The 563,933-nt window shown below is 40.0% G+C and overlaps 27 protein-coding genes, 3 non-coding genes and 9 pseudogenes across 39 annotated transcripts; 24 read left to right on the forward strand and 15 right to left on the reverse strand.

Moving 5' to 3' along the window:
* The first annotated feature begins 9,122 nt into the window (after positions 1–9,122).
* Positions 9,123–10,064, forward strand: OR51G2 (olfactory receptor family 51 subfamily G member 2). The gene has a single exon (NM_001389807.1). The coding sequence runs from the start codon at positions 9,123–9,125 to the stop codon at positions 10,062–10,064; it is 942 nt and encodes a 313-aa protein (NP_001376736.1).
* Positions 14,162–15,099, reverse strand: OR51A7CP (olfactory receptor family 51 subfamily A member 7C, pseudogene; annotated as a pseudogene).
* On the forward strand, positions 24,828–24,934 carry LOC112441702 (U6 spliceosomal RNA). The gene has a single exon (XR_003029563.1). It is a non-coding gene; the product is annotated as a U6 spliceosomal RNA (small nuclear RNA).
* On the forward strand, positions 29,538–30,473 carry OR51A6P (olfactory receptor family 51 subfamily A member 6, pseudogene; annotated as a pseudogene).
* Positions 39,882–41,131, reverse strand: OR51T1 (olfactory receptor family 51 subfamily T member 1). Its single transcript, XM_002693312.5, has one exon. It carries the CDS (start codon positions 40,917–40,919, stop codon positions 39,882–39,884), a length of 1,038 nt encoding a protein of 345 aa, XP_002693358.3. The 5' UTR covers positions 40,920–41,131.
* On the reverse strand, positions 48,167–49,122 carry OR51H10P (olfactory receptor family 51 subfamily H member 10, pseudogene; annotated as a pseudogene).
* OR51H9B (olfactory receptor family 51 subfamily H member 9B) lies at positions 71,804–73,170 on the forward strand. Its single transcript, XM_015474731.3, is given in 2 exon segments — positions 71,804–72,974; positions 72,976–73,170. Coding segments are annotated over 2 exon segments (951 nt in total). The 5' UTR covers positions 71,804–72,218.
* An 8,310-nt stretch (positions 73,171–81,480) lies between these two features.
* On the reverse strand, positions 81,481–82,437 carry OR51H5 (olfactory receptor family 51 subfamily H member 5). The gene has a single exon (NM_001390600.1). It carries the CDS (start codon positions 82,435–82,437, stop codon positions 81,481–81,483), a length of 957 nt encoding a protein of 318 aa, NP_001377529.1.
* A 26,344-nt stretch (positions 82,438–108,781) lies between these two features.
* Positions 108,782–109,750, forward strand: OR51S1B (olfactory receptor family 51 subfamily S member 1B). The gene has a single exon (NM_001390601.1). The coding sequence runs from the start codon at positions 108,782–108,784 to the stop codon at positions 109,748–109,750; it is 969 nt and encodes a 322-aa protein (NP_001377530.1).
* A 6,249-nt stretch (positions 109,751–115,999) lies between these two features.
* OR51A8 (olfactory receptor family 51 subfamily A member 8) lies at positions 116,000–116,953 on the reverse strand. The gene has a single exon (NM_001390603.1). The coding sequence runs from the start codon at positions 116,951–116,953 to the stop codon at positions 116,000–116,002; it is 954 nt and encodes a 317-aa protein (NP_001377532.1).
* Positions 127,495–128,494, reverse strand: OR51F2CP (olfactory receptor family 51 subfamily F member 2C, pseudogene; annotated as a pseudogene).
* Positions 154,081–154,386, reverse strand: LOC100295549 (cytochrome c-like; annotated as a pseudogene).
* A 2,242-nt stretch (positions 154,387–156,628) lies between these two features.
* Positions 156,629–157,791, forward strand: OR52R1E (olfactory receptor family 52 subfamily R member 1E). The gene has a single exon (XM_003586980.5). The coding sequence runs from the start codon at positions 156,775–156,777 to the stop codon at positions 157,789–157,791; it is 1,017 nt and encodes a 338-aa protein (XP_003587028.3). The 5' UTR covers positions 156,629–156,774.
* Positions 157,792–178,350: 20,559 nt separating this feature from the next.
* On the forward strand, positions 178,351–178,423 carry TRNAG-CCC (transfer RNA glycine (anticodon CCC)). Its single transcript has one exon. It is a non-coding gene; the product is annotated as a tRNA-Gly (tRNA).
* On the forward strand, positions 181,352–182,285 carry OR51F24P (olfactory receptor family 51 subfamily F member 24, pseudogene; annotated as a pseudogene).
* OR51F1B (olfactory receptor family 51 subfamily F member 1B) lies at positions 191,901–192,860 on the forward strand. The gene has a single exon (NM_001390776.1). The coding sequence runs from the start codon at positions 191,901–191,903 to the stop codon at positions 192,858–192,860; it is 960 nt and encodes a 319-aa protein (NP_001377705.1).
* On the forward strand, positions 201,591–202,526 carry OR51F4BP (olfactory receptor family 51 subfamily F member 4B, pseudogene; annotated as a pseudogene).
* Positions 210,127–349,624, forward strand: OR51F5C (olfactory receptor family 51 subfamily F member 5C). 5 transcript variants are annotated; one of them, XR_009490582.1, is made up of 3 exons: positions 210,127–210,285; positions 223,470–223,615; positions 349,539–349,624. XR_009490582.1 is itself a non-coding variant. In XM_015474754.3 (2 exons), the coding sequence occupies exons 1-2, from the start codon at positions 210,231–210,233 to the stop codon at positions 230,182–230,184; spliced, it is 1,044 nt and encodes a 347-aa protein (XP_015330240.2). In that variant the 5' UTR covers positions 210,127–210,230; the 3' UTR covers positions 230,185–231,898. The 5 variants fall into 5 exon arrangements, 2 of the variants coding, with proteins under 2 accessions (XP_015330240.2, NP_001376935.1); XR_009490583.1 differs by lacking the exon at positions 349,539–349,624 and adding an exon at positions 266,586–266,658; XR_009490581.1 differs by lacking the exons at positions 223,470–223,615; positions 349,539–349,624 and adding exons at positions 229,196–231,744; positions 231,909–238,976.
* Positions 220,716–221,604, forward strand: OR51F18P (olfactory receptor family 51 subfamily F member 18, pseudogene; annotated as a pseudogene).
* OR51F23 (olfactory receptor family 51 subfamily F member 23) lies at positions 237,912–238,862 on the reverse strand. Its single transcript, NM_001389991.1, has one exon. The coding sequence runs from the start codon at positions 238,860–238,862 to the stop codon at positions 237,912–237,914; it is 951 nt and encodes a 316-aa protein (NP_001376920.1).
* Positions 252,185–253,129, reverse strand: OR51F5B (olfactory receptor family 51 subfamily F member 5B). Its single transcript, NM_001390251.1, has one exon. The coding sequence runs from the start codon at positions 253,127–253,129 to the stop codon at positions 252,185–252,187; it is 945 nt and encodes a 314-aa protein (NP_001377180.1).
* LOC510115 (olfactory receptor, family 51, subfamily E, member 2) lies at positions 269,239–270,563 on the forward strand. Its single transcript, XR_001501946.3, has 2 exons — positions 269,239–269,344; positions 270,417–270,563. It is a non-coding gene; the product is annotated as an olfactory receptor, family 51, subfamily E, member 2 (transcript).
* Positions 277,702–278,646, forward strand: OR51F23D (olfactory receptor family 51 subfamily F member 23D). The gene has a single exon (NM_001390410.1). It carries the CDS (start codon positions 277,702–277,704, stop codon positions 278,644–278,646), a length of 945 nt encoding a protein of 314 aa, NP_001377339.1.
* Positions 285,730–286,692, forward strand: OR51E2 (olfactory receptor family 51 subfamily E member 2). Its single transcript, NM_001390765.1, has one exon. The coding sequence runs from the start codon at positions 285,730–285,732 to the stop codon at positions 286,690–286,692; it is 963 nt and encodes a 320-aa protein (NP_001377694.1).
* OR51A25 (olfactory receptor family 51 subfamily A member 25) lies at positions 308,803–312,666 on the forward strand. Its single transcript, XM_002693402.6, has one exon. The coding sequence runs from the start codon at positions 308,876–308,878 to the stop codon at positions 309,947–309,949; it is 1,074 nt and encodes a 357-aa protein (XP_002693448.3). The 5' UTR covers positions 308,803–308,875; the 3' UTR covers positions 309,950–312,666.
* On the forward strand, positions 321,763–322,629 carry OR51A57 (olfactory receptor family 51 subfamily A member 57). The gene has a single exon (NM_001390414.1). The coding sequence runs from the start codon at positions 321,763–321,765 to the stop codon at positions 322,627–322,629; it is 867 nt and encodes a 288-aa protein (NP_001377343.1).
* Positions 336,774–337,736, forward strand: OR51A49 (olfactory receptor family 51 subfamily A member 49). The gene has a single exon (NM_001390084.1). It carries the CDS (start codon positions 336,774–336,776, stop codon positions 337,734–337,736), a length of 963 nt encoding a protein of 320 aa, NP_001377013.1.
* On the forward strand, positions 342,879–348,579 carry LOC104974262 (olfactory receptor 51I2). Its single transcript, XM_059875124.1, is given in 3 exon segments — positions 342,879–347,703; positions 347,706–347,735; positions 347,738–348,579. Coding segments are annotated over 3 exon segments (957 nt in total). The 5' UTR covers positions 342,879–346,841; the 3' UTR covers positions 347,803–348,579.
* OR51E1 (olfactory receptor family 51 subfamily E member 1) lies at positions 348,298–373,363 on the reverse strand. 4 transcript variants are annotated; one of them, XM_059874539.1, is made up of 4 exons: positions 373,208–373,363; positions 372,844–372,895; positions 369,307–369,398; positions 348,298–353,377 (listed from the first exon to the last, which is right to left on the reverse strand). In XM_059874539.1, the coding sequence occupies exon 4, from the start codon at positions 353,333–353,335 to the stop codon at positions 352,382–352,384; it is 954 nt and encodes a 317-aa protein (XP_059730522.1). In that variant the 5' UTR covers positions 353,336–353,377; positions 369,307–369,398; positions 372,844–372,895; positions 373,208–373,363; the 3' UTR covers positions 348,298–352,381. The 4 variants fall into 4 exon arrangements, with proteins under 4 accessions (XP_059730522.1, XP_005216213.1, XP_002693431.1 ...); XM_005216156.5 differs by lacking the exon at positions 369,307–369,398; XM_002693385.6 differs by lacking the exons at positions 369,307–369,398; positions 372,844–372,895; positions 373,208–373,363 and adding an exon at positions 363,470–363,505.
* Positions 363,599–373,363, reverse strand: OR51D1 (olfactory receptor family 51 subfamily D member 1). 2 transcript variants are annotated; one of them, XM_024975847.2, is made up of 3 exons: positions 373,208–373,363; positions 372,844–372,895; positions 363,599–369,398 (listed from the first exon to the last, which is right to left on the reverse strand). In XM_024975847.2, exon 3 carries the CDS (start codon positions 369,352–369,354, stop codon positions 368,410–368,412), a length of 945 nt encoding a protein of 314 aa, XP_024831615.1. In that variant the 5' UTR covers positions 369,355–369,398; positions 372,844–372,895; positions 373,208–373,363; the 3' UTR covers positions 363,599–368,409. The 2 variants fall into 2 exon arrangements, with proteins under 2 accessions (XP_024831615.1, NP_001377014.1); NM_001390085.1 differs by lacking the exons at positions 372,844–372,895; positions 373,208–373,363 and having other exon boundaries at positions 368,410–369,354.
* A 7,007-nt stretch (positions 373,364–380,370) lies between these two features.
* On the forward strand, positions 380,371–394,470 carry TRIM68 (tripartite motif containing 68). 2 transcript variants are annotated; one of them, NM_001205571.1, is made up of 7 exons: positions 380,371–380,435; positions 383,425–383,906; positions 386,105–386,200; positions 390,545–390,805; positions 391,254–391,276; positions 391,857–391,957; positions 392,159–394,470. In NM_001205571.1, the coding sequence occupies exons 2-7, from the start codon at positions 383,481–383,483 to the stop codon at positions 392,707–392,709; spliced, it is 1,458 nt and encodes a 485-aa protein (NP_001192500.1). In that variant the 5' UTR covers positions 380,371–380,435; positions 383,425–383,480; the 3' UTR covers positions 392,710–394,470. The 2 variants fall into 2 exon arrangements, with proteins under 2 accessions (NP_001192500.1, XP_010810941.2); XM_010812639.3 differs by lacking the exon at positions 383,425–383,906.
* Positions 394,471–398,981: 4,511 nt separating this feature from the next.
* On the reverse strand, positions 398,982–399,953 carry OR52I1B (olfactory receptor family 52 subfamily I member 1B). The gene has a single exon (NM_001389996.1). It carries the CDS (start codon positions 399,951–399,953, stop codon positions 398,982–398,984), a length of 972 nt encoding a protein of 323 aa, NP_001376925.1.
* An 11,219-nt stretch (positions 399,954–411,172) lies between these two features.
* On the reverse strand, positions 411,173–412,147 carry OR52I1 (olfactory receptor family 52 subfamily I member 1). The gene has a single exon (NM_001390253.1). The coding sequence runs from the start codon at positions 412,145–412,147 to the stop codon at positions 411,173–411,175; it is 975 nt and encodes a 324-aa protein (NP_001377182.1).
* Positions 412,148–416,240: 4,093 nt separating this feature from the next.
* Positions 416,241–418,164, reverse strand: OR52I11 (olfactory receptor family 52 subfamily I member 11). The gene has a single exon (XM_015474753.3). The coding sequence runs from the start codon at positions 417,688–417,690 to the stop codon at positions 416,668–416,670; it is 1,023 nt and encodes a 340-aa protein (XP_015330239.2). The 5' UTR covers positions 417,691–418,164; the 3' UTR covers positions 416,241–416,667.
* Positions 418,165–449,387: 31,223 nt separating this feature from the next.
* Positions 449,388–450,332, forward strand: OR52K2 (olfactory receptor family 52 subfamily K member 2). Its single transcript, NM_001389823.1, has one exon. It carries the CDS (start codon positions 449,388–449,390, stop codon positions 450,330–450,332), a length of 945 nt encoding a protein of 314 aa, NP_001376752.1.
* Positions 450,333–480,445: 30,113 nt separating this feature from the next.
* On the forward strand, positions 480,446–481,399 carry OR52M2 (olfactory receptor family 52 subfamily M member 2). Its single transcript, NM_001390242.1, has one exon. The coding sequence runs from the start codon at positions 480,446–480,448 to the stop codon at positions 481,397–481,399; it is 954 nt and encodes a 317-aa protein (NP_001377171.1).
* A 27,918-nt stretch (positions 481,400–509,317) lies between these two features.
* OR52K1 (olfactory receptor family 52 subfamily K member 1) lies at positions 509,318–510,262 on the forward strand. Its single transcript, NM_001389929.1, has one exon. The coding sequence runs from the start codon at positions 509,318–509,320 to the stop codon at positions 510,260–510,262; it is 945 nt and encodes a 314-aa protein (NP_001376858.1).
* Positions 510,263–525,799: 15,537 nt separating this feature from the next.
* On the forward strand, positions 525,800–526,753 carry OR52M1 (olfactory receptor family 52 subfamily M member 1). Its single transcript, NM_001389928.1, has one exon. It carries the CDS (start codon positions 525,800–525,802, stop codon positions 526,751–526,753), a length of 954 nt encoding a protein of 317 aa, NP_001376857.1.
* On the reverse strand, positions 550,102–551,046 carry OR52K1CP (olfactory receptor family 52 subfamily K member 1C, pseudogene; annotated as a pseudogene).

Here is a 563,933-nt window from a genome sequence, read left to right on the forward strand (position 1 = left end):
TGACTTAGTAACTGAATAACACCAGCAACTTGTCATCCCCATCTTTTCTTCTCCCTAAGCAACTCAATGATGTTATACATTTTTAAGTATGCCTATCACTTTTGTGAACCCATGTATAAATTATTGACTCTGTTGGCATTCCTGGAATTTGGTTTGGCCTTTTCTACCCTTCTTAGTGCCCTGGCTATTATGGTTTGATCTCTGTTATGTTGTTATAGATGCCCACTTCACTCAGCAATTGTTCATGTATTGTTTCTCTTTCTGGGAGTCTTCGGTTCTTACCATAACCTTATCTACTGGATATCATTTCTCTTTCACTGAGATGTACCTCTTTGTTTATTATTTCCAGAGTCCAATAGGTAGACTCTGGGGCCAGGAACCTGATTCTCATCCTCTCCCTGCCCTTCTTCCTAAGATGCTGTATGCACCAGGATAACATAAACCTGACCTGTTCAGGTATAACTGTCACCTACATTTATGGCCTAAAGGCACTGGATTCAGGTTTAAGCATGGATACTGTCCACTTCTCACCTCCTACACCCTCATCTTGTGTATGGTGGTCAGCATGACAGTACCTCAGTGATCACTCTTGTTGTTGAACATTCTGTGCTTTAGATAAATGTATAATGACATGTATCCATTATTATTGTATCATACAAAGTATTTTCACTGTTTGAAAATTCCCCTGTACTCTGCCTATTCATCCCTCTCCCCAAACCCATTCTCTGGAAACCACTGAGCTTTTTACTGTCTCCATAGCTTTGCCTTATCCAGAATATTATATATTTGGAATCATATAGCATGTAGCCTTTCCAGATTGACTTCTTTCACATAATAATGTGCATTTAAATATTCTACATATTTTCATGATTTGACAGCTCTTTTCCTGTTTGTTTGTTTGTTTGTTTTGGAGTTGTACTTTATTTTTTTAATTGGAGTATAGGTACTTTACAATACTGTTAGTTTCTGCTGTATAATAAAGTGAATCAGCTGTATGTATACATTTTATCCCCTCCTTCTTGGACCTCCCTTCTCCCCCACCCCCTCCATCTTGGTCACCACAGAGCCCAGAGCTGAGTCCCCTGTGTTATGCTCAGGTTCCTGCTAGCTGTCTATTTTACACACAGCAGTGTATATATGCCAGTCTCCCAATTCACCTCACTCCCCTGCCCCACCCCCGCTGTATTCGCATGTCTATTCTCTGTATCTGCATAACTTCCTACATTTTCTGCAGGTACCACAGTTTATCCATTTACCTCCTCAGCAACATTCTGATTGCTTTCAAGTTTGGGATCTTATGCTAAGAGTAGGTTTAGTCAAACTATATTCTGAAGTCGTTGTACCATTTTTGCATTCCCACCATTGATATATGAAAGTTCTTGTTGCTCTGCATCCTTACCAGCATTTAGTGTTGTCACTGTTTCTGATTTGGCTGTGGAAATAGGTACCCAGTGGTGTATCACTGTTTTAATTTGAATTTCCCTGAGAACATATGATATGGAGAAACTTATCATATGCTAATTTGCTTTCTAAATGTTTTCTTTGGTGAAGTGCGTGTTAAGATCTTTGACCCATTTTTTAACCTTATTGTTTATTTTCTCACTGTTCAATAACAACAACTAAAAAAATTATTAAAAAAAAAAAAACACTCATTTAGCATGAGTTTGTCTCAGTCCAATAATATTCCCTTTAGGTACCCTGCAATCTTTCTAAGTTCTGTCTCTCGTCAAGGTAGCATCTTTGGATACAAAATGCTCACCAGACTCTTCTCTTTTCTCTCTACCTCCCCCAAATCCACACTCTTTTCTGGGCTAGAAAATATGAGCTTTTGTTTTGTCTCTCAACACATCATGTCCTGTGTCTCCTTTGCATAAGCTGAATAACTGAGATTTTACAGCAGACAGTATTGTCTTCCCTATACTACAATCAAACTCTATGTTCCTTCTAATCAAAGCTATTGAAAGATTAATCTAGTCCTTCAGTCTCCCTATCTCTCTCCTGTTATCTGCCTTTCTTTCTCTCCATAACACCTGAGATGGAGACCTATTTTCTGCCAATATGCATCCATTAATAATACTATCTCTCTCTTCTCAGTGCTTGGACTCAGAGGTTATAAACAAATATTACTTGTGTATAGGGGGGCATTATTTCTGTTCTAAAATATTTATTAACTAGATGAAAAAAATGAGTGGTAGGATATATGCCCAAACAAGTACTATGGAATGAATTGTATCCTCTGTCCCTAACTTCTCCCAATCCCCAGTACCTCAAATGTAATTGTATTCAAGGGCAAGGTCTTTAAAGAAGTAATTAAGTTAGAATGAGACCTTCAGGGTGGTCCTTAACCCAATATGCCTGGTGCCCTTAAAGAAAAGGAAGAGACACAAAGGATTTTCATATCCCCAGGAGAAGTCAAGTGAGGACACAGAGAGAAAGTGGTCACTTGCAAATGGAGAGAAGAAGAAGAATCCAGACCTGCTGCCACTTTGATCTCGGATTTTTAACCTTCAGATTGTGACAATGTGAATTTTTTATTTTAAAACCACTCACTCTGGTCTTTTCATAGGGCAGTTTAGGAAACTAAAACAAGAGGTATAACTCTGTTTTGGAATAAATTCCATGTTAAAAGTGAAGATGGATTTTGAATTACAGAAAGAATAGAAAAATTTGGAATCAGTGTTGAAAACAAATCGTAAAGACAAGGATATATGAAATCCCTAAACTTCTTTGGTTGTCATAAATGTCCATTTCTAACTCTGTACAATAGAGGGGAGGCCCAGAAATCTGCATTTTAGCAAACATCACAAACAATTCAGATCCTGATTATCTGGAGACTATAATTTGGAAAACACTGCTTCATGACACTCAAAATGTGTCAACAATGTAGTTGATGAAAAATCAATGGAATGTGGCTGCAAGAAAAATCATATTCCAAAAGGACCTGACAGGCCAGTGAATTGGTTTGGGGATTCTGGGGCAGTCCTTAATGTTTATACCTTTGTACTCCCCAAAGAGATCCAATGTGGTGGATGCTAATTAGGTGGGTAATAAAAACACTGAAAGGACCCTCCATTCTTCTCTCTAAATGTCCTCTCTATCAGCCTTTAAGAGTCCCAAAATAGATGATTAACTTTTCACAACCCTATGCTAACACATAAAATTCCTCTTCAAGTTTAACCACCCTTTGCAGGAACTCATCCTCCCACAAAGGTACCAGAATAGACTAGTTTCTCCAATTAGCTCCTTGATATATAGGAACAGGAACTTAGAATAGCTCAGAGGCAGGAAGAGGAGATAGAGTCCCTGAGCATGCACAGGAGTCAGGAGCATATGGGGTTACGCGGGACCCCAAGAATGAGCATTAACACAATTGCAATATTTCCAAGAACTTGCCCAGACTTCTTTCTTCCCATTTGGTGATAGGAAAAGCATTCAATTGAAAGAAATATGCACCCAAATATTCATTGTGGCACTATTTACAATAGCACATGGAAGCAACCTAAATGTCCATCAACAGTAGATAAAAAGATGTGATACATATATACAATGGAATATTAGTGAACAATAAAAGGAATGAAATAGTGTCATTTCATAGACATGGATGACCTAGAGACTGACACAGAGTAAAGTAAGTCAGAAAGAGAAAAACAGATATTGTATATTATCACTTATATGTGGAATCTAGAAAAGTGATACAGGTGAACTTACTTGGAAAGAAGAAATAGAGACACAGACATATAAAACAAACATGGATACCAATGAGGGAAAGGAAAAGGTGGGATGAAATGGGAAATTGGGATTGATAGCTACATACTGCAATGTATGAAATAGATAACTAGTGAGAAACTACTGTATAGCACAGGGAACTCTACTCAATTCTCTGTGGTGACTTAAATAGGAACAAAATTTTAAAAATAGTAGGATATATATGTATGTATCTGTGTGTGTGTGTGTGTGTGTGTGGCTGATTGACTATGCTGTACAGCAGAAACTAACACATTGTAAAGCAACTATACTCTAATAAAAATTAACCCAAAAATAGAATAAATGAAAAAAACCATTTAATGTTACATATGGTTTTATATATACCAACATGCACACCCATATACAAAAAAGATCTTCATGACCCATATAAACACGATGGTTTGAACACTCACCTAGAGCCAGACATCCTGTGGGCCTTAGGAAACATAACTGTGAACTAAGCTAGTGGAGGTGATGTAATTCCATTTGAGCTATTTCAAATCCTAAAAGATGATGCTGTGAAAGTGCTGCATTAAATATGCCAGAAAATTTGGAAAACTCAGCAGTGGCCACAGGACTGGAAAAGGTCAGTTTTCATTCCAATCTCAAAGAAAGGCAATGCCAAAGAATGCTAAAACTACTGCACAATTGCACTCCTCTCACATGCTAGCAAAGTAATGCTCAAAATCCTCCAAGCCAGGCTTCAACAGTATGTGAACCATAAACTTCCAGATGTTGAAACTGGTTTTAGAAAAGGCAGAGGAACCAGAGATCAAATTGCCAACATTTGTTGGGTCATTGAAAAAGCAAGAGAGTTCCAGAAAACCATCTACTTCTGCTTTGTTGACTATGCCAAAGCCTTTGATTACATGGATCACAACAAACTGTGGAAAATTCTTCAAGCGATGGGAATACCAGACCACCTTACCTGCCTCTTGAGAAATCTGTATGCAGGTCAAGTAGCAACAGTTAGAGAACTGGACATGGAACAACAGACTGGTTCCAAATAGGGAAAGGAGTACATCAAGGCTGTATATTGTCACCTGCTTATTTAATTTCTATGCAGAGTACATCATGAGAAATGCTGGGCTGGATGAAGCACAAGCTGGAATAAAGATTGCCAGGGGAAATATCAATAACCTCAGATATGCAGATGACACCACCCTTATGGCAGAAAGCAAAGAACTAAAGAGCCTCTTGATGAAAGTGAAAGAGAAGAGTGAAAAAATTGGCTTAAAACTCAACATTCAGAAAACTAAGTTCATGGCATCTGATCCCATAACTTCATGGCTATAGCTGGGGAAATGGAGGAAACAGTGGCTGATTTTATTTTGGGGGGGCTCCAAAATCACTGCAGATGGTGAATACAGCCATGAAACTAAAAGACTCTTGTTCCTTGCAAGAAAAGCTATGACCAACCTAGACAGCATATTAACATGCAGAGACATTACTTTGCCAACAAAGGTCTGTCTATTCAAAGCTATGGTTTTTCCAGTAGTTATGTATGGATGTGAAAGTTGGACTATAAAGAAAGCTGAGTGCTGAAGAATTGATGCTTTTGAACTGTGGTGTTGGAGAAGACTGTTGAGAGTCCCTTGGACAGCAAGGAGATCTAACTAGTCCATCCTAAAGGAAATCAGTCCTGGATATTCATTGGAAGGACTGATGCTGAAGCTGAAACTCCAACACTTTGGCCACCTGATACAAAGAACTGACTCATTTGAAAAGACCTAGATCTGGGAAGATTGAAGGCAGGAGGAGAAGGGGATGACAGAGGATGAGATGGTTGGATGGCATCACCGACTTGATGGATATGAGTTTGAGTAAGCTCTGAGAATTGGTAATGGACAGGGAGGTCTGGTGTGCTGCAGCCCATGGGGTCACAAAGAGTCGGACATGACTGAGTGACTGGAATAAACTAAAGGTGTACACTAAAGATGCACATGTGATGTGCATAAACTATAGAGTTAGGATATGTTATTAACAAGACACTGTCATCTACACCCACTGTGCTTCTGTGAAGTTGTGAAGGTTGTTCAAAATTTTCACCAGATCTTTAAAATTAGTTGCAGTGCATAATATCCTCTAGGCTTCCCATCTAGATAGCTCACAGGGACACTCTCTCCTCTCTTTCTCTATCCCCAGGGTATGTGATAATGAGGGCTGGGGAGCCAATCCTAGCAGGAAATAGATTAAATATCCTTAAAAGTTTTGCAATGGGAGCCCCAAGCGGTTTCATAAAAATCAGAGAGTTAAACATCCACCCTCCAGTTTCACCATGTCCCCAGAGCCTTGTGCCAGGGGCACATGTTATAAGGCCTGGAACTTCTGGATCCAGCCTTGGTATGTAAGGAATCAATATAATGAGCAGGTGTTTGGTGCTGAACTTTAGAACCAAGAAGAGGCCCCCAAAGTCTCAGCCTGAGCTTTGGAGACAGAGAGGAGAGAAGGGGCTGCAAGTGACAGGAAAGGCTGTCGAGGGTGCCTGCCCAAGGAGGTGACTGCTGCCGTCAGATCTTGCTGACTTTGTAGGCAACCTCAGGTCTGGGTTTAGCCCTACAATACCTCTCTCATATCTGCTTAGTTCCTTAGTTTCCTGCTCAGAGAGTTGGGTCACATGTGGTAACAGTAGGAATATTGCTGAGATCTGGGGAGACAGGCCAGTTAAGTAGGCAAAACTGAGGTGTAGGAATAAGATGAGTTAAGTTACTATAGGTTCCGTATCTACCTCTTAGCCTCAACACAAGGTTACAAGAGTCAGAGATTATTTCCAAGAAGCAAAGAGTGGTAGGAAGTAATGTGATCCTCTGGAGAAAAGCTAGGCTGTGGTACAAAAGGACATTTCCTGGAATGACCACAGTGTATGACTAATGGAATTAGAAGCGATCACTGCAATTGTTTAAGTCCCTCTAGGAATGATCTCCAAGCAGAGCAACTGGGGCAGAAAGGCCATCTGTTAAATCTGCCACCCATCTCTACCCTGGACAACTGATTTTTGTCCAGTCAAGAATAAAATTCTCGGCAATCCTGAGGATGAATACTCTAAAGATACTTTAATTAAGAAGAGCTTAGCATAGTCATCTTATTGAAGTCTCTTCAACCAATCTTTTCCAAGCAGAGATCTCCTAGATTCACTATTCTGAATTTTCTTTTATGTTCAAGTTCCCTACTTCCTTTTTTCCTCAAAAATCCTCTTTCTGATTCCTTTTCTGCTCTGCTCCCTTAAATTCTGAAGTACAAGCATTGATTCCAAAGAGTCCGTCTTGACTAAATGGAGGTAGGCACCCAGACCTTTGATACTTCTCTTTATCATTTTTCATTTAATCTCTACCCATTTCAGGCTGTCTCAGGCTGGATTTGTTAACCTAAACACTTCTGAATTTCCAGACTGTGCCTTGGAGTTCCAGAGATTTAAGCTTGAATCCCATTTCTGCTGCTGATTGGCTGTAAGACTTGAGGCACATTACAAATTCTCTAAGCTTCTCTTGCCTTTTTTGCCAAGTGAGGCAATAATATTAACTTGCAAAGCTTTTCTAAGGTCTAAATTCTATTTCACTTGCCATGTTCTTTGTGCAGTGGCTGGCATATAGCTGATGTCCAAAATATGTGTTCTTTCTTCTTCACCATCCTACCTCATTTTCATGTCAAAATATTTTCTGCCTTAGCTTTTATGAATTTCATTGTTAACCACCAGGTAACTTGCCTGTCACCACATAGCTTACTTGACGTGTAAGTTTACCGCAGCTCTTCTGAATTCTTTGATAAATAATGTGCTGAGCACTGATCACGACCAAAGAAGAAACTGAGGAACACTGAGAGTCAACCTGACCTTCAAGCGAACAGTGAGTTCATGACCCTTACTGTTCATTTCACTGGTATTTGTAGCAAGAAAGAAAATGTCTGTGTATACAATTGTGTGTATTTCTCCAGGAAGTTTATTAATTCAACTAAAGAGTCAGTACCTTCTTTTTGAAGGTCCATTAAGCCTTGATTTCATGCTAGTTGCTGATAGTTGACAGTGTTGTATGTAGCCATCATTTAGAGCTTGAAATCTAGAGAAAAATTAGATCTTGATGCAAATCCCATTTTGGCCATTTTACTTTGAGTTTGATCATAGAAATGTAAAATTTTTCTAAGCCTCTGTTTCTTCACCCATAACATGGTACTGTTAACAGAACTTTATTCACAGATTTTTTAAGGAGATAAAACACACATGAAGTTAGTAACAGCTAGCTAAATAAAATTGAACTCTCTTTCGTAAAAAAAAAAAAAATTGCTGGGCACTTTCTGTGTCCTAAGGCACCTTCTAAGCACTGTCTTGACAGAAGTCAACAAAGCAAAACCCTCACCCATTTTGAGTTCACATTGTAGTGGGATTAGTAGTGGAAAGATCAATGCCCTGGAAGTCAGGAAGCTAAAATTAACACATGGTTTCCACCCTGTAACTATCCTCTTCTAAGTCTTCATCTTCTCATCAACAGAATCAGCCCTAGCATTGTTGCCTTTTGTTCTCTGGATGCACTTGGACTCTGCCTTGTGATTGGGGTCATGGCCATGGTTGATGCTGCATCAGGGTCTCCTCCCACCTAGGTTCACAGTAGTTGAATTCATAGACTTATCAGGAATGGCAGTTTCTGACTATTTTGAGCATCAGAGCTTTGATTTCTTATCCCAGCAGCCAAGAGTAACTTTACAGACAGCCATTCCTATACCCTCCAGTTCTCTCTGGAGTTCTGTGAGCTGAGTATCATTTATGTGTTTTCTGGATCAAGCTAAGCTTCCAAAGTAGGAAGTTCAAGGGAGAAAGTGAGAAGGTATTTAAGTTTACCAATTATACACAACTGGAAATTAAACAGAAAGAAGGAAGGAAAAAAGAGGGAAGGAAGGGAAAAGAAAAGGAAGGAAGGAGGAAGGAAGGGAAGGAAGGAAGAAAAAGAGATAATGCAATAGGAAAGGAACTAAGAAGGCAAAGAAGAGAAGCTGGAAGAAAGGTTGAAACATTAGTGAGAGCCCCAGCAGAAAAGAGGCATATGAGGAAGTGTTTCTTTAAATACCTATGCATAAGAGGTAAATGAAATTAAGTATAACCAACTCAGATATCTGCTACAGTGAACTATACGTGCTGTCATGATGTTTCACAACTCTTAACCTGAAGAAGCAAGGCAAAAAAATTTCAAAGAAAAGATTTTCTCTTTAAAAAAAAAACGTTGAGAGGAAACCAGGGACCAGAAGGAAATAACCTCTGGAGGAGTTAAATCTATTTGATTCTAACCTTTGTCTTTAAAAAAAAATATCTTCCTAGGTGCAGTCACTAGCTTTTCCTCAATTCATTTCAGGAATTTGAAGGAACCCCAACTTTCCCCTTCCCTCCACACACGATGCCACTGAGGTCCCTGGAGAACAGCAGCAGTATGTCCTCCACCTTCCTGCTGAGTGGCATTCCTGGCCTGGAGCACATGCACACCTGGATCTCCATCCCACTGTGCTTTATATACATAGTCTCCATCCTGGGCAACTGCACTATCATCCTTATCATTAAAACAGAGCCCTCACTCCATGAGCCAATGTACCTCTTCCTGTCCATGCTGGCTCTGACTGACCTGGGTCTGTCTCTTTGCACCCTCCCTACAGTGCTAGGCATCTTTTGGGTTGGGGCACGAGACATTGGCCATGATGCCTGTTTTGCCCAGCTCTTTTTCATTCACTGCTTGTCCTTCCTGGAGTCCTCTGTACTACTGTCTATGGCCTTTGACCGCTTTGTGGCCATTTGTCGCCCCTTGCACTATGCTTCCATTCTCACCAACACAGTCATTGGCAGGATCGGCCTGGCTTCTCTGGGTCGCAGTGTAGCACTCATTATTCCTTTACCTTTTATGCTCAAAAGATTCCCATATTGTGGCTCCCCAGTCCTCTCACATTCCTACTGCCTCCACCAGGAAGTGATGAAGTTGGCCTGTGCAGACATCAGAGCTAACAGCATTTACGGCATGTTTGTCATCGTTTCTACAGTGGGTATAGACTCACTGCTCATTCTCTTCTCCTATGCCCTGATCCTGCGCACCGTACTGTCCATCGCATCCAGGGCCGAAAGGCTCAAAGCTCTTAACACCTGTGTTTCCCACATCTGTGCTGTGCTCCTTTTCTATACTCCCATGATTGGTCTGTCTGTCATCCACCGCTTTGGGAAGCAGACACCTCATCTGTTCCAGGTGATTCTGGGCTTTGTGTATCTTCTCTTCCCTCCTCTGATGAATCCCATCATCTACAGTGTGAAGACCAAGCAGATCCGCGATCGTGTGACCCACGCCTTTTGTTCCTAGCTGGGTTTAATCTTGGAGGCACTGTTTTTTTAAATGTACCCTTACTCTTCTATTCTTTATAATATCTAATATGCATGAAGTGGAAGAGATTGTTATTTATTTACTGAACAAATAAGAAGTCACAGCTGTCATGGAACCCTCACTGTGGTATCAAGGAAATACATGGCAATAGGACGTGGTGGCTTGTATTTTCCAAAGAAGGCCACAGGGTTACGTCTCATCCCCAGTTCTCTTCCAGAAATGCCCAAGTCCTCCAAAAGGGATTGGAATATGTTGCTTCTCCCCCTGTAACTGGGTCAGACTCAGCAGCTTAATGGATTGGCTGTTGAGGTAGCAATGCTATAAGACTTCTGAGGCTGGGTCATAAGAGGTGATATGTTACTCATTGATATTCACTCTCTTTCTCTCTCCCTCCTTTTCTGTCTCTCTTTCGATATGTATCTATAGCTCTCACTCAGTGCTTGCTTTTGAAACCTGGCCATCATACCGAGCAGAAGCTCAAACCCCATGGAGAGGTCACATTTAGGTGTTTTAGCCAATAGACTCAGCTGAGGCCTCAGACTTGGTTGGATCATTATCAGCTACTAGTATCAATAAATCTTCAAATTATTCTAACACCCAACCTTCCTGTCTTTCCCACTTGCGCCTGGTGAAACAACCAATGTACTCTGAGTCCAGCCCAAATTGCAGATTTGTAAGTTAAATGAATATCTGTGTTTTTTTTGTTTGTTTGTTTTTTGTTTGTTTGTATGTATGTATGTTTTTAAGACACTACCTTTTGGGATTCTTTGTTAACCATATGTTAACTGTGTTCCATATGTTAACTGTGTTAAAGTGAAAAATGTTTATATAGAAGCTAAAAGAAAGATTTCTTCCTCCAGCTAGGGAAAGAAATGGAATGAAAGATTTCCTTGAGTTGGCATAGAAGGCAGCCTTCAGGGATGTATTGAAGTTAGACAGGCAAACTGGAAAGTGATGGTCCAGCCTGAGAGAACAGCATTTGCTAACCTGACACAGAGGTGAGAGAGAGGACCCTGTCTTCAGGAAAATATCTGAAGTTGTTCTTATTGCCATTGTTCTTCCCTAGCAAGTCAGAGAAGAGTAGATAATGTGGGGGTGGGTGGTGGTAAGTGGACTGAGATGGAGGCACTGACCCTATTGTTATAAGCCAATGAACTAAAAAGAGAGAATTCCTTACACCCTCCTATTTGTGCACTGCAGCTCTACTACATTGCTCCAGATTTTTTTAAATGGATTTTTTGAATAATACTTGTCAGAACAGTATTTGTAATTTTGACTTGGAGATATTTGCAAGGAAAGCAGGCCTGGATAAGATACTACCAAGGGTAGTTTTGAACATCTAGAGGGAAGCATGAGGATGTTGTGTTCCTTCATAGTTTTAGTTCAGGGTCTAGAAAGAAAGTGACAGAGGGCTAAAGATAGAATTCTCTACTAGGACCTTTATGTGGAAACTGTTCTCTCTCACTGGAAGTTAGTCTCATTCAAGGCTACCTATCACATTTGGCATTTAACATTTCATGTGTCATGCCCCACTGCCAACCAGTGCTTCATCCAGTCTGGCATAAGAAAACTGTTTCCAATGACAGCTATGTGGGAACCTTTGATGATACCACTTGAAAGATCCAAGATTACTTATAGACAGCAAAAAGAATATGTCCTTGAGTATCATGAGTGGTTTATGGATTGAACCCACTGCTCATGTGTTTCCCTCATTGTCAGGCAGGTTCTTTAGCACTAGTTTCACTTGGGAAGCCCCCACAAAACTTCAAAACAATCACAAAGCCACTAAAAATACTGAAGCATACATTACAACTCCACATCTGGAAACAATACGTATGCCATCTACAGGCAATTTCAATCCTTCAGTGGGAGTCATGTTCTCTTATATCTTATAATGAATTAAAGAGTTATTGTGACATACCAGTAAGTAGAGTAAACTTGGAGTCAGTTTTGAGAAAGTTCTGCATTCTAACTGTGAACTTAGGAACTTTTTCTATTAAAATGGATCAATAATGTCTATCCCACAAGGCTTTTTACGTAGTCCAAGTATTTTATACATATGTGTATATATATATACACACATATATATATGAATGTTTCAAAACAATTCTTAGCATGTTTTTTAGCTTCAAATAATTTTTAGTTACTTTCATTCCTAAAACAAAGCCTAATGACACAGAATAAAACATACCATGGAGACTGTGTAATCAGTCAGAGAAGAGCCTCTGAAACAGCCCTGAGATGAAGGAGAACCACTTCCTTCGGAAAAAAAAAAATGGAAAATTTTCCAAGGGGAATGTCCTAGCTGATTCTTAAAGAACAAGCAGAATTTAAATAGACAAAACTCTGTGTTGTTCTATGCTATGCTTAGTCATTCAGTGGTGTCCAACTCTTCACGACCGCATGGTCTGTACCCCACCTGGCTCCTCTGTCCATGGGATTTCCCAGGCAAGAATACTGGAGTGGGTTTCCATTTCCTTCTCCAGTGGATCTTCCTGACCGGGGAATTGAACTGGGGTCTCCTGCATTGCAGGCGGATTCTTTACCAGCTGAGCTACCAGGGAAGCCCAAACTGTGTGAGTGAAGGAATGTTCCCTCAGGCCACAAGTATTTGTTGAGTGTGTGTGTGTGTATGTGTGTGTGTGTTTCCCTAGGCAGAGTCTGCATCCTAGAAACACAGTGGGCAAAATATTAAAGAAAGACTTTTTTTCTTGGTTTATATTTTTGTTTTTTTTTGTTTGTTTGTTTTATTTTTAATTGGAGGATAGTTGCTTTACAGCATTGTGTTGGTTTCTGCCAAATATCATCATGAATCAGCCACAGGTATACCTATGTCCCCTCCCTCTTGACTATCCCTCCGCCTCCTTCCCCATCCCTCCCCTCTAGGTTGTTACAGAGCTGAGAGACACAGACAATAGAAAAATCAGTGAGTAACCATTTCAGATAGCACCAAGTGCTCTGAAGGAAACCAAATGGGGGGGTTCAATAAAATTCTAAATTATGTAAGATATGAAATATTGAAAGGAAAAGCATTCCAAAAATGCAGAATAAATGTCAATGGTCTGAGGTGGGGGAAAAAAAACAAAGACAAAGAAAAAAAACCCAAAACTGAAAGGTTGTAGGAAAAACAAAAAGACCAGTGCCAGTATGGCTAGAGCTAAGTGAGTAAACATTAACCAGTGGAAAATTAGAAAGCAATAATTTGATATTAGATACAGGGGACAGGAATGCTAGGCAAAGCTGATGTTTTAAGGTCACTGTCAGAAAAGATTCCTTGATTTAGGCGACTGTGAGAGTTTAAAATGCTCTGAGGGACCTAGGATGAAGTCCTTTGTATCTAATATTGTAATTGTTAAACTTTGCAACGTATGCAACCCAGAAATGATGGGAAAAGGGAAGAAATGAACTGCACCTTCCTGTGAGAATTCTGAGGCTCAGACTCCTCTGAAGACATTTAAAAGTACCAAAATCTGGTTCACTCATACTACTTATAAATATTCCATCACTATTTGTCAAATTAAATGCTCTATCCATAATGTATTCTTGACTTTATAATAAATTCCATACTGCACAGCTTTTCACTCTCCCCCCAGTCTTCCATTAAATGGTAAATGCTGTGGCACTGAATACACTGTGTGTGCTTAGCTGCTCATCCATGTCCAACTCTTTGTGACACCATAGACACTACCCTGCCAGGCTCCTCTGTCTGTGGGATTTTTCAGGCAAGAATACTGGAGTGGATTGCCATTTCCTTCTACAGGGGATCTTCCTGACCCAGGGATTGAACTTGCATCTCCCGTGTCTCCTGCATTGCAGGTGAATTCTTTTACCTGTTGAGCCATCGGGGAAAGTCCTGAATATATTGTAGATGCCAATACATACTGGTCAACAGTTTATTGCCTAAATATTCAGTGCTTGTCTCTTGTTGTTGTCAGTCAGTCGCTAAATTGTGTCCGACTCTTTGCAACCACGCAGACTGCAGTGCGCCAGGCCTCCCTGTCCCTCACTATCTTCCGGAGTTTGCCTAAGTTCATGTCCATTGAATTGGTGATGCCATCCAATATCTCATCCTCATCTTATCTCCTACATACGTTAGATAGCTTCTCCAAGACTTTCTCCCGGATTTGTTAAGTCTTTACACAATACACAATGGGGTTCATTAGGGGTGGCAACAACAAGAATATGTGTGCAATAAGGATTATAGCAAGGGGGCTTTTGTACTTGGCAAAGCGGTGCATGGCAGCCAGTGTAATGATGGGCACATAGAAAATGAGTACAGCACAGAAATGGGAGACACAGGTATTCAGGGTCTTAAGTCTCTCTGCCAAAGATGCAATGCTGAGTACAGTCTTCAGGATCAGTGTATAAGAAAGAACAATGAAAGCCAAGTCCAGCATAGTACAGAGAGCAACAAAGAACCATAGATAACATTGATCTTGTTGTCAGAGCAGGCCAGCTTCATGGTATCCTGATGAAGACAGTATGAGTGAGAAAGAACATTCTTCTGACAATATTTCAATCTCCTTAGCATGAAAGGAAATGGAAGCACTAAGAGAAGGCTCCTGGTGGCTAAAATCGGTCCCATTTTAGCAACTCTGTTGCTAGTGAGGAGAGAATTATATCTCAGGGGATTGTGAATGGCAAGAAAGCGATCCAAAGACATAACCAGCAGTACTGAGGACTCCATGACTGTGAACCCATGGATGAAAAATTCTTGAGCAAAGCAGGCATTGGGTGAAATTTCCATGGCATTGAACAAGAAGATTCTCAGCATGGTGGGGAGAGAGGAGAAGGACAGGCCCAGGTCAGAGATAGCCAACATGGCAAGAAAATAATACATGGGTTCATGAAGTGAGGGCTCTGTCTTTATGATAAAGAGAATGGTACTGTTGCCCATGATGGCAACCAGATATAGGAGGCAAATGGGAATGGAGATCCACTCGTGGGCATGTTCCAATCCTGGAATTCCAATCAGAAGGAAAAGTTGGACCTCAGAGTTATTGAGAACAGCCATGAGAAGTGGGAATATGAACTCTTTAGCCAGATCTGAAATCACATAAACAAAAAGCGGTAACACTTTTGGATAAAGCTCAGTGTGGGACAGGAGTGGGGAGGAGCAGAGGGAGATGAGCAGTTTTTATTACACTATATGCAGAAGCATATATTTGACAAAATATTAATAAAAAGAAACTGCCAACATTTGTCAAAAAGCCTTAAACATGTTCATGTCCTCTAACATAGGAATTTTACTTACAGTAATTTATCCTAAGGAGGTGGTTTTCCAACATTTCTAGCCAAATATGAAACTCATGTCAAAGCAGAGCTGCTTTGATTGAGTTACTGACAGATACTCAGAATCTTTTCTACAGCTTTTCCACATGATATTCAGTAGTTCTCCTGTACAGAGATCCCTGTAGATATCTACACTATGGTGAATAGCAAATGCTAGAAAGCAAATTTATAAGGTAATTTAATTCTTAAATTTATGATCTTGGTATTTATTACTCTATTTTATACATGAGCATAAACACCACTCTAGGCTCAAAAAATCATGAACAAGTATCTGTAATATATTAATATTGATGATATAGTGGTTTTCAAATGAAAAGCTAGGAGAAATGGAACATGGATACACCCTTGGGAGTTATGTATCTGTAATGCCTTCATTTTCCTACACAAAATATGATAGTTTCCAGCTCAAACACCTTTGGCCCACACTTCAAGTTATTATTTATTATTTCAAGAGAAAATGTTGAAGCCATACATTAGTATCATATTCATCTTGTTTCTCTTGATCAATTATCTTATATTTTTATCTCTATGACTGAATTAGTCAAAGAAATTCAAAATGAAAAATATCCCAATCATTCCATTTACCTTTGTAAGGTAAAAATATTAACTCCACCTATGCATTAAACTAAATTTTGGTTTTATTGTTAAAGTCTCTTACATGAATCTGAACAAACTGAGAGACAGTGAATGACAGGGGAGCCTGAGTGCAAAGAATTGGACACAACTTATCAACTGATTAATGTCATTAAAGAGTTCAAAGATTATGTTTTCAAAGGTAAAATATACAGTCTTGCAGCTTATGAAATTTTTGAGCTTTAAGATATCCCAGTGTTAGATAATTGATATAAATTACCAGAGAAATACACATATTTAAGCTAACCATTATAAATCCCATTTGTATTTGGTAAGCATAATGAATACATGCATATGTAAATACAACTTATTAAAGTAATAATTTCAATTGTACAAAAATAATGGCAAAACACAAAAATAAAGGGAGAAACAAAGGAAGTCAAGAGTTCACGTGAGGCATTAACCTCATTAGAGAATTTATTTTAAAGTTCAAATTGCAACAGATGAAAAATCATCAGTGTCCAAGGGAAAATTTAGGGGACATTGGAAATCATTTGGCTAAACTGAAGTTTGATTGTGAATTGATATTTTATTTTGTAATTCTTTAGAAGATAACCAAGAAAATGTAATAAATAGTCAGCAGCCCTTTGTTCATATTATATATGAACATTTTGGGGTATTTTCTATGCAGTTCTGTTTTGTCAGCTTGTAAAAGAGCCTCACCCACCGACTTGGAGCTGCTAAGCTGTTGGACAGATCTTATTTATCTCCCACGATGGCAGCAAGCCTCCTGTCAAGTCCCAAGAAAGTGCATTTTGGAGATGGTAGTAGATTTTCAAATGCTGTAAATCTCATTCTGTATGTAATCTGTCAAACTTTGCCTATTTAGCAAATTTTATGCTGACCCTTCCACCCTAGGAGGAAATCCTCATTTCCCAAAAGCATATAACCCTTTTTTGCTTTTTTTGACTAGGGGTATTGCTTTTGGTCTTCTGGGGAATATTTCAGCTGTGCAGTTTTTACTATAGTCTCTTCTATACTTTTATAATGTACTATTTTCATGTATACCTACCCAACCAAACCCCCATTATATACACGGACTGCTAAATACTGTAAAACATAGATGGGATTTTATTTGTCTTCACATATCTGCCATCAACATAGTTTCTATAATATGAAAGTTTCTTGGGAGGCATGCAAAGAGTGAATGCGAGTGGAACAAATATAAGACATAGAATCATTTCTTTGTGCCATCTCCCTTTCTTTTGTAGTGGTAAACAAGGGATATTTATGCTCAGTCCATTCACGTGCATTTTCAGTGGTAAACTTGTTCTTACACACTATGCTTTTGAATACAGAGTCTGAACTTCAGGAAAAACAGCTCAAGAGAAATATTGGTCATCAAATCAGAAATATTGAACTGGTAGTTGATATCTATGGTCATTGGAATAGATGAGATCTGTTAGGAAACTGTGCAAAATACAAAATTGAAATCTCAGATTGAACCCTGAAGAATAGCAAGATTGTTGAGAGCATCTTGCTCAAGAACATCCGACATCAGGAAGAAAAATTAAGAGAGTGGGATAGAGTATACTCTCATGGAATATTTCAAGGACATGGTCATCAGTTCAAACATTGCCTAGATTTCTTAGAATTTCCATTCTTTAAGGAAAAAAAATAAACCCTCAAGTATGATACAGAAACATTTGGGTATATGTCTCATCTTTGCAGATTACCAGCTGTGTGAACTTGGGTAAGCTTCTGGTGTTTACTCTTCTGTTAAATATTGTAAACAATAATATCTATCTAACATAGTTATCTTAGAAAGTCTGATATAGTTTTTGCATACTGAATATATTACTAAGTATCAGCTACTATTAAATATTTCAACAAAAATTTCCTAACCATTTCTTCTTCACATCAAGTCCTAGACTGGCCAAAGAAGGTTTTTTATTTTTTCAGTTGACATTAAGGCTTGTTATTACTTTTCATATTATCCAATAAATGGGATCCTGCTAATATCAGATTAAATAAAATTATTTTTAACCTTCAGACCACACAACCCCATCCATACTCCCTTTATACACACACACACACACACACACACAAAGTCTCTCCCTCTCTCTCAAGCTACTTCTTCCTCCCCATAGTCATTTCTTCAGATATGAAGTGTTTCACAAAGCCTTAGCTTTGGGTTTTCAAGAGGAGTTTTAACTACTTGCACATACCAATACTGGATGCTCAGTATATTCCTGAATGACAAGAGCAAGAAATTTAAACTTTAACATTTAATTTATCTAGATGAACCTACTTCTATTTCCCTCTGGGATGCAGCCCCTTGGGTTGAATAAAAAAGTAGCCAGCTCTCTGTAATCTCCCAGGAAACTTAAGTAGAAAGGGTTTGACGTAGTACATTAACTCTTTGGTACCCAAGAACCCCAATAGGAGCTAGAGACCAATTGAGGCAAAATGCAATTAGAAAACTACTCAAGTTAAAAGTATGCTGGAAATCATATTGATGAAGGATGCTCGATATGTGTCAGTCAGAGACTAAGCAATATAGGCAAAAGAATAGGCTATTTGTTATCAAAATATTTGAGTTCTAATTTGAGATTATACCACCTACCTTTTACTTCAGTTTAATCATCGACAAAATGGAAAAATAATACACAAAATATCAAATGTTTATGAAGGCACTTTATAAACTATAAGATAGTTTATCAGTGATTTCACTAATTTGACCCATTTTTGGCAAATGTGATTAGATGAGCCTTGAAATAGACATGTTCTGCCACTTCCTGTTAGATTTCTAACCAAGTATTCCAAAATTATATGCACTCCAGGCTGATGTAAAATAGTACAAGATGGAAACTTAGATTAAACAGAAAAGAATGACATTTATTAAAAGGGGTGAATATGTGAGTAAACATAAAATATTTTTATCCTTTCTCATTTGCTAGGAAAGAGGATTTACTTTTTAAGGTTAAAAAAAATACAGTACATTGAGAGATTTGTAACAAAGGTAGAAATATGTACTCAGCAATAATTGCATACAGGTCAAAATGAGATAAACAAATGTATACTGTTAAAAGATTCTTACATTATCTATGGGGTAGTATAATATTTTATTTTGTTTTTTCAAATTTATGTTTTGATTGGTGAAAAATTGCTTTCCAATTTTGTGTTGGTTTCTGCTGTGCAACAATGCGAATCAGCCATAATCATACATATACCCCGTCTCTATTGAGCCTTCCTCCCCTCCCCTCCCCCACCATTTTAGGTCATCACAGAGCTCCAGGCTGCAGGCCGCCTTGTGTTACACAGCGACTTCTCACTGGAGATCTGTTTTACATACGTAGTGTATATATGTCAGTGCTTCCCTCCATTTGTCCCACTCTCTTCTTCCCCTACTGTATCCACAAGCCCATTTTCTACATGTGTGTCTCCATTTCTTCCCTGTAAATAGGTTCATCAGTATCATTTTTCTAGATTCCATATATATGCATTAATATATGACATTTGCTTTTCTCTTCCTGACTTGCTTTACTCTATGTAACAAATTCTAGGTCACCCACCTCACTAGAACTAACTCAAATGTGTTCTTTTTCTAAATAAGTAATATTCCATGGTATATATGTACCATAGCTTCTTTATACATTCATCCATAGACGCACATCTAGGTTGCTTCCACAACATGGCTATTGTAAATAATGCTGCAATGAACATTGTGATACATTGTGTCTTTTAGAATCGTGGCTTTCTCAGGGTATATGCCCAGTAGTAGGATTTTTGGGTGGGGTAGAATATATTAATTCATGGGTGTACTCTGATAAGTTAAGACTGCATTCCATAACCCAAGGAGCAACTACAAAAAACAGAAACAAAAAAGAATAGCCAAACAGTCAACTGAATAAATAAAATGGAATACCAAAACTTACTTGAACTGATTTGATTTAAAGACTCAAAAAAAGTGAGTAAGTAAGTAAAGTTGTGACAGAGAAAACAGATGACATAATGAGGAAACATAAAATAATGACAAACATAAAATTAAAGTATTAATCATTGTATTAACTATATTGGGCTAAAGATTGCAAAGAACTTGTGTCACACAAGATTAAAAAACATTCTGACTACATACATTGCATGGGAAATAAAAAGACACGGATAAGTTTAGTGTAAAAGGATGGGGAAAATGTCATGCATTCCAATACAAATGGTGAATGTGACCATAAATTCCAGGGCACATGGGATTTAAAGTAAGAAAAGGCAGAGGAACAAGAGATCAAATTGCCAACATCCATTGGATCATTTAAAAAGAAAGAGTTCCAAAAAAATATCTACTTCTACTTTATTGACTATGCCAAAGCCTTTGATTGTGTGGACCACAACAAACTTGGGAAACTTCTTAAAGAAATGGGAATACCAGACCACCTTACCTGCCTCTTGAGAAATCCGTATGCAGGTCAGGAAGCAATAGTTAGAACTGGACATGGAACAACAGACTGGTTCCAAATTGGGAAAGGAGCACATCAAGGCTAGATATTGTTACCCTGCTTATTTAACTTATATGCAGAGTACATCATGAGAAATGCTGGATTGGATAAAGCTGGAATCAAGATTACCAGGAGAAATACCAATAACCTCAGATATGCAGATGACACCACCCTTATGGCAGAAAGTGAAGAGGAACTAAAAAGCCTCTTGATGAAAGTGAAAGAGGAGAGTGAAAAAGTTGGTTTAAGACTCAACATTCAGAAAACTAAAATCATCACATCTGATCCCATCACTTCATGGGAAATAGATGGGCAAACAGTAGAAACAGTGACAGACTTTATTTTACGGGGCTCCAAAATCTCTGCAGATGGTGAATGCAGCTATGAAATTAAAAGACACTTGTTCCTTGGAAGAAAAATTATGACCATGCTAGACAGCATATTAAAAAGCAGAGACATTACTTTGCCAACAAAGGTCCGTCTAGTCAAGGCTATAGTTTTTCCAGTAGTTATGTATGGATGTGAGAGCTAAGTGCTGGAGAATTGATGCTTCTGAACTGTGGTGTTGGAGAAGACTCTTCAGAGTCCCTTGGACTGCAAGGAGATCCAACAAGTCTGTCCTAAAGGAAATCAGTCTTGAATATTCTTTGGAAGGACTGATGCTGAAGCTGAAACTCCAATACTTTGGCCACCTGATGTGAAGAACTGACTCATTTGAGAAGACCCTGATGCTGGTAAAGATTGAAGGTGGGAAGAGAAGGGGCCAACAGAGGATGAGATGGTTCCATGGCATCACCAATTCAATGGTCATGAGTTGGAGTAAACTTCGAGAGTTGGTGATGGACAGAGAGGCCTGGCGTGCTGCAGTCCAGTTCAGTTCAGTTCAATTCAGTCACTCAGTCATGTCCGACTCTTTACAACCCCATGAACTGCAGCACACCATGCCTGCCTGTCTATCACCATCTCCTGGAGTTCACTCAAACTCACGTCCATCGAGTCGGTGATGCCATCCAGCCATCTCATCCTCTGTGGTCCCCTTTTCCTCCTGCCCCCAATCCCTCCCAGCATCAGGGTCTTTTCCAATGAGTCAACTCTTCGCATGAGGTGGCCAAAGTACTGGAATTTCGGCTTCAGCATCATTCCTTCCAAAGAACACCCAGGACTGATCTCCTTTAGAATGGACTGGTTGGATCTCCTTGCCGTCCAAGGGACTCACAAGAGTCTTCTCCAACACCACAGTTCAAAAGCATCAATTCTTCGGCACTCAGCTGTCTTCATAGTCCAACTCTCACATCCATACATGACCATTGGAAAAACGAAAGCCTTGACTAGATGGACCTTTGTTGGCAAAGTAATGTCTCTGCTTTTGAATATGCTATCTAGGTTGGTCATAACTTTCCTTTCAAGGAGTAAGCGTCTTTTAATTTCATGACTGCAATCACCATCTACAGTGATTTTGGAGCCCAAAAAAATAAGGTTTGACACTGTTTCCACTGTTTCCCCATCTATTTCCCATGAAGTGATGGGACCAGATGCCATGATTCATGCGGTCGCGAAGAATTGTACAAGACTGAGCGACTGAACTGAACTGAAGTGAACTGCATCACCAAGTTAAAAGGAAACATTTTGCAATGATAAAAGCATCAGTTCATTAAGATGTCATAGCAATCTTAATATTATACATATGTGCTCAGTCATGTCCAACTCTTTGGGACCCATTGGACTAGCCTGTCAGGCTCCTCTTCCTTAGGCTTTCCCAGACAAGTATACTGGAGTGGGTTGTCATTTCCTTCTCCAGTGGATCTCCTGACCCAGGGATCAAACCCACATCACTTGTGTCTCCTGCTTTGGCAGGTGGATTCTTTACCACTAGGGCCACCTGGGAAGCCCTTTTTTAAAATTATTTTTTATGGCTATACAGTTGATTTGCAATGTTGTTCTGGTTTCTGCTATACAGCAAAATGAATCAGTTATACATACACATTCATCCACTCTTTCCTACATTCTTTCCCATGTAGGTTATTACAGAGTACTGAGTAGAGTTCCCTGTAGATACAGTAGGTCCTTAGTAGTTATGTATTTTTTGTATAGTAGCGTGTATAGGACACATGCTTTCTCATTCAGTGGGTTCATTACCATCATTTATTTTGATGCTCACATTTCCTGAGGTTTGATCTGCAGGAGTCCCATCCAGACAGCTCCTATATCCTTTTGACCTGCCTCCCATAATTTTATTGAGCAGTTCCTTCTTTTCTGGTACAACAAGATGTTCTAAATTCATCTTTTACCTTCTTTTCTCCAGACTGGAAACCAGCCATGTCTTCAAGGAACTCTTTTATTTGTTTGTTTTCAGTGAGAACTGGTATTTCAAAATCAAGATCTGAGTGCTGGTTGCATGCATTCATTGCTACCAGTGTGTCACTGTTCATAGATCCTTTCAGGTGTCATATAAGAGGTTCAAAAACATGTATTTTAGAAATTATAAATTCATAATTATGCCTCCAGTTCTAATCCCGCCTCACAGTATTCTTCCTTGGCTTCCCAACTGAAATATTTACTTTCAAAATTATTGAAATATTTACTCATTTCCTTAGTTCTGTAATATATACAAAATAGTTTCAGAATTGCTATATATTTGTACTCTGAAAAATAAACCTATTAAGAGTTCAAGATTTGTAGGGACTTCCCTGGTGGTCCAGTGGTTAAGACTCTGCACGAATTCAATCCTTGGTTGGAGAACTAAGATCCCACATGCCATGTGGTGTGGCCAAAAGATTAAAAAGATTTCAAGGTTTGTATGTCCTTTTTGTCTTTAAATGCATATATACAATCAAAGTATTCTCTTCAGGAGTTATGTGGAATAGGTTCTCACTTGCTCCTCCTCCCTTCACCCCATAATTTTTATTCATTTGAAATGCTTCTCTTTGAATTGAGTTTTTCCTCTCATGTTGATTTAATTTTCTGAATACATAAAATGATTTCACAAGTCAAAACTATAATAAAAGTTGTATTCATAGATGTCATTCCTTCCCTGACTCCCATTACTTATTTCCCCCACTCCTTAAAGTAATCAATTTCATTAATTTCTGGCTCACTTTTCCAGTGTGATTTGCCAAGATAAGCAGAAAAAGTGGAATGTTCCAAAATTTAAATTAAAAAAAAAGAATGTATGTGAAGGTAATATGAAACAATTAAAATATCTGTTGCTTACAATGAAAAAAAAAGTTACTTTAATTCAAAGCCAATTAGATTTTCATGTCCTAATTGCATGGTGAAGCCCTTATCTTTATTTTGAATCTAAAAATATTTTCTTCACTTAAACTAGGAATCAGCAAACAATGGTTCTCAGGTCGAGTATGGTCTACAACTTGCTTTTATACAACCGATGAGTTACAAATGGCTTTACCTTTTTTAGTGGTCAGGAAAAAAAAATAGTATCTATAACATGTGAAAATTATACAAAATTTGATTTATAGTGTCCATAAATGAGGTTTTACTGGAAGACATCTATGTTTGTTGTTTAAGTATTGTATATAATTTTTTGTGCTACAATGTCAAGTTGAGTAGTTGCAACAAAGACTGTAAGACCCTAAATTTTAAAGAAGCCTAAAATATTCACTATCTGACCCTTTATAGAAAATGTACCCCAACTCTAGTATTAAACTATTTTAGGAATTTGCAAAGTTAGTTGTAAATATACTCTGATTTTTCTGATTAAGTTATTTATACACTTTTTCCTGGGAAATATTAACACTTGGGTACAAAAGTTATAAATATGTAAGTCTGCTGTCTCTCCACCTGAAGAGGCTCATCTATGAGAACCATGCAGTACTGTTTTTTTCAATTTGTTTTTAATTGGAGGACAATTGCTTTACAATGTTGTGTCGATTTCTGCCATACAACAACATGAATCAGCCATCAGTATACATATATCCCTCCCTCTTAGACCTCCCTCCCACCCCTCTCATCCAACACCTCTAGTGTGAGCACCATACAGTACTATCAAATACATCTCTCTGCCATCAGTCTCATCTCCTAATTATGTGACAATTTGCTGTTATTAAGATATTAGCTATCAATTATAGGTACTCTCAAACACTGCAGGTGTGTCATTAGTTTATACCCAAATAATCGTATAAAGTAGGTGCTAATATTCCTATCTGAAAGAAGGCATACAATGATTTGTCTAAGGTGTCACCCAGCATGTAAATAAATGGTGGAAACAAGAGTGAAAACAGACTTGATTCTAAAGCCCATGGTCCTGTGGGCCACACTGCACTGCCTTCTTAATCAGGGACTCCTGCCTCCTTACCCTTGTCTGAATCCCCTTGCATCCTCTTACATCAACCTACTCTGACTTCCAACCACTGCTAAAAGCATGTAAGTACTCATTTCAGCAGCACATACACTAAAATTGGAACCATACAGAGAAGATTAGAACAGCCCCTGAACAAGAATGACATGCAAGCTCTTGGAACAAGCCCTTTGTTTATACATGTAATAGGAAAGGTTCAAAATACACAAAGAAAAAGTAACAGTACTAAAAAGAAAAAGACAGGTTTTTTTAATTTTTAGTTTTGTATTGGGGTATAGCCTATTAACAATATTGTGATAGTCGCAGATGAACAGTGAAGGGACTCAGCCATTATATACATGTATCCATTCACCTGAAATACCCTTCCCATCCAGGCTGCCACATAACATTGAGCACAGTTCCCTGTGCTGTACAGTATGTCCTTGTTGGTTATCCATTTCAAATGTAGTAATCTGTATATGTGCATCCCAAACTAACTATCCCTTCCCCCCATCCTTCCCCCTGGCAACCATAAATTCTTTCTCTTAGTCTGTGAGTCTCCTTCTTTGTAAGTTATGTTATTTGTTTTTAGAATCCACATATAAGGGATGTCATACGATATTTCTCCTTCTCTGGAAAAAGACAAATTCTTAATCAGATTTGGAGATTTTAGCACTTTCCTGTTTCTGTGCTACTTTGTTGCATGTGTAGATAAAAATGAAATTGAGCTATACACTCCAGATGTATCCATCTTACTCTATGTAATTTACATTTTAAAAATTAAAAAGGGAAAACATCTTCATTGACTGTAAGAAAATAAAAAGAAACTAAGAAGTGATGAGCCTAAAATCATGTATCAGTTAATTTGGAATTAAATAATGTATTGGTAGCTTCAACTGCTTTCTCTAATCTCTCAGGCAGGCTCTCCTTGATATGTTCAAGTCTCTAAAACCTGTGGAATATTGCAGTCTGACCTTTTCATGTTCTTATGGGAACCAGTGAGTTAAAACTACAATCCTGTATTAGGCTCTCTTCTGGGAATTTCTAGGAAGTTTCTTGGGGAAATCATTTGTTTACAGAGGATAGCAGAGCTATAGGAATTGGTGTTCCATAAGTACAAAACTCAAAAGACAGCTCAAAGAGTGATCTGTAGATGAAGGTTGGTCAACAGATGTGGTACACTGAGGCTGAGAAGCCTCTAGCCTAAACTCATTTCTGTTTCACTGTGTGGTTACGTGGTAAGTGCAGTAGGGCCCTAACATAACAGTGTCTTATAATATGGCTTTGTATCATGAGTGTGTCTGAAACATGGAAACTGAACTGGGCTTAGAGAGGATGATGAATAAGTGTCAGTAATGCCTAACGCGGCTCAATAAGGATGACTTTTTGACATAGGAAGGGCTCAAAGGTAAAAAAACAAAAACAAAAAGATTGCAATGGGGGAAGGGGGTAGGGGAGCTTCTCTTGATGATATGTTTACCGGATAAGAAGATACTTTTAACTTAAATTTGGAGAAGAAGCTATGAAGATGTAAAAACGAACTAAAATGCTTTTAGCCATCCATTGCCACTGTTCAATTCACCTTTCTATGGTTCATCTGAGAAAGCATCCAGTTGTTCATGCACAGTTAGAGAAAATGCTGGATAGAGTTAGAACTCTATGTGAGATAGGAACTGGGAAATATGCAGACTCATCAGCCGAAAGAGTAAAGTGTATTCATCTAAGCAAGACTAGGAAGGTAGACATGGGTACAGAAGTCAGGCCATGGATGACAGGATCTTAGTCACTAGACTCAAATCAGAGGAGAGGACTTTATTTAGTCTTGAAAGAAAGGGCAGGTGAGAGGATATTAAGGCCTCATGTTAATTGGAAGAGGGGCCTGGAAACAATCTAGCTACTCCAGGTAAGTTGTATGTGACTGCAAGGAAAGTACTGTAAGGTGCAGTCTAAGACAGTCCTTAGTATTCTGTCAGAGAATAAGACACACCTGGGTTTGAATTCTAGTTCCATCCATGACTGGGGCTTCCCAGATGGTGCAGTGGTAAAGAATCCACCTGCCAACACAGGAAACACAAGAGATGCAAGTTCGATCCCTGGGTCAGGAAGACCTCCTGGAGCAGGGAATGGCAACCCACTCCAGTATTCTTGCCTGTAAAATTCCATGGACAAAGGAGCCTGTTGGGTAATAGTACATGGGGTCACAAAGAGTTAGAGACAACTGAGTATGCAGCACATATATGCATATCTATCCATGATTAGCTATTTATTACTTTTTTAAATTTATAAAACAGAGATAATAGCAGTACCTGCTTCACAAGGTTTCTCTGAGAATTAAATGAAGTGTATATAAAGAGTCTGAGATATCATTCATCTTAGAGATAGTATCCCTGAATTTTAATTTTTTTTAGTAATAACATGTAAGACTGTCTCCTCTCAAGGCAATAAATTTACTTGAAATTCTTGAGTAATTTCTCCACATGAGTCACTGCACTTGAGAAACAAATGCACTGGGCCCTTTATACACTAATAGGGTAATGCTCATGATCCAAGCCAGGCTTCACCAATACGTGAACCGTGAACTTCCAAATGTTCAAGCTGGTTTTAGAAAAGGCAGAGGGACCAGAGATCAAATTTCCAACATCAACTAGATCATCAAAAAAGCAAGAGAGTTCCAGAAAAACATCTATTTCTGCTTTATTGACTATGCCAAAGCCTTTGACTGTGTGGATCACAATAAACTGTGGAAAATTCTGAAAGAGATGGGAATACCAGACCACCTGACCTGCCTCTTGAGAAAGCTATATGCAGGTCAGGAAGCAACAGTTAGAACTGGATATGGAACAACAGACTGGTTCCAAATAGGAAAAGGAGTACGCCAAGGCTGTATATTGTCAGCCGGCTTAGTTAACTTATATGCAGTGTACATCATGAGAAATGCTGGGCTGGAAGAAGCACAAGCTGAAATCAAGATTGCCAGAAGAAATATCAATAACCTCAGATATGTAGATGACACCACCCTTATGGCAGAAACTGAAGAGGAACTAAAAAGCCTATTGATGAAAGTGAAAGAGGAGAGTGAAAAAGTTGGCTTAAAGCTTAACATTCAGAAAAGTAAGATCATGGCATCTGGTCCCATCACTTCATGGGAAATAGATGGGGAAACAGTGGAAACAGTGTCAGACTTTATTTTTCTGGGCTCCAAAATCACTGCAGATGGTGATGGAAGCCATGAAATTAAAAGACACTTACTCCTTGGAAGGAAAGTTATGACCAACCTAGATAGCATATTCAAAAGCAGAGACATTACTTTGCCAACAAAGGTTCGTCTAGTCAAGGCTATTGTTTTTCCAGTGGTCATGTATGGATGTGAGAGTTGGACTGTGAAGAAGGCTGAGTGCCAAAGAATTGATGCTTTTGAACTGTGGTGTTGGAGAAGACTCTTGCGAGTCTCTTGGACTGCAAGGAGATACAACTAGTCCATCCTAAAGGAGACCAGTCCTAGGTGTTCATTGGAAGGACTAATGCTGAGGCTGAAACTCCAATAATTTGCCACCTCATGCGAAGAGTTGACTCATTGGAAAAGACCCCGATGCTGGGAGGGATTGGGGGCAGGAGGAGAAGGGGATGACAAAGGATGAGATGACTGGATGGCATCACCAACTCGATGGACATGAGTTTGGGTAAACTCCGGGAGTTGGTGATGGACAGGGAGGCCTGGCATGCCGTGATTCATGGGGTCGCAAAGAGTCGGACATGACTGAGAGACTGAAATGAACTGAACTGATTGTTAGTCGGAGATTTATTATGTTTCAGACTGATCAGGACTTTGCCCACTATCTCTTATCCTCAAAGTAATTCTGCTATTTTACTATCTCCTGTTCATCAGTAAGTGTATGAAATTTCACAGATAAACATTTATTTTTAAGTTCACGTAAAAATGGAACAAATATTTTGAAAGTGAAACTATGTGTAAAAATTGTCTAAAGAATGTCTAGGACAGAGTAATAGTTTCTGATGTTTTCTCTTTTTAATCTCTCTAACATATTTATTCCTTTTTTTCCCTCTTTCAGCTTGTTAAGAGCCATCTCTCATTTTCATCTCTTGATCTGACTGAGCAAGTGTTGAGTTTATACCTTTACAATGTCACAGCTGTTTCTACTTGGTGGATGGTGTTACCAACAATGGTAGCAAGCTCTACAGAGAGTTTGCAAGTGAAATCAGCTTTAGAAGCCTGGCCTGAAAAGTGTTTGGAGCAAACATCTCTAGAAATTGGAGAAACCACTTCCTAACTGCTTTACTAAAATCTATTTCTTGCAGTTTTTTTTCTTTTCTTCTTAATTCTACCTTCATTTTGGATCAAGCAGAAAGAGGTACCCTATAGTTCAGCCTGACTGTATAAATTGTTTAATTAGATTATAGGTGGAGAGGGGCAAAACCTAATAGTAAAAGGGGAATTTATTTGCAGGACATATCTTTATGTGGGTACTTTTTTTCTCCGGACCTGATGGGGAAGTGTGACATCCATGGTTCTCCTTGTCAGTTAACATTATCTGACTATATTATCAATAGTCTATTTGTAAGAAATACCTCATTCTTTTATTCTATTATGAGAAGTCTTTCAAAACTTCTTTATTCCTTGTTCTTTTATTCCTTTATTCTTTTATGAGAAGTCTTTCAAAACTGTGTTTTCTCTGTTTATGTCTCAGACAAAAGTGCTAAAAGAAGGGAGAAGTACATAACAGACCTACGCTGAAAGTGCCATTTCAGATCTGGGAATAAATACTTCCCAATCAATTTATCATGCGCACTCTCAATTCCTCTAAGGTAGAGATCACCACCTTCTTCCTGATTGGAATCCCAGGACTGGAGCATGTTCACCTATGGATCTCTGTCCCCATCTGCCTCATGTACCTGGTGGCCATTCTTGGCAATTGCACCACCCTCTTCATGATCAGGACACAGCCCTCACGCCATGCACCCATGTACTATTTCCTTTCCAAGTTGGCTGTCTGTGACCTGAGACTGTCCCTCTCATCTCTCCGTACTATGCTGCTGATCTTTGCTCTCAATGCTACAGGAATTTCCCCCAGTGCCTGCTTTGCTCAAGAATTCTTTATCCATGGATTCACAAATCTGGGGTCCTCAGTGCTCCTGGTCATGTCTTTTGTTCACTTTTTGGCCAGCCACAACCCCCTGAGATACAGCTCCATCCTCCCCAATGCCAGAGTGGCCAAAATGGGTCTGGTGTTCCTTATTAAAAGCATACTCTTAGTGCTCCCATTTCCTTTCACTCTTAAAAGTTTGACCTATTGTAGGAAGAGCCTACTTTCTCACTCTCACTGTCTCCATCAAGATGTCATGAAGCTTGCCTGCTCTGACAACACAGTCAACTTTTTCTATGGCTTCTTTGTTGCTCTCTTTATGATGACAAACAGTATGTTCATTGCTGTGTTCTATGTATTCATCCTGAAGACTGTGATGGGAATTTGATCCCACAAGGAGCAGCTCAAGGCCCTCAACACCTGTGTCTCCCACATCTGTGCTGTGCTCATCTTCTACATGCCCATCATTGCTTTGGCTTCCATGCACTGCTTTGGCAAGCTCAAGTGCCAAGTGGCCATGATCCTCATTGCTGACATTTTCTTGCTAGTGCCACCTTTGATGAATCCCATTGTCTACTGTGTGAAGACACAGCAAATTCCTGAGAAGGTTCTGGGGAAATTTGGTCTAAAATAAAGGTATGCAGAAAAGTGAGGCAGGGTCAGCCAGGTTCAGGGAATAAAACAATACCTTTCTAAGCAAAGTATTATGGATGGGTCATTCTTATCTTTCCTAATTGTGATTGTAATCAGTACAACAACATGTGGTCTGGGCATTGAGGTCTGTGAGCTTAGGACTTACACGGGCATTTATAGGTATGTATGGGATAATTTTGTAATATAATTAAAATCATGAACCAATACATGGATGTGGAATTTTAGTTACAGTGTTTACAACACAAGGATGTAAAAATGGAAGTAGAGATTGTTTTCCCTTATAAAGAATGAATATCAGAGGAGCTGGAGTCTAAAGACATTACTCCAAACCAGTTACTGATTTTCTTTCGTGCAGCCTTCAGACATGTATTTACTGTGGGGACTCAATTTAAATTCTTGATTTCCCATTTAAATTTAAAAAGTCTGTTTTCAAATATGAGTTGCTTGTATATTTGCTCCCTTTGCTCTTGTTTTTTTTTTTTTTTTAATTTCACCTTGGGTTATAGTTGATTTGGGCTTCCCTTGTGGCTCAGCTGGTAAAGAATCTGCCTGCAAAGTGGGAGACCTGGGTTTGACCTCTGGGTTGGGAAGATCCCCTGGAGAAGGGAAAGGCTACCCACTCCAGTATTCTGGCCTGGAGAATTCCATGGACTATGGTCCATGGGGTCGCAAAATGTCGGATACGACTGGGTAGCTTTCACTTTTCATAGTTGATTCACAATGTGGTGTTAGTTTCAGGTATACAGCCAAGTGATTCAGTTACATATTCTTTTTCAGATACTTTTCCCGTTTATGTTAATACAGAATATTGAGTAGTGTTTTTCATGTTATATAGTAGGTCTTTATTAATTATCTCTCTTATATACAGTAGTGTGTATTTTAATCTCAAATTTCTAATTTATTTATCCTCACCACCTTTCCCCTTTGATAACCTAACCCTGTCTTCTAAGTCTGTGAGTCTGTTTTTGTTTTGTAAATAAGTTCATTTGTATCTTTTTATAGATTACACATGTAAGTGGTATCACATGATACTTGCCTTTCTCTATCTGGCTTACTTCACTTAGTATGATAATCTCCAGGTCCATCCATGTTGCTGCAAACTGCATTATTTCACTCTTTCTAATGGCTGAGTAATATCTCACTGTATAAATATACCATATCTTCTTTATGCATTCATCTGTCTGTGGACATTTAGGTTGCTCCCATGTCTTGGCTATTGTAAATAGTACTGTTATGAACATTGGGGTGCATGAATCTCTTTGAGTTGGTGTTTTCTCTGGATATATGCCAAGGAGTGGGATTGCTGGAACATATGGTAACTATCAATTCCTGGGTTGGGAAGATCCCCCAGAGGAGGGCATGGCAATCCACTCCAGTATTCTTGCCTGGAGAATCCCATGGACATAGGAGCCTGCTGGGCTACATTACATAGGGTCTCACAGAGTCAGACACGACTGAAGCAACATAGCAGGCATGCAAGCATGGTAACTATATTTTAGTTTTTTAAGAAACTTCCATACTGTCTTCATAGTGACTGCACCAATTTACATTCCCACTAACAGTATAAGAGGATTCCATTTTCTCTATACCCTTTTGTTATCTGTAGATTTTTTGATGATGGCTATTCTGACCAGTGTGAGGTGATACCTCATTGTAGTTTAGTTTTGATATACATTTCTCTAATAATCAGTGATGTTGTCTTTGCTCTATTCTTAACCATCAAATAGAGACAAAGTGGCTCAGCGGTAAAGAATCTGCCTGCCAATGCAGGTGATGCAGGAGACATGGGTTTGATTTCTGGATCAGGAAGATCCCCTAGAGGAGGAACTGTCAACTCATCCCAGTATTCTTGCCTGGAAAATCCCACTGACAGAGGAACCTGGTGTACTATACTCTATGGGGTCACAGAGAGTCAGACACAGTTGAGCATGCATGCAGCCTTGAACTGACAATAAACTCATAATATTCTTTAAGATAGAGTAGGTTTACTTTTCTTTTCCTCTAACTTACAACAGGATTCCAAAAAGCCATATTTACTAAAAGAACAGAGGGGCAGTTCTGCTATTAGTAAGAAATAGGAAAGCTATTAATAGTAGCATGGTAATTTTTAAAGCACTGATAATTCTTAGATGCCTTAAAATATATGTTCTAAAATAATGATTTCAATGCTTTTAGATACTTGGTATTTTGGTATTTGGTATTTGGCATGTTCAATTACACTAAGAATGCTAGAAATAATTTTGAGCTAATAGAGAAAATGACATATTAGACATATATTAAGGAACATAAAATAATATTCATGCATATATAATTGCACTTTTAAAAAGGTAAATTATTTCCTATAAATTATGTCATTTGGTTTTTGTTCATGTTTTACTCACGAGTATTTAGTTGAGGACAAAAATAGAAAGCATAAAATTTAGAATAAGCTAGCCAACAATTCAGAGAAGGCACTGGCACCCCACTCCAGTACTCTTGCCTGGAAAATCCCATGGACAGAGGAGCCTGGTAGGCTGCAGTCTATAGCGTCGCATAGAGTCGGACACGACTGAGAGACTTCACTTTCACTTTTCATTTTTCATGCATTGGAGAAGGAAATGGCAACCCACTCCAGTGTTCTTACCTGGAGAATCCCAGGGAGGGCGGAGCCTGTTGGGCTGCAGTCTATGGGGTCTCACAGATTCAGACATGACTGAAGCACCCTAGCAGCAACCAACAATTTGTACTGTGCAGTGAGAGAAAATTACTGTTAATAAATTTCAATGTTTTACTTTGTGAGTCAAAATCATAAATAATTAATAGTATTGATGTTCCCAAAAAGCATTTGAAGAAGTTGTTCTCAGATGGCTAAATATTACTATAGATTTGATGTCCGCAGGTGAATTTCACTGAGTTCTTGTTCAAAAACTGATGTCTCAATGTCTATAGCTTCTTTAGGAAAATGAAGGACAACCTTTTGTACATCCTCCCAGTTTGTACTATTAATTCTCTGACGACCCTAACAGTTTCCAATTATGTTATGTTTATTAGTTCACATGTCTGCCTCTCTTTCCTGTAATTCATTTCTTTAAAACAACTGCACACATCACACTGATTGGCATATCTCCAGCACTTGTATGGAAATGACATCTGAATAGTAGTCTGACACATTTCTCAACTCTCAACACATTTTATTGCTGAACAACAGCAGTAAAAACTCTTAACAATTCAGAATATGATGATAAATTTCAGGCATACAGAATATCTAGAATGATAGAAAACCTATTGCCAAAATCATTAAGGAGTAACTATACATTTTAGGTTAAAGAAGCTTCCTAAAAAACAGTTAATGTTCTGTTTAACCACAAGAAAGAGCAAATACATTGTCGTGAAAAACATGAGAAAGGATACTTATTCTCTTTTTAGTGTTTACCCTCAACTCAGAAATTCAAATCCTTACAATAACTCAAGTCATAAGATGTCAGTAAACATTTCTTGATCAGAAGAGTAAATACGTTTCAGTTTGTCACTTTTCCTCAATTACCATACAGGTTTAACGCATTTTCAATCAAGCTCCCAGTAGCATATTTAGAAATTCACCCAATAACTCCAAAAATAGATGTATAAGATTAAACTGAAGAGTATGATAATAATAAATAAAAATTGTAACAAGGCTCTTTATAATAAGAACAACTATTACTCAGCTATAAATTCTGTGTAGTTTGGTCAATGAATTAATGGGAAAAACAAGGAAATATAAAAAACACACTTCAGTATACCATACATGATATGAAAACTTAATATATAATTAAGGAATATCAAAACAATATTGAAATAGGTTGACTATTCAAACAATTATGGTAGAAAAAATCAGCACCTATTTAAACTACACATGTGTTTGTGATCTTTAATCACACACAAAAATAAGATAAACGAATAAGTATGTTCAAAGCTAACTTTTAAATCTACTTTAAGTAAATAAATTAACCTCTGGATGGGAACAATTTTCTAAAGAAATAAGAAAAATGTAAAAGCTGAAAGGAAAAGTGAAAAGCAATTAGATATTTGAATGGCTTTTAAATCATTACAATTTAGAAGATAATAATATGATATATGCAACATTCACCATTTACTAGGTACCAGACTTTGGGCTAAATATTTACCTGCATTAACTCCATTAATTTTTGCAAGAGCATGGTAGATTTTATGAGTTCCCCCCTGTTATGGGGATTAAGAATTTAAAGCTTTGAGCAGTTAGCTTATCCAGGGACATAGAACTATGGTGTTAGAAACTTGAATCTACCCCAGGCGTGTGTTTCCAGAGCCTACAAACTAATCCATTCAATTTAACAATTCAAATCCTATGTGTGGTCAAATATGTATTTATAAGAATATATTTTGAGAATTATTTTCTATAATAAAAATGCTATAAAATATTTAAATGTTAAATAATAGGAAGTATAATATAAACCATGATATACAACTAATATTAAATATTATTCACCCATACAACTCAGCAGTCAGAACTAAGTGGTATTTGCTAAACACTAAATTAGATGTTTAGGATTAAATGAAAATAAAACATAGGCCTACTCTCAAGCTTATAGTCTGGTGGTAGGAAGAAAAAACAAATAGTTAAATTCACTGAGTAAAGTACGGTAAGTTTAAGCATGAATGTAAGAAAGCACAAATAAAAGAATGGCAGTTTGTCTTTTTTAGTGAAGAATCAGAGGAAAGCTTCCTAAAGGAAGTTAATCTAATATAAAATATGATTTAATGGAGAATAGTGAGTAACATCATGCAAATCTAAACAAGTAGAAATATATGTTGAACTATACCCTACTACCCTGGTTCATAAATATATGTTTTACATATACTACATTGGCTTATTAAAGAGAGTTTAGGTCATAGATCATATAATATTTCTCAGTGGTAGAATTGTGAATGATTTTGTTATCTTTTAAATACTTTTCTGTATTTCCCAATATATTCACAAAAGTTTAATTATATATAAATATACATATATATGACATTTATAATTTTTTAAGAAAAACCCAAATATATTAAATGCATTGCTTGAAATAACACCAAAATGCAAAGTCATCTACTAATAGCAACTACTATAGAGTACACTGATGAAAGTGTTTCAACACTGAGCAGGCAATTTTGGTATTGCACAATTGAATTTTGAGTTGAATATGAAAAGTACATTCGGAGGAATGAAAGATTAACACATAGAGCAGGCTGCTTTATATACTGACCATCATAAAACTGGAAGAACGATTACACATTTCTAAAATTGCTCACCCAAAATGTTCAGAACTCAGAATTTTTTATACTTTAGAAAGGCCCTGTAACATTTGGGGCATTATCCTGTATTCTAACACAGTTATATTACTGAAGTGAAATGTGTTAATATTCACACAATTGAAACAAATAATGTCCATAAGTATATTCACAACAGTTCATGTTAGCTTTGTTGTTTGCTTCTAATGCATTTGGGTATCAGACTTATGAAAATTTTAAATATATATATATATATGTATTTTTCCAGATGTTTTTAAATATATGAATTGTGAAGTGTTGTGGATCTACAAAAAAAAGAAAAGGAAAACAAATTTTAGAAATCTCTTTCAAAGAAGCAATTAAAAAGCCATTGTTATTGGTAAGAACTGGTGAAGGAATGTTTGGATGGTTAGCTTAGGGTGTGGTGTGGGCTGTCTGCTCTGCCACAGGACGGTTTCAGAGTGATAGTCTCTGCTGTAGTGTGATGCTCTTTAAAGAAAAATATTTTTCTTTCTTGTTTCATAGTTCTTCATTTCCACCAGCCTTTCATAGCTGCTATACAAGCCCTCTTTCCTCTCTAGGCAGAATAATGTCTGGACTCAAAAATATAAATATTGAAAAACATTGGTTGGCATTTTATGTCATTCCCTGGAGTCCTCAAAGGGTACTGTGTAACCTCATCTAGAACATGCCCAGTTCTGTGACAGTTTTTCTGCCTCACCTCATTCCTACAATTCTTACCTAAACTCACAAAATTCTCTTACTTAAGTCCCCTTCCTTAATTTTTTTTTTTTTTTTTATTCTGGGCTTACTAATAGGCTGCCTGACTAATAAAAATCTCTTCCATTATTAATCCTTTTTTTCTATGATGAGGTATAGATATTTTATGTCTATACCTTGGGACTATTGAACTTTTACATAATAGTTATATTCTATCCCATTGAAGGGTTTATAACCAAAGAGACATTTGGCAGCAACATGAAGATGCAACATTGAAATCTGAAATACTGAATTGTGGTATGATGAAATATAAAGGTTTCCCACAAAATGCCCAAGGCCAAAACAGCTTCTTTGCTGTGATGCTGGTCTTGGAGTCTAAAAAAACAAATGTTATTTCCATTTGCACTACTTTCTGCATGTTCATACATTGATTTTTCTCCACGTAAAATACTGGCTTCAGGCATACACGTTTGTGTGACATTTAAGTGATTCCAGTGAGATATCAAAAAAAAATCTGAATATTCTGTATAAAAAGGAAATCATACAGATAATATTCACTATAAACAATACGTGGATATCATTGCTTATGGTTAGAGAAAAGCGGGTTGGGGTTTGGGCAAAGCAGAGTTACAGGCTTGTTAGTGCTTGAGCTGAACAGAAAGCTGAGGCAAACATACCAGAATTTGGGAGTGGGGTTCCCTGTCTGGTTTTCCAGGCAAGAATACCAGAGTGGGTTGCTATTTCCTTCTCCAGTGGACCACGGGTTGTCAGAACTCTTCACTGGGACCTGTCCATCTTGGATGGCTCTGCGCAGCCTGGCTCATAACTTCATTGAGTTATGCAAGCCCCATCACCAGGACAATGCTGTGATCCATGAAGTTACAATACTTTGGCTGCCTGATGCGAAGAACTGACTCATTGAAAAAGACCCTGATTATGGGGGGAAATGAAGGTAAAAGGAGAAGGGGATGGCAGAGGGTGAGATGATTAGATAACATTACTGAATCAATGGACATGAATTTGAGCAAACTCTGAGAGATAGGGGACTTCAGAGGAGCCAGGCATGCTGCAGTCCATGGAGTCACAAAGAGTCAGACACAACTTAGAGATTAAACAACAACAACTCCCTGTCTACTAGAAATAGGAAGCTGGCTTAGAGGGAGGAGATAAGTGGCTTAGATCAGAGTGTCCGTTTGGTCCATTGAGCTTACACATGAATTTCTGAGTGGAATTAAGATTTCATAACCCTTTGTGTGAAACAAAAGTTAGGAGAATTCTCTCAATATCCTGTCAACTCTATATTGAGGTTCAGTTCAGTTCAGTCGCACAGTCGTGTCCGACTCTTTGCAACCCCATGAACTGCAGCATGCCAGGCCTCCCTGTCCAACACCAACTCCCGGAGTTGACTCAGATTCATGTCCATCAGGTCGGTGATGCCATCCAGCCATCTCATCCTCTGTCGTCCCCTTTTCCTCCTGTCTTCATTCCCTCCCAGCATCAGAGTCTTTTCCAATGAGTCAACTCTTCGCATGAGGTGGCCAAAGTATTGGAGTTTCAGCTTCAGCATCATTCCTTCCAAAGAACACCCAGGACTGATCTCCTTTACAATGGACTGGTTGGATCTTCTTGCAGTCCAAGGGACTCTTAAGAGTCTTCTCCAACACCACAGTTCAAAAGCACCAATTCTTCGGCGCTCAGCTTTTTTCACAGTCCAACTCTCACATCCATACATGACTACTGGAAAACCATAGCCCTGACTAGACGGACCTTTGTTGGCAAAGTAATGTCTCTGCTTTTGAATATGCTATCTAGGTTGGTCATAACTTTCCTTCCAAGGAGTAAGCGTCTTTTAATTTCATGGCTGCAGTCACCATCTGCAGTGATTTTGGAGCCCCCCAAAATAAAGTCTGACACTGTTTCCACTGTTTCCCCATCTATTTCCCATGAAGTGATGGGACCAGATGCCATGATCTTAGTTTTCTGAATGTTGAGCTTTAAGCCAACTTTTTCACTCTCCTCTTTCATTTTCATCAAGAGGCTCTTTAGTTCTTCTTACCTCTCTGCCATAAGGGTGGTGCAATCTGTATATCTGAGGTTATTGATATTTCTTCTGGCAATCTTGATTCCAGCTTGTGCTTCTTCCAGCCCAGAGTTTCTCATGATGTACTCTGCATAGAAGTTAACTAAGCAGGGTGACAATATACAGCCTAGACGTACTCCTTTACTTTTTCACAAAATAAATATTGTTAATAGAGGTAACCCACATGTGTCATATTAAAAACTATCAGAACCACTGTGTACTTCTATGGTAATAAGTACACAAAAAGGTCAAGGAGCCTAACAGTTAGGGAGAAAATTAACAACTCAAGAAACCAAAGTGAATAGAGAGAAGTTTCAGTCCTGAGGTACAGTAGATACTGAAGAGGGGCATAGAATCAGAATCAGAACTATATTAAACTGTCAAGGCAGTGGGAAAATAATAAAACGCAATGTGTGATTTTATAAATTGCACTCATTGGAGTTGTAACAAATCAGAACTTGGAAAGTTTCATTTTTGTTAAGGAGGAAAAAGATTAAAGGGAAAAAACAAAAAGACAAATTCAGGGCATGTATCCAGAAGGAGGCAGTGGTCTCTGGAAGTGATTTAGGAAATGAAGCCAGTGTACAATAATTACCTAGTTAATTACAAATTTCTATGTGTGAACCTTTGCATACACATGTAACTCTTTTGTTTACCAGCTCAACCAAAAATCTTCAATTACCACTGGGAAATTTGACCACAGAAACAAATGGTTTTGTTCAGTGAATGAAAAATAAAATTATTGTCATTTATTTTGGTCCTTAGAATTATCATTTTTAAGCAGATAATTAAATTGTTTGACTGAATGGATGAAGATGACTTCACTCTGTGTGTATTTAGTCTTTCTGTGCTTTTAATATGCACAAAAGTCCACATAGTGGTTTTAAATGTTTGAAGGCTGTGCTGTGCTGTGCTTAGTCGCTCAGTCATGTCTGACTCTTTGCCACCCCATGGACTCTAGCCCGCCAGGCTCCTCTGTCCGTGGGGATTCTCCAGGAAAGAATACTGGAGTGGGTTGCCATGCCCTCCTCCAAGGGATCTTTCTAACCCAGGGATCAAACCTAGGTCTCCCACACTGCAGGCAGATTCTTTCCCAACTGAGCTACCAGGGAAGCCCCAAATGTTTGAGGGACTAATACACAACTATTTTGGTTTTGAATATTGTTTATTTGTTTGAACTCTTTGATAAATTTAGGGGATTCTCATCTTCCTACTCCTATAATTTTACTGAAATTGTGTTAGTAACTACAGTGCCTGAGGATGACATGGATATAAATCCCTCTCCTACTTAAATATACTTTATGTACTGACAATTTCTCCCCTTCAGTCCCATGATCCTCTAAGACCCCTCACATTACGGCTCCATGAACCTTTAGTTTGAAGTAGCTGGAGCATAGCCTGGCGGATCGTCCTGGTCTTCAAGCTGTAAATGATAGGGTTCACTACAGGTGGTAAGAGCAAATACACATTGGCCAAAATACTACAGATCACCCTCGGAGTAGAGCTAAGGAGGCGATGTGTAAAGGACAGGCTGATCATTGGCACATAGAAAATAGTGACAGCACAGATGTGACACACACAAGTGTTGAGAGCTTTTTTTTGCTTCTTGGGGGCCACGATGCTCAGGACAGCACGGATTATCAGGACATAGGAGACAAGAATGAACATTAAGTCAGTACCAGTCATGTAGAGCTGAAGAAACAAGCCCAAAAAGCTGTTGATCCAGGGGTTGGAATATGTATCTCTGATTATATCTGGGTGGTAACAAAATGGATGGGAAAGCTCCTTTCTTTCCTGGAAAGATACAGTCTTCAAGGCTAGAAGCATGGGAAAGATGAAAATTAGTTGTCGTACGCAAATGAATAGTCCGATCACCATGATCATCATGTCTTTGAGGACAGTGGCATATTTCAGTGGGTTACAGATAGCCATGAAGCGGTCAAAAGCCATAATTGCCAGCACTGAGGACTCCAGGAAGGAGAAAGCATGTACAAAGAACATTTGAATGAGGCAAGCTTTAAAGCTGATTTCCCGGGCATGAAACCAGAGAACCCCAAGCACAGTGGGGAGGGTCGTGATGGTCAGACACAAATCAGCAGCTGACAGCATAGAGAGGAAATAGTACATGGGCTTGTGGAGCTGCTGCTTAACAAAGATGACAAACAGGATCATAGTATTTCCCAAGAGAGCAATGATGTAGAGACAGCAGACAGGGATGGAGATCCAGACATGAGCGAGTTCCAGCCCAGGGAATGCAGTGAGGAGGAAGGTTGAAGGGGAGGATGTGGTGTTATTGAAAATCATCATGGTGGGTTGAGGACATGCCCTGAAAAAAGAGATAACAATAATAGTATTTGTCATATCGGTCCTTTTTCAAGCACTAACTCTTCTATAAACTCTTCCCAAATTACACATGTCTCTGTATTCAAAACCTCCAATTTAATCATGATACCTATCACATAATTCTCCAGTATCTTAAATTTTTCTTATCAGACTTGGCCCTGTTTTTCTTTTTCTACCATCTCCCAATTAAAACCATCAGTCTCTCTAGGTTCATCCCACCCTATTGCCCAGACCAGCCCTGACTTGAAGTAGGAAATACTTATAGACATGTCACACACATGCACACACACCAACAAAACAGCAACTGTGATTACAACTGTTGGGTCTTAGTATTAAATCTCCAAGCTGGGACTTCTCTGGTGGTCCAGCTGGTAAGACTATGAGCTTCTGCTGCAGGAACAATGGGTTCCATTCCTGGTTGGGGAGCTAAGATCCCACATGCTGTGTGGTGCACTCAAGAAAAAAAGTCTCCAAGCTATATGAGTTGTTATAGAAGTAATGGAGAAGTGCTTAAGGGCACTTCTTAAGGGCACCTGTGAAAGCATACTTCATAATGTTCTTGCTGGAAGATGGGCTAGGATTTTATATCCAGAAATACCCTTGTACCTGAGTTATTAGCCATTCTCTCCTAGTGGACTCTATTAGAAATGTCCTTTAGGTATCAGAGCTTCTTTATTTCTTTTCCTTTAATGGAGTAGCTTCCTTAATTCCTCTCTCCTCTACTCCACATCATCTTGTGCTCTAATTCTGTTTCTCTGAATCCTGTTCCTGGTCTACTGAAAAAGCAAGACGTTGTATCCCTTTTCTCCAAACTTACACTTTAGCACTTCTTTCTACTCCTTCCCATAGGTCTCTACCATGTAACTTGTAACCAACTCACTGTGAGTAGATTTCCCTAAAGAATCCTTTGAAAAATTTCAAATCATATTCTAGAATACATGATTTGAAGCATCCTAATCTAAGGATTGGAGAAGGCAATGGCACACCACTCCAGTACTCTTGCCTGGAAAATCCCATGGACAGAGGAGCCTGGAAGGCTTCAGTCCATGGGGTCGCTGAGGGTTGGACACGACTGAGCGACTTCACTTTCACTTTTCACTTTCATGCATTGGAGAAGGAAATGGCAACCCACTCCAGTGTTCTTGCCTGGAGAATCCCAGGGACGGCGGAGCCTGGTGGGCTGCTGCCTAGGGGGTCGCACAGAGTTGGACATGACTGAAGCGACTTAGCAGCAGCAGCAGCAGCAATCTAGGGATAGTGGGTAAGGCTAGACAAAATATTTGTATAAAAAAATGTGAGAAGCCCTCAGCAAAATGAAATGAATGACTGTAAAAAGCATTAATGGAATGGAAGTAGGGACTAAGAGCTTAAAGAGAGACAGAGACAGACAGGATGAGGTGCTATCATAAACTGGAATATCAGGTAGTTTGCTGAGTGAGAAAGCCCATAGAATAATAGCTGCAAACACACACACACACACAGAGATGATGTCATAAGGGAGGCAAAATCTGTAACTGATATTTAAGACAAGCATTGCTATTCTATTTAGGACTCTTTCAATAAGCTCTAATGTCATTGCTCATTTTAATTTTTTACTTGGGACATTTAGTTATCAAGAAAAAAAAAGGAATGATATACCTAGCCTAACCATTGTGTAGATACAGCCAATCATAATATTCTTACTCTTATTTTTCACTAGTCTAGGCTTTCTGCCCCAGTGACAGAATAGATTAAAGGAATTTGTGAGTAGCAGATCCTTCCAGTTGTTTTATAAAGATAAATGAGGGATTGCTGGTTATTTTCTTCCCATCCTTCAATCTACTCTAGATGGTTACAGATAAAATTACTTGTTACACCAAAGGAAAAAAAAAACATTAATTGCTTTTTCTGCTATAATATTTAGTATTGTTATATTATAGTTGATTGAGAATAAAACACAAAGAATCAGGAAGACTAGTGACAACTTCTTTTCAATTTGATAAGCAAAGATATTAAAAGTGAATTCCTTTTCTGTGATAACCATCCTGGAATCTCCCTGCAATAAAGTGGCTTAATCTACTGACTGTCTTTCAACAGTGTTTTACATATGCTTTTTATTACATTAGTATTCTATTGGTTGACCACATTTCTTTCTTCCTCTAAAATTCTGGCTCTTTGGACATAAAACATATGTGTTCATCTTTATATTTTCTCCAGAGACAAAGCATGGTGATAAAACTTCAGATAAACTAGTTTTCATTAGGTGTATTAACAGGTATATAGATAGATAATAGAGACATAGATAAAGACTGCTAAGTCACTTCAGTCGTGTGCGACTCTGTGGGACCCCATAGATAGCAGCCCACCAGGCTCCCCCGTCCTTGGGATTCTCCAGGCAAGAACACTGGAGTGGGTTGCCATTTCCTTCTCCAATGCATGAAAGTGAAAAGTGAAAGTGAAGTTGCTCAGTCGTGTCCGACCCTCAGCGACCCCATGGACTGCAGCCTTGCAGGCTCCTCCATCCATGGGATTTTCCAGGCAAGAGTACTGGAGTGGGGTCCCATTGCCTTCTCCAGATAAAGACTAGATTAGAGAAATACAAATTGAGACTGGAAGTTTTGAGGGCAAATTGTTTCCGTAGATATGGGGAGCATAAGGAGAGTAATTAATCCTCTTATTGATTGGGAGAAGAAGGAGGGTAAGTTAAGAGAAAAGGAAAAGAATTAAAGTCTCTTATATGTGTCACCATTTGTTAGCCAATTTATATGTAATTTTATATAATACCAGGAAAAATTGATACAAATGTTTATTCTTCTATTTTAGAGAAAGGAAATGAAACTGACAAGGTAAAATTGTACATACACATTCAAAATTCAAAGCCAAATTTACTAACTGAAAAATCCATTAAACTATTTTTTATTAAACCATAGACCATGTGAGAAATCAGGCTTATGAGAGAAGTTAAACAGTTGAACACTGTGATATTCTTCCTTGAAAATGAAAGAACAGTTTCTATTATATACTAGTATGTGACTTAGAGGAAGTATAGAGATGAGAAATAAGTAAAACACAGAACAATGTCCTTATGGCTTATTTAAAGAATATTTGTGGAGTCAATCAGTATAAAAATATGCATGGATGTCCACATATATTTGTATTGTGTATACCTCCATGTGCTGGTGGATGTAGAGAGGAGTTTTAGAATGGGAATGTCATCAAAATATGACCAAAAATCAGACATCAATTATCTTCTTTTATTTGAAATGTATCTCATAAAGGACAAAAAGATAATATGAAATGATATGAGGGGTTAGGAGGAAAGGAGATGCATTTCAGTTCATTATGCTACTGGAAAAATCATTTCCAATGGGATAGGGATATGTAGGCAGGAGAAGGAGAAGGCTTTCTCTCCAGCTCACGTAAGCCCATGCACTCTGGAACAAGTTATAGGACAAAGCTAGGTGCCTAGTTTTGTCAAGATTTTCTCCCTACTGCCTACTAACGAGAAGAGTAGGTAGTGCTTTATAGCACCAGTTGTCGACCTGACAGGTCAGGCAGAAGGTAACATCTATCAGTTCACATACAGAAAGCTAGATTGAATGACTTGGATAAGATCCACCCAACTAAAATATGTAGTGATCCAAAGGACAGCATCACTGCTTACTGGCATGAGTAAAGTATAGACCAATCCCCACCTTTATCCATTCATTTCTCAACACTGAAATCTATTCTTTCCACAATCTGGAACCCTGTCACGACAGACCCAGGCCATATTAACCTGAAACTTCGCCTCCATTTCTCTGTACCACTTTATGGTTGGATCTTACATTTGACTCAATAATGAGGTATGGTTGATATTGATCGGTAAGTTACATATGCAAGCACCATCTCCTTTTTCTGCCTTGAGCGTGAGTTTCTTAAAGGTTTGGAAATGCCTGATTTTCTTCTCTTAGTGCTAGCTACATAAAAGAGAATATGGAATAACACAAATCTTTAATTATTGTTGACTGATTTCTAAATGATCTTAACCACAGGCAGAGAGTTATGAGTTCTATCCCTTTTTCTCTTCCTTCCTCCCATTCCCTCATGTCATTTTCCTGTCTCAATTTCTTCAAGGCTTCATCACACCCCTCTGTTTCTTCATCCTACCTTATTTTATAGTTTCCATCACTTCATTGATCTTCTCTTTCCCTCTTTCTCCTAGCACTTCTCACTTTTTAATCTCTTCCTTTCTATTCCAACCCACTAATGTATTCTTCTTACCTGCTCAAGTCATCAGGAAATAGCACCAACTTCTCTTCAGTCCCACAACAGAGCAGGCACTAAGCCAGCTCCCAAGAGTTGGGGCTTTATAGGAAGATTAGTAGAGTCACCAGGCAACAGAGGGCTGGTGAACGAACTGGTTGGATCAAGAGTTATGGCGCCCATAAGACTATGTTCCTCTCCAACAGCTCAGACACATCTCCCTGACACGCTTCCAACCCTGCTCCCAGGCCCAGGCAAATTCCATATATCAGGGGCTGTAAGCAAAGCCCTGGCCCTGGGGGATGACAGTAATGGGTGTCTTCAAAATCTGCCTGCCTGGATCAGAAAACTGCAACCATTCCTCTTCACCCTGCCTTAGGCTACAGATTCTTAACCTGGGATGCTCCCTGATGTCAGAGCAGGCTCAGGAGAGTGCAAAGAGACAGTCATCCCTATGTTCTCAGCTCCAATATGTACTCTTTCTAACAAATCTTGTCCTCCTTGTCATTCCTGTGTTCCTCCTCTTACTCAGGATCCCTTTCTAAGAAGCCATCTTATTATCTGAACCACATCTGTAGCCCACCTACCGTTCTAAGCATAATTAAACTAGCATTTGATGAGCTCATAACACTTGCCAAAAATAACGCTAACACTTGAAACACATTGTTGTATTTATTTATTATCTTGCTTATGGGTTAGGTATTATTCTCCATTATTCCACAGTTGACGAAATTGAAACTCAAAGAGGTTTTGAATAACTGTAAAAGTTAGCTAGTTACAGAACTGGTATTCACCCATGTCTATCTTACTCTAAAGCTGTTAATCTTAAACAATATGCTATACTGTCTTCTCTGGTCAACCGCTTCCACTGATACTTCAGAAAATGTGATTGTAATACATGGTTCCCAATCTATCCATTCTATAGATTGCTTGATTCTCAACTATGTGCTTATAGCTAATTTTAGCCTCATTTGGACAAGAATCTGTCTCTCCATAGTAGGCAGTAAGTTAATAAATCTTACCATATCTAACGGGCTTCCCAGGTGGTGCTAGTGGTAAAGAACCCACGTGACAATGTAGGATACTTAAGAGATATGGGTTCGATCCTTGGGTCAGGAAGCTGCCCTGTAGGAGGGCTTGGCAACCCACTTGTTGCCTGGACAATCCATGGACAGTGGAGCCTTGTGGGCTACAGTCCATAGGGCCCCTAAGAGTGAGACACAACTGAAGCGACTTAGCATGTGTGCACCATATCTAATCATTCTTGACTTTTTATCCTTCTTGAAACATTTTTCCAACCATGTCTCATTATATCATAGCCAGACGCACTGGGCAAAGATGGAGATACCTATCCCAATGTATATCTAAAGAGATTAAGTTATAGCATAAACTGTTTATACAGCAAGTAATGTTTAGATTTATATGTAAATACCATCCTTTCCCACTGTCTATTCTCAGCAAAAATGAGTGACTCTGGAAATTTCAAATGAGACTTACTAAAATTAAATGAGACAGAGAAGTTAGGCAGCATGAACTCAATCTTGGTAAAATAGAGTTTTCACTCATTCATTAATCACAAAAGACGTATCTTATGAACTACATTAAGTACATACTTGAGATAGACAGATGTAGTATAAAAGGGTCTCTCATGGTATGGTTGTTATGAAGTATGTAGAATAGCAGGGACACAATGCCATTAGGTAATTAGAGGACATATACTGTGAGAAACTCTAACATAATAAAGGGCATGTCAGAAAAGTCTTCTGGACAGAAATAAAGTTGAAATTTATATCAAAAATTTATACAGAGTTCCCTATTATTCTAGCTCACTGAATTCATCATACTTTTTACTTGCTATTTTATTTTTAATATATTTCTCTCCTGCTTCCAATGCATTATATATGCCTACACTATTTTTATGAAATATATTTACAGAACATATAAATAAACACTAAAGACAAAATAAGACATATCCTATATTCAACAATATATGTCAGCATGTTTACAATGGAGCAAAAACAATCTGAGAATTTTTCTTAAATAAGTTGTTAAAGATTGGCATGAAATGGAATACTATGCTATGCTATGCTATGCTAAGTCACCTCAGTCGTGTCTGACTTGGTGTGACCCCATAGACGGCAGCCCAACAGAATCCCCCGTCCCTGGGATTCTCCAAGCAAGAACACTGGAGTGGGTTGCCATTTCCTTCTCCACTGCATGAAAGTGAAAAGAGAAAGTGAAGTCACTCAGTCATGTCCGACTCTTAGTGACCCCATGGACTGCAGCCTACCAGGCTCCTACATAAAAGGGATTTTCCAGGCAAGAGTACTGGAGTGGGGTGCCATTGCCTTCTCCAATGGAATATGAGTCAGCAATAAAGAGAAATAAACTACAAAGACCCACAAAAACATGAGTGAAACTCAAATGCATTACATTATGAAGCAATGCATGGAAGATTATGTGCTGAAGGGCCCATGGCATTCTGGAAAAACAAGAATTATATGCATGGAAACAAATTAGAGCTTGTCAGGGTTGGGCATAGAGAGAGGGGTTGACTAAAGGGGCAGCATGAGTAATTTGAGAGAGTGATATAATTTTTCTGTACCTAGGTATTAGTGGTGGTTGCATGACTATGTATCTGTGAAAACTTAATAGAACTATATACCAAAACCAGTAAATTTTATAGTATATAAATATTGAAAAGTTGCTATGCAGCATTTTGAGAAAGAAACATTCATATTTGTATCAAGTTAAATTTTTGCTTTCATCAAAACTGCTATGCAATGGCATATAAAAACCTATTAGGTGCTTCTCACCACACATGACTATTTAAAGCTTCATTTCAATTTATTAGAATTGAATATAATTTAAAAATTCAGTTCCTTGGTTGTACTAGCTAAGTATCAGGTGCTCAATAGCCATGTGTGGCTAGTGGTTACTATATTAACAACAGAGATTTAGAACATTTAACATCACTGCAGGAATTCCTATTGGACAGTGCTGTACTTGATCCTCTTCTCTGGCTCAATTGTGTTTGCACAAAAGTCGTAAAAGCCCACCCTACCCCCACGGAACACTTAGACAATCCACTGATGGATCTGCTTGGTCCTAACACTGTATACAATTAGACTGAGCACAGGAGGCAGTGGCAGGTAGGTACTGGCCATGACTGTGTGTACTATGGGTGACAAATGCTTCCCAAAGCCGTGAATCACAGTCATGCCAATGAGAGGTACATAGAAGAGCAGCATGGCACAGATATGAGAGAGGCAGGTATTGAGAGTCTTGAGTCTCTCTTCCCAGGAAGCAATGCCCAATACTGCCTGGAAGATTAGAAAGGAAGAGGCCAAGAGGATCAAGGCATCTAGCACAATGATGAAGATCACCGCCAGGAGGCCGTAGATGCTGTTGACATGGGTGTCAGCACAGGCAAGCCTCATGGCATCCTGATGGAGGCAGTATGAGTGCGAGAGGGTGTTGGAGTGGCAGAAAGGTAACCTCTTGATGAGGAAAGGCACAGGGAGCACAGTCCCACACTCCGCAGCAGGACTGCTGCTCCAATCCTGCCAATGACTCCATGAATGCGAATGGTAGCATAGTGCAAAGGAAAGCGAATAGCCATAAAGTGATCGAAGGCCATGGCCACCAAGACACCTGATTTCCCTCCCCCAAAGGTGTGGATGAAGAACATTTCAGTGACGCAGACATCAAGGGTTACTGAGCACCAGCTGAGCCAGTGAACACTGATCGTGGTGGGCATGGAAGACAATGAAAGGCTGACGTCAGTGGCAACTAGCATTGCCAGAAAATAATACATGGGCTCATGGAGATGCTGTTCTACTTTGATGACAGCTAGGATGGTGACATTACCCAGGAATGTGAAACTGTAAAGAAGACAGAGGGACAGGGCCAACCAGAAGTCCTTCTCTGGCATTCCTGGAATCCCAGTAAGGGTGAAGGTCTGGTGGTTATTAATAGTTTAGTTGAATGACAGCATTGTGCATCAAAGGTTTGACTAGGCAAAAAGAAAAGAACTCATTAAGCCAATCAGCTTCAATTAGAATCACTGACAATAAGTTTTGAGATGGTAACCATGAGAGGCAGTGACAAATATTTTATGTTCGCCGTCTGATACAGAAACTGATATCCCCACCCCTGTGAAGCAATTCTATTACTGACCACCATAGGCTAAAATATCTAGAACAACAAAAAACTTTAATCAACACCTAAGCTAATTGGAATACAATTCACCTAGAAACATGGAGTAGTTGCTTGCCTTCTTCCTAAGGAAAAAATGATGCTGTACATTTATCTGGGTCATAAAAACTGATGCAAATAACCAGAAAAGAAATATTATCAGGCACAAACAAGACATAAGGAGTGTTCATGAACACATATATGAAGACCTGTATGTATCTTAATTATGATCTTAAATTGTTGTGATTTAGACAAAATCCTCATTGAGACTCAAGTTTTCCACTTGCATGACGTGGGACAGAATAAGAAAGAGAGTCTTTAAGGACTAAACTTCTGACTATCTGCATTCCTAGTAGTGTACGGGTACTAAAAGAACCTGAGATTACAGCAGGTGATGAAGGAATAAATTACTTGGCTTTCCACGGAATTTTATAAGGACCCACTATGATAGACAGAATAACAGTCCCTAAGGATGTTCACCTCCTAATTCTTGAAACCTGTGAATATAGTGGCTTGCATGGCAAAAGAAACTTTGAAGATGTCATTAAAGTTAAGGACTTCAGATGAAAGTTTATCCTGGATTACCCAGATAGGTCATATCTGATCATATGAGTCCTCAAAAGTGAAGAAAATTCCCCAGCTGCAGAAAACCAGAGAGACAACAACTTGAGAAAGACTCAGCAGGACTTGTGAAGATGAAGGAGGGAGACCAAGAGCCAAGAAATGTGAGTAACCCCTAGATGCTGGAAAAGGCAAGGGAGTAGAATTTTCCCTGGAGTCCTCTGAAAGGAATGCAGACTTGGTGAGACCTTGATTTTAGCCCAGTGAGAACCATGTTGTTCTTCTGACATGCGGAACTGTAAGATAATAAATATATGTATGCTGAGTCACTACATTCATGGTAATTTGTCGTGGGAGAAGAAGAAAACTAATATCCAGAGGAGCCAGAGGAGAGTTGCTTTAACCCCTTTTCAGAAATATTCCCAATCTTCCCATTCAGTCTCATTTATTCAGACTCTGTCCTTTTTCTTCATGGAAATTAGACTTCTCTGTCCTAAGGTATACCCGGAAGAGAATTCTGAGATCCATTTCTGTGTTACACCTGAAAGAAGAGAATGCCAGATAGAACTTGAGATGAGTTTTACAACTAACAACTGACCCAGTCAGGTGAAATCCATCTCTGGAGAATCTCCCAAAATGAAGTCATTGGCCTTGGTGTTGAGAACACAATTGGACTTAGTTTTTCTGTTCCTTCATAGAGATCTCTCATTCTATGCATTCCCACTACTGTGCAGCTACTTTAGTAATCTCCTTGAGTTTCCAGCAGCTCTATTTCCTATTGTAATTCTGAGTAAGACCTAGATGAACTTATAAATCATTCTAGATGTTGGTGCCTAACAGTTGCGGTAACAAAGATCAGTATTAAAATCTTGGTGTCATACAATTAAATATCTTCTATTTCAATGACTTGTTATCTTTAGGAAGATGTATCCAAATGCACAGCTGAGATATCACTTTTGGGGGGTCAGTCTAGCCACAAATGATAAGAATTCAGGATTGAAGGAAAAAACAGTGCTATAATGGCTCTTAACCGTGTGTTATGATCCTTACTGAGCATCTCATAATGAGTTTCTAAAATAAAAGTGTTCATATATACACATACATGAACACGAGCAAAATTCTGCATAGAAATTAAGTGAATTCACATATTATTGAAGCCTATCTCAGGATCCATATTAAAGAAAATGGAACAGAAGCCTGAGTCACAGAAAGAGCAAAGTCACTAGACAAAATCCAGGGTTGGACACAAAAGGCAGAAAACTCTGGATGCTTGGGAATATATACAGACAGGAAAGAGTTGCTCCAAGTTTCTTGAGAGTCGATAGCTTAGTGCTGCACTGTCCACTCTGGTAGCCACTAGATATCTGTGCCCATTTATCTTTATATTAATTAAGCTAATTACATCATCAGTACCTTAGTTGCCCTCGATGTGTTTCAAGCATTCAGCAGCTACATGTTGACAGTGACTGCTGTATTTGAAAAGTACAGATGTAGAATGTTTACATCATTCCAAAAAAATCTATTAAGAATTGAAAAATTAGTGATGCAGACTTCAAATTTAGAGAATACCAACATTCTAGCCGACCTGTTGCCAAATCTTAGCTCCAAGTGGATTTAAGACTCTTTCATACTGCAAAACTTCTGCCTCTCTTTACCTATCTCTGTCTTTGTCTCTTTTTTTGGGAAATTAAATAGGAAAGCACCACTGAAACTGAAGATTCTGGAGAGAAACCACCTGGGTTTGAATCATAGTTCTATTTCCTTAGACAAGTTACTTAAGAATCTCTGTGATTTATTCCTCATCTTTTAAAAATGAGTGGGATAGTTAAGAGTATTCACTGAGGATATTGGACATTTTGTTAAGCACCAGACAAATTAACACTCAAAATTTAGCTATAGTTAATGAGCATCTTTTTTTCTCTGAACTTTGTCATATTCGGCTAACTGTGAAAATTAATCTCAAAAATATCAATAGGCTGTGGAATTTATTTACACACTGATAGATATATCTACCTACCCATATATTACTGATGTATTTTAATCAAATTCTATACTATCTAAATCTTTGTATCCATCAGTGAATTTATTCCATCACTCAATGTCAGTGGCTTGCATGCAGTGACTGTTGCAGTGCTCAAGATCATGAACTCTACTGATCTGTGCTCAGTGACTCTTCATTAATCATGGATGTTTATTGTGAAGAATTTATTGGAAGCAGATCCTAGATAAAATAGAGATGAAGGGATAATACACTAGTAGAAATCACAGGTAGTGAAAGTCAGTAAGAGGAAGAGAGGAATAAAGAACATTGATTCTGAGGGACTAGGAGTACAGAACAAACACTGCACTGACCGTCTGAGGAGATTCATCCCAGAGATTAATTAACACAGGCCATCCAAAATTCAAGATGAGGTTTGCACGTAAGCCTGTTGATTCCTTAAGATCTGATGAACCCAGGAAAGCTTTCATGTTTAACTAATTTACTGATAAATGACTTTGTTGAATGCCTACTAAGTTCTAGACAAGTCACAAAAATCAGAGGCTCAAAATGAGACTTTTTTTTTTTTTGCCTTCCAAGACCCTTAGCAAAGAACACATGAAAAACAAGATCAGAAAGAGGAGTAGAATGTGTGCCTAGGTTGAATAAAAACAAGCTTTACAGATGGGTCAGTACGTTCACCTTGTTCACCTATGTGTCCTCGGCTGGACTCAGATTAACTCTGTCTCCATCAGTACTAGTGACAGACAATGGAGAAGATCAAACGTAAACTTCCCTCACAGCAAAAGGACAGAAACTTTATGGCTTAAGAAGAGTACGTGGGGAGGTGGAGGAGAAGTAGGAAATGAGATTTTTCCCTTTTCTACTCACAACATTGAAGAACACTGAAGTAGCATTCCATCTTCTTTACCAGCCAGGCAGGCAGGGAGAAGAACTATTCCCAGAAAGACTGACTGAGAAATCTATACCCTTAAAGTGTCTGAGCTGCAGGCTGAAACAGAGCTCTGGTCCCTTGGATTTGTCTTCTAAGGAACCATAGACCAATCTTTCACTTTGAGAAGAAATGTATTTGCTATTGGCCTTGAGCTGGAACTTAGGAGGGAAGGGCAAAATTTTGGGGGATCTTGTTACTTCTCTAATTGGCCTTCGGTAAAATGACACACTTTCCACCTAATTCTCTCATTTATAGTTAGAAGTGTTATTTCTCTACTGCTGCTGCTGCTGCTAAGTCACTTCAGTCGTGTCCAACTCTGTGCGACCCCAGAGACGGCAGCCCACCAGGCTCCCGCATCCCTGGGATTCTCCAGGCAAGAACACTGGAATGGGTTGCCATTTCCTTCTCCAATGTGTGAAAGTGAAAAGTGAAAGTGAAGTCGCTCAGTCGGGTCTGACTCTTGGCGACCCCGTGGACTGCAGCCTACCAGGCTCCTCCATCCATGGGATTTTCCAGGCAAGAGTACTGGAGCGGAGTGCCACTGTCTTCTCCGATTTCTCTACTAATAAAATATATATATCAGTTCAGTTCAGTCGCTCAGTCATGTCCGACTCTTTGCGACCCCATGAATCGCAGCACGCCAGGCCTCCCTGTCCATCACCAACTCCCAGAGTTCCTCAAACTTACGTACATCGAGTCGGTGATGCCATCCAGCCATCTCATCCTCTGTCGTCGCCTTCTCCTCTTGCCCCCAATCCCTCCCAGAATCAGGGTCTTTTCCAATGAGTCAACTCTTCGCATGAGGCGGCCAAAGTACTGCAGTTTGAGCTTTAGCACCATTTCTTCCAAAGAAATCCCAGGGCTGATCTTTATAATGGACTAGGTGGATCTCTTGCAGTCCAAGGGACTCTCAAGAGGCTTCTCCAACACCACAGTTCAAAAGCATCAATTCTTCAGCACTCAGCCTTCTTCACAGTCCAACTCTCACATCCATACATGACCACTGGAAAATACCATAGCCTTGACTAGACAGACCTTTGTTGGCAAAGTAATGTCTCTGCTTTTGAATATGCTGTTTAGGTTAGTCATAACTTTCCTTCTAAAGAGTAAGCATCTTTTAATTTCATGGCTGCAGTCTCCGTCTGCAGTGATTTTGGAGCCCTCCAAAAAATAAAGTCTGACACTGTTTCCCCATCTATTTCCCATGAAGTTATGAGACGGGATGTAATGATCTTAGTTTTCTGAATGTTGAGCTTCAAGCCAACTTTTTCACTCTCCTCTTTCACTTTCATCAAGAGGCTCTTTTGTTCCTCTTCACTCTCTGCCATAAGGGTGGTATCATCTGCATATCTGAGGTTATTGATATTTCTCCTGGCAATCTTGACTCCAGCTTGTGCTTCTTCCAGCCCAGTGTTTCTCACGATGTACTCTGCACAGAAGTTAAAAAGGAGGGTGACAATATACAGCCTTGACGTACTCCTTTTCCTATTTGGAACCAGTCTGTTGTTCCATGTCCAGTTCTAACGCTTCCTGACCTGCATACAAATTTCTCAAGAGGCAGATCAGGTGGTCCGGTATTCCCATCTCTTTCAGAATCTTCCACAGTTTATTATGATCCACACAGTCAAAGGCTTTGGCATAGACAATAAAGCAGAAATAAATGTTTTTCTGGAACTTTCTTGCTTTATCGATGATCCAGCAGATGTTGGCAATTTGATCTCTGGTTCCTCTTGCCTTTTCTAAAACCAGCTTGACCATCTGGGAGTTCACTGACCATTTTTTTTTTCCCCTAAAAACTGTATATACTACAGTCCCTGCATTCTGTGACAGCATCCTACAAAAAGTAGCACCCAAGTCTTGGTCTCCAACTTACCGAAAATCCAGTCTAGGAAATGAGAATCACTTCTGCTGCTGACTGACAGCCACAGCAGTAAAACTGGGATTATAAACTAGCAGCATCTAGTCTAGAATCCCCTCTGGGCTGATCCTCTGGAGACAAGAGTATCAGTCTTGCTGAAGATGTCACCAGGGGCGTAGACCATATAGACCCAGGCTTCTGGGCATATTGGACCTAATTTTCCCTAGTGCAAACCTGTGATGACAAACATTCAAATACAGAATCAATATGAATCTCATATGAATGGTACTTCACCAACTGTATCAAATTACAGGTATACTCTACTGCCTAATCTTTACAATTCAGTCTTAAAAAAAAAAAAAAAAAAGAGGGGAGGGAGGGTGGGATGCAGGGAGAGAGAGGAAGGAAGGAAAGAAGAGAGAAAGGGAAAGAAACTAAAAGAAAATGTGGAGCTCAGTCTTGTATCCACATACTATCTTGTTTCTTTTTTCTGCTTCATGATTGTAAAGCCTTTCACTGCTGTGATCTGTGGTCCCTCTTCCCACTTGCTTCCCATTTTCTCTTCAGTCAGCTTCAGTGAGAGTTCTTTCCCACTCCTCTGACACTATCTTTGTGTACGTCACCAATGGTCTGCTTATTGCCAAACATTCCTCATCTTACTTTCCTTTTCAGCAAAATTCAGTACAGTGGAAAATTGCCTTGACGTTGAATTGTTTTCTTTTCTGTTTTTCTCATTGTTTTCTTTTTTATGCATGTGACACCATGTTTTTCTTCAGCTTTAATGTCCACTCTTCAGTATCCTTTGATGGCTTATCTTCTTCCTACATCACTAAACGTTAATGTATCTCTTATTAGGTCCATTCTTCTACTGAAGGATATTATCAAGTCCCATTGCTTCACATACCATCTATACACTGATTTAGTTCTGCCTTAATCTCCAGGATCAGCTTTCTACGTGATAATTCCACTTGGATATGAAATAGGAAGCTAAAAATTAGCATGATGAATACTGTAAACTTTTTTGGTTAATTTCAAGAAATCAGACTAACCATACAATTCACTCAGCTGCTTAAATCAAAACTACAGATTTTTTCCCCTTCTTCCTTCTATCATTGCCAATTCCTATTAAGTCCAAACCAAAATATTTTCCACATACTTCAAATTCTCTTCCTCTTCACCTCTATCATTTTAGTAAAGTCACCATGACCCCTCATCTGTAGTATAGCAATAACCTCTTAATTATTGATTTTTTAAATTTGCTTACTTGTTTGTTTTGTTGTGGTATAACTTAGGGACCATAGAATTTATCCATTTTAGATGTACAATTTGAACAGTTTCAGTAAATCTATACAACTGTGAAACTATCATACCAAACTGATTTTAAGATTTTAATCACATAAAAATATTCCCTGATGGTGGTTTGTCAGTCCTGGGCCTGTCTCTAGCTCCAGGAAACCACTGATACACGTTCTATCTATATAATTTGCCTTTACTAGAAATTTCATGTAAATGGAGACATATTAATACAATATATTATCACGTAATATTATCAATATCTTTCATGTAATGCAATGTTACTAGTTTTACTCCTATTGCTGAATATATTCATAATTCATTCCTTTTCTTTAATGAACAGTATTTCACTGTACAAATAAAGCATGTTTATTTATCCAGTCACTAGTTGATATATATTTGGATTGTTTACAGCATTTGACTGTAAACATTTATAATAATGCCACTACAAACATTAATGGACAGTCTTTGTGTTGGCATGTTTGGGTACATATCAGGGAAAGGAATTACTGGATAGTGTGATAGGTGTTTGTCTAATTTTAAATATGTCAAACTGTTTACCAGTCTGCTGAATAATTTTACATTCATATCAACCAGTTTTCAAATCTCACTTTACTTTCACTTTCCAGCAGAATCCTTGGCTGCCAACTTACATTTTTCCTTGACGAAACAGAAAGAACATCTGGACATCTGAGAAGCTCCAAAACTCAGTAAGTCTCCCGGTGTGGACCCAGGCAAACTTCTCTTTTGAGCACGAAGTGTTTTTAGGGCATTTTGCCAGTTGGTTCTGACATGTATCTGACACCGAAGACAGTGTGTGAGCACAGAGTGTCATTTGGGCATTTTGTCAATTGGTTCTGATGTGTATCTGACGTCAAGGACCATCTGTGAGCATGGAGTACTATTTGGACATTTTTGCCAATTGATCTGACATGTGTCTACCATTGAGGGTCAGTTTGTGTATGCTGAGTGTTATTTGGGCATTTTGCCAATTGATCTGACGTGTGTCATGTCAGAAACTGTTTGTGTTGGGCAAGTGTTTATTTGGTCATCTTCCTGGGGGACTTGTGACAGTCTGTCTTCTGGTGTGTGAGTATATATTCCATTTGTGTGACTGGTGTCATTGTCGTCTTTTGTAAAATGGGAACTACAGGGTGAATTCATTAGAAAAAAATTAACCATGAAATCATGAATAAATTAAACATTGTATGGCAACAGTATCCTTTAGACTCCAAAGAAACTTGGTTAAGGTGAAGCTCTTTTGAAATTTAAAAACTTATACTTTTTGCATACACAGTTAGAGAAAGCTAGCTTGACAAAATACCGTTTTCAGAATCTGACCCTGTGAGAACAAAAATATGCCTAAGAGAAAGCTTGAAGTAAACTCTTACCATGTCCTTGAAATACACGACAACCTGGTTTGCTTGAAGCCTCAGCATTGGGTTAATTAGTAGAAATTTAAAATATATTTGGGTTCATTAAACACACATCTTGTACTACATCAAAGGGAAATTGTGGTATGAGAAAAGTGTATGTTTTTAGAGACTATGGAATATGTTCTTAAGTTTACCAATGAGAAAATACTGATATAACAGTTGTTACTTGTTTCTTGGTTTTGTTAAGGTTCTTTAAAAGTTTAAAATTAGAATATGTAATTAAACCTACTTAAATGATAGGGGAAACAATTTCAGTATGTTTTTTTGTTGAGGAAAAAAAAGGAAAATCATTTTGTCCTAGAGCTGGTTGCTTATGTATATGAGGATAATAAGGGACAAATTAATTTGGATCCAGAAAGTGAGAAAAAGTCTGTGAAAAAGGAAATTTGAGAGAAGAACTTTGTACATTGTCAGGATTAAAATTAGATTGAATTTAATTAGATGAATGAAAGTTTTGCTAATAGTAAGCTGATACAAGACTTTATTGGTTTCAGAGTTGTAAGCAGCTGGGCCTCACTTTTGGGTAACACTGCTGCCAGGTTTGCTGATAGCTGACAAAGCCTCGGATTTTTTTCCCTCCATCTCAAGTTGACTCTGTACTCTCTAAGACCATAGCAGTTGGCTTTGAGCCAGCTCCAACCTGGTAAAACTACTTTTTAAAAATTTACTCATTAAATCAGTTGTGAAGGAATGTGTCCTTACATGAAGCTGTAAAAGGTTTTCAAATATGTTTCTCAATCTGTTGTTTGACTTTGGTCAACTTCTAGAGCCTTAGAATCTTTTGTTGTTATATTTAAAAAAATAATTTATCCAGGTTTATTCATTTCTTTTTTTTTCTCTGAAGAGAGTATTCACCAACCTCTTCCTTTTAAAGTAGGCAGAAATCCATCTTTTCTTAATTTTTTTCTCTAGAGATTTACGTTAAAGGGAAGCAAAGAAATGAGACAATACCAGTGGAACACTTTCTTTCTGATGAAAAATATCACATCACATAGGATATTGATAAAAATAACCAACCAGAGAGTAAAAACTTTATGATAAAAAGGTGATAAAAAGAAGTGTCTAAATGATGTTGCTGAGTAAATGATAAGGACAGGATCTAGTATAAAAATGAAAGGATTGGTTTTAGAAAGGAGGATGAATAGTTCATCTAATTTATACAAGGTAACAAAGAAATCAGCATATATTTGACCCTGTTAATAGACAAGTAAATGTAGTCAGGGCACTGGATGCTGTTTTCTGATAATTCAACTTTCTTGATGATGTAGGAAATAAAGTCATCAACAAAGAATAAGAATTTGGAAAGATGTAATGGAGTAGAAGAAGAGACATAAAAAATGATAATTTGAAAGCTCTGAGGGAGTACATGAGGTCTTTGGTGATACATTTAAAGTAAGAATACAGTACTCAAAATGGTTGTATGATCTCCTCTAAGTGTAATGGGCTCATCAATGCAGATGGAGAGGAGAGGGAACAGCTGGACTTAAACAGTAGATGTTGTTTAGTAATAGATAACAAGGAAATCTTGACTGAATAAGAAAATTAATGACTTTCTCTAAGATCAAACTTCCAGAAAATTAAAATGGTGATTTCAAGCAAGGTGCATCTGATTTCACAGACTCTACTCTTTCTGCTGAATTTTAACATTTTGGGTCTGGAAAGGCATACCCTTCATAAAGTAGAACTCCAGATATTAGGAAATTCTGTTAGAATAATATGGGGGCATTCCTGAATGAAGCTATTCTAAAGGGGACATCAGTTTCTGTAGATATGGATGAGGCAAGTCCTGATGTTTGCAGAGGAGCTCAAGTCATCCATGAAACACTCAGATCAAGCATTTTGTATATGTCTATTTTTGTCTCTAACAACACTTCAAGAGAGATTGGGAAGCATTAAATATTCTCACAGATTAGAAACTCCTTGAGGACAAGGATTTCATCCTTTAACTCCTTACACATAATGGCAAGGGATGCTTAAAGAAATGTAAATTTATATGTATATATATATATAAAATACATATATTATAGGCATATAGACATACATACATGTATATAGCCCACATAAAGGATTATGTAAAATATAAATATACAGAAAATTATAGATTTCTATATGTAGTCACATACTCATATTAAAAAATATACAGAAATATCTATTATAAAACACCAACCCTTCACATTTATGATAAAGTTAGTCTCCTGAAGATTATAATACACATATTTCTTAATAGGTTTAAATTAAAAATTTAAACCCAATTTAAAATGAAAAACCCAAATTAAAAATAAGTTTATCTACTATATAGAATGTATCTACTATACATTCTATATCATACCTGAAAATAAGTTTCTTCATAAGAATTGTTTATATCTGGCTTTTGTTTTCTGCTGTTAAAAATGTAAATATGGCAGAAGCACATTAGTCTGCTTTATTTTGGAAAATGCTATGAAAACCATTTTAACCTTTAAAGCATAACAAATAGTTTAGCATATACTTTTGACTGAAGAGGAATAGGAAATTTTATTTGTTCTAGAGAATATTCAGCTTGTTCTAGAGTAGAGACTCCTCAGAATTTTTTTCCCATATTTTGTGATTTTTTTGAATTTTATTTTATTTATTTTTTAATATAAATTTATTTATTTTAATTGGAGGCTACTTTACGATATTGCACTGGTTTTGCCATACATCAACATGAATCCGCCACAGGTATACACGTGTTCCGCTTCCTGAACCCCCCTCCCACCTCCCTCCCCGTACCATCCCTCTGGGTCATCCCAGTGCACCAGCCCCAAGCATCCTGTATCCTGCATTGAACCTGGACTGGTGATTCATTTCATATATGATATTATACATGTTTCAATGCCATTCTCCAGAAGCATCCCACCCTCTCTCTCTCTCACAGAGTCCAAAAGACTGTTCTATACATCTGTGTCTCTTTTGCTGTCTCGCATACAGGGTTATCATTACCATCTTTCTAAATTCCATATATATGCATTAGTATACTGTATTGGTGTTTTTCTTTCTGGCTTACTTCACTCTGTATAATAGGCTCCAATTTCATCCACCTCATTAGAACTGATTCAAATGTATTATTTTTAATGGCTGAGTAATACTCTATTGTGTAACACTCTGGGCTTCCAGAAAAATATTCAAAACAAAGCACAAAAGATCTATACCTGTGAAACTACCATATGATCCAGCAATCCCACTCCAGGACATATATCCAGAGAAAACTACCATATAATCCAAAATATACACGCATCCCAATGTTCAGTAGACCACCATTTACAACAGCCAAGACATGGAAGCAATTAAACGTCCATTGACAGAGAAATGGATAAAGAAGATGTAGTACATAAATACCATGGGATATTACTCAGCCACAAAAAAAAAAAGAAAAGAAAATGAAATAATGCTATTTGTAACAACATGAACAGACCCAGAGATTAGCATACTTATTAAGTCAGACAGAGAAAGACAAGTATTGTATGATAGAGAGCTTTTATGTAGAATCTTAAAAAAGCTATAAATGAACATATTTACAAAAGAGAAATAAAACCACAGATGTAGAAAACAAACTTATGGTTATCAGGAGGAAGTGGAGGTGAGGGATGAACTGAGAAATTAGGATTGACATATCAGATCAGATCAGTCGCTCAGTCGTGTCCGACTCTTTGTGACCCCGTGAATCGAAGCATGCCAGGCCTCCCTGTCCATCACCAACTCCCGGAGTTCACTCAGACTCACATCCATTGAGTCAGTGATGCCATCCAGCCATCTCATCCTCTGTCGTCGCCTTCTCCTCCTGCCCCCAATCCCTCCCAGCATCAGAGTCTTTTTCAATGAGTCAACTCTTTGCATGAGATAGCCAAGTACTGGAGTTTCAGCTTCAGCATCATTCCCTCCAAAGAAATCCCAGGGCTGATCTCCTTCAGAATGGACTGGTTGGATCTCCTTGCAGTCCAAGGGACTCTCAAGAGTCTTCTCCAACACCACAGTTCAAAAGCATCAACTTTTCAGCGCTCAGTCTTCTTCACAGTCCAACTCTCACATCCATACATGACCACAGGAAAAACCATAGCCTTGACTAGATGAACATTTGTTGGCAAAGTAATGTCTCTGCTTTTGAATATGCTGTCTAGGTTGGTCATAACTTATAAAAGAAATAACTAATAAGGACCTACTGTACACCACTGGAAACTCTACTCAATACTCTATAATGATCTATATGGTTATAGAGTGGATATATGTGTTATATAACTTATTGACTTTGCTGTATAGCAGAAATTAACACAACTTTGTAAATCAACTACTCTCCAATAAAATTTAAAAAAAAAGGTAAATATGCCTATGAAGGTAAAGAAATGGTATGAAAAGAGACATTAAGAAGGGTGGAAAGGGTTTGTGGACATTTTAATGACTGACCACACAAAGGCACTAAGCACAGCAGCGGCGGCTGCAACCGGCACACTAAGCCCGGCGGCTGCTACCGGGGCACTAAGCGTGGCTGAGAGGAGCTACCCCACGTCCGAGGTCAGGGGCAGAAGCCCAGAGTTCCAGGCTGTGACGGCGCAGGAATGGCGGAGAGGAGCTACCCAAGTCCGAGGTCAGGGGTGGCGGCCGGGAGGAGCTATCCCACATCCGAGGTCAGGGGCGGCGGCCGAGAGGAGATACCCGGCGAACGAGGTCAAGGGCGATAGCCCGGAGGAGCTACCCCACGCCCCCATACCCGAGGCCAGCGGCGGCGGCCAGGAGGACCAACCCCACGTCCAAGAAGCAGTGGCTGCATGGGCTCAGGAGGGCCTAGAGGAGCTATCCCATGTTGAAGGTCAGGAGGGGCAGTGGTGAGGAGATACCCCTCGTCCAAGGTAAGGAGCAGCGGCTGCACTTTGCTGGAGCAGCCGTGAAGGGATACCCCACACCCAAGGTAAGAGAAACCCAAGTAAGATGGTAGGTGTTGCAAGAAGTCATCAGAGGGCAGACACACTGAAACCATACTCACAGAAAACTAGTCAATCTAATCGCACTAGGACCACAACCTTGTCTAACTCAATGAAACTAAGCCATGGGCATGGGGCAACCCAAGACGGGCAGGTCATAGTGGAGAGATCTGGCAGAATGTGGTCCACTGGAGAAGAGAATGGCAAAGCACTTCAGTAGTCTTGCCTTGAGAACCCCATAAACAGTATGAAAAGGCAAAATCATAGGATACTGAAAGAGGAACTCCCCAGGTCAGTAGGGGCCCAATATGCTACTGGAGATCAGTAGAGAAATAACTCCAGAAAGAATGAAGGGATGGAGCCAAAGTAAAAACAATACCCAACTGTGGATGTGACATAATAGACACAAGGTCCGATACTGTAAAGAGCAATTTTGCATAGGAACCTGGAATGTCAGGTCCATGAATCAAGGCAAATTGGAAGTGGTCAAACAAGAGATGGCAAAAGTGAATGTAGACATTCTAGGAATCAGCAAACTAAAATGGACTGGAATGGGTGAATTTAATTCAGATGACCATTATATCTACTACTGTGGGCAGGAATCCCTCAGAAGAAATGGAGTGGGCATCATGGTCAACAAAAGAGTCCGAAATGCAGTACTTGGATGCAATCTCAAAAACGACAGAATGATCTCTGTTCGTTTCCAAGGCAAACCATTCAATATCACAGTAATCCAAGTCTATGCCCCAACCAGTAATGCTAAAGAAGCTGAAGTTGAACGGTTCTATGAAGACCTACAAGACCTTTTAGAACTAACACCCAAAAAAGATGTCCTTTTCGTTATAGGGGACTGGAATGCAAAAGTAGGAAGTCAAGAAAAACCTGGAATAACAGGCAAATTTGGCCTTGGAATACGGAATGAAGCAGGGCAAAGGCTAATAGAGTTTTGCCAAGAAAATGCACTGGTCATTGCAAACACCCCTTTCAACAACACAAGAGAAGACTGTACACATGGACATCACCAGATGGTCAACACCGAAATCAGATTGATTATATTCTTTGCAGCCAAAGATGGAGAAGCTCTATACAGTCAGCAAAAACAAGACCAGGAGTTGACTGTGGCTCAGATCATGAACTCCTTATTACCAAATTCAGACTGAAATTGAAGAAAGTAGGGAAAACCACTAGACCATTCAGGTATGACCTAAATCAAATCCCTTATAATGATACAGTAGAAGTGAGAAATAGATTTAAGGGCCTAATCTGATAGATAGAGTGCCTGATGAACTATGGAATGAGGTTCACGACATTGTACAGGAGACAGGGATCAAGAGCATCCCCATGGAAAAGAAATGCAAAAAAGCAAAATGGCTGTCTGGGGAGGCCTTACAAATAGCTGTGAAAAGAAGAGAAGCAAAAAGCAAAGGAGAAAAGGAAAGATACAAGCATCTGAATGCAGAGTTCCAAAGAATAGCAAGAAGAGATAAGAAAGCCTTCCTCAGTGATGAGTGCAAAGAAATAGAGGAAAACAACAGAATGGGAAAGACTAGAGATCTCTTCAAGAAAATTAGAGATACCAAGGGAATATTTCATGCAAAGATGGGCTCGTTAAAGGACAGAAATGGTATGGACCTCACAGAAGCAGAAGATATTAAAAAGAGGTGGCAAGAATACACAGAAGAACTATACAAAAAAGATCTTCATGACCCACATAATCACGATGATGTGATCACTGACCTAGAGCCAGACATCCTGGAATGTGAAGTCAAGTGGGCCTTAGAAAGCATCACTATGAACAAAGCTAGTGGAGGTGACAGAATTCCAGTTGAGCTATTCCAAATCCTGAAAGATGATGCTGTGAAAGTGCTACACTCAATATGCCAGCAAATTTGGAGAACTCAGCAGTGGCCACAGGACTGGAAAAGGTCAGTTTTCATTCCAATCCCAAAGAAAGGCAATGCCAAAGAATGCTCAAACTACCGCACAATTGTACTCATCTCACATGCTAGTAAAGTAATGCTCAAAATTCTCCAGGCCAGGCTTCAGCAATATGTGAACCATGAACTTCCTGATGTTAAAGGCAGAAGAACCAGAGATCAAATTGCCAACATCCACTGGATCATGGAAAAAGCAAGAGAGTTCCAGAAAAGCATCTATTTCTGCTTTATTGACTATGCCAAAGCCTTTGACAGTGTGGATCACCATAAACTGTGGAAAATTTGGAAAGAGATGGGAATACCAGACCACCTGACCTGCCCCTTGAGAAATCTATATGCATATCAGGAAGCAACAGTTAGAACTGGACATGGAACAACAGACTGGTTCCAAATAGGAAAAGGAGTACGTCAAGTCTGTATATTATCACCCTGCTTATTTAACTTATATGCAGAGCACATCATGAGAAATTCTGGACTGGAAGAAACACAAGCTGGAATCAAGATTGTCAGGAGAAATATCAGTAACCTCAGATATGCAGATGACACCACCCTTGTGGCAGAAAGTGAAGAGGAACTCAAAAGCCTCTTGATGAAAATGAACTCGGAGAGTGAAAAAGTTGGCTTAAAGCTAAACATTTAGAAGACGAAGATCATGGCATCCGGTCCCATTACTTCATGGGAAATAGATGGGAAAACAGTGGAAACAATGTCAGACTTTGTATTTTTGGGCTCCAAAATCACTGCAGATGGTGACTGCACCCATGAAATTAAAAGACGCTTACTCCTTGGAAGGAAAGTTATGACCAACCTAGTCAGCATATTCAAAAGCAGAGACATTACTTTGCCAACAAAGGTCTGTCTAGTCAAGGCTATGGTTTTTCCTGTGGTCATGTATGGATGTGAGAGTTGGACTGTGAAGAAGGCTGAGCGCTGAAGAATTGATGCTTTTGAACTGTGGTGTTGGAGAAGACTCTTGAGAGTCCCTTGGACTGCAAGGAGATCCAACCAGTCCATTCTGAAGGAGATCAGCCCTGGGATTTCTTTGGAGGGAATGATGCTGAAGCTGAAACTCCAGTACTCTGGCCACCTCATGCGAAGAGTTGACTCATTGGAAAAGACTCTGATGCTGGGAGGGACTGGGGGCAGGAGAAGAAGGGGACGACAGAGGATGAGATGGCTGGATGGTATCACTGACTCTATGGACGTGAGTCTCGGTGAACTCCGGGAGTTGGTGAGGGACAGGGAGGCTTGGCGTGCTGCAATTCATGGGGTCATGAAGAGTCGGACACGACTGAGCGACTGAACTGAACTGACACAAAGGCACACACTGATGATTAACACAATCCTAAGAATTACCTCATTGATTAAAAAATATTATTATAGAAAATGCATTAAAACAAATGAACGACATTATATTTAAGATTTTGGAGTAATAATGCAGAAAACCAAAGAAGTCCAACAAATTTAAAGAACTCTGTCTTCTTTGTTCCTTTGCTTCCTTTGGAAATTCCAACAGTTCTTCTCTCTATCCAAAACAACAATAGACGTCAGTGCTATTTCAAGGTAAATCTCAGCACTATATTAGCAATGAGACTGAAACTGGTTTTGAAATCAGAAGCTCTAGGGAAAAATTAGGCTGGAATTCTAGGACTTCTTAGTAATATTATATATATACCTACACATACACTTAGCCATACACACATATATGTATAAAGTATGTGTGTGTGTGTGTGTGTGTGTGTTTGGGAGAAGTAGATCCTTTTTCCTTCCTCAGTCTTGGCTGAGAGGACACAAATAAAATCAAAATGAAGGAAATTTTGAAACAGGTGTTCGTAGAAGAATGGGCAATTTTACAGATGAAGGAGCAGCTTGGAGTTCTTTGGGAATTCACGATGGAATAGGTCAGGCAGCACTACATAACAGGCCTCAAAGGATTTCTCAAGAGGAATTAAAAATCATACAGAACCGTGATGGCTGAGACACCACCAGAAGTTTGAGGAGGCTTCATAAGTGCTCTGTTTACTGGTCTCAGGGAAGGAAAGAAGCCAAATTAATTCTGAACAAGAGCACAGAGATTGATACAGGTAATAAATTTATCTTAAAATCTTTTGGCATGACCTCTGTATACCAAGCTCTGTGTAGGATTATTTATGCACATTATTTCACTAAATCTTCATAAAAATTCTGGTCAGGAAAATGACAAAGGCAGATGAGAAGCACCTAGAGAGTGTCCAGTATCATGGGGTTGCTGGAAGACAAAGAAAAGATGAGAAAAAAGTAAAATGTAGGTAATGTTATTAGGAGTAAAATAAGAGATATACTGTGAGGGAGGATCCATCACATAGAAAAAAATGAAACAAAAGTGGATGGAAGAGTAAATGAGAAGTGAATTGGAAGCTAGAGAAAATAAGAGTCTGAAAAATCAGGGAGAATGGAGAAGAGATGAAGAATAGAGATAGAAATGAGATTGTTTAAAAAGGAGAAGATGGGGTAAAACACATTCAGGTAAAGAAAAACAGAGTCAAAGGCACATTAAAGAAAGGGGGAAATAAAATCTGCAATTTCCATAGAACAGCAGTGCTTCAGCAGACCCTGGGGACTTAATCAGAGACTATCAAATATTTTATAAGTTTTTCCAAGAAAAATATCTAATAGGGATGAGCCAACCGATTCTTCTCAAGTAAAAGTCATCACCAATTTCTTGGGAAGAGGGACCAGCCAACTGAAGGGCTCTCACTTAAGCTATAAAGTATAAAAATGTCCCTTCCTCAAAGTGCTCCAGAGGGTTAGCTGGGCAGCACAGAGTGCTTTGTTTGGATCTGAGCATTGTGACTTATTTGGAGAGACATCTGGATTCTGTTTTCAACACACAGCACAACTTTTGTAAGAAGACTACAGAATCTTTCAAAGACCCCCTGTGTCAGATCAGAATCTGCAAAATAACTTCTCTGTAGTATTGTCCCAAAACCACAAACTCTCCTCTCACAGCAGGCAAACAGGTGGAAGAATGAGCCTGGAAGCCCACCTGGTCTTGTGTACCTGTCAACACCACCACCTCTCCCCAACTCTCCCAGAAACATTGATTTTTTCTTTCTCCTTTCTCACAATCAGTACCTGGATGATAACAAAGAAACTTTAATTCCTCTCAAAGACCCTTCATTTAAGCCTTTGTGCCCTGTTAGAAAAAGAGATTTTTCTCTAGACCAATGATTTTCAACCCACATGCAGAAAATCAGGGAGAAGTTTGAGAGTTTGTAAAATATCTGAAAAGAATGATATTTAATCATCCATGTTCATTTATTCTTGATTTCATTCCTTCATTCAGCACATACGGAAAGCTAACATATGCTTGGAATATGCTCTTTTAAAGATTGATTTATTTATGTATTTTTGCTTGCACTGGGTCTTCATTGTTGCTTGCAGGTTTTCTCTAGTTGCAGTGAGCAGAGGCTACTCTCTAGTTACGGTGTCTAGGCTTCCCATTGCAGTGGCTTCTCTTACTGTGGATCACTGGCTCTAGGCACATGGGTCCTGCTTTATGCAACCCCGTGGACTGTATACAGCACAGGCTCAATAGTTGTGGTGCACAGGTGGAGTTGCTCTATGGCATATGGGATCTTTTGGGATCAGGGATCAAACCCATTTCTCCTGCATTGGCAGGTGGATTCTTTACCACTGAGCCACCAGGGAAGCCCAGCATATGATCTTTTAGGTGATAAACAGAGTCCTTTTCTTCAGGAAGTTTAATTCTAGTAGGAGAGATAGACACTAAACAAATATATATTTAATTAACTATTAACTATTTAATATCTATTAATCTATTTAAATATCTATTTAATTAACTGTACTTATTTATAAGAAGAATATGAAAACTATGTACTGAGGAGTCTTAAACTCTTATGAGAATTGGAAAAGGCTTAATTAAGACGGATTATTATTTGGGCTTCCCTGGTGGCTCAGAGGGTAAAGTGTCTCCCTGCAATGCGAGTGACCTGGGTTGGATCCCTGGGTTGGAAAGATCCCCTGGAAAAGGAAATGGCACCCCACTCCAGTATTCTTGCCTGGAGAATCCCATAGACGGAGGAGCCAAGCAGGTTACAGTCCACCGGGTTGCAAAGATTTGGACATGACTGAGCGACTTCACTTTCTTTCACTTTTTCTTTCTATTTGAGGATAAATAGGCTTTGATTAGGCAAAGAGGAGCTTTATAGAAGGTGGAGGAAGGCACAAGAAACAGGAAGGGACACATGTGAAATCCCATATCCAGAAGTTTGTTAGTGAGGTCCAGGAACTTAAAGAATGCAAATTTGGCTGGATTGAAGAGGCCAAAGTGTGGTGGTTGGGGGTCGGGGGGGGGGGGGGCGGTGAGGAATAGTGTGAATTGGCACTAGAGAGGTAGACATGGGCTGAATTTTGCTGTGACTGAAGTAAATGATAAAGATTTAGGACTGTGTTCTAAGTACAATAGAAGATCTTGAGGGACCTTTTGCTTTGGGTGAATAAATAATTTTTTAAATATTCAAAGTGCATTCTGACTGCAGAAAGAAATTTTTGAAAGGGGGCACTCATGGGTGGAGGATGATAAGTTAGGGTGCCTGGAGGAAATGAACTATGCTATTTTTGACTACACTAATGGCAGAAAGTAAATAATGATTTTGTATGTTTTGAAGGCAAATTTGAAATTCATTAAGTGTTGGTTTAATGAAAGAAGAGGTTTCAAGAATGGACTCAGGTTTTTGGAGTGTTAGAAGACTCTCCAAATAAAGATTTTGTGAATGGCTACTCTCATATCATATATGTGGTTGCTTCTGGGTCAATAGCCTTTATTCTTTATCCCTTGATATTTTAAAATAAGATTATGGAAAGTTATAAGTTAAAACTTGTGCAGATTAATTTGAACAGTTATGTTCACTAATGTGTCTATTTACAAGTGTATGTATGTGCTCAGCAGTTCAGTCCTGTCTGACTCTTTGTGACCCCAGGAATGAACTCACCAGGCTCCTCTGCCCATAGAATTTTTTAGGCAAGAATACTGGAGTGGTTTGCCATTTCCTACTCTGGGGCATCTTCCTGACCAAGGGATTGAACCCGAATTGGCAGGAAGATTCTTTACCGCTTCAGATCAGATCAGTTGCTCAGTCGTGTCCGACTCTTTGTGACCCCATGAATTGCAGCACGCCAGGCCTCCCTGTCCATCACCAACTCCCGGAGTTCACTCAGACTCATGTCCATCCAGTCAGTGATGCCATCCAGCCATCTCATCCTCTGTCGTCCACTTCTCCTCTTGCCCCCAATCCCTCCCAGCATCAGAGTCTTTTCCAATGAGTCAACTCTTCACATGAGGTGGCCAAAGTACTGGAGTTTCAGATTTAGCATCGCTCCTTCCAAAGAAATCCCAGGGCTGATCTCCTTCAGAATGGACTGGTTAGATCTCCTTGCAGTCCAAGGGACTCTCAAGAGTCTTCTCCAACACCACAGTTCAAAAGCATCAATTCTTCAGCACTCAGCCTTCTTCACAGTCCAACTCTCACATCCATACATGACCACAGGAAAAACCATGGCCTTGACTAGATGGACCTTTGTTGGCAAAGTAATGTCTCTGCTTTTGAATATGCTATCTAGGTTGGTCATAACTTTCCTTCCCAGGAGTAACCATCTTTTGATTTCATGGCTGCAGTTACCATTTGTAGTGATTTTGGAGCCCATAAAAATAAAGTCTGACACTGTTTCCACTGTTTTCCCATCTATTTCCCATGAAGTGATGGGACCGGATCCCATGATCTTTGTTTTCTGAATGCTGAGCTTTAAGCCAACTTTTTCACTCTCCTCTTTCACTTTCATCAAGAGGCTTTTGAGTTCCTCTTCACTTTCTGCCATAAGGGTGGTGTCATCTGCATATCTGAGGTTATTGATATTTCTCCCGGCAATCTTGATTCCGGCTTGTGTTTCTTCCAGTCCAGCGTTTCTCATGATGTACTCTGCATATAAGTTAAATAAACAGGGTGACAATATACAGACTTGACGAACTCCTTTTCCTATTTGGAACTAGTCTGTTGTTCCATGTCCAGTTCTAACTGTTGCTTCCTGACCTGCATACAAATTTCTCAAGAGGCAGGTCAGGTGGTCTGGTTTTCCCATCTCTTTCAGAATTTTCCACAGTTTATTGTAATCCACACTGTCAAAGGCTTTGGCATAGTCAATAAAGCAGAAATAGATGCTTTTCTGAAACTCTCTTGCTTTTTTTATGATCCAGTGGATGTTGGCAATTTGATCTCTGGTTCCTCTGCCTTTTCGAAAACCAGCTTGAACATCAGGAAGTTCATGGTTCACATATTGCTGAAGCCTGGCCTGGAGAATTTTGAGCATTACTTTACTAGCATGTGAGATGAGTGCAATTATGTGGTAGTTTGAGCATTCTTTGGCATTGCCTTTCTTTGGGATTGGAATGAAAACTGACCTTTTCCAGTCCTGTGGCCACTGCTGAGTTCTCCAAATTTGCTGGCATATTGAGTGTAGCACTTTCACAGCATCATCTTTCAGGATTTGGAATAGCTCAACTGGAATTCTATCACCTCCACTAGCTTTGTTCATAGTGATGCTTTCTAAGGCCCACTTGACTTCACATTCCAGGATGTCTGGCTGTAGGTCAGTGATCACACCATCGTGATTATGTGGGTCATGAAGATCTTTTTTGTATAGTTCTTCTGTGTATTCTTGCCATCTCTTCTTAATATCTTCTGCTTCTGTGAGGTCCATACCATTTCTGTCCTTTAACGAGCCCATCTTTGCATGAAATGTTCCCTTGGTATCTCTGATTTTCTTGAAGAGATCCCTAGTCTTTCCCATTCTGTTGTTTTTCTCTATATCTTTGCATTGATCACTGAAGAAGGCTTTCTTATCTCTTTTTGCTATTCTTTGGAACTCTGCATTCAGATGTTTATATCTTTCCTTTTCTCCTTTGCTTTTCGCTTCTCTTCTTTTCACAGCTATTTGTAAGGCCTCCCCAGAGAGCCATTTTGCTTTTTTGCATTTTTTTTCCATGGGGATGCTCTTGATCCCTGTCTCCTGTACAATGTCACGAACCTCATTCCATAGTTCATCAGGCACTCTATCTATCAGATTAGGCCCTTAAATCTATTTCTCACTTCCACTGTATAATCATAAGGGATTTGATTTAGGTCATACCTGAATGGTCTAGTGGTTTTCCCTACTTTCTTCAATTTAAGTCTGAATTTGGCAATAAGGAGTTCATGTTCTGAACCACAGTCAGCTCCTGGTCTTGTTTTTGCTGACTGTATAGAGCTTCTCCATCTTTGGCTGCAAAGAATATAATCAATCTGATTTCGGTGTTGACTATCTGGTGATGTCGCCACCAGTACAAAAACAGTGAAATGGATGCTTAGGCATGTGCAAGAATATATACACACATATATATGTGTGTGTAAGAGAATATATGCATAATTATATACATATATACATGCATACAAATGGATTTACATAGATGAGGGATGTATGTTGGGTTGGTGATGAAATTTTGTGTAGGTGTGTTTGTGGTGATGATACTGTGAGTTCTGTTCTTTGATTATTTCACAAAATTCTCAATGCTATTAGGTCCTTGGATGTTGCTGCTTCTTTTCTGCCAAATATTCAGTGCTGTGAAAGGAAGATATCAAAATTTTCTTCTGTCTAAACACTAGTTGTTTCATCTTATCTCCCTTTTTAAGATAAGCAAATTAAATTCAAGTGAGTGGAGGTCATCGCATGTGATTGTCTAAGAAGTAAAAAGATGCAAAAACCTCTCAGACACTGATTTAAACATAGTTTTCCCCTCTGTTGTTCCACTTCTACATCCATAAAGCCATTTACCTATCTAAAAACCTTTTTTCAATTTAGGAGCTGGAATCCAGGTGGGAGAGTCCAGCCTCAAACAGTGGTAAGAACATCATGATGAACACTAGCTCATCACATGTCAACCACCATAGCTTCATTTTGACAGGTATCCCAGGAATGCCAGATAAAAACCCATGGATGGCTTTTCCCCTTGGATTTCTCTACACCATGACTCTCCTGGGAAATGGCACCATCCTAGCCATCATCAAGGTAGATCAGAGTCTCCATGAGCCTATGTACTACTTCCTCTCTATCTTGGCTCTGACTGATGTTGGTCTCTCCATGTCCACCCTGCCCTCCATGCTCAGCATCTTCTGGTTTAATGCCCCTGAGGTTCCCTTTGATGCATGCATCACACAGATGTTCTTCATCCACAGTTTTGGAGGGGTAGAATCAGGAGTATTAGTGTCTATGGCCTTCGACAGATTTGTGACCATCCGAGACCCACTGCACTATGCTTCCATCCTCACCCATGGCATCACTGGCAAGATTGGAATAGCTGTCATCATCCGGGCAGTCTGCATGGTCTTCCCTGTGCCCTTTCTTATAAAGCGGCTACCCTTCTGCCATTCCAATGTCTTGTCTCATTCGTACTGTCTCCACCAAGATGCAATGCGGTTAGCCTGTGCCAGCACGTGTGTCAACGGCCTCTATGGCCTCATAGTAGTCATCTTCACTTTGGGGTTTGATGCCCTCAACATTCTCTTTTCTTATGTGCTCATCCTGAAGACAGTACTGGATATCGCTTCCAGAGCTGAAAGGCTCAAAGCGCTCAACACCTGCCTCTCCCACATCTGTGCTGTGCTCATTTTTTTATGTTCCTCTCATTGGTGTCACCATGATCCACAGGTTTGGGAAACATCTGTCACCAGTAGTACACACATTCATGGCCAATACCTATCTGTTACTGCCTCCTTTACTAAACCCTGTTGTCTATAGTGTGAAAACCAAGCAGATACAGAGGAGGATCATCCAGGTGTTCCAGAGGAGAAAGAACAGGGTCTAGGGTAGTGGAATCAAATGTAATATGGAGAATAAGAAGCATTTTGAGCAACTATAATGCAGTCAAATTATACACATCTGGGAAAATCAAAAGTGGGCAAGGCTTGTAGGTGAAAGTCTTTCTTGTTCTGTATATGCTCCATTTTGGAATGCATATTTTTTGGTATCTGGTGTCACTTGAAAAATCTAATGTAATTAATGTAATTGTTCTTCTCTGAAACTAGAGATGAGCATCAGTGAAGACATAAATCATCACCTGTTTATCCAGGTAACACTTCTGAGTGTTTATTCATATAATGTTAAGTAATATTGTTCTATAGTTATCAATTAAATAATTAGATAACGAACGATTCAAAGTGCTATACAGCACTGCTGAAAGGCCTGAGATATTTTTTCTTAATATGGGGAAAGAAAATTGTTCCATAATCAAACAGCATTTATTTTGTTGTTTCAACGTTTATTGGGTAAAGAGTGCCTATGTTAAAATTAAAACAAACACATGTGTGGTTACTTAATATGTGTCTTTTCATTTAAGGGTTATTACTTCTTTACAGTTCTAGTTTTCAGTCACATATTTAGTAGAATAACAGGTGCTCTGTCTTTACTCTTTAAACCCAGCAGAAGTGAACTCTATTTTGCTGTGTACAAAGGACCCAGCAAAATTTTATCAAGTAAAAGTACTGCCATGCTTTGTATAAGGACAAGTGAACACTTGCAGCACTGGGAAGTTTAAGAAAGCAGGGTACCCATGTGTGGGAATGAGTATGTCAAAGGTGATGTGTCTGCACTGAAGCTCATACCTGCTGTATGTATTTTGTTAATCATTACACCGTCAAGTTGCTAGAGGGATGACTTATTAAACAGATGTACATTTAACACTAATGAAATGCCAGTCGTGAAGCTGGACCCTGCATGTGGGTTCAATCACTCAGTTGTATCCAACTCTTTGGATGTGACCCCATGAACTGTAGTCCACCAGGCTCCTTGGTCCATGGAATTTTCCAGGCAAGAATACTGGAGTGGATTGCCATTCCCTGCTCCAGGGGAATTTTCCTAATCCAGGGATCAAACCCAAGTCTCCTGAATCTCCTGCACTGGCAGGCAGATTCTTTACCACTGTTCCACCTGGGAAGCCTTCTGGTCCCTGAAGACACAGAGAAAAAGGCACCAACTTTCTGCACAGTTTCTGGCATATTTCTCTGCAAGGAAATATGTATACAAGTCAAGTAGGTATTACATTACAACATCACATTTAATTTGCTATACTAGTAGTTTTAATTGCCTTTATATATTCTCTCAGTGAATTCTCCCAACAGTCTTTGAGAATAATGTTATCACATTTTATACATGAGGAAATGAGGTTTAAAGAAGTTAAGTAACTTACTCAAAATCATACAGCTTCTAAGTGGAAGAACTTGATTCATGTTTAGATCCATTGATTCTAAAACCTGTAAATTGAGACTTGACACATGTCTCAGGGTTTTCTAGACTTACAAGAAAACTTGAGGTAGAGGGAAAGAACCAGTGATCCTAAGATGTGATGTGTAAGAGATGTTACTAATCAATATTATTGAAAAGTTATTTCAGGTCAGTTCAGTTCACTGGCTCAGTTGTGTCCGACTCTTTGTGACCCCATGGACTGTGGCACGCCAGGCCTCCCTGTCCATCAACAACTCCCAGAGTTTGCTCAAACTCATGTCCATCGAATCAGAGATGCCATCCAGCCATCTCATCCTCTGTCGTCCCCTTCTCCTCTTGCCCCCAATCCCTCTCAGCATCAGATTCTTTTCCAATGAGTCAACTCTTCACATGAGATGGCCAAAGTACTGGACTTTCAGCTTTAGCATCATTCCTTCCAAAGAAATCCCGGGGCTGATCTCCTTCTGAATGGACTGGTTGGATCTCCTTGCAGTCCAAGGGACTCTCAAGAGTCTTCTCCAACACCACAGTTCAAAAGCATCAATTCTTCGGTGCTCAGCCTTCTTCACAGTCCAACTCTCACATCCATACATGACCACAGGAAAAACCATAGCCTTGACTAGACGGACTTTTGTTGGCAAAGTAATGTCTCTGCTTTTGAATATGCTATCTAGGTTGGTCATAACTTTCCTTCCAAGGAGTAAGTGTCTTTTAATTTCATGGCTGCAGTCACCATCTGCAGTGATTTTGGAGCCCCCAAAATAAAGTCTGACACTGTTTCCACTGTTTCCCCATCTATTTCCCATGAAGTGATGGGACCGGATGCCATGATCTTCGTTTTCTGAATGTTGAGCTTTAAGCCAACTTTTTCACTCTCCATTTTTACTTTCATCAAGAGGCTTTTGAGTTCCTCTTCACTTTCTGCCATAAGGGTGGTGTTATCTGTATATCTGAGGTTACTGACATTTCTCCCGGCAATCTTGATTCCGGCTTGTGTTTCTTCCAGTCCAGAGTTTCTCATGATGTACTCTGCATATAAGTTAAATAAGCAGGGTGACAATATACAGCCTTGACATACTCCTTTTCCTATTTGGAACCAGTCTGTTGTTCCATGTCCAGTTCTAACTGTTGCTTCCTGACCTGCATACAAATTTCTCAAGAGGCAGGTCAGGTGGTCTGGTATTCCCATCTTTTCAAGAATTTCCCACAGTTTATTATGATCCACACAGTCAAATACTTTGGCATAGTCAATAAAGCAGAAATAGATGTTCTTCTGGAACTCTCTTGCTTTTTCCATGATCCAGCAGATGTTGGCAATTTGATCTCTGGTTCCTCTGCCTTTTCAAAAACCAGCTTGAACATCAGGAAGTTCACGGTTCACATATTGCTGAAGCCTGGCTTGGAGAATTTTGAGCATTACTTTACTAGCATGTGAGATGAGTGCAATTGTGTGGTAGTTTGATCATTCTTTTGCATTGCTTTTCTTTGGGATTGGAATGAAAACTGACCTTTTCCAGTCCTGTGGCCACTGCTGAGTTTTCCAAATTTGCTGGCATATTGAGTGTAGCACTTTCACAGCATCATCTTTCAGGATTTGGAATAGCTCAACTGGAATTCCATCACGTCCACTAGCTTTGTTTGAGGTGATGCTTTCTAAGGCCCACTTGAGTTCACATTCCATGATGTCTGGCTCGAGGTCAGTGATCACACCATTGTGATTATCTGGGTCATGAAGATCTTTTTTGTACAGTTCTTCTGTGTATTCTTGCCATCTCTTCTTAATATCATCTGCTTCAGTTAGGTCCATACCATTTCTGTCCTTTATTGAGCCCATCTTTGCATGAAATGTTCCTTTGGTATCTCTGATTTTCTTGAAGAGATCTCTAGTCTTTCCCATTCTGTTGTTTTCCTCTCTTTCTTTGCATTGATCGCTGAAGAAGGCTTTCTTATCTCTTCTTGCTATTCTTTGGAACTCTGCATTCAGATGTTTATATCTTTCCTTTTCTCCTTTGCTTTTCACTTCTCTTCTTTTCACAGCTATTTGTAAGGCCTTCCCAGACAGCCATTTTGCTTTTTTTGCATTTCTTTTCCATGGGGATGGTCTTGATCCCTGTCTCCTGTACAATGTCACGAACCTCATTCCATAGTTCATCAGGCACTCTATCTATCAGATCTAGGCCCTTAAATCTATTTCTCACTTCCACTGTATAATCATAAGGGATTTGATTTAGGTCATACTTGAAAGGTCCAGTGGTTTTCCCTACTTTCTTCAATTTATGTCTGAATTTGGCAATAAGGAGTTCATGTTCTGAACCACAGTCAGCTCCTGGTCTTGTTTTTGCTGACTGTATAGAGCTTCTCCATCTTTGGCTGCAAAGAATATAATCAATCTGATTTTGGTGTTGACCATCTGGTGATGTCCATATATAAAGTCTTCTCTTGTGTTGTTGGAAGAGGGTGTTTGTTATGACCAGTGCATTTTCTTGGCAAAACTCTATTAGTCTTTGCCCTGCTTCATTCCGTATAGATAGATGCTTTCTAAATGGAAAACATGAATCAGCTCAGAATTTGGAGGTGATATGGAATGAGGGAAACTTTTCTCAGGGGGAAGAAAACAACCAGAACAGGAGACAATATGTGGCTCAGATGGTAAAGTGTCTGTTTGCAATGCGGGAGATCTGGGTTTGATCCCTGGGTAGGGAAGATCCTCTGGAGAAGGAAATGGCAACCCACTCCAGTACTCTTGCCTGGAAAATCCCATGGGAGGACACTGGTAGGCTATAGTCCATGGGTTGCAAAGAGGATATGACTGAGTGACTTCACTTCACTTCACATCATAAAGAAGATATCTTATAAAAACATATCTTGAATATATGACCAAGTTTATTACCTGTACCTGTTTTAGATAAGCTTCTTAGCCAGGAGACTTGGTCTCATGCTATTATTGCATGAAACCTTTTTGCAGTCTTAAGAAAAGGTGACCCTGAGACCTTGAGAAGTGGGAGCTGAGGTAGAAGCCAGTATGAAAGACTTCAGATAAAATTGGAGCTACTCTGATGCTGCAGTTGCTGTGGCAATCATCATCTTCATCTTTAAAGGAGAAATGTGATGGAGACACAAACTAGATAGAGGGAAACTCAAAAACTCCTTCACCAATACATTTGTTTCTGGGGTCAGCTTTCAAGTATGTACAGCACCAAAGACGACAGTTATGGAGAACATTTCCACCTGTCTCTGAAATGTAGAGTGTGATCTAGAAATTTGGTGCATCAATTAAATGTCAAGCACTGCATTGAGTGAAAACAACCAAGAGCTGAAAGTCCTCAAAGAGATTTGCTCATCCCAAGGATATTGGTCACTGCACTGCTACTAGGACCTTTGCTCTCATATTGGAACAAGCAAATAGAGACATATCTTCTTAACAGTGGTATTGGTGGTGGTTTAGTCACTAAGTCAAATCTAATTGCAACCCCATGGACTGTAGCCCTCCAGGCGCCTCTGTCTGTGGGATTTCCAAAGCAAGAATAGTGGAGTGGGTTGCCATTTCCTTTTCCAAGGGATCTTCCCAACCCAGGGATTGAACCCAGATCTCCTGCATCGAGGGAGATTCTTTACCAAGTCACCAGGGAAACCTCTTCTTAACAATAACCCCTAGCAACTCCTGTTCCAGGCTCAGGACTGTGATAGTATTGGTGAACTCTTAGCAAGCCCTTCCAGAGGTAGTAGGACTCAAGTCTCCCCACAAATCCCAGAAGGTTTAAATGATATTTTATACTCATTTTATTAAATGTCAGCAATATGCCTTTGTTTTTTATAAAATTAAAAATTTTTATTGCGAACCTATCTAAAATTAATTCAGAAAGACTGGTGAACCTGAAAGCAGTACTAAAATGGGAATAAGCTTTCTTCACTTTCACAGCATCATCTTTCAGGATTTGAAATAGCTCAACTGGAATTCCATCACCTCCACTAGCTTTGTTCGTAGTGATGCTTTCTAAGGCCCACTTGACTTCATATTCCAGGATGTCTGGCTCTAGGTGAGTGATCACACCATCATGATTACCTGGGTCATGAAGATCTTTTTTGTACAGTTCTTCTGTGTATTCTTGCCACCTCTTCTTAATATCTTCTGCTTCTATTAGGTCCATACCATTTTTGTCCTTTATCAAGCCCATCTTTGCATGAAATGTTCCCTTGGTATCTCTAATTTTCTTGAAGAGATCCCTAGTCTTTCCCATTCTGTTGTTTTCCTCTATTTCTTTGCACTCATCACTGAGGAAGGCTTTCTTATCTCTTCTTGCGAGTCTTTGAAACTCTGCAACCATGAACTTCCAAATGTTCAAGCTGGTTTTAGAAAAGGCAGAGGAACCAGAGATCAAATTGCCAACATCCACTGGATCATTGAAAAAGCAAGAGAGTTTCAGAAAAACATCTATTTCTGCTTTGTTGACTGTGCCAAAGACTTTGACTGTGTGAGTCACAATAAACTGTGGAAAATTCTGAAAGAGATTGGAATACCAGACCACCTGACCTGCCTCTTGAGAAACCTATATACAGGTCAGGAAGCAACAGTTAGAACTGGACATGGAACAACAGACTGGTTCCAAATAGGAAAAGGAGTATGTCAAGGCTGTATATTGTCACCCTGCTTATTTAACTTATATGCAGAGTACATTATGAGAAACGCTGGGCTGGAAGAAGCACAAGCTGGAATCAGGATTGCTGGGAGAAATATCAGTAACCTCAGATATGCAGATGACACCACCCTTATGGCAGAAAGTGAAGAGGAACTCAAAAGCCTCTTGATGAAAGTGAAAGAGGAGAGTGAAAATTTTGGCTTAAAGCTCAACATTCAGAAAACGAAGATAATGGCATCTGGTCCCATCACTTCATGGGAAAGAGATCGGGAAACAGTGTCAGACTTTATCTTTTTGGGCTCCAAAATCACTGCAGATGGTGACTGCAGCCATGAAATTAAAAGACACTTACTCCTTGGAAGAAAAGTTATGACCAACCTAGATAGCATATTCAAAAGCAGAGACATTACTTTGCCAACAAAGGTCCGTCTAATCAAGGCTATGGTTTTTCTAGTGGTCATGTATGGATGTGAGAGTTGGACTGTGAAGAAAGCTGAGTGCAGAAGAATTGATGCTTTTGAACTGTGGTGTTGGAGAAGACTCTTGAGAGTCCCTTGGACTGCAAGGAGATCCAACCAGTCCATTCAGAAGGAGATCAGCCCCGGGATTTCTTTGGAAGGAATGATGCTAAAGCTGAAACTCCAATACTTTGGCCACCTCATGTGACGAATTGACTCATTGGAAAAGACTCTGATGCTAGGAGGAATTGGGGGCAGGAGGAGAAGGGGATGACAGAGGATGAGATGGTTGGATGGCATCACTGACTCGATGGATGTGAGTCTGAGTGAACTCTGGGAGTTGTTGATGGACAGGGAGGCCTGGCGTGCTGTGATTCATGGGGTTGCAAAGAGTCAGACACAACTGAGTGACTGAACTGAACTGAAGCTTTCTTGTACACAGTATTATTAAATTTGTCTTAGCTAGGCTAGTGTCTGTTCTGACAGACTTCTAAAGTAGCTACTGATTTGAGTAATAGGTAACTACATACCATGAAAGACCCAAAGAATCTTTTGTGTTAGATTTTAAAGATCAAATAAAAACTTGAGCAAAAGTCATGTGGCTCATGTAAAAGAATGTAAGTCGCTCATTAATATACATTGTATATGCGTGCTTTTGTTCTTCTTCTTCATATATTGAGTTGGCCAAAATGTTTATTTGGGTTTTTCCATAACATCTTAAGGATAAACCCAAAGGAACATTTTGACCAATCTGATACTTTGTCTTCAAATTAAATCTGTAGTAATTCTTTAACCTTCTACCCTGAGTGTCATCCCACCCTGCCCAACCCATTTTATCTGTCTCATACAATATAGCTAGTTCAACAGTCCCCAGAAAATCTGCCTGACTGAGCCTTGGCCAACACATGAACTGCTTTGGGAACAGCGTACAACACTGTCCCCCATAGGGATGCTGCAGTTATCCAATATGACAGCATGTAAAAGGCTCTGGTGTTGTCTTTTGCTTCGTGGACAGTCTATAAGTACTTCTATTGTCTTACATTCAATATTCTTGAACACTTCCTATAGTTGCACAACCCTTCATAGTTTACAAATACTTGTCCTTATATCATTAAATTTAATTTCATTACCACACTGGTTGTTAAGTGATAATATTTCCAGCTTCAAAATGAAGAAATTGCCATTAGAGGTAGGGAAGGGAACATCCAGTGTCACACATGGAAGAGTTAAAGCTCACCCTTCATCTATTGATCTTAAGTTATACAATATGGCTGGCCCCTGCTCAATTGTATACATTTATATTCTTAATCCTAAAATTTAGCCATCTTTCTAATCCATGTTTTATTTAACAATGTATTATCCCCAGGTGTTCTCTTATTATTTAATGAGTATAGTTCATTTCTCCCCTATTAAGCTAATAGAGGCCATTCCTAACTCTTGATCTAGAATGTTAAATCAACTCAATGATCTTTAATTTAAAAGACATTAAGCTTGTGGCTTATTTCTGCTCAGAAGAGTTATTACAGAATGGAATTAGTAATATTCCCCTTTCATTTGTTACGGGCCAACTCTAACGCAAGGCCACAGGAAAGTACATGGAATGGTTCTTATAAATGCCGCTCTTTATATACTGCACAAAGGATGATTTGGTGCAGGAAGAGGAAAGTATGTTCTGAGAGCAGGGAACTATCTCTGCCCAATTCAAATCACACTGAAAATGTGAAAAAATAAAAACTATTTTTTCCTAGTCATAATTGAGCCTTTACAGAAGAGATTTTTCCTCTCTTAAACTGGCAGACACTAACCCTCTGCAGTGACCTTGGCTGCAACAAACATCTGGATGAGTTTCCTCCGTATCTCTTTGGTCTTCATAGTATAGACGATGGGGTTTAGCACAGGGGGTATAAGAAGATAGGCATTAGCCATGAGGGCATGGGTCAGTGGTGAAACGTGCTTTCCAAAACGGTGAATGACAGACACCCCAATGAGCGGCACGTAGAAAATGAGAACAGCACAGATGTGGGAAACACAGGTGTTGAGTGCCTTCAGCCGGCCCTCCCCTGAGGCAATGGCCATCACTGTTCGAAGTAGGAATGCATAGGAGAGGAGGATGGAGAGGGAGTCAGAACCCTTGGTGAAGATAACCGCAATGAGGCCATAGAGACTGTTGACCTGGGTGCTGGCACAGGCAAGGCTCATGACATCTTGGTGGAGGCAGAAGGAGTGGGAGAGGACATTGGAGCGGTAGAAGGGGAGCCGCTTGATGAGGAAAGGCACTGGGAAGACCACACAGATGGCCCTTGTCCAGATGACTGCCCCTGTTCTGCAGACCACGCTATTGGTGAGGATGGTGCCGTACCTGAGGGGTTTCCAGATTGCCACAACCCGATCAAAGGCCATGGCCACCAGCACGCCAGATTCAATGGCTGAGAAGGTATGGATGAAGTACATCTGAACAAGGCAGGCATCAAAGGCGATGGACTTGTAGTTAAACCAAAATATGCCTAGCATGGAGGGCATAGTACAAAGGGCAAGTCCCGTGTCTGCCAGTGCCAGCATACACAGAAAGTAATACATGGGGATGTGCAGGGACAGTTCGGACTTGATGGTAGAGATGATGACACCATTGCCAAAGAGGGCAATGACATATATAGCACCCAGTGGGAATGCCATCCAGTAATACTTTAGTTCAAGCCCTGGAATTCCAGTTAAGACAAAGTAGAGGTGTTGGAAGTGAGAGTGGTTATTATCTGCCATGAAGTCAATGTAACACAGGAGGGAAATTTTGAGATCCTGATGTGTGTCTTCCTAAGAATGCAGTGACAAGTATTAACAATATATTAGAATCTGATCTTCCTCAGAGCAGAACCATTTTATTTTTACACGGGTGAGAGAGAGTTTAAGGGAGGGCTGAGTCCCTGAAATTACTTTTCCAAGATATACCCTGTGGAGGAAACTTCTACTGTCCCAATGATAAAGTTTCACCAAGTCAAATAAGTCACATTCAGTTTAAAACACACTGCATTAGATAACATATTTTGCCTTCTCCAGTCCATTTCTCCCTCTTTCTCATCCATATCTTACAAGCTGTTGAGTCAGAGGCTGAGGACACAATAACTAAGACAGAATCGGTATAAAACAAAAATTAGTTGACTGCTCACAAAGGATGTCATTTCCACCCATCACTCTCCTTATTCCCAGTACTGGAACTCTCATGAAGGCAAAGGGTCTTGTATGTAAGGCAGGGATGGACATGCCCACGGCACATGCCTGTGCTTGCATCTGAGCATGACCACCTTCATTTCCCCTGAGCCTGGATGTGGACTCCATCATTCTCAACCCAGGAACCTCAGACAGCAACTTCTGATCATAGAAAATGAAATGTATTTGTCATCTCTAATCTAATGAAATCTAGAAAGGGGAGTAAGTTATATTTAGGAAAGCAACAGCAGCAATTCTTTTTTAAGACTAACTCATTTTGTCCAAAAGGAAGTGAGGCTCCTCTGAAGCCTTTTTTAGAATCAGGATCATCTGGAAATTGTATTACTAAAGGCACAGTGATCATTCACATAATGCCATTTACACTCTCAGAGAACCAGTATAGAGGTCCTAGTAGAGATCTGGAAGAAACATGCTGATATTTCCGGAATCAGTAACTATGTTTTTTCTAAAATGCCTCCTGATGGGGTCATTCAACTTTAGACATGAATGCCAGATACAGGTACTGCATACTTTCTTTGAGAAGCTCTCTCAACCTTAAGATGCACATCAGATGCCTTCATCAATTGAAGAGAACCAAGGTGACTAAAGGCAAGGTGATGTAAACTCCAGATCCACACATCTAATCAGATTCTGTTTTCCCTTGCTCCTCATATATGGCCTTATATACGTAGCACACAGACAATAATGCCTATGCTAACGGGCAGTGTCAGGCTTACAAAAGATCTTTCCATTCATAAAAAAGCAAAATATGTGCTTTTAATTATGAGAACTTGGAATAAAAAAGTTATCTTCACATGTTCTCAATATCAGTGTTGATATTGAGTTTTTTTTTTTATTTTATTTTATTTTTAAACTTTACATAATTGTATTAGTTTTGCCAAATATCAAAATGAATCCACCACAGGTATACATGTGTTCCCCATCCTGAACCTTCCTCCCTCCTCCCTCCCCATACCATCCCTCTGGGTCGTCCCAGGTTTTTTTTTTTTTTCGCTTGTTTTTTGTTTTGTCTCTCTGATTTGGATTTTTCAGCCAGAGATCTTTGCAGCTGATGGAAGTGAAATTGACAGATACTCTTCTATCAGCAAGAATCACATTTAATTTTGTGTCTTTTATAGTCTTTGAATAATTTACCCTCTAACTCTGCAAACATGTGTCTGAACCCCAGGCTATGCATACATCTCTGACTGATGCATACTCCTGATGAATCAAAAACATACTGTAGAGTTTTAAAATCTCTCTCCTCAAAGATCTTCTTTGAAAGATTTCTGACACAGATTCCCCCAGCCTTATTTAGGGAATATCCTCTGTTTCTGTAAAATATTCATGTCTTTTATTTTTTTCATTCATTTTTCCATTGCTCCTATGAAAGAAAGCTAGCATTTTGTTCAAAAGACTCTGGCTTTTTAGATAGCATATATTTTCTACTCTTTCAACAACCTTATTTTAGTTTTTTGTTTTTGGACTTTTGAGAAAGAAAATATTTATTAAGTTTTTCAAATAATTGTAATAGAATGGAAATTAAAGGAATTTTTAAGAGGTAAACGAAAGGAATAGAATATAAGATGAGAGAAAGAAGGTGAGAAAAGGAATGAAAAAAGAAAAGCATAAATCCAAAGAACAGCAGGCGCTTCCCAGGTGGCGCTAGTGGCAAAGAGCCCGCCTGCCAAAGCAGGAGACATAGGAGATGTGGGTTTGATCCCTGGGTTGAAAAGATCACCTGGAAGAGAGTATGGCAACCCACTCCAGTATTCTTACCTTGAGAAACCCATGGACTGAGGAACCTGGTGGGCCTAAGTCCATAGGGCCACACAGATTTGGACACAACTGAAGTGATTTACACACACAAAGAAGAGCAGAAGTAAATGTTGAACTATTTCACATTTTACTATTAAAGAAATTGAAGCATAGATAAAGAAAATAACTTGCCCTGAGTTGAACACATAGTCAGTGGGAAAAAAAAAAAAAGAAACAGATGAGAAAAGGAGGGAAAGAAAGTTATAACTAAATATACTGGAAGCTTGAGGGTTTAGCTAGCAAAGACAAAGTTAAAAAGGCATCTCTTGGCTAGGTTGCTTATTCCTTAAAATGTGTCCTTGATTTTGTCCATAATTATATTTCCCAGGATGTACTAAACAGGTGAAGATCAGTTTCTTAGATCCCAAGTTCTTCTGAAAGTTTCACCTAACCTGACCCTCTGTTGCTGCTGCTGCTGCTAAGTCGCTTCAGTCGTGTCCGACTCTGTGCGACCCCATAGACAGCAGCCCACCAAGCTCCCCTATCCCTGGGATTCTCCAGGCAGGAACACTGGAGTGGGTTGCCATTTCCTTCTCCAATGTGCAAAAGTGAAAAGTGAAAGTGAAGTCGCTCATTCGTTTCCGACTCTTAGCGACCTCATGGCCTGCAGCCTACCAGGATCCTCCGTCCATGGGATTTTCCAGGCAAGAGCACTGGAGTGGGGTGCCATTACTGACCATGGAAGCTGCCTCATTTATGGAAAAAGATTGTGTAAGTGTTTTATATCTGCCCCTTAGGCTGCCACAAGTTATATGATCTCATTAGAGATCTTTGACTAGTGGACAATAAAATTGCAAAATTTCTCTATTGTGTGAGTAACAGCAGAAAAACAAAAACACTTCCATTTCACTAAGTACTAGAAAGTGGTTGGGGGACAATTGGAAACTTTAGTAACATTATCATAAGATATTCTGTTGATAGCACAACTTTAGCCTCTGATTTTGCTCTAAAACTTACCTTGTTGCTTAGGGTACCCCTAGCTGGAAGAGGATTCTCCAGCTGCCTGAGGCTCACTTGGCAAAACCATTTCTACTCACAAGAAGATTTTTATTTCCTGAGCTGCTCCCAAACTCCTCCCCATACCAGACCATGGAGAGTTTCACAGATCAGTAAACAGGGTTGTTCCCTGGGGCTCCCAAGATTGAGGTGGTCTCTCCAGGATTGTGAAATCAAGCCCTAGATTCTCATGTCTGAAAAATGAGACGGTATTGAGGATATTTTCAAAAAGTGCATGTGTGTGTGTATATTTGGGGTGGAGGATTCAGAGGCTGGTCAGTATTCAATCACATTCTCTTAGAGCCATCTTGGGTACCTCACTCTTCCATGCCCTGAAATGAATAATACTTGCCTTTATTTTTCTCAAAACACAGCAAAACTAATAAAACTCTCCCAAAGAAATATGGTTCTAAAGTTGAAATGATTCTCTAATGAATAAATTTTTCTTCATAATTCATCTGCATTTTTCAGTTTTCAATATCAAACTTATCATGCTCTGTGCAAAAGGAAAGCAAGAAGCCCTTCAGGGAGTCATTAATAAATGCAGGAGGCAATGAATATTCCAAAGTATGCAATTATCATCTTTAGAAAATGTTACTGTCTTTACCTGCCTCTGAATAACAATAATAGTATCATAAGTGGCATTAATAATAGTGATAATAGCATCTAATATTAATTCTGAGGATTATCAGTTGTATAATTTTATCACATTTTATCAGGTTTGCTTTACACTTCACCATTATAATCCTCATGACCTTAATACTCCTTTGAAAGGAGGCTCACACTGGGAATTGGCCCAGTAAGAATTTAACTAGAAATTACTCAGGTTAGAAATAACAGGGCAGGGACTCCTCACTGCCCCAGGTGATTCTGGACTTCCTGGATCCTGGAGGACAGCAGGACTAGGTAAGGGAGAAATGCTCATAGAGAACAAGATCAGGTACTAAGCTCTCAGTCACTGAACATATATCTACATGATAATCCTGGACTAAGTTAATATCAGTGCAGATTACTCTTCTAATACTATAGACTCTAAAAGTACTGAGTTCCTTGCTAAGTCGCTTCAGTCATGTCCGACTCTGTGTGACCCCCTAGACGGCATTCCATCAGGCTCCCCCATCCCTGGGATTCTCCAGGCAAGAACACTGGAGTGAGTTGCCATTTCCTTCTCCAATGCATGAAAGTGAAAAGTCAAAGTAAAGTCTCTCAGTCGTGTCGAACTCTTAGCGACCCCATGGACTGCAGCCCACCAGGCTCCTCCATCCATGGGGATTTTCCAGACAAAAGTGGGGGTGCCATTGAGTTCCTTAACTCAGGTGAAATTCACCTCTAATTCATAATCATTCTTTTAATACTTTTGAAGTAGTTAAAATGTGAAATTGCTCTACTTTCAATAGCTTAACCTCCTCTTTAACCTTACTCCAGTGCTCACTATAAATGTTTCATCTTGCAGCTCAGTTTTTCTCCTATTTGTAATTTTCTTTCATATTGACAAATAGGGTTTTTGAGTAATTGAATCACTATAATTTCATTCCAGCTCCTCAGGTAACAGATTTTTGTTGTTGTTTTTGTTACTTATGCAGGTTGAATATTTACATTCCACATAGATTCTGATTTTCTGTCATAAACTGCCAGTGTGAGTATAAAACTAAACAAATGATACTATCTTTTTTTTTTAACATAAAAATAAAAGTATCTGACTCTTGTGGACTGTAGCCTGCCAGGCTCCTCTGTCCCTGGGATTATCCAGGCAAGAATACTGGAGTGGGTTGCCACTTCCTTCTCCAGGGAATCTTCCAGACCCAGGAATCAAACTCAAGTCTCCTGCATTGCAGGCATGTTCTTTACCAACTGAGCTCTGAGGGAAGCCCTATTTTTTAACATCAGATCAGATCAGTCGCTCAGTCGTGTCCAACTCTTTGCGACCCCATGAATCGCAGCACACCAGGCCTCCCTGTCCATCACCAACTCCCGGAGTTCACTGAGACTCACGTCCATCGAGTCAGTGATGCCATCCAGCCATCTCATCCTCTGTCGTCCACTTCTCCTCCTGCCCCCAATCCCTCCCAGCATCAGAGTCTTTTCCAATGAGTCAACTCTTCAATGAGGTGGCCAAAGTACTGGAGTTTCAGCTTTAGCATCATTCCTTCCAAAGAAATCCCAGGGCTGATCTCCTTCAGAATGGACTGGTTGGATCTCCTTGCAGTCCAAGGGACTCTCAAGAGTCTTCTCCAACACCACAGTTCAAAAGCATCAATTCTTCAGCGCTCAGCATTCTTCACAGTCCAACTCTCACATCCATACATGACCACAGGAAAAACCATAGCCTTGACTAGACGAATCTTTGTTGGCAAAGTAATGTCTCTGCTTTTGAATATGCTATCTAGGTTGGTCATAATTTTCCTTCCAAGGAGTAAACGTCTTTTAATTTCATGGCTGCAGTCACCATCTGCAGTGATTTTGGAGCCCAGAAAAATAAAGTCTGACACTGTTTCCACTATTTCCCCATCTATTTCCCATGAAGTGATGGGACCAGATGCCATGATCTTCATTTTCTGAATGTTGAGCTTTAAGCCAACTTTTTCACTCCCCACTTTCACTTTCATCAAGAGGCTTTTGAGTTCCTCTTCACTTTCTGCCATAAGGGTGGTGTCATCTGCATATCTGAGGTTACTGATATTTCTCCCGGCAATCTTGATTCCAGCTTGTGTTTCTTCCAGTCCAGCATTTCTCATGATGTACTCTGCATAGAAGTTAAACAAACAGGGTGACAATATACAGCCTTGACGTACTCCTTTTCCTATTTGGAACCAGTCTGTTGTTCCATGTCCAGTTCTAACTGTTGCTTCCTGACCTGCATACAGATTTATCAAGAGGCAGGTCAGGTGGTCTGGTATTCCCATCTCTTTCAGAATTTTGCACAGTTTATTGTGATCCACACAGTCAAAGGCTTTGGCATAGTCAATAAAGCAGAAATAGATGTTTTTCTGGAACTCTGTTGCTTTTTCCATGATCCAGCAGATGTTGGCAATTTGATCTCTGGTTCCTCTGCCTTTTCGAAAACCAGCTTGAACATCAGGAAGTTCACGGTTCACATATTGCTGAAGCCTGGCTTGGAGAAGTTTGAGCATTACTTTACTAGCGTGTGAGAAGAGTGCAATTGTGCGGTAGTTTGAGCATTCTTTGGCATTGCCTTTCTTTGGGATTGGAATGAAAACTGACCTTTTCCAGTCCTGTGGCCACTGCTGAGTTTTCCAAATTTGCTGGCATATTGAGTGCAGCACTTTCACAGCATCATCTTTCAGGATTTGGAATAGAACTGGAATTCTATCACCTCCACTAGCTTTGTTTGTAGTGATGCTTTCTAAGGCGCACTTGACTTCACATTCCAGGATGTCTGGCTCTAGGTCAGTGATCACGCCATAGTGATTATCTGGGTCGTGAAGATCAATGCTAAAAATGCAGAGGAGATTGATTATACAATAGATCAGACTCTATTGTCCTATATATTTAGAGAATCTATTTTTAATTAGTTTATTTTCCCTTGATTGGATACTAACCCCATTTTTATCAAAAGTCCTCCTCTCTTAGTGACTTCTTTTAAATTAATTAGTTAATTTAATGGAAAAAATGGCAACCCACTCCAGTGTTCTTGCCTGGAGAATCCCAAGGAAGGGGGAGCCTGGTGGGCTGCTGTCTATGGGGTCACACAGAGTCGGACACGACTGAAGCAACTTAGCAGCAGCAGCATAGTTGATTTACAATAGTGTATTATTTTCAGGTGTACATCATAATAATTCAGTATTTTTGCAGATTGCACTCTAAGTTACTAAAAGATAATGATTATAGTTCCCTGTGCTATACAATATATCCTTGTTGTTTATCTCTTAGCTACTTCTTGAAGTACATCCACACCCATCCTTTCCTTCTTAACATTTCAGTAAATTACCCCTTCCCAGGTTCAATAGTACCCCCACTCACCATTACCAGTGAAGTGACTCTCTTTCTCTCTTTCTCTCTCTCTAGTCATCGTTCAGTTGGTTAGTCATGCCTTCTTCTTTGCGACCCCATGGACTGAAGCATGCCAGGCTTCCCTGTCCTTCACCATCTCCGGGAGTTTGCTCAAACTTATGTCCATTGAGTCGGTAAGGCCATCCAACCATCTCATCCTCTGTCCTCCCCTTCTCCTCCTGCCTTCAGTCTTTCTGAGCATCGGGCTCTTTTCTAGATGCTGGGTCTCTCTCTCTCTCCTTTCAGATCTACATCTCTGATACTCAGCCTTATGATGAGTTCCAGATAATAATATGTTATCTGCATGGTGGCCATTGGAGGAGTGGAAAACTTTTCCCTTCTTCCCTTCTAGATTATTTCACTGGCCTAATAATTAAATTGACATAAAACAAATTAAGAAGAGAAAAACATTTAATCTGCATGTATAGGAGTTCATAAAATAATATGAGACTCAAAGAATTGACCAAAGCAGACAACCTTTGTACCTTTTAGACAAGGATACCATGCATTTGTGAAGAATTGACAATACAGAGGGGATTTGGGCTTGGGTTAGCAAATTAGTAAAGTAACAAGGTTTAGGAAAATATAATCATCCAATAAGTCATAAGTCCCAATGATTTGACCTCTTAAATATTTCTATTATTGCTCTTTTCTTTCCATATGTAACAATATTATACAATTCCAGAGTCTCTATTTTTGCTATGTGGACTTCCTCAGTAACATTTTAAGTTTCTTATTCACATAAAAATAAATCACTTTGCTTCTTCTTTTTTCCCCCTGTTCCTTCTTTGTTTTACTTGGAATGAGAAATCACTTTCTCTTATGTCTTGCCAGCTTCTTTAGAAAATATTAGTCTAATAATATTTAGCACTAACCAAATTTGAATTACACAGATCTCTTATTACCTCTAGTTAAATGATTTAATTGCCACATAAATTTGATATTTATGAAAGTCATATGAAAAATCATAATCATAAACAGCCAAAAGTACATTTGAAATAATTTGTAAGCCTATATAATACATCTTGTCTATCCTTAAGCAGTTTTAATACTGTCAAGATAATTTTCAGCATTCATGAGTGTGTTTTTCCCAAAACATATTCTTTCTTATTGACTCACTCTTAATATGTTTCTGAGGCCTTTCAAAAACTGGATTATTACAATGTGTCAAATACAGATCCTTCAGATCATAACCCAGGGCTAATATATATTGTATGGTCAGGGTTGATCAAGAAATATTTGTTGTATAGAAAAATGGCAGGATGGAAGGATAGAAGAAAGAAGAAAGGAAAGAAGCAGAAAACTCAAGAAAGAAGATATTATAATGAAAAAATGGGAGAAAAGACAGGGAAGATATAAGAAAAGAAGAGTGAGCCTCACATAGGTACATTTTAAAGAAGTGAAACTGCCAAATGTTCATATAAGAGTTTATAGTTTTCATTTTTTTTAATTTTATTTTATTTTTAAACTTTACAAATTGTATTAGTTTTGCCAAATATCAAAATGAATCTGCCACAGGTATACATGTGTTCTCCATCCTGAACCCTCCTCCCTCCTCCCTCCCCATACCATCCCTCTGGGTCGTCCCAGTGCACTAGCCCCAAGCACCCAGTATCGTGCATCGAACCTGGACTGGCATCTCATTGCATACATGATATTATACATGTTTCAATGCCATTCTCCCAAATCTTCCCACTGTCTCCCTCTGCAACAGAGTTTTCAGATGCGTTTTAAATTTATGGGATTTTCCTGGTGGCTCAGATGGTAAAGAATCTGCCTGCAATACAGGAGACCTGGGTTTGATCCCTGGGTTGAGAAGATCCCCTGGAAAAGGGAATGGCAACCCACTCCAGTATTCTCGCCTGGAGAATTTGATGGACAGAGGATCCTGACAAGATACGGTCCATAGAGTCACAAAGAGTCAAGCATGACTGTGCAACTAACACTTTAAAATTATACTGAAAGTCACTTTCTTTTGTACAATTCTATGACTTTTGACAAACACAAAACCCATAGTCATGTAACCACTACCCTAATCCAGATACAAAGAAGTTCTATCAACCCAAAGCCCATTCTCATGCTACCACCCCTGTAGTCAACCTCTTCACTCATCAAAAGACCTAAGGCAACTACTAATCTGTTGTCTAACTCAATAATTATGGCTCATTATACAGTAACTAATCTTTCAAACTGAATTCTTTACTTAACATAATGTATTTGATATTTATCCTGTTATTGTTGTACAGTATTCCTTTGTATGGACATCCACTCTGTGGATATAGATGATGTTCTGTTTACCCATTCAGTAATTGAAAGAACTTTAGTGTAGGTAAAGTTGCTGTAAGCTTTCAAGTATAGGATTTTATATGTTCATGTTTCATTTATTAGTTAAATACCTAGAAGTGAATTGCCCAGTCATATGTTAAGTATATGTTTAACTTCCTAAGAAAATACCAAATTGTTTTTCAATGTATTTGTGCTATGTAGCATTTCCACTGTATGAACATTCTAGCTGTTTTGTATTCTGACCTCAAATTATCTTCTTATCATTCTAATAGGTATATAGTGGCATCTCATCATGGTACTTTTAATTTGTATCTCTGCAATGACTAACATGTAATGTTGAGCTTCTTATTTGCCATGCATACCTCTTCTTTGGTGAAGTTTTTGTCCATATTTCTTATTGGATTACTATTCTTTTCTTATTGTTAAATTTATAATGTTTTTATTTTAATACACATTCTGGATAAAAAACCTTTGTTAGTAATATTTTCTCTTAGTCTGTGTCTTGTCTTTTCATTCTATTAACAATGTCTTTCATCAAACATTAAAAAATATCTTTTGATGAAATCTAATTTATCTTTCTTATCCTTTTGTATGTTATGTTTTTGGTGTCTAAGAATTATTTGTATAACAAAAATTTTCAAAGACATTCTCATATGTTCTCATCTAAAAGTTTTATAGTATCATGATTTACTTTTACGTTTATGTGTTTTTTGGTTCAAAAATCATCTGGACATACTTATGTAGGTTTATTTCTAGATACAGATTTATGCATCTATCCCCTTGCAAAAACCATATCCTCTTGATTAGTGTAGCTTTCTAAGAAATCTAAAAGTCATTTATTGTGGGCCTTTGAAATTTACTCATCTATTTCAAAATTGTTTTGTCTGTATTAGTTCCTTTGGCTTTTCATATACATTTTAGAATTGGCTAGTCTATATCTACAAAAAAGAACTGCAGGAATTTTGATTGAAATGGCATTAAATCTTTAGAACCACTTGGGTAGAACTGACATCTTAAGAATGAGTCATAATTCATTCTCTCCATTTTTAGATCATCTTTGATTTCTTTTAGAAATGCTTTATAGTTTTGACATAATAATCTGCACAAACTGTGTTAGATATATACCTGAATGACTCATTTTGATGCTCTTTTTTAAATGGTACTTTAAAAAATTTCCAGTTTCCAATTATCCATTGCTAAGGTATAGAAATATCACAGATTTTTGTATATTGACTTTGTTTCCTATGATCTTGCCAAGATCACCTTTAAATTCTAAGAGCATTTTGTAGATTTCTTGGAACTTTCTGCATAGACTCTCATGCTAATTGTGAACAGACAGTTCAATTTCTTTCATTTCAATCTATATCAATATGTCTCCATCTTCTTTTTTTTTTTCTACTTTCACTGACTAAGACTTTTGGTACAATGTTGTATAAGAGTGTTGAAAGACAGGCTCTTGCCTTTTTTTCCTAATCTCAAAGAGAAAGCATAAGTCTTTCATCATTAAGAAAGATGTTACAGGAAGCTTTCTGCAGATGTCCTTTATGAAATTAGGAAAATTCCTGTTGTATTCCTAATGTCCTGGGAACTTTTGCCATGAATGCCAACGTGTCATTGCTGGATTTGAAGATGAAGGAGACTACCTGCAGGGGTCTAGGATACGATAGTGATCCCCAACCACTAGCTAACAATAAATTGGGGAGCATGCAGACTGAGTCTGGTTTGCCCTTTCCATCATGAAGCTCTCTTAGCTTAAAAGAAGCTCTTTTATGAGCAGAAATATTGAATTCCATTGCCATACATATTTCAGGGGATATTAGCTAGTAGGGAACTAGAAAAATTACCAATAGTGTATACCAACATATTTTCTCACTCTTGTATTGGTGTATTCTAAATCTAAGGATGTGCAATGAAACCTGGAGTGAATCATTCCTCTCAGTGCTATGTTTCTAAAACAACATTGGCAGCGGGCAAAAATGACATTTACTGAATCTTTCTATTTTGGGGGGTGGGGGGGAACAATTTTCTAGTCAAATCTTCAAGTTGCTTCACAAATTGGAAATTTCCTTCTTGAGTTTCAGCCTAGGGAGTTTAGAGTAAATATTGTTTCAAAAGAAGAGAGAATGGTATCCAGATTGCTTAGGCAGCATTGTCTGTCATGGTCATACCCACTTTAACTCCATCGTTTTTCTTCTTCTGGGGTTATTCTTTCTTTCTCATTGTTATTCTGGGGAATTTCACACAGAATATCCCTGAATGGAAGAAAGACTCCAAATTCTCAAGAAAGGTAATTGTAACTTCTCTTTTCTTTTTCTTTTCCTTTCATTTTGAATTTGACTTTTGTCCCTTTTCTTGGGGGTCTTTCACTCCTAGTATGCACAAGATGCAAATTTTGTTTGTTACCTAGCTGTTAATTCTCCTTTAAAATAATTTTCAACCATTTTGTTTGCATATCAGCATTTAAAGGCAAAGTGACAGGCACTCTGACTTCTGTTGTGAGTCACACTTTCCCTATCTGACGATCTGATATAACCAACCTGCCAACAAAAGCAGCAATTGCTTTCCCACCATCTTCCTCCCAGAGAGCAAAAAGCCATGTTGAAGGAAAAGGTGAAGTCAATGTTCTAGAACAGAAAGGCAAAACTGTACTTTATATCCTTTCTTCTGTATTTTCATCTGGAAATATTTAATGACTCTGCCAAATCCCATAACTGGATTGTTCTTTACTATTAGGTAAGGAGACAGTTTGTAGTCAAAAGGAACATACACTCCAAAGAGTAAATATTAAGCTACTTTATCTTTTATGAATACTTTTTCTAAATTGAAATGATTTGTTTTTCTGACTTGCAGTTATCTTGCTTAAAATGCCTGAATGATAAATTTTAGGTATGTCTTTCTGTCATTATTTAGCATCTGCATTGCATTATCAGGTCTATATTGGTCAAAAACACTGAAAAACAAGATATATTAAACTTGTGGGTTATCTAGTTATTAATATCTCTGTCCCATTGCACTGAGAAATTAAAGATAATAATCCTGTGTATAAATAGACTATACTATTTCTTTTTCATTAATACTGACTCCACTGTGTGGGTACCAATGGAATAAAAACAGAACTTTGTGTTTTTGCAACTATATCATATGTTTGTTTTGTTTGTTCAGTTTTGATTTATTTTAGCAGATATTTTTCCAAGCTCTTCATTTCATTTGTGTAAAACAAATTAACATTGGGTTAAATTTTGTTTTCAAAAGCTTTCTATATAACCATGTGTAACTTGACCTTTCATCCACCAAATTGTTTAAGACTTTTTAAAAGATATGTATATATAAAAAGAAATATGATCAAGAGTAACTATTGATCTCTTTAAGGATAAAATCTTTATCTTTGAGTATCTATATGGAATATGTCATGAGTTTCTTCTTAAATCAGTGACTAAACTTCAGATATTTAATCCTATAATTTTCATTTCTCAGGAAAAAGATGCATTTTAATGTATTGTTAATAAACATGAGCATCACTAAAAATACTAGCCCTTTTAATACTGTAATTCTCACATGATGTATCAAAAGTAGTCAAAATCATATAAACAGAAAGTAGAATGGTGCTTACCTGGAGCTTTAGGAGAGGAAAAATGAAGCTACTGTTTAATGGTTATAGAGTTTCAGATTCAGAAGACAAAATGTTATGGAAATCTATTTCACAACAATGGGAATATACTTAGTATCACTAAACTATACACTTAAAAGTGGTTAGCATGGTAGATTTCCTTATATGTTTTCTATCGAAATAATAGATTTAGAAATGAAATATTGAAATACATACAAGAAAAGTTAAATGTGTTATGTACTGTAGAAGGAGCGCAAACCAAGATAAGGCATTTAAAATCATGAGGATCAGTGTTAGTTGGTAGGGAGTGGGGAAGACAGAGAAAATTTAATGTATGAAGCAAAATTTAATTTAATAGTGGGTGTATGTTAACCCCCAAACTCCTAATTTATCTCTCCCCCAACATTTTTCCCTTTGGTAAACAAATATATATATATATGTATCAGATCAGATGAGTCGCTCAGTCGTGTCCGACTCTTTGTGACCCCATGAATCGCAGCACACCAGACCTCCCTGTCCATCACCAACTCCTGGAGTTCACTCAGACTCATGTTCATGTCCATCGAGTCAGTGATGCCATCCAGCCATCTCATCCTCTGTCGTCCACTTCTCCTCCTGCCCCCAACCCCTCCCAGCATCAGAGTCTTTTCCAATGAGTCAACTCTTCAATGAGGTGGCCAAAGTACTGGAGTTTCAGCTTTAGCATCATTTCTTCCAAAGAAATCCCAGGGCTGATCTCCTTCACAATGGACTGGTTGGATCTCCTTGCAGTCTAAGGGACTCTCAAGAGTCTTCTCCAACACCACAGTTCAAAAGCATCAATTATTTGGCGCTCAGCCTTCTTCACAGTCCAACTCTCACATCCATACCTGACCACAGGAAAAACCATACCCTTGACTAGATGAACCTTTGTTGGCAATGTCTCTGCTTTTGAACATGCTGTCTAGGTTGGTCATAACTTTCTTTCCAAGGAGTAAGCGTCTTTTAATTTCATGGCTGCAGTCACCATCTGCAGTGATTTTGGAGCCCAGAAAAATAAAGTCTGACACTGTTTCCCCATCTATTTCCCAAGAGGTGATGGGACTGGATGCCATGATCTTCGTTTTCTGAATGTTAAGCTTTAAGCCAACTTTTTCACTCTCCACTTTCACTTTCATCAAGAGGCTTTTGAGTTCCTCTTCACTTTCTGCCATAAGGTGGTGTCATCTGCATATCTGAGGTTACTGATATTTCTCCCGGCAATCTTGATTCCAGCTTGTGCTTCTTCTAGTCCAGTGTTTCTCATGATGTACTCTGCATAGAAGTTAAATAAACAAGGTGACAATATACAATCTTGAAGTACTCCTTTTCCTATTTGGAACCAGTCTGTTGTTCCATGTCCAGTTCTAACTGTTGCTTCCTGACCTGCATACAAATTTCTCAAGAGACAGGTCAGGTGGTCTGGTATTCCCATCTCTTTCAGAATTTTGCACAGTTTATTGTGATCCACACAGTCAAAGGCTTTGGCATAGTCAATAAAGCAGAAATAGATGCTTTTCTGGAACTCTCTTGCTTTTTCTATGATCCAGAGGATGTTGGCAATTTGATCTCTGGTTCCTCTGCCTTTTCGAAAACCAGCTTGAACATCAGGAAGTTCACGGTTCACATATTGCTGAAGCCTGGCTTGGAGAATTTTGAGCATTACTTTACCAGTGTGTGAGATGAGTGCAATTGTGCAGTAGTTTGAGCATTCTTTGCATTGCCTTTCTTTGGGATTGGAATGAAAACTGACCTTTTCCAGTCCTGTGGCCACTGCTGAGTTTTCCAAATTTGCTGGCATATTGAGTGTAGCACTTTCACAGCATCATCTTTCAGGATTTGGAATAGTTCAACTGGAATTCTGTCACCTCCACTAGCTTTGTTCATAGTGATGCTTTCTAAGGCCCACTTGACTTCACATTCCAGGATATCTGGCTCTAGGTCAGTGATCACACCATTGTGATTATCTGGGTCGTGAAGATCTTTTTTGTACATTTTTTCTGTGTATCCTTGCCATCTCTTCTTAATATCTTCTGCTTCTGTTAGGTCCATACCATTTCTATCCTTTATCAAGCTCATCTTTGCATGAAACATTCCTTTGGTATCTCTGATTTTCTTGAAGAGATCCCTAGTCTTTCCCATTCTGTTGTTTTCCTCTATTTCTTTGCATTGATCTCTGAAGAAGGCTTTCTTATCTCTTCTTGCTATTCTTTGGAACTCTGCATTCAGATGTTTATATCTTTCCTTTTCTCCTTTGCTTTTCACTTCTCTTCTTTTCACAGCTATTTGTAAGGCCTCCCCAGACAGCCATTTTGCTTTTTTGCATTTCTTTTCTATGGGAATGATCTTGATCCTTGTCTCCTGTACAATGTCATGAACCTCATCCCATAGTATCCAGGAATGGTTTAATTCTGTCCCTTCCTCCAACCTATTAGGTGAGAGTCACTTATTCACATTAGAAAATAGTTATCCTGAACATTAGGAAGACCAGAGTACAGAGGTATGGGACCATTTCTATGGTTTAGAGATGAGAGAAGAGACAACCCTGGATCCCAAAGGCATGAAAGTATAGGGAATGGCACATTGAATTGAGCAGGGAACCTATTGCAGGACTGGCTATGGGACTGTGGGTGTTCTGAGGAGGTAAAACTGACTTTATCAAGGTCCTAGTTCCAATCCCCAGGGATTAAAAAAAAGCTTCAGTCCGGAGAGTTTGAGGGCAGCCTCCAGGTCCAATAGATCATACCTACTGGAATTTTCTGGAAGAAAATTAGAGGAAGGATGCAGTAACTTGAGTCTAGAAGAAATTTAGTTGTACCTTGGGGATAAAGACATTAACGTACAATATCTTCAAGAGGAGTAAAAGTAACAAGGATGAGCCAGTATAAACCCACAAGCTGGAATCTGGTTACCCAGGTCTGCCTTAGGGATTATAGGAACAAAAACATCCCTGAAAGTCCTCAGGTAGGGGAGGAGCAGTGGGTGGCATGACACACATGAGTCCCTAGGTTCTTTACAGAGATTTGGGCTAATTATATCCAAGGTGTGAAGGAAAAGCCACAAGCTGGTGTGGGGAGTGGGAGTGTCTGATACCTGATCCACCAGACAACAGGACATTTGTGAAGAATGAGAAATGGCAGAGAGAATGAGAAAGGGCAAATATAGGGAAGAGAGTGTAAAAGAGTGAGCCCAAATGACTTGATTTGGGCCAGAGGAAGGGGATCCAGTCAAACTCACTGCTGTATTTCAGAGAGATCTGACTTTATGTGTAGCAGAGTGAGTGTGGTTGGGGACGAGCATCAAACCATAACAAGGATAAAAGGTCATTCAACAGCCCTCTTTGAATGGATTATTTGAATTGATTCAGCCCTTAGCCTGAAGTTACAAAGCAAAGTAAGTTATCTTTGTAGAGATGGAATCTGTACAGCCATTAGCACCCTGTGGTACTCCACTGAGCTCATGGCAATTAGTAAAAACAAAGACAAGCAACAAATCCAGAAGGTGCCCCTATGGACTAAACCTGGGATACTCTCTGGGGCTCATTATCTGCTCTTTGAAAAAAAAAAGCTTGGGAGAGGTTGTAAACTGCCAAAGAGCAGAAAGGCCAGGACAAAATAGGGCATCAGAACCTAGTGGGTCTATGAGCTCAGAGTTAGTGTGAGGTGGGAAGAGACTTGTTTTACAGGCTGTGAGAGCAGGACTTGATGCTGGGGATGGAAGGATTCTTCCATTCCAGCTACAGTTCAAAAGTTATCATGATACTTCCTCTAGACAGAACCACAGACCCTTAACTAACTACAGCATTCTCAGGATCCCCATGGGGCTCTGGCAACAACAGACTGGACACTTGTGCTCTACTTTCCTGTACCCCACATGCCACCCACTCCTCCAGAAGCTGTACAACAAGGACAGTATAAAGAATACATCTGAGGCAGTCCAATAGAACCCCAAAGTGTATGAGGGTCACTGGGAGGACCAAGTGAGTGAACTGCACAAAGGGAGAAGCAGGTGTGAAAAAGGACCATAAGGCTCGAGGTAAGAGTGATAAAGTAAATGGGGAGAGGGTAGCAATTGGGGAGATGAAAAAAGAATGAGGAAAGCAGAAGGAGAAATAGGTGTGAAAGTTACTGTTTCTGAGCCTGAGAGGGCAAAAAGAAGATAGCTTAAAGAATTTGACCACTTGTAGAAAGTCACTTTCATATTTGGAGCATGGAAATGTAGATTTGGGTTGGAGAATTGGAATGGAACAGTAGAAAGGTTAGAAAAGCACAATGGCATTTATAAGGAGCTATGGGCTCAGAATCTGGACAATGAGAGCAATTTTTATATAAGCAGACTGTAAAACAGCTCATGGAATTCAACAAATATATTTCATGTATAATGGAAAGATACCATGATTATAGGAGTGAAAAACATAAAAGATGATATGTCTTTATACAGCTCACAGAGTAGCAGGAAGGCATGGAAAGTGTTATAATAGTGCACTAGTTTATGCTAGAGGGATGAGTAAAGTTAAGAGAATAATAAGTGATTTGTTTGCAGTGAGTAATATATTAACATTAGCAGGTCTATGGGAACTGGTAGCAGATGAGTTCTTGTAAGAATAAATTGTTTCCTGAGATGGATAATGGAATGAAGATAGAAATCACTGTCCATGCATAGACATGGATTCTGAACCAGCATGCAGTATTCAGGATTGGGTTAAAGTCTTGGAGACTAGGCATAAAGGACTCTAACAGTTACCACCATACTTTAGAGATAGGAAGTCACTTGAAGCAGACTTTGAAGACCAAATATATCACTGAGAGATGTCTTAAAATTAATATAGTATAGTTCTTAAAATGTATAACCCACAAGGACCTACTATACAACACAGGAAACTCTGCTCAATATTATGTGTCAGGCTGGATGGGAGGGGAGTTTGGGGGAAAATGGATACCTGTACAGGTATGGCTGAGTCTCTTTGCTATCCACCTGAAACTATCACAACATTGTTAATCAGCTATACTCCAACAGAAACTAAAAAGTTATTGGAAAAATTAATGTGGTATAGTTCTGAGCTTACTGGTGGCCAAAATCTGGATGGTGGAGCTTGGGGAATCTTGAAAATTCAGTAGTAGTATCTACTATTCCCTATATGTGGGCTGGCTTTCTGCCTACCTTACACTCCTGATAAGATTAGCAGGGGTCCTTTTCCCCAGATTCTTCAGAGCAAAGCTAAATCCCATGGGTGTCCTCATAAAGACATAGTGTGAGAAAGAATCTGAATATAGTCTGAATATACGGAGTAGCAGAACTGATCCCCGCCTTCTATTCCAACTAGCCACAGATTTGAGACCAAAAATAGAGAGCTTATTACCAAAAGTTAGACCCTATAATTTACCAAATCATTTTTGTTCCCTGGACTGTTTTATTTCTCAATCCCACATGTGACACCCTTTTTAAAATGTTTCTTATATGCCTAGGTCTCTTGCATATTCAAATTTCATAACATATCTGATTTGATCTCTTACTTTGTCATATGGATATACCACCAGCCTCCAGCAGATTCATTAGTTCTTGGCCCTGAAAATATCTCTTTCAGTACAGTCAAGGTTAATATGGAGACAAAGGGAGGTCTCTCAGGAAATGGAGGGACAATCATCACCTTGGAGAAAAGTCCAATCCCTTAGCCATTTCTTCCTACTGTGATTTATCCCCTGTTACCTAACTTAACAGTTTCTCAAATTGGCCACTTCTAATTCTGTAGCATTCATCTGCAACTGAAGACCCTGTCTGACATAAATTTTTCAATACTGGCCTGGTAAGTAGCAAGGAGAATTTTACTGAGAACCCTATAGCCAGTCTTGGTCTGGATGCAACTGTAAATTGAGAAGATTTGTTCATAATACTCTGCCATCTCTGTATGGCTGTGCCAATCTCTCCATTGGGCCAGCCTCAAATCTCCCCTATAACCAAATATCCCATACTCTATCTCTTTAGTAGCCTGCTGCTGCTGCTGCTGCTGCCAAGTCGCTCCAGTCATGTCCAACTCTGTGCGACCCTATAGACAGCAGCCCATCAGGCTCCACTGTCCCTGGGATTTTCCAGGCAAGAACACTGGAGCGGGTTGCCATGTCCTTCTCCAATGCATGAAAGTGAAAAGTAAAAGTGAAGTCACTCAGTCGTGTCCGACTCTTAGCGACCCCATGGACTGCAGCCTACCAGGCTCCTCCATCCATGGGATTTTCCAGGCAAAAGTACTGGAGTGGGGTGCCATTGCCTTCTCCGTTAGTAGCCTGAGCCACTTGTATTTCAAATGGCAGGGAACTAAGCTGGTAATGAGTGAAACTTGTCCTCTCCCAGAAAACATCGTTAAGTATTTATACACGTCTTTTGTTGATAATGTCCCCACTTTCAGTTTTGAATCACAGAAATAAATCTATAGAAAGCAAGATTTCAGTATGAGAAAAATGGAACTTATACTTGTCTTTGTAGTAATCTATCAGATATTTGAAGTAAAATATGGATAAAAAATGCCCTAAGTAAAATATTTATAAAAATGAGTGATGTGAGATGTGATTATTAGATACGTGTTTATGACACTGCATTTCTGATGGGTGCAGATGTTTGTTTGTGTGCTGCATACTAAGGGAAGTTTCTGAACATCTGAGGAATATGTGTATGTGAAGAGGTAGACTTATTCATTGTCTGCAGATGTGTTTATGGAAAATGATTGAGTCTTTGTATTTACTTGGCTCTGATGGTGTAAAACAGCAAAAGATTGGTTAAGGGCACTTGCCATTCACAATCTGTGGAGATGAGTGTATGTATGATAACAATATACTAATATGTGGATGTACGGGTGCTTTTGTTCCACATGTATTTTCATGTGAATATGTGTATACATATCAGTACATATTCAGAAGTGCTTCCATCTTAGGGAATGAGCATTTTGTATATCTCTTCATTGTTGAGTGTTTGCATGAGTATGCATTACATTTTGTTTAAATATCTGCTAATTTAATATGCATCAGCCTCAAAAATACCTCTGTCCATGAATAAACTTTTTTTTACATGAGTATATGAAAGTGTATGTGTTTCCGTATATCAGTATGAATAAACATGTATGAGTGCATGTGTATATGTCTGTGTTATGTGGGGGCATGCACATTGATTACCAGATGTGAGTGTCCTTTTGTGTGTGAATAGTGTAAATGGGAGATGATATAAGTGCTTCTTGTATACTTGCTAGGTATGTATGAGAAGACTTTCACAATTCTGAAAAGTTCAGCTGGTAAAGAATTCGCCTGCAATATGGGAGACCTGGGTTCAACCCCTGGGTTGGAAAGATCCCCTGGAGAAGGGAACAGCTTCCCACTCCAGTATTCTGGCCTGGAGAATTCCATGGACTATATATAAAGTCCATGGGGTGGCAAAGAGTCGAACACGACTGAGCAACTTTCACTTACTTTCATTCCTCAGTGGATTTGACAAATATGGTGACTTAAATATCCCCACAACAGAAACATGTCCCAAGCATATTTCTACCTTACATCTATCAAGTGTTACCCATTACCTGAACTGTTTTAATGAACAGGGATGTTCCGTAAAATGTATGGTATATATCAGGAAGCTTCATTCTCCTGATTGCAAGCCGTGATACTTGGAAGCTCCATCTAGTGGATAGAGAGGCAGAGAACCCAAGAAACAGGAAGGGAAGGTGTGAACTAGAAATAGGTTGGGAAGAAAGCACTCCACTGCAGGAAAGAATAACATTTTGGAGAAACTTAGTTCTGCATGAGGAGTGGATAGGAAGATTTTGAGAAAGATGATAATTATGGAATAATAAAATCAAGTGGGCATTTCAGAAAGAGTGATCAAATCCAGAAGAAAATTTAGAGAAACAGAATTGCAGAAGTGCAAAATAGTAGTATAAGACTTATGAATCAAATTTATTTGCAGCTTAATATAAACTATTAATAGAAGGGCTCCATAGGTGGCACAGTGGTAAAGAATTCACCTGCCAATGCAGGAGACACTACAGATGTGGGTTTGATCCCTTAGTTGTGAAGATCCCCTGGAGGAGGAAATGACAGAAGCCTACTCCAGTATTCCTGCCTGTAAAATTACATGGACAAAGGAGCCTGGTAAGTTACAGTCCATGGGGTCGCAGAGTTGGACACGATTGAGTACACTGAACACCCACAAGTAAGTTAGAAACTGGAATTGCTATAATGAATAAAATAACCAGATTATCTTGAGGAAGTAAGAGTTCATTGAGAAGGAAAGCATAGAAAGAAATATTAATAACTGAGAAAGTTGGGAATACCAGACCACCTGACCTGCCTCTTGAGAAACCTATATGCAGGTCAGGAAGCAACAGTTAGAACTGGACATGGAACAACAAACTGGTTCCAGATAGAAAAAGGAGTACGTCAAGGCTGTATATTGTCACCCTGCTTATTTAACTTCTATGCAGAGTACATCATGAGAAATGCTGGGCTGCAAGAAGCACAAGCTGGAATCAAGATTACCAGGAGAAATATCAATAACCACAGATATGCAGATGACACCACCCTTATGGCAGAAAGTGAAGAGGAACTAAAGAGCCTCTTGATAAAAATGAGAGAGGAGAGTGAAAAAGTCGGCTTAAAGCTCAACATTCAGAAAACGAAGATCATGGCATCTGATCCCGTCACTTCATGGGAAATAGATGGGGAAACAGTGGAAACAGTGTCAGACTTTATTTTGGGGGGCTCCAAAATCACTGCAGATGGTAATTGCAGTTCTGAAATTAAAAGATGCTTACTCCTTGGAAGGAAAGTTATGACCAACCTAGATAGTATATTCAAAAGCAGAGACATTACTTTGCCAACAAAGGTCCATCTAGTCAAGGCTATGGTTTTCCCAGTAGTCATGTATGGATGTGAGAGTTGGACTGTGAAGAAAGCTGAGCACCGAAGAATTGATGCTTTTGAACTGTGGTGTTGGAGAAGACTCTTAAGAGTCCCCTGGACTGCAAGGAGATCCAACCAGTCCATTCTAAAGGAGATCAGTCCTGTGTGTTCTTTGGAAGGACTGATGCTGAAGCTGAAACTCCAGTACTTTGGCCACTTAATGCAAAGAGTTGACTCATTGGAAAAGACTCTGATGGTGGGAGAGATTGGGGGCAGGAGGAGAAGTGGACGACAGAGGATGAGATGGCTGGATGGCATCACCGACCTGACTGATGGACATGAGTTTGAGTGAAGTCCGGGAGTTGGTGATGGACAGGGAGGCCTGGCATGCTGCAATTCATGGGGTCACCAAGAATTGGATACGACTGAGCAACTCAACTGAACTGAACTGAGAATGTTAGAGACTGTATTAGGAAATGTGCCAGAGTGTGACAGGAGAGGGTAAGTAATCTATCCCGGATCCTGGGAGAAAAGGTGGTCTCCAGGGTTCCAGGGGAGAGAGGAACAGTATCTGTGTTGGAACTTCATGATATATATGAGGCATGATGATAGAGAGAGAGAAGAAAATTGCACTTATGTATTGTATTTTTGAAGGTGTGAAAGTCAGTGACATACCTGAGGAGTCCCAGTAGGGCTGGAAGGCTAAAACGGATGAGTAGAAATAGAATTGGATTAAACAGTAAACGTTGTTTGGGGCCAGATGGTAAAGCAGTTTTGGACTCTGTTTGAAAGCAGGAGAAAACCAGATGGATTTGAGGAAAGACATCACAGCCACATTATCAGACAGCAAATTGGAAATAACACTGTGGGATTTGTATGGTGGAAGGATTAAAAAGAAGAATTGGTAGTAGGGAAACCAATGGAGATAATGCAAATATAAGCCTCAGCAAAGACCACAACATTGTTGATGAGTGAATGAATTGGATTAGGGAGAAATATTTGATATGAAACAATGGAGCTTGCCGAGTAATTGACACTCATTTGATAAAAGAATCTATCTGAAAAAATAAAATATTAGGCTTAAGGCCAAAGTCATCTTTGAATTCCTATCCTCCATCCAGTATTAGTCCCCTTTCCACAGCTGTTACTACTCTAATCAAATCAATTGAATGCAAATCCTTCCACAGCTTCTAGGCATTTAAGTACAAATGTAGCTATCAGGGAGACAGAGTACTTTAAGAGGGTTTTAAACTGATGCCATTGTATAGAAATCACTATACATTTTTTAACTCAACAATATATTTTCTTTCTTAACTATTAAGATTATTACTCACCATGACCATCTCCCTGATTAATTAGTTATCGGAACTAAGTAATTGAAGAATTATAAAGAACTCTGCTTTTTTCCTTTTGCAAACAAAAATCTTTTTTATGCCTCCTTATGCATATGAGAGTCGTTCTGTCTGGTTAGTATATCAAAAACTAGAACTGCCAAATAAAGTTCTTGTTTTAATGAATTCTGCCAAATTGCTCTCAAAAGGGCTACACAGTTTTACAGTCTTACAGCCTTGATTAAGAGCCAGGCCCTTAATCTTTTCCAGAATATAATTTTATCAGATTTTATGATTTATTCCATGTGATGTGTAGGAAAAGTTTTATTATTTTGAAAATGTGTATTATTTTTGTGACCACTGGGACTGATTTTATTGTACATTTGTTCGGCATTCGTATTTATTTTTATAAGAAAAAAATCATATTTTGCCAAATTTGGAGTTAGATTACTCATCTCTCTTATTTATTTGTAGTTTTTTAATGTATTTCAAATTCTAAACCTCATTCAGTAATGTAAGCTGCAAATATTGTTCCATTTAGGGACACTCTGTTCCATTGTTCCCCTAATCTTTTAACCTCATATAAAATACCATGGTTATATTAGATTTTGTTGTTGTTGTTGTTGTGGAATTTTTTATTTTAAGATGAATCATGACATCTAACCTCTTGAAATTTTAAGTTGGTAACTGTAGGCACAATGTTGTACAGAAGATTTCCAGAACCTGTCATCTTGCATAACTGAAACTTTTTATTCATTAAACAGAATTTTGCCCCTCTCCCAGCAACCACCGTTCTCCTCTTTGTTTCTATGAGTTTGACTACTTATATACTTCGTATAAGTGGACTCATGCAGTATTTGTCCTTCTGTGACAGGCTTATTTCACTTAGCATACTGTCTCCAGGTCCATCCATGTTGTTGTATATAGCAAGTCATCCTTCATTCTTAAGGCTGAATAGCCTTCCTTGTGGGCTTCCCTAATGACCCAGTGGTTAAAAAAAAAATCTGCCTGCTATGTAGGAGACACAGGGTTCCATCCCTGCATCAAGAAAATCCCCTGGAGAAGGAAATGGTTAACTGCTCCAGTATTCTTGCCTGGGAAAACCCATGGACAGAGGAACCTGGCCGGCTACAGTCCACGGGGTCGCAAAAAGTCAGACACGACTCAGTGACTAAATAACAACAATGGAAACAGCCTTCCTTGCGTGTTTACCATATTTTCTTTATTCATTTATCCACTGATTGACATTTAGGTTGTTTCCAATATATTGACTATTGTGAATAGTGCTCCAAGGAACATGGGGATGCAGATATCCTTTGAGATTCTGATCTCAATATTTTTGAATGTATACCCCAAAACAGATTTATGGATCATTTAGCAATTTCATTTCTAATTTTTTGAGGAACACTGTACTGTTTTCCTTGGTGACTGCACCATTTCACATTCCCAGTAACAGTGTACAGGGTTTTCAATTTCTTCATATACTTACCAACTCCTATCTTTTTTTAAAAAAATTATAGTCATCTTAACAAGTGTGAGGTTATTATATAATTAAGATTTTATTTACATTTCCTTGATTATTACTGATGTTGAGTATCTTTTCATGTACCTGTTGACCATTTGTATGTAATCTTGTGAGACTCATTTCCCATTTTTAAAATGGAGTTATTCCTTTTTTTCTGTTGAGCTGTAGAAACTATGTATTTTAGGTATCAGATATATCAGATATATGGTTTAAAAATACCCTCTTCCATTTTATAGGTTACCTTTCTACCCCACTGATTGTTTCCTTCACTACACGGGAGTTTTTCAGTTGACGTAATGCCGCTTTTCAATTTTGCTTTTGTCACATGTGCTTTCAGTGTCATACTCAAGAAATTATCACCAATTCCTATGTCATGAAGCTTTCCCCTTATATTTTCATCTAGTAGTTCCAGGTCTTACGTTTAAATCTCTAAACCTTTGTGAGTTGATTTTTGTTTGTAGTATAAAAACCAAGTACAATTTAATATTTTGTATCTGAATACATTTGTTAAGATCTGATTTGGATTATTTGAATTTAAAATGCTTATGACATCTAAGTAGAGATTTGGGTGAGTAAATATAGAATGATCTGGGGATATATTTATGATTCATCAATTTATAAAATTTAGTTGAAGTCCGGAGGAATGTCACTGAGGAAAAAGGAAATAGCCAAATAAAGATTCTCAAAAATACCAGTGTATAAATTGGATGGGAAAGGGCATGGAGAACTAAGAATATAATTTCTGAGAGGTAGAATTAAAAAGAAAAGAAGTGTTTCATAAGAGCCAAAGCTCATTGAGAAATACATCAGTTTAGGAAATTTAAGTGCCCCTAGATTTAGTAACAAAGAAGTAATGGATGACTAATGAGAGCAGTTAAAGTGAATTGAAATGTGTGTTGAGGCAGCACAGAAGTCAGATTGCCTGGGCCTGGGAGGAGTAGAATACATGTTTAGGGACTTCCCTGGTGGTCCAGTGGCTAACACTCCATACTCACAATGCAGGGAGCCTGGGGTTCAATCCCTGGTCAGAGAACTAGATGCCACATGCTGCAACTAAGATCCTGCATAGCCGAATGTATTTAAAAAAGAAAAAAAGAAAACCTGCTCATAGGAGTATAGACCCCCCTTATGGGTGTTTTCCGTTAAAGGAGGGAGCAAATTAGGAAAAAAGCTACAGTGAAAAACAGAGTTGAGGAAAATGGGAAAATAATTTAAAGAGAGAATCAGAGCTTTGTGGACAGCTATAGGAAACGCTCCAAGGCAAGGGATGACTGTGGCATAGATACTAGAATGAGTATGTGTATGTGTGCCTGGGGCAGGAGAGGGAGGGCAGGCAGTTTTAGAAAGCCTTATGCAAATGTGTCATAAGGTTAAATAAATCTTTCTAATCCGTTTTCAGTTTCCAGAGTTCAAAGTGGGATCCTGAAGTATGTCAACATTCCTCACCCACTCAACTCTGAATGCCAGCACTTCGATGGCCCCCACCTTCCTGTTGGTGGGCCTGCCAGGCCTATCAGCTGTACCTTCCTGGTGGGCAGTACCCCTCATCACTGTCTACCTTCTGTCTGCCCTGGGCAATGGTGCTATCCTCTGGATCATTGCCCTGGAGCCCACATTGCACCGCCCAATGTACTTCTTCCTCTTCCTGCTCAGCGTGTCTGATGTTGGCTTGTCCACAGCCCTGATGCCCACCCTGCTGGGTCTTGCCTTTGCAAATACTCATGCTGTCTCTGCCTCAGCCTGCCTCCTCCAGATGTTCTTTGTCCATGTCTTTTCTGTCATGGAGTCCTCTGTCTTACTCGCCATGGCCTTGGATCGGGCACTGGCCATTTGCTGCCCTCTCCACTACCCAACACTCCTCACCAATGGTGTCATCAGCAAGATCTGTGTGGCCATTGCTTTCCGATGCCTGGGTCTCCACCTGCCCCTGCCATTCCTCCTGGCCCACATGCCTTACTGCCGTCCACAGGTCCTGACCCATTCTTACTGCTTGCACCCAGATATAGCCCGTTTGGCCTGCCCTGGAGGTGGGGGAGCAGTCTACAGCCTCTTTGTGGTCCTGTCTGCCATGGGCTTGGATCCTCTGCTTATTTTATTCTCCTATGGCCTAATTGGCAGGGTGTTGCAAGGTTTTGGATCCTGTGAGGATCGCTGGAAGGCTGGCCAAACCTGTGCTGCCCACCTCTCTGCTGTGCTTCTCTTCTATGTGCCAATGGTCCTCCTGGCTCTCATTGATCATCTCAGGATGCCAATCCCTCAGCCTGCCCGTACTCTTCTCTCCTATGTCCACTTCCTGCTTCCCCCATTGATAAACCCTATTCTCTATAGTGTCAAGATGAAGGAGATTAGAGAGAGAATCCACAAGAGATTGAAGCCCAGGAAGGTGGGTTGTGCTTAGTGAGAAGGATGTGTCCTCCATATTTGTTGGTTACCTGACACAAAGGTTTCCATGACTGAGAACTCAGTTTATCATGCATAAAATGTCATTCAGGTACACAAAAGTCCATGTACATGGATGTACATTTCTGTCCCTTGAAGTGTTCATGTGCATATTGATGAAAGTTTATGAGCCCTAGAGAAGGGGAGTGGTCTATTGTGAGCCCCTATTAACATCACATCCATGGCCCAGAAACAGTCAGAATCTAAGTCTTGTCACAACCATTCAGGTTGTTAGGAGTGTACGTTTTCTGCATGTCCACCAGAATTCCGTTACCATTATTCTCAAATTTTCATCAATTTTATTAGTGATGAATTTTACTTTACATCAGATTTTCCTAATAGAAACAGTGTCTTTCACATATCTGTAGGCTATTTTGTTTCTTCCTCTATGAATAGTCTCTTCAAATAGCCTTCATCCATTTTTCTACTGGATTGTTTATGGTTTTAAAAACAAATGTGCAAGAAATCCTTCATATAAAATCCTTTTTATACCTTTGCCAATATAATATTTGCCTTTTTCATTATTTAAGCAACCAAATCTCAAGTAAATACAGTTTTACATGATCAAATCCACTTTTATATATCTTTATAATTTTTGTTTTTCATGTGTTGCTTTTAAAACAAGTGTCTTTAACTTGTTCTGCACATATTCTCTTAAGCCTGTTTTAAAAGAACTGTTATAATGACTTTTCTTTCTAAGTCCAATTTTATGTTAACAAGGTAATTATGTACTCGTAGTAGCATCATCTATTACATACATTCTCTTTTTCTCACTGAAATAAAAAACTATGTATGTCATATTTTTGGATTCCCTGGTGGGTCAGATGGTAAAGAATCTACCTGTAGTGCAGGTGAGCTGGTTCTATCCCTGGATTGGGAATATTCCCTGGTAAAGGGAATGGCAACCCACTCCAGGATTCTTGCCTAGAGAATCCCATGAATAGAGGAGCTTAGAAGACTATAGTCCATGGGGTCACAAAGACTCAGACATGACTGACTAAGCAGCATATATGTCATATTTTAGGTGTGTGTATGGATATGGACTTTGCTTTAGAAATCTTCTTATGGAGTATGATATATATATGTGAAAAAGCTGGCTTAAAACTCAACATTCAAAAAATGAAGATCTTGGCATCTGGTCCCTTCACTTCTTGGCAAATAGATGAGGAAACAATGGAAACAGTGAGAGACTTTCTTTCCTTGGGCTCCAAAATCACTGCAGATGGTGACTGCAGCTATGAAATTATAAGACGCTTGCTCTTTGGAAGAAAAGCTATGGCAAACCTAAACAGCATATTACAAAGCAGAGACACCACTTTGCTGACAAGGGTCTATATAGTCAAAGCTATTGTTTTTCCAGTATCATGTATGGATGTGAGAGTTGGACCATAAAGAAGGCTGAGCACTAAAAAATGGATGCTTTCAAACCGTGGTGCTAGAGAAGACTCTTGAGAGTCCCTCACAGCAAAGGAGGTCAAACCAGTCAATTTTAAAGGAAATCAACCCTGAATATTCATTGGAAGGACTGATGCTGAAGCTCCAGTACTTTGGCCACCTGATGCAAAGAGCTGACTCTTTGAAAAAGACTGATACTGAGAAAGGGATGACAGAGGATGAGATGGTTGGATGGCATCATCAACTCAATGGACATGAGTTTGAGCAAACTCTAGGAGTCGGTGATGGACAGGGAGGCCTGGTGTGCTGCAGTCCATGGGGTCACAGAGTCGGACAAACCTGAGCAACTGAGCAACAATATATATATATATATATATATATATATATATATATATATATGTGTGTGTGTCATATATGTTCACATATCACTGATCTATTAGACCAGCCTCATAGTGTGATTTGGTTAATATGTTGTGTAAAGTGATCCTCTTTCAAAAGCAATGAAAAACTCTGAAATTCTAACAAGAACTACATTTTTAGTAGATTAAATATAAACAAATCAGCAGTCATGATTAATTTCCACATCCAACAATTTATGTATTTCATTTATTAAGAACATTTCTACACTTTTCAATAAAATTATTCACTTTATTTAAGTCTATTTCTATGTAGTTTTTAAAATGTATGATTGTGTTGCTATTATAAATAAAACATTACCCCATTTCTCTGTGTGTGTTGTGTGTGTGTGCTCAGTCATACTCAAGGACTGTAGCCTGCCAGGCTTCTCTCTCCATGGGTTTCCCCAGGCAGGAATACTGGAGTGGGTTGTCATTTCCTTCTCCAGGGGATCTTCCCCACCCAGGAATCAAACCCATGTCTCTCGAGTCTCCTCCATTGGCAGGCAGGTTCTTTACCACTAGCACCACCTAGGAAGCCCTTAATATATAATCACCTTGGGTAGTAAGGAGGAAAACTTTCTGTGGCCTGCACGGGGATTGAACCCAGGACCTCGGTGTTAATAGCACCAAACTCTAATCAACTGAGATAACCGGCCATTTCTATCTCCACATATATATTGCTAGATTTAGAAAAACATTTTTTTATCTTGCATTAGTATGTACTTTACCAAATTATCACAAAATTTTAGGACCATTTAAAAATTTTTGTATTTTATTTGTATTTATTAATAGCATTCATAAGCAAAAATAGATGATAGGTAATGTTCCCCTAATATTCATATAAATTATTTTATTTTCTTATTTTATTAAATTCATTGGAATCTCCAACCTGTTATGAAAGTTTAAGAGTGAACAAAAAATGTTGTTTCTCATTTTATTTAAATGGCATTAGTGTTTCACTTACTGGCACTGCTAGATGGTTGACTGCTAGATCTTTGAATAAACTTTATAACACTTAAATAGTTCATTTATGTTGCATTTTTTAAAAATTTTTAATAAGCTTACTTAATGAATCCTATCGGAGAAGGCAATGGCGTCCCACTCCAGTACTCTTTCCTAGAAAATGGATGGAGGAAATGAAAATGCTCCTCCTGCCATGAATGGAGGAGCCTGGTAGGCTGCAGTCCATGGGGTTGCTAAGAGTCAGACACGACTGAGCGACTTCACTTTCACTTTTCACTTTCATGCATTGGAGGAGGAAATGGCAACCCACTCCAGTGTTCTTGCCTGGAGAATCCCAGGGACAGGGGAGCCTGGTGCGCTGCCGTTTATGGGGTCGCACAAAGTTGGACGTGACTGAATCGACTTAGCAGCAGCAGTAGTAGCAATGAATCCTATTAAATGCATTTTCAGCATTCACTAACACAATAATAATTCTCTACTTTAATATGTTGAGCAGTTGAAACATCCTTGTTACTTGTGATTACAGAAGAACACATTTTAAATGAAAAGTGAAAAAATCAAATTTTCAGATCAAATCCATTTAGTAACAAGATAAGAATACACAGTGATATATTAGAACATATTCTAGGAATACAGAAACAGTTTATAGCCTCATATTTTATCAAACTATTCTTTAAGATATACTATATATTCTCTTAGTAAACTAATTAGATGTCAGTCTTTCAATTTCATGGAGAAGGCAATGGCACCCCACTCCAGTACTCTCGCCTGGAAAATCCCATGGATGGAGGAGCCTGGTAGGCTACAGTCCATGGGGTCACAAAGAGTTGGGCACAACTGAGCGACTTCACTTTCACGTTTCACTTTCATACATTGGAGAAGGAAATGGCAACCCACTCCAGTATTCTTGCCTGGAAAGTCCCAGGGACAGAGGAGCCTGGTGGGCTGCCGTCTCTGGGGTCGCACAGAGTCAGACACGACTGATACGACCTAGCAGCAGCAGCAGCAGCAGCTCTCAATTTCATGAATGAGAATACTGAGGGTGAGATTTTAAGAATGCCCCAGGTCTATAAAATTAGTTACTAAACAGAATTTATTTTCAGATTTGCCTTAATTCAAAACCCCTGCTACAAAATACTCTTTTAAAATTATTGAATGGAGAAATAGCTTGGTCTTGAAGAACAATGATGAGGTCTCTGAGAAACTTTTTTTTTTTTTTTCCCCAAAGCCCATTCTTTCTTCCTCCCTGGAACACCAACCTCCATCTTCCCATTTCTTTACCGAGAGTAGAATGTTGGATATAAAGAATGTGGAGTCACATTGGCCTGGCTGAGTCCTCAGTCCATTATTCCTGAGTGATTTGGCACTAGCTGTTCCATGTTTGTAAAATAGGTGAAATAAGGATTTCATGCAGTCAAGTCTCTGTATCATAGTGTCAGAATATATAAAATATTCAATAAATGATAGTTTTGTGGAATTAATCATGGAAATTAAAATAACTATATTTAAACTTCGTATGAATATTTAATCTGAATAAAGAACTTTACAGTTGGAAGTTTCTTTAAGTTCCTACCACCTCATTGTATACACGAAACTACTGAAAGCATTTGAATGGCCCTTTGTAACTTGGTGGTAGATGAGCTAAATGCAGAATCACTGACTGCCTCCATGTTTTTATTACTTTACTAAGAGATGGATAGAACAGGCTTTGGACTCTGTGGGAGAGGGAGAGGGTGGGAAGATTTGGGAGAATGGCATTGAAACATGTGAAATGTCATGTATGAAAGGAGATGCCAGTCCAGGTTCAATGCACGATGCTGGATGCTTGGGGCTGGTGCACTGGGACGACCCAGAGGGATGGTATGGGGAGGGAGGAGGGTGGAGGGTTCAGGATGGGGAACACATGTTTTAAAATTATTAAATTAAAAATAAAAAGAAAAAGAAAAAAAAAAAAAAAGAGATGGGATGGAGAAGGCAATGGCACCCCACTCCAGTACTCTTGCCTGAAAAATCCCATGGATGGAGGAGCCTGGTAGGCTGCAGTCCATGGGGTGGCTAAGAGTTGGACACAACTGAGCAACTTCACTTTCACTTTTCAGTTTCATGCATTGGAGAAGGAAATGGCAACCCACTCCAGTGTTCTTGCCTGGAGAATCCCAGGGATGGCAGAGCCTGGTGGGCTGCCATCTATGGAGTCGCACAGTCGGACACGACTGAAGCAACTTAGAGAGAGAGAGAAGAGATGGAAGCAAAGAGCTCTTCATTTCACAGCAGGGCCTCAACTGCTGTCCCCTGGCTCTCACTCTCTCCTCACCACTGGCCACACCCACATCAATCCTGTAACATCTTTGGTTTTCAGGGCTCACTATTACTGTTCATAGCACCGTTCTCTCTCTGAAAATCATTCCACACCAACCTGAATGATAAGTTTCAGGAAGAACTTAAATGTTCTTTGTCCTCTCAACAGCACATATGGGGATAGAGATATTAATAACTTCTGGAACCATAATTTGTTCTCTAATGTTTATTACACTTCTTATGCTAGCCATTTTACCCACACCCTTCCATTTAGACTATTCTTTTAGTTCAAATTGAGATACACCTGCCAAGCATATACAATGGATGAAGTATGTCATCTTGAAGAGACTTTTAAATTTGAATCATTCATAACTCTTTCCTTGTGTAAATTCACAAGGCATCAATGAGAGAGACGTATGAATGTTGATGATGTATATAGGTCTCCATCTTTTGTGCCCCAAGGATTTCCTCCTATACTTTCCCTCCAAATTGGCTTTGGCAAAAGACACACTCTCTAGGTTTCCTTTTCACATTATCCCAGGAAAGTATTTTGTATTTTTCAGTCATTAATGTACACACCAACCACCTAGAATCTTGTTAAAAGACAGATTCTGACTTAGTAGGCTTGAAGAAGGATGAGATCCTATGATTCTTATTATTTCCCAGATGCTGCTGAGGCATATCAGTGCACCACCCTTTGGTTAGCAAGGAAGAAAACTTACTTAGACAAACCTAATCACATTGGAAAGGATTTAATGTAAATCACAAGGAGGAATCAAATGCCAAGAGGCAAATATAAAGATGCTAAATGGTCCAGAACCTTGCAGAATTCTCCCAATTATAGTTGAACTCCTACTTACAAGCTTCTCTGAGGTTAGATGTCTTCTTTACTCTTTTACCTGAGGATAGATGGCCTCAGTCTCCCCCAACAACAACAACAGGATCACTACCTACTTTATAAATTGTAAGCCTCTTCTTCCTTAATATCAGAAGCTGTGGTGTGTGACATCCATGATAGATATTAATTGATTACTTAATTAATTAACTAATTAAGGACTCTAAAGTAAATGGAAGCAGCTCCTATTTGAAAGAAACATTGTCCTACTCCTGAGACAATTTGATGTAGAGAAAATGGAACTTCTACCTTTGCCTCATCATTTAGACTTCAGACCCAGTTTTTCCAATTTTTCCAGAACCTTCACTCTAATCTGCTGAGTTTTTACACAATACAAGATGGGATTCATCAAGGGTGGTACCAGCAAGAATGCATCAGCCATCAGAATCATAGCCACAGGGGGTGTATGCTTGGGAAAGCGATGCATGAGAGCCAAGGTGATGATGGGCACATAGAAGATGAGCACAGCGCAGATGTGGGACACACAGGTGTTAAGAGCTTTAAGCCATTCCCTGTGAGATGCAATACCCAATACAGTCTTCAGAATAAACACATAGGAGACAACAATTAACATACTGTCTGACATCATACAGAGCGCAACAAACAGACCGTAGTAGAAGTTAACTCTATTGTCAGAGCACGCCAGCTTCATGACGTCCTGGTGGAGGCAGTAGGAGTGGGATAACAGGCGTTTATTACAGTATCTGAGTCTCTTTAAAGTGAAAGGGAGGGGAAGAACTAGGAGAATGCTTTTAAAAGCAAATGCTAACCCAATGTGCAAAACTCTGGAGCTAGTAAGGATGGAGCGGTATCTCAGGGGGTTGCAAATTGCTACAAAGCGATCAAAAGACATGATCAGGAGTACCGAGGACTCCATATCTGTGAATCCATGGATGAAAAATTCCTGAGCAATGCAGGCATCAACAGAAATCCCCATGGCATTGAACAAAAAGATCCTCAGCATGGTGGGAAGAGAAGAGAAGGACAGGCCCAGGTCCGATAATGCCAGCATGGAGAGGAAAAGGTACATGGGCTCATGCAGAGAAGGCTCTGTCCTGATGACAAATAGAATGGTGCAGTTTCCCAGGATAGCCATGAGGTACATGAGGCAGATAGGGATGGAGATCCAAATGTGCACACCCTCAAGCCCTGGGATCCCAATCAACAGGAATGTGGAGACTGCAGCTTCTGAGGCATTGAGAGGAAGCATCATAAATAGGTCTCTTACATACTGCTCCTGGTAGATAAATAATCAAATTATTATTCTCAGTTATGTTTACTGAACACAACTCACTTTAGTTGTCAGTTAAATTAACACAGTTCACATTTAGGTATCAAGAAATAATGTTATATAACTTTTTCTATATAAAGAAAAATAAGGAGTAAATTTAAATAGATTCATTTTTATCTAAGACCTTTATACCCTTCAAATCTATCTTTATTCCTTATATACTTCTAAACAACTCTATAGAAGTGTGTCTGTGCACGCTAGGTCTCTTCAGTCATGTCCGACTCTTGGCAACCCTATGGACAGTAGCATGTCAGGCTCCTCTGTCCATGGAATTCTCCAGGCAAGAATACTGGAGTAGGTTACCATGCCCTTCTCCAGAGGATCTTCCCAATCCAAGGACTGAACCAGAGGGTCTTCTGTCTCTTTCATTGGCAGGTGGGTTCTTTACCACTAGCGCCATCTAGGAAGCCGGTCTATAGAACTAGTAGAGTGCTTTAATAACTTTTCTTTTTTCTTCTTTTTAAGCCACCATGTTTGGAGGCTTATGAATCAAGTAAACTAAATTGTGGAAAATTGTGAAAGAGATGGGAATACCAGACCACCTGACCTTCCTCTTGAGAAATCTGTATGCAGGTCAGGAAGCAACAGTTAGAACTGGACATTGAACAGACTGGTTCCAAATAGGAAAAGGAGTACGTCAAGGCTGGATATTGTCACCCTGCTTATTTAACTTCTATGCAGAGTACATCATGAGAAACTCTGGGCTGGAAGAAGCACAAGCTGGAATCAGGATTGCCGGGAGAAATATCAATAACCACAGATATGCAGATGACACGATATGCAGATGACACCACCCTTATGGCAGAAAGTGAAGAAGAACTAAAGAGCCTCTTGATGAAAGTGAAAAGAGGTAGTGAAAAAACTGGCTTCAAGCTCAACATTCAGAAAACTAAGATCATGGCATCCAGTCCCATCACTTCATGGAAAATAGATGGGGAAACAATGGAAACAGTGGCTGACTTTATTTTGGGGGGCTCTAAAATCACCGCAGATGGTGACTGCAGCCATGAAATTGAAAGACACTTACTCCTTGGAAGGAAAGTTATGACCAACCTAGATAGCATATTCAAAAGCAGAGACATTACTTTGCCAACAAAGTTCTGTCTGGTCAAGACTATGATTTTTCCAGTAGTCATGTACGGATGTGAGAGTTGGACTATAAAAAAAGCTGAGCACTGAAGAATTGATGCTTTTGAACTGTGATATTGGAGAAGACTCTTGAGAGTCCCTTGGACTGCAAGGACATTCAACCAGTCCATCCTAAAGGAGATCAGTCCTGGGTGTTCATTGGAGGGACTGATGTTGAAGCTGAAACTCCAATACTTTGACAACCTCATGCGAAAAGTTGACTCATTTGAAAAGACTCTGATGCTGGGAAAGATTGAGGGCAGGAGGAGAAGGGGAGGACAACAGAGGTGGTTTGATGGCGTCACTGACTCAATGGACATGAGTTTGGATGAACTCCAGGTGTTGGTGAGGGACAGGGAGGCCTGGCGTGCTGTGGTTCATGGGGTCGCAAAGAGTCAGACATGACTGAGTGACTGAACTGAATTGAAAACTAAATTGGAATATATTGCAATCTGGAAAAGCTATAACATCATGGATGTGGTCAATGGTCATGTACTCAAACAAACCACAGATGTTATAGTAACAGGAGTTAAAGGAGACCTAAATCTTATAGTACTGTTCATGGAACATGTGTATGAAAATATAAAATCAATCTACCACAGTCCTGAGTGTGCACTGTGTCTCAGCCTTTCAGGTGTGGTTAGTGTTCCCTTGGCATGCAGCACGTACCACAGTCATTATTTGTTGTTGCCTAAAGCCTCACATCCTCTCATGCAATTGCTACTGGTCCTGCTCGTAAAAGCCACAGATACTGCTCTTTTCTCCCTCTTCCAAGTTCTTTTCCCATTGTTCTTGGCTTTTCTGTGAATGCCCTTAGATTGGTGACTTGAAACTCAGGTTCTTATCTCTGCTATTTAGACTTGGCCCTGCTCACACCCCTGGCATCAGCATCACCAAAACCTTGGGTGACTCTCCTTTTAACAACTCTACACCAGAGAAGCCCCAGTGGTGCAGCTGACAGTCTGTCTTTGTGGGTGAATGAAATTCAGAGCCAGAGAAAAAAAGATAACCCCTTGTCCATTCTTACTCAATGAGTCCCTTCAAAATGGGTCATTTCCAAAGTTCCATGTCTGAGGTTTTTATTGACAAGCTTCCAACCTAATTCAGGTAACTAAACAAATGAGCTACTGTTGATAATATCATTTTTTCAACTCTTCATAATGCAAATACAAAGATGTACCCTGTCCCACATATAGACCCTAATCTTTTCAGCCATCAACACTGTCCCAAACATAGCTTGATCCCTTGGCTGGAGAGCCTATGAAACATGTTTATCTCTAGCCCTCTGAAAGGTATTGGGTTGATACCTATAAATTGCAGAGTTTTCCTTGGAAAACATAAAATCATCTTAAGGAAGTTTAGTTTGAGTCTTCAGGACACCTACCAGGCTCCTGGTTACCTTATCCCAGAACAAGGGTGGCAAGGTTTCAGATTATTCAGGTTCGGCAGCTTCTTTGCTCCAGCGCCTGCTGGGAATTGCATCCTTTTTTATGCTCTCATATACATCTCTAGGAAGCACAGGCACATCCTCATGAGAATGAACAGATACTATGCCCCTGGGAATACTGACTTCACTCGCTTGATCACTGTCTGTCAGTAATAACCTCTCCTAAGAAAATGCAGATAGCAAGTTTCTGTCTCACAGTCAGATTTAACTCCTGTGACCCTGTTCCCACATCAGGTGCAGGCTTTGGGAATGCCAGTCTCAGATGTTGGTAAGGCAGCCCATATCCAGCTCTAGCTCCAAGATAAAGTATGTACCTTAGGAGACTCAATGTGAGACTATTACAGACCTTATGTAGAGTTCTGTCCACAAAACTCTATTTGGTCATCACAATGTTTAATTTTAGTTTTAATGCTAATGCATTTAAGTAGCTTATGAACTCTCAAATTTATCACAGATCCCCCCTTTTTTCATTGTCTTTACATTTACTGGCAACCAAAGGCATTTAATCTCACAGAGCAGAAAGCCAAGGGTCACAAGTAGTCCTGGTATCTTGGACCCTCAAATTTAGAAGAGAAAATCAATTTTTATCAAGCCCTCAACTTTGAAGATTGAAAGTAAATAAAAGGTGTAATTTTGATAATATTTTATGGGATGACATGATTTTTCAGGCAGAGAGTAGAAAATAAGATCTAGTAAAACATCTTACTCTTGAAAAAGTAAGAAGAGATAAATGAATCGGTTTTGATGAGCCAACAATGATGACCCTGTCTCCAGGTTAGTAGAAGAGGGAATGTTCTGGGGATGGGGCTACAGTCATCAAATCAGATCAGGAAGGAAATTGAAGAAAATATGCCTATAGACTAGTAATCTTGGTTTTCCACTCCCCTCCAAAAATGCTTACTCCAGTTAAAGTACTAAATAAAGTAATATAAATGTCTAACCTTTATATACATATCACTCTAGGATCATAATGCAATTATACAGCTCAAGTTCAACTATGTTACTTCTTCCCATCACTTTTTGTCAGGTATCTGCATTGTTTTGAGTTGAAAATCCATTGGTGTCCAGGTAACAAAATGGGATCAGGAGGAAAAGCAGCTGGAACCAAAAAAAAAGAAAAAAATGTGTTTTGTTTACTTGTTTGTTTTTTCAGGAAGGAAGGCAGGAGAAATCTGGACCTATAGGGTCTATATTTAAGTAAAAGGTACATTTATCTAAGTAAATTTAGGTAAAGTCAGGTAAAATATGAAATAAAATATATTATTTTCTTCTTCCAATTCAAATTGCTGCCTAATCTCTGCCACTTTCATTTATTTTCCCCTTGTTCCTTTTTTTCTTATTGTTAATATTATTATTTTAACGGAAAAGGCCATGAATTTAACAACAAATATTTTTGATAAAAGGGATTGCTCTGAGGGGTCTTTCTGAGACCACTTCTGTCTACATCATATACTCATTGCACTTTCCCCATTGCCCTGAAGCTACTTTCATTCTTTTTAAAGCATGTTGCCTATGAAAACCTTTTTCTGGATCATTTTTCTTCTCTGAGGTTTAAAATATAAAGGAACAGAGTTTATAACTATATGACCCTAACTGACTTATAGGGCTTCCCTGGTGACTTAGTGATAAAGAATCTTCCTGCCAATACAGGAGACAAGGGTTTGATCCCTGGGTCAGGAAGATCCACTGGAGGAGGAAATGGCAACCCACTCCATTATTTTTGCCTGGAAAATCCCATGGAAAGAGGAGCCTGGAGGGCTCATACAGGACTGAGCAACAAAACAACAATTAACTTATGGGGATTTAAAGGGGAAATACAACTTGCACAAAAAAAAAAAAAAAAAAAAATGATTAAGGGTAACTTTACAGTACAACAGGCAGGATGGCCCAAACCTTACTCTGAGACAACCAAATCTTTCAACCTACGAACTCTCCAGGCTAGAATATCACGGTCTGAGTTTTCCTTAAAAGTCAGTTTTTTACAGTGTACCATTCAAATCATTCAGCCTCATTGTCTAGTCACTGGTGCAGTAAGCAGCCCCATCATTCATTTATTTCACACAGAGAAAACAAGATATTAGACTGCTTTAGGCCTGCACCATGCACCTCTTGCTTCTTGCCCCAGGGCTGACACTGAGGAGTGAGACTTTCACAAGTAGTATTAGGTGTTCATGCTGCAGTCCATAAGGTCACAAAGAGTCATACATGACTGAGTGACTGAGCTGAACTGAACTAGGTGTTCATGAGGGCTTCCTTGGTGGCTCAGCAGTAAAGACTCTGCCTGCTAATGCAGGAGATGCAGGTTTGATCCCTGGGTCCAGAAGATCCCCTGGAGAAGGAAATGGCAACCCACTCCAGTATTCTTGCCTGGGAAATCCCATGGACAGAGGAGCCTGGAAGGCTATAGCCCATGGGGTCACAAAAGAGTTTAACACAACTTAGCAACTAAACCACAACAATAACTAAGTGTTCATGAATCTGCAACCCAGAAGTACGGGACAATCAACAACAAATAGGGTCAGTTTTGACCAAATAGGATCCAATGGAGAAATCTTCCCCACTTTATTTTCCTGGATAGAGTATCATAAGGCTTATTTGATAAGGCTTCAGAGATGGATCTGCAGGATTTGCAATAGTCACCCATAATGGTATCTGGCTTATTACTGATTCATCATCTCTCAGCTCCAGATTTCTTTTTGCCTGCTCCTTGATGATGGTGTTGGATTCTGTGACTATTTCTCTTCTGTCACTTGGCACAATGTTAAGACTTGTCACTAGAGGGTGGTAGGAGAACACCAGAGCAAGAGGGGTTTCTCTCCCTGCTTTCTGTGTTGCTTTCAGGCCAGACTCACAGAACATGTCAGTTCCTCATTGCCTGGCACCGTGCGGTTTCTTCAGTGCTCAGCTCCAGCAGTGCATAGCTCCCTCCAGCATTCACACACTGAGCTTGTTCTCCAGCTCTCCAGTGGAACAGCAGGGGTATAACCAGGGGCCCAGCCAGAATGGACCAGCACCCCAGCTGAAACAGCTTCCCTACATCTTCTCATTAGCCTTGGCTATGTGGCTGTACAGGGTGAGCTGTCTAACAACCTTGACATCGAAACCTCCTCCCAGAAAGGCAGCCTGGAACTACCTCAGTCTGAGCCTTAGGCAGCCTCCCCATATTCTAGTTCAAGTGGCACCTAACAGTTATAGGCTTCTCTGGCATCTAGATTTCGGAGTGTCAACTAAAAAAAACATGTAACAATCTAAAAGTTTGAGAGTTGTGGGGATTTTTTCAGCAGACATACTGAGGACTTCAAACCCATGAGACAGCATCTCAAGTAACAGAAAACTGCTCTGAGGAGTTGTGGAGGGGTACCTAGGATATATAGGAATTTTGCAACAAAGGCAGGTAGTCAGATCAAAAGATTACTGTTAAAAACAGACTAGTTATCTCAAGTTACAGAATTTAATAGTTTTCTATATACAGGAAGATACAAGAGTCGGGGTATGTACATCTCATGTATCTGGGGCCATGTCTTGGGTTTTCTCATCCTGAATTCCCTTAGGGCTCACCCCTGTGAGTGGCTGTGAGAGGCTGCAGTGTGGTAGCTGCTAGATGGCAAGTATTCTTTGTTTCCTTTCTGAGTTCTCACTGCTGACTGTGAAATCCTTTGTTTGCTGTTCTGGCAGGAAATATTTTATTTTTCAAGAGGCTTGGCAACTTCCTATAGAAGCCCTTCCTTGACCTTCCCAGAGGGCAGATTTTTGGCAAGGCTCCCAAATAAGTCACTTTAGTAAACTCACAGGCTTAAATAAAAGAGAGGAAGGTTCTTCCTTGGATGCCCCACCTCAATTCTAGAAGTAGTGATTACTCTTTATATCTTCTCTCATAGGTTCTTTGTATTTCTCTTTTAACTTTTACTAGCCAATTTCCCCACTAGTATACTTTTTAATAGCAGAATTCTTTATATTAAATTTTCCCTTTTCAAATCATTATGTGGTCTCTGTCTCCTGTTGGACCCTTAACAACACAGCATTCAATTTAAAATAAATTTATTACCCTTCTCTTTGACTTCAGTTGTTTCTCATGTATGTTTGCTGACATCACATTATCAATAACATGGTCAGTTTATAACCAAGAATCTATTGCTGGTGGTCAATGCACTGACAATGATTTCCGAAATGCAACAGTATCACAATTACTAAGACTCTCACTTGTGGTTGACTGGATGAGATTCAGGTGGAAGGTGCAATGTTAAGTTACATGGTGACTGTAGTCTCCCATTTTTATCAAAAAACATTTGCTATCAAGATTATGGAATGAACTGACTGTTGGTATCTTCACTGAAAACCTTAGGTAGGAAGATTATTCAATTAGGACAGCCACTGACAATTCAAGAGGTGTGTGGAAGTCAGAGGGCTGCTATAGGAACCTTTAAGGTTCCTTTATCTTATCTCCTTTATGTCCTGCACCCAAAGATCATAAGTTCTAAAAATATCCAGCAGACAATGTAACTGAAAGAGTAACAGAATTTCAAGGCAGCCTGAATGTTCACTTTTGATACATTGTCTTTCATTAAGTCAGAACACTGAAAAATACAGGGAATTAAAAACTGAGGAAGTAATATGATCTTCACTCCCAGAATGTGGACCTTTGCATGAATAAGCCCCAAAATCTCAAAATCTTTTAAGATTTCACACCAGAAGAAAGAATTCTATTCTCATTTTACAGAGGATAATTATTTTATCATGTCTGGACACCTCACAAAACCAAGCCTGAGTACAGTGCCTTACAACATGGTGCTTCTCCCATGCAAGGTCTGCCCCCATCATTTCTCACTGTACCCAAGCCAATAAGCAATCATATCTCAGCAAAGCATGAACAGGGTAATGTTATTGAAGTTTTGGGAGAAAATGGCTTAACCACTGACGTCACTACAGAATCTACCTAAACGTACTAGCTGAAACACTTGTAAACCTGGATCTTGAAAGTGTTAGATTTGAGACAGCAGAGGAAGTGACTGGTGATATAAGTTGACATAGAGAATAATTTATTGACATGAGGACGCTCATACATGATTGGAGTTCACCATTACATCAAAGAAGCCTGCAAACTATCATAATGCACTGCTGAGATGGTTGTTTGAAACTTTAACATGATGATTTATCTATAGAAAATTTGGTAGAGATGCCATATCTGCTTGGCAAAATATATAGATATCTAAAGGAGGTGAAAATATTAGAATGGATTTATCATGTAGGACCAGATAATTTATCACATGATTATTTTCTCTGGGAGGAAAGAAAGGATATTCCCTCACTGAGGCAATAAAGAATGTGTCTGCAAGAGAGTATCTGGTGTCTTTGAATAGTTCGGTAGTTGCTGTGCTCTGTAGCCTGGACTTGGTAGTGAAAGCTGCTTCTATGGAGCAACTCCCCACTAACAATGAGAATAGGGAGATTTGAGACCACATGGCAGTACTTAACAATCAGAAGTAAGCTAAATAACTGCAGTAGAGAGTAGCAAGTCTTGAATGACAATCAGGGTGGCAGCACCCATAATGATCGGTTGCATTAGAGGATGGCATTGAAGACAAGCTAAGTAGACAGTGACTAGGCATTACTTGAAATACACTTAAAACAGAGAATTTCTGACCATCAGACTGGCGTCAACCACTCTAACAGGAAGCTGTGACTCCTCAGATTATCTGAAAGACTTAAGTCACTTCACATACCGGCTGGTCATCAACTGGATGTGAGTCTTGGTTCCCTAGATGAAATAACCTGCCATGCCATTATAAGTACACAACTACAACAGCAAAAAATACCCAGGTCTTTCCCCAAGTAGACACATGTCCATTTACAAAAGTTCTTGTTCACTGGGGAAAGACAAATACCCAGATTCTTTGAGGACTATTGATATAGGATATAATATCTCACTGATATGGGAAACCAAATATACCATCATGTTCTTGTTTGGTTAAAGTATGAGAATATTGAAGCAAGATGATTGATGGAATTCTGGACCAAGTTTATCTTATAGTGAACTTGATTTTCAGTTCTACCTGTGTAGAGATGCACAGCTGTATATACAGATGCCTGAGTATATACCTGGCAAGATTACATTTAGTAGCTGGTAAAATCTCATGTTATTACTCTATCTGGGATGTTTAAACCATCATGGTGGGAAAGACAAAGTGCAAGGTCCCATTCACATAATTTATTTATACAAAGCACAAACAAATTATGTGAATGAATGGTTGTCCTAGAATCCTATGGAATCTATCACTGGTTTTATGGGTGGATTGGTGGACAATTTGGTGCTAAAAGAAAAGTATAGCCACTCGGTCATGCCTGACTCTTTGTGACCCTATGGACTGTAGCCTGCCAGGCTCCTCTGTTCTTAAGATTTTCCAAGTAAGAATACTAGAGTGGGTTGCCATTTCCTTCTCCAGGGGATCTTCCAGACCCAAGGATAGAACTTGGGCCTCCTGCATTGCAATCAGACTCTTTATGGTCTGAGCCACAAAATATAATACAACAGCAAAACAGTCCCACACATGGTGGTCATAAAAGAAAATGATGAAGAAAAATTCTCATAATGTGCGGTTCTCTTGGTTGTCAACATTGTGTAGAAAGAGAGGTTATCTGACTTACGTGGATATATATGGACTTCTGTACTTTTCTGAAAGGTGTGGCTAGTTGGTCATGGGATAGAATAAGATCATCTCTCTTCTCTTTGAAAGAAGAGAAAAAAGGAAGTCTGTAGAAGATGTATGTGAAGTACATATTGAAGAGGTCATAAAGAGTGAAAATCTTTTATCTCATGCTGAAAGTTAAAGAGTTAATCACTCAGTCATGTCTGACTCTTTGTGACCCCATGGACTGTAGCCCGCCAGGCTCCTCTGCCCATAGTATTCTCCAGGGAAGAATATTGGGGTGGGTTGACATTCTCTTCTCCAGGATATCTTCCTGACCTGAGGATCAAACCTGGGTCTCCAGCATTGCAGACAGATTCTTTACCATCTGAGCCATAAGGGAAGGTCCTTACCTCATGCTACCAGCCACCAAATCTCATGCTACTACCCACCAAACAGTACACACCTCAGTGGAGGAATTCAATAACCAAGTGGAGAGAACCTACATAGAAATACCACTGGGCCTTAGCTCCACTGATGCTGGTCCAGTGGGCCCATAGATGGAGTCATAATGGCAGAGTTAGAAATAAAGCATGAGCCAAAAGTATGAGCTCTCTTTTCTCAAGGCTGATCATGGGGAAACAGTACAATCCTCATTCCTGGGATGTTAAAAATGTTATTACAAGTGTTTAATGTTCAGCTAACAGCAGCAAAACTGATTCAGAGCACTTGATATGATATTTTACATTCACACTGGGTATGCCCCTATAACATAATAAAGGAAAAAAATAAATTTACCTACGTAAGATCCAATGTTAGGTTACACTGACGTATATTTTAGGATCCACTCTCTATATATATCTGTTTTGGAAGCATGCAGAGAATTGAGAGTTTTAAGGAAAAAAGTTCAATTATTAGAAGTGTTTTTTGTATATCATTCAGAAAAAAACTGGCTTATTAATAAAGTTTCCTACATAAATCTGGGCTTTTATTATTGCAGAGTCTGGTGAATATTTTATTCAGGTATCATACTACTTTCAAATATAAATATTTGCTTACATACATTATTTCACTCTATCTTAAAAACAAAAATAATTTTGGTGTTATTAATATGAACTTACTGAATAAGAAAGCTAAGCAAATATCATACAACCTACAAGTTGAATAGTTTGTACTGTTGGAGGCATATCTAGGCATTTGGTGGACAGTTACACCTTTCTACCAAAGCATTCATTCAAAGCACTTAACTCTGAGACAGCTAAAGATTAGATTTGGAGTCGCTTCTGAATTAAGACCTTGATAACAGCCTTTTGAATCTGCTTAGTCTTCACACTGTAGATGATAGGGTTGAGTACAGGAGGAATAAGCAGGAAGATATTGGCCATGATGGTGTGGACAATGGGAGGTGCTGAATGGCCATAGCGATGGACAAGAGACAGGCTGATGAGAGGGATGGAGAAGATGGCAACAGCACTGATGTGGGAAATGCAGGTGTTGAAGGCTTTCTGCCTGCCCTCTATGGAGGCGATGCTGAGGACAGATCGGATGATCAGGACATAGGAGAACAAGATACAAGGACAGTCAAACCCTGTCGTGGAGAAGAGTGCAAACAGACCAAGGATGCTGTTGATTCTGTTGTCTGTGCATGAGAGTTGAATGAGATCAACATGGTAGCAGTAAGAATGTGAGAGGACCATAGAACTGCAGAAGGACAGCCTCTTGACAACAAGCACAACTGGCAACATCACAGCAACATTTTCTTGTCAACATGCTCATCCCAATCTGGGCGATCCTGGCATTGGTGAGGATGGTGGTGTATCTCCTTGCATCACAGATGGCCACAAAATGGTCAAAGGCCATGGCCAGCAAAACCCCAGACTCCATGAAAGTAAATCCATGGAGAAAGAACATCTGAGCAACACAGGCATTTAAGTTGATCTCTTGGGCTTCAAACCAGAAGACACCAAGGGTAGTGGAAAGTGTGCACAGGGATAAGCTCAGGTCTGTGGCTGAAAGCATAGAGAGGAAATAATACATGGGCTCATGAAGGCTCTGTTCACGGAGGACCACAAACAGGATCATACTGTTCCCAGAGAGAGCGCCGGCATACAGGAGGCAAACAGGGATGGAGACCCAGATCTGGGCTGCTCTCAGGCCTGGAATACCCGTCAAGAGGAAGGTCAGAGGCTGAGCACTGGTATTGTTGAGGACCCACATAATGAGGGGCTGAGAAGACAGGGATATTTGAATAATTAAACATAACATATGATAAAAATATAGCTTATCATTAGACACTCTGAGATTCACTAAATTACTATTGCTGATCTAGGAATTTTAGTATTTTATGAGTTTTATAGAGCCACAAGTTTCTTTCCCTGCCTCTCAGTACTTCTCATTTTTGAGAATTGAAGATTCCCTGAATTATTTTACATCAAATTTTCTTAAGTCTATAATTGTCTCTGGTGGCAACAATAACACAGTTCAATTTTTCTTAACTATAAAAGTCCCCAGTAGAATACCTAAACAATATGCTGATAAATCTGGTTTCCAGGATATTTTTAATAATTTATTGATCCTAGAATAAAGAACCAAAAAATCAGTTCATATTTGAAATGTGGATATTATTAGGTTTTCCTGGGATATATCCAGAAGTATGTAAAGAATCTGACCGCAGTGCAGGAGACCTGGCTTCAATCCCTGGGTAGAGAAAATCCCCTGGAGAAGGGAATGGCAACCTACTCTAGTACTCTTGCCTGGAGATTTCCATGGGCAGAGGAGACTGGAAGGCTATAGTCAGTGGGGTCACAAGAGTTGGACACAACTGACTAACACACACATGTCTAAGGCATCTCCAAGACTCACATGTTTATATATGTGATGATGGGCCAAAGAATCACACTAAGAAAAATTAGCATATCTCTCATTCATTGAAATTTCCCTGTGTTGTTGACAAATACTAGTAAGCACTATATGATTTTGCCCATACACTAACTCTAGAAGGTAGGTAGTATGTATAAATGTATATATGGCATATGCGGAAATGAAGACTTAATTAAATAATCCCCAGGTTGATCTTTAAAGATAAAGATAACAATTGTTGAGAGAAACCACATATTTAGCAAAGGTGGAGGAAAGAAGGAAAGTATAAAAGGAAGGAAGGAAGAAAAAAAGACAAAACTTGCCATTATTTTAACACAGTCCAGTAACACCTCATTTTGATAAATTTGCCAAGCTACTGCTAAAATGGCTTCCTTGGTAGCTCAGTGGTAAAGAATCCTCCTGCAATGCAAGAGACAGGGGTTCTATCCCTGGGTCAGGAAGATCTCCTGGAGAAGGAAATGGCAACTGACTCCAGGATTCTTGCCTGGGAAATCCCATGGACAGAGGAACCTGGTGGACTACAGTTCATGGGGTCACCAAAGAGTTGGGCATGACTTAGCGACTAAACAATTACTGAACCACAAAGGCTAGCATTTCTTAAATACAAACCATGTGACAGATGTTATTACCTTCATATCCATAATCTGATCTAATAATCATAACTATCCAATCAAGTACCAAAAAATGTTATCTCTAATATATAAATGGGGAAAGTGATGTTTAAAGTGGTTAAGTTAATTTGCCCCAAATTATGGAGTTAGACATAGAAGAGCTGAAGTTGGAACTTTCAAGTATGACCCCAGTGCATGTATGACCTCATTCAGTGAGGCTGAGGCACATAGAGAAGTGGTCTCTAACATAGTCCGACAAATGTCCATGACAAATATTTTTTAGATGTTTACTTTCAGACACCTAAAATGTTAATTCCATGTCAGTTGTGTGGGTATGATGCTGCTTAGGCTTCTCAAGAAAAGAATCTCATCATGAATAGTTTTGTGTGCAAAGGGCCCAGAGAATTAGATGTTGAGGATATACCCAGTATGGAAAACAATGCCAAAGTATAATAGAACAACCAAATTCAGTTGAATCATTTTGGTGACCATCTCATTTATCTACCACTTACATATTATTCTGATGACCCCTTCTTTCTGGAAATTTCCTTTCTATATATATATTATATGGCATAACTATATGCCACTCAGTAACTTCCCCCTGAACCCCCACCAAAGGATTCTGCATCAATAGCAACATTCATTTATTAAAAATCTTTTCTATGATAGAAAAATATAAATAAAAAAATAATACTTTAAGCTGAATAAAAATTAGAAAAACACATATCAGAACCTGTGAGGCAACGCACTGGAGTGCAGTATATTAACCTGAAAAATATACATTTATTAGAAAACAATGATGGGCTTCCCTGGTGGCTCAAATTGTAAAGAATCCACTTGCAAGGAGAGACCTGGGTTTGGTCCCTGGGTTAGGAAGATTCCCTGGAGGAGGGAATGGCAACCCACTCCAGTATTCTTGCCTGAATAATCCCCATGGACAGAGGAGCCTGGAGGGCTACAGTCCATGGGGTCGCAAAGAGTCGGACACAACTGAGCAACTAAGCACAGCTCATATTGGTCACAACCTCATTGTTTTAATGAAACTTTCTTTTATTCAACACAGAAAGCGACGATATAAAACATTTTTTGTTTTCAGCTTAAGATGTTAGGAAAATATTTAAATAAAAGTCAAAAAATGAGCACAAATTCATGCATTAACAATAAAACCAAAGTAGATTATTTAAAAAGAAAATATGTGAATTTTTTCAAGAAAATTTTAGAAAAAGCATGACTAACTGGATGAGAAATGATAAGAACAGAGAAGTAAAACTTTATAATAGAATAGTATGCATAAGTATAATACTATATTTGGCAACAGATACAAAGTACATAACATTTATAGAAAAACAATCACCAAATGGGCCCATGCTATCCATGCAATGACTATACCAACAGAGCAAGGGAAGCAAATGATGATTTTTTCAAAAGATGAGGAAGAAATCAGAAAATTCAGTGGCAATCTATGATAAAATTCTTTTTTTTGTTTGTTTTTTTTTAATTTTATTTTATTTTTAAACTTTACATAATTGTATTAGTTTTGCCAAATATCAAAATGAATCCGCCACAGGTATACATGTGTTCCCCATCCTGAACCCTCCTCCCTCCTCCCTCCCCATACCATCTCTCTGGATCGTCCCAGTGCACTAGCCCCAAGTATCCAGTATCGTGCATCGAACCTGGACTGGCAACTCGTTTCTTACATGATATTTTACATGTTTCAATGTCATTCTCCCAAATCTTCCCACCCTCTCCCTCTCCTACAGAGTCCATAAGACTGTTCTATACATCAGTGTCTCTTTTGCTGTCTCGTACACCGGGTTATTGTTACCACCTTTCTAAATTTCATATATATGCGTTAGTATACTGTATTTATGTTTTTCCTTCTGGCTTACTTCACTCTGTATAATAGGCTCCAGTTTCATCCACCTCATTAGAACTGATTCAAATGTATTCTTTTTAATGGCTGAGTAATACTCCATTGTGTATATGTACCACTGCTTTCTTATCCATTCATCTGCTGATGGACATCTAGGTTGCTTCCATGTCCTGGCTATTATAAACAGTGCTGCAATGAACATTGGGGTACACGTGTCTCTTTCCCTTCTGGTTTTCTCAGTGTGTATGCCCAGCAGTGGGATTGCTGGATCATAAGGCAGTTCCATTTCCAGTTTTTTAAGGAATCTCCACACTGTTCTCCATAGTGGCTGTACTAGTTTGCATTCCCACCAACAGTGTAAGAGGGTTCCCTTTTCTCCACACCCTCTCCAGCATTTATTATTTGTAGACTTTTGGATCGCAGCCATTCTGACTGGCATGAAATGGTACCTCATAGTGGTTTTGATTTGCATTTCTCTGATAATGAGTGATGTTGAGCATCTTTTCATGTGTTTGTTAGCCATCTGTATGTCTTCTTTGGAGAAATGTCTATTTAGTTCTTTGGCCCATTTTTTGATTGGGTCGTTTATTTTTCTGGAGTTGAGCTGTAGGAGTTGCTTGTATATTTTTGAGATTAGTTGTTTGTCGGTTGCTTCATTTGCTATTATTTTCTCCCATTCTGAAGGCTGTCTTTTCACCTTGCTTATAGTTTCCTTTGATGTGCAGAAGCTTTTAAGGTTAATTAGGTCCCATTTGTTTATTTTTGCTTTTATTTCCAATATTCTGGGAGGTGGGTCATAGAGGATCCTGCTGTGATGTATGTCAGAGAGTGTTTTGCCTATGTTCTCCTCTAGGAGTTTTATAGTTTCTGGTCTTACGTTTAGAAACTAAAGACCTATATATAGTAAACTATAAAACACTGGTGAAAGAAATTAAAGAGGACACTAATAGATGGAGAAATATACCATGTTCATGGATTGGAAGAATCAATATAGTGAAAATGAGTATACTCCCCAAAGCAATTTATAGATTCAATGCAATCCCTATCAAGCTACCAACAGTATTCTTCACAGAGCTAGAACAAATAATTTCACAATTTGTATGGAAATACAAAAAACCTCGAATAGCCAAAGCGATCTTGAGAAAGAAGAATGGAACTGGAGGAATCAACCTACCTGACTTCAGGCTCTACTACAAAGCCACAGTTATCAAGACAGTATGGTACTGGCACAAAGACAGAAATATAGATCAATGGAATAAAATAGAAAGCCCAGAGATAAATCCACGCACATATGGACACCTTATCTTTGACAAAGGAGGCAAGAATATACAATGGATTAAAGACAATCTCTTTAACAAGTGGTGCTGGGAAATCTGGTCAACCACTTGTAAAAGAATGAAACTAGACCACTTTCTAACACCATACACAAAAATAAACTCAAAATGATAAAATTCTTAATATATAAAATGCAAATAGTGTTCCAAATGAAAGGTATCTTTCCGAAATTTGGAGCAAATGTATTTACCAGTGACCTGTGAAAAGCAGATCTGTTAAAGTTAGTGACTGCTGCTGCTGCTACTAAGTCGCTTCAGTCGTGTCCAACTCTGTGTGACCCCATAGATGGCAGCGCACTAGGCTCCGTCTCCAGGCAGGAACACTAGAGTGGGTTGCCATTTCCTTCTCCAATGCATGAAAGTGAAAAGTGAAACGGAAGTCACTCAGTCGTGTTCAACTCTTAGAGACCCCATGGACTGCAGCCTACCAGGCTCCTCCATCCATGGGATTTTCCAGGCAAGAGTACTGGAGTGGGGTGCCAATGCCTTCTCCAAAGTTAGTGACAAGATAAAGATATTGTTAGGGAGGGGAAAATTTCCCCCCTACCCATACTTAGTTTTTGGCTAATCTAGTAATTAAATTGACACCAGGCAGATTATCAGGTGAAGCTCACACACACACACCCCCACACACATATTAAATTTGATTTCTACATGTGGAGTGTGGAGGTCTCATAGAAATGGAACATAAGAAGTGGCCAAAGCTGGCAGCTTTATACTCTTAAGACAAAGAAACAGCATATTTGTGAGGAAATGACCAGACAAAGAAACTTAGGCTTGGGTGCTTAATTAGTGACACATCTAAACAGAGTTTTGGTTTGGGGTGGGAAATTAGTAAAGAAGTAGCGAGGTCTGTCTGTACAGCCCTCTGGGCTCTGAATTCACTGTCTCTGATGATAAGGTCCTTTCTTTACCCTACAGTACAGGGAAGGTTTCACGTGGGAGATTTATTTCCTATTTTAAGAAAGAGAGAAGACAGTCAGAGTGTCCTTCTTGCAAAAGGTTGTTTCTAAAGTAACTTTAAATTCAAAATAATCAACATGCCATTTGGGATGGGCTGCCCTGAGCCCCAACGATATTTATTAACACAACTACTATTCAACATTTAATGGAACAGTCTTCATAAATGAAAAAACAAGTAAATAAAAGGAGATAGTGTTATCTTTGAGACAAAACAAAAATGTCTTTATTTAAGTTTTAATTAATCATTTAAAAGAATAGACTGAAAACTCTTAAAAACAGGATCTGCCAAAGTGATGGTATAGACGATCAATATCACAAATTAATAGCTTTTTCTGCCACAGAAATTAACCACTGAGAGTAAAGTCACAGATGTAGAAAACAAACTTGTTACCAGAGGCTAAAGGTGGGGTGGGGAAGGGATAAACTGGAAGATCGAGACTGACCAACTATCATGTGTGAAATAGATAACTATTAAGAACCTGTTGTACAGCTCGGGGAACTCCACTCAATGTTCTATAATGGCCTATATGAGAAAAGAAATTTAAAAAGTGTGGATATATGTATATGTATAACTGATTCACTTTGCTGTACACCTGAAAATAACACAACATTGTAAACCAACTGTACTCCAATAAAAAATTTTTTTAAAAAGAAATTAACTGCTGAGGAAATTTTATAAAAGTAATGATTTATTTATAATAGCTACAAAGCTATAAAATGCATTCATATGACAGAAGTTTGTGTTTGGCAGAGATAAGGGAGGTCTGTAAAAATTTACTAAAGAACATTAAGTCCTTTATTCCTTTCCTAAAAGTAAGAATGAATATTCAACAGTGAAAAGATGTGAATTTTCCCATTAACACTCCCATAAATTCTAAGTGTTATCAGTCAATAACACAAAAGTTTTTAATGGATAGTGACAGATGCATTATAAAATGTATTAGGTACTACAAATGTGCAAATATATTTGGTATAATATTAAAGCAACAAAGATGGGATATCCTTTGATATGTCAAAATGTAATTGAAAGTTATTATCATTAAAAAAATGTACTGGTCAAAGGTTTAAAAATATATACCCCCAGAACAGAAGAGTATTTCCAAAAAAGGTTTAAATGAAGATAAAGAATATAATGACAATGGCATGTTACCAGGAAAAATTTGATATGGTAAATAATACTTGGGCAGTTGGTTAACAATTTATAATAATATGAAAGGATCCCTATTTCACACATCTCTGCACTTGGGTTAAAAATTTCAAGGCCAAAAAAAGCTATAATAATTACTATTAGAATAAATAAGGGAAAATGCATATTTTTTAGGGAGTGCCTTCTTAAATAAGATGAAATGAAAACAGTTAAGTAAAATACCAATACAGAACACACTATGTCAAACTTAAATACAACTGGTTACGAAAGATACGTGTAAGTAAAATAAGTTGTACAGCAAATATACACATTATAATGCCAAAGCCAGAGAATACTGCTGTATCTGATTTAAAGTAGATTGTGTATGTGTTATTTATTTGATGACGGTCTGTGGTTAGATACATGGTAAGAGAGTTTGGAACAGGAACAATAACACTTAACAAATTTTTGTGTCCAGAGGTTTTGATCATGGATGTTGGGATGTATTATTCTGGCCCACTACAATAATAAAGATGAAGGTACGAGTCCTTGCTCCTACATTGACATTGGTGAGAGGTAGACCTTGGTAACCCATTCCCATCTAAGATTCCTTACCCATAAACCTTGGACTTAAATATCCACGATTCCAAACTCCTAATTTATCTCATATACACACTACTATATATAATATAACTAACCAACAATGACCTACTGTATAGCACAGAGAACTATACTCAATTTCTTACAATGGAAAAGAATCTGAAAATAATACTTATACATATGAGTATAACTGAATCATTTGCTGTACACTAGAAACTGATACAAACATTGTGAATTAACTATATTTCAATTAAAAAATAAAATCCCTGGTCTGCCAATATCCAGTTGTTTCTATAATGATCAAATGCCAAGATGTATTTGAAGTACTTCTTTCTAAACATAAAAGGTTTCTTAGAAGCTCAGACTGTGAGGATCCTGTAAAAAAAGGTGGAACTGATGCCAAGTGAAAGAATTCAAAAAACTTAACTTTCTAACAAATAGGGAGACAGAAATCAAAATTAAAAGCTGTGTGAAATAACAATAAAATATATGATAAATATCAAATTGGGGCTGCAGAGAAGTACAATTCACTCAATTTCTTGATAGAACTGAATTTAATGCTTTTCCTGTAGACATATATGTGCTTGCAAACGTGTCACTTAACTTTCACAAGCTCTAGCTTTGGGGCTGTCACTGTGATCACTCTACTCTCCCTTTTCAGGTGTGCAGTCTTTTGCCTCCCCTTTCCCCATCCCTCCCTCTGCTCTGTCCTTTGCCCTTCTGATGAGCTTTCAACAGTCCCTCTTCTTGGTCTGCACATTCTGGTCCTAGCATCTTACCTGGCTCCCAACAGAGGGGTAGCTGCCTTTTCCTCTACTGCTCAGCCAGTTGTACAGTACAGCTCTCAGACCCAGCCTTCTGAGGAGCCCAGCATGTGACTCAGCCCTACTGCCAAGAGACCCTTGTGGCTTGGAGTGAGTAAAATTAGATGAGCAGCATAATCCTAGGTGGAAGACTAGAATTTCCCAGGAGGCTCACCTGGGAAATACTTAATAGTATGTTTCAGACTGAAGAAAATCTAAATAATATGTTTGCCATCTCCCTTTTAGTTATTTCACTATCTTTACAAAATGTTCCATAAATTTAAACAGTCTTTTTTTTCCTCCATTAATTTTCAATTTTGTTTAGTGCTGTGCAGGGTGCAGACAAGAAATGCCCTTATCATTATCTCCTTTCTTCATTCCCAGATATTAATATAATCACCTACACCATAATATTTTCCTGAATGTTTATATAAATTTATATATGGCAGTGGAGAAGGCAGTGGCACCCCACTCCAGTACTCTTGCCTGGAAAATCCCATGGATACAGGAGCCTGATTGGCTGCATGCAGTCCATGGGGTCGCTAAGAGTCGGACATGACTGAACGACTTCACTTTCACTTTTCACTTTCATGCACTGGAGAAGGAAATGGCAACCCACTCCAGTGTTCTTGCCTGGAAAATCCCAAGGAAGGGGGAGCCTGGTGGGCTGCCGTCTATGGGGTCGCACAGAGTTGGACACGACTGAAGCAACTTAGCAGCAGCAGCAGCAGTATATATGGCAGAGGCTTTACCGTCTGAGCCACCAGGGAAGTCTGTATGGTCTTAGCAGTTCAGTTCAGTTCAGTTGCTCAGTTATGTCCCACTCTTTGCGACCCCATGAATCACAACACGCCAGGCCTCCCTATCCATCACCATCTCCCGGAGATCACTCAAACTCACCTCCATCGAGTCACTGATGCCATCCAAGCATCTCATCCTCTGTCATCCCCTTCTCCTCCTGCCCCCAATCCCTCCCAGCATCAGAATCTTTTCCAATGAGTCAACTCTTCACATGAGGTGGCCAAAGTACTGGATTTTCAGCTTTAGCATCATTCCTTCCAAAGAACACCCAGGGCTGATTCCTTCAGAATGGACTGGTTGGATCTCCTTGCAGTCCAAGGGACTCTCAAGAGTCTTCTCCAACACCACAGTTCAAAAGCATCAATTCTTCAGCGCTCAGCTTTCTTCAGAGTCCAACTCTCACATCCATACATGACCACAGGAAAAACCAGAGCCTTGAGTAGATGGGCCTTTGTTGGCAAAGTAATGTCTCTGCTTTTGAATATGCTATCTAGGTTGGTCATAACTTTCCTTCCAAGGAGCAAGCGTCTTTTAATTTCATGGCTGCAGTCACCATCTGTAGTGATTTTGCGACCCAGAAAAATAAAGTCTGACACTGTTTCCATTGTTTCCCCATCTATTTCCCATGAAGTGATGGGACCGGATGCCATGATCTTCGTTTTCTGAATGTTGAGCTTTAAGCCAACTTTTTCACTCTCCACTTTCACTTTCATCAAGAGGCTTTTGAGTTCCTCTTCACTTTCTGCCATAAGGGTGGTGTCATCTGCATATCTGAGGTTATTGATATTTCTCCCGGCCATCTTGATTCCAGCTTGTGTTTCTTCCAGTCCAGCATTTCTCATGATGTACTCTGCATATAAGTTAAATAAAAAGGGTGACAATATACAGCCTTGACGAACTCCTTTTCCTATTTGGAACCAGTCTGTTGTTCCATGTCCAGTTCTAACTGTTGCTTCCTGATCTGCATACAAATTTCTCAAGAGGCAGGTCAGGTGGTCTGGTATTCCCATCTCTTTCAGAATTTTCCACAGTTTATTGTGATCCACACAGTCAAAGGCTTTGGCATAGTCAATAAAGCAGAAATAGATGTTTTTCTGGAACTCTCTTGCTTTTTCCATGATCCAGCAGATGTTGGCAATCTGATCTCTGGTTCCTCTGCCTTTTCTAAAACCAGCTTGAACAGCAGGAAGTTCACAGTTCACACATTGCTGAAGCCTGGCTTGGAGAATTTCGAGCCTTACTTTTCTAGCGTGTGAGATGAGTTCAATTGTGGGGTAGTTTGAGCATTCTTTGGCATTGCCTTTCTTTGGGATTGGAATGAAAACTGACCTTTTCCAGTCCTGTGGCCACTGCTGAGTTTTCCAAATTTGCTGGCATATTGAGTGCAGCACTTTCACAGCATTATCTTTCAGGATTTGGAATAGCTCAACTGGAATTCCATCACCTCCACTGGCTTTGCTCATAGTGATGCTTTCTAAGGCCCACTTGAGTTCACATTCCAGGATGTCTGGCTCTAGGTCAGTGATCACACCATCGTGATTATCTGGGTTGTGAAGATCTTTTTTGTACAGTTCTTCTGTGTATTCTTGCCATCTCTGCCTAATATCTTCTGCTTCTGTTAGTTCCATACCATTACTGTCCTTTATCGAGCCCATCTTTGCATGAAATGTTCCTTTGATAGTGAGTGTGTATTTCTGAATGTCACTATAAGGCAGATAGGAGTATATGTTTTGAGCAACCTATAGTTATTACCTAGGTGGGATGGTAAAGTTTCCAGATTATAGAGTAAAACCTATAAGGTAGGCCCCAATTCTCTCACAATGTTACCAATCTAGAGAAAATCAGAAAGAGGCTTGGTTTATTTCAGATCTTGCAGATACCCTTTTGAAGAACATTTCAGGCTGGCTGACACATTTGTCCGTAGGTTATTAAAGGAAAGTTGAAAAGATGTTATTATTGCCTATATGTTTCTGCTATAAAGCAGGTAAAAATCAATGTTTTCAAGCAAAGACTCAGGTCAAGTGAGATTAAATACTGAAAAGGTGTTGGGTAGATAAGAACCAGATGAGTTTTTGTGTCATTGACTCTTAGGTGGTGGTCACCAGAAGGATCAAGGTGTATGAACCTGCAGAATACCAGCAGTGTGAGGTACACACAATCCTTCCATAGCCAGCAGGGCAACCACTAGCATGAGAAGAGGATGTAAGTGTCTCGTGAGTCTGGTGATAAAGTGAACGTTTCTGTTAGAACGTTTTAAGGTATGGTTAATTGCTTAGTGATTCCATAGTTACTGAATAATGACCTGTATTTGTTTATTGAATACCTTTTCTGTGCCATGCCAGGTGCTAGGAAAATCTAGCACCAAATCCATCTTGCAGCCTATTTTTATAAATAAACTTTTATTGGAATACAGCCATATGCACATATTTATATATTGACTATGTCTGCTTTTATGCCATAATGACTAAGCTGAAGTTGCAACAGAGATTATATGGCCGACAAAGCCTAAAATGTTTATGATTTTTTTCAGAAAAAAATTTACTGATCCTCCAAGTAAGAAGAGTCACACCCTAAATGCATTACAAATGCACGATTGGTCAGTCAGCTATCTTCCAGCCCAGCTTCTCATGGTAATTGTCATAGGGTCAAAACTAACTCGGTATCTGTAAGTACACTGCTATGGGGCTTTAAGCCTCTCTTCCTCCCCTGAAAAGTGGCCCAAGTGTTGTGTTGTTTTAATTCAAAAGCAGGGGGCTACAAGATAGAGCCCATTATTTATAGACCTCTGCCTGTCTCATTGGATATCTGTCTGTCCATATATCTAAATATTTCTACAGAAGGAAAAAATGGTTTGTGAAACTGTTAATTGCTCAGTTGTATCCGACTCTTTCCGATGCCATGGACTATAGCTCACTAGACTCTTTGACCATGGAATATTACAGGCAAGAATGCTCAAGTGTGTAGCCATTCCCTTCTTCAGGGGATCTTTCTGACTCAGGAATAGAACTCAGATCTCCTGCATTGAAGGCAGATTCTTTACCATCTGAGCCACCTACATATCTTTGTACAACGTTTTCTAAAATTCTATAAGTAAATTCCAAAGTTGAGGACAATACAGGACTTTTAAACAGTTTGCAGGGAAATTTTAAACTCCTTTCTGACAAGGTATACCAATTTATACTTCTACCAGCCATGTAAAAGGAATTTTCACCTCGGGGTCTGTGAAGATGATATTCTTTTTAGATGTTCACTAATTTGATAACTGAACATTTTTTTTTTACTGTTTCTTCAGATGATGAACATAGGCCAACCTTGTGGCCATTATCAATCACTTCTTTCTGAGAGTTCTTATCCAGGGTATCCTGAAAATTGTCCCTCTTCATGAGGATGTCAGTCCTCTGAGCCAACTGTTCACAGCCATGACTTTGTGACAATTTGTGACATCCTGGGAAAATATATGCATTTATATCATCAATGCCTTACCAGTGGGGACCTTGGGATGGTTAAAACCCTATGCTTTGAGTTGGGAGTATTTTCTACAACATCCTTGAATAACCCTGTCCCTGATCTGTTTGGTTCTAACTCTACAGATGATGGGGTTGAGCATGGGAGGTACCTGGAGATAGAGAATAGCAAACATAACATGTACTACTCAGGGCACATGATGTCCAAAGTGGTGGGTAAGGAAAGTAAAGAGCAGAGGTGTAAAAAGCCAAGATGACACAGATACAGAAGGCAATGTGCCAAAAGCCTTGAGCCCGGCTTCACTGGAGGGTAATTGCAGCACAGCTCTCCAAATCATCCCATAGGATACACTGATGACAATAACGTCAAAGTCCTAACATCAAACCTACTCATACGGCTGATGCCAATTCTTAAAGGTAATATATATGTATAGGAAAGGATTCAGGAAATACATGCAAATGATATAACATTTAAGAATAACAGTGAGATTTGTGGTATTTTGATTTTTTTTTTTTTTTGGCATCTTTAGCTATTTTTTAAAATTATCAATGATTGAGGAAGTTTAATTTCAGTATGAGGAAAAAAGTAACTGAAATAACAACAAAAGTGTACAGAAGTTCATTTAGTGCCAAAGCCTACATAAATGCAATGTACAATCTGAGAACATGAGGAACTTTGGAATAAAATCCAGAAAATTTGAAAGTCTACGTATAACATTGTTGCCAGAAATCACAACTTACTGAGACTCCTAACAATAAGAATTAGGTAGACTAAACGCTGGTCTCTCTTACCAAAATTTGCTGATTCCCTAATGACAATGGATTTCAAATGAAGAAGTTCTGGGAAAGAAGAAGGAAGAAGAATCTCTTTGAACATAGCTATGATGTAGGGTTCATAGTAGCAAGAAAGTACCTAGAAATTTAATTATTTGTTAATATTCAATTCCCTTTTAAATTAAAATTTTAAACTAGCTTAGAAAACTACATGTCCTTTATTGTGTTCTTATTTTTAACTTTATTGAGCCACATGTAATATACAAATAGTTGCACATATTTAAGGCATACATTTTTACATAAGGGATTTGGACATAGACATATATCAGTGATGCCATCACCACAATCAAAGTAATGAATACATTTATCACATTTACCGCATTTGTATTTTTGTCCACACTCACTACTCTCTTGTCAAAGTCAGTGATGAAGAAGTTCTAAATTCCAGGCTCTTAATTTACTAAAACCAATGTCAGATGAAGGTGCTTTAAGAGAAATCAGGAGTATGTTTGCTTTCTCAGAAGAAGCAGCTATTGGAGCCTAAAAGTACCTCCAGAAATAAATGGGTATTCTGAAGGACCTTTGTCAAAATTCCCAAATTTTAGAGCTGTAAGGAATCATGATTCCATTATCAGTAAATCAGTTAATGAATGTGTGTCTATATTTCATTTTAAAATTAGCTTTATGGCTGCATAAGTGGGGCAATAACATGCAAATATTTAATACATAGTTTAATGATTTCTGACACATGTAAATGTCTGTGTTATTACCCATGCAATTAAGATATAGAAATTTTCCATCACTTCATAAAGAGTTTCAATAGGGACAGAGTGAAGGGATAAAGTAGGTCATTAAATAGTTAATCCCACTAAGGGATTGTAAGTAGAAAAAAATATGGGAGATCCCTGTAAGTTAATGATTACTCAAGAAATCAGGTTTACTTAGCCACAAAATCATGCAGGCTTATTTAGCAACAAAACCATGTGACAGAAGAATGAGACTTGTCCCAAAAACAGTAAAGCAGCAGTGACATGAGGCCCACATCCTGCCCAGTCAGCTCAGGAAGTTAGGACATGCTTTCTGCACACATAAAAAGCAATAATTTGTGGACCTAACTTGACCACGTAGGTATAAGAAAACTCCTCTGCTCAACCTGGAGAAGGAACTGATGATGGAAGCATGGCGTCAACTCAAGAAAGGCAAAGATGTTCTCCCCTCCTCACTTGTTCTTTGATTATAAAACTATAGGCCAGTAAGTTTCAGGGTTATGGATTTTTGAGTTTTACCAAGAGAATGCACTGGTTATACCAAACATCCTCTTCCAACAACACAAGAGAAGACTCTACACATGGACATCACCAGATGGTCACTATCAAAATCAGATTGATTATACTCTTTGCAGCCAAAGATAGAGAGGTTCTATCAAGTCAGCCAAAACAAGACCAGGAGCTGATTGTGGCTCAGATCATGAATTTCTTATTACCAAATTCAGACTTAAGTTGAAGAAAGTAGGGAAAACCACTAGAACATTCAGGTATGACCTAAATCAAATCCCTTACAATTATATAGTGGAATTGACAAATTCAAGGGATAAGATCTGTTAGACAGAGTGCCTGAAAATCTATGGATGGAGGTTTGTGACATTGTACAGGAAGCAGTGATCAAGACCATCCCTAAGAAAAAGAAATGCAAAAAGGCAAAATGGTTGCCTGAGGAGGTCTTACAAATAGCTGAGAAAAGAAGTGAAGCAAAAGGCAAAGGATAAAAGGAAAGATATACCCATGTGAATCCAGAGTTCCAAAGAATAGCAAGGAGAGATAAGAAAGCCTTTCTCAGTGATCAATGCAAAGAAATAGAGGAAAACAGTAAAATGGGAAAGACTAGAGATCTCTTCAAGAAAATTAGAGATACCAAGGGAACATTTCATGCAAAGATGGGCACAATAAAGGACAGAAATGGTATGGACCCAACAGGAGCAGAAGATATTGAGAAGAGGTGGCAAGAATACAAGGAAGAACTATACAAAAAAGATCTTCATGACCCAGATAATCATGATGGTGTGATCACTCACCTAGAGCCAGACATCCTGGAATGCAAAGTCAAGTGGGCCTAGGAAGCATCACTACAAACAAAGCTGGTGGAGGTGATGGAATTCCAGTTGAGCTATATCAAGTCCTAAAAGATGATGCTGTGAAAGTGCTGCACTCAATATGCCAGCAAATTCAGATACTCAGCAATGGCCACAGGCCTGGAAAAGGTCAGTTTTCATTCCAATGCCTAAGAAAGGCAATGCTGAAGAGTGTTCAAACTACCGCACAATTGCACTCATCTCACAGCTAGCAAAGTAATGCTCAAAATCTCCAAGCTAAGTTTCTGAACTGTGAACTTCCACATGTTCAAGCTGGATTTGGAAAAGGCAGAGGAACCAGAGATCAAAGTGCTAACATCTGTTGGATCTTTGAAAAAACAAGAAAGTTCCAGAAAAACATCTACTTCTGCTTTATTGACTACACTAAAGCCTTTGACCATGTGGATTACAACAAAATGTGGAAAATTCTCAAAGATATGGGAATACCAGACCACCTTACCTGCCTCCTGAGAAATCTGTATGCAGGTCAAGAAGCAACAGTTAGTACCAGACATGGAAAAACAGATTGGTTCCAAATCGGGAAAGGAGTACTTCAAGGCTGTATATTGTGACCCTGCCACTCATGGCAGAAAGCGAAGAAGAACTAAAGAGCCTCTTGATAAAAGAGAAAGAGCAAAGTGAACAAGTTGACTTAAAAGTCAACATTCAAAAAGCTAAGATCATGGCATCTGATCCCATCACATCATGGCCAATAGAAGGGGAAACAATTGAAACAGTGACAGACTTTATTTTCTTGGACTCCAAAATCACTGCAGATGGAGACTGCAGTCATGAAATTAAAAGACGCTTGCTCTTTGGATGAAAAGCTATGACCAACCTAGACAGCATATTAAAAAGCAGAGACATTACTTTGCCAGCAAAGTAATGTCAAAGCTGTGTCCGTCTAGTCAAAGCTATGGTTTTTCAAGTAGTCATGTATGGATGTGACAGTTGGAGTATAAATATAAGCGCCAAAGAATTGGTGCTTCTGAACTGTGGTTTTGGAGAAGACTCTTGAGAGTCCCTTGGACTGCAAGAAGATGCAACCTGTCAATCCTAAAAGAAATCAGTCCTGAATATTCATTGGAAGGAGTGATGCTGAAGCTGAAGCTCCAATACTTTGGCCACCTGATGTGAAGAACTGATTCATTGGAAAAGATCTTGATGCTGGGAAAAGTTGAAGGCAGAAGAAAGGGATGACAGAGGATGAGATGGTTGGATGGCACTACTCAATGGACATGAGTTTGAGCAAGCTCCGGGAGTTTGTGATGGACAGGAAAGCCTGGACTGCTGCAGTCCATGGAGTCACAAAGAGTTGTCCATGACTGAGCGACTGAACTAAACTGAACTGAAAGTTTCAGGGTAAGGCGTTTCTTGCCCACCCAGCTGTAAACTTCATAAATGTCATATTCTAGTAAATCACTTCTCATCTATCACTTTGACTCTTGCTGAATTCTTTTCTACACTGAGATGTAAAAATCAGTAGTACTGGAGCTCTTTAGAGCCCTGCTGAATAGTAACCAGTTTCAGTTTTGTTGCCTCTTTGCAGTCAAACTCTCCCATCCATTCTAAACACACAAATTCTGATCTGATTTCTTTCTTGACATTTTTCTCTCTCACTAAAACTTGCATCTTGTGTCTTGCTCAATATAAAACTCTTCAGATTCATCCATACTGTTGTGTGTACGAGTGATTCATTTCCTATTATTGCTCAGTAGTATGCTTGGTTTTTCCTATGTACCTCAGTTGGAATATTGTTACCCTTTCTTCTTTGCTTCAGTCCAAGTTTACATACAGTCTGGTAAATATATAAAATATGATATATTTATGTTTCAGTTGTTGGAACTTTTAAGCAAATCAACTTTGATTGAAATATTAAATAATGCTATTCAACAAGAAACTGGAATACATGGTATGTCTAAAAAATAAAAAGAGTGACATGTTACTCTCTAACTAAACACCTATTGCTATAAAAGAAGGCACTCGTTCAACAAAATAAAGTCAATTCTTTTCTTTGACTCTGATTCAACTGACCATAATTATGTCACATTTCTATTTAATTTGCATCAGGCCATAGATTTATTGGATAGCTTTCTGTTTTTTCTGGAATTCAAATTATCTTCCATTTTTCCCACTTGCAGGATAAAGACAAGCTTTCAGTATCATCTCACTTAGTGACTTTCTGTTAATTATTCATAATGGTACTAAATTTTAAGATTTCATTATCATACAAACATCTTCAAGATCTTGTTAAAATGGAAATTCTGATTCAATAGATCTGGAGTGGGGCCTGAGTCAAGAATTTCTGACAACACTTCTGTTCTGAGGCCGTATTATTTTGTGCAAGACTTTAATACATTCTGCATTTTTAAAGGCATGTTGGAGTGCTGCTTCCCTGAGATTACTCTCCGTGGCGCCCTTGAGTAATTTCTACTTGGTTATCAGCTGTTGATCTCTATTGGATATATGTCTCATTTTGCTGAAGTACATAATCCAGTTTTATTCAGAAAAATATAGATGTGATGCATAAATGATAACTTTTCTGTGTGTTCTCGCCTGTTTAAAATCTCTTTCTTTTTTCCTCTTGCACTTCATTGATAGATTGACTATACAGAATCATTAGGCTTTAAATAATTTTCTTTGAACATTTAAGGTTTAGCCTAATATAGTAACTAAAAATAGAGATAAAAATTTGGTTCTGTATGTCTGCACTGTAAAATGTTAACCTGTCTGTGTCTTAGCTTCTTTACCTATACAATGAGGATGTTGATACCTATTTCATTCAGTCTTATAGAGAATTCATGACCACATAGTTTATAAACCTCTAGAGTGCAACCTGGCATATAGAAACTACTAAACTAATTTCACCCATTCATTACTAAGCCTGGGTAGACTAAAATTAAACTTGTTGACTTTTCTTTGTAGGTGATTTTTTTCCATTTATTTTAAAGCATTAGGCTCCATTCTTTATCTTGACAGTTTGAAATTCCACTGCATTATTTTTCAAATGCTTTTTTGGTTCTTTTTTTTTTTTTTCTTCATTGCCGAGTATGTTACAAAATTTTTATTATGTTGCAAAATTTGTTTAGTCTTCAACTGACAGATATTTAGGTTTCCACATTTTAGCTGTTCTGTATACAACTACTCTAAACATACTCTTAACATTTTCTAAATTTAAGTATGGTTGATTTACAATGTTCTGATACTCTGACATTTTTGATGTAAATATAAACTAGTTATGTGGGGAATACAACTTGAAGTGGAACTGCTTGGTCAAAAAGATGCAAAACATTGTTAGAAATAGTTAAAAACACTTCCTGATGGGATGTGCTCAGGACCTGAGTGCCCCCAAGTGCCCCACAGTTTTGCCAACACTTAGTGATGTCAGTGTATTTCATTTTAGTTATTCTGATGACTTTGTACTGGCAATTCTTTCTGGTTTGTATTTTCATCTTCCTAATGAATAATAATTTGAGCACATATTCATTCATGCTGTTAGAGGTTCATTTACATTCCTTTAGCATAAAATTTTAATGAGATTTTTTTTCTCTATTGATTGCGGCATTTTGTTTCTCAGATATATGCACTGTGAATATTTTATTCATCTGTGGACTTCCTTTTCACTTATATCTTTTTCAGTAAGTAAATTTGTTTTTATTTTCATGAAGTTCAATTTTTTTTAATCCACTTGTGTGCTGAGAAATTTTTTCCTTTCCTCAAGTTCATGACAATGTTATCCTATATAATTTTTTTTTAGAATCTTTATAGTTTCAGCTTTCAAATTTAGGTTTATACTATATTGCAAATAAAGATGTTTTACACTGTGGTAAGAATTAAGGTTCGTTTTAGTTTTCATACAGATATCCATCCAGTTGTTCTATCCACATAAAGATATTTTTATATCACTGAAGTTCATTGATTTCTCTGATTAAAGTCAATTATGTTTTTAATTATGTTTGGGGCTATTACTGACCTCATGATTTTCCTTCACAATGTATTGATCTATTTTTATATAAATACAAGATCACTCCTAGGATATGTGGAACACTAAGCAAATATGTTCTGTAGGGTCTTAACTCAGGAAAAAAATTTTCCTTAGAATTCTATTTAAAAAACCACTGGCTTGTGTTAAATGAAGTATTCATAGATGATGACTTAGAATAATGGATAAAAATGCATTTATTTTTGTGTTAGTTTTCTAGGGTTACCATTGCAAAGTACCACAAACTGAGTTGCTTGAACCCAGAAATTGGTCATGTTAGAAGTTCCAGAGCTTAGAAGTCCCTGATTAAGGTATCAGAGGACTGATTCCCTCTGTTGGCTGTGTAGAAGAAACTGTCCCTTGCCTCTCTTCTAGCATCTGTTGGTTTGCTGGAAACCTTGGTGTGTAAACGTATTATCTTGATCTTTTTTTCATGTCTATATGACATTCTCTTTGTGTGTATGTCTCAGTGTACAAATTTTCTTTTTTTTTTTTTAATAAGAACACTAATCATATTGGATTAGGAACCCACTTTACTTCAGCATGACCTCATCTTAACTAATGACATTTACAATGCTCTTATTTCCAAATGAGGTCACATTCTGAGGTACTAAATGTTAGAACCTTGCTATCTGAGTTCAAGTTCTTACTGATGAAGCCAAATCCAGCCTCTGTACCCAAATATCAAATTAATTTTGAGACAGAGTTTGGGGTGAAATAGAAAAGAATACCTTTATTGCTCTGCCAGGCAAACAGGGTCACAGTGGGGTAATGTCCTCAAAAACTGTGTGTCCAAATTTGGAGAGGTTAGTGAGTAATGATTATAGTGATGGTTCAAAGAGGTCATGATCAGCTTGTGGACATTCTTCTGATTGGTTGGTGATGTGGTAAGTGGGAGTCAGAATCACCATGCTTCAGGTTCCAACAGGTCTGGGGTCTCTGTGTTTGTGAGCAGCATACCATTAATTTCTCCAACCTGGTAGGAGTTTCAGTATCTGTAAAACAGCTCAAACATATTGTTACATATATATGTATGTATGTATACCTATTCACTAGAACTCAGACAAGGTCAAGGAGGCTGAATGAAGCCTATTATTTCCTGTAACCAAGATGTGATGGTGCAAGAAGGAGGAACCCTTTCCAGGGCCCAAGAGTGGGCTCTTGTCTAACACTGGTACAAATACACAATGGAGTATTACTCAGCCATTAAAAAGAATACATTTGAATCAATTCTAATGAGGTGGATGAAACTGGAGCCTATTATACAGAGTGAAGTAAGCCAGAAGGAAAAACACCAATACAGTATACTAACGCATATACATGGAATTTAGAAAGATGGTAACAATAACCCTGTGCACGAGACAGCAAAAGAGACACTGATGTATAGAACAGTCTTATGGACTCTGTGGGAGAGGGAGAGGGTGGGAAGATTTGGGAGAATGACATTGAAACATGTAAAATATCATGTAAGAAACGAGTTGCCAATCCAGGTTCGATGCACGATACTGGATGCTTGGGGCTAGTGCACTGGGACGACCCAGAGGGATGGTATGGGGAGGGAGGAGGGAGGAGGGTTCAGGATGGGGAACACATGTATACCTGTGGTGGATTCATTTTGATATTTGGCAAGACTAATACAATTATGTAAAGTTTAAAAATAAAATAAAATTTAAAAAAATAAATAAATATTAGTGGAAGAGGAAAAAAAAAAAAAAGAAATGAATTATCTAAGGAGACAAATGTGCTGACAAAGCAAAAGACTTCACTGGGAACTGGTGCCTGGGTGGAGAGCAGCAGCATGGTGAACCCAGAAGAACTGCTCTGTCACATGGCTTGCACACTCAGGTTTTATGGTAATAGAGTTAGTTTCTGGCTTGTCCCTGGCAAATCATTCTGACTCAGGGACAGAGCACCACCATGCCCCTTCCTCGTAAAGCATTCACTGCTCAGCCGAGATGGATTCCAGGGAAAAGGATTCTGGGAGGATGCTATGACATATAGTCTGGTGTCTCATCTCTTCTTTTGACTTTTCTCAAGTTCTTTTGCTTGGTGGTAGATTGTTAGTTCTGAGTTCTTTACCAGGACCTCCTGTTGTGAGATGACTCATGCAGGTGGTTACTATCAGGCCTGGCCAGGGTGGGCAGCTTGGGTCTGTAGTTCCCAAACCTTTCTGGTCACAGAAAGTTTTTTATGCCCAGGAGCTCCACAGGGTCATGGAAGGTACTAATGAGTACTGTAGCTTGGATATTGCCTCTCAGCTCTGAAAAACTGTTCCAAAGAGATAAGAGAGGAGACAGGATATATAGGACTTTTGCTGAAGGAAAAACAAACATGTACTTGAGCATCACAAGATTATTGCTAGCATACAAAAATGAGACATCTCAAGTTAATAATTTTGGTGCCTTTCCAAGAGTCTGGAATCATTAAATTGATTACTTTGACAATGTATCTTAACTATCTAGGACCAATATTTGGTTTTTCTCTCTCTTGAATTCCCCTCACGGCACGTGGAGAGAATAGGGGACTGCACTGGCTGATGGCATCATGGCTTAATGTCAGGCTGCATTTTTTGCTTACTGATATGACAGGGGACATTTTTTATCCACAGGTGTCAGTTACCTTGACTTCACAAAGCCCTACTATCACACTAAACATGGATACTTCTCCAAATGATTATTCATAGCTGCATACAAGATTATACACACATAAATTAGCAAGCAACTCCACTCCTTTACATGTGTATTTATTTCTATCTCTCAGATATACACATCAACATACAAAATGAATAAGCATACTTTCACATTGCACAAAATATCCCTTCAGGTCTAAATATATATATACTCTGCCTGCACACGTCCTCAGTCATGTCTGACTCTTTGTGACCCTATGGACTGTGGCCCTCCAGTCTCCTCCATACATGGAATTTTACAGGGAAAAATACTAGAGTGGGTTGCCATTTCCTACTCCAGGGGATCTACTCAACCCAGGGATTGAACCCATGTCTCTTGTGTCTTCTGCAATGCCAGGCAGTTTCTATACCACTATGCCATCTGGGAAGCCCATACATAATCTGACTAACAATAAATTACAGTAATACAGATAAATTTACACTCATGTAATCTCAACACACATTCTTTTATGTGCATTCAAATCCCATGTCTTTGGATTTGTGTGTACATGGGAGAAAGGAGAATTAGGGGTTAATGCTTTCAGCTTTAGTCTCCAGTCTCAGAGGAAGCCAGTGTGGGTAAGAGGCAGTGGGACCCAGGATGGGTTCAGAGAATTGGTGTCTAGGGGAAGGAAAAGGCTACACTTTCATAGGTTTTTAAATAGGCTCTAGCAGGTGGTCTCTGTTAAAAGCTGATTTCCAGAAGCCATTTAGAGCTACTCTGGTCACATTGGAGTTGATGAGTACCAAAGTGGATCTCAGTGCCCAGAGCCCCATTCATCTCTGTCCATCCCTGGGAGCAGCAGGACTCACAGAGGCTAAAAGGAGCTAGAGGCACGGTGTGCACTGTGCAGAATGGCTGAACTCACTGGGGGCTCCAGATCCACAGACCATGACTGCTAATCTCCAGCCTGATATGGGAAGAAGACTTGCTGCTTGTTCTGCGTCCTCCAGGGACACTCTAGAAAAGTAGGAAGACTTCCTCCAAACACAGTCCCTCCAGGAAGGAGATTGGATCTGAACCCCATACCGCTCCAGCTTTATTGTCCTTGGTCGGTCTTAGTTTAAATACCCCAATGTAGGAAAGCAGAGTGTAAATTTTTCTGAAGCTATTCCTTAGCAAGTTCTCAACTCATTTTAGTCTATCCATTCAGGTTTGAACAACATGGATTCAACTGATACTTTTCCAAGTTAATGATAGTGAAAGTATCAGGTTCATTAGGAATGGAGCAGAAAGTGCAGAGAGGAAAGAGAAGTGCCTCTCAAGGGCTCCCATTTGTCACCTCAGACTTGGGTCACAGGTCGGTTCTGTTCCTACAGTGTTCACCCAAGAAACAAAATCTGACAGTGAGAAGTCAGAGCCAATAGAATCACATGAGGAAGCTGAGAGGCATCGCTTATGAGGGAAATTTGATCTGTGAAAAGGTCATTGGAGAGTCTGGGAAATAGATGAATCAGAGGATAAAAACTGGCTTTTCAAAGTGGCTACAGTATATGAGTAGCTGAACCTTGGCTGAGAAGAGAGTCACCATCCCTAAATGAGTTGTGCAACAGGTGAGTTATCTGTTAAGGATCATGGGCAGAAGTCAGTAAAGATGCCATCCTAGAGAATGCAGCTTATACCCAGAGATGCCAGACAATTGATCAGAAACCTGTTCTAAAGGCAACCAATCCAATGATATAGCAGGATTTCTGGTTTCAAATACAGATCTTTCTGTAATTCAGAATTGTAGACAACTGTATACAATTTCACCTGGTGGCTCAGATGGTAAAGAATCTGCCTGCAATGCAGAAGACCTGGGTTTGATCCTTGGGTTGGGAAGATCCCCTGGAGGAGGGCATGGCAACCCACTCCAGTATTCTTGCCTGGAGAATCTCTAAGGACAAAGGAGCCTGGCAGGCTACAGTCCATGGGGTTGCAAAGAGTCAGACACGACTTAGCGACTAAGCACTGCACAGCACATACAATTTCACAGGTTCCCTTTGTATCTGACTTTTTCATGACAGGCCAACAATCTCTGCTGTACCCTACCAGAGTAGTTTCTCCAATCAATCACTACCTACAGAGGCAGTGGTGTGAACCACCAAGATCATTGGTTGTGAGATATGCATTTGGCACGGAATTATTGTGTAGTCTTTGATAAATCATGTAACTACCCTGAGCTCTATTTTTCTTATTGTAAATAGAGATGCAAACTGTGTGTGAGAAAAATAATAAAGTGCAAAAGCGTATAGCGTTATATCTACAAAAAATAGCAATGCCTTCTACAATTAATCAAAGCAATTAATACTCACTTTGAAAAACTGCATTTTTAGTCAGCATCTTCGCCAGTGACCAGTGCGAGAGTGCGATGGCTCGAGCATTCTTCTCCAGGTGACCTTCAGTGTCAGTGACTATGTCCATACAAGTGGAGGGTGACACACAAGCGGTAAACAGAAGGGAAGGAGGGAGCCTCTAGCTCAAAGAGAATAGATGACTGTTTGGGAAGGTCAGGCCAGGAAGATGGGGATAAAACAAAACCTAAGTGCCCAGATAATGTGTATGTATTTCTAAATTTTCTTTCTTTTTTAGTGATCTGTGATTTTGTTCTTAAACCTAAGCTATGATTAGATAATTTACAGATTTTGGGTAATTATATATCACTTCTAGTTTAACCCTTCTAATGAGTAGTCAAAAGCACCTTTATCAATCACATGTATACAGTGGTTCAACAGTTGTGTTACTGAACAGCGTCCTTGTTTGAAAGATAATCCCGAGTTATAACAGTCAGATTAGACCTTATAAAGAATTCACAAGCAAAGTTTGTAACATATTTTGTCTCAGTGAATTTAAAAGCTTCTGATCTTAAAGATCATCTATAAAATGTCAGTAGTGTTAAATGCTCTTTATTTGATGCTAAATATAAACCACACTAAAATGTCTTTCGCTAAGTAAAAGGAAAATTTTACATAGAAAATTTTAATTAAATTGGCATGTGTGTGCACTCTGCTGCTTAGGCATGTTGGACTCTTTGAGACCCCATGGACTGCAGCCCACCTGTCTCCTCTATCTATGGGATTTCTCAGGCAAAATACTGGAGTGGGTTGCCATTTCCTATTCCAGAGTATTTTCCCAACCCACGGATTGAACCCCATGTCTCCTGCATCTCCTGCATTGGCAGAGGATTTTTTACCACTGAGCCACTTGCTGCTGCTGCTGCTAAGTCACTTCAGTCATGTCTGACTCTGCGCAACCCCATAGGTGGCAGCCCACCAGGCACCAGCATCCCTGGGATTCTCCAGGCAAGAACACTGGAGTGGTTGCCATTTCCTTCTCCAATACATGAAAGTGAAGTTGCTCAGTTGTGTCCGACTCTTCATGACCCCATGGACTGCAGCCTACCAGGCTGCTCTGTCCATGGGATTTTCCAGGCAAAAGTACTGGAGTGGGGTGCCATTGTCTTCTCCAACTGAGCCACCTGGGAAGCCCTTAAATTGGCACAATTTAAAAAAACAAAAAGATAAAGTGAACATTGTCAGTGTATCTTCAGCCCTTGCCTTGACAGGCTAATGAGCAGAACTTGAAATCAGGTGAAGCTTACTCTGTTCTATGAGACAGTGAAGGGATCTTCTCAATATTTATATTAATATAGCCAATTATAGAAATCTGAATATAAAGTCAAAGTCAATCTCCCATAGGGTTTGAGATAGCATTCATCATTTCCCTGAAAAGCTTAGCATTCTTTAATCAAGTTCAATCATCTCTTTAGAAGGGGGAAACAGTGATAATACTTGCTGAACCAGAATTACTATCAAAATTTGAAAATCTGATCATATTCATTCAGCCACAAGCCTGTCTGATTTACTCATTAGTATCTTTTTTCAGATGAGCTATCCTGTTTTCCCTTTCTCCCTTCATAATGCCAGCAGAGATCATTTTTGTTCCAGGGATGTATTTCTTGGAATTCACCAAGTACTCCATCAGCATCTCTCCCCAGGTGATGCCTTTGTTCTTGTTGGCATCTGTGTAAGATAACGCAACAGGCTGAATTGTCTTTCACCCAAGCAGATCATGGAGATTTGGCCTAGTCTTATGCTTGCCTCCCTTCTCAGTATGGCACTGGGCACACTTCCGAAGAAAAATCTTGTTCTTCTCAACATCACCCATATTTAAGTTGTTCTGTCTCCTCATGTGACCAAGAGGTTTCTGCTCACAAGCAGAACATCCTTCTAAGTCTCTCTATTGTCACCCTATCATAGATAGGAGTGTTTGTTTTGAGCGAATCTATAACAATTATCAGGCTTTCCAGGTGGCTCAGTGGTAAAGACTCCACCTGCCAGTGCAAGAGATAAGTTTGATACCTGAATCAGTAAGATCTCCTGGAGAAGGAAATAGTAACCCATTCCAGTATTCTTGCCTGGAAAATCCCATGGACAGAGGAGCCTGGCAGGTTACATTCTATGGGGTCCCAAAAAAGTTGTACATGACTTAGCAACTAAACAACAATAGCTATTATCTATGAAGGATGGTAACGTTTTCAAGTTTAGAGAAAGATAAGGTCTGAGCCCCACTTCTTTAATAATATTAAAAATCTAGAGAAGATCATAATTATTTTAGATCTTCCAGAAATCTTTTCTTTCTTTCTTTCTTTTTTTTTTTTAACTACTGGATCTGGAATGAAACATTTGTCCATACCCAGAGTTGATTCGTTAAAGGGAGTTTGAAAAGATACTCTTCTTGTCTATATACTTCTGTTATGAAGGAGGTAAGAGCTAATTCTTTCAAACAAAGGATAGGTCAACTGAGAGTAAATAGTGTGAGTGTGGTGGGTAAGAACCAGGTGAGTTTTTGTGTCACTTACTCTGAGTTAGGTAGTGTTCACATGTGGGATGAAACAGTAAGATTACCCCCATATAATGCTAGCAAATATTAGTAGAGAATGATGTTCACAAAGTCCTCCCCTGGCCAGCAGAGCAAGCACAGTGTGAGAAATGGACATAACTGTCTTATGCCCGTGGTGTTCAAGAGGGGTGTTCTGTCAGGACATTTTAAGAAATGGTTGATTGGTTAATGACTCCATTGCTACTGAATACTGACCTTTATTTGTTAGTTTCTTCAGTCAGCATTGATTAAAGTCCTTTTCTTCACAAAGCACAGGTTCTAGGAATAGAGCACGACTCAGGGATGACTTCATGAAATTTAACACTTAGGACAGGAATTGGAAAACTACAGCCTGCACCAGCTCCACTTTGCATCATGGTTTTGTGCATAAAGTTTTGTTGGAGCACAGCCACACTCACAGGTTATATATCAACTATGACTGCTTTCATGCTACTCAGCTAAGCTGATTAGTTGTAACAGAAATGGTATGGCCCACAAAGCCTACAATATTGATGATCTGACCTTTTACAGAAAAAGTTTGATGATCCTACAACTAGGAAGAGCAATACACTAAATTCCTTACACAAACTGTACATAATTGGTCAATCAGATACCTTTGAGTCAAATCCTCATAGTAATTGTTTTAGAGTCAAAACTAACTCAGTGTCACTAAATAAACTGCTTAGGGGCTTTAAGCCAAAGAGTTTTCCAAACTGACTTCCTACCCCGAAAATTGGCCCAAGTGTTGTATTGTTGCTGTTCTTTGAATTCTGATGTAGGAGGCTACAGCATGGAGCCTGTTTTTTTTGTTTGTTTGTTTGTTTCTTTTTAATAGAACTCTGCCTGTATCATCTGGATGTCTGCCTGAGTGTATATCTGAATATTTCTGCAGAAGAAGAAAAGGAGATTCTCATGTAAAATACAAATACACTGACTCTGAATACCCACAACACTGGTCAGTCCAAGTGTGTATGAAGTCTAGAGAAAGACAGGGCACAGCCTCTAACCAGCCTGGTACCCTTGGCTAGTGTGCTTGCTCCATCTCCCAGAGACCAGCCCTGTCCTGGGAGAGGTCAGAGGGGAAGTACAGGCCAACCTCCCTCCTGGGGCCTAAGGAGATGCTGGGGTCCTTAGCTTTGGGAGTCTAAACCTAACAGCAGGGAGATGGTGGGGTCCTCCGTATAGTCATCGCCTGCATACTTGTCCCCCTTGAAGAAGCAGGAGCCCTTTTCCAGTAGGAAGAGCAAGGGCAGATCACTACTCCCCACATCCACAGAGCCTGGGTCCCCAGGAATGGGTTCATTGGTGTGGTGTAGTGAATCAACTGCTTCCCTGAGGCAGGGCTTCCCAAGTGTGATGGAGGGATCTATGAGAAAGGTTAAGTGAATTGGTTGTTGGTTATAAATCGAACAGAGGGAAAGAATTACTATGACATTATTTTCCAAGGTAGTTTTCCTTCAGCAGATTCTACTTTCAAAATTTATAAAATATTGTACTTGGAACAAGCATGTTCTGACCCTATTTTCAAGGACATAAATATGAATTAAAATGAAGGTTAGCAATGTATTATATTGCAAAATTTTATTTATTAAAATAGCTGAATTCATTGTAGCTTACCATTAAGCCCAGTTCTTCCATCCAAAGGATTATAAATAATAATAATAATTTACTTTAATGCTATCACCTGCAGAGACTAGATCACCTTTCCAGTGGAGAAACATTAACCATCCTATGATGTTGACTTCACGGAATAGCTCTTCTCATCCTGTGTCCTTCATCCTGCTTGGGATCCCAGGATTGGAGAATTCCCAGTTTTGGGTTCCCTTTCCATTCTGTGCCATGTATGTTGTGGCTCTAGTCGGCAATATCACTCTCCTTCATGTAATCCGAACCGATCCCACCTTGCATGAGCCCATGTACCTCTTTCTGGCCATGCTGGCTACCACTGACCTGGTCCTCTGCACTTCCACACAACCTAAAATGCTGGCCATATTCTGGTTTCACGATCATGAGATTGAATACCATGCCTGCCTCATCCAGTTGTTCTTCATCCATGCCTTTTCTTCGGTGGAGTCCGGATTGCTCATGGCTATGGCCTTGGACCGTCATGTGGCTATCTGCTTCCCACTGCATCACTCTAGTATCCTGACCCCATCTGTTGTAGGTAAACTGGGGGGAGGTGTGATGATGAGAGGGCTGCTATGGGTGAGTCCTTTCTGCTTCTTGGTGTCCAGGATGCCCTTCTGCCCCAGTCGGATAATCCCCCAGTCATACTGTGAGCACATGGCTGTGCTGAAGTTGGTGTGTGCTGACACTAGAGTAAATTGTGCATATGGACTTTTTGTGGCCTTCTCTGTAGTTGGCTTTGACATTATCGTCATCAGTGTATCCTATGTAATAATTTTGAGAACTGTTCTGGGGTTACCCTCAGGTGAAGCCCGGCTCAAGGCTTTTGGCACATGTGCCTCCCATATCTGTGTCATCTTGGCTCTTTATATCCCAGCCCTCTTTACTTTTCTCACCCATCGCTTTGGACATCATGTGCCCCGAGTAGTACATGTCATGTTTGCTATTCTCTATCTCCTGGTACCTCCCATGTTCAACCCCATCATCTATGGAATTAGAACCAAACAGATCAGGGACAGGGTTATTCAAGGATGTTCTAGAAAAGACTCCCAACTCAAAGCATAGGGTTTTTACCACCCCAAGGTCCCTACTGTTAAGGCATTGATGATATAAATGCATAACGTTTGCCAGGATGTCACAATTTTTTTTTCAAATTTACTGAGTTATAGTGAAGTTAAACTCATTCAGTCGTGTCCACATCTTTGCAACTCCATGGGCTGTAGCCTGCAAGGCTCCTCTGTCCATGGAATTCTCCAGTCAAGAATACTAGAGTGGGTTGCCATTTCTTTTTCCAGGGGATCTTCCTGATCCAGAGATTGAACCCAGGTCTCCTATACTGTAAGCAGACTCTTTACCATCTGAGCCACCAGGAAGTCTGTATTGAAGTATATGTAACAGAAAAATAGTTGCACATATTTCAGTTCAGTTCACTCACTCAGTGTCCAACTCTTTGTGACCCCACGGACTGCAGCACACCAGGCTTTCCTGTCCATCACCAATTCCCAGAGCTTACTCAAACTCATGTCCATCTAGTCAGTGATGTCATCAAACCATCTCATCCTCTGTCTGCCCTTCTCCTGACTTCAATCTTTCCTAGCATCAGGGTCTTTTCCAATGAGTCAGTTTTTCACATCAGGTGGCCAAAGAATTGGACCTTCAGCCTCAACACCAGTCCTTTTAATGAAGATTCAGGACTGATTTCCTTTAGGATGGACTGGTTGGATCTCCTTGCTGTCCAAGGGACTCTCCAGAGTCTTCTCCAACACCACAGTTCAAAAGCATCAATTCTTCAGCACTCAGCTTTCTTTAGAGTCCAACTCTCACATCCATACCTGCCTACTGGAAAAACCATAGCTTTGACTAGATGGACGTTTGTTGGTAAAGTAATGTCTCTGCTTTTTAATATGCTGTCTAGGTTGGTCATAGCTTTTCTTCCAAGGAGTAAGAATCTTTTAATCTCATGGCTGCAGTCAACATCTGCAGTGATTTTGGAGCCCCCCCAAAATAAAGTCTCTCACTGTTTCCATTGTTTCCCCATCTATTTCCCATGAAGTGATGGGACTGGATGTTATGATCTTAGTTTTCTGAATGTTGAGTTTTAAGCCAACTTTTTCACTCGCCTCTTTCACTTTCATCAAGAGGCTCTTTAGTTCTTCTTTGCTTTCTGCCATAAGGGCGGTGGCATCTGCATATCTGAAGTTATTGATAGTTCTCCCAGCAATCTTGATTCCAGCTTGTGCTTCATCTAGCCTAGCATTTTGCTTGATGTACTCTGCATATAGGCTCAGAGGTTAAAGTGTCTGCCTGGAATTCAGGAGACCCGGGTTCAATCCCTGGGTTGAGAAGGTCCCCTGGAGAAGGAAATGGCAACCCACTCCAGTACTGTTGCCTGGAGAATCCCATGAAGGGAGGAGCCTGGTAGGCTACAGTCCATGGGGTCGCAAGGAGTCGGACAGGACAAACGACTTCACTTTCACTTTCTTTCACTCTACATATAAGTTAAATAAGCAGGGTGACAGTATACAGCCTTGATGTACTCCTTACCCAATTTGGAACCAGTCTGTTGTTCCATGTCCAGTTCTAATTGTTGCTTCTTGACCTGCATACAGATTTCTTAGAAGGCAGATCAGGTGGTCTGATATTCCCATCTCTCTAAGAATTTTCCACAGTTTGTTGTGATCCACACAGTCACAGTCAAATGCTTTGGTGTAGTTGATGAAGCAGAAGTAGATGTTTTTCTGGAACTCTCTTGCTTTTTCAGTGATCCAACAGATGTTGGCAACTTGATCTCTGATTTCTCTGCCTTTTCTAAATCCAGCTTGAACATCTGGAAATTCACAGTTCACATACTGTTGAAGCCTGGCTTGGAGAATTTTGAGCATTACTTTGCGAGCATGTAAGATGAGTGCTGGAGAAGGCAATGGCAACCCACTTCAGTACTCTTGCCTGGAAAATCCCATGGACGGAGGAGCCTGGAAGGCTGCAGTCCATGGGGTCGCTAAGAGTCGGACACGACTGAGCGACTTCACTTTCACTTTTCACTTTCATGCATTGGAGAAGGAAATGGCAACCCACTCCAGTGTTCTTGCCTGGAGACTTCTAGGGACGGGGGAGCCTGGTGGGCTGCCGTCTATGGGGTCGCACAGAGTCGGACATGACTGAAGCGACTTAGCAGCAGCAGCAGCAGTAGTACTATGAGTCAATTGTGAGGTAGTTTGAACATCCTTTGGCATTGCCTTTCTTAGGGATTGGAATGAACACTTCCCTTTTCGAATTTTCATTTTAATAAAATTTAATTTTATTTGATTAATTTCATTTAATTAATCACATATTTAATGCTTACATTTTGATGAATTTGGGCATATGCATACATCCATGATACCATCACCACAGTCAAGGTAATATAAGCATGTATCACATTTATATTTGTATTCTTACTCATCTCTTTCTTGTCACAATCAGTGGTGAAGAAGATTCTAAAATTCAGGCGCTCATGTTTTTAAAGCCAATGTTTAAAAAAAAAAAAAATCAACATCAGATGAAGGCGTTTAAAGAGAAATCAGGAGTATGTTTGCGTTTCCGAGAAGAAAACAGCTATTGGAGCCTAAAAGTGCCTCCAGAAATAAATAGGTATTCTGAAAGTAAAAGCGAAGTCTTTCAGTCGTGTCCGACTCTTTGCAACCCCATGGACTGTAACCTATCAGGCTCCTTCGTCCGTGGGATTTTCCAGGCAAGAGTGCTGAAGTAGATTGCCATTTCCTTCTCCAGGGAATCTTCCCCACCCAGGAATCGAACCGCGGTCGCCCGCATTGCAGGCAGATGCTTTACCGTCTGAGCCACCAGGGTAGCCTGGGTGTTCTGAAGGACCATTGTAAAAATTCCCAAATTTTAGAGTTGCCTAGAATTTTGATCCCTCTATCAGGAAATCAGTTAATAGTTGTGAGTCTCTTCCTTTTTCTTTTAAAAATCAATTTTTGGCTATATAACTTGAGACAGTAAAATGGGAATATCTTAATACATAGTTTAATGAGTTCTGACACATGTAAATGTCTGTGTGGTGACCTGCCCAATTAGGATATAGAAAATCCCCATCACTTCATAAAGATTTTTGCTGTGTCTTTTAGTTAAACACTCCCCTCTTCCCAAGCAGGTAAATCCTGATCTGAGTTCTTTCTCTCACTAAAACTTGAGTTTAGTTATTTTTTTCCTCTCACTAAAACTTTACTTTGGTGTCCCACTCAGTATAAAGCTTTTCAGATTCATTCATACTGTTGCATTAATGAATGATTCATTTCCTATTCTTTTTCAGGAGTATAATTTTTTTCTACATCTTTCTCTCTTGCTTCACCTTCTACCATTCTAGTCTTTTACTTCCAAACATATCCACTTCTTACTGCTCTTAAGGCTTTGCTTTTAATCATACCAATTTTCCACATGGTTTGCTTCTAGAACTTTCTACTTCTCATCACTCTGTAGTTCAACTAATACCACCTGATCAGTGAATTATTTTTTAACCTGTGTATCTTAACTAGATTCTTCCCCTTATTATTTTCTTTCAACACATTTTGTTTTCTATGTAACTTAGCCCAAAGTGTAATTATTTAAAATACTTATTTGTTATTTATTCCTCTGACTTGAATATAAATTCATGAAAGCATAAAATAATTGCTGACTATTCTACCCAAAACTAGCTCACACACTCACACACACACACACACACACAAAACCTCACTGAGTGAATGAATGAATTTTTGCCTGTGTGATACCTTTGTCCTAACAATTTCACTATGAACCACAAGATGGCATTTCCATGTATGTTATCCCCTCTTCCTTCCAAAACTGGATCTCAGTCCTAAAGGCCCCTTTCATTTATCCCCATGGAATTTTTAAAGATTTCTGTTGGTCAAATGAGATAAGTTCATTATATAAATAACAATTTCCTTCATTCTCTTCTTTTTAATTAACAAATGTAAAATATTTGAAACATTTTAAAATTTCTGTTCAAGAAATGATTTATTGAACAATTGTCTGCACCAAACATTCTGTAAGAGGATGGGAATAGAGTGGCGAACAAGAGAAACTGTCCATCAGAGCATTTAAATAGTAGGAGAGACTCAAAATAAACATCCTGAATACCTACAATTCCAGCTCCAGTATAAAAAGTTAGTACTTGAGCTATGCAGCTCTCTCCTGCACTCAGTTGTGTCTGACTCTTTGTGACCCCGTGGACTGTAGTCTGCCAGGCTTCTCTGTCCATGGGATTCTCAAGGCAAGAATACTGGAGTAAATTGCCATTTCATCCTCAAGGGGATGTTCCCAATCCAGGGATTGAACCCACAACTCCTGTGTCTCCTGCATTGGCTGGCAGATTCTCTACCACTGCGTGATCTCCTAAGTCCATCCTGATTAGAAGTATCCTTAGCTGTTCTGAATTGATGAAAATAGATGATTGCTTTCATCATACAAGAGCCAATGGGTTCAAATTTGTAACTAAATTCAAGCTTCTCTGTAGCCAATTTGTAAAAAGTATCAAATGAGTACTGTGATTGAGGAATTCAATTTCCCCTTTGTAAGACAGGCAGAGTCATCACTGCCCCTCTCTTCTCTCAAGTAACACACATCTCTAACATGACACAAGTGACCGAGAGAGACCAGACAGACCTTAACAAATGCAGCCCCGGAAAGTCAGCTTCTCCAGGTTTTTAAACATTGCTAACAGCCAAGCCAAGCTCTCAGAATTCCATTCTAGAGTAATTTCGAAAGCTGAATCTTCATCAGTGTTGTCTACTCTATGTGGAGCCAGACACAGGGTTATCGGTATGATGGCATTTCATATTCAACAAGCATTTCTTTATCACTTATATGTCAGAGCTGCACTTGGTGCTGCGGTTATAGAGATCAACAGTTCATAGCTCATCCTAAAAACTACTCCTCTGTGTTCTCACAGGCTTCCCTGGTGGCTCAGATGGTAAAGAATCTGCCTGCAATACAGGAGACCTGGGCTCAATCCCTGGGTCAAGAAGATCTCCTGGACAAGAGAATGGCAACCCACTCCAGGATTCTTGCCTGGAGAATCCCCATGACAGAGGAGTGACTAACACTTACTGTGCTCTCACAGCTTCCCAGGTGGCGCTGGTGGTCAAGAATCTGCCTGCTAAAGCAGGAGACTTAAGAGATGTGGGTTCAATCCCTGGGTAGGGAAGGCCTACTGGAGGAGGGCACATGGACAGAGGATCCTGGTGGGCTACAGTCCATAGGGTCACAAAGAGTCGAACACAACTGAAGTGACTTAGCATGCATGTGTGTATTCTAACAGCAACTGGTAAAACTGCTGTCATCACACTTACTTACTCCTAAACACCTTAGTGATTTGATTGTGCATTTTAATGTTGACTCTCAGTCAGCTAACCCTGAAGTCACTGACTAATCCTAGTCTGTCTTCTGAGCCTTGGACTCCCAGGGCCAGAGAAGGAGGGAGAGAAAGGCCCAAGGAGGTTTGAGCCTGACTTCACAGACCACAGCCTCCACCCCAACCTCATCCAAGATCAACGTAGAGTCTCAGTCTCTGGGTTTCAGTTCTCCATGGGTCTATCTTAGGTGTGGCCCCTCAGGGAAAAGATTTAGGATCTCTCATTTCTGGAAGCCCTCCAGATGCCAGCTCCAGTATTTATTACAGACATTTGTATCACTGCACGTGCGTATCTACAAGTGTCTATCCAGTTATATTTTGTAGATGAGAAAACAGAAACGGAACAATCTAAGTAAGATCCTTGGGTATATTTCTGAGTCAGAATGTACAGCAGAGGCAGAAAGGGAGTGGATGAAAATAAACAAAAGGCAGATCTACTAGGTAGGAATTGATCCTTTCTAAGAAATCCACTACATGTTTACAACTCTGAGGAGACATTCACATGATAATTTGTATTAATGATGCCCCTGGAGTCATGCAACATGGCTCCTTTGGAAGAGTTTTGAAAAGGAATGTGTGCCAATTTCTTTTTTGTAAACTTCATATTTTAAAAGGTGTTCAAGGCCAATGGGGTGTTGGAGAAGACTCCCGAGAGTTCCTTGGACTGCAAGGAGATCAAACCAGACAATCCTAAAAGAAATCAACCCTGAGTATTCATTGGAAGGACTGATGCTGAAACTGAAGCTCCAATACTTTGGCCACCTGATGCAAAGAACTCACTCATTAGAAAAGACCCTGATGCTGGGAAAGATTGAAGGCAAGAGGAGAAGCAGACAACAGAGGATGAGATGGTTTGATGGCATCACTGTTTCAATGGACATGAGTTTGAGTAAGCTCCAGGAGATGGTGAAGGACAGGGAAGCCTGCTGTGCTGCAGTCCACGGGGTCACAGAGTCAGACACAACTCAGTGACTGAACAATAAAACAGGGGCAGGATACTTCCCCAGAAGGTCTCCTGTTTTAATTGTCTCCTGGAATGGAATAGAAAGGTCTCAGTGAATGCTGTTATCCAGATCTTCAGCATCTTCAGGCTGCTGTTTCTCTTATTTCTGGAAACAGAGCAGTGATACTTGTCAGATCCATTATAGCAGGAAGGTGTGTGAGCATGGAGCCAGGAAGAGGAGATGAATTGAGAGAAGAGTAAATGTTGCTCTGGAAAAGGAATAGTGAAGTCTACAGTGTAGTGATATTGTCTCTGGGCCAATGGGAGTGATGATTTGAATTATCAACAAAATGATTCAATTATTTTTGAAGCTGGTTTTCTTTAATCCACATAGGAGAGGGAGTCATTTATACACTCATTCATTCAGTGATTTTTCAATAATTACTCTTCCATGTGTCTTCTGTCTTACTAATAATCCTCAACAGCCATGCTTTTTGTGGTCTTTTGACTGAGAATTTTTGAGGGCAGCCACCAGACCATTCTCATTGGTGCATGCCCAACACTTAGCAGCCTGGAATAGAGTAAGTGCTTAAAGAAACAGATAAGTGAATGATGAATAGTATATCCTAAAAATATCTCATTTGGAATTGAAAGAAAACAAGCAGTCCATTGTATGGGTTTTCTGTGATCTCTCACATTCATAAAGCACAAAAGCATATGAATCTGAACTGAATTATTGGTTTATTGATTCACTGTTAATAATGATACTTTAAGCAGAAATTATGGAAGATGCTAGCCCTGAGGCTTCATCCTTTTCCCCCAGGTTCCCAGAAATTAGGCCCAAGATTTCCCTAAAAGTAGCAAAAGAATGGGAGAACCACTACACAGAGTCAGGAGACCCGAAAACCAGTTCAGCTCAGATCTGGTCCTAGGGTATGATTTGGTACATCTCTACTCTTTCAGGGACCAGTTCTTCAATGACCTTCTTCTCAGCTCTCTGAATAAAACAACAATCACTAATTTGTTGTTGCTTAGTCACTTAGTCATGTCCAGCTGTTTGTGACTCCATAGACTGTAGCCCGCCAGGCTCCCCTGTTTATAATTCTCCAGGCAAGAATACCAGAGTGGGTTGCCATTAGACCTGCCTACTTCCAAAGAAACAAGTTTGTATTTATGGAAATATAAATACACAAGGGAGTTTGTGTATTTATGAATTCTCCCACTGGTAGGGAGACTTGAGAGCAGGAAAAGCATCAGAAGAGATATCACAAAGGAAGTGATGATTAATCTGTGGCTTTAATTGGGTAGTTTTAATACATCAAAGGGCTACAAATGGGAAGGAAAGTCAAAGTCGAGGAATCAGCATTTTTAAAGGTGATAAACCTTTGGAATGAAAGATATAGGAGCAGCAGCAAACAAGGCTGAAACAAGGCTGCAGAGTCAAATACAGGCTCGATCTTATCTAGGACTTCAGGTTTTTAGCTTGCAGGACAGAGATCCTCCAAGAGATCTCTGTGTTTAACCAAAGATCCTAAGCAAATTCAGGGTGGGAATTTGGGGCTCCTAGACAAACTGGGATTTGAGGGAAAAACGGAAGCCCTAACAGGTAACACTGGCCCCAGATGAAGGCAAAAGCATGAAAACATCCTCAGCAGGCTATAAAGAATTACACAGAGCACAAGGATAGAATGGTAAGATGATGGTTGAGTTAGGCATTTCTCTTTCTCTCTCTTTCCCATTTTCATGATTTTTCTATTTTAATCTAATGTGTATAAAAGAGTGGTTAGATACACCCATGTGAAGAGCTGACTCATTGAAAAAGACCCTGATGCTGGAAAGATTGAGAGCGGGAGGAGACAGGGATGACAGAGATGGTTGGATGGCATCATCGATTCAATGCACATGAGCTTGAGCAAACTCTGGAAGACAGGGAAGGACAAGGGAAGTCTGGCATGCTTCAATCCATGGGATTTCAAAGAGTTGAGCATGACATAGCGACAGAACAACAAAAATACACCCATAGGAATAATGAAAAAATAATTTGTTTCTTTAGACAAAATTGACTTTTATGTGGAAAAAAAGGACAGGGTTGATGTAACGTTTACTGTGACTCATTTCCATTTGGAAACAAAGTTTAAAATGTTTATTCTTCATTCCATAAATTTGGGCTTGTGATTTATAAACATACCATCAGGAGAAAATATAGTTCATTTTAAGGTTTAATTTAGGAAAAATATGTGTATTTATTAACATATGATAAGCGATTTCCAGTTCAGACCATTTTCTACTACTCAGCTCTCATAATTCCAAGACTTCTCAAAAAGAATGTGCTTGTGACTCAATTAGTCTCTTTGGAAGGTAGGCTCCTCATCCAACAGTAGTCATCCTCTGATGCCACCATTGTCGACCAGCCCTCCACCAACTCCTTGTGTCTTTTCAAGGTGGGAGGCTCCCCAATCTGGATCTGTTTCCTGTCCTGTATATGCTACACAACGGCTGTTGTGAAAATCAGCCCCCTCTCTGATGTGTCCTGCACCGACTACTTCTATGAAACATGTATTTCTTCTTTTTCTTTTTTTAATATCTTTTTTTTAATTTTATTTTATTTTTAAACTTTACATAATTGTATTAGTTTTGCCAAATATCAAAATGAATCCGCCACAGGTATACATGTGTTCCCCATCCTGAACCCTCCTCCCTCCTCCCTCCCCATACCATCCCTCTGGGTCGTCCCAGTGCACCAGCCCCAAGCATCCAGTATCGTGTATCGAACCTGGACTGGCAACTCGTTTCTTACATGATATTTTACATGTTTCAATGTCATTCTCTCAAATCTTCCCACCCTTTCCCTCTCCCACAGAGTCCATAAGACTGTTCTATACATCAGTGTCTCTTTTGCTGTCTCGTACACCAGGTTATTGTTACCATCTTTCTAAATTCCATATATATGCGTTAGTATACTGTATTTATGTTTTTCCTTCTGGCTTACTTCACTCTGTATAATAGGCTCCAGTTTCATCCACCTCATTAGAACTGATTCAAATGTATTCTTTTTAATGGCTGAGTAATACTCCATTGTGTATATGTACCACTGCTTTCTTATCCATTCATCTGCTGATGGACATCTAGGTTGCTTCCATGTCCTGGCTATTATAAACAGTGCTGCAATGAACATTGGGGTACACGTGTCTCTTTCCATTCTGGTTTCCTCAGTGTGTATGCCCAGCAGTGGGGTTGCTGGGTCATAAGGCAGTTCCATTTCCAGTTTTTTAAGGAATCTCCACACTGTTCTCCATAGTGCCTGTACTAGTTTGCATTCCCACCAACAGTGTAAGAGGGTTCCCTTTTCTCCACACCCTCTCCAGCATTTATTATTTGTAGACTTTTGGATCGCAGCCATTCTGACTGGTGTGAAATGGTACCTCATAGTGGTTTTGATTTGCATTTCTCTGATAATGAGTGATGTTGAGCATCTTTTCATGTGTTTGTTAGCCATCTGTATGTCTTCTTTGGAGAAATGTCTATTTAGTTCTTTGGCCCATTTTTTGATTGGGTCGTTTATTTTTCTGGAGTTGAGCTGTAGGAGTTGCTTGTATATTTTTGAGATTAGTTGTTTGTCGGTTGCTTCATTTGCTATTATTTTCTCCCATTCTGAAGGCTGTCTTTTCACCTTGCTAATAGTTTCCTTTGATGTGCAGAAGCTTTTAAGGTTAATTAGGTCCCATTTGTTTATTTTGGCTTTTATTTCCAATATTCTGGGAGGTGGGTCATAGAGGATCCTGCTGTGATGTATGTCGGAGAGTGTTTTGCCTATGTTCTCCTCTAGGAGTTTTATAGTTTCTGGTCTTACGTTTAGATCTTTAATCCATTTTGAGTTTATTTTTGTGTATGGTGTTAGAAAGTGTTCTAGTTTCATTCTTTTACAAGTGGTTGACCAGATTTCCCAGCACCACTTGTTAAAGAGATTGTCTTTAATCCATTGTATATTCTTGCCTCCTTTGTCAAAGATAAGGTGTCCATATGTGCGTGGATTTATCTCTGGGCTTTCTATTTTATTCCATTGATCTTTATTTCTGTCTTTGTGCCAGTACCATACTGTCTTGATAACTGTGGCTTTGTAGTAGAGCCTGAAGTCAGGTAGGTTGATTCCTCCAGTTCCATTCTTCTTTCTCAAGATCGCTTTGGCTATTCGAGGTTTTTTGTATTTCCATACAAATTGTGAAATTATTTGTTCTAGCTCTGTGAAGAATACTGTTGGTAGCTTGATAGGGATTGCGTTGAATCTATAAATTGCTTTGGGGAGTATACTCATTTTCACTATATTGATTCTTCCAATCCATGAACATGGTATATTTCTCCATCTATTAGTGTCCTCTTTGATTTCTTTCACCAGTGTTTTATAGTTTTCTATATATAGGTCTTTAGTTTCTTTAGGTAGATATATTCCTAAGTATTTTATTCTTTCCGTTGCAATGGTGAATGGAATTGTTTCCTTAATTTCTCTTTCTGTTTTCTCATTATTAGTGTATAGGAATGCAAGGGATTTCTGTGTGTTGATTTTATATCCTGCAACTTTACTATAGTCATTGATTATTTCTAGTAATTTTCTGGTGGAATCTTTAGGGTTTTCTATGTAGAGGATCATGTCATCTGCAAATAGTGAGAGTTTTACTTCTTCTTTTCCAATTTGGATTCCTTTTATTTCTTTTTCTGCTCTGATTGCTGTGGCCAAAACTTCCAAAACTATGTTGAATAGTAATGGTGAAAGTGGGCACCCTTGTCTTGTTCCTGACTTTAGAGGAAATGCTTTCAATTTTTCACCATTGAGGATAATGTTTGCTGTGGGTTTGTCATATATAGCTTTTATTATGTTGAGGTATGTTCCTTCTATTCCTGCTTTCTGGAGAGTTTTTATCATAAATGGGTGTTGAATTTTGTCAAAGGCTTTCTCTGCATCTATTGAGATAATCTTATGGTTTTTATTTTTCAATTTGTTCATCGTATTTTTGAAACATGTATTTCTTCTTGACCCTACTAGCTTTCATGGTGGAGACCCTCTTACTCTCACGTGATCTGAGATGCTGTCCATAAAATCAACTACTGTAACTGCTTCTGCTCCAGCAAGTCTGCTTTATCCATACTCTGTCAGTCAGTGTTGGCCATATGCCATCTGGTACTGAATGTCTCCATATGCTTCCTACCCCACCATTTCATCGTATTCCAGTAATTGGCAGTCAAGCTGAGAACAGCTGTAATAACAAAAGCATTGTAGGAGTGAACCCCCTTTGCTCCATGTTCTCCTGATTGTCCTCAACCAAATCATCCCTTAGACCTACTGTAAGCATGTGGCTATGCTGAAACTGATGTATGCTGATGCCAGACCATATCTATGATCTTCTCTGTGATTGAATTTGATATATATGTCATTAAAGCACGATATGTTATGATAGTCCAGGCTATTCTTTAGCTACTCATTGGAGAAGCCCTGCCCAAGGCATGTGGCCTGTGCCCCTAATACTCATGTCATCCTGTTGCTGTATGTCTCAGGGACTCTACTTCTTCCTTTGCTTTAGCTACCATAATTACTCTAATGCAGTTACTATTATACATTTAATTACTATAATACAATTGATTCCTTCTTAAATATAGAGATACACTTTAATTTTAATACGTGTGTACCCATCTATTTAAATACCCAGTTAGATTCTTTAAACATTTAAATATGATAAGTTGATTGTTATGCTATACATATAACCTTCTTAAATGTTTCTCTACATTGAGTGTAGCTACAAATCTGTCTGGTCCACAGTAGATACTTAATAAATATTATTTATACTGATCAATATGAATATATCCAGTGTGTATTTGCCTTTAAAAAAATACACTTTACTTTCAAAGAAAAGTTGTTTCCATTTAAAAAGTAAAATTGTATACTGATAAAATCTATGATAATCTAGCATGTGTAACTCAATTCTGGATCCAAGGATTTCAAAAATAGTTAAAATTTGATATTAGCATTTTTTTCAGAGATACTTATTTTAAGAACATACTAGCAGAAAAAAAAAGAATATACTAGCAGACACTCAGAAAAACATTATTTCCCAGATAGGAAAATTAGAGAATTAGTCTTTTTTGCAAATTCATCCTAATGTAATATAAAGCAAAAGAGAAGGCTTCAGAAATATACATGCATTCATGAATCTAAAATCCTGATCAGAAACTTTTCAGAAAGGCCCACAGATGCATAATATTTCTTCTCAGTTATATACATTCAACATCACATTTCCCTCATTCACACTAGCAGGCATTGTTCTTTATCAGACTTCTGACCCAATAACTGTTTCACAGGAATTCAGAAAAGCCCTTTACTTCCACAGGTGCAATAATAGAAAAGTATTTTTAAATCACAGCAAGAAATAAATCTCTGCCTTGCAGCTTGATGGCCAACTCATGCATTAGGTAAGACCAGAGCAAATACAGAGACACAGTTAAAAGCACATAGCTGTGGTCTGGTCTCCTGTCTCTATTCAATCATCCAGTCAGTCAACAATTAATCACAGTATTGAATCCTTGGGCTTCCCAGATGGCACAGTGGTAAAGAATCCGCCTGCCAAGCAGGAGACATGGGTTCAATCTGTAGGTCGGGAAGATCCCCTAGAGAAGGAATGACCCCCAACTCCAGTATTCTTGCCTGGGAAATCCATGAACAGAGGAGCCTAGCAGTCCATGGGGTTGCAAAGAGACTTAGCAACATGCACACAATGAATTCCTTGTTTACTTAATAGGGGCTGCTGATGCTGCTGCTAAGTCACTTTAGTCATGCTCAACTCTGTGCGACCCCAGAGACAGCAGCCCACCAGGCTCCTCTGTCCCTGGGATTCTCCAGGCAAGAACACTGGAGCGGGTTGCCATTTCCTTCTCCAATGCATGAAAGTGAAAAGTGAAAGTGAAGTCACTCAGTCCTGTCCAACTCTTCGAGACCCCATAGACTGCAGCCTACCAGGCTCCTCCATCGATGGGATTTTCTAGGCAACTGTACTGCAGTGGGGTGCCATTAATGGGGGCAGATCAGATCAGATCAGTCGCTCAGTTGCGTCCAACTCTTTGCAACCCCATGAATCGCAGCACGCCAGGCCTCCCTGTCCATCACCAACTACCCAAGTTCACTCAGACTCATGTCCATTGAGTCAGTATTGCCATCCAGCCATCTCATCCTCTGTCGGCCCCTTCTCCTCCTGCCCCCAATCCCTACCAGCATCAGAGTCTTTTCCAATGAGTCAACTCTTCACATGAGGTGGCCAAAATACTGGAGTTTCAGCTTTAGCATCATTCCCGCCAAAGAAATCCCAGGGCTGATCTCCTTCAGAATGGACTGGTTGGATCTCCTTGCAGTCCAAGGGACTCACAAGAGTCTTCTCCAACACCACAGTTCAAAAGCATCAATTCTTCAGCGCTCAGCATTCTTCACAGTCCAACTCTCACATCCATACATGACCACAGGAAAAACCATAGCCTTGACTAGACGAACCTTTGTTGGCAAAGTAATGTCTCTGCTTTTCAATATGCTAAGTTGGTCATAACTTTCCTTCCAAGGAGCAAGCGTCTTTTAATTTCATGGCTGCAGTCACCATCTGCAGTGATTTTGGAGCCCCCAAAAATAAAGTCTGACACTGTTTCCACTGTTTCCCCATCTATTTCCCATGAAGTGATGGGACCGGATGCCATGATCTTCGTCTTCTAAATGTTGAGCTTTTAGCCAACTTTTTCACTCTCCGCTTTCATTTTCATCAAGAGGCTTTTGAGTTCCTCTTCACTTTCTGCCATAAAGGTGGTGTCATCTGCATATCTGAGGTTATTGATAATTCTCCCGGCAATCTTGATTCCAGCTTGTGTTTCTTCCAGTCTAGCGTTTCTCATGATGTACTCTGCATATAAGTTAAATAAGCAGGGTGACAATACACAGCCTTGATGTACTCCTATTCCTATTTGGAACCAGTCTGTTGTTCCATGTCCAGTTCTAACTGTTGCTTCCTGATCTGCATACAAATTTCTCAAGAGGCAGATCAGGTGGTCTGGTATTCCCACCTCTTTCAGAATTTTCCACAGTTTATTGTGATCCACACAGTCAAAGGCTTTGGCATAGTCAATAAAGCAGAAATACATGCTTTTCTGGAACTCTCTTGCTTTTTCCATGATCCAGCAGATGTTGGCAATTTGATCTCTGGTTCCTCTACCTTTTCTAAAACCAGCTTGAACATCAGGAAGTTCACGGTTCACATATTGCTGAAGCCTGGCTTGGAGAATTTTGAGCATTACTAGCGTGTGAGATGAGTGCAATTGTATGGTACTTTGAGCATTCTTTGGCATTGCCTTTCTTTGGGATTGGAATGAAAAATGGCCTTTTCCAGTCCTGTGGCCACTGCTGAGTTTTCCAAATTTGCTGGCATATTGAGTGTAGCACTTTCACAGCATCATCTTTCAGGATTTGGAATAGCTCAACTGGAATTCCATCCCCTCCACTAGCTTTGTTCATAGTGATCCTTTCTAAGGCCCACTTGACTTCACATTCCAGGATGTCTGGCTCTAGGTCAGTGATCACACCATCATGATTATCTGGGTCATGAAGATTTTTTTGTACCGTTCTTCTGTGTATTCTTGCCATCTCTTCTTAATATCTTCTGCTTCTGTTAGGTCCATACCATTTCTGTCCTTTATCGAGCCCATCTTTGCATGAAATGTTCCTTTGGTATCTCTGATTTTCTTGAAGAGATCTCTAGTCTTTCCTATTCTGTTGTTTTCCTCTATTTCTTTGCATTGACCGCTGAAGAAGGCTTTCTTATCTCTTCTTGCTATTCTTTGGAAATCTGCATTCAGATGTTTTTATCTTTCCTTTTCTCCTTTGCTTTTGGCTTCTCTTCTTTTCACAGCTATTTGTAAGGCCTCCCCAGACAGCCATTTTGCTTTTTTGCATTTCTTTTCCATGGGGATGGTCTTGATCCCTGTCTCCTGTACAATGTCATGAACTTCATTCCATAGTTCATCAGTCACTCTATCTATCAGATCTAGGCCCTTAAATCTATTTCTCACTTCCACTGTATAATCATAAGGGATTTGATTTAGGTCATACTTGAAAGGTCCAGTGGTTTTCTCTACTTTCTTCAATTTAAGTCTGAATTTGGCAATAAGGAGTTCATGGTCTGAGCCACAGTCAGCTCCTGGTCTTGTTTTTGCTGACTGTATAGAGCTTCTCCATCTTTGGCTGCAAAGAACATAATCAGTCTGATTTCAGTGTGTTGACCATCTGGTGGTGTCCATGTATAGTCTTCTCTTGTCTTGATGGAAGAGGGTGTTTGTTATGACCAGTGCATTTTCTTGGCAAAACTCTATTAGTCTTTGTCCTGCTTCATTCTGTATTCCAAGGCCAAATTTGCCTGTTATTCCAGGTGTTTCTTGACTTCCTACTTTTGCATTCCAGTCCCCTATAGTGAAAAGGACATCTTTTTTGGGTGTTCTAAAAGGTCTTGTAGGTCTTCATAGAACCATTCAACTTCAGCTTCTTCAGCGTTACTGGTTGGGGCATAGACTTGGATTATTGTGATATTGACTGGTTTGCCTTGGAAACGAACAGAGACCATTCTGTCGTTTTTGAGATTGCATCCAAGTACTGCATTTCTGACTCTTTTGTTGACCATGATGGCCACTCCATTTCTTCCGAGGCATTCCTGCCCGCAGTAGTAGATATAATGGTCATCTGAGTTAAATTCACCCACCCAGTCCATTTCAGTTCGCTGATTCCTAGAATGTTGACATTCACTCTTGCCATCTCTTGTTTGACCACTTCCAATTTGCCTTGATTCATGGACCTGACATTCCAGGTTCCTATGCAATATTGCTCTTTACAGCATCAGACCTTGCTTCTATCACCAGTCACATCCCCAGCTGGGTATTCTTTTTGCTTTGGCTCCATCCCTTCATTCTTTCTAGAGTTATTTCTCCACTGATCTCCAATAGCATATTGGGCTCCTACTGACCTGAGGAGTTTCTCTTTCAGTATCCTATCATTTTGCCTTTTCATACTGTTCATGGGGTTCTCGCGGCAAGAATACTGAAGTGGTTTGCCATTCCCTTCTCCAGTGGACCACATTCTGTCAGATCTCTCCACTATGACCCGCCCATCTTGGGTTGCCCCATGGGCATGGCTTAGTTTCATTGAGTTAGACAAGGCTGTGGTCCTAGTGTGATTAGATTGACTAGTTTCCCATGAGTATGGTTTCAGTGTGTCTGCCCTCTGATGCCCTCTTGCAACACCTACCATCTTACTTGGGTTTCTCTTACCTTGGGTGTGGGGTATCCCCTCACGGCTGCTCCAGCAAAGCGCAACCAATGCTCCTTACTTTGGACGAGGGGTATCTCCTCACCGCCGCCCTTCCTGACCTTCAACATGGGATAGCTCCTCTAAGGCCCTCCTGTGCCTGTTCAGCCAGGCGTAGGGTTGCTCCTCCCGCCTGCCGCCCCTGGCCTCAGGCTTAGGTGGGTGGGGTAGCTCCTCCCGCCCGCTGCCCCTGGCCTCGGACACGGGGTAACTCCTGTTGTCGCTGCCCCGACCTTGGACGCTGGGTATATCCTCTCGGCCAGCCCTCCTGACCTCAGACATTGGGTAGCTCCTCTCAGCCGTTCCTGCACCGTCGCAGTCTGGCACTCTCGGCAGCTGCCCCTGACCTCGGACTTGGGGTAACTCCCCTTGGCCGCTGGCCCTTCTGGCATGGGGTCCTCTCAGCTTCTGCCCCTGACCTTGGAGGTGGGGTAGCTTCTCTCACCTGCGCTTTAGCCCGCCCATCACATAATGGGGGCAGGGGTCAATAAAATACTTAATCACTTTATTGAATTAAATCGAATTGAACTTACTGAAAAAGTATCTACTATTATCCTGGTATTAAGCATGACTCTTATCTTCTTAACCCATCAAAATTCTTAAGCCGGACTGGCCCCTTATCCAAGATCAGATCAGATCAGATCAGATCAGTCGCTCAGTCATGTCCGACTCTTTGCGACCCCATGAATCGCAGCAGGCCAGGCGTCCATGTCCATCACCAACTCCCAGAGTTCACTCAGACTCATGTCCATCAAGTCAGTGATGCCATCCAGCCATCTCATCCTCTGTCGTCCCCTTCTCCTCTTGCCCCCAATCCCTCCCAGCATCAGAGTCTTTTCCAATGAGTCAACTCTTCGCATGAGCTGGCCAAAGTACTGGAGTTTCAGCTTTAGCATCATTCCTTCCAAAGAAATCCCAGGGCTGATCTCCTTTAGAATGGACTGGTTGGATCAATTTATGCTGCTCTTCTCTTTGGCATTCCAACTGTGCTGTGAATGCTGGTTCTGTAGTTGACTCTGCCAAGTGTTGAAAGCAGTAATAACTGGGGGAATGAAGTGACTGAAGCCACTTTGGACACATATACAGACTCTTTTCCTCTATACCCGTTATCCATCAGGTCACACATAGAAAGAGAAGCAGATGAATTGGGAAGACAATGCCACTACTGATGAATTCTGTATGGCTGAGCGTCAGCCTCCTAGAAGCCTCTCTCCCTACTTAAATAGTGCACATAATTGCATCTCAAAACTCTAGTCACTAAAACTCTGGATTCCTTTCAAAAATCAACGAAAGATTACCCCACAGAGTGAGCACATCAAGGTCTTGTAATCTTTCTTGTTATAGCCTGTTTCACTCAAAAATAAGTACTGTTAGCACACCTGTTTGGAGAAAGCAGAGGGAATAAAGAAGATTGAGAGAGGATAGGATCATAGTGTCTTTTCTTCAGGAATTGTCTGCAGTGTGCCTGTGAAGTATTCTAGGGGTAGAACTTTATGTCCAGCCCTACTTGGACTGTGACATGAACTGTGTCTTCTGCATTTACTTGCAACATGATATCCAGGAAGAGCACCAGCCCAAGTCCTCAATTTTATTCTACTGGCTCAATAATTAGACAGAATGAGTAGATTCTTAAAATGAATCAGTCCCTTGTAATAGTGAACTTGGGCAAGTAGCTACAGGATGAACAAACACTTTCTTACTCATTCTGACAATCTTCATGGCATAAGTGTGTGCATATTGCATTTTTTAAAAGTTCCTTTCTACCAGGAGGAGATAAAAGAATTGGGTGAAGAAACCAAACAAATAAGCTGTTGTCATTTTCAAACTAGCGATGAGAACAATTAACATTTTCCACAGTTTTATTTTGTATCAGACCACACCAAATACTTCATATGCTATATATAATATATATAGAGTATACAGAAACTTTTATTTAATCCACAGCTAGAATATTGTAAATACTCCAAATGTAATTTCAAAAATATCAGTTTTTGCCAAGTTCTATCCAAATAAGTCTCCCATTCATTGAGCATTATCCATGTGACAAACACTATGTTGTGTTGTACAGACTTTGTCTCAAGTCATTTTCACAATATTATTATATTATTATCCACATTTTATCAATGAGACAAGTACATACCCAATGTCACAAACTAGTGATGACAGAGTTAAGATTTAAATATCAATCAGTCAGATTCCAAAATGTTTATACTTTCAGTATGAACTCATGTAGAACGTGATAGCAAAAAGGAAAATTGTATTATTTATATTTGTTGTTATATCTCTGAAGTATGCACTCCTTCAAATGTGATGAGGACCAATAATTGAGCAGGAAAGTATTTAAGGTTAGGGTTACATGCCGCAATTTACCAGCTGCATAAATTTGAATAAGTTGCTTTAACACACTGGGACTTCGGTTTCCTCTTCTGTTAAATTAGAAGATAATTATAAATAAATTATATAGTGTTATTTTGTGGATTAAATTATATAATTAACTATGACATATCCCTTCTAAACTATGTATTTATTAGCAAATGTTACATTTTAAATAATTCATATAATTGATTTTTTCTTGGCATTTTTAGCCTCATCTCCAAATAGAATCCTCCAAGTGGAATGGATAAGAAAGCGCTGGTACATATACACAATGGAATATTACTCAACCATTAAAAAGAATACATTTGAATCAGTTCTAATGAGGTGGATGAAACTGGAGCCTATTATACAGAGTGAAGTAAGCCAGAAAGCAAAACACCAATTCAGTATACTAATGCACATATATGGAATTTAGAAAGATGGTAACAATAACCCTGTATGAGGGACAGCAAAAGAGACACAGATGTATAAAACAGTCTTTTGGACTCTGTGGGAGAGGGCTAGGGTGGGATTATATAGGAGAATGGCATTGAAACATGTAAAGTATCACATGTGAAACAAATTGCCAGTCTAGGTTGGATGCATGATCCAGGATGCTCAGGGCTGGTGCACTGGGATGACCCAGAGGGATGGGATGGGGAGGGAGGTGGGAGGGGTGCTCAGAATGGGGAACACATGTACACCCATGGCTGATTTATGTCAATGTATGGCAAAACCAATACAATATTGTAAAGTAAAATAAATAAATTAATTAATTAAACTGAGATTTTTTTAAAAAGAGATGATTAAAAAGGAGAGATCTTAGCTTTAGGTGCCAAAAGCAGTGTAGCTATTTGCCAACAGCAGAAAAGGCATTTGGGCACCAGTGGAGTAACCTTTACTCATACTGCCTTGTGGGTGAGTTCTGAATTAGCATTTTTGCACTGCTTAACAAATTACCATAAAATTAGCATAAATTCAGTGGCTTAAAATACCACAAATGTGTTATCTTACAGTTTGGAAGTCAAGGTCTAAAATAAATGTTGTGGGGCTAAAAATCAAGGTATCAGCAGAGTTGTGTTCTTTCTGGAGGCTCTAGTGGAAAATCTGTTTCCTTGCCTTTTCCAGTTTCTAGAGCTTGTCTGCATTCCTTAGCTTGCATCCCCTTCCTTACAGATCTCCAATCTCTCCTTCCATAGTCCTGTGTCCTACTCGAACTCTGAGCTTTGTGCCTCCTTCTTATAAAAACCTTTGTTATTACATCAAGTCCACCTAGATAATCCAGGCTAGTCTCCCCAGCTCAAAATATTTAATCCAAAATAGTTTAAGTAGGGACTTCCCTGGTGGCTCAGACAGCAAAGAATCCCCATGCAATGCAGGAGACCTGGGTTCGATCCTGGGTCAGGAAGAGCCCCTGGAGGAGGGCATGGAAACCCACTCCAGTATCCTTGCTTGGAGAATTCCATGGACAGAAGAGTCTGATGGGCTACAGTCCATGGGGTTGCAAAGAATTGGACATGACTGATTGACTACCACTTTTCACTCTCTCTGGTGGTCCAGTGGCTAAGACTCTACATTCCCAATGTAGGGGGCCCAGGTTCAATCCCTGGTCAGGGAACTAGATCCCACCTACTTCAACTAAAGATCCCACACAGGCAATGAGAAGATCCTGTGTGACACAAGGCAGATCGAAGATCCTGCATGCCACAACTAAGACCTAGCACAGCCAAATAAAACTAAGAAATTGGTTTAAGTAAATGTAATGTATTTGCTTCCTCCATTATTAGATGTCACTGTCAGAACAGGTCAGAACACAGTACATACTCACCATAATTATTTAAATGAATTTGTCAGTGAAAACAGCCACAAATGCATGAATTAATTAAGCCATAAAATACAGCACATAGGAGCTGCTCAAAAATGATAGTTATCGTTATTTTTGAACATGCCAAAAAATTCTATTTATTGAAGACTTGTTTTTGCGGTTTGTTTTGGTCTTTTTTGTTCCTTTTAATCCCTCCTGAAATCATTGAAATACTATTTACTAGTGCTTCTTTCTGTCAATGATTTTTTTTTCTTTAAATGCAGAATGTAAGTAATGAAATGCTAAAGTAAGAATATCAGATGATATATGTAGTGAGTCCTGCCTGTGCAGTCCTGTGTTGATACTCGGTTATGTCACTTCCATCTCTTCCCCCTTCCAAGGGTGTAATTCACAGCAGGAAAGCTGTGCTTAATGTCTGTGCAAAAACATTACACTCAAGAGGTTTTCCTCAAGTGTATCAAGTGCCTGAAAAAATTCATGCATTTTCTCTGGTGTGGGTTACGAGGTCCCTCTGGAGCTAGGGATTCTGCTCTTGGCAGGGCTGTCATGCGGGAAAAGCTATTTAAATGGCTATTTGCTCTTGCTTGAAAAGGCTGAAATTGTAGATTTTCCCCAGCCAAGTGCCCCAGAAAGCAGTTCCATCAGTCAGGAGTTTTCACTTATCTCTTTGATGGGGTCTTGTAAAGGCAGGGAACTTTTTCCTCCAGTGAATAGCAGGTAAGGAGATGACAAAAAGAGAAGATGTGGGGGAGAAGCACCAAGGTCACAGAGAGGTGGGGAAAGCTGGAGTAGAAATATGAAAGAGAAAGAAATATTTCTTTCCTGTCTCTTTCTTGGATTGGGGAAATAGTGGGGAAGGGGCTGGAAATGGGAGTGAGGGGAAAAAGAAATCCTTCAGCAGTGCTCTAAAAGTTTAAAATACAAGTTAAGTACTGAAACTTTTCCTGAAACTCAGAATCATGAAAATTATTTTTAGCATCATTTAAGAATTGGACACGACTGAGCGACTTCACTTTCTCTTTCACTATCATGCATTGGAGAAGGAAATGGCAACCCACTCCAGTGTTCTTGCCTGGAGAATCTGGGGTCCGACAGAGTCAGACACGACTGAAGTGACTTAGCAGCAGCAGCAGCAGCATGTTGGGATGGGAGGTCATCCAAGGATAGCAACTGCTTAAGGCCAGTACTACAGGGAGGGGAGTGAAAAATTTAAGGGGACACCAAAAAATTTAGCAATTATGATAATGTTTTAATGCAGCATTTTAATCTAATCTAATCTAATCTAATTTTTTTTAGTCCATAATCAATAAAACCTCAAAGTTTTAAATAAAATTCTGTACCATGCCAAGTCATATTACAGTTTAGGGCAAAAGAAAAAAAATATGAACCTTTAGTTTTAATGAAAGCAAACTTATCAACAATATATTTTTAAACCTACTTTTTTGCTTACTTTATTTTCTTCTTTTCTTTTTTTTTTTTTGATATTACAGTACGTGTTTATTGAAAAACATCTGCATACGAGTGGATCCACACGGCACAAACCCTTGTTGTTCAAAGACCAAGTGTACTTACAAGAAAAATGTTGTCTTAGAAAGAAGCATATACCTAGGATACATCCACTAAACTACAGCTCTTTCCACGTTGTAAGGCCACACACATACTCATGCTAATCTAGAGAAGAGAAACACCGTCTCTGAAAGATGAGGAGTGGGGAGTGTCTCGCTCAGTCGTGTCCGACTCTTATGCGACCCCGTGGACTGTAGCCCGCCAGGCTCCTCTGTCCATGGGATTCTCCAGGCAAGAATACTGGAGTGGGTTGCCATTTCCTTCTCCAGGTTCTTCTTTTCTTTTTGGCCATACTGTGTGGCCTGTGGGATCTTAGTTCCCCAGCCAGGGATCTAAGGATCAAACCCCAATCCCCCTGCATTGGAGGCATGGAATCTTAACCATTGGACCACCAGGGAAGTCCCACTTATCTCATTTTCAGTTGAGAAAATTGCCATATTGGAGATACATGAGAATTATAAATAATTTATAATTAGCTGAAGTAAAATTATATTATGATATAAATAAAATATATAAATATAAAGTAATAATGTGAGATTTAATACAATTACTTTTCATTTGTCAACATTCAAGTTACGTTAATGTTCTGGAAAATGTTAAGTATCAAAAAATGCATAAAAACATGTACATAGTGATGTACATTTGTCATTTTGCTTTGGACTCCAATGTGGTTTGACACAGCTCTGGTTCAGAATTTTGATGTTCTGTTTGTCATGGATATTTTTGCATTGGTTTTGACTTTTTTAAATATTGCATAAAAATGTTATCTATCCAATTGCTGTGAGTTGTGTGTGTGTGTGTGTTTTTATTTTTGGCACCATCCTTATATTCCATTCCCAAGGCAAATGTTTTACTTGCCTCACCCTAGCTTCAGTCCTGCTGTTCATAGCATACGCTAAGTATGACAGAGTAGGAAAAATGAGAGGTTTGAGTCACACTTGTCTGTTACTTGTTTAATGGGTTAATTTAATCTAGCTGAAATTTATCTGTAAAATAAAGATGATAGATAAAAGCTACCTCTAACTCTGTAGGGACTACATGAGGTATAATAATTAGAACAATTATCAGAATATCTGACAGACAGTAGTTTTGACTCAATGAAATGTATCATTGCAGGAACTAAGTGAAGGAGAATACCATATCACTCAGGCCACCATGCTGTCGATTGGTAATTCCACTTCCCCAACTTTCTTCTTGACTGGAGTTCCAGGGCTAGAAGCTTTTCACATCTGGTTTTCTATCCCCTTTTGCTGCCTTTGTGTGATTGCCCTTTTGGGGAATAGCACCGTCCTGTATGTAGTGATCACAAACTCCAGCCTCCATGAGCCCACGTACTACTTCCTCTCCATGCTCTCCACCACCGACATTGGCATAACTATTTCCTCTCTTCCCACAACACTTGGTGTCCTCTGGTTCAATGCCAGGGTCATCAGCCTGGATGCTTGCATTCTGCAGATGTTCTTTCTGCATGGATTCACCCTCGTGGAATCTTCTGTGCTTTTGGCCATGGCTTTTGATTGCTTTGTTACCATCTGCAACCCCCTAAGATATGCTATGATTCTAACCAACTCTAGAATCATCAAAGCTGGTGTGGTAATTTTTGTACGAATGCTGGTCAACCTGATGCCCTTGCTCCTGCTCCTTAAGAGGTTATCCTTCTGTGGTCCTAATGTGCTTTCTCACTTCTATTGCTACCACCCTGATGTGATTAAGTGTTCTTGCTCAAGTATCAAGGTCAACAGTATCTGTGGTTTAGTTGCTCTCATTCTGACCTCAGGTATAGATATTCCCTGCATTTCCTCTCCTACATGCTGATCATCAAGTCCATCCTTAGCATTGCCTCCCCAGAGGAAAGGCAAAGGCTTTCGGCACTTGCATCTCTCACATTGGGGCTGTTGCCATCTTCTACATCCCCTGGGTCATCTTGGCTTCAGTACATCGGTTTGGGCAGAGTGCTCCTCCATATGTCCATACACTGATGTCAAATCTCCATTTTCTATTCCCCCCAGTCCTGTACCCTATTATATATAGTGTGAAGACCAAACAAATCCGTAAAGCTTTCTACAAACTATTTCCAAACACAGAGTAGCGAGTCTGATCATGCAATGTCCTAGATAGAAATAACCTTACTTTCTTCCTCCCTTCCTTCAACATTTTATTGTGAGTAACATTACACTTTTCCTTAGTGGTGGTAATACAAGTTTATATAAGAAACATCCTTGTCCTCTATAGTCTAGTTTATATAGTCTAGTGTCAGGGACATAAAGTTAAATATATATATATATATAATAATGGCAGTGAATAGGAGTGTTACCATAGAATTATATCCAGAAGGCTATATGACACTGAATAAAATATCTAGATCATATTGCAGATTCAAAGAATTGTTTGAAGAGCTAACTACTTGAACTAAGAATAATACGTAACATGTAAAAACGTAAGGATCTTCCAGGCCCAGGGCACAGGTCTCTGCAGTCAATGAAATGTGACATAGCCTGATACACCAAGGATTGTACATGGTTACTATAGCTGGAGTAAGGGATGCATGAGATGGTGAAAGGAGTAAGAGAGGTTATATGTGAGGTTATTTTATAAAGTGACAGTATGAAAGCATGAAGAACAATCAAATGGAATTGGAAGTTTTATTAGATTCTCTTTTTAAAAACATCCATGATGCCATGGAAAAAAAAATCTCTCTTTATTCTTCTGATTTGAGGGAATCTAAGAAATGTTAATCTTCAATCCCTTAATGTCATATAAATGTATTTTATTGTCCTGGTTTAAACATAGGGATTCTATAGTTTTGGTATTATGATCTACTATTGCTGAACTTGAATTCTAAAATTTCTAGCACCAGCTCTAATTCTTAAGTACTCAAGGGTAGATAATGAAGATTACAAGACTCTAAGAGGGAAGATCCAGTGTAGAAGGAAATGGCAACTCACTCCAGTATTCTAGCCTGGGAAATCCCATGGGCTTTGGAGTCTGGAGTACTACACTCCATGGGATCACAAAGAGTTGAAAATGACTGAGCAACTGACACACAAAGGAAAAGACAGAAACGGTAGTAAAATTTTCTCAACATTCAGAAAACTAAGATCATGGTATCTGGTCCCATCACTTCATGGGAAATACATGGGGAAACAGTGGAAACAGTGTCAGACTTTATTTTGGGGGGCTCCAAAATCACTGCAGATGGTGACTGCAGCCATGAAATTAAAAGACGCTTACTCCTTGGAAGAAAAGTTATGACCAACATAGACAGCATATTCAAAAGCAGAGACATTACTTTGCCAACAAAGGTTCGTCTAGTCAAGGCTATGGTTTTTTCCAGTGGTCATGTATGGATGTGAGAGTTGGACTGTGAAGAAGGCTGAGCGCCAAAGAATTGATGCTATTGAACTGTGGTGTTGGAGAAGACTCTTGAGAGTCCCTTGGGCTGTCTTAACCAAAGGATGTAGATGGAGAATCTAGTTAGATTCTAAACTATTTGAATTCAATAGTGGTGGACTTTTCATTCTTTAACACTGACATTAGATTTCAAACATTAATTTGGTTCATTTCTGTTGTTGAAGTATCAGTCCAGACACTTGGAGGTACAAAGTGGGGGTGGTGGTTCCAGGAAGAACTACAATGCTTGAATTAAATCCCACTAACACTTTCTGCCGTTAAGAGTTCGTACACAAGGAATAATAGCCAAATATACATTAAAGGAAAATAGCTAAATGGGAACACATTATTAGATTTATTGCTAGCTAGGCAAACAAGTGGAGAAAGCAATGGCACCCCACCCCAGTACTCTTGCCTGGAAAATCCCATGGATGGAGGAGCCTGGTGGGCTGCAGTCCATGGGTTCGCAAAGACTCAGACATGACTGAGCAACTTCACCTTCCCTTTTCACTTTCATGCATTGGAGAAGGAAATGGCAACCCACTCCAGTGTTCTTGCCTGGAGAATCCCAGGGACGGGGGAGCCTGGTGGGCTGCTGTCTATGGGGTCGCACAGAGTTGGACACAACTGAACCAACTTAGCAGCAGCAGCAGCAGCAGGCAAACAAGACACCCTCTATCAATGTGAGGCTTCTCTATAAAGGAGATACATGATATCTGGGTGTGAATTTTCACCTTTCCTATGGATCTAGAATTTCTAGGTCCATACAGTAGTCTGTGTCCATTGCTCAACTGGCCACAGTGACAAGGATGACAAATTCTCTCCAGAGTCTAGATCCTTACACTGAGTACCACAGGAAAACGGCAAGTAAGACAGCAAGAACACATACACATGAAAACTAATCATTTACCCAGAGTGACCTCAGCGGCTAGCAAAATTGGACCCAATTAACATAAAATACAAAATTCTCCAAGTCAGGCTTCAACAGTACATGAACCGTGAACTTCCAGATGTTCAAGCTGGATTTAGAAAAGACAGAGGAACCAGAGATAAAAATGCCAACATCCGTTGGGTCATCAAAAAAATAAAAGACTCCCACAAAAACATCTACTTCTGCTTTGACTATGCCAAAGTCTTCAACTGTGTTGATCACCACAAACTCTGGAAAATTCTTAAAGAGATGGGAATACCAGACCACCTGACCTTCCTCTTGAGAAATCTGTATGCAGGTCAGGAAGCAACAGTTATAATTCGACATGGAACAACAGACAGATTCCAAATAGGGAAAGGAGTATGTCAAGGCTGTATACTGTCACCCTGCTTATTTAACTTATATGCAGATGAAGCACAAACTGTAATCAAGATTGCTGGGAGAAATATCAATAACCTCAGAAACGCAGACGACACTACCCTTATGGCAGAAAGCAAAGAAGAACTAAAGAGCCTCTTGATGAAAATGAAAGAGAAGAGTGAAAAAGTTGGCTTAAAACTCACATTCATTTAAAAAGATCATACACCATGATCAAGTGGGCTTTATCCCAGGGATGCAAGGATTCTTCAATATCCACAAATCAATCAATGTAATACACCACATTAACAAATTGAAAAATAAAAACCATATGATTATCTCAATAGATGCAGAGAAAGCCTTTGACAAAATTCAACACCCATTTATGATAAAAACTCTCCAGAAAGCAGGAATAGAAGGAACATACCTCAACATAATAAAAGCTATATATGACAAACCCACAGCAAACATTATCCTCAATGGTGAAAAATTGAAAGCATTTCCTCTGAAGTCAGGAACAAGACAAGGGTGCCCACTTTCACCATTACTATTCAACATAGTTTTGGAAGTTTTGGCCACAGCAATCAGAGCAGAAAAAGAAATAAAAGGAATCCAAATTGGAAAAGAAGAAGTAAAACTCTCACTATTTGCAGATGACATGATCCTCTACATAGAAAACCCTAAAGATTCCACCAGAAAATTACTAGAAATAATCAATGACTATAGTAAAGTTGCAGGATATAAAATCAACACACAGAAATCCCTTGCATTCCTATACACTAATAATGAGAAAACAGAAAGAGAAATTAAGGAAACAATTCCATTCACCATTGCAACGGAAAGAATAAAATACTTAGGAATATATCTACCTAAAGAAACTAAAGACCTATATATAGAAAACTATAAAACACTGGTGAAAGAAATCAAAGAGGACACTAATAGATGGAGAAATATACCATGTTCATGGATTGGAAGAATCAATATAGTGAAAATGAGTATACTCCCCAAAGCAATTTATAGATTCAACGCAATCCCTATCAAGCTACCAACAGTATTCTTCACAGAGCTAGAACAAATAATTTCACAATTTGTATGGAAATACAAAAAACCTCGAATAGCCAAAGCGATCTTGAGAAAGAAGAATGGAACTGGAGGAATCAACCTACCTGACTTCAGGCTCTACTACAAAGCCACAGTTATCAAGACAGTATGGTACTGGCACAAAGACAGAAATATAGATCAATGGAATAAAATAGAAAGCCCAGAGATAAATCCACGCACATATGGACACCTTATCTTTGACAAAGGAGGCAAGAATATACAATGGATTAAAGACAATCTCTTTAACAAGTGGTGCTGGGAAATCTGGTCAACCACTTGTAAAAGAATGAAACTGGACCACTTTCTAACACCATACACAAAAATAAACTCAAAATGGATTAAAGATCTAAACGTAAGACCAGAAACTATAAAACTCCTAGAGGAGAACATAGGCAAAACACTCTCCGACATACATCACAGCAGGATCCTCTATGACCCACCTCCCAGAATATTGGAAATAAAAGCCAAAATAAACAAATGGGACCTAATTAACCTTAAAAGCTTCTGCACATCAAAGGAAACTATTAGCAAGGTGAAAAGACAGCCTTCAGAATGGGAGAAAATAATAGCAAATGAAGCAACCGACAAACAACTAATCTCAAAAATATACAAGCAACTCCTACAGCTCAACTCCAGAAAAATAAACGACCCAATCAAAAAATGGGCCAAAGAACTAAATAGACATTTCTCCAAAGAAGACATACAGATGGCTAACAAACACATGAAAAGATGCTCAACATCACTCATTATCAGAGAAATGCAAATCAAAACCACTATGAGGTACCATTTCACACCAGTCAGAATGGCTGCGATCCAAAAGTCTACAAATAATAAATGCTGGAGAGGGTGTGGAGAAAAGGGAACCCTCTTACACTGTTGGTGGGAATGCAAACTAGTACAGCCACTATGGAGAACAGTGTGGAGATTCCTTAAAAAACTGGAAATGGAACTGCCTTATGATCCAGCAACCCCACTGCTGGGCATACACACTGAGGAAACCAGAAGGGAAAGAGACACGTGTACCCCAATGTTCATCGCAGCACTGTTTATAATAGCCAAGACATGGAAGCAACCTAGATGTCCATCAGCAGATGAATGGATAAGAAAGCAGTGGTACATATACACAATGGAGTATTACTCAGCCATTAAAAAGAATACATTTGAATCAGTTCTAATGAAGTGGATGAAACTGGAGCCTATTATACAGAGTGAAGTAAGCCAGAAGGAAAAACATAAATACAGTATACTAACGCATATATATGGAATTTAGAAAGATGGTAACAATAACCCGGTGTACAAGACAGCAAAAGAGACACTGATGTATAGAACAGTCTTATGGACTCTGTGGGAGAGGGAGAGGGTGGGAAGATTTGGGAGAATGGCAATGAAACATGTAAAATATCGTGTGGGAAACGAGTAGCCAGTCCAGGTTCGATGCACGATGCTGGATGCTTGGGGCTGGTGCACTGGGATGGCCCAGGGGGATGGTATGGGGAGGGAGGAGGGAAGAGGGTTCGGGATGGGGAACACATGTATACCTGTGGCGGATTCATTTTGATATTTGGCAAAACTAATACAATTATGTAAAGTTTAAAAATAAAATAAAATTAGGAAAAAAAAAAAAAAAAACAACTCACATTCAGAAAACTAAGATCATGTCATCTGGTCCCATCACTTCATGGGAAATACATGGGGAAAGAGTGACAGGCTTTATTTTGGGGAGCTCCAAAATTACTGCAGATGGTGACTACAGCCATAAAATTAAAAGATGCTTACTACTTGGAAGAAAAGAAATGACCAACATAGACCGCATATTAAAAAGCAGAGACATTACTTTGCCAACAAAGGTCCATCTAGTCAAGGCTATGGTTTTTCCAGTAGTCATGTATGGATGCGAGAGTTGGACTATAAGGAAGGCTGAGCACCAAAGAATTGATGCTTTTGAACTGTGGTGTTGGAGAAGACTCTTGAGAATCCCTTGGACTGCAAGGAGATCCAACCAGTCCATCCTAAAGGAAATCAGTCCTGAATATTCATTGGAAGGACTGATGTTGAAGCTGAAAGTCCAATACTTTGGCCACCTGATGTGAAGAGCTGACTCATTTGAAAAGACCCTGATGTTGGGAAAGTTTGAGGGCAGGAGGAGAAGGGGATGACAGAAGATGAGATGGTTGGATGGCATCACCTACTCAATGGACATGAGCTTGAGTAAACTCCGGGAGTTCGTGATGAACAGAAGCCTGGCATGCTTCAGTCCATGGGGTTGCAAAGAGTCAGACATGACTGAGTGACTGAACTGAACTGAACATACCAGAAAGTATCCCATTTATTGGGCAAAAGCAAGTGAATAGCTGGAGAGAGATGGATTTGAGAATGGATATATCATCATCCCTATGGATCAATATGGTAGTGAAAAGACAGAGGCTTGGAGACTGAAGTACATGTTTTCTTCTCTCTTCATTGTCTTCATAATTGTTCCAGTGAAAATTGATTTGCTTTCTTCTTTTTCTAGCATACTGATAATCTAGACATAATAATATGCATCTCTCTATTCCCCAGTGCCTACAACAATGCCTAAGCTTTCCTTTTATATGGATGATTTGGTTTATTTTGCTTTGCAGTATTGTCTCTGTGGACCACTGGTCACTCAAGTTAGCAGCTAAAACCCTTCTGGGATTACACAGCACTGTATTATATTAATAGATGGAGATAGCAGTATTTCTGCTTTTCTATATATGCAGCCCCAGCAATATTCACATTTTACCAATGGCTCCACAGTTCAATTCCACTTTACTATAAAATCAATGGCTCCAGAGCTGTAACTCATTCACTCTCTGCTGATAAAGACAGAGAAGGCTTGTTTTTCCCCATAAAGCTGGTAAGAAGCTAGAGAAAGGGGGTTGTTGTATTGATTTTATGCTTTGTGTTCTATTTATAATTGTTTAAATGAGCCTACAAAAAAGTCAGATAACATTAGGTTTTACCCTGTCCTCAGAGATTCATATAACACAGTCAATTGAGCCTTTCTACTTTATAGTCAAATATTATGATGATGATTTTCTCAGATTGAATGTTATCTTGAGAACTGGCAATTCAAAGGGAACTATAGAAAACTAGCATAAAGGGAAGAGCAACACGTATACTTGTTGCGGGGAATTCACTTTTAGGAAGTAAGTTTTACCTAATATTTTTTAAAGCTTGATTGAGAAATACTAATGTTATACTAACTAATATTGCTATTCTTTGATGTTAAGTTTTCCTAGAATTTATTTTGACACTGGAAATTTATTACTTTAAACTTATTTTTTTAATTGCAATTGAACAAAAATTCATAATATTTTTAAGTTGCCCTTTCTATTTCTTGAGTGTCTATTGAAAAAGTCTATTGTATACTCAAACCAATATTCATTGACTAATACTCTCTGAAGAGCAGTAATTTCCTCCTGATAATTCAGTTAAGAAAAAAAGCACTGGTTAATAAGAAACAAAATTCTAACATATGCTGAAACATGGATGACTCTTGAGGACATTATTTCTAGTGAGATAAGCCAGTCACAAAAGAAAAAATATTGTATGATTCCCTTATATGAGACACTTAAAGCAGTCAAAATCACAGAGACAGAAAATAAAATGGTGGTTGCCAGGGACTTGGAAAAGGGGGGACTGAGGAGTTATTGTTTAATGGATACAGAGTTTCAATTTTACAAGATGAAACAGTCATGGAGATGGATGATAGTGATGGTTGCATGGCATTATGAATGCATTTAAATCCACTGAAATGCACACTTTAAAACGATTAGGATGGTAAATTTTATATTAGTTGTTCAGTTCAGTTCAGCCCATCAGTCGTGTCTGACTCTTTGTGACCCCATGAACTGCAGCACGCCAGGCCTCCCTGTCCATCACCAACTCCAAGAGTTTACCCAAACTCATGTCCATTGAATCGGTGATGCCATCCAGCCATCTCATCCTCTGTCGTCCCCTTCTCCTCCTGCCCTCAACATTTCCCAACATCAGGGTCTTTTCAAATGAGTCAGCTCTCCACATCAGGTGGCCAAAGTACTGGAGTTTCAGCTTTAGCATCAGTCCTTCCAGTGAACACCCAGGTCTGATTTCCTTTAGGATGGACTGGTTGAATCTCCTTGAGTCCAAGGGACTCTCAAGAGTCTTCACCAACACCACAGTTCAAAAGCATCAATTCTTCAGTGCTCAGCTTTCTTTATAGTTCAACTCTAACATCCATACATGACTACTGAAAAAACCATAGTCTTGACTAGATGGACCTTCTTTGACAAAGTAATGTCTCTGCTTTTTAATATGCTGTCTAGGCTGGTCATAACTTTTCTCCCAAGGAGCAAGTGTTCTTTTAATTTCATGGCTGTAATTACCATCTGCAGTGAAATGTTAGTTGTATTTGACCACAATTTTAAAAATTGTGGAACAAAACAAAAACTAGTAGCACTAGTGATAACTGTCCCACAGAGCCTTACACCAACTTATCCACGTGAACTTACCCTCTAGTGTCAGTGGATGTGCTGATCCTCATCTTTGTGAGGGCTAATTATTTGGTTGGCAAAAAATTAATTCTGTGTTTTCCATAACAGCTTACAGAAGACCCAAAAGAACTTTTTGGCCAACCCAATACTGTCATGCTTTATATTCAATCTCCACAGTTGTAAAGAACCTACCTGCCGATTCAGGAGATGCAGGCATTGTGGGTTCAATCCCTGGGTCAGGAAGATCCCCCCCTGGAGTAGGAAGTAGCAACCCACTCCAGCATTCTTGCCTGGAAAATTCTATGGACAGAGGAGTCCTGAGGGCTACAGTCCACAGAATCGCAAATAGACACACAGTTTCCTTAGGGAATTTTCTATGCCAATTAACTCCTGTCATTCTATAGTTTTAATCTCTTACTACGTAACATTTTTAACCTTAGTTTATAAATATGCTCAGTTCTTTTTCCTATATTACAAATATCCTCTATCCACCTTATGGTCACCCTTAGTCATGGCTTATTTTTCTCCTTGCTTTTACTGACAAGTTTCCAAAAGTAATATGTACCATGCCTCCAGGACTTTTCCATTTATTCACCAAGCCACTGTGGCAGATTCTCAGCTTTCATTGCTGGATTTCAGCTAGTTTTTTTTTGTTTGTCTTTGTTTCTTAGGGTCATTCATGTGTTCTCAGCAGCATTTGACATTTTTGATCCTTAGAAGACCCACTCAAGCAGTTCAGTACTATTGTTCATGTAACACCCAGACATGACACTAGACTCTCTTGGTTTTAGTGGTTCCAGGAAGGCTATCCAGCCTCATCTTGCTTTATTTAGTCTATATAGTCCTTTCCAATAACTTCTATCAAATTCCATCTTTATTGGTTTTCTCTTATAGAAATCTCCTCCCTGAAGGTATTCATCCACAGTACTGGATTAACATGGCACTGGATTAACAAGCACTCCTGTGCTTCCAAACATGTATTACTAGCAAAAATCTGGAAAGGTTTGCCGGGAAAGTCATGCCCACATGGGCACAGCAGACTCAACATCTTTAGCTGAATTTCCCTTTGTCATTTCTTACATAAGATATTCAAAATTGAATATTCAATGTATTGATTTTCCTAACTCACTATCATTTAATCTTATGATGGAGCTAAAAATTCTATCAATATAGAAAATAATTACTATGAAACTATATGGAACTATTTGGATGTATTTTCTTAAATTTAAGAATAAATATGTTTTATATATATACAGTGAATGCTATAAATCAAACTCTGTTTTATATATATATATATATATATAAAATATAAATAATCACTTACCCATGACCTTAGATAACTCTCTTAACCAAGAGAACATTTATCTAGATATCTTCATGTAACAATATAATGTATTATTTCTATAGGATGTGTGCATTGTGAAGATAAATGCTACCAGTCCAGGAAAACATGGAAATCTTAGGTAATTCAACATCTAAATTTCCAACTTTCTTGTTGACTGGAATTCCTGGCCTAGAGTTTGCCCATGCTTGGGTCTCCATTCCCTTCTGCTGTCTTTATGCCACTGCCCTTTCTGGGAACAGCATGATCCTGCTTGTCATCATCGCCCAGCAGAGTCTCCACGAGCCCATGTACTATTTCCTCTCCATGCTGTCAGCTGCTGACTTGGGTTTGACTGTTTCTACAATGTCAACCACATTAGGTATCCTCTGGTTTGATGCAAACGAAATCAGTCTAGATATGTGCATTATCCAGATGTTTTTTCTTCATGGGTTTGCCTGCACAGAATCTGGGGTGCTGGTGGCTATGGCCTTTGACCGCTGTGTGGCCATCTGTGATCCTCTGAGGTACACTAGCATTCTCACTAGTTATAGAATCATTCAGATGGGTCTCTTGATGGTTATACGCACTGTAGTATTAATTGTACCACTACTTTTGCTTCTTAAGCCCCTCAATTTTTGTGGCAGGAATGTGCTTTCCCACTCCTACTGCTATCATCCAGATGTGATTAAATTAGCATGTTCAGATACTCGGGCCAATAGCATCTGTGGATTAATTGATCTCATCCTGACCACAGGAGTAGATACACCATGCATTGTCCTGTCTTATATCTTGATCATTCACTCAGTTCTCAGTATTTCCTCCCCTCAAGAACGACACAAAGTTTTTAGCACCTGTGTCTCCCACCTTGGAGCAGTTTCTATTTTCTACATCCCCATGATTAGCTTGTCATTGGTGCATCGCTATGGGCGATCAGCCCCCAAAGTGGTCCATTCAATGATGGCCAATATGTACCTGCTTTTTCCTCCTGTGCTCAACCCCATCATCTACAGTGTAAAAACAAAGCAGATTCGCAAGGCTATACTCAGTCTTCTTCTTATGAAATAGACAGAGATAATTAAGTTTGAGAAAATCATGATAGAAGTGGCTTTCACTGTAGAAAAGCAGTTCTGGTAGGTTACTGTCTTTGGGACATTTTTTTTTTTTCTCATCTTTCCATTTGTTCAACAAATATTTGGTAAGCATTTTTGATTTTCAGTCATAAAATACATATATAATATACCTTAAGGAATTTAGAGTCCAATAATAGAAGCAGAAAAATAATAATAATGAAATAATTTAAGTAATGACTATAGTAACTAACATTTATTGTCCATTTTATACTAAACATTCTATTAACTGCATTTAATATATACTATTTATTCTTCAAAACTGCTCATTGAAATGATTAATTATATTTTAGAGGTGAAGAAACAGACAAAGACACTTGGGCCATCAAAGGCAAGACATCTAACAGAGCAGGATTGAGGCTTGAATTCACGCTTTTTGTATCTTAGATACTGTGTTCTTCACACACGTATTGTGTACTCTTCCAAAAGCAATGACAAAAATGTCACAAGATCAGAAGAAGGAACTGGTCTTCACATCTGTGTATCATGCATTTAAAATATTGTAATGAATTTCTAGCAGTATATTTTAGCTTTTAGTCTTTATTCATAATTAATAGTACAAAAAGTAGAAATAGGTATGCCATGGCATGCAAGCCATAGGTCATTATCTAGTACTGAACAACCAATAGAAAGTCTGCAAGGATTAGAGACATTAGCTAATTCACTACAGCAATTTAGAGAACTGGAGAGAACATGAAGTGGCATGTAAGGACCTTTGAGGTAGAATTTGTTAACTTTCTTGTGTTCAAAGGTCCTTTTGAAACCTAATGAAATCTATCAACCCTTTTCCAGAGAACAATCACATATAAAAGAATTCATATTATTTTCCATAGAATGTCAGAGGATTCACAAAATGCCATGAAGGGCCTACATGACTCTCTTAGTCAAAGAACCAAAGTAAAGAATTCATAATTTTTAGGCTATAAATGGTGATACACAGCTGGACTTAAAAAGTTTTGTTCCTGAAAAGAGATTATGATAACAATATCAATTTACGAGATAGAAACTTAAAACTCAGTTGCACAAAATGGTTGAAAAATACGGAGGAAAAGGGAGATGGAAACCTGATGGGAGACCCATCAATATTATTGCTGTTGGATAAGTGGTCCAAGATAGGAGGGATGAGCCATGAATCCCAGAAACACTGGGGGCAGCTGTGAGCTGGAGCCAACTCACACTAGTTTTCCGAAGCCATAGTGTGCATCTCTTCTCAACTCCGCCTTAATGATGCCACATTGACAGCTAGAATCACCACTGATACTATGGCATTGGTAAATACTGCAAGTGAGTTTTGTTTCTTTTTTCCTAGCATTTCAGTTTGCCAGCACACCAGTGACTGGGGTCTGTCTCATATTTGGCTTTGTGAAAAGCAATAGAAACTAGAAGATAATGCCTTAAAATCTAATGTGTGAAGTAGTTATAGAGACAAAAATATTATAAAATAATGTATGAAGTGTTGTGATAGTTGCTAATACAAAATTATACCCCTTATGTGTGCTGCCTTCTAAGCTGAAAATGTTTCCAAAGGTAAATGGAGAAGAGTATTCTGCAAGCAATTCTGTGGAACAATGTAAGAGGTATTGTGTCACCATTTTACTCTTATGGAAGAATACTCTCCTGAATTTTAAATTCATAGGTCCTATCTAGGCACAGCATCAAAGAATATGAAAACACAAAATATTTCCTTCTCTTTCCTTCTGATTTTTTCCCTCCATCACATTCTTCCAAGTGAATTTAGGTTACAAGATTTTCATTAGTTGCTTAAAGAACATCTTTTACTTGAACAATATTATTTTAAGAAGAATTGATTTATGGATTTGGTTTAGAAATTCCACTGTTATTCCTGAATTGTATATATAGGGAACTTTTGTTCTGACAGTTCTACATGCCTGTTTCCTGCATAGAGTTTCAAAAATATAAAACACACAAAAATGTTAAATTTGAGGAACTTTTACTTTGAAATGCCCAAAGGACTATAGCATTATAAAGTGTAATCCTAGCTAAACCTGCTAAAGAAAAGATTCTATATCTCTTTGGATAATTCTGGCTGGACCTGAACGTGTGCGCACACACACAAACACACACACACACACACACACATACACAAGATGATGGGAAGGGAGAAATATATTTGGGGATTTCATGAGGTGCAAGCAGAAACTTGGATAATTTTATTTAGTTTGAGTTGTATTGGTCTACAAATTATATAGGATACTACATATGCATGCTGCTGCTGCTAAGTCGCTTCAGTTGTGTCCAACTCTGTGTGACCTCATAGATGGCAGCCCACCAGGCTCCTCTGTCCCTGGGATTCTCCAGGCAAGAGTACTGGAGTAAGTTGCCATTTCCTTCTCCAATGCATGCATGAATGCTAAGTTACTTCAGTCGTGTCCGACTCTGTGCTACCCTATGGACAGCAGCCCACCAGGCTTCTCTGTCCATGGAATTCTCTAGGCAAGAATACTAGAGTGGGTTGCCATTTCCCTCTCCAATGCGTGAAGGTGAAAAGTGAAAGTGAAGTAGCTCAGTCCTGTCCAACTCTGAGCAACCCCATGGACTGCAGCCTACTGGACTCCTCCTTCCACGGGATTTTCCAGGCAAGAGTACTGGAGTGGGGTGCCATCAGTAAAGGAGGTTGACTTGTGCTTCACGTAGATGCAGAGTGGACTTGAGGTAAATTTACTAAATTAGCATTCTAATAAAATTCAGTACTTCAAGGAGACCCCATTTAAAAGATACTCAGGAGAATCTTGTAGATCAGAGTACCTCATTCCCTAGGTCACAGGTAAAAATGAAAGAAGCTGGAAAGGGGAAAAAAAGAAGCTATGTGAATGTGAAGGCATAACATTGTTTCACTATGTTTTTCTATGCCTTACATATGCCCTGATTCTTTCATTTATGTACATCTGTTGTGTTCTGTCTTTCCCTTTTTCCAATTCTGTCCAGTAATTCCAATTTGATGAATTTATGGAAAAAATTAAAATTTTTCCTGCAGAAGGATGGATCTAGTTGACATCTCTCAGCCTGGAAATAAGTTGCTTGCTTATCTACTTCATTGGCCAGGATTCTAAGTAGGCTTGAATTCAAATTCTCACCATTCCGCTAATGTAAGAGGTTAACTCCACATTGAATCTTACTACTTCCCACTCTACAATATCACATTCATTCCTCTTTGGTTTTTAATCTACATTGTATTCAAATTCTACCTCTTCTATGAAGCATTCTTTAACAAACATAATAAAGCAGCTGACAAAAGTGGGCAAACTGCTATCAGTAGATTACATAAAGCCACAAGACCCACCCTTGAGTGTGTCCTTGAAGAGGGCCTAGAGTACATGACATTCAAAGGCTATTAAGGAATGACATGTGAAGATAATAGCATCACTAAGAAGTTGAGAAGTGGCTGTCCTCTGCTGACCAGGAGTGACCACTGGAGATGCAGTCATAGAGCCAGGCTCATTAATATCCAGGCTCATTAATATCCATGCCTTGACATAACAGAGGCCAGATAGCAGTGATTAATCAGAAAAAACCAGGAGGCTGCAATTATAAGAACCCCCAAAGTCTGAAGGGTAGACAAGAGAGCTTAACGTCCAAGCAGTAGTGGGACATCCCTGGGACAAAATAGACAACCAACCAACAAGGGGTGAGCTAGGTAACATTTATAACAAAAACAAGACAAGAATGGATGACAAAGGGGCTAGAAGAATTGTCATGCTTTGCAAGGTTGACCTTGAGTTTAGGAGAGAAGTATGGAAGAAAGTTTTGGTAGAAAGAATCATCTTAGATGATTTGTTGTTGTTTAGATGCTAAGTCGTGCCCAACTCTTTTGCCAGGCTCCTCTGTCCATGGGATTTCCCAGGCAAGAATACTGGAGTGGGTAGCTATTCCCTTCTCCAGGGGATCTTCCCCCCCCTCCAGGAATTGAACTTGTGTCTCCTGCATTACAGGCAAATTCTTTACCATCTGAGCCACCAGGGCACCATGTTGCCAAATTTTTCTTCTTGTATGAAAAGGGCTACACTCATGGAGCCACTTGACTTTGTAATTCTGTTTTGCTGCTTACTTCTGAATTATGGGAATGTATTTGCTCATTTTAACATTTAATGCATATGCACTATGACCCTGCTACTATGTTATTACCTGGAGATACTTTCAAAGCATCTATTATTTCACTTAGTTGTGCGTGAAAAGCTGCGTGATAGATTCTTTAAGATAAACACAAAGAATGAAAATTAAGGATTACTGGATCCTCGTTAAATGACATATCCATGCTCAAATAATGATTCAATTTCATTTTTAATTAAAGCATGTAAACACATATTTGCTGTGTCGATGTTCATTCTTCTTAGTTCTTTTGTGTCTGTCTTAGCATCACATTTCCTGGTGCCAGCAAGATAACCTGGGGGCAGGGAGGTAAAGCACAGCAGAAGGGCACAGAAATTCCCCTGGGGTGTATTTATTCCCACTGAGTAAATTCTTATATCACCAAGTTTGCTTATAAAATTCTCCATTCTTAGCGGTAAATGGGTAGCTTTCATATACTCACCCCAAATAAGAGTAAAAGAAGTCTTTCCTCTTGTCTAAAGGCCAAGTCAAGCAGCTGCTTTCAGATCAGAAACAGTACTTGGTTGTGTGTACAATAAAATACATCTGATGAAATAAGGCTGAATCGTGAGTGATTTAGCTTAAATAAAAGGAAGACTTTTTTCAGAAGTGAAAACAACTGTTTATCTAGTCTTCTGGCATTGTTACTTCAACATCTTTCTTTACATGCCTTCTAATTTTCCACATCTTGAAAGGTAAGGCATTCCCCCACTTACCATGGTACCTGATCTCCAGGCCCTCGGAGCTCCTGGTTATTCTTACTTCCACTGTTTTGTTGATTTCTATGGCTCTTATATCTACTCAGAAATCCCAAACCCCATATAGATGTTTTGTTCTTATCTGTTTAGTTAATCATGGCAAAAAAAAAAAAAAAAAGTGCTTCTTTTACGTGTGTATTTCATGACACATATAATAACAAAACCTCCAAATACAATCTTTAAATTATTGTACCTCAATTCTGATTTGAATTACATCTCATATTTGCTTTAATTCTTTATGTTACTAGTATCTCATTATTTTGGACTCTCTTTTCCTGTGTTTTTTTTTTTTTTCTTTCATATTGCTTTGTGGTCTATTACCTGAATTACCTTAGGATATTTTCTTCTTCATTCTACAGGGGTTTTAACAGCTTTGATATTGATGACTGAGGTGCTATTCTCTTTTTATTTTTATGTAATATTTTAAAGATTTTATACTAGCATTTTTTTTCCTGTAGTGCAAAGAAAGATCTTTACACACCTTTTTACCCCCAATAAACTACTCATGCAACTTGCTTCTGGATGCTGTCTCACAAATTATGATCATGTAGAGTGCAGGTTCTGACCCATTTCCCAGTTTCTAGAACCTACAGTCCCACGAACACCCATGCTACCAACACTTCTAGCTCTTTGCCACTTTGGAAAGAGAGGCAATTAAAACCTACATTCCAGAATTATGCTGTTGCCAAATTTTCTTCTGTTTTCACTTCTGCTGACAAAGATGTACTTTAGTGAATATTTCAAAATTCAACATGTCTCTACTAATGACACCCCTCACACCATCATCTTTGCCTGTTTTTCTTGAGATGAGATGTCTGGGGAAGAAAAATGCCCTAGGTCAACTTATGGTTAAATATCCTTTAAAAAAAGGTTATTTATTGGTTTTTTTTTTTTTTTTTTTTTGATACAGACTCTGGATTCCTGAATGTAGTCTGTCAAAATGGCATTAAGTGCTGTCCTATGTTTTAACTCAATTCATGTCTATATTCCTTAGTTAGGAGCAGTTAATCACTTAAAAAAACTCTGGATGAAGACTATCTGTCTTTAACTTTCATGTTTCTTTGGTCTATTTCTATTCCCCTTTATGTTTTTTTGAAAACTTAATAGAAAATTGGGAGAAACTGGTTTCAGTTAGTACTGGCTAAAAATACTTTAAAATGGAAGTCTATTCTATTCTATTTTTAAAAACAATTTATTGAAATATAGTTGTTTTACAACGTTGTGTTAGTTCCAGGTGTAGAGCAAAGTGATTTAGTTATACCTATATACATACATATATGTGTGTGCGTGTGTGCATATATATATATATATATGTATGTATGTGTATTTTAATCCCAAGGTCTATTCTAAATCTTAGAAAACTCTGAAAGCAATATGCTATACAAATTAGAAAGAGTTTCAACATAGATAGATATTGGTGATCTACAGGTGGGAGGTGAGAGTACATTCAGATTTCTGAATTAGGCAACCTGATGTATTAAGTTACCATAGACCTATAGATTGACAATAAATGTATAGAACTGTTAATCAAATGGGAAGAAATAGAATATACAAGTTGTGGGAAATAATTCAGATGCCCTCATTTGGTGCTTGAGTTGACTTTGAGATACTTTAATGGAGAAATCCAAGAGTTAGGGAGATGGATCTAATATTTAAGAGATCTGTTGTTGTTGTCTAGTCGCTAAGTTGTGTCCGACTCTTTTTCAACCCCATGGACTGTATAGTCCACCAGGTTCCTCTGTCCATGGGATTTACCAGGCAAGAATACTGGAGTGAGTTGCCATTTCTTTCTCCAGGGAATATTCCTGACCCAGGAGTGGAACCCATGACCCTTGCATTGGCAGGCAGATTCTTTACCACTAAGTTACTAGGGAAGTGTTTAGGAGATTAACTTCAGATTAAATAAATATTTTAAAGTTGGAAAATAAATGAATAAAATAACATTATCAATGAGACGCCTATGGAATTGAAAGTATGTATAAATAGATAACAACATGTTGTAGAAATAGTCAAACTAAACTTTGACTACATTCATAAGTAAGTTATGTAGTTGATTTGATGATAAAATTGTGCAAAAATGGATATACTTAATGGAAATTATCTTGTATGGCTTTCAAAGTAAAAACAGAAGTCTTAAATGAGCTCAAAATATATTTGGACAATAGGTTTATTTTTACAATAAATTTATGTCCACTATAGATTAATTTGAATTTATGTATCCCATATTATGCTTAAGAATTTCCTGTTTGCTAAATTGTTTGATAAATTGTTTCAATAATGTATCTACATGTCCTCCAAAACATACACAATCCAGAAATACAGTTGCTTCCTCTATGAACCATAAAAATATTATATAGGAGATTTGAAAACATAGATTTCTCTAATATTGCCATATTTATTTGCCATATTTTTTAATTTATGCAAATATTTGCCATATTTATTAATAGAGAGTTATATTACTGTTGAAATATAAGTAATTATCATTATTATTATTATAATTATTATTTTCATTAGGAAGTATAGTATAGTTTTTAACAGCACAAGTTCTAAAGTCTTATTTTCTGATTCTCAGTGTGATCTCTTCCAAATTTTATGACCTTTAGTAATTTATAACAACTTCTGAACTTCTCTTTGTTTTATCTGTAATAAAAATATCTCTCTCAGGTTTATCATAGGTTCAAATGAAATAATCTTTGTAAAATACCTATAACATTATATAGAACACTGTCTAAGATTCATACAATATTGTACACCTGAACAACCCTATAAGAGATCAAAGACTAGATTAAGGACCAAGGAATACGTGATACAAAAGAAGATTTTTCCCTATTGATTTTTAGCGCAACAAAGGCAGACTCTATAAAGGTAAACAAGGCAGTATTTTAATGTTACAAATTAAAAACAGTATCAAGCTGCAGATTCACAGGACCTGAAGCATCTTCCCTCTAGTTCACTTTAGTAAATAAATGTAATGAGGCAGGATAAACTGATGTTATCTGGGATAGAGTCTTAGGTATATGTGGAACCTGACAAAGAGAGGTTTCCCTGCTAAGTTAAAATGACTTTTCACTTATAATCTGAGTTTAATAATTCTAAAATTCCAAGGCAAAATTAGTCAATTGTTTTCTTAGACCAAGTTCTGCTCATGGTTAAATAGAGTATTTCAGGAAGGCAAATAAAATATAAATCAATTACCAGAAACATACTGAATATCTACTATGAGCAATGAATTCTTTGAAGCAAAGATTAGCTAAAATTCACTCCTATTCTCATGTAGCAGAATTAAGATTAACTCCCATTCTCAAGTAGAAGTTTACAATCCAGTTGAAGAATAAAATATGTAATAAAAATATTGGTCAGAGTATAAGATAATAAGTGATAAACATCAAATATATTTAGCTAAGTAAATTGAAATTAAATTGAACTCAATATCTTATTTCAGTGATGAAAATCACAGACATAATATTGGTGTAAGAAGCAAGATGCAATTATAAATACTACATGATTCTATTATATCAAGCTCAAGAACAGAGAGAAGTAATTGTAGTACTAGAAGTCAGAACAATGGTTACTGCAGGAGAAGACATTGTTAAGGATGAAGCATTAGGAAGCCTTCTAGGTTGGTGGTAAGGATGTATCAGTTGATCATGGAAGTGGTTACATAGGTGTATATAGATGCCAGACTTAGCTGTACTCTGAAGTTTTGTGAACTTTACTAAATTTATAGTAAGCTTAAATTAAAAATAAATTTTGAATTTAGAAAGTCAAGATCAAACACGAGAATTCCACTCCTGCATACATTAATACCAATCCTCCATAACTCCACTTTGCCAACTTTCCTCTTGACTGGCATCCCTGGACTTGAATGGGCCCACACCTGGATCTCCGTCCCATTCTGCTGCCTTTATTTGACTGCCCTTTCTGGAAATACTTTGATCCTGTTCATAGTCCTCACTGAGCCAAGCCTCCACGAGCCCATGTACTACTTCCTGTCCATGTTGTCCACCACCGACATTGGCTTATGCAGCTCAACACTGGTGACAGTACTGGGAATCTTCTGGGTCAATGCCTGGGAAATCAGCTTCAGTGCTTGCTTCTCACAGATGTTCTTCATTCACCTCTTCACTTTCATGGAATCTTCGGTGCTCCTGGCTATGGCCTTTGACCATTTTGTGGCCATTTCTAACCCCCTGAGATATGCTACCATTCTAACGCACAGGAGGATTGCACAGATTGGTCTAGCAGTCATCACCAGGGGGACAGTCATTCTGACACCACTAGTCCTGCTTCTTAAATGTCTATCATTCTGCCATAGTCATGTGCTCCATCACTCCTACTGCTTTCACCCTGATGTGATGAAGCTCTCATGTTCAGATATAAAGATCAATAGTGTATTTGGACTAACTGCAATTATCTCTACTGCTGGGGTGGACTCTGTCTTTATCCTGTTTTCCTATGTCTTGATCATTTGCTCGGTTCTCAACATTGCATCCCCAGAGGAGAGGAAGAAGGCCTTCAGGCACCTGCATTTCTCATATCACTGTTGTGGCCATATTCTACATCCCTTTGACCAGCCTGTCTTTTGTTCACAGATTTAGAAAACATGCTCCATCTTATGTGCCCACACTCATTGCTAATGTATACTTGCTCATCCCTCCTGAGGGATATAGATGATGAATCCCATCATCTATAGTGTAAAAACAAAGCCAATTCAAAAAGCTATGCTCAAACTTTTATATTTCAAGGGAACTCATCTTTAACAATTCTGCTATCACAAATATCTATTTCAAAGTTAGTGAAGATTTATCACAAATTGGAGTTTTCAGTTCAGTTCAGTTCAGTTCAGTCACTCAGTTGTGTCCAACTCTTTGCAACCCCATGAAGCACAGCACGCCAGGCATCCCTGTCCATCACCAACTCCCGGAGTTCACCCAAACTCATATGCATCGAGTCGGTGATGCCATCCAGCCATCCCATCCTCTGTCGTCCCCTTCTCCTCCTGCCCCCAATCCCTCCCAGCTTCAGAGTCTTTCCCAATGAGTCAACTCTTCGCATGAGGTGGCCAAAGTATTAGAGTTTCAGCCCCAGCATCAGTCTTTCCAATGAACACCCAGGACTGGTCTCCTTTAGGATGGACTGGTTGGATCTCCTTGCAATCCAAGGGACTCTCAAGAGTCTTCTCCAACACCACAGTTCAAAAGCATCAATTCTTTGGCGCTCAGCTTTCTTCACAGTCCAACTGTCACATCCATATATGACCACTGGAAAAACCATAGCCTTGACCAGATGGACTTTTGTTGGCAAAGTAATGTCTCTGCTTTTGAATATGCTGTCTAGGTTGGTCATAACCTTCCTTCCAAGGAGTAAGCATCTTTTAATTTTATGGCTGCAATCACCATCTGTAGTGATTTTGGAGCCCCCAAAAATAAAGTCTGACACTGTTTCCACTGTTTCCTCATCTATTTCCCATGATGTGATGGGACCCGATGCCACAATCTTCATTTTCTGAATGTTGATCTTTAAGCCAACTTTTTCACTCTCCACTTTCACTTTCATCAAGAGGCTTTTGAGTTCCTCTTCACTTTCTGCCATAAAGGTGGTGTCATCTGCATATCTGAGGTTATTGATATTTCTCCTGGCAATCTTGATTCCAGCTTGTGCTTCTTCCAGCCCAGGGTTTCTCATGATGTACTCTGCATAGAAGTTAAATAAGCAGGGTGACAATATACAGCCTTGACATACTCCTCTTCCTATTTGGGACCCGTCTGTTGTTCCATGTCCAGTTCTAACTGTTGCTTCCTGACCTGCGTACAGGTTTCTCAAGAGGCAAGTCAGGTGGTCTGGTATTTCCATCTATTTCAGAATTTTCCACTAAACATATGTAATTTTATAGTCCAGTGGAACCAAATATTCCAATTCAGTTATCTCCATGATTTAGTTAATCCCATCTAAGGAAATCTTACCTTTTACACCACTAAATTATGAATTCAGAATCTCACTATCTCTCAGTTAGCCTAATTACAGATGACTAAACAAATTCCTTTCTCTAATCATATTTTTGCCCCAAAACACCCATCATTCATTTTGAGATAATTTTCCAAATAGCTGAATCAATTTGTATTAAAATTTAAAAACAAACCAACAAACATCTCTTTCATGGTTATTCATCATACACTAACTAAATGAAGAAGAAATTCCTGTCTGTGATGAATTCCTCCACAATTCTGGGTCAATTTTGCTATAAAGTTGAAAGTCCATCTTTTTATCTCTTCACATATTCTGCAATTCTAAGAAAATCAGTCTGCTAAATGCTCCATCATGTACATGAAACTTTCCTAATGGTGTGTTTTACTGTTGACTCCACTTCAATCCTGACACCTATAGCTCCAACTTGAAACTCTACTGATATCTCAAGACTCCTCATTAAATATCTTCTTCATTAAGTTTTTTATGATTTTTTCGGTGACATCTGATCTCTCCTTCCCATAATTTACCTTTTAAGTGCTTTATCTGTACACTTTTTGTCTTTAAAAGTTTTGACTATACATTTGTATATAATTATTATCCTTTCCACAAGACTATAAATTCCTTAAATGAAAAAAAAAAATGCCTTGATTTTCTTTGAAACTTCTACACCACATAGCAAAACGTCTCTCACAGAGCAGACATAGTGATAGTTGTTGAGTTGGACTGAACATAATAGACTATCAAATTGTCCTTCTGAACAATTCCAGTGATAAGGTTTCAATTCAATGTTTGGCAAGTATAGCACAAGAAATCGCTCTTATAACTTATCCCAGTTTTTCTGCCTGTGTTATCTAGTAATTGATCAGTTCTGAATTTCTCAATCATATAGAGAAAGGGTTACTTTGGAACTTGAGATTGCACTCTCAGGAACTTATCCCAGTTTCCATAAAGCTCAATATGACTAAAAATAATTTAAGCCATTTTTAAAAAATTGAATGTGTTTTCCAGAACTGCTGCTATTAGGTAAGTTTGGAAATTTTTTCCAGTGCCAGAGTTAAAAACTTATAAACCATCTTCAAATGCTCACTTTCCTTTTGCTTCTGCATGCTATGAATCTGTATTTCTTGACTGTTCTAATATCAAAATATCTCTTTCATCTCCAACACTTAACTTTCTACACTAAATCTTGGCTTCCTTTTAAGTTTATAGACCTCTAACATTGTCCCTTTTCCTCCTGTTTGCTGTCAAGTAGTCAGAAAAAAGCTTTGAAAATGGCTTTTGAATTAAATTTTAGTTATACAAGAAATAATAATAAATATATTGCCACTAATAAAAGATGTTATAGAAAAAGCCAAAGTCCTCCTTGATATAGTCCTTCAAGTTCAATCATTCCACCTTCCCCATAGGTAACCACTGTATGAATTTTATTTTTATCCTTTGTTGTTTATGCATGTGTGCTCATAAACTTAGAAGAAATAAAATTTAAAGCAATTTTTTTCATTTGTATTTCAGACAGTATTTTCCTAGGGATGTTCTGCCTGTTATTTCAAGAACTACATAAAACCAAGTAGAGAAATTTGCCCTTGCCCAGAATTCCTCTCTTTCACTCTTCCTTCATATCTCCTATTCAACACATTCCTAGGGATTAGCTCAGTGTGGTTTCAAACCTCATTGTCTATTTCTGTATATGTTTGTAGTATCTATTTGGTAAATTAGCACTGAACTGCTACTTTGTATAGGCATAGAAATGCTTTGAAATGCTGTCTCGAAGATTTATCTCCCCAGACTCAATTAAATACCCTCCGTCAATTATTCTAGCTCATTGCCAAGTAATGCCCTGGATTTGCTAGTCTTTTTTTTTTTTTTTAAGTTTTTGAATGTTGAGTTTTTTTTTTTTTTTTAATTTTTTATTTTATTTTTAAACTTTACAATATTGTATTAGTTTTGCCAAATATCGAAATTTGGATTTGCTAGTCTTATCAGTCCCACTCTACTTCACTCTCTCACTTCTTCACAGATGATGATAAGACAGTGGCACACTATGCCATATGAGATATCACCAGCTCAGAGTTTTGCAGCCACAAAAGTAGAACAAATAAAACTAAGGACATGGCCATCCCAAATTACATTCTTATTCATTTTCCAGTAGTACCATGCACCTAGTGTCTTTAATAAAACAGACTTTAGGATGGATATTGAGGCTATAAATGTGAACAAGATTAGCTTCTTACTTTAAGTGAGCTATTGCTTAGTAAGGAATATAATTTGCAAAGATGTAGTTGCATTAAAATGCTTATTATAGATGTTCCTGCTTTCCAGGAGACTTAGTAAAAGACATAAACATTGACTAACTCAATTTACAAAGACCTTTAAATAGCAATTTTACTTTATTATAACCATGGTATGAAATCATAAACCATGATACAGAAGTCAATAGGAACAAGCAAAACAAAAATGGTAGGAGCAAGTTAAAATGAGAAGTAATAATGTGGCATATTAATTGAATTAATAATTCAACGGGAATGTTGTATCCACTATATACAATTTTAACTGACATTCAAATTTTAAAGAAAATACCTCTTGTCTGTAATATATTCTCCAAGATTGTAATATAGGCTTGATACATATTGATGGATGGGCATCTTATTAAAAATACAGATCCCTGGTTCATCCACACAGTGGTTGCTAAGAAGAGCTATCAAGCCACAAAAGACATTGACAAACCTTAAATGGATACTATAAAGTGAAAGCAATCAATCTGAAAAGGCTACGTATTATATAATTTCAACTATATGACATTTTGGCAAAAGGTAAAACCATAAAACCTTTTGGCAAAAGGTAAAACGTATTATATAATTTCAACTATATGACATTTTGGCAAAAGGTAAAACCTGGAGACAAGAACTTAGGGAGAGGGAAGGAGCAGAGAGAACTTTTAGGGCAATTAGATACTATGATGGTGAATACATGTCATTATACATTTGTCAAAATATGTACCATGAACCACACCAAGAATGAATCCTAATGTAAACTATGAACATTGAATGATAATGGTATGTCAGTGTTGGTTTATTGATTGCAACAAATATATCACTTTGGCGAGGGATGTTGAGGGTGGGGGAGGCTGTGCGTGTGTTGGAGTGGAATGTATATGGCGTTGTGTAATTCCCACTTAATTTTTAAAACTAATTGTTGAAACTTCTTTTCAGCTGTGCTGGATCTTCGGTGCTGTACAGGCTTTTCTGTAGTTGGAGCAAGCAGGGGCTACTCTCTAGTTGAGGTGCCTGGGCTTCTCACTGTGGTGGCTACTCTTGTTGAGCGGCACAGTCTCTACATTGCGTGGGCTTCAGTAGTTGTGGTTCCTGGGCTCCAGAGCACAGACTCAGTAGTTGTGGTGCATGGGCTTAGTTGCTCTGCAGCTTGTGGGATCTTCCCGGACCACAGATGGAACCCCCGTCTCCTGCATTGGTGGAAGGATTCTTTACCACTGAGCCACCATGGAGGTCCTTCACTTAATTTTAACATGAAACTAAAACTGCGCTAAAATAATCAAAATCTAGGGATTTCTCTGGCTCCAGTGGTTAAGACTTTGCCTTCCAATGCAGGGGATCTGTGCTTGATCTCTGGTCAGGGAGCTAAGCTGCCACCTGCCTCATGGACAGAAAACTAAAAACATAAAACAGAAGCAATGTTGCAACAAAGTCAATAAAGACTTCAAAAAATTTTTTTCTTAAGTCTACACAAATTCACCCTCCTTCAACCCCCCTTCAGAATATATTATTTTACCAGTTTTGGCTTAAGAATCTGTATCTATAATAAGATTCCTCAGGTATATCTAAAAGTTAGCCAGTTTGGGGAGCCACTGAGACATAACAGGATACAACAAGGTGTTGTACAATATCTGTGGTATATTTGTTCTCTCCAAGCTAAATTTATTTGTTTTGATGTCTACCTGTGAAGGAAAATTTAAATCTTCCTCTATGTGAAATGTGTGCTATGTGATAAGTCGCTTAAGTCATGTCTGACTCTATACAACCCTATAGACAGTAGCCAACCAGGCTCCTCCATCCTTGGGATTCTCCAGGCAAGAATACTGGAGCAGGTTGCCATGCCCTCCTCCAGGGGATCATACGACCTAGGGGTAAAACCCGAGTCTCCTGAGTATCCTGCATTCCAGGCTGATTCTTTACCACGGAGCCACTGGGGAAGCCCTGTCTGTGGAATAACTGGATCTAAAATCCTAGTATGCTCCTGCTAAGTCGCTTCAGTCATGTCTGACTCTGTGTGACCCCATTTATGGCAGCCCACTAGGCTCCTCTGTCCCTGGGATCCTCCAGGCAAGAATACTGGAGTGGGTTGCCATTTCCTTCTCCAATGCATAAAAGTGAAAAGTGAAAGTGAAGTTGCTCAGTCATGCCCGACTCTTAGCGACCCCATGGACTGCAGCCTACCAGGCTCCTCCATCCATGGGATTTTCCAGGCAAGAGTACTGGAGTGGGGTGCCATTGCCTTCTCTGAAAATCCTAATATAGGAGGATGATATTTTTTCTTCTCCAAAACATGCATGGAAACTGTATTTACAGACTTTTCATGTTTATTCAATATTTTTTTGAACCTTCAGAACATTACATTTATTTATTTTAAAATACTAGTTTATTTTTTATTTTTATTTTTTTGCTTTTTTTAATTTTTTTTACTTTACAATATTGTATTGGTTTTATATTTTCCTGTCATATAATTTCTATATGAACCATCGTAAGTCAAAAAGAAAACAACCTCAGCAATCATAGTACACTAAACACTGTGGGAGAGCAAGCCAATTTAGGCACACAGAGTGACTCTGAAGAACAAAGGCGGCAAAACAAGCAAATACAACTGGCCAGGGAGATCCCTTAGGAATAAGGTTTTCTGATGGGTAAATGAGTCTCCTGAGAGTGGGTTCTTCATAGAGAACCTCTACTCTGGGAACTGAAGGAGATCACACAGCCCTGTCTCTTCCTCACCCTCTTCACTTGATGTAAGTACAAGGGCATCAGAGAGACATGGATGTGTATTAATGTTGGAAGGTTTATGTGGACTCATTTTGCTGTAAGAGATTTGGCTTCTTCAGGGGAAGTATTTTTAAGAGGAAATTATAATAGCCATGCAAATGAAAGATGTTGTAGAATTGCCTTTGATTTAAGAATTTACCATACAATGTGCTCCTGAAACTATCACAACATTGTTAATCGGCTATATTCCGTTACCGTTACAAAAAATGCTATTTTATTGTTTTCATGCAGCTTAGAAATAAAGAACAGATATTCTTTCCAATGTACTGAATCTCCATTCTGAAAAATTTATAAACAATGAAATTCTGAAAATCAAAAAGTAATCCAAGTTATGTGGTCAATTTGAAAACTGACTAGGAGTCCTTAGAAAAGATATCTAAAATATATTATTCATGGTACTGAACATGGAGAATTCAAATAGACCAAAGAGCTGAATTTCAGTCATCAATATATAATTCTGCCATGAAAAGTGAGATTTGATTTCTTTAAGTGAAAATATTGACGATGGGATATCTGGAGTCATATGCTCAAATCCTAGTGTTGAACTTCAAAGAGATAAATAATTTATCCAAAACTAATAGTGATTTATTAGTAGTACAGCATGAAAGTTTCATTAGTATGTTCCTTGTAACAATATTGTTCCATTCAGAATAACAGACTATAATACTCTTCAAGAGATCAAGATATTCAAGCCAGACTGATATCAAAGAGATGCATTTGAAGTCACTTAACTTAGGTTAAATATGCCAGCAGTGACTATGGAAATGAATAGGACTAATTTTTAGTATTTTAGCTCAAATCTATGATTCCAGCAGGTCTCATTATACAATGTTAATCTTACCAGTCATCTTAATAATTTAGCATGTGAGCAAATAATGCTTTTTCATCTCCCTTGAATGTTGATAAGGAAATAAGTTTTAAGTAGAACAATAGAAATCAGAACACACACCAAAAAAGCTATAAAAGCACCAAGTGCTTGAAATGCTAATGTCTATGCATTTACACAATTAGTTAGAGACAAAGAAAGACGACAGCATATGGCTGTTGAAGAAAAAAATCACATGAATAATTGACATTTTAGTAATCCGCATATATATGTAACATAAAAGTTTATTTATTTAATGTTATTCTACCAATTTTACCACCATCGAGAAGCATTGGTATGTACCATGGTGGACTTTAACAAATTTTGAATATACCAAGATGGAATTCAAAGCCTATCTTTTCCATTGTATGAAATATTATAAAATTTATTTCTCTAATTTTTACTTTCCTGGATGAAAAGTCTGAGTCTTAAAAACAATATGATTTTCAGGGGGAGGAGCCAAGATGGCGGAGGAGTAGGACGGGGAGAACACTTTCCCCCCCACAAATTCATCAAAAGAGCATTTAAACGTCGAGTAAATTCCACAAAACAACTTCTGAATGCCGGCAGAGGACATCGGGCACCCAGAAAAGCAACCCAACTCTTCGAAAGGAGGTAGGAAAAAATATTAAAAACAAAAAAAAAAAGAGACAAAAGAGGGAGGGACGGAGTTCCGTCCCGGGAAGGGAATCTTAAAAAGAGAGAAGTTTCCAAACATCAGGAAACCTTCTCACTGCCGAATCTGTGCCGAGCTTTGGAAGCACAGAGGGCAACATAACAGGGAGAAAAAATAAATAAACAATTTAAAACTCGCAGATTGCGAGCCCTACGGTAACTCCCCCAGCAGAGAAGCAGCGCAGATGCCTGCATCCGCCATTAGCAAACCGGGGCTGGGCAGGGAGGTGCGGCGTGGGCTGCATCGCTGAGAGTAAGAATCTGGCCTGAATACCCTGAGCTCTATCTGAGCGAAATAATTTGGGCTAGCAAACCAGACTGTGGGATACCTACCACGCGAAAAGCCAGCCCTAACCTAAGACCACCAGGTCCGCGCACGGAACAAAGGACTGAACAGAGATAGCCGGCTGCAGACCTTCCCCCTCCGGTGACAGGCAGCCAGAGCCGGAAGGGGGCAATCGCAGCCCCAGAGAGACATTATCTATAAAATTGTAAGCAGGCTTCTTTGCTAACTAAAACTTCTTGGGGGTCTGGACGGTCAACATCTGCCTGAGAAGGTGCGCCGGTTTTACATCCAGATAACCGAGTGGCGGGGAGGCGATAAGTCGCAGCATTGGCGCTCGCCTGGGAAGAGCAAATTGGCGCTCGGACCTGGGAAGAGCACAAAACGCAGGCCCAACTGAGTCTGCGCCTCTGAGGACTACCCGAGTGCCTGAACCTGAGCGGCTTGGACCTGGGAGGTGCATGCAGCCCAGGGCCAGCCTCGGATTGCTCCCGGCGGAACAACCTAGAGTCCGAGCAGTGCGGACAGGGAGGCTACACGCGCCGTGAGCGGGGGCAGACCCAGGGTGGCTGAGGCACTGCGAGCCCACGCCAGTGTTATTTGTTTGCAGCATCCCTCCCTACCTCCCCACAGCGCGACTGAACAAGTAAGCCTAAAAAAAAAAAAAAAAAAAGTGTCCTCCACCGTGCCCTTTGAGTCAGGGCGGAAACCAGATACTGAAGAGACTAGCAAACAGAAGAAGATATAACAGAGGGAAACGCCTTGGAAGCTACAGGCAATAGATCAAAACCCTGTGGTTACTACGGACTACATAGGAAGGGGCCTATAGATCTTGAGAAATATAAATCTGACCAAGGAACTAGCCAAAAATGAACTGAACCCACAACACCCACAAAAAAAAAAAAAAAAGTGCTAGATATATTTTTATTATTTTTACGATCATTCTTTCTTTTTTTTTTAATTAAAAAAAAAATTTTAAGTCCTCTGTTGTTCCTTTAATTTTCACTTTTATAACCTATTACTTTGCAAAAAAAAAAAAAAGACCCTATTTTTTTCTTCTTCAGCAAACTTCATATATATATATTTTATAATTTTTTGACCTTGTTTTTTTTTTTTTGTTTGTTTTTGTTTTTTTCTTCTTTTCTTTAACACTGTATTTTTGAAATTCCAAACTCTACTCTAGATTTTTAATTTTCGCTTTTTGGTATATGTTATCAATTTTGTACCTATAGTTTTTTTTTATATAATTTCTGTGACTTTTTTTTTTTTCTTCTTCTTCTCTGTTTCTTTCTCTTCTTCTTTTATATAACATTGTATATCTGAAATTCCAAACTTTACTCCAGATTTTTAATTTATGCTTTTTGGTATTTGATATCAATTTTGTACCTGTATTTTCTTTATAATTTTTGTGACATTGTTCGTATTTGTTTGTTTGTTTTCTCTCTTTATTTTTCTTCTTCTTCTTCTTTTTTTTTTTTAACATTATATTTTTGAAATTCCAAACTCTACTCTAGATTTTTAATTTTCGCTTTCTGGTATTAGTTATCAATTTTGTACCTGTACTTTCTTTATAATTTTCGCGACCTTGTTTGTTTTTGTTTGTTCGTTTTTTCTCTCTTTCTTTTCCTTCTTCTTTTCTTTAACATCGTATTTTTGAAATTCCAAACTCTACTCTAGATTTTTAATTTTCGCTTTCTGGTATTAGTTATCAATTTTGTACCTGTACTTTCTTTATAAATTTCACGACCTTGTTTGTTTTTGTTTGTTCGTTCTTTCTCTCTTTCTTTTCCTTCTTCTTTTCTTTAACATCGTATTTTTGAAATTCCAAACTCTACTCTAGATTTTTAATTTTTGCTTTTATGTATTTGTTACCAATTTTGTACCTTTAAGGACCCAATCTTCAGGACCCATTTTTCACTAGGGAGTGAGATTACTGGCTTGACTGCTCTCTCTCCCTTTGGACCCTCCTTTTTCTCCACCAGGTCGCCTGTGTCTCCTCCCTAACCCCTCTCTACTCTACCCAACTCTGTGAATTTCTGTGTGTTCCAGACGGTGGAGAACTCTTAGGGAACTGATTACTGGCTGGATCTGTCTCCCTCCTTTTCATTCCCCCCTTTTATCCTTCTGGCCACCTCTGTTACCTTCCTCCTTCTTCTCTTCTCTGTATAACCCCGTGAACATCTCTGAGTGGTCCAGTTGTGGAGTGCACATAAGGAAGTGACTACTGGCTAGCCCACTCTCTCCACTATTGATTCACCTCATCTCATTTGGGTCACCTCTAACTCCCTCCTCCCTCTTCTCTTCTCCATGTGACCCTGTGAACCTCTCTGAGTGACCCTCACTGTAGAGAAACTTATCATCTTTAATGTAGATGTTTTATCAATGGTGCTGTATAGAAGGAGAAGTTTTGAAACTACTGTAAAAATAAGACCGATAATCGGAAGCAGGAGACTTAAGTCCAAACCCTGACTCCAGGGAACTCCTGACTCCAAGGAACATTCATTGACAGGAGCTCATCAAATGCCTCCATACCGACACTGAAACCAAGCACCACACAAGGGCCAATAAGTTCCAGGGCAAGACATACCAAGCAAATTCTCCAGCAACAAAGGAACACAGCCCTGAGCTTCAAGATACAGGCTGCCCAAAGTCACCCCAAAACTATAGACATCTCATAACTCATTACTGGACATTTCATTGCACTCCAGAGAGAAGAAATACAGCTCCACCCACCAGAACACCGACACAAGCTTCCCTAACCAGGAAACCTTGACAAGCCACCTGTACAAACCCACACACAGTGAGGAAAACGCCACAATAAAGAGAACTCCACAAACTGCCAGAATACAGAAAGGACACCCCAAACTCAGCAATTTAAACAAGATGAAGAGACAGAGGAATACTCAGCAGATAAAGGAACAGGATAAATGCCCACCAAACCAAACAAAAGAGGAAGAGATAGGGAATCTGCCTGATAAAGAATTCCGAATAATGATAGTGAAATTGATCCAAAATCTTGAAACTAAAATGGAATCACAGATAAATAGCCTGGAGACAAGGATTGAGAAGTTGCAAGAAAGGTTTAACAAGGACCTAGAAGAAATAAAAAAGAGTCAATATATAATGAATAATGCAATAAGTGAAATTAAAAACACTCTGGAGGCAACAAATAGTAGAATAACAGAGGCAGAAGACAGGATTAGTGAATTAGAAGATAGAATGGTAGAAATAAATGAATCAGAGAGGATAAAAGAAAAACAAATTAAAAGAAATGAGGACAATCTCAGAGACCTCCAGGACAATATTAAACGCTACAACATTCGAATCATAGGGGTTCCAGAAGAAGAAGACAAAAAGAAAGACCATGAGAAAATACTTGAGGAGATAATAGTGGAAAACTTCCCTAAAATGGGGAAGGAAATAATCACCCAAGTCCAAGAAACCCAGAGAGTACCAAACAGGATAAACCCAAGGAGAAACACCCCAAGACACATATTAATCAAATTAACAAAGATCAAACACAAAGAACAAATATTAAAAGCAGCAAGGGAAAAACAACAAATAACACACAAGGGAATTCCCATAAGGATAACAGCTGATCTTTCAATAGAAACTCTTCAAGCCAGGAGGGAATGGCAAGACATACTTAAAATGATGAAAGAAAATAACCTACAGCCCAGATTATTGTACCCAGCAAGGATCTCATTCAAATATGAAGGAGAAATCAAAAGCTTTTCAGACAAGCAAAAGCTGAGAGAATTCTGCACCACCAAACCAGCTCTCCAACAAATACTAAAGGATATTCTCTAGACAGGAAACACAAAAACGGTGTATAAACTCGAACCCAAAACAATAAAGTAAATGGCAACGGGAACATACTTATCAGTAATTACCTTAAATGTAAATGGGTTGAATGCCCCAACCAAAAGACAAAGACTGGCAGAATGGATACAAAAACAAGACCCCTACATATGTTGTCTACAAGAGACCCACCTCAAAACAGGGGACACATACAGACTGAAAGTGAAGGGCTGGAAAAATATTTTCCATGCAAATAGGGACCAAAAGAAAGCAGGAGTAGCAATACTCATATCACATAAAATAGACTTTAAAACAAAGGCTGTGAAAAGAGACAAAGAAGGTCACGACCTAATGATCAAAGGATCAATCCAAGAAGAAGATATAACAATTATAAATATATATGCACCCAACACGGGAGCACCACAGTACGTAAGACAAATGCTAACAAGTATGAAAGGAGAAATTAACAATAACACAATAATAGTGGGAGACTTTAATACCCCACTCACACCTATGGATAGATCAACTAAACAGAAAATTAACAAGGAAACACAAACTTTAAATGATACAATAGACCAGTTAGACCTAATTGATATCTATAGGTCATTTCATCCCAAAACAATGAATTTCACCTTTTTCTCAAGCGCACATGGAACCTTCTCCAGGATAGATCACATCCTGGGCCATAAAGCTAGCCTTGGTAAATTCAAAAAAATAGAAATCATTCCAAGCATTTTTTCTGAGCACAATGCAGTAAGACTAGATCTCAATTACAGGAGAAAAACTATTAAAAATTCCAACATATGGAGGCTGAACAACACGCTGCTGAATAACCAACAAATCACAGAAGAAATCAAAAAAGAAATAAAAATTTGCATAGAAACGAATGAAAATGAAAACACAACAACCCAAAACCTGTGGGACACGGTAAAAGCAGTTCTAAGGGGAAAGTTCATAGCAATACAGGCACACCTCAAGAAACAAGAAAAAAGTCAAATAAATAACCTAACTCTACACCTAAAGCAACTAGAAAAGGAAGAAATGAAGAACCCCAGGGTTAGTAGAAGGAAAGAAATCTTAAAAATTAGAGCAGAAATAAATGCAAAAGAAACAAAAGAGACCATAGCAAAAATCAACAAAACCAAAAGCTGGTTCTTTGAAAGGATAAATAAAATTGACAAACCATTAGCCAGACTCATCAAGAAACAAAGGGAGAAAAATCAAATCAACAAAATTAGAAACGAAAATGGAGAGATCACAACAGACAACACAGAAATACAAAGGATCATAAGAGACTACTATCAACAATTATATGCCAATAAAATGGACAACGTGGAAGAAATGGACAAATTCTTAGAAAAGTACAACTTTCCAAAACTGGACCAGGAAGAAATAGAAAATCTTAACAGACCCATCACAAGCATGGAAATTGAAACTGTAATCAAAAATCTTCCAGCAAACAAAAGCCCCGGTCCAGACGGCTTCACAGCTGAATTCTACCAAAAATTTAGAGAAGAGCTAACACCTATCCTGCTCAAACTCTTCCAGAAAATTGCAGAGGAAGGTAAACTTCCAAACTCATTCTATGAGGCCACCATCACCCTAATACCAAAACCGGACAAAGATCCCACAAAAAAAGAAAACTACAGGCCAATATCACTGATGAACATAGATGCAAAAATCCTTAACAAAATTCTAGCAATCAGAATCCAACAACACATTAAAAAGATCATACACCATGATCAAGTGGGCTTTATCCCAGGGATGCAAGGATTCTTCAATATCCACAAATCAATCAATGTAATACACCACATTAACAAATTGAAAAATAAAAACCACATGATTATCTCAATAGATGCAGAGAAAGCCTTTGACAAAATTCAACATCCATTTATGATAAAAACTCTCCAGAAAGCAGGAATAGAAGGAACATACCTCAACATAATAAAAGCTATATATGACAAACCCACAGCAAACATTATCCTCAATGGTGAAAAATTGAAAGCATTTCCTCTAAAGTCAGGAACAAGACAAGGGTGCCCACTTTCACCATTACTATTCAACATAGTTTTGGAAGTTTTGGCCACAGCAATCAGAGCAGAAAAAGAAATAAAAGGAATCCAAATTGGAAAAGAAGAAGTAAAACTCTCACTATTTGCAGATGACATGATCCTCTACATAGAAAACCCTAAAGAGTCCACCAGAAAATTACTAGAAATAATCAATGACTACAGTAAAGTTGCAGGATATAAAATCAACACACAGAAATCCCTTGCATTCCTATACACTAATAATGAGAAAACAGAAAGAGAAATTAAGGAAACAATTCCATTCACCATTGCAACGGAAAGAATAAAATACTTAGGAATATATCTACCTAAAGAAACTAAAGACCTATATATAGAAAACTATAAAACACTGGTGAAAGAAATCAAAGAGGACACTAATAGATGGAGAAATATACCATGTTCATGGATTGGAAGAATCAATATAGTGAAAATGAGTATACTACCCAAAGCAATTTATAGATTCAACGCAATCCCTATCAAGCTACCAACAGTATTCTTCATAGAGCTAGAACAAATAATTTCACAATTTGTATGGAAATACAAAAAACCTCGAATAGCCAAAGCGATCTTGAGAAAGAAGAATGGAACTGGAGGAATCAACCTACCTGACTTCAGGCTCTACTACAAAGCCACAGTTATCAAGACAGTATGGTACTGGCACAAAGACAGAAATATTGATCAATGGAATAAAATAGAAAGCCCAGAGATAAATCCACGCACATATGGACACCTTATCTTTGACAAAGGAGGCAAGAATATACAATGGATTAAAGACAATCTCTTTAACAAGTGGTGCTGGGAAATCTGGTCAACCACTTGTAAAAGAATGAAACTGGACCACTTTCTAACACCATACACAAAAATAAACTCAAAATGGATTAAAGATCTAAACGTAAGACCAGAAACTATAAAACTCCTAGAGGAGAACATAGGCAAAACACTCTCCGACATACATCACAGCAGGATCCTCTATGACCCACCTCCCAGAATATTGGAAATAAAAGCCAAAATAAACAAATGGGACCTAATTAACCTTAAAAGCTTCTGCACATCAAAGGAAACTATTAGCAAGGTGAAAAGACAGCCTTCAGAATGGGAGAAAATAATAGCAAATGAAGCAACCGACAAACAACTAATCTCAAAAATATACAAGCAACTCCTACAGCTCAACTCCAGAAAAATAAACGACCCAATCAAAAAATGGGCCAAAGAACTAAATAGACATTTCTCCAAAGAAGACATACAGATGGCTAACAAACACATGAAAAGATGCTCAACATCACTCATTATCAGAGAAATGCAAATCAAAACCACTATGAGGTACCATTTCACACCAGTCAGAATGGCTGCGATCCAAAAGTCTACAAATAATAAATGCTGGAGAGGGTGTGGAGAAAAGGGAACCCTCTTACACTGTTGGTGGGAATGCAAACTAGTACAGCCACTATGGAGAACAGTGTGGAGATTCCTTAAAAAACTGGAAATAGAACTGCCTTATGATCCAGCAATCCCACTGCTGGGCATACACACTGAGGAAACCAGAAGGGAAAGAGACACGTGTACCCCAATGTTCATCGCAGCACTGTTTATAATAGCCAAGACATGGAAGCAACCTAGATGTCCATCAGCAGATGAATGGATAAGAAAGCAGTGGTACATATACACAATGGAGTATTACTCAGCCATTAAAAAGAATACATTTGAATCAGTTCTAATGAGGTGGATCAAACTGGAGCCTATTATACAGAGTGAAGTAAGCCAGAAGGAAAAACATAAATACAGTATACTAACGCATATATATGGAATTTAGAAAGATGGTAACAATAACCCGGTGTACGAGACAGCAAAAGAGACACTGATGTATAGAACAGTCTTATGGACTCTGTGGGAGAGGGAGAGGGTGGGAAGATTTGGGAGAATGGCAATGAAACATGTAAAATATCATGTAGGAAACGAGTTGCCAGTCCAGGTTCGATGCATGATGCTGGATGCTTGGGGCTGGTGCACTGGGACGGCCCAGAGGGATGGTATGGGGACGGAGGAGGGAGGAGGGTTCGGGATGGGGAACACATGTATACCTGTGGCGGATTCATTTTGATATTTGGCAAAACTAATACAATTATGTAAAGTTTAAAAATAAAATAAAATTAGAGAGAGAAAAAAAAAAAAAGAATGTGGGAGGGAGGGCAGAGAAACATAGAATATATATTATATTTAAATTACTTAACTTCAGCATTTAAAAAGCAATAAACTTTCTATTTAGCAAATTCAAAAAAAAAAACAATATGATTTTCAAATTAAATAAGATTCTTCTCTTAAAGAGCTAAATAACAGGCCTGACATACTGTGGAATTCTACGAATGATAGGTCTTAACTTCCTTTCAAAATAACTCTTAACTATTAACATCTCCAGTTTACCAATATTATCAAGAATATTCTGTCCCCTGATTTCAAAATTTTTGCATGTTAATTTTTCATGATGCCAGAAAGCTGAGTGAGAAATTGATTTAATTTTACTTAATACACCTTTCCATTAAATAATTTAAAATTAATAGAATATTAATCAGTTTATATCATGACAGTAGCCATTCCATAATCAATAAAACATGCACTTCAATTTTTCTGTATGTGGAGCCCTTTTAGAATCTCTCATATATTTAAGATACTAAATAGTGTCCATAACCATGTATCAGTGAAGTCTTTTTAAATTGCAACCGCATAGAATAAGAAAACAATCACGGAGATGACTAATTCAATCACCTTAATATATTAACATCAAATGACAAGACCAAAGACGTGGCTATTCTGAACAAAAACTGAGCAGCCTCAGATGTAAGATATGTTAGGATCTCAGTAGCCTATAAGAATAGGAATAAAATTTGAGACTGGATAGCAGTAATAGCTGGGGATTAAAAATAAAAGTAGTCACAAGAGGTATCTCAAACTAAGAGTTGGACCCAAATTGTTTCAATCACTAAAGAAGTAAAATCATGTAGGCATAACACAGCTATAGGAGTATATTCTCCAAATTAAGTGGTTTGAGAATCATGTTTCCAATATTCATGAGTGACCAATGGAATTCCAGTCAATGACTGGGACTATGAGGAAGTCATCCAATCTTCAAGAGGCAAAGAGAAGAAAATTAAGAATATATACAGCACCACCAGATGGGCTTAGTGAGGGTCTTAGCAAGAGTTTGCAGTACATAAGGGGACTAGATCAGAGTTAAGTCAATATGAGAAAGGAAAAAAAAAAAAAAACCATTCAGGACATAACTTACATAACAAAGTAATCTACTGGTGGAACTGGAAGTTCAAATATGTTATTACTTTGAGGAAGCCAGGCTCTGTAAGGGTATTGTTCTGAGACTGTAGGAAAGTAAAGGGTGGCAATAATTGCAATAAGACTAGGCTGAAGAGGGAGTATCTAATACCAGGTATCTGCACACCTTACTCTTAACCCTGAAATTTAATACAGTTGCCTCTGAAAGGAGTAATTGCTAAATGCAATATCACAGAGAATTATCTTTACCAGTTATGTTTCAACACAACTACAATGACAACAGACATAAAAGGAAAAAAATCAAGATCAGAAAGGTAACTCTAGATTAGAAACCACCCAATCAAGGCAGGGGTAAGATCCATTGACCAAGAAATAATAAATAGGATATTTCAACATGTATAAAAGTATTTCCTTAAAAAAATTGCTTCCCAGAAAGTCTATATATTTTTAAATGTATGATAAAGTTTCACAAGAATGCACTAGAATTAATACAAATATTCTAGCATATGATTTATTTTTATTAAGTAATACATCTTTCTTTTATAATCTATTATTACTTTGAGGTCTCCATTAACTTCTTGGTATTTTCAGATTATCTTGATCCAATTCTCCTTTATGAGGGGAGTACAAAGAAAGGAGGAAAAAACACTTAGGATCAAAGTGGAAAATGACAAAAAGTACTCTTGAGATATTATTTAAAATGCCCTCTTCTCTATTACAAATCAGGAGACAAGGATTATGGAGGAGAAGTTCAGTACTGCAAAGAAAGACTAAAAACTAGGGAGCAAAGAAGTGGAGATAAGGTCCAAAGGAAAATCTCCAATTTGATTTATATAACTTAAGTTAATAAAAATCATAATGAATTTACTGAATGGTGTTTTCATTTATCATTATAGGATGTTTTATTTCAACACTATTATTCATCCATCGTATAAATGTCACCTTTTCCTAACATTGCTTCCTCTCCTCTGATCTTTTTACTGATGGGAGTTCCAGGACTAGAAGCTGCCCGTGCCTGGTTTTCCATTCTTTTTTGCTGTCTCTGCATAACTGCCTTACCTGGGAATGATGTAATTCTATTTGTCATCATCTCTGAGTCAAGTCTCCCACCGACCTGGGACTGTGTATTTCAACACTAGTCACCATGCTGGGCATATTCTGGTTCAACGCAAGACAGATCAGTTTCAATGCCTGCATTGCCCAGACATTCTTCTTTCAACTTTTACTGTCATGGAGCCTTCAACGCTCCAGGCAATGGCCTTTGATCGCTTCGTTGCTATTTGTAACCCACTGAGATATGCTGCTATTCTGATTGATTCCAGAATTATCAAATTATCAAAGTATGGTTTGCCATCCTAGTCAGAGGCACAGTGATCCTAATGCCTATGGCCCTACTTCTTAAATATCTATCCTTCTGAAAATCCATGCGCTCCATTATTCTTATTGCTTCCATCCTGATATAATCCAGCTCTCATGTTCTGATAATAAGATCAACGGTATTTAAGGACTTACTGTCCTCATAGTTACTGCAGGAGTGGACTCCATCTTTATTTTTCTCTCCTATGTCTTGATTATTAAGGCTAAGCTGAGCATTACTTCCCCAGAGAAGCATAAAGCCTTTAAGACATGTATCTACCTCATAGGGGCCGTTGCCATCTTCTACATCCCTCGCATTAGCTTGTCCTTTGTCCATAGATTTGGGGAAAAGGCACCTCCTTATGCACACACTCTTATGGCCAATGTGTATTGCTTATTCCACCAGTGATGAATCCCATTATCTACAGTGTGAAAACCAAACAGATCATTAGGACCATTAAAAAAGTCCATTTTCCCAAGGGATTTGAGTTTGACTCTAACAACTCTGCAATAAAAGCTGCTCCTTAGCTATGACTTCTAAAACCTAGTTTACTTAATATCATCTCTTCTATCTGTAACTCGAAAGCAAAAAAAGTAGAAGGTTGGGTGGGTGGGGTTGGGATGTAGTTTGGTGGAAATTTACATTTTTTAGTGTTTAAATTTTATTTATTTATTTATTTTAATTGAAATATAGTTGTACAATATTATAAAAGTTACAGGTGTATGATACAGTGATTTACAATTTTTAAAGCTTATACTCCATTTATTGTTGTTATAAAATATTTACTATTTCCCCATGTTGCACAGTATATTCTTGTACCTTATTTCATATATAATAGCTTGTACCTTTTACTCCCCTAACCTTATATTGCCCCTCATCCCTTCCCTTTGCCCACTGGTGAACACTAGTTTGTTCTCTATATGTGTAAGTCTGTTTCTTTTTTTATCATATTCACTAACTTGTTGTATTTTTGGATTCTGCATTTAAGTGATATCATACAGTGTTTGTCTTTCTCTCTCTGACTTATTTCATTTAGCATAGCCCTCCAAGTCCATCCACATTGTTGCATATGATCTGATATTTTTGTTGAAAAGATCCCAAGAAATCTATTCTAAAACTTATTAAAACTAATAAATCACATCAATAAAGTTCAATAAAACAAGATCAATATGTTAAAAATCCATTGTATTTCTATACACTAACAAAGAACAACTCAAATTTGAAATTAAGGAGTAACTTCATTTACGATAGAATAAAAAAAAATAAAAATACTTGGATATAATTTTACCCAAGGAGGTACAAAACTTATTTACTGAAAACATTGTAGACAAAAGCACTGCTCAAAGAAATTAATAAATTTTTAATTAATTAAAAATTAATTAAAATTAATAAATTGTACAGTGATTTACAATTTATTTATTTAAATAAATAAATTTATAAATATTTAATTTTATAAATATAAATAAAAATAAAAAATGAATTAAAAGATACAATGGTTATGAATTTAGAGACTGAATATGGCTATATTTCCCAAATTGATTCTTAAGTTGTAATGAAATCTTTACTAAAATTCAAGTTTGTTTCTTTACATAAATAGACAAACTGGTCTCAAAATACATATGAAATTTTAAGGCACCCAGAATAGCAAAAACCATAAAAAGGCAGCAAAGTTGGAAGAGTCACACTAAACAATTTCACAATGTGCTATATGGTTACAGTAATCAAGGTGGTCTAATACTGGCATAGGATAGACATATAGTTTAATGAAATAGAATTGAGAATATAGAAACAAAAGCTCACATTTCTTTTCAGTTGATTTTTGACACAGATATGGATAAAGTTCAATGAGGAAAAAACAGTATTAACAAATGTTTCTGCCACTCAAATGTCCCTCAACTGAAAAATGCTTATATATAACACAATAGATTTATACAATGGAACATTATTTGACCACTAGGCAGAGTGAAGCATTTACACTTGCCACAAGATAGATGAATCTTGAAAATATTATGCTAATTGAAAAAAACAGTACCAAAAGACTACCCAGAATATTATTCAATTTATATGAAGTGTCTAAAGTAGGCAAATCTACAGAGACACAAAGCATTGGGTTTGACAAAAGGTTCCTTTGTTTTTTCCATAAGATGGTTCCAGTGGTGCTTAGTTGTCTTAACCTCATCCACAATTCTGTTAGATTGTACTGTGACAGCTATCATACCAGCATGCATTAAAAAATACTTCTCAAAATTGGGAACTTTTGTGAACACATTTTATTATTGAAGCTGGAAGAAAAAAGGCAACAATTTTGGCATACTATGTTTTATTATTTCAGAAAACGTAAGAATACAACTGAAAAGCAAAAAAAAAAAAAAAAAAAATTTGTGCAGCATATGAAGAAGGTACTGTGACTGATCAACACATCAAAAGTGGCTTGCATGGACTCAGTTCCATTTCCTGCATTACCAGCTCAAAACCTGGGTATGTGATAGATACTTCAAGTGCTTTATGAAATAAGTAATGACATTTTAAAAAGAAATGTAAAGTTTTCTTAGAAATGTACAAAATCCATGCACTTGATGTTGGAGGCTGATAGATTTCGTAGCTGGGTGCAGGGTTCTGTGAGGATCACGAGTGAGCCTGGGCATAGACCAGGTGGTTTGTTTTGGATGTTCTACTCACAAATTTACTTTTAACAAACTTTTACAAGGATACAAAAAGTCAAGGAATTATCATACCAGTCCTTGCATAGAAATGAAAAAAACCAATGTAACAAATCTTTGTACAGACATAGGTTTTCAATCCTTCTGGGTTTATACTAAGGCGTACAACTGCTGGATTGCCTGGTGTGAGTATGTTTGTTTAGTTTTGTAAGAAACCACCAAGGTGTCTTCTAAAGGGGCTGTACCATTTTGCATTCCCATCAGCAATGAATGAGAGTTCCTGTGGCTTCAAATTCTCACAAGGATTTGAGGGTTAAGGAGTTTGGCATTTCTAACAGATGTGTAGTGGTGTCTTATTACTGTCTTATTTTCATTTCCCTGATGACTTACGATGTGGATCATGTTTTCAAATGCTTGTTAGCTGAGTTACTGTCTTGCAAATTGTACAGGGGTAATATTGCTTTTGACTGAGAACTACAATCATAATCCATTCAGGATTCTCTTTGGAGGAAGGAAAAAAAAGTTAGACTGAAATGAATTGCCCTCCACAGTCAGTTGTTTGGGGCAAAAGTGTTAGAAGGACACAGCTGGATGGAGTTCTCTCTTAGGAATTGGTGGTTTTTCTGCTAGGTAAATGGCTTTCCCAGGAAGCTCCTGGACTCTTTATAAACTCTTTCTCAGATCTGAGAGTTCTCTCATTCCTGAAAAATGCCTGTGAGTTCTAACAAAAGAGAACTTTGGAGATGGTTTAAGGGGACAGGACTGCTCAGGAACTGTTTCCTAAGCCTTAGGACAGAGACCTTTTTGCCCGTAGTTTTCTGAGTTTGAGAGTCTCTCTCTGTCTAAGAGACTGCTGCTGCCTGGGATGGCTTTCAAAGGGTCAAATGACCTCCCTTTCCACACTCAAGAAGTCTTCTTTGCATGAGGTCAATGTTTCAATGCACTGAAGTCTTTTCTAAATATATGAGGAACTATGTAATTTTCAGATAGTTTATAAAGCCAAAGTTCAAAAGAAATTGGTGCATTTGGTAGTACATATTCAAGAGATTAGTATATTATATTCATATATATCAATTTAAAAACAGTTGCTGTGTTGTTCAACATAGTTATTAAGATAGTGACTGCAGTCATGAACATGTGTTCATTATTCCACATGTTTCATTAAGTTCTTTTTAAAATAAGAAGTGAAGAGAACAGAGTGAAATCAGAGAGAACACAGGTCAACTCCTGGATTTTCCGTGTGGATAAATGTGAGAAAGTAACATGATTGTGCTGAGCCTTGGTTTCATAATCTTAGTCTCAATGTTTTCATCTGTAAAAAGGAGCTGATAATATACTATGCATTTGTGACTGTGCTGGATGTGAAGCTTTTTGACGGGGCAATCTATTTACAGGGTCTTGGTGGTCTGGTTACAAGGATGCTTAGGTTTCAAGGATTCTTTAAGAATTTAAGAATTCTTAAAGATTCACCATGGGGAAGAAAGAGACATAAATGTATTTTTCCAAGATGAGTGATTTATCATTTGCTCATTAGTTTTAGTGCAAGAACAACTAAGGGTAGTTTAAGAACCACAGCATTAAGAAAGGGAAAGCCATTCCTGCCCACGTTTTTTACTAACAGAGTTCCCTGAATTAGAATAGCCCTACTATGTTTCCCTTTCATTATATCAGTGGAAAAAAAGACATAAGAAGCTTAGAGAATAGTGGAAAGAATGATTCAAAGAAAGAGGTAAAATTATATAACTTGTTTAGCCTATAGGAGACAATGAAAAATTATCACTATTGTTAAGAAGACTAGCTTTGACACTTGGACAATCCATGAGGTCACAATTTATGTACTATAATTAACGGAGCTATAGCTTGAGAGCCTGCTTCTGCTATGGAACCAAACTTAGGTCCCCTTGTCTTTGAGCAGTACAGCCCACTCACTGGGTGTGGTGAAGAAAGTGCAGCATTTAGTTCAGGGTGTTAAGCAAGGGGTTCTGGACAGCGTGTGTTCAAACAGGCAAACTCCCATATCTGATGGATTTCAGGAAAGCACCTTTAAGGCAAGGTGAGGGAGGGGTGTCACGGGTTCTGGGATCAGCTGGTGTACAATACTCTAGTCGGTTGGTAGTGAGGAAACAGTTTGGTGTTAGAATTGTTAACATCAATCCTCCAGCTCCAATAGATCTGGGGGCAATGTGTTCATCATAATTAAGTAGTTAAGTTCTTCCATATGGTGGGGGTTTAGCATCTGTAAAAAGAAAAGAAAAACAATTCTGGAAATGTGCACTAGATACTGTTATCCTCAGGGTTACTTGAGATGCCACCTCTCTGGCTTGATGTCCTAACAATATCCACTGAGTAAAACAAAACTCTCACCTTTCCATTGTGAATATTTTTTAAGTTGACATTGGAATGTAGAGATTAAGTACATGTTCTAAAGTCAAATGTGAAAAAGTGTGCCTTCTCTTTCAAATGAGATCCATGGATTTTACATTTTTATGCATTGCCTATTAATTCAAAATTTCCACCCATTTTTAAAAAGTAAGTCCTCAAGGGGCTGCCTATATTGAACATATTTCTCTTTTTTTTCTCAAATGCTCTCTTTAGTACAAGTCCTGTAACTAGTTATTCCCACTCAGTTTGAAGCTGGGCCATGTTCTTTAAGGAGCTGGCATGAAACTCATCAAACTAACTTAAACTGAGTTTTTTTTTCCCCATGTAACATATAAACTATCTTTATGCACTAGGCCTAATTTTAATCCTGTTCATTGCACTTTGGCATTTTGTCAATCATTTACATATTTCTTGAAAGGATGCATACATGAATGAGAGAAAGAATATATACATACTTTAAAATCCAGGCATTCTTTCTACAGATAAAAATAGGGTGTCAGAAAACTTAGGGGAAAACCAATATAAAGGAACTTATTTGATCCTAGAGATTTATTGATCTGGGTTGACTATATGCTCATAACCTCAAACAGAGAAGGTGGTTCAGAGTCATCAAACACCATCCAAATGGAAATGAATCCAAATTTAATAAGACTTTCTGATGGACCATACACCCACCTCAAAACCCCTCAATTCATTTTCAGTGTCCTTTTGTTCTGAAGAAATATTCTTACTAGATGATTCTGCTCCAATTATTATCTGTTAGTTTGCAATGACTTCCTTTGTTCTCACTAAAGTTAACTTAAGCCCTGTATCTTCGGGGAGAATTTCTCTTAAACAATATCAGATTCATAACTACTACTTGACAAATGCTTTCCCAACTACACACACTATAGTCTATATGTACTGATTGAATTACGTCTTTCTTAATATTTAATTTTTATCGATGTTGTTGTTCAGTTTCTCAGTCATGTCTCTTTGCAGCCCCATGGACTGCAGCATGCCAGGCTTCTCTGTCCTTCACCATTGCCCAGAGTTTGCTCAAACTCATGTCCATTGAGTTGCTGATGCTGTCTAAGTATCTCATCCTCTGCTATCACTTTCTCCTCCTGCCCTCAATCTTTCCCAGCATGAGTCTTCTAATGAATCTGCTCTTCGCATCAGGTAACCAAAGTATTTGAGCTTCAACTTCAGCATCAGTCCTTCCAATTAATATTCAGGGTTGATTTCCTTTAGGATTGACTGGTTTGATCTTCTTGCTGTCCAAGATCTTATATATGTATTTAAACAAGTAGTTTTTTTGTAAAATATTTTGAAATATCTTAACTATACTGCTTTTATTGGGTATGCAAACTCTTAATGGTCCTCTTCAGGAATTTTTCCTTGAAAAGTGAGAAGTGAAGAAACAGGATGGATTGGCTTTGTGTTATCCTATATTTGTGTACAAATGCCCTATCTGTCCATGAACATAGAATCATAGACAGGGGAAATATATTACCATTATCTAATCTAACTTATGGCAGAAAGTGAAGAGGAACTAAAAAGCCTCTTGATGAAAGTGAAAGAGGAGAGTGAAAAAGTTGGCTTAAAGCTCAACATTCAGAAAACTAAGATCATGGCATCTGGTCCCATCACTTCATGGGAAATAGATGGGGAAACAGTGGAAACAGTGTCAGACTTTATTTTTGGGGGCTCCAAAATCAGTGCAGATGGTGACTGCAGCCATGAAATTAAAAGACGCTTACTCCTTGGAAGGAAGATTATGACCAACCTAGATAGCATATTCAAAAGCAGAGACATTACTTTGCCAACAAAGGTCCATCTAGTCAAGGTTATGGTTTTTCCAGTGGTTATGTATGGCTGTGAGAGTTGGAATATGAAGAAAGCTGAGTGCTGAAGAATTGATGCTTTTGAACTGTGGTGTTGAAGAAGACTCCTGAGAGTCCCTAGGACTGCAAGGATATCCAACCAGTCCATTCTAAAGGAGATCAGCCCTGGGTGTTCTTTGGAAGGAATGATGCTAAAGCTGAAACTCCAGTACTTTGGCCACCTCATACGAAGAGTTGACTCATTGGAAAAGACTCTAATGCTGGAGGGATTGGGGGCAGGAGGAGAAGGGGACAACAGAGGATGAGATGGCTGGATGGCATCACCGACTCAATGGATGTTTGAGTGAACTCCGGGAGTTGATGATGGACAGGAAGGCCTGGCGTGCTGCAGTTCATGGGGTCACAAAGAGTCGGACACGACTGAGCAACTGAACCAAACTGAATCTAATTTATCTTGTCTAACATCCTCTTTTATATGTGTGTACCTAATGTGAATAGCTGACTCATTGGAAAAGACCCTGATGCTGAGAAAGATTGAGGGCAGGACAAGAAGGGGACGACAGAGGATGAGATGGTTGGATGGCATCACCGACTCAATGGACATGGGTTTGGGTGGACTCCAGAAATTGGTAATGGACAGGGAGGCCTGGCATGCTGCGGTTCATGGGGTAGCAAAGAGTTGGATATGACTGAGCCACTGAAGTGATCTGAACTGAATGAATATATTTAGGGCTTCCCAGATAGCGCTATCGGTAAAGAAACTGCCTGCCAATGCAGAAGATTCAGGTTCAATCCCTGGGTCAGAAAGATCCCATGCAGAACGAAATGGCAACCCACTCCAGCATTCTTGCCTGGAGAATCCCATGGACAGAGGAGCCTGGTAGGCTACAGTCCATAGGATCACAAGAGTTGGGTACAGCTCTTGCAACTGAAGCAACAGCACGCACACAAGCATGGGTATATTTAATATGCTGAAGCCTAAAAGTAACAAATGAGAATCTTGCTAAAACCCCTGTGCTCTGGATTTAGTCCTCTCTCTCTTCCACTAAGTCATCAATACAACTCTGAATCTAATAAAAGAATAAATAGTAAGGCACTTGCATTTAAAAAGAAGACAAGGTTCACTAGTGATTCAAAATTGTAAGATTTGTAGAAGAGAACTAAAACATTTTTCTTCCCTGTTTTTACAGGACATGCTCCTTTTCCTCAGGGAACTCTGCTTCCTTTACTCATCATGCCTTCCTTCAATCAGAGCATTTTCCACCCTACAGTCTTCTTTCTGACTGGCATCCCTGGTTTTGAAATCTACCATGCCTGGGTCTTCATCCCATTCTGTTGTCTCTATGTCATTGCTATCTCAGGGAATGGCATGATCTTGTTCGTCATCATCACTGAGTCAAGCCTTCATGAGCCCATGTACTACTTCCTCTCCATGCTATCCTTCTCGGACCTAGGACTATGCCTTTCCACATTGGTCACCATGGTGGGTATTTTCTGGTTCAATGTCCGAGAAATCAGCTTTGATGCCTGCATCGGCCAAATGTTCTTCATCCATGGTTTTACCTTAATGGAGTCCTCGGTACTCCTTGCAATGGCCTTTGATCGCTACATTGCCATCTGTAATCCACTGAGATATGCCACAATCTTAACCAATTCAACGATCATCAAAGTGGGCTTTGCCATTGTTGTTCGGGTGACAACAGTTGTAGTGCCTTTACTCCTGCTCCTTAAGCATCTGTCCTTCTGTGGAAGTCATGTTCTGCACCATTCATATTGCTTCCACCCTGATGTGATGAAGCTTTCGTGCACAGACACCAAGATCAACAGTGCATTTGGTCTGGCCATCGTCATCTCTACCGCTGCCTTGGACTCTGTCTTGATCCTTCTCTCCTACGTCCCGATCATCAACTCCGTGCTCAGCATTGCCTCCCCAGAAGAGCGGAAAAAGGCCTTTGGAACATGTGTATCCCACATAAGTGCCGTTGCCATCTTCTACATCCCCACGATCAGCTTGTCACTGGTGCATAGATTTGGGAAGCACGCCCCGCCCCTTGTGCATACTCTCATTGCCAACGTTTATCTGCTCATCCCTCCTGTAATGAATCCCATAATCTACAGTGTGAAGACAAAGCAAATTCGCAAGGCCATGGTCAAAATATTTCTTTCCAAGCTAATTTAGGACATTTTTCGCTGTGTTCTTTCTTTACATTGTCCTGATTACTTTGATCATTCACTATATGAGTTACCACTATATATTGAAATATAGTTACACATGCTTTCATTCTTCTGATGAGCCAGTAAAATACAATTTGAAGAGTTCTAGGCTGAATTCTTTAAGAACAGGGAGTATTTCTTATGTTATGTAAGCCTATCACAAATACTGTACCTGACACAGAATAGGATGATAGTTAAAGTATGTCTGCAAAAGGACAAATTAACTCATAAATTGCAGTCCAAACAGTCTCACAACCTCTAGTGCATGCAGTTATCAAGGCATGTATGATATAATTTTGATCAGTAGCAATGTCTAGGTTTCAGTAATTCTTAGTTATTGGAAATTCTTACTATTTCCTCAAATAGATTATTCATGACTGAGAATCATGAATAAGCACAATAAACTAGAAGAAATGTGAATTAAAGGGTACTTTTTTTATTAACAGATTTCCTCAGAACTTTTGGTAAATTTTTTAACATTTTGAGTATCTAATGTCTAGTGATTCATCTTCTAAATGTGTGTCTAATGGGGGCAAGTGGCAAGAATGCAAAGATGGTTGTCATATTCAACAATCATATATTGCAAAGATAATTTAGAAACCACTTAAATGTTTATTTGAGAATATTGGTAAAATAATAGATGAACTATCATCCAACAAGTTAAATACTAATATAGATATGAATGATATATTAAGAAAAAAGGTAGATTGATACACAGTGTACTTATCACTGTCATGTGTATATTTCTTGTGAATATACACAAAAATGTACACATACATGTACATAACACATTTGATATGGAAATATGTTCCAAATGTCAATTAATTACATTTGATTTATATTTTTTCTTTCTCATAACTTACAAATGCTCATTAACTAGGTTTTTGTCATTGCTGTTTTTTAACTTCAGACAACAAAATAATATCCGTTTAACAGCTATCTCAAAATACAACTTGTTTGTTCTTCATCTTCCATAGGGTCTTCATTGTTGTGTGTCCTCAATATCAGTCTTCATACTCCCACTGGATACATTTAGAATATGACATCCACTTTCCTTTAGCATCCTTCACTGTTCTCAGTGTGGTCCAGGACCAGGTCATCAAAACCACTTGAAATTCTTTTAGAAGTGCAGATTCCTTGACTCCACCCCAGAACTACTTAATCAGACACCCATCAGCATAAGAATTTGCATTTTAACAAGGTACCTTATACAATATCACACATATTAGTATAACACTATTGTAAGACATTTTTACCTCTGGATAACACCATGAATAACCCTAACTCTTGTCCATCATCTTTGATCATTTTGCGCTCTCTGTCTACATTATCCACATGCTGTTACTGATTTTTGAAATTTTAAAAATATATTTATTTTATTTCTTGCTGGTATTGCTTTCTTTCCTTCATCCAGGTGCCATTAAGAAATCTCTTTTTTGTAGGTACTGAGGCTTCTCTTCCTTGACTGATTTGAAATTAATTTTTCTCCCAGATTTACTGAGAAATAATTGATACACAGCACCATGTAAGTTTAACATCTACATTGAAAATATAGCTTACATACACTAAATGATTAGCATAATAAATTTAGTGTACAACATCATGTCATAAAGATGAAACAATAAATAAATAGAAAAAATGTTTCCCTTGTAATGAGAACTCAGAATTTTCTCTTAATAATTTTCATAGCTTGCTGCTGCTGCTGCTGCTGCTAAGTCACTTCAGTCGTGTCTGACTCTGTGCGACCCCATAGACGGGCATCCCAACAGGCTGCATCATCCCTGGGATTCTCCAGGCAAGAATACTGGAGTGGGTTGCCATTTGCTTCTCCAATGCATGAAAGTGAAAAGTGAAAGTGAAGTCGTGTCCAACTCTTAGCGACCCCATGGACTGCAGCCTACCAGGCTCCTCCACCTATGGGATTTTCCAGGCAAGAGTACTGGAGTGGGTTGCCATTGCCTTCTCGGTTTCATAGCTTATAGGAAGTTTAATTATATTTATCACGTTGTATTTGTTAATCTTCTAAGTGGAAGTTTATATTTTGACTATTTTCAACCAATTCCCCCTTTCCCCATCCCCATGCATGGTAACCACAAATATGATTTTTTTTGTTTGTTTTTGAAGTAGAATTTATGTTTAATATTGTTAGTTCCTGTTACACAGCATAGTGATTTGATATTTCCATAAATTTCAATGTAATCACTGTAAATCTAGTTACCATCTGTCACCATACAAAGATATTACATAATTATTGATGATATTCCCTATGTTGTTCATTTCATACCTGTGACTCATGCATTTTATACATAAATTCTCCCTTACCAGTTTCTTAATCTTCCTCTTCTATTTCTCTCCTCCCCTGACCATCAAACTGCCTCCCTCTAACAATCACCTGTTTGTTCTCTGTATCTGAATCTGTTTCACTATAGCTGTTCATTTGTTATGTGTTTTAGATCCACATGTAAATGAAACCATAATGTGTTTGTCTTTCTCTATCTGACTTATTTTACTTAGCATAAGATCCTCTGGGTCCATCCAAGTGTTAAAAATGGAAAGATTTTATTTTTTATGGATGAATAACATTTAGTTATATATATTACATCTTTATCCACTCAAACATTGATGGGCGCTTGAGTTGTTTTCATATCTTGGCTGTTATCATAATGCTGTAGAGAACATGGGAGTGAATGGATCTACTCAAATTAGTCTTTCATTTTCTGTGGATAAACACTGAGGGATAGAACTTCTGGATCATATGGTAATTCTATTTTAAATTAGAAAAATTAATCTCTTGTTTTTCCGTAGTGGCTGCACCAAATTACATTCTACCAACTGTGCATGAGGGCTCCCTTTTCTCCACATTCTCTCCAACATTTGTTATTTCTTGTCTTTTTGATAATAGCCATTTTGACAATTGTGAGTGAAAGTGAAGTGAGTAATTTAGGCATGTCCGACTCTTTGCAATCCCAGGGACCGTAGCCCATCAGGCTCCTCTGTCCATGGATTCTCCAGGCAAGAGTACTAGAGTGGATTGTCATTTCCTTCTCCAGGGGATCTTCCTGACCCAGGGATCAAACCTGGGATTACTACACTGGCAGGCAGATTCTTTACCTGCCAATGTAAAGAAGGCAAGCCCACAATATGCACAGGATCATGTTGAAGGGGAAACGGAGGCTGCTCTAAGCACTGTTTCAAATTCTGAGGTGCTGGACTGCAGAACTCCATCAAATATCCATTGATTTTACTTCTGCCCCTTTCACCCTAACCTGACCCTCTTGGTGCCAAATTTTAGGCCAAGGAGAAATTTGTTTCAATGTAAAAGAATGAATAAGGATGTTTCTGCCACCGAGGCAGGTCTGTGCTTTAACTTTTTGGCAGTATCTGGGATGAACAGAGAACCCTTATGCCCAGATGAAGAACAAAGAGCATATTGCCCTCCCCATGACAAGATATGTCATGGTATCCATAGATATATCGAAGGCAGTGTCTGTAGAAAGCAGAAACAATACCCAGAAAATCTTAGATATATAGAAGATCATACAGTGAAGAATTTCTAAACACATTATTTCAGAGTAGCTCTGAATTGATAGGAAAAAGGCGCATGCATGCACACACACACACACTTTAACATTAGAATTAAGTAATAAAATATTAAATCCAGGTACTTTTTGAGGTGTCCCTATATCTGAGCTATACATATACCATATCTAAGCATACCTTCACTTATATCCCAGAAATATAAATGTGTAGGTGGGGGGTCACATGGGAAAGTAGAGCTGCTGACAACTGTCTTTACATGTCAGGGCAAGATTGGACCAGAGTCAGATTTCTTAACCAGTCATGGTCCTTAGGCCTGTAAATATAGAGCACCCTGACCTTCACTCAGAAGGAAAATAGTTAACCAAATAAACTAACTCTTTAAGAGGAAATACATACAAATATCTGAGGATTGAAGAAAATTTCAGTGTCAGTGAGGCAGCACCTAATAGTGTGTGGAGAGAGGTAGGGAGAGAAGGAGTCAGTGTAAATGCCTCCAGAACCCAAGGGGGCCTACTAAACATGGGTGTCCTTCTTGGGTTTGGAGAGCAAAACACAACATTTTTACTTTACTGAGCAAGAAATGTCCTAGCAGACCCCAGAACACTGAGCCACCAAGAGTTTTACAGATATGGAAGGACTCTGCATGTGTGAAGGCTTGCCAGCCACGCTCTAGAGTGCATGTGTTGCTAACTGTTTCTTGTCCATCCCACATGCTTAGCATGATTTCATCATTATATCAATGTAATGGAACAGTGTGAGGCTTTGTGGAATGTCCTACTATTCTAGGTCTCTTCGAACTATATTAGGACAGAGCTCCAGAAAGATGATGTAGCCTTGGGTCAAGACTGTGACTGTGAGTAGGATAGTAAAATAGGAATTTTCTACAGTATTCTCTCCAAAGAACATTGGTTTCGACGACTGCCCACAGATAAAAGTACCTTTGTGGGAGTCCGGAGTTCTGGGAAGAAGTCTCAGCAAAAACATCCAGGAACAGATCCCGCTGCTAAGTCACTTCAGTCGTGTCCGACTCTGTGTGACCCCATAGACGGCAGCCCACCAGGCTCCCCCGTCCCTGGGATTCTCTAGGCAAGAACACTGGAGTGGTGTGCCATTTCCTTCTCGAATGCATGAAAGTGCAAAGTGAAAATTGAAAGTGAAGTCGTTCAGTCGTGTCTGACCCTCAGCGACCCCATTGACTGCAGCCCACCAGGCTCCTCCGTCCATAGGATTTTCCAGGCAAGAGAACTGGAGTGGGGTGTCATTGCCTTCATTTTACCTGCATCATGCTACCTAAAGGCAGCATAACTCCACTGAGATATGTGGACCTCCAAGAGAGGTCGCCTCTTCCATGGGGGAAAATGAGAGGAAAGTGAGGGGCACCTTCCCCAGCAGTAAAGGATGCTTCAAAAGAGGCCTATGTCTTTTGCACCCCCCAGAATACTAAGGTGATTTGCATGACTCAGGGATATGGAGAGCTGGGATCACAGCAGTCAGGGATTGAAACTCACAGAGGGGATTCAGAAGCTATGAACCACTTTGCAGACTCTACTAGGAAGCCTGCCCAAAAGCCACTGGGGACGCCTCACTTCAGCCCCCATCTGACCTATGGGCCCTCCCCGATGCTCACATGCCTTACTGTACGTCCTCCATAGACAGTGCACAGTGTGTGTCCCCACAGGTGGACAGTGCAAGCTTTACAGATGGCCAGTGAGCACACACAGAGAAAGAGCTGGACTAGGCAGAATCAAAAGAAAGCACATGAAGTTGAACTAATAGCACACTACAGGGAAAGCAAATGGGAGTCTAGCGACAGTCAGCCTGGCTCCGCAGGGTGGAGAGAAGACATACATTCTAAAGAACTGTCCCACCACCAAGAGGAAACAAGATGTGTGAGCCATCACATCCACACAAAAGACCTGTGAAATCCTAAGAATCCCTGGCAGGACTGACAGGTACTTTTGTTAAGACTTATTTTATGACCTAGCATATGACCTACCCTTGTAGAATTTCCTCCTGTATTTGACAAGAATATGCATTCTGCCTCTGTTGTCTAGAATGTTCTGCATATGTCAGTTAGGGCCATTTAATCTAAAGAATTGGAGAAGGAAATGGCATCCCACTTCAGTACTCTTGCCTGGAAAATTTCATGGACAGAGGAGCCTTGTAGGCTACAATCCATGGGGTCGCATACTCGGACACGACTGAGCGGAGTATAATAATAATAATAATAATCTAAAGACTAGTTCACATTCCATGTTTAATGAAAATGTTCAATTAGCAGCATTGTAGAAGATTGTATGTAGAAATGTTTGGTGAAGCGTGGAAGCACTTATCTATCTATACCTACTGGATACTGATGTTTTTATCAACAGTCCAGATTAGAGCAACTCAGGAAATTCCTGTAATGGTCCCATCAAACTTAATTCTGTAACATGCCCATTACTGCAGTGTGCTGTATATGAAGACATTGTATCTCAGCTCTATAAACTACCATTCTCTATGCTCTGAAGCTTCTAAGAAGACAGAAAATAAATAACCATGATCATTGTTTGACAGCTGGGTTCCCTGCTATACTGGAAGGACAAGTATCTCCACTGTTTCCTTGCTGTTCCTGCCAATGCTTGGACAGCAATAGTTCTTTGCTGGCTAATATCAGATCCACTTTCCAATTTCAAGTATCTCCACACACTTAGCACCAATATCAGTGGTCTCCTTTCCAGGGATCTGAGTCCCAATTCTCTGAGAGGTCCTCTTCTGGGCTTCTGATGCAAAAGCTCCACCTAAAAAGTGCCCATCCACAGAGGTTTGAGTTTTTGTTCCCTGTGGTCTGTCCTGTGAACTTCTGAGGTACTAACCCAGCAGGGCAACACCCTCTCATTACAGGTCTGAGAGTCAGCTCTGGGGAGACCCTCCACCAGGCGTCTAGGTTTCCATAACCTCAAACTCTTCATTTTGCTTAGATAGACTTAAAGGCAGAAGTGACATCCTGCAGTTATTACCTCTGTATTACTTTTGTGCCATTGAATTTCTCTAATCCTGTGTATCCAGTTCCTTGGATTAAATAACTCCAGTGTTAACTGCTAGTGTGACTTCCATTTTATTATCTAGAGCAAGACTACCATACCCACTTCAAGTCTTCTTGACAAGAGAATTCAAATATAGCAACATAAATCCAACCAAATTAAACTGTGTCTACATTTGGTTCCTGATAAACTAGGGACTATAAATAAAATTGTTTTATTTATAGATGATGTTTGCTAACCAATAACAAATTTATTAAGCATCAAGTATGACATCAGTACTTCTAAATAAACTGTACAGTTTGGAGGTGATCTGAGGAGACTTATTTTCACAGAATGACTGTGTTATAAATCTTGCCTGAAGAGCTAAGTGAAGGTAAGAATATTTGACAAACAATTTTAAATGACTGAAAAAGCAGTAAAAAATGTACGGATGATGATAACAGCTATCATATTAAAGATCAGGGAAGCCATAGGTATAAAGAAAAGTAAACATATTTAGAACAATTCTATAGCCATGGACAATGCCAGTTTGTATGTGCCAGGTTTAGATGATAAAATTTGGTAATTTACAATTGTTAATATACTTTTCATTCCCATCTTTGTCTAAAAAACCAAAAACAAAAACTAATTCCATATGTGAAATCAAAACTGGATAATGGGATCTTGGTAATTATCAATCTTTCACTTGAATGAAGAAATATTAATATAATTGGGGTTATCTGAGGAAAATGGTAACAGGGATTTTCCAGCTTACATTTATCTTTTTTATCTGAGGGTCTTCTTAAATAAAGCTAAAGTGATATTTTTGATGTTTTCATCCTAAGCATGAGCCTCAAGGTTTTTGCTTCTATAAATGGCATTTTACTCATTTATGATGCCCATGGGCTTCCCTGGTAGCTCAGCTGGTAAAGAATCCACCTGCAATGCAGGAGACCCCAGTTCGATTCCTGGATCAGGAAGATCCCCTTGAGAAGGCAATGACTACCCACTCCAGTATTCTGGCCTGGAGAATTCCATGGACAGAGGAGCCTTTCAGGCTACAGTGCATGGGATCACAAACAGTCGGACACGACTGAGTGACTTTCATGTCTTTTGATGCCCAGGACTAGAAAAAAATTGAGAAACACATCTACTTCTTTGTTGCGGTGGTATGGAGAACTTTTAGCACAGCTCTACGTATCTGTTTGGTCTTCACACTGTAAATGATGGGGTTCATTACAGGGAGGATCAACAGGTAGGCATTTGCAATCAGAGTATGTACATATGGTGGGGCCCATTTCCCAAATCTGTGAACAAAAGACAGGCTGATCAATGGAATATAGAATACAGCAACAGCACCAAGATGAGAGATGCATGTGCTGAAGGCTTTCTTCCTCTCTTCTGAGGATGCTATACTGAAGACAGTCTTGATAATCAAAAGATAAGAGAGGATAATGAAGATCGAGTCCACCCCAGCAGTGGTGATCAGGGCTGTCAGACCAACGGCACTATTGATCCTGGTGTCTGTGCATGAGAGCTTCATCACATCAGGGTGGAAGCAGTAGGAGTGATGGAGCACATGGCTGCGGCAATAGGACAAGCGCTTAAGAAGCACCACCATAGGAGTCAGTGTTAGGGTACCCCTGGTGATGATGGCTACTCCAATCTCTGCTATTTTAAAATCAGTTAAGATGCTGGCATATCTAAGAGAATTGGAGATAGCCACAAATCGATCAAAGGCCATGGCCAACAACACTGAAGATTCCATGACAGTGAAAAGTTGAATGAAAAACATCTGTGACAAGCAGGCATTAAAGCTGATCTCCCTGGCATTGAACCAGAAAATACCCAGCATGGTGACCAGAGTGGATATTGACAAGCCAAGGTCAGTGGTGGACAGCATGGAGAGGAAATAATACATGGGCTCGTGGAGGCTTGGCTGAATGATGATGGCAAAGAGAACCAGGCTGTTTCCTGAGAGAGCAGTTGCATAGAGAAAGCAGAAGGGAATGGAGATCCAGGTGTGGAAGGCTTCCAGCCCGGGAACACCAGTCAGAAAGAAAACGACAGAAGAGGATGTGGTATTTTTGAAAGCTGACATGTTGAACTCAAGCTGAAGTATTTAATCTGAGTGTTCTAAAATGATAAATTGTATTCATTCACTTACTACGCATTCACATAAAATTATTTCACCAAGTAAATATTTATAAAAGACAGTAATTGTTCAGCCGCTCAGTCATGTCTGACATTGCAATGTCATGGACTGCAGCACGCCAGGCTTCCTTCTCCTTTACTATCTCCCAGAGTTTGCTCAAACTCAAGTCCATTGAGTTGATGATGCCATCCAAACATCTCATTTTCTGTCACCACCTTCTCATCCTGCCTTCAATCTTTCCCAGCATCAGGGTTATTTCCAATGAGTTGGCTATTTGCATCAGGTGGCCAAAGTATTGGAGCTTCAGCATCAGACCTTGCAAAGAATATTCAGGGTTGATTTCCTTTAGGATTGGCTGGTTTAACCTCCTTGCTGCTTTTTAATACACCGTCTAGGTTTGTCATAGCTTTTCTTCCAAGAAGCAAGTGTCTTTTAATTTTGCGGCTGCAGTCACTGTCCACAGTGATTTTGGAGCCAGAGAAAATAAACTTGCCCATGTTCCTATTTTTCCACATCTATTTGCCATGAATTGATGGAACCAGATGCCATGAACTTAGTTTTTTGAATGCTGAATTTTAAGCCAGTTTTTTCACTCTCCTCTTTCACCTTCATCAGGAAGCTCTTTAGTTTCTCTTTATGCCATTAGACTGGTATCATCTGCATATCTGAGACTGTTGATATTTCCCCTGGCAATCTTGATTCCAGCATATAACTTATCCAGCCCAGCATTTCAATGATATAACTCTGCATACAAGTTAGATAAGCAGGGTGATGATATACAGCCTTGGTGTACTCCTTTCCCAATTTTGAACCAATCTGTTGTTCCATGTGTGGTTCTACCTGTTGTTTCTTGTCCTGCATACAGATTTCTCAAGAGGCAGGTCAAGTGATCTGGTGTTTCCATCTCTTTCAGAATTTTCCACAGTTTATTGTTATCCACAGAGTCAAAAGCTTTAGCATTGTCAATGAAGCAGAAGTAGTTGTTTTTCTGAAATTCCTTTTTTTTCCCTATCATCCAAAGGGCATTGGCAATTTGATCTCTGGTTCTTCTGCCTTTTCTAAATCCAGCTCGTACATCTGCAATTTCTTAGTTCATGTACTTTGAAGCCTAGCTTGAAGGATTTTGAGCATTATCTTGCTAGCATGTGAGATGAGTGAAATTGTATGGTAGTTTGAACAGTCTTTGATACTGCCTTTCTTTGCAACTGGAATGAAACCTGGTCTTTTCCAGGCCTGTGGCCATTGCTGAAATTTGCTGGCATATTGAGTACAGCACTTTCACAGCATCATCTTTTAAGATTTGAAACAGCTCAGCTGGAATTGCATCACCTCCTGTAGCTTTGTTCGTAGTAATGTTTCCTAAGGACCACTTGATTTTACACTACAGAATGTCTGGCTCTACATAAGCGACCACACTATAGTTATTATCTGGGTCATTAGGACGTTCTTGTTTAGTTCTTCTGTGTATTCTTGCCAATTCTGCTTAATCTCTCCTGCTTCTGTTAGGTCCTTGCCATTGTAGTCATTAATTGTGCTCATCTTTGATGAGATGTTCCCTTAGTGTCTCCAACTTTCCTGAAGACATCTCTAGTAATTCCCATTCTATTATTTTCCTCTATTTATTTTCAGTGTTCACTTACGAAGGCTTTCTTATCTCCCCTTGCTATTCTCTGTAACTCTGCTTTCACTTGGTTTTATCTTCCCCTTTCTTCTGTGCTACTCTCTTCTGTTCTTTTCTCAATTATTTCTAAGGCCTCCTCAGACAACTATTTTGCTTTTTTTCATTTCTTTTTCTTGAGAATGGATTTGATCACTGCCTCTTATACAATGTTAGGAACATTTATATATAGTTCTTCAGGCACTCTATCAAAACCAATCCCTTGAATCTATTTGTCACTTCAACTTTATAATCACAGGGATTTGATTTTGGTCATACATTCATAAAGAAGAGCAGCTAAAGGCAAAGGAGAAAAGAAAAGATATACCTATTTGAATGCAGAGTCACCCTGCTTATTTAACTTATATGCAGAGTACATCATGCAAAATGCCAGGCTGGATGAAGCACAAGCTGGAATCAAGATTTCTGGGAGACATATCAATAACCTCAGATACACAGATGACACCACCCATATGGCAGAAAGTGAAGAAGAACTAAAGAGCCTCTTAATGAAAGTGAAAGAGGAGAGTGAAAAAATTGGCTTAAAACTCAACATTCAGAAAACTAAGATCATGCATCTGGTCCCTTCACTTCATGGCGAATAGATGGAGAAACAATGGAAACAGTGAGAGACTTTATTTTGGGGGGCTCCAAAATCACTGCAGATGGTGACTGCAGCCATGAAATTAAAAGACGCTTGCTCCTTGGAAGAAACTATGACCAACCTAGCCCACATATTAAAAAGCAGAGACATTACTTTACCAACAAAGTCCATCTAGTCAAAGCTATTGTTTTTCAAGTAGTCATGTATGGATGTGAGTGTTGGACTGTAGAGAAAGCTGAGCACCAAAGAATTGATGCTTTTGAACTTTGGTGTTGGAGAAGACTCTTGAGAGTCCCTTGGACTGCAAGGAGAACCAACATGTCCACCCTAAAGGAAATCAGTCCTGAATATTCGTTGAAAGGACTGATGTTGAAGCTGAAACTCCAATACTTTGGCCACCTGATGCGAAGAACTGACTCATTTGAAAAGAGCCTGATGCTGGGAAAGATTGAAGGCAGGAGGAGAAGGGGATGACAGAGGATGAGATGGTTGAATGGCATCACCGACTTGATGGACATGAGTTTCAGCAAGCTGCAGGAGTTGAAAATGGACAGGGAAGCCTGGCATGCTGTAGTCCATGGGGTCGTAAAGAGTCAGACACAACTGAGTGACTGAACTGAACTGAAATGATACTTGAATTGCCTAGTGATTTTCCCTCCTTTCTTCAATTTAAGCCTGATTTTGCAATAATGAATTCATGATTTGATCCACAGTCATATCCCGTTCTTATATTTTCTGGTTCTATGGAGCTTCTCCATCTTCAGCTGTAAAGAATATAATATGTCTGATTTTTGGTATTGACCATCTGGTGTTATTCATGTGTAGAGACATCTTTTGTGTTGCTGAAAGAGGGTGTTTGCCATGACCAGTGCATTCTCTTGAAAAAACTCTGTTAGGATTTGCCATGCTTCATTTTGTATTCCAAGGCAGAATCCATATTATATAAAGAGCTCATGAAGATTGATTTAAAAAAAAAAATAAGATCACATTTAGTAAAAGCCCAGGAAACATAAAATGAACAATTATACAAGAATATAGAGTTTGTGCACAAACACATCTCATAACAACCCATCTTATTTAAACTATATGTCTGTTAAATGAGATTATACCATCACTTCCTGATTTCATGTGATATACAATCATTAAATATTTATTAACACCTGTTTATAGAATTAAGTGGAATTTAGATCAGCAGTGAATAGTACATGCAGTGATTCTGAATATAGTAAATAAAGTAAGTTTGCTTTTGGTGGCCCCCAAAAGAAAGCCTCTCTTCATTCCCTGGATACCTCTTTTCAACCAGGGTGAACATCTCCAGTCTTAATAAACAGCTAACATTTGTTGAGTCCCTACTAGTGGTTGTGATAATATCATATGTAAATATACAGTCTATTTGCAATATCATAACTTGAACTGTACCTTTTTAATTTTCACAACACATAGCAAGTATAAGCAATTGAGAGTTACAAACAGAACAATCTGAGTATAGAAGCTCTCCAAATTATGGGTATTTTCATGTTAATTTTTTGGCATATCAATAAACTTCTTAGGATTTCTCATTCTAAACTTTGATGTGCTCAAACATAGATGACTATATTTATTGGCTGAGTTGACTAACTACATAAGTTACTAAACTGTCTGAATTTCTTCCTCTCTAAAGTAATTATGATATACATAACCCAAAGGATGATTTTGAGGATTAAATTAATGTATGTGAAAAGTTCAGGAGGGCAATCAACTACAATGCAAAAGTTCACCAAAATGATACAGGTGAACCTATTTACAAAACAGAAAGAGACTTACAGAAATAGAAAATAATTATGGTTACCAAAGGGTAAAGTGGGCTAGGGATAAATTAGGAGTTTGGGATTAACAAATGTACAATACTATATATAAAACAGATAAACAACAAGCACCTACTGTATAGCATAAAGAACTATATTCAGTATCTTGTAATAACCTATAATGGAAAAGAATCTGAATAAGAATATACACATATATGTATAGCAGGATCACTTTGCTGTATTGCCTGAAACTAACACAACATTATAAATCAACTATGCTTCAATAAAAGTTGCATATCCCTCCCCACTTATCCACATAGCTTATTATCTGATTTCTGACAGGAGAGATGGAAGTATTATCTGTCTCACATATTAGAAAGTTGTATAGAAGAAGTGTTAGGGGAAAAAAAAAAGGATTCCTTGAGAACAGGAAGATTACTTGTGCAGGAATTAATAAGTTAAAACCACCATGAAAAAATTCTAAGCACATCAAAAGTTTGTAGCTTCATATATTTTCAAAATGCCACTAAAGAAATATAAAAATATTAATAGGTAGTATTTAAAGGTAACAGGGACCCAGTATCAAATTATCTCTTCACAAGTAAAAGGGTAGAGAATATAGATTTTTCTTCCTAAACACTAAGGAAAAAGTGAATATATAGAACTATTTTTGTACCGGGAAATAATTCCAACAATTTTCCCTCTTTCTTTTGTAAAAGTCATTCTCTTTCATTTGTAGCATTACCACATTCTGTAAATATTCCAATTTCTTCCTCAACCTAAGCAATTTTTTAAGAAATTTTTTAAAAAGAGAGGGCAGAAGACAGGGAGGGAGGGAGGAAGGAAGGGAGAAAGGGAAGAAATAAAGAAAAAGAAACTTTTTCTTAATAACCTTGTCTCACTGTTACAGTTTCTCCTTCTCTTCATGAACCACTTATTGAATATTTGTCTGCCCTTACCTCTCTTTAAAAGTTTCCACCTCTTTAAAGGTTCATACCTATAGTTGAAGTCTAGTTCCTTTTTGAGGTTTCAGTCAGCCCTGTCTTCTCATCTGGAGCTCAGTATCCTCTTCCAGACTCATTCAAGTTATAGGGAGGAGTGAGTTTCTTCTGATGTAGTGTTCAGGTCTCCATTTTCCTGCTGGCTGGAAATCAGTCCTGGATATTCACTGGAAGGACTGATGCTGAAACTGAAGCTCCAATACTTTGGCCACCTGATATGAAGAACTCACTCCTTAGAAAAGACCCTGATACTGGGAAAGATTGAAGGCAGGAAGAGAAGGGGATGACAGAAGATGAGATGGTTGGATGGCATCACCAACTCGATGGACATGAGTTTGAGCAAGCTCCGTGAGTTGGTGATGGACAGGGAAGACTGTTGTCCTGCAGTCCATGGGGTTGCAGAGTCAGGCACGACTGAGTGACTTAAATGATTGCTGGAGACTCAGGTTGCTCTTAACTCTCAGAGACTACTCTCAGTCTCAGCCAGGTGGACTTCTCACAACATGACATCTTGCCTCTTCTAATGCAGCAGAAGAATCTCTCTGATGCTTTCTCTTATAAAGGTATACATGATTAAGCTTTGCTCACTCAGCACAATCTTGCTTTTGATAAACTCAAAGTCAAGTAATCGTAGACTTTATTAATATCTGTAAGCTCCCTAAGTGGTGTCCTACCACATTCATAGCTCCACTCAAACTCAAAGGAAGGGTTTTGTACTGACCTAGTGTGTAAGAAGGCAATGGCACCCCACTCCAGTACTCTTGCCTGGAAAATCGCATGGGCGGAGGAGCCTGGTAGGCTGCAGTCCATGGGGTCCCGAAGAGTCAGACACAATTGAGCAACTTCACTTTCACTTTTCACTTTCATGCATTGGAGAAGGAAATGGCAACCCACTCCAGTGTTCTTGCCTGGAGAATCCCAGGGATGGGGGAGCCTGGTGGGCTGCCGTCTATGGGGTCGCACAGAGTCGGACAAGACTGAAGCAGCTTAGCAGCAGCAGTGTGTAAGAAGCAGGAATGTTGAAGGTCCTTTAAGAATTCTGCCTACCAAGTTGCCCTGGCCATCTAATCTCCAAACTTCCTTAGGTACACCTTCCTCAGTATTCTTTGATTGACTATCCTTATTTTCCAGCTCCATCACCATCACTTTACATAACTCTCATCAATTTTTCCAGAATTTAGCAATATTCTCATAAGTAATTTCCTTGCCCTGAATTCCAGACACTCTCCATATCTATACCAAAATGATCTATCAAAAATACACCTCCATGTCACTCCTCATACAGAGCTCTTCATTGCCTTCAAAATGAGGTCAAAACTCTTTATCTCTTTTTTATAGCAGTCAAGGATCTCCCCAGTCTACTTTGCCACCAAGCCTCTTTGCTGCCCCCAGAACCTTTTAATATAGTTAACCTAAGCTTTTTCTACTTCACAAACTACCTGCAAGTTTTTCATATTGTTTTAACTGATGGGCCACCTCTTCTCTTTTGAACTAGCTGACATACTTTAGACCCATTACTTGCTGCAGTGAACCATTTGTAAATTCATTTCATTTGTTTACATTTAACATCAAATAGTTACATTAAAAAATATTTGATGACATCACTTTCTCCAAGCCAAGTCAGAAGAAAAAATTTCTTCTAGAGTCACATCGTTTTGTATTTCAGCACCTAGAATTGTGGTTACGCCATTGTGAGTTATTTGAAAATACGTGTCTCCAACAAAAATTATCTACAGGAAGGTGGATTTTTGCTTATTCATCATTATATTCTCATTACTTTGTACTGTGATGTCCAGTGAAGGAAGAAAATCCATACATTTGATATAAATAAATCCAAGAGTTGTAAACTGACAAAGAAATCTCACTGAACTGTCCTTCATTCCCACAAAATGAATGAGTGTGTGTGTGTGTGTGTGTGAGCACGCACACACATGCATATTAGATTTTTCGATGGAAAACTCTGTCCTAATACTGTAGGGTAAAGTTTCGTATACTTCCTTCCATTTGTCGATAATAATTTTCTCCTTACAAGAAGATAATATTCCAGTCTCACTGTCAGGGTATGCTGCAAGTTCTAAACTTGAATACCTTGACTTCTCTCTCTCCTTTAATTATAGTAAGATACTAATATGGTTGTTGTGTCAGGCAAGCCTAGGTTCAAATGCTGGCCCTACCAACAACTAGATGAGGTTCTCCAAGTGAACACTGAACATAAGTTGCTTCTCCTGAGAAATGGGTAGCTTATCAAAGCATTAATTTGTAAGGATTAAATAAAATAACATTTGTAAACATTTAATAACTAGTCCTTGGGAGACGTTTAATAATGGTAAATGAGTATGAAGATGGGAGGTGAATGGTAGTAATAATACCAGCTGGCCTTGCACATGGTTTTGAAATGTGGTACAACTGACCAGAAAACTCACAGTTGCCAGAACATGCTTACAAATCACTCTAAGCAGCAAAACATATCGTCCAAAGATCAATGAAACCACCCCCCACCCCCAGTTAGAAATATTATGTCCTCAGAAATACAAATTTCCTTGGACCCCAAAAGTACTTTTTGCAGTTAATAAAATCTTTCTCAAAGAAGCCAATGTGGGTAAAATCTCATCTTTTTCTCTGAACATAGCAATTCTACTTACACAGTATGGAGGTAAATTCTTTCTTGCCCTGTTTGCCAGGAAGGGGCCTCAGGAGGAGGGGAGGTTTACTACTCAGGGACTGGTGGCATATATAAGCAGCTAAGATGTAGAGTGTATGAAATCTCTTAATCAGAAAAATCCTAGTGGACATTTTTATGGCCCCAGAGTATGAAGCTTCCCAAGTATTCATTCTCCCTCAGGGCTGCCTTTCCTATCTACTCCATCAAACTTATTTTAGTCATTTCTATACAGGGACTGGTATGATCGTTCCTTGAATATGTATCCCAGTAAATGTTTGTTAAAAGTAAATTGTGAGTAAAAAATCCAAAACAAACCACTTGCTCTATGTATAGTCTCACCCCTGACCCCACACTAGCCCACACCCAGCTGATAAATATATCAACCTCCAGTAACTCCTGTGAATTTTGTACATTTCTAACAAAACTTTCCATTTATTTTTCTTTAAAATGTCATTAATTCTTTATAAAGCACGTTAAGTATGTATCACATGCCAGGGTTTTGTGCTGTTAATGCAGGGAATAGAACAGAGTCATTTTCCTCTCAATGTTGAAAGTCCAATGAAGAAATAGCCATAAACATGATGACAACTGGGCATATTTATTGTGAAGGCATCGAAAGACATATATTTATCCTGCAGGAGGGTCAGCACCAAGTGTGTCAGGAGACAAGGAAGAACAGAGTACAGGAAAAGAAAGTGACTAATAGCACATTCAGCCTGCTCAGAGCCCTGGGTGCAGGCAGGACAGCAAGTGGCAAGTGAACCTCAAGAGGGAGACAGGATCCCTGTTGCAGAAGACCTTGCAGGCATTCTAAAGCATTTGTATCTGAGTAACGTAATAGAAATAGCTAGGTATGCAATCACATCTTTCTCCACTTCTAGAAAAACACATTTCTACACATCCTTATGAAGTAACTGAAGATTTCAGGCATCTTATTTGAGGCTCAATAATATACAGTTCCCTGCTTGGTGCAGTATCAACCTGAATGATAAGAATATAATATTTTTCCTGTAGGCCACAATCTCTCAGTTATACAGAAATGTCAATTTAGGAAACATTCTTAAACAGACCCTCAATTAGCTTATGAGGTCTCAGCAGAATACTTGGTCACTTACTCTTCCAAATGTTGCATCAGATTAACCAGGTGATTATTTTTAGCATTGCTCAGATAATCTCAAAAAAAGCATTGTTCCATAAAGTCTATAAATAAATACAAAAGCTATAAAAATGTGTAGACCTCTCTCTAGTTGATGACACTGAATTCACAGAAAAACACAGCTAACAGAAAAGTATTTCCCATAAGAAAAAAGAAAGACTATCCTAAGGAAATTTTCTGTGAATTGTGTCACTTTAAAAAGAAAAAAAAATTGTATATTTTAAAATGGATTGTGTTACTTTACATATGACTATGGGCTTCCCTGGTGGCTCAGATGGTAAAGAATCTGCTTGCAATGCAAGAGATGTGGGTTCGATCCCTGGGTCAGGAAGATCCCCTGGAGAAGGGAATGGCTACCCACTTCAGTATTCCTGCCTGGATAATTCCATGGACTGAGGAACGTGGCGGGCTACACTCCATAGGGTTGCAGGGTCAGACACAACTGAGATACTAACACAACAACACACATGACTATACTACACAAAATCAGATATAATTCACACATCTTGAGTTGTCTTTCTTACTATAGTGTATGTTAATTTCATGGGAACTTTCTTTAACACATTTATTTTAAAATACAGTGAAAAATATGGTTCTCCACCTTTAAATTCTCCATTTTCAATACTTTCACTGAGCATCCATGAAATCTGAATTATGATATTTCTACTTTTATTGCTTATACTTGAATATGCGTTTGGTCTCTTCTGTTAAATAGTATATATTTAGAAACAGGATATAGGCCTAAGAGTTTCCTGGGTTAATGATTTTCCCTTTACTACATGTTCTTCCTATAGAAAGAGACCACCAACTATGAATCCTCTTATTATCTGGTACAGTGAAGTGCACAGAGTATCATGCATAAGAAACAACAGGTTAAAATATTATTTCAGTTTAGAGGTGTATAGTCAGACAGTTGGAGAAGGCAATGGCACCCCACTCCAGTACTCTTGCCTGGAAAATCCCATGGATGGAGGAGCCTGGTAGGCTGCAGTCCATGGGGTCGCAAAGAGTCGGACTCGACTGAACGACTTCGCTTTCACTTTTCACTTTCATGCGTTGGAGAAGGAAATGGCAATCCACTCCAGTGTTCTTGCCTGGAGAATCCCAGGGAGGGGGAGCCTGGTGGGCTGCTGTCTCTGGGGTCGCACAGAGTTGGACACGACTGAAGCGACTTAGCAGCTGCAGCAGCAGTCAGACAGTTGAATGGACACAGACTATGTTAAGCAAAATAAGTCAGATAAATAAAAATACAATATAATTTCATTTACATGTGAAATCTAAAAAATTTAAAAATGAACAAACATAATGAATCAAAACTGATTCATAAATACAGAGAACAAATAGGTAATTGCCAGAGGGAGGGGGTTTGAGGGTCAGGGGAGGAGAGAAATAGAAGAGGGAGATTAAGAAATTGGTGAGGGAGATTTCAGATATAAGATAGATGAGTCACATGTATGAAATATACACTGTGGGGAATATGTTGTTTTTCTGTTGTTCAGTCGTGTCTGACTCTGCATGAACTGCAGCACACCAGGCTTCTCTGTCCTTCAATCATTGCCCAGAGCTTGCTCAAACTCATGTTCATTTGAGTCGGTGATGCCATCCAACCATCTCGTCCTCTGTTGTCCCCTTCTCTTCCTGCCTTCAATCTTTCCCAGAATCAGGGTCTTTTCCAGAGTTGGCCCTTCACATCAGATGGCCAAAGTAGTGGAGCTTCAGCATCAGTGGGGAATATAGCCAATAATTATATATCTTTGTATGGTGACAGACAGTAACTAGACTTATCATGGTGGTTTTATGGAAATATCAAATCGCTATGCTGTGTAGCAGGAACTAACATAATGTTATAGGTCAATTCTACTTCAAAAACAAACACTCTCATAGAAAAAGAAAGCATTTTTGGGTCACGAAACATGGGAATTGGATGAAGGCAATCAAAAATATAAGCTTCCAGTTAGATGATAAAAAGTACTAGGGATGTAATGTATGACATGACATATATATATATATATATATATATATAAAATACTTCTGAGTGTTATCTACAAAGTTGTTAAGAGAATAATTCTGAGTTCTCATCACAAGGGAAATATTTTTTTTTATTTCTTTATCATTTTATCTATATGAGGTGTTATTGTTCACCAGACTTACTGGGGTAATCATTTCATGGTGTATGTAAGCTAAATTATTAAGATATAAACATTAACCTTACACAGTGCTGTGTGTCAGTTACTTCTCTGTAAAACTGGAAGAAAAAAATGAACAGTTTCAAATCAATCAGGGAAGAGAGGCCTAACTAGCTGGAACAAAAATATTTTTTTAATGCCACCTGAAAGAAGGGACAAAACAGCAATACCAGGAAAAAATAATAAAATGAAAATGTATTTTAAAACTTAAAAAATCAAAGAGAGCAGGTGGATGTTTCATTCAGAGAGAGAAAAATGGTTAAAGACTATAGCTAAGGGTTAGGGTTAATCATGGTGTTATTCAGAAGTGAAAACCTCTTATAAAAGTGTTACTGCAATATACGTGATATCCTATAGGTAGCTTGTTAAAATGCAAATTCTTGTACTCCATCAGAGGAGTGTCTAAGTACTTATGTGGGGGAGGAGGGGAGCTGAGGAAACCGACTTAATAAAAGAATTTCAAGTGTTTTTAATGCCCTGATACTGGGCCACACTGAGAGCAGTGAAGGATGCAATGGAAATGGAAACAAGTGAAGTCGCTCAGTCGTGTCCAGTTCTTTGTGACCCCATGGACTATAGCCCACCAGGCTCATCCATCCATGGAATTTTCTAGGCAAGAGTACTGGACTGGGTTGCCATTTCCTTCTCCAGGGGATCTTCCTGACCCAGGGATCAGACCTGGGTCTCCCACATTGCGGGCAGATGCTTTACCCTCTGAGCCACCAGGGAATCCCATGGAAATGAAAGTGGATGTCATATTCTAAATGTATCCAGTAGGCAGTATGAAGACAGACTATGAAGACCCTTGGGAACAAAGAGCCTGTGGAAAGTGAAGAACAAACAAATTGTGTGTTTTTAGAAAGCTGTTAAATGGAAGTTGATCATTTTGCTGTCTGTAGTTAAAAAATAGCAACAATGGATAAGAAAGCTGTGGTACATATACACAATGGAGTATTACTCAGCCATTAAAAAGAATACATTTGAATCAGTACTAATGATGTGGACGAAACTGGAGCCTATTATACAGACTGAAGTAAGCCAGAAAGAAAAACCTCATTATTGAACATTTTTAAAGTACAGGAATGTAAAGAAAAAGTATAACTAAACCAATATTCAATTATGAAAAAATCACTAACTTTGACATTTGGAACATATCTTTCCATACCTTTATAACAAATGTGCTCTGTGTATGTATGTGTACACTTGTGTATATTCAAATGAAATATACATGCAACTGTGATAAGTATTTTAATCTTTTCTCCTTAATATATATGTTTATCTATATCATTATCTATCTTTTTTCATGATAGTTCATGTTTTGTTTTTCAGATACTTTGAAGTAGATGCTCAGTTTCTAAATTAGTGTATAAATTACAACATATAATACTATGTTGACTCTCACAACATATCATAACATTCTTGCCCACTTTCCCCCACTAGACATATATTCAGAAGATGAATCACTGGACATTAGATACTTAAAATGTTAAAAAATTTACCAAAGGGTCTAAAGAACTCTTTAAAGAATTAGAAAAATACCATTTTAATTCACATTTCCTCTTGTTTATTGTGCTCATTCATGATCCTCTATTTTGGGGAATAATAAGCATATCCAATAACTCAGAATTGCTGAAAATTAGACTTTGCTACTGATCAAAATTTTATCAGACTTGCCTTGATATACACTAGAGGTGCTGAGACCATTTTTACTCCAATTTGTGGTTTAACTTGGGGCTTCCCTGGTGGCTCTGATGGTAAAGAGTCTGCCTGCAGAGGGGGAGACCTGGGTTCAATCCCTGGGTCAGGAAGATCCCCTGGAGAAGGAAATGGTAACCCACTCTAGTACTCTTGCCTGGAAAATCCCATGGATGGAGGAGCCTGGCAGGCTACAGTCCATGGGGTCGCAAAGACTTGGACACAGCTGAGTGACTTCACTTCATTCACTCATGGTTTAATTTGTCCTTTTACAGACATATTTTAAGCATGATCCTATTCCATGCCAGGTTGCAGTACTTATGAGAGGCTTACATATACACAAGACATGCATCCTGTTCTCAAAGAATGCAGTTTAGAACTGTGCATAAAGTAAGTTACTGGATCTTCTGAAGATTAAAGCATGTATAAACATATTTTAATATATTGTGGTAGCTTACACTAGGGAATGATCAAACATCAGTCAGAGAAGACAACCTAATGAAAGATTACACTGGAAATGCCACTAAATTATTTTAGAAAGAGCTACTTTTACCATGGCCTTCTGAATTTGCTTTGTCTTCACACTATAGATTATGGGATTCATTACAGGAGGGATGAGCAGATAAACGTTGGCAATGAGAGTATGCACAAGGGGCGGGGCGTGCTTCCCAAATCTATGCACCAGTGACAAGCTGATCATGGGGATGTAGAAGATGGCAACGGCACTTATGTGGGATACACATGTTCCAAAGGCCTTTTTCCGCTCTTCTGGGGAGGCAATGCTGAGCACGGAGTTGATGATCGGGACGTAGGAGAGAAGGATCAAGACAGAGTCCAAGGCAGCGGTAGAGATGACGATGGCCAGACCAAATGCACTGTTGATCTTGGTGTCTGTGCATGAAAGCTTCATCACATCAGGGTGGAAGCAATATGAATGGTGCAGAACATGACTTCCACAGAAGGACAGACGCTTAAGGAGCAGGAGTAAAGGCACTACAACTGTTGTCACCCGAACAACAATGGCAAAGCCCACTTTGATGATCGTTGAATTGGTTAAGATTGTGGCATATCTCAGTGGATTACAGATGGCAATGTAGCGATCAAAGGCCATTGCAAGGAGTACCGAGGACTCCATTAAGGTAAAACCATGGATGAAGAACATTTGGCCAATACAGGCATCAAAGCTGATTTCTCGGACATTGAACCAGAAAATACCCATCATGGTGACCAATGTGGAAAGGCATAGTCCTAGGTCCATGAAGGATAGCATGGAGAGGAAATAGTACATGGGCTCATGAAGGCTTGACTCAGTGATGATGACGAACAAGATCATGCCATTCCCTGAGATAGCAATGACATAGAGACAACAGAATGGGATGAAGACCCAGGCATGGTAGATTTCAAAACCAGGGATGCCTGTAAGAAAGAAGACTGTAGGGTGGAAAATGCTCTGATTGAATGATGGCATGATGAGTGAAGGAGGCAAATTTCACTGGGAAAAACGAGCAAGTCCTACAAAAACAGGGAGGAAAAATGATTTCATGCTTTCCACATATCATACAATTTAGGATCACTAATGAACCGTGTCTTGTTCTTAAGTGTAAGTGCATTATTATTTACTCTTATTAGGTTTAGAGTTAATCTTGGTTGACTTAAGGGAAGAAAGAGAGGACTAAATCCAGAGCGGCTGAGTTTTACCAGAGTCCCACTTGTTACCTCCAGGCTTCAGTATATATCTATGTACACAGATATAAGAGGAGATTAGTTTAGATAATGGTAAGATATTTCCCACATCTATGATTCTATGGTCATGGGCAGAGAGAGCATTTTTACACAAATCTAAGAAAACACAAAAGGCAATTCTTCCTACTTCTTCTCTTCTCACTTTCCAAGACAAAAACCTTAAGAGGTCCATTAAAAGTTTTTGCATATCCAGTGAAAACAGTATAGTTAAGATACTATTAAATGTTTTACAGAATAAAATATGCAAGAGGTAATGATAAAAATGAAATACTAAGAAAAGTCATTCAATCTGTACAAATAGACTACAGTGTATATAGTTGGTAAAGCATTTATTCAAGTAGTAACTGTGAACCTGACAATGTTTAATGAAAATTCTCCCTGAAGAAATAGGGCTTAAGTTAACCTTAACAAGAACAAATGAAGTCATTGCAAGCAGATAATAACTGGAGCAAAACTATCTAAGTGTAATTCTTAATATTCCATTTTTACAAAAGAGATATGGATGTATGGCAAAACCAATACATTATTGTAAAGTGAAAAAAAAATACCAAAAAAAATTCATGTTTATATTCAAAATAAAAAAAAGAAAATGAATTGAGAGGTTTGAAGGTAGGGCTGTGGACCCTCAGAAAGCCTCATTAAGACAGGATGCATCTCCATTCAGATGGTGGATGATGACTCTGAACCATCTTCTCTGTTTGAGGATATAAGCATATACTCAACTCACATCAATAAATCTCTAGGATCAAAGAAGTTGCTCTAAGTGTGTCCTAAGTTTTCTGATACCCTATTTTTATCTGTGGAAAGAATGTTTGGTTTTTAAAGTATGTGTATATCCTCTCTCATTCATGAATGTGTTCCTTCAACAAATATGTATGAATAAATAACTGACAAAATGACAATGTGGAAGGAACAGAATTAGAATCAGACCTAGCACTCCAACATGGCTGATACATGATTTGGGAAAAACAAATAACTCTGTGTAAGTTAACTTAATGAGTTTTTTGCAGTCTAAATGAACAAGGAGTGGCTTCAACTTCAGTGGGAATAACTGGTTATAGAACTTGTGATGAACAGAGCATTTGAGAAGAAGCGATACAAATGTTCAATATAGGCAGCCCTTGGAGGACTTACTAAAAAAATGACTGGAAATTTTGAATTAAGAGGAAATGCATAAAAAATTAAAATTCATGGATTTTGAGTTAGCCCTTGGATCTCAGCTGCAAGAAAGGCCTCACTTTGCCTTGCAGGAATTAGAATATGTACTTACCTCTGCATTCTAAACAAAGTATTCCTGCCCTGACAATACAGATTGAGAGTTAAACTGACACTTGGGTTGAAGTCACAGGAATAGTGAAAATATCTTAGAAAAATAAAATCTAAGCAGAAGGAGGCCTGAAAAAAAGGCCTTGGGGAATAGCAGTATTTAAGGAAAAGACAGTAGCACCTTCTATTGAGACAGCAGAGGCAGGGCTAGTAAGGTGTAAATGAACCCCAGGAAAATGCAAGGACTTCATCAGTTTTTCTCAGACCTTTGATCTCAGACCTAGGAAAAATAGTGTGCAAGAGTATCTATTGAATAATTGAATTGAATTGCATCTGACAATACTGATAGACCCTAAACACTTCAGTTCAGTTCAGTTCAGTCGTGACCGACTCTTTGCGACCCCATGAATCACAGCACACCAGGCCTCCCTGTCCATCACCAACTCCTGGAGTTCACCCAGACTCACGTCCATCGAGTCAGTGATGCCATCCAGCCATCTCATCCTCTGTCGTCCCCTTCTCCTCCTGCCCCCAATCCCTCCCAGCATCAGAGTCTTTTCCAGTGAGTCAACTCTTCGCATGAGGTGGCCAAACTACTGGAGTTTCAGCTTTAACATCATTCCTTCCAAAGAAATCCCAGGGCTTATCTCCTTCAGAATGGACTGGTTGGATCTCCTTGCAGTCCAAGGGACTTCAAGAGTCTTCTCCAACACCACAGTTCAAAGGCATCAGTTCTTCAGTGCTCAGCCTTCTTCACAGTCCAACTCTCACATCCATACATGACCACAGGAAAAACCATAGCCTTGACTAGACGAACCTTTGTTGGCAAAGTAATGTCTCTGCTTTTGAATATGCTATCTAGGTTAGTCATAACTTTCCTTCCAAGGAGTAAGCGTCTTTTAATTTCATGGCTGCAGTCACCATCTGCAGTGATTTTGGAGCCTGAAAAAATAAAGTCTGACACTGTTTCCACTGTTTCCCCATCTATTTGCCATGAAGTGATGGGACCAGATGCCATGATCTTCGTTTTCTGAATGTTGAGCTTTAAGTCAAGTTTTTCACTCTCCACTTTCACTTTCATCAAGAGGCTTTTTAGACACTTAATATCAGGCATTTTGTGGTTCCTGATATAGATCCCTTCGAATGAGAAATAGAGTTCATGTAAACATACTGGTATATAGTAATATAGGAGATAAACTAACAATTTTCTTATTAACCTGGCATTTATCTTTAATACTTGAACTTTGCTCAAATTTAGATCTGATGATAAAAACAAATTTTTCTGAACTCATTTTGTTGTTGTTTAGTCGCTCAGTCATATCCAACTCTTTGTGACCCCGTGGATGCAAAGGCTTCCCAGTCCTTCACACTGTCTCCTGGAATTTGCTCAAATGTATATCCGTTGAGTTGATGATGCCATACAACCATCTCATCCTCTGTCACCTCCTTCTCCTCCTGCCTCAATCTTTCCCAGCATCAGAGTCTTTTCCAATAAGTTGGCTCTTCCCATCAGGTGGCCAGAAGATTGGAGTTTCAGCTTCAGTCCTTCTAATGAATATTCAGGGTTAGTATCCTTCAGGATTGACTGGTTTTATCTCCTTGCTGTCCAATGGACAATCTTTTTCAGCACTATAAATCGAAAGCATCAATTCTTCTGCACTCAGCCTACTTTATGGTCCAACTCTCACATCCATACATGAGTACTGGAAAAACCATAGCTTTGACTATATGGCCTTTGTTGGCGAAGTGATGTCTCTGATTTTTAACATGCTGTCTAGGTTTGTCATAGCTTTTCTTCCAAGGAGCAAGCATTTTGTTTGTTTAATTTCATGACCACAGTCACTGTCCACTGTGATTTTGGAGCCTGAGAAAATAAAGTGTATCACTGTTTCCATTTTTTCACCATTATATGCCATGAAGTGATGGGACCGTATGCCATGATTTCAGTTTTTGAATGTTGAATTTTAAGCCAGCTTTTTCACTCTACTCTTTCACCTTCATCAAGAGGCTTTTTAGTTCCTCTTTGCTTTCTGCCATTAGGTTCATATCATCTAAAACACATTACCTGAGGGTTTTCTTTTCTTTCTTTCTTTCTTTTTTTTTTGTATAGATGCTAAACCCCACCAAGTGGAACAAATTAACTACTTGGTGACGACAAGCAAGTTGCCCCAGACTTACTGGAACCTAAGACTGATAACGTTAACAACCTGTGACAATACCTTGTTTCCTCATCATCATCCAATCAGAGAATTGTGCACAAGCTGTTTACTGGCCCTGGGACACCTCTCCCTCACCTTGCCTTTAAAAATGCTTTTCTGAACCCCAGGTGATCCATGAATTTGAGTGTTTTGAGCACGAGCTGTCTTGAACTCCTTGCTTGTTGCTCTGCACTAAATGCTGCACTTTTCTTCACCACGATCAGTAGATGAGCTTTACTGCACAAAGGCAAGCGGACCTACGTTTGGTTCCATAGCAGAAGCAGGCTCTTGGGCTAATGCTCTTTTTACTATAGTAAATAAATTATGAGACTTCAGTGGATTAGCCAAATATCCAAGTTAGTCTTCTCCTTAACAGTAGTGATAATATTTCAACACCTCCTACAGGCCAAACAGTTTACATCATTTTATCTCTTTTTCTAACTCGTTCTTTCCACTCTTCTGTAAGCTTCTTATGGTATCTTTTCTCAACTGATAAAATCAAAGGGAAACATAGTAAGGTCTACTCTAATTCAGAGAACTGTTAACTCAAATGCATGAGCAGGAATATCTTTCCCTTTCTAAAATTCTGATTCTTAAACTACTCTTGCCTGTTCTTGTACCAAAACTAACGAGCAACCAGCAAATAACTATTCTTGGAAAGATACATTTAAATGTCTCTTTTCTCCCCCCATGGGGAATTCTTTAAGGACTTTGACTTAAACATCCTGTAAGCAGACCACCAAGAACCTGTAAATATATTGCCCCATTACAAAGCTTCACATCTATTACTGTCACAACATGCATCGCGTATTACTAGCTTTTTCACAGATGAGAACATTTAGGCGAAGATTACAAAACAAATGTTCAGCAAAGTCATGTTACTTTCTCACTTTTATCCATGTGGAAAATCTAAGAATTGAACTCTGTTCTCTATGAATTCACTCTGTGCTCTTCACTTATTTTTAAAACATCTTAAAAATGTGGAATGAATGAATACATGCTAATGACTGCAGTAGATATTTTCGTAACTATTTTGAACAATAAAGCAATTGTTTTCAATTTATACAATATATTGATATTTATGGGGGGCTTTCCTGGTGGCTCAGTGGTAAAGAACCTACCTACAATGCAGGAGATGTCAATTCAGTCCCTGGATTGGGAAGATCCCCTGGAGAAAGAAATGGCAACCCACTCCAGTTTTTTTTCTTGGGTAATCCCATGAACAGAGAAGCCTGGTGTGCTACAGTCTATGGGGTCACAAAAAGAGTTAGACTTAGTGACTACACAACAACAAATGGATGTATATCTATATCTATATAATATACAAATCTCTTTAATATGTACTACTGAGTTCACCAGTTTCCTGTGAACAGTTGGCTTTATAAACTATATGAAGGTTTATACAGTCCCTGATGTATTCAGAAAAGACTTTGCTGCACTGAAACACTGACCTCAAGCAAAGACTTTCTGGGTCTGGAAAGGGAGATTTGATCCTTTGAAAGTCAGCCTAAGCATTAGTAGAGAGTCTTTCAAAGAGAATTATCTCCATCTCACAAACTTACAAGCAGAAAGGTCTCTGTCCTAAGGCTTGGGAAATACTTCCTCATCAACCCTACCCCCTTAATCCATCTCCAAAGAAGCTGTCTTTTTTCAGAACTCATAGGGACTTTTCTGGAATGATTGAACTCTCAGACTTGAGAAAGAAAGACTTTATAAGGAGCCCAGGATCTGCCGAGTGAGAGTTGTTTACTCAGCAGAAAAACAATTCCTAGGAGAGAACTCCACACAGCTATGTCCTGCTAACCCTTTACGCCCCAAACAACTGACTGTGGAGAGCAGTTTGTTTTCAGACTAACTTCTCTTTTTTTTCCCAAAAACATAATCCTGAAGATGGATTATGATCGTAGTTCTCATTGAAAAGCAATTTTACCTCTGTACAACTTATAAGACAGCAACTCAGCTAACGAGCATATGAAAACATACTCCATATCATGTCATCAGGGAAATGAAATTAAGCTAGTAATAAAATACCACTATATACTCCACATCATAAGTCATCAGGGATATGAAATTAAGATAGTAATAAAATACCACTGCATACCTGTTAAAATGCAAAACTTCCAAAACTGATATCAAATTCTGTTGAAGACTTGGAGCAACAATAACTCCCATTCATTACTGATGGAAATGCAAAATGGTATTTCCCCTTTAGAAGACAGTTTGGTGGTTTCTTACAAAATTAAACGTACTCATATCATAAAACCAAGCAGCTATACTCCTTACTATATACCCAAAAGAGTCAAAATCTTTTGTCTGTAAACCAAAGATCACACATGGATGTTTACAGAAATTTTATTCATAATTGCCAAAATTTGGAAACAACCAAGATGCCCATCAGTAGGTGACTGGATAAACTGATATATTCAAAAAATGAATTATTTGTAATGCTAAAAAGGAATTAGCTGCTAAGTCATGAAAAAACATGAAGGAAACCTATTAGAGTCCATCATAATGACTATATATGACTTTCTGGAAAAGGCAAACTATTGGAGATAATAAAAAGATCAGTGATAAACAGAATTTGGGGGGAGGGGGGGAATTCATACGTGGAACATTGAGGGTTTTTAGGACAGTGATAATACTCTGTATGATACTATAATATTGGATACATGTCATTATAATTTGTCCATAACCACAGACTACACAGCACCAAGCGTAAACCCTAATGTAAACTACAGACTTTGGGTGATAATGTAGTCATTAATGTAGGTTTATCAGTTGCAAACAATGAAACACTCTGCTGTGTGGGGCAGGGGTCACTGTTGTTAATCGATGGAGAGCATACACATGTGTAGCAGCAAGAAATAGATGGGAAATCTCTGCACCTTCCCCTCAATTTGCTGTGAACCTAAAACTCTAAAGAGTAAAGCCTGTTCTTTTTTTGAAGGGAACAGCTAAAGATGATAAAGCTTTGTGTCCCTGGTGTGTCCCTTGCCAGCTTACAGAAGCAATAGGCTATTCTGATGACTGGCCTGAAACTGACACTAGTGTATTCATCCCCGTGATGGAGATATTAACCATGTTTAACGGACAGTCTCCGTCAAAACTGTGGAGACACATAAGCAGCCTTCAGTCTTTGTCCGCTTGATACAGTCTTTGACAATTTGTGGTAAACTGAGAAGGTTGGTGAGTGTCAAGTCCAATAATTAATCTTGCTTCTTGGCGGAGAAGACTACGCTAAGAGAACATTGCCTTGCAAAGGTCTGCTATATGGAAGAAGAGGATGAGGTAACTATACCACTAGAATTATTGCAGAGCAGAGACCTTACTTATCCTATTTAATTTTTTTCCCCCTTCTGTTGCAAGATTATAGATCCCCAGTGTAAGGAAAAAGCAATTTGTCGAGATTGCAGTGGTCAGTCTCTCTTGCTCCATGGCCTCTCACTCTCCCTCCACCTTTAGTAAATACATGGTTATGTAACAACCGAGGTCATTTATAGCACTGCACATATGCAATGACCTATATCAGCACAACCTGAAAAGCTCTTGTAGTTGAGTTGCATAGCTGTGTCCACTGGGTCAACCATAGGAGAGTACAGCATGGCTGCTGCTGTTGCCTTCCAACCAGCAGGGAATAAACCTACAGTTCCTTGCGTCTTTTTCCAGCGTCCCCACTTGCGCCTTGCCAGCCCTGGGTTTAGTGAGACACCCAGGAAAGTCTGAAAAGACATGTTTGTTTCCAGGAGTTCATCAAGAACCTAATAAGATATGCTGCCATTTTTGGATATCTTCTGCATTAATAGAAGCATTGTCTTCCCCCAGAAAGCACTTCAGCAGATGTGGGAGACTTTTTTTGAAGACCTGGATAAGTTTGCTAGGAAATATGTGAAACTCAGTGGGAAAAAATGCACAATTCAAATAAGTTTTCAAGATATAAAAGCAAACAGAGATGCCCAGGCTGCTATAGGGATAGAAATATGAAAATCCTGCCGGCTATGCTAAGGATTCCAACTAGAATGGTGCTAGTCCGTGAGCAGGGCTGCAAGAGAGGCTCCACAGCAGAACCTCAGGCTTTCTCAGCACAAGCCCAAGGGCTTTAAATTATTCATCAGCCCGGGAATAATAAGCAGTGGGTACACAGACAGAGGGGAAGATGATCAGTGTTTCTTCAGAGAGTGTCTTGTCTAATTGACCTGTCCCAGGATTTGACCAGTTCAAATACTTTCTCTGCACACACCTACCCAGCTAGAGCTGTATCCTGAAATGCTGTCTTTCTACTCTTTCTGCTTCAGCCCTCCTGAACACATCTTCAAGTTCCTAAAAATGACATGCTTTTTTTCCCTCCTCTGAGCCTTGTCTCATTCTGTTCTCCAAGGTAATATTAAAGTGTTTATTTATTCCAAAATTCTTTCTCAAATGCTAGCATAAAAGAGATTTTATTTTGTATTGACATAAAATTTATGTTTGTATTAAAATAGCTTCTTTCTCCTAGATGTTCTGATTTCAGACTTAAGGATAAATTAATGACAGTGGAGTATTGTCTTTTAAAAATTTTGTTTTGATTTTGTTTTGTTTGCAATTTGTATTTTAGTTCTCCTGCTTCACGATTTCCTAATATTGTGCTCAATCTGCCGATAGAATAAAACACACCACAGCTGTTGCCTGTGTCTGCAGCATTTCTTTAACCTTCTATGATCTCCTTCTACCCTCTAATCTCCTGCTTTCATGCCTAACTCCCCATGGGAAAATCCTCATTTCCTAAAATCTCATTTTAGCAATTATATTTTGTTAGCCCCCCTTGATTGTATGGAGCTAGGTTGTTCCAATACCTATATGATCTACATCAGTGCTTCTCAAATGTGAATGCCAATGAGTTTCTTAGGCATCTTACAAAAAAGCATATATTTTATTCAGTACATCTGATATTCTGCATTTCTTCTATTTTTAGAATTTTTTTTTTTATTGGAGTATAGTTGCTTTACAATGTTGTGTTAATTTCTCAGTTCATTTCAGTCGCTCAGTCATGTCCGACTCTTTGCAACCCCATGGACTGCAGGATGCTAGGCTTGCCTGTCTATCACCAACTCCCAGAGCTTACTCAAACTCATGTCCATCAAGGCGGTGATGCCATCCGACCATCTGATCCTCTGTCGTCCCTTTCTCTTCCCGCCTTCAATCTTTCCCAGCATCAGGGTCTTTTCCAATGAGTCGGGTCTTTTGCAATGATTCAGGTCTTTGCATGAGGTGGCCAAAGTATTGGAGTTTCAGCTTCAGCATCAGTCCTTTCAATGAATATTCAGGACTGATTTCCTTTAGGAGGGACTGGTTGGATCTCCTTGCAGTCTAAGGGATTCTCAAGAGTCTTCTCCAACATCACAGTTCAAAAGCATCAATTATTTAGTGCTCAGCTTTCTTTATGGTCCAACTCTCACTCCATACATGACTACTGGAAAAACCATAGCTTGACTAGATGGACCTTTGTTGACAAAGTAATGTCTCTGCTTTATAATATACTGTCTAGGTTGGTCATAGCTTTTCTTCCAAGGAGCAAGTGTCTTTTAATTTCATGGCTGCAGTCACAATCTGCAGTGATTTTGGAGCCCAAGAAAATAAAGTCTCTCACTGTTTCCATTGTTTCCCCATCTATTTGCAATGAGGTGATGGCACTGGATGCCACGATCTTCATTTTCTGAATGCTGAGTTTTAAGCCAACTTTTTCACTCTCTTCTTTCATTTTCATCAAGAGGCTCTTTAGTTCTTCACTTTCTGCCATAAGGGTGGTGTCATCTGCATATCTGAGGTTATTGATATTTCTCCTGGCAATCTTGATTCCAGCTTTGTCTGGCTCTAGGTGAGTGATCACATCATCGTGGTTATCTGGACCATGAAAATCTTTTTTGTACAGCTCTTCTGTGTATTCTTGAAACCTCTTTGTAATATCTTCTACTTCTGTTAGGTCCTTACCATTTCTGCCCTTTATTGTGCCCATCTTTGCATGAAATGTTTCCTTGGTATCTCTAATTTTCTTAAAGAGATCTCTAGTCTTTCCCATTCTATTGTTTTCCTCTATTTTTTTCCATTGGTCACTGAGGAAGGCTTTCTTATCTCTCCTTGCTGTTCTTTGGAACTCTGCATTCAAATGGGTGTATCTTTCCTTTTCTCTTTTGCTTTTTGCTTCTTTTCTTTTCTCAGCTATTTATAAGACCTCCTCAGACTACCATTTTGCCTTTTTGCATTTCTTCTTCTTGGGGATGGTCTTGATCACTGCCTCCTATAAAATGTCACAAACCTCCATCCTGCAGGCACTCTGTCCATCAGATCTAATCCCTTGAATCTGTTTGTCACTTCCACTGTATAACTGTAAGGGATTTGATTTAGGTCATACCTAAATGATCTAGTGGTTTTCCCTACTTTCTTCAATTTAAGTCTGAATTTGGCAAGAAGGAGTTCATGATCTGAGCTACAATCAGCTCCCAGTCATGTTTTTGCTGACTGTATAGAGCTTCTCCATCTTTGGCTGCATAGAATATAATCAATCTGATTTTGGTATTGGCCATCTGGTGATGTCCATGTGTAGAGTCTTCTCTTGTGCTGTTGGAAGAGGGTGTTTGCTATGACCAGTGTGTTCTCTTGGCAAAACTCTGTGTTAGTTTCTACAGCACAGCAAAGTGAATCCATCATGCATATACATATATCCCATCTTTTTAAAAATTTCCTTCATTAAGTCATGATAGAGCATTGTATAGAGTTCCCCGTGCTATACAGTGGGTTCTCATTAATTATCTATTTAATATATAGTATCAATCCTAATCTTCCAGTTCATCCCATCCCCTCCTTTCCTCTTTGGTGTCCAGATGTTTGTTCTCTACCTCTGTTTCTCTATTCCTGTTTTGTCAATAAGATCACCTACACCGATTTTTTTCAGATTCCACATATATGAGTTAATATAGAATATTTGTTTTTCTCTCTCTGACTTACTTCACTCTGTGTGACAGTCTCTAAGTCCATCCATATTTCTACAAAGGACCCAATTTCATTCCTTCCTATGGCTGAGTAATATTCCATTGTATGTATGTGCCATATCTTCTTTAACCATTCTCCTTTTGATGGACATTTAGGTTGTTTCCAAATCCTGACTTTCATAAATGGAGCTGCAGTGAACACAGGGGTGCCTGTGTCTTTTTGAATTATAGTTTTCTCTGGACGTATGCCCAGTAGTGGGATTGCTGGGTCACATGGTTGTCTATTTTTAGGTTTTTAAGTAAGTCCCATACTGTTCTCCTTACTGACTATATCAATTTACATCCCCACCCACAGTGCAAAAGAGTTCCCTTTTCTCCACACCTTATTCTGCCTTTCTAACAAGCTTCCAGGGATGCCAATACTATTGTTACTAGTCAGAATTCTCGCACTGTTTAATCAATAGAAACTGATAAGAGGCCAGATGAGAAATTCAGGGAAGGGTTTATTGGGACTTACACTGCAGAACAAGGGACAGAAAACAAGTAACACATTTCATTGCTCACTCCCTAAGGAGGAATGATCTGGCCCCTTAAATGGGATGAGGCTAGAGGCAAGTCCAGGGGTCAGGCCAGAAGGCTGGCATGGGTGCTCTGCCCACCTCTTGGTGGAGCTGTGTGCAGGGATCATGCACAGTGCCCTGCTTTTGCTCTTGACACTTCAGAAGTGGCAGCTGAAGTTTTTGGTCTTTTTGCATCTTGTTCATAATTTGCCACAACTGTACATGCATGCAGTTATTTTTAACCCCTTATTGTTTATTTGCATTTTGTTGCTACAGGAGATATTTGTCCAATTGCAAACACTGAAGCAAAGGGTTGCAGGTCCCAGAACCCATCCCATCTCACTGTAGATCTCTATTAATTCCCCTTTTTGTGTAATTATCATATGACATTATAATTCCCCATGTAATTATATCCTCCACTAGAGTCTGTGCATTTGGGCAATGTTACACCCTCAGATCTTTGTCAATAGCATATATTGTGCATACAATGTTTTTGAAAAGATGAATGAATAAAGAATTTTGATGGAAGCACATACGACATGCTGGAAGCAGAGAGGAATGAAATAAATAGGAAGAATAAGAATAGCTGGAAGAAGTTAATACAGAGAAAATAGGAAGAGCTACATTTCTTCATGGGCATCCCTCATGGCTCAGCAGTAAAGAATGTGCCTGCAGTGCAGGAGACACGGGGTTCAATGCCTGGGTTGGGAAAATCCCTTGGAGAAGGAAATGGAAACTTGCTCCAGTATTCTTGCCTGGGAAATCCCATGGTTAGAGGAGCCTGACAGACTATCGTCCATGGGGTCACAAAAGAGTTGGACATTACTTTGCGACCAAACAACAATAACACGTTTCTTTGTCCACTAAAATCAAATGGTTATGTTGGCCAAGTCAGCAAGGAAGGAGAAACTGCTGTTAATTTGACAAGACTGAATCAAAGAGAAGAGGAGAAATTAGACTTTCACCAGATCACACAGGGCCGGTACACATTGTAGGACCTTAATAGTTTTCGTGAATAGTGACCCAAACACAACATTCATTAATGCAGCAACCAGGTTTTGCTGCAGTTACTACTGTTTGCTTACTTTTAAGTTTATTTCTACAATTTTGACACATTAGATTGCCTGATCTGCCTCTGGCCTCTTGCTTCTGTCTCAGACTTTGTGTCTTTCAGAACCTATACTGTTTGCTGTTACTGCTAAGTCGCTTCAGTCGTGTCCGACTCTGTGCGACCACATAGACGGCAGCCCACCAGGCTCCTCCGTCCCTGGGATTCTCCAGGCAAGAACACTGGAGTGGGTTGCCATTTCCTTCTCCAATAACACTGCCCTAGAAAACCCTCAGCCCTGATTCCTGCTTTCCCATTTCCTGATTCAGGATGACCATCAACATCAGCTGCTATATACATGAATTTTAAAGGTTCTATAACACCCTATGACTCAATATAAATGTTTTATTTCTACACCATTGAGAATTGTCTACATTCACTTCTGTGAATAATGCTGCAATAAATGTTCCCCTACATGAAATGTGGCTGGCATCTCTAATATTTTTCCTTTAAATGAATTTCTAGAAATGAAATATTATGGGCATTTTAAAGCATTGATATATTGGAAGATTCACTTCCATAAAGTTTATGTGTGTGTGCTCAGTCATGTCCAACTCTTTGTGACCCCATGGACTATATCCTGCCAGGCTCCTCTGTCCATGGAATTTCCCAGGCAGGAATACTGGACTGAGTTGCCATTTCTTATTCCATTCATGAAGTTTATAAAAATATTGTAAAATAGTGCTTATTGTTGTCATTGCTGTGTAGTTGCTAAGTTGTATCTGACTTTTTGTGATCCCGTGGATCCTGGCCTGTCAGGCTCCTCTGTCCATGGGATTTCCCAGGCAAGAATACTTCCCAGGTTGCCATTTTCTTCTCCAGGGATCTTTCTGACCCAGAGATTGAACCTGTGTCTTTTGCATTAGCAGGTGGGTTCTTTACCACTGAGCCACCAGGGAAGCCAAAATAGTGCTTAGCACTATTCCCTATAACAGAGACTGGGATACAACACTGTGAAGTATGTTTAAAAAGTTTTGCGGATTTGTTAGGAAAGAGTTTTTACTGTTTACTGTAATCAAATGTTGATACTCAATAAGTAATATTTATTGCCACTCCCTATGCTACAATTGTTTTTGTTTGTTTTTAGTTCTATTCTTTCTGTTTGGATTAACAAGTCTGGCACATATTAACATGGAGTTGAATGACATCACAGACTGTGGTATGTTTCCCAGATTCAATGTTATTGATATTTTGAGAACTGCATATGCCTGTTGCAACAAATTTTATTGAGGGATATTTTGCTCAGGTTTTTCAGAAGGTTGGATTGATATACCAGCTGCTCTTCTCCTAGGCTAGTGTGAGAGAAGAGCAGTGAGAAGGGCCATATATTGAAAGTCTGTGCACCCATGTGTGGATCAGTGTATCACCAGATCCCTGTGTACACACCAAGCTCTGTCACAGAAGGCACACAATGCTACTGTAGTAACTCTACTGTTTTGAGAGAAAAGTAACATTTGTGTCTAGAGGAAAAATAATTCTGGTATTGTCAAGTAGTTTTTGAGATCTCGGGCAGCATTCAATGCCCTAGAATTTGCCCAGCCTGGTAGAGGAAATGTTTTCACACATCTTCAGTTCATTGTGAGGACACACAACAGAACAAAACTTCATTTGCAAAATATAAACATACACAGTGACAATATGTTAATATCCAATCTGGTATACAGGCATGAATGTGTGCTATGGGTTTAGAACATCTTGAATTGGAATCAGTGGTAAATGGATGGTCATGTGAAATGCTCTAGGGAATGAGTTTTAAACATGAAAACTCTCCAATCGGCCACGCTTTGAATAGTGGTTGTGCCACTGATTAACTGAGAGACTGAAGTAAGTTATTTAAATCTTGGCAACAGCATATATCAAAGGACTACTAGATTCTTCTTCCAAATTTATTATCTTATAGTTGTCAAGAGTCTCACTGAGCTAAAACCAAGGCATCAGCAGGGCTACGCTACGTTCTTTCCTAGAGAGTCTAAGAGGGTCTAGGGAAGGATCAATATGCTGCCTTTTCTCCTTCTAGAGGCTGCCCACTTTCCTTAGCTGCCCACTTTCCTTGCCACCTTCAAAGCCAGTAACAGTGGTCAAGTCTTCCTCATACTGCCATCTCTCTGGTTCTCCACTTTTCAGGACTCATATGATTAGATTGGGCCTACCCAGATTATACAAGGTAATCTCCCATCTCCAGGACTTCAACTTCAATCACATCTTCAAAATCCCTTCTGTCCTGTAAAGCTAACATACTTACAGGTTCCAGGATAATAACATATTATTATCCAGGTCATCTCTGGGGGCCATTATTTTGCCTACCATAAGCATTTGGCATAATAACTTTGGCACAGAATACATAACCAAATATTTCTATCATTGTTTTGTTACATTATAAAACACAAAATATTTCAGGCCAAGACATTTTCTGTGGTGAAACAGAGTTGGTGGTAGGGATGGAAGCAGGGAAAACAGTTAGGAAATTTCTGAAAATATCCAAGTGAGAGATAATTGTGTTTTGGATAAGGGAGGCATTTTGGGAGGTGATTAAGAGTGATTAAATTCTGGTTGTGTTTTCAAACATATTGGCATGATTTTCCAGTCGTCTGTATACAGAGTGTAAGAGAGAAATCACAGATGACTCTAAGAGTAGTCCAGAAATGGTGGCAATATTTAAGGATATAAAGGTACCGTAAGTAGAGAAGATGGATCTCCCAAAGAAATCTGTGGGTACTAATTACCAAAGACTAAGGAAGATAATATTCACCTCACATCAGACGTACTCAGATGTGCAATGTAAGATCCTCCACATTTGAACACAAGTAGGCAGAACCCCAAATTACTGTGATTCGTTTTCTTCCACCTAGCGGGATGGGACTTTAAAACAGAAAATAGGTTGAGTTATGCAAAAGTAAAAAAAAAAAACAACTTTTTTTCTGCCTACCTCAATGATGGACTAAGATTTTTATTTACTATATTCACCAACACTTGGTTCAGGCTCTGTAGTAATCTTATCATTGGTTATCAGTATCAGAAATTATCAACCTGTTTTCTATACTAAACTAGGAGAACCTGAACAGTAAGAATTATTGTTATATTCTTTTTTTAAATCTCTAACACTTAGCTTGATGTTCGGAATTTAGGACACTTTTATTACTGAATATGTACAGATGGATAACATTTTTTGTAAGAGAGAGGCTACCAGTGGGTAGTTTAATAAAACAAGACTGCACTTAATGACAGATACTATGGGGTAGAGTATGACTTACACTCACAATAGCTGGTGCATTTTAGCAGTTGGGTATAAAATTTCATTTTAAAAAAGTCCTCTTTAGAGTGACTGCAAATGAGTATGGAGTTTCTTTTGGGGGTGATGAATGTTTTCTAAAATTAGACTGTGATGATGGTTGTTGCACAACTCTGTGAATTTATTGCTGCTGCTGCTGCTGCTAAGTCACTTCAGTCATGTCCAAATTTACTAGAACTTTTTAAATTGTACACTATAAATGGTGGAATTTATGGTATGTGACTTATATCTCCAAACTGTTCATATGTGAAATCCTTCAATAAAAGGGCACAGTACAAAAAATTACATCAGCCTATAAAGCACATAGCCACAAAATGCAATTGCATAATGGAAGGTATAAAAATACTATATGAGGCAAAAGAAGTCTTCTGGGAACCAGCATACTCTAGAGACATAGTGAGTGACAACACCACAGGGAATTGGCCTCTCAGTTCTGAGACTGTCTCCAGCCAGTCTGCCAATAAGTCTTCTCATAAGCACCCCCTCAGCTGGATCTAAAGCCTTCCCGGCATTGTGAGTCAGCCCGAGAGGGACAGGAAAACTGCTGTATGGGCCCTGTAAGTAACATTGTTTTGAAAAAGCTCAACTCTAAGCGAGCCGAACTTTCCTACCCACAGATGAGAGTCTCCTCACCCGGAGCAGAATTAGCCTAGATAATGGGATGGTGGGCTGAGATGGAGGGTAGAATTTACATAATTGTTTATTGTCAGGAAATCTCTAGAAAAGGAGTGTTTTGTTCTGCCAGGTGTGGGTGGGATATCCTGTTGTTCATTAGTGAAATGACTTAATCAGCTGCTAATACATTTATCCTAGTTAGTGGTTTGGTGCCCAAGGAAACTAAAGAGGTTTTCAGGGGCTGAAAAGCCCAGTGATTCTTACTAAAAATGAAAAATACAAATTTTGAACATCTAATGCATGCCAGGTACTGTACTAGACACAGTGTGTGTTCAATCTCACAGAGAAGGAAACCAAATGAAAGAAATTTTACATTACTTGTAGGTTTCAGTGAGAAGAGTTTTTGAGAGCTTGAGCATTGAAATTAAAAATAGGTTTAGAATCCCTACTCTGATGTTCACTAGTTGTACATGATCCTGTATATGTTTCATAACTTCTTTCATACTCAATTTCTTCATCAGAAAAGTGAATATAATACTGCAACATGGTGTTATAGTAAAGATGAAAAGATAAAATGCTTAAAGAGTACTTGGCAAAGTACTGTTCATAGAGCAGTAGCTGTTGTTATATTTTTGTCATTATCACTATACAAGATCTCAAAACTAGTTGGTGTTTGAACAGGGATCTAAACCCAGGACGGTCACACAATAGACATGCTGTTGGCAATGACTTGGACAATACTGATAATACTATATAGTCTAATTCAGCAGTAAAGCCATCACCACAAACTGCAGCTCATGGAAGTGCAATGGAGAAAGTGCATCACTGTGATGGAAGTGGACAAGAAAATTAATAGAGAGACTGTAGCTTATTTCCCGTAAGAGAAAATGAAGGCTGTGCAGGGACTCAGAGGATGGGTTGAACAGTGGTGGCTACACAAAACGTTCGTTTGAGGGAATTTTTGTGCTTCCTCCTAACCATATTCATTAGTCCTCCTTTATTCTTTACGAACAGTTTCGTGTTTTTGATTTAAGAAGATTGCAATGAAATACAACTGCAAGGTTCCACGACCAACCATACTGCTATTACTAAGCCTCCATATGAAATCCTCTTAAGGCTCCAGTTTTTGACATTTCAGAAATAAAATCAATATGAACTTAATGATGACTTGTATATTGAGGCTAAGTGAGTGGATGGTGAGTATGCATGGTATGTGTGTGCATGAGGGAGGCAGTTCTGAGCAGATGATCTGCTAGAGTTCGATGTCATTTTCTGATAAATGAAGCAAAGAAGAGGGAGCCAGGTTTGGAATGGGAGAGGGGGTAGGATCTTCTTGATTCTTACTGACTGAGCTGTCTGAGAATATATGGGTGGAGCTATCCCTCAGGTATAGATAAAATAGTTTATTCACATTTTATTCACTGGCCCTAAGCAGAGAGCTTTGATTTGTTCTCCAAACTACTGCCAGTTCTTTTCCTAAATCATCAATTTGATTTACTCATTCTACTTCCATGACCTAGTTGAAGCCTAAAAATCTTCTTACATCTTCAAAGATTCTATTAACTTTTTTGTGTGTTTTTATTTTATGTTTATTTATTTTTTAATATTTTATTTTATTTTTTAACTTTACAATATTGTATTGGTTTTGCCATATATCAACATGAATCCGCCACAGGTATACATGTGTTCCCTATCCTGAGCCCTCCTCCCTCCTCCGTCCCTGTACCATCCCTCTGGGTCGTCCCAGTGCACCAGCCAAGAGACCATAAATAGATCTCAGGTTTGTGAGTCATCAGGATATAAGTGCTATTTAAAGCCATGGGAATAACTGTTATATCACAAGAAGAATATATGGAGAGCAAAAAATAAGAGGAGCTTGTTGGAAGAAAATGACAGTCTTCAGTTTAGTTCAGTTGTCATGGCTGACTCTGTGACCCCATGGACTGCAGCACACCAGGCCTCCCTGTCCATCACCAACTCCCAGAGCCTACTCAAACTCATGTCCATTGCATTGGTGATGCCATCCAACCATCTCATCCTCTGTCATCCCCTTCTCCTCCTGCCTTCAATCTTTGCCAGCATCAGGGTCTTTTCAAATGAGTCAGTTCTTCGCATCAGGTGGCCAAAGTATTGGAGCTTCAGCTTCAGCATCAGTCCTTCCAATGAATATTCAGGACTGATTTCCTTTAGGATGGACTGGCTGGATATCCTTGCAGTCCAAGGGACTCTCAAGAGTCTTCTCCAATACCACAGTTCAAAAGCATCAGTTTTTCGGTGCTCAGCTTTCTTTATAGTCCAACCCTCACAATCCATACATGACTACTGTAAAAACCATAGCTTTAACTAGATGGACCTTTGTTGGTAATGTCTCTGCTTTTTAATATGTTGTCTAGGTTGGCCATAGCTTTGCTTCTAAGGAGCAAGTGTCTTTTAATTTCGTGGCTGCAGTCACCATCTGCAGTGCTTTTCAAGGCCAAAAAAGTTTTAAAGACAGTCTTAAAGAACAGCACAATTACAAGACAGGGAACAAAAATATTGTTTGATCACCAGGGAAGAAAATATTATAGAATCACTATCGTTGAAGCTAATAAAGGAGACAGTTTCAAAGAGGAGATAGTCAACACTGAGAAAATGTGAAATAAGGGAGAGGAAAATGCAAATAAACTTTTGGACTTGGTATTTAGGAAGTCATTGGTGACAGTTGGAGAATGTTCTGAGAGTCATTAGAGAAATAATCTGGATTGTTACTGAGCATGAAGGAATGATAAACAAAAGTATACTGCCTTTCAAAGAGCATTTTTGTTATTATAAAATATGGCAGGAAACTGAGAGAGAAACAGTTTATGTTGTATTTCTCTCACTAGCTAAGCACAGTGGCTGGTTAAGAAAGATGCTCGATCTGTCTTGGTTGAATTGAATGTGTTGGAAAAATCAGTATAAATGTGTGGGAAGCTTTCATTAATAGATTGGGATAAAACCTGAGTATTGTAGAGTGCAGAAAGGGAGTCAATGGTACTAAATAAGACACTAAAGAAGGAAAGGAATCTTGCTGGAGTTAAATTAGAGGAGATGAAGAATTATTTATTTAGTTATTCATAAAATATTTGGAAATGCCTAGCTTCTGATGCTCTGGAAATAAAATCCAAATTCCTAATCTCTTCCATGGAATTCAAGATATTCATGTCCTAGCCCCCCCTCCTTCTCTTACTTTATTTCCTATAGCACCCAGCTTCACATTTAAGGCTCAGTAGTCTTCCAACAAATTGTATTATATCATTCAACCTCTGCTTCCTTGTTATCTATGTCAAGAACATATCTTTGATTTCCATCCTTGAAAACTCACACCCAACCATCAAAACTTTGCAGAGTTAAAATTAATCTCATCACTTAAGATTTCTTGGAACTAATTTTTCTTAGCACACAGTCACACACATTCATGTATACTTGTATTCAGAATCTGTCGCTTCACATTATTTTTGTCTTATCTGTCACTTTGAAGCATCTTACCTTCACATACTTTACAGTTCAGTTCAATTCAGTCACTCAGTCCTATCGAACTCTTTGCGATCACATGGACTGCAGCACGCCAGGCTTTCCTGTCCATCACCAACTCCCAGAACTTGCTCAAACTCATCTCCATTGAGTCAGTGATGCCATCCAGCCAGCCATCTCATCCTCTGTCATCACCTTCTTCTCCTGCCTTCAGTCTTTCCCAGAATCAGGGTCTTTCCCATTTGTCCATTCTTTGCATCTGGTAGCCAGAGTATTAGAGCTTCAGCTTTAGCATCAGTCCTTCCAGTGAATATTCAGGACTGATTTCCTTTAGGATTGACTGGTTTGATCTCCTTGCACTCCAAGGGACTCTCAAGAGTCTTCAACACCACAGTTCAAAAGCATGAATTCTTTGGTGCTCAGCTTTCTTTATGGTCCAACTCATATCCACGCATGACTATTAGAAAAACCATAGCTTTGACTAGATGGAACTTTGTTGGCAAAGTAATGTCTCTGTTTTTTAATATGCTGTCTAAGTTGGTCATAACTTTTCTTCCAAGGAGCAAACATCTTTTAATTTCATGGCTGCAGTCACCATCTGCAGTGATTTTGGAGCCCAAAAAAATAAAGTCTGTCACCATTTCCACTGCTTCCACATCAATTTGCTACGAAGTGATGAGATTGGATGCCATGATCTTAGTTTTCTGAATGTTAAGTTTTAAGCCAACTTTTTCACTCTCCTCTTTCACTGTCAACAAGAGGCTCTTTAGTTCTTCTTCGCTTTCTGTCATAAGGGTGGTGTCCTCTACATATCTGAGGTTACTGATATTTCTCCCGAAATCTTGATTCCAGCTTGTGCTTCATCCAGCCCAGTGTTTCTCATGATGTACTCTTCATATGTTAAATATGCAAGGTGACAATATACAGCCTTGATGTCCTTTCCCGATTTGGAACCAGTCTGTTGTTCCATGTCCAGTTCTAACTGTTGCTTCCTGACCTGCATACAAATTTCTCAAGAGGCAGATCAGGTGGTCTGGTATCCAATCCCTTTCAGAATTTTTCACAGTTTATTGTGATCTACACAGTCAAAGGCTTTGGCATAGTCAGTAAAGCAGAAATAGATATTTTTTCTGGAACTCTCTTGCTTTTTTAATGATCCAAAGGATGTTGGCAATTTAATCTCTGGTTCCTCTGCCTTTTCTAAATCCAGATTGAACATCTGGAAGTCTATGGTTCACGCATGTACTGTTGAAGCCTGGCTTGGAGAATTTTGAGTATTACTTTACTAGTGTGTGAGATGAGCACAATTGTGCAGTAGTTTGAGCATTCTTTGGCATTGCCTGTCTTTGGGATTGGAGTAAAACTGAACTTTTCCAGTCCTGCAGCCACTGCTGAGTTTTCAAAATTTGCTGGCATATTGAGTACAGCATTTTCACAGCATCATCTTTTAGGATTTGAAATAGCTCAACTGGAACTCCATCACCTTCACTAGCTTTGTTCATAGTGATGCTTCCTAAGGCCCACTTGATTTCGCATTCCAGGATGTCTGGCCCTAGGTTGGAGATCACACCATCATGATTATCTGGGTCATGAAGATCTTTTTTGTATAATTCTTCCGTGTATTCTTGCCACCTCTTCTTAATGTCTTCTGCTTCTGTTAGGTCCATACCATTTCTGTCCTTTATTGTGCCTATCTTTGCATGAAATGTTCCCTTGGATGGATCTGTAATTTTCTTGAAGAAACCTCCAGACTTTCCCAGTCTATTGTTTTCCTCTATTTCTTTCCATTGATCATTGAGGAAGGCTTTCTTATCTCTCCTTGCTCTTCTTTGGAACTCTGCATTCAAATGGGTATATCTTTCCTTTTCTCCTTTGCCTTTCACTTCTCTTCTTTTCTCAGCTATTTGTAAGGCCTCCTCAGATAATCATTTTGCCTTTTTGCATTTCTTTTTCTTGGGGATGGTCTTGATCGCTGCCTCCTGTACAATGTCATGAACCTCTGTCCATAGTTCTTCAGGCACTCTATGAGATCAAATCCCTTGAATCTATTTGTCACTTCCACTGTATAATCATAAGGGATTTGATTTAGGTCGTACCCGAATGGTCTAGAGGTTTTCCCTACTTTCTTCAATTTAAGAGCTCTACAACTAGTGGCATTTCTTTGCCTGTGACTCCTCTGATATGCCCATGCCTAGTACACAGTGCCTGGCATGTAGCTGGTTTTTCAAACAGGTAATTTTCCTTTTTTTCCCCAAATGTGTCACTGGGCTCTGTTTAAAGATGTGGTTTTCTGTCTCTCAGTGATGAGGTCCTGACATCTGTCTGGTTTTCTCAGGTATCAAACCTCCGTTATTTTGCTTGTTTTGTACTATTAGTGCTGACATAATCTGGTCTTTTGTATTCTCATAACAATTTTTATTATTCATCATGGTATGCTGGATATTGAAATTATTTATAAGCAGCAGCATTCACTCTCCCTTAATTATAAACCCTGTAAGAGATGTTTTGTTTGTGTTATATCTTAGCTTCTAACAGAGCACTGTGCCCAGAGTAGGTGCTCAGGAAATGTCTCTGAGAGTGTAAGGCAAGAGCAAAGAAACAATATTACAGGCTCATTCTGGCTTGACAGTTTCTGGCTTGGAATACTTCATCTTGACATACACAAAATGTAGAATTATTTCAAGTACTGTTTTCTTGGAAAGCCTTTTGCAAATACCCCAAATCATTTGTAAACAGAATTGAAGTGATTCCTTTTTTAATAATTTCTCTACTTCCAAGTAACCTCAGAAAGTTGTTAACTTCAAAAACTGAGTCCCAGGTTCTATGAAAAATGATAAGAAATAGGTCAAAGACTTGTGGAAAATGAGATGTGAACCCATTATTATAAATTATCATATCATTCATTTAATATATTTTTAGTTTATCTTCCTGATCAATACATACTTATTAAATGTAAAAGCTGTAAAAAAAAAAGATTTTCAGAAATCACTATAGTTTTAATTAATATCAAAAAGTGCTAATAGAACCTGTTAATCTTTCAAACTTTCACAGTTAACTGCTAAATACATGCCAGTTGCATGACACAGTATCTATTGATACTTCATTTTTTAAGTATTTTTTAATTGTTTATTTATTTATTTTTGGCTGCTCTGGGTCTTTCTTGCTGCGTGTGATTTCTTTAGTTGCAGCAAGCAGAGGTTACTCTCTAGCAGAGGCATGTATTTCTCATTGCAGTGGTTTCTCTTATTGCAGAGCACTGGCTCTAAGTACCCAGGCTTCAGTAGTTGAGGCACACAACCTTATTTGCCCCAAGACATGTGGGATCTTCTCAGACCAGGAATCAAATGTGTGTCCCCTGCATTGGCAGGCAGATTTTTTTTTTTTTTAACCGTGGACCACTAAGGAATCCTGATACTTCAGTTCTATAAAATGATCAAAGCCATGGCAGTGCCATGGTGTAGTATCCAGAAAAAATTTTCCTTTTTAAATAAATATTCCCTTTTTGTTACTTCTCATTTCCCTTATGAAATTTGCTAATATATTCTGACAGTAATTTGATTGGTTCTCTGGAAACAGTCTCATTTTTGTAAACTGGAGAATATGTAGTCATAGTTCACTGATTTGACCAACTCATGTAATTTAACATTCTTTTTTCCTTGAATTTTCCATTAATCAAATTAAAAATTTTCCTGTTAAAACTAAGAGATTTATTTAGGAAATTCTTGACCTTGCACTTTGGGTAAAACTGTGTTCTGGAAACTCTTAGGTTCCCTTAAGGAACAGTGATCTTAACATTGGTTACAAGTTCATTGTGGCTCAACTCTCTTTCACATATGCCATTCTAAAAGCTTTGGAATACTAATCTCTGTTTTCCCCATACCCCTTCTTCCAATTCATACAGACCTATTTACCCAGGATGCAATTGCTTATTCAATGAAAAATAAAGTTATGTTCCCCTCCAAAGCAAAGCAGTAAGATTCTATTAGGTGTCTCTTTAGAAGCATGTCTTAACAAAATGGAGAAAAATCTGTTCTTTGCTAATGGAGAAAAGCTAGTCTGTAAAGAAACTGAAGCAATATATTTGAAACTGACAGCATGTTATATCAACCAGGGGCCAGAGGCCTCTGTAGGTAATAAGTCTGTGTTCTAGCTCTCCATCTCTCTAATGCAATTCCAGATGCTATAAGGGTCTGGACGAGGGTCAAATGAAAATGGTCATTTGAAAGGTTAGATACTATAGTCACCTGCACATGACCGCACTGATGCTTAAGTCATTTATTATCACTTAATACATGTTATTTTGCATTATAAGTATCTCAATATTTTCTGGCTTCCCAAACTATCTGTAAGCTTCACTGCTTTCTCTTCTCTTGACCAATGTAATACTGCTCCTCCAAAGCCTCAATCATTTGTCTCTGATGCCAACTATACAGAATATATTCCAAAGAGGATGGAATATGATCAGCCAGTCTTGGGTCGAGTTTCTTTTCTTAGTTCTGCCATCTCTGGCTAGAAGAAAAGATCACATAATATAAACCTTGCTATCAGCAAAATGCTCCAGGGAAAAAAAATCATGAGCAGGGGCAAATACAAAAAAAAAAAAAAAAAAGTATTGTTAAAGCAGTTGAAATTTTGCAATTATTTTATCAATTTATATCAGCCATTCATATTTACATGGTATATAGATCTTCATCTCTGGTTAGCTTTTGGTTGAATAAAATTATCTGTAATTGGATTGCCTGTTTAAATGTAAGTTTTTTGGTTATTCCAGAATTTCATCTTGGAATTCTGTACTTTTTAATTCATCATGTCAAACTTGCAAAATACCACATCCTCTTCCATCATTTTCATGCTGACTGGTGTTCCCGGGCTGGAAGCCTTCCACACCTGGATCTCCATTCCCTTCTGCTTTCTCTATGCAACTGCTCTCTCAGGAAACAGCCTGGTTCTCTTTGCCATCATCACTCAGCCCAGCCTCCACAAGCCCATGTATTATTTCCTCTCCATGCTGTCCACCACTGACCTTGGCTTGTCTGTATCTACTCTGTTCACCATGCTGGGTATATTCTGGTTCAATGCCAGGGAGATCAGCTTTAATGCCTGCTTGTCACAAATGTTCTTTATTAAATTCTTCACTGTCATGGAGTCATCAGTGTTGTTGGCCATGGCTTTTGATCGTTTTGTGGCCATCTCTGACCCCCTCAGGTATGCCATCATTTTGACGGACTCCAGAATAACTCAAATTGGAGTGGCCATTGTCATCAGGGGGACGCTAACGCTCACACCGATGGTAGCACTTCTTACGAGACTGTCCTATTGCCACAGCCGCGTGCTCCACCACTCCTACTGTTTCCACCCTGATGTGATGAAGCTCTCGTGCACAGACACCAGGCTCAACAATGCAGTGGGGCTGACTGCCATGATCTCGACTGTTGGTGTGGACTCAATCCTCATCCCCTTTTCTTATGTTTTGATCATTAAGACTATCCTCAGCATTGCATCCCCAGAAGAGAGGAAAAAAGCCTTCAGCACATGTATCTCTCATATTGGGGCTGTTGCCATTTTCTATATCCCATTGATCAGTCTGTCCTTTGTTCACAGATTTGGGAAACGGGCCCCAGCCTACGTACATACTATGATAGCTAACACCTACCTGCTAATCCCCCCTGTCATGAACCCCGTCATCTACAGTGTGAAGACAAAACAGATATGCAGAGCTGTGATAAAAATTCTCCACTCCAAAGACACATAGAATCACAGAAACAGTCTATGTCAGGTTGTTTTTATCAATTGAAAAGTGAATCTGGTGATCGTTGATACCAAATGTGCAAATATTTAAAATCAAAGATGAAATATATTTAGAAAACCAGCTTGACTGACCCATTTGTTTTACAAATGAGGAGGCGAGACATTAGAATAGGAGGAACAAACAGCTTTACTGTCTAGAATTTCTCCTCCAATGACTGCTTATTCTAAGCTGTTGTTTATCCTGCCAGTAGTCTGTCTCTTTTTACTTCATCCACTTCTCAGCAGGTAAGATGACACAGTATGAAAAAGTCACTCCTTTTTGAGAAATAGGTAGTATTTCCTAACTGTACTAATAATTTTAACTAATATTTATTATTTCCTTTGACCAGTCATTGTTCTGTTTTTTACACATATTAACACATTTTTATATTTGAAACAAAATGATAAGATAGTCACTTTTAGTATTAGTGAGAAAAACTGAAGCACAAAAATGTTAAGTAACATGCTTAAACAGCTAGTAAGTAATGAAGCCACATTTCCTTTCCACCTGCAAACTGACTTCCTTCAGGGTCCTCCTACTCTTAACCTTAATTGTGTATGTAGTATAAACAATATATGTATTTATATAGCTATACTATATTTATATGTAATATAAACATGTATACACAATACAGCATATAATTATACATGAACTGGATCCCCTAGAGGAGGAAATGGCAGCCCACTCCAGTATTCCTGCCAGGAGAATTCCATGACAGAGGAGCCTGGCAGGCTACAGTCCATGGGGTCGCAGAGAATGGGACACGACTGACCATCTGAGCAGCAGCGTACATAAATTAACTAACTTGTACTGGGGGGACACAATTTAGACAAACAAACAAAAAAATAAAACTGTATTCTCTAAAAATTTTCAACCAATTAATCAAATAAAAGCCTAAAACAAAATCCTCAAACCTCACAAATGTATTTCTACCTGATGTTCTTTCCCAGCTAAGCATATTCCAGAATTTCTTTCTGACCTCCCTCAACTTTTTGCCCCAGTAGAAACTAAAAAGTGACTAGAATTGCAAAGGAATTACAAGTTGTATTATCAGAATTGTTTTAATTTGTAACATTTATTTCATGTATGGCTTAATTCAGCAAGTTAATTATTTTTTCCAACCTGGGTATATCCAATAATTCTCAAAAATTTAAAGTGCATGTTTCAATGATACATGTATTTACTCAGTAATCACTCAGTAATGGTGAGCCCTATAGCTGGTATCAGATCCAACAAAGAAGTAGAAGTAGTCATTCATAGCTACAGGGAATTTATTCACAGTACCAGTTACTTAACAGTTAGGATGATGTCAAACTCCTCAGCATGTTTGACAATAGTATTTTCTGAGTCAATTACTATTAATCTTCATCTTCGTTATCATTTTATGTTGAAATGTCCCAGAACTTTGTTCTGAGACCCGTCTTATTCTTTGTTATATTCTCATTTCTGGTCATCTAATTTAACATAATGTCTTTACATACAATCTATAAGCTTGTAAATCCCAAATAAGTATTTATAATATAGTCCAGACATATCTAATTGCCTGTGCATCAGTATCTTCATTTGGACATCTAAAAATCATCTTAGACTCATCATATCCAAAACCATATCCTGGTATTCACACCAAGGAAAAAACATTCTCAATCACAGTTTTCTATAACCCAGAAACTCTGCCTTTCAAGATGCTGAGAGAAGACTTAGAGTTATTTCTGGCACATGTCCGTCTCCCCCATTCTACATCCAATCTTTAGCAAATGCTGATGACTCTTTATTCCAGGTGTTCCAGATGTTGGTATCTGGAGTACAACTACTTTCTACTACTTCTACTGCTACCACCATGTTCCAAGCCATCATCATTTTGAACCTGATTTTGCTTTATAGTACAGTCTATTTCCCCCACGGTAGTTAAAAGGATTATCTTAATGCACAAGACAAATCATGTCACATCCTGTGTTTAACATGTTCCAGAGGTCTCCTGTCTTACCCAAGAAACATTTACAGTCATTGTAATACCTTACAAGGATTTATGTGCTCTGACTCGTCTTCATCAGCTCAACTTCAACTCCTACTACTCTCCTGCTTACTCATTCTACTGCTGCTGCTGCTGCTGCTAGGTCGCTTCAGTTGTGTCCAACTCTGTGTGACCCCATAGACGGCAGCCCACTAGGCTCCTCTGTCCCTTGGATTCTCCAGGCAAGAATACTGGAGTGGGTTGCCATTTCCTTCTCCAATGCATGAAAATGAAAAGTGAAAGTGAAGTTGCTCAGTCATGCCCGACTCTTCTCGACCCCATGGACTCCAGCCTACCAGGCTCCTCCATCCATAGGATTTTCCAGGCAAGAGTACTGAAGTGGGTTGCCATTGCCTTCTCCTACTCTCTCTACTACAACCACACTAACCTGCAAACATTCCCTTAAACACACCGAGCATGCTTCACCCTCAGACTTTGCACTTGCAGATCTCTTTACTTGAGATGTTCTTCCTCCCGATGTGTTATTTACTGCCTGTCACCATGCAGTCTCCACTCGTGCACCCCCTTATTACAGGGCCCTTTATACTACAAAAAATAATAATGACAACACCACCTCTTCCTCAGTTCCTGCCTTCATTCACTCTCTTCCTTACCTACCTTGTTTTAACTTCTAGCACTTTCACACTCTCTGTAACGCATTACATATCTGTTTATCTCTTTTCTAGCTTCCCCATTAAAAGGTAAGGTCTTTGAGAATAAGGACTTTGTTTCATTTAAGCTCTCTTCCTACCAGATAGAAAAAAAAAATCATAAAATCTGTGTGGCCTGCTCAAAGTCATTGCTTCCCCTCCACCCAGAGCTCCAGGCACAACAAACAACTTGCATTTCCTTAGCCTTGATTGCTCTATCTCACTTTCAAGCCTTTGCACAGGCTCCTCCACTTACAGCACCCTCACTCTCTTCCCTCTAACCAAGTATAAGCAGCTTTCCTTCAGAGATGTTTTCATGATGTCTCAAGTCTCCCTGATGTCCTTTTCAGGTTCTCCTGCATCATTTTGTGCTTCTTCATGGCACCCTTTTTCAGACTCTACTGTAAGCATTCTTCCCACAAAAGACTCTGCTTACTTCTTGAGATCAAGGGACGATGTCTCAGTCACCATTAGAAATAAGAGAAAATGAGCACATGATGTGGGTTCACAGACTCAATTTTTGTTTGATATTTCCACACATGACATTAGGGCAGGGAGATAGGGGAGAGAGACAAAGAGGTGCTTGGGCTAGAGAAGATGGATTGGGGTACCCAGCGTCCTAAATATGGGAGGAGATGGAACTTCAGTCTTAAGAACTAGACAGGCAGGAAGCTCTCACTACTTCTACAGATGTTTCTCTCCCATCAGCACCCTCCTGCAGGACCAACACTAACATGTGAAAAGCCCCACTGTGCAACCATCCAAGCAACTTGTAAGCTTCCATTCCCAGGGAGGGCATAATGTAGACGTTAAGGGAAATGGGGCTGGGGTGCAGAGCAAATGTCATCTCTGACCCAAGGGACAAGCTTACAATGAATTGGAGATTTTCCTAAAGACCAGAGCAGTGGTAGACACATGGCCACTATTTCACTTGGACTTCTTAATGAAAATCCTTAAATGTTCCATAAGTCCTATGAGGTCCTATATGATCCAATTGCCCATTACTTCTCTGATTGTATCTCCCTACTACTCTTGCCCTGGTTCCCTCTGCTCGGCACAGTGGCCTTCTTGGTGTTCTAAACCCCCAGATACATTCTCTTCTCAGGAACTTTATTTGTGGTTTCTTTTCCTTCTTCCTGGAATAGTCTTCTTCAAATACCTCCATGGATATATTTCTCACTCTGTTAGGCTTCTCCTTAAATGCTTTCATTCTGTGTGGTCTTTGTAATATTGTGCAATAGTTTCATTTAAAATTTCTACTATCCCCTTGAGATGTATTTATTTCCTTCTTCCCTTTATTTTTTTTTTCTCCTGAAGCCTACCTAACATCCTCTTTCATTTTTTATAGCAACTCCATGTACTGTCTGTACCCTAACCAGAATACTCCATGAGGCTGGAGGTTTGTATGTGTGGCATCTATTTTTCTTATTACATTGCTGTCATTGTTCAGTTGCTAGATCATGTCCAACTCTTTGTGACCCCATGAACTGCAGTATGCCAGGCTTGATAAATCTTTGTTGAATGTGAATAAATAAAGAATCTGAATACTTGGTTCTCTGACCATATTATAATTCATGAACCATATGACCTAAGCAAAGAGCCTTTAGGTTATGTGTATGCTTTATCTGTGACACAGGTGCAATGAAAAGTGGCTTCCTCACCTGAAAGTCCATTTCATCAACTGAAAGAAAAGCTGGGGCTGGGAAAAGAGAAGTTCAAGAGGTGCATGGCCTTATTTTGAATTATGGGACTATATTTTTGTGTGCCTGTCTCAATAAAGAGGATATGAACTCCTAGAGCTCAAGAACCAAACTACATACACTGGCAGGTGTCTAGTAAAGTGGCTAACTAGAGTTTGAGTTACTTGGAGGGGCAGATATAGATTGTCGAGAGCCCTGTATGTGTAAGTGTGGGAGTGATGGCAGAGGAAGTGGGCCCCTGGTAATCTTCGCCCATCCACCCCCACCAGACTGAAACAGTGGGAAGCCTGTAGGAGTGACATACAAGTGGCCATGGAGGTATTGCCCCCTGCCTGCCCAGCCTCCAGGCCCTCAGTCCCTATTCCCATAGCCTATCCCCATAGGATTCCTAGGCAGTTATAAATAAATCTGTGCCTGAAAGGGAGAATCGGCTTCAGCTGCCTCTCATCAGGACTGTACCATATTCAAGTGAGTGCACCCTCGCTGGGGTCAGGCAGCCCATGGTTCCTGGCATCCTAAGGAACCCTGAAGACCCTACAAACTGTCTCGTGGCAGGGTAAGGGGAAGCCCTTGTATCCCACCCACATCTTCATGGATGAGGAAGAAGTATTCCAGAGCATTAGCTGCCACCCAGAAAGGCAAGTGAGACTAGATGCTACAGCCACACTCAGACCCAAAGAGAAGCGGCAACTGGGTCTGGCTAGCATCCCTTTAGGCAGAAGACCAGACCACATGGGAGGAAAGCATGAGGTCTTCTGGGATAGGTAACTGGGGAGATGAAACAATGGCCCCAAGTCTTAGGCTGCTACCAGTAAAGCAGAAAAGGTGCCCTGCAGAAAGAAGAGTCAGGGAGATATCTGACTCTGAGGCCACCAGAGACCCTTCTGTCTGCCCATGTGAATGCTGTCATCAGAGGCGCTGAGAAAGGAGAAATGCATTACTGTCCTCCCCTTGCTACCCTCCATGCTTGTGAGCATCTACCTCTGAAAAATGCTTTTCGTTCTCTGACAGCAGCTGAGGGGGACAAAGCTGGGATCTGATATTTGTCAAGGAAGGTAGCTGTAATATCTTGGCACATGTCTGAGAATGGAGAAGAACGGATAGTCATCAGAGGAGAGATTTTCTGACCTTTGAACCTGGATCTGTTCTTTCTTGCTTATCCAAGATGAGGATAATCTAAGTCAAAATTTTTAGTTTTCATTTTATCATATTGTGTTTTTAGATACCTGGTCATTCTCCTCTCCAAACCCTCTCTACTAAGGCCAAATAGAAAAGCATGTCTCAGCAGCAGAAAGGACACAGGTTAGGAGTGAAGAGGAATCCTGGTGGGGTGGGGAGAAGTGGGGAGGATGAACAGTTTAATCCCAATATCACTGATGAAATCACCTGCAGAGTGTATTCTAAAGATTCAGAACCTCTTTTGAAAAGCCAAGCCATTAGCTCTTTAGAGACAATTAGCTCTATATACCAGGGTACTTAGGGAGACTTTCAGGAAAGAGTTTGATGAGATCAGAACACAGAATAAGGCAGAGCAACACTGAGTTTCCTAAGAAATCAAAGATTCACCTAATATAAATAACTCATGGCCAGAGGTTCCAAGAAAGATAAAGCTCTGGGAGTATCAAGACTCAACTCAAGCTCTCTTTGTAGCAGTGAGAGTGGCCTTAGAGACAACTTTTAAAAGTAGAGAGACCCATCAGCCAGGAATGGAGAGAAAGCCTTCACAGGGGCCACACCTGGCAGCTAGGATCCTACCAGCACCTTCATCTCCAGGGAATTCATTGGTGGGAACTACTACCTTTCATTTGATGACCCCAAATAAGTTTCCCTGTTACCTTAAGATATTGACTTTGGCCTTTTTTCCTTAATTTTTATTTTGTGGGTTTTGTTTGTTTGTTTTTTATTATTTTTATTTTTTATTACAGTTGTATCTTTCCTCTCTTGCTGACCTCAGACCTGGAATCCTGAAAATTTGCAAGCAAACAAAGCAAAACCAAAACAAAATAAAAAATCTCCCTATCCCCACTGTTTGCTCCACCTTTTATTCCCTTCTCTGTCTTTTTAATTTCTACTCAATATTTCAAGACTGAACAGAAGGATCATCTTGTTTCAGAGAGTTTCCTCTGATGATGCTTCTCCCATCCTATGCGTTAAATGCACATCTTTTCCTAACACATATCCCAAGATTCTAATATTTTCATTACTTATCTATCTTTCACTCTAGGCAAGGTATCTGAAAGGCAAATGATGTGTCACAGCACCTGAAAGGCAAAAATATGCATTTTTGTCTCTGTATTTTCAGCATCTAGCAAATATCCTTGATATATGATAAGTCTTACAAGTAAATGCTTATAGAACAAAAAATGATTCCCAGGGAACTTGAGAAGGACAGATTTTGGGGATGAGCATTGTTCTCTCCAGGTTCCCTTTTACAAATGTAAATGGACTTTGACAGTAGTGACTGATAAGTGAATTTGAGCTGTCACTTTCCCCTTTGGCAGGAGGCTTCAGACAGCCTTTTTATGAAAGAACCCAGATGACTCGGAGGAGTGAGAGAAGAGAGAAGGGGAAGGAGAGCTAAGGTGTATTCAGTCCCCGGGTCTCTGGGGCCAGCCTCTCTGACTGTGCTCCCTGTCCTAGCAGGCTAGCAGGCTGCCAGTGTGACCTCACCTTCTCGGTGCCAGCTATGAGTACCTGCAACTTCACACATGCCACCTTTGTACTTATTGGTATCCCAGGACTAGAAGCAGCTCAATTCTGGATTGGCTTCCCCCTGCTTTCTATGTATGCTGTGGCATTGTTTGGAAATTGCATCGTGGTCTTCGTCGTAAGGATGGAGCGCAGCCTCCACTCTCCCATGTACCTCTTTCTCTGCATGCTGGCAGCCATCGACCTGGCCTTGTCCACATCCACCATGCCCAAGATCCTCGCCCTCTTCTGGTTCGACTCCCGGGAGATCACCTTTGATGCCTGTATGACCCAGATGTTCTTTATTCACGCTCTCTCAGCCATCGAGTCCACCATCCTACTGGCCATGGCCTTTGACCGTTACATAGCAATCTGCCACCCGCTGCGCCATGCCGCAGTGCTCAACAACACAGTGACAGCCCAGGTTGGCCTGGTGGCTGTGGTCCGCGGATCCCTCTTCTTCATCCCACTGCCTCTGCTCATCGAACGGCTAGCCTTCTGCCAATCCAACGTGCTCTCACATTCCTATTGTGTGCACCAGGATGTAATGAAGTTGGCCTATGCAGACACATTGCCCAATGTGGTCTATGGTCTTACTGCCATTCTGCTGGTCATGGGTGTGGATGCCCTGTTCATCTCTTTGTCCTATTTTCTGATTATACGAACAGTTCTACAACTGCCTTCCAAGTCGGAGCGGGCCAAGGCCTTTGGAACCTGTGTGTCACATATTGGTGTGGTGCTGGCCTTCTATGTGCCTCTCATCGGCCTCTCAGTGGTGCATCGCTTTGGGAACAGCCTTCATCCCATTGTGCATGTTCTCATGGGTGATGTCTACCTACTTCTGCCTCCTGTCATCAATCCCATCATTTACGGTGCCAAGACCAAACAGATCAGAACTCGGGTGCTAGCTATGTTTAAGATCAGCTGTGACAGGGAGTTTCAGCCTGTGGGAGGCAAGTGACCCTTACCACGGCACTTATTCTTACCTTTAATGGCTTGATATAATGATTTACTAATGCTAGCTTGATCTCAGTTGCCCATAAACACGTCAGTGATTTTCTCTGGTTTGGCTTCTAAATACTTCCTCTGCTTGGGGTTAAATTTTTGAGGCTGCCATAATTATTTTCTGGGCTTCCCAGGTGGACACGAGCAGTAAAGAACCCATCTGCCAGTGCAGGAAATGTAAGAGACGTGGGTTCAACTCCTGGGTCAGGAAGATCTGCTGGAAGAGGGTGCAGCAACCCACTTCAGTATTCTTGCCTGGAGAATCCCATGGACAGGGGAGCCTGGTGGGCTACAGTCCCTAAGGTTGCAAAGAGTCAGACACGACTGAAGCGACTTAGCATAATTCTTTCCCGCAGGTAAAAATGCTATTCAGTACTACTGATTCACCTGGGGAATTCCGTGGACAGAAGAGTCTGGTGGGCTACAGTCCCTGGGGTCTCAAAGAGTCAGACACAACTGAGTGACTAACACTACCACTATTACTACTATCCTTGTTATAGAAAAAGCTAAAATTAGAAAATAAGCAGCAAAAGAATGTAAAGGAGAGTGGCAAAAGTAAAATTTGACTTTTAAACAAGGGAAAATTTTCTTTGATTATTAGTCCAAGAAACCTGCATTAACACAATAATTAGGTAACATTTTTGCTTATTTAATTAGCAGTTTTTATTAATGAAAATTCATAATGTAAAAGGAGTTTGTGTTGAAGCATATATGCTGTAGCAACACCACTGATGGTGCAACTGCCAAAATGTAGCAAGGGCTTTTTAAAAGTTATGAGTGTTAATGCTGTAATCTCTCTTTTGAAAACTTATTCTCATAAAATATCCCTAAATGCAGAAAACAAGTTTCTCATAAGATATATCAATCATACCATTATTTATAGTAATCATGTATTTGACATCCAAGGTTTGAAGTATGGGCTTCCTTGGTGACTCAGACATGGTCTTTTCACTTAATGGAACATTATGTGAAACAGTCCATGTTAAGGAAATATTATGTGACCTTTAAAGGCTCTGCTATAAAATGAAACATGCATGTAATGTTAAGAAAAATAAGGAGGATACATGATTGAAACTAACTTGTAAAACAATCTATGCCTTGAAAGAAATGTGCTCAAATTACTAGTGACTTACTTCTGTTTCTATCTTCTAATTCCTTTTTTATGGAGATCTTGTACATCTTCTATAATTTGTACAAGTTAGCATGTACAACTTTTAAAATGGAAAAAATGAAACTGATCATTTATGTACACCAGGGATTGTCAAAGACTCATTGTTTCCTATTTATTACCTGGGAAGTTCAGCTTTAAATAATAATGCCAATGAATATATCTTGAGTGGTTGCAATGTTCCAGAAATCTAAGTGCTTTATAGGTTTTATCTTATCTTCACACCAACTTTATGGCAGAGGGACTATTTTTGTCCTCCGTTACCAGTGCAAGAAATAAGGTTTACATTGAGAAAACTAAGGCACACAGTTTTATGGGTGCCATGCCATGATTCCAAATTAAATTTCATAACCAAATACAGTATTTAATGTCCATGCTGCATTGCTTCCTGTTTAACATCTGCCATTTATCTCCTCAGCCTGTGTAAATGCTGTTTTCCTTCTGCCATGTGCCTTATGAGATAAATGACTATTTGTGTTGAGAGATAACCCTGCCCTTGTTGTGAGCAACAAATCTAGGTTACTCTTCATGTTTTACAGCCAACCTTCATGTTCTACAGCCTGCTTCTTTCTTGACTAAGGGAGAATATTTTTGTCTATTTATCCCTAAAATCTTCTCAATCATGTCTCCCTTTTTTTAAGTGTTTTCTGTATCTGTCAAACATATCCAAGGTCTGAGTTTTAACTTAGGTAATGAGACATTATAAATTTTATTTCAAATTTTGCTAAGTGTTATACCTACTGCTTTCACATTCATAGAATCCTATGTGAGAGGTTCCCTGGTCTTCTTTCTCACCAGTGCAGAAAGCTAAATGCATCTTTTCAAGATGGACTATTCCCATTGTATCATTGAGCAGGTCTGATGAGATGCTAAAGTCTGAGGACAATCACTGGGCCTATGTGTTCCCTCAGCAGCTTCACTGAACAAATCTTTTGTGGGTAATTAGGGTGGATAAACCATGGGGGGTGACTTCAGCCTGTAGGCTCTTGCTCAGAAAGGGGGAACCTCAGACTCTTAGCCTTTCTCCTGAAGAAGGGTCCTCCTAGCATATGATGTATCTGTGAGCATACAATTCTGATCGCCTGCCCAGAGACTGTAAAAGAGCCTCCAAAGTCTTGCAGTTCATCAATGCACATAGACCAGGTCTGAGAGGGAGAGAATGGAAGAATGAATGGCTCCTTTAAAAAAGCAAAGGCATGCTCATAAAATTTCCACTGTAAAAGTGGAAATTTGAGTATTGGGCCTCACCCCAAATAATGAGGTCAGGAGCCTCATTTGATGAAACTGACTATGTCTCTTCCCACAACTTCCATTCTCTTCTATTTTCCTGTGCATTGCTCTACCTCAAATCATACCCTCCTGACTACTTCCATACATCTAAGAGAATAACCAGATTAACAACTTAATAAAGTGTGCCATCTCTCGTTCCCAAATCTCTCACTGTTCACTGCTGTCCAATTTATTCATATTCCATTTCTGTCTCCCCTACATCTCCCTATGCCCCAGGATTTTAACTTGAAAAAAAAAAAAAGTAGTCCAAAGACTATTCCCAATAGCCAAAATGTGGAAGCAACCCAGGTGTTCAACACATGAATGGATAAATACTGGTTATATACATACAACAGAATATTATTCAGCCATAAAAAAGAACAAAATATGATATATTCTACAACATGAATGAATCTTGAGAATATGATGTTAACTGAAATAAGCTAGACACAAAAGGACAAATATTGTAGGATTCCAATTATATAAGGTACTAAAAATTCATTGAACTAGAAAGTAAAATTCATCAAAATAGAAAGTAGAGGTTTCCAGGGGCTGGAGGCAGGGGAGAATGAGAGTTATTGTTTAGTGGATAACAGAATTTCAGTTTGGAATGATGAAAAAGTTCTAGAAATGGATAGCGATGGTGGTTGCACAACAATGTGGATATACTTAATCCCACTGAATTGCACACCTAAAAATGTTTGTTAGAATGGTAAATTTTATGTATGTTTTACTATGATAATTATTTTTAAAATGTAAAACATCACCATCAATTTTATAACAAGAACATGTTGAAATGATTGCATCTAGGTTAAAGAAAGTATATTAAGTTTTTGTTGCTGCTGTTTAAGTATCCCAAAGAAGAACACATTTGATCACCATACTGAGAGGAAGGCAGAGCCCTGGGATGAGATTTAGGAACTCAGAACTCCAGTCGTGTTACTAAGCCTTGTGACCTTTTCTAAATCACATTATCTCTTTGAAGTCTGTAAACATGGTGATTAAATTATGTAAAGTCTAAAAAATCTAAATCCCATTTCCAATCTTTTTTTTTTTTTTTTTTCACTTTTTGGCTGCCCTGTGTGGCATGTGAGATCTTATTTCCCTGTCCAGGGTTCAAACCCCCTCCCTCGTCACCCCCTCTCCCTGCAGTAGAAGCTCAAAGTCTTAACTGCTGGACCACCAGGGAAGTTATATGATGTGCTCTGAACATTAAGAAAGTGAAAGTCACTCAGTCCTGTCTGACTCTTTGTGACCCCATGGACTGGGCCAGAACACTGGAGTAGGTAGCCTTTCCCTTCTCTGGGGTATCTTCCCAACCCAGGGATTGAACCCAGGTCTCCCTCATTGCAGGCGGATTCTTTACCACCTGAGCCACAAGTGAAGCGCAAACATTAAGAAGCCGGGAACAATTTGAAAAGTCCTGCAAGGCTGAATCTCTCCTGGGACTCCTTCAGAACTGCTTTCTGACCCACATAAGAAAACCAGCCTCCTTCCCTGAGGCCACACCTACTGTTTGCCCAAACACTGTATTTATCAACTTGACCTCCTACTCCCTGATTCTACCAATTATAGCTGTCTCCAAAAATCAAACCTTCTTTCAAAAATGGGGGAATTTCCACCCGGTAGATATGCATGGGCTCTCTGAAAGGAGGTCCAGTCCAGCAGAGAGAGAAAACCATTCTGATCATCAAGTCAATTCACTTTCTGTGAGGCTTGTTTTCCTCTTTAGTGTATTTTGAGCAATATTAGTGTCTACCCCTCAGTGCGTTTGTGAGGATTATGTGCAATTATCCATGCACAGTGCTTAGTGCAGTGTTTAATACATAGTATGAACTCAATAAATACTCATTATTATCATTGAGAAGAGATTGAGAAGATAGATAATAATCCCTGTCTTACAGGGATAATGAGGAGATAGGAATATGGGTTTCTGTCTGTGGCAAGCAAGACACACAAATTGTTTTAAAACACTGATTAGAGCACATTAGCCTAGGAGCTTGGAGTTTAAGACCTGGACTTTGTTCTTCTCCCACCCCTCCAATTCACATACACACACCAGGAGGACTAAGATTGGAAAATGAGATGAAGGAAGGGAGTGTAGTGGAGAGGGGAAGTGGGACTTAAATGGGATTCAATTTGGATTGAAATGACTGATTATATGCACTAGAGAAGAAAAATCAACAGAAAGGCCATAGTTTTCAAAACTATACCAGAAAAAATGCAATTGCATACTAGAAAGTGGCAAACTAAAAACAGGTTATGGCCATTACTTATTCCTTGTTCACACAAACCAGGGTCCTGGGAGAATGTTTGCCTTTTGTTTCCCAATGGGCTGGAAGGACTTCAAGAAGGAGGCCTCTGGGTGCCTGGGGAGCTGAGTCAACTGAGAGAGGTGGTCCCAGGCAGCCCCTGCCGTGAGAGGCCTCTGGGTCTCAGGCAAGTGCTCACTGTCGTGAGAGTCTCTTTCCCAGTGAACAAGGATCTCTGGGGACCAAGGACCATAAAAGCTTTGCCCTGTTCCCAGCCATGTTTATGTTGGCCTGAACAGTGGAGGGCACCAGTTTAGGTATCGAGTTCCCCATGAGAGCCACAGTGTCTGAGGTTGCTCTATAAGCAAGACAACTCCCATCCCCACAATAATTACATTTACCCCCCACCTCTGAGCAGCATATCATTTACCCAACCCTGGACTGACAAGAAATAAGAACACCACATAAGTTTGTTTTGAGAGATAGAGATTTCCCCAGGCTTTAAAAATTATTATTAGAAGAAAAGATTTACTCTCAATACATATTTATGACCAGAGATTACCAGCATCACATATCTGAGATTCTTTCCAAAAATGATCACCACCAATTCTCCCAGCTCGTGCCAGAATTCATGCCCAATGTCCATGTTTAAATGTCATTTAACTTGAAATATTTAAGCATAATTTACAACCTTCTAGGCCTTGTAAGAAATGAAGAGAATACCAAAATAAACAATAGTGGATGTTAGAGTGTATGTCAGATATTACCCAAAAGGAAAGAGATAACAAGTGTTGGCAAGGATGTGGTGAAAAAGGAACATATGTGCACTGTTAGTGGGACTGCAAATTGGTACAGGCATTAGGAAAAACAGTATGGAGCTTATTCAAGAAATTAAAAATAAAAATACCATAAGCAATCATTACCTCAAAGAGATACCTGCACTCTCATATCAGCATCATTCACAGTACTCAATGTATGGAAACAGCCTAAGCATCTATCAGCAGGTGAATGGATAGAGAAAATGTGATGTACATATATATTACATATATATATGTAATATATATATACACATAATATATGGATATTATTCAGCCTTTTTGTGGTGGATTCATTTTGATATTTGGCAAAACTAATACAATTATGTAAAGTTTAAAAATAAAATAAAATTTAAAAAAAATAAAAGGAAACTCTGACATTTGTTACAGGATAGATAAAACTGAAGGGCATTATTCTAAATGAAACATTCTAGACAGAGATAGACAAATAGTTCATATTCTCACTTATATGTGGAATCAGGAGAAAAAAACATCAAACTCAAAGAAACAGAGCAGAATGGTTTTTGTCGGAGGCTGGGAATTGGGGCAGTGAATAGGAAAATGTTGATGAAAAAAATATAAACTCTTAGTTATAAGATAAGTAAGTTCTAAGGATCTAGAGTGTAATGTGATGACTATAGTTAATAACACTACCTTGTATAACTGAAACGTGCTAACAGAGTACAACTTCAGTGTTCTCAGCAAGAAAAAAACTAAGTTTTTTGAGGTGATCAATTTTTGTTAATTAACTGAATGGTGGGGATCCAGCCCTTTCACAATATATATGTATATATAATTGCCACATTTTACCTTTTAAGTATATTACAATTTTATTTGTTAATTATACCTCAATATATACATAAATTTCAGTCACTAACCTGAATGTAAAACTTTTTTAGACATAAGCATAAATCTATAAAACTTAGTCTTGACACCAAAAACATGATTCATTTAAGGAAAACTGATAAATTAAGCTTCACTAAAATTAAAAATTGCAGCTGTATCAAAGACTCAGTTTGAAGGATGAAAAGACAACATACAGAGTGTGAGAATATGTGTGCCAATTACATATCCAACAGAGGCCTAGTATCTAGAATATAAAAAGGACTTTGAAAATTTAGAATAAAAAAATCTAAAGATAGGCAAAAATCATAAAGTGACATTTTATGGAAAAAGATACATAGATGCAAATAAATACATGAGAAGATGTTCAAAATTATTAGCCCCATAGAAAATGAAAATTAAAACCATGACGAGATACAAATACATATCTATAAGAATAGCTAGCGTTTTTGTTTTTTTTTTTAACAAATGTGAAAACATCGAATGCTAGCAAGGATGTTGGGAAACTGGATGCTTAATACACTGCTGAGGAAATGTGAAAAGGCATAGCTAGTCACTCTGAAAAACATTTTGGTAGTTTCTAAAAACTGAACATGCAACAAACATATGACTGAGCATCTGCACTCTGGTATTGATCTCAGAGAAATGAAGAAATACGTGTACCAAAAGATTGTACAAAAATGTTTGTAGTAACTTTAAAATACTAACCCCAAACAGGAAATAAGACATAATCTACTTCAACAGGTGAATTGTTAAAAACAAACAAACAAACAAACAAAAAAACAGTGGTAATAGCCATACCCTACAATATTGCTCAGCATTTAAAAAGAATAAACTGTTGAAGATGGTGAAATAGGAAGACCCTGACCACACTTCCTCCGATGGTTACATCAAAATTACAACTGTTTACAGAGGTGGCTCAGATGGTAAAGAATCCGCCTGCTATGCGGGAGACGTGGGTTCGATCCCTGAGTTGGGAAAATCCTCTGGAGAAGGAAACAGTTACCCACTCTGGTATTATAGCCTGGAGAATTCCACTGACAGAGGAGCCTAGTGGGCTATAGTCTATAGGGTCACAAAGAGTCAGACAAGATTGAGCGAGTTTCACATACATACATACAGAGCACATACAGAGCAACTATATATGAGACAGTTTTCCACAGCTAAAGATACAAAGAAGAAATCACAATGAATGGGTAGGAGGTGCAGAGACACAATGTAGTCAAAATTCACAACCCTGGGAAGGCAACACACAAATAGGTGGATAATCACAATAGCAGAGATTCTCTCCAAGGCACAAAGGGCCCAAACCCTACATCACGGTCTCCGACAGGGGTTTTGCATCAGAAAGATGAACCCCAAGAGCATCTGACTTTGAAGACCAGCAATGGCACCCCACTCCAGGACTCTTGCCTGGAAAATCCCATGGATAGAGGAGCCCGGCTGGCTACAGTCCATGGGGTCGCTAAGAGTCGGACACGACTGAGCAACTTCACTTTCACTTTTCACTTTCATGCATTGGAGAAGGAAATGGCAACCCACTCCAGTGTTCTTGCCTGGAGAATCTCATGGATGGCAGAGCCTAGTGGGCTGCTGTCTATGGGGTCGCAGAGAGTCAGACACGACTGAAGCGACTTAGCAGCAGCAGCAGGGTTTGCATATGGGAGAGGTAGAGGGCTGTAGGAAAAATCCCCATGCTCTGAGTCCCAATAGAAATTAAGGAAATAATCCCACTCACAATTACATCAGAAAGAATAAAAAACCTTGGAATAAATCTAGCTAAGGAGGTAACAGACTTGAACTTGGAAAACTATAAAACTGATGAAAGAAATTGAAGATGAAAAACAGAAATACATAATAGTCTCAGATTCCTGAAACTAATACAATATTGTAACTCAATTATACTTCAATTTTAAATAGGCACAAGCTATTAATACATGGAATAAGCTGGATAAATCTCCAGATAGTCATGCTGAGTGTAAAAAACATAGTCCCCCAAAATTATATACTACACCATTTCATCTGTAAAACAATCTTGCATTGACAAAAGTATAGAAATAAGTAACACACTAGTGATTGCCAGAGATGAAAAAGGGGGTGGGAAACAGGGGAGTGGGAGTCCACATAAAAGAAGAAAAAAAAATGAGGGAGCCTTGTGGTGAAGGAAATGTTTAGTATCATGACTGTGGCAATGCCAGTATTCCTAAATTGGTATTGTACTGTTGTTTCAAAAGATGTTAACTTTGGGAGAATTGAGTGAAGGATATATGGTGTTTCTGTGTCTTACAGCTGCATATGAATCTACAATTGTCTCAGAAAGAGTTTTAAAGAATAAATTATCTCAGTTTCTGCTTTGCCATTCCAAGATTTCTTGTTGTTGTTGTAAGTGATGGACAGCCAACAAAGAAGTGGTTAAAAGCTTGGAGATGGGGTTGATATGAAACACACTTGCCTTAGAATGGTCCGTCTAGTATGGTGTAGATGTAGGAGTGGAAGCAGGAAAAAGAGCAGATGGACTAGGCAAGACTCAGAGAGGGCACATTTGATGGCCCTTGTTTCTCATTGTGAAGCTGGGAGCAGCAACATGAGCTACTGAGAGTGAGATAGCAGATTGGACAAAGAGCTTGAGAAGAATGGCGACAATTTAAAAACCAAAAGGAAAATTATGGAGTACTGCTGAAATCTCAGCTCAGGTAAATGAACATGAATTTATTTTGATATAAGATTTTAAAGTTGAGTAATTTTTCCTAAATTTATTTATCACCTATGGAGGAGAAAGGGAGATACACTGGGCCCAGTTCATCTGGGAGTGCTGTGCTAAGTCGATTCAGTCGTGTCTGATTCTGTGTGATCCTATGTACTGTAGCTGGCCAGGCTCTTCTGTCCATGGGTATTCTCCAGGCAAGAATACTGGAGTGGGTTGCCATGCCTTCCGCCAAGGGATCTTCTCAACCCAGAAATTGAACTTGGATCTCTTACGTCTCCTGCTGCTGAGTTCTTTACCATCCTGAGTTCTTTACCACTAGTGCCACCTGGGAAGCCCTCAGCTTGGAGAGTGCAGCCAAAATCAGAGGAGAAAAGTCAGATGTGTTCATAGAAAGCAGCTCCAAGTGAGTGACATTAGTCCAAATTGATTTAGGAAAGAGCTGAGGTCACAGCTATTTTAGAGTAGAACTCTCAAGAAAGGGAGAAAGAAGGGACACAGAACTTATATGTGGGAAGAAACATCAAGAAATGGAGAAAGATTTGAACTGAGTTTTGAATGGCTCTGTAGTTCATATTGTTTCTACTAAGCTTCCTCCTTTTGACCTAGATTCAACAGGGCAGCCCCAGGCTAGGCGTGTGGGCAGAATCTGTGCCAGCTGCAGTCTGGAGCTACAAGCCTAGTCTTGGAGTCTGTCCCAGAATGAGAGCTGAGAGTTCAGAACAGGGTCTGTGGGTCTTTTAGAAGTCTGAGCTCTCTCCACTTCCTCTAGGAAGCCTTCCCTGATGCCCTCTGGCTGGGGGAGGCCAACATTACTAGGCCCCCAACACATCACTCCACCCCCCACAAAAATGGGCTGTTCCTGCAGGATTTGTCTTGGAATTTGGCCAAGAGGGGGCTGGCTTGAGGAATATTGTCTTTGAAGGATTTCAAATGCGATTGAAGTGGATAGTCTGTGAAGATAATTTAAAATTGCTGGGGTATTGTAGAATCTATGAGTCTGTCTCCTTTCCTCCATTATTGTTTAATTGCTCCAACCACTTCCCCATTCCAAGAGCTAGCCACAAATTGTTCAGTCCTCGGGGACCTGAGTGGAGTGGCTCCTCTGTGGCTCAGGCCTGGCCTTCCCTGGAGATGACACTACAGCTAAAGCATCTTAAAGACGTCCTGGGCTCTTGCAGGATGTGGAGTGGCAGAACAGCTGGAGACAACAAGCAGCCAGGGTGAGTAACCTGGGCTCTCAACACACCTTCTCTGCTTCCAGGATGAATGACCACTAGTGCCTCTGCCTCAGATGGAGGTAACAGTGGGAAAGGTCTGCAAGTCAGGCAGAAGAAAGAGAAATAACCATTCTTGGACAACAGGAGACGGTCATGCCTTCTTGAGAAGAGACTCTGAAGAAGGCTGCCTTTCTGAGGATTAGGGAGTTTATAGCTTAGAAAAGCAGAGAAGGCAATGGCACCCCACTCCGGTACTCTTGCCTGGAAAATCCCATGGATGGAGGAGCCTGGTAGGCTGCAGTCCATGGGGTCGCTAAGAGTCGGACACGACTGAGCGACTTCACTGTCACTTTTCATTTTCATGCATTGGAGAAGGAAATGGCAACCCACTCCAGTGTTCTTGCCTGGAGAATCCCAGTGACGGCGGAGCCTCGTGGGCTGCCGTCTATGGGGTCGCACAGTCAGACACGACTGAAGCGACTTAGCAGCAGCAGCAGCAGCAGCTTAGAGAAAAACTGGAATCCCAGACCACACTTCCAGGGAGAAGTGTCCCTCGTAGTCTCTGCAGAGAGGAAGTAAACAAGGAGAATTGTCAAGTTTTCATCACATCTGGCATTCATTTTCCTTAATTTATCACTGACCCATTTTTATATCACAATATCAAAAAATTAATTTGGTTCATGATTTCTTCAATTGCTTTACTTGGAAAATATTTATACAGAATTTTCTTCTCTCTCTTGAATAATTCCGTATCTCAAAGAGATGGGGGCAACAGAGGATGAGATGGTTGGATGGCATCACTACTCAATGGACATGAGTTTGGGTAAACTTAGGGAGTTGGTGATAGACAGGGAGGCCTGGCATGCTGTGGTCCATGGGGTTTCAAAGAGTTGACAACGACTGAGTGACTGAACCGAACTGTAGTTGTTTTAACCCTTTTAATTTTTACAAAATGTGTCTGCACAAGCTCTGTGATGGAACTTCTCTGTTACTTGGCTTTGAATGGAGTGAATTCCGTCAGGTTTTGATATTTGCTCACAATGTCTGAGAGAGATTGGATGGAGGGCTCCAGAACTGACATTGTCAGCAACATCACTATGTTTTCTTTAAAAAGTTTCTGCCAAATTACACACAATCTTCTGCTCCAGAGAAACAATGCTTGTCACCCACCTAAGAAATAAAGGATTCATGTTGATATATGGCAAAACCAACACAATATTGTAAAGTTAAAAAATAAAATAAAAAAATAATAATAAATTTTAAAAAAGAAAGAAATAAAGGAATTAAAAAAAAAAAGGCAGTCCTACCTTTAGGGTGAGTTTATGATGTTGACTAGATATGACATAGCTGTAGACCCCAGGGTTCAGATTAAAGCCCCTTTTAGCTCTCAGACATACTTTTGGTGGAATTTTATACTCTGCTAAAAGATAGCTGTGCAACTCTTCTTCTTACATTCTTTTATTGACCTACCTGTAAAGATTTTTTATTTGCTTATTTACTTGTTTATACTTTTTGTATTGAGATTTAAAGGAAAATCCCAGGAAAACAATGAGAGTGAGCCCAGGTCATCAACCCTTTAAGCTTCCACAGTATATTTGCAATTTATTTCCATGAGGTGAGGCCATTGCTTTTTGTTTAAACTAGGGTTTTTTAAATTGGACTCTTTATGATCATCTCATGTATTTCTAAAGAAAGTACCACTTTCTTCAATAAGTGAAGAGATCAGTATTTCACAGTATAGCATTTCAAAAATGATACTACAAAAGTATTTATAGTTAAATATATTATATATCAATATATTTAGATATCCAATATTTAAATATATCAATACATTTAAATTATATTGTCTCTTGCTTGCTTTCAGGTGGAATACATTTTCAACCTCCTTCACATTTATGTTTTTTTTTAATTTTATTTTATTTTTAAACTTTACATAATTGTATTAGTTTTGCCAAATATCAAAATGAATCCGCCACAGGTATACATGTGTTCCCCATCCTGAACCCTCCTCCCTCCTCCCTCCCCCTACCATCCATCTGGGTGGTCCCAGTGCTCTAGCCCCAGGCATCCAGTATCCTGCATCGAACCTGGACTGGCATCTCGTTTCATACATGATATTTTACCTGTTTCAATGCCATTCTCCCAAATCTTCCCACCCTCTCCCTCTCCCACAGAGTCCATAAGACTGTTCTATACATCAGTGTCTCTTTTGCTGTCTTCTACACAGGGTTATTGTTACCATCTTTCTAAATTCCATATATATGCGTTAGTATACTGTATTAGTGTTTTTCCTTCTGGCTTACTTCACTCTGAATAATAGGCTCCAGTTTCATCCACCTCATTAGAACTGATTCAAATGTATTCTTTTTAATGGCTGAGTAATATTCCATTGTGTATATGTACCACTGCTTTCTTATCCATTCATCTGATGATGGACACCTAGGTTGCTTCCATGTCCTGGCTATTATAAACAGTGCTGCGATGAACATTGGGGTGCACGTGTCTCTTTCCCTTCTGGTTTCCTCAGTGTGTATGCCCAGCAGTGGGATTGCTGGATCATAAGGCAGTTCTATTTCCAGTTTTTTAAGGAATCTCCACACTGTTCTCCATAGTGGCTATACTAGTTTGCATTCCCACCAACAGTGTAAGAGGGTTCCTTTTTCTCCACACCCTCTCCAGCATTTATTGCTTGTAGACTTTTGGATCACAGCCATTCTGACTGGAGTGAAATGGTACCTCATAGTGGTTTTGATTTGCATTTCTCTGATAATGAGTGATGTTGAACATCTTTTCATGTGTTTGTTAGCCATCTGTATGTCTTCTTTGGAGAAATGTCTATTTAGTTCTTTGGCCCATTTTTTGATTGGGTTATTTATTTTTCTGGAGTTGAGCTGTAGGAGTTGCTTGTATATTTTTGAGATTAGTTGTTTGTCAGTTGCTTCATTTGCTATTATTTTCTCCCATTCTGAAGGCTGTCTTTTCACCTTGCTAATAGTTTCCTTTGATGTGCAGAAGCTTTTAAGGTTAATTAGGTCCCATTTGTTTATTTTTGCTTTTATTTCCAATATTCTGGGAGGTGGGTCATAGAGGATCCTGCTGTGATGTATGTCAGAGAGTGTTTTGCCTATGTTCTCCTCTAGGAGTTTCATAGTTTCTGGTCTTTCATTTAGATCTTTAATCCATTTTGAGTTTATTTTTGTGTATGGTGTTAGAAAGTGTTCTAGTTTCTTCTTTTACAAGTGGTTGACCAGATTTCCCAGCACCACTTGTTAAAGAGATTGTCTTTAATCCATTGTATATTCTTGCCTCTTTTGTCAAAGATAAGGTGTCCATATGTGCGTGGATTTATCTCTGGGCTTTCTATTTTGTTCCATTGATCTATATTTCTGTCTTTGTGCCAGTACCATACTGTCTTGATAACTGTGGCTTTGTAGTAGAGCCTGAAGTCACGTAGGTTGATTCCTCCAGTTCCATTCTTCTTTCTCAAGATTGCTTTGGCTATTCGAGGTTTTTTGTATTTCCATACAAATTGTGAAATTATTTGTTCTAGCTCTGTGAATAATACTGTTGGTAGCTTGATAGGGATTGCATTGAATCTATAAATTGCTTTGGGTAGTATACTCATTTTCACTATATTGATTCTTCCAATCCATGAACATGGTATATTTCTCCATCTATTAGTGTCCTCTTTGATTTCTTTCATCAGTGTTTTATAGTTTTGTATATATAGGTCTTTAGTTGCTTTAGGTAGATATATTCCTAAGTATTTTATTCTTTCCGTTGCAATGGTGAATGGAATTGTTTCCGTAATTTCTCTTTCTGTTTTCTCATTATTAGTGTATAGGAATGCAAGGGATTTCTGTGTGTTGATTTTATATCCTGCAACTTTACTATAGTCATTTATTAGCTCTAGTAATTTTCTGGTGGAGTCTTTAGGGTTTTCTATGTAGAGGATCATGTCATCTGCAAATAGTGAGAGTTTTACTTCTTCTTTTCCAATTTGGATTCCTTTTATTCCTTTTTCTGCTCTGATTGCTGTGGCCAAAACTTCCAAAACTATGTTGAATAGTAATGGTGAAAGTGGGCACCCTTGTCTTGTTCCTGACTTTAGAGGAAATGCTTTCAATTTTTCACCATTGAGGATAATGTTTGCTGTGGGTTTGTCATATATTATGTTGAGGTATGTTCCTTCTATTCCTGGTTTCTGGAGAGTTTTTATCATAAATGGGTGTTGAATTTTGTCAAAGGCTTTCTCTGCATCTATTGAGATAATCATATGGTTTTTATTTTTCAATTTGTTAATGTGGTGTATTACATTTATTGATTTGCGGATATTGAAGAATCCTTGAATCCCTGGGATAAAGCCCACTTGGTCATGGTGTATGATCTTTTTAATGTGTTGTTGGATTCTGATTGCTAGAATTTTGTTAAGTGCCAGGAGCCGGTGAGGCATTCTGCTTGTGACAAAGGTCATGAGGAAGGAGGCTCGGCATACGCAAAGGCGGGATCGAGCCTCAGGATTCCGCCCAGATATTCTCGAGCATTTTCCCCCCAAAAAACCAGAGTCTACCTACTTTATTGCTTTGTGCTCTCACCTCTGACTTTACTGGGGGCTGTCCCCTACCACCATCTCGCTCTCTCTGTCAAAGAGTTAACTTACAGCTCCAATTAATAAAGTTCCTGGGCAATTAGGAGTGTTTAAATCCAAACCCCTCAGATGGCTCTCTAACTCGCCTGACAAGTTTACCCAGACTCCTACAGCTATGCATACGATTGTTTACAGTCTCCCAGCCTCGAGAGGCACGGGAAGCTTAAGATATTCAAATAGCTTAGAGCCTCTCAGAGAGTTAGAAACTGTCAGAATAAACTAGTAAAGGATTTCATTGATGAGCCAATGCTTGTTGCCAAGTTTTCACATCCCCTGAATTGTATCCTTGAATGTGTATTAATTAATATAGTTGGTATGTAGAAAAAATAAGTAGTGGCCTTGGTGTTAGTAACTTTAGACCCTTAAGGTAATAAATTCTTTCCTTTGTTGTAAACCCATTACACATCCGCCCTATAGGAATGCAATTTTATCTTCGGAAGATGGCGCCAAACCTTAAAATAATTACTCTTAGAGAAAATAAGTCTTTGTTGATAAGTCCTTGTCAAGAGTCATAAAATGTTAGTAGGCCTTCTGGCCAGAAGATGATGTAAATCACCTAAACCATTTGTATACGATAAATTTGCAGGAAAGAAACCCTGGTTTTTGATAAGAATCAAAGACTGCTGACTTTGCATCCCCTATTATCCTCTATGTGTAACTTAGGGTATAAAAGCCCCTGTTAAAAATAAAGCTACGGGCCTTGCTCACCAATGCTTGGTCTCCCCATGTCATTCTTTCCTTTAACTTCCAGCTGAAGTCTCCATCTGGAGCGTGGATATCCTCTGCGACCACTTATTTGCCTGGGCTTCTAAGACCCACTTGAGAAGATGTCTAAGGTGGGGCACCTTCCGCTATTCAAGAGGGCGCCTGCGGCCTCCGTGGTCAGAGCTAACCTGGTGTCACGGGTTATATTGATTTTCCGCGTAAACCAAGCTACTCAGCCTCTTTTCTCCACTGAATTTTCCTACTGAGCTATCCTCATTCTATTACTCTTTATATCTCTAATTACCATTTGAATAGGTCGCCGACGCCGTCTCCCCTTCGAATACCCTGGATCATCCGGGGCTGGTCCTCGGCAGTTAAGGATTTTTGCATCTATGTTCATCAGTGATATTGGCCTGTAGTTTTCTTTTTTTGTGGGATCTTTGTCAGGTTTTGGTATTAGGGTGATGGCGGCCTCATAGAATGAGTTTGGAACTTTACCTTCCTCTGCAATTTTCTGGAAGAGTTTGAGCAGGATAGGTGTTAGCTCTTCTCTAAATTTTTGGTAGAATTCAGCTGTGAAGCCATCTGGACCTGGGCTTTTGTTTGCTGGAAGATTTTTGATTACAGTTTCAATTTCCGTGCTTGTGATGGGTCTGTTAAGATTTGCTATTTCTTCCTGGTCCAGTTTTGGAAAGTTGTACTTTTCTAAGAATTTGTCCATTTCTTCCACGTTGTCCATTTTATTGGCATATAATTGTTGATAGTAGTCTCTTATGATCCTTTGTATTTCTGTGCTGTCTGTTGTGATCTCTCCATTTTCATTTCTAATTTTATTGATTTGACTTTTCTCCCTTTGTTTCTTGATGAGTCTGGCTAATGGTTTGTCAATTTTATTTATCCTTTCAAAGAACCAGCTTTTGCTTTTGTTGATTTTTGCTATGGTCTCTTTTGTTTCTTTTGCATTTATTTCTGCTCTGATTTTTAAGATTTCTTTCCTTCTACTAACCCTGGGGTTCTTCATTTCTTCCTTTTCTAGTTGCTTTAGGTGTAGAGTTAGTTTATTTATTTGACTTTTTTCTTGTTTCTTGAGGTGTGCCTGTATTGCTATGAACTTTCCCCTTAGGACTGCTTTTACCGTGTCCCACAGGTTTTGGGTTGTTGTGTTTTCATTTTCATTCGTTTCTATGCAAATTTTGATTTCTTTTTTGATTTCTTCTGTGATTTGTTGGTTATTCAGCAGCGTGTTGTTCAGCCTCCATATGTTGGAATTTTTAATAGTTTTTCTCCTGTAATTGAGATCTAATCTTACTGCATTGTGGTCAGAAAAGATGCTTGGAATGATTTCTATTTTTTTTTTTTTTTTTAATTTACCAAGGCTAGCTTTATGGCCCAGGATGTGATCTATCCTGGAGAAGGTTCCATGTGCGCTTGAGAAAAAGGTGAAATTCATTGTTTTGGGATGAAATGTCCTATAGATATCAATTAGGTCTAACTGGTCTATTGTATCGTTTAAAGTTTGTGTTTCCTTGTTAATTTTCTGTTTAGTTGATCTATCCATAGGTGTGAGTGGGGTATTAAAGTCTCCCACTATTATTGTGTTATTGTTAATTTCTCCTTTCATACTTGTTAGCATTGGTCTTACATACTGCGGTGCTTCCGTGTTGGGTGCATATATATTTATAATTGTTATATCTTCTTCTTGGATTGATCCTTTGATCATTATGTAGTGACCGTCTTTGTCTCTTTTCACAGCCTTGGTTTTAAAGTCTATTTTATCTGATATGAGTATTGCTACTCCTGCTTTCTTTTCGTCCCTATTTGCATGGAAAATCTTTTTCCAGCCCTTCACTTTCAGTCTGTATGTGTCCCCTGTTTTGAGGAGGGTCTCCTGTAGACAACATATGTAGGGGTCTTGTTTTTGTATCCATTCAGCCAGTCTTTGTCTTTTGGTTGGGGCATTCAACCCATTTACGTTTAAGGTAATTACTGATAAGTATGATCCTGTTGCCATTTACTTTATTGTTTTGGGTTTGAATTTATACACCATTTTTGTATTTCCTGTCTAGAGAATATCCTTTAGTATTTGTTGGAGAGCTGGTTTGGTGGTGCAGAATTCTCTCAGCTTTTGCTTGTCTGAAAAGCTTTTGATTTCTCCTTCATACTTGAATGAAATCCTTGCTGGGTACAATAATCTGGGCTGTAGGTTATTTTCTTTCATCACTTTAAGTATGTCTTGCCATTCCCTCCTGGCTTGAAGAGTTTCTATTGAAAGATCAGCTGTTATCCTTATGGGAATTCCCTTGTGTGTTATTTGTTGTTTTTCCCTTGCTGCTTTTAATATTTGTTCTTTGTGTTTGATCTTTGTTAATTTGATTAATATGTGTCTTGGGGTGTTTTGCCTTGGGTTTATCCTGTTTGGGACTCTCTGGGTTTCTTGGACTTGGGTAATTATTTCCTTCCCCATTTTAGGGACGTTTTCAACTATTATCTCCTCAAGTATTTTCTCATGGTCTTTCTTTTTGTCTTCTTCTGGAACCCCTATGATTCGGATGTTGTAGCGTTTAATATTGTCCTGGAGGTCTCTGAGATTGTCCTCATTTCTTTTAATTTGTTTATCTTTTATCCTCTCTGATTCATTTATTTCTACCATTCTATCTTCTAATTCACTAATCCTATCTTCTGCCTCTGTTATTCTATTATTTGTTGCCTCCAGAGTGTTTTTAATTTCATTTATTGCATTATTCATTATATAGTGACTCTTTTTTATTTCTTCTAGTCCTTATTAAACCTTTCTTGCATCTTCTCAATCCTTGTCTCCAGGCTATTTATCTGTGATTCCATTTTAATGTCAAGATTCTGGATCAATTTCACTATCATTATTCGGAATTCTTTATCAAGTAGATTCCCTATCTCTTCCTCTTTTGTTTGGTTTGGTGGGCATTTATCCTGTTCCTTTATCTGCTGGGTATTCCTCTGTCTCTTCATCTTGTTTAAATTGCTGAGTTTGGGGTGTCCTTTCTGTATTCTGGCAGTTTGTGGAGTTCTCTTTATTGTGGCTTTTCCTCGCTGTGTGTGGGTTTGTACAGGTGGCTTGTCAAGGTTTCTTGGTTAGGGAAGCTTGTGTCGGTGTTCTGGTGGGTAGAGCTGTATTTCTTCTCTCTGGAGTGCAATGAAATGTCCAGTAATGAGTTATGAGATGTCTATGGTTTTGGGGTGACTTGGGCAGCTTGTATTTTGAAGCTCAGGGCTGTGTTCCTTTGTTGCTGGAGAATTTGTTGGTATGTCTTGCCCTGGAACTCGTTGGCCCTTGTGTGGTGCTTGGTTTCAGTGTTGGTATGGAGGCGTTTGATGAGCTCCTGTCAATTAATGTTCCTTGGAGTCAGGATTTCCCTGGAGTCAGGGTTTGGACTTAAGCCTCCTGCTTCCAGTTATCGGTCTTATTTTTACAGTAGTTTCAAAACTTCTCCTTCTGTACAGCATCATTGATAAAACATCTATGTTAAAGATGAAAAGTTTCTCTACTGTGAGGGTCACTCAGAGAGGTTCACAGCGTTACATGGAGAAGAGAAGAGGGAGGAGGGAGTTAGAGGTGACCCAAATGAGATGAGGTGGAATCAATAGTGGAGAGAGTGGGGTAGCCAGTAGTCACTTCCTTATGTGCACTCCACAACTGGACCACTCAGAGATGCTCACGGAGTTATACAGAGAAGAGAAGAAGGAGGAAGGAGACAGAGGTGGCCAGAAGGATAAAAGGGGGGAATGAAAAGGAGGGAGACAGATCCAGCCAGTACTCAGTTCCCTATGTTCTCCACCGTCTGGAACACACAGAAATTCACAGAGTTGGGTAGAGCAGAGAGGGGTTAGGGAGGAGACACAGTCGACCTGGTGGAGAAAAAGGAGAGTCCAAAGGGAGAGAAAGCAGTCAAGCCAGTAATCTCGCTCCCTAGTGAAAAATGGGTCCTGAAGATTTGGTTCTTAAAGGTACAAAATTGGTAACAAATACATAAAAGCAAAAATTAAAAATCTAGAGTAGAGTTTGGAATTTCAAAAATACGATGTTAAAGAAAAGAAGAAGGAAAAGAAAGAGAGAAAAAACGAACAAAGAAAAACAAACAAGGTCGCAAAAATTATAAAGAAAATATAGGTACAAAATTGATAACTAATACCAAAAAGCAAAAATTAAAAATCTAGAGTAGAGTTTGGAATTTCAAAAATACAATGTTAAAAAAAAGGAAGAAGAAGCATAAAGAGAGAAAACAAACAAACAAAGATAAACAAACAATGTCACAAAAATCATAAAGAAAATACAGGTACAAAATTGATATCAAATACCAAAAAGCATAAATTAAAATTCTAGAGTAGAGTTTGGAATTTAAGATATACAATGTTATATAAAAGAAGAAGAGAAAGAAACAGAAAAAAAAAAGTCACAGAAATTATAAAAAAAAAAAAACTATAGGTACAAAATTGATAACATATACCAAAAAGCTAAAATTGAAAAACTAGAGTAGAGTTTGAAATTTCAAAAATACAATGTTAAAGAAAAGAAGAAAAAAAAAAAAGGTCAAATGATTATAAAATATATATATATATAAAGTTTGCTGAAGAAGAAAAAAAATAGGGTCTTTTTTTTTTTTTTTTTTTTTGCAAAGTAATAGGTTATAAAAGTGAAAATTAAAGGAAGAATAGAGGACTTAAAAAAATTTTTTTTTAATTAAAAAAAAAAAGAAAGAAAGAATGATCGTAAAAATAGTAAAAATATATCTAGGACTTTTTCTGGTTTTGTTGTGAGTATTGTGGGTTCCGTTCATTTTTGGCTAGTTCCTTGGTCTGACTTACATTTCTTAAGATCTATAGGCCCCTTCCTATGTAGTCCGTAGTAACCACAGTGTTTTCATCTATTGCCTGTAGCTTCCAGGGCGTTTCCCTCTGTTATAGCTTCTTCTGTTTGCTGGTCTCTTCAGTGTCTGGTTTCTGCCCTGACACAAAGGGGACAGTGGAGGAAACTTTTTTTTTTTTTTTTTTTTAGGCTCACTTTTTCAGTCGCACTGTGGGGAGGGAGGGAGGGATGCTGCAAACAAATAACACTGGCGTTCGCTCGCAGTGCCTCAGCCACACTGGGTCTGCCCCTGCTCACGGCGTGTGTAGCCTCCCTGCCCACACTGCTCGGGCTCTAGGTTGTTCCGCCGGGATCAATCTGAGGCCGGCCCTGGGCTGCATGTACCTCCCAGGTCCAAGCCGCTCAGGTTCAGGCACTCGGGTAGTCCTCAGAGGCGCAGACTCAGTTGGGCCTGCGTTTTGAGCTCTTCCCGGGTCCGAGCAGCTCAGGTGATGAGGTGTTTGGCGAGCGCCAATGCTGCGACTTATCGCCTCCCCACCACTCGGTTATCTGGGTGTAAAACCGGCGCACCTTCTCAGGCAGATGTTAACCGTCCAGACCCCCAAGAAGTTTTAGTTAGCAAAGAAGCCTGCTTACAGTTTTATAGATAATGTCTCTCTGGGGCTGCGATTGCCCCCTTCCGGCTCTGGCTGCCTGTCACCGGAGGGGGAAGGTCTGCAGCCGGCTATCCCTGTTTAGTCCTTTGTTCCCTGCGCGGGCCTGGTGGTATCTTAGGTTGGGACTGGCTTTTCGCATGGTAGACATCCCACAGTCTGGTTTGCTAGCCCAAATTATTTCACTCAGATAGCGCTCAGGGTATTCAGGCCAGATTCTTACTCTAAGTGATGCAGCCCGCGCCGCACCTCCCTGCCCAGCCCCCGCTTGCTAATGGCGAGTGCAGGCGTCTGCGCTGCTTCTCCGCTGGGGGAGTTACCGTAGGGCTCGCAATCTGCGAGTTTTAATTGTTTATTTATTTTTTCTCCCTGTTATGTTGCCCTCTGTGCTTCCAAAGCTAGGCACAGATTCGGCAGTGAGAAGATTTCCTGGTGTTTGGAAATGTCTCTCTTTTTAAGACTCCCTTCCTGGGACAGAACTCCGTCCCTCCCTCTTTTGTCTCTTTTTTTGTCTTTTACATTTTTTCCTACATCCTTTTGAAGAGTTGGGTTGCTTTTCTGGGTGCCTGATGTCCTCTGCCGGCATTCAGAAGTTGTTTTGTGGAATTTACTCGACGTTTAAATGCTCTTTTGATGAATTTGTGGGGGAGAAAGTGTTCTCCCCGTCCTACTCCTCCGCCATCTTGGCTCCTCCCCTCCTCCTTCACATTTAATACATGCTATTGTGTGTGAGGAGAAGGCAATGGCACCCCACTCCAGTACTCTTGCCTGGAGAATCCCATGGATGGAGGAGCCTGGTGGGCTGCAGTCCATGGGGTCGCTAAGAGTCAGACACGACTGAGCGACTTCACTTTCACTTCTCACTTTCATGCACTGGAGAAGGAAATGGCAACCCACTCCAGTGTTCTTGCCTGGAGAATCCCAGGGACAGGGGAGCCTGGTGGGCTGCTGTCTATGGGGTCGCACAGAGTCGGACATGACTGAAGCGACTTAGCAGCAGCAGCAGCATTGTGTGTGAACTCATGTTACCTAATAGCAGAACTGCCATTTTCCCCATGTTTTTATCTTGTCTTATTCTTCTGTCCAGATTGAAAAGGTCCCATCTTGCTGGAGATCTCATCAGTAAACTAAGGATGTTCTTTTCCTGGTCCTTTGCCAACATCTCCTTCTTCCAGCCACATGCTTTCCTGATGATTGGCATCCCAGGCCTGGAGGCCATTCATGGCTGGATCTCCATCCTCTTCTCCTCCATGTACACCGCGGCCCTCACAGGAAACTGCCTGATCCTCTTGGCTCTGACGAGGACTCCCAGCCTGCACCAGCCCATGTATTACTTCCTGTCCATGCTGGCCCTCACCGACATGGGCCTCACCTTGGCCACAATGCCCACCACGCTGGCTGTGCTCTGGTTTGACCATCGGCTCATTGGCTTTGACACCTGTCTGGTCCAGATGTTCTTCCTCCACTTCTTCTCCGTGGTGGAGTCCTCGGTGCTCCTGGCCATGTCATTTGACCGCTTTGTGGCCATCTCCAACCCCCTGCGCTATGCCTCTGTCCTCACAAACAATGTCATCATCAGGATTGGGCTGGCCATTGTGGCCCGAGCCACTGTGTCCCTCTTCCCATTGCCCTTCTTACTAAAGAGACTGAACTTTTGCCCTGGCAAGATCCTCCTGTCCCACTCATTCTGTTTCCATGCAGATGTCATGAAACGAGCCTGTGCTGACATTACTGTCAATATCATTTATGGGCTGTATGTGGTTCTGTCCACAGTGGGTTTTGACTCCTTGCTTATTGTGTTGTCCTATACCCTTATTCTTCATACAGTGATGAGTCTGGCCTCTCCCAGGGAGCGTATCCGGGCCCTCAACACTTGTGTTTCTCATATTTTAGCCGTTCTGGTTTTCTTCATCCCAGTCATAGGTGTGTCCATGATCCACCGTTTTGGGAGACACCTTCCCCCCATAGTACACGCCCTTGTTGCCTACGTGTACCTGGTGGTGCCCCCTGTGCTCAACCCCATCATCTACAGTGTCAAGTCCAAGCCCATCAGGGAGGCCATGCTCAGGGTGCTGAGCGAGAAGAGGAAAGGCTGATGAGTCAAGAAATAACCTCAGAATCTGAGGGAAAACACAGTCAAACAGTTATAAACTATGTCCAGAAAGCCCATATACTGAGCCCTGACCCAGAGACATTATCAAGAGAATGACAAGCAAATGCATATCCTGAGACTCATGGGTGAAAAACAGTCCTGATTCTTTACTTCACTCATTAACCTCAGCTTTTTCATTCAGAGCTTACTTGTGCAAGACTCTGTAGTTGTTACAAGGAATAATATTAAATGAACCATAGGAAGTCTCTTCCCTCCATTGATGGATAGAAGCTCTAAATACACAATTACAGTAAGTATAATAAGACTGTGAGAGTTTCACATGAAGAGTTATAGGAATGTGGAAGAGGGTTTGCTCCCTTGCCAGGAGAAAATGAGAAAGGAGTTAAGGAAGGAGGCTAAAAGGTGAGTTAGTTGTCAGGAAGGCAAGGGGAGGTCATACATAATCACTGGAAAAGATTGTAAAAGTGAATAAACTGAGGTGTGGAGTTATCTTGTTGCTTGAGGAAAGGTGAGTGGTCAGATGTGGCTCAGCATAATGTGTGTGTTTGTGTGTGTGTGTGTGTGTCTGTGTGTGTGCTAGAGGCAACGAAAGTGTAGTACAGCTCTTCAGAGCTATGGATCCAATGGACATTCCTTGCTCCAAAAGTGTACCTCCTTGCATGAAAATGGCCTTTCTCTGGCCTTTGACCGTCACCTGAGATTCTAATTTCAGAGGCTCTATATTTTAATTACACATCATTCACTTCTTCCTCATCTCTTAAAATTCCATGTCCCTGGGTTAGGAACACCTAACCAAAGTCATCACAAAGAGACCACTGAGGTAGGCACTTTCTGCATTGTCAGCTGCACTGGCAGAAAATCAAGGAGCAGGTAAATTTATGCAGGGTTTAGAGGCTTGCTTGGAAAATCCCATGGACGGAGGAGCCTGGTAGGCTGCAGTCCATGGGGTTGCTAGGAGTCAGACACGACTGAGCGACTTCACTTTCACTTTTCACTTTCATGCATTGGAGAAGGAAATGGCAACCCACTCCAGTGTTCTTGCCTGGAGAATCCCAGGGACGGAGAGCCTGGTGGGCTGCCGTCTATGGGGTCGCACAGAGTCGGATACTACTGAAGCGACTTAGCAGCAGCAGAGGCCTATGTTTTAACATATTCTCTTAAGATGCTACTGCACATATCGTTTACATCCTGGTGTCCATTTTGGTGGGCATATATTCAGAAGTGATAGTGAGATGATATAGTAGCTCCATATTTAATTTTTTAAGGAAGCTCCATACTATTTTTTTAGTAGCTGCACCAGTTTACATTATCACCAATGATGCAGAAGGTTCCATGTTCTCCACAACCTCAACAATGCTTGTTATCTTATTTTTTTAGTGATAGTTGTGAGGCGACATCTCTTTGTGGTTTTGATTTGCTTTTTCCTAAAAAATAGCAAGTTTAGTTGCTACTTGCTTTGCAAGTTGCTTTTTATATACCTATTAGTATTTCTTCAAAGAAATGGCTATTCAGTTCCTTTGCCCATTTTTTAACCAGGTTATATTTTTGTCCTTGAGTTATAGGAGTCCCTTATATATTGCTAATTTTAATCCTTTATCAGATATGTACTTTGCAAATATTTTCTCTTTTCCATGGATTGCCTTTTCACTCTGTTAATAGTGTTTCCTTTCCTGGGCAATAACTTTTTAGTTTGATGTATCCCCACTTGTCTAATTTTGCTTTTGTTGCTTATGATTTTGGTTTCTTTATTTCATAGGTCATTGCCAAGTCCAGTTACATGAAGGTTTATCCCAAGTTTTTTTCTACTAGTTTTATAGTTTATTATGGTCAAATATTTAATACATTTTGAGTTAACTTTTGTATATGATGTGAGATCTGGTTAAATTTTATTCATTTGCATGAGGACATCCAATTTTCCCAACATCACTTGTCAAAGAGAATGTCCTTTCCTCATTGTATATTCTTGGGACTCTCATTAAAAAGTAGTTGAATATTTACGGGTGAGTTTGAATTTCTATTGTACAAGACAGGTTTTATAGCAGTGAAAGTGAAAGTCATTCAGTCATGTCTGACTCTTTGTGAACCCAAGGACTACAGTTCATGGAATTATAGGCTATAATACTGGAGTAGGTAGTCTTTCCCTTCTCCAGGGGATCTTCCCAACTCAGGGATTGAACCCAGGTCTCCCACATTACATGCATATTCTTTACCAGCTAAGCCAGAAAGGAAGGTTATACCAGTACCACACTGTTTTAAATTGCTACAGATTTGTAATATATTTTGAAACCAGAAAGTATGTGATGCCTCCAGCTTTGTTCTTCTAATTCAAGTCTGCTTTGACTATTGGGGGTCTTTTATGATTCCATATGAATTTTAGGACTTTTTTCTATTTCTGTAAAAGGTATCATTGAGATTTTTATATAACTTTCATTGACTTTGCAGATCATCTGGGGTAAAATGCACACTTTGACAATATTAACTCTTCCAATCCATGAACATAAAGTGTACTTTCATTTATTTATTGTCTTCTTCAGTGATTTATAGTTTTCAGTGTACAAGTCTGTCACCTCTTTAGTTAAATGTATTCCTAAGTATTTTATTTTCTTTGATTCTATTGTAAAACATATTATTTTTTCTTATCATCCATTTTGGATAATTGATTGTTGGTATAATAAAAACAAAACTGATTTTGTGTACTAATTTTGTACCCTGAAACTTTCTTGAATTTATTGCAAACTGTTTCCTTATAGAGCTTTGGGGATTTCGAATACATAAGATTGTGTAGCCTGCAAACAGAGATAATTTTATTTCTAATTTTCCAGTTGGAGCTCTTTATTTCCTTTCCTTAAGTCACTACTTTGGCTTGGATTTTAGTACTATATTGAATAGAAGTAGAAAAAATGAGCATACTTCCCTTGTTTCCAATTCTTGTTCATGAGAAAAATGTTTCAGTTTTTACTGTTGAGTATAATTTAAGTTATGGGCTTGTCATATATGTCCTATATTAAGTTGGGAATACATTGCTTACATATCTAGAACTCCCATATTTGTTTCAGCATTATTCACAATAGCCAAGATAGTGAAACAACCCAAATGTCCATCAACAGATGAATGGATAAAGAAAATGTGGTATACACATAACGTGGATTATTACTTGGCCTTTAAAAAGAAAATCCAGCCATTTGCAACAAGGAAACATTTGGAGGTGATGGATGTCTGTCACCTTGATTGTAAGGAATGATTTTAAGGGTATATAGGTATGTTCAAATGGATCTAATTATATAAATTAAAGAAATTCAGTTTTCTGTACATTAATTATACCTCAATAAAGCTATAGCACACATACACACACACACACAGATGCTTCTGCATGTTGGCTCTGGGGCCTCTTCATGCTTTCAGTATTGTTTTCACTCTATTAGAAGTAAAGGAAGCTCCTGGGGATGGAACAAGATGGCAAGCACAATGTTCTGGGTAGGATAGCATGCTGCATCTCTAAAACACAAGTCCAGAAACACAGATGAGCGCCCATGTCTTCCCACATTCGTCTCTCTGTGTCTTAAGCCATTTATTCCCCATATGTACTCCCAGGTTACTTTATCCATAGTTGCTATGAAACATGATGGTGCTTTCATAAAATCCCAGGAAAAACAGACACAGAAGTGGATCTGCTTAACCTGCAAGAACAACCCTAGGAACCAAGAAGAGAGTGCAGAGAAAGAAGCACAACTCACCTGAGTGTCTGTAAGGGTCACTGGAGAGACCAGGAAGTATTCTGTGTGACTCCACATACTAAAAGACATAGTTAAAAAAAAAAAAGTTTGAAGTGCCAAGTAAAATCTCCTACAGATGTGGTAGCAGGGATGAGCCTAGAGAGCATGATTCTAGCCCTCTCCTTATCAGGTGCTCAATAATATAACTTTCCAAACAAAAATACATATTTTTCACATTTTCCGTTGCCAAGGAAAGTCTAAGCTGAGACTGTCCTCTGTGGCCTATCGCTGGGATATCCCTGGCGAGCATCAGCTCAAGGCACCAAGTATAAAGTAGGGTCTTAGTTGGGAAGATTTTCTGGGCTCCTTCAGAATGAGGAACAGTAGAGAAGGCTGCAACAACAAGCAGGGTGAGTACCTTGGGGCCCAGATACAACCCTTCATACACATGTTATTTAGTAGGAGGAGGGCCTGGTGAGAGAATCTGAGATGCCCTCTCGATCAGCTGCTTTCATGTGGAAGAGCCATTGAGATGGAGAATGAGCACATGTCAAGAGTACGAAGTAAAGGAAGGAGGCTAGCCTTCCCATAAATGCCAGATCCTACGCCCATACCCCTCCACACCCCCCTGCCAGTAGGGGAAAAGACGTGAAAGAGACTTTTTCCTGCAGCATAGAGACTGTCTAATTCAGATAATTATGCAGAAACCCAGACTCTGTGTCCAAGCAGATTAGTACCTTTTTATTTCTCTAAGTAAGGTATCAATATAAAGGTATCTTAATATTCACCCCAGAGAGCATCCTGTGGGTGATCTGGATATTTGCTTGCTGTCTCAATTCTCTCTATGAGATTTGTCTTTCCCATGTTTCTGAGTAAGGAAACTCTTAGAAGAGCACTTGGCTTAAATAATGCAAAATTGTTACACCATAGCATTAGATAGCACCTCTATGATGTCACATAATTCATGTTTATTTCTCTCTGTTTCTGGCAGGAAAAAGAAAACACTTGACTTTTTTCGGCGGGAAGTATATAGTTGTTTTACAATATTGTGTTGGTTTCTACTGTGCAATGAAGTGAATCAGTTTTATGTTTGCCCTCGATTTTATACCTCCCACCCACACCCCCTCATTCAACTCGTCTGGGTCACCACAGAGCACTGAGCTGAGCTCCTTGTGCTGTACTGTAGATATACTCACCCCAAAGTCCACATATCCATACTCTATGTCTGGATCTCTATTCCTGCCCTGAAAATAGGTTCATCTGTACCATTTTTCTAGATTCCACATATATGCGTTACCATATGACATTTGTTTTTCACTTTCTTGCTTCAGTCTGTATGACAACCTCTAGGTCCATCCACATATCTACAAATGACCCAGTTTCACTTCTTTCTATGACTGAGAAATATTCCACCATATGTATGCACCACATCTTCTTTATCCATTCATCTATCAATGGACATTTAGGTTGATTCCATGTCCTGGCTACTGTAAATAGTGCTGCAATGAATATTGGACTGCATGTGTCTTTTTGAATAATGGTTTTCTCTGGGTATATACCCAGTAGTGGTACTGCTGGGTCATAGGGTAGTTCTATTTTCAGTTTTTTAAGGAATATTCATACTGTTCTCCATAGTGGCTGTATTAACATACATTCTCATCAAGTGCTGGAGATTTCCCTTTTCTCCACATCCTATCTAGCATTTATTGTTTGCAGATGTTTTGAAGATGGCCATCTGACCAGTGTGAGGTGATGCTTCCCTATAGTTTTTATCTGAATTTCTCTAATAATTAGTGATGTTGAGCATCTTTTCACGTGTCTCTTGACCATCTGTATGCACTTGATTTTGAGTTCAAGTAAAGACTGAGCGAATTCACTTTCACTTTTCACTTTCATGCATTGGAGAAGGAAATGGCAACCCACTCCAGTGTTCTTGCCTGGAGAATCCCAAGGACAGGGGAGCCTGGTGGGCTGCCATCTATGGGGTCGCACAGAGTCAGACACGACTGAAGTGACTTAGCAGCAGCAGCAGCAGCAAAGAAAGTAAGGTGGATTCAACCTTTTGCTTCTAGGCTATTTGACTTTCCCAGACACACGGAGTCAGAAGATAACAGAATCCTAGAGTGCTAAAGTGGAAAGGATGGAATTCCTCAGGGGAGAGCTATAACTTAAAATATCTTTGACCTTTTAGTGTCCTGGAGATAATAATAGAAGACTAAATCTGGTCTGATTCCAGGTTAAAGTGATTTATTTTAAAATTCTGAACCACATGGGAAGCACAAAACATATCAATCCAACTCGGCTACTAAAATAGACATTTTAGTAAAATAAGAGTGGGAAAAAAAGCATTCCCTTTATTTTTTTAAACCACAGAGAATCTTTTCCAATATTATTTCCTCATACCACTAATATACACAAAAAGCAGGTAAAAAGGTCATTATCTGGATGTAAGGGAGAAATTGGCTTGGTTGTATAAGAGTTACTCATAATTTTTGACAATTTTCCTTAAGGGGTATACTATAATTTTAACCCCTTAAGCTCTAAACTTCTTGTAATATTACAGCTTAAGTTACCATTTGGATTCTGCTACCACAGCCAAGAGTAAATAGATCACACAAATACCCACAGTTGCATGGGACCTACATATAAACTGTGGAAAAAAGCAAGTTCAAGACAAGGGATTTAAGAGTAGTTCAATAATAGATGAATTAATGCAGTATGAAAGAAAGAGAACTGTGACATTAATCCCAGATAAAATTAATCCTCTGCTGCTGCTTCTGCTGCTAATTCGCTTCAGTCATGTCCAACTCTGTGTGAACCCATAGACAGCAGCCCACCAGGCTCCTCCGTCCCTGGGATTCTCCAGGCAAGAATACTGGAGTGGATTGCCATTTCCTTCTCCAACGCATGCATGCATGCTAAGTCACTTCAGTTGTGTCTGACTCTATATGACCCCATGGACAGCAGCCCACCAGGCTCCTCTATCACAGGATTCTCTAGGCAAGAATACTGGAGTGGGTTGCCATTTCCTTCTCCAAAATTAACCCTCAGATTCCTTCAAATTAAATGGAGAGCTGACACATTCTATTTGGTTTGTGCTGCCAATGACAAAGAGTATCTCCTGGATTGATACTAAGCAAATCCAAATGAAATTAGTTAATAATAACAATTCCGTCTAGTCAAGGCTATGGTTTTTCCTCTGGTCATGTATGGATGTGAGAGTTGGACTGTGAAGAAGGCTGAGCGCCGAAGAATTGATGCTTTTGAACTGTGGTGTTGGAGAAGACTCTTGAGAGTCCCTTGGACTGCAAGGAGATCCAACCCGTCCATTCTGAAGCAGATCAGCCCTGGGATTTCTTTGGAAGGAATGATGCTAAAGCTGAAACTCCAGCACTTTGGCCACCTCATGCAAAGAGCTGACTCATTGGAAAAGACTCTGATGCTGGGAGAGGTTGGGGGCAGGAGGAGAAGGGGACGACAGAGGATGAGATGGCTGGATGGCATCACTGACGCGATGGACGTGAGTCTGAGTGAACTGTGGGAGTTGGGATGGACAGGGAGGCCTCGCATGCTGTGATTCATGGGGTCACGAAGAGTCGGACATGACTGAGAGACTGAACTGAACTGAACTGAATTGTATTAATCTGAAGAAACCACTGGTCTTTACTATATACAAAGTATATACCTTAAATTGTGAACATATGGACCTTTGAGATGCTATGTTAATGGACTGAATGAAGAAGAACTGGGTAATAAAATTACTGTCTTCATTCAATTATTCATTTTCTTGTTCATTTATTGATTATCCCTGGAAAAAAAAAAAAGAGGATAGAAATTTATGAAATCATCAAAATCAGAACAGTGAGATGAACTAAGAGCTGAAGAAATATGCCTGGGATTAGTGAAGAGAAAAGCAAAACCAAGGAGATAATTAGCACAACAAAAGGCAAATGACTTTATAAGAAGGATCTAAAGGGTCACAGCCTTTGCCCTGCTTAGAGCAAAGGCTAACAGAGTTTTGCCAAGAGAACACATTGGTCATAGCAAACACCCTCTTCCAACAACACAAGAGATGACTCTACACATGGACATTACCAGATGGTCAATACTGAAATCAGAATGATTATATGCTTTGCAGCCAAAGATGGAGAACCTCTATACAGTCAGCAAAAACAACACCAGGATTCTGAACTCAGATCATGGACTCATATGGCTCAGATCGTAAAACTCCTTATTGCAAAATTCAATCTTAAACTGAATAAAGTAGGGAAAACCACTAGACCATTCAAGTATGACCCAAATCAAATCACTTATGATTATACAGTGAAAGTGACAAATAGGTTCAAAGGATTAAATCTGATAGACAGAGTGCCTGAAGAACTGTGGGCAGAGGCTCATGACACTCTACAGAAGGCAGTGATCAAGACCATCCCCAAGAAAAAGAAATGCAAAAAGGCAAAATGATTGTCTGAGGATGCCTTACTAATAGCTGAGAAAAGAAAAGATGTGAAAGGCAAAGGAGAAAAGGAAAGAAACATCCATTTGAATGCAGAGTTCCAAAGAATAACAAGGAGAAATAAGAAAGCCTTCCTCAGTAATCAGTGCAAAGAAATAGAGGAGAACAACAGAATGGGAAAGACTAGAGATCTCTTCAAGAAAATTAGAGAATACCAAGGGAACATTTCATGCAAAGATGGGCACTATAAAGGACAGAAATAGTATGGATCTAACAGAAGCAGAAGATATTAAGAAGAGGCGGCAAAAATACACAGAACTGTACAAAAAAGATCTTCACAACCCAGATAATTACAATGGTGTGATCACTCACCTAGAGCCAGACATTCTGGAATGCACCTTCAGAAGTGGGCCTTCTGAAGCATCACTATGAACAAAACTAGTGGAGGTGATGGAATTCCAGTTGAGCTATTTCAAATCCTAAAAGATGATGCTGTGAAAGTGCTGCACTCAATATGCCAGCAAATTTGGAAACTTCAGCAGTGGCCACAGGACTGGAAAAGGTCAGTTTTCAATCCAATCCCAAAGAAAAGCAATACCAGAGAATTTTCAAAGTACTGCACAATTGCATGCATCTCACACACTAGCAAAACAATGCTCAAAATTCTCCAAGCTAGGCTTCAACAGTATGTGAACCAAAAACTTTCAGATGTTCAATCTGGATTTAGAAAAGGCAAAGGAACTAAGGATCAAATTGCCAATATCCATTAGATCATAGAAAAAGCAAGAGATTTCCAGAAAAACATGTATTTCTATTTTATTGATTACCCCAAAGTCTTTAACTATGTGGATCACAACAAACTGTGGAAAATTCTGGAAGAGATAGGAATACCAGACCACCTGACCTGCTTCCTGAGAAATCTGTATGAAGGTCAGGAAGCAACAATTAGAACTGGACATGGAACAACAAACTAGTTTCAATAGGAAAGGAGTACGTCAAGGCTGTATATTGTCACCCTGTTTATTTAACTTATATGCAGAGTATATCATGCAAAATGCTGGCCTGGATGAAGCACAAGCTGGAATCAAGATTGCCAGGAGAAATACCAATAACCTCAGGTATGCAGATGACACTACACTTATGACAGACAGCAAAGAGGAACTAAAAAGCCTCTTGATGAAGGTGAAAGAGGAGAGTGAAAAAGCTGGCTTGAAACTCAACATTCAAAAAATTAAGATCCAGTCCCATCACTTCATGACAAATAGATGGGGAAACAATGGAAATAGTGACAGACTTTATTTTGGGAGGCTCCAAAATCACTGTAGATGGTGACTGCCGCCATGAAATTAAAAGACATGTGCTCCATAGAAGAAAAGCTTTGACAAACCTAGACTGCATATTAAAAAGCAGAGACATTGCTTTGCTGACAAAGGTCCATCAAGTCAAAGGTATGGTTTCTCCAGGAATCATATATGGATGTGAGAGTTGGACTATAAAGAAAGCTGAGCACTGAAGAATTGATGCTTTTGAACTATGGTGTTGAAGAAGACTTATTAGAGTCCCTTGGACCTCAAGGAAATCCAGTCAGTCTATCCTAAAGGAAATTAGTCCTGAATATTCATTGGAAGGACTGATGCTGAAGCTGAAGCTCCAATACTTTGGCCACCTGATGCAAAGAACTGACTCATTGGAAAAGACCCTGATGCTGGGAAAGATTGAAATTGGGAGGAAAAGGGGACGACCGAGGATAAGGTGGTTGGATGGCATCACTGACTTGGTGGACATGAGTTTGACCAAGCTCTGGGAATTTTTGATGGACAAGGAGGCCTGGTGTGTTGCAGTCAATGGGATCGCAAAGAGTCAAACACATCTTAGTGACTGAACTGAACTGAAACAGTCACAGAGAAATGGCAGAAGATTTTTGGATAAACAGGAAAGGGTTTCATTTCCAGAACCTCAATCTTATCTCCATGGAACATCAGCAGAGAACAAGCTTTTCTTGATAATCTGGTCCTGCCAGCCCCAAACTTAACAAATCTCCGGTATCTAGTACAGCCAATACACGAGGTTTAAGATTGTTTAAAGTGTGTAAGCCAAATAGACCTGAATTTTAATTTGGATTCATTTCTGGCATAGCCTAGAGAAACTCTTTAAACCTCTCCCTCCAGTTTTATTTTTTATTATTATTGTCATTTTTATTATTTGTTTAAAATATACAGTAATACTTGCATCATTTTTTGAGACTGAGTGGTATTATTTACTAATATATGAGAGAATAGAACGTCTAATATCTGGAAGACAAAAGGTATCCAATAACTGTTAATAAAATGTATTTCCCCAAAAACAACCTAGAAGGGAGGGGTGAGGAGGGAGGTTAAAAGGGAGGGGATATATGTGTATACCTATGGCTGATTCATGTTGAGGTTTGACAGGAAACAACAAAATTCTGTAAATAAATTATCTGTCAATTAAAAAATAAATAAAAATTTAAAATAAAAAAGGCAAAATGCAATAAAATTTTTAAGATAAAAAAAAATTTTTTAGTATAAAATGTTGTGTTAGTTTCAAACAAAAAGAAAAATTATTTCCCCAAAATCAGAAACTAAACTGACATTTCTAGGACAGATCCCACTGAATCCTCAATGAGCCTAAATTTACGTCTTTCATTCATATCTTTCTTTGGAAATTCTAACTTGAAGAAGAGAACCTTAGGTCTCATCTTCCTGCAGCTGTGGCCCTCCCAGCTAGGGCTGAGATCAGTGCTGAGAGATTACAGGGAGGTCATTCTAGGACAAATCACACTTTTGATGAGTGTGCTAAGAGGCTGAACAAAAGATTTAGCTGGTATTCTAAACATTATGAGGAACGCTCAGTGAATGGAGAAAATGATGCCTACAAAGCAGTGTGTAGCCTGGATTGCAGGGGCATTTAAAAACCCAGGCAGATATTCTCTGGGCAAGGCAGAGACGGACCCCAGATATCTCAGTGTTCTCAGCGACCTGGTGAGAATCAAGTGTCTCTTCATTTACCAAAACTTTCCTAGTACTTAACAGCCTAGGTATTAATCATTATGGGTCTTGATTAGAAGACAACATCCTAGGATTTGTACTCAGACCCTCCAAATACAAGAAGATCCCAAGTTCTAATAGTTTTAATGATTCAAGAAGAAGCTGCAGCTTTCTCTTCCTTTGTTGGACTTCAGAATTTCTCTTTTCACTTTAGATAAAATATTTCCTTTCTCTATCTATCAGCAAAGTAATTATGAGAGCACATGTGATAACTATGTGAATCTTTTAAAATTCTGAAAAAATCATGAGCATTTAAAATGTCTTTTATATATTCAAGAGGGCTAACACACATCACTTTATTTAAAGAAAACAGTGGAAGTAAGGGTGGAAATAGTATAAAATTTACATTTATTAAGAACTAAATCTTTAATCTATTTCAGTCATTTATTTTCTGATAATCATAGAGAAGTTATACTATCTCCTAAATGGTATATTTGTTTTCATGACATATAGGTTGTTGTATGTACATTCTTGGAACAGTTAATAATACAAAGTAAAAGCTGAGAAATGGAAAATAATTAATGAAAGAGCCTACATGGTATAAATAAATATCTTCCTAATGATAGGTGTATGGTCAATGTCTTTGTGTCTGCCCAGATTGAAAAAGTCACAAATTTCTGGAGACCTCAACTGCCTTCCCAAGATGCTTGCTTCCTGGTCCTTTGCCAACATCTTCTTCTTCCAGCCACCTGCTTTCCTGATGATTGGCATCCCAGGCCTGGAGACCGTTCACGGCTGGATCTCCATCCTTTTCTCCTCCATGTACACTGTGGCCCTCACTGGAAACTGCCTGATCCTCTTGGCTGTGAGGAGGACCCCCAGCCTGCACCAGCCCATGTACTACTTCCTGTCCATGCTGGCCCTCACCGACATGGGCCTCACCTTGGCCACAATGCCCACCATGCTGGCTGTGCTCTGGTTTGACCATCGGCTCATCGGCTTCAATGCCTGTCTGATCCAATTATTGTTTCTCCACTCCTTATCCATGGTAGAGTCCTCAGTGCTCCTGGCCATGTCGTTTGACCGCTTTGTGGCCATCTCCAACCCCCTGCGCTATGCCTCTGTTCTCACAAACAATGTCATCATCAGGATTGGGCTGGCCATTATGGCTCACGCCACTGTGTCCCTCTTCCCAGGGCCCTTCTTACTAAAGAGACTGAACTTTTGCCCTGGCAAGATCCTCCTGTCCCACTCATTCTGTTTCCATGCAGATGTCATGAAACGAGCCTGTGCTGACATTACTGTCAATATCATTTATGGGCTGTATGTGGTTCTGTCCACAGTGGGTTTTGACTCCTTGCTTATTGTGCTGTCCTACACTTTCATTTTTCACTTTCATGCATTGGAGAAGGAAATGCAGCCCACTCCAGTATTCTTGCCTGGAGAATCCCAGGGACAGAGGAGGCTAGAGGGCTGCCGTCTATAGGGTCACACAGAGTCGGACATGACTGAAGCAACTTAGCAGCAGCAGCAGCATACCCTTATTCTTCATACAGTGATGAGTCTGGCCTCTCCCAGGGAGCGTATCCGGGCCCTCAACACTTGTGTTTCTCATATTTTAGCCGTTCTGGTTTTCTTCATCCCAGTCATAGGTGTGTCCATGATCCACCGTTTTGGGAGACACCTTCCCCCCATAGTACACACTCTTGTTGCCTATTTGTACCTGGGGGTGCCCCCTGTGCTCAACCCCATCATCTACAGTGTCAAGTCCAAGCCCATCAGGGAAGCCATGCTCAGGGTGCTGAGCAAGAAGAGCAAAGGCTGATGGAAACAAGAAATAGCCTCAGAATCTGAGGGAAAACACAGTCAAACAGTTATAACTTATGTCCAGAAAGCCCATTTTTCTGAGCCCTGACCCAGAAACATTATCAAGAGAATAACAAGCAAATCACCCACATACATATGGGTGAAACACAGTCCTGATTGTTTTTTAAGTCTTTGTGGCTTCACATTTAATTTATTTGTTTATTTATTTATTTGTTATTTTTTGCTGTGCTGCATCACTTGCAGGATCTTAGTTCCTCAACCATGGATGAAACCTGGAGCTCCAGCAGTGAGAGTGCCAAGTCCTAACCACTGGGCCACCAGGGACTTCCTCGGTTCTAATTGCTTACTCCACTCATTAAATTCAATTTTTTAATTTAGTGTTTATTTATGCTAGAATCTGTGGTTGTTATAAGAAATATTTAAATTAACCATATGTAGTCTCTTCCCTACTTTGAAAGATAGCAGCTTCTAAACACACAATTATAATAATGTGTAATAAGGCCATGAGAGGTTCAGACAAAGTGCTATAGGAGCCTAGAAGTGGATTTGCTGCCTTGACAGGAGGAAATGAGATAGGAATCAGGGAAGAAGGAGGCTGAAAGATAAGTAGGAGCTTGTCAGGCAGAAAATGTAGGCAATAGGAGGTCATACCTAATAAATGGAAAACAATATAAAAAAATGATAAAACTGAGGCATGGAGTTACCTGGTTGATGTGAAAAAGTGAGTGGTTAAATGTGGTTCAGCATAATGTGTTAGGTGTTGGAGGGAGAAGAACTGGAGACGAGCTAGAAATGACAGGCAGTGGTGAGACCTCTTTAACCTTTCAGATCTGACTGGACCATGTGGTCTTCATTCTTTGTTTAAAAGTCAGCCTTAGAAAGGCTACTGCAATGTAAAAAGCTGTAGAGGCTTTACTGTGTATCACGAATTAAGAAGGTGAAAGTGGAGGAGAAAAAGAATGCAAGGAAAACATTTAAGAAGTTGTTTCAACAGTGTAGAAAAAAGAATGTAAACTAAAGCTAAGTCAATAATTTTTTTAAAATAGATGTAATTTTTTATTTAATTTCGTCTCCACATTTCTCTTCTCTGTCTTCTGAAAGTACCTGGAAGCAATGATACCAGCATCAGTGACCAAAACTAGTATCTATTTGCTTCTAAATACCATTCACCACTACATAAAACCTAGGATTCTTGGAGTAGTGGCTAATTCCAGGTATCCAGGTATGAAGCAGGGAGTACACAAAGTGAGACTGAATAGTTTATGTCTGAAGCAGTAAAAAGACACAAAGTCAATGGGAGCATTAAAAAAAAAAAAAAAAAAACAGAAACTCATTCAAAAAGTCTACCACTTTTCAAATGTAGGTCAATTAGAACTTTAAAAATAATTATAACAGCAATTGACTATAGCAAATAGAATTCTTTAAGAAAAGTATGAGTCCCCAGTGATATTCAAAATGAAGAGGGAGAAAAGAAGAAAACTCTTTTTATAGAAGAAGGTCATGAAATAAATGCAAAAGTCTTGATTTATAAGATAACCTCTTTGCAGTTTATAATGTATTTTAAATAATCAACAAATGCTTAAAGGATGTTCATATACAATATTCACACAGTTTCAAAGTACATTGCACAACTTACTTACTAAATAAAAAAAGGATAGATCTGTTTCAACAATAAAGAGACTGGCAATAATACCTTAAGCAAATGATCAAATTTAGGTTAACCAATAAGATGTAATCTGACCTTATGTGCCTTCTGATATGAATAAGGACACAAAATCACATATGTAAAAGTCCTACCAAAAATGCTCAACCCGAATGTAACACTCAGGAATAACCAGGGAAACAATAAATATGGAAAGCACCACACACAGGCATACCTACACTAACACACACACACACAAACTAGTAGCCTGGGATAGTTTTCAAAACACGGTGTTATAAACGTTGTGTCAGGGACTTAATCTAAATTAAAAGAGATCAAAGGGGCATGAAAACCAAATGCTAGCATTAATTAGCCATTATTAGGACAATCATGGAATTCAAATATGTATTGTATATAGGTAATAGTATTCAGTACACTTCAGTTCCATTGCTCAGTCATCTCTGACTCTTTGCAACCCCATGGACTGCAGCAGCACCCCAGGCCTCCCTGTCCATCACCAACTCCTGGACTTTAAACAAACTCATGTCCTTAGAGGTGGTGATGCCATCCAACCATCTCATCCTCTGTCGTCCCCTTCTCCTCTTTCCTTCAATCTTTCCCAGCATCAGGGTCTTTTCAAATGAGTCAGTTCTTCGCATGAGGTGGCCAAAGTATTGGAGCTTCAACTTCAGCATCAGTCCTTCCAATGAATATTCAGTACTGATTTCCTTTAGGATGGACTGACTGGATCTCCTTGCTAACCAAGGGACTCTCATGAGTCTTCTCCAACACCACAGTTCAAGAGCATCAATTTTTCAGTGCTCAGCTTTCTTTTTTTTTTTTTTTTTAGTTTTGACTTCCATGTATCTTTATTTTTTTTAATTTATTTTATTTTATTTTTTAACTTTACAATATTGTACTGCTTTTGCTGTATATCAACATGAATCTGCCACAGGTATACACGTGTTCCCCATCCTGAACACTCCTCCCTCTTCCCTCCCTGTACCATCCCTCTGGGTCATCCCAGTGCACCAGCCCCAAGCACCCAGTATTGTACATCAAACCTGGACTGGTGACTCGTTTCATATATGATATTATACATGTTTCAATGCCATTCTCCCAAATCATCCCACCCTCTCCCTCTCCCACAGAGTCCAAAAGACTGTTCTATACATCAGTGTCTCTTTTGCTGTCTCATATACAGTGTTATTGTTACCATCTTTCTAAATTCCATATATATGCATTAGTATACTGTATTGGTGTTCTTCTTTCTGGCTTACTTCACTCTGTATAATAGGCTCCAGTTTCATCCACCTCATTAGAACTGATTCAAATGTGTTCTTTTTAATGGCTGAGTAATACTCCATTGTGTAAATGTACCACAGCTTTCCATATGCCACTACGGAGAACAGTGTGGAGATTCCTTAAAAAACTGGAAATAGAACTGCCTTATGACCCAGCAATCCCACTGCTGGGCATACACACTGAGGAAACCAGAATTGAAAGAGACACGTGTACCCCAACATTTATTGCAGAACTGTTTATAATAGCCAGGACATGGAAGCAACCTGAATGTCCATCAGCAGATGAATAGATAGGAAAGCTGTGGTACATATCAGCTTTCTTTATAGTCCAACTCTCACATCCATACATGACTACTTGAAAACCATAGCTTTGACTAGATAGACCTTTGTTGGCAAAGTAATGTCTCTGCTTTTTCATATGCTGTCTAGGTTGCTCATAACTTTTCTTCCAAGGAACAAGCGTCTTTTAATTTCATGGCAGCAGTCACCATCTGCAGTGATTTTGGAGGCCAAAAAAATAAAGTCTGACACTGTTTCCATTGTTTCCCCATCTATTTCCCATTAAGTGATGGGACCAGCGCCATGATCTTTGTTTTCTGAATGTTAAGTTTTAAGCCAACTTTTACACTCTCCTTTCACTTTCATCAAGAGGCTTTTTAGTTCTTCTTCACTTTCTGCCATAAGGGTGGTGTCATCTGCATATCTGAGGTTGATATTTCTCCTGGCAATGTTGATTCCAGCTTGTGCTTCTTCTACCCCAGCATTTCTCATGGTGTACTCTGCATATAAATTAAGCAGTATGACAATATTCAGCCTTGGCATACTCCTCTCCCAATTTGGAACCAGTCTGTTGCTCCATGTCCAGTTCTGACTGTTGCTTCCTGACCTGCATACAGGTTTCTTAAGAGGCAAGTCAGGTGGTCTGGTAATCCCATCTCTTTCAGAACTGTCCACAGTTTGTTGTGATCCACACAGTCAAAGGTTTTGGCATAGTCAATAAAGCAAAAGTAGATGTTTTTCTGGAACTTTCTTGCTTTTTATGATCCAACAGATGTTGGCAATTTGATCTCTGGTTCCTGCGCCTTTTCTAAATCCAGCTTGAACATCTGGAAGTTCACGGTTCACATACTGTTGAAGGCTAGCTTGGAGAATTTTGAACATTACTAGTGTGTGAGATGAGCATAATTGTGCGGTAGTTTGAACATTCTTTGGCATTGCCTTTTTTGGGCTTGGACTGAAAACTGACCTTTTCAAGTCCTATGGCCACTGCTGAGTTTTCCAAATTTGCTGGCATATTGAGTGCAGCACTTTCACAGCATCATCTTTCAGGATTTGAAATATCTCAACTGTAATTTCATCACCTCCACTAGGTTTGTTCATAGTGATGTTTCATAAGGCCCACTTGACTTGCATTCCAGGGTGTCTGGCTCTAGATCACAATAGTATTAGGCTGGTATTATTTGCCTAGATTTAAAAATAGTTTGTGATTAGGTAGGAAAATCTATTTTTAGGAAGTGCGTGCTTAATATTTATTAAGAAGTGTTATAATAGCTATAACTTATTTTCAAGTGAGTTATCAAAATAAATGTATGTGAGTGCATATATAGAGAGTGAATGCAGGAAAGAGAGATAGAAAACAGTGTTAAAAGTGTTGTTAATCTAGGTGATTGGAATACAAGTATCAGAACTCTGTATACGAGACAGCAAAAAAGACACAGATGTATAAGAACAGTCTTTTGGACTCTGTGGGAGAGGGCAAAGGCAGGATAATTTGGGAGAATGGCATTGAAACATGTATAATGTCATATGTGAAATGAATCACCAGTCCAGGTTCAATGCATGATACAGGGTGCTTGGGGCTGGTGCACTGGGATGACCCAGAGGGATGGGATGGGGAGGGAGGTGGGAGGGGGGTTCAGGATGGGGAACACATGTACACCCGTGGCAGATTCATGTAAATATGTGGCAAAACCAATACAATATTGTAAAGTAATTAGCCTCCAAATAAAATACATAAATTTTAAAAAAAGAATATTCTTTTGACTTTGCAGATATTTTAAATTTATAAAAATGAGAAAGTGTGAGTGGAGCATATCATATATATACATACATACATACATACAAATGTGTATGTATATACATACATATATACATACATACATATATGCATATGTGTACATAGATATATATATACATATACATATGTATATGTATATGCATACATACATATATACACATGTATATGTATAAACATACATACATATATATACATATGTGTATGTACATCCCAATGGAAAAGAAATGCAAAAAAGCAAAATGACTGTCTGAGGAGGCCTTACAAATAGCTGTGAAAAGAAGAGAAGTGAAAAGCAAAGGAGAAAAGGAAAGATATAAGCATCTGAATGCAGAGTTCCAAAGAATAGCAAGAAGAGATAAGAAAGCCTTCCTCAGTGATCGATGCAAAGAAATAGAGGAAAACAACAGAATGGGAAAGACTAGAGATCTCTTCAAGAAAGTTAGAGATACCAAGGGAACATTTCATGCAAAGATGGGCTCAATAAAGGACAGAAATGGTATGGACCTAACAAAAGCAGAAGATATTAAGAGGTGGCAAGAATACACAGAAGAACTATACAAAAAAGATCTTCACAACCAAGATAATCACGATGGTGTGATCCCTCACCTAGAGCCAGACATCCTGGAATGTGAAGTCAAGTGGGCCCTAGAAAGCATCACTATAAACAAAGCTAGTGGAGGTGATGGAATTCCAGTTGAGCTATTTCAAATCCTGAAAGATGATGCTGTGAAAGTGCTGCACTCAATATGCCAGCAAATTTGGACAACACAGCAGGAGCCACAGGACTGGAAAAGGTCAGTTTTCATTCCAATCCCAAAGAAAGGCAATGCCAAAGAATGCTCAAACTACCGTACAATTGCATTCATCTCACACGCTAGTAAAGGAATGCTCAAAATTCTCCAAGCCAGGCTTCAGCAATACGTGAACCATGAACTTCCAGATGTTCAAGCTGGTTTTAGAAAAGGCAGAGGAACCAGAGATCAAATTGCTAACATCCACTGGATCATGGAAAAAGCAAGAGAGTTCCAGAAAAACATCTACTTTTGCTTTATTGACTATGCCAAAGCCTTTGACTGTGTGGATCACAATAAACTGTGGAAAATTCTGAAAGAGACGGGGATATCAGACCACCTGACCTGCCTCTTGAGAAATCCTGTATACAGGAAGCGACAGTTAGAACTGGACATGGAGCAACAGACTGGTTCCAAATAGGAAAAAGAGTACGTCAAGTCTGTATATTGTCACCCTGCTTATTTAACTTATATGCAGAGTACATCATGAGAAACACTGGGCTGGAAGAAGCACAAGCTGGAATCAAGATTGCTGGGAGAAATATCAATAACCTCAGATATGCAGATGACACCACCCTTATGGCAGAAAGTGAAGAGGAACTAAAAAGCCTCTTGATGAAAGTGAAAGAGGAGAGTGATAACATTGACTTAAAGCTCAACATTCAGAAAACGAAGATAATGGCATCCAGTCCCATCACTTCATGGGAAATAGATGGGGAAACAGTGGAAACAGTGGCAGACTTTATTTTTGGGGGGCTCCAAAATCACTGCAGATGGTGATTGTGGCCATGAAATTAAAAGACGCTTACTACTTGGAAGGAAAGTTATGAGCAACCTAGACAGCATATTAAAAAGCAGAGACATTACTTTACCTACAAAGGTCTGTCTAGTCAAGGCTATGGTTTTTCCAGTAGTCATGTATGGATGTGTGAGTTGGACTGTGAAGAAAGCTAAGCACCAAAGAATTGATGCTTTTGAACTGTGGTGTTGGAGAAGACTCTTGAGAGTCCCTTGGACTGCAAGGAGATCCAACCAGTCCATTGTAAAAGAGATCAGTCCTGGGTGTTCTTTGGAAGGAATGATGCTAAAGCTGAAACTCCAGTACTTTGGCCACCTCATGCAAAGAGTTGACTCATTGGAAAAGACTCTGATGCTGGGAGGGATTAGGGGCAGGAGGAGAAGGAGACAACAGAGGATGAGATGGCTGGATGGCATCACCGACTCGATGGATGTGAGTTTGAGTGATCTCCGGGAGTTGGTGATAGACAGGGAGGCCTGGCGTGCTGCAACTCACGGGGTTGCAAAGAGTCAGACATGACTGAGCGACTGAACTGAACTGACTGGATGACATATATATATAAGAGAGAGACAGAGAGACCCTCATGCCCATAGTCCTATATTTCAAGAGAGATAGGACAGCCTCTTAGATAATTATTAGATACTGAGGAGATCCTAAGACTGAGCTTGGGTATGCATGTTAGGGATGCTGAATTAGAATTCAGAGGCAGCAAAATAATTATACCTCCTCTTGACTAGCATATGATTTTACTCAAAACTGTAATTGGGACTTCATGAACTCCCACCCACCCCAAGCCAAATCAGAGAGTTCAACAGTGATCACTGAGCACCCAACATTTCCTTCAGTTATAATACTTAACACACTGTATCATAATTATGGATAAAAAGTGCTTACCACTCAATGCACAATGCTTTAATGGATGGATGAATGAACACAGTGAGAGAATGTATCAGTAGCATAGGGCCTAAGGGATCTCTTCAGAAATGGAGATTTCTGGATCAATGGATGCAGGGTCTCATACTCCTCCCCTAGTTTACCTTCAAATGTAGACAGCAGAGGCCTGGCCCACAGCTGTACATCCCTGGGGAGAGGACCTCCAGCTTCTTTACTGCTAGAGTCCCCCACTCCTACTCCTAATTAGAAGACTCTTCTTCTGGAGGAGATAAAAGTTCCTGTCCTCTGGGTCTGTGATGTTCTCTCTGCTACTCCTTTTGTAGCCTATACACATCTCTCTTAGAACTCTTACCACTTGGTGTTGAAACCATGCTTTGTACTGACAGTTTCTGGAAGGCAACAGTGAAATCTGATTCACATTGAATGTCTTCATTATCCAGAAAAGAGATTAGCCCAAAGATGGCTTCAGGTATACTGCTTGAATAAACCTATTTATGAGTCATAACTCCTAAATAAATGCACTGAAGTTTATTCATGTATTTATTCAACAACTACTTATTAAATTTACATCAAATCTCAAGCAATGAAAGCTAGAGTTACAGCTCTTCACAGCTGTGGATCCAATGGACATCCTTGTTGCTCCAAAAGTGTACCTCCTTGCTCAAGAATGGCCTTCCTCTGACCATTTGCTATTGCCTGAGATTATAATATTAGAGCCTCTACATTTTAGTTACACATCATTCTCTCTGCCTCACCTTGTAAAATTCTGTGTCTCTGGGATAGAAATACCTTTGTTCCAAAGTCACCCCAGAGAACATTCCTGTAGATACTTTCTTCACTGGCAGCTGTACTGGCAAAAAATTTGGGGAGTGGGTAAATTTAAGCAGTATTTAGAGGTCAACATCTGAAAACATAAATATTGTCTTAAGGTGATATTGCAGATATCTTTTAGATCCTGATGTCAGTTCTTTTGAGTATATATTCAGAAGTAGAACTGCTGGATGATACAGTAGTTGCAAATTTAATTTTTGAGTAAACTCCATACTGTTTTTCATAGCAGCTGCGCCAGTTTACAGTATCACCAACAGTGTACAAGGGTTCTAATTTCTCCACATCCTCACCAATACTATTTTTTAATGACAGCCATCTTAACAGTTGGATCAACTTAGAAAAGATGATGACTCTAGCCCTCTCCTCCACAATTCAATTGCTCAAATAAACCATTTTTTATAAGTTTTCATTCAAACACATATATCCCACATGTTGTCAATTCCCCAGGAAAGACTAAGCAGAGATTATCCTCTGTCACCTGTGGCAGGGCCATCCCTGGGGAGCAGTGAATCACTAATGCTCCCAGTCAGTGGTATAAAGTAGGATCTTAATTGCAGAGTTTTTCTGGGCTCCTTCAGAATGTGGAGCAGTAGAGAAGACTGCAACAACAAGTAGCATGAGTAACTTGGGGACCAGATAGAACCCTTTCTACATTTAGAAGGATGAGGACCTAGTTAGAGAGTCTGAGATCCCTCTCTGTCAGTTGCTGTCTTGAGGAGCCAGTGAGCTGGAGGATGAGTAGATGCCAGGAGAGGGAAGAAAAGGACCTTCCATAAATGGCAGGTCCATATACCCAGGTAGGGGAGAAGTAAAGAACTACTTTCTGAACACAAAAATTTCCTAATTCATATAATTATTCAGAAACCCAGGCTCTGTGTCCAAGCAGATGAGTACACTTTTGTTTCTCTAAGTAAGGCATCAGTATAAGAGAAATCCCACCCGTCCTGTGGGTGATCTGAACATTTTCTAGGTGTCTATACTCTCACTTCCCTGGTGGCTTAGACGGTAAAGTGTCTGTCTACAATGCGGGAGACCCAGGTTCAATCCCTGGTTTGGGAAGATCCCCTGGAGAAGGAAATGGCAATCCACTCCAGTACGATTGTTTGGAAAATCCCATGGACAGAGGAGCCTGGTAAGATACAGTCCATGGGGTCTCAAAGAGTCGGACACGACTAAGCAACTTCACTTTCACCGTACTCTCACTATGAGATTTTCGTTTCCATTTTTCTGAGTAAGAAGAGCCTTTTATAAAAGACTCATCCATTACAAAATGATTATACCATAGCATTAGATAGCACCTCTCTCATATCACATAATTACCATGGTTTTCTTTTCTTGCAGAAAATTTTTTAAAAAGAAAAGCATTTGGCTTTGAGGTAAGTAGAGAAAGTATGGTGGATTCAGCCTTTGTCTGTAGACAATTTGACATTCTCAGACATACCCAGTCACAGGTTAACGGAAATCTAGAATGCTAAAGTGGAAGTGCTTGAATTCCTTGGGGGAGGAGAGCTATAATTCATAATATCTTTGACTCTTTAGTGTAGTGGAGATAATAATAGAAGGACAAACCTGATCTGTTTCCAGGTTAAAGTGATTTATTATAACACTTCCGAACCTCATGGGAAGCAAGAAATATGTTGATAGAACTTGGCTACTAAAATAGGCATTTTAGTAAAAGAACAGAAAATAAAGTTTTTCTTTTGTTTCACCACAGAGAATCCTTTTCTATTATCAGGCTCCTCATGACACTGTAATATTCACAAAAGGGGATAGAAAGGAAATGATCTGGATGCAAGGGAGAAATTTTTGTGATTGCATTGGAGTTACTCGTGGGTTTGGCAACTAGTCTTAACTGGTATCCTATCATTTTACTCCCTGTGTTCTAAATTTCCTGAAAGTTCAGCTTAAATTACCATTTGGATCCTTCCACCACAGCCAAGAGCAATAGATCACACAAATACCCACAATTGCATGGGATCTACCTATGAACTGTGGACAAAGGCAAGTTCTAAGATAAGGGATTTGTGAATAACTCAATACTAGATCAATTAATGCAGAATGGAAGAAAGAGATTTGTGACACTAATCTCAGTTAAAAATAATCTTCAGATTCCTGCAAGTTAAATAAACAGCCCAGAATTCACCTTCTGTTATCATGTCATCATTTATGTTACCAATGACAGAGGGTATTTCCTGGGTTGATCCTAAGTAAACCTAAATAAAATTGGATAATAATAAATAGTAATTGTATTCATCTGAAGGTGCCACTGGTTTTTAATATATACAAAATTTATACTTCAAGTTGTGAACATACACACCTAGGAGGTGCTGTGTTAAGGGTTGCAGTGGAGGTGAAAGTGAAAGTGAAAGTTGCTCAGTCATGTCCGACTCTTTACGACCCCATGGATTATACAGACCATGGAATTCTCCAGATCAGAATACTGGAGTGGGTAGCCTGTTCCTTCTCCAGGGTATCTTCCCAACCCAGGAATCAAACTGGGGTTTCCTGTATTGCAGGCGGATTCTTTCCCAAATGAGCTATCAGAGAAGCCCCACAGTGAAGGGGAACTGGATTATAAAATTTAGGGTGTCTTCATTCAATTATTATTTTGTTGTTCATTCATTGATTACTCTTGGGGGTGGGAAGAAATTTGTGAAATTATCAAAACACTGAGAATGAATGAGATTCTTGAGGAAATGTGTCTTGGATTAGGAAAAAGAAAAGCAGTAGCCAGGAGATAATTAACACAATAAACAGAAATTTTTAATTCTTTATAAGAAGGAGCCCAAGGGTCACAGAATGGATTAAAAAGATTTTTAGAAAAACAGGAAGGGGCTTCAACTGCACAACCTCAAATCTTGTCACTATGGAATATCAGAAGAGAACAAGGTTTTCTTGATAATCTAATCCTGCCAACCCCACACTTAACAAATGTTCCATATCTAGCACAGCCCATAGTCAATACAGGTGGTGTATGATCCCCGGAAGTGTGTAAGCCAAATAGGCCTGAATTTGAAATTCGGCTCATTTCCAGCATAGCCTAAGGGAACTCACCAAGCCTCTCCCTTCTTTTTTAAACATTGCCTTATTGTTTTTATTATTATTCCTTAAAAGTTATAGGAGGGAAGGGAGCTGGGAAAAGGGGCAAAATAGGTGAAGGGGACAAAGAGATACAAACTATTAGGTATAAAGTAAGTTATAAGGATATGGTGTACAGCACAGAGAATATAGTTATTTTAGAATAACTTTGTATAGAGTATAATCCATAAAAATATCAAATTACTATGAATTTGAGTTGAGCTATTTCAAATCCTAAAAGATGATGCTGTGAAAGTGCTGCACTCAATATGCCAGCAAATTTGGAAACTTCAGCAGTGGCCACAGGACTGGAAAAGGTCTGTTTTCATTCCAATCCCAAAGAAAGGCAGTGCCAAAGAATGTTCAAACTGTAGCACAATTGCACGCATCTCACATGCTAGCAAGGTAATGCTCAAAATCCTCCAAGCTAGGCTTCAATAGTACGTGAACCAAAAACTTCGAGATGTTCAAGCTGGATTAAGAAAAGGCAGAGGAACCAGAGATCAAATTGCCATCCACTGGATTATAGAAAAAGCAAGAGAACTCCAGAAAAACATCCACTTCTTCATTGACCACACTAAAGCCTTTGACTACATGGATCACAACAAACTGTAGAAAATTCTTCAGAAGATGGGAATACCAGACCATCTTACCTGCCTCCTGAGAAACCTGTATGCAGGTCAAGAAGCAACAGTTAAAACTAGACATGGAACAATGGACTGAATCAACAATGGGAAAGGAGTACGTCAAAGCTGTATGTTGTCACCCTGCTTATTTAACTTATATGCCGAGTACATCATGTGAAATGCCAGGCTGTATGAAGCACAAGCTGGAATCAAGATTGCTGGGAGAAATATCAGCAACCTCAGATATGCAGATGATACTACTTTAATGGCAGAAAGTTAAGAGGAACTAATGAGCCTCTTGATGAAGGTCAAAGAAGAGAGTGAAAAAGCTGGCTTAAAACTCAACATTCAAAAAATGAAGATCATGGCATCCGGTCCCATCACTTCATGGCAAATAGATGGGGAAAAGTGGAAACAGTGATAGGGAATGCTCAATGAATGCAGTGAGGGAATGATTCCTGTAAAGCAATGGATTATAAGGGCATCCAAAGACCCAGATGGATATTCTCTGGGCAAAGCAGAGATAGATCCCCAAAACTTAAGTGCTCTTAGTGACCTGGTAAGAATCAAGCATCTTTTCATTTAACTTTCTGAGTACTTAATATGACATTCAGTCTAGGAATTTATCATTATTGGGTGTTGATTAGAAGACAATGTCCTGGGATTGTACTCAGACCCTCCAAATACAAAACTATTTCAAGCTCTAATAGCTGAGTCAAGTGAAAGCTGTAGTTTTTTCCTCCTTTCATGGACTTAAGAATTTCTTTCTTTTTAGCTAAAATGTTTCTTTTGTCTATCAACAAGGTAAAAAATAATGTGCTGTGTAAAAGCACATATGCAAAATACACTATCAATGGAATAACAATAATCAGGGCAAAGGGATGACAGTGATGAGCATTTAGAGAGTGCTTTACGTAGTGAAGGGCTTCTTGGTAGCTCAGCTGGTAAAAATCTGCCTGCAATGCAGGAGACCCCAGTTCAATTCCTGGATTGGGAAGATCCACTGGAGAAGTGATAGGATACCCACTCCAGTATTCTTGGGCTTTCCTTGTGGCTTAGCTGGTAAAGAATCCGCCTACAATGTGGGAGATCTCGGTTCAACCCCTGGGTTGGGAAGATCCCCTGGAGAAGGGAAAGGCTATCCACTTGAGTATTCTGGCCTGGAGAATTACATAGACTATACAGTCCATGGGGTCTCAAAGAGTTAGACACAACTGAGAGATTTTCAGTTTCACTTACTTAGTGAAGAGTGTTAACAAACATCACTTTTTTCAATATTAGAAGACACTGCCTGCAAGTAAAGGGCGAAAATAGTATAGCATTTATATTTAGAAAGAAAAAAATCCTAAATCTATTTCAGTCATTTATTTTCTCCTGGAGGAGGAAATGGCAATACTCCAGTATTCTTGCCAGTGAAATCCCATGGATAGAGGAGGCTGGTGGGCCTCTGGGGTCCATGGGGTCCAAAGGGTTGTAAAGAATTGGACACGGCTGAGCAACCAAGCACCCACCCAGCCATGGAAATTTTAAATTATCCCCCAACAGGCTGCATTTCTTTTGAGGACACATTGGCTAATGTATACACATCCCTGGAATAGTTAATAATACAAAGTAAAAGCTGAGAAAAGGAAAAATAATAAATGAAAAGCAAAAATAAATGTCTTCTTTGACAGATATCTGGTCAATGTCTTTCTATCTATCTTCTATCTACCGAGACTGAAAAAGTCACAGATTTCTGGAGACCTCAGCTGCCTTGCAAAGATGATCCCTTCCCAGTCCTTCAATAACATCTCCTTCTTCCAGCCACCTGCTTTCCTGATGATTGGCATCCCTGGGCTGGAGGCCATTCATGGCTGGATCTCCATCCCCTTCTCCTCCATGTACACTGTGGCCCTCGCTGGAAACTGCCTGATCCTCTTGGCTGTGAGGAGGACCTCCAGCCTGCACCAGCCCATGTACTACTTCCTGTCCATGCTGGCCCTCACTGACATGGGCCTCACCTTGGCCACAATGCCCACCACACTGGCTGTGCTCTGGTTTGACCATCGGCTCATCAGCTTCAATGCCTGTCTAGTCCAGATGTTCTTCCTCCACTACTTCTCCGTGGTGGAGTCCTCGGTGCTCCTGGCCATGTCATTTGATCGTTTTGTGGCCATCTCCAACCCCCTGCGCTATGCCTCTGTCCTCACAAACAATGTCATCATCAGGATTGGAGTGGGTATTGTGGCTCGTGCTACCCTGTCGCTCTTCCCAGTGCCTTTCCTGCTTAAACGTCTGAACTTCTGCCCTAATAAGACCATTTTGTCCCATTCATTCTGCTTCCATCCTGACGTGATGAGAAGAGCCTGTGCTGACATCACCATAAACATCCTCTATGGGCTCTATGTGGTTGTGTCCACTGCAGGCATAGATTCCCTGCTCATCGTCCTGTCCTACACTTTCATCCTGTGCACGGTCCTGGGTCTGGCCTCTCCCAGGGAGCGTATCCGGGCCCTCAACACTTGTGTTTCTCATATTTTAGCTGTTCTGGTTTTCTTCATCCCAGTCATAGGTGTGTCCATGATCCACCGTTTTGGGAGACACCTTCCCCCCATAGTACACGCCCTTGTTGCCTACGTGTACCTGGGGGTGCCCCCTGTGCTCAACCCTGTCATCTACAGTGTCAAGTCCAAGCCCATCAGGGAGGCCATGCTCTGGGTGCTGAGAAGGAAGTGCCAGAGTTGATGATGCCAGATGCCTACAAGATTGGGGGCCTTGAAGAAAGTTTGGCAAATCAAAATTTCAACTCTTGGATAGATCAAGTCCCACCATAGCACTGTTTTGGGCATCTGGGAAAAGAGATGATTGATAATCATGGGAAACTTTCATTTATTTGTTTATTTTCTCATTATTTCACACACATTTTTTCAATGCTAACTCTTTTCTGGTCCTATGCTAAGTACAAGAAATAGAGAAATGATTTACAAATGGTCTTTCCCTTCAAACATCTCACCTTTGAATATATATAAAAATTACACATAGAAAAATGTTTAAGTAAGTGTACATGCTCAGCTGTGTCTGACTCTGCAACCCTGTGGACTGTAGCCTACCAGGCGCAGTGGTAAAGAATCTTTCTGCCAATGTAGGAGACATGGGTTCAACCCGTAGATTGGGAAGATCCCCTAGAAAAGGATGGCAACCCACTCCAGTATTCTTACCTGGAGAATCCCATGGACAGAGGAACCCAGTTTGTCATAGATTTTCTTCCAAGGAACAAGTGTCTTTTAATTCTGTGGCTGCAGTCACCATCTGCAGTGATTTTGGAGCCCAAGAAAATAAAGTGTGCCCCCATTTCCATTTTTTCCCCATCTATTTTCCATGAAGTTATGGGACAGGATTCCATGATCTAAGTTTTTTTAAGCTGAGTTTTAAACCAGCTTTCTGCCATTAGGGTGGTGCCATCTGCATATCTGAGATTGTTGATATTTCTCCCAGCAATCTTGGTTCCAGCTTGTGATTCATCTGGCCCAGCATTTTGCATGATGTACTCTTCACAGAAGTTAAATAAGCAGGGTGATAATACATAGCCTTGATGTACTCCTTTCCCAATTTGGAACCAGTCTGTTGTTCCATGTTCAGTTCTGTTTCTTCTTGACCTACATACACGTTTCTAAGGAGGCAGGTAAGGTGGTCTGATAGTCCCTCTCAAAACTGACATCCTGTTATGCACCTGACAAATGGGTCAAATGATTATTTTCAAGTGTATAAGTGCTCTCTCTAAAACCCGAGGAAGACTAATAGGTTCTGTACCTCTTTGGAGGAAGTAGAAAGAACAAGGTGAAGTAATTTTCCCTTTACCTTGGAGAGGGTAGGCTGACAGGACACAGAACTTCACTGATGTGTCTGGCTGCCTAATATTTGAGCACGTTTTCTCCCACTATATGATGTGCAAATGTCTTTTTTTATATATAATTATTTTAATGATGGCCTTAGCCTATGGATAACCAGAATTGCGGTTGGACCAGCCCTTGGGGTTCTTATTTTTTTTCAAGATTTTTTAAAGGTTTTTTTGAATTTGTTACAATATTGTTTCTGTTTTATGCTTTGGCATTTTTGGCCACAATGCAAGTGAGATCTTAGCTCCCCAACCAGGGATCGAACCCACACCCCCTACGTTGTAAGGTAAAGTCTTAACCATTGGACCACTAGGGAAGTCCCCTGTGTACATACGTTTTATGAGGATATTCAGAGGACTTACCACTTTCTGGTCTCTTCTCCAAAACCTCAGCCAGTGATCTTAATATCCATGTCCAAATATCATGCTCCTTCAGTTCTTGAAAATTCTTTTGGTGAAAAGCATTTTTCCTTCTGTGACATAGGCATTCCTTTTTTCCTCATGACCTACTTCTGAGTGTTCAGTTTAGTTATTGGTCACAAGTAATGTCATCTCTGTGTTGGCTAACTCTGCCTCTTTCCAGCAAAGAGAAAGGTATTCATTTTAAAATGATGTGTACAGCATAGATGGGCCCCTGAAGCATCAAAACCCGTTGAAAGCATGTTTTACAGAGGGCTGGGGTAGATTACCAGAGAGTCTCTACATTCCAGAGAGTTCTAATGGCTCTTGTCTCTGATTGACCAGGGTTTCCGTTTCTCCTGAAAGCTCCCTTCAGCCTCCTCCATCTTTCTTACCCTCTCATCACGTGTTCCCATCCCAGGGGTGAAGCACAACAGAAAAAACTTTCTCTGTGACCTAAAGCCTGATATCCCTAGAGATGGGCTGCATTTCCCTGAAGCAGCATAAAAGGGGAGTGTCTTGGCTGCAGAGTCTTCCTGAGTTTATGTAAGAAGTGGCACAACAAAGCAGCCTGGGGAAGCAGCCAGGGTAAGTAGCCAGGGCCCAGTCTCAGAGCCTTCTCTATGTCCAGAGTCCTGGAGGACACTTCTGTTACCTCCCTTTCTCCTCCTTCAAAATAAGAGTCAATTGAGACAAGTGACAGAAGGCAGAGGTAGCAGAGAAATATGGAGACAGGAGTACTGAGTACCCTCAGTGGCAGTTTCATATTCTGTATAAGGGAAAGATCAAGGATAATCTTGTCCTGTGGCTCCTGGATTAGCTCAGAGAAGGCCTCAAAATCCCAAGCTCTGTTTCTAAGACTGATGTCCATATTGGTGATCCAGAGTGGTAATGGTTAAGGGTACCAAAATCTCTTCTGGGCTACCATTCTAGAAAAATAGAAAGATGCATGCTTGGCAACACACAAGCATAGTATGCAAATTACTCTGGTGACTTTCATTCATTCACTTGTTCATAACAGCAACCAAATTCCCAAGATATACCATACATTGTGCTGAGTAGAGCCTTATGAATATAAATCAGAATTGCTGCTCTTGGGAGGCTCAAGCTAGCTGAGAGGAGACAGAAATCAGAAATCACCAGGTAAATGACTGAATGATTGAACGGGGTTTCTAAGAGATGTGAATGAAGAAACAGAAGGGAGGAAAAAAATGGTTGGGCATGTGGAGGGTTGTTTAGCTAAAACAAAAGTTTAGGAGCATGAGAACCTTAAAGGAAGGAGAATCAGAGGGGAAAAAAAACAACAAAAGGAAAAAGTGGGAAAGTGCAAAACAAATCTATTTTAGGAACACTGGGTCTTGCAATCATAGAATGCCAAAATTAGAAACACAGATAATCTGTCTCGGTTCCTGAGGAAATTGAGGATCACAAGGAGAAACTGACAGATTTTTAGTAAGCCTGGTACCAAGTGCAGTCTGTGGCAAACAGTGCAGTTTATTTGTAACAACAAGGTATTATGTGACAAACAGAATTAAGATTAGATCATTCAATGCTGTATCCTCACTAGAAACTTGACTTCTCCAAGCATCAGTGTCTTCATTGATATATATGGGAAAAGTTAGTTATATCCCACCATGTGGCTTCAGAGTGGAGGGAATTCATTGTTCATGGTAACTTGACTAATTTCTAATCTGTGCAATACATAACCAGCACAACTCAATGATATAGCAGCATAACTCTAATTCTCTACATTAAAATAAATTGGAATGCATTGTATCTGCTGTATGCTGTGTGATGGTGTTACTCCACCAATTACAAAGCATGGAGACAGAACCGAGGGTCTCTGCTCCTGTGCTTGCCCCAGGGATTCTGAAGCCCTGAAGGGATGTACACCCAAGTGACAGTACAGAGCTCCAGCCAAAGGCACTGGTGGACTGGCCTAGAAAATGATTAAGAAGTTCAGTGGTGTAGGGATACACCAATTTCAGTGTGGAAAGGAAAAGTAGGAAAATTGAACTGATTGAAGTAGCTTGAGAAATCTGCCAGGAGAGGAGGTGGCCGGGAGCCAGCACAGGAGATCCCACCCATGACAAGGTCATGCAGAGGAGACCTGACAGGCAAGGCAGATCAGGACTCCAGGGACTCCCTGGACCTACTCAAGCATCTACCCCGAAACCAAAGTCTGTCTGTCTACTGTTTACTATATTATGCCTTTCACCAACTCTTCTGACATTAACAGGGGGCTATCCCCAACCACCTTTCTCTGAAGAAAATCAACTTAGGGTTCTAGTTATAAGTCTCCTGGGCTTGAAAGGAGTATTTCAATTCTAACCTCTCTGTTAGCATTTTAGCTTGCTTGGCAGGTTTGTCCATACTCTTGCAACTAACGCACATGATGGTTCACAACTTCCCAAACATGAGAGGCACAGGAAGCCTAAAGCATTCTAAAAGTCCTAATGGGCATAGAGCCCTTTGAGGCATGAGAAATTATTAGGTAATACTGGTGAAGGGCTTCATTGTTGAGCCAATGTTTTCTGCCAAGTTTCCTTATCCCTTACCCATTGTGTGCCTGGGAGTATATTACTTAATATAGTTAGAATGTAGAAAAACAAGTAGTAGCCTTGACAATAGCAACATAAGACCTTTGAGTTAATAAGTTCTTCCTTTGTTGTAACCCACTACACCTTTGCTCCATAAGAATGTAACTTTATTTAGTACTTTCTGAGGGTGACACTGATTGGAAAAATAAAGAAAAAACACTTTAAAGGAAAAACAAGTTTTCTGGTTGACCAACCTTTATTAGAAAAAGGTCATAAAATGTTAATAGGCCTTCAGGCCAAAAGATAATGTACATAATACAAGACCCTTGTAAATGGAAAGGTATACAGAGAACATCCTGGTTTCGATAAGGGTTAAACAGATGTATTGTTGAGCTGACTCTACACGCCTCTACATCTTTCATTTCTTTTTTTTTTTTTTTGCAAGGAAAAATTTCTGTTCTCCTTATTTTTAAATAAATTGTTTAGGTTTATCAGGATACAAATTCTGAAAGTATAACAGGCATGACTAGTTGTTAAGAATGAAAAAGGGTTAAGTGCTATATAGTCTTATGTTTATTTTGCCTCTTGGGAATATCTTATTTTTAATAGCTAATCAAATTAACTGCAGATTTATTGAAATTTGGTCAGCTTCTATATTTAGAAATATTTATTTGGTAGAAGTGTCAAAAACAATGCTTTTTTTCTATCCAGCATTTGAAAAACAAATACTTTCCATTCTAATTTTCAGTGTTGTTTTAACACTGAAAATTTTCAGAGAACTTAACTATTCCTAATGATCTGTTTATGATGGTGTCTAGGTTGCAGCATGACCTTAACTGACTGTGGGTTTTAGAGTATGTTGGAACCATCTGGATGGTGATGATTTGGGATAAATTTGGTTGTAAGTGATGATCTTTCCCTTTTTAGTACTTGCATATTTTGTGATTGTGAATTTACATGTTTAAATAAAAATTATTATACTGCCTCTATAAAACAGAGGCAGTATATTTTATTTGATGTTCCATACATAAAATCTAGCATACTTTCTATAAGTACGGGTACCTTTTTTTTTTTTAGTTTATAATTTAGTTGTTTTTTTTTTAATTTTATTTTATTTTTAAACTTTACATAATTGTATTAGTTTTGCCAAATATCAAAATGAATCCACCACAGGTATACATGTGTTCCCCATCCTGAACCCTCCTCCCTCCTCCCTCCCCATTCCATCCCTCTGGGTCGTCCCAGTGCACTAGCCCCAAGCATCCAGTATCGTGCATCGAACCTGGACTGGCATCTCGTTTCATACATGATATTTTACATGTTTCAATGCCATTCTCCCAAATCTTCCCACCCTCTCCCTCTCCCACAGAGTCCATAAGACTGTTCTATACATCAGTGTCTCTTTTGCTGTCTAGTACACAGGGTTATGTGTAACTCAGGGTATAAAAGCCCCTTTTAAAAATAAAGCTGTGGATCCCACTTCACCAGAGCTCTGGTCTCTGTCTCTCTCTCTGTCTCTCTCTCTCTCTCTCTCTTTTTTTTCAGGCTGACTCCCTGGAGCACAGAGGCTCTCTGAGTTCACTTTTTTGCCCGGGCTTCTAAGACCCAATCGAGAAGGCGCTTTGCATCTTCACCCCATCCAGATGGAGCCTGTGGCCTCCGCAAACAGAACAAGTCCCGTGTCAGGGAATTTACTGGCTTTCTGTGTAAACCAAAAAACATCAGCCTCTTTCTCTCTGCCTTATTCTTTCTCTTTATTTTTATTTTTATTTTGACCCTGGACCACCAGGTCCCAATCCATTATAAAACCCATGTCATCTCTTTCTCTCACTGACACCATCCATCCTGAGGGTACCCTAAGATCCTGCTGGGGCTGGACCCCAACAAATTGAACTGATTGAAGTAGCTTGAGAAATCTGCCAGGAGAGGAGGTGGTCATTTAGGTAAGAGAAATGATACCAGCCAAGCATCCACCCTAAGAAACTATAAAAGGAATGATGAGATTATGAACTATTGAATTAGGGACTGAATGATAGGAAGGAGAGCACAGATGTAAGGCATATTGGGCAGCTATAGGAAGTTGATGAAAGGACATCCATTAGCTTTAATTCTAGACAGATTATCCAATAATAAGGTTGTAAGTACACATATGTCTGTGAAGGCCCCCATCACACTTCTCAAAGCAGTATGGATAGACCCAAATACTTGAAATTCATTGTTGACCTTAATTCTTTCTATAAATTCATTTTCAAAAATTTAACAAGACCCTTCATTGGGCATTTCTCTTATGCCCAGTCATCCATGAATCAAACATGTTTTCAATTCTATAATGCTTTAATGCCTAGGATAAGACCTCAACTACCTTCCTCTTTAAATCAGCCCTTTTCCCAATATTTGGAGGATAGTGGAATAGTAGTTTTCTTTTCCTTCCTCTCCTTTCATTGAGTTTACAGACTTGATTATTTATTTTGTCATTTATTTATTCAAACAAGCAAATATTGACTGAAAATCTGCTCTGTTCCAGACACTGCACAATGCAAGAGCTCTGTGTCAGCAAATACAACCATATGGCTGTTGTATTCATGGCTCTTACAGTCTAGTGAGAGAGAACAAAAGATTTCAAGGAAAGAAGCAATCATAAAATTTTAAAATATGTGGAGTGGTATCAAGGGAACTAAGTATGTGCAGAGTGAGGATAATGGGTTTGGTGTATGGCTCTTGGCACCTACTTAATGAGGGTCAACCCAAATGGTCTCTGAGAAAATTATATTTAAGATCTAAGGACAGAAGAGTGACCCAGGAGAAAGCAAATAGAGGGATAAAGGATGAACAGGAAAGCCCCAAAGTGAAGCAGTAATTTGGCTTTTTTAATAAACTGAAATAAGGTCTGTGTGGTTAAAGAATACTGAGCAAGAGGTTTTCTGTTCTGTGATAAGGGTGGAGAGTTAGGCAGGTGGGGTTGAGAGGGATAAATTGGGAGCTTGGGACTGACATATACACGCTACTATATATGAAATAGATAACTAGTAAGGGCCTGCTCGGAGAAGGCAATGGCACCCCACTCCAGTACTCTTGCCTGGAAAATCCCATGGGTGGAGGAGCCTGGTGGGCTCCAGTCAGACACGACTGAGCGACTTCACTTTCACTTTTCACTTTCATGCATTGGAGAAGGAAATGGAAACCCACTCCAGTGTTCTTGCCTGGAGAATCCCAGGGACGGAGGAGCCTGGTGGGCTGCCATCTATGGGGTCGCACAGAGTCGGACACGACTGAAACGACTTAGCAACAGCAGCAGCAAGGGCTTGCTATATAGCCCAGGGAACTCTGCTCACTCTGTAATTGTCTATGTGCGAAAGAATCTTAAAAATGAGTATATATATTTATGTGTATAACTAATTCACCTTGCTATACACCTGAAACTAACACAACATTGTAAATCAACTATATCCCAATTAAAAAAAAAAGTTTGAAATGATAGGGGTCAGTATCACCATATTGGAGAAGGCAATGGCACCCCACTCCAATACTCGTGCCTGGAAAATCTCATGGACAGAGGAGCCTGGTAGGCTGCAGTCCATCGGGTCGCTAAGAGTCAGACATGACTGAGCGACTTCACTTTTCACTTTCATGCACTGGAGAAAGAAATGGCAACCCACTCCAATGTTCTTGCCTGGAGAATCCCAGGGACGGTGGAGCCTGGTGGGCTGCCATCTATGGGGTCGCACAGAGTTGGACACGACTGAAGCGACTTAGCAGCAGCAGTATCACCATATAACATCATATCACAAGCATTTTATCAGACTGCACTTAGGAATGACTAAAAGATTTTAAGCAGGGGAGTAGCATAAACAAGCCACTTCTCTGAATCTCAGTTACATTATCCCTAAAGTAGGGATAGTAATCCCTTCAGAGTCTATATCACAAGATAATTGTGAAGATTAAAGGAATAATATACAGAGAAAGGTTTAAAGAAATACATATTACACAGTAATAACAAAAATCATGCCTGTGGTGCTTTGCGCTTAAGACAGTTTTCAAATACTTTCTCTCATTTGAAGAAGTCGCAGGAAAGAATATTGGATTTGGAGTCAGAGAGACTCGGATTTAATATGAAGGACTACAACACAGGAGCAGTTCACTCAGAGGCCAGCCACTAGAGTTGAGTCTCAGTTTTCTCATCTGTATAATGGGAAGGGGGAGGTGGCCTTGTCCAAAGTCTCTGCTGGTTCTGAGATGGAGAAATTCAGTCAAAAATTCGTATGCACAAATCAATCCATTTATTATACTCAAAATGTTTTGTACAAAAGTCAAAAGCAAGAAAAACATGGCACCTTAGGAATGCCTGGTTTCAGGAAGTGTAAGGCCATCTCCATGGGGGAATAAAGCAGCTAGTCACTCTTTCAGACCCTCTCTCTATCAGACTGCATGAGCTCTCATCCTTGCCTCTCCCTGGATATCTGATTCAATTGTCCTTCTCTCTCTCCAAACAGGCATTCTTCTTATATCCCAATGCACGTAACAATACATCCTCAATTTGGGCAACAAGTAGACAATGATCAGATTCTCTGAATTCTAATCGCTATTTCCCTACAGAGAAATTTCATCAGCTCATACCTGGGTTCAACATTAGGGATGGTAAACTTTTGCAAGATAAAATTATGTCATAGTGACATGACTCATAAGGTCCAATATTGTGGATGAGGGGGAACAGCCTTAAAAAGAAATTTATGACTTTGATAATGAAATGAGAATATCTAGGCAATACATTAGCATAGTACATGAAATATAATAGGGGGTCTCAAAGATTTAAATTGTTATTATCATTAGGTTTTAGACATGTTGGTAAAAAATACAACCAATTACTTGATTGTAGTGGGACTTGATCAGGTATGGGACTTGATTTTTAGAATTCAGATTCAATATTAGATTTTTCTTTACTATCATTCTGGATCCTCTCAGTGCCTGCCCAGATTGAAGAAGTCACATCTTTCTGGAGATCTGATCTGTAAACTAAAGATGCTCTCTTCCTGGTCCTTTGCCAACATCTCCTTCTTCCAGCCACATGCTTTCCTGATGATTGGCATCCTAGGCCTGGAGGCTGTTCATGGCTGGATCTCCATCCTCTTCTCCTCCATGTACACTGCGACCCTCACTGGAAACTCCCTGATCCTCTTGACTGTGAGGAAGACCCCCAGCCTGCACCAGCCCATGTACTACTTCCTGTCCATGCTGGCCCTCACCGACGTGGGCCTCACCTTGGCCACAATGCCCACCACACTGGCTGTGCTCTGGTTTGACCATCGGCTCATCGGCTTCAATGCCTATCTAGTCCAGATGTTCTTCCTCCACTCCTTCTCCATGGTGGAGTCCTCGGTGCTCCTGGCCATGTCATTTGACCGCTTTGTGGCCATCTCCAACCCCCTGCACTATGCCTCTATCCTCACAAACAATGTCATCATCAGGATTGGGCTGGCCACTGTGGCCCATGCTACTTTGTACCTCTTCGCTGTGCCATTTTTGGTTAAGCGCCTAAACTTCTGCCCTGGCAATAATGTCCTGTCTCACTCATTCTGTTTCCATCCTGACATGATGAGAAGAGCCTGTGCTGACATCAGCATCAATATACGCTATGGGGTCTATGTGGTTGTGTCCACTGGGGGCATAGATTCCCTGCTCATTGTCCTATCCTGCACTCTCATCCTGCACATGGTCCTGAGTCTGGCCTCTCCAAGGGAGCGCATCCAAGCCCTCAACACCTGTGCCTCCCATAACCTGGCTTTCTTTGTCTTCTTTATTCCAGGTGTCACCATGTCCATGATCCATCATTTTGGGAGGCACTTTCCCACTGTGGTACATGCCCTTGTTTCCTACATGTACCAGTGGTGGCCCCTGCACTCAACCCCGTCATCTATGTGTCAAGTCCAAGCCCATCAGGGAGGCCATGTTCAGGATGCTAAGGGGGAAAGACAGAGGCTGATGTAATTATGACTTGTTACAGAGTCTAGATACCACAAAAGACACTTTCTGTAGCCTCATAGGATCCTGCTACCCTCAGCAAACACTGACAATGAGTCTGTGCTCATGCAGTAGGAAGACAATGAGGCTTCTTCATGATACAAATGGACATTCACCACTTACTTTGTACCAGAAGCAGTGCTTAGGAGGAAAGGCTAAGAAATATTTTAATCATTGTCCTTTCTTTCCAGGAGTTCACAATATTGTGCCAGGATAAAGGCATGTAAATACACAATCAGAGTATAGATTTATACATACCATAATAAAATTTAGTGCAAGAGATCACAAGGACAATAAATCCATACATGCTAGAACTTTCCTAGGAAGATCAGACAAACCTCCACAAAGGGGAGAAGGCTTTTTATTTCATTTTGGAAAATGTATAGGGTTTTTCTAGGCAAAGTATAAATTAAGGAAGAGGAAACTGTAGAGGAAAAAAACAACATGAAAAGCCCACTTTTAATTTTTTCATAAATTTTTATTGAACAAGTGAATAAATGTGTTAATCATGTGATATGGTGCCACCTGCCTAAGCACTAACTCTTCTTGTAACCCCTCTCAGGAGTGTCTTTTTCTCCAAGAGACTTGATTGCCTGACAGATTCCAAGGTGAAGTCTGACACTGACAGTTGCATACTCTCCAATAACCCCATTTCAGATTTCCAACCAAGTCTTCATACCCTTATTCTTCAAGTGTGTTAGAGTTAAGAACTCTACATCCTTGTTGGCTTCCTTAGGAATAGCAGATTACAATCTGGTTCTGCATCAGCTTCATATTCTTTGGCTCAAATCTAGGATAACAAAAACTATGAGATTGCATGAAGTACTTTGAAAGTACGTTGCTTAAGAGATAAACAATGAACATCAACTCTGAAAGCCCAAACCAATGTTATAATATATTCCTTTCCCAAGTTCAGATCTGCCTATGTCAAGAAGGCCAGCCATAGTGGAAGGGAATGACCCTCCACATGGATGTCCATTGCATACAAGGGAATCTTCTCAACTTAATTAAAAGAGTGATATAAGATATGTTACTATCTTAAACAGATATAACTCAGAGATCTCATTCTAGCTTTTCTGAACTGAAAACAGTCCAGTTGTAAAAATCTTCAAGAAGTCAGAGCACACTGAAGAGAGAATACTTCTTCTAGCCTGACAAATCATGAATAGCTTCATTTTATAAGGATGGCAAAAGATCAGTTCATACAATGGAACAGAGTGAAACAAAGGCTTTAAAAATGCATGAAATCAGTCAGAAACACCAAGTAGCTGAATAATATGTTGTGTGGAAGAATTATAAATGTTATACTGAAAAAATAAGACAGGAACAGGTATAAAAGGGAAAGGTGTAGCCTACTGTCTTTCTGAGAAGTAAAAACTTTTTAGGGGAAGTAACAAAAGATCTTTGATGGATTTTAAGCAGGGAAGTTAATCAGAGGTGTGTTTGGAAAAAACTCCTACCAGCTCTGTGGGATTTAGGACTGGTGCAAATGATATTCAAAGCAAGGAGACCAGTGTGAAGCTTTTGACAATTGTCCAAGCAGCAGGTGAGTATCTGGACTAGAGAGCTGGTAGTCATAACTGGGAACACAAGACATGTTTATGGATCCTTTCTAGGTAAAACCTAAAAAAAATAAATAAATAAAGAGAGAGTAAGTGACTTAAAGGCTGAAATTTCATGTTATTCCGACTTTTCTAGGACCCAGAAAAGGACCAATTAGCTGCAATGGTGGGGCCAGAGACAAGAATATCTAAACAAAGGAAATGGGGCCAAAAGATGTCCAGGTAAAATGTATATAATAAAGTTCTTTGAAAAGTGAAAGTGTTACTTGCTGAGTCATGTTCAACTCTTTGCAACCCCATGAATTGTAGCCTACCAGACTCCTCTGCCTATGGGTTTTCCCAGGCAAGAATATTGGAATGGGTTGCCTTTCCCTTCTCCAGGGGATCTTCCCAACCCAGGGATCAAACCCAGGTCTCCCGCATTGCAGGCAGATTCTTTACTGTTAAAACTACCCAGGAAACCTCTAATTTCCAGTCAACTCTCCTAAAAAAGGCAGCCTCTCTTTTCATCCTAGTTCTTACCTCTGGGCCCTCCAGATGACCCAGCAAGTACTGAAGTAAATGACCCAGATATAGTTTTGTCCCTAAATCTGGCATTTAGTACTTATTGAGAAACACAGGAAAGAAGGTAGTGTAAGTGTTGATGTGTGTGCATGTGGGTTTACATTCACCAAATGGTTAATCCTTTTAGGATCAAAACCATGAAACTTTATCCTGAGCATATTAACTATTATACACTTGGAATCTCTTTTGAAATCTATGATAATAGCTGCATCCCCAGAAATAATAGTTAAAAATGTGTCTTTCTGATTTGTCTCTTTTTACTCATTTGTCTACGACTCTTGTGGGATTTCAACTATAAAACAGATACCCACATTCATCATATACCCATACAGAAGCATGTATACAAACACTTATTAGAAATCTGGAAGAATAAACACCAAAATGCCAGCAGTACTTTTTTTTTTCTTTAGGGTGACAAGTTTACTGGAGTTTTTATTACATTTTTATTTCTGTTATATTTTCAGAATGTCTAAGATTTTTGTTTACTGTGATCATATACTGCTTTCCTAATAAGAAAAAAGTCTTTCTCTTCTCTCTCATTCTGTTTCTTTCTTTCAATCGTAGTGTCAGGGCACTATTGGGAACTGGGATGTCCTCTATACAGTTCAGAGTGACCCTAGCTGGCATTGAGTAGCTTATATACCTCCATCTGCTGGTCACCACTTACCGGGCACAGCAGATTCCTACTGCTCACAATTCTCATCTTCTGGATTCCAGTCGAAGAAACTGGATATGTTCTCCTGATATCCTTTCTACCAAGTAGTCCTGTGCTTCTGGCTATGGCCAGAAAAGTCTGGCCAGCCATGTGCCATGCTCACTACTCTCCTACCTGCTTCTCACACTTACCTACCTCTCCTTAGGTCTGCCTAGCACTCCCCTGTGGGTGGAGATCTCATTCCTGCTCCATTCATTCCTCCCGCACTCCTGCAATGCCCACACACATTCTTCCCATTTGGCTTCCTTCTGCAAGTGCTATACTTGGCCTGGGTGGGCCTTTGGAACCATACTCATGCTAAATACAGCTATCAGAGATACAGTCTTAAAAAAAAAAAAAAAAGTCTGTATTGCATGACACAACATGTGGGATCTTAATTCCCCAACCAGGAATCAAACCCATGGCACTTTGATGCTATGGGTGTCCCCAGCAGGGTACCTCAGAACCCTGGGAATACATGTTGTCCACTTTTATGTTCTATTCACTTTCTGTGGACCTATGCTTGCCTTAGTTTTTCTTCCTTGCTGGTCACCTGGGCCACTGACTCTACTCAGTCTCACAATGCTTTATGGTCTTGACTCCCTGGTCTATGGTACCAGCCCTGCCCTTTCTGCCATGAGCTCCTAAGTTTTCTCAGCTGCATCTCTCTATAAAGTGTCTCTCCAGATATCCAGTGAATGCCCCAACTACTAATCATACTATTACCCGAAATAGCCACTGTTTGGGAATTGCCCAAACATATTCCTGTTGCTACGACATAAGTACAATGGCAATAGGCTGGGAACCTTTGAAATTAAAGCCATCAACAACATTAACAGGAAATTCCTAAATACAATACTGAACGAGAAAGGAACTTAAATACAGAAAATTCAAGACTCTAGAATGTCTGACTTACTACCCCACTAGTCTAACAGCCCCTCCTCAAATATGGGATTGAGCATCAAAAGATAATGTTTGAAGCCCATGTGATCTCACTGAACATCAGTTTCCCCATCAGTACAATGGGGACACTAATCATATTCCTGCCAAAATCAAAAGGTTGATAAGAAAACCGGAAAATAAGGAAAACTGTCCAGACTCTATGAAAATGCTCAGATACAGTATTATCTTTCATTAATGTAGATAAATGTAATCTTTTGTGAATTTACTTTCAATCCTCTTCTTAAGGAATGGTAGTCAGAAAAAAAAAAGAAATCATGTTTTCTCTGTGGAGGTCACTTTGAAGAGGGAAATCCAGGTATGTCTCCTTTCCTAAGATCCAAATGGTAGGGGATTCTGAAGAGGAAATCAGTTTTAAGCCAGATTATTTAATTGTATTATGTTCTTGTATTTAATTTTTGTCATACTCAAACCTTTATAAACGTCCTTTAGAAATATCGCCCTTATCTCAGAATGCTGTGAACTATCAGCGCAAGCGATTGTCTGAATGGTTTGGACTTGAGAATTGAACTGATTCCAACCAAATGGAACCCTCCAACCACAACCACCCCAAAGAACTAAAGGGAAAAATAATATTGAAAAATAAGGATTGGGAGTATACAGTTCTGCTGCCCCTACACACATGGAGATCCTCTAACCAGTTTCATCTTTGAAGGATCAGTTGTGTTTTTATAAAGAATTTTTTTCCTAATACTGTCTTCCAAAATGTTGATATTAAAATCTGAACTGAAAGACTTTGCACGAAAAAGAAATTTGATCCCTTAGGGATCCAAAGTGTGGGTGGTCACATGAAAAAGACGAAGGATGCGCTGTCGGATCTCCTTTGTCTTCACTCCGTAGACAATAGGGTTGAGCACAGGGGGAACAAGCAGGTAGGTGTTGGCCAGGATGACAGGCAGGAGGGAGTCATGCTGCTTGCCAAACCGGTGCACCATAGACAATCCAATGAAAGGCACATAGAATATGAAAACAGCACACACATGAGAGACACATGTACCAAATGCTTTTGCCTGGGCTTCACGTGTCAAGCCCAACACAGTCTTGAGGATAAGCAGATATGACAAAGAGATGAGAAGTGAGTCCAGGCCAATGGCTGAGATGATGACGATGAGGCCATAGATGATATTGACGTGGATGTCAGCACAGGCCAGCTTCATGACATCTTGGTGCAGGCAGTAGGAATGGGAAAGGATATTGGAGCGGCAGAAGGGTAGCCTTTTGATGAAGACAGGCAGGGGTGCCATAAGTGCAACCCCCCGCACCACAGCAGCCATGCCAATCTTGGTTACACGAGGCAGTGTTAGCACAGTGGCATGGCGTAGTGGGTGGCAGATGGCCACATAGCGGTCAAAGGCCATGGCCAGCAGCACTGTGGACTCCATGCCAGATAAAGAGTGGATGGCAAACATCTGTAATAGACAAGCGTCAAACTGGATGGTAGTGGAGTTGAACCAGAAGATGGCCATCATTTTGGGCATGGATGAGGTGGAGATGAGAACATCAAGGCCAGAAAGCATGCAAAGAAAGATGTACATGGGTTCATGAAGACTGTGCTCCGTCCGCACGATGTAGATGATCGTCAAGTTACCTAGCACAGCAATAAGGTAGAGGGAACACAATGGGAAGGCCAGCCAGAACTGAGCTTCTTCCAAGCCTGGCAGGCCTATTAGGATGAAATATGTGGCACTGGATTCATTGCCATTGGGACCCACCATTGTGAAGAAGCTGAGCTGCAACCAGTGTCAGGCAGGTATAGGCTGGAATACAAAGATAAACCATTGTCAGATCCTCTAAGATTTTTCTGTCATTTTCCTCCCCACTACCCTCCTCCCTGTTCCATTCCCTATTCTCTGATAAGAACTCTAATTTCATTGCCTATCCAAACTCTGATTCTATTCTAAATTCAACCTAACTATCCTTTATAACTCAAGGCCCAAATGAGCATTCACCTAGTCTTACTTACTAGCCTCACCTCAAAGTGAATTTGGAAAACAAATAAAATACTGAAGCAAAAATTCTAAGTGTTTTAAATCATGTAGTTCACCAGGAAGAGGTAGTTGACTAAGTTAATATCAGACATAAATGATAAAAACTCCCATTGCTTCTATCCTAACTACCCTGTGCTCCCCTATGTTTAATACCTACTGTAATTCTATCATTAGACTATCTTTAAGACTAATCACAGTCCAATGTAGCAATACTCTAGTAACACAGACTAACAGTGAAATATAACCTTCTAATGACCTCTCCAATTCTAGCCTTAACCCTAACTTTAGCATTAACCTAAGACTTCACTCCAGTAGCTATTTAAAACAATGTAAAACTTAATAATGGCCTTCCCAGGTGTCTCAATGGTAAATAATCCACCTGCCAATGCAGGAGACATGGGTTTGATCCCTGGGTTGGAAAGATCCCCTGGAGAAGGAAACGGCAATCCCCTCCAGTATTCTTGCTTGGGAAACCCCTTGGACAGCTCCAGTCCATGAGGTCATGAAAGAGTTAGACAGGACTTAGCAAGTAAACAACAAACACTTAACTCCTGCAGCTATTTAAAACTTAATGTAAAACTTAATAATACCTATTTTATTATGGTAACCCTTAATTCCATTAAAAAAAAAAATACATGAAACTCATACTGAACTCTAACTCTACATTTTTACTCTGGCTCAAATGTTCACCCAAAGTCTTATACTTGTTTAGACTGCCCAGTTTATATCATTAAAGGAACAATGACTGCAATGGATGCCATAGGTGTCCCACTCAGATCCCCTTCACCAAGCCAATGCATCTATATCCCTTCTGCAGTGGATGTTGAATAAGACAGGCTCAGAATTTTCCCTTTCTACAGAAAATTTTTATTTACCAAATGAGAGGCACTTCACCCAGAAAGTCATGTTATCCCCACCAGGGCAGATCTAGAGGTCAATGAGTGCCTGACACAATAGTACACAAAGCCAGCCTCCTTGACCCCAGGTGGGACCAAAGCTGGGAGGCAATGTGTGCTCCAAAGCTTCCTGAGGAACCAAACCTGTAGCTGGTCTCCAGCTGAAACCACAGCCTCACATTATTTTCTTTCCCTGCTCTATCCTATTTCCCTCACTCATCTTCTCGTGACAATATGTCCTTTAAATAAGAATTTCTATTTAGGCTCTGTTTCTAGGGCACCTACTAGGCCGAAAAGAGTGAGACTGACACAGAGGACTAAATGTGAAAGATGATGGCGTTAGAAGCACTGGAGGAACAATCCATCCTATACCGGGGTCCACAATCCCCAAATCTGGCTACTCAAGTGAGGGATATAAGTAGAGATTCCTGAGGTGGGAAATATCAGACTTGAGTTATCTCAGTTCACATCTCTGTTGAAACAATAAGAGAGTTAACTAACTTTCTCCCTGTTTCCCTTTCCTCCATTCATTCACGATATTCACATGCTCCTATTATTTATTAGATTATATAAATTGTATTTACACACACCATATAGGTGTATATATTACATATATATATGTATATATATATATAGTTTTCTCCTCTTCCCATTATGCTAGGGTATGTTTAAGATAATGTTATTTTGGTAAGAAAAAAGGGGGCTTCCCTGGTAGCTCAGACGGTAAAGAATCTATCTGCAATGCAGGAGACCTGGGTTCAATTTCTGGGTTGGGAAGATCCCCTGGAGGAGGGCGTGTCAACCCACTCCAGTATTCTTGCCTGGAGAATCCCCATGGACAGAGGAACCTGGCAGTCTACAGTCCATGGGTTTGCAAAGAGTCAGACATGACTGAGCGACTAAGCACAGCACAGCAAGAAAAATAAAAGGACTGGGTTCTTAAGATTTGGTCCTTGATAACTGAGGTAGGGGCTTCTACATGGGCTACCAGACAGCAGTTGAATGCAGAGAAGAGCTCACAGCCAGCATCAGGAGGGGCTTACACCATTCACTGGGCTCAGAAAGTGTTGATGGTTTTTGTTCCACCATTTATCTGTCACCCAGAGGTTCCCGCGGGCCAGACACAAAGGGGAAAACACTGAGACCATGAGAACAGAGAGGGACAGAGTTTAATTCCAAAAACTGGAGGGAGAAGCTCTAAGGAGTCATGCTTAATGAAGACCTTCAGGTTAAGAGACCAAAGTCTTCAAAGTCACTTAAATCTTCTGTACTGACCTCTCCATAGCATATGACACTGTGATTATTTCCCTCCTTCTTAAAATTTCTCCTTGATCCTTCTACTTCTCCTCATCACTCTGACCATTAGTTCTTGGTTCTTTCTGGATCTTCAGCCTCCTTCACTTGACCCTTAAGCATGCTTTTAAATGATAGTGCTCTCAGAATTTTATCCTCAAGAGCTCTTTTCAATCTATATACATTCCCTGAGCCATCTCACCCACTTCAGTAAACCTTCAGTAAACTGTTGATTCCCAGATATTCTTGGGAAGGCCTGAATTATCTTTTGTGATCCAGATTCATAATTCTAAAGTTACTAAAAGAAACAACCTAGTTGTCTCTGAAACACATCAAACTCTCCATGTCCAAAGATCAAGGTCTTCCAAGGGCAGTATTGTACAGCTGTTAAGACTGGATTTAAATCGAGCCTGGATTTTTTTTTTTTTTCATAGTGACTCTTTTTTTAATTTAATTTAATTTTATTTTTCAACTTTACAAGGGCAACAACTTTGTCAGCTGTACGATCTGGGGCAAATTATTTAACCTTTATAAGCCTCAGTTTCCTCATCGTTAAAATGAGGATAATAGTCCCTGCTTAATAGAAATCAATGTAAGGATTAACTGAGATGATCAGTGTTAAAGCTTTTAACACAATGCCTGGAGCAGAGTAAATCTGCACCAAAAAAAAAAAAAAAAAAAATTATATATGTTGCTGTTAACTGTTTTCCTATCGTGTTTCCCTTTTTCTGTTATGGTGACCTAAACAGACACAGGACTTCCCAGGTGGCCATGCCAATGATAAAGAACGTCATCTGCCAACGCAGGAGGCGTAAGAGACCCAGGTTCAAACCCTGGGTTGGGAAGATCCTCTGGAGGCGGGCATGGCAATCCACTCCAATATTCTTGCCTGGAGAATCCCATGGACAGAGAAACCTGACCAGCTACAGTTCATAGGGTCGCAAAGAGTCGGATACAACTGAAACAACTTGGCAAACAGACACATAAGCTAAATACTCTGATTCTCATAGCCACGCCCCTAGTGTTAACTTTGTTATCAGCACAATCCCAAGAATCTTCTACCCAAGTGAAATCAGGTCACCATTTGTTGTTTTAAAAAATACCTTTTAAAACTTCAAATTAATTCTGGAATAAAGACAGAACTACTAGGGTGGAGCAAAGCTCCGCCTTTCAGCATCCAGCCCTAGTTTCTCTCTGACCACTCTTCCCATGGCCCCTATACTCCAGGCACATTGGAATACATACCATTTCATAAATGTAGCATTGATTTTGTGCCTCTGTGTCTATTTGTCTTTTTTTTTTTTTTTACTTTTCTTTTGTCCTCCTAAATCTCCCTCCTTTTCTTCCCACTGGGCAAAATTGCATCTTCCACATCCTAGTTTACTGTCTCTCTCCTATGCACTTTCCTGAACCTCTTTCCCCTTGATCTCCTTGGGTATTATTAAATGTTTCCTGTTCTGTGCTCCCAAAGAACTTTGCTTAGGTCTCTTTTTATGCATTTACCATCCTGAACTAGAATTATTGCTGTTTGTTTGTCACTAAATTTTAATTCCTAAATGGCAGGGACCCAATCCTGTGTTTAGTTAATGTTTGTTGAAAATAAAAAAGAGTTTTATCACAAGAATTCCTCAGTAAATGTCTAATGAGGGTAGCATAGCCAAGGGGATAATAAAGACTGCCAACTGTCTGAACTATAGAGATTTTTGAGGAAAAATAAAAACTGGAAATTCATAGCAGGGTGTTGTAAGTTCAGAACAAGAATTTTTAGGATCAAACAGAAAAGATCTTTCTCATTCAGGGATCCAGAGGGCATGAGAATGGATACATAGAGAACAGGGCAAAAGCAAAGCCTTGACTCTAAATAAATGCAAAATGGACATATATAACTGGGAAGGGTTAAATCTGACTCCATATTGGATCTGCTTCTGTGACTTTACATCTTATTTTGCCGATTTTATTATTATGTGGTTTAGTCGATAAGTCATGTCAGACTCTTGTGACCCTATGGACTGTACTGCCAGGTTCCTTTGTCCATGAGATTCTCCAGGCAAGAATATTGGAGTGGGTTGCCGTTTCCTTCTCCAGGGGATCTTCCCGACCCCTGTCCTTCTCCAAGGGATCTTCCCAACCCAGGGGTTACAGGCAGATTCTTTACCAACTGAGCTATGTGGGAAGCCCTTTTGTAGGCATTCATAACAGACTGCCTCAGGGAACCCTGCCTGCCCGCCTCTGCCTGAGCCCTGGGCTATGGTCCCTTTGTTTGACTCACAGGCAGATAGCCTGACCCTGCCCACCTGTGAAAAACTGGGACATCCTTGAGTTCTTTGTGTGGGAAATGGTGCCCTTTGTCTCTTGTTTACCAGCTTGGCTCAGAAATTCATATGTGGAGGGCCAGAACCACAGATAGCTATGGCATATTTGTTTATTGATATGACAAGAGATACTCCATTTCATACCACCTGTGAAATGACTATAAGGAAGTGAAACTAACACAGCCCTCTGCCTAAGGCTTGCCATTCTGAGAGACATTTGCAAGAATTAAATGGTCTTTTACTTTGTTTCCTCACCTCCCCCCATCTCTGATCCATAAAAGAACCTAGCATCTAAGCCCTGGCATCCAGAACAATACAATTATTTTAAGACACTAGTCTGTCATTTTCTCAGTCAGCCAGCTTTCCAAAGTCATATTGCTTGCCTCAATACCTCATCTCCCAGATTTATTGGCCTATCGTGTAGCGAGCAGAATGAGCTTGGACTCGGTGACACTTGCAGCACAGTTTGTACCTAAGAGAGAGGGTAACCAAGGATCCCTGACCTGGAGATGTCAGCAAAAAGGTTCTGGTGCTCCAGAGGGTCAGATATCAATACCATCCAGAAATTTCACATGGACAGACAATGCAAAACTGGGCAGTTGCCAGGATAAAGATGCACTGTCTTAGGAAATATACTGAGAAGAAATTATGGGTTGGCACATTCAATCCTGTTACCTAGAGGGTAAACTGATGTGTTGAGTGGAGCCCTGGGACTACAAATGCAAGTCCTGGGTCCAAGTAAATGCAGAGGATGATAATAACCTCATTGTGCTGTTGCAAAATCAACGAGGTCAGGACTGTCAAAAGACATCATAAAACAGCATCAGGGTGTACAAAGTGTTGTTTTTTTTCATGTTTGCATAAAAATGGGGAATAAGGGCTCTGAAAATCTCTGCAGTTTCCAAAAACTTTTTATCACCCCCCCATTTGTCACCTTAATTTCCACTTTACCTCAAGCACATCCTCATAGACACACGCATACTAACTAGCAGCCAATCTCTCCCAAAGGGAAAGACTGAGAACTGAGGAGACACCAGAAATCAGAGAGAGGAGGATTTAGCTGGCCCAGAAGAGAGGTGCCTCAACAGCATAAAGTGGACAGCTATTTGAGGTAAAATCGGGCTGGACCTCAGATGGCAGCTGCAGGAGAGAAATGAAGGACTGGAGGGGGAGCCAACCCAACGACCCAAGCGTCACCCTTCAGACTGCTCAGCCCTGAAGCACCCCAGTCTCCTACAGTCCTGCCAGCTGACTGCCAGCCTGAGCAGCAGTTAGTAATTAGAACCATGGCACACACTCAGATAACATTTGGAGGCTCTGAAGGAAATTGGAGCTAAATCACTCTATTTTGAAAACAGAACATAATCAAGGAAAAATAAACAAAGGGTCTGTTTCTTTTTTAGAAAGCCTACACTGACTCATTGGAAAAGACCCTGATGCTGGGAGGGATTGGGGGCAGGAGAAGAAGGGGACGACAGAGGATGAGATGGCTGGATGGCATCACCGACTCGATGGACATGAGTTTGAGTGAACTCCGGGAGTTGGTGATGGACAGGGAGGCCTGGTGTGCTGCGATTCCTGTGGTCAAAAAGAGTCGGACACGACTGAGCAACTGAACTGAACTGAACTGAACTGAACACTGCCTTAAACCCCCAGGGGATAGCTCTATGCTTGAGATTTTCTCTGAAAAGTCACATCATTTTAACAAGTCTCAGGAATGTTTCTTGGAGAACTGTGAAAAATCTTAGCCCTTTCTTGAGGACAGGGCATTAGAGCCTCCAGTGAGGTGGAGTAGAAATCTACGTTGAGGCTTTCAGTCCTCCACATTCCTTCCCCCTGGCCTCCAGGACTCTTCCCTCAGTGCCTGCTCAGCCCCCAGCCCAGCCCATCCTCAGATTCTTCCCCAGAGTCTCTAAATTCCATGTCAGAGAATCATGGAAAAGTGGTCAGGGATACACTATCCAGGAGAACAATGAGATCACTGCCGGCACTGAGTCTATTGTTTTTATGATTAAAACAGAAATCACAGACTGCCTACAAAATGCCAGATCCTGCCTGTATAGAGATTATTTAACCCAGGAACAATTCTCCATAATAAGACTTTTATGTATCATGTCTACATTATAGGTGAGAAAACAGAAGCCCACCCCTCAAAAGTTAAATATTCCCAGGGTTTAATAGTTGGCTGGTAAAACAGAAACTTGAGCTAGACTGTTCAATTCCAACACCTGTACATTCTCCCCTTTAACTGTCTTTGTGTTGCACCTTCTGAAAGCTAATAAAATCTGCCCCAGAGGCAGAATAGAAAGGGGGCTTGGCAAGTAGAACACCTGGCCCAGTTAGATCCTTGGAAGAGAAACCAAGAGGGCCCTCCTGGACTGGGACTTAGGCACTTCCCACCTTTCAGCCCCAATTCTGGCTGTGACTTAGGCAGGGCCCACAGTGGAAAGTAAAAATCTTTACCCTCTATTGAGTACTTCCTTCTCATTCAATACAGGCCTCTCATCAAGCTGTCAAGCAGACATCATTAATCCCATTTTGCATACAGGGATGTTGAAGCTCAATTAGAGCTCTCAGCATCATATCCACGTGCTTTCCAATATGCCAAGCTACTGCCCTGCCTCTCTCCCAGTATCCTTTTGAATGATTTTTTAAGGACTATTTCAAGGTTAATATCCAAGGAATCCAAAATTTTAAAAACCCATGAGTCCAGAGGGCTTCTCTAGGACTCAGGACACCTGACCAGCTGTCCCCACTTGGGTTCAGTGGGGAAGGGAGACAAGGAGGGAATGGAAGAGGGGATTTGTGACCACTGTTCTTACCTTGGCTAAACACACAGAATGTTCTGTGCCTAGAACAGTGGGGTGGGGGCCTCTGGTGCCCCTGCCAGCATCTGTGGGAACATCTGGAAGAAAATGTCCTTGGAGGGAAGCCCAGGAATACCTGGGAACCTCTGACTGTTACTGCCAGGCCATAGAGGGAAGGCAGTCCTCAGGGATGATACTGTGACTGGCAGGACTACCAGGGCTCATCACTCAATTCATGGAGAGGGAACCTTCTCTTCATACTCTATAAGGGTATGATTCACACGTGCTAAGTCACTTCAGTCATGTCCGACTCTTTGCGACCCCATGGACTATAGCCCACCAGGCTCCTCTATCCATGGGATTCTCCAGGCAAGAATACGTGGGTTGCCATGCCCTCCTCCAGGGATCTTCCTGACCCAGGGATCGAACCTGTGTCTCCTATATTGCAGGCATATTCTTTACCGCTGAGCCACCGGGGAAGACCCTAGAAGAGTACCACATTTACCCGAGTCATCTGCATTTTCTGCCCCTTATATCTTGCTTGTATTTTATAATGCAGATGAACCCTTACAGGGCCATTCTAGAAAGAATGGCCACAAAGAGACTGGAAAGGTGAGAGAGTACAATTTCTGACTCTCAAAAGGCAGAGTGAGGCTCCCATCTCCACTCTCCCTCCCATCCCCGTTCTCCTCACTCAATCCAGTCTGTCCCTCCAAAATCAACCACAGTCATAGCTCCAAGCATTCATGGCCCTGCCCCTCCACTTCCCAAGTAGGACCAGAGCCAAGAAGGTTCCCACACACCTTCACATTTTGATCCTTATCAGAGACCTTCAGAGCTTCTTTGATTATCATCTATATGCAGCAGAACAGCCTGAACTTGGACTTTGATTAATATACATTTTTTTGTTTTTTTTTTTCAAATATCAGATTATGCCAGACTAAGCACCAGAGATACTAAAACACAGAGTAAACAAGTCATGTTTCAGCCTTCCAGTGTGGGGGGTGGGGGGGGGAGTGGGGAGAGAAATTGAGACAAATATGCAGCTATCATAACATGTTATGATAAATGTTAGGGCAGGGGTAAGTACAAGTGGCTCAGAACAAAGCAGACAATAGTTCACCAACTTGTCAGGCTCTGAGGAGGTAACATCTGAGCCAAGACTTGCATGGCCAGTCACAGTTAGCAGGGTTGGGAACACGGGGCCAGCAGCATTCAGTTAGATGACAAAACACATCAAGTGCCTACAATGTGCCCAAAACTGGAAATAAAACAGTGGATGCAACAGAAAAGATCAGTGCTTCTATGGAGCCCAAGCACTAGGAGAGCCATAATAGAAAAGAAACAAATAAGCAAGAATATTTAAGATAAAGATAAGTGCCCTGAAGATAAGACAGAGTGAAGGGATAGAAAAGGACAGGGGCAGGACAGCCCTATTTGAGACAGGGGGTCAGTGAAGGTTTCTCTGAGGTGGTGACATACCAACTGAGAGATGCGTGATGAGAAAACACCAGCCATTCTAAGATCGAGGCAAAGAGCATTCCAGGCAGAGGAGGCAAGAGAAAAAGGTCTTCTGTTTGGGGAATTCACAGGAGGAAGAAGGTAAAGGTGGCCAGAGTATCAAGAGCACAGGAGAGTTGTAGGAAATGAAGTCAGAGAGGAGAGGAGGGGACAGGTCATGTAGGGACTTGCAGGGTGCGGCCAGGAGCTTTGATTTAATTCTGAGTGACTTGGGGGAAATTAAGCAATAGGCTTGATCTAATTTGTTTTCAGAAGTGCATTCTACAAATGCAAAGACCCAGAGAGAACGAGAACACACCCTGTTTGAAAAGCTGCAAGTGGTTCAGTGTGTGTGCGTTTGTGGTGGGGCGGGGGGCAGGGGGGGGTGGTAGGGGAAGGGGGGACGCCTAAAGAGTGCAAGGCAGGAGAAGTCACAGCGTGGACACAAAATCCAGTTTTTTAAGTGGGCTGAAGACTGAACCCTGATCCTAGACATGGACTGGGTCAGGATCGGAACCCCAGGAATTGTTCTAAGTTCTAGACTCAGCACAGCCTGACTTCTGATATAAAGTGTAGCATGAGTCCAGACCCCATTCAGAGCCCACACCCAACACAGGGCTATAATCTGACCCCTGATCATAAACCGAGCTTCAAGCACACTAACAACCTGGGTCAAACCAGCCCTGTTCACACAACAAACCCCAGTCCAACTCTAGTGTGGTCCCAGCCCCATTTGCTCTCGACCCCACCACCTTCATTTAGCCCCATCCCCATCAGGCTCAAGATGGGTACCCCAGTAAACTGATCACGGGAAAATGTCTTAAAAACTGCAAAAGAAGCATCCAGCACCACCCAGGTTCCCTTTACCACAGGAGCACAGAAATTGCTGAGGCCGTCTGTCCTGAGTCTGGGGCCTCCTTCACATCCCCGGCCCCACTCCCTACTTCTGGCTCTCCTCAGCCTGGTCTCTCATTCACTTAGCAGGTCTAATGAGGGACCCCTAGCTGCAGGAAACCCACACCCCAGGAGTCACCTCCAGTCTCCCACACTCACCTCAATTGCACTGAAGGAACGAGTGCCCTTTTCTCCAGGACTCTTCCAGCAGCGATCTGGCAGGCTGCACCGTAGTTCCGCCCTCTCAGTCTCCGCCCCCTCCCTCGTCAGGCTTATTTATTCTGTCATATCTCCTCCCCTCTTTTGGCTTCTCCCTGCTGGGGGTAGGGCGCTGCTCAGAGGGTCTATCTGCAGATACCCCTCATACCCAACTGTGGGACTGATGTCCTTCTGGGCTGCTGTGTCCTGAGAAGGTGTGCTTGGGGTATGGAAAAGGAGGTGTAGTGGGTAAGGGGTCTCTAGAGTCCTCCCCAGATGGGCCCTGTGCCAGTTGGAGTATTTCTGCCAGGTCCCACCGTGAAGTTAGGGTGAATGAGTATGGAGAGTCTAGAGAAACTCATGTGTGTGGCCATGGTCTCTCGAGAGGCTTTCTCCAAATTTCCCCCAGCCTCATCAAACTCAACCAGAGGAAAAGCAGTATATGTTTTCAGGGAGAACCCGTGAAACTCATCACCTGCCTGAAGCTTTCTCTGGCCTCCACCTTCCTTCCATGGGTGGTACCTGCTTGGTCCTTGCTGGGCCTGCATCCCAGTGGACCCATCTGCCTTTCCCAAAAGCTATAGGGCTGTGTTTTCTTTATCCCCCGGGTTCTACGGCCCGTCTCTAGCTAATTCATAACGTGGATCCCTGGGGACCATACATCTGACTTCTATTCCCTGGCCTTGAACTTCATGTTGAGAAAGGAGGATGTGGTTTCCTTAGCCCTCCCCTACCTCCAGCTCCAGCCATATAAGACCAATGCCATCTGGTTTCTCTCTTAAGGGCAAAAATAGTGAGAGAACATTTTAGAGGGTTAGAGATCAGTGGGAATGAGAAACTAAGTATGTCACATATTTAAATAATTTTTAATAAATCTATTAATAAAGCAGAGTGAATTTTCATTGGTTTCTCCTTGTGTTTTTACTGATCAATTTCACAACTGCAAGTTTTAAATTCAAAACACAGGGCGATCTGTTATGCAAAGTTATGCAAAATTAGACAATGTCGATCAGACAATTCCAATTCAGACCATATCAAAACTAGCGATTACAAGATCTCCAGGTACCTGTAAACCTGCAGCCTGTCATTCATTGCTATCACCCTGCAGCCATCTCTGTTGCTTCCCTCAAACTCCCATGGACTGAGAAGGTGTGAAGGACACCCCAGGGACTTCTACCTCTGGCCAAGACAGAATAACATGAGGTAACATCCCACCTGAAGGAACCTAAAATAGACAGCATACATTGAAAAAAAAAAGTCTGCAAGATACTAGATATCAGGCAATGAAGGACAATGAGCCCTGAGGCATGGAAAACAAATGGAGTGAACCTGGGGTTTCCCCAGCTTACTGCCTTGAGAGGTTCCCTGCTGCAGTCCAGGAAAGGAGAATGCAGATTCCAGAGGATATCTTAAGTTAAAGATGTAGAGCTGGTAGTCCAGGAAGCCCCAGCTAGCTAGAATTTGAAGACCAGGTATTGGAGGTGAGAGATCTACAGAGAGAGAACTCTAGAGACATGTAGAGGATCCTCTGCAAGAATCCAGCTGAATACTGAGCCCACACGCATGTGAACAAGCTACTTAAGACTGGGGGCAGAGCCACCCGGAAAAATTAGAGTTGGCATCCCCATCCAGGGTTCATATTGGGTCATAGATAGTGACTGTTCCTACCTGCCAGATTGGAGAACTTCAAGATTCACAGGGCATTGAGTAGAGAATACAGAAGGATCCTGCCTCTGTAGTGGGGAATAATTAACCAAATATTATCTGCAGTATCATGTGGATTTTAGATCATAATTGATCATCAATGAGTGGGGAAAGTTGTTTGTTGACTTTATAAAATAGTACCAGTCAAACTAAGGACTTTAATTTATAGAGACAGGAACAAGAGATGAGTGTGGATGGGGGTTGGAGGGGGTTTGGAGAGGGATAAGTGAATTTGGTTTATCTTAAGTAAGTAAACCACAACCCACTCAGGCTCTCCTTCTCTCTGAGAGGTCCCAGACAGACAGCCATTGAGCATAAAGTATGTCAGGCCCTGGAGACAGAGAAGCCTAGTCCTTTTCCTCAAGGGAGACAGACAACTATGTATAAGGATATTTCAGTTCTAAAGGAGATCAGTCCTGGGTGTTCATTGGAAGGACTGATGTTGAAGCTGAAACTCCAATACTCTGGCCACCTGATGCGAAGAGCTGACTCATTGGAAAAGACCGTGATGCTGGTAAAGATTGAGGGCAGGAGGAGAAGGGGACGACAGAGGATGAGATGGTTGGATGGCATCACCGACTCAATGGACATGGGTTTGGGTGGACTCCAGGAGTTGGTGATGGACAGGGAGGCCTGGCGTGCTGCGGTTCATGGGGTCACAAAGAGTCAGACACAACTGAGCGACTGAACTGAACTGATGGAAGATAAACATACAGCTTTCATAAAACTATTTAAGCTCTATGACAGAGGGATAAACATCCAGTTGGAAAATAAAGCTTTAAAGTTCACGATCAAGGGAAACAGAGTTTGTGGGAACCTTGGGGAAGCCCTTAATATAGTCTGGCACTTAGCCAAGTTTTCAAACCAGCGACAATTACCCCAGTCATCACCATTTATCAAAATAAAGAGATTCTAGAGGACTCCAAGATTTCCCAAGATCTCCTGAGAAAGAAGGCCATGAGCTAATATAAAACCAGAGATACTGTTGCCTGGATAAGAGACTAGCTTCTGGCCTTGGCACAGCAGGGCCTTATGAAAGGTGAAGTCTCTTGTCTGAATATTCCCTAAAATGGAATAAATATACCTCATTTAATCAGTTTTATTATTTAAAACCATTACCATCAACGTGTATCGATCACTGTCTATTTTCCATGTGTTTTCACATCTGTTATTCTACTTAACCCCCACAACCACCTGATAGGAGGTACATTATATTTCCTTTTTTACAGCATTTACAATTCCCAAAATTACTGAGGTGCAGTAGGTTAAGCAATGAGCCCAAATATTAAAGCTAGTGATCCTAATCTCTATTGATTCTAATCCCCACCCCACAGTGTCTTTTCCTGATACAGCTATCAACCATGTTTAAAGGAACTTCTTGGCAAGGTTGTGATTTCTTTGAATTTCATTTGTAAATTTGCACATTTACAAATTTCATTTGTAAATCAGACACCAGCATGGGAAAATAAATGTCAACTTGTCTGAAGCTCTGTGAAAAAAATTTATTATGAGATAGTAAATAATAATGTTTTCATTAATAACAGTAAATCAGGATGGCCACACGAGGCCACACTGGTGATGCACTGCACAATATAGGAGCAGCATTCACGTGGACCATGACATGGATGTTGTTTCCTAAAGCCGTACAATGAGACAACCACGAATATGATCATTTCTTGCATGTTTCACTTTTCAGTTTACATAGGAGGTTCGTAGGATTTAAGCTTTACAGCATCACTGCCATTGTAGCTTCATTATTCAGAAGAGGAAATCAGATCCAGAGAGGTTTTACAGTATGCCATTTTATGATATTTCCAGGATTTTAACCTTATAAGTCTTACTTCAGTATTCTTTCATCTCCCTCAAATGAACCTACATTATTTTCTACCAATAATTCTTCACTGTGAACATTTTTGACCTAACAGTTTCTAAGTTCATTATGGCACATTCTTGTGCCTTATAATCCAGACATTGGACAAATGAGTGCAATATGCCTTAATACATAGTAACCACAAACAATACATACACACACACACATTTGTAAACATATACCCTTCAGATATTATATTCCATCTATCTATGACTAAAGACATATATATTACACAGAAAGATTTCATATCACAACTACTTTGCATCACAGGCATACACCCAAAGATAAACAAGCCAAAAGACACAGCCCTCCCAACACTACATATTCCACACACTTATGTGTATTATAGTCTACATTGTTACAAATATGCAACATTCTACATTCTACACCCTACCATTTATATATGATTAATACATTCTACATTTTACATATTAAATTCTACATTTACATATTACAAATATGAGGGGGAAAGGAGGCATCTATTCTCATTAGATACACATGCTCTACAACCATTCTCACATAGATGCATATCATATACCAACTAACAGAGGTCACATAAACACAGTAAGTGTGTAATTATAGACATTATCCACAAAATATTATACATGACAGGACACAGCTGACAGGCAGACCAGCTGGCACACATTCTGTGTACTCACACACACAGGCTGAAATCACATATAGCCACACAAACATACCTACATACTCACAGCTGCAAACAAGATAAACATCACCCTTATAGAAAAATAATCTCCAATAGAACCACATAGATGACATTGGCAGATTCCACATAAATACACGCCCATATATATAGAAACATAAACACTTCACGGGAGCTGTTTCTTTGCTTACTACCATCTCCCTCCCCTCCCTTCAATCAGCATCACACAAATACCTTTATTAATCCTTAAAAATGACTGTGTTACCTCTTTGGGATCCAAGAAAGAAGTTATAGTTAACATGTCTTCACTGATGCAGATACATGGGAGCAAAATAATAAAAACCATACATCAAGACTGGAATGAATCATGATGTGTATAATTTACAGCCTTTCCATGTCAAAATTACACGTATTTTCTAGTTGGGAGAGAGAAATAAGGTAAGGTCACCATAGGAAGGGAGTGTAGAGTGATCTCTACCCAGCACGTCCTGTCAAAACTGGTTCTTCTGAAGTGACCCATCTCTGGAGATAGAAATTGAAGGTCTACTTAGACAACTTGGAGCACAGAGCCCAGTGGGTTGGACGTTCCAATCACCAAGATGTTCAACAGGACCTGAACCCTGCCATCTTTGGTAGAGACTAAGGACACTGGGGAGGAAATCCCGCTCACCTGCCATTCTGTGAGAATATATGGAAGACTCGAGAACGAATCTCCTTGGTTTTGGCTCCATAGACTATAGGGTTAACCACAGGTGGCAGCAGTAGATAGATATTAGCCATAATCACATGGAGCAGGGAAGTGGGGCCACTCAGCCTGTGCACCACGGAGAGCCCAATCAGGGGCACATAGAAGACCAGCACAGCACAGAGATGGGAGATGCAGGTGTTGAAAGCTTTGAGTGCTGCCCCCTGAGAGGAGAGCTCCAACACAGCCCTCAGGATGAGGATATAGGAGAAGCCAATGAAGAGGGAGTCGACGCCCATGACCGAGAGGATGATAAAGAGCCCGTACACCACGTTGACCGTGGTATCAGTACAGGACAGCTTCATAATATCTTGGTGCAGACAGAATGAGTGTGTGACAGTGTGCTTCCGGCAGTATGACAGCCGCTTCAGGATGAAGGGCAGGGGAAAGAAGAGTACAAACCCTCTGGTCAGGGCAGCTAGTCCAATTTTGGCAACCATAGGCCTTGTGAGTACAGAAGCATGCTGCAGGGGGTGGCAGATGGCCACAAAGCGGTCAAATGCCATGGCCAGCAGAATAGCTGACTCCATGGCTGACAGAGCATGGATAAGGAACATCTGGGCCAGACAGGCATTGAACTCGATCTCCTGGACACCTGTCAGGAAGAGGCTGACCATCTTGGGCATGGTGACGGAGGAGAGAACTAGGTCAATGGTGGAAAGCATGGCCAGGAAGAGGTACATGGGCTCATGCAGGCGCCTTTCCACACGGATGATGAGGATAATGGCTAGGTTGCCCAGGCTGGCCGAGGCATACATACAACACAGTGGGAGAGCCAGCCAAAAGTGGGTGTCAGGTCCCAGGCCAGGGATGCCTACCAGCAGGAAGCACGCTGGCTGGACCAGAGTTCCATTTGCCACAGTCATGGCAGGAACGAAGAGCCGAGGTTTCTGTATCCCAAGTCCAAGGTCTATGAAAGGGAAGAGGAGAAATATCACTCAGTCATGGTTCAGCAGAGAGAAAGGACTTAGGAAAGGGCACTGAAACAGTGATGGCAACAAACAGAATGTCCAAGTTAATTCCAAAACTTCAGTCTCATTCTGCTTTAATTCTTTTTTTTTTTTTTTTAACATTTTTAAAAGACCTTTTATTTTATATTGGGGGTACAGCTGATTAACAATGCTGTCACAATTTCAGATGAGCAGCGAAGGAACTCAGCTGTACATACACATCCCTCCCTTAGATTTAAGGGACTAGTTCTGATAGAATGCCTGATGAACTATGGACGGAGATTCGTGACATTGTACAGGAGACAGGGGTTAAGACCATCCCCAAGAAAAAGAAATGCAAAAAGGCAAAATGGCTGTCTGAGGAGGCCTTACAAATAGCTGTGAAAGAAGAGAAGTGAAAAGCAAAGGAGAAAAGAAAAGATATAAGCATCTGAATGCAGAGTTCCAAAGAATAGCAAGGAGAGATAAGAAAGCCTTCCTCAGCCATCAATGCAAAGAAATAGAGGAAAACAACAGAATGGGAAAGACTAGAGATCTCTTCAAGAAAATTAGAGATACCAAGGGAACATTTCATGCAAAGATGGGCTCGATAAAGGACAGAAATGGTATGGACCTAACAGAAGCAGAAGATATTAAGAAGAGGTGGCAAGAATACACAGAACTGTACAAAAAAGAACTTCATGACCCAAATAATTACAATGGTGTGATCACTCACCTAGAGCCAGACATCCTGGAATGCGAAGGCAAGTGGACCTTAGGAAGCATCACTACAAACAAAGCTAGTGGAGGTGATGGAATTCCAGTTGAGTTATTTCAAATCCTGAAAGATGCTGCTGTGAAAGTGTTGCACTCAATATGCCAGCAAATTTGGAAAACTCAGCAGTGGCCACAGGACTGGAAAAGGTCAGTTTTCATTCCAATCCCAAAGAAAGGCAATGCCAAAGAATGCACAAACTACCACACAATTGCACTCATCTCACACGCTAGTAAATAAATGTTCAAAATTCTCCAAGCCAGGTTTCAGCAATACATGAACCGTGAACTTCCAGATGTTCAAGGTGGTTTTAGAAAAGGTAGAGGAACCAGAAATCAAATTGTCAACATCCGCTGGATCATGGAAAAAGCAAGAGAGTTCCAGAAAAACATCTATTTCTGCTTTACTGACTATGCCAAAGTCTTTGACTGTGTGAATCACAATAACCTGTGGAAAATTCGGAAAGATATGGGAATACCAGACCACCTGACCTGCCTCTTCAGAAACCTGTATACAGGTCAGGAAGCAACAGTTAGAACTGGACATGGAACAACAGACTGGTTCCAAATATGAAAAGGAGTACGTCAAGGCTGTATATTGTCACCCTGCTTATTTAACTTCTATGCAGAGTACATCATGAGAAACACTGGGCTGGAAGAAGCACAAGCTGGAATCAAGATTTCCGGGAGAAATACCAATAATCTCAGATATGCAGATGACACCACCCACATGGCAGAAAGTGAAGAACTAAAGAGCCTCTTGTTGAAAGTGAAAGTGGAGAGTGAAAAAGTTGGCTCAAAGCTCAACATTCAGAAAACGAAGATCATGGCATCTGGTCCCATCACTTCATGGCAAATAAATGGGGAAAGAATGGCTGACTTTATATTTCTGGGCTCCAAAATCACTGCAGATGGTGACTGCAGCCATGAAATTAAAAGAGGCTTACTCCTTGGAAGGAAAGTTATGACCAACCTAGACAGCATATTAAAAAGCAGAGACTACTTTGCCAACAAAGGTCCATCTAGTCAAGGCTATGGTTTTTCCTGTGGTCATGTATGGATGTGAGAGTTGGACTATAAAGAAAGCTGAGCACCGAAGAATTGATGCTTTTGAACTGTGGTGTTGGAGAAGACTCTTGAGAGTCCCTTGGATTGCAAGGTGATCCAACCAGTCCATTCTAAAGGAGATCAGTCCTGCGTGGTCATTGGAAGGACTGATGTTAAAGCTGAAACTCCAATACTTTGGCCACCTGATGCGAAGAGCTGACTCATTGGAAAAGACCGTGATGCTGGGAAAGATTGAGGGCAAGAGGAGAAGGGGATGACAGAGGCTGAAATGGCTGGATGGCATCACTGACCCAATGGACATGGGTTTGGGTGAACTCCAGGAGTTGCTGATGGACAGGGAGGCCTGGCGTGCTGCAGTGCATGGGGTTGCAAACAGTCAGACATGACTGAGCAACTGAACTGAACTGAACTGTCCTCCCTTAAACTCCCCTCCCATTCAGGCTGCCACATAACATTATCTGCTCTAGTTTATCATAGATGTACCCCCCGAGGGTCCCATTAGTCTCACTGTGAAGCCCACCCAGGATACATGTGCAACGCCCTTCGTTTCCAGAGCTGATGTTGCTGACCACATATCCTGCTTTTGGTCCCTTCTAAACCAGCACTGCCAGACTTGCACAAATCCTGCCAGAACCCAGCTTTGCTAGTGCATGTTTGGGTTAGGGTATGTCTGGGTTCAGAATTTGAGGTCAGTCTGTGCTTGCCTTTTAAAATCCATTCTCAACTGACTTCAGGGCAGGAAGTAGGGTGGGAGTGGGAGTGTCCATCTGAGACTCAATTTCAAGAGATAGGTTTGTGTTTCAGCTGGAGTAGCATTTCTCAGACTTCACTGATGGAATTAGCTAAAGCTGTTATTGAAAACACTGTGTCTCAGGTTCTACTCCAGACCCAGAGAATCGGATTTTCCAGGGAAGGGGTCCAGAAATCTGTTTAAAAAGAACAACAAATCTCTTCTGTCCGAGTGATTTTTTTTTTAATCAGAGAAATTTAGGAAAAGTTGTTCTGGTGTTCTGGGAGGGAGGGAAATTCCAGCCCTTAACAAAGAATGAAATATAGTCTTTCAGTGGGATCTCTCAAGGCCCACATGAGTGTCATCCTCAGATTTGCTTAGCTGGAGTGTGACATGGAAGCCAGACGCAGCTGAGACATGAAAAGACAAATCAGTCCGCATTGCTGCCAGTGCTATGTGGTATCCACAGGCATATCCTCCTTCCTCCACTACCCTCCCTGGTGAACACAGAACGAGCTCAGCTTCCTTCCTCTACACAGACCACTCTGTTCTAAGCCTCTGTCTTGAGATCCAAACACATATAACATGTTTCCTCTTCATATTTCTACTTGGATAATCCAAGAGTTTCATACTCATTTTGTCCCAAATAGGACCCCTCCGAATGGAATCAGTGAGTCACTCATGTCATCCTGGTCAGGGAAGCTAGACCCATCTCTGCTCTTTCTCCTCTACTGTAATTTTGTTTTTGCAGGTAATCCATCATGGCTTTCTTTTTATTCAACATGTCCTCCCTCCTCCCAACCTCATTATATCATTTATTCTGCTCTGATTATGAAAAGAACTTCCGAACTCACCTCCCTGCTTCCAGAATCAGATTCTTCCATCCACCTTCCACATGGCTGACATCTAAACAGAAAAACTGGATATGTCAGGCTCCTGTTTAGCAAGTTACAGGTGACTCCCACAGCCTTCAAGATCAAATAGGAATCCAACAGTCTGCATTCAAAGCCCTTCCCAGTGTGGATCCCACTTAACTTTCCTGCCAAGCTTCTCAGTTTGTTTCTTCATTTACCAGTTGCCACCACCACCACCAACATACACAAGTATTTTTCTCTGGGTAAATTAATTCCCCTTGCCTCATGTTTCAGCGAAAGGTGAGAAGCTAGAACTGAGGGGGTTCCTGGCAAAGGGGTAGACAAAGTTTGGAATGAGCCTCACAGCGGTTAGAAGGAATTCCTCTTTGGGAAGGTCACTGAACTGCGTCTGGGATCCTGACGGTGGGTTCCGGAACAGGGCGCGCTGGCAGGCTGTGTAAGCAAAGGGCAGGCTTCCTCAGGCAATGCGCCCTCCCTTCCCGGTCTCCGCGAACTTCCCAGGACCCAGGCAAGGTTCCCTTCGGGTGCCCTCCCCTCCCCACCCTGACCTAAGCCTGGCACACTTTCCTACAATGACGCTGCCCCAGGCAACTGCCCTTATATAGCTTCTCTGGGGGCCCTAGGGAGCGTGAGGGATGATGAACAGTGAACTTCGCCAGACTCCCTGGGAGCACCGCTCGGCTCAGGCACCCAAGGAAAGCCGAACCCCGACTCCTACCCCGGGGGCCTGCACTCAGTTACCATCTTAAGGCCCTTCAGGAGACTAGTGAGAGAGGGAGTACAGTGGAGGTGAGAGATTACCGGCACTGGAAGAAAAGAGCTACTGGAATGGAGGTGAGGGAGCTCATTTAAAAGTACACAGATGTGAATATTCTTGTTCTCTGCCCGGACACACTGTCCTCGGGGATCCAGAGCTGGGCTAAGGCACTGCCTCTCGCTTCTAGATGGTGCCCCCTTATGGTAATATAGGCGAATTGCAGTCTCGTCGCTGCTTGCTCTCGGACTCTGAGGACGATGAACTAAGGACCTAACTTACCTTGTATCTGAGCTCCTACCACTGCACTACGGCTGCCCCTAAGCTCTTTCTCCTCTCCCTAATAAGCCAATTATTTATTCCTCAGGCTGATAATAATACTCTCCTGTCCCCACCTCCCCATCCAAAATGAGACAGTGTAGAATGTCTATTTAAATGTGGGGCTCTATCAAGGAACAAACTTATGTCCAAATCTGGGCTCAACCACTTACCATTCTTAGCCTCAGTCTGATGTGAAAAATAAAATGAGATACTAGCAATTCTCCAGTGAATGATTGTGACAGAGGATGAGACGGTTGGATAGCATCACTGACTCAATGGACATGAATTTGAGCAATTCCAGGAGATAGTGAAGGACAGGGAAGCCTGGCATGCTGCAGGTCATAGGGTTGAAAAGAGTCGGACATGACTTAGTGACTGAACAATAACAACGAATAGGTATTTTCCAGTGAATTATTATGTTCATTATTATTGGTCAAAACAACAGGAAAAACCAACAAAATTGGAGAAAATCTAGTTGAGATAGTGTTAGAACAGCCAAAGGAAGCAAATACATTAGAGAGAAAGAGTGGACAGCAGTGCTGGAGGCTGCTGAGAGATCAAGTAGTTGGAGAACTGAAAATGAAAGGTCCCTGGTTACCTCGTGAAGAACTGTTGAGGTAGTTGGTAGGAATGGAATCTTGAATACAGCAGAGTGAGGAGTGAGTGAGTTGGGAAGAAATGGAGAAAGTGGCTGTAGACCACAATTTTGATAAGTTTGTATGGAATGAAATGGACTATACATGAAGTATTAATAGCTCAAAAGGAAATTTCTACAAATTTGAAGCTTAAAGAGATTAAACACAAGTAAATGTCAACAGGATGGAATTAGTAGCTGCTGCTGCTGCTGCTAAGTCACTTCAGTCGTGTCCAACTCTGTGCAACCCCATAGATGGCAGGCCCACCAGGCTCCCCCGCCCCTGGGATTCTCCAGACAAGAACACTGGAGTGGGTTGCCAATTAGTAGAGAGTCCTTTATTTCTCATATTCGTAGTGAAGTTCTTCAGTGCTGTGACCCAGGTAGACCCTCTGTCCTTCCCCCTCTATACAGTGACCATGAGAAATCTTAATTGCTCCCATATCATCCCCCAAACAGTCCAAACCAACACCCTAAACTCCAGACATGGTCATGCCTACTGGACATTATTTAAGCATCCCTCAGGCATCCCAAACTCAATGCCTCCAACCACGTTCACTATCTCTGATCCTCAGTCTGTGCCTCTAGTCTGTGTTTTCTGTTCTGTGTCTGCTGCCTCAGCCAGGAACCTAGAATCCATCATCTCTGCCTTCTCACTCTCTCTTACCTCTCTCTGATCCCATCCAATCAGTCACCAAGTTCTCTTTAATTTACTTCCTGGAAATCTTGTGAATCAGATTCTTTTTGTCCATGTCTTTTGCCTCCTAACCAAGATAATCTCTGCCTAGATCATCAGAATCATTTGTTTACCTGCCAGCCTCATAGAATATCTTTGCCATCAATTCATTGTCCACCAGTGTGATCTTCCAAACACATATCAGTTCATAACATCTTCCCATTGATTTTAGAATAGGAAGTTTAAATTCACACTTCATAATATAGCTATTAAAGCTTTCATGTGCCATCTCTGTGCACTTTTCCATTCCATCTTTAATCACTCTAACTCCCTGTCTGAGTGCCAAGTCCCAGACACATTGAAATTGGCCCCCTGCTTCAAAGTGCCAGGCTTTCTCACCTTGTAACTTTCACATATTTTCCCTTATGGTAAAAATACTCACCCTCCTCCCTGTTTTTATTAAGTTTTAGCTTTGAGATATCTGTTTAAACCTCCTTCCTTAGAAAGATCTTTCCTGAGGCCTAATTTTGATGGAATCACTTGACTCTTTTTCCCTTTGTTTCAAATAAACCCTTTAACATTATGAGATTAATTAGTCTCCATAATTCTGAGCAGATCTTATCCTCCTGTTTTTGGAGGGGGGAGATGGACACTAATGTGTATATTTAAAGGGGGAGATTTACAGAGTACTCTTTCATTCACTCTTAATGCAGAAGTTATTGGTCCTCATTGATGTTCACTCATAGCTCACAATTCAGTTACTTCAACTAAGGTGTGTGTAACAGGTAGATCCCTTAAATTGTTCTTAGTAGCATCAACTTGGCACAATTTTTGAATGAAGGGGTTTCATGGTCACTTTTAAAGCATTTTTTTTCACTTATTATAGTAATAAGAATGGTATTTTACTGAGTAAGGTGAACTTTTAAAATTGTAGTATATCCCTATATTTTTGTTTCAATATTTTTCTAAAGAAAAAAATCATTCAACATACACAAAATGTTAAAATGTCCAACCAATAATGGAGACCTCTGGCCAGAGATATACTCAAATTCTTGGCTTAGGAGGTGCTAAATTATATAAACTTGCTGATAATAATTCCCAATTGATATCATGACCCACCAAGTGTCCCTCAACAAGATCCTACACTGGAATTCTCTCTGCTCCTCAAATGAAAGTTCTCTTTTCTTACACTCACTTCCAAGCACTTGCTTTGTCTAGCATAGTCAAGCTCTATGTCTCTCCTACACATACTAACCATTCTGACATTTCACTGTACGTACTGGTTCTACAAGGAAATCTTTCCTGTATGAAAATGTCCTCTTATTTCCAAAGGTATCCAAGCTTCTTTTGCAGATGAGAAATGCCATTGTTTTTTGTTAGGAAACACTGGTGGACAAAGCCACACAAGGCCACAGATAGCCCTCATGAAAAGAGAACATGGCTTTAAAATAAGTCTTTACATTAATAGTTTGAAATAAGACAAGAAAAAGAAATATATGGTATGAGAATTAGAAAAATACATGCAATCATTATCTGTGGATTAGTGATTTTATCACTAATTTTAGTGATTTTATCGGAGAAGGCAATGGCACCCCACTCCAGTACTTTTGCCTGGAAAATTCCATGGATGGAGGAGCCTGGTAGGCTGCAATCTATGGGGTCGCTGAGGGTCGTACACGACTGAGCGACTTCACTTTCACTTTTCATTTTCATGCACTGGAGAAGGAAATGGCAACCCACTCCATTGTTCTTGCCTGGAGAATCCCGGGGACGGGGGAGCCTGGTGGGCTGCCATCTATGGGTCGCACAGAGTCAGACATGACTGAAGCAACTTAGCAGCAGCAGTGATTTTATATATGTGTGTATATCTCCAAAAGAATAAATTAAATGGAATTTAATTGAAGAATTTAATTATATCCCCCAATTTTTCAAAACATTCAATGTAATCTCAGTAGTAGCCTAACAGATCATTTTGTACAACTTGACAAGCTTAATTAAAAATTTATAGCAAAATGTAAATTGCTGAAAATAGCCACCACACTCAAAATATTGGAACAATGTGGAAAGACTTGCTATATCAAATATCAGGGCTTATTATAAAGGTATAATAACTATGAAAGTGTGATATTGGTACAGAGTAGACAATGGGGCCAAGGACTTTCCACTAATAAAAGCCCATTTCCTTTATTCATTCTTGTGTCAATGGACACTTATGTTGTTTCTATGTCTTAGCTTTTATAGATAATGCTGCAGTGAACATGGCGGTGCAGATATATTTTTGAGGTAGTGATTTTATTTTCTGTAGATATATACCCAGAAGTGGGATTTTTGGATCATAGGATACTGAAAGAGGAACTCCCCAGGTCAGAAGGGGCCCAATATGCTACTGGAGATCAGTGGAGACATAACTCTAGAAAGAATGAAGGGATGGAGCCAAAGCAAAAACAATACCCAGTTGTGGATGTGGCTGGTGATAGAAGCAAAGTCCAATGTTGTAAAGAGCAATATTGCATAGGAACGTTAGATCCATGAATCAAGGCAAATTGGAAGTGGTCAACAGGAAATGGCAAGAGTGAACGTTGACATTTTAGGAATCAGCAAACTAAAATGGACTGAAATGGGTGAATTGAACTCAGATGACTATTATATCTACTACTGTGGGCAAGAATCCCTTAGAAGAAATGGAGTAGCCATCATAGTCAACAAGAGTCCAAAATGTAGTACTTGGATGCAATCTCAAAAAGGACCCATTCAATACCTGGATCACGTAGCAATTCTATTTTTTTTTTTTTTTAATTTTTGAGGAACCTCTGTACTGTTTTCCATGATAGCTGTACTAATTTACATTCTCACTAACAGTGGAAGGAATGATGCTAAAGCTGAAACTCCAATACTTTGGCCACCTCATGCGAAGAGTTAATTCATTGGAAAAGACTCTGATGCTGGGAGGGATTGGGAGCAGGAGGAAAAGGGGACGACAGAGGATGAGATGGTTGGATGGCATCACCGACTTGATGGATGTGAGTCTGAGTGAATTCCGGGAGTTGGTTATGGACAGGGAGGCCTGGCGTGCTGCGATTCATGGGGTCGCAAAGAGTCGGACACGACTGAGCGACTGAACTGACTGACTGACTGACTGATAATACTGTATGCTATGAAAATTTTATAACAATTCATTCATTAGTGTATAGGCTACAGTGAAGCAATCATATCAATTACACCAGTCTACCAAAAAGCAATCATATTGCTGCTTGTTATCCATGAATTGTTATAACTGTAAATAAATATTAGTTTCTTTTTCATGTTATCTTTTGATTTTTATGTCTAATGTTAATAATATCTTTAACATCTACAGTGTTTTATATCATATAAGACAATATTGATGTAGGTGCATACTTGCTAAGTCACTTTAGTTGTGTCTGACTCTTTGTGACTCTAGGGACTGTAGCCCACCAGGCTCCTCTGTCCATGAGATTCTCCAGGCAAGAATACTGGAGTGGGTTGCCATGCTCTCCTCCAAGGATCTGGACCCTCATTTCCTGTGGCTTCTGCATTGCAGGTGGATTCTTTACCACTGAGTCACCAGGGAAGCCCACTGATGAAGGTACTGATAGATAGTTCATCTTGTAAACAGATGTAAAGTTATGATGTCAATCAATATAGCATAGTAAAATAACTGCATTTTCTCTCCTTATAATTTTCTTAATAACATTTTTTCTCTAGTTTACTTTATCATGATTATAGTATATAATACAAAATATGTTAATTGACTTTATGTTATTGGTAAGACTTCAGGTCAACTGTAGGCCCCTGCAATGTTTAAAGGCCAGCTTACAACCAATTTGAGTTTTTTGAACAGAGTCTGTGGCCTATGGTTATAATTCCAGAACCCAGCATAAAGTATAAAAAGTGAGTGCTCAAAATATGTTGAAAGTGTCCTATTTCAATTAATCCATTTATTATTCTGTTAGGCAGCCATGTCTCCAGATTCAAGTGAGATGTACAGTACAGCTCAGACCTCAACTACCTCTTTTCTTCTTTTTTTGTTCATGGCCTCATTAGTTTCAGGAATTTTCTGGGCCTCACCCTTCAGAATTTAAACCACGTCCTGAGCCCTGACTTGGCATGAAAATCCACAGAGTCTATTAGTCCCAACAAGAAAATCATTTTGAACTACGCTTCAACTGGGAGGATTTCCTGGTTATTTTCAATGCAAACAGTGTGTGCCTTTATTTGCTTATCCAGTAAATACTGAAGTATCAGGTAAAGGACAAGGTGCAGAGACTACAAAGAAATCATCACCTTAAGTAGCAGTCTATGTGTTTCTGTGAGGGTCGAGCACCCCTTGTTTTGTTTTGTTTTCTTTTGTTTTGTTTCCAATTTCTATAGAAGTTTCGAAAGAGGAATTCCACTTACACTCCGCCAGTTCCCACCATCTGTTTCTAATTGTAAAGCGGGGTTGTGGCAATAGTGATGAGAGGCTGCCTGCTGAAGTACTGAAGGATAAGAGCTTGCCAGAAAGCCCAGGGTTTTTTTAATGAGAAACCACCATCTGGAGCCAGGAGAGGTCGCTCATCTTGCAGGAAACTACAAAGTCTATTGCATTTTCAGTGCCCAGCCCTGCACTAAATTGGGTCACAGAACCAGACCTGATTGATCTCATAGGGTGCTGAGTTTAACGTAGAAAAGTGGCTAAGGAATACTATTAGGTCCAGGGCTACCACCTGGAAGGAACAACGTTCACCCAGAAGAACCACTAGTCATCCAGAGCGGAAGCGTAAGACGCAAGGGGTTCTTTGACCCGGGGGCTAACTGGGCTTCTGCTACTGCCTAGCCTGAACGGCCTCATCCTGGAGTTTCACCCCTTCGACCGGTCCTCGACTGACTCCTGGGCCCTTCTACAGTTTAAAGCGTTCTGAGTAGGGGAAGGGGCCAGAAAAACACAAAATACACCGTATGGGCGAGAGGTGGGCGCAGCCCTGTCCCCTGCTCCGACTGGCTAGGATTCTCCCGATCCCTATCTGTGATTGGCTGATTCCCCAAAGATGCCGCCGGCGAGGCGGATCCCGACGCCAGGTCCTGCACGCCATTCATTGGCTCCTTCCCTGTGGGCGGGGCCTCAGAGCGCTGCGGGAAAGGCGGCCGAAGAGGTGGACGCTGCTGAGGTCTTCGTCTCCGGGCCAGCGGTAAGTGCCTCTCTGGCGTGGCCAAGCGCTTCGGACGCTGCGGAGACTCGACCATGGGAACCAACTGGGCGTCTCCATTTTCGGTTTCCGCCTCGAAGCGCTAGTCCCGGGTGACGAGGGAGGTGGGTAGACAGTTGTGACTCTTCAGAGGTCCTGCAAGCGATCAGCCTTACTCTGCCCTCACCCGCCCTGTGCCCTGGCGCTCTGCCTGGCATCCTGTGCCCCGGAAGTTACCATCCCCCTCTGCTCCCGAATCGCGGAGGTCACCACCTCCCTCTCTGGCCCCACCTCTCGAGTCTCTTTCAGGCTCCGCCCCCTTTCCTCTCAAACGTCTTTCCTTGAGGGCCCGGTTCTGCTAAACGCAAGGTTGAAGCAATTAAACGTTTCATAATTAAAGTTTTGTCCGAGGAATTTGTGTATAATAAAAACAAAATAATAAGGCAATAGCTACTAGCCCTAAATCCCTTTTTTGCAGAGACTTGCAGAGGCCATCACTTAACTTTTTTATGTTTAGAGCTTTCTATGGCTCTTGAGAGTCCCTTGGACTGCAAGGAGATCCAACCAGTCCATTCTGAAGGAGATCAGCCCTGGGATTTCTTTGGAAGGAATGATGCTAAAGCTGAAACTCCAGTACTTTGGCCATCTCATGCGAAGAGTTGACTCATTGGAAAAGACTTTGATGCTGGGAGGGATTGGGGGGCAGGAGGAGTAGGGGACGACAGAGAATGAGATGGCTGGATGGCATCACTGACTCGATGGACGTGAGTCTGGGTGAACTCCGGGAGTTGGTGGTGGACAGGGAGGCCTGGCGTGCTGCGATTCATGGGGTCGCAAAGAGTCGGACACGACTGAGCGACTGAACTGAACTGATGGCTCTCTAAATAAGATGCTTCCATCCTATTTTCTTGATTTATCATTTTGGTATTTACCCGACTTCCCTTCTGCTACCATCTTCTCAGTTTTCAGTAGCTATTTTTATTCATTTGTTGGTCCTCTGTAGCTATAAATCATAGATATCAATGTCTGTTGTGTAGCTGGTATCTCTTGGTGCCCCTCCGTTTTAGATGAGGATGTTGATGTTTCTTTCATATACGGCCTTCTAACAGGTGGACCTCAACATTTACATTTAATTCTCACGTATTCAAAAATATTTGAGCACTGTTTTTGGCCTTGAGAATGTGGTAGTAAACAGATTATGTCTCTATCGTCATGAAACTTGTACTGTGGGAAGTAAGACACATAGATGTCAAATGACATTCAGAGCAGGAATTTGGAGGTCATTTCAAGCTGGAAGGACAGCAGGAATCCAAGTGGGATGGAATGAATGGATATGGGGGGTCTGCAAGAAAGTGTGGAAGTTTCCCCGTTTACTTGACAGGGCTGTTTCAGCGTCAAGAGGGAACTTCCTGTTGGAATGAGGCCTGGGGAACCAGGATAGGCTGTTCGGTAGGTTAGTGACAGTAAGACAAGCTTTTAGGACACTGATCCTACAGTGTGGTAGTGACAGTGGGAGGAGGAAAAGCAAGAGGCAGGGAGGCCATTGAGAAGGCGAGACCTGCTGATTGCCTGTAACAGTCCTTCAAAATCTACTTATTGCCCCACTTCTGCAGGAAGCCTTACTGAACTACCCTAAACCACCGTGATTTCTCTGTTCTGTTGAATTTTTATTGTCCTTGAAGCTAGAGAGATTAGATACTTTGCCCAGGATAGAATGATGGAGCCCAGGACCAAGCATCTGTAATATGGTAAGAGTAGAGTAATGATTTCTACTTAGGGTTGTGAAATACATTGAGTCAGTTCATTTAAAAAGCTCAAAGGAAAGGAATGCCTGGCATATAGTATGTTCAAGGAGTGTTTGCTATTATTACTAACGTATAGTATGCTCTCAACTCCCTAACTAGTTATAAAAGCATTTGGGGTTTAGGAACTATTTTCTGTGTCTAGGTCAAATATTTATATGTAGCAGTACTGCATGGCAGGCACTGTTTAGGTCCTCAGGATACAATGGTGACTAAGACCATCAGGGCTTTTCCCTTTATAGACTAGCAGGTAATACACACTTGCACAGTGAACAAATACATATTGCCAGCTGTACCAAGAGCCTACCACTGTTCCTTTGTATACATATATAGCCTGGGCAGAAATCTCAGGTCTCTTGCTGGAGTAGTGAATCATCAATAATGGGTTTAATTATCATCAGATGACCTTTGTTTTTATCTTCCAAGGGCTATTTATCCATATCTGCTTCTAACATATCACTGAGGAGATTGTCTGGGCATCTGAGTGGATGTTAGCAGTGGAAAAGTGGGCAGAGGTTTACAGGAGGTGGGGAAATATTGGTGGTTTCCTTACACTTCAGTGTGCATCACAAGAAAACAAAATGAGCCTATAGGCAATGGGCTTCTGGCATATTAACTTTTCTGCATCTTGACGTAAATATACATAGAAACATCCTGGAGAGTGAGGCTGGGGGTATTTCTGACCTTAGTTGGCTACTGAAACACCACATGGCTAAGTTCTCTTGAATTCACCCAAGTTCAAGAGGAATAATGTTACTCTGCAGAGCATGATAGAGGTAGAGTGAGAATGGTCTGGCCAGTGAACCCTGAGGAGGTCAGAGATGATGAGGCAAATGGAAACGAGAATTCTCAACATCCCAATTCTCAGAAATCCCCAAATGCCCCTTCTGTGATGTGAGAAATGTGACTCAGTCAGATTCAGTTGGGAAGGCCAGTGCTTATTAAACAGGGTCCGTGAAGGGAATAGCTACTTACTCCAGTATTCTTGGCTGGGAAGTCCCATGGGCAGAGGAGCCTGGCAGGCTACAGTCCATGGGGTCACAGAGAGCCAGGCGTAACTTGGTGACTAAACCACCACCATAAAAGATCCAAATGAGGCAGCTGTTGTTTTCAGTCACTACCTATTCCTATTACGGCTCCCGCTGCTCTTCTGCTCCTTTTTCTCTTATTTGTCTTTCTTTCCTTCTCAGCCTTCAGTGCCTCCGCCTGGTTTTGTTCATGTTCTGTGGAGGGTGTGACAGGAACCATGGATCCCGCAACACTGATGGAAGCTGTAGTAGAAGAAGTGGCCTGTCCCATCTGCATGACCTTCCTGAAGGAGCCTGTGAGCATCGACTGTGGCCACAGCTTCTGTCACAGCTGTCTCTTAGGACTCTGGGAGGTCCCAGGAGAATCCCAGAACTGGGCTTACTCATGTCCCCTGTGCCGGGCTCCCATCGAGCCCAGGAACCTGCGGCCTAATTGGCAGCTGGCCAATGTTGTGGAAAAAGTCCGCCGGCTGGGGCTACATCCTGGAATGGGGCTGAGGGCTGACATGTGCGAGCCCCACAGAGAACAGCTGAAGATGTTCTGCAAAGAGGACGGCCTGATCGTGTGTGAGGCCTGCAGCCGGTCCCCTGAACATCAGGCCCACAGTGTCGTGCCCATGGAGGATGTCGCCTGGGATTATAAGGTGGGAGATGGAGGCCAATCCCCATCCCCAATCCAGTTTCTCCCCTGCCCCTCGCTTGGCTATCTCTAGATCAAGAACTTGAGAGGGAGCCCCAGAGACAAGATGAGAACTGATTCCTTTGACTTCTCACACCATCAGGTCCTGGGTGCCTGATCCAGTGAGCTGCACCTCTCCTTGCTTTTATGACCTTTCTTCCTTCCCTCCCACTTCCAAACCTACCCCCACCCCTTTCTTGATCCCACAGGCCTTAATGCCTAACCCAAACTTGCTATCCTTACTGAGAATTTGAGGGAGACCAGTTTGGGTTAGCTGGGGTTCTGGGTGCCTTGGATGAGGTCATCAAGATTGTACCTATTAGAACCTGCAAACTCCTAGCAATGCCACAAATAATCTTTTGATATCAGGTGAGTCACTTTAAACTCCTCATTTTATAGACAGAAATGAAGGCTTGGAAATCTGAGATCATGATCATTGGTTTTAGAGCTAGTAAGGACCATGGCAGAGTCATTTAGGATTGAGTTAGATTGTCTGATCTCATGTTGTAGGGTCCCTTTGGGCTTACGTTAGTGAAAGGAAGCTCAAAGACTAGAACTCAAGTCTTCTTTCTCCTTACCTAGTGTTCTTTCTCATCTCCTTACCTTTTATTTATTGGGGGGATGTGGGGAAAGCCATCTCTGACACACACACACTGCTCCTTTTTTTTTGCTATCCTTATTGACTTCTAACTTCTTTTTCCTTAGATGTCCATCAGTTCAGTTCAGTTCAGTCGCTCAGTCATATCTGACTCTTTGCTACCCCATGAATCGCAGCACGCCAGGCCTCCCTGTCCATCACCAACTCCCAGAGTTCACTCAAACTCAAATCCATCGAGTTGGTGATGCCATCCAGCCATCTCATCCTCTGTAGTCCCCTTCTCCTCCTGGCCCCAATCCTCCCAGCATCAGGGTCTTTTCCAATGAGTCAACTCTTTGCATCAGGTGGCCAAAGTATTGGAGTTTCAGCTTCGGCATCAATCCTTCCAGTGAACACCCAGGCTGACATCTTTATCAGAATCATTATCCCAATGATTCTGTGATACATTGATCCTCTACTGGTCTTAATTCTTAAAGTTGAGATTAGAAGGTAAAAGTGTTAGATGAATCCCTGATTTAGCTGTTTTCCTTTGCAAAGAGAATTTCTGAAAAATTAAAAGTTTATTTTGTTTTGCAAGTGTTAGAATAGGGAGGCAATATACCTTACACACAAGAATTAAAGAGCTAAGTTAAATCCCAGCCCAGCCATTTACCAGCTGAATAACTTTGAATAGATCACTCTCTAAGCCTCAGTTTTATTGGTAAATCTTTAATAAAATGGTTGATATTGTTATAAGATTACTTTATGCTTTCCAGTAGTAATCTCTTGCATTAGTATCTAAGATAGTACTCTTTTAACGTCCATATAAACCAAGCAAGGATCTTGCAAAAATTCAGATTCTAATTCAGGGAGGTCTAGGGTGAAGCCCCGGAGAACGCAATGGCACCCCACTCCAGTACTCTTGCCTGGAAAATCCCATGGACGGAGGAGCCTGGTAGGCTGCAGTCCATGAGGTCGCTGAGAGTCAGACACGACTGAGCAACTTCACTTTCACTTTTCACTTCATGCATTGGAGAAGGAAATGGCAACCCACTCCAGTGTTCTTGCCTGGAGAATCCCAGGGACAGGGGAGCCTGGTGGGAGGCCGTCTATGGGGTCACACAGAGTCGGACATGACTGAAGTGACTTAGCAGCAGTAGCAGCAGGGTGAAGCCCAAGGTCCTGCATTGCTAACAAGATCCCAGGTGATACTGATGCTGCTGACACACTTGGGCCACACTTTGAATAACAATGTTTAGGAGGCTGTAGGGTAACAAGACAGGAGAGTATGAGGAGAGTCATGCATAGGAAAAGTCCAAGGTAGTTTTCTGGCAAAGTTGGAAACAGATCTTTTCTTCTACTTTACAGAAACTTAGAGACTAAGTGGGAGATTAAATGATTCTCAGATGGAAAGACCTTGGCTGTCATCTGGGCAGGAATCTTCTGTGGCTTCCCTTTTCTCCCAGCGTCCGTTCTGGCCCATCCTCTGAGGAATGCTTGTTTTCCCATCACCTGCCAATGCTTGGAAGCCTGGCAATCCACGCAGGCTGCCCAAGGTGGCCTCATGAGGTTTTTATCTCTTTCAGTGGAAACTCCATGAGGCTCTGGAACATCTGAAGAAAGAGCAGGAAGAGGCCTGGAAGCTGGAAGTTGGTGAGAGGAAACGAACTGCCAACTGGAAGGCAAGTTGCCCCCTGAGGAAAAGAGTCTGTATGGTCCCTGTGTTGTCCTGAAGCTGGCTTCCTCATGGCCCCCTCCTTATCCCTGTGAGGCAGAATATGGGGTTTGAGGTCAGAAAGCCTGGGGTCCTCATACAGCTTTCTGTACCAGGTGTGCAGCTTTAAGCAAACCTTGGAGCCACTTGCTTTGAAGTTCCTTGAATGTGATATAGGGAGAACCTCTGGGTTTATATCTGCATATGTGAGAATGGAAAAGTGCATACCTCACACGTACTTTAGCTCACAGAAGTGTGACTTGTTTAATGCTTAGTAGAGCATAGTTTCTGTTTCTGTTTCCTCAGCTAAAGCATATTTACTAAAAGTTAAGTAATTAAAATATTGGAAAATCAGCTTGGAAATAAACTCGAGGCCTGTAACTGTCAAACTATCTCAATCAACGGGAGGTAGCATTGAATCAATCTAAAACAGCATGAAGAATTGATATGACACCAGTAAGAAACAAAAGCAACTAACAGTGTAATTTTATACTGTCTTAGAGGCTTAAGGGTAATGCTTCTGAAAACTGAATATATTATTCTGAAAATGGAAACCGATCTAGAACATAGAGTGCCAAGATAGTATCCTGAGCCCTACTGGGGTTAATAAGAGTTAGTAATAGGGACTTAAGGAGCATGTCCTGGAGCTGTGGGAATAGGAAAGTAGGAAAAATATCCTTTATCTTTGCCTTTATAGTGCCTGGCACACAGTTGGTACCAAAACATTTCAGAGTGTGTGTATATGTACATGCCAGTGTCCTCAATCCTGGGTGGCCCTTATACAACCAGTATCTGTGCTGATTTCTTTTTTTTTTTTTTTCAATTAGAGGATAGTTACTTTGCAATATTGTATTGGTTTCTGCCATACATCAGCATGAATCACCCATAGGGATACATATGTCCCCTCCCTCTTGAACCTCTCTCCTACTTGCCAACGTATCCCTCCCCTCTGCTCACAGAGCACCAGATTGAGCTCCCTGCTTCATATAGCAAATTCCCACTGGCTATTTGTTTTACAAATGGTATGTATATGTTTCAGTGCTGCTCTTTCAATTCATCCCACCCTTTTCTTCTGTGACCGTGTCCACCAGTCTCTTCTCTGTCTCTGCATCTCTGTTGCTGCCCTGCAAATAGGTTCATCAGTACCATCTTTCTAGATTCACATCTATGCATTAATATATGATACTTGTTTTTCTCTTTCTGACTGACTTCACTCTGTATAATAGGCTCTAGGTTCACCCACCTCACTAGAACTGACTCAAATGTGTTCCTTTTTATGGCTGAGTAATATACCATTGTGTATATGTACCACAACTTCTTTGTTCATCTGTCAATGAACGTCTAGGTTGCTTCCATATCCTAGCTATTGTAAATAGTGCTACAATGAACATTGGGGTACATGTGTCTTCAGTTATGGTTTCCTTAAGAGTATATGCTGAGTAGTGGGATTGTTGGGTCATTTGGTGGTTTTATTCATAGTTTTTTAAGGAATCTCCATACTTTTCTCTATAGTGGCTATATCATTCCAACTAACAGTGCAAGAGAGTTTCCCTTTTCTCCAGACCCTCTCCAGCATTTATTGTTTGTAGATTTTTTGATGATGACCATTCTGACAGATGTGAGGTGATACCTCATTGTTGTTTTGATTGTATTTCTCTAATAATCAGCAATGTTGAGCATCTTTTCATGTGTTTATTAGCCATCTGTGTGTCTTCTTTGGTGAAATGTCTGTTTAGGTCTTCTGCCCACTTTTTGATTGGGTTGTTTTTCTGGTATACAGCTGCATGAGCTGCTTGTATATTTTGGAGATTAATCCTTTGTCAGTTGTTTCATTTGCTGTTATTTTCTCCCATACCAAGGGCTGTCTTTTCGCCTTGTTTATAGTTTCCTTTGCTGTGCAAAAGCTTTTAAGTTTAATTAGATTCTATTTGTTTATTTTTGTTTTTATTTCCATTATGCTAGAAAGCGGGTCTTTGAGGATCTTGCTGTGATTTATGTCAGAGTGTGTTCTACCTATGTTTTCCTATAAGAGTTTTATAGTTTATGTCTTACATTAAGGTCTTTTAATCCATTTTGAGTTTATCTTTGTGTATGGTGTTAGAAAGTATTCTAATTTCATTCTGTTACACATAGCTGCCTAATTTTCCCAGCACCACTTACTTGAAGAGACTATCTTTTCTCCATTGTATATTTTTGCCTCCTTTGTCAAACATAAGGTGCCCATGGGTGTGTGGGTCTGTATTTCTGTTTTTGTGCCAGTACTGTACTGTCTTGATGACTATAACTTTATAGTATAATCTGAAGTCAGGAAGGTTGATTCCTCTAACTCCATTCTTCTTTCTCAACATTGCTTTGGCTATTTGTGGTCTTTTATGTTTCCATACAAATTATGAAAATGTTTGTTCTAGTTCTGTGAAAAATATCATTGGTAGTTTGATAGAGATTGCGTTGAATATGTAGATTGTTTTGGGTAGTATAATCATTTTCACAAGATCCTGCCAGTCCGAGACCATGATATATCTCTCCATCTGTCTGTGTCATCTTTGATTTCTTTTCATCAGTGTCTTACAGTTTTCTGCATACAGGTCTTTTGTCTCTTTAGGTAGGTTTATTCCTAGGTATTTTATTCTTTTTGTTGCAATGGTGAATGGGAATGTGTCCTTAATTTATCTTTCTGAGTTTTCATTGTTAGTGTATAAGAATGCAAGAGATTTCTATCTATTAATTTTATATCTTGTAACTTTACTATATTCATTGATTAGCACTAGTAATTTTCTTGTGGCATCTTTAGGGTTTTCTAGATATAGTATCATGTCATCTGCAAACAGTTTTACTTCTTCTTTTCCAATCTGGATTCCTTTAATTTCTTTTACTTCTCTGATTATTGTGGCTAGAACTTCCAAAACTATGTTGAATAATAGTGACAAGAGTGGCCACCCTTGTCTTGTTCCTGATGTTAGGTGAAATGCTTTCAGATTTTCACCATTAACAATAATGTTTGCTATTGATGCTTTCGAACTGTGGTGTTGGAGAAGACTCTTGAGAGTCCCTTGGACTGCAAGGAGATCCAACCAGTCCATTCTGAAGGAGATCAGCCCTGGGATTTCTTTGGAAGGAATGATGCTAAAGCTGAAACTCCAGTACTTTGGCCACCTCATGCGAAGAATTGACTCATTGGAAAAGACTCTGATGCTGGGAGGGATTGGGGACAGGAGGAGAAGGGGACGACAGAGGATGAGATGGCTGGATGGCATCACTGACTCAATGGATGTGAGTCTGAGTGAACTCCGGGAGTTGGTGATGGACAGGGAGGCCTGGCATGCTGTGATTCATGGGGTCGCAAAGAGTCGGACACGACTGAGCGACTGATCTGATCTGATATGATCTGATCTATCATCTATGACCTTTATTATGTTCAGGTATGTTCCTTCTATGCCTACTTTCTGGAGAGTTTTTATTATAAATGGGTGTTGAATTTTATCAAAAGCGTTCTCTGCATCTATTGAGATCATATGGTTTTTATCTTTCAGTTTGTTAATATGGTGTATCATATTGATTGATTTGCATCCCTGGGATAAAGCCCACTTGATCATAAATATGATCTTTCTAATGTGTTGTTGGATTCTGTTTGCTAGAATTTTGTTGAGGATTTTTGCATCTATGTTCATCAGTGACATTGGCCCGTAATTTTCTTTTTTTGTTGGCATCTTTGTCTGGTTTTAGTATCAGGATGATGGTGGCCTCACAGAATGAGTTTGGGAGTTTTTATTCCTCTTCAATTTTCTGGAAGAATTTGAGCAGAATAGGTGTTAGCTGTTTTATAAACTTTTGGTAGTATTCACCTGTAAAGCCATCTGGCCCTGGGCTTTTGTTTGTTGGAAGATTTTTTATTACACTTTTGATTTCTGTGCTTGTGGTTCATCTGTTCATATTTTCTATTTCTTCCTGGTTCAGTTTTGGAAGGTTATACTTTTCTAAGAATTTGTCCATTTCTTCCAGGTTATCCTTTTTATTGGCATATAGTTGCTTGTAGTAATCTCTTATGATTTTTGTATTTTGGTGGTGTCTGTTGTAACTTCCCCTTTTTCATTTCTAATTTTATTGGTTTCAGTCTTCTCCTTTTTTTCCTTGATGTCTGGCTAATGGCTTGTCAGATTTTGTTTATCTTCTCAAAGAACCAGCTTTTAGTTTTATTGATCTTTGCTACTGTCTCCTTCATTTCTTTTTCATTTATTTCTGCTCTGACCTTTATGACCTTTCCTTCTACTAACTTTTGGGTTTTTTGTGCTGATTTCGAATCCTGGCTGTGCAGATACAGGTGGAAACCCGAAAGCAGAGCATCATATGGGAGTTTGAGAAATATCGGCGATTACTAAAGAAAAAACAGCCACCAGGTCGGCTGCTGGAGGTGGAGGCTGCTGCAGCTCTGGCCAGCCTGCAGCAGGAGGAAAGGGAGACCATGCAGAAACTGGAGTTGAATCATGAGGCACTCATCCAGCAGAGCCGGGTTCTATGGAGGATGATCGCAGAGCTGGAAGAGAGGTCTCAGAGGCCTGTCCGCTGGATGCTGCAGGTGAGGAGCAGGTTTTCCTGGGAAGTCTGAGCCAGACCTGAAGGTAGCCTGGCATTCTGAGAGAGGGGATTGCCTAGTCTTCAGTATAGGGTCTGTCAGCACTTGGCCAGCCAGCACGGATCTTGTTACCCACCATCAATACCAGTTGTTCCCATACCCTGATCTGGTGAATGGCCTCGCAGCCTCCTAGATGGGCATCGTTTAGGCAGCTCTTGCCTCATACCTGTTCCTCCCCTCTGGTCAGAGAGTTGAGATGGAGCCCGAGGTTGGCCAATCTGGCAAGAGGGCTAGGGCTGCCCTGCCCACTCCTGTAGGCTCCTCCCCTCTACTCCTGCATGCCTCCTCTCCAGCTCTCTACCTCCCTCTCCATAGAGAGACCTCTGTGTCTGTCTGGTCCCTTTGAGGAATAGGGCATACTCATGTGCTGCCTTTCTTTTTCTCCTTCCAGGGTATTCAGGAAGTCTTGAACAGGTATGTTTCCATCTTTGGGATAGTGGGGCCTGGACAGAGCTAGAAATGGGGAGGGAACGTAGACCAAGTACCTACAGAAAAGTGGGTGCTGGTCTGTAACCTTCTCCCTATTCTGTTGTATTGGATAAAGAAGTTTTGAACATCTTTCTTTTTTTAATTTGTATTATTACTTGGTCAAATTCATTTCAACCACTACCAATAAGAATTTCGGTGAGAGCTATAAAATGTGTGGTGGCCTAAGCAGGTGGCCCAAGGAGAGGGAGTGCCTACAGGTGTCTGCGTGAGCGTTCATCCTCTGAGTCTGCATACCAGCCCTTCTCCTCTGCTGTGCACCTCTGCCTCTCCCAATGTCAGAGTCATACCTAATCCTTCCCACGGCCCAGGAATGTGATTATCTCTCTGTGCCATAGACTGTTCGGCCCAGTCAAACAATCATCACCTCCCTGTTCTGCCTGGTGTTGTGAGGAGAGGCAGCTCACTGACTCCATCCCTAGCCAAGCCCCCTCCCCTGTACTAAGGGAAGGCCCCACCCTTTGGCAGAGACAGGATTGCTAACCCCAAGGCCTTTCCCATCTACCAGGAGCAACTCCTGGAGTCTGCAGAGACCAGAACCAGTCTCCCTGGAACTGAAGACAGACTGCCGTGTGCTGGGGCTCAGAGAGATCCTGAAGACATATGCAGGTAATGAGAGCAGGGCAGGCTTGTGGGGAGTGGATCCCCTCCCCAAGGAATGAAATCTCCCAGTGCCCTCTGGATGCCCCATCTGTCCTCACCCTCACACTCACCCGTCATGGAGGAAATCTGTGGCTGTATCTGTCACAGAGATGTCACCCAAGCCCCCTCACTCTGTGTCAGGGTACCAACCAAGACCTTTTTCCTCAGCGGATGTGCGGCTGGATCCAGACACTGCCTACTCTCGCCTCATCGTGTCTGAGGACAGGAAATGTGTGCGCTATGGAGACACCAAGCAGAAGCTACCCGACAACCCTGAAAGATTTTACCGCTACAACATTGTCCTGGGCAGTCAGTGCATCTCCTCGGGCCGGCACTACTGGGAGGTGGAGGTGGGAGACAGGTCCGAATGGGGCCTGGGCGTGTGCAAGGAGAACGTAGACCGGAAGGAGGTGGTCTTCTTATCCCCCCACTATGGATTCTGGGTGATCAGGCTGAGGAAGGGCAATGAGTACCGGGCAGGCACTGATGAGTACCCCCTCCTATCCTTGCCCGTCCCTCCCCGCCGGGTGGGAGTCTTCCTGGATTATGAGGCTCATGACATCTCCTTCTACAACGTGACTGACAATGGCTCCCACATTTTCACTTTCCCCCACTACCCCTTCCCTGGGCGCCTCCTGCCCTATTTCAGCCCTTGCTACAGCATCGGAGCCAACAACACCGCTCCCCTGGCCATCTGCTCCCTGGACGGGGAAGACTAAGCCACCGTTTTAGCCAGAGGCCTTGGAATTTCACCTGGCCCACAGAGGTCTGAAGGGAAGACCCTGCCCCTGGTGAGGTGATCCTGCCCAGAGAACTGAGCTGAGCCTGGAACCCAGGGATTCCACTGCCTGACCCAGTGGTCTCTCACTCCTGGGCCAACATCTCCCACTAAATCACTTGTTAAAAAGCCGAGGCTTGGCCAGAGGAGCATTGCAGCCCTGTGGGAAGTGTAACAAGCCTTTTGGTGAGGATCACAGTGGTCCTAAGGATCAAGACAGTCCTTTCTGCAGGTCACATCCCTCGTCACATCTGTGTCAGGACCATAATTCAATGAGGATAATGAAGTAGATCTCACCTTCAGGAAACCCACTGGGTCAGGTTTACCAATAACCAGAAGAATCCTGTCCATCTCCAGAGCTGGTTACTGTGCCAACACCAGCGGGAGGATGCTTCACCTGAGGTTTGCCACCTCTGAGCACCCATGTTTGACCCCAGCACTCTGACCTCCCAACTGGAGAAATGTGTCACTGACTGCCCAGATCCCCCACAGTGGCTGTCCCCTCTCTGAGCACAAGCTGGGCGAGTCGCTATCTCAGACTCTAAGTAAACCTGTGTCCCAGTCAGGTTTACTATCTGATATCAGTCTAATATCAGGATCAGAAACCTATGAACCTTTGTTTCTATTTTCACTTCATGGATGAAGAAACTGAAATGGCCTTAATACAGCCAGTTATTTCTCACAGAGGTGTGGAGAGAAGAGTACATAGATAATATAAGTATTTCTCACACTCAAATGAAACAAAGTTGATGAGCTCACTTCTCAGGTCACATGGCTGCATATCATTCATTACATTCAGGTCTGAACACCCCAGTCTTTGAAAGATTTTAAGTATCCTCAGTGGGAAAATGGGCGTAGTAACTGCATCCTCTCCTACCTCACAGAGTCGTTGTGAATATCTCAGATCCATCCTGAACGTTTGTTCCTTTCTCAGGGACAAGGAAGGCAAGCCATGGCTTTTGCCTGTGGTGACCTTCCCATCTTGCCTTTTCCCAGCATCTTTGCAGCACTGCCTTAGTTTCCTAGCACCTTTTCTGACAGTCCTGCCCTTCAATAGAAAGATGCCCTGCCTGGGAAATTCAGGCCACTGTAATATATTCAACATCGGTATGTGTTTGTCTTTGGGTTAGAACAGGGACTGTGACATCAGGGTAGAGACTAGAAATAATACAAAGAAAAATGTAAAACAAATGCATTGAAAGGAAGGCTCACCCATAATCTCCTTGGGCAAAAATTTGGATCTTTGTATGTCACCAAGGGAATGTTCATAGTTCTAGTAACTACATAATATTCTGCCTTTATCTTCTCTAAATCTGTGACAAATGAAAGCAGGAGGAAAGCACGGGGATAAAGAATAGGACTAGGCACAAAAAGCTATATATAATAATGAAGGTGAATTAAGACCATATCTGGGCTATTGTGTGTGTGGTGAAATTAATTCATTATAGGTCTTCAGGGTATGAAGTGGGAACAGTTGTGCTGGAATCAAACTGAGGCAAGCGTATGAAAACTGTGGGCTTTGCCTATTTCAGGGGCTACAAGATACACATATTGTCACATTGATGCTGTGTAACACAACCTCTGATGTAGTTTAAGCTTGAAGGTGGTGACTGTTGACTTAGGATTGGGCAGCAAAGTAGACACGGGTTAGAGACATGCAGAAGCAACATAATTCCTGTAATAAAGAATAGTATAAATTGTCTTTCTGACTTCATTGTATTGGTTGTTCACATGTAAAGGAGGTGAAGCAAGCCAAAATGGAGAAATAAGCTCATTCTACCCACCATGCTTTCAAGTTGCTCCTTGAGCATTAGCACAGAGTGGGAGAACTTTCCATCATCTGCCTGGAAGGGAATGAACTGGTAAGTCACACACCTGGTCCTGGCAAAGGGTTGAGCTGATCTACATGAGAAGGACTTTGTCTTTGTGTGTACAGAGGGGCCGGGCAGAGGAATTCCCTGGGTAAGTGTGTTATAGACATGAGAAATAGATATGTAGGAAGTGCTTCCAGTTATGTCCATGGAAACTTCTCAGAGAGGCTAGGGACTGAAACACTGTTGTTTTTTTACCATGGTTTTCTTAAGACAAACCTTGGAAGGCTCCTAGAAAAAGAATTGCTGGGTGAAGTCAGTCAGACTTAGGATGAAATAAGGAATAGAATGTGTTCATTTGTAATGTGCTCTTTGGACTGTTGTTTTGTTTCTGTCTTTATATTTATAAGTTAATTTGGGTGCCATGATTACTTGTTAGAAGAATTACAAGGTTAAACATACTATGTGTTAATCATAATGTCTGATTTTTAAGACCAGGCAAGATAAAAGGTCTTAAGTATCTGGCAATCCTTTTCTCTAGGCTAGTTGCCAACAATAATCTTCTAAGAATAAGGATCTTATTTGTTCAATTCACCACTGTAGCTCCATTCTGGCACTGAGTATGTTTTTGTAAATATTTAAGTTCAGCGAATTTTCTTCTATATACCTAGAATCAAAACAAAAGTAAGCTCTTCTTGCCCCATAGGGGCATGAAAGACTGAATATTATTTAATTGCATTCCCATTCAAAAACTTATTTGATGGCTAATTACATGAGTAGTCCAGAAGGGGAAGAGGCTGGTGGCCATGTGGAGGGCAAAGTGCCTGCACTGCTCCTAGAATGCCTAGGGTTGTACCTCCATGTTGGTGTGATCATTCACTACAAGCCAGGGATGAGCTTTGCCCATTTTTGTTTTGCTGCCAGAGAAAATAGAAACCAAGGGTTGCAATGGCTGGCCCTTGAGAGAAAAGGCTATTCAAAGGGTAAAGCGTTTGGGTTCTACAAAACATGGACAGAGGGAAAATCCTTGGGTTCCCAACTCTCCACAGGAAACCCAATATCCCTTTTTTTCAAGCAAGATTGGCTGTAATTTCTTAAAGTTCTAACAGAGTCTACTGAGAGTCCCAATCTCTAGTTAAATGAGCATATGTTCCTCTGCTAGGACAAAGGTCCTATCTGAATATACTGGAAGAAGCACAGGGTTTTCTGTTTGGGGTAGCCATGGCAGGGTCCCAGCCCACTTTGGGAAGTATGAAGTTCGATATTTGAGAACGTCTCATCTGGCTTCAGGGAATACCAATGTGGATGAAACACAAAGCTGGCAGGGCAGGGTTCTTACGGAAATGCCAGAAAAAAAAATTCCTGTTTTGCATGCAGGCTGGACTATCCTTTTGTCACTTTCCATCAGATTCTTTAGTGCATCTAATAATTCTTAGATTTAATAGGCATAACTAAGTCACTGGGTAGCTTGTGGAGAGAGAGTAGTGAGACTTGTCAAGATGGAAATCTTACCAAACATGCTTAACCATCCCACCGTCTTGATCGTTTTATGTTATGGGGTTGCGAGGGGTTGATCTGAGTTTTACAGGTGGATTCCTACTTCTTTGATTTTCAGAAATAAAATACATTCTAAGCAAGTACATAATATTAGAAAAAGGTATAGCTGCTAAGATGTTAAGCATCACTTCACTTTGGAAGAGTTTCGACATAAATGCTGATCTACACAGAAATACATTTAAATGGTGCCTAGGACTACACTTTCAAAGTATGAAATTAAAAACTTTTGGGTATATGTTTAAAGTATATACAATATTTCAAGTGTTGTTTTATGTGATTTCCACTCATTTTTTTTTTCCACTCATTTTTAGTTTAGTCTTCAATACCCTCTATGAATTGGCATTATTTCCCCATTAATAGAAAGGAGATAAAGACTCAGACACAATAACTTGCCATCAACACTTACTAGGAAATTATATTTTATTATGATTTTCATATGTACCAAATAAAAAATATATATCTCTTACATATGAAATATCTTTCTTTTAACATATACGGACTTATTCAGTTTAAGATTTTCTGAAAGGGGAAAATAAAAACAAACTCACAGTGCCTTAGCCTCTGTTGCTTAGAAACAAAAAGCTGGTGATAACTATTAGGTTGGTACAAAAATAATTGGGGTTTTGCATTGTTGAAATTTACCATTTGATATTGGGATACGTTCTTAAGTGTGGTTATTTTATACATCATTTTAATGTACATGTATCGCTTTATGATTTTTTGCTAGTTATTACTTGCTGCTTATATTTATTTTAGACAATATAACTAATGTTAGACAAAAAGTAAATTCAAGGGACTTTTTTATTCAAGTTCAAATGAGTCATAAAGCAGCAGAGATAACCCACAACATCAACAATGCATTTGACCCAACTGCTAACAAATGTACAGTGAAGTGGTGATTCAAGTTTTGCAAAGGAGATGAGCGCCCTGAAGATGATGAGCATAGAGGCCAGACATCAAAAGTTGACAGCATATTGTAAAGTAATTAACCTCCAATTAAAAAAAAGGTTGACAGCAACCAATCGTTGAAGCTGATCCTCTTAGAACTACACAGGAAGTTGCCAAAGAACTCAGCATTGACCATTCTATGGTCATTTGCATTTGAAGCAAATTGTAAAGGTGAAAAAGCTCGATAAGTGGGTGCCTCATGAGCTGACTGCGAATCAAAAAAATCATCATTTTGAAGTGTCGTCTTCTCTTATTCTACGCAACAACAAACCATTTCTAGATCAGATTGTGACATGTGATGAAAAGTGGGTTTCATAGGCAACCAGCGAAGACCAGCTCAGTGGTTGGACCGAGAAGAACCTTCAAAGCACTTCCCAAAGCCAAACTTGCACCACAAAAAGGTCATGGTCATTGTTTGGTGGTCTCTTGCCAGTCTGATCCACTACAGCTTTCTGAATCCTGGCAACACCATTACATCTGAAGAGTATGCTCAGCAAATTGATGAGATGCGCTAAAAACTGCAGCACCTGCAGCCAACATTGGTCAATAGGAAGGACCCGATTCTACTCCACAACAATGCATAACCACATGTCACTCAACCATGCTACAAAAGTTGAACAAATTGGCCTGTGAAGTTTTGCCTCATCTGCCTTATTCGCCTGACCTTTCTCCAACTGACTACCACTTCTTCAAGCTTCTTGACAGCTTTTTGCAGGGAAGACAATTCTATAACCAGCAGGAGGCAGAAGATGCTTTAAAGAGTTCATCAAACCTTGAAGCACAAATTTTTACACTACAGGAATAAACAAACTTATTTCTCTTTGGTAAAAATGTGTTGATTATAATTGTTCTTATTTTGATCAATAAAGATGTATTTTAGTCTAGCTATAATGACTTAAAATACACAGTGCAAAATCGCAGTTATTTTTGTACCAACCTAATAAAAGTATTCCAACCAGCTTTAACAATATGTATTAGTCACTCAGTCATGTCCAATTCTTTGTGACCCCATGGACTGTAGCCCACCAGGCTTCTCTGTCCATGGAATTTTCCAGGCAAGAATACTGGAGTGGATTGCCATTTCCTTCTCCAGAGAAACTTCCCAATCCAGGGATCGAATCCTGGTCTCCTGCCTCATAGGCAGATTCTTTACTGTTTGAGCTACAGGGAAATTTACAATAGTGGATATATTAAAAGGCTATAGAGACATATCTTATAGAACTTAATAAGAGATATGTACCTGGGTGGTCCAAATTAATTTTAACCAGATAACCAAAGACTCAGTTTCCTTATCTCATTTTGCTCATCTGCTTCTCTTGCTGTGGAACAGATTTCTCTTTTCAAGTTCATGTTAGAAAATGGCCACCATCAGTGATCCCATATTTATATCCACTCAGATAAAAAAAAAGTCCATTTTCACTAGAAATGGACTCTGGTCCAGGTGTGAGCATGTGACCCATGTTGAGTGGATTCATCAATGGCCAGAGGTTAATGGCCTGTATATTAACAGTTGCTTCCATATAATCACACAAGATGAACAATTGTGAGGAAACCAGTCAGGTATGGGAGACCCAACAGTTGGTTTCTTCTACAGAGGGTTCAGTCAGATACTAAGTTGAAAATGTTGGTCAGAATCTAAGCAAAGAAAAATCCCAGTTCTATATACTCTACCAAACTTATCTCTGATTCAGTTACTAGGTGACTGAAACCATAAAAAGCATTGTCAGGAAATTATGTCATTTACATCTGTGGTAGAAATTGAAAAGATAGGCAAAAATACTCTCCACAGTTTCATCTTGGAATTTCTATGCTGCCAGGTGAACCAAACGAGATCCACAGAACTCTAAGACATCTTTGAAGTTGGCTGGAATCTTCAAGGGCTCAACAGACAAAGTGTTCATGAACCCAAGTTGGAATGGTTAAAGAGGCAGTGAATCAACAAGCTCCATGTTCGATTCCGTATTTGCTTGGTCCTCAAGCCATAGATGATGGGATTCAAGGTTGATGGGATAATCAGATACAAGTCAGCTAACAGCACTTGGGTGCTCAAAGGTACTATGTCCTCCCTTAGCCAGGCCACATAGACTGATGCCATCCCAGGCAGGTAGTACAGAGCCATAACCCCCACATGGGAACCACAAGTGCTTAATGCTTTCAACTGAGCATTCTTTGAGAGATCAAAAACTGCCTGGAGAATCAGGATATAGGAGGCAGCAATAAAGGCCACATCAGAACCCACAATAATGGAGGAAACAATCAGGCTATAAAGACTACTGGGCCTGGGGTCAGCACAAGCCAACTTGGCCACAGCTATGTGCTCACAGTAGGAATGGAGAACCACGTTTGAGCCACAGAAGGGCAAATGACTCACCATCCAGCTCAGTGGAGTCATTGATATAATAGCTCTGATGGTGATGGTCACAGTCATTTCCAGCATCACTCGAGGTGTGAGAATTCTCTTATAGTGTAGGGGCTTACAGATGGCCACATAGCGGTCAAAAGCCATGGCCAGCAGCAGCCCTGTCTCCACAGCTGTGGCTGCATGGACAAAATACATCTGAGTGAAACAAGCATTAAAGCTGATGGAGTTGTCTCCTGAGGAGAAGATGCTCACCATCTTGGGCACCACTGAGGAGGCCATAACCATGTCCACGGCAGCCAGAACACACAGGAAATAGTACATGGGCTCCTGTAGAGTGGAATCCATCCAGATGACCGTCACTATGAGGGTGTTTCCTAACAGGGCTGTGGTATACATGATGCTCAGTGAGACAGCCAGCCAAAGATGTGAAGACTGCAAACCTGGGATACCCACCAGGATGAAGGTGGCAGGGACTTCTGTTGTATAGTTGTTGGGTGACCCCAGCATCACAGATGAGACTGCTTTCCTGTTAATGTATAAAATTAGGTAAGAAAAGGATACAATCCTGTTAAGACGTGTTCCCAGCTCTGGTGTTAAAAGAGCCTGATATTCTCAACTCAGTGGGCCACAGATTTAAGGAACTGACGTGTGACAAACTTTTCCTGCTCTATCTTCCATCATTCTCAGTATTCATTGCCTTACTAATTTCTATTCATTCTTCAAAAGTCAGCTCATAAGCTACCTCCTTTGGAAAGTCTTTTCTTCTCTACCACCTCCCCCAGACCCTGCTGGAACTAAATTAGGTAACTTAAGAACTTATGGAATCTCCTATGCTGACCTCTGAGGGATCTAAATTGACCATTCCAGTACTTTGCCTGGGACTTTATTCAATTATGTGTGTCTTGGTCATGGCCTTATAACTTGTACCACGTGTGTGACCCAGAGTTCTGTTGCCCAGATCCATTAAGAGAAGATATGTGTACTCATCATAGCTAATGGTTGAATGAATGAGAAATCAGAGGAAAGAGTTTTTCTTTTATTTCTGTATGATAAGTTCCTAATATTTAATCATTGTTGAATGAAACAATGAACTTCTTGAGGTTGAACACATCGCAAACTGCATCTTTTCCTTCCTCAAATCCTCACTGCCCTGATACTGGATCTCTCAAGGCCTCAGGCTAGTGGGTAAACACATGGATATTGTGTGACTATGTTGACTTTACAATACTCAATAAAGCCCAAGAACTCTATCCCAGGTGTCCAGGCAACCCTAAATAATGAGTGCTTATTTGCCAAGTCTTAAGACCAGACTGCTGTTAATTATAACATCCTGTCCGTCCCCTCAGGAAGAGGCTTTCAGGCTGAGACCTTTCCATATCCTTGGACACTCTTTACTTGATTCTTTCAGATTGTTTCTCATTAGGCTTGGATTCTTCCTGAAAAATTGGATCAATCAGATTGACAGTACTGGCCTCAGAATCCCATCAGCTGCTGTAGCATTTTCTCCTGTTAAGCAAGCATGTTAATCAAATGTTAGACCAACATTTACCTGGTTCTCAATGCTAACCAATGACATGCATTTGCCCCTTCCGGTAGCCCCTTGGAGAGCCTACCACTGATTGACCCCACACCTAACTGCCAACAGCAGCCTTGACAAGAGACCTCAAACATTTTTTAAAAAGTCAAATTTCTAGAATATGATAGCAAACTGTGGTCTTCATTGAAACAGACAAAACCCTAAATATAAGAAATGCCTTATAATGGAACAGACTGAATAAAGTAGTTATTGTTCAGTTGCTAAGTCATGTCCGACTCTTAGTGACCCCATGGACTACAGCTTGCCTGGCTTCCCTGTCCTTCACTATCTCCAGGAGTTTCCTCAAACTCCTGTCAATTGAGTTAATGCTATCCAACCACCTCATCCTCTGTTTCCCCTTCTCCTTGTGCCCTCAATCTTTCCCAGCATCAAGGTCTTTTCCAATGAGTCAGTTCTTCATATCAGGTGGCCAAACCGTGTCAGAGAACCTTGCTGTGTCTAGCCACTGGGTGAGACATCTTCAGTGATAGATCATGAAAGGAGAAGGGTACAGAGTGAAAAAGATTTATTCAGGACATCTTTAAGATTGCTGTGTGTTTTCTGGATGCCACAGACTCAAGGTTAAGCATTATTCCTTAAAGAATCAAAAAAGAGGTTGAGGAACCAGACTGCCTCCTCCCCCCACCCACCTCTGATCCCAGGTCTTTCCCTCTGCATCCCTGCTCTGTATAAACCCACCTTTCTTCTGAGGGCAGTCTCAGCTGGTGCCTGCCCATCTCTCCAACTTGTAGCAGTCCCTACCTTTCATTCCCTTGAGGCTTCATTTCCCTCATTACTTTTTCTTCTTGATTAGCACTGCTAGACATTTACATATCTTGTTAGTCCTTTCCAATGACATTTGGTTTGGTTGGTCCTTTTTTCTTATTATTTTACTCTTCAGTCTATTGCTACTGAAAAATTTTTTGCTAAGATCAACAATTATCTCTATCAGTGACATGTTGATGGAATGTTTTCAGTCCATCAACACTTTTCACTGTTTCAATCCAGTGCTTTCAGTCTTAAATTTTACTTATCCAAAACATTTAATGTTACTGCTTGGTCTCATATTTGGGGGTTAATTTTTTATTAAAATATACATACTATAAAATGGACAGTTGATAAAATTTTATCTGTGAGGACATGAACATCCCCCATGGCTACTATCCAGATCAAGATATACAGTTGCTTCCTGGTTCTTGAGGTGCACTGTTCTTCATGTTATGGCCAAGTTTTTCTAAAACATTTCCAGCCCACAACCTGCCTCTGCCTTCAACCCTACAGAGACATTCACATGAAGAGCTGGAGAGCCAATCACTAAAGAAGAACTTAGACAATCACTTAATTCAATAATAAAATTGAAGGATATGTGAGAATTTTTTATTCTTATTTAAAGAATGGAACATGTTCCCAGCTCTGGTGTTAAAAGAGCCTGATATTATTCTCAACTCAGTGGGCCACAGGTTTAAGGAACTGACATATGACAAAGTTTTCCTGCTCCACCTTCCATCGTTCTTTGTATTCATTGCCTTACTAATTTCTATTCATTCTTCAAAAGTCAGCTCATAAGCTACCTCCTTTGAGAAGTCTTTTCTTGTCTACCACCTCCCCCAACCCCTGCCAGAACTAAATTAGGTAACTTAAGAACTTATGGAATCACCTATGCTGACCTCTTGAAGAAGGAAATGGCAACCCACTCCAGTGTTCTTGCCTGGAGAATCCCAGGGATGGAGGAGCCTGGTGGGCTGCCGTCTCTGGGGTTGCACAGAGTCGGACACAACTGAAGTGACTTAGCAGCAGCAGCAGCAGCAGCAAAGGATTGAAAATACTCAATTCAAATGTAGATTGCCTTAAAGGTAAAAGAAGGAATGCATAATTTACTCAAATAAACCCTTCGTGTTTATGATAAACCAATGCCTCCCCTCTCTAGGACAAAAAGCACATGCTTCTAATAAGCCCTACTGCTCAGTTTCTATTCTCTCAAATTCCCCTGGTCCCTGAAAACCCTGTCTCGATTATCACAAAGTTAGACTAACCGCTTCCTCTCTTAGCTTTAAATCAAAATAGTTATGTGTTCCTGTTCCTGTTCTCTCCCCAGTTGTACCGTGATTTCCAGGATGTGAACTTGCTATCAGCAGTACCCACTAGCCCTGGCCAGCCCATTTTAGTGAGGTTGAGAGCTTATATCCTCCTTTCTAGGATGGCTCTGGCTTTGAGACTTCAAGCCCATCACCCAGTCCCCAGGTCAGTTACCCACATCCCTGGAATTTTCTCTATTTGACTTCCTCTGGATGTCCACATTTCTTCCTCTCAAAAGAAAGGGGATTTATATAAGATCCTTCAGGACAAGCAACATGAGCTCATATATGAACAACATGGATGCATGGTGAGTTTTGTCATTTTCAAATACCTCCCATTAAGAGTCCTCTTCCCCCTGTAGCTTCTCTATCACCCTACTTTTCCCCTGGACACCCCAGCTTTCCTTGGCCTCTGCCCAGCAGCCAAGCACTGTAACTTCTCCAGAGACTGATTTTTGTCTGTGCTCTGGTCCCCAGAGTTTTCCAGATTGTAAGAACAGGCAGATGCCTAATGGTTAAGGAGTCTTTGTCTCTTTAAATCCTCAGAGGCTACTTAAGAGTTAGAAGAATATAGAGTGTATTCTGAAAGGAAAACAAAAGGCCCAAGATTAGTTTGATTTTGAAAAATGTAAAACAAATGCACTGAAAGGAAAGCCTACTCACAATCTCCTTGAGCTAAATTTTGGGTCTTCGTATGTCACCAAGAGAACCTTCATGATTCTGATAACTACATGGTATTCTGCCTTCCTTTCTTCTAAATCTATGACAAAAGGAGGAAAACAGGAGGCAATTGTGGAGAGAAAGGATAGGACTAGGCACAAAAAGCCATATATTATAATGAAGGAGAATTAAGACTATATATCTAGGCAATTGGCCCTTTAGAGTGATTGTTGGGTGCGATGAAAATAATTCATTACAGGTCTTTAAAATATGATGTGGGAATGGTTGTGCTGGAAACAAACTGTGAGGCAAGTATATGAGAACTGTGGGCTTTGCCTGTTGCAGGGGCTGCAATATATACGTTATGTATGGTCACACTGGTGCTGTGTCACGCAACCTCTGACCTAGTTTTAAGTTTGAAGGTAGTGACTGTTGAGTTAGGATTTGGCAACAAACTAGATACTAGGTTAGGTACAGGCAGAAGGAAAATAATTCCTATAATGAAGAATAGTTAAAAAAAAAAATCTACCTTAATTGTATCGGTTGTTCACATATGAAGGAGGTGAAACAGGCCAAAATGGAGAAATAAACTCATTCTGCCCACCATGCTTCAAAATTACTTCTTCAACATTATTAGCAGCAGAAGAGGAGAACTTTCCATCTGCCTGGAAAGGAATGAACTGGTAAGTCACACACCTGGTCCTGGCAAAGGGTTGAGCAGTTCTATATTAGAGGGAACATGTGTTTTTTGTGTGTGGGAGGGTGGATCCCTGGGGAAGTGTGTATTGACTGGAGAAATGGATCTGTAGGAAGTGCTTCCACTTATGTCCATGGAAACTTAGCAGGGATGCCAGGGGCCAAATCAACGATGTTCTTTTTGTGCTTTTATTAAGACAAATCTTGGAAGGTTCCTGGAAAATGAAGATTATTAGGTGAATTCATTAAAATCTTGAATGAATTAAGGAATGCAATGGCTTCATTTGTAATGTGATCTTTGGGTTGTTTGCTTTTCTGTTTATAAACTGATTTGGATGTTATGATTACTTGTTAAAAGAATTAAGGTTAAACCTATTATGTGTTATCATAATGTCTGATTTCCAAGACCAGCCAAGAAGATAAAAGGTCTTAAGTGTATAAAAATTCTTTCCTCTAGGTTAATTGTTTATACTTCTCTTCTAAGAATGAGGACCCCTTTTCATAATGAGTATGTATATTTTTAATTTTTTTAAATAAAGTAAGTATATACACACAGTCACAGATACAGGGAAAAAACACAGTATAAGAAAAGATCCCGTTAACAACTGTATTAACAAAAACAACACCAAAAATTCCAGGAATAAATTTAATAGAAGTAATATACAGGAACTAGATGGAAAAATATTATAAAATGCTACTAAGAGATATAACAGAAAATCTAAATAAGTGAAATATATTTTGTCCTTTGATAAGATTCAATATTGAAAAGATATTATTTATTCTTAATCTATATATTACATGAAGTTCCAATTGATTTCCCTTTGTAACTATTAAAATTTTGATCTAGAACAGGGGTCAGTGAAGTTTTTCTCTAAAGTATCTTAATATTTTAGGTTTTATGGGTAACATAGTCTCCAATGTAACTATATAATTCTGTCTTGTGGTGAGAAAGCAGCCACAGATAATGCTTAATAAGTGTATATTCTGATAAAAATGTATGGACACTGAAAAAACAAAATGAACAAAAAACCAAAAAACAAGAACCTTTTATGTCTGATTCACCATTGTAGCTCCAGTCTGGCAGTGTGTGCATATATAAATATTTAAGTGAGGGAACTTTCATTCATATGCCTAGAATCAAAACAAAAATAACCTCTTCTTGCCACATAGGGGCATGAAAGACTGGATGTTATTTAATTACAATCCCATTCAAAAATGTAATGGCTAATTACAAAAGTGGTCCAGAAGGGGAAGAGGCAGGTAGCCATGTGGAGGGGAAGAGGCTGCACTGCTCCTGCAATGCCTAGGGCTGTACCTGCAGTTTAATGTGATCATTCACTGTAAGATAGGAATGAGCTTTGCCCATGCATATATTTTACTAACAGAAAAACCAAGTGGTGCAATGCCTGAGCTTTGAGGGGAAAAGCTTTTCAAAGGGTAAAATGCTTGGGTCCTGCAAAAGGTGGAAACAAAGGCCAAGAATCCTTGAGTTCCCACCTCCTTGCAGAAAATCTAATCTCCATTTTTTTTCAATAAAGATTGGTTGTAATCTCTTAAAAATCAAAACACTGAGAGTCTACTGTGGGTCCCAGTTTATAGTTAAATGAGCATATGTTGCTTTATGTAATAGGTCAGGGGTCATATCTGAATATATTGGGAGAAGCACAGGGTTTTCTGTTTGGGGTAGCCATGGCAGAGAACCAGTCCATTTTCGGAAGTATGAAGTTCAGTATTTGAGTACCAGCAGTGGATCTTAGCTGGCTTCAGTGAATTCCAAAGTGAAAGAAACACAAAGTTGGCAGATAGGCTTCTAATGGAAATACCAGCAAGAAATCTCTACTTGCTGGCTGGACTATCCCTTCATTGCTTGCCATCAGATTCTTTAATGCATCTAATAATTTTTTTATTTAATGGATGTGGCCAAGTCAGTGGGTTGCATGTGGAAACAGAACATTGTGATTTGTCAAAATGGAAATCTTATCAAATATACTTAACCATCTCATGCTCTTGATTTGGTTTTATGTTATGATGTTGCAAGCGGACGGGAACTCATTATCTGATTTTTAGGGGTAGATTCATACTTCTTTGATTTTTCAGAAATAAAAAACATTCTAAGGAAGTAAATAATATAAATGTTAGCAAAATGTATGGTTGCTAAGTTGTTAAGCATCAAATCTCTTTGGAAAAGTTATTACATAAATACTGATCTACATTAGGGGCTTCCCTGGTGGCTCAGAGGGTAACGTGTCTGCCTGCAATGCAGGAGACCCAGGTTTGATCCCTGGGTTGGGAAGATCCCATGGAGAAGGAAATGGAAACCCACTCAGGTACTCTTGCCTGGAAAATCCCATGGATGGAGAAGCCTGGTATGCTACAGTCCACAGGGTCACAAAGAGTCGGACACAACTGAGCGACTTCACTTTCACTTTTCACTTTCACAGTTTCAATAGTGCCTACAAATACCCCTTAAAATTATGAAATTAAAATTTTATTGGGTTTATTTTTAGGTATATACAGTATGTCAAGTGTTGTTTTATGTGATTTCTACTCATTTTTAATCTTCAGTACCCTCTATAAATTAGAGGGTTTGTTTTCCCATCAGTAAAAAGGAGATAAAGACTCAGATACAGTAATTTTTCATCAGCACTTATTAGAAAATTACATTTTATTAAGATTTTCAAATGTAACAGAGTCAAATATATAGACATATCTATTATATATGAAATCTCTTTCTTATAACATATACTGACTATTCAGTTTAAAACTTTCTGAAAGGAGGAGAAAAAGACAAACTCACATTGCCTAAATTTCTGTTGCTTAGAAACAAAAAGCTGGTGATTAGTACAGTATTCCAACTAGCTTAACAACAGAGGGTATATTAAAAGAATATAGAGGTATATCTTGTAGAACTTAATAACAGGGATGTACCTAGGTATTCTAAATGAATTGGGACCAGAGAGCCAGACAGTTTCTTTATACCATTTTCCTAATTTGCTTCTCCTTCTGTGAAAGAGTTCCAAGTTCATGTGTTAGAAAATGGCTACCATCAGTGATTCCAAGTTTATACCTTCTCAGATAAACCAGAATCCATCATCACTGGAGATGGACTCTGTCAAGGTGTGAGCACATGAGCCAAGTTCAGTGGGTTCATCAATTCATAGAGGTCACTGTCATATATATTAATAGTTGCTTCCATATAATTACATAAGGAGATATACATGTGTGTAATGTGATTTCAGGCGTGTCCAACTCTTTGTGATCTCATGGACTGTAGCCTACCAGGCTCCTCTGTCTATAGGATTCTCGAGGCAAGAATACTGGAGTGAGTTGCCATTTCCTTTTCCAGGGGATCTTCTCGACCCAGGGATTGAATCCATGTCTCTTATGTCTCCTGCATTTGGCAGTCAGGTTCTTTACTAGTAGCTCCACCTCAGAATTCCAGGATGTACAGTTTGTGAGAAAATTAGTCAGGTATGGTACAACCAACACTTGGCTTCTTTTGCAAAGGGACTGCTGCTGCTGCTGCTGCTAAGTCGCTTCAGTCGTGTCCGACTCTGTGCGACCCCATAGACGGCAGCCCACCAGGCTCCCCCGTCCCTGGGATTCTCCAGGCAAGAACACTGGAGTGGGTTGCCATTTCCTTCTCCAATGCATGAAAGTGAAAAGTGAAAGTGAAGTCACTCAGTCGTGTCCAACTCCTAGCGACTCCATGGACTGCAGCCTACCAGGCTCCTCCATCCATGGGATTTTCCAGGCAAGAGTACTGGAGTGGGGTGCCATTGCCTTCTCCGTGCAAAGGGACTGGTAGGATACTAAGTTGAAAATGCAGGTCAGGAGCTAAGGAAAGGAAATGTCCAAATCTATCATCTCTGCCTAAACTCTATGTTTCAGATCCTAGTTGATTGAAACCATTAAAGTTGTCAGATAATTAATCATCTCATTGGTCCTTGCTAGAGAAGGAACAGTTAGGCAAAGAAATCCAGTACTTGGATGCAGTCTCAAAAACAACAGAATGATCTCTGTTCATTTCCAAGGCAAACCATTCAATATCACAGTAGTCCAAGTCCATGCCCTGACCAGTAACGCTGAAGAAGCTGAAGTTGAATGGTTCTATGAAGATCTACAAGACCTTCTAGAACTAACACCCAAAAAAGATGTCCTTTTCATTATAGGGGACTGGAATGCAAAAGTAAGAAGTCAAGAAACACCTGGAATAACAGGCAAATTTGGCCTTGGAGTACAGAATGAAGCGGGGCAAAGGCTAATAGAGTTTTGCCAAGAGAACACACTGGTCAAAGCAAACGCTCTCTTCCAACAACACAAGAGAAGACTCAACACATGGACATCACCAGATGGTCAATACCAAAATGAAATTTATTATATTCTTTGCAGCCAAAGATGGAGAACCTCTATACAGTCAGCAAAAACAACACTGGGAGCTGACTGTGGCTCAGATCATGAACTCCTTCTTGCCAAATTCAGACTTAAATTGAAGAAAGTAGGGAAAACCACTAGACCATTCAGGTATGACCTAAATCAAATCCCTTACGATTACACAGTAGAAGTGAGAAATAGATTTAAGGGACTAGATCTGATAGACAGAGTACCTAAAGAACTATGATTGGAGGTCCCTGACATTGTAGAGAAGACAGGAATCAAGACCATCTCCAAGAAAAAGATGTGCAAAGAAGCAAAATGGCTATCTGAGGACATCTTACAAATAGCTCAGAAAAGAAGCAAAAAGCAAAGGAGAAAAGGAAAGATATACCTATTTGAATGAAGAGTTCTAAAGAATAGCAAGGAGAGATAAGAAAGCCTTCCTTAGTGATCAGTGCAAAGAAATAGAGGAAAGCAATAGAATGGGAAAGACTAGAGATCTCGTCAAGAAAATCAGAGATACCAAGGGACCATTTCATGCATAGATGGGCAGAATAAAGGATAGAAATGGTATGGACCTAACAGAAGCAAAAGATATTAAGAAGAGGTGGCAGGAATACACAAAAGAACTATACAAAAAAAAAAAAAAATCTTCATGACCCAGATAATAAAGACTGTATGATCACTCACCTAGAGCCAGACATCCTGGAATGTGAAGTCAAGTGGACCTTAGGAAGCATCACTACGAACAAAGCTAGTGAAGGTGATGGAATTCCAGTTGAGTTATTTCAAATCCTGAAAGATGATGCTGTGAATGTGCTGCACTCAATATGCCAGCAAATTTGGAAAACTCAGCAGTGGCCACAGGACTGGAAATGATAAGTTTTCATTCCAATCCCAAAGAAAGGCAATGCCAAAGAAAGCTCAAACTACTACACAATTGTACTCATCTCACATACTAGTAAAGTAATGCTTAAAATTCTTCAAGCCAGGCTTCAGCAGACATGAGCCATGAACTTCCAGATGTTCAAGCTGGATTTAGAAAAGGCAGAGGAACTAGAGATCAAATTGCCAACATCCATTAGATCATCAAAAAAGCAAGAGAAAAACATAGATCTCTGCTTTATTGACTATGTCAAAGCCTTTGACTGTGTGGATCACAACAAACTGTGGAAAATTCTTAAAGAGATGGGAATATCAGACCACCTTGCATGCCTCTTAAGATATCTGTATGCAGGTCAGGAAGCAACAGTTAGAACTGGACATGAAACAGCAGACTGGTTCCAAATCGGGAAAGAAGTATGTCAAGGCTGTAATTGTTACCTTGCTTTTTTAACTTATATGCAGAGTACATCATGAGAAACACTAGGCCAGATGAAGCACAAGCTGGAATCAAGATTGCTGGGAGAAATATCCATAACCTCAGATATGCAGATGATATCACCTTTACGGCAGAAAGCGACAAAGAACTAAAGAACCTCTTGATGAAAGTGAAAGAGGAGAGTGAAAAAGTGGCTTAAAGCTGAACATTCAGAAAACTAAGATTATGGTATCTGGTCACATCACTTCATGGCAAATAGATGGGGAAACAGTGGAAACAGTGACTGACTTTTTGGGGGGGGGGCCTCCAAAATCACTGCAAATGGTCACTGCAGCCATGAAATAAAAAGACGCTTACTTGTTGGAAGAAACGTTATGGCCAACCTATACAGCATATTAAAAAGCAGAAACATTACTTTGCCAACAAAGGTCCATCTAGTCAAAGCTATGGTTTTTCCAGTAGTCATGTACGGATGTGAGAGTTGGACTATAAAGAAAGCTGAGCGCAGAAGAATTGATGCTTTTGAACTGTGAAGTTGGAGAAGACTCTTGACAGTTCCTTGGACTGTAAGGAGATCCAACCAGTCCACCCTAAAGGAAATTAGTTGAATATTTATTGGAAGGACTGAAGTTGAAGCTGAAATTCCAATACTTTGACCACCTAATGTGAAGAACTGACTCATTTGAAAAGACCCTAATGCTGGGAAGGACTGAGGGCAGAAAGAGAAGGGGACGACAGAGAATGAGATGGTTGGATGGCATCACCATCCAACCAAACTAGATAGACATGAGTTTGAGCAGGCTCCAGGAGCTGGGGATGGACAGAGAGGCCTGGCATGCTACAGTCCAGGGGTTGCAAAGAGCTGGACAGGACTGAGAAACTGTACTGAACTGAACTGAGGCAAAGATATCCTTATAGCTTTCTCTTAGAACTTATATAGTGCCAGGTGAACTAGACCATCCAGGTGAACTAAAGCATCTTTGGATTGGCTAAAATGCTCAAAGTCTGAAGAGACTTCTATTCATGAACCCAAGTTGGAGTGTTTAAAGAGGCAGTGCATCAGCAAGCTCCATGTTCGATTTCGTATTTGCTTTATCCTCAGGCCATAGATGATGGGGTTTAAGGTAGGTGGGATGATCAGATACAAGTCAGCTAACAGCACTTGGATGTGCACAGGCATTATGTCTTTCCCTAGCCAAGGCACATAGATGGATGCCATCCCAGGTAGGTAGTACAGAGCCATAACCCCCACATGGGAGCCACACGTACTTAATGCTTTTAACTGAGCATTCTTTGAGGAGAGACTGAATACTGCCTGGAGAATCAGGATATAGGAGGCAGCAATAAAGGCCACATCAGAACCCACAATAATGGAGGTACCAATCAGACTGTAGAGACTACTGGGCCTGGGGTCGGCACAAGCCAACTTGGCCACAGCTATGTGCTCACAGTAGGAATGGAGAACCATGTTGGAGCCACAGAAGGGCAGATGACTCACCATCCAGCTCAGGGGAGTCATGAATACAGTCGCTCTGATGGTGATAGTCACACTTATTCCCAGCATCACTCGAGGTGTGAGAATTCTCTTATAGTGTAGGGGCTTACAGATGGCCACATAGCGGTCAAAAGCCATGGCCAGCAGCAGCCCCGACTCCACAGCTGTGGCTGCATGGACAAAATACATCTGAGTGAAACAAGCATTAAAGCTGATGGTGTTGTCTCCTGAGGAGAAGATGCTCACCATATTGGGCACCACTGAGGAGGCCATCACCATGTCCACGGCAGCCAGAACACACAGGAAACAGTACATGGGCTCCTGTAGAGTGGAATCCATCCAGATGATAGTCACTATGAGGGTGTTTGCTAACAGGGCTGTGGTATACATGATGCTCAGTGAGACAGCCAGCCAAAGATGTGAAGACTGCAAACCTGGGATACCCACCAGGATGAAGGTGGCAGGGGCTTCCGTTGTATGGTTGTAGGGTAACCCCAGCATCACAGATGAGACTGCTTTCCTGTTAATGTATAAAATTAGGTAAGAAAAGGATACAATCCTGTAAGATGTGTTCCCAGCTCTGGTGTTAAAAGGGCCTGATGTTATTCTCAACTCAGTGGGCCGCAGGTTTAAGGAACTGACATGTGACAAAGTTTTCCTGCTCCACCTTCCATCGTTCTCAGTATTCTTTGCCTTACGAATTTCTATCACTATTCAAAGATCTTGAGTTACATCCCTTGGGAAGTCTTCTCTACTTTCTGCCCCATCTCATCACAAAACTAAGTTAGGTAGCTTCAGAACTTTTATGGGCTCTCATCTGTGCTTACCTCTGAGGGACCTAAACTGATCATTCCAGTATCATACATGTGACTATTGTATTCAATCATGTGTATCTTGTTCATGGCCTTATAAATTATACCAAGTGTGTGACCCAGATGTGTTGTGCACAAGTCCATTAAGAGAGAATACGTGTGCTCATTATAGCAAAAAGTTGAATGAATGAAAAATCAGAGGAAAGAATGTTTCTTTTATTTCTGTATGCTCCGTTCCTAATATATAATCATTGTTGAATGAATCAATGAACTTCCTAGATTTAACATGTAATGTTTTTCATCTTCTCCTTCCTGAAACTCTCACTACCCTAATACTACATCTCTCAGAGCCTCAGGCTAGTGGGTCACGACACTGATTGTGTGACTATTGGACTTTTCAGTACTCACATAAAGCCAAAAACTCTTTCCCAGGTGTCCGGGCAACCTTAAATAAAGAGTGTGTATTTGTCAAGCCTCCAGACTAGCCAGTGGTTAGTTATCACCTCCTGTCCCTCACTTCAGTCAGGGGCTAAAGGCTAAGAACTTTCCAGATCCTTGGACATTGTCTTCTCTTGATCATTCTTGGATTTCTCATCACTTCTGGCTCCTCCCTAAAAAAGTTGAGTAGGTAAGATTGATGGAGAACTGACTTCAGAATCCCATCAATGGCAGTAGCCATGCACTAGACCAACACTTACCTGGTTCTCAGTGCTAATCAGGCAACACACATTTGTCCCTTCCAGTTACCCCCTGGAGAGCCTACCACTAATTGACTCCACACCCAGGTACCAACAGAAACCTTGATGAGAGTCCTCAGAAGTTTTCTAAAAAGCCAAACTTATGGGATATAATTGAAAACCATGGTCTTTATTGAAACAAACAAACAAAAAAAAACCCTAAACATAAGAAATGCCTTATAATGGAATAGACTAAATAAAGTAATGAGCTCTGTTTTATAGTCAGAGAACCTAACTGCATATAACCACTGGGTGAGACATCTTCAATGATAGAGCATGAGAAGATAAAGGAAAGCTTTTTAAAGTAGAACAATAGTGTAGAGTGAAAAGAAAATTATTCAGGGTACTCTTAAGACTGCTATGTGTGGCCTGGATGCCATAAAGCCAAGATTGAGCATCTTTCCTTAAAGAGTTGAAGAGAATCTGAGGAATCAGAATGGCTCTTCCTGCTGTTTACCTCTGATCCAGGATCTTCCTCTCTGGATCCCCCCTGTATAAATCTACCTTTCTTCTGAGAGAAGTCTCATCTAGTGCCTGCCCATCCCTCCTCTCTAGCCTTGGCAAGTTGTCGCAGGTCATACCTTTCATTTCTGTGAGGTTTTAGTTCCCTCATTCCTTTTTCTTCTTGCTTAGTAGTGCTAGAGATTTACATGTCTTAATAGTCTGGTCCATTGGCAGAACATTTGATTTGGTGGGTCTGTTTATAAGTATTACTATCTTACTCTTCAGTCTGCTGCTACTGAAAAAAAAAATTTGCTAAGACCAACAATTACCTCCATCAGTGACATGTTGCCAGTCCAGTGTTTTCAGTCTTTATTTTACTTGACCTATCCAGAACATTTAACACTGTTGCTTGCTTCTTTATTTTTTGGCTAACTTTTGCTTGAAATATAGCATCCATATGGTAAAATGGACAGTCTAAGTTTTATTTGTGAGAACATGAACACACCCTCATGGCCACTACCAAGATCAAGAAATACAATTGCTTCCTGGTTCTTGAGGTGCATTCTTCTTGAGAAAGCTCTAGCCAAGCTCTCCTAAAACATTTCCAGACCACAATCTGCCTCTGCCTTCAACCCTGCAGAGACATTCACTTGAAGAGCTGGAGAGCCAATACTAAAGAAATGTAACTAACCTCCAATTAAAATAAATAAATTTATACTAAAAAATTTTAAGAATAAAAGGAAGAAAGTTTAGAAAAAAAAGAAAAGCTTAGATAAGACACTTAATAAGACAATCATAGGATATGTCAGGATATTTTATTTCTATTAAAGGATGGGAAATACTCAATTCAAATGAAAATTGTCTTAAAGATAAAAGTAGTAATCTGTAATTCAGTCAAATGGAGCCTTTGTGTTCATGATAAATCAGTGTCTCCCCTCTATGACCAAAAGCACATGCTCCCAATCAGTCCTACTGCTCAGTTTCTATTCTCTCAACTCCCCCTAGTCCCTGAAAACCCTCTCTCCTTCATTCCAAGGTTAGACTTACTCCTTCTTCTCTCAGCTTTGAACCAAAATAATCATATATATCCTATTCCTTTTATCTCCCTAGTTGTCCCATGATTTCCAGAATGTGATCTTGGTATCAGCAGTACCCATGGGACCTGGCCAGCCCTTTGTAGTGGAGTTGCTTATATCCTCCTTTCTAGGGTGACGCTGGCTTTGAGACTTCATCAAGCCCAACACCCAGTCCCCAGGTTAGTTACTCACATCCCTGGAGTTGTCTCTATTCGACTTCCTCTGGCAGGCTGCATTTCTTTCACCCAAAAGAAGGGGATTTATACAGGAGGAGCAACACACAATCAAATATGAACAACATGGAGGCACAATGAGGAGTGTTGTCACTTTCAGAGCCCTCCCATTGGGAGCCCTCTTTCCCTTCAGATTCTCTATCTCCCTGCTTTTCCCCTGGACACCCCAGCTTCCCTTGACCTCTGCCCAGTGGACAAACACTATAACTCCTCCAGAGACTGATTTTTCCCTGTTCTCTGCCCCAAGGGAGCTTTCCAGATTGTAGGGAGAGACAGGTGCTTAGTGGAAGAGACTTTGTTTCATGTCCTCAGAGGATAACTAATAAGGAATATAACACATATTCTGAAAAGAAAACAAGGCCCCAAATAAGTTTATCTGATTTTTAGAGATTGATTCCTACTTGTTTCATTTTCAGAAATAGAATATATTCTAAGCAAGTAAATAATAGCAATATTAGGGAAATCTGTGGCTGCTAGGTGGTTGAGCATCAGATCTCTTTGGAACAATTACTTTGTACATGCTTATCTACACAGGAATATATAATATCAACAGTACCTATGACTACCCCTTAAAATTATGAAATTAGAAATTATTGGGTATATTTTAAAGTATGCACAGTATGTATGTAAGGTATTGTTTTATGTGCTCATTTTGAAATTTAATCTTCCATGCACTTTATAATTAGCATTGTTTCCCCATCAGTACAAAGGAAATATTAAGATACAGTAACTTGCTACCAACACTTATTTGGAAACTATAGTTTATTAAGATTTTCAAATACACCAGAGTCAAATATATGTATTGTATCTCCTACATATGAAATCCCTTTCTCTTTAAGATGTACTGACTATGCTATACTAAGTCACTTCAGTCATGTGCAACTCTGTGCGACCCCATAGATGGCAGCCCACCAGGCTCTCCCATCCCTGGGAACATCCAGGCAGGAACACTGGAGTGGGTTGCCATTTCCTTCTCCAATGCACTAACTATAGGAATTAAGACTTTCTGAAAGGATAAACTAAAAGCAAACTCACATTGCCTTAGCTTCCATTGCTTACAAACAAAAAGTTGGTGATTAGTACACCATTCCAACTTCCTGAACAATACTAGGTACATAGGAAACAGAGGTACACCTTATAGTACTGAATAGCAGGGATGTACTTGTGTGTTTGAAATGAATTGGAACCAAAGAACCAATTTTTGAACAGATTTCACTTTCCAAGTACATGTGTTAGAAAATGGCCATCATCAGTGATTCCAAGTTTACATCTCCTCAGAAGCTGGAATCCATTTTGACTGGAGACAGACTCTGTTCCTGATATGAGCACAGGATCCAAGTTGAGTGGATTTATCAGTGACCCAGAGGTCAGTGTATTATATATTAACAGTTGCTTCCATATAATCTTATAAGGAAAACAGTTGTGAGAAAATCAGTCAGACATTGCAGACCCAACAGTTGGTTTCTTCTGCAGAGGGTCTGGTAGGATATTAAATTGGAAATGTAGGTCAAAATCTAAGGAAATAAAAATCACAAATCTATATTGCCTGCCCAGACTTATCTCTGATTCAAATACTAGTTTATTCAAACCATTATATTCATCAGAAAATAAATCATTTCATTGACATCTTTGCTAGAGATTGAATAGTTAGGTAAAGTTAAACTTTACAGCTTCTTTACTTAGACTTTGTATGGCATCAGGTGAACCAAACTGTCCAGGTTAGCTAGGGAGTCTTTGAAGTTGTCTGGTTTGCTCAAGGGCCTGAATTCCTGAGCCCAAGTTGGAGTGGTTAAAGAGGTAGTGAATCAGCAGGCCCCATGTTCGCTTCCGTATTTGCTTCGTCCTTAGGCCATAGATGATGGGGTTCAAAGATGGCGGGATGATCAGATACAAGTCAGCTAACAGCACTTGGGTGCACAAAGGCGCTACATCCTCCCCCAGCCAGGCCACATAGATGGATGCCATCCCAGGCAGGTAGTACAGAGCCATAACCCCCACATGGGAGCCACATGTGCTTAATGCTTTTAACTGAGCATTCTTTGAGGAGAGACTGAATACTGCCTGGAGAATCAGGATATAGGAGGCAGCAATAAAGGCCACATCAGAACCCACAATAATGGAGGAAACAATCAGGCTATAAAGACTACTGGGCCTGGGGTCGGCACAAGCCAACTTGGCCACAGCTATGTGCTCACAGTAGGAATGGAGAACCACGTTGGAGCCACAGAAGGGCAGATGACTCACCATCCAGCTCAGGGGAGTCATGAATACAGTCGCTCTGATGCTGATGATCACAGTCATTTCCAGCATCACTCGATGTGTGAGAATTCTCTTATAGTGTAGGGGCTTACAGATGGCCACATAGCGGTCAAAAGCCATGGCCAGCAGCAGCCCCGACTCCACAGCTGTGGCTGCATGGACAAGATACATCTGAGTGAAACAAGCATTAAAGCTGATGGTGTTGTCTCCTGAGGAGAAGATGCTCACCATATTGGGCACCACCGAGGAGGCCATCACCATGTCCACGGCAGCCAGAACACACAGGAAGCAGTACATGGGCTCCTGTAGAGTGGAATCCATCCAGATGATAGTCACTATGAGGGTGTTTGCTAACAGGGCTGTGGTATACATGATGCTCAGTGAGACAGCCAGCCAAAGATGTGAAGACTGCAAACCTGGGATACCCACCAGGATGAAGGTGGCAGGGGCTTCCGTTGTATGGTTGTAGGGTAACCCCAGCATCACAGATGAGACTGCTTTCCTGTTAATGTATAAAATTAGGTAAGAAAAGGATACAATCCTGTAAGATGTGTTCCCAGCTCTGGTGTTAAAAGGGCCTGATGTTATTCTCAACTCAGTGGGCCGCAGGTTTAAGGAACTGACATGTGACAAAGTTTTCCTGCTCTACCTTCCATAATTCTCAGTATTCTTTGCCTTACTAATTTCTATCAGTGTTCAAAGATCTTAAGTTACATCCTTTGGGAAATCTTCTCTACTTCCTGACCCATCCCATGCTAAACCTAAGTTACATAGAGGGACTTATCCATGCTGACCTCAGAGGGACCCAAATTGACCTTTTAAGTACTCTACCTGTGATTTTCTTATATTCAGTCATGTATGTCTTGTTCATGGCCTTATCCCTTATGCCAAGAGTGTGACCCACAGCTGTTGTGTACAGGTCCATTAAAAGAAGATATATGTACTCATTATAGCAAACGGTTGAATGAATGGATGGATGAAACAGAAACAAAAGAAAGGTTTTTTGTTTTACTTTTTTATGTTCAGTTCCTAATATTTAATAATTGTTGTGTGAAACTTTTTGAGATTGAACATGTAACATTTTATATCTTTTCCTTCCTCAACCTCTCAATGCCCTAATATTGCATCTCTCAAGACATTAAGCTAGTGGTTTACCACACCAATTGTGTGAGTATGTTGACTTTACAATAGTCATTTATAGGCCCAGAACTCTTTCCTGGGTTTCCAGGCAATCTCATATGAAGAGTGCTTATTTGCTAATCCTGAACACTAGCCAACTATTATCATTCACCTCCTATCCCTCCCCTCAGTCAGGGGCATATAGGCTAAGAACTTTCCATATCCTGGACACTGTCTTCACTTGTTGTTGTTCAGTCTCTCAGTCATGTCACACTGTTTGCAACCCCATGGACTGCAGCATGCCAGGCCTCCTTGTCCATCACCAACTCCCAAAAGCTTGCTCAAACTCATGTCCATCGAGTCAGTGATGGCATCCAACCATCTTGTCCTCTGTCATCTCCTTCTTCTCCTGCTTTCTATCTTTCCCAGCATCGGGGTCTTTTCTAACAAGTCAGCTCTTCACATCAGGTAGCCAAAGTATTGGAGCTTCAACTTCAGCATCAGTCCTTCCAATGAATATTCAGGGTTGATTTCCTTTAGGAATGACTGGTTTGACATCCTTGCAGTCCAAGAGACTCTCAAGAGTCTTTTCCAGAACCACAATTTGAAAGCATCAATTCTTTGGTGCTCAGCCTTCTTTATGGTCCAACTCTCACATCCATACATGACTATTGGAAAAACCATAGCTTTGACTAGATGGACCTTTGTTGGCAAAGTAATGTCTCTGCTTTTTAATATGCTATCTAGGTTTGTCATATAGCTTTTCTTCCAAGGAGTATGTGCCTTTTAATTTCATGGCTGCAGTCACCATCTGCAGTGATTTTGGATTCTTGACCCTTCTTGGATTTCTCATCAGACTGGCTTCTCCCTAAAGATTTGAGTAGGTAAGATTGATGGAGTACTGGTTTCAGAATTCAATCAGCTACTGTACCATTTTCTTTTTTAGCCAAGCACTAAACGAGCATTGGGCTTCCCTCATGGGTTAGACAGTAAAGAATCCACCTGCAATGTAGGAGACCCAGGTTTGATCCCTGGGTCAGGAAGATCCCCTAGAGAAGGGGTAAATCTCATAGACAGAGGAACCTGGCAGGTTACAGTCCATGGGGTCACAAAGGGTCAGACACAACGAAGCAACTAAAATTATATTTCATTAGACAATCACTTACCTGGTTCTCAAGTCTAACCAGGTAACACGTAAATATATCTTACCCTTCCATTTATCCCCTAGAGTGCCTACCACTAACTGATTCCACACTGAGGTGCCAACAGCAGCCTTGATGAGAGACCTCTGAAGTTTCTTAAAAAGCCACATTTCTGAGATGTGATTGCAAATTGTGGTCTTTGTTTAAACAGACAAACAAACTAAAACCCTGAACATAAGAAATGCCTTATAATGAAACAGAATGATGTAGTGAGCTATGTTTCATGATCAGAGAGCCTTGCTGTGTCTAGCCACTGGGTGAAACATCTTCAGTGATAGATCATGAGAGGAGAAGGGAAAGCTTTTCAAAGTAGAAAAATAATGCAGAGTTTAAAAAAAAAAAAAAAGTTTTTCAGGATATCTTTAAGATTGCTGTGTGTTTCCTGGATGCCACAAACTCAAGGTTGAGCATCATTCCTCAAAGAATCAAAAAAGAGTTTGAGGAACCAGAATTCTTCCTCCCTTAACTCACCTCCAGTCCCATCACTTCATGGGAAATAGATGGGGAAACAGTGGAAACAGTATCAGACTTTATTTTGGGGGGGCTCCAAAATCACTGCAGATGGTGACTGCAGCCATGAAATTAAAAGACGTTTACTCCTTGGAAGGAAAGTTATGACCAACCTAGATAGCATATTCAAAAGCTGAGACATTACTTTACCAACGAAGTTCGTCTAGTCAAGGCTATGGTTTTTCCTGTGGTCATGTATGAATGTGAGAGTTGGACTGTGAAGAAGGCTGAGCACTGAAGAATGGATGCTTTTGAACTGTGGTGTTGGAGAAGACTCTTGAGAGTCCCTTGGACTGCAAGGAGATCCAACCAGTCCATTCTGAAGGAGATCAGCCCTGGGATTTCTTTGGAAGGAATGATGCTAAAACTGAAACTCCAGTACTTTGGCCACCTCATGCGAAGAGTTGACTCATTGGAAAAGACTCTGATGCTGGGAGGGATTAGGGGCAAGGAGTAGAAGGGGACGACAGAGGATGAGATGGCTGGATGGCATCACTGACTCGATGGACGTGAGTCTGGGTGAACTCCAGGAGTTGGTGATGGACAGGGAGGCCTGGCGTGCTGTGATTCATGGGGTCGCAAAGAGTCGGACACGACTGAGCGACTGAACTGAACTAACTCACCTCTCATCCAAGGTCTTCCTGTCTGCATCTCTGCTCTGTATAAATCTTCCTTTCTTCTATGGGCAGCCTGAGCTAGTATTTGCCCATCTTTCAAATTATAGTCATACCTTTCATTCTTTTGAGAGATTTATCTCCCCCTCATTCCTTTTCTTGATTAGCACTGCTAGATGTTTACATACCTTATTAGTCCTTTCAAGTGACAGGATAATTGATTTGGTTGGTCTTTTTTTTATTCTTCAATCTACTGTTACTGAAATTTTTCTTGCTAAGTTCAGCAGTCATCTCCATCAATGACATGTTGGCAATCCAGTGTTTTCTTTTCAGTCTTTATTTTACTTGACCTATCCAAACACTTAACATTACTGCTTTGTCTCTAATATTGGTTAAGTTTTTTAAATATGATATACATGGTCTTCCCAGGTGGCACAGTGGTAAAAAATCTGCCTGCCAATGCAGGAGATGCAAGAGATGTGGGTTCAATCCCTGGGTTGGGAAGATCCACTGGAATAGGAAATGACAACTCACTCCAGTATTCTTGCCTGGAAAATTCTCATGGAGAGGAGCCTGGTGGGTTATAGTGCATGGGGTCTGAAAGAGTCAGGCACAACTGAGCTACTTACTGAGCACACAGCATGTGATATACATACTGTAAAATGCACAGAAGATGTGTAGTTGATAAAGTTTTATAAGGTCAGCACATAAACACATCCTCATGACCACTACCCAGATCAATATACAGACACAATTGCTTTCTGGTTGTTGAAATGCACTATTCTTCAGGAAGGTCTAGCCAATTTCCAGCCCAGAACCTATCTCTGCCTTCAACGTTGTAGAGACATTCACAGGAAGATCTGGAAAGTCAATTACTAGAGAAAAACTAAAACAAGTCACTTAACTAAATCATAGGGTATATGAAGATTTTTTTATTCCTATTTAAAGGATGGGAAGTAATTCAAATTAAAATTGTCTTAAAGGTAAAAGCATGCTTCTGTAGTGGCTCAGTGATAAGGAATCTACCCACCAATGCAGGAGCGGAGTCTTTGATCGATCCCTGGTCCAAAAAGATCCCCAGGAGAAGGAAATGGCAATCCATTACACTATTCTTGCCTGGGAAATCCCACACACAGAGGAGCTGGGCAGGTTAGAGTCCATGGGGTTGCAAAGAGTCAGACAGGACTTAGTGACTGAACAACATCAAAAGGTAAAAGTAGTAATGCATAATTCAGTCGAATGGAACCTTTGTGTCTATGATAAACAATGCCTCCCCTCTATGATCAAAAGCACGTGCTCCCAATCAGCCCTACTGCTCAGTTTCTATTCTCTCAAACCCCCCTAGTCCCTGAAAACCCTCTCTCCATCACCTCAAGGTTAGACTTACCCCTTCCTCTCTCAGTTTTGAACCAAAGTAGTCATGTATTCCTGTTCTTTTTCCTTCCCTAATTGTCCCATCACTTCCAGATGTGATCTTGGTATGAGCAGTACCCACTAGTCCTGGCCAGCCCTTTTTAGTTGGGTTGAGGGCTCATGGTCTTCTCTGGTTGCTCAGAGAGTAAAGAATCCGCCTACAATGCAGGAGATCTGAGTTCTATTCCTGTGTCTAGAAGATCCCCTGAAGAAGGAAATGGCAACCCATTCCAATATTATTGCCTAGAGAATCTCGTGGACAGAGGAACCTGGAGAGCTACAGTCCATGGGTTTGCAAAGAGTCAAACACAACTGAGTGACTAACACACTGAAGGCTTATATCCTTTCTAGGGTGACCCTGGCTTTGAGACTTTGTCAAGCCCAACACCCAGTCCCCAGGTTAGTTACTCACATCCCTGGAGTTTTCTCTATTTGACTTCCTATGGTGGTCCATATTTCTTTCACTCAAAAGAAGGGGGATTTATACAGGAGCCATCAGGAGCAACACAAGATCAAATATGAACAACACAGAGGCATAGTGAGGAGTGCTGTCTCTTTCAAAGACCTCCCATTAGAGGCCCTCTTCCCCGTTTAGATTCTCTATCATCCTTCTTTTCCCCTGGACACCCCAGTTTCCCTTGGCCTCCACCCAGCAGTCAAACACTGTAACTCCTCCAGAGACAGACTTTTATCTGTGCTCTGGTCCCTAGAGTGTTCCAGATTTCAGAGAGAGACAGATGCCTAATGGTTAAAGAGTCTTCATTTCTTCAAATCCTCAGAGGATACTTAAGGGGTTAGAATAGAGAGTGCATGCTAAAAGGAAAACAAAAGGCCCAAGATTAGTTAGATTTGTGAAACTCTGTTATATTCCAAGCACCGTGCTAAACTTTTTTCAAAAATCTCTTTCAATTTTCACAACCCTCTGAACTTAACTACCATTATTACATCTATATTTTATAGATGAAATTAGGGTGTATAGGTTACAAAATAGTAAACCAGAGTCATAATTCAAATTCTAGCATTCATAATTTATTTTGCTTTTTGAAGAACTCTTTACACCGATAGCATACTTAATACTCAAAGTCCACTTCTCTGTTCAGTTCCTGCATTCTGCCTGGGGACTCATGTTGGGCTTCACTGTTTAAATACTTCTCCTAGCAGTGTGGTATAAAGTCCTATTTGAAAAGGGAATGAAAATAGAGTGTAAGGGAGGCCAAGGAAGATAGGCTTTTCAAACTGGGGGAAGGGTATGCACTTCAGCACAAAGATATGAAAAGACAAACTATTTTCCAAATAGAAAATAAGCAGAGAAGGTAGAATGCAGGGTACTTGAAAGAGAATGCAGGTAATGAGGCTAGATGGGGGTATGGGCCATATATTAGCAGTCCTGACTTCTTCTTGGGTATCACCAGGAATAAAGCTGAGATAAACCAACAGGCACAAGATACAAAAGTTTGTTTGTTTGTTTGTTTTCCCCAATTGCAGAAGATACACAGATACATAGGCTTCTCAGTTGGCTCAGTGGTAAATAATCCACCTGCCAAGCAGGAGATGCCATATATGCTGGTTCCATCCCTGGGTTGGGAAGATCCCCTAGAGAAGGAAATGGCAACCCACTCCAGTATTGAAATCCCATGGACAGTGGAGCCTGGTGAGCTACAGTCCATGGCATCCCAAAGAGTTGGACATGACTTAGCAATGAAACAGCAGCAGCAGCAGCACACACATATATGGAAATATGAAAAATCAAGACATAATACAGTGTGTTCCCAGCTCCCCAAGTCCTCAGCAGAGATACAATTGTTACTTAGTGAATGGTAAAAGGCATTCTGCTGCCTTCTGCAGGGAGGGGCATGGGAGCACTGTATGCCTTCCTCAGCCAATGCATTTCTAATGACCAGGGAGTACTTTAGATTCAATTTGCTAGGCTTAGCATCTTTGAGAGGATCCAGTCTTCAAGCTTACAAGAAAACTAGCCCCCAGAGGGGAGGAGCTAAGATGGCGGAGGAGTAGGACGGGGAGAACACATTCTCCCCCACAAATTCATCAAAAGAACATTTAAACGCCGAGTAAATTCCACAAAACAACTTCTGAATGCCGGCAGAGGACGTCAGGCACCCAGAAAAGCAACCCAAGTCTTCGAAAGGAGAGAGAAGAAATACAGCTCCACTCACCAGAACACCGATACAAGCTTCCCTAACCAAGAAACCTTGACAAGCCACCTGTACAAACCCACACAGAGCGAGGAAATGCCACAATAAAGAGAACTCCACAAACTGCCAGAATACAGAAAGGACACCCCAAACTCAGCAATTTAAACAAAATGAAGAGACAGAGGAATACCCAGCAGACAAAGGAACAGGATAAAAGCCCACCAAACCAAACAAAAGAGGAAGAGATAGGGAATCTACCTGATAAAGAATTCCGAATAATGATAGTGAAATTGATCCAAAATCTTGAAATCAAAATGGAATCACAGATAAATAGCTTGGAGACAAGGATTGAGAAGATGCAAGAAAGGTTTAACAAGGACCTAGAAGAAATAAAAGAGAGTCAATATAAAATGAATAATGCAATAAATGAAATTAAAAACACTCTGGAGGCAACAAATAGTAGAATAACAGAGGCAGAAGATAGGATTAGTAAATTAGAAGATAGAATGGTAGAAATAAATGAACCAGAGAGGATAAAAGAAAAACGAATTAAAAGAAATGAGGACAATCTCAGAAAACTCCAGGACAATATTAAACGCTACAACTTCCGAATCATAGGGGTTCCAGAAGAAGAAGACAAAAAGAAAGACCATGAGAAAATACTTGAGGAGATAATAGTTGAAAACTTCCCTAAAATGGGGAAGGAAATAATCACCCAAGTCCAAGAAACCCAGAGAGTCCCAAAGAGGATAAACCCAAGGCGAAACACCCCAAGACACATATTAATCAAATTAACAAAGATCAAACACAAAGAACAAATATTAAAAGCAGCAAGGGAAAAACAACAAATAACACACAAGGGAATTCCCATTAGGATAACAACTGATCTTTCAATAGAAACTCTTCAAGCCAGGAGGGAATGGCAAGACATACTTAAAGCAATGAAAGAAAATAACCTACAGCCCAGATTATTGTACCCAGCAAGGATCTCATTCAAATATGAAGGAGAAATCAAAAGCTTCTCAGACAAGCAAAAGCTGAGAGAATTCAGCACCACCAAACCAGCTCTCCAACAAATACTAAAGGATATTCTCTAGACAGGAAACACAAAAACAGTGTATAAACTCCAACCCAGAACAATAAAGTAAATGGCAAGGGAATCATACCTATCAGTAATTACCTTAAATGTAAATGGGCTGAATGCCCCAACCAAAAGACAAAGACTGGCTGAATGGATACAAAAACAAGACCCCTACATATGTTGTCTACAGGAGACCCACCTCAAAACAGGGGACACATACAGACTGAAAGTGAAGGGCTGGAAAAAGATTTTCCATGCAAATAGGGACCAAAAGAAGGCAGGAGTAGCAATACTTATATCAGATAAAATAGACTTTAAAACAAAGGCTATGAAAAGAGACAAAGACTTTCACTACCTAATGATCAAAGGATCAATCCAAGAAGAAGATATAACAATTATAAATATATATGCACCCAACACAGGAGCGCCGCAATATGTAAGATAAATACTAACAAGTATGAAAGGAGAAATTAACAATAACACAATAATAGTGGGAGACTTTAATACCCCACTCACACCTATGGATAGATCAACTAAACAGAAAATTAACAAGGGAACACAAACGTTAAACGATACAATAGACCAGTTAGACCTAATTGATATCTATAGGACATTTCATCCCAAAACAATGAATTTCACCTTTTTCTCAAGCGCACATGGAACCTTCTCCAGGATAGATCACATCCTGGGCCATAAAGCTAGCCTTGGTAAATTCAAAAAAATAGAAATCATTCCAAGCATCTTTTCTGACCACAATGCAGTAAGATTAGATCTCAATTACAGGAGAAAAACTATTAAAAATTCCAACATATGGAGGCTGAACAACACGCTGCTGAATAACCAACAAATCACAGAAGAAATCAAAAAAGAAATCAAAATTTGCATAGAAACGAATGAAAAAGAAAACACAACAACTCAAAACCTGTGGGACACTTTAAAAGCAGTCCTAAGGGGAAAGTTCATAGCAATACAGGCATACCTCAAGAAACAAGAAAAAAGTCAAATAAATAACCTAACCCTACACCTAAAGCAACTAGAAAAGGAAGAAATGAAGAACCCCAGGGTTAGTAGAAGGAAAGAAATCGTAAAAATTAGGGCAGAAATAAATGCAAAAGAAACAAAAAAGACCATAGCAAAAATCAACAAAGCCAAAAGCTGGTTCTTTGAAAGGATAAATAAAATTGACAAACCATTAGCCAGACTCATCAAGAAACAAAGGGAGAAAAATCAAATCAATAAAATTAGAAATGAAAATGGAGAGATCACAACAGACAACACAGAAATACAAAGCATCATAAGAGACCACTATCAACAATTATATGCCAATAAAATGGACAACGTGGAAGAAATGGACAAATTCTTAGAAAAGTACAACTTTCCAAAACTGGACCAGGAAGAAATAGAAAATCTTAACAGACCCATCACAGCACGGAAATTGAAACTGTAATCAAAAATCTTCCAGCAAACAAAAGCCCAGGTCCAGACGGCTTCACAGCTGAATTCTACCAAAAATTTAGAGAAGAGCTAACACCTATCCTGCTCAAGCTCTTCCAGAAAATTGCAGAGGAAGGTAAACTTCCAAACTCATTCTATGAGGCCGCCATCACCCTAATACCAAAACCTGACAAAGATCCCACAAAAAAAGAAAACTACAGGCCAATATCACTGATGAACATAGATGCAAAAATCCTTAACAAAATTCTAACAATCAGAATCCAACAACACATTAAAAAGATCATACACCATGACCAAATGGGCTTTATCCCAGGGATGCAAGGATTCTTCAATATCCGCAAATCAATCAATGTAATACACCACATTAACAAATTGAAAAATAAAAACCATATGATTATCTCAATAGATGCAGAGAAAGCCTTTGACAAAATTCAACACCCATTTATGATAAAAACTCTCCAGAAAGCAGGAATAGAAGGAACATACCTCAACATAATAAAAGCTATATATGACAAACCCACAGCAAACATTATCCTCAATGGTGAAAAATTGAAAGCATTTCCTCTAAAGTCAGGAACAAGACGAGGGTGCCCACTTTCACCATTACTATTCAACATAGTTTTGGAAGTTTTGGCCACAGCAATCAGAGCAGAAAAAGAAATAAAAGAAATCCAGATTGGAAAAGAAGAAGTAAAACTCTCACTGTTTGCAGATGACATGATCCTTTACATAGAAAACCCTAAAGACTCCACCAGAAAATTACTAGAACTAATCAATGATTAGAGTAAAGTTGCAGGATATAAAATCAACACACAGAAATCCCTTGCATTCCTATACACTAATAATGAGAAAACTGAAAGAGAAATTAAGGAAACAATTCCATTCACCATTGCAACGGAAAGAATAAAATACTTAGGAATATATCTACCTAAAGAAACTAAAGACCTATATATAGAAAACTATAAAACACTGGTGAAAGAAATCAAAGAGGACACTAATAGATGGAGAAATATACCATGTTCATGGATTGGAAGAATCAATATAGTGAAAATGAGTATACTACCCAAAGCAATTTATAGATTCAATGCAATCCCTATCAAGCTACCAACGTATTCTTCACAGAGCTAGAACAAATAATTTCACAATTTGTATGGAAATACAAAAAACCTCGAATAGCCAAAGCGATCTTGAGAAAGAAGAATGGAACTGGAGGAATCAACCTACCTAACTTCAGGCTCTATTACAAAGCCACAGTTATCAAGACAGTATGGTACTGGCACAAAGACAGAAATATTGATCAATGGAACAAAATAGAAAGCCCAGAGATAAATCCACGCACATATGGACACCTTATCTTTGACAAAGGAGGCAAGAATATACAATGGATTAAAGACAATCTCTTTAACAAGTGGTGCTGGGAAAACTGGTCAACCACTTGTAAAAGAATGAAACTAGAACACTTTCTAACACCATATACAAAAATAAACTCAAAATGGATTAAAGATCTAAACGTAAGACCAGAAACTATAAAACTCCTAGAGGAGAACATAGGCAAAACACTCTCCGACATACATCACAGCAGGATCCTCTATGACCCACCTCCCAGAATATTGGAAAAGAAGCAAAAATAAACAAATGGGACCTAATTAAACTTAAAAGCTTCTGCACAAGAAAGGAAACTATTAGCAAGGTGAAAAGACAGCCTTCAGAATGGGAGAAAATAATAGCAAATGAAGCAACGGACAAACAACTAATCTCAAAAATATACAAGCAACTCCTACAGCTCAACTCCAGAAAAATAAATGACCCAATCAAAAAATGGGCCAAAGAACTAAATAGACATTTCTCCAAAGAAGACATACAGATGGCTAACAAACACATGAAAAGATGCTCAACATCACTCATTATCAGAGAAATGCAAATCAAAACCACTATGAGGTACCATTTCACACCAGTCAGAATGGCTGCGATCCATAAGTCTACAAGCAATAAATGCTGGAGAGGCTGTGGAGAAAAGGGAACCCTCTTACACTGTTGGTGGGAATGCAAACTAGTACAGCCACTATGGAGAACAGTGTGGAGATTCCTTAAAAAACTGGAAATAGAACTGCCTTATGATCCAGCAATCCCACTGCTGGGCATACACACTGAGGAAACCAGAAGGGAAAGAGACACGTGTACCCCAATGTTCATCGCAGCACTGTTTATAATAGCCAGGACATGGAAGCAACCTAGATGTCCATCAGCAGATGAATGGATAAGAAAGCAGTGGTACATATGCACAATGGAGTATTACTCAGCCATTAAAAAGAATACATTTGAATCAGTTCTAATGAGATGGATGAAACTGGAACCTATTATACAGAGTGAAGTAAGCCAGAAAGAAAAGCACCAATACAGTATACTAATGTATATATATGGAATTTAGAAAGATGGTAACAATAACCCTGTATACGAGACAGCAAAAGAGACACTGATGTATAGATCAGTCTTATGGACTCTGTGGGAGAGGGAGAGGGTGGGGAGATTTGGGAGAATAGCATTGAAACATGTATAATATCATGTATGAAATGAGTCGCCAGTCCAGGTTCGATGCACGGTACTGGATGCTTGGGGCTGGTGCACTGGGACGACCCAGAGGAAGGGTAGGGGAGGGAGGAGGGAGGAGGGTTCAGGATGGGGAACGCGGGTATACCTGTGGCAGATTCATTTCGATATTTGGCAAAACTAATACAATATTGTAAAGTTTAAAAATAAAATAAAATTTAAAAAAAAAAGAAAAGTAAAAACCAAAAAAAAAAAAAAAAAAGAAAACTAGTCCCCAAAACTGCTATAATATGTTGCCCCAAGATAGACGTGGAGGCATTCAGAAATAGACCAAAGATCTATCTGTCTTTAAGAACATGCCATCCAAGTTTATTGTTGTTATCCAGTCGCTAAGTCATGTCTGACTCCTTGTGACCCTGTGGACTGCAGCATGCCAGGCTTCCCTGTTCTTCACTATCTCCCAATATGCTTAGTCATTCAGTCCTGTCAAGACTCTGCAACCCCATGGACTGTAGCCCACCAGGCTCCTCTGTCCATAGAATTCTCCAGGTGAGAATACTGGAGTGGGTTGTCATGCCCTCCTTCAGGGGATCTTCCCAACCCAGGGATTGAACCCAGGTCTCCTGCATTGCAGGCAGGAGCCAGCTGAGCCATCTGAGCCATCAAGGGAAGCCTCGAGTTTGCCCAAATTCATGTCCATTGTTGGTGATGCGGCAGAAGATGAGATGTTTAGATTGCCATCCAAGTTTATTTACTTGTTATTTACATTGGTTGATACAAAACCTCAGTCACCAAAACCCCTGGTCCCAATATTATGGGGATTTCTCAGAAGGCAGTTTGTAGTAGGTATCAGGTACCTACCAATATTCATACCCATTTTTAATTCCCTCTGCTTGAGCCTGTGCTTATGCTAAGCTGCTTCAGTCATGTCTGACTCTTTGTGATGCCATGGACTGTAGTCACCAGGCTCCACTGTCCATGGGATTTCCCAGGCAAGAATACTGGAGTGGGTTGCCATTCCCTTTTCCAGGGGATCTTCCCAACATAGGGATGGAACCCCTGTCTCCTGTGGCTCCTGCATTGCAGGTAGACTCTTCACTGCTGAGCCACCAGAGAAGCCCTGAGTCTGGATTCAACCAAATAATTCACTTCTAATGAGTAGAAAGCTTCAAAAATGGTGGAATTTAACTCTGAAGTTTAAATTACCAATAGACTGTGGCTTCCAACTTGCTCATTCTGTTTTGCTGTCTTTCTCACTCTTTCTGAGATTTTGAGGTAAGCCAGTCATGTTATTAGTGGCCCTGTGGAGAGATCCATATGACAAGGAAATTGTGTCTCTGAGTGAGCCTGGAAGTGGATCTTCTGAGGCTTGTCACCAGCCACATAAGTGAGCGTGCAAGCAAATCCTCCTCCAAATGAATCTTCAGATGACTACAGTTCTGGCCAACACCTTCATCGAAACCAGTAAGACAATCTGAACTAGAGGCACCTAGTTAAGCCATCTCCCAATTCCTGACCACCTTCTTGCCCTCACCCCACCGACAATCAGAAACTGAGATAATAAGTGTTGTCTAAGTTGCTAAATTTGAGCTAATTTGTTACACAGGGAAGATAACTATTACAGTAATAACCACATATCTATAGTTTCACATTTACTACAAGAGGAAAGAGTTAATGCCACCATCATGGCCATTTTTGCTATTGAAAGTGAAAAAGTGAAAGTGTTATTTGGTCAGTCATGTCCTGACTCTTTGAGAGCCCATGGACTATACCTCTGTTCATGGAGTTCTCTGGGCAAGGATACTGGATTGAGTTGCCATTCCATTCTCAAGGGGATCTTCTTAACCCAGGGATCAAACCTGGGTCTCTTGCATTACAGGCAGATTCTTTACTGTATGAGTCACCAGGGAAGCCCCCCACCCTTTTTTTTTTTCACTATTGGGGGAAGTTAATTGATCATGACCATCCCACACCTCTGGATCCCCAAATATTATGATAATGTTTGGGGAAGATGAATCTTCCTTCTGTGAATGATCTGATAATGCTGTTCCACTAAAAACTGAAAGTCAGATCTCAAGGTAGTGTTGTTTGTGACATTGTTATGTCAGAGTTCACTTACAAACCTATGTGCCTGGGACCATATATACATCCAGAAGAATGGACAGGGGACCGATGCAATTAACAACTTTTAGGCTGTCCCCACTCCAGTACTCTTGCCTGGAAAATCCCATGGACGGAGGAGCCTGGTGGGCGGCAGTCCGTGGGATCGCTAAGAGTCGGACACGACTGAGCGATTTCACTTTCACTTTTCACTTTCCTGCATTGGAGAAGGAAACGGCAACCCACTCCAGTGTTCTTGCCTGGAGAATCCCAGGGACAGGGGAGCCTGGTGGGCTGCCGTCTCTGGGGTCACATAGAGTCGGACACGACTGAAGTGACTTAGCAGCAGCAGCAGTATAGGAGACCCGAGTTTGATGCCTGGGTTGGGAAGATCCTCTGGAGAAGGAAATGGCAACCCACTCCAGTATTCTTGCCTGGAGAATTCCATGGACAGGGGAGCCTGACAGGGTAGAGTCTATGAGGTCACAAAGAGTTGGACACAACTGAGGAACTAACACACACACACATTATTATTATGTTACTGCCAATTTCTCCTTTTATGTCTGTTAGTATTTGCCTTAGACATTGAGGTGCTCCTATGTTGGGTGTATATATATTTACAATTGTTATATCTTCTTCTTGGATTGATCCTTTGATGATTATGTAGTGTCCTTTTGTCTATTGTAATAGTATTTTTTTTTTTGTAACAGTCTTTAAAGTCATTTTGTCTAAGTATTGCTAGTCTGTCTTTCTTTTGATTTTCATTTGCAAGGAATATCTTTTCCATTCCCTCACTTCAGTGTTTATGTGTTCCTATACCTGAAGTGAGCCTCTTTAGGCAGCATACAACATGTCTTGTTTTTGTGTCCATTCAGTCAGTCTATATCTTTTAGTTCAAGCATTTAATATATTTGCATTTAAAGTAATCATTGATATACATGTTCTTATTGCTATTTATTAATTTTTGCATTTGTTTTTATAGGTCATCTTCCCCTGACCCATTTTCTTCTTTTGTTCTTTTGTGGTTTGATGACCATCTTCAGTGTTATGTTTGGATTCTTTTTTCTTTTTATGTGTATATCTATTATAGATTTTTGGTTTGTGGTTAAGAGGATTTACTGTATAGTAGGATTTATTGTACACTGCTTCCCAGGTGACTCAGTGGGTAAAGAATCTGCCTGCAATACAGGTGCCTCAGGAGATGCATGTCTGATCCCTGGGTCAGGAAGTTCTCCTGGAGCAGGAAATGGCAACTCACTCCAGTATATTCTTGCCGGGATAATCCCATGGACAGAGGAGCCTGGTGGGCTACAGTCCATGGGGTCACAAAGAGTCAGATAGGACTGAGCACGCATGCACATATATACTATTGTATATATTACTGTATGTGTGTGTTTTTATATAATTGTTTGAAGTTGCTGATCTCTTACTTGCAAATGCATTTTTAAAACCCTGCATATGTACTTCTCTTCCTACATGATTGGGCTTCGCTGGAAGCTCAGCTGGTAAAGAATGCCTGCAGTGCAGAAAGACCCCAGTTCAATTCCAGGTCAGGAAGTTTCCCTGGAGAAGAGATAGGCTACCCACCCAGCATTCTTGGGCTTCTCTGGTGGTTCACATGGTAAAGAATCTGCCCATAATGCAGGAGACCTGGATTTGATCCCTGGGTTGGGAAGTTCCCCTGGAGGAGGGCATGGCAACCCACTCCAGTATTCTTGCCTGGAGAATCCCCATGGAGAGAAGCGCCTGGTGAGCTACAGTTCAGGGAGTTGCAAAGAGTCGAACATGATTGAGCAACTAAGCACAGCACAGCCCTTCATGATTACTATTTTTATATCAGATTTTATGTCTAATTTTTTGTGTATTCCTTAATTGCTTGTTGTGGATATACAAAATTTTACTACTTCTGCCTTTTAACCTCCCTACTAGCTTTGTGTGTGGTTGATTTCCCACCTTAACTGTATGTTTGTCATTAATGGTGAGCTTTTTCATTTCATAAGTTTCTTATTTCTAGTTCTGGCCTTTTTTACCTAGAGAAATTCCTTTAACATTCGCTATAAAGTTTGTTTGGTTGTGCTGAATTATTTTAGCTTTTGATTGTCTATAATGCTTTTAATTTCTCCATCAAATTGGAATGAGAGTCTAGATGCCAGTTTGGGGAGGCCTCACTAAGTTGGAAAGCTGACCTGCAGAATTTATTCTCTAAACCAACAGCCAATATATGGAACTGTATCTCCAATAACTAGAACCCATATTCCAGGAACCAAAGAATGGGAATACATTTAGTTTCTCTCACCATCACCCCCAGTGTTCCAATTTTGATATTTAAACTTCCTCTGCTAACAGTCTTAAGCTATATTGGATTTGAGGTCTTAGTTCAGAAAGAATATTTCTACCAGAGTGCTAGTAAAACTTCTATTGAACTTGAATGCTGCCATACTGCTGTTGAGTGGCTTGCCTGCTCTTTTATCTCTAGGAAACATGATAATCATAAAAAATAAAGCAGTGCTTGTAGGTAACCTTAATATAAATACAGTTTATAACCTTTATTGTGTAGCTAGGGAAATATAAGTGGCCTATGGAGGAGAAGCATTTCTTGATAAATCAAAGAAATGCCTGAACTTTTTGGTCCCTCAAACCTAGAGTTAATCACCCAGCCATGTCCGACTCTTGCAACCCTGTGTATTATAGCCCAACAGGCTCCTCTGTCCATGGGATTTTCCCAGCAAGAATACTGGAGTGGGTAGCCATTTCCTTCTCCAGGGGAATCTTCCCAACCCAGGGATTGAACCTGGGTCTCCTGCATTGCAGATAGATTCTTTACCTCTGAGCCACCAGAGAAGATGGTGGACTTCCCTGGTGGCTCAGATCTTAAAGAATCTTCCTACAATGCAGGAGACACAGGAAACAGATTTGGTCTCTGCGTCAGGAAAAGCCCCTGGAGGAGGGAATGGCTACCCACCCCAGTAGTCTTTCTGGGAAAATCCCGTGGACAAAAGAGCATGACAGGCTACAGTACATGGGGTCACAAAGAATCAGACACAACTGATCGACCGAGCCCACACAAACCTAGACTTGTGGTCATGTCTTATGATACCCTCCTTTCAGGATTCTGTGTAAATCCTAGCTACTCAATAACTTCCAGAAGTTTCTAAATTATTCTAAATCTAGTCTCTCAGTCATGTCACATTTCAGGTCAGCTAATCCTGTCCACTGAACTTCTGAGAAGTAGCATGGACAGTAGCAGAGTGTAGTAATCATCAATCAAGTCATGTTCTTGAATCTGGGCTTGGCCACTTACTAATTCTTTATTTTTGAGTAGGTTATTTAATATCTAAAAGCCTTAGCTCTTCAAATGTATCAATAAAAAGCTCTGAAAATAGCTACCTCACAGAGATTAAATAAAATGGTAAATTGGAAGGCACTTAGCACCTGGCCTTACATATTATTAGTTCTCTATAAATCAGCTGGATAAATTGGCCTGGAGGTAATGAGGGAGGTCTGGACCAGAGTTAAAGATTTGGAAATCACCTTCAGTTTGCACCAAAATGGTAGCTGAATTCATGAATAATAAAGGCAGTGGTTAACAACCTTGGCTACAGATTGAAATCACCCAAAAAACTTTGTAAAAGCTACACTTGGTGTCTAGAAAAGCAATACAGGTCCCCAAAATTCTGGCTGATTTGGTATAAGCAGTGTTTCTCCAACTTCAGCATGCACTGGAGTCACCTGGAGGGCTTGTTAAACCTCATCCCAAGAGTTTCTGAATCAGTAGATTAAAAATTTGCATTTCCTATATATCTTTGGTGATGATGCTGGTGCAGCTGCTGGAGAGAAGATTCATAAATTTATATTTTCCTGGCAGCATAAGCGCTCTTCTACTAAGTGTCAGAGTAAAAATAATGACTGTATTTCAGCTTTCCTCATTAGAGATTTCACCAGTTTTCCTAAGCTCAAAAATGAGGATGAAGATGGATTGATGAGAAAAACTAAGACATGAAAAGTGGGTTTTGATATCAAGTGCAGTCATCTAGAGAGACAGTGTGAGATTATGAAGTGACTGAATGGCACTAGTTACACAGTCTTGTTTTACCCAAACATGTTTCTGGAAGGAGAGGGTTGAGGCTGTAAGGAAGAGACCCTACAAAGGAGGGAATTAGCAATGGATTCTGCCCACACAGATAAATAATATGACTTGTGTCTTCTTCTGTAATAATTAAGGAAAGAAATATTTATTGTTTTTCAAGTGGAATGGTGTAATATCACTGTTTACTGAGTTTATTTTTTTAATTATCAAGTTTAAGATTCTAGTTCATTTCTGACAGTTGCCCTTTTTTGCTTGTTGAAGAATGAATTACCATATAGTTCTGACACGTGGACATATTCAAAGGTCTTCCAATTAAAAACAAAAAAGTAGCTAACAGTACTCAGCTGCCACTTTACTTCTGGTTTAATAGATTCAGGAAGCTCATTGGCTCCAGCCTGACCAATCATGTTGGATCTCCAACTCTGACCAGTTAGGTTCTCTCCCCTTCCACTTAAGTGAGATTCTAGGGGTCACTAGCTCTTTTTGCTGCAGACTGAGGTGGTAGGCGAATCAATTCTGAGTACTAGTTGGAGCCCCTGGACGTTCTCAAATATAGATTCTCTTTACTGTCAGTTTCTGTTTCTACTTTTCTGTTTCTGCCTCCTTTGAGAGACAGTGAATTTCCTGTTTCTTGGCTATGAGAGAAAGATGAGCAAAATGAATACGGTGTCTAGGTTTTAGGCATTCTTCCTTTCATCTATCTCATGATCACAAAATATTTACAAGAAGTCAAGACTTGGGTTTTTTTTTTCACTGATGAGAAAGAGAAAGTTTGTACTGAGTTGAAGAAATGCTTTGGCTGATCAAATACTGGAAACTACCTCTTCAGGTACTTTACCAACAAAGGTCCATCTAGTCAAAGCTATGGTTTTTGCAGTAGTCATGTATGGATGTGAGAGTTGGACTATAAAGAAAGTTGAGTGCCAAAGAGTTGATGCTTTTGAACTGTGGTGTTGGAGAAGACTCTTGAGAGTCCCTTGGAGTGCAAGGAAATCCAACCAGTCTGTCCTAAAGGAGATCAGTCCTAAATATTCATTGGAAGGGCTGATGCTGAAGCTCCAATACTTTGGCCACCTGATGCGAAGAACTGACTCACTAGAAAAGACCCTGATGCTGGAAAAGATTGAAGGCAGGAGGAAAAGGGAATGACAGAGGATGAGATGGTTGGATGGCATCACCGATGCAATGGACATGAGGTTGAGTAGGCTCCAGGAGTTGGTGATGGACAGAGAGGCCTGGCATGCTGAAGTCCATGGGGTCACAAAGCCAGACACAACTGAGCAACTAAGTTGAACCTCTTCAGGTGGAGTTCTTTCCTCCTACCCCTGCTTCCTTTACTTGGCTTCTTGTGGGCTTTTGGAAAATCTGGGACTGGAAATAACTCTCAAAAATGATGCTAGCGAAGGGCTGGGCTGTGAACACTAATCCTGCTTTCATCAGAAAGGGCATGCTAATTATGTTTGGCATCCCTTACAGTGGAAGGCTGCAAGAAGGACCTTCTCTGGTTGCCTCAAGCTTTGGTTCTATAACTCTAGCCTAGTCTCTTAAAACTAACTGCACCATTCCTGACAAAGGCACCTTATGGGCTACTTCTCTCCTGACTCACTAGATAGCACATCAGAGGGAAACGCCTTATGAATACAGCCTGTTGTCCTCCTGGTGCTTTCACCAGGCTTGCTTTATAGCTACCTGCTACCCCAAAAGCCACCCAAAGCTTTCAGGAAGGACTCCCTGTCTAGTCCATTTTGTTTCATGGACATTTATCCTGTCTGAGATACATTTTCTAAAAAAAATCCTTTTCCAGACAGCAGGGCCATTCTCAAATTTAAGCTTTTCTGATTTTCTCCATTCCCCTTAATCAGCCTCTTTCTTGGGGAGCTTGAAATCTGGGAGATACTCTGATGTTTCTCTTGCCGGAATTTGAGGCAAGACCCACAGCTAGGAAAGGACTCTGGGGGAGAGACTGTATCAACCCATAATGCCCTCATATCCCCACTGTTTAGCTTTCTTACTTTACCTTTTGAGCTCTTAACTTGCTGTTTTCGTCTTCATAGAAGCAAGTGGTTTTTTGGCCCCCTAGCTATTACAGTCTTCAAAAGTCCTTGAAATAGTCTTATCTCCTATGTCCCTAGGATTTTAGGCTAGCATTCATCGTAACAGCACTGCTGAAATCAATCTGCAGCTTTCTTATGGGACCCCAGACCCTAAAGTTGCCTTTCATACTTCATGTCCAAACTACAGATCTTTAAATTCAAGAATCTCTACATCCAGAACTCATTTTCTGGCAGGGTTTGCTGATGTTCCTCAGCCTGCAGTAGAGTCTTATTAATGTCATAATTGACTTGAGCTACAAGATCCCTGTAAGGTGTGTAGGCTGGAGGGTGGAATTGGAGCATTACATGGGGTTGTGACACTGACCCTAGAAGGTTTCCTCCTTCCCTCACACTACTTCTGAGAGGAAAATGATCTTGACAGTTGAGATGCCAAGAAATGCATCAAGACTGTTAATAGGTGAAATTTAAGGGCTCTTTCGATAGTATTTACTTTCCTGTTGCTTAACTTGGATTCAAAGTTTTTTCCTTTGTGAGTAGTTATCCTGCTTTGGAGCTGAGCTATCATAATTTGAAAGATCATAGATGCTCATCACTTACTAACAAGACTGTTAACCCAACATGACCTCACCTGTGGCTGGCTTCCTTGAGTGACCTTGTCTTCTTCTGTGTAGAATGTTATTTTTCCTATCAGGAGCCATCAGAACACAAAGCAGAATCTATCCCTTAGAATCTTGCTTCTATCAATTATTACAGAATTTTTAACTCAAAACTGTCATAGGGCAGACCAACCACCCAGTAACAATCCTAGTTAATGTGGTGGAAGTGGCAGCCATCATACTGCATGGGGGTGATGGTCAAAACTTGGATCAAAGGATAAGGAATTTACACCAGGAAAGATGAGAGCAGGGACACTTAAGGAGATCTGCCATGTTCAGAAGTGCTCCTTACAGTAGAGTGACACAGGTGTTTGTAGCCTCAAGGACATCCTTTCAGGAATACAACAGTGCTAAGGAAGCAGGAGTTACTGCTCAACCTAATGGGTATCTTCAACAGCTGGTATCTAGACATAATGTTAAATCCCAGTGGAGAGCTTTTTAGTCCCTGTTTTGCTAACAGTATTGCCTTGAACTTATTTTGTCCCAAAGGAACTAGAGGTTAATGGTGCAGTGGTGATCACAAGATTTATGAGCCTGGATGGTGGTTTTGCCAACTGAAGACCAACTCAGATCACCTGGGAGCTTTCTGTTAATGGTTATTGATGGCTCCTGAGATTGTATTCAACTTCAATTTTAAGCAGTCTTACACTTAGCTTCTGTCAGACCAGACAGGTAATCCAGGTCAGAGCAGGGGATAATTTTTATCCCTCAGAAAAGGAGATGGCAGAGTAACTGCACCTTCAGTTTGCTCATAACACTTGGTTTTGTCATTTGTCACTGAGGATTCCAAGCCCCCATATGGGGCTTCCCCAGGATTTGCACGTCCTGTATTTGTATCAAGTATTGAGTAGATCTGGGTAGAAAGCAATTCTCTTTGGGAACAGGAAAGTTTGGATTCACTGCACAAGTTTTACTTAAGGCCTTTCTGCAGTGAAATACCTGCATTTCCTGTACACCTTACTAATGATGGCAGCTCACAGAACTTTCATAAACTCATCCTTTCTAATACATCTGCAAACATGCTTGGTTTCCAGCTGTATTGAATTGTAATAGGCATTAAAAAAAAAAAAGTCATAAGGCAAGTTATTACCTTGTTTCTTGTTCCTATAATCAGACTTCAGAATGACTGCCCACCTCTGAGTTCTTTATAGAGGTGGTGGCATCAACGGCCAGAAAAAGTTGAGGGTAATGTATCTTAATAAGGTTTTAATGCAAACTCAGTACATGCTTTTTCCTTCTGGATGCTGTTACTTGGAGTTGTTTCTTAGATAGCAAAGTTTGCAACATCTCTCTCATCTCCTTCAAAACTTCTTGAACCACCACTGCAGTTCCTGGGCCAAATGTGTTGATGTTTCGAGTTGTCTCAGCTGCTTTATGACCCATTTTGAACTTGAACAAGAGAATTGCTCAAATCAGAAAAAATTGCTCAAATTTGCTTTTTAACATTTACCTAGTCTAAAATATAAATTGCAAGTAATAAGTTGTTATCCAAAAAAAAAAAAAACTTAAAGCAAAAAATGCACATTAAAATGATTTAACATAACCACATATAAAAATGTAATCCAATATCAAAGGCAAATTTCAACAATGTAAATACCACAATTACTATTGCACCAACCTACTAGGTCTAGGGGTTTCCCTGGGAGATCCCAGAGGTGGGGACTGTTCTCCCTAGGAAAGAAAAAATAATTAGTGTGGAGAAGCATGAGGCCTAGATGAATACTTGCCCAAAGAAATGTCCTTACTCAGAGTCCAGAGCTACTGGCTAATGCGAAGATGAATATTCACAAAACTATTTCCAGGTCTTCTGTTTTATTAGGATCCAAGGGCATACCAAAATATGTTCCTGTGTATACTAGAGGAATTCCCAATCAAAAAATAGGCAGAAGACCCAAATAGACATTTCTCCAAAGAAGACATAGAGATGGCCAAGAGGCATATAAAGAGGTTGAATGTCACTAGTTATTAGAGAAATGCAAATCAAACCTGCAAATACATATTACACCAGTCAGAATGGCCATCATCAAAAAATCTACAATAAATGCTGGAGAGTGTGTGGAGAAAAGGAAACCCTCTTGCAGTGTTGGTGGGAATGTAAATTAATACAGCCACTGTAGAAAACAGTATGGAGATTCCTTAGCAGACTGAAAATAGAACTACCACATGACCCAGCAATCCCACTACTGGGCATGCACCCTAAGAAAGCCATAATTCAAAAGGACACATGTACCCCAATGTTCAATGCAACACTATTAATACAAGCCAGGACATGGAAGCAACCTAAATGTCTATCAACAGGTGAATGAAGACTATGTGGTACATGTATGCAGTGGAATATTACCCACCATTAAAAAGAATGAAATTGGGTCATTTTTAGAGATGTGGATGGGCCTAGATTCCATCATAGAATGAAGTAAGTCAGAATAGTATCATATCTTAATGCATATATGTGGAATCTATAAAAATGGTACAGATGAACCTAGTTGCAGGACAGGAATAGAGATTCAGATGTAGTGAACAGACATGTGCATATGGATGGGGGAAGCAGGGGAGGATAGGACAAATTGGGAGATCAGGACTGAAAAATATATAATGTTGTTGTTGTTCAGTTGCCAAGCCATGTCCAACTCTTTGCAACCCCATTGGCTGCAGCATGCCAGGCTTCCCTGTCCCTCACCATCTCCTGAAGTCTGCCCAAGTTCATGTCCATTGAATCAGTGATACCATCCAACCATCTCATCCTCTGTCACCCTCTTCTCCTTCTGCCTTCAATCTTTCCCAGCATCAATGCCTTTTCCAATGAGTCAGTTCTTCCCATCAGGTGGCCAAAGTATTGGAGCTTCAGCATCAGTTCTTCCAGTGAGTATTCACCATTGATTTCCTTTAGGATTGACTGATCTCCCTGCTGTCCAATGGACTTTCAAGAGTCTTCTAGCACCACGGTTTGAAAGCATCAATTCTTTGGCACTCAGCCTTCTTTATGGCCCAGCTCTCACATCTGTACATGACTACTGGAAAAAACCATGTCTTTGACTATATGGACCTTGTTGGCAAAGTGATGTCTTTGCTTTTTAATATGCTGTCTAGCTTTGTCACAGCTTTCTTTCCAAGAAGCAGTCACCTTTAATTTCATGACTGCAGTCACCATCCACAGTGATTTTTGGAGCCCAAGAAAATAAAATCTGCCACTGCTTCCACTTTTTCCCCTTCTATTTGCTATAAAGTGATGGGACGGGATCTTAGTTTTTTGAATGTTGAGTTTTAAGCCAGCTTTTTCACTCTCCTCTTTCATTCTCAAGAGTCTCTTTAGTTCCTCTTGCTTTCTACCATTAGAGTGGTATCATCTGCATATCCAGGGTTGTTGATATTTCGCCAGGCCAGCCGGCATGTCACAGGATGTATTCTGAATGTAAATTAAATGAACAGGGTGACAACATACAGCTTTGTCATATTCCTTTCCCAATTTTGAGACAGTCTATTGTTCCATGATAAGTTCTAACTGTTGCTTTTTGGCCTCCATTCAGGTTTCTAAGATAGGCAAGATGGTTTGGTATTGCTATCTCTTTAAGAATTTCCCACAGTTTGTTGGTATTGTTATTATAATGGTTAATTAAGCAATAATGGATGGGAAAACAGTGTAAGACTTTATTTTGGGAGGTTCCAAAATCACTGCAGATGGTGACTGCAGCCATGAAATTAAAAGATGCTTACTCCTTGGAAGAAAAGTCATGACCAACCTATATAGCATATTCAAAAGCAGAGACGTTTCTTTGCCAACAAAGGTCCATCTAGTCAAGACTATGGTTTTCCCAGTGGTCATGTATGGATGTGAGAGTTGGACTGTGAAGAAAGCTGAGCACCGAAGAATTGATGCTTTTGAACTGTGGTGTTGGAAAAGACTCTTGAGAGTCCCTTGGACTGCAAGGAGATCCAACCCGTCCATTCTGAAGGAGATCAGTCCTGGGTGTTTATTGGAAGGACTGATGCTAAAGCTGAAACTCCAATACTTTGGCCACCTCATGCGAAGAGTTGCCTCTTTGGAAAAGACCCTGATGCTGGGAGGATTGGGGTCAGGAGGAGAAGCGGTCAAAGGAGAATGAGATGGCTGGATGGCATCACTGACTTGATGGACATGAGTTTGAGTGAACTCCGGGAGTTGGTGATGGACAGGGAGGCCTGGTGTGCTGGGATTCATGGGGTTGCAAAGAGTCGGGCACAACTGAGCAACTGAACTGAACTGAAGCAATAATGACATTGGTAATTATTCCCCAGTGATCACATTGGATCCTCCCTAAATTGTAAGATGTGGGCACGACTGGGATGAGGTTCCCCATATGATAGATAAGGAAACAATCCAAGGAGCAGAGAGATTAACAGCCTCATCAAAGTCACAGACTGGGACTCAAACCTAATTTCTCAAAGCTTAGCTATCCAACCTTAGCTATCCAACAACAGTTCTATCCACAATACAGCAGAAAATCAAAACTCCAAATCACACACAAAACAAATAGAAAACTTTGATCTAGTTGTGGCTGAACCCTGCTTGTATTAAGTCACACTCAGCCCTAACAACAGGCATCTATTTGCATATTCAGGGGAGGCTGTGTCCTCAGCAGGACCTGCTGTGAAAGGAGGGTGAGGATGGAGAGGGGCACAGTGTTCGCTGAGACCAGAGGATTCTCTGCCTCCAGAGAGAAGTGACTGATGCAATAGAATGTGAGGGGAAGCAGGGGAGAGACCCCAGAGGACTGGAGACAGGGATAGAACGTCCCTAGAGTCACCCCAGAGAAGACACCAGTCCATCTTGGGTCCCTTTAAGATGTACCTCAGGGACAAGGCCTACCATTTCCTTTTTCTTTGGGGAATAGAGTAACTGATCATGAGGATTAGCCAGATCTCTTTAAAACCCTCTTTCCCACCCTTCTCTCACTAAAAGAGGAAAACTGCACCCTTTGTCCTGAAGCCTCCAGAAAATAAACCGAGTGTAATGCTGAGGGGTGAGATCACGTGGGTCTGTGGTGGATGGTAGGTGGGGGACAGGAGATCACAGGGCATGGTAAGGGAGCTGCACAACTGGCGTGAGAGGCAAGTACACCAGAGAAGGGGAACTTATGCTGGGATCAGCCAAAAACCAGAGGGCTAGAACAGGAGGCCTGGGGGTCTCAGATCTAAGAAATGTCATGTGAGCTGGGGCTGGCAGAAAAAAAACAAAGAATAACCAGGATAACAGCAGAAACCTGACTACATACTAATCACTACTCTGGAGAAGGAACTGGCAACCCACTCCAGTATTCTTGCCTGGAAAATCCCACAGACAGAGGAGCCTGGCATACTACAGTCCATGGAGTTGCAAGAGTAAGACACAACTTAACAACTAAACCACTACCACCAGAGGGACTACCCAAATGTTGAATAAAAAGCCAAGAGTGCTTCATGTTTGAGGAGAACAGGCTAGATCAGAGGGAACCCAGGGTGCACAGGGCAGATTCATTTCTCATGGACTCATGCCTGGACAGAAAACTTACCTTCTCTGTGGTATGACCTCATCTCCTGAATTTCTCATCTTCTGTCATTCTCATCTTTGTATGTCTGTCCTTGCTTAAGAGGAGACCTTCTTTCACCCCTCCCCAAATACTTGATCTTCTACAAGCCTAGGTCCTGCTATCCCATTATTATTAGAAGAAACCCTCTTCTGCCTCCCAGGCCTGTGCTCCTGTGTCATGTGTTAGGGACAACCTCAATAAGACCTTAGCCAAGTGACCCAGACCTTGTGGAAAAACAAGGTGTAAGCAGATATAAGTGATATAAGACACTGAATTTGAAAGTAGGAAACCAGAGTTGTTCAAGTTTAATCTTTGAGGTTAGTACCTCCTTCCTGTGAGTGCTACTTGCTCCCCTCCTGCCTCAGTCTGGCCCCTTCTCAGTCACAGCTGCTGAAATGGTCTAGGGAAAAAAGGAGAAGTCAAAAGTAAGAAATGGAATCAGTTACACTTGCTTATTAAAGGTGTAGCAACAAAGAGTTCTATCTTTTCAGTGTAGTCCTGTAGATTGAATCTTGGTATAAGAGTCAGAAGATGTGAAATTCAGTCCTTTATCTGCCTCTTATAATCCTCCAGGATCACTTGAGGATTCAGTTTCCCATATACATCATCATTCTAGGATCTTCTCAAGTTAAAGGTGTAGCCTACCTACACTACATCACTGATTGAATACTCTCCAGATATAGAGCCACATACACTTTCAGGGGAGACATTGAAATAAATGACACAGGCTTTCTTTTGTCATTTGCTGACATTCTGGCTGTGGAGGCAAAAAACAAGACAATGACAGATAACGACTTGCCAGAACACTCCTGCCGAGCAGGCTGAAGGGTGATGGAAAAGAGAAGAAACCAGATAAGCAGAGTTGTATTGTAAATGACACTAGAGGTGTATTTTTGTTGAATCTGGAAGGAGGGAAGATGATGAATTAATAGGCATTTTCAACAGAATGGGAAGCTGTAAGATTGAGGTTGTGTGGGCAGAGACTGGAGGACCAGTGATGGTCAACAGGAGCTCCCAGGAAGTGGATCCTCAGGGAGGGGAAACCTGTTTGGAACTGGAAAAGCACATTCACTTAGGATAGGGTGATACCGTGGAGAAGAGGATATTCTCTCATACATTCAAGAAATATTAGTGACTTTCTCTATGGATACCAAGGATATACTGGCAGTAAATGTAGAAACACAGCCTCAGGGTCATGGGGCTTCCATGTTGTTGATCCCAGTGCTTAGTCAGAGGAAATGCAAATTAGATTTGGAGAAGTTTCTAATTAAAAAAAGAAAGGAAAAAAAAAAAAACTTCTTATTCTGACCTAGTTAGCCAAAACTGATGGAAGGTTTTACAGAATTTCCATCTGTGGAGGTGGTTAAGATATATCCAGTAAGCCTCACTTTGCATCAGATGATATATTATCCAGCAGCACAGAAGAGGAAGTTTCTTCATGAAGAGAGTCCTTCATGCATTTGTTTATCTTTTAATGACTACTTTAAAATCGATTTTTAATTGGGGGAAATTGCTTTACAGTGTTCTGTTGGTTTCTGCCATATCGCCATGCAAATCAGCCATAAATATACATGTATCACCTCCCTCTTGAGCCTCCCTCCCCTATGCATTTATTTAAAGAACACCTACTGAGCAACAACCAGGTTCAATAGAGTCTGTGAATACAGACATAAAGAAGGCAAAATTCTTGTACTAAAAGCATTCACAGTCCAAGAAATGGACAGATAAGTGCATTAGCAACATACATCACTCTCTCCCCGTGTTATTTAATTCAGCCCATTAATGAGTCCTCATTGAAAACACTGAGAAAATCTTCCGTGAGGGGTCTGAGAAGGCTTCACCAAGATGGTGGCAGGATCTTAGCCAGGTGTGGAAATAGGCAGAGGAAAGTATTCCAGATAAATATTGGGAGCTGCAAGCAAGACTGTCCCAGAAAGTGACGCAGATACTTCAGTGTGGCTGAACCTAGGATGAATATTTTTTTAGAGGAATGGTAAGAAGTGAGGCTAATTTTAGGTAAGACCAAGTTTGTGTCCATGTTAAGCAGTTTTAAGGTTTTTTTGGTAGTCATGAGATTGCCAGTGGTTTTAAGTAGGTCTTTCACACTGTGGTAGATAGATGGAGTAGGGTGGAAAACTATAGGGAGAGCTTTCTAGTGACACTGGCAAAAGATGATGTGACTTTGGGAATACAAAGGACATAGGGAGGAGAAGAACAGCATGAGAGAATTCAGATGATTCACAGGGCATCATTATTGAGCAGGGTGTAGCAGAAGCTATATGACTGAAGCACAGGTGAAAGGGGATGAGGCTGAAAAATGAGCAGGGACCAGACGCTGCAGGTACCTGTAAACCAGGGTCGTAGTGTGGATTTCATCTTTAGTGCAATGGTAATTCCAAGAAGGTCTTAGGCAAGGCCCAGCATAATATAAATTAGCCTTAATAGTCTCTTCATCTCGGAGAAGGCAATGGCAACTCACTCCAGTACTCTTGCCTGGAAAATCCCATGGATGGAGGAGCCTGGTAGGCTGCAGTCCATGGGGTCTCTAAGAGTGGAACATGACTGAGCGACTTCACTTTCACTTTTCACTTTCATGCATTGGAGAAGGAAATGGCAACCCACTCCAGAGTTCTTGCCTAGAGAATCCCAGGGACGGGGGAGCCTGGTGGGCTGCCATCTATGGGGTTGCACAGAGTCGGACACGACTGAAGAGATGTAACAGCAGCAGTCTCTTCATCTGTAGTAAGGAGAATGGATTAGAGTGTCCAATATACAGACCTCTGATGCCAGATGTGAGGTTTTCGCAGTGTGGGTGAAAGATGATGGTGATTTTAAAAAGAATGTTGGCAAGAGAAAAGGAAAAGCATAGGGTGTGAAATACATTTTGCAGATTAATAAGATTTACTGATGAACTGGATATGAAGGAAGAGGGAAAAGATTAATGATTGTCTCTAGGGTTCTGAGCTTGATATAGGACAGACAGCAGTAATACCTACTGAGATGGAAACATCCCGGGGAGGAAATATTTTGTGGGGAGATAGAAATATTTGTTTTGGCCATATTTTATTTATGATGACTATGGAACATCTAACTGGAAATATCTAATAGTAAAAGTAAAAGCCATGCATCTGAGAATTCCGTGGACAGAGACAGATTAAAAAACAAAACAAAAAAAGCCAAAAGAAATAAAAGAGAACACCTAGAGAAGTGTGAGAATAAAAAGCAGAAAAGGAGGTGAGAGTGAGGGGAAAGGAAGTGATAACAAGATCAGTGTTTGGAGAGTAGTGAAGATGGAAGCTAGATTGGGAAAGATTGAGAATTAAATGAGAGATGAGGAAGCAGAGATTTCATACAGTCAAACTTGTAAACAAGTTGTGCTGTGAAGGGAAAGAGAAACAAGAGCTATTAGCTGGAGGAAGTTTTGAAGCCAAGGGATACAGGATTGTGCTGATATTAATCAAGATAAACTTTTAGAAAATAGGGCAAATTTGTGCTAGGGAAGGACAACAGTAATGGTGGTATGTGTACAATGCTTTACAGTTATCAAGGTCTGTTCTCATGATTCCATCTTTCTTCACAATAAAGCTCAATAAAGATGGTCGTGGGAAGTATAGTTATTACCTTTATTGAAAGGTGAGGAAGCTAAAACTTTAAAAATATCATTGATTGAGTTTCTGCTGGTACAGTGGCACTATATGGGCCCAGCTCTTTAGACTGTAAAGCTTTTTTCTATACTAGGGCAATGAGTTAGTTTTCTTTAACCTGAGCATGAGCTACTTGTGGAGCAACAAGGTGGAAGCAGATTGAAGTGATACAAGACCCTGAATTTGAAGGTAGGAAACCAGAGTTCTCCAAGTTCAACTTTGATCTTTGACACTTACCAACCATATGACTGTCAATATTTGTAGATTTCTCAATTCAAACACATAATTTACTGAGCACTTTTTAATGTTCTAGATTTGTGCTTTTTTTTTAAGAAATTTTCCAGTTTTACTGGGATACAGTTGACATAACATTGAATTAGTTTAAGGTGTATAATACAATGATTTAGTACATGGATATAGTACAAAATGATTACCACTAGCTAATATCTATCACTTCACATAGTTATTTTTCTTGTGATGAGAACTTTAAGATATATTCTTTTAACAACTTTCAAATATAGGAGTATTTTTTTAATCTTTATTGAATTTGTTACAATAGTGCTTCTGTTTTATGGTTTGGTTTTTTGGCCACAAGGCATGTGGCATCTTAGCTCTTCGACCAGGAATCAAACCCATACCCCCTGCACTGGAAGGTGAAATCTTAACCACTGGACTACCAGGGAAGTCCCTACACTATATTTAACTGAAGTACCCATGTTGCATTTTATATCCCCAGAACTTACTTATTTTATATCTGGAACTTTGTGCCTTTTGACCACCTTCAGCCGTACCCCAAACCCCACCTCCCAACCACCAATCTGTTTTTATGAGTTTGGTTTTTCTCTTTCTTCTAGGTTCCATGTGTAAGTGATATCACACACTATTTGCTTTTCTTCGTATTACTTGTTCCACTTAGCATGATGCCCTCAGTGTCCCTCTGTGTTGTCACAGATGCAGGATTTTCTCCTTTTATATGGCTTAATAGTATTTCATTGTGCATGTATGCCACATTTTCTTTATACTTTCATCCACTGTACTGAGTGTTTTAAAAGATTATCTCAGTTAATCCTCAGAAGAAACTTTATGTAGGAACTGAGAGAAAAGAAAAGGGACACCATTCAAATTTTTGGGAAACAAATGATTCTGCATTTTCACAATAAATGATGGTAAAAGTAGGGGAAAAAAGATAAAAAATCCCAGAAAGAAGAACAAAGATGTGAAACCCAAGAAATTCAGAGGCCAATCTTTCAAAAACTGAGTGGAGCATCTCTTCTGAATGTCATGAATTGTAGAAGGAAAAGTAGTTGAAGGTAGAAGTATATCAAGATAAAAGTTAAATTTGAAGGGAAGGAGAATAATGGGGCTTTTCACATTCTCAAGTTAACTGGAGGTGATGGGGCTTTATGGCCCTACTTGAGATATCTAAGTGATGACCAATAATATCAATATCAGTATATTGATCAGTATATTGATATTATAATATCAATACTTAGAGGAAGCAACTTTTCAGAAAGTGCCAGGCTTAATTATTTGTTATGTATTTAAGCTTTACATTTCAGAAGAGAAACTCCCCTTTATAATTAGGAGTACAGGTTGAGATGGGAGGCAAAGGAAGACAGTGAATGTTTTAGGATAAGATTTGAATTGAGCAGGTATCTATGTCCTTTATAAAGCTGTCCTTGGCTACACAAAAACCACAAAAGCTCTTCATCCACTCACTTCTTTTATGAAGGAAGCCTTCTTAGCTCTATTGCAATTTGATGTCCTGACCACTCAATAGTTTTATAAGCATCTTGAGGGCAGAGATGATACATAATGTTCCACAATTCATATTATGATTACTTTGTAATTTCTTTTAAGGTCCAGAAGTAGAGTCAAGGGTTAAGCCTTCCATGTAAATGATAAGAGTTTGAACTTGAACACTATAATCCTGCTGATACTGTGTACTCCCTGGACGGCCCCTGAGTAAGGGGAGACTAGAGAAAGAGAATTTCTGTTGGTCATGTCAGCTTCCAATATCACCTTAACTCATCCAGCAGTCTTCCTGTTGATGGGGATCCCAGGCCTGGAGCACCTACATGTCTGGATATCCATTCCATTCTGCTCAGCCTATACACTGGCCCTGCTTGGCAACTGCACCCTCTTCTTCATCATTCAGGCTGATGCAGCCCTCCACGAGCCCATGTACCTCTTTTTGGCCATGTTGGCAGCCATTGATCTGGTCCTTTCTTCTACAGCACTTCCCAAAATGCTGGGCATCTTCTGGTTCAGGGATCGAGAGATCAACTTCTATGCCTGTCTGGTCCAGATGTTCTTTCTCCACTCCTTCTCCATCATGGAGTCTGCAGTGCTGCTGGCCATGGCCTTTGACCGCTATGTGGCCATCTGCAAGCCACTGCACTACAGCACCATCCTCACCGGGCCACTTATCACCAAGATCGGCTTGGCTGCTGTGACTCGGGCTGTGACACTAATGACTCCACTGCCCTTTCTGCTCAGACGCTTCCACTACTGCCGAGGTCCAGTGATTGCCCACTGCTACTGTGAGCACATGGCCGTGGTAAGGCTGGCCTGTGGGGACACTCGCTTCAACAACATCTATGGCCTTGCTGTGGCCATGTTCATAGTAGTGTTGGACCTGCTCTTTGTTATTCTGTCTTACATCTTCATCCTCCAGGCGGTTCTACAGCTTGCCTCTCAGGAGGCCCGCTATAAGGCCTTTGGGACCTGTGTGTCTCACATAGGTGCTATTTTAGCCTTTTACACACCTGTTGTCATCTCCTCAGTTATGCACCGGGTAGCTCGCCAGGCTGCTCCACATGTGCACATCCTTCTTGCCAATTTCTATCTGCTCTTCCCACCCATGGTCAATCCCATCATCTATGGGGTCAAGACCAAGCAGATTCGTGAACGAGTCTTAGGACTGTTCCTGAGAAAGGATGTGTAAGTGACAGTGAGGTGCTGGCAGAGATAGAGTGGGATAGGCAGAAAACTGAATAGGGGTAAGGGAATGAGGATGAAGAAGGTAGAGGGTTACCAGACTTCTGTGTTCAGTTCTTTCCTGGTGAAATGAAAAATGAACTGGTGTCCTAAAACTTGGAGTCACCAGTCTGATGAGGACTCAAGTTTCCTTGTATTCTGGTAGCCTCTAGGACTCAAACTGCTGACTTAGAGAAGACAGCAAAGACTCCAATTTTCTATCAAAGGCAAAGGTTTGACCCACCCTTCTCCCCAACATCACCTAATAACACAGAGATGCTTTTGAGATAATTTACTAGTGGATTTGATACATTAATCCAGTCCAGACTTAGATAAGGATCAACATTTCATCCAAGGCAGGAATGTTCCTTTAGTCTGACAGCTCATGCTCCATCTCTGCTTAAATATTGGATCGGCCAAAAGGTTCCTTTCATTTTTACCCCATAAGATGGCTCTAGTAGTGATTAGTTGTCTTTCAGTTCATTTGAAACAGTTTTGTTAGATTGTACATGGACAGCTGTCATATCAGCATACATTTAAAAAAATTTACAGCTACAAAAGTAATTTTAATGTTGAAGATGAAAACAACATTTTTGGCATATTATTCATTATTTCAAGAAGGGAAAAAATACAACTGAAATGCAGAAAAGAATTTTGTGCAGTGTGTGGAGAAGGTGCTGTGACTAATCCGATGTCTAAAAGTGGTTTACAAAGTTTCATGTTCCATGTTCTGGTAGAGGAGTTGATGTTGATAGCAATCAAGTTGAGACATGAAGAACAATCAACATTATACCATACAGGAGATAGCCAACATACTCAAAATAATGCATATTAAGTGTTGAGAATCATTTATACCAGCTTTTATGTTAATCATTTTGTTTAGATTCCATAGAATTTGAGTGAAAAAACCCTTCTTGACCATATTTCCTCATGGAATTGTCTACTTAAACATGGTGAAAACATTCCATTTTTAAAATGAATTGTGGGTAATGAAATATGAATATTTGTACAATAATATGCAGTGGAATCATGAGAAACGCTGGGCTGGAAGAAGCACAAGCTGGAATCAAGATTGCCAGGAGAAATATCAATAACCTCAGATATGCAGATGACACGACCCTTATGGCAGAAAGTGAAGAGGAACTAAAAAGACTCTTGATGAAAGTGAAAGAGGAGAATGAAAAAGTTGGCTTAAAGCTCAACACTCAGAAAACTAAGATCATGGCATCCGGTCCCACCACTTCATGGGAAATAGATGGGGAAACAATGGAAACAGTGTCAGACTTTCTTTTTTGGGGCTCCAAAATCACTGCAGATGGTGATTGCAGCCATGAAATTAAAAGACACTTACTCCTTGGAAGGAAAGTTATGACCAACCTAGATAGCATATTGAAAAGCAGAGATATTACTTTGCCAACAAATGTCTGTCTAGTCAAGGCTATGGTTCTTCCTGTGGTCATGTATGGATGTGAGAGTTGGACTGTGAAGAAGGCTGAGCACTGAAGAATTGATGCTTTTGAACTGTGGTGTTGGAGAAGACTCTTGAGAGTCCCTTGGACTGCAAGGAGATCCAACCAGTCCATTCTGAAGGAGATCAATCCTGGGTGCTCTTGGAAGGGATGATGCTGAAGCTGAAACTCCAATACTTTGGCCACCTCATACGAAGAGTTGACTCATTAGAAAAGACCCTGATGTTGGGAGGTATTGGGGGCAGGAGGAGAAGGGGACGACAGAGGATGAGATGGCTGGATGGCATCACCGATTCAATGGACTTGAGTCTGAGTGAACTCCGGGAGTTGGTGATGGACAGGGAGGCCTGGCGTGCTGCGATTCATGGGGTCGCAAATAGTAGAACACAACTGAGCAACTGACCTGAACTGAACTGATGCAGTGGACGAGATCATGAGACAACTGAAATGAATCACCACCAACTACATCAAAGGTCAGACTTAATCCAAAGATGTTACGTATATAGTGGGATTAAAATAGAGTCCTCTATTATGAGCTCCTCTCAGAAAACCAAGCAATTAATTCCAACAAGTACTGCTCCCAATTAAACCAAGTGAAAGCAGCACTCAATGAAAAGCCAGAATTAATCAACAGAAAACCCATAATCTTCTATCAGGTTAACACAAGACCAAATATTTCTTCAACCAGGCAAACACTGTTACAGCTTGGCTGGGACGTTCTGATTCATCTGCCACATTCACCAGACATTGCACCTTAGGGTGTCCATTTATTTCCATCTTTACAAAATTCTCTTCGTAGAAAAAATTTCAATTCCTAGAAGACTATAAAAGACACATTGAACAGTTCTTTGTTCAAAATGATAGTTTTTGGAAGATGAAATTATGAGGTTGCCTGAAAAAATGGCAGTGAGTGGAACAAAACAGTGACTACATTGTTCAATGATGTTCTTGGTAAAAATGAAAACTGTGTCCTGTTCTTACTTTAAAACCAAAGGAACTTCTTGGCCAACCTAATACTGCCAGTTTGGGGGAGCTCATGATCTTCCAGGGCTATAGGTTCCTATATAGATAGCTTTGCTCATTAAGATTTATTTCTTCAAATACATCAGTTTTTGCCTTCTATTATTTCTTCTGGGCTCTACATCCCAATGGGCAACCCCTCTCATTAAATACTTTTACTAAGACAAGTCTTCCTGACATTTCTCTACATTCATACAATCCTTATTTTCACACAGATGTATCTTACATTTTCACCAAGAATATGACTTCCTCTTTTTTACAAGTCCGTTCACAAAATATTGAGTGCCAAATCTAAGCTAGGGGCTGGGAATACATGGATTGCTATGGTAGGAATGCTAGACTTCTATGTCCTGAGACAAGGAAATGTTAAGTTCAATAGGCGGTGCTCTGTAAACTCCCCATCACAGGGCCCAGTATCATGGAATAAATAGGTAGGCAAAGCAGATGGGAAATGTGCATACTGACCTGTGTTTTTTCCTTTATCCAATACAAATTTATATAATAAAGAATTCCTTAATATTAATCCTGACAACTAGCATTTGTGTGGTCACACAAGCCCTTATTTACAATCTTTCACATATGCTTTCTTCTACATTTATCTCATGACTCCTTTCTTTCCTCAGACTGTTTAGAAATTATATGTATCTATCTCTAGTTCTGTCTATATTTCTACATATCTGTCTATTCATATTATTAACCTTGAAAGAGAATCTCTAAGCCCATGTCAGATAGTTGGAAATGGCCACAGAGAAAGAGTGTAGCTAGAGACCAGAGACTTATTTATGTTCATTTCCCACCTCTGCTCCTATAGTTTCCTCTGACATTTACTTACACACACACACAGAGAGAGAGAGAGAGAGAGAGAAATGATGTTCTACCTTTAATTCAAACTTCTTGCTTGTTTCTTTTGAACATGGTTGGGTGGAAAACCTAAAAATAACAGTAAATACTAATGACACAAACATAGACTGTATTACATGGTAATGGAATTCATATACTATTAGACTTCTAGGTGGGGCTCAATTCACCCTCTGTAGGAGGTTATGAGTGTCACCTGAAAGACAAGGTCATTCTTCTATAAAACATAGGGACAAATCAGATCTTACAGCCTGGAAATACTTAGTTAATCCATTATTTAATTTACTATATAACAATGACAAACATTTATTTTCCAATGTCAGTTCAGTCACTCAGTTGTGTCCAATTCTTTGTGATCCCATGAATGGTAGCATGCCAGGCTTCCGTGTCCCCATTACCAACTCCTGGAGCTTGCTCAAACTCATGTACATCAACTCGGTGATGCCATCCAGGCATCTCATCCTCTGTCATCCCCTTCTCCTCCTGCCTTCAATCTTTCCCAGCATCAGGGTCTTTTCCAATGAATCAGGTCTTCCCATCAGGTAGCCAAAGTATTGGAATTTCAGCTTCAGTATCAGTCCTTCCAATGAATATTCAGGACTGATTTCCTTTAGGATGGACTGGTTGGATCTCCTTGCAGTCCAAAGGACTCTCAAGAGTCTTTTCCAACACCACAGTTCAAAAGCATCAATTCTTTGGCACTCAGCTTTCTTTATAGTCCAACTCTCACATCCATACATGACTACTGGACAAACCATAGCCTTGACTAGACTGTTGGCAAAGTAATGTCTCTGCTTTTTAATATGCTGTCTAGGCTGGTCATAGAGAAGGAGATGGCAGCCCACTCCAGTATTCTTGCCTGGAGAATCCCATGGACAGAGGAGCCTGGTGGCTACAGTCCATGGAGTCGCAAGAGTAGGGCACAACTGAGTGACTAAACTACCACCTAGGTTGGTCATAGCTTTTCTTCCAAGGAGCAAGCATCTTTAATTGCATGGCTGCAGTCACTATCTGGAGTGATTTTGGAGCCCAAGAAAATAAAGTCTCTCACTGTTTCCATTGTTTCCCCATCTATTTGCCATGAAGTGATGGGACCGGATGTCATGATCTGAGTTTTTTGAATGTTGAGTTTTAAGCCAACTTTTCACTCTCCTCTTCCACTTTCATCAAGAGGCTCTTTAGTTCTTTGCTTTCTGCCATAAGGGTGGTGTCATCTGCATATCAGGGTTATTGATATTTTTCCCGGCAATCTTGATTCCAGCTTGTGTTTCATCCAGTCTGATATTTCACGTGATGTACTCTGCATATGAGTTAAATAAGCAGGGCAACAATATACAGCTTTGACGTACTCCTTTCCCAATTCAGAACCAGTCTGTTGTTCCATGTCTAGTTCTAACTGTTCCTTATTTACCTGCATACAGATTTCTCAGGAGGCAGGTCAGGTGGTCTGGTATTCCCATCTCTTTAAGAATTTTCCAGTTTGTTGTGATCCACACAAAGGCTTTGATATAGTCAATAAAGCAGAAGTAGATGCTTTTCTGGGAACTCTCTTGCTTTTTTGTTGATCTAACAGGTGTTGGCAATTTGATATTTCAGAATGAACTGTGGAACAAAACAGATACCCACAAAAATCTCAGTGGCATACAACATAAAATGTATGTTGTACATACATAAAAATGCATTTTCATATATCTGGAGATTGCCTGAGATGACTTCTGACATCAACTGGATTTGTTTATGCACCTGAAGATCTGCTGGGAATCTGATGCAAGCTGGGTTCAGTTGTGAGGCTCTGCTTCAAGTGAATGAAGCAGCTATGCCCCACCTTGGGGAATGGTGCCATAGTGGGTACTTGGTGTTAGTCTCTGGTACTGGCAGATTGGGCACTCAGCAATGAACATGGCCAGATTGGCCTTCAGTTCAGTTCAGTTCAGTCACTCAGTCGTGTCCAACTCTGCGACCCCATGAATTGCAGCACGTCAGGCCTCCCTGTCCATCACCAACTCCCAGAGTTCACTCAGACTCACACCCATCGAGTCAGTGATGCCATCCAGCCATTTCATCCTCTGTCGTCCCCTTCTCCTCCTGCCCCCAACCCCTCCCAGCATCAGAGTCGTTTCCAATGAGTCAACTCTTTGCATGAGGTGGCCAAAGTACTGGAGTTTCAGCTTTAACATCATTCCTTCCAAAGATATCCCAGGGCTGATCTCCTTCAGAATGGACTGGTTGGATATCCTTACAGTCCAAGGGACTCTCAAGAGTCTTTTCCAACACCACAGTTCAAAAGTATCAATTCTTCAGTGCTCAGCCTTCTTCACAGTCCAACTCTCACATCCATACATGACCACAGGAAGAACCATAGCCTTGACTAGACGAACCTTTGTTGGCAAGGTAATGTCTCTGTTTTTGAATATGCTATCTAGGTTGGTCATAACTTTCCTTCCAAGGAGTAAGCGTCTTTTAATTTCATGGCTGCAGTCACCATCTGCAGTGATTTTGGAGCCCCAAAAAAGAAAGTCTGACACTGTTTCCATTGTTTCCCCATCTATTTCCCATGAAGTGATGGGACCGGATGCCATGATCTTCGTTTTCTGAATGTTGAGCTTTAAGCCAACTTGTTCACTCTCCACTTTCACTTTCATCAAGAATCTTTTTAGTTCCTCTTCACTTTCTGCCATAAGGGTGGTGTCATCTGCATATCTGAGGTTCTTGATATTTCTCCCGGCAATCTTGATTCCAGCTTGTGCTTCTTCCAGTCCAGTGTTTCTCATGATGTACTCTGCATATAAGTTAAATAAACAGGGTGACAGTATACAGCCTTGACATACTCCTTTTCCTATTTGGAACCAGTCTTTTGTTCCATGTCCAGTTCTAACTGTTGCTTCCTGACCTGCATACAAATTTCTCAAGAGGCAGATCGGGTGGTCTGGTATTCCCACCTCGTTCAGAATTTTCCACAGTTTATTGTGATCCACACAGTCAAAGGCTTTGGCATAGTCAATAAAGCAGAAATAGATGTTTTTTTCTGGAACTCTCTTGCTTTTTCCATGATCCAGCGAATGTTGGCAATTTGATCTCTGGTTCTTCTGCCTTTTCTAAAACCAGCTTGAACATCAGGAAGTTCACGGTTCACATATTGCTGAAGCCTGGCTTGGAGAATTTTGAGCATTACTTTACTAGCGTGTGAGATGAGTGCAATTGTGCGGTAGTTTGAGCATTCTTTGGCATTAGTGATTGCCTATTATTGGATTCATATATAGCCTCCATCCCTGCCACTGCGGCCACTTTGTTCATGACTCCATTGGGCAATGACAGGGATGGCTAGGGAAAAAAGCTAATTAATATCTATATAACAGGTCATCCTATCCCCCTGACTTTTAAGTCCTTGTCTGCTGAGGTCATCCTTTGAGCATTTACATGGGACACATCTTCATTTTTCATCCTTTCAGAGATGTCTCTCATTTTCCCTAATGTTTCATTACCAGTTTTCCAATCATGTTCCTTCCAAGTCTCTGACTATCCAGCCAAACCATTGGGCATACCCCATAATCACAGTTCAAATTACAATTACCCCATAATTGGCCATACCCCATAAGCATAGCTCAAATCATAATTATGGTGTGATAGCACCCCATGTGCTATACTGTATAATTGAGTCTCTGGCTGCTTCTCCTTCCAAGAAAAGTAAACAACTAGTTATGCTGATCGAGTTCTGCCAACAGGGAGATTTTTCTTCAGCACTTTCCTTCAGGGATGTCCCAGGAAGGGACAGTCCATTTTCAGGTGGTACCTGTATATTGTAGAGAACCTTCTATAAACTAGGCCCAAGTCTTAGTTTCCTCTATAAACTCCTTGTGAGGCCATAGCTGCAGGCATGGAGAAGCTGTAGTAGGAGGGCAGACCATGGGCATTGGGGCCACTTGATGTAAGTTGTGCCTTCATGACATGCTTGGGCTTGTTTACATGTAGAACACTTCTATTTGATGGAGTCCTGCTATTCATGAGCCACTTAATGGCTTGGTGAGTTAGATAAAGCCCAGTTCAGGAAGGGAAGCTCCAGTCACATGGTCACTTGATGGCCCATGCTCAAGCATTCACCTCTACTGAGGCCCAGTAGTAGTCCAAGAGCTATTTCTTAAATGGAGAGTAGTGATCCAGAAAAGAGGGCAAGGCTTTACCCCAAAACTCTACTTGTCTCTACTGCAGTTCACCTATAGGGGTCTGCCAAAGGCTCCAGTCAGCAGGCCTATCTGCCACTGATACGTCAAGCATCATTGGACTTGCTGGATCATATGGCCCAGGTGGCAAGGCAGTTTGTACAGTAGCCTGTACCTGCTGTACATTCTATTTCTGGGCCCAAGTCAAAACTAGAAGCTTTAGGGGTCATTCAGTAAGTGGGCCAGGGTAATACACCCAAGTGAGGAACATGTTACCTCTTAAACCCAAAGCCGCCCATGAGCTGTTGCCTCCCACCTTTTTGATAGGAGAGAACAGATGCACCATCTTATCCTTCACCATACCTTCACATTAGAAGGGATATCTCAATATCCTTCACACCACCAGACCCTTAAGTTTTCTTGAAATAAAAGGACTCTGAATGTAATAGATACTTTATATTTTAGAGTGGTTTTAGGCTCACAGCAGAAATGAGAAGGGTGTACACACTTCGTATATACCCTCTGCCTCCATCACCAATATCTCCAACCAGAGCAACACATTTGTTACAGTGGAACTACATAGATGCATCATAACCAAAGACCATGGTGTACATTAGAGTTCTCTTGGTGTTGTATGGATTTGGACAAGTATACAGTGATTTATATCCTCTATTATAGTGTCATAGTATCATATAGGGTATATTCACTCCCCTAACATCCCTCTGTACTACCTATTCATCTTCCCCTACGCCTTACCCCTGCAACCTCTGATCTTTTGATCGTCTCCATTGTGTGCCTTTTCTAGAATGTCACATAGGTTGAATCATATGGTATGTTACCTTTCCAGATTGACTTTTCACTTAGAGGAAACGAATGCATATTACCATGTCTTTAATTTTTTAATTGATATATAATTGTGTACCTAAAAATAATACAATTTTATAAGTTTGATATGTCTGTATTGTTAGATGATTACCACCATAAGTTAATATCCATCACCCCACAGCTACAATTTTTTCTCTTGTGATAACTGTTAAGATTTATTCTTAGCACGTTTCAATATACAGTCGTTAAGTATAATCACCAGGCTGTATATCACATCACCAGGATTTATTTAACTATTGGAAGTTTGTACCATTTTTTTAATATACCATTTTCACACACTTCACCTATCCCCTAGCCTCAGGCAGCCACCTATCTCTTCTCTGTGAATTCAGATTTTTTTAAGATTCCATTTGTAAATGATATTATACAGTATTTGTCTTTATATGACTTATTTCACATAGCATAATGCCCACAGGTTTCATCCACATTGCTGCAAATATTAGAATTTCCATTTTATGGCTGTACAATATTCTATATACCGTATTTTCTTTCTTAACCTATCAATGACCACTTACCTCTTGGTGATTGTAAATAATGCTGCAATAATTATGGAAGTGCAAATACCCTAGAGAGAGAGATTGCTTCCTTCAGATAAATACTCAGAAGTAGTATTTCTGGATCACATAGTAGTTCTACTTTTAGTATTTTGTAGAACCTCCGTACCATTTTCTATAGTGCCTGCACCAATTTATATTCCCACCACAGTACACAAGTGTTTATACCCTTGTTGACATCTTCACCAACACTTGTACCTTGTCTCATTGGTAATAGCCATACTAACAAGTATAAAATGACATCTCTTTGTGGTTTTGTTTCCCTGATTTTTAGGGATGTTGAGCATCTTTCATATACCTGTTGCCCATCTGTTTGTGTTTGGAAAATGTCTATTCAGATCCCCCACAATTCTTAAATTGGATTGTTTTCTTCTGTCATGAGTTTTTCATATATTTTAGATATTAACTCCTTATTACAGATATGATTTGTGAATATTTTCTATTTTATAGGTTGTATTTTCATTTTATTAAGATTATACAGAAACTTTTAATTTTTTTACATTTTTAATGCTTTTTGTTTTAATTGGCATATAGCAGATGAACAATTTTGTGATAGTTCCAGGTGCACAGCAGAAGCCACTCAGCCATACACATACATGTATTCATTCTCCCTCAAATTCCTCTTTTATCCAGGCTGCCACATAACATTGAGCAGAGTTCCATGTGCTATACTGTAGGTCCTTGTTGACTATCGGTTTTAAATACAGCAGTGTGTATATGTCAATCTCCAACTCCCTAGCCATCCCTTCCCCTCACCCTTCCCCCTGGTAAGCATAAATTCATTCTCTAAGTCTGAGTCTGTTAACATTTCGTAAATAAGTTCATTTGCATCATTTTTCAGATTCCACATGTAAGGGATGTTGCATGATGTTTTTCTCTGTCTGACTTCCTTCACTCAGTATGACAATCTCTGTCCATCTATGTTGCTACAAATGGCATTTTATTTCATTATTTTTAATGGCTGAATAACATTCCATTGTATATGTGTACCACACCTTCTTTGTCCATTCTACTGTCAATGGACATATAGGTTGTTTCTATGTCTTAGCTATTGTAAACAGTGTTGCAATAAACATTGGGTGTATGTATCCCTTTGAACATGCTTTCTCCAAATATATGCCCAGGAGTGGGATTGCAGGGTCATAAGGGAGCTCTATTTTCAGTTTTTTAAGGAACCTACATACTGTTCTCCATAGTGGTTATACCAGTTTACATTCCCACCAATAGTGTAAGAGGTTCCCCTTCTCTCCACACCACTCCAGAATTTATTGTTTGTGCATTTTTTAAAATAATGTATTTGTTTTTGGTTACAAACAGTCTTTGTTGCTGTGTTTGGACTTTCTCTAGTTACAGAGAGCGGGGGCCACTCTTTGTTGTGGTGCACAGGCTACTCATTGCTGTGGCTTCTCTTGTTGCATAGCACAGGCTCTGGGCACACAGGCTCAAAATGGGTTAAAAACCTAAATGTGAAACTGAATACTACAAAGCTCCTAGTGGAAATCAGGCAAAACACTCTGACATAAATAAGTAGTTGCAGCACGCAGACTCAGTAGTTGTGGCACATGCGCTTTAGTTGCTCCATGGCATGTGAAATCTCCTGGGACCAAGGATTGGACCCATGTCCCCTGCATTGACAAGTGAATTCTTATCTACTGTACCACATGATAGCCATTTTGACTGATGTGAGATGATATTTCATTGTAGTTTTGATTTGCAATGCTCTAAAAATTACCAATTTTGAGCATCTTTTCATGTGCCTCTTGGCCATCTGCGTGACTTCTTTGAATAAACGTCTATTTAGGCCTTCTGCCAATTTTTGATTGATTTGTTTTGATGATATTAAGCCTCATGGCTATATATTTAGGAGACTTCTCCTTTGTTGGGCACATGATTTGCAAATACTTTCTCCCAATCTGTTTTTTCTCTTTTTGTTTTGCTTATGGTTTCCTTTGGTATGCAAAAGCTTCTGACTTTAATTAGGTCCTATTTGTTTATGTTTTTATTTCCATTATGCTGAGAGAGGGACTGAAAAGGATATTGCTGCAATTTATGTCAGAGTGTTTTGCCTGATTTCCACTAGGAGCTTTGTAGTATTCAGTTTCACATTTAGGTTTTTAACCCATTTTGAGCTTATTTTTTGTGTATGATATTACAGAATAATTTAACTCCATTTTTTCACATGTAGCTGTACAGTTTACCCAGCACCATTTGTTGAAGAGAGTCTTTCCACCATTGTGTAGTCACGCTACCTTTGTCAAAGATCAATTGACCATAAGTGTGTGGGTTTGATTTTTGGCTTTCTATCCTCTTCCACTGACCTATATTATCCCAGTACTATACTATTTTGATGACTATAGCTTTGTATTATAATCTGAAGTTAGGGAGCCTGATTTCTCCAGCTACATTTTTCTAACTCAAGATTGCTTTGGCTCTTCAGGGTCTTGTGTCTCCATACTAATTTTAACACTTTTTGTGCTAGTTGTGAAAAATGCCCTTGGTAATTTGATAGGTATTGCACTGAATCTGTAGATTGCCTTAAGTAGTATAGTCATTTTGACAATATTGATTCTTCCAATCCACAAATGTGATATATCTTTAGATATGTTTGTGTCTTCTTCAATTTCTTTCATCAGTATCTCGTTTTTAGGAAACAGGTCTTTTGTCTCCCTAGGTAGGTTTATTCCCAGGTATTCTATCCTTTTTGATGTGATGGTAAATAGGATTGCTTCTTGAATGTCTCTTTCTGATCTTTTGTTAGCATATAGAAATGCAACAGATTTTGGTGTATTAATTTTGTAACCTGCAAATTTACCAAATTCATTGAGCTCTAATAGTTTTCTGGTAGCATATTTAGGATTTTCTATGTACAGTATCATGTCATCTCCAAACAGTGACAGTTTGGGTTCCTTTTATTTTTCCTTTTTTTCTCTAATTGCTGTAGCTAAGACTTCCAAAACTATGCTGAAGAAAAGTGGCAAGAGTGGACATCCTTGTCTTGTTCCTGCTCTTAGAGGAAATGCTTTCAGATTTTCACCAGTGAGTATGATATTAATTGTAGTTTTGTCTTACATGACGTTAATTATGTTAAGGTATGCAATGGACTGAAGCGACTTAGCAACAGCAGTGGCAGCATGCAATGGACATGAACTTGGGCAAACTCCAGGAGATGGTGAGGGACAGGGACGCCTGGTGTGCTTCAGTCCACGGGGTCCCAAAGAGTCGGTCATGACTGGGCAACTGAACAACAACAAAATGTTCCCTCTATGCCCACTTTCTGGAGAATTTTTATCATAAATGGGTGCTGAATTTTGTCAAAAGTTTTTTCTGCATCTACTGAGATGATCACATAGTTTTATTCAATTTGTTCATGTGGTGTATCACATCGATTGATTAGTGAATATTGAAAAATCCTTGAATCCTTAGGGTAATGTATTGTTGGATTCAAATTGCTAGAATTTTGTTGAGGATTGTTGTTTCTGTGTTATCAATGATATTGGCCTATAATTTTCTTTTTTTTTTTTTTTTTTGTAGTATATGTGTCTGGTTTTGGTATCAAGGTGATGGTGGCCTCATAGAATGAGTTTGGAATTTTTCTTTCCTCTGCAATGTTTTGGAAGAATTTCAGAAGGCTAGATGTTAGCTCTTCTCTAAATGCTTAACAGAATTTGCCTGTGAAGCCATTAGGTCCTGCACTTGTTTTTTGGGAGTTTTTTAATCACGGTTTCAATTTCAATGCTTGTGATTGATCTGCTCATATTTTCTTCTTTTAGTTTAGTCTTTGAAGACTGTCCCTTTTTAAGAATTTGTCCATATTATTGGCATATAGTTGCTTGTTGTAGTCCCTTAGGATTTTCTGTATTTTTGTGGTATAAGTTGTAACTTTTTTCATTTCCAATTTATTGATTTCTCTCCCTTTTTTTCTTGATGAGTCAGGCTAAAGGTTTATCAACTTGGTTTATCTTTTCAAAGAACCAGCTTTTAGTTTCCTTGACATTTGCTATTATTTTGTCTCTATTTCACTTTTTATGCTCTTTATTTCTTTCCTTCTTTCAGCTACAAATTGGCACTTACCAAGAATATTGCATTTGCCATCTGCCTCTACAGAGATTGAACCCCAGCTTCCCTGCTGGCTCAAACAGTAAAGAATCCACCTGCAATGCAGGAGACCTGGGTTCGATCCATGAGTTGGGAAGATCCCCTAGAGGAGGACATGGCAACCCACTCCAGTATTCTTGACAGGAGAATCCCCAAGGATGGAGGAGCCTGGTGGGCTGCAAAGAATCAGACACAGTTGAGCAACTAAGCATACAAGCACGCTGTATGCTGCAGCTGTTGACCTTCAGTACCCACTGAGGGAGTTCAGGGTGGAATGAGGCATTCTGCTCTAGGGAATCTGGTGGGATAGGTCTTTAGATCTATACTTTCATGATCCCAATCCTTGCATCTCCTCATATCTAGAAAAGCACTAAATCCCTTTATTATGACATCAGCTCCTTGTAGCTAGCAGAAAACCTTTTGTAAAATGAGTGCTTAATTACATTGAACTCCCCTTCACCAAAATCTTATATATTGACCTTCCTCCACTGCCTCTTTGAAGAAGCCTCTCAGAGCTATCTGAGGTGCTGACTCTTAGGCTGCAGTCCTCATTTTGCCCCAAATAAAATTTAACTCATGACTCTCAAGTTGTGCATCTTTTTTTAGTTGACAGCTATGGTGATCGATGAAGAAACCCAGAGTAGACTTGCTTCCTTCACCTGAACTCCACAAGGAACTGGAGCTTTGGTACTAGCAGTGGCCCCTTGTGTGCCCAGCTGCTCCTCAGGCAGTACAGACAAATTTGGGTAAGGCTCTCCTGGTTCTCTAATCTCCTGTGTTGGTTGAGATTCTGAGTTTTATTTGGCAGTGGAGCGGGTTACCTGCCCACTCCCAGTTAGAAAGATACTGGTGGGGAGTTGGGTGTGTTGGGGGGGGGGGGGTGGGGGTTGGGGAAAATATCCAAGGCATACTCATGGTCAAAACAGTGAGTGGAGCTTGGTTGAAAGACACGGAGAAATTCCCACCCAGTCAAAAGATACTGAGTAGGGGACTGGTTGGAAAAAAAAAAACCACCTGGAAACTACTCACCCAGTGGAAAGGTACTGTGGGCGGAGGTGAAAGTTTGACTGAAAAAATAAATAAATAAAACAAGTAATACCTGAGGGTCAGCTGGAGAATAGTGAGGTTGCTCCATTGTAGGGGACTAAGTGGTCTTGGCTGAGTGATTAGATAAGAAACTGATTTGACCCTTTGCCTCCATTTGATTGCCTTTATAGAATTTGTCAGGATAAAAGTGAGAATACTGGAGATCTTTGCTCCAAAGAAAAGGAGCAAGACTCCTCCTGGCCGGTTATGGTTTTCTCAGATGACTGAGAGATTAATGGGAGTGGCAGAAGCCTAGTCCTCATACATCCAGTGGTCCCATAGGGAAACCCACTCATTAATTAAAATACTTTCTCATCAGCACATCACAATAAGAAATGGCCACTCAGTGACCTGAGCTGCCACGGTGGTCTTAAATTGCTGAAGGCAGAATTAGACACGTAAGAGGAGCTGAAATGACTCTGGGGTGACTCCTAGAGGAGTTAAGCTAACAAGCAGCACACTGGGCCACCACACAACTTCACTAGTGATTTTTATTGTTGACAAGTTCAACTTGAAATGGGGAACAGAATCTCAAAAACAGAAGTGAGATGTCAGAAAGCCAACCTCTGACTAACATTCCGGCCAGATTCATTTCCAATACGTACAGAACTCATATTTGCTGGTACGTAGTTAATTGGCAAATTATACTAAAGGAGAGCTCAATGAAAGTGTCCAAACTGGGGTTCTTTTGATAATCCAAAAGCTTGGCACAAGTTCAAACAGACTGAATGAAATGTGCACTTTGGCATCTAGAAGTTTCTAAAAGAAAAAAATGATAGAGTAACATCTTTGCAGAAAACCAACAAGAAATTGCTTGAAAGTATAGCAGAACTAAGTATGGGGCCACTAGCACAGACTCTGCCAGGTCACAGGTCTAGTGGGACTAGGAAGTCATGTTTGGCATTTATGCCATTTGGCTTTTGATTTCTGGGCCTCATTTTGCCACCTTTTGGGGGCACTTGCCACTTGACTTTTGATTTCTAGACATACCTTTGCCTTTTGTTTTATTTGGAGGGTGACTTCTGGCTGGCGAAGTTCTGGTTTGGTTTGGTTTGGTTTGGTTGGTTTGGTTTGAGCGCACAGACATCTGGTACAGCTGCTCAAGCTAATATGGAAAGTATTTCCTCTAAATTCACCCATTCCAGTCCATCTTAGTTCGCTGATTCCTAGAATGTCAGTGTTCACTCTTGCCATCTCCTGTTTGACCACTTCCAATTTGCCTTGATTCGTGGACCTAACATTCCAGGTTCCTATGCAATATTGCTCTTTACAGAATCAGACCTTGCTTTCAGTCACCAGTCACATCCACAACTGGGTGTTGCTTTTGTTTTAGTTCCATCCCTTCATTCTTTCTGGAGTTTATTTCTCCACTGATCTCCAGTAGCATATTGGGCAACTACCAATCTGGGGAGTTCATCTTTCAGTGTCCTGTCTTTTTGCCTTTTCATACTGTTCATGGGGTTCTCAAGGCAAGAATACTGAAGTGGTTTGCATTTCCCTTCTCCAGTGGACCACATTCTGTCAGATCTCTCCACCATGACCCATCTGTCTTGGATGGCCCCACACAGCATGGCTTAGTTTCATTGAGTTAGACAAGGCGGTGGTCCATGTGATCAGATTGGCTAGGTGTCTGTGATTGTGGTTTCAGTCTGTCTGCTCTCATTTGCCCTTTCTCAGTGCCTACTGTCTTACTTGGGTTTCTCTTACCTTGGACGTGGGGTATCTCTTCATGGCTGTTCCAGCAAAGCGCAGCTGCTGCTCCTTACCTTGGACGTGGAGTAGCTCCTCTTGGCCACTGCCTTTCTTTGGACAAAAGAGTCCAAAATGCAGTACTTGGATGCATCTCAAAAATGACAGAATGATCTCTGTTCATGTCCAAGGCAAACTATTTAATATCACGGTAATCCAAGTCTATGCCCTGACCAATAATGCTGAAGAAGCTGAAGTTGAACGGTTCTATGAAGACCTACAAGACCTTTTAGAACTAACACCCCAAAAAGATGTCCTTTTCATTATAGGTGACTGGAATACAAAAGTAGGAAGTCAAGAAACACCTGGAGTAACAGGCAAATTTGGCCTAGGAGTACAGAATGAAGCAGGGCAAAGGCTAATAGAGTTTTGCCAAGAGAACACACTGGTCATAGCAAACACCCTCTTCCAACAACACAGTTAGAAGACGCTATACATGGACATCACCAGATGGTCAACACCGAAATCAGATTGATTATATTCTTTGTAGCCAAAGATGGAGAAGCTCTATATACTCAGCAAAAAAAAAAAAGACCGGGAGCTGACTCTAGCTCAGATCATGAACTCCTTCTTGCCAAATTCAGACTTAAATTGAAGAAAGCGGGGCAAACCACTAGACCATTCAGGTATGACATAAATCAAATCCCTTATGATTATACAGTGGAAGTGAGAAATAGATTTAAGGGACTAGATCTGATAGAGTGTCTGATGAACTATGGATGGAGGTTCATGATATTGCACAGGAGACAGGGATCAAGGCCATACCCAAGAAAAAGAAATGCAAAAAACTAAAATGGCTGTCTGAGGAGGCATTACAAATAGCTGTGAAAAGAAGAGAAGGGAAAAGCAAAGGAGAGAAGGAAAGATATAAGCATCTGAATTCAGAGTTCCAAAGAATAGCAAGGAGAGATAAGAAAGCCTTCCTCAGCAATCAATGCAAAGAAATAGAGGAAAACAATAGAATGGGAAAGACTAGAGATCTCTTCAAGAAAATTAGAGATACCAAGGGGACATTTCATGAAAATATGGGCTCAATAAAGGACAGAAATGGTATGGTCCTAACAGAAGCAGAAGATATTAAGATGAGGTGGCAAGAATACACAGAAGAACTGTACAAAAAAGATCTTCACGACCCAGATAATTATGATGGTGTGATCATTCACCTAGAGCCAGACATCCTGCAGTGTGAAGTCAAGTGGGCCTTAGGAAGAAGCATCACTATGAACAAGGCTAGTGGAAGTGATGGAAATCCAGTTGAGCTACTTCAAATGCTCAAAGATGATGCTGTGAAAGTGCTGCACTCAATACGCCAGCAAATTTGGAAAACTCAGCAGTGGTCACAGGACTGGAAAACGTCAGTTTTCATTCCAATCCCAAAGAAAATCAATGCCAAAGAATGCTTAAACTACCACACATTTTTACTCATCTCACACGCTAGTAAAGTCATGCTCAAAATTCTCCAAGCCAGACTTCAGCAATATGTGAACCATGAATTTCCGGATGTTCAAGTTGGATTTAGAAAAGGCAGAGGAACTAGAGATCAAATTGCCAACATCTGCAGGAAAATTGAAAAAGCAAGAGAGTTCCAGAAAAACATCTATTTCTGCTTTATTGACTATACCGAAGCCATTGATTGTGTGGATCAGCACAAACCATGGGAATACCAGACCACCTGACCTGCCTCTTGAGAAATCCGGATGCAGGTCAAGAAGGAACAGTTAGAACTGAACATGGAACAACAGACTGGTTCCAAATAGGAAAAGAAGTACGTCAAGGCTGTATATTGTCACCCTGCTTATTTAACTTATACACAGAGTACATCATGAGAAACGCTAGGATGGAAGAAGCACAAGCTGGAATCAAGATTGCTGGGATAAATATCAATAACCTCAGATATGCAGATGACACCACCCTTATGTCAGAAAGCAAAGAAGAACTAATGACCCTCTTGATGAAAGTGAAAGAGGAGAGTGAAAAAGTTGGCTTAAAGCTCAACATTCAGAAAACTAAGATCATGGCATCTGGTCCCATCATTTCATGGCAAATAGATGTGGAAACAGTGGCTGACTTTATTTTTTGGGCTCCAAAATCACTGCAGATGGTGACTGCAGCCATGAAATTAAAAGACACTTACTCCTTGGAAGAAAAGTTATAATCAACCTAGACAGCATATTAAAAAGCAGAGACATTACTTTGTCCACAAAGGTCCATCTAGTCAAGGCTATGGTTTTTCCAGTAGTCATGTAAGAATGTGAGAGTTGGACTATAAAGAAAGCTGGGCACTGAAGAATTGATGCTTTTGAACTGTGATGTTGGAGAAGACTCTTGAGAGTCCCTTGGAATGCAAGGAGATCCAACCAGTCCATCCTAAAGAAGATCAATCCTGGGCGTTCATTGGAAGGACTGATGCTGAAGCTTAAACTCCAATACTTTGGCCACCTGATGTGAAAAGCTGACTCATTGGACAAGACCCTGATGCTGGGAAAGATTGAGGGCAGGAGAAGAAGGGGATTACAGAGGATGAGATGATTGGATGGCATCACAGACTCAATGGACATGGGTTTGTGTAGACTCTGGGAGTTGGTGATAGACAGGGAGGCCTGGCGTACTGCGGTTCATGGGGTTGCAAAGAGTCAGACACGACTGAGCAACTGAACTGAACTGATTTCCTCTAAGGTTCCACAATCCATATTGGAATCCCCTGGAAAAATTTTAAGTGGTTGGTCAACCTATAGCTATGATCCAATGACAAAGAAATATGGCCTAAAAATATTAGATCTCTATTGCCATAGGATGGGAAAATGGACTGAAATTCCCTTATGTCCAGGACTTTTCTCCTATAATCAATAGCTGGGGGCTGATCAAATTAAGACCCTCCACTTCTCCAGAGGGACAATCCCTGCTGGGACCAATCTGCCCTTGTCATCAGGGTCAATTTGAGTGATATCTGGTCTAAATTTTGGCTATAAAACTATGATCGAAGAAAAATAAAGATGATTTTGACAGTATGGTCACCGTATCCTTTAGACCCCCAAGAAAGCTTGAAGGAAAAATGTCTTTAGAATTCTTCAGTTTAGTCACTCAGTTGTATCCAACTCTTTGCAACCCCATGCACTGCAGCACACCTGGCCTCCCTGTCCATCACCAACTCCCAGAGTTTACTCAAACTCATGTCCACTGAGTCAGTGATGTCATCCAACCATCACATCTTCTGTCATCCCCTTCTCCTCCCACCTTCAATCTTTCCCAACATCAGGGTCTTTTCCAATGAATCAGTTCTTTGCATCAGTGGCCAAAGTATTGGAGTTTCAGCTTCAGCATCAGTCCTTCCAATGAATATTCAGGACTGATTTCCTTTAGGATGGACTGGTTGGATCTCCTTGCAGTCCAAGGGACTCTCAAGAGTCTTCTGCAACACAGTTCAAAAGCATCAATTCTTTGGCACTCAGCTTTCTTTATAGTCCAGCTCTCACATCAATACATGACTACTGAAAAAAACCATAGCTTTGACTAGACCGACCTTTGTTGGCAAAGCAATGTCTCTGCTTTTTAATATGCTGTCTAGTTGGTCATAACTTTTCTCCCAAAGAATTCTTGCCCTGAGGAAATAACTCCTCCTATACCTTGAGACTAGAGCTCTCTGGATCACTTATTTAGACCATCTATAATTCCTGAAACAACAACAACAAAAAAAGAGGGGGGCATGAAACCATTTTTAAAATTTTCTTGTTGCAACTTTTATTTACAATTAGTGAATTTTATATTGTGATATCTGGTTCATAACCAAGTTTGGAAAACAAAGCTGTGAGAGCTCTTTTTGTGTCTATTTGGACTTATGTATGTCTCAGTGTGTGTCTTTGTTTTTGGGTAAATTGTTAATTGCTGAGATTACTTTGTAAATGAGTTCTAATCTAACTGGCCTAAGAAAAGTAAGTATTTACAAATCAGACAATTCCAAATACAAGAGAAATTAACCTAAATGAATTTCAGGTTCATGTGAACTCAGAAATATTCAGTTTTAAATACCTGATATTAATGTTTGTTTGACCTAACTAATATAGACATGTCTGAGAGTCATTAACATTAAGCAGAATATTTTCATTGTGCCTAGGTTTAATATACATTAAATAGTGTTATATCTGTTACAATTTTGTCAGCAAGGAAATTATCTCAATTGAAGAAACTTCTAAGAAAAATATTTAAATGAGATATGAGATTTTAGATAAACCCTATAAAGAATAATTATGCTTTAGGAATGTCTGTCTAAAATAATGTCTCCAGATTGGAATAGCTTGAATTTCTATAGGGTTGTGCTAAACTAAGTGATGAAAGTGTATTGAATTTGGGATTCCCAGGTGGCTCAGTGGTAAAGAATCTGCCTGCCAATGCAGGAGACGTGGGTTCAATCCCTGGGTCAGGAAGATCCTTTGGAGTAAGAAATGGCAACCCACTCCAGCATTCTTGCCTGGCAAATCCCATGGACAGAGGAGCCTGGCAGGCTACAGTCCATGGGGTCACAAAGAGTCAGACATGACTGAGTACGCACGCACCTCAGGTCATTTCCAAATACGATTCTGAAACATTCATTACTGAACACTAACTTCCTCTTAAAGAGAAATTAAAGAGATTTTGGACTATTAATGAATACGTTTGGTGCCATCCTGAGATGTTCTCTAAAAGAAATCAAATGTTTTTAGAAATTATCACTGGTACTTACGCTCGCCAATCTATAGAAGGCTAACATAAAGATCAGTTTTTGATTACTTAAGGAAAGTAGGATGTTTTCAGTAAAGAAGGTAGAAGGAACAGATTTGCACTTTATGAGGGGTAAAGGAAGTAGGTCTGACCTATAAGTAGCTATTTCAGGATGGGAGAACAAAGCAGTGGGTACAGAAAGTGATTAGAAGGTTTGTGGAAAGTGGACCCTAAGAAGAGTTTTATGCATGGTCAATGGCACCCCACTCCAGTACTCTTGCCTGCAAAGTCCCATGGACGGAGGAGCCTGGTAGGCTGCAGTCCGTGAGGTTGGTAAGAGTCAGACATGACTGAGCAACTTCACTTTGACTTTTCACTTTCATGCATTGGAGAAGGCATGCCATGGAATGGCAACCCACTCCAGTGTTCTTGCCTGGAGAATCCCAGGGACAGGAGAGCATGGTGGGCTTCCGTCTATGGGGTCGCACAGAGTCAGACACAACTGAAGCGACTTAGCAGCAGCAGCAGCAGCAGCAGTGCATGGTCAGGACTAAGTTTAAAATAAATAGTTGCTTAATTTAAAAGTATTAAGTTCAAAAATTTGATTTTGGCTTTCCTCTCTGTTAAGAGGACACATGCTCTTCAGATGTTGAACTGCCTTTTGATAACAGATTTGAGTTTCTTCATCCCTTAAAATGATCTGTTCTGAAATCCTTTAGTGTTACTTTGGCTAAGTGAATAGCTATTGCTTCACAGTATCCTATAGTCCTATCTGACTGAATGTTCTAAACCTTTTTGATACTTGTTAACAAAACTTCCTAAATCATTCTAATGAATCACTTCTGATATCTAGCTAATTTTAGGATGCTTCAGAGAGCCCCTGAAACATCCCAAGAGAGACATTACATTAATTAGATTCATTTTGTATGTAGAATTACATGGGAAGTATTGTCAAGTGAGTAATAAATCTTGGGTTATAGTGTATGATAAATGTTACTAATATAGTTGTCCTAGAAATTATATGGAGCTCCTAAAATTCTGATATATCTGGGTAAAATGTTATCAGCCATAATTCTAGTTGCTATCTTAAAGTGTTGTCACAGCACTAACCAAGTTTTGCAAAAATGCTTCCTCTTCAAGGAGACTTATAAAAAGGACTTTGGGGTTGTAAAGAGACTGAGCAACTAACACATAATGGAAAACCTGATGACTTCAAAAAAGTTAACAAAAGGACTGAATGAACTGGTGAATATGCTTATAACTTCTTTGGTTTCTATCTGAAAAATTACTGGTTTGAATCTGTATTTTCTAGGTATAAGAAAAACCTTCCCCTCCAACTAACTATGATAGTAATTTGGAAAAAGTGTACTTTATAAACACATTGGCAAAAGTATACTTTATAAACAAATTGAAACATTTATCTTTTCTATCTGACCCTTTCAGAGATTAGAAACTCTTGGGTTTAAAGTAACATTATCAGATAATTTAGGAGGGTTATCTCACTAACATGTAAAGAAATCTCAAGGAATTTTGAAGACCTTGAGAAGGGAGGTCTTCACCTAGATTTGTTAGGTGAAATCTGTGATAATCCTTTGGCATAACTTTCCTAGCCCTGAGAGGTTTTATTTTAGAAGTTCAGTCTGAGGCTCTTTTTTTTTTTTTTTTTAAACTTTACAATATTGTATTAGTTCAACAAAGCAAAAAAGTCTATGATCAATTATGATTATATAACTCATCAGGCCAAGTTTATTGAGACCAGACCTATTTCACAAACTAACTAGTCTTAATTTGGTCATAATGAGGGTAATTTTAGGGAGATAAAGTTTCAATGAATGTTAAATCCCAGTTTGTTAATGGAGGTCTGTATCCACTAAGACTCATTTCCTGGATAGTTCTTTGATATGCTATATTAATGTAAAATTTAATTGAATTATTAAAGGACACTCTAAGTTTGTTTCTGAAGCTTTTCTCATTCATGTATCTGTGGATGAAGATGAGACCTGCAACCAAGACTGGAGAAAGACATAATTTAAGGGACTGTCTCCAACCTGGATGGATGGATCTTTCTATCAGGTCCTCTTAACTAGCTTATGAACAATGAAACTGAAGGGAAATTAACTCTTGAATTAACTTCCACTTCTAAAGGCCCCTACACCGGACTGTTCTATAGAGAGGACTGCTGACTTCATACACATCATAAAACAATGCTCAAGCAAAGGAAACTGCACCGCACTAGGATAAGACGATGACATCTGAAGTAGACAGCTTGCCCAAGATGCTGTACTCGATTCATATGATCATTTATAATGTTTTCTTGACTTCTTAGACATTTGATTTATATACAAAGGCCCATCATAGACATGATTCTATGCTAGTTTAAATCTCAATCCAATTGTTGGGTTGTGACCAATTACCTGTGTCTTCTACTGGGTTGCCTTGGTGGGGCAAGATCCCTCCCCTCCAAGGATTTGATTGGATGCCCCCTAGGAAATTTATTTTAGAAGAGAGTTCAGTCCTGGTCTGTCTACTCATGGTGTTACTAGATGGTATCCTCTCACCTGGACAATTAATACCTGCTCTGACCCTGACCATAGATTCAAGTTTTCTCCTAGCTCAGAGTGACAAGCTAAGTCTCAGTCAAAAACTGTAACCTCTTGTCTACTAAAAGGAAAACTCCCACAATTATGGGATGGATCTATCTGGTTAATATCAGGCTATTGTCTTTTAAGTTTAAAATTTCCTGTGTTGGCAACCCACTCCAGTATTCTTGCCTGGAGAATCCCGTGGAGGGGGAAGCCTGGTAGCCTACAGTCCACGGGGTCGCAAAAACTCAGTCCTGTCTGAGCGACTTCACTTTCACTTTCATGGGCTCAGGAAGACTTTAGAGAGCCTTTCTGCTGATAGGTGGGACTGTGTTCCTACCCTGCTGGTTGTTTGGCCTCAGGCATCCCAGCACTGGTGCCTGAAGGCTCTTGGGTAGGGGTCAGTCTTAATGATGTGAGCCGTCCTGGAGGCTGCTATTTTCACGCAAAATTCCTGCCTTTCCCCACCCTCACACACACGCACTGTATACCCTAAAGGCCAATTATAGATCAATAACCTGGTGGGGGGAGAAAAGGAGCTTTAAAATCAGACCTAACTCCTGAATCCTACATCTCTATATCCTTCCAGTTATGCCTAAAATGCTAGCAATTCCTTTAACCTGAGTCTGTACCAGGGAGAGAGTAATAATCTACAATAGGGAATCTTAATGTGTGATAAAGCAGATGTTTCCCAGAGATGAAAGATTATCTAGAGCTTTATGATAAAAGCAATCACAATCATTTTGTTAACATTCAGAGTGATCAGTGTCTCACAAACTTTCAAAATGGTATGTGAGTGTCTTATTTTTCTCTTTCTCATCTTTACCAAATTGATCAGCCCAATGATGAGGGTGATTAAGAGTTAAAGCAGGGGCTTCCCTGGTGGCTCATTGGTAGAGTCTGCCTGCCATTGCAGGAGACACGGATTAGATCCCTGAACTGAGAGAAACCCACATGCCATGGAGCAACCTGTCCCATGCACCACAACTATCAATACTATTGAGCCCACGAGCTGCAACTACTGAAGCCTGCATTCCTACAGCCTGTGCTCTACAAGAGAAGCCACCACAATGAGAAGTCTGCACACGAGTAAACCCTACTCACTGCAACTACAGAAAAGCCAAAACTAAATAAATTTTTTAAAAATAAGAGTTAAGGCATAGCTTATAAGGATACAGAAGGGAGAGAACATTGTATGAATAATTAAGAAATCTCAAGGAGGGTTCTCTAATCAAGATGAAATATTACAAATCACTAATGATGATTGTCAAAGTATCTCTTTGTGTATAACATATGTCTGACTTCCTGTAGGAACATCTTCAGATTTTTCTGGCTTAACTCTCTGCACTTTAAGCATATTAAGCACATCAAGCACTTTAAGTATATGGTAGCAGAAATTGGTCTCTTTGCGACCCAGTGGACCATAGCCCACCAGGCTTCTCAATCCATGGGATTCTCCAGGCAAGAATGCCGGAGTGGCCCGCCATTCCCTTCTCCAGGGTATCTTCCCGACCCAGGGATCTCCTGCATTGCAGGCAGATTCTTTACCATCTGAGCCACCAGGAAAGCCCAGAAGAAATTGGAGAGAAATTGTTCAAAATGAATATGCTGGACACAAATTGTTCAAATATTAGTGTTCATTCTGTAGAAATAAAATGAAAATATTGCATTTTTGTTCTCATCTATATAAAGAATAGTTCTTAAATAACTGTAGGGCAATTTAGCAAATGAACTCAATGCTGGGTTAAACCCAAACTGGACAACCACTTTTGGAAAACAAGGAGACAACAGGATTTATGATGCCTGCATGGTGGTTGATAATTTTCCTTCTGGAATTCTAAGAATGAGCAGAAAAAATGACAAATATTGTCCAATACATCTGTGACACTTAGTGGAAAAAATGAAACTAGCCTTCCTCTTCCCTTGAGGATATGGCAATCCAGTATTCCCACCTGGAGAATCCCATGGACAGAGGAGCCTGGCAGGCTACAGTCCGTAGGTTTACAAAGAGTCAGATATGACTGGACACTGAAGTGACTGAGCACACAGTTTTATTTGTATAGCCTCCATCTTAACCTTTGCTTATAGTATTTAAAAACTTACTAGTATAACCAATAGGGACACTTATTATCTGATGTATGTGGTTCCCCACTCCCTTCTCCTGTGAACTCTCTCCCAGTGTCACTTTTAGAGTCCTTGAATACCCCAAGCCTTGAAGGATAGTCAGACACTTGGGGCTAATCAACAGCCCCATGAGGAGAGTAGGAATAAGTTTTATAATCTAGTCCTGGGAGGCAGAGTAGAGTAAGGAGTGAAGACTTTTCCTGTGGGGGGTGAGTAACTCAAAACCCAGAAGGAAGGCCCCAGGTTTCTCTGTGCAACCCTTGGAAGAAACTGGCTATTTCCAGTACCTGAATAAAGAGGGGACACAGAAGAAAAAAAGTCAAAGAGATAGGGCCATGGCCTCCCTTTGACTGTGAACTAAACTCATCCAATCATCCAGACAAGAGGTGACTACTGTAATGAACAGAGCTGAGAGCTCTGTGGACATCACCCAATTGGGTAAGTACATTTCAAAGATGAAGACAAAGTCATTAGAATCAGACTCCAGTTTTCAAAGGCTGCATTTGTCTTTGGTCCATCCAGGGCTTACTTTCTTTACAGTTCTAGTCAAAAGTCGGAGAAATAAGTTGAGTATAAATTGGACTGGGTTATGAATCAAGGCAATGGCACCCCACTCCAGTACTCTTGCCTGGAAAATCCCATGGGTGGAGGAGCCTGGTAGGCTGCAGTTCATGGGGTCACTAAGAGTTGGACACAACTGAGCGACTTCACTTTCACTTTTCACTTTCATGCATTGGAGAAGGAAATGGCAACCCACTCCAGTGTTCTTGCCTGGAGAATCCCAGGGATGGGGGAGCCTGGTGGGCTGCCGTCTATGGGGTTGCACAGAGTCGGACATGACTGAAGTGACTTAGCAGTAGCATGAATCAAGGAAAAGGTTAAACCTCAAGGTAGAAAGCTTTATTGCCTAATACTCCCCTAGTACATGAGAGAAAAGATTGAACTATTTCATCCTGATTGGACCTCTTGTATTCTGCTCCATAGTCTGGCAATCTTCTTTCCAAACTGGATCTTTACACCATCCGCAGGTCTCTTTATTTTTTAATCCATGTTTAAAAGGCTATTTATACAACTGGGAAAGAAGGATATGAAATTATCAAGGTCACATGAAAATAGCACTGTGTCAGTGTTCTCTAGTGTGTGTGTATTAGTCACTCAGTTGTGTCTAACTCTGTGACCCCATGGACTGCAGCCCACCAGGCTACTCTGTCCAGGAGGAGGCAGCAAGAATACTGGGATGGGTTGCCATTCCCTTCTCTGGGGGATCCTCCTGACCCAGGGGTTGAACCCAGGTCTCCTGTTTTGAAGGCAGATTCTTCACCATCCGAGCCACCAGGGAAGCCCCTGTGCTCACTGCAGCAGGGCAAAGAACAGAGGAGAGGAACAGGTAAGGAGGGAATACAGTGCCTGTTAGGATGCCTGGCCTCTGTAATAGTTCACCTCCTTTGTGTGCACACACTCTTTTATAAACAGTTCATTTTAATACATGATGCAACTTAAGGTAGCTATTACTCCCTTCATTGCACAAAATGGAAAACAAAGGCAGAGCAATTATACTGCCTGTTTGCCATTCTAAGTCACAGAGCCAGAAATAGTTTTTGTTACAATGCTAACTCAACTGTCTTGCCTCTAGTCCACATTTATCTCACCACAACAAAACATCTCTCTCAGGAGTTTTGGACCCACCATCAGGATGCCTCCTCCATGACTTTCAGGCACATCTCTGGTATCTAGGTAAAGATGTCTTTATGTGGACTAATACGAAAACGGTTTCTCTGGAATGTTCTAGATAAAGTGACACAATTTAAGTGCCACACCTAGTTCAAACCACCACTTAAGATGCCAATTATCAACTTGGTGGATTTTATTTTTATACATATGTTCATATTCTTGGTCCTAGCCTAAAATTCAGTTACAATTTTATTGACTAAACTGGGTCTGGCACAAATCAAAGTTAGTGTTCGTGGGATGGACTTAAACCCAGATTTCTGTTTCTTTTATGATGAGATATTTTGACTACCCTGACTTTGAGTTATTAGCTGCTAAGCCACTTCAGTCATGTCAGACTCTGTGTAACCCCATAGAGAGCAGCCCAACAGGCTCCCCTGTCCCTGGGATTCTCCAGTCAAGAACACTGGAGTGGGTTGCCATTTCCTTCTCCAATGCATGAAAGTGAAAAGTGAAAAGTGAAAGAGAAGTCACTCAGTCGTGTCTGACACTAAGCAGAAAGGAGCCTAGCACAATATCTTTAGAGAATACCTCCAGATATTTTCCCTTTTGTTAGATGAAATTGTATACTGACCACAGGTCCTTATAAATCCCTATCTCTTCTACAATTCCTGGACTTGAGGAATCTTCACAGATGCCCCACATGACAGTGAAACAAAGGAAACTATTCCAGTTTGCAAGATATAAATGTCTACTCTACTCTCTGCTCTATAGTGAACAGTAAGAATATGGAGAAAGAAACTGTTGCCAGGTGCCAAGAGTCTCACCCTTTTTCATCCTTTCTACTTACCCTTTGCCATTGATTGCTGTTGTTTTATCGCTCAGTCATGTCTGATTCTCTGAGACCCCAAGTACTGCCAGCCACCAGGCTCCTCTGTTCATGGGATTTCCCAGGCAAGAATACTGGAGTGGGTTGCCATTCCCTTCTCCATTGCCATTGATAGTCTTATGAAAAATGGGTATACTGAGGCATCAAGATCCCTGAGGAAGTAACTTCACCTGTGTTATCACTTATTGACATATTCCAGTACTCAATTCACACAACTGCTGAAGTCAGAGTTGATACAAAACAACACTTGTGAACCACTTTTTGGTTTTCATGAGCTTACTTACTTCTGGATCAGACATTGAGTGTTTAAAAAAAAAAAAAATTGTGCATTGGAGCCTGAATGTAGAATCCATGAGGTTACACAGAGGCATTTCTTATGCTCAATTCGCTATGGAAATGTAACTGCTACTTATATTTTAGACATGAATAGTTTAAAATGTGCATGGACTTGAGGTGATAGGAGTGGTAAGAATTCAGAGATGTCTCTATATGAGTGCATGAGTAGGTAGTCAAAGAAGGCTTTGTAAAGGAGGAATGTTCTGGGATGGGACTTAATGCCTGGGTGGTGGTGAGATGTCTCAGAAATTGTAGCTGTGTAAAGAAAGTCACCATGATACCATGACACAAGTGTGGAAGTCTGACCTGTTGAGACTGATGTTGAAGCTGAAACTCCAGTACTTTGGCCACCTGATGCAAAGAGCTGCCTCATTTGAAAAGACCCTGATGCTGGGAAAGATTGAGGGCAGGAGGAGAAGGGGATGACAGAGGATGAGATGGTTGGATGGCATCACCGACTCAATGGACTTGGGTTTGGGTGGATTCTGGGAGTTGGTGATGGAGAGGGAGGCCTGGCGTGCTGCAGTTCATGGGGTCGCAAAGAGTTGGACATGAATGAGCGACTGAACTGAATTGAACTGAATGGGAACCATGAGGAGAGCAAGCCCAAGACAGGACAAGACCCAAATTAGACCCTGTGCCCTCAAGTTCTGAACCCTGAGGATGTGACGTGATAGAAGCCATTGCTATTCTTAAGAGGTACCTGAGAGCCAGAAGAGTAAGACATGGACAAGGTGTTACAAATGATGGACAGTCGTTTAATGCTGATCTTCCTGTCTCTTCAAAGAATAAACACTAAGAAGGATGTGGTCAGTAAAAAGGGTCATCTTGACTGTTTTCTGTCAGTTTTTTTTTTTTTAATCATGATGATCAGATAATGGGCAAATGTCCAGTGAGATTTGCTCATAAAAAGACGTACCTCATCTTTTACCTATCTCAAATTATAGATGATACCCAGATTCTCAGAAGGGTTAATAGAGTTTGTCCTTAATTTTCCTTAAGAAGGTTTACTCTAGCTGTTGTTCATCTCTCTAACCATGAAATCTGGGCAACCTTAAATGAGATATTTTCCTTTGAAACATTGGATTGTATGCCAGGTATCTTTTAAAGAAGCAATGGTTTGGTCAGACTGTTGAATCTAATTATTAAGCCATTAAAGAAAAGGGAATTGTATCTCACTAATATAATTCTGTAAGATTTTTAAAGCTATTTTTCAAAAGCAGAAAATACTCATACACAAAAAGAAAATTAAAATAATGTTTATATCCAAGATTGCTCATATATAAAACATATTTTAATAAAATTATATCATACTTTAATCTACCTCCTTCTAATCTATCATTCTTTAATCTACCCCTCACAAATGTTTACATCATATTTCAGTAATACATAAACACTGCTTTACTTTTGAGTACATTTTTCCAAATTTTCATTATAAAATAGGGAATTTCAAATAGCTAGCCAGTGTTATTGATGTTATTCTGTATACAGTGAAGAGAGCATATGCAGGCATTAGGCCAAACATTACTACATGGATTTACATTTAATCACTGCACATTAAACTTTATATTTTCCAGTGTAGAAGTCCCTAAAATTGTTCATCCCCTTTGACCCAGCAATTTTGTTTGGGGGAACAATTTCCTAAAGGAAATGGAAGAGCATTTAGCAGTAGAAGTCATGAGCATACCTGCTTCTAGATATACTGGTGGGTGTTTTCAGGCATAGTCTTTTGTAAAATACATAATGTCAATTTTCAAGTAGGTTCTCAAAATTCTTCTTTATTGTAGGTTCCACCAGTGACCCAGAATGGAAATAAGATTCCAGTAGCCTACAGTTTCCAGAGGCATATCTGTCATAGGAGTAAATATCTAAAACTAAGAGCTCCTGTCCCTTAGATACTCTACAGTTTCAAACATGTTCCTGTCTAATAATGCCTGCTTGGTACCTACTTCTTTCTGGCTCACTGGCATCCCAGGGTTGGAATCTCTGCACATCTGGCTCTCCATCCCCTTCAGCTCCATGTACCTGGTGGCTGTGGTGGGGAATGTGACCATCTTGGCAGTGATAAAGTTGGAGCACAGCCTGCACCAGCCCATGTACTTCTTTCTGTGCATGTTGGCTGTCATTGACTTAGTCCTGTCAACGTCTACCATGCCCAAACTGCTAGCCATCTTCTGGTTTGATGCCCACCACATTGACCTGGATGCTTGCTTGGCCCAGATGTTCTTTATCCATTGCTTTGCCACTGTTGAGTCAGGCATCTTCCTTGCCATGGCTTTTGATCGCTACGTGGCCATCTGTAACCCACTACGCCATACCTCAGTGCTCACCCATACAGCAGTGAAACATTTGGGCTTGGCTGCTCTGCTCCGTGGAGTACTCTACATTGGACCCCTGCCTATAATGATTCGACTTAGGCTGCCCCTTTACCGGACCCAAATCATTACCCATTCCTACTGTGAGCACATGGCTGTGGTCACCTTGGCTTGTGGTGACACCACAGTCAACAACTTATACGGAATGGGAATTGGCTTCCTGGTATTGATCCTGGATTCATTAGCCATCACTGCCTCCTATGCGATGATTTTTAGAACGGTAATGGGGTTGGCCACCCCTGAGGCTAGGCTTAAAACCCTAGGTACATGCAGTTCTCATATTTGTGCTATCCTTGTCTTTTACATACCCATTGCTGTGTCCTCTCTCACTCACCGCTTTGGCCATCATGTCCCTCCCCATATTCATATCCTTTTGGCCAACTTTTACCTCCTCATCCCACCTATCCTCAATCCAGTTGTCTATGCTGTTCGCACTAAACAAATTCGAGAGAGACTTCTCCACATTCTAAAGACAGGGGCTCAATCCAAGTGAGTGTTCTGCATGTATGAGACATACAGATATTTAATGATGGCAGGAAAAGGCTCTGACCAGGGAAGCCAATGAAATAAGACCCCTATAACCAAGTCTTACCAGAGTTTTGGGGATAAGAGGAACACTAGAATATATTCTGTTTGACCATGGATTTCCAGAAATGAGAATACCTGAACTGTTTGAAAGAGGAAATCAGGGGCTTGAATTTTTGTACAATATTCCTTTTACTATTTGACTTCATAAAATTAAGCACAACAGACACAAGCATACAGACAACAGAAGGAGGTTCATTTATATCTTTGACTTTTTTGGTAAAAGACTTCTGGTTTCTCTTTGGATAGAGTGTTTTGCATAGTTTCTGGAAGGTAAAAGTATAACTCCTATGGGTAGTAGAGTCCCATTCCAAGTCTCAGATCAATCATTCTAATTTTTCCAGACCTTTACAAACAGAATTTGTAAACTGTTTTAGAAGGGTGTGGAAGTCCTCAAGCCAGATCATTCTCCCATTTAAACAGACAAATGGAAATGCAATATCTCACATATCCTCATAAAAAAAGTTGACTGTGAGTGAGGAGGAAGAGACAGAATGATATTAGGAGATTCCATTTTGGAGGCTCTGAAATGGCATACATGAAGCACAGCAGCCAAACTGAAGTAAAATGACAGAAGCAAGAAAGTAACACTGGGATTATTCACTTGAAAAAGGTGGGATATAGAACTGAGTAAAGGTGATAAAAATAAATATATTCCCAGTGGTAGATGCAAACCTTGATACAACTTTAGATATCCTTGGATAATTCTTATGGATAAGTTATCAAAATGAAATGCATGAACTTTATTGATCATAGAGGTTTCATCATGTGATGGCTACTTCAAACCTATATTTTGTGATAGCAAATGGAATGAAGCAATCTCACTCACTTATGGTATGTCCATTTTAGTTGATGTTTCAGGCTTTAAATCTAACATGCTCATTTATCCTTCAATTTCCAACCCACTACAAAAATTCAAAAGCTAGGGCTTCCCAGGTTGTGGTAGTGGTAAAAAAAAAAAAAAAAAAAATCCTGCCTGCCAATGCAGGAGACGTAAGTCGGGGGTTCGATCCCTGGATGGCGAAGATCCCCTGGAGAAGGGAATGGCAACCCACTCTAGTATTCTTGCATGGAGAATCCCATGGACAGAGGCGCCTGGTGGGCTACAGTCCATAAGATTGCACAGAGTCGGACACGACTGAAGCAACTTATCATGACGAAGCCAACTTAACATATAATGAATCATCTTTGTATTTGAACGTATAAAGAAGTCAATAATTAAGCCAGAACTAAAATTCAAGCCTCATATATGCAAAAAAAAAAAAATTTTAAATACCAGAAACTTTCTAAAGTTTAGCTTAACCCCCACACCCCAAGCCAGGTATAAATTTCTATTTCCTCAGGATATTATGCCTAAGCCTAAGGTTTGATTGGGAATATTTCTTTTTCATTATTTTGGTTGAAAGGTGGTTATTTCCCATCTCCTTATCAAGGGTCCTGGAGTCCAGTGCCAAAAGCAAATCTGTTTATTGGGGAAATATTGTGTTCTATGAACATAATTTTAATGCCAAATGTAATTTATCTGCTAACTTGTATTAGGAGCTGATGAAATTATACTATAAAATCAGAGTTAGAAGCTTACTTTATCTCCTGATCACACCTTGGGCTTTGAGAAAATAAAGAAAAATGTTATTTCCCTCAGCCTTGGTGTCACTGATGGCCATAAACAAGAAAATTTTGTCACAGGATAATTCTTTGGCATTATGCAGGATAATTCTTTGGCATTCGCCAAAAGTCCATTTACACTATGAGAAGCAAAGTGTGTGTATGGAGGTACAGGGCTTTTAATCTGTACTTAATTGAACTTTCTAGCCAATATCCTCCGAAATCCCACAGTAAGGTGTTTCTCTACATATGACCTGTTAGTTGTACTATAGATTAAGACCGACTACCGGTAATCCCTAGTTTCTTTATACCCCGTCATTCAATACTGTATAAAGATAAAGAAGAAAAATACTACCTGTATGTGAGCTTCTCCTCCATCCTAGGGACCACCATCCATTACAATACCCAGACCTATTAGATTCAGGATATGAGCTTAATTATAGTATTTAATTCCTTGTCAACTATAGTCATGATTGAGCCCTTTCATAGTGAAAGGGTTATCTCAGGATAAGAGGAAAGATACCCTGGTGAATGTGGTATGAGGATGTGTTAAGTCCAATAACTGAATATCCCTCTTATTTCAAAGCCAACACCTTGTTTCTCCTTCACACAAGTATCTTTCTTTTCTATTACCCATTCTCAGGATGGAAATAAAATACACTATCATCACATTTTTAGTCTACAAGTCTGCATGGAAACAATAAAGATTGGGGAATAGTTAAGGGAAGAGGCATCATTATAGTTATTAAAGTGTTATTTGACACAAGTATTAATAATTTAAGAACCTGGGCTCTGGACTTAGAATAAAGGGTAGAGATGGATCTGAACCAGTAATTTCTAGACTTTGGATGTGCTGCACAATCTAAACTTCAGCCTCTTCTTAGAAACGGAAGTAATGATAGTAGCTCCTCATGTGTTAATTATAAAAATATAATGAGATAATCAACTTAATACCCTGCATAGTTCCTGACACACAAAAAACTTGTCTTTTAAAAACAGTATTCTGTTGTATACTGCAAGGCCCATGGGAAGGGTAACAAGGCAGGAAGAGTAACAGGAGCAAGTTCTTGGAAAAGCCAAAGGACTTCTGCAGTTGTGTCTCACTTGTAAAAGTACCAACCTTAGCTCAAGAAATCACTGCTCTTTGCTTCTCTGCAGAAAGCCAAATACACGGACCCAGCTTTTCTCTGTTCTCCTTGACTGCCTGGTACCCACTGAGGCTTTTTTTTTTTTTTTTTTATAAATAAAAAAAATTTTATTCAATAATATCTTGATAATTAAGTACAGGTCAAGATGCTGAATTATCATATGCTGGAGAAGCAGGGAGCCCATCCTACCACATATAGTAAGTCACCTTTTAAATGTTGAAAGTCGAAAGTGAAGTCACTCAGTCATGTCCGACTCTTTGCCATCCCATGGACTGTAGTCTACCAGGCTTCTCTGTCCATGGGATTTACCAGGTAAGAGTAGTGGAGTGGGTTGCCATTTCATTTAATTAGTCTTGTGACAGTAAAACTCTAAATACTCTTAAATATTTCCTTGTATTACAAGTAAAAAAATTATACTCAAACCCAGTTATGCAAAATGTCATTTCCTTCAATTTTTTCTCCCTGAATCATCCATCCATAATGGGGTTTAGAGTAAAAATAAAGTTATATAAGAAATTGGAATTGATTTTTAAAATCCTTAATTTAGTCTGATACAATTCTAAGAACTTCGCTTTCTGCATAAGGGTGGTGTCATCTGCGTATCTGAGGTTTTTGATATTTCTCCCACAATCTTTATTCCAACTTGTGCTTCATCCAGTCCAGAATTTTGCATGATGTACTCTGCATATAAGTTAAATAAGCAGAGTGACAATATACAGCCTTGAGGTACTGCCTCCCCAGTTTGTAACCAGTCTGTTGTTCCATGTTCAGTTCTAAGTCTTGCTTCTTGACGTGCATATAGATTTCACAAGAGGCAGGTCAAGTGATCTGGTATTCCCATCTGTTTCAGAATTTTTCACAGTTTGTTGTGATCCACACAGTCAAAGGCTTTGGTATAGTCAGTAAGGCAGAAGTAGACGTTTTCCTGGAACTCTCTTGTTTTTTTTGATGATCCAGCGGAGGTTGGCAATTTGATCTCTGGTTCCTCTGCCTTTTCTAAATCTGGCTTGAATATCTGGAAGTTCTCTGTTCACATACTGTTGAAGCCTGGCTTGGAGAATTATGAGCATTATGTTGCTAGCATGTGAGATGAGTGCAATTGTGCAGTCATTTCAACATTCTTTGGCATTGCCTTTCTTTGTGGTAAATAGATTTTATTTATTGTGTAAAATAAATATTTTCCGCAAAAATATAAAAAAATATTTATCGCAGCACTGTTTATAATAGCCAGGACATGGAAGCAACCTAGATGTCCATCAACAGATGAATGGATAAGAAAGCAGTGGTACATATACACAATGGAGTATTACTCAGCCATTAAAAAGAATACATTTGAATCAGTTCTAATGAGGTGGATGAAACTGGAGCCTATTATACAGAGTGAAGTAAGTCAGAAAGAAAAACACCAATACAGTATACTAACGCATATATATGGAATTTAGAAAGATGGTAACAATAGCCCTGTATACGAGACAGCAAAAGAGACACTGATGTATAGAACAGTCTTTTGGACTCTGTGGGAGAAGGAGAGCATGGGATGATTTCGGAGAATGGCATTGAAATACGTAAAATATCATGTATGAAACAAAATGCCAGTCCAGGTTCGATGCACGATACTGAATGCTTGGGGCTGGTGCACTGGGACAACCCAGAGGGATGGTATAGGGAGGGAGGAGGGTTCAGGATGGGGAACACATGTATACCTGTGGCGGATTCATTTCGATATTTGGCAAAACATATAATATTGTAAAGTTTAAAAATAAAATAAAATTTAAAAAAATTTAAAAAAAAAGAAAAATAATTTGTGAGGATAGATCACATCCTGGACATAAATCTAGCCTTGGTAAATTCAAAAAAATAGAAATCATTCCAAGCATCTTTTCTGACCACAATGCAGTAAAATTAGATCTCAATTACAGGAGAAAAACTATTAAAAATTCCAACATATGGAGGCTGAACAACACGCTGCTGAATAACCAACAAATCACAGAAGAAATCAAAAAAGAAATCAAAATTTGCATAGAAATGAATGAAAATGAAAACACAACAACCCAAAACCTGTGGGACACTTTAAAAGCAGTCCTAAGGGGAAAGTTCATAGCAATACAGGCATACCTCAAGAAACAAGAAAAAAGTCAAATAAATAACCTAACTCTACACCTAAAGCAACTAGAAAAAGAAGAAATGAAGAACCCCAGGCTTAGTAGAAGGAAAGAAATCTTAAAAATTAGGGCAGAAATAAATGCAAAAGACTAGGGGAGGAGCCAAGATGGTGGAGGAGTAGGACGGGGAGAACACTTTCTCCCCCACAAATGCATCAAAAGAGCATTTAAACGTCGAGTAAATTCCACAAAACAACTTCTGAATGCCGGCAGAGGACATCAGGCACCCAGAAAAGCAACCCAACTCTTTGAAAGGAGAGTGAAGAAACACAGCTCCACCCGCCAGAACACCGACACAAGCTTCCCTAACCAGGAAACCTTGACAAGCCACCTGTACAAACCCACACACAGCGAAGAAACGCCACAATACACAAGCTTCCCTAACCAGGAAACCTTGACAAGCCACCTGTACAAACCCACACACAGCGAGGAAACGCCACAATAAAGAGAACTCCACAAACTGCCAGAATACAGAAAGGACACCCCAAACTCAGCAATTTAAACAAGATGAAGAGACAGAGGAATACCCAGCAGATAAAGGAACAGGATAAATGCCCACCAAACCAAACCAAAGAGGAAGAGATAGGGAATCTACCTGATAAAGAATTCCAAATAATGATAGTGAAATTGATCCAAAATCTTGAAATTAAAATGGAATCACAGATAAATAGCCTGGAGACAAGGATTGAGAAGATGCAAGAAAGGTTTAACAAGGACCTAGAAGAAATAAAAAAGAGTCAATATATAATGAATAATGCAATAAATGAAATTAAAAACACTCTGGAGGCAACAAATAGTAGAATAACAGAGGCAGAAGATAGGATTAGTGAATTAGAAGATAGAATGGTAGAAATAAATGAACCAGAGAGGATAAAAGAAAAACGAATTAAAAGAAATGAGGACAATCTCGGAGACCTCCAGGACAATATTAAACACTACAACATCCGAATCATAGGGGTTCCAGAAGAAGAAGACAAAAAGAAAGACCATGAGAAAATACTTGAGGAGATAATAGTTGAAAACTTCCCTAAAATGGGGAATGAAATAATCACCCAAGTCCAAGAAACCCAGAGAGTCCCAAACAGGATAAACCCAAGGTGAAACACCCCAAGACACATATTAATCAAATTAACAAAGATCAAACACAAAGAACAAATATTAAAAGCAGCAAGGGAAAAACAACAAATAACACACAAGGGAATTCCCATAAGGATAACAGCTGATCTTTCAATAGAAACTCTTCAAGCCAGGAGGGAATGGCAAGACATACTTAAAATGATGAAAGAAAATAACCTACAGCCCAGATTATTGTACCCAGCAAAGATCTCATTCAAGTATGAAGGAGAAATCAAAAGCTTTTCAGACAAGCAAAAGCTGAGAGAATTCTGCACCACCAAACCAGCTCTCCAACAAATACTAAAGGATATTCTCTAGACAGGAAACAAAAAAACGGTGTATAAATTCGAACCCAAAACAATAAAGTAAATGGCAACGAGATCATACTTATCAGTAATTACCTTAAACGTAAATGGGTTGAAGGCCCCAACCAGAAGACAAAGACTGGCTGAATGGATATAAAAACAAGACCCCTACATATGTTGTCTACAAGAGACCCACCTCAAAACAGGGGACACATACAGACTGAAAGTGAAGGGCTGGAAAAAGATTTTCCATGCAAATAGGGACCAAAAGAAAGCAGGAGTCGCAATACTCATATCAGATAAAATAGACTTTAAAACAAAGGCTGTGAAAAGAGACAAAGAAGGTCACTACATAATGATCAAAGGATCAATCCAAGAAGAAGATATAACAATTATAAATATATATGCACCCAACACGGGAGCACCGCAGTATGTAAGACAAATGCTAACAAGTATGAAAGGAGAAATTAACAATAACACAATAATAGTGGGAGACTTTAATACCCCACTCACACCTATGGATAGATCAACTAAACAGAAAATTAACAAGGAAACACAAACTTTAAATGATACAATAGACCAGTTAGACCTAATTGATATCTATAGGACATTTCATCCCAAAACAATGAATTTCACCTTTTTCTCAAGCGCACATGGAACCTTCTCCAGGAGAGATCACATCCTGGGCCATAAAGCTAGCCTTGGTAAGTTCAAAAAAATAGAAATCATTCCAAGCATCTTTTCTGACCACAATGCAGTAAGATTAGATCTCAATTACAGGAGAAAAACTATTAAAAATTCCAACATATGGAGGCTGAACAACACGCTGCTGAATAACCAACACATCACAGAAGAAATCAAAAAAGAAATCAAAATTTGCATAGAAATGAATGAAAATGAAAACACAACAACCCAAAACCTGTGGGACACGGTAAAAGCAGTCCTAAGGGGAAAGTTCATAGCAATACAGGCATACCTCAAGAAACAAGAAAAAAGTCAAATAAATAACCTAACTCTACACCTAAAGCAACTAGAAAAGGAAGAAATGAAGAACTCCAGGGTTAGTAGAAGGAAAGAAATCTTAAAAATTAGAGCAGAAATAAATGCAAAAGAAACAAAAGAGACCATAGCAAAAATCAACAAAGCCAAAAGCTGGTTCTTTGAAAGGATAAATAAAATTGACAAACCATTAGCCAGACTCATCAAGAAACAAAGGGAGAAAAATCAAATCAATAATATTAGAAACGAAAATGGAGAGGTCACAACAGACAACATAGAAATACAAAGGATCATAAGAGACTACTATCAACAATTATATGCCAATAAAATGGACAACATGGAAGAAATGGACAAATTCTTAGAAAAGTACAACTTTCCAAAACTGGACCAGGAAGAAATAGAAAATCTTAACAGACCCATCACAAGCACGGAAATTGAAACTGTAATCAGAAATCTTCCAGCAAACAAAAGCCCAGGTCCAGATGGCTTCACAGCTGAATTCTACCAAAAATTTAGAGAAGAGCTAACACCTATCCTGCTCAAACTCTTCCAGAAAATTGCAGAGGAAGGTAAACTTCCAAACTCATTCTATGAGGCCGCCATCACCCTAATACCAAAACCTGACAAAGATCCCACAAAAAAAGAAAACTACAGGCCAATATCACTGACGAACATAGATGCAAGAATCCTTAACAACATTCTAGCAATCAGAATCCAACAACACATTAAAAAGATCATACACCATGACCAGGTGGGCTTTATCCCAGGGATGCAAGGATTCTTCAATATCCGCAAATCAATCAATGTTATACACCACATTAACAAATTGAAAAATAAAAACCATATGATTATCTCAATAGATGTAGAGAAAGCCTTTGACAAAATTCAACATCCATTTATGATAAAAACTCTCCAGAAAGCAAGAATAGAAGGAACATACCTCAACATAATAAAAGCTATATATGACAAACCCACAGCAAACATTATCTTCAATGGTGAAAAATTGAAAGCATTTCCTCTAAAGTCAGGAACAAGACAAGGGTGCCCACTTTCACCATTACTATTCAACATAGTTTTGGAAGTTTTGGCCACAGCAATCAGAGCAGAAAAAGAAATAAAAGGAATCCAAATTGGAAAAGAGGTAAAACTCTCACTGTTTGCAGATGACATGATCCTCTACATAGAAAACCCTAAAGACTCCATCAGAAAATTACTAAAGCTAATCAATGAATGTAGTAAAGTTGCAGGATATAAAATCAACACACAGAAATCCCTTGCATTCCTATACACTAATAATGAGAAAACAGAAAGAGAAATTAAGGAAACAATTCCATTCACCATTGCAACGGAAAGAATAAAATACTTAGGAATATATCTACCTAAAGAAACTAAAGACCTATATATAGAAAACTATAAAACACTGGTGAAAGAAATCAAAGAGGACACTAATAGATGGAGAAATATACCATGTTCATGGATTGGAAGAATCAATATAGTGAAAATGAGTATACCACCCAAAGCAATTTATAGATTCAATGCAATCCCTATCAAGCTACCAACGGTATTCTTCACAGAGCTAGAACAAATAATTTCACAATTTGTATGGAAATACAAAAAACCTTGAATAGCCAAAGCGATCTTGAGAAAGAAGAATGGAACTGGAGGAATCAACCTGCCTGACTTCAGGCTCTACTACAAAGCCACAGTCATCAAGACAGTATGGTACTGGCACAAAGACAGAAATATAGATCAATGGAACAAAATAGAAAGCCCAGAGATAAATCCATGTACATATGGACAACTTATCTTTGACAAAGGAGGCAAGAATATACAATGGATTAAAGACAATCTCTTTAACAAGTGGTGCTGGGAAAACTGGTCAACCACTTGTAAAAGAATGAACCTAGAACACTTTCTAACACCATACACAAAAATAAACTCAAAATGGATTAAAGATCTAAACGAAAGACCAGAAACTATAAAACTCCTAGAGGAGAACATAGGCAAAACACTCTCTGACATATATCACAGCAGGATCCTCTATGACCCACCTCCCAGAATATTGGAAATCAAAGCAAAAATAAACAAATGGGACCTAATTAAACTTAAAAGCTTCTGCACAACAAAGGAAACTATAAGCAAGGTGAAAAGACAGCCTTCAGAATGGGAGAAAATAATAGCAAATGAAGCAACTGACAAACAACAAATCTCAAAAATATACAAGCAACACCTACAGCTCAACTCCAGAAAAATAAATGACCCAATCAAAAAATGGGCCAAAGAACTAAATAGACACTTCTCCAAAGAAGACATACAGATGGCTAACAAACACGTGAAAAGTTGCTCAACATCACTCATTATCAGAGAAATGTAAATCAAAACCACAATGAGGTACCATTTCATGCCAGTCAGAATGGCTGTGATCCAAAAGTCTACAAGCAGTAAATGCTGAAGAGGGTGTGGAGAAAAAGGAACCCTCTTACACTGTTGGTGGGAATGCAAACTAGTACAGCCACTATGGAGAACAGTGTGGAGATTCCTTAAAAAACTGGAAATAGAACTGCCTTATGATCCAGCAGTCCCACTGCTGGGCATACACACTGAGGAAACCAGAAGGGAAAGAGACACGTGTACCCCAATGTTCATCGCAGCACTGTTTATAATAGCCAGGACATGGAATCAACCTAGATGTCCATCAGCAGATGAATGGATAAGAAAGCTCTGGTACGCATACACAATGGAGTATTACTCAGCCATTAAAAAGAATACATTTGAATCAGTTCTAATGAGGTGGATGAAACTGGAGTGAAGTAAGAGTGAAGTACAGAGTGAAGTAACCAGAAAGAAAAACATCAAACAGTATACTAATGCATATATATAGAATTTAGAAAGATGGTAACAATAACCCTGTATACGAGACAGCAAAAGAGACACTGATGTATAGAACAGTCTTTTGGACTCTGTGGGAGAGGGTGGGATGTTTTGGGAGAATGGCATTGAAATATGTATAATATCATATATGAAACGAGTCACCAGTCCAGATTTGATGCACGATACTGGGTCTTGGGGCTGGTGCACTGGGACGACCCAGAGGGATGGTGTGGGGAGGGAGGAAGGAGGAGGGTTCAGGATGGGGAACACATGTATACCTGTGGCAGATTCATTTTGATATATGGCAAAACCAATACAATATTGTAAAGTTAAAAAAAAAATTAAATTTAAAAAAATGAAAAACAATTTGTGGAAAATAAATTTTATTTCATGGCAAATAGATGGAGAAACAATGAATAGAGTGAGAAACTTTATTTTTTGGGGCTCCAAAATCACTGCAGATGGTGAGTACAGCCATGAAATTAAAAGACGCTTACTCCTTTAAAGAAAAGCTATATGCACCTAGACAGCATATTGAAAAGCATAGACGTTGCTTTGCCAACAAAGGTCCATCTAGTCAAAGCTATGTTTTTTTCCAAGAGTTATGTATGGATGTGAGAGTTGGACTATAAGGAAAGCTGAGTGCCGAAGAATTGATGCTTTTGGACTGTGGTGTTGGAGAATACTTTTGAGAGTCCCTTGGACTGCAAGGAGTTCCAACCAGTCCATCCTAAAGGAAATCAGTTCTGAATATTCATTGGAAGGACTGATGCTGAAGCTGAAACTCCAATACTTTGACCACCTGATGCAAAGAACTGACTCAGTTGAAAAGACCCTGATGCTGGGAAGATTGAAGGTGGGAGAAGGGGACGACAGAGGATGAGATGGTTGGATGGCATCACCGACATGATGGACATGATTTTGAGCAAGCTCCAGGAGTTGGTGATAGACAGGGAAGCCTGGCATCCTGCAGTCCATGGGGTCACAGAGTCAGACATGACTGAGTGACTGAACTGAATTTTAAGAACTCTCGGAAGTTGTATCAACTTACCTTACATTACATTTAAAACTTCAGTAGGGTATATGTGGGTTAGAAGACTACCACTATAGCAATCACATAGGAGAGGACTGTCTCCTGCTTCCTTGTTTCTTGGCTGTCCTCAATCCCAGATTCCTCTTGTGCTATAATTCTGATAAATCTTCACCTGGGGCCTGTTGTACCCTGACCACCTCCTTCTAGAGTCTTTGCAATCTCAGTGGATCATCAGTACCAGTCACACCCCGACACAATCCTGGCAGGGTCTGTCCACTCTATCATGCTTATGCCTTTGTCTAGCTATAGAATCCTCAGCAAACGGGACAGAGTGGCTTACTGGCTTACTCTCTTTAAGCCAACATATTTATTCTGCTTGTGCCCCAGGAATGCTTAGAATCCACTTTCACACCACTTGGAGCCTTGAGAGTGAGAGGCATGGTTTCAACTAATGTTCTTCCTCTTGCGAGGCACAGAGGGTCTTTGTGCATAATCTCATCTGAGACCAGGAAGATAAACCTGTTCTGCCAGATCAGATACCCTTATTATCAATCTTTTGTCATCTTTTTGTCTCAAAGATTTTGAATTTTTAAAAACCAAGAGTTTTGTGTCCTGTTAAGGGGTAACATAGGAAGCCCTGGTTACTCCATATATCCTTCTGTGACTAGATTCTAGAATCAAGAATTTTAGAATTGAATTTGAGAAATGATTCTTTAGATTTCAAAAGAAAGGCCTAAGATCTGAGGGATCTATAGTTCTGGAAATACTGCCAGACCAATGCAAATCTTCTATTTTAGGGAATAGTATTGTTTATTTTATACTTCTGCCTTCAACAAGGAAAACTGACTATTGATTCAAATGGAAAAAACACCAGCAAAATATAAAATTTATGTTACAATTGAGAGTCAGATAAAAATCTTGGCAGGAGACTCCTCTTTTTTGAGGAATACTTTGTGGTTTAATCCTGATTTGTTAAAGAAAGTTGGATAGGTCTGAGAGTAATTGAGGTGAGACAGTCAAAGGTACAAAAGCATCTATGTTATGTAGGCAGATTAGTTGGACAGATTGTTGCTCAGCCCCTCAGTCGTGTCCTATTCTTTGAGACCCACTGGACTGAGGCACGCTACGCTTCTCCATCCCTCACCATCTCCTGGAGTTTGCCCAGGTTCATGTTCATAGAATAGGAGATGCCATCCAGCCATCTCATCCTCTGTCGTCCACTTCTCCTCTTGCCTTCAATCTTTGCCAGCATCAGGGTCTTTTCCAATGAGTCAGCTCTTAACATCAGTTGGGCAAAGTATTGGAGTTTCAGCACCAGCCCTCCCAATGAATATTCAGGACTGATTTTCTTTAAGGTTGACTAGTTTGATCTCCTTGCTGTCGGAGGGACTCAAGAGTCTTCTCCAACACTACAGTTCAATAGCATCAGTTTTTCAGCTCTCAGCTATACTTATGGTCAAATTCTACATCCTTACATGGCTACAGGAAAAACCAAAGCTTGGATTATGAGGACCTTTGTTGGCAAAGTAATGTCTGCTTTCTAATATGCTGCCTACGTTTGTCATAGCTTCTCTTCCAAGAAGCAAGTATCTTTTAATTTCATGGCCGCAAGTCGCCATCTACAGTGATTTTGGAGCCCAAGAAAATAACTCACTGTTTCCATTGTTTCCACATCTGTCTGCCAAGAGGTGATGGGACCTACAATGGAACTAATGTCATGATGATGCCATGATCTTAGTTTTTTGAATGTTGAGTTTTAAGCCAGCTTTTTCACTCTCCTCTTTCATATTCATCAAGAGTCTCCAGTTCCTCCTCACTTTCTGCCATTAGGGTGGTGTCTTGATATTTCTCCTGGCAATTTTGATTCCAGCTTGTGCTTCATCCAGCCCAACATTTCACATGATGGATTCTGCATACAAGTTAAATAAGAAGGGTGACAAAATACAGCCTTGACATACTCCTTTCCCCATTTTGAACCAGGCCATTGTCCCACAATACAATGAGAAAGGCTAGAATTCACTTCAAGAAAATTAGAGATACCAAGGGAACTTTTTATGCAAAGACAGGCACAGTAAAGAACAGAAATGGTAGAGACCTAACAGAAGCAGAAGATGTTAAGACGAGGTGGCAAGAATACACAGAAGAACTGCACAAAAAAATATCTTCATGACCCAGATAACCACGATGATGTGATCACTCACCTAGAACCATACATCCTGGAATGGAAAGTCAAGTGGACTTTAGGAAGCATCACTATGAACAAAGCTAGTGGAGGTGATGGAATTCCAGTTGAGCTATTTCAAATCCTAAAAGATGGTGCTGTGAAAGTGTTGCACTCAGTATGCCAGAAAATTTTGAAAACTCAGCAGTGGCCAGAGGACTGACTGGAAAAGGTCAGTTTTCATTTCAATCCCAAAGAAAGGCAATGCCAAAGAATGCTCAAACTACCACACAATTGCACTCATCTCACACACTAGCAATATATGCTCAAATTTCGCTAAGCCAGGCTTCAGCAGTATGTGAACTGTGAACTTCCAGATATTCCAGCTGGATTTAGTAAAGCCAGAGGAACCAGAGATCAAATTTCCAACATCTGTTGGATCATCAAAAAAAGCAAGAGAGTTCCAGAAAAACATCTACTTCTGCTTTATTGACTATGGCAAAGCCTTTGACTGTGTGGATCATAACAAACTGTGGAAAATTCTTAAAGAGATGGGACTACCAGACCACCTCACCTGCCTCCTGAGAAATCTGTATGTAGGTCAAATAGGAACAGTTATATCTGGATGTGAACAACAGACTGGTTCCAAATTGAGAAAGGAGTACATCAAGGCTGTAAATTGTCACCCTGCTTATTTAACTTACATGCAGAGTATATCATGCGAAATGCCAGGCTGGATGAAGCACAAGCTGGAATCAAGATTGCTGGGAAAAATATCAAAAACCTCAGATACGCAGATGACACCACCTTTATGGCAGAAAGTGAAGAACAAAAAAGCCTCTTGCCAAAAGTAAAAGAGGGGAGTGAAAATTTTCACTTAAAACTCAACATTCAAAAAACTAAGATCACAGCATCTGGCCCCATCCCTTCATGGGAAATAGATGGGGAAACAGTGGAAACAGTGACAGACTATTTCTTTGGGCTCCAAAATCACTTCAGATGGTGATTGCAGCCATGAAATTTAAAGATGCTAGCTCCTTGGAAGAAAAGCTGTGCCCAACCTAGACAGCATATTAACAAGCAGAGAGATTACTTTGCCACCAAAGGTTCGTCTCATCAAAGCTATGGTTTTTCCAGTACTCATGTGTCTATGTGAGAGTTTGACTATAAAGAAATATGAGTGTCAAAGAATTGATGCTTTTGAACTTTGGTGTTGGAGAAGACTCTTGAGAGTCCCTTGGACTGCAAAGAGTTCCAACCAGTCCATACTAAAGGCAATCAGCCCTGAATATTCATTGGAAGGACTGATGCTGAAGCTGAAACTCCAATACTTTGGCCACCTGATGCAAAGAACTGACTCAATTAAAAAGACCCTGATTCTGGGAAAGGTTGAAGGCTGGAGGAGAAGGGGATGATAGAGGATGAGATGGTTGGATGGCATCACCAGCTTGATGGATATGAGTTTGAGTAAGCTCCGGGAGTTTGTGATGGACAGGGAAGCCTGCATGCTCCAGTCCATGGGTCACAAAGAGTTGTACACAACTAAACTGAATCAAAAGGCGCAGGCTGTCTAAAGAGACCCACTTCAGATCTAGGGACACATACAGACTGAAAGTGATGTGTAAGAAGGTATTCCATGCAAATGGATATCAAAAGAAAGATGGACTAGAATTCTTGTATCAGGTAAAATAGACTTTAAAATAAGGCTGTTTCAAGAGACAAAGTAGAACAGGACATAATGAGGAAGGGATAAGTAAGAAGAAGATATAACAATTATACATATGCATTGAACATAGGAGCACCTGAATATATAAGGCAGATACTAACAGCCACAAAGGAGAAATTGACAATAACACAATTGACAGTAGTGTTTAAGACAGAAAAAAGTCAAAAAGAAAACATCCCCTAAATGACGTATTACACCATTGGACTTAATTGATCTTTATAGGGCATTCCATCCGAAAGCAGTGGACTACAATTTCTTCTCAAGTACACATGGGACATGCTTCAGGATAGGTCACATGGTCTGCCACAAAGTCAGCCTCAGGAAATTTAAGACATTTGAATTCAAGCATCTTTTCTCAGCACAACACTAAGATTAGAAATCAACAAGAAAAAAAAAAACTAAAAAATTAACACATTGTGGCTAAACAATGTTTCTAAATAACTAAGGAAATCAAAAGATACCTGGAGAGAAAGGAGAATGAAAACAATCCAAAATCTATGAGACACAGCAAAAGCAGTGTCTCACAGGGCATATACCTGGAGAAAACTGTAATTCAAAATACACCCTAATGATCACTGCAGCACTATTTACAATAGCCAGGACACAGAAGCAACCCAAACGTCCATCAACAACAGAATAAAGAAAATGTGGCACGTATATACAATTGGATATTATTTAGCCATATAAAGGAATAAAACACTATGCCATTTTCAGAGATGTGGATGGACCTGAAGACTGTCATATAGAGTGAAGTCAGAAAGAAAAATATCATATAGTATTGCTTATATGTGTAATCTAGGAAAATGATACAGAAGAATGTATTTGCAAAACAGAAATAGAGACACAGATGTGGAGAACAAACCCATGGATACCAGCGGAGGAAGGAGAAGTGTGAGGATTTGAGGGACTGGGATTGACATAAACACACTGCTGCTGCTGCTGCTGCTAAGTCGCTTCAGTCGTGTCTGACTCTGTGCGACCCTATAGATGGAAGCCCACCAGGCTCCTCCATCCCTGGGATTCTCCAGGCAAGAACACTGGAGTGGGTTGCCATTTCCTTCTCCAGTGCATGAAAGTGAAAAGTGAAAGTGAAGTCACTCAGTCGTGTCTGTCTCTTAGCGACCCCATGGACTGCAGCCTACCAGGCTCCTCCATCCATGGGATTTTCCAGGCAAGACATAAACACACTACTATGTATCAAATAGATAACTAATGAGAACCTACCGTATAGTATAGGGAACTTTACTCACTGCTCTGTGGTGACCTAAATGGAAAGGCAGGCAAAAAGTGAAGGGGTGTATGTATATGTATAGCTTATTCACTTTGCTGTACAGCAAAAACTAACAACATTGTAGAACTATACTCCAATAAAAACATTCTGTGTTGTACACCTGAAACTAATATAATGCTGTAAATCAACTATACTTCAAAAAAAAAAAACAGATAATTGTTGATGAGGATGTGGAGAAGTTGGAAACCCTTATACATTGTTAAAAGGGATATAAAATGGCTTACTACTATGGATAACAGCATCTAAAAAAATTAAAAATAGAATCACCACAGGACCCAGCGACTTCACCTCTGTATACATACCCAAAAGAACTGAAAGCAGACTCTCAAAGGGATGTTTGTACAGCCATGCCTTTTGTAACATTATACCTAATATGTAAAAGGTAGAAGCAACTCAAGTGTCCATGTATGGATAAAAGAACAAAATGTGGTATATACAAAAATATTTAACCTTAAAAAGAATGGATATTCTGACATGTACTGCAACATGGATGGACACTGAGGACATTATGCTAAAAGAAATAATCTAGTTACAAAAGAAACATACTTGATTCCACTTATATGAGGCATCTAAATTGTCAAATTCAAAGACAGAGAATGGGGGTCTCCTGGGGCAGAAAGAAAGAGGAATAAGCATTTACTATTTAATGTATACTGAGTTCCAGTTTTTCAAGATGAAAAGAACTCTGAAGATGAGTGTCAATGATTGCACAATATGAATGTATTTAATACTACTGCACTATGCACTTCAAAATGGTAAAGTGGAAGTGAAAATGTTAGTTGCTCAGCCGTGTCTGACTCTTTGCGACCCCATGGACTGTAAGGATTCTCCAGGCAAGAATACTGGAGTGGGTTGCCATTTCCTTCTCCAGGGGGTCTTCCAGACCCAGGGTTCAAACCTGGGTCTCTTTCATTGCAGGCAGATTCTTTACTGTTTGAGCCACCAGGGAAGTCTCAAATGATTAAGAAACTAAATTTTTGGTTATGTGTGTTTTTCCACAGTTTTAAAAAAAAAAAAAGGAATTCTAACATATATCCTTATGAGAAGAGGAAATTTGGGCATGGGCACACTCAGAAGAACACGCTGTGAAGGTAGAGTGAGAAAAATGCCAAGTAAAAGGTAAGAATAAAGCTCCAAGACACCAACCCTACCAGCACCTTAACTTGGCCTTTTAGCCTCCAGAATTGTGAAGCCACTGTTTCTCTTTTTTAACCCACTCAGTGTATGGTACTTTGTGCTTCCCAGATGCCGCTAGTGGTAAAGAACACATTTGCCAATTCAGGAGATGCAGGTTCAATCCTTGGGTAGGGAGCATTCTGTGGAGGAAGAAATGGCACCCTACTCTAGTATTTTTGCCTGGAAAATTCTAAGGACAGAGGACCCTGGTGGGCTATAGTCCATGAAGTCACAAAGAACTGGACAAAACTGAAGCGAATTAGCATGCATACACTCACACGAACGGTATTTTATTATACCAGACCAGCAAACTAGTACACCATCATACAATATCTTCCACAAAAGCATATTTGCACTTTTACCCTGTGATCCCATTGTTTCTTAAGAGAATATGCATGTGTGTGTGCTTAGTCATTCCGTCCTGCCTGACTCTTTGTGACCCCTTAGACTTTAGCCCGCTAGGCTCCTCTGTCCATGGAATTTTCTAACAAGAATACTGGGACAGGTTGCTATTTCCAACTCCAAGGGATTTTCTCCACCCAGGGATCCAACCCACATCTCCTGTGTCTCCTGTATTGCAGGTATGTTCTTAGACTACCGTTTAGGAAATATACATATATGTCTATCTCTACAAATTTCTTTTTTTTTATCATTGACAAATAAAAAGTCCATGTCAGATGGAATCAGAAACGTTGGAAGGAGTAAAAAAAGGGGGGATAGGGGTGTAGCAAGAACCCAGAGACCTACTTAATGCTTTTTTCTATCTTTGCTCTCAATTCTCCTTACCACCAGCCCTGACCCCCCTCCCCGCTGCCTCATACACACACACACACAAAGAAATAGTTCCCAGGGTCAAAACTTTTTTTTTTTTTTTTTACCATAGTTGAGACAGATGGAAAGCTTAAAAATTACAGTAAATTCTAACAACACATCAACAAACAATGTATGCATGCTAAATCACTTCAGCCATGTCTGACTCTTTGCAACTCTATGGACTGTAGCCCACCAGGCTCCCCTGTCCATGGGATTGTCCAGGCAAAAATACTAGAGTGGGTTGACATGCCCTCCTCCAGGGAATTGTGCTGACCCAGGGATCGGACCCACATCTCTTAAGTCTCCTGCATTAGGTGGGCCCTTTACTACTAGCTCCACCTGGAAAGCCCAAAAGACAAAGTAACATGCCTGAAAAGAAGCAGTTCCCAAAACAGAGGGCTGCTTATCCTCTTGAGGACTTACACAAGAAGTGTCACAGCCTGTAGGTCATATACATCACCAATGAAGAAGGAATGGCCTTGTTTCCAGGATAAGTCCAATATTACAAGGCTCCCGAAGTCAAGTAATACCTCTAACATCAGAGCAACTGTGATCAGTCACACATAGTAAAAGATAAATTACCTTCTGTATTAACTCATTCAAGTTTGGCATATGAACAAAGCATGAACAAGAAATGTGAGCAGCCTATAAGCAGATGACATTTTATCATCATACACAGAATATGAAATTAGGAAAAAGAAACCTGGTGCAGTGGTCTGGGCCTAGTGATGATATTTCTAGACAACTACAAATTAGGACTTGCCAACATCCCAAATGAGTGTGCAGAGCTGTGTATCGTCAGTGAAGCAGCAAGAACAGTGCTTGAGTGTAGGACCTAGTGCTACTCAGTGATCCCAAGACTCCTTCCTTCCTGTTGCTTGAGTCAAAAGTCTCGGTGTTATCTTTAAAGCTCTTTTTTCTCAAACCTTCTAATCTTTTAAGAAATCCCATAGGCACTTTTGGAAATAATGCAAAATCTGATTGTTTCTCACCTCATGCAATGTTAGCACCTTGATGAGGAGACAATATAATCTCTGGATTATTGTCATACTCCTCCCTGCTTCTACCCTCACCTTCTTCCTCTGTTCTTATCATAGAAACAAGACACTATCTTTGAGAAATGTATATCATGTCAACTCTCTGCCCAGAACTCTGAATTTTATTCTGAAAAAAAATTAAGAAACTTTTGCCAAGTCCTTCAGTTCAGTTCAGTCACTCAGTCATGTCTGACTCTTTGCAACCCCATGAATCGCAGCATGCCAGGCCTCCCTGTCCATCACCAACTCCCGGAGTTCACCCAGACTCAACGTCCATCGAGTCAGTGATGTCATCCAGCCATCTCATCCTCTGTCATCCCCTTCTCCTCCTGCCCCCAATCCCTCCCAGCATCAGAGTCTTTTCCAATGAGTCAACTCTTCACATGAGGTGGCCAAAGTACTGGAGTTTCAGCTTTAGCATCATTCCTTCCAAAGAAATACCAGGGCTGATCTCCTTCAGAATACAGTGGTTGGATCTCCTTGTAGTCCAAGGGACTCTCAAGAGTCTTCTCCAACACTACAGTTCAAAGGCATCAATTCTTCAGCGCTCAGCTTTCTTCACAGTCCAACTCTCACATCCATACATGACCACTGGAAAAACCATAGCCTTGACTAGATGGACCTTTGTTGGCAAAGTAATGTCTCTGCTTTTCAATATGCTATCTAGATTGGTCCTTACCTGGTCTAAATTTCTGTGTGATCAAAAAACTCAGCTAGCCAAATATAAGCAAATTAAAAACCAAAAAAAGAGGGAAATAAGCTCCCCCCCCCAAAAAAAAGTATTGGAGTGAATGAAAGATACATTTGAATTCATTAAATTCATGGGACCAAAAGTAACACTCACTGTTCAAGTCGAGAAAAAGAGAAGGCAGAATAAAATTGAGTAATAGCTTTAAATAGATAAGAAAGTGACTTATCTAGAATTCTGTTCCCAGTGAAAATATCCTTGAGATTAAAGATGACTGAAAGAGTTTTATAAATAATTATTGATGGAATAATGTCAATAATGTCTAGTGTCACTGCTAGGCCTACACTAAAAGCAAAATAAAAGTTCTTAAAGCAGAAGAAAAATGAATAACATAGCAGCACAGAATTGTGCAGAATGAAGAATAAGAGAAAATTTAAACATGTGGATAAATGTGAGTTAATATTGATGCACAAAAGTCAGGAAGACACAAATAGAATACAAAATGGAATTGAGCTAAGATGATCTAGCAATCTCCAACAGTTATATAAGCCACAGTCCCTCCCCACTCATGTTTTTTCATCATTTTCCCCATACTATCAGGCTTTATCCCCTCAGAATGGAGTTAGGGGGAAACATAAGCTACTTTGTTCCCTCAAGCCCTGCCTGCTTTATCTGGCTCTGCCTGGATGTTCTGACCATGGGCTGTAGTCACTCATTTAAGCCTGTATCAACTCAGCCTTGCTGGCCATGTCCTAGATCTATTTCCTGTGAGCATGGTATTCCTAACTTAACAGTGTGTCCTCTGTTCCATCATAGATTTCTCTCAACACTGCTGCTGCTAAGTCACTTCAGTCATGTCCAACTCTGTGCGACCCCATAGATGGCAGCCCACGAGGCTCCTCTGTCCTTGGGATTCTCCAGGCAAGAATACTGGAATGGGTTGCCATTTCCTTCTCCAATGCATGAAAATGAAAAGTGAAAGTAAAGTCTCTCAGTCGTGCCCAACTCTTAGTGACCCCATGGACTGCAGCCCACCAGGCTCCTCTGTCCATGGGATTTTCCAGGCAAGAGTACTGGATTGGGTTTCCATTGCCTTCTCCGTCTCTCAACACAAAGGCTTATTTTTCTGTCTTGCTTGCTTTGCTCCTTATGCCACCTTTTGGACTATCTATACTTGGTTAATTTAGACTCCGAATATAAAGGTATTATGTAGGAATTCCACTTTAACATCTCAGGATAACAGACATATCTTTGGAGCTGGAGGTTGTGGGGGTTTTGGGGTCACTGAATAAACTACCCTGAAGGCTAACAATGATGAGAGATAAGTTAGGTCCAGGATAGCTCTATAGGAAGAGGGTGGGTACATTGAGATATATAGCTCTAAGTTACTTTTTTAAAGTATTATGGGGAATTATGACAGGTAATGTTCATGGGGAATCCTGGTAAAAACAGGCTTCCAACTCAGGACTTTGCAAAATATCAAATATCAAAGTCAGTTGTAGATAGAAAGATCAACCATTTTCAATAGATGTTGGTAATTACTTAGATAATACTTACAATAGGACTTCTCAAATATATAATTATATCATCCAGGTAAATTAGGAGAAATTGAGAATATGATCTCCATTTTAGATAAACAGAATAAGATCAGAGAAATTGCAATTCCAAATTTATAAGCTGAAAATCAATGCCAATATGTAACATATATGCAAAGCAAATACCCAAGAGATGATTTTGGCCTTGACCTGATTCAGCCAGAACTCCTATCAAGTAGGACTTAGTTGCAGTTTATATGTTCTAATGGAGCTCTCTTTCTTAGACATGGGTAAGGTAGGGTAGGGATAAGGGGAGGCATGTGGAAGACCAAGTGCTCTCAGCCTCTGAAGAGCAAGCAATGACCTTTGGGATGTGTGAATTGGCACCACTAAACATGGACAGGACATGGACTATTGGAAACCCCAGGGATGGAGTAGAGCCCTGGGTCAGGGGAGCCCCATAGTGTCAACCTTCAGAGGAGAGATTAAGAGGCTTCAATAAACCCCTGAGGGCCTTTACCAAGTGCAGCAGTGTCTGCTTCCATGTCCTTTTGGGAGAAGATCAGAGGTTTGTCAGGGTAAAGCCAGCTGCTCCTTTCTAAGCTCTCACCTTCTCAGATTTCTCCCACTGGGACTGCATGAAGTTAAAGGACAGAGCCAAGAATTCTACTTCAGACTAAGGGCTGTGGGCAGGGCTAGAACTGCAGAAAACAGAAAAGAGGGAACACAGGTGTGGTGAGTGGGGAAGGATGGGGGCACAGTCAGTTACTTCCCATACCCAGGCCCAATTAGGAGGCTTCTGCATGAATTAGGAGAGAGAAAATGTGGCCTGAACTAAAAAAGATGCAGGTAGAAATAAGAAATACATTTCTAATAGGTTCTTCTCCCACAAGCCACATCCTTAAAGGACCTTAGGTGAGTGACTGTGTTCTTATCTCTGGGTCTTAATCTTAAAATCCATCAGTATGATATCTTTTTACAATACAGATATAGACTACAAAGTAGATGTGTAGGGGGAGTGTGAAATTTCCTCGGTTCTGTCTCATCACAACAAAAATTTGAAGCAACAGACCAGCGTTGCTGCTCTCAGACAGACCAGTGTTACAGCTCTGGGATGGACCACTGTTACAGCTCCGTGTTACAGCTCAGTTTTATTTAGAAAATAAAGGAAAATATATCCTTGAAGTGTGAGGGCATACCAACACAAAAGACTTGAAAAGAAGAGAGAGAAAGAGAGCATCCCAGAGAGAGTGAGAGTGAGCCAGAGAGCCCCGGCCCTTTGGCTCCTCTTTTTATGTTTTTTTCTCCTTCCCCTGGGCCTCTTATATGTAAATTGGGCTAGCCAGGAGTGCTGTTTGTTCTACCTAAGGTTCCTCACTCTGGTCCTCGAACCTTCCTTTGTTCTATTTTCATGGGCTTTTCCCTTCCTTGTCTTTTAGCCACCGCTATTCTGGACTCCTCTTTCCTATTCTAACTACCTAACAGATGCATGTGTCAACTAGTACTTTCTGTTTATGAAAAACCATTTAAGTACTTTTTGGGAAAACAAATAAGACAAGTTCTGTTGTCCAGTGACGACACTTTGGCTCCTGAAACTGTATACCCTGGAAAAAAAACGTTAACTACAAGCAGGTTCCTGCATCCTGAGTATTAGGGAAAGAAGCCTGTCTCCACTCTTTCCCACTCAGATTCTGATTCTGGGAAGGGCATATTCTTGATGAGCTTCAGCAGAAATAAAATTCAGATACTGTTGTAAATCTGCGTTTGGATAAATAAATGGGATTTCTCAGGTGCATTTTTCTTTGAGAAAGGGTGGACAAGCCACAAAGTGATCAGTTATGTTCAGAAAGTGTACAGAATAAGCCAGGAAAATGTAGAGACTCAGACGTAAAGTCGATGTATTTGGTTTTGTGGGGAAATCTATATTTACTGAGGGTAAAGTTGCAATAGGTGTGAGATTGTTAACAATCATTTAGAGAGTGTTTGCTAGGTACGTGGTACTTTTATTGGCACTGAAGATAAACCTGTGAAGAACAAAAATTCCTGCTGTCATAATTTTGTCTCCTACAAAGCTAAGTGCTTGTTCCAGCAGATACGTGGGAATATTAAGATATGCAAAAATACTTTCCAATGAGAAGAGGATGTTATGCTGCTGCATCCAGCCAAGGCTAGTGAGGGGTTCCTTAGATATCTGTCATATGTGATAGTTCCATTATAGAGATTTCAGTTCTTGGTTCTCCACTCTTTATGAATACTTAGTGCTTTGATGATCTCAGCTTCATAGATATTATCTATTTACAGTGATAAGTTTATATCAGCAGCCAAAATCTGTCTTGAACTCTAGACTCATATCTAAATATATCAACAGGTTTATTTAGATTTCTACTTACGTTCTAAAACATTTCTCAGCTTTTCTCCCCCTGCATAGCCTTCTCCATCTCAGTTGAGAGCAGCTTCTTTTTCCAGTTGTTCAAACCAAATATCTTCATGTCATCTTTGACTCCTTTTTTCTCATGACATGTATTTAATCTATTTTTTTTAATCCCATTGCTTCTTAGCATATATGCTGTCACTTTTGTTTCTTAGCCAACATTCTCCTTCCCTGATTATAGACACCAGAGTCTTTTTTTCTTCTGTTATTACCCTTGCTCATTCATGCTATCCTTATTACAGAAGCTGCAGAAAACTTTAAAAATATTTTTTTTAAATACATCACTTCTCCAAAAAAGTGACAATGAGAGAAATAAGCATTTGCAAAGTTCTGCAAAGGTCTGCAGGGCCCTGTGTGATCTGGCTCTACATATGTGTCCTGTATGGATCTCTCTCACATTCACATCATCTAACCACACTGGCCTTCAGCTGATCCTTGGTCTTTAGCCATATTCTGCCTTAGGGCATTTGTTCTGACTGTTCCCTTCACTTAGAGTTCTTAGCACAAGGGTTAGTTCCCTATATTCTCCATCTTGTGATGCCTGTCCCACTTCTTCTCATCCAACTTTTTGTTTTAGCCATTGCTGGGGCAATTCCTTGACTGCAGGTATGGCCTGAGTGCACTTTACTCAGCTGCACCCTGCCCCTGGGTTTCTCTGGTCCACTGCATGGGGCACCTGAAGGATACTTCTCAAGCTATTCTTGAACCTGTGTGAACCTGGGAGTGTGAAGAAATCAACACCATTTGGGTCAACCCTTGACCTGGTGGTGGGGTGGAAACCAGACCTGGTGGTAGGGTGGAAGCCAGTGGATAAATATACTCATCTTTTGTGTTGGGTAGATGATCCAGAGGTGCCTTCTACATGATTTTTCATGTGGGGTTGGACACACTTGGTCACAGCATTATCCAGCTCAGTGCTGCATTTTTGGATATGCTTCTCAGCTTTTCAGTTTTACTCTTTTCTATTATTTTCTCTACATAAACCACCTTGATGGAATCCCAGTTTCTTTTAAAGAAGCCAGAAACCAATCTCATTTATCTCCTCACCTCAGTTTTTGCATAAATTCCTTTCTGTTCTATTTAAAATTGCTTACCTCCCCTCTCCTCCAACTTCAGGATTTACTAACCTCATCACCCTGTTTCTTTCACAATAGTGATACCCTCAGTCACTCTGTGATTTGATTATTATGTTCTTTTATTATCCTACTCAAACCTTTAGAAAATTTGTCCTACCAATGGTTATCAGTCTGTTTTGTTCTTGGATTTATCTGTAACCTATTCAGTAAAAATATTGTTCTGGAAGTTTACTGAATATATTTACTGAATGTTCTATGAATATAAAATTGACCACAGTTCAATATTGAGCCCTTAAAGAATTTAACATTTAGAAGTAAGGCAGAAACAGGGGACTGAATGAGAAGCTAGGAAGGTAGGAAATGGTAGTATCATTGTACTCAAGAGAAGAGAGGATTTTAAAAAGGAGAAAGGTAATTCAGATAAAACTTGCTGAGAGGCTGAGTTGCATGAAAGCAAGTTAAGTTACAAGAGCACCATCTGCCTAGTGGCCATTGGTGGTGAGTGGGAGCAGTTTCAGGGACAGAATGGGAATGAAATGGTTTATTACCAAATGCTATTTCAAACAGTTGAGACTGAAGCATTTCTAGATATTTCCTGTGATGAGAAGCAGAGATCTGAGTTTATAGGAGAATATAAAATCATGGAAGGGAGAATGTTAACAATTTTTTAACAGAAAACTGTAGTTCTATGGAGGGGGAAAGATAAATGGCAAATAAGATGCTGCAAACACTAAAGGATTTTATGTATAATCCCACCTACCCTCACAACAAGCTCTAGTGAGGTGGAGCATAGCAATTCCCCAGTTACAGAGAAGGAAAACAGACCTGGAGATAAGTGATCAGTGCAAGGCCACGCAGCTAGTGTAAGTAGCAGTCATGATTTAATTCAATATCTTCAGATTCTAAATTTTTTCATACCACATGGAAAGAAACTAGCTTATTTTCAACTTGGATATGCTGAATTTTTTGCATCTAAGGTGTTTTAATGGAAGCAATAAAGTCTAGTTATTTAGGACATTGGAATTGGAGAAAGCTATAACTCAGCTATCTAACACTACTATGGTATCTGAGAGATGAAGTTTCTAAAAATTTAATTTTCTAATATTAAAAGAGAGCAAGTTCTTTCAGTACTTACTTTGTCCAGTATTACGTTAATGTTTTAAATCTATTATCTTATTAATGCGCATAAACTTATTAACTGGACCTAGAAAAGAGTATCTGTGTTGAAACTGAACCACTCCAATATTTAAGGATTTAAAAAAAAAAGAGAGAAAAAGAAGGAAAGGTTAGATATTGTTAAGAATAAAGTGCTTTTATTTTTTTTAATGGAAATCAGATATCAGTCTTGAAGATAAGAATTCTCCTGTGATGAAAAAACATTAAAAAGAAAAAAGAAAGAATTCTCCTGTGATGAACAGAAGGAGCTGGAAAATGGGTAGAGGGAGAGCCACATGAATATGGAGGTTGATATGAATTTAAGTGAAGGAGAACAGAAAGAAGTGGCTCATTTTTTTTTTTTTTTCCCAATAAGCTAGAGGCAGGGCTGTATTACGACCTGGGAGATACATTCTAGAGCAGTTGTTTCCAGGAGAATTTTCTGCAGTGATGGAAATATTCTGTATCTGAATGGTCCGATATGGTAACCACTAGTTATATATGCTGCTGCTGCTGCTGCTAAGTCGCTTCAGTCGTGTCCGACTTTCTGCGACCCCATAGATGGCAGCCCACCAGGCTCCACCGTCCCTGGGATTCTCCAGGCAAGAACACTGGAGTGGGTTGCCATTTCCTTCTCCAATGAGTTTAAGTGAAAAGTGAAAGCGAAGTTGCTCAGTCGTGTGAGACTCTTCACGACCCCATGGACCACAGCCTACCAGGCTTCTCCATCCATGGGATTCTCCAGGCAAGAATACTGGAGTGGGTTGCCATTGCCTTCTCCTACTGAGCAGTTAATACGTCAATCACATTAAAACACATTGAGTTTTCAGTTCAGTCACTCAGTCGTGTCCAACTCTTTGCGACCCATGAACTGCAGCACAGCGGGCTTCCCTGTCCATCACCAACTCTTGGAGCTTGCTCAAACTCCTGTCCATCGATTGAGTTTTAATTTTTACAAATTGAAATAGCCGTGTCTGGCTAGTGGCAACCACATCAGATGTAGCAGTACTAGAGAAAATATACAAGTTGTGTGATTAATAGGAGCATTGGAAATTGTATGCATTATTTTATTTACCCAGACACCTAAGTCTGAGATTTATGAACAGAAAATTGGCTTTTATGATTGTGAGTTTAGCTTAATTATGCAGAAAAGGTACCAAGGTTTATTTTAAAGAAAATGAATTGGCTTAAATGTATTTTTACTGCTTTTGATCAGGCTATTTGAGATCACCATGAACACAGAAAACACTAGCTTTTCTCTATTCTTTTATGAAAATGTCTTGTGATATCCATTTTAATGATGTGTAATGTTCTATCTACTAAATGAGATTGAGCTCCTTGAGGGTAGAAATGTGGGTTATACTTCTCCATGTCTATGAGGACTAATACCTGATTTTGTTCAAGGTCCAGCAATGGAAATAAGGGCTAATGCTCCCAGGAAGTTTTACATAGGAGAAGTTACCTTGTAAAAACTGATGAAGGAGAATTTCCAGGAACCATGGCAGCCTCTAATATTACCTCAACCCATCCAGCTGCCTTCTTGTTGGTAGGAATTCCAGGTTTGGAGCACCTGCATGTCTGGATCTCCATTCCCTTCTGTTTTGCCTATACTTTGGCTCTTCTAGGCAACTGCACCCTTCTCTTCATTATTCGAGGTGATGCAGCCCTCCATGAGCCCATGTACCTCTTTTTGGCCATGCTAGCGATCATTGATCTTGTCCTCTCTTCTACAACACTTCCCAAAATGCTGGCTATTTTTTGGTTTAGAGATCGAGAAATCAACTTCTATGCCTGTCTGGTCCAGATGTTCTTTCTCCACTCCTTCTCCATCATGGAGTCTGCAGTGCTGCTGGCCATGGCCTTTGACCGCTATGTGGCCATCTGCAAGCCACTGCACTACAGCACCATCCTCACCGGGCCACTTATCACCAAGATCGGCTTGGCTGCTGTGACTCGGGCTGTGACACTAATGACTCCACTCCCCTTTCTGCTCAGACGCTTCCACTACTGCCGAGGTCCAGTGATTGCCCACTGCTACTGTGAGCACATGGCCGTGGTAAGGCTGGCCTGCGGGGACACTCGCTTCAACAACATCTATGGCCTTGCTGTGGCCATGTTCATAGTAGTGTTGGACCTGCTCTTTGTTATTCTGTCTTACATCTTCATCCTCCAGGCGGTTCTACAGCTTGCCTCTCAGGAGGCCCGCTACAAGGCCTTTGGGACCTGTGTGTCCCACATAGGTGCTATCTTGTCCACCTACACACCTGTTGTCATCTCCTCAGTGATGCACCGTGTGGCTCGGCGGGCTGCCCCGCATGTCCACATACTGCTTGCTATCTTTTATCTTCTTTTCCCACCCATGGTCAACCCCATCATCTACGGTGTCAAGACCAAGCAGATTCGTGATCATGTGCTGAGTCTATTCTGGAGAAAGAATGTATAGATATAAACTTTTTTTTCTTAAGCACTAGTCCTGAACCCATCAGTCCAGTGGATACTGAACTGAGATGGAGAGGAAAAACCTCAATAGGAAAATTTGAGTTTGGCAGTCCTCCAGTGTAAGTCCCATTCCTCACAAATCCAGTCAGATCAAACCAGATATGTTCCTATAGTTTCATAGCAGAGGTCCGATCTATTCTTGTAGGCTCATCACATGCGTAAGGACAACATAAAGACCCTTCCAAAGCATTTCTGTCATCTAGGTGAAAGACAGTAGAAATACTGGCTGAGATTGGTACAAGAAGCTGAGATTTTGGTCAGTTCTTCATCTAGACTGAGGAATTGAAGCACAAATTTTAAGACCCATATGCCAATACCGCAACTAGTACTACTGAAATTGCCTCCAAATCCTTTCTGATAAGTGGACTTTAGCCTCTACCACTCTTTTGCCAACTACCACTCAATGTTATTAGCTCTACAGTTGAACAGCTCATGTCTAATGAGTCTTATTCCTCCCATTGAGTCAGTTTCTGAATTCCTTTCAGACTCATACTAATGGCCAACTTTTTACTGAACACTTATCAGGTGTTTTCTCCTGACATCCATTTATACAAACATATCATCCTGTAACTAACTCTTCACATGTATATGTCTTTTGTCTCCAAAACCACTAATTGTAATATTTATTGAATGAATGAAGAGTTGAATACCATATTTAGGCTATGAAATGTAGAAACAGTAATTAACATCATTCCATCATGAAGTTAAGACTTCTGAAGCTAGAGAAACAAGTTACAGTATGTAATTGTGGTAGGTTGAATTATTGTTCAGATATTTATTCTCTTGTCCCTCTACCATGGGAGGGGATTTTTCTCACTCCAGAATGTTAAATCTTTGATATGGCCTGTGGAATTTAGTGGTCTTGAAATGTGCCACAATAATAAAAGATGTTAAAATGTGTCTGTAGCTTGGCTCAGTCATTCTCACTTTTCTCCTCTGCTTATAAGAATGATCATGCTCCCAGAGCTTTTTTTTTCACCCTAGACCAAGATGGAAAATATATATGAAGCAGATGTGAATCTGACTCACAGACTGGAATACAGCCACAGCTGACCCATAGTGTTCCTATAACATGAGCAAAGATGATTTTATTGTTTTGTTTGTTTGTTTTTTAGTAAACCACTTAGATTTGGGAGTTGTTTCATCACATAACCCAGGGAAAACTGACTGATGGAGTTGTGAGCTCTTGTTGCATTCCACCTCATAACAGTTCAAGACCAAATATTTAAAGAAAAGAAAATGCATTATTTTTTCTTCTATTATATCCTAAAATTGATACCACTTCTATTTATCTTTCTGCTTTGGTTTCTTATATTTGAACACTCCTTCAGTCAGTTCTTTGTAAAAGAATCTCATACCCAGTTTTCATGAAGGTCTCTTATACAACCATGTTCTTTTTTATTGTGATCTTTTTCTTCAGTAATAAGTTTCTTCAATTCTAAAAGCCAAGAAACCTGATAGTCTCTGAAAAAGCATTTCCAGGCCCATGTCATGTCGCAGCTTGCATCATAGGCACACATGAAAAATGATGGTCTCAAGGATCTGAGTCAGCTACCCTGTCACAGTTTGATTACACTAGACTGTTTCCATCATGCAAGTGGGGAGCCAGTGTTTTGTTATTGAATAGACAGTCAGGATATGGTTTTTCCTTCTCTGTATGCAATGCTTCTTCCAAACTTGTGTGAAAGTTGCTCATTCATGTTCGACTCTTTGCGACCCCATGGACTGCAGCCTGCCAAGGTCCTCTCTCCATGGAATTCTTCAGGCCAGAATACTGGAGTGGGTAGCCATTCCCTTCTCCAGGGGATCTTCCCAACCTAGGGATCAAACCCAGGTCTCTGGCATTGCAGGCAGATTCTTTAGCAGCTGAGCTATCAGAGAAGCCCTCTTCTGAACTTATCTACGGATTTATAGAATGCCTTATCCACCATTATGATATTGCATTGCTTCTGGTAAGAATTCAGTTCATAGATGACATTAATGGTCCCATGTTCATGGAATTCACTAATGTTAATCATGTTTCCCTTCTCCCTGAAGCAGCTAAATTTATAGGACAGTGGCATGGCCTTTTGAAGATAGATACAGTACCAACTAGGTAGCAATACCTTGCAGGGCTTCAGAAGGTTCTCCAAAAGGCTCCATATGCTCTGAGTCAGCATCTGATATATAGTATTAATACTACTTTTTTCCCCATAGTCAGGATTCACAGGTCTAGGAATCAAGGGGCAAAGTGGCACTATTTCCCCTAGTGAACTATGAGCAAAATGTTTGCTCTTTCCATAGTCTTGGCCTTGACCTAGAAGTCTTAGGAAATGATGCTTCTACTAGGACACACAATGATTCCATTGAACTGAAAGTTAAGACCACTACCTGGTCACTTTGAGCCCACATCTGAATCAGAAGGCAAAGTAGGGAATTACTGTGTGAACTGGGGTGATTGATCATTACTATCAAGGTGTAAATGGTCTATTACTCTACAATGCAAGTAAGGAAGAATTTATTCTGGATATGCAGGAGATTCCTTAGGGTATCTCTTGGTATTACCATGCCCTGTGATTAAGGTCAAGGGAAAACTTGCCAAATAGCTTCAGTCATGTCCAACTCTTTGCAACCCATGGACGGTAGGCACCCAGGCTCCTCTGTCCATGGAATTCTCCAGGCAAGAATACTGGAGTGTGTAGCCATGCCCTCCCCTCCAGGGGAATCTTCCCAACCCAGGGATCAAACCCATGTCTCCTGAGGCTCCTGCATTACAGGCAGATTCTTTATCACTGAACCACTGGGGAAGCCCCCCAGTAGAAAACAGTAATAACTCAATTCAGGCAGGACTACTAATGGACCATATTCTACAGTAATAAAGTTTGATTATTCTACTAAGTAAAGAACCATGAAAAGCTGAGGTGCATGCTGAAGGCAGTTAATATGGAATGAATAGTGGAAGAAGGTAGTTGGAAATACCAGCTAAAAGCACCCCATGATGCTAATCAATTTAGGGGAAGGGCCAAAGAATCAATGCTTTTGAATTGTGGTGCTAGAAAAGACTCTTGAGAGTCCCTTGGATTGCAAGGAGATCCTACCATGAATCCTTAAGGAAATCAACCCTGAATATTCATTGGAAGGACTGGTGCTGAAGCTCCAATACTTTGGCCACCTGATGCAAAGAATAAACTTATTGGAAAAGACCCTGATGCTGAGAAAGATTGAAGGCAGGAGGAGAAGGGGGTGGCAGAGGATGAGGTGCACCACCAGCTCAATGGACATGAATTAGAGCAAACTCCAGAAGATAGTGGAGGACAGAGGAGTCTGGCATGCTACAATCAATCCATGGGATCACAAAGAGTAGGATGCAACTAAGTGATTGAACAACAACGGAACAAAGGAACTACTGAAACAGAGGTATAGTGTCAAAGAACTGTTACTTTGTGGATCAGTACCAGCTTACTGGAGAATCTTTACTAAAATGCATTGTGAGAATAACCAGTTTGGGGTATGTGTCTTTGGATATGAGTGCTACAGAGTGGAAGCACATGTTTGTGTTGATAACATGCACGCTAAGTCATTTCATTCGTGTCTGACTCTGAGAGACCCTATGGACTGCAGCCCACCAGGTTCCTCTGTCCGTGGGATTTCTTCAGGCAAGAATACTGGAGTGGGTTGCCACACTCTCCCTCCAGGCGATTTTCCTGAGCCAGAAATCGAACCCGCATCTCCTGCTTCCCTTGCATTGCAGGTGGATTCTTCAATGCTGAGCTACCAGGGAAGTCCCTTGTGTAACTTTACTACTACAAAATTAATGGTTTGAGAAACCTTATCAGGTTTGTTCTCTCAGCTCCCCTGTATGGGTTTTGATTGATACCAAAACATTAAAGTAATTTAGAAAATGGGGAAAAACAAAAGAGAGTGTCAAGGAACTCTTACAGAGTGACAGTTTACATGGTTGAGAAACAGAATAAAGTGGGCAATGATGGAGTTAAAACAAAGGTGTTATAAAAGTAATTAGCCTCCAATTAAAATAAATAAATTTAAATTAAAAAAATAAATAAAACAAAATACACACACACAAAAAAAAACACAAAGGTGCTGATGCAGCACTATCAGAAATTGGAGTAGACCAATGGAACCCTCTCCTCTATTTTTCCCCTAACATTAAAGGGCCCCAAGCAAATTTACCCCAGTTTGAAAAATTTAAATTGTTGGAAGGCAAAGAGTATAATGAAATGACCAGGAAATGCAAGGGACAATGATTACTCAGATTAATCAAGGCACAAATTTGAAGTCAACCAGGACCTTGTGGGGACTTTCCACATACAAGCTTGTCTGTGTTCCCTGCTTGTTTTTATTTAAAAAAAAAAAAAAACACTTTAGTCTGTGTGTTAGTCGCTCAGTTGTATTCAACTCTTTTGCAACCCTATGGATGGTAGCCTGCTAGGCTCCTCTGTCCATGGGATTCTCCAGGCAAGGATACTGGAGCAGGTTGCCATGCAACCTGGAGGTTGCCTCTTACAGGGATCTTCCCCACCCAGGGATTGAACCCTCATCTCTTAAATCTTCTGCATTGGCAGGCAGATTCTGTACCATTAGCACCATCTGAGAAGCCCAATTAGTCTCCTAGACCCTCTGAATTCCAAAGAGCAAACCTGACTAGTTATTAGAGAAGTGAGGAAATACAAAAATAAAGCACAGTCAAGCAAGAAAAGTAATAGTTTGAATAACACTTCAACCATAAAACAGTCACGAGACTCCTAGTTTCTCCCCAAAGGATATAGCTAACAATCTGGTACATATATCTGAGTCCTGGAGAAGGAAATGGCAACCCGCTCAAGTATTCCTGCCTGGCTAATTCCATGGACAGAGGAGCCTGGTGGGCTACAGTCCATGGAGTGGCAAAGAGCCAGACACAACTGTGCAATTAACACATACACATACTTGAGTCATTTTTTACAGAAACCAGGACCCCACCAAATAGTAACTGCTGACCAGGGTCACAGAGACCCAGTCAATCTGGAGCAAGAAGAGTGATGACCAAAATACCATGAATATTTTTTGCTTATGATCCAACTAATCAGAAGAACCCATAAGCTGATCATGAACTTAAGACCCTTTACCTTTACTTTCAGTCTTTAAAACCCCTTTCCTGAAAGCCATCGGAAAGATTGGGGTCTTTGAGCATTAGCTGGTTATTCTCCTTGCTCAGTGCTCTACAAATAAGCACTGTGATTTTCTTCATCACAACCCTGCGTCAGTAGATTAGCTTTGCTGTGTGTCAGGTGAGTGAAACTGGTTTGGCAACCATTTTGGTGATGACAAAGGCACTACCATCCTGAGTGGGCATTTGCCCATGGCACATTGGCACTGACTAGTGGCGGCTCTCAGGTTCTGTACAGAAGATGCATAAGGACCTTTGTCTCATGAACAATCCCAAGTGCTTGGGGCCATTGACATCATTGGCTGATGCTGCTTTTGACCTTGTGATCAAGGAAATTAGCCACTTGCTTGTTCAGATGCATCTGGTAAGTATCAGAGCTCATATGCACTTGCTCTGCATGTGATATTTTTTCTCTTAGTCATTTAGCTCTGTCTGTGATGGGGTATTGATTTGGGTGGGATTATTCCCTACTGCACTATGGAATCTAACCCTGAGAGACCTCCTTGTAATTGCTGACTTACTATTTGACAGCACCAGCTGTGAACAGCTAACACTGGGTAACTCAGAGCTCTGTCCCATTTTGTAGCTGTCTAGGGTCCATCTAGTCAAGGCTATGGTTTTTCCAGTGGTCATGTATGGATGCGAGAGTTGGACTGTGAAGAAAGCTGAGTGCCAAAGAATTGATGCTTTTGAACTGTGGTGTTGGAGAAGACTCTTGAGAGTCCCTTGGACTGCAAGGATATCCAACCAGTCCATTCTGAAGGAGATCAGCCCTGGGATTTCTTTGGAAGGAATGATGCTAAAGCTGAAACTCCAGTACTTTGGCCACCTCATGCAAAGAGTTGACTCATTGGAAAAGACTCTGATGCTGGGAGGGATTGGGGGCAGGAGGAGAAGGGGACAACAGAGGATGAGATGGCTGGATGGCATCACTGACTCAATGGACGTGAGTCTGAGTTAACTCCGGGAGTTGGTGATGGACAGGGAGGCCTGGCGTGCTGAGATTCATGGGGTTGCAAAGAGTCGGACACGACTGAGAAACAACTGAACTGAACTGAGCGTGTATTTTTGGAGAAGGCAATGGCACCCCACTCCAGTACTCCTGCCTGGAAAATCCCATGGACAGAGGAGCCTGGAAAACTGCAGTCCATGGGGTCGCTGAGGGTCAGACACAACTGAGCGACTTCGCTTTCACTTTTCACTTTCATGCATTGGAGAAGGAAATGGCAACCCACTCCAGTGTTATTGCCTGGAGAATCCCAGGGATGGGGGAGCCTGGTGAGCTGCCATCTATGGGGTCGCACAGAGTCGGACACGACTGAAGCAACATAGCAGCAGCAGGGTGTATTTTGAAGAGTTGGGAATTTTAGTTATGTACCCATGAAAAGAAATAAACTAATGTTCTCTTCAAACATTGCTTTTCCTCAGTGCTCCTTAGGATCTGGAGAACAATGGCCCCCTAATGTCTAACTTGTAATACCTTCTACTAGAACTGTTTTGTTTTGTGAAAGGGGATAAAAATGGAGTGAAGTTCCTTATGTATAAACTTTTATGATGTATCAAAGGGAGACCTCAGAAAATGTAACATGCCCAGAATTATGATACAAAAGAAATTCCCTCCAATAAGCAAATATTAAAGTTGTATCCAATTTTCAGGAATTTAAGTGATGAACCAATTGAACAAAAGATGTTCCTACAGCACTGCCATGGCTTCCCAGGTGGCTCAGTGGTAAAGAATCCACCTGCAATGCAAGAGATGTGGGTTCAATCCCTGGGTGGGAAAGATCCCCTGGAAAAGGAAATGGCAACCCACTCCAGTATTTCTTGCCTAGAAAATCCAATGGACAGAGGAGCCTGGTGGGCTATAGTCTATTGTGTCGTAGAAGAGCTGGACATGACTTAGCAAACATGGAGGGCAGAATGGGAAAAAGCAGGGCCTGGGGAACTTGATAGCAACTGAGACACCCCCACCAGCTTTGGTGGGAGCTGGAGGAGGAGGAAACCACTTGTGGGAAAAAAGGACAGTCTTTCCCTCCTGTACCTGACAGGGTACCCACTGGCCAGGGAGCCACTCTTGTTCAGACAGAACAGTTCCTGCTGAGACAGATTGCCACCGTAAGAATAAATGCCCAAGATCAGGCAGCAAGATTTGTGTGGATATGCTTTATTACCAACACCCTCACCCCCAACACTTTGTTTTTACTCTCGTTTTTCACATCAGACTTGTTCAACTAGAAAAATATGCCAAGTTATTGAATGACCTTAAAGTATAGAAAACTTCTTCTCCATCTCTGCGACCCACAACTCAAGTTGGGCTGATGTTCAAAGTGTACTAACTACCCTGTTGACCAAAGAAGAGAGGAGGATGGTGCTAGAAAAAGCCTAGAAGAGGCAGATACACTGCATGTTGCTGCCTGGGAATGAAATTCCCACCACAGATCCAGTGTAAGACATAAATGACCTAGATTCTATGTCCTAGAAGAGAAAGCTTTAACTAAGAATTAAAGAGAGGGAATCTTGGTGGGGCTCTGAAAAGAAGTGCCAAAGAAGTTTTCATAAGGTGGAAGGAGTGTGTCCAAAGCCACCAGAAAATCCCTCAGATTTGAGAGAATATTGTAGGACTTCCCAGGTGGCACAGCAGTTAAGAATTCACTTGCCAATGCAGGAGATGCAAGAAACATGGGTTTGATCCCTGAGTGGGGAAGATCCCCTGGAGGAGGAAATGGCAGCTCACTCCAGTACTACTGCCTGGACAATCCCATGAACAGAGGAGCCTGGGGGCGGCGAGGCAGGGGGTTGGCTACAGTCCATGGGGTTGCAAAGAGTCAGATATGACTGAGGACACACAAGGCATACTGCAATATGCAGGTCTAGGTCAAGATAATCTGAGAAATTTCAAATTAGTTCACCAGATCCTTTGTGGCTCAGAGGAACTCCAGACATACAGGAAAAGTTGAAGAGACAAGTTGTTTTTGATTTCCAAATCTTTTTTTAAAAGACAACCCACAGAATGGGAGAAATTTGCAAACAATGCAACTAACAAAGGATTAGTCTCCAAAATTTACAAACAGCTCATGAAGTTTAATATCAATAAAACAACCCAATCAGAAAATGAGAAGATGATCTAAATAGATATTTCTCTAAAGAAAACATACAGACAGCCAACCAGAACATGGAAAGGTATTTAACATCGCTAATCATTAGAGAAATGCAAATCAAAACTACAGTGAATAAACAACAGCACTGCTAATGTTGCAAGGAGGGAAATGCAGGGGCTAGGGAACTTGCTAGCAACTGACCCACCCCTACCAACTCAGGTGGGAGCTGAAGGAGGAAAAACCACTGGAGCAAAAGAAGAACAGTCTCTTCCTCTGTACCTGACAGGGAACCCACTTTGGCCAGGGAGCCACTCTTATGCAAGCAGAACAATTTCCACTGATGCAGATTCCCACACCAGTTAGAATGGTCCTCATTAAGAATGGTCCTCATTAAAAAGTCTACAAACAATCCTGGAGAGGGTGTGAAGAAAAGGGAACCCTCCTACACTGTTGATGGGAATATAACTTTGTACAGTCACTATGGAGAACAGTATGGAGGTGCCTTTAAAAAAAAATAGAGCTACCATATGATCCAGAAATCACACTCCCAAGGCATATATCCAGAGAAAAACACAGTTCAAAAGGATACATATACCACAATGTTCATTGCAGCACTGTTTACCATAGCCAACCCATGGAAGCATCTTAATTGTCCATCGACAGAGGAATGGATATTGATGTGATACGTGTACAAAATGGGTTATTACTCAGCCATTAAAAAGAATGAAATAATTTCATTTGCAGCAACATGGATGGACCTGGAGATTACTGTATTAAGTGAAATCAGAAAGATAAAATATTATATTGCCTATATATGGAATCTGAAAAAGTGATACAAACGAATTTACAGGGTAGGACTCACATACTTAGAGAATGAACTTATGGTTACCAGGGGAGAAACACTGGGGGGGAAGGAATAGATTGAGAGTTTGAGATTGATATGTATATAGTACTGTATTTAAAGTAGATTACAAATAAAGACCTACTGTGTAGCACAGGGAATGCTCCTCAATATTCTTTAATGTCCTAAAGTGCAAGAGAATCTGAAAAATATATATACATATAACTGAATCACTTTGCTGTACATCTGAAACTAACAGTTAATCAACTAGGTTCCAATATAAAATACAAATTTAAAAAGATATTTAGTGACTAACAATGTTTTCCTTTGTTTTGTAGAGTCCAGTCTGCTATTAGTATCTCATCCTTGGCCCACAATGCCCTGTCCTAGACAGTGTGAGAATGAGCACAGATAATGTTTGCTTCCAAAGCTGATTACAAATCTGATTTAATATATTTAAGATATAGACTATGGAGAAAGTTAATCTCTAATGCTCTTCTGCACCTCTTCATCATTTGAGAAAGATTGTCTTGAGTTGGTCTATAAAATCTATTATAGGGAGAAACCTTACTTTAAGCTTTAATATGACTTAATTCAAATGCATTGGCTTAGTGAATAGTTATTTCTAAACACCATGTGGAAATCATGTACAACATAGTTCACCTATTTTTTTTCAATTCACAAATTACTTGGTTTATTATACACAATTAGCACACAACAAATTAGTTAAAGTGGAGAAAATAGAAAAGGAGGGCAAAGAACCACTCCCAGGAGAAGTCCAGGAAGGAGGCATCTTAGCATGAACATTGTCTCTGGCCCAACAAGAGGTCTCCCAACAGGTGTGAGTGGGCATTGCCTTCTGCTCCCATACAGCACTCAGCAGTGTGGGATCAGGTTCCCCAGCAAAGAGCCTTCAAGTCATAGATCACCTATTAAACTCCAAAGGCAGGGCTCAACTGGACAGGGGATTCCTGAACCAAAGTTTCAAAAGCTAGATATGAACCTGTATGGAATGAAATTTCTCCCTTTACTGGGTTGAGTGTATAACCTGTGCACAGGTTTGGAAGACATACTATATATCAAAGCAACTACAAACATTTTTATATTGAAAGTCAAGTTTAAGGAGAAGGTGAGGAGCAAGTTTCTAGAAGTCTCTAGCTTTTCCTCAGGTTCCAGAGAAGTAGAATCCTCTAAAGAGTGAAAATTAGGTTCTTTCTTTGTTGATTCTACTTGAATGCCCCTGCCATCATCATATTGGCTCCCAATCTAAAGGAGGCAGTTAAGGATGTCTCTCCCAGGTTTAAACCTCCCAGGGTAAAACAAAAAGAAACAGTGATGGTAAAAACAATGCTATTTAAGTACCTGGTGTAATTGTTTCCTTACTAGCCCCTTTATATACAGTATCTCAATTATAACAATTGATACTTTATAGTACTACCAGTTCAGTTCAGTTCAGTCACTCAGTTGTGTCTGACTCTTTGCGACCCCATGAATCTCAGCACGCCAGGCCTCCCTGTCCATCACCAACTCCCGGAGTTCACTCAGACTCACGTCCATCGAGTCAGTGATGCCATCCAGCCATCTCATCCTCTGTCATCCCCTTCTCCTCCTGCCCCCAGTCCCTCCAGCATCAGTCTTTTCCAATGAGTCATCTCTTTGCATGAGGTGGCCAAAGTACTGGAGTTTCAGCTTTAGCATCATTCCTTCCAAAGAAATCCCAGGGCTGATCTCCTTCAGAATGGACTGGTTGGATCTCCTTGCAGTCCAAGGGACTCTCAAGTGTCTTCTCCAACACCACAGTTCAAAAGCATCAATTCTTCAGCACTCAGCTTTCTTTGCAGGCCAACTCTCATAGGTATTATTCCCACTTTAGGCTCAAGGAAGTGAAGCAACATGTTCAAGTTTATACAGTGGGTATGTCACCAAGCTGGCTTGCAAATTCAAACCACTGGAGCTTCAAAGGCCAGATTTTGTAACATGTCATAAAGCATGATACCCCACAACCTATGAGAAGCCCATGAGGACAAAGCAAGAGATAAGCCAAACTGAGAAATCATGTTTTCTTCTTCCTAAGAAACAGGATTTTAGGTTGGGAAGTCTAGGTTCAGAAAGATGTAAAGGCCATGCACGGCTCCATTCAAGCCCCCAGGGTCCTTCCCTCATACTGTAAAAAGAGTGAGGGGTGAAGGCTGCAGTACCTCATCTGTAGGTAATAGCCATTTGTCTGTCTTGAGGTTAATTCAGGACTCTACCACCACTTCAAGGGCTGGAAGGATGCCAAACTTCCTTAGAGAGTGACAGGCAGACTGAGTTCTAATCCCAAGAAGATTCTTATCCCTCCTCCAGAAAGGCTTTTCTGATTTCTAAGTGGTGTCCTTAGACGAGCTGTGGATTCCAGGGAGGCCCTACAAGTGCTACCACAAGTAGCACTTGAACCCGAGAGATCATGACTCAATTCAGAAGTCTGTCCTCCGTAGGCTTAAGATCTCTCTGGACCCCTGATGTGTGGTGTAGATAGCTCTGTGTCTAAATATAGAAATCTGTCTATCCTTCTGGGACAAAGCCTGCTATTTTCCTTCTCCACTGACACAGTGGGAAGGTTACAAGTGGAATTCCCTTGACCCCTGATCAGAATGCTTGTAAGTGCCAGGCCTCAGAGGCACTTGCAGAGCCCCAGGCTCTTGCTGACACTACCTTACCTGGGATAGGTAAGATCCAAGGAAAATCTAGGAAAGGAGTAAAAAGGATCAGTAAGCATTCCCAGCCTTTAAGGAAGAACAGGCTTGGGAGCCTTGGGCATCCAACTTTAGATCATGCTCCTGTATAAGTCTCCAAGACCCAGAGAGAAGGAATTCTCATGAAAGGGGACTTAGAAAGGATAGAGTCCACAGAGTTATGTGCACAGAGACTGAAGAGGACTCTAGTTTACTAGCCAGTACAAGACCCTGCAAAGTACCTCCAGCTGCTTTAAAAAGGCACAATATATTTTATTCTCCTTTAACATAGCCAGGCACTATGCTAGTGTAAGGATTACAACAGAGAATGAGAATAGACATGCTCCCTTCTCTCACAGAACTGATATTCTGTCCAGGGAAACAGGCAAGTAAGCAGGCAATCTGGAATACTGTGTGTGCAGCACAAAGACAGGCCTCTTAGGCTGATACCTAAGTGTGCTGTGTATAAGTATTAGCCAGGAGATGAAGATGAGTATGCTATTCTAAAACCAGGACAGAACAATCAGTAATTATTAGAAGTGAAAGAACATGACACATTTGGAGATAGAAAAATTCAGCCATGTAGAAAGGTAGTGAGCAGGATGAGAATGCTAAGTGTTGTGGTTTGTGTTCACAGTATTTGGATGTAGCTCAGGTGGGAGCTGTCCAGCTGTGATCTCTTATACTCACAGCCCCACTAAACGGGAGCTGCAGTAGCCATCTGTGGTATTTAAGGACTAAGGGCTGCCCTTCAGACTAAAGAAACATAAGTGGAGTGTTAGGGTCTTAGGGTCAGGATAAAGATCAGCAAAGTTAACCCCAAGGCTCAGCCCATCTCCATCCAGCAGGTGAAACATATCCCACCCCTGCCCTTGCCCAGGCACCAGTACCCTTTTCAGTTTCATGGTATTTCTGGAGATTAATAGGAGAAGAAAGAGATGAAATGGAGGTGGAACCTCTGTCAGGAAAACAGCTCTATGTTGTCAGGTATGAGGAAGGAAAGAGATAAATCAAATCCAGGGCTTGAGTCCAATTCATAGGACTAAGGATATTTGGCTTGATCTAAGGAGGTCTGGGGTATAGAAGAGCCCTGCCTACTTTTGAGAGAAAACAAGTTCTTATGCCCATAATTCACTGTATAGATTTAGTCTCTTATGTAATTTGATCTGTGAGATCCTCCTACAACACTTCTTTTCTGCCCAAACCTACAAAGGAACAGTGGTGTGACTCCCAGGGTGTGACTCAGTAGTGATAGGACTCATAATATCAGAAGTGGGAGACAGACTCTGAGATAGCTTCCCCACTAACACAGGAGGAAGTTAATCACCGTAAGGAAGACAAACGTCAGAACAGAAGACAAGTTTACTTGGTGAGTATCACTCATTTTTCCATTTAAAGACTCTCCCTTTTCTAGAAGGAAGCAATATTTCTTAACATGATTATACTTTATTTGCAACATGCAGTTATGAAAGCCAGTAAATTAGGAGGTATGGGTGAAGGAGACAAGTCTACTTTATTGTAAATCTAGAAATCGTGGTCAAGATAACTTAGCCCTTGACGACCATGAGATTATAGCTCTTTTGCCTTTGGAGCTAGTTCCGTGAAGCTGTCCAATTTCAGACATGTCCTAATGAGGAAGCAGGCAGCTTTGAGATGACCCTGGTGAAGACTGTACACTACTGGGGTCTGGTCTGATATATCCAAAAAACAAGAGGCACAGTCAAGGGAGCAAGTGAAGAGACCATCTACAGAGGCCTGAAAAGGGATAAGAGGACTGACAAGGGATGGTGGAGACCCAAGACTAACCACAGGGAGCAGCGTCACTCCACTTAGGCCAACCAGGTTAAGGTAAGATGCAGTTGTCAGAACACAAGTACGGGGGATGGGGTCACTTTTCAGGAGCTGTGGCCTTTGGTAGAAAGTCACAGCACTGTCAAACGTGCCTGGCAGGAAGGGAGATGGGGAGTAAGTTCTTATCTCTAGTCTCATCTTATCTCCTGCCTCACATTGGTGGAGACCACTTAGAAACCAGAGTAGAAAACCACTTAGAGTAGAAATGACTTAGAAAAGCAGTAGTGCATAAATGTCAGCTTCTGGGAACACAGAACAGAATCTGAGGGGACAGATGGAGAACAATCAGCACAATGAAGAAGAAACCAAGACAGGTTCCCTCCAGCCTGGCTTCTAGCCTCGCCCTACCTCCTCACCTCAGTCACAGGCTGGTTCCTGTACACTCTTTTCCTTCCCAGCCCCACTCACCCAGCCTTTTCATCTTTTTCCTTCTACTCTCAACATTTTCTCTATCCTCATTCATAGTCATATCTAGGAGAACCTTGAGATGAGAGAAAGCCCAGCTCACGCAGAGGAATTCTGTGGGATAAAGTCACTACAACCGGCTTACATGAGTTGTCACCTTCCCAGCACTTCGGCTACCTAGGGAGAGAAATTCCAATGTTCTTTGAAGTTTATTGAATGCATCTTTGGTTTTACATATTAGTCATAACTGTCCAATAGTTTAGTCTTACTATACCTCAAACACTGCCTTCTCCTTTAATCTTTATGACTTCTCTAGGACATACTACTTAAATTTCCTGTAGAATGAGGTCAACTATATTTAATGAATGGGATAAAGAAATTTACTTCCAGTTCCTATTGCCAAGATCTGAAGTCAGGTGTGGAAAATTCCAAAGCCCAGACTGTTGACTGCTCTGCTATATTCATCCCAACAAGGGTCAAGATACAGAAGACAAACTTTGTTATGTGCTTCTTCCCTTGGCATTCCTCTAGTATACATAGGAACATTCTGGTATGACACATTAGACCCTGAAAGTATATAAAACTATTTTCATGTCTTCTTTCTAAATATATATCTCCCCCTTGGCCCATTATTATGGACTCTGAGTAAGGGCATTTCTTTGGCCCAGTGTTCATATAGGTTTCATGCTACCCTGCCCTGAATGCTATCTTTCTCTTTCCTGGGGAGAACCCTCTCCATTTCTGGAATCTTCTCCTAATTCAGCCTCCAAGAAAGTCATAGAGTCCTTGCAGGGATCTACCTTTGGGCAGACACACAAACTGAGGTCCACTCAGCTCTCATCTATGAGAAATCACTCTGTTCCACCCTTTGGAAAGTCTTCACCTTCCCACATCTACCTTGATTTGGCCTGCAGATTAAATACTTCAGCTCATTCAATAGCCAACACTGGCCCCAAGATTAAATTTTGATTTAGAATAGACTCTAGAGAGTCCCAGGGGGCTGTCACTTTATCTTTCATCATCAATATATCTCTTATCAGTGGAGCCTTCACTCTTAATCTTGCCAATACAATTTTGAGAAATACTTCAGAGAAGACCTACAGAGTTACATAACTAAACAGTCACCTGTCTGCCTTAATTTTTATTGATGCCAGAACAGTACTCCTTGAGTCATACTGCATAAATATACTCTTACATTCCATTTAAATATGTATTTTGTCTTGTGTTTGGTAAACTCATGGACATAACACAGTAATAACCTGCTGTGACATTATTCTGCAACTTCAAAGAAATTTTATAGAATCTTTTATGGTCAGTGAGCCTATTCATTATTATAGGACCTAAGAATATTCTTTCCTTATTTCTGGGGGAAAAAAGCTCTATCATATTTTGGGACAAAAGTGAGAAAGTGCATTTGTAACTAGCCATGCTCACTTTTCATAATGTCTGCTTAGCACCCAGTTCCTTCCAGCTGACTGGAATTCCAGGACTGGAGTCCCTGCATATCTGGCTCTCCATCCCCTTCAGCTCCATGTACCTGGTAGCTGTGGTGGGGAATGCCACCATTCTGGCTGTGGTAAGGGTGGAGCATAGCCTGCACCAGCCCATGTACTTCTTTCTGTGCATGTTGGCTATCATTGACCTGGTTCTGTCTACTTCCACTATGCCCAAACTGCTGGGGATATTCTGGTTTGGGGCTGGTGATATTGGGTTGGATGCCTGCTTGGCTCAGATGTTCCTCATTCACTGCTTTGCCACAGTGGAGTCAGGCATCTTCCTTGCCATGGCTTTTGACCGCTATGTAGCCATCTGCAACCCACTCCATCATACCACAGTGCTCACTCATACCATGGTGGGACGTTTGGGGATGGCTGCCCTCTGCCAGGGTGTCCTCTACATTGGACCCCTGCCTCTGATGATCCGTCTACGGCTGCCTCTTTACAAAACCCGTGTTATCTCCCACTCCTATTGTGAGCACATGGCTGTGGTCACCTTGACATGTGGTGACAGCAGGATCAACAATATCTATGGATTGAGCATTGGCTTTCTGGTCCTGATCCTGGACTCAATGGCCATTACTGCCTCCTATGTGATGATTTTCAGAACCGTGATAGGGCTGTCTACTCCTGAGGCCAGGCTGAAAACCCTGGGGACGTGTGGTTCCCACATCTGTGCTATCCTGATCTTTTATGTTCCCATTGCTGTTTCTTCCCTCATTCACCGATTTGGTCACCAGGTGCCCCCTCCAATCCACACCTTGCTGGCCAACTTCTACCTCCTTATTCCTCCAATCCTCAATCCTATTGTCTATGCAGTCCGCACCAAGCAGATCCGGGAAAGACTTCTCCAAATTCTCAAGACAGAAACTAAGATCAAATGACTGATACTGCTCTTAAATAGGCTCATGGAGAAAGCACTTAAATATGGTGGGCAGTTTCCCATTTGGAAACTCCAGAAAGTCTGAGATGTTGGGTCCTGTGTTCTCTGGGTTTTGTAATTCCAAAGGAATGCTAAAAAAAGAAAGTATAGACTTGTGGTTGCCAAGGGGGAAAGCATGGGAGAGGAATGGAGTAGGAGTTTGGGATTAGTACATGCAAATTATTATGTATAGAAAGATGAACAAGGTCCTACTGCATAGCTTAGGGAACTATATTCAATATTCTCTGATAAACCATAAGGAAAAGTATAAGAATGTGTATACATATGTATAGCTGAATCACTTTTGTACAGAATTTAACACTGTAAATCAAGTATATGTCAATAAATTTTTAAAAGATTGTATAGCTCTCAATTCTCAAGTATAGGTGTTTTTTCTAGTTATGAAAGGATATTTAAGCTAGAGAGATGGAAAAACAATGACATCAGTAACATGAGTAGCAGTTAGTGTTTATTCAGCACTTAATTCTTACAAATACCCAGATATTTTATGAAGTAGGTTGTATTGTTCACATTTTAAACACAGAGCAGACTACTTGCTTTATGAACTATACAGAGCTTGACCTGCCTAGATCAAAATGTCCTGTTTGGAGTTTATAATATATTGTGGTGTTACACAATATTACTTACTGGCTTTAACACTTAAATCCTAAAAACTGGGTCATTTTATCAAAGTGGGCTTAGCTGCAATGAAAGCATTTTCTGATCTAAGCCTTTAACAAATGAGATGCTGTTAAAAGTTGTATTAAAAACAAGAAGCATTCTACAAAAAGACTGACTTGTAGGTCTGTTAGGTATGAGGAATACCACTCATAAAAGAATGGCCTAGAAAAGAAAAATCAGCTCAGAGCAGGGCAATGAGTCTAGAAGATCATGTCTCAGCATTGCCTTCATATCTTCCCCAAGGCTGCTCACCGTGGGGCCTGAAGCATGTGAGGACTCCATGGAAAGGAAATCCTTGCCCTTACCACAGAAACTCTCATTAACCCTGATCCATCTGTAGGATCCCTGATCAAAATATGCTGTTTAGACAGATCACAAAATAAAGGGATGTGCGCTAGCATGTCTAGAAGCAGGCAGAAATTACTATACTTTGCAGGTGAGGAAACTGATGCTCCCAGAAGTGACATAAACCAAGTGAACTTGGGGAGTTTTGAGAAGTCAAAAAAAAAAAAAAAATCAGGAATTGAGATGTTTGTTTCTAATGTTAAAGCTTTTTGATCCTCCTTTACTTCATTTGGGAAAGAGCTGAAGACCACCTTCCAGCATCAGATGTACCTGTGCTCAGTCACTCAGTTATGTCTGACTCTGTGACTCCATGGACTATAGCCTGCCAGGCTCCTCTGTCCCTGGGATTCTCCAGGTGAGAATACTGGAGTGAGTTGTCATTTTCTTCTCTGGAGGATCTTCCCAACCCAGGGCCTGTGTCTCTTGGGCTTCCTGCATCGGCAAGCAGATTTTTTACCACATGCTTCAATGGTTTTCCAAGGTCATATGATTGTGCATTTAACATTCCCAACACAACAGCCATTAGCTACAACCATTATTCTCAGAAACTAGAGAACACAGATCACCAAAGCAGTCTCCTCTCAGAGCAACAGAGGGTAGAAGTGGATTCTATCAATATCCAATAACAAACTCCACAATTCCATAAAAGAGGCAAGAAGATGTTGAATATACTAAGCTTCATGTATACAAACTGTCACTGGGCCTGATGGGCCCTGGGTTGGGAAGATCCTCCAGAGAAGAAAATGACAACTCACTCCAGTATTCTCACCTGGAGAATCCCATGGACAGAGGAGCCTGGCAGGCTATAGTCCATGGAGTCACAGAGTCAGACATAACTGAGTGACTGAGCACATTTACATCTGATGCTGGAAGGTGGTCTTCAGCTCTTTCCCAAATGAAGTAAAGGAGGATCAAAAAGGCTAAAAGCTTTAACATTAGAAACAAGGCAATGACACCCAACTCCAGTACTCTTGCCTGGAAAATCCCATGGACGGAGGAGCCTGGTGGGCTGCAGTCCATGGGGTCGCTAAGAGTCGGACACAACTGAGCAACTTCACTTTCACTTTTCACTTTCATGCATTGGAGGAGGAAATAGCAACCCACTCCAGTGTTCTTGCCTGGAGAATCCCAGGGACAGCAGGGCCTGGTGGGCTGCCGTCTATGGGGTCGCACAGAGTCGGACACGACTGAAGCGAATTAGCAGCAGCAACAGTCAAATGCAAAGAAAAGATCACTTCATGACAATCAGAAAACATGACTTTCAGTTTTCCTTTGGCTTTCCCAATTAATTGGAAAAATTCCACTTAATTTGAATAACTGGAGTATTAGCTATCTATTGAGATATCTAGAATGCGTTCTAATTTAGAGTTTGAATTACATTCATATTTCCTCTAGTATCTCTAACTTCCATCCCATCACTCCATCATGGCATTTATTGTTCCTGAGTCTTATGTCTAAGTTTGGAGTCAAATGCTCTTAACTATAAATGAAGCAACCATAAGCAAAGTTCCATTTTACTCATTCCCACCATGGTTGGGGGCCAGGGGAAAATGTTTATGGGGCCAAGTATATGCTCACAGGCTCTCAGGACATTTCTGTGGAACACAAGAAAGGGCAAGACTCAGAACCCAGAACCACCTCAAAGACTAGTTTTAATATATCATCATACCACCAAGTTAACCCCAGGAGAAAAGTTAGAAACATTCTCCTTCAGTACAGAACATTTTATGAGAGTATCCTCAAGGGAGTTAGACAATTTGAACCCAACTTATGTCATTCTTCTGGAATTCAGGCTAGGAAGCGTGTTGGTGGCCATTGATGATGATACATAATTATTCTGGGTGTGGATTTGCCTTTCTTGCCAGCAGAGCCTTGGCCAGCACTTCTATTTGAGGACTTCCTGAGTGCGATTCACAGGCAGGACATCCCCCACGACATAGTACTCAAAGAATAGACACTTCAGACAAGCAGGATAGGGCTCATGACCATGGGACCTACTGGTAGTATCACATTTCCTCACCAGCCAGAAGCAGCTGGCCTCACAGAATACCAGAGCCATCTTCTTAAAAAACACAGCTAAAAAGCAGTTCAACAGGCAGCACTTCACAGGGCACTTTGCAGAAATAGAGTCCCAACCTTTAGGACACAGCCTATGAACTGAACCAGACCTCTAATGGTGCTAGCTCCCCAATAGGAAGAATACAGGAGTCTAGTAACAAAAGAGTAGATGCAGAAGTATTCCATGTATCACTCCCAGTGATCCACTAGCAGAGTTTTTCTTCCTTTCCCTGCAAATCTTGGTCCTACAGGATTGGAAGTCCTGGTCCTCAAAAGGTGGTAGACTCTTGCCAAGGGACACAGCAAGGGTTCTACTGAGCTACAAGTTACAGCTTACCATCAGGCTCCACTGGACCCCTATGTCCAGGAAAAAACAGCTGAGAAGGTGAACTAACGTACTGGCAGGAGTAACTGAACTGACGAGAGAGGACTGCTTATATAATGTGTGCCAGGAAAAATTTGTATGTGCAGAAGTCAGGTCATCCCCTGGGGCATTTTGTCATGCTCTCTCACTTAATTGTAACCATGAGTGTACATATGCAATAATCCCCAAATAAGAACCTGAATAAGGTTTCAGCCCCCTCAGGAATGAAGGTTTGGATCACTCTACAAGCAAGCCTTCAAGATTCATAATGTTGACAGCTAAGGGTGAAGGGAATTCCAAATAGGAGATAATGAGTTAACAGTTGTGGCTCTGAGCAGAATTTTAGAAATTGGGGCTACAGAGTTCATCCGTAGCAAGAAAGGCCTATGGAAACTATGGTGAAACTTCTCCTAAAATCTGAAGTAGATCTGTGCATTGTAAGAATGCATTGCAATGGCCGTAAAACAAATGCATTTCAGATTTGACTGCAAGGAGCATATCTGATTGACAACCTCAGTCATTGTGCTCTGGAGTTTATGGCATTGGCTAAGCTCTGGTTATGAGCTGCTTCCAACCATTGAATGAGCACAGCGCTACTAAGGAACAGGTCTATTGTAGTGTGATACTGGATTCCTCATGAGCTCTGTTGGCTCACAATGCAGCTTTGCCAAAGTGGTCTTAGAAATGATAGCTTATGGTGAACGATGTCAGATTCATGATCTCTGAAGAAGATTTAGCTTCGGGACCAGAGACCAGGCTTGATCACTCAGGTCTCTTGTATGGCAAAAGTTATTACAGTGAAAAGAGACAGAGAAAGCTTCTGATATAGACATCAGGAGGTCAACGGAGAGTGCCCCTTGGCATTGGCAGGTTGGTATAAACCCCTGACAAGTCTCCCCTTTCTGGGGCTGCCTTCAGTCATTACAAATCACCATGAAACTGCAGAGCAGGGCTCATCACTTGCCTCACACAGAGCATCAAGAATACCAAAGAGTTAATAAAGTAGAAAACATATACTGAAAAAGCAGAGAGGCTAGAGCTCCGAGTGTTCTTACCATGTCCTGAATATCCTGGACGAGCCCCCAAGATGATAGCTTATGGTGAATGGTATCAGATTGATGATATCTGAAGATTATCTTCGGGACCAGGGACCAGGCTTGATCACTTAAGAGCTTTTGTGGAGCAGAGTTTTATTAAAGTGAAAAGGGACAGAAAGCTTCTGACATAGACATCAGAAGGGGGATGGAGAGTGCCCCCCTCCCTAGTCTTAGCAAGGGAATTATATAGTTATTACAATAAATCAAAAGAATGTCTCAAGGTTGTAGAGATCTTACCAGACCCACTCTCACAATTTACATTTTACCATATCAGGATTAGTCAGAAGGCTTTCAAGAAGGAGAAACTGTCCTCAAGCAGGATACATTGTTTTTATATAATCCTTAGGAATGAATGTAGGAAAAAAAAAAAAGTTTGTCCTTTCCTCCTCCTTGAGAATTCCAGACCCCTATCTCCTTGTGAGCCCTAGACCCCTTTCTCCTTCAGGGACCCCAGACTTAACCTGCCTAGGAATTGACTCTCTCATTAATACACTCAAGTCTAAGACTTTTCTTCTCTTCTTTCCTCCTTTCCTCTCATATCATAACTGCATTGTGGTTTTATGGTTCCTCCAGCCTCTGGATTCCTCTATCTTACTTTATGGGCATTTAGATGTGTCTACTTCTGACACTAATTTAATGTACCATCAGAGTGCAAATTCTAATGCAAGTATGGTAACTCCAACTGAAAAATCAACTTGTATTCATAGGTCAGTCCTGTGGGGAAAGCTAATACCTCTGACTATACACCTGATGGAGAAAATATTTACATATTGAGGTACAGGGAACTTATACATGGTTCAGCTTGAATATGGTGTGAACTCAAACCACCTCATTCATGACCTATGAAACACACAGCACATGGCCTTTAACCATCAAGAGAAAGAATGTCCATTTCAAAGCAAAGGATGACTCCCTTCCTGCGGTTTTCATGATAACTCTCCTTCAAGGTAGTTTCCTTCCTAGACACAAAGGCTCTGCTGTCTCCCTGTATACATACTGTCTCTTTTGAAACTTTGAATATTTGCATGTCACACTTATACCTTATCAGATCAGAAAAAGGAACATGAAACTATGTGGAAACACACACAAACTGAGCAGTTTCTTGTATGGATATAAGAGGCTATCTCCTAGGCTACAGTCCTCAGTTTGGCTCAAGAAACTTTCCTGTTTTAGGTTGTTTATTACATCCATCAATAAGTTCCTGATGAGATTCTTCCCAAAGACTGCTCTCAGACCTTGGAAAATGAAAGCTGTGTAACTGTCACAATCCTCAATACATAGATTACCAATGCTTTTTCTCCTTACCCTGAAACAGAAAACATGAGGGATGTTCTAGTGCAGATAAATCTGAAGGATTTTGTTTCAAAAGTGTCCTCAATGTCCTCAAACATTCAAGTTCAATATATAACTGAAGCAGAGCAGCTACCTTGAACTTAACAGGCATTTTCACCATTCACCTGGTGACTCAGCTGGTAAAGACTCTGCCTGCAATGCAGAAGACCTGGGTTCAACCCCTGGGTTGGGAAGATCCCCTGGAGAAGGAACCCCATTCCAGTATTTTGGCTGGAGAATTTCATGGAGTCACAAAGAGTCGGACACCACTGAACGACTTTCACTATTCACAATGCCTTAACTTATAACAGGGGTCCCCAACCTCTGGGATCTAATGCCTCATGATCTGAGGTGAAGCTGATGTAATAAAGTGCGCAATAGATGTAATGCTCTTGAATAATCCCAAAACCATCCCCCACCCTGTCCATAGAAAAATTGTCTTCCAGGAAACTGGTCAATGGTGCCCAAAAGTTGGGGATCGCCACCTTATTAGAAGGGAGGCAGTTACAAGAATAGCTTGAGACTGCCCTAGACAGATTGAGGAAACTGAGCTGAGACAATGTCAGTTTTCCCCATAACAGCTAATTTTTAAGTGTCTGGTTACTACCATTGAGTTACCACTTTGAGTTTTCATTCATAAATTGCTCCTCCCTCTCACTCCCAACTGTTGTACGCAGAACATATGGGAAGAGAGTATAAAGAATATATTTCTAACTGCTTGGCCCTTGTCAGGACTAGACTTCTGAACTCTGGGTTTTTAGATGAAGCAGACTAAAATACTGCTGGAGGTACCTCAGCAAGTTGTGTGGATGACCCATGTGAGTTGTTTGGACTTTCTTCTGAAATGGAGGCCTCTTTCTCCATCTGATCCCAGAGGTTTGCCCTGTCTTCATCTCTACTGAGCCTACTCTGAAAGTGCCTGTTACTTATTTAATAGCTAATACCTAAAGGAACACTCAGCCCCAAACTTAAACTTTGATATTAGAACATTTATAACTCATAGGATGATCTTCACCCACTTTGGTTCACAACCACAAGTATTAGTGCCCCCAGCCTTCTTATACTCTTAGGACTGACAAGTTACACAAGGACATTTCTACCCACAAGTCCGCTTTCTATTAGGCGTAGATTTTTTTATTTTGTTTTGTGGGGAAAGGGAAGATTCACTGTCTGTTTTTGGTGCCTCAGACTCTTCATCCTAGCTTGACAGCTGCAGTTTTAGAATTCTCAGCCTCTATAATTGCATAAACCAGTTCCTTGTGATAGCTGTCATATGCTTACTCTACTGAACCTGTTCCCTGGGGAACTGAGTGATCCACACTATGGTAACTATAATAATTTAAATTGCATGCCCACACAGAGCCCTTTCTATTTTCCATCTGTTCTTGGACTTCTCTCAATCCAGATAAGTCCCTATGACCCCAAATACCCTATTCTCGTCTTTTAGGATGAGAAACTTTTGATTCCCCTTGTTCCTCTCTTGATTGAGGACCAGTTTGGTGGAGAGGAAACTAGGAGGAAGACTCCCAATTTTCTGAGACTCAAGTTTAGTTGTTTGTTTTCATTAAAAGTGTAGGAATTTTAAGTTTATACTTTTAACACACTGTGTATGTTAACTGGATTTGTTCTTTGGTTTCTAGACCTCTCTTCCTTTGACCTTGCAAGTTCAGACTTAAGGAAGTCACCCATTGACTTCAAGCACCAGTCAAAGGATGGAGTCTATTAATCTCTGGTCAGGGTTTTCATTCAACACAGGTTTCACAATGAGGACACTGAGTTCAACTTGAGATCTCAATGAGGACATTGAGATCAACTTAAGCCCAACAAGATTACCCAGCTGTTGAGACAGATGTCTACATGGTAGAAAGTTATTTTCCTTTTTTAAAAAAAAATTTATAACTTTTTACTTTGTATTGAGGTGTAGCTGATTAACAAACAATGTCATGATAGTTGCAGGTGAACAGCGAAGGGACTCAGTCATACATATACATGTATCCCTTCTCCCCCAAACTCCCCTCCCATCCAGCCTGGTACATAACATTGAGCAGAGTTCCAGGTGCCATATAGTAGGTCCTTATTGGTTATCCATTTTAAATACAACAGTGTGTATATGCTCATCCCAAACTCCCTAACTACCCCCTCCCCATATACTTTCCCCTGGAAACCATTAGCTCTTTCTTGAAATCTGTGAGTCTGTTTGTTTTGTAAGTTCATTTGTATCATATTTCTTTTTAGGTTTCACATATAAGGGATGTCAGGTAATATTTCTCCTTCTCAGACTGATGTTTCTGAGTCTCCGCATTTATAGTGAGGCAGTGGTTTCAGAAACAGCTCATTTCATGAACTTAATTGAAAAAAATTGGAATCCCTTATTGCTGAATGAGGATTCATGATCAGGTGTGAAGGCTGAGCAGAATGGCAATTGGGTACATAACTAGATTGCTTAACCATGTCATTCCCCAAACACAGTCCATCTTATGAGTCTGTCAACCAAATTCCATGAGCTGGTTCAATTTTCCTGCTAACTGGCAGAGTAACTACCACATTGTCAGTGTTAATTTGGCATTGCTTCCTGGGGTAGAAGGATTCTTGGACATATAGGCTTTTTCTAAACCTCCACTGTATCAAGAAACTCCAGACTCAAAACTAAAACCTTCCTGCACCTGAATACCAGCTCAAACTCAGTGCTGCCCATGCTTTCACCTGGAACATGGTTATTTTTATCCTTGACTTGCAACCCACTCTATTCAGGTGATCCCACATTCTCTACTCTTTCCATGAGTGTTCTGTGGCTCAACACATTGAAGTATGTTCTGCTTCTAGAATGTTTTAGCTATTGTTCATACAAAGGTTAACATGTTCAGTATAACTAACAGTCTAGCAGGAGAAAGGACCACAAAGACATCCATTCAAGCATGATTCCACTAAGATGAAGTTGAGATGATAGTTAAGTGATAAAGGACATAACTGCACCACTCAAAGAGAAGTCTAAGTTGAAAAAACTGGAAATGTAAAGATATTGAGAGAGAGAGAGAAGAGTTTGGTGTTATCCAGGAAAGAAGGGTGGTGTAGATGATCTGTAGGAGTTAAGGAAAAAAAAAAAAAAAAAGAATTGTGGTTTCTAAGCTCTAGTTACATTCCTTTCTCCTATAGGTATTAAATAAGGCCTTCAGTTCAGTTCAGTTCAGTCGCTCAGTCGTGTCCGACTCTTCATGACCCCATGAATCGCAGCACGCCAGGCCTCCCTGTCCATTACAAACTCCCGGAGTTCACTCAAACTCAGTCCATCGAGTCAGTGATGCCATCCAGCCATCTTATCCTCTGTCATCCCCTTCTCCTCCTGCCCCCAATCCCTCCCAGCATCAGAGTCTTTTCCAATGAGTCAACTCTCCGCATGAGGTGGCCAAAGTACTGGACTTTCAGCTTTAGCATGAGTTATTTCTCCATTGATCTCCAGTAACATGTTGGAGCTAAGTAAATATTTTAGTGCCAGACATCCATTTAACACTTCTAAGCTCTTTAGATTTGTTTGCTTCCTTAGTTTTCATAACCGCCTTACAACATAAGTACTACTACCCTTATTTAGGGGCTTCCCAAGTGGCAGGAATGGTAAAGAATCCCCCTGCTTATGCAAGAGATACAGGTTCGATCCCTGGGTGGGGAAGATCCCCTGGAGAAGGAAATGCCAACCCAGTCAAGTATTCTTGCCTGGAAAATCCCATGGCCAGAGGAGCCTGGTGGGCTCAAGTCCATGGGATCACAAAGAGTCAAACAACCAAGCCCTCACACACACACCTTCATTTTACAGGCAAGAAAATACTGAGGAATACAGAGGTTAAGTATGGATAGATTCAGAGGACACACAGGTGGTAAGTGGTAGAGCCATGTGTTAAACACAGTCTGACAGAATCTGTGCTTTCAGTACTGTTTATTTCATCACCGCAGAAATTTAAATATTGGTTTGGTTGATTAAACTGAATTGGAATATAGGACCAAGATTTAAAACCATTACTTGCTCCCTTCTCAATCCAAAGTGATATTCTGATAGACTGAGTAGACACTCGGTACAGCCAGCACAGCAGGTAGGGATCAAAAGTGGTCAACACAGTTTGGGAAAAAGAAACTAGAGACAGAATTAAAGTTTTAAAGATGGGACTTGGGGACGCAAGACCTCTTGGACCAACAGCCCTGTTCCTTGGAGCCACTTCACTTTTATTTAGTGTCCTGGCACTCAGAAAGTATCTGTTGTGCTATGATAAAATCAGCCTCCTCTGTCCTCAGTCATGTCTCTCATTTTATTGATTACTTTGAACTGTTATTTTCTTGTACAAGGAGTATCACCCAGCTGTAGGTCGTAGACCCACATATATCTTGGGAAAACATATTGGTGTGTGCACAAGCAGCATTCTGAACTTGCACTGACCCGTCGTTTCAAGGTCCACAAAATGTTTTTCCTTAGCTTAGCAGGGCATGATGACCCCAACTAATAACCCGATGTACTTTTGCTTAGGTTATACTGTATTGCTATATTTTGCTTTTATTCTTTTCCCATGGTGTTTTTCTCATGGCTTAGCCAGAGCAACAGGCGGCTGGCTGATCATTAAGCCCTGCAGACACTAACCACCTTTATGAAGAAAAATCCATTTTTTTTACCTGCAGGCTATAGAAAGCCACAGGATTAGTGACAACTACTTAGTAAAAAGCATGGGAAAGCAGTATTTGCTGTTCCTAATCTCCATTAAACAGATGGATCATTATGCCTCCCTTGAGAAGGGACTATTAAGATTTGGAGAGAGGAGTCAGAAGTGTTTCTTTTAGTTCTTCCCCATTCAGGGGAGTAGCTAAGTCCCTGAATGAAAACAGGGAGGTTAAGCTGCTCCCTTCACACTGATCAAGCAGTAGAAACCAGCAGAAAGGGATGCTACAACATCAGAAGTGTTGGTCAGGAACCAAAATGCAAGATTTTAAAGCTATCTGGGTAAGTTGGAAAATGGCTTTGAGGGCAAGGATAAAAAACCTTTTTCAATGTTAGGCAGTCATTAGTGGGGAAGGTGACTGCTTCCAAAAGGTACTTTGTCAGAGTGATGGATGTTTATGGCTTGTTATTTGACAGCCAAGTTGAAGAATGATTCTCTACAAACATGTATTAGTTGGTGGTCATTGACAAAGAGAAATATGACTGCTGACCAAGAGATAGAGAGTTAAGTAACAGCAGCTAGAAGGGGAAAACACATGTACTGACTTTGAATTAACCGCTCAAACATCCCCATTTTTTGGCTATTGATGCCACCACCTCTATAAAGAACATGGAGTAAGGCAGCCAAGAAGAAGTCTGCTTATAGGAAAAAGGAAGGTAATAGCTTGTACCCTATTACATGCATCCTTAACTCATGTACAGTGAATCCAGACTTAACTGTTCACAAGAAGGATTGTTTCCTACCTAGATCTACCCCAGAGAATTCTTGATAACATAGGACAGGCAAGTCCAGGAGAAGCCCCACATGAGGGCTTGGACTCCTGGGTGACAGAACACAGTAATGTAAAGAAACAGAAGATGCAGTTACCCTGTCATGTGCTTTTCCAAGGAATAACAAGTATCCCTGCTCTGACCTGGACAGCTTCCACAAGACCAGACAGCCTAAGGGTAAGACTGCTTAAAATCATTTCACGTTGAACCCAGCTCCAGAGCTGTCCTGTAACCATAAACAAGTTCCCAGGTGATCCAAGTAGCCTTCAGTTAGAACAATTAGGCTCACAAATCATGTGAACAGCTGTGAACCGTCAACCTTTAGTTCCTTTAGGACAAAAGTCCTAAAACAAGCCCAAAGAAATACTGCTAGTGAAGCGGATATATGAAGCTCTCCACTAGGATTTAATGTTGTGTCTAGACACCAGATTCTGAAAAGTAGTAACTTCTGACTTGGGGCTGAGCTCAACACGTTAGGTTGAGCAGCAACTCCTGTTCCCATAGGATTACTGCAAACACCTGAGTCACTCTGGGGCTTCCCAGTGGTAAAGAACCTGCCTGCTAACTCAGGGGATACAAGAGACACAGGCTTGATCCCTGGGTCAGGAAGATCCCCTGGAAGAGGGCATGGCAACACACTTCAGTACTCTTGCCTGGAGGACCCCATGGACAGAGGAGCCTGGTGAGCTGCAGTCCATAGGGTCGCCGTACAGAGTCAGACACGACTTAAGTGACTTAGCACACATACACGTCACAATTGCAAGGAGCACTTCTCCCAAATCAAGCAGTTCTCATTAGATGTCCCTCCTCTCATCTTCCCTGGTGCAAACTTCCTTCCTCATACTTTTATCCAGGCTTTGACCAGTTACCCCCCTCCTATATGACAGCTGCCATTTTTACACCAATTGGCATTGTTATTGGGTTGTTTACCTACCCTGTGACATCCTTAAGAATTCTGAAAGGGACAATAGGAAACAGCATCCTAAGATTCTCCTTCATGTTGTGATGGACCAAGGTAGGGATAAGGGTCTTCATTTGTGTACACAAGTGAAAAGAATGACTCTAGAGGAAGCCAGCCACAGGTGAGGCTCTTTAATCCTTCGTCACTGTCTTGTTCATAAGCAATGAACAGCATCTGTGAGATTCTGAATCAAGCACATAGCTTAGCCCTCAGTCAGAAGTTACTACTCATGCACTAAGGAAAACTTAAATTTAAGCAATAGACAAATTGAAATAGCAGGGCCCTGTGGTCTTCCCCCTGCCCCACATGTTATCTGCCTGCCTTTTGACTGTGGAAAAAACATTAACCAAAAAATAAATTTTAATCAGAGTGAGAAAATGAAGAAACAAAGGAAAACAGTCAAAGAAAACCCAATAATAGCTTAGTCACTAAGCAAAGTTAAGATATAATATTCCAAGCCATGTCCTGTGAGCTGTCTTATAGACACTGAAAAACCCACCAGGTAGAAGTTAACTACATGACCCAACTGTGGCCACGACAAGCTGTCATAATTCAGAGAACTGGCCTCAAGGAGATAGGGACAAACCGACACTGGAACTGAAGATTAATTGTACTTAAAATAAGGATGATGCTGGTCAGAACACATGACCAATTTCTAGATGACTGTCTGAGCTGACTGTGCTGTTTCTGCATATAGCCCCCTCCCTCGGTCTATGAAAGCTATTTCCCCCTGACTGTAGAGGAGGGTGTCAGTCTTTGGACAGCAGTTTCCCTAACCCCAGTTGCTAGCATCCAAAATAAAGCAAACTGTCCTTTCCACCATTCTGGCCTCTTTATTGGCTTCTTAATGGCGAGCATCTGGACTCAACTTTCAATTACAAAGTTGAGTGCTTTAGGAAGTGCACTTTGATATCAAAAGGTTCTCAGTTAATTTCAGGCACTGGAATGAGTTTTAGTTTGTTGGATTAACAATCTGAGTTGTTCAAACTTTTTGATGTGAAGGTCCCTTTCTTCATCTGTTCCCTGAAGTTTGGCTTATCCTCATCTCTGAGCCCACTCTTAGAAAGTCTGTAACACATTTAATAGTTATTGTCTAAAGGAACTGTCAGTCCTTAACTACAGCTTTGGTATTAGAACATAGCTCATAGCTAGTGTCTTTGCCCATTTTGATGACAAAGTTTAATTTATATCTCATAGATGGTATGAAATAGTTTCCTGCTTGGACTAAGCTTCTATCCCTGGTGTGCTCCTCATTTGTGTTAAGACTTTGGGATGTTAGGATAGCCAATGGGAATTTGCTGAATGACTCAGGGAACTCAAAGCAGGGCTTTGTAACAACCTAGAGGGGTGGGATTGAGGCTCAAGAGGGAGGGGATATACCTATGGTTAATTCATGCTGATGTTTGGCAGAAACCAACACAATACCTAAGGCTAATTCATGTTGATGTTTGGCAGAAATCAATAATGTAAAGCAAGTATCTTTTAATAAAAAGATTTTAGGATGTTAAGAGGTATATGGAGACATCTAGCAATTGGAAAGTATTTTTCTAAGTTTTTCTGTAATGCAGTACCTCCCACATGGAGAAGTCATAAGTGGGCTTAGTAAAATCACAAGTGTAAACAAAAAAATCTTTCAAGACTGGGCCCTGAGCATCTTTCACGACTCCTTTCTGGGTATTAAATTCATCTTGTTCATGTCAAGTTTAAACTAATGAACTAATAACCAGCTGGCCCCCTTTCCTAATGATCAAGCCCAAAGATTCCCACATAGGGGAAACTCTAAAATGAATTAAGACTCTGGGAGAAGTTGGGCTGGAAGCAGTGGCTTTGGCCTGAGAGAAGACATCCAAACACTGCGATGGGAATGATACAATAGAAAATAAATGTGGAGTTTGGGTCTTGTTGCTCCCCGGCATTGCCTTGGAACAAACAGTGTCTACTTAACATTTGTGCTGACTCTGGTATACTCAAGTCACTGATAACCAAGCAGCTCTGTGCTCATGAGAACAGGTAAGATACAGCTACAATGGCAGTTCATGTCCCTAACTCCTCTTACACTCTCAGAACTGACATATTATGCAAGGACATTTCTACTCCCCAAGTCTGCTTCTCCCTAGTGGACATAGGTTTTTATTTTGTTTTCCAGTGAGGGAGAAGGATTTACTGTCTGTATTTGGTGCTATAGGCTCTTCATCCAAGGGACTCCTACTTTCTTTGATACAGAGGATTGTGCTGTACATGCTCTTTGTCCTATAGTAGTTAATATCTTCAGGAGATGTTAACACAGGACAGAACAAAATTGAGAACCTAAAAAGACCCCAGTGAATGAGATTATCAGAAGGGGAATTACTAGAACAGATGGATTGCTAAAAGCAGGTCACATATTTGGATTAGTATGCTCATAGGACGCAATAGGCTTTAACTTGGCATAAAGTTGACTTAGCTTTGTAGAAGTAAACAGGACAGGAAATAGAACAGTCCTCCATCCTCAATCTGATTGGGGAGGTCCTGAACTATGCAGCCTCTTGGATCCCTCATCCCTGCAGAAATGAAGATGAGAGGGGATGAGGCTAACATGAGTTATACTCCACCTTACAGAAGCTCCTGTGTTGATATCCTATTGGGATCCTGCCTTTTCAATTATATATGTCCAAGACCAGTGCCACAGACCCCTGGGTCCAGGTGCAGTCTCACAGACAAGAAGATGCTATCAGAAGTTAACATGATTTCATTGGCTTGATGAAAACAATGTGCATTTTGAATTTAACTCAGCTTTTTTAAATAGTGGATTCTTGAAACCCACTTAAAATTTGACTTGAGGATCCTTAACTGTGGGATTTTGTGGATAATTCACTTTTCTTAATATTAGTAGCTCAAAAGCTCTCATTTTAGAGAAAGTTTTAAAATGAGGAGATGAACTGACTTTACCCAAACTGAGGGCTGACTTTTTCTCTGGTTTCTTGGAAAGTGATCTCTAAGATTTTGGAATGTCATGGATAATAAGAGCCTCTGTTTACCTGGGGGCTTTGGATCACAATAAATAGTCCAGCAGTGTTGTGGTCACATGGTATTCACTTGACATCTGGAAGAGCTGGAGACTAGTTAGCCATGTGAGCAGTCAACCAGGTCTGAGATGCCCAAGCCCATCAAGTGTCCATCTCTGGACACAAGATGAGTATCCCTGGAAGAAGATATCCCATGGATGGTCTCACACTGCTGCCAGGTGACAGGTGCTGCTTGTGACTCCACTGGGAGAAGATAACTGGAAGCTCTGTGCATTGTATCTTTCAGCATTTCTGCCCATGCTGATTTTACTCTGCATGCTTTCACTGTAATACAGTGTGGACATGAGTATAACAGCTATTAGTGAGTTCAGAGTCCTTCAAAGAATTACCTAATTTGAGGGTGCTATTAAGAGATCTCTTCAGAGAAAGGATGGTTTTGTGGACTCCAAACTCTAGTTAGGACCAGAAGTAGAGTGGTCTTTGGGCTGTTCTTCTTCTTCAGTTCAGTTCAGTTCAGTCGCTCATTTGTGTCTGACTCTTTGCGACCCCATGAATCGCAGCACACCAGGCCTCCCTGTCCATCACCAACTCCCGGAGTTCACTCAGACTCACGTCCATTGAGTCAGTGATGCCATCCAGCCATCTCATCCTCTGTCATTCCCTTCTCCTCCGGCCTCCAATCCCTCCCAGCATCAGAGTCTTTTCCAATGAGTCAACTCTTCACATGAGGTGGCCAAAGTACTGGAGTTTCAGCTTTAGCATCATTCCTTCCAAAGAAATCCCAGGGCTGATCTTCATCTTCACAGAAATTCAATTCCTTCCATCAGAGATGTTTAAGTTCCAAATTAGCACTTTAGTTTAACTTAACCCAATATCCAGGTTCTTTCATTGGGAAATCTTGATTTGAGTGATTTCCTTCAACTTTTCATGAGGTCATAGACACCTCAGTGAGAGCCTCACAGTAAGAAGAATATAAAGTCTCACATTCTTCCATCTCTAAGTTCTAATGTGTCTCAAAACTAAAATAGAGCTACCCTCTCAAGTTTGTGATATGATGCACATTTCTATTTTGGTGCTTTAGGTACTTGTTTTTCTCTGTAAGTTAGCTTTCAGTTAGGAAAATCCAGTGCAAAAACTTTGAAATAGCTTTCCTTTGCTTTCAGTTAGGAAAATCAAGTCCACTGACATAAATGTGCTAAGAAGGAAACGCATCTCTTCATTTCTTCCAATTGGCATTAGTGGCTTTGAGATTTGAGCCTATATACTTTCACAATCCCTAAGCAAGATGCTGAGGTGTGGAGAAATTTGACTCTAATTGGTGTCATTTTCTACCCTGTGCTCTATACCCATAGGAAGTAGGATTGTGGTTTAAAAGTTGAGATGTCTAATTTGGTGGGGTTTGGGGTTAGATAAAGACATTTGCTATTGACATTACTTTGAAAGCATAGAGATAAAAATATATGATCTATTTCACTTTTAAAAATAATCATGGTTCAGGTGTCATCTGCTTTAAAAGTTAGATCTTAACACCTCCCACATGTTTAAGTCTGGAAAGCCTAGACATCTGGTGGTCATCATACTTCATGTCATGTTAAGCACCTGTCACAAGAAAATTGAAAAGGTTTTCAGTTCCTAAAGAGAAGTACTAATTGCTTCTTAAAAAGCAAATTTTTCATCATCACATCATTGAAACCATGATACCCAGTGTTACACTATTCTAAGTCACCTACCAAATTGCTTTCTTTAGAAGTCTAAATATTGACATTTCAGCCATCTGATCTGTTTGTTCTGAAATCAAACTAGACTTACTAACAAGGGGACAATCTTTCTCTTTAATGAAGGTTAGAAACTGATCAAGACTAGGGATAGAAAGTTTAAGAATATAGTCAGAGAGGGAAAAAAAAGGAGTCAGTTCTGATCAAGGACTTGGCAGAAGACTGTATCTTTGTTTTCTTCATAGGTAAACAAGAGTATATGTGCAGGACAGTAGGTGAAGTTGTGGTCAGCAAGTGGTTGGCAGAAGTTAAGGAGCCAATAGTCTGAGTCTAAAACACTGTACTATAGCCAAGTTGAGGAAGAATGCTATAGTACATACTTTTCAGACTGCTTGTTGCTCTTGGAAAAGAATTTCATCTCCATGGGAAAGAAGCATGTAAATTTCCCATGTCCTCTTCATGATGATTCCCAACGGGACCAGAAATGAAACTATGCAGCACTAGAAGCCAGTGATGGGGCTGTTCCAAGATGCATATGACAACGTATAATACCTTCAAGTCTGAAGATGCCCAGTGAGAAACATATGCCTAGGTTTGGCAACAAGTTTGTGTCCTTTTTCTTAGGAAGAAAGTATTTAGAGATACAGTTTCCAGAATATAGTCTTTAAGTTAGCTGTTTACTGCTTCTCCCAAAGAGAAGGGGTTCCAGATGAATGAGTTGATAACTAATGGAAATATCCCAGTGTTAAAAAAAAAAAATGGAATAGCAAGGAAGATTTCCACTGAGAACACTAGTTCCCAAAGAGTTTTCCTAAACTTTAGTCTATGCCGCTGAAATATACATGTCAGTAGTGAGAATCTTGTAACTTATAAAAATGCACTTCTATTTCTTCCATGGGAAAGGCAACTCTGAATTTGAAGAGGGTGCAGTTGGGTATGGGAGAGAATAAGTCATTTCCCTGCCACAGAAAGGATTTCAGCTATAGCCTGAATATCGTTTCCCAGATGGCACTAATATTAAAGAATCTTCCTGCCAATGCAGGAGACATGAGAGGGAGGTTTGATTCCTGGGTCAGGAAGATCCCCCTAGAGGCGGCCATGGCAACCCACTCCAGTATTCTTGCCTAGAGAATCCCATTGACAGAGGAGCCTGGTGGGCTACAGCCTATAGGGTCACAAAGAGTTGGGAAATGACTGAGGCGACTTAGTATGCATCCTTCACTGGAGCCATTATAGGCAGAAAGAACCATCTTTCATACTTCTAATATCCATCTAAGCAATGTTTTCCCTATTTAGACCCAGAAACAAGGTATGAGATAAAAAAAATCACCCAGGAGATTAACCCAAATGCTCGACCTGAGGGTTATTTTTAAAACTAACCCCTGAAGCAGAGGCTTGCTTCCATTTTATAAAACCTGATCAAACTGGCTTAGGTTTACCTGAATAATAGAAAGTCATTAATAGGCATGCATCAGTTTATGGAATCTTTAGGTTGGCTAAATATTAATACAATGGCATGGAAGCAAGTTCTCAAGGAATGGTAGTAGATTGCCCGAGGAGATTAAGGGATAGGTACATGAATTTCTGCTCCAGTAATATCATGTAGTAATGTTACCAAGTGGACATGAAGTGAGGCCTCATGTCAGAGAAGGACTAAAAGGAGCAGCGGGAGAGAAGTCGGGTGAGGGGAGATGACTGTCTTCTGAAAGTGACATGCGGAGTCCTCACTACTCTCACCTACGCTTGTCCATGGCCCTTCTACCAGCAACTGTCCTGAAATGCCATCTGTCTGTGGCCATTCCCTACCTCTCTTCAGCTGATTTCTGAGGAGGTGGGAGAGGAGGGGCAGGAGAAGGCAGGGTAGGGAGGAATTCTTTTATAGATAAAGGACTTTCCACAGGCCAAGGAGTCTATTATATCAGGAGTAGTGAATCTGGCAAAACCCATACTTAGGCCCCTGAGGAACCTTACTGGTCCCCATATCAAAAGAACAGACAAAGCCAATGGATTGTCTAAACTTAGTTTTACTACTTTTCTTGACCCATAAAGAATATCACGGATATTTTATATCCCTTCCCAATCATACATACAAGCACTGACATATTTGAGTTAGGATGGTCTTTGAAAAATCATTAGACCTTAAAATTATTCATGAAGTCACATGTCTAGAATTCTGAACAGACTGAATTCAAGGAGCCTAAGACATTTGAGGTTTAAGGTCTAAGATGGGAGGTTTGCAGGTCTCCCTCGGTCGAGTGTAGCGGACACTGATCAGCCACCCTGATTTGCTTTAGTGAAGCACTTAAGCCCCAGCTGCTGCTACCAAGCAGCCTTTATCTGTTGGCCTCCGCAGGAATTGTCTCAGCCTCAGAAACTTCAATGCCACATGTCTTCCAGAGCAGCCCAATGCTGTGGTTATTGTGACCCAACTAAGGAGAAAGCTGAAAGGCCATTCTAGAAAGAGTTCTTGAAGTAGCCAAGGCTACATTGTATCTGTACCATAGTTCAATTGCTCTCTGCCTTCTTTCCTTATATGGGCATACAGGGAGTTTTGTTGTTTTTTTTGTTTGTTTGTTTTTTTTAATTTGGGGTTTTATTTGGCCATGCAGCAAAGCACATGGGATCTTGGTTCCCTGACCAGGGATCAAACCCATGCCCCCTGCAGTGGAAATGCAGAGTCTTGACCACTGCAACCCCATGAATTGCAGCATGCCAGGCCTCCCTGTCCATCACCAGATCCCCGAGTTCATTCAAATTCACGTCCATCGAGTCAGTGATGCCATCCAGCCATCTCATCCTCTGTCGTCCCCTTCTCCTCCTGCCCCCAATCCCTCCCAGCATCAGAGTCTTTTCCAATGAGTCAACTCTTCGCACAAAGTCAACTCTTTGGAGGTGGCCAAAGTACTGGAGCTTAAGCTTTAGCATCATTTCTTCCAAAGAACACCCAGGGCTGATCTCCTTTAGAATGGACTGGTTGGATCTCCTTGCAGTCCAAGGGACTCTCAAGAGTCTTCTCCAACACCACAGTTCAAAAGCATCAATTCTTCGGTGCTCAGCCTTCTTCACAGTCCAACTCTCATATCCATATATGACCACTAGAAAAATAATAGCCTTGACTAGATGGACCTTTGTTGGCAAAGTAATGTCTCTGCTTTTCAATATGCTATCTAGGTTGGTCATAACTTTCCTTCCAAGGAGTAAGCATCTTTTAATTTCATGGCTGCAGTCACCATCTGCAGTGATTTTTTGGAGTCCAAAAAAATAAAGTCTGACACTGTTTCCACTGTTTCCCCATCTATTTCCCATGAAGTGATGGGACAGGATGCCATGATCTTAATTTTCTGAATGTTGAGCTTTAAGCCAACTTTTTCATTCTCCACTTTCACTTTCATCAAGAGGCTTTTTAGTTCCTCTTCACTTTCTGCCATAAGGGTGGTGTCATCTGCATATCTGAGGTTACTGATATTTCTCCCAGCAATGTTGATTCCAGCTTATGCTTCTTCCAGCCCAGAGTTTCTCATGATGTACTCTGCATAGAAGTTAAATAAGCAGGGTGACAATATACAGCCTTGACATACTCCTTTTCCTATTTGGAACCAGTCTGTTGTTCCATGTCCAGTTCTAACTGTTGCTTCCTGACCTGCATATAGGTTTCTCAAGAGGCGGGACAGGTGGTCAGCTTGGGCAGGACAGGTTCCCATCTCTTTCAGAATTTTTCACAGAGTATTGTGATCCACACAGTCAAAGGCTTTGGCATAGTCAATAAAGCAGAAATAGATGTTTTTCTGGAACTCTCTTGCTTTTTCCATGATCCAGCAGATGTTGGCAATTTGATCTCTGGTTCCTCTGCCTTTTCTAAAACCAGCTTGAACATCAGGAAGTTCACGGTTCACGTATTGCTGAAGCCTGGCTTGGAAAATTTTGAGTATTACCTTACTAGTGTGTGAGATGAGTGCAATTGTGTGGTAGTTTGAGCATTCTTTGGCAGTGCCTTTCTTTGAGATTGGAATGAAAACGGACCTTTTCCAGTCCTGTGGCCACTGCTGAGCTTTCCAAATTTGCTGGCATATTGAGTGCAGCACTTTCACAGCATCATCTTTCAGGATTTGAAATAGCTCAACTGGAATTCCATCACCTCCACTAGCTTTGTTCATAGTGATGCTTTCTAAGGCCCACTTGACTTCACATTCCAGGATGTCTGGCTCTACATGAGTGATCACACCATCATGATTATCTGGGTCATGAACATTTTTTTTGTACAGTTCTTCTGTGTATTCTTGCCACCTCTTCTTAATATCTTCTGCTTCTGTTAGGTCCATGCCATTTCTGTCCTTTACTGAGCCCATCTTTGCATGAAATGTCCCCTTGGTATCTCTAATTTTCTTGAAGAGATCTCTAGTCTTTCCCATTCTGTTGTTTTCCTCTATTTCTTTGCATTGATCGCTGAGGAAGGCTTTCTTATCTCTCCTTGCTATTCTTTGGAACTCTGCATTCCAATGGGTATATCTTTCCTTTTCTCCTTTGCCTTTTGCTTCTCTTCTTTTCACAGCTATTTGTAAGGCCTCCCCAGACAGCCATTTTGCTTGTTTGCATTACTTTTCCATGGGGATGGTCTTGATCCCTGTCTCCTGTACAATGTCACAAACCTCAGTCCATAGTTCATCATGCACTCTGGCTATCATATCTAGTCCCTTAAATCTATTTCTCACTTCCACTGTATAATCATAAGGGGCTTGATTTAGATCATAGCTGAATGGTCTAGTGGTTTTCCCTACTTTCTTCAATTTAAGTCTGAATAGGTAGAGATACATATAATTTCTAAACAGTCTGGGGAAACAAAGGAGTCACAAGATAAATGTAGAAAATGCATATGTGAAAGATTGTAAATAAGGGCTTGTGTGACCACACAAATGCTAGTTGTCGGGATTAATACTTGATAATTCTATAGTATGTAAATTTGTATTGGATAGAGGAAAAGAGAGGGAAAAAAGAAAACATAGGTCAATATCCCCATTTTCTATGGAAACATGAGAAATGACCCCAGGTTAAATGTGTTTAAAATTGTCTTTAGGGTTTTCTTCATTACACATAAGTCACCTTAATAAAAATTTTTATGAAACACTTTGAAAAAACATTTCCATTTCCCATATGCTTGCTTACCTATTTATTACTTGATACTGGGCCTTGTGATGGGGAGTTCATAGAACATAACATATTGCACTTGATATTTCCTTCTTTGTCTCAGGACATAGACATAAGTCTAGCATCCCTACCTTAACAATCTATATACAGCCCCTAGCATAGATTTAGCACTCAATAATATTTTGTGAATTGACTAGTAAATAAAAGAGGAATTCACATTCTTTGTAAAAACATAAAATACATCTGTGTGCAAATAAAGAGTTGCATGATACATAGACAAATGGCAGAAAGACTTGTCTTACTGAAAGTATTTAATGGGAGGGATTGTCCGTGGGGACATAGAGGCCAAAAGAAGTCAAACAATAAGCCAACTTATTTGAAGAAATAAATCTTAACATGTAAATCTGTCTATATTGGAGCCTATAGCCCTGGAAGATCATGAGCTCCCAAGACTGGTAATATTTAGGCAAAGATGGGGCACAAATTGTCAGACTAAAGGCACATTCCTGCCTCAGATGAAATGTTGGTCCTTACCCAGATCTTGACTGGATAATTTACCAAATCCACTTCATAAATAAATGCAAAAGCATCTTTGTGTTCTTAGTGATGTTGCCAACAGAAGAGTGGGTCTAACCTTTGCCTCTGATAGAAGAATGGGCTTTCTGAGGAGACAACAAAGTCAGCGATTTGAGTCAAGAGGTTACCAGACTACACAGAACCTTGAGCACAGATCAGACTGGTGACTCTGAGTTGCAGGATACAAGTTAGCTTTTTCGGTGTACCAGGAAAGAACTAAGGGCTTCCCAGGTGGTGCTAGTGGTGCCAATGCAGGAGACATAAGAGACAAGGAGTTTGATCCCTGGGTTGAGAAGATCCCCTGGAGAAGGGAATGGCAACCCACTCTAGTATTCTTACCTGGAGAATCCCGTGGTCAGAGGAACCTGGTAGGCTATAGTCCATAGTGTCACAAAGAGTTGGACATGACTGAAGTGACTTAGCATACACGCAGGAAAGAACTGAGCATGGAGACTCTGGCAGCCCCCTACCACCTATCATTCCCTCACCCCCACTTCAGCATTCCACCAGTCCCACTCTATCTCCGCCTGCCCCTCAACTTCTATGACTGTCTGATCCAGACATCATTTATACATCCTTTCTCAGGAACAGTCCCAAGTCTTGTTCATGAATCTGCTTGGTCTTGACCCCATAGATGATGGGATTCACCATGGGTGGGAAGAGCAGATAGAAATTGGCAAGAAGGATGTGCACATGTGGAGCAGTCCGGCTAGCTACCCGGTGCATGACTGAGGAGATGACGGGAGGTGTGTTGAAGGTTAAAACGGCACCTATGTGGGACACACATGTCCCAAAGGCTTTGTAGCGAGCCTCCTGAGAGACAAACTATAGAACTGCCTGGAAGATGAAGATATAAGACAGGATAACAAAAAGCAGATTGAATGCCCCTATAAACATGGCCACAGCAATGCCATAGATGTTGTTGAAGTGAGTGTCCCCACAGGCCAGCCTTACCACAGCCATGTGCTCACAGTAGCAGTGGGCAATCACTGGACCCTGGCAGTAGTGGAAGCGTCTGTGCAGAAAGGGAAGTGGAGTCATTAGTGTCACAGCCCGAGTCACAGCAGCCAAACTGATCTTGGTGATAAGTGGCCCAGTGAGGATGGTGCTGTAGTGCAGTGGCTTGCAGATGGCCACATAGTGGTCAAAGGCCATGGCCAGCAGCACTGCTGACTCCATGATGGAGAAGGAGTGGAGAAAGAACATCTGGATCAGACAAGCATAGAAGTTTATCTCTCAATCCCTGAACCAGAAGATGGCCAGCATTTTAGGTACAGTTGAATAGGAAAGGCCTGAATCAATGGCTGCCAACATGGCCAGGAAGAGGTACATGGGCTCATGCAGGCCTGTATCAGCCTGAATGATGAAGAAGAGGGTGCAGTTGCCAAGCAGGGCCAGTGTATAGGCTGAGCAGAAAGGAATAGAGATCCAGACATGTAGGTGCTACAGGCCTGGGATCCCCACCAACAGAAAGACTGCTAGATGAGTTGAGGTGATACTGGAGGCTGACAGGGCCAACAGAAATTTCTCTCTCAACAGAAATTCCCTTCCACAGGGCCCTTCTGGACAGTGCACAGTGTCAGCAGGATTACAGTGTTCAAGTTCAAACTCTGATCATTTACATGGAAGGCTTAGCCCTTGATCTTCTGGACCTTAAAAGAAATTAGAAAATAATCCTAATATGAATTGTGGAACATTGTATCTCACCTTTGCCCTTAAGATGCTCATAAAACTATTGAGTGGTCAGGACATTAAACAACAATAGAGCTAGTAAGGCATCCTTCATAAAGGAATTCAGTGGATGAAGAGTTTTTGTGGTCTTTGCGTAGTCAAGTACAGTGCTATGAAGGACACAGATACCCATTTGATTCAAAACTTACCCAGAAACATTCACTGTCTTCCTTTGCCTCCCAACTCAACCTATACTCCTAATTACAAAGGGGCATTTCTCTTCTGAAATGTAAAGCTTGAATACATAACAAACAATTAAGCCTGATTATTCACTTCCTATGATAATTCACTCCCCTCCAAGTTCTAAATATTTTCTCTAAGAAAGGTTCTTAGAGAACATCAATATGCCAGCAAATTTGGAAAACTCAGCAGTGGCCACAGGAATTGAAAAGGTCCGTTTTCATTCCAATCCCAAAGAAGGCAAAGCCAAAGAATGCTCAAACTACTGCACAATTGCACTCATCTCACATGCTAGTAAAGTAATGCTCAAAATTCCCCAAGCCAGGCTTCAGCAATACGTGAACCGTGAACTTCCTGATGTTCAAGCTGGTTTTAGAAAAGGCAGAGGAACCAGAGATCAAATTGCCACCATCCGCTGGATCATGGAAAAAGCAAGAGAGTTCCAGAAAAACACCTATTTCTGCTTTATTGACTATGCCAAAGCCTTTGACTGTGTGGGTCACAATCAACTGTGGAAAATTCTGAAAAAGATGGGAATACCAGACCACCTGATCTACCTCTTGAGAAATCTGTATGCAGGTCAGGAAAAAACAGTTAGAACTGGACATGGAACAACAGACTGGTTCCAAATAGGAAAAGGAGTACATCAAGGCTGTATATTGTCACCCTGCTTATTTAACTTAGATGCAGAGTACATCATGTGAAACGCTGGACTGGAAGAAACACAAGCTGGAATCAAGATTGCCAGGAGAAATATCAATAACCTCAGATATGCAGATGACACCACCCTTATGGCAGAAAGTGAAGAAGAAATAAAGAGCCTCTTGATGAAAGTGAAAGAGAGGAGAGATGGATCTGCCCTGTGGTCCCTAGGCTCATGTCCCTGACCTAACCTGTTCTCCTCAAACATGAAGCACTCTTCTATTGGCTCTTTACTCAAACTTTGTATCATCCCTCTAGTGATTACTATATAGTCAGGTTTCTGCTGTTATACCGGTCATTATGGTCATTCTGCCAGCTCCAACTCACTTGGCCTCTTTCTTAGATCTGTGTCCCCAGGCCTCTGCCCCAGCCCTACAGGAGCCAGCTGATCCCAGCAGAAGTCTCCCTCCCAGGTATGCATGCCTCTCATCCTGGTTCTGCAGCTCCTTACCGTGCTCTGTGTCCTCATGCCCACCATCCACCACAGGTCATGTGTTCTCACCCCTCAGCATGAGGCTTGGTTCATTTTTTTGGAAGCTTCATGAAAAATGGTACCATTTTCCTCTGTTAGTGAGGGAAGGGTGGGAAAGAGGGTTATAAAGAGGTCTGACTAATCTTTATGATCAATTATTCTACTTCCAAAAGAAAAAGGAAATAACAGGCCCTGTCCCTGAGGTACAGCCAAAGATGACCCAAGATGGACCTGGTGTCTTCTCTGGGGTGACTCTGGGGACATTCTGTTCCTATCTCCAGTCCTCTGGGGTCCCTCCCCTGGCTCCCCTCACATCCTATTACATCAGGCATGTTTCCCTGGAGGCAGAGCATCCTCTGGTCTCAGTGACCACTGTGCCTCTCTCTACCCTCACCCTCCTTCCTGCAGGGCCTGCCAAGGACACAGCTTCCCCTGAATATGCAAATGGATGCCTGACATGTGTGCTTTCTGAGTGCAACTTATTTAAGTAGGAATCAGCCACAACTGGGTCAAGGTTTGCTATTCATTTTGTGTTTGACTTAATCTGGAGTTTTGATTTTATGCTGTATTGTGGACGGAACTGTGAGCTAAGGTTATGAGTGAGAAATTAGGTTTGAGTCCCAGTCTATGGCTTTGATGAGGCTATTAACCTCTCTGCTCTTTGGATTGTCTCCTTATCTATCATGCGGAGACCTTCATCCCAGTCCTGCCTACCTCTCATGATTTAGGGAAGATCCATTGTGATCACTGGAGAATAACTATCAATGTCATTATTATTGCTTAATTAACCACTAATAACAACACTAAAGGGGACACTATCCTACTGTGACTGTTCTCAGCACCCACTGTTCTGCCATGGTCCTAGAGGGGAAGCTTGTTTTCCAAATGGCAAGCTCTGTCTTTTAACCTGAACTCATTATTTGAACCATCCCGACAGCTCCTACTATATCCTGCAGGCCACCCCTCTCTTCCCACAAAGACATCAGGATCCTGCTCAGATGTCCTAATGTTTGTCCCTAAGGGAAAAGGACTCACCTCTCTCTCCTGGAGCCTTCAGAACACACTGGGGTGAGGCAGACCTTCTACACAGAGCCTGTGTCAGTAGAGTCTAAGTTAGTCTGAGGAGACAAAGTCTATCTGGAGGTTTCCATGATCCAGACTTAAGGTTCACATGCTGATGTTGGGAGCAGTCTAGAAGATACCCAGGTTGAGTTAGAAAAAGATCATGGTAATTCTGTTTACTTTTTAGAGGAACTACCATGCCATTTTCCACAGTGGCGGTACCATTTTGTAGTCCCACCAACTATGGCAGGGTTCCAATTTTAGCACTTCCACTGACACTTGTTATTATCTGTTTTTTTTTATAATAGTCATCCTACAGATATGAAATGGTAGCCCATTGTGTTATGATTTGCTTTTCCCTAATGATTAGTGAGGTTGAGTGTCTTGTGCTTATTGGCCATTTAGATTCAAATCTTTTGTCCATTGTGAATTGCATTATTTTTGTTTTGCTGTTGTAGTCCTTTACGTTTTCTAGATATTAATCTCTTATCAGCAAATGATTTTCAAATGCTTTCCCATACTGTAAGTTACCTTTTCATTCTCTTAATAGTGTCCTTTGATGAACAAAAGATTTTTATTTTCATGATATTCAATTTATTTATCTGTTTTTCTTTTGGTGCCTGCACTTTAGATTTTGCAATGATTTCTTGGCTATGATAACCCATGTCATGAAGCTTTTCCTCTATCTTTTCTTCTGAATTTTATAATTTCAGATCTTCTGTTTAGGTCTTTGGGCCATTTGAGTTAACTTTTGTATATGGTATAAGAGAATATATTTATTTTGTATGTGGATATCTAGTTTCTTCAGTGCAGTTTATTGAAGCATCAATAATCAATCTTTACATTTTTAATTGAAGTATAATTAATAACTTAAAATTGTATATATTTAAGGTCTACAGCTTAAATATGTATTTGGTGTACATCTACATTGTGAGATAGTTACCACAATCAAGTTGAGTATATCTATTACCATTTTCTTTTTTTCTTTTTCTTTTTACCATCAAGATACCACTTAAGATCTGTCTTTAGCAGATGTCAAGTCTATAACACAGTGTTGTTAACTATCAATAATTCTTAAACACCATCTTATGCAATTCTCTGGTGACATCAAATATGCCCTACTTCCTGGTTTCCTAAATAACACTCTCTGAAAGTTTTCTCCCTCTTATTATGTCTTCTTCTGAGTATCCTTTAGTGTCTAGTTCATCTCTTCCTGGCCTCTTATGGTGGAGTCTCTTCTCTAGCTGTACTCATTCTTTAGGTGATTTACTCATTTCTCATGGCTCTAACTATTCTGTGATGAATCCCAAATGTCAGTCTTCAACTCAGATATCTTTCCTGAACTTCAAATTGGTAAATATAACTTGTTAACCTGATATCTGGAAAAGGGAAAGGCTACCCACTCCAGTGTTCGGCCTAGATAATTCCATGGACTACAGTCCATGGGGTCACAAAGAGTCAGACATGAATGAGTGACTTTCACTTCACCTGAATCTATGCCTGAATATCTAATATAAACGTATATTTCCAAGCTCACACATCCAAAACTGAACTCTGATTTGGTTCCTTTCTTCCTCTACCCTTGTAAACCTGCTTTAATCTCAGTATTTCCCATTGCACTAAAACCCTTCTAATTCACCCAATTCCTCAGGCTGGAAGTCTCCAACCTCAAGTTCATCATATTCTCATAACCCTACATCCAGTCCATCCATTAATAAATCCTACCTGCTTCATCTTCAAAGCATATTCCAAACATAATCACTTTTCATTGCCTCTACAATTAATCCTCTGACTCAAACCATCATTTCACTCTTTGAATATAACAATAACTTTCAAATTAGCTTCTTTCTTATATCTTTGTCCCCCTATATGTAGAACTCAGGGTAGAACTTTTAAAACTTAAGTCACAGCATAACAGAATCCTTTTCAAAGTCATCCAATATCTTTCCACCTCATTTCAAATGAATTCTAGTTTTCATCATGGCTTACCCCCTATTATCTGGCCCCTGGCTACCCTTCCCAATTCCTACCTTCTCTTCTTAATCACTTCACTCTAGCAACTGTCCTGATTCTGTCCCTCAGATTCACCAATCACATTTCAGACCTCAAGACCTATCCATCTGCTGGTCCCTCTGCCTGGTGCACTGTCCTTCATACAGATGTTCACATGTCTCATCCAGATCTCTACTTAAATGTCACCTCTGCAGAAAGGCCAACCATGACAAATCTATCCAAAATTGTGCTCCCTGTCATTTTCTATCTTCTTATCCTATTATTTTCTTCTTAATACTTATCAGTACCTATTTGCGTCATATATTATTTTTAAAAAAATAAAAAGTCATGATCCAGCAATCCCACTGCTGGGCATACACACTGAGGAAACCAGAATTGAAAGAGACACATGTACCCCAATGTTCATCGCAGCACTGTTTATAATGGCCAAGACATGGAAGCAACCTAGATGTCCATCAGCAGATGAATGGATAATAAAGCTGTGGTACATATACACAATGGAGTATTACTCAGCCATTAAAAAGAATACATTTGAATCAGTTCTAATGAGGTGGATGAAACTGGAGCCTATTATACAGAGTGAAGTAAGCCAGAAAGAAAAACACCAATACAGTATACTAATGCATATATATGGAATTTAGAAAGATGGTAACAATAACCCTGTATACGAGACAGCAAAAGAGACACTGATGTATAGAACAGTCTTTTGGACTCTGTGGGAGAGGGTGGGATGTTTGGGGAGAATGGCATTGAAATATGTATAATATCATATATGAAATGAGTCGCCAGTCCAGATTCGATGCACGATACTGGATGCTTGGGGCTGGTGCACTGGGACGACCCAGAGGGATGGTATGGGGAGGGAGGAGGGAGGAGGGTTCAGGATGGGGAACACATGTATACCTGTGGCAGATTCATTTTGATATATGGCAAAACCAATACAATATTGTAAAGTTAAATAAAATTTAAAAAAATAAAAAGTCTCTCCACAGACGTAAAGAACAAACATATGGACACCAAGGGAGTAAGGGGTGGAGGTGATAAACTAGGAGATTGGGATTGACATATATACTCTATTGATACTGTATATAAAATACACAGCTGAGAATCTACTGTATAGCTCAGGGAGCTCTACCTAATGCTCTCTGGTGACCTAGTGTTAGTCGCTCAGTCATGTCCAACTCTTTGCAATCCAATGGACTGTAGTCTGCCAGGCTCCTCTGTCCATGAAATTCTCCAGGCAAAAATACTGGAGTGGGTTGACATTTGTTTCTCAGAAATGATGAGCTAAATGAGATGGAAATCCAAAAAAGAGGCATTATGCATAGCTGATTCACTTTGCTGTACAACAGAAACTAACACAACTAACACAACATTGCAAAGCAACTATACACCAATAAAATTTTAATTAAAAATTAGATTAAAAAGCAAAAACTAAATAAAGTCTCTCTTACTAACCTAGAAGTTCCAAGAGAACAAGGATTTTGTCTTCTTTGTTCACTACTATATTCCTGGTACTTAGAAAAATGTTGACACATAGTAGGTGCTCAACGATGTTCTGTATAACAAATATCCTTAGTTGAATAAAGGTCTGCCCAATGATATCCCAAGTTAACAATGAGTGACCATGCCTATCCCTGAGGCACATCAAGATAAGGGAGATCCTAAGCTTAGCTTTGAGCACTGTGATACTGGAATAAAATCTAAGAGTCAGTTTATGAATCTGCTATTGCCACTTATTCTCTTTATTAGAATCAAATGTGTCTCTGGAAGAACTGAATGAGAGAATAGCCAAAACTCAGTATCTCAGAAACTTAATTCTTGAAGTATGAGGCTCCTATGAGAATCTATGGGAATCTATATGCTGAAAACAAAGCCTACACCACCTTTCTCTCCATCATCTGAGCCATGCCATCTCCCACTACTTCATCCCTCCACTATCTGCATTTAAAGCTACTTAAAGTTGGATTCTTTTCAGTTCTTTGTATCTCCAAGACAAGGTCAGATACATACTAAGTAAAGAACATACAGTTGTTGACTTCCTGGTTGTCTAAAATAAGTTTCATGTCTGCCTGGCCTACATTTGATTGGAATACCACTGGACAAGCTGATCATTCAACAGCTTTCTCCCCAAACCTAAAATCACACAATCTCATTTTAAGCAGTATCAGAGAAAAAGATGGATTCACCATGGTATTTGACTTCACAAAACCCATTGTGTGGGAAGATGACTGAAAAAGAATAATGTAGAAATAGCAACAATCATCTATTAAGAACTTATTATGACCCAGGCACTGTGTTAAACATCTTAAATGTAATATGACAACTCTCCCTATATTTATAGAGGCTAAGAAGCAGTTATTTATCTAAGGTAACACTAGGCCATTCAGGTATGACCTAAATGAAATCCCTTATGATTATACAGTGGAAGTGACAAATAGAGTCAAGAGATTAGATCTGATAGACAGAGTGCCTGAAGAACTATGGAGGAGGTTCATAATAGTGTACAAGGGGCAGTGATCAAAGCCATCCCCAAGAAAAAGAAATGCAAAAAGCAAAATGTTTGTCTGAGGAGGTCTTGAAAATAGCTGAGAAAAGAAGGGAAGTAAAAGGCAAAGGAGAAAAGGAAGATATACCCATCTGAATGCCAAAGAGTTCCAAAGAATAGCAAAGAGAGATAAGAAAGCCTTCCTCAGTGATCAAGGCAAAGAAATAGAGGAAAACAATAGAATGGGAAAAACCAGAGATCTCTTCAAGAAAATTAGAGATACCAAGGGAACATTTCATGCAAAGATGGGCTCAATAAAGGAGAGAAATGGTATGGACCTAACAGAAGCAGAAGATATTAAGAAGAGGTGGCAAGAATACACAAAAGGATTATACAAAAAAGGTCTTAATGACCCAGATAACCATGATGGTGGATCACTCACCTAGAGCCAGATATCTTGGAGTGCAAAGCCAAGTGGGCCTTAGGAAGCACCACTACAAACAAAGCTAGTGGAAGTGATGAAATTCCAGCTGAGCTATTTCAAATCCTAAAAGATGATGCTGTTAACGTGCTGCACTCAATACGCCAGCAATTTTGGGAAACTGAGCAGTGGCCACAGGACTGGAAAAAGTCAGTTTTCATTCCAATCCCAAAGAAAGGCAATGACAAAGAATGTTCAAATTACCACACAATTGCACTCATTTCGCATGCTAGAAAAATAAGGCTCAAAATTCACCAAGCTAGGCTTCAACAATATGTGAAGCAAGAACTTCCAGATGTTCAAGCTGGATTTAGAAAAGGCAGAGGAACCGGATATCAAATTGTCAACATCTCCTGGATCATAGAAAAAGCAAGAGAATTCCAGAAAAACACCTACTTCTGCTTCATTGAGTAGGCTAAAAGTCTTTGACTGTGTGGATCACAACAAACTGTGGAAAATTCTTAAAAAGATGGGAATAGCAGACCACCTCACCTGCCTCCTGAGAAATCTGTATGCAGGTCAAGAAGCAACAGTGAGAACCAGACATGGAACAATGGACTGGTTCCAAATTGGGAAAGGAGTATGTCAAGGCTGTACATTGTCACCCTGCTTATTTAACTCATATGCAGAGTACATTATGTGAAATACAAGGCTGGATGAAGCACAAACTGGAATCAAGACTGCCAGGAGAAATATCAACAACCTCAGATATGCAGATGACACCACCAGTATGACAGAAAGCAAAGAGGAACTAAAGAACCTCTTGATGATGGTGAAATAAGAGAGTAAAAAAGCTGGCTTAAAAGTCAACATTCAAAAAACTAAGATCGTGGCATCTGGTCCCATCATGTCATGGCAAATAGATGGGGAAACAATGGAAAGAATGGGAGACTTTATTTGGGGGGGCTCCAAAATCATTGTGGATGGTGACTGTAGTGATAAAATTAAAAGACGCTTGCTCCTTAGAAGAAAAGCTATGACAAACTTATTACAAAGCAGAGGCATTACTTTGCCAACAAAGGTCTGTCTAGTCAAAGCTATGGTTTTTCCAGTAGTCATGTGTGGATGTGAATGCTGAACCATAAAGAAGGTTGAGCACCAAAGAATTGATGCTTTTGAACTGTGGTGTTGGAGAAGACTCTTGAGAGTCCCTTGGACTGCAAGGCGATCAAACCAATCAATCCTAAAGGAAATCAATCCTGAATATTCATTGGAGGGACTGATGCTGAATATTGATGCTGAAGCTCCAACACTTTGACCAGCTGATGTGAAGAGCTGACACATTGGAAAAGACCTGATGCTGGGAAAGATTGAAGGCAGGAAGAGAAGAGGACAACAGAGGATGAGATGGTTTGATGGCATCACCGACTGAACGGATATGAGTTTGAGCAAACTCCGTGAGACAGCGGAGGACAGGGAAGCCTGGAGTGCTGCAGTCCGTGGAGTTGCAAAGAGTTGGACACAACTGAGAAACTGAACAACAACAAGGTAACACCAAAGAGATTTAAAGTAGTCAGTATCACACAAGCAGCATTTGATAAGATATTGTGTGGACACTCATTGTGGCTCTGAGGATCAGAGACAATTCATAAAAATAGAAACTTTGATTTAGGCTTCAGTGGTTTCCAGAAAATGCTCATTATACCTTATCTGCCATGTTTTATACATGCTGTCTTCCCTCCCTCATGTGCCCCTTTCTCCAAGCCCACCTTGTACTTCTAAACCCGAAATCCTTGACCCTAATTCCCTGCTAAATGAGCCTCTGTCTTTTTTTATGTCTATACATATCTTATTGAATTAATTAACTTTTGTATGTCTTACCCATTCTCCAAACCAGGGTGAGACTCCTTGAGTACAGGGGCATACTCTTTCAACTCTGTGCCCTAACATCTTGCATAGTTCTTTGCATATAATAGATTCTCAAGCAGTGATCACTGAATTGGATAAAATAATAAAAACTCTTACTTTTTATTGAGAGTTTGGCATAAACCAAGCAAAATGTTCTATGCCCTGGATATATCATCTCATTTAATATTCATTGCCTCCTCATTTTATAAAGAAATGACATTCAGAGAAGTAGCTTGCTCCACCACCCCACCACCACCACCCCGCAAAAACAAAAAAAAACAAAAACCACTGATAAACAAATTGGATTTGGAACAGATGGAAGGGACCAGGAGGGAAAGCAATATTAGTTTTATAAATAAATAAATATGTCCTTAAATGCATTCCTGTGCCAAAAACCTTTAGGATTACTTGTGCTCAGGGGTCTCTCCACCTAACTCTCTTCTACCCACACTGAACTTGCAGGGTAGATTTTCTCTGGTGTCCTATCCTTCCCTCCTACTCCATCAAAGTCTACATTTCCTAACTTCAATTTTCTGACTCTTTGCAGCATCCCAGAGGTCTTTTTAGTGCCTTCATCCCCAGGGAATTTTTCACTCTCTGCTAAGGCCCTAATAACAAGATAAATACTCCAGCTCTTTTGTTCCCCACACTCCAAGCCCTGCAGGACCTGAGGCTCCATTGCCACTCCCTACCCCAGACCCGGTAAGCCTGTGTGTTCATCCCTACAATAGGCACAGTACTCAGCAGATCAAAGACCAGACAGCTACTAAGATAATTTTCTCCTGAGGTATTCTCCACTTCATACAAAAAGGCTTAGGAATCATCACACCTTTTGATCACCGTTCTGTGCCACGTGGTCTTAGTGCTCTTCAGATACGTGCCTCCCATAATGATTCCTCCTAGTAGTCCCTGACATAGGAATCATCCCTTTTGGGTCACAGATGAGAAAGCAGGTGGAGAGAGGTTAGGTGATGACTGAGATCACACAGCTTGGCAGGGAACTTCCAGGTGCTTATGAGCACCTCTAGTGACAGAGAACTTGCTCTTTTCCTTGTAAGACAGCCTTGTTCCTGAAACTTTAGCTTCTATTCTTGTATATTTTTAAGTAAAGGCTTTCTCACCCCAAATACGAAGATAATTAGGAATAAAGAGGGTGAGGGGCATTTTGTTGTTGTTGAGTCCCCATTTGCATAGTGGGAAAAATGAAGTTGGAATATTTTTTGTTAAGCAAAATAAATGCTCAGATTCCAGGAAAGAGGTCAAGGTGAAAGTAAGGGCTTTTGGATCCTCACTTTCTGGCCTTCTCATTAATATTTGAGTTAGATCCCATGAAAACCAAGGGGGGAAGATTGCAGGAATTTGGGAAATGATGCAAGGCAGAAAGTGGGTTACCATCACCAGCATTCAGATGAGCTCTTGCTGCTTTCAGTTCAGTTCAGTCACTCAGTCATGTCCGACTCTTTGCAAGCCCATGAACTGCAGCGTGCCAGGCCTCCCTGTCCATCACCAACTCCCGGAGTCCACCCAAACCCATGTCCACTGAGTCGGTGATGCCATCCAACCATCTCATCCTCTGTTGTCCCCTTCTCCTCCTGCACTCAATCTTTCCCAGCATCAGGGTCTTTTCAAATGAGTCAGCTCTTCACATCAGGTGGCCAAAGTATTGGAGTTTCAGCTTCAGCATCAGTCCTTCCAATGAACACCCAGGATTGATCTCCTTAAGGATGGACTGGTTGGATCTCCTTGCAGTCCAAGGGACTCTCAACAGTCTTCTCCAACACCACAGTTCAAAAGCATCAATTCTTCAGTGCTCAGCTTTCTTTATACTCCAACTCTCACATCCATACATGACTACTCAAAAAACCATAGCCTTGACTAGACTGACCTTTGTTGACAAAGTAATGTCTCTGCGTTTTAATATGCTATCTAGGTTGGTCATAACTTTTCTTCCAAGGAGTAAGCATCTTTTATTTCATGGCTGCAATCACCACCTGAAGTGACTTTGGAGCCCAGAAAAATTAAGTCAGCCACTGTTTCCACTGTTTCCCCATCTATTTGCCATGAAGTGATGGGACTGGATGCCGTGATCTTCGTTTTCTGAATGTTGAGCTTTAAGCCAACTTTTTCACTCTCCTCTTTCACTTTCATCAAGAGGCTCTTTATTTCTTCTTCACTTTCTGCCATAAGGGTGGTGTCATCTGCATATCTGAGGTTATTGATATTTCTCCCGGCAATCTTGATTCCAGCTTGTGCTTCCTCCAGCCCAGTGTTTCTCATGATGTACTCTGCATATAAGTTAAATAAGCAGGGTGACAATATACAGCCTTGCCGAACTCCTTTTCCTATTTGGAACCAGTCTGTTGTTCCATGTCCAGTTCTAACTGTTGCTTCCTGACCTGCATATAGGTTTCTCAAGAGGCAGGTCAGGTGGTCTGGCATTCCCATCTCTTTTAGAATTTTCCACGATTTATTGTGATCCACACAGTCAAAGGCTTTGGCATACTCAAAAAAGCAGAAATATATATTTTTCTGGAACTCTCTTGCTTTTTCAATGACCCAGCGGATGTTGGCAACTTGATCTCTGGTTCCTCTGCCTTTTCTAAAACCAGCTTGAACATCTGGAATTTCACAGTTCACGTATTGCTGAAGCCTGGCTTAAAGAATTTTAAGCATCACTTTACTAGCATGTGAGATGAGTGCAATTGTGTGGTAGTTTGAGCATTCTTTGGCATTGCCTTTCTTTGGGATTGGAATGAAAACTGACCTTTTCCAGTCCTGTGGCCACTGCTGAGTTTTCCAAATTTGCTGGCATATTGAGTGCAGCACTTTCACAGCATCATCTTTCAGGATTTGAAATAGCTCAACTGGAATTCCATCACCTCCACTAGCTTTGTTCATAGTGATGCTTCCTAAGGCCCACCTGACTTCACATTCCAGGATGTCTGGCTCTAGGTGAGTGATCACACCATCGTGATTATCTGGGTCGTGAAGATCTTTTTTGTACAGTTCTGTGTACACCACCTCTTCTTAATATCTTCTGCTTCTGTTAGGTCCATACCATTTCTGTCCTTTATTGAGCCCATCTTTGCATGAAATGTTCCCTTGGTATCTCTAATTTTCTTGAAGAGATCTCTAGTCTTTCCCATTCTATTTTTTCCCTCTATTTCTTTGCATTGATCACTGAGGAAGGCTTTCTTATCTCTTCTTGCTATTCTTTGAAGCTCTGCATTTAAATGGGTATATCTTTCCTTTTCTCCTTTGCTTTTCACTTCCCTTTCTTTTCACAGCTATTTGTAAGGCCTCCTCAGACAGCCATTTTGCTTTTTGCATTTCTTTTTCTTGGGGATGGTCTTGATTCCTATCTCCTGTACAATGTCACGAATCTCTGTCCATAGTTCATCAGGCACTCTATCTATCAGATC

The sequence above is a fragment of the Bos taurus genome, chromosome 15 (assembly GCF_002263795.3).
Source record: "Bos taurus isolate L1 Dominette 01449 registration number 42190680 breed Hereford chromosome 15, ARS-UCD2.0, whole genome shotgun sequence".
In the NCBI taxonomy this organism is placed as follows: domain Eukaryota; kingdom Metazoa; phylum Chordata; class Mammalia; order Artiodactyla; family Bovidae; genus Bos; species Bos taurus.

Excerpts from the sequence above, each read along its gene's own strand:
- OR52M1 (NM_001389928.1), top strand. The coding sequence starts at position 525,800 with ATGCTCACTTTTCATAATGTCTGCTTAGCACCCAGTTCCTTCCAGCTG.
- OR51H5 (NM_001390600.1), bottom strand. The coding sequence starts at position 82,437 with ATGGCAGATAATAACCACTCTCACTTCCAACACCTCTACTTTGTCTTA.
- OR52I1 (NM_001390253.1), bottom strand. The coding sequence starts at position 412,147 with ATGCTGGGGTTACCCTACAACCATACAACGGAAGCCCCTGCCACCTTC.
- OR51D1 (XM_024975847.2), bottom strand. The coding sequence starts at position 369,354 with ATGACTGTGGCAAATGGAACTCTGGTCCAGCCAGCGTGCTTCCTGCTG.
- OR51E1 (XM_005216156.5), bottom strand. The coding sequence starts at position 353,335 with ATGGTGGGTCCCAATGGCAATGAATCCAGTGCCACATATTTCATCCTA.
- OR51F23 (NM_001389991.1), bottom strand. The coding sequence starts at position 238,862 with ATGTCAGCTTTCAAAAATACCACATCCTCTTCTGTCGTTTTCTTTCTG.
- OR51S1B (NM_001390601.1), top strand. The coding sequence starts at position 108,782 with ATGTCAACATTCCTCACCCACTCAACTCTGAATGCCAGCACTTCGATG.
- OR51A8 (NM_001390603.1), bottom strand. The coding sequence starts at position 116,953 with ATGATGCTTCCTCTCAATGCCTCAGAAGCTGCAGTCTCCACATTCCTG.
- OR51F5C (XM_015474754.3), top strand. The coding sequence starts at position 210,231 with ATGCCGGCAGAGGACATCGGGCACCCAGAAAAGCAACCCAACTCTTCG. Across the intron at positions 210,286-229,195 it reads ACCCAACTCTTCGAAAGGAG|GACATGCTCCTTTTCCTCAG; the intron begins GTAGGAAAAAAT and ends CTGTTTTTACAG.
- OR51F1B (NM_001390776.1), top strand. The coding sequence starts at position 191,901 with ATGCTACCAGTCCAGGAAAACATGGAAATCTTAGGTAATTCAACATCT.
- OR52R1E (XM_003586980.5), top strand. The coding sequence starts at position 156,775 with ATGCTATCACCTGCAGAGACTAGATCACCTTTCCAGTGGAGAAACATT.
- OR52K2 (NM_001389823.1), top strand. The coding sequence starts at position 449,388 with ATGTCAGCTTCCAATATCACCTTAACTCATCCAGCAGTCTTCCTGTTG.
- OR52K1 (NM_001389929.1), top strand. The coding sequence starts at position 509,318 with ATGGCAGCCTCTAATATTACCTCAACCCATCCAGCTGCCTTCTTGTTG.
- OR51A57 (NM_001390414.1), top strand. The coding sequence starts at position 321,763 with ATGATAGGTGTATGGTCAATGTCTTTGTGTCTGCCCAGATTGAAAAAG.
- OR51F23D (NM_001390410.1), top strand. The coding sequence starts at position 277,702 with ATGTCAAACTTGCAAAATACCACATCCTCTTCCATCATTTTCATGCTG.
- OR51A25 (XM_002693402.6), top strand. The coding sequence starts at position 308,876 with ATGTTACCTAATAGCAGAACTGCCATTTTCCCCATGTTTTTATCTTGT.
- OR52I11 (XM_015474753.3), bottom strand. The coding sequence starts at position 417,690 with ATGCTGGGGTTACCCTACAACCATACAACGGAAGCCCCTGCCACCTTC.
- OR51A49 (NM_001390084.1), top strand. The coding sequence starts at position 336,774 with ATGATCCCTTCCCAGTCCTTCAATAACATCTCCTTCTTCCAGCCACCT.
- OR51G2 (NM_001389807.1), top strand. The coding sequence starts at position 9,123 with ATGCCACTGAGGTCCCTGGAGAACAGCAGCAGTATGTCCTCCACCTTC.
- OR51F5B (NM_001390251.1), bottom strand. The coding sequence starts at position 253,129 with ATGCCATCATTCAATCAGAGCATTTTCCACCCTACAGTCTTCTTTCTT.
- TRIM68 (NM_001205571.1), top strand. The coding sequence starts at position 383,481 with ATGGATCCCGCAACACTGATGGAAGCTGTAGTAGAAGAAGTGGCCTGT. Across the intron at positions 391,277-391,856 it reads ATTCAGGAAGTCTTGAACAG|GAGCAACTCCTGGAGTCTGC; the intron begins GTATGTTTCCAT and ends CCCATCTACCAG. Across the intron at positions 391,958-392,158 it reads GATCCTGAAGACATATGCAG|CGGATGTGCGGCTGGATCCA; the intron begins GTAATGAGAGCA and ends CTTTTTCCTCAG.
- OR52M2 (NM_001390242.1), top strand. The coding sequence starts at position 480,446 with ATGTTCCTGTCTAATAATGCCTGCTTGGTACCTACTTCTTTCTGGCTC.
- OR52I1B (NM_001389996.1), bottom strand. The coding sequence starts at position 399,953 with ATGCTGGGGTCACCCAACAACTATACAACAGAAGTCCCTGCCACCTTC.
- OR51T1 (XM_002693312.5), bottom strand. The coding sequence starts at position 40,919 with ATGACAAATACTATTATTGTTATCTCTTTTTTCAGGGCATGTCCTCAA.
- OR51E2 (NM_001390765.1), top strand. The coding sequence starts at position 285,730 with ATGAGTACCTGCAACTTCACACATGCCACCTTTGTACTTATTGGTATC.